Below are 545,804 nucleotides of genomic sequence, written 5' to 3' on the forward strand. Positions count from 1 at the left end.
CAGCAGGTACCCTCTTCTATATGACCTTAAAAAGCAAATTGCCCTGTTTGGAGAGGGTCATATCGTAGGGAACTGCAGGCAGCATCAAGGCACTGAGGGCCTGAGCCTTGTAGCTGCAAGCAACTAAAGTCTACTAGCAACTGGTGAGCTTGGAATAGGACCCCAACCCTCAGATGAGATAGTAGTCCTTGCTGCTGACACTTGGATTTTAGTTTTGTGAGATTCTGAGCTGAGAAACCCAGGAGAGCCCACAGGAACTGTGAGATAATAAACAGGCACTGTTTTCAACTGCTGAATCATGGCATAGTAGAAAACTAATACAGATTTTACTTACTGTAAGACATGCCATTAATTTTAAGACATACTATTGACTTCACAATATCTGGAGGAACAACAAGGCAAACATTGCAAGACATTCTGATTTTAAAAACAATAAAATGATAAATGTATATCTTGGTATTACAGAAACACATCACCTATTATTGCTAAAATATTGTTAAGGACCTAGAAATTTTCCAAGCCTTTTTATTAGCCCCCCAGAACACCCCTAGGATGAGTTGGGAGTGTGGGGTATCATGATGTGAAAGCTGAGGTACAGAGAAGATAACTGACTTCCTCAGGTTGCAACACTGGTTGGAGCAGAGACCAGAATCTAGGCTTGCGCTTTCACTCCCCCAGGACCAGACCATCAGATCTCATTCTGCCAGCCTCTAACACCCCTTCAGAGTGAAACCATGCCACTGAAAACCCTCTTTAAGGGAGAGCCAGAGGCCGTATTTTCTTCTACCTGAGCCTGCCACTTCCAAGCTGCTCTGAGTGGATTAGAAGTGGGTACCAGACCCAAGGCAGCCAGTCCCTGGTCTGAGAAAGTCCTTAGGATGTGAGCCAACTCAAAAAGTTGGGTTAATCAGATTTCCTCCTTTAGAAATTATGAAACATTAGTTTAGTAGTAGAGCAGGCAGGCCACGTAAGACGTGAGGAAATGGAGGCTGGGTGGGAGCAGACACAATGTGTAATAAGCGGAGGGCATCTATGGGTGAGAGAACACAGCAGTGGGGAAAGCAGAGGCACCATGTGACAGGGCCCAGGGAGCCCACGAGAAGGTGGTCCTCAGGGTTGTTTCTGTTTCAGTCATGCCCCAATTCCAGTTCCAGCCCCTCTGTCATCTTAACATCCTCTCCTCAGCTTTTTTGAGAAACTTGGGTTAGTACCTGTTCATGCAGCTGTATGACTTATAAGTCATGATCCACATGGTCCAGTTCTTAAGTAGATTGTGGTTAAGAAAACATAGTTCATGCCAAAAAGATAATGTCAAAAAAACTTACATTTATCAAACACCATGAACACATTTCTCCCCTAACACCCACCTGCCTCACATACTGTAGCTGCACCTGTTCTTAATGACCCCCCTGGGAAGGGCTGCCTAGCCTTCCCCTGCCCTGCGCATCTTGCCTTCCACCCTTCTCCACTGCCTTATAATTACCATCACAGAAGCCCAAGAACTGGTCTAGCAAGACAAGGTCCTTCTTGGAGGGTGGATGAGAATCTAAGTAGCACAAGTCAGAATCCTCTTAATGAGCAGATGGTGAGAAAACATATGAGAACACTCATATTTCAATCATTCTTGACTCTGTCATCACACAGCCAAGGAGAAAGCCCATAACTGAAACAATCTAACTTTGAAACCACTGTAAGTATGTGCCATGAATATTAGCAACCACGTTCGTGTGTTGTACCCAGACTCACTCCAAATTTTCTGGGACAGCACCTATCAAATGACCTGGTGAAATGAACTAGATGGACTGAATGATTGTGTTACCTGAGCTCAAACAGCTAGTGAATATGCAGCAGGACTGGGGCAGGTGGGAGACCTGGCTGAGTGTGAGTTCTGCTCTGTCTGGGGATGCTCAGCCAGAGGCAGTCTGCTGTTGACAGCGCACAAGGGAGCTCGCAGAGAGCAAGTGAGGAGGAGGGAGAGTGAGACTTTGGGAAGGCGGGATGTGCAGGCAGGCTAAAAACCCATTTGGCTCGGCCGGGTCCAGCTCCCCATTCAGCAGTCCTGCAGTGCTGGCTGCGGGATGCTTCAGGGAAGCTCAGAAGTGGGGAAAGTGAGACTGAGAGGCACTTTGACTTTCCAGGTTCTGAGAAACCTCAAAAGGATTAGGGTCAAAGGAGGCTGCAGAGGGCGACAGGCCGAGAAGCGGGGTTATTGCAGGCTGGAAACTGCCCTCAGAATGGATGACAGGGACTGTCCCTCAGCCAAGAGGCTCCTCCTTAAGGGAGGGCATCTTGGGAACTGTGCCTAAGAATCTGCAAAATCCTTAACAGAACCCCAACTAACAAAACAGAGTCACAGGTCACCAAGCTAAGGTTGCTTCGTCCATCCGTCTCATCTATCCTTAGTACAGCTAAGAATCAGGAAATAGGCCAAATCATGGCAGCGTTGCCAAAATAGATTTCACACTGTCTACTCAGTAAAGCTCATGGAAATCATTATTCAAGGTGGTAGCTATGGCTTTTGGTAACTGGTCTGTGTGAGGCATTTTGCCCACATTTCCTTTCATTTCTTCTGCTATCCACCCTGTACAGTAGATGTTATTATGCTCATTTTACACATGAGGAAACAAAGCCATGGGAAAATTAAATGACTTATCCAAACTCACCTAGCTGTTAAATCACAGAGCAGGGGTTTGAACTGGGTCTCCCTGCCTCTCAACCTGAGCCTCCTTCTAAGTGCTATAGTTCAGTGCTCTGTCCTTGCAGTTTCACCACTGGGAAAGGCCCTACTACAGGAAATCTTAGATACGTCAAAGTCTTATGGCCTTGCCACCTTAACCTTATATTTTAAGAAAGCTGGACACACATGTCCTACCTCCCCTTGCTCAAAGGCCAATAAAGGCAAGCTGTGACCTTCAGTTCCTTTGACTACAACATCTCCAAGTCTTCAGTTCTTTACTGACCTGCTACCTAATCCAGGCCAGATAGCCTACACCTCGATTTTTAGCCCTACCCCTTATTTTAGAATATACCAGCAAATCTGTTCCCCAGCTCACCTTTGGGTACACTAACCTGAATTTGAACACACCCCACTGGCTGCATTGGGAGGAAGCCCCCTGGTCCAGCTCTGATCCCTGTGCAATAAGCCCCTGTATTGCTCATTACCTTGTGCCCCTGCACCCCACTGTATCTCCTCAATAGACAGTATAGTCAGAAAATGCTACCCAATCTTTTTGGTGGCCTAATCTTTCCTTCCTGCCAACCTCTGACCATGGGCTATTACTACAACTCTGGTTTGAATGAGCATTTTCTTCTGGGTTCCTGCTTCTAGCCCCCTGCCCCGACCCCCCAACTCCTATTCTTGCAGTTTTAATTGTAGCCACCACCACACATTCCTGTTGGGCACCTGACCTTGACTCTGCCAAGTTCTCTGTTTCAAAGGTATCATGACTTACTACAAATGGAAAGTTCCTCAGGCACCCATTTGGTCTATTTTTAAACGTTTATTTTTTTTTATTGAAATATCATATCAATACAAAAAGTACAGAAATCATAAGTGCTCAGTGAATCATCACCAAGTGCATACACCTGTTACACACCTCACAGGTCAATACAGAGAGCACTGGGGATACCTCATAAGAACCCTCAGGCTCCTTCCCATTGTTCTCTTTGTCCTCTTCCCCAAAGGCAGCTCCTATCCTGATGTATAATACCTCAGGTAGGTTTTTACATGTTTTTGAGTTACATATAAATGGAGACACAATGTGTACTCTCTTGCCTCTGGTTTCTTTTACTCAAACTGGGTTCATGAAATTAATGAGTATGGCTTCATGTGGCTGTAGTTAGTTCATTTTCATTGCTGAGTAGTATTCCATCATATGACTAGGCCTGAATTTATTTACTTCAATTGTTGATGATATTTAGGTTATTTCCACTTTGGGATCATTAAAAACAATGCTGATATATATATGTGTGTGTGTGTATATATATATATATATATATATATATATATATATATATATATTTGCACACATCTACAAATATATATAAGTTTATGTTTGCATATACTTTTATTGTGAACATTTAAAATTACATGTAAAAATGGAATAATCTATTGAACTCAATGTACCCACACTCCAGCTTCAAAAATTATCAATATTCAATACTATTTTATCTCTGCTTTCCTACCAATATTTCCCCACCCCAATTATTTTGAAATAAATACTAATATTATATAATTTTATCTCTACTTTTTCAATATGGATTTCCAAAAGATATATACTCTTAAAACAACACAAAACCATTATCCCATCTAAAAAAAGTAGTGCAATTTCTTACTATCATCAAATATCTGGTGCATTCACAATTAGGTTCATTTGTTTCACTTCACTTTTGATGTTTATGAATTGTTCTTTTCATTGAATTTTGTATAAGATAAAAATGTGAAGTTTCACTTTATAATGCTATAGGACATTTACATGGTTCCAAAGTCAAGTATGCAAAACCTGTTCTGCAATTATTTTAGACTTAGTTTCAGTTCTCCACCCTGAGGCTCCCTTCCACCCATCACTGTGGTCACCCATGTCTTACAGAAGGCCTCCGCAGCCACCCCCCCTTCAGGGCTCGCTATGCTCTCCAGCTGCTGTTCTCCTACCTCCGGTCCAGACGTTCTTACAGGAGCAGGAGAAGGAGGGAAGCGGAGAGTGGCAATGACAGTAATGGTAGCACTAGTAGAAGCACTTAATGAGAAGCTTCCTGTTTGCTGGCTCCTATGCTGTTTTTCTTTTTTCCTTGGATGAATCTGCTTTAACTTCCTGTTTATGAGCCAGATACTATTATTATCCCTATTTTACAGAGGAGGAAACTGAGGATTGAGACTGGTAAGGAACTTGCCCAGGGAAATAGAGGTAGGAAGTGGCACAGCCCGGAGGAAGCCCAGCTCTCCAAGAACTTTGTCAGAAAAATCCTTATTTGTTATTTCTCCAATTATAAGAGCAATATGTTAAAGCTCACATGCTTCTTGTAACCAGAAAACTTTCAAAAAGTTGAATGAATGAAAAACCATCTTTCTCTTGCTCCATGTCCTATTCCAGTCCTCTGAGGGAAATAGGGTCAAAGGCCTGGGATGTGTCTTTCTGTATTTCTCTCCTTGTTTGTCCATTTAAAAGCACACACTTAAAGACAGGGTGTTTTGTTTGTTTGCTGTGAGTGAAATAGAACAATATCATAGTATTTTTCTGGAAAATTGTGTATCTGTTGTCACAGATTAGTACACAGGATGTAAACTTTCCCTCTGATTCCCTACCTTTCATGCACGCACACATGGAATATTGAGCAATTGAGATCATATCATAGAGTATTCTTTTTAGCCAGATTTTACTTTTTCATATCTGCACCCCTTTTATATCTGCCTTACTACCCACTCTCATACATATCTACAGAAAAGCCAGGCCAACAGTTAGTGCGATTCCCTCCTTACTTCTTTCCATTTTCAAATAAATCATATATAAATGTCAAAAATATGCATACACAGGAGTTTTTATCATTGTCTATTTTACAGAAATGGAATGAATTATACACATGTCTTTACATTTGACTTTTCTCAGGAATAACTCATGGAAATTCCTCCAAGTCAACTGGTGTGGCTTCTATATTTTCCTTTAAATGGTTGCAGAATATGGTTATAGTTATGCTAAAATATGTGCAGCTATTCCCAGTGTGATGGGCCCATTTGTTTCTATTTTTGTCATTACAAACCACTAACTGCAATAAGCTGCTGTGCTTAATATTCTTGAATGTAGAAATTTATATATTTGTGTTTCTCTAAATTGAAGTTAATTTCTCCTCAAAAAGATCTAGAAACTTCAGTGATCCAAGAAAGGTTCTGCAATCTGGCATTACTGTCAACAGAACATAAGTTACGTGAAAAATTCAATGACAGCAGAAGCCAGCTAATTACTGAAAGAAGGCAAGAAAAATAAATGGTATAGACTAGATACATAATGATTTATAAATTATGTATGCCTTTATTATTTTTCCCAATATCAATAGTCCCTCAACACAATACCTAAATATTTGCAGTATTAATTAGACTTGGGCATCTTTTGATATTTTGCCTACATGTAGTTACACAAATACATAACTTTTTATATATCTTTTGGTGTTCTGTTATAAAGATGTATTTGTCAAGGTAGGAGGAGAGAACATTTTATTTAGTTTGTTAGCTTGTTTTGTGGATCTAATTATGAAGACCTATGGTAAGTGGGCCTCAACTTGACTCTTGCCCAGGCCCTGCAAATGTTTGTGAGGGGCTGATCCACTTTGTGCCTTGGCTTGGACTGTGGTCATCTATTAATCTGTCCCTCCTTCATTCACTCAGCACACTTCTGCTTAACATCCTCTCTGAGCCAGACATTGTAATGATTTCATTCATTCAACAAACATGCATTGAATGCCATTAGAGTGCAGAGGACTGGACACCCCACTGGTACTAAGGATTCTCTGATTAATATGGTCCAATTGTAATCAGGAAGAGCTCAGCCCAGCAGAAGAATGATGGAAAAATAAGGAAATAATTCAAACCTTGTGGTTCAATGTTCAGAAGGGTGCAAAGTACAATGAGCGCAAAGAACAGAAAATGCCTCAGTCTGGGCACTCTGAGGACATCTTCATAAAGGAGGAAGTGACATTGTGGGTGGGACTTACTGGGTAAGTTTGCGAAGTGCTGGCACTGGGTCCCCAATAAATATATAATATATAAATATAATACAAATTTATATTTATTTATAATATGCAATTTATATATTTGTACTATATACTATAAAATTTAAGGTATTTATAATTATGATCTAACATTATATAATAAATACATACATTTAAATATATAATTCATTATGCTGATCCTTGAACAACACAGGAGTTAGGCACATCAACCCCCTCAGATTTGAGAATCCATGCATAGCTTTTGACTCCTCAAAACTTTAACTGCAACTAGCCTATTGTTGACCAGAAATTTTACCAATAATATAAAGAGTTGATTAACACATATTTTGTATTTTACATGTATTATATACTGTATTCTCACAATAAAGTAAACTAGAGAAAAGAAAATGCTTTTTCAAATTGTCACAAATCTCTAAAAATTTTTCCAACATACTTATTGAAAAATATCCATGTATAAATGGACCCATGCAGTTCAAACCTGTGTTGTTCAAAGGTCAATGGTATAAATATGTAATAAATGTGTGTATTATGTACAAATTTCAGACCACAGAAAAAATGTAAGTAGAAAATAGAGCTTAACATGGGGAAGCATTAGCTCTTACAGTCTTCTCACCTTATTAAAATGTTGATGAGTCCAGCGGAGGAGGTCAGGGATTTGCGGGAGAGAAGGAAAGACAGGGCTGAAGAAAATCGACAGCTTGAGGAAAGGGACAACCGTTTGTGGGATTTCAGTCCTTTTGTTGATAGAGTGAAGAACTGGAATCTCTTGGGAGAAAAGCATAAATTCTGTCCACACTGGAAAATGCAGGTGAGGACACAGCAATTAGCTGGTAGATTGGCTTTACTTGTTTGATCCAGCCATTAGCTGATTCACCCCGATGCAAAGCTCAGCAGCAGGTTGATGAGACCAACGTCATGTTATTGCTAATGCATCGGCCTCCTGCTTTGCCAGTTGAAGTTTTCCAAAGCTGCATCCGACCACCCAGGCTGTACCCAGATGCTGCCAGAACACACATGTAAGAGCGTTTGCCTGCAGGTGTTTTTCTGACCTTGCTACCTCTATCTAGAATATTCTCTGAAGTTATTATTGCCCACAGCACCTAACTCTCTCACACCCCCACTGTTCCATGATCTCACCTCCTCAAGATAGCAGCCAAGATTACTAGGAAAACTCCTGCTCTAGTGATGCACACGTAACAAAGAGGGAAGAGAGAAACTTCTGACCAATCCTCTTAACCACAGGTGGGATTCCAGCTCTCCCACCGACAAGAATTAAAAACCCCCACCCCACTTTCAGAATGAACCAAATTTTGAAAATCATAGCAGACTGAACCCCTTTCACCCACCAATCCAGTAGAGTTTTTCAATTTTGGGTGAAATGATAGAAAACAACTCAAATGGATCTGGTGGGGAATCCACATTGAATCAATGATGAGAACCCAAATAGAAAATCTAACCCGGAAAATCCTCAATTGCAGTGAGTAATCCTCCACATTCTGGCTTTAATTCTTTTCCCCTGTTTGCAAGGACAACCAAGGAGCGTATTGCTCAACCTATAAACAAAAGAAATCAAGGATGGGCAGTCAGGAGGGTCAGGGCAGCTGCTCCAGTAAAAGACAGCTCCTTGCTCAGTTTCCAGACGTGAGCCCGTTTTCAGAGTCAGAGCACATTGCCTGAGGCAGAGAATGAATCTCTAGAAGAAAGATCGGGCAGCACTATGGTGCACACATACGGCAGTGAAATCCCTGGTCCTTCCTCAGGGATCTATGGTCATTTACTTGGCTAATCCTGCCCCAGAAAAAGGTACAGATCACACATTTTACAGGGTGCAAGTTATCTCTAGTGTCACATGGTCCCTTAGTAGATTAGCAGCCATGAGGATCGGTTCATAGATTGTCTGCCTCACTGTGGGTCTGCCGGGTCCACAGACAAACCTCCTGGTCATTTCTCCAGTCCCCAAAGTGTCATTTTAATAGATATACTTAGCAGTTTGCTGATGGCCCACACTGGTTCCTCAGTTTGTGGGTAAGAACTTTCGTAGTGGGAAATAAGATATGGAAGCTTTTGATATTGCCTCCCTCCCACAGTCAACATGGCCAATCCAAAATAATATTGTATCCCTGGGGAATGCAGACATCACTGCCTCCCTTAAAGAGCTAAAGTCTCAGAGCCCTACTGTGGCTTCCCGAACAGCTAGAGGCTTCCTCGAGGGTGATGGTGGACTTCTACAAAGTAGTAGCCTCCGATGTAACTGTTGTTATCGAAAGTAGGATCTTAATTAGATTAAACTAACATGGTGTCAGGCACACAGAATGCTGCCATTGATTTGGTAAATGTTCTTTTGGATCCTTATTAGAAGCATTTGCTATCTCTTGAAATGGATACCAGTGTACATTTAGTCTTACCCCAATAGGGAGGAATGAAATTAAATGCCAAGTGAGCATCAAGACCTAGCTAATATATGCCAATGTGACCTGGACCATCTAGACATTTCAGAGTATATCACATTGGTTCAGTGTATCGATGACATCATGTTAATCAGATCAGATAAAGTGGCAAATACATGGAAAATTTTGGTAAGTCACATGCACTCAGACTGATCAGAGAAGTTTACCCAGTTTAGAGGACAAGTGAATACGTGCAACAGTCTGAGAAGGGCCAGGGGTCTAGACACTCAGACTACTTGGAGGGTCTGGTCACACCACAGGCAAGCCATCTAGGTCAGCAGAGATCTTAGACACATAGTGGAGGAAGGACACCATGAGTAGTAGTGGCAGGGACTGGAGCTTACCCTATTCACTTTTTCTGCATACAAAGCAAAAGAATCTGTCACGGGGTGGATTGTAGGGAACCCTGAGGGACACCATCCAGATCATTATCTTCAGGACTGAATCATCATTCCAGCAGCTGCTGAAGTGTTGATAACTGACAGCTTAGCTGGGTGCCTCAACCCCCCTCCCACTGTCACAACTGCCCTTAGCCAAAGAGAGTTCCTCACCCGGGGTCACATCGCCTTCCCTGAGTAGCCAGCGTGCCATGACTGGTTAACACCAGACTCTGAGTTCCTGACCCCTTGGCCCCAGTTGAGAATTCTTCAGTACCACCCCTGCTCCAGTGCCATTCAGTGTGACAATGGGCCACAGTGAAGAGTGGGGTGTGTTCAAGTGTGTGTAGTGGGGGAATCCTCCTGCAGTAAAAATAAAGGGGTTAAATACTCAGGTTCTGGACTTGAGATGCCTGGGTGAAAACCTCTGTTCTGCTAACTACCAGTGTGTTATATATGCTTCACTTAACCTTGCTATGCCTCTCTTGTCGAATGGGAAATGGCAACTGTACTTGTAAATACTTCATAGAGTTGGTGTACAGATTAAAAGAGAGAATGCCTTGCAAAGTGCCTGAGACACATACAAATGTTGATTTCCATGTGTACCTAAAGAATCATTCCAATACGCTGGCTTGCAGCATAGGAAATCAAGGGTTCCCTCTCCAGCTAATCCTCAGTGGGAGACTGGATGAGTCCTTCGTTGCGACTGTACCACAGCCCAGCTTCTTCCTTTGCCCAGTTTTGGTCCCATCATTGTCCCAGAGGTATTGACTCCCAAAGCACCCGCATGCTAATCTCCAGTTCACAGTCGGCTTCGCAGGAATGAACCTCCAACATATAAGAACCTTGCACATCTAATTTTTTTTAAGGAAAGGAATTTTTTTAAACATCTGAAACTTCAGCTTTCTCACAGCCCCAAACACCATTTATGAAAGAGAAGCCTATTATGCCATCATGTGATAACACAACATATCATTATTGGCACATAAACAACAGAGAAAAAGGCAGGAGCCAGGAGAGTATAGGGAGCTATGCCAGGATGTTGCCAGGCATGGGAGAAATTTCTGTTATTCACAAAAACAGGGAAGGAAATGCATGATATGACCCTAGAGCCACAAAAGTACTTCAGAGGAAAATTACAGCAACACAGGGTTTATGTGAGTAACAGCCAACTACTGAGTGCTTTGTCCCAAACAAGGTTCTTTCCCATATTATCTCATTTAATCTCTGCAACTACTCGTGGACGTGGGTAAGAAGGTGATCACTGTCACTTTGCAGACGACGAGACTGAGGCTTAGTGAGGTTAATCCGGTCCACAATCACACAGCCAGTCAGTGGTGGAACCATATTTTGATCTCATGTCATCTGATCTCTGAGCTTACAGGCTTCAGGAGGCTCCAGGAAAATATAAGGACGCCTGGACACAAGCATGGTATCATCTAATTCCTCTGCAAGCCAAACTCTTCCCCTGAGTTACTTATACCCTGAGAAAACATACCTTATTTTTATTAGACAGGATTAATGGGAAAAGAGGGTTCATTTTGCAAAGATTTAATATGTACTCATGTTTATTGGAACATATCTAATCTATGTAATAAAGGATATTTCTATGGATCTGGCTCAACTGCTCAAATTCTGGCTGAATAAACAGGTGACAAGCATGTTGAGATTTAATATTACCCCATTCGATAACTCTCTGTGTGGTGAGGATCTGGTGCTCAGGAGCTATTGGCTTACAATTGGTATTTTAAAGAAAATGTTTTACTGCGTTTTTAAAAAAGCTTGTAGCAATTTATACTCTCATCAGAACTATGTTTAAGGGAATTGTAATTAGTGAAGGGAAAAATATATAGACACAGAGAAGAGCAATGCCAAGTCCTCATGAAATTGACTGTCTATTTGCTTTCTAAGCAAAAGTTTCCTACAAAATTATTTACCCCCTGAAACACACACAATTCCTTGGAATCAGCTCTGATTTTGAGTTATTCACTTCCAGGTCTGTCCCCCACTCCAGATGGGGAGCTCTGTCAGGACAAGGGCTGCTTCTCAGGTGGCTCTGTAACTCCACAGCCAGCTCAGTGCCCAGCACATAGTAGGTACTTCATAACTGCACGTTGAATTAGTAGATATGAGGTTGATTGAATATAGGCAATTGTTTCTCTCAGGACATTGCACTGCTGCAGACTTTTTTTTCCCTCTCTTTTCTACTTATTTAAGAAGGAACTGAAGACTGCCAGCAAAAAGAAAAGTCATCATTTCAGCTCTCATTTTGATCGATCATGCTCACTTTATGCACTTTCACCTTTTCCAGGGTGTTAAGAATCGTATCAAAGATTTCTATTTTCTTCCCTCTCCCCTGGTCCCACCAGCAGGCCATGGAGATAGTGATGATTGCATTTATGCAGATCTCACTATCAACCACGCCCTGTGCTGGCTGCTTTCCATGTGGCATCAAGTCACTAAGTACAGTTTTGATTGCATTTTATGGCCACGGAACTAAGATTCAGGAAGTGCCAGTGACTTCTCCAAAGTCACAGGACTGGTAAGAGGCAGAGCCGCTCTGAGCAATGTGCTCTGTGACTCTCTACCTTCTTCTGGTGAGTCTCTCAAGCCGCTAAATGTCTAACAGGCAGGAGAAATGAAAACAGGAGTCTGAAAACCTCCCCCAAAACATTAACCAGCTCTTGGATGGATGAGAATTGTCTGCATTTTTCTTGTGTTTATGTTAAACCTTTTATGGAAGCATCTCACTGAGACTGTCTTTAAGGATTTGCTCATTATGGGACTTTCTAATTCATTAGACCCCCGTTCACTTTGGCCCACATGTATTGCACACCTCTGATGTTTAAACACATGAAAAGAACCTAGAAGTGAGAATGCTGTGGATACAAATGAATGCACTGGTCTGCACAAAGTCCCCTTGCTGGTAGGGGACCAAGGCCCACACCCCAAAACCATGCCCACAGATGAAGGAATCCTAGAGGGGCCAGAAAAGAGCCCTGGAAGCAAGAGAAACATGAGGATAATTCCCAAAATACATTCCCAAAACAACCTCACAGGGCAGGAGACCAAAAGATGTGTAGGCAGAAAAAAGCAGGGTGGATGCTGGATTCAAGTCTTACCTCTAGCACCTGCGAGCTCTGGGGTGTTGAGCAAGGTTCTGTGCTTCTGCGTCTTTATGTGCAAAGTGGAATAGTGGTAATGGTACCTCCATCATTAGGTTCCTATGAGGAGGTAACATTTGCAAAGTCTTAGAACATCAAGCTGACACTGAGTGAACACTGTAAGTGTAGGATAAACAGGTAGGAAGGGTGCAGGGAAGTTATGCCAAACCAGAGCCACTGCTCAGAGTTAGGAGGTGTGCATGACACATAGGGTCAGTGCACGACCCCAGGGGTTAGAGCATGGTGTAGAGGAGGGGATGGGTGGGCAGCGGTGGGCTGAGGTGGAACTGAGGAGAAGGCCTCCAATACACATGCCCTAAACTCTGGGGGAGGGCTCAACACCACCCCCCAAAAGCAAACCACCCCAAAATATGCAATATAGTGACTTCTCTAAGCAGTAACCCCAGCATAGAGCCAGCGACAGCTGTAGGTACACCAAGAATCTGGCCCTCCTGAGTTAGAGCATAGGTAGAAAGAGACTATAGGAGAGGACCTTGAGTGTTTCTCACAGGAAAAACCTAGAAAAAAATTATGATGACATGAATTTTTAAAATACATTCACAGAAGGGAAGAGAGATGCCTGTTCTATTTCAGGCAGCTGGCACGTCTGAAGCAGCCCTGATAGAAAAAGATTGGCACCCGGACAGGGCATAGAGTCAAGAACCCTAAATTACAACTCAGTTCTTGCTGTGTACCCTTCCATGAGTCACTGAAGATTTCTGGATTCCCGGCTTCTCCACCCTCAAAGTGTGGGCAAAACCACCTTTCTCTGCGAGGAAGCTGGTGACGTAAAACACGTAATAATGAAGAGGTGCTGTGTGCATTCTGGATAATAATACTAGGTGTAAATATTCCGATAGCCCGTCCACACCACACGCAATTCCCAGAACCATGATTAATCCCTTCTGAAAGCTCTGTATACATGTCACTCTCCTTGTACCTCTCCTAGGAGGGCAGAGTTGATTAATTCTGAATTTTTGACTGCCCTAAGACAGGGTAAACCTGCAAGTGGTGATTCTATGATTCTAACTGGTTCAAGGTTGTAGGGCCTGGCACACCCAGGAGCCACAAATCCACAGAACAGGTTCATCCAGTCCCAGACACCCTGAAGGATCATGAGAGGGGCCCCTAGGATGGGCAGAATTTTGGGCTCTGATCACAGGTGTGGCAAGGAGGGGCTGCTTTTTCTCATTTGGGAAACTTCCTTTAAAACTACTGAATAAATAATCTATGTACATTGTAAACACATTGTATATAATAGCCCCCAAAAGAGGAGAAAATGCAAATTATCCACAGTCCCGCCCCCATAGAAATCCAGAGTTAAGTTACATAACTGTTAACATCTATCTTTTGCTAAACTTTTATCAATATAGCCTTCCAAACTTCTATGTATCTACGTATATTTTATGAAATGGAATCTTACTGATTCTCATTCTTATAGATCTTATAATTCTCTAAGTTTTTTATCAATTAATAATATATAATAAATATCTTTCTGTGTCCCACGGTTGCTTTATATCATCATTTTAAAAAGCAGACTAGTATTTCACTATGTGATCATGTAACAGTCAGAAATCTAAGGAGATAGAAGCCCAACCCAAACAGGCTCAAGCACCAAGGTGCATGTAACTGAGAGTCTGGAGACAGGCTTTGAGCATAGCTGGACAGAAGGACTCAGATCCGAGCCTACCTCCATCTCTTCCCTCCGCGTCCTCTGTGTTGGCTGCTCTCAGGAGTAGGGAGAGAGCCCAGGGGCTCTGCCTCCAGACTCAACCCTTGAAACTGCTGTACTTTTCTGGGCAGAACTATTTGACCAGTTCCTATGCTGATGGAGCTGAAGAATTGTTGTCATCAAATAACAGATAGTGGGCTGGATAGCTAAAAGGTGGTGATAAGAGAAAGAATGGATGAAGTTAAGGCTATAGACAGGGGTGCAGATACTGATTATGACAAGGTCTAGGTTATGGTCATTGCAGTGGGTAACTGAGATACAGGATCCTCGGAGGAGAGGAGATAAGGGAACAGAGAGGCTTTGGAAGTGTTATCTACATGGACATTGAAATCACCAAAAATTTGGTTAGGAGTAGTGATGGAGAGAATAACAGTAGACCAGCAACTAGAATCCTCAGGAAATCATGAGATGTCACTGGGTCTGATGAAGGCTGAAACCAGGAGAGGTTGTGGGTGGTATCACTTCTTCATATGACCTTCAGAGTTGTTGGTCCTCAGGGGAGCACGGGGTCATGGTTAGAGCAAGAGGGTGAAGGAAACGGAGAGAAAAGGTTTTGACAACATAAAAGATACTGCTAATCATGATCAGTGGATTCCAGAAGACATACTGGGGAGCAGGAAGATGGGAGAAGGGGCACAGTTAACTGTCTGGGGAACTGTCTGGGAATCTGGATCGTTGTTCAGGGCCTGCCAGAGACAGGGATAAAGAGCCTGATGGGATAAGGAGTGTCCCGTCTGACAATCCCAAGATAGCGGGGCTGAGGCTGTGACTGTTGCCGGGGAAGGTGAAAGCTCTGGGGCCCCTTTTCACTCCTTCCAGTGAAGGGGTCTGATTTTTCTTATTTATGGACTACTAATAGCCCCCCATTCCAGTTCTCCTTCCCAAATTCCTCCAGGCCTAACACATCCTTACTTTGGCAAACCTGCATTAGAATGTCTTGACCAAAAATTAAAACCCTAGAATCATGCTCTGGTCAAAATAGGAAGTGATATGAGAATCTGTATCAGATATAAAAGGTACAGTTAGACTTTCTACCCTTAAGAACTTTTTAAAACTTGAGGTACAATTTACATGTAAAAAAATTTAGCCTTTTAAAATATACAATTCAGTGGATTTTAATATACTTGCAAGGTCGTGCAACCATCACCACTGTCTAATTTCAGAACATTCTCATCACCCCAAAAAGAAGCCCTGTGACACTAGCTGTCATTCATTATTTCTGCTCCTTTTAGCCACTGGCAACCACTAATCTACTTTCAGTCACTACGGATTTTTCTGTTCTGAACATTTTATAAAAATGGAGATATAGAATATAGAATATAGATATAGAAATCCTTTGTGACTGGCTTCTTTCACTTTGTGTGTTTTCAAGGTCTACCCATGTTGTAGCGTGTGTTAGTACTTCATTCCTTTTAGGCCAAATAACATCCCATTGTAGGGATATATTACATTGTGTTTATCCACTAAGCAGTTGATGGACATTGGCAATGTAAAAGATACTGCTTATAATGATTTGTGGCTATTATGAATAAAAATGCTATGAACATTTACATACAAGTTTTTGTGTGAACACATGTTTTCAATTCTCTTGGGTATATACCTACCCTTAAGAACTTTGTGTCTGGTTGGAGAAAAATTCTTAAGAACTACTAAACTAAACTTAGGTCTCATAAATAATATGAGATCCTTTCCCCTCAAAAACTATATTTTCAAAATAATGTCTGCTCACTTTGGATGGAAATGAAAAATTCCAGTCCATTGCCAGAAAGGAAATTTTATATTGGGCTGATCACTTGTCTACAAAGAATCCAAAGGAGAATGGGATATTAGTTTCTTGTACTACTGAATTGCGTTATCTCCCCATGCAAATTCCACTTGATGATCCTTTAGGAGCCCATCTGACAGGTTGTGTTGTTCCATCTGCCCTCCCTCTATAGACCTGCCCTTCAATTAACAAATATTAATTTGTGCTCTGGAGATACAGTGGAGAACAAAATAAATACAGTTCATGCATTCATGGAGATGACAGTCTAGTTGAAAAGAGAAAGATAAATCAAATGCTTACATGTAATGAAGCCTCTTGGGGTTGCTCATAGAATACAGAGGAGAATTGAACAAATATGACTGCATTAGCCTGGAAACAGAGCCAGGATGCCCAGGCTGTGTGGAAGATTCACTCTTAGTATCTTGTCTTCATTTTCTTTGAGTTGATTTTCTCTATTTTCAAAGGGTGTAACGTGAGCAACTCTGAACTCTCAACCTCTCACTCATCTACACTTGGGAAATCTCAGTAGTGGCTCTCAATGGACTGTGCCTGGGGAAGGAAATGAAGTCCTCTAACTGGTCAGCACAGGTCGTATGTCACTTATGTTGCCATAAGGCTAGGATATGTTACCCAAAGAATCAGAGAAGGAATGAGCAGTAAAAACAAAAATGCCTACCACATGTCTGGGCATTTATTTTTCCTAGGTTAGGGTTAGGAAGGAATGCATGCCCAGCAGAAATAGAGATTTTGAGAGGCATTAAGACAGGAGAAATGCGCAGGACTATATTATGTAGAACATTTTATGCCATGAAAAAACTTGGATTTTATGTCATTGCCCTTGGGAAGCCATAGAAAATTTAAGCAGAGGGAGGGATGTATTTCAGAGTTACCAGCCTTGACGGCAGGAAGAGTTGTTAGAGGGCTTTTGTAATTGTCCATGTGGGAAATGATGGGATCTGAACACAGGCAGTAGAGATTGTGAAGAGGCAATAGATTTAAAATATTTTGGGGCTTAAAGATGTCATAGATGAAGGAGAGGGAGTGGCCGGGCACACACGTGCTGCCATTTGATAGGCAACAAAGCTCACCTATGATGAACTCCAGGCTCAAGGCCATTCAAAACCATTACAGAGAGAATTGGGGACTGCAAATAAAAAAGTAAGACATGGTCTTTGGCCCCAAGAAGCTCCCCAAATATTAAGAAGCTAAAATAAGTATATGGGAAATATATGGTGTAAGGTTAACTAAGTCAAGTTTAATAAGTGAGATGGGAAGGAAAGAGTACCCACGTTTGGTTGGCTGATAAAGGCAGACTTTATAAGAGAAAGACAACTGATGGATTTTAAGAATGGGGATTCCTACAGGTAGAGAGTTGGTGGGGGCATTTCCAACAAAGAAAATAGCATGAGCAAGACAAGCTAACAGGAAAATATATGGCATATTTGGAGAACATGGAGTGACTCATCTGACTGGATATTAAGAAGTGAGAGATAAACCCATAGGATAAGGATACTGGAAGAGAAGAAAGATTGCTAGTTTTTTTTTTGCCATCTTCCACAAGTGGTTAAGTTATTAGCAGAAAGAGGAGTTTCAATAAATGAGACCATTTAAGGGTAATACATTTCATTTGGAACATACTGCTTGGAGGTAACTGTTGAACATCCCAGTGGAGATACCCAGTGGGCAGTGATAAACTACTATTTGTATTTCTTATAAGAGATGAGGCTGAAATATTGGATGGATATGTGGTATGTGCATATTCCTGCACTTGTTTATGCCCCAACTAATTCAAAAAGGATTTGAGTGGCATATACAAATTCGCACAAGAGAGCTAGAAAAAGGAAAGCAAGGGATGTGAAATATAATTCAGTTGTATTTCAATTACCTACATGCCATAAGGTCCTATTAAACTGCTAAAGGTGAACTGCAAATTTGACTTTGAACTTCCTAGCAGCCAATGCAAAGAGGGAAGCATGATTAGTTGTAACATTTCTAACAACTGTGAAATACACATCTGTGAATCTTCTGGACAGTGGGAAAGGACTCTGACATGTGTAAGAGTTCCAGAGTAGACACCTAATACTGTCCTTATTTGGTGTTCCTCCCACTCAAGAACACATCCATCCTAAAGTTAGACATGGACCTTTGATTTTCTCTGCCCAAGACATATGAGCTCAAGTGGTATGCCATATTTCCAAGATTAAAGTAGTATGCAATTCTCCTCTCACTCTATCCCATGCCACAGTGACCCAACTGCCAAGGAAAAAGGAATATGAAGAAAAAGAGAAGAAAAGAGAAAAGAGAATGGCTGTTTGACAATATCTAATGTATGAGACAAGAAGCCAACTGAAAGGAGTAGAAAGAACAGAAAAAATACCCAGAAGGGAGACCACAGAAACCATAGTATCCTAGAAACTAAGATGAAGACTTTTTTCCAAAGGAAGAACCTTAGGAGGATTAAATGCTTGCCCAAAGCCACACAACCAAAAAGTTGTAGAAGTAGAGTTTGAGTCCAGTTCATGGCATGGAGAGCTGTGCTCTTGATTGCTACATTATATTTTCTTCTGAGGGGAAGGGAACTGCAGGCTCTACCACTTTTTAGATGAATGACCTAGGGCACAGTTAATCCACAGTTAAACTCACCTGTAAGGTGGGGATGATAATAGTAACCCTTCATGCAATATTGTGAAGACAGGATCACATAGTGTCCACAATATACAAGTGTTTATGGTTCTTTGCTTTGAAGACCTGGGATTTGCAAATGTGACTTGAATATTCATTTTTTGTCTTCTAAACCCCAGAAAAGGGAAATGAGTTCAGGCATCTATTCCCAGAAACCACATACCTCCAGATTCTGAAATTCACAGAAGAACTGGCAATGCTCAGTTAACCTGTGTGAGGAAGACGGCATGAAATCACAGTGCTTGCCAAGATCCACTCCAGCACCAAAGGACAGTCTCTTAGCAGGAAAGGAAAGCAATCTGTTATTCTTCAACCTTTGTTTACCAGTTTGAGCAAAAGCACCGCTTTATGAAATAGAAGAAGTGATTTTGGGAAATACAATTTTTTAAAACAAATTGAATACCCAATAACAAGAAACACCATCACTTATTGAATCCTACATCGAGAAACTGTCCTAGGGGCTCTCACCCATCTCTTTGTCTCAGTCAATGGTTTGAATGTCATCTGATATCCAGGTGGTAACTCCATCTCCTTCCGTAATGTCTGTCATGCTGTCTGGCTTCCCTGGGTGGCTGCCAGCTCATTCTACCACCATCATTCTACTTAGGTAAGGTAAGCAGCTTTGGGGAATGATAAATTTTTGATGCTTGTTTGCAAGAACACTGGTATTGGATCACCCCAGAATGAAAGATGTGTGAAAGACAATTTAAACTTACTACATTTTCAGGGGCTAAAGTGAACAAAGTGTTTATCCTGTCTGCATTTGAATTCTATGGACTAAAGAGCTCATGCCTATCAAAGAAGAGTATTCTTTCAAGGTGTGTCCCCCTCAGGCCTTGTGTTTCCCACTTGCAGGCTTTGCCATTGAAGTGCCTTTTCCTTTCTACCTTCTGCCAATATACAGTCTAGTCACCTTTCTCCCCTATACATGGAAGCCATTCTTCCTCCTCAATACAATTTTATTCATTATATAACAGCATTTATTATCTAGTACAAGCCAAGCACCATTCTAGGCTTTAGATATGAAGACTATTACAACAGTCCTGCCCTCAGGGATAAGAGCCCAGGAAGTGGAGTGAGATAGAACTGAATTTAAATCCTGCTTATGAGATGTGCGACCTTACATCAGTTACTTGATCCCTTTGAGTTGGACTTTATCATTTGTAAAATATACCAAACAATAATTTTTATTTCAAAGGGTTGATATGATGTCCAGATGAAATAATGAACATAAAGTTATTACCAGAGTGCCTGACACAGGTCAGCACTTTGTAAATGATAGCTAATAGATGCTAGGACATTTGAGCAGTCTGCTGCTTTTGCTTGGAACTTTCCTAATTTTGTTAGGCCACACGCAATTTAGTTTCTTCCATCACTTGCTCAGGAAAGGCCCACCTCAGACCAGGGTGTTGCCTAATTTTGCAATCTCACAGTGCTGTCTACCTTTCTTGAGTATCACCAGAATTGTGATTTCACCTGCATCCGTTGATTATTATTAACTTATGTCTACCCTCATCACAATCAGACTATCAGCTTTGCAAGGACAAGGATCTGGCCTATGTTTACTATCTTTTCTATCTCTTGGGCCTCAGTTTCTAAGAACCAAGTAAGCACCCAGCAAGTATTTGAATGAATAAAGAAACCAATGAGTGAAGAAATAAATAATGTATAATATTAAACGTATTCTGACACCTAGGTATTACATTGAAAGAAAATAAAAACTTTTAGCCTCCAAGAAACCAATTAGCAGCTATTAAGAAGCTGGCATGAGATCTGGACAGGAAAAATAACTTCATCTTGATCTTCTGGCAGACATAGTTCACGGCAATGTGTAGAGCACAAAGAAGCTTACAGCTCACTAAGGTAGGTCCTTTAAGAACAGATAATGCTTAGTAACATGTATAGCATTTACATTGCTCCAGGCTCTAGGCTAAGACCTTTATACACATTAATTCCATTAATCTTTATAATCAAATGAGATGGGAACTATGCAGAAGGGTTAATAAATCAGCCCTAGATTAGCAAGATAGGATTATCCTATGCCTTTGGGGTCTCATTGCTAGTATTTGGGTCTTCTTCTCCATGACCTTCTGGATTGTGGACCTTTGCCCCCCTTAGCTCCTGCCCTGGCTCCTAGATTTTGCATATTTCTGATCCTTAGTAGCTGACACACTTCACCTCTTACTTTCCAGCCCCTCAATGTGTTTTGATTTCCAGTTCTCATGAGGGCATTAGTGCTCAGATAACACTGACACTTTTCTATCTTATTGCTACTCACATGCTAATAGGGAAGACCCAAAATATCCTCCTTTCACTCAAAGATCCCTTTCTAACTTGAACAGAGTTCACTTGTCATTCCTTGTAGAGACTGTGGAGTCAGCTAGTATCTTTAAGGCCATTTAAGGTAATCCACCATTGAATTCAGTAGTCTAATGAACAGTCTCCGAGAAAAGTGGTTTTCCAGCCTCTATTTGTATACTGCAATAATGATAATTCATCAACCCCAAGATAGTACATTCCATTAGTGCCTGTTGGAAAGATGTTTCTTTACTGAAGCTGGAACTTAACTCCCTGTAATTTCTCCTCATTGGCAGTCACGTATCAAGCAGTACAGGGGCAGTGGGAGCTGTCTGTCCCAGCAGGAGAGAATATTTTATTTACTAAAGTTGTTTAGAATTTCTACCCTGCAATGCTAGTAAAGCACATAAATTTTTCATGAGTTTATTCTCATTTTAAGATTCCCCACAGACAATGCACAGCCTTATTGCCTGGGCCAGGAGGCCCCTCCTGGCCCTGTTTCTGCCCCCGGGGGCCACACAGGAAGGGAGTGTACTCTCCCTTTCTCATGACAGCTCTTTACATGTTGAAGATTTGTAAACGCAGTAATTTAATGGAGAATACACTGTAGTTAGGGCACAGGCTCAGGAATCAGACCTCTGGGTTTAAAATCCAGCCCTACCAATTACCAGTTGCGTGTCTTTGAGAGCAAACTTAAACTTCCAAGCCTCAGTTTCCTTACCTGTAAGATGGGGATGGAATAGTTGCAAGGATGAAATGTGATAATATGTGCAAAATGATCAGCATATGTCTAACACATGCATGTATACTGTATACAACAGAATGGAAAATGTTTTCACTGCTAAAACTTTGGCTGTGAAGGACTGGGGGATTATCAAGACAGAAGTTGAAGAGACAGATAGGGGCCAGGTCAGAGACAGAGGAGAGCCACTAAAGGTGATCATGTGGGTAGATGTGGTTAGATCTTACATATCACTTGGGAAATGAGTGTCAGAAGCTACAACGGCCCATGTGGCCACAATGTGGGCGAGCAGGGTAAGGATCAAGTGTAGATGCCCAGGCTCCTGTATGTACTGTCTGACCCTGCCAAATGCTGGAGAGGATGGGGTCCAACAGCTTGCACACATATTGGTGGTGGGAGTATGAATTGGTACAACCATTTTGAAAAGGAGTCTGTGCTATCTTATAAAATTGAGTATTCATGTACGCTGTAACTCAGCAACCCATTTCTGGATGTACGCCCAGGATAAATTGTTCATTCATTCATTCATTCATACATCCAACAAACACAGATTTAGCATCTATTCTATGCCAAGTGTATGACAGGGCTGGGGATAGAGAAGAATGAGACCCGGCCCCGGCTGTCCAGAGGCTTGCCGTCTAGTAGGGGAAACACGCAAGTAAACCAAGTGGCCAGGATGCCATCACAGAGCACATGGAGGGGGAAGTGGTAAATTCTGCTGCCATGGTCACAGGCTAGGGGTTCCCAGGCTGGGTCTCTGGGGTTGCAGGTGCATGGAACTTGGAGTTGATAGGTGGGTGGTAATCCAGGCCCCATTGCTTAGTCTTTCCAAGCCTCAGTTCCTTCATTTTGAAAAGGAGGCACAGAATCAAATCAGACATGTGCTATATGGAAAACCAGGAAGTGCTGTGCCCAAGCTTGTGATGGTCTCCTGCTGACCATCAGGTGCTTCAACAGGAAGTGACCTTGCAGCTCCAAGGACCCAAAGGAAGATGGGAATGGGAGCCCAACCCAGGGCTTAAAGTAACTGTTCAGGAAACTGTAAATCCAAGAATCAGGACAGTAAGCAAGGCGGATCTCTGACCCATAAGGACTTGTACACGGATGATCACCTTTGCCCACCTGGCTGAGCACTCTGCTCCAAGCACTCTTAACGCGTGAATTCACTAACACTTCACAAGAGCTCCAACAGGTAAGGTCGCTGTTTGCCCCGTTAGGAAGATGAGGAAACTGAGGCACAGAAACAAAGCACTATTCCATTCCCAGAGCGTCTGGCTCCAGAACCAGGGCCCTTAAACTCTGTGCTTTGAGATGCTTCCGGGGAGCAATGACAAGGTAAAGTGAGTGGGATTATGTGCCAGGTCCTGAGACTTCTCCGGTGGGGCTTCAGGGAGGCTGGGGGGCATGGGACTGGGTTTCTGAGAAGGGAGAAAAGGAAGGTCCCAGCAGGGTGAGAGAAACACCAGGAGCAGAAGCAGAGGCACTGGAGCTCAGGTTCACCTGAGTCAGGATTCCCACCTGAAATACCCACAGAAGGGTACTTGCCAGGGTCAGATGTCAGGAAGAATTCTTAACATGTGCCAGGCCCTGTGCTGAACACTATGCTCATACTATCTTGTTTACCCTGCATAATAACCCATGAAAGGAATATGAATGTCCCCACTTTACAGTCAAGAAAACTGTCCATAAGGTTAGTTTGCTCTTGGACACACAGGCAGAAACTGACTGGGACAGGAGCATAGTTTGGTCTGATGCTACCTGACCCAGAACCCTGACTCCCATTGACTTGGGTGGTTTCAGAGCACCACCCAAGCTTCTATCCTCTTGTGCTGCTGACAGTCTATGCCAGAGGCTCCTGGGTATAAGGGGGCTGCTTTGCCCACAGGAAGCGCTTGGGAGTTGGCAGCCTGCCCTTAGGCCCGAGTGTGGGAGTGCGGTGGCCCTGCTTCTCCTGCCAGGACGAACTCTGAAGGCATAACAGACTCAGAGCTCCCCTGCAGGACCTGGCTGAGGCTAGGATGCAGGAAATCACCCCATCGCTTCAAAGGACTAAGGGCCCTTGGTTCGAGGTCAGCCTCTCCCTTGTTAAGTTTGTTTCCCCTTGTTTGGTTTCTTCCTCTTCCCTGTCCTGCTCCTCCTATTCCTGTCCTGGTCTCCCCTGGGCACACTTCCTTATGAGTCACCTGCACTTGACCCCTCTTCTCAGGGTCTGCTTTGGGGCCCTCCCACAGGGCACCCTTCTTAACCACCATCCTAGGCACCATCTTTTTGCTCACCACCCACCTTCTAGGAGCTGCTCACACTCCCCAGGAAGCAGAGACAAATTTTCCTTCCCCACCCCTTCGTACCCCCTGCACACTCCACAGGGTTTCCTCCCTGGACACTCCAAGGTCCACTGCTAGCCGGAGCCCAAGACAGATCTTGTGCCAACCTCAGAGCAGGGTCTGGGCTGAGCAGGCCATAGTCAAATTTTGCCATTCCCAGACTTGAGCAAGCCCAGACACAGCCCACCTCCCAGGGCGTGGGACAATGGGCTGTAAAGTCAGAGGTGTTTTTCAGGACCCTGTTCAGACTTGTGGGTGGTGCTGAGCCAGATTTGTGAGGGATCAGCCCTGGTGTGTCTGGGGCCAGAGAACCAGACAGACCACTGCTCTGGGAAGAAAGCCAAACCAATAAACAAAGGCCGTGCATGAAAGAATAGGTCTTGAACTGACAAGCTTCCTGAGGAATGCGTAACATGGAGTTAGGCATAGCCACCTAAGACTGAGTTGAATTTTTCCCTTCACTTGGCTGCAGCTCACAGGAGAAAGATCCTAGGGAACCCAGCAGTCCCTTTAACATCTGACCCAATGGTTCCCCTACCATGGGCCATGTGGGATCAGGATTCAAGATTTACGTCCCAGGCTGTTGTTTGCAACTGTCGCATTTCACTTCCTAACTGGTCTGCTTTGAAAAGGGAAGGGTGAAGTAAGGGCAACTTGACCTGGGAACTGAAGGGTGGTCGGATCTCAGTTTCCTCATCTATAAGATGGGTCTTTCTCTCTCAGTGCTGTCCCTCAAAAACTTGTTTCCAGCCTTCTTTTCCACTACCACTTCCTTTGCCACGTCTTCCTCCCCAAGAATGAAGACTCCTTTTTACTGTCCAAGGTCAGCCTGTTCCCTGATTTTGCCTGGTTATATCCTAGTCCTCTTTTAAGGCTCAACTCAGGCCATATCTTGCCTGGATATCTCCTCAGATCTTTCCCCCACCACCTGGTCAGTTGGTTGCCCCTTCTCAGTGTTCCCATATCATCTAACTCTATAACTGCATATCTGTTTGTGTGTTGTTCTCTGACTAGACTAGACTTTATGTATACCATGGTGGTGTCCTGTCATCTCTGAAACACCAGGACCTAGCACGGTATCTTGACATGAAAGAGGCTCAGTAAATGTTTGTTGAATAAACACTCACTTTCTTGGGGCTTTGGAAGATCAGATGAGATAATGGACATGATAACAAACTCTAAATTACTATAGCATTTATTACTATCTTCCATGGATATATTTATGAATTTGATACAAACTGATGTACATATGTGTTAATAATATTATTATTATAATAGCAATACATGCCAAAGTCTAGGCAAAACTATTTGCATAAAATCAAATGTTGAGAAAAAGGAAATATGCATGTGCATGTACACCTGTGTATTTGTCCCTAAATTCATACCATTGGTGACAAAAATTATTATAACTCTTGGGCTAAAGATGACAGTCAGATCTCCCAATTAGCTGTCTAAGAAGGCAGAGGGGTGCTAACCTGGGGAATGCATATCACCACCTTTGCCTTTCATGTGTTGAAGACTTTCCGGTAACAAGAAGACTCTGTAGCATGGGCCCTGCCATTTGCCACGTTATGTAATCTAAGAAATCAGACAATGGAAGGAAAAACATGCACTGGGCCCTTGCTTTGAGGTCCAGGTTCTCTTAGGAGAGAAGGGGTGCCAACAGGCTAACCCTGTGTCCTCCTTCCTGGGGGTGAGGAGGTACTCGAGGAGGGAGCCACGCATGTGGAGCAGCTGTTGAAAACAGGGGCGGAGGTAGAGCTTGAAGCTCGCTGTCATGTCCCTGTCAAAAGACAGCCTTCCAGTAAGGTGTCCGCTTCTCCTAGCATCAGATTCCATCCTGTAAGTCGAAGTCCCCTTCCTTATCATAGTTGACACTCAAGTTCAGCCAGATCCAGTGCACAGTGAGGCTCAGCACGTCCCTCCCTCCTCAGCTGGGACAGACCTGCTCTCCTCTGGAGCATCTGATGCTTTCCTACTCTGCCCAGGACAGCCCAGAACAGGTTCCTCTCCCTCACTCTCTCCCTGCTTTCTTTCTTCCTTCTTCTTTCCTTCATAAAATTTATTCTATTTAATCTTTAGAATAGGTAATGCATTCTCAAAGGTACAAAAGTTACCATGAAAAGACACAGTGAGATCTCAATCTATCCTTCCAGAGATTCTTTTAAATGCATATACAGGCATTTGCATGCTGATACAGTTACATCCCCCACTCCTTTAACAAAACTGGTGAACCTTGTGTGGGGATGCATATGTTCTGATCCTCTATTTTTCTCAGTTAGTATATCTTGGAGAGCTGTTCCTATCAAAACAGGAAGAGCATCCTCTATTTTTTTTAGCTGTATGATTTGCCAATCTGTAGCTTATTTTAATCAGCCCTAACCCAGTAGACAGTTCCAGCCAATGCTGCGAGGGAAAGCCATGGCCACACATCACTTCCCAGCTGCTGTCTGTAATTAGAAGTGCAGTTACTAGGTCAAGGGCAGGCAGACCTACAGATCTGACCGTTGTTGTCAACTTTCTCTTATAGGAGTTGAAGCAATTTATACTCTCGACAACAATGTATGAGAAAAAACACATTTCTAAAGCTTTACAGTACGAATAATTCCACCACCAATATCCATTGACTAAGCCCTTATGTTGTGCCAGGTTCCATGCTGGGCAAATTGCATTTTATTGTCTCATTTAATCTCCATTGCAACCTTTTGAGGGCGGTGATTACTGGTCCTGCTGTCAGAGGAAAAGCCCAAGATTCACACATGAGTAACATGTGACTCCACCATACCTCTTCTCTCTACCCTAAGGCCCTCATCCTAAGTCAGGAAGTCCACAAGTATTCATTCTGATCATCATAAGAACACCAATAGCCCAAATTTACTGAGTACTTAATTATGCTGGGCTCCTTATCTCACTTGATGCTCACAAAAGGCCAGGACTCAAGTTCTGTCATTATGCTCCATTTTCATTAATGGGAAAACCAAAGGCTGGAGAGGTAACAGGCCCCTGGCTCAAGGTTATTTAGCAAGCAGGCAGCAAGAGCAGGATTTGAACCCAGACAGTCTGACTGCATAACCCAATCTATCGTGCTGCTACACTGAGGTCATGGCTTACAAGTTTCTAGAACAGTCGGACCTTAGCAATCATCACCTGTGAAAACCTTGATCTGGAGATGAGGAAACTGAGGCCCAGAGGAGAGTGGGAGGGGTCTGTTTGGTGGTCACACTGGGCTAGGAACCCTCTTCTCTTGACTCCCAGGCAGTGGTCATTTTTACACCTTGCTCTCACACAAGGGCTGAGACATCCTCAGCCTTCGGCTGGCATAGAGAAGATGGCAGGTCCGGGATGCAGATCTGGCCTGTCCTGGGTGTGAGGTAATGAACAACGGTGGCGGAGGTATAACTCACAACCCCACTGGCATGAACCAGTGTCTGGCCAGGAACCCAACAGCCCATCTGACAGGTTCCAGCCAAGGAATCAAAGGGCATGGGCTCTTAGATTAGTGCTCCTTCATACTTGCTATCAGTTGTTATAGTGATGAGAAAAACAAATATTTATTCAGCACCTACTATGTGCTCTCTGCTATAACCAAGCACATTGATTCACTTTATCCTTGCAGCCACCCTGCAGAGCAAAGAGTTAAGTGACTTGCTCAATCTCACAAGTCAGTTCATGGCAGAGCTGGGATTTGAACTCAGGTATTTTCATTGTTAAAACCCATGTTTTATAGAGGTAGGATGGTTCAGTGGTTAGGAACTCTGTCTCTGGAGTCACACAGACTGCTTCTCACACTTATTTGATGAAGCAGGAGAAATTACTTAACATCTCTGAGCCTCAGTTTCCCTCTGTAAAAATAGGATTCATAATATCTGTTTTTTTGAAGAGATATTTGCATGTCCATAATCACAGCTACATTATTCACAATAGCCAAAAAAGTAGAAACAATCTAACTGTCCATCCATGGATAAATGCATGGTGATACACACACACACACACACACACACACACACACACACCAAAATGCAATATTTTTCAGCCTTAAAAAGAAAGAAAGTTCTGGCATATGATACTTCAGGGATGGTTCTTGCAGACACTACACTAAGTGAAACAGGCCATTCACAAAAAGACAAATACTGTTTGATTTCACTTACATGAGTTTCATAAAGTGGTCAAATACATAGATTCAGAAAGTAGTAAGGTGATTGCCAGGGCCTGGGGGGTGGGAGGCATGGAGAGTTGTTTAATGGGTATAGCATTTCAGTTTTGCAAGGTAGGAAAAGTTCTGTGGATAGATATAATATAGATATAATAGTCGCAAAACAGTGAGAATGTGTTTAATGCCACTGGACTGCTCACTTCAAAATGGGTAAAGTGGTAAATATTATGCTAGGCACATTTTACTGAAGTTCTTTTAAAAAAGAAAAATAGTAACCCCTGTTCTGAGGAGCTGTGAAAATTAAGAGGTCATGTGTGCCGAGGGCTCAGCACAGGCCTGGCAGGAGGAAGGCCTTAGTCAATGGAAATGCTGCTTACTTTTCTCCTGTTAGCAATCCCTGGTCTGCCAGCTGTGGGAATAGCCCTGGGGGCTCTTCAGGGTGCCCGGGTATCAAGGGGAAAAGTCTGCCTCACTGAGTGTGTGAGGCACAAATGAACTCTATGTGTGAAAACACTTAATAAACTGTTGAGAAAGAAAAGGGGGTGAAGAATGATTGATCAAGGTGTCGTCGGCACGGTTCTGAGAGCTGAGCTTGTGGTCTGTCATTTCTTTTTTGTTTTTTTTTTTAATTTTTTATATTAAGGTATTACTGATATATATTCTTAGGAAGATTTCACATGGAAAACATTGTGGTTACTACATTCAACCATCTTATCAAGTCCCCCCATACCCCATTGCAGTCACTGTCCATCAGCATAGTAAGATGCCACAGTCACTATTTGCCTTCTCTAGGCTACACTGTCTTCCCCGTGACTCGCCCCACCTCATGTGTACCAATCATAATACCCCTCAATTCCCTTCTCCCTCCCTCCCCACCCAGCTTCCCCGCCCCTCCCTTTGGTAACCACTAGTCCCTTCTTGGAGTCTGTGAGTTTCTGCTGTTTTGTTCCTTCGGTTTTGCTTCATTGTTACACTCCACAAATGAGGGAAATCATTTGATACTTGTCTTTCTCTGCCTAGCTTATTTCACTGAGCATAATACCCTCTAGCTCCATCCATGTTGTGGCAAATAGTAAGATTTGTTTTCCCTTATGGCTGAATAGTATTCCATTGTGTATATGCACTACATCTTCTTTATCCATTCATCTATTAATGGACACTTAGGTTGCTTCCATATCTTTGCTATTGTAAATAGTGCTGTGATAAACATAGGGCTGCATATGTCTTTTTGAATCTGAGATCTTGTTTCCTTTGGGTAAATTCCTAGGAGTGGAAATCCTGGGTCAAATGGTATTTCTATTTTGAGTTTTTTGAGGAACCTCCATACTGCTTTCCACAGTGGTTGAACTGATTTCCATTCCAGCAGCGTAGGAGGGTTCACCTTTCTCTGCATCCTCGCCAGCATTTGTTGTTCCTTGTCTTTGGGATGTTGGCCATCCTAACTGGTGTGAGGTGATATCTCATTGTGGTCTTAATCTGCATTTCCCTGATGATTAACGATGTGGAGCATCTTTTCATGCACCTGTTGGTCATCTGAATTTCTTCTTTGGAGAAGTGTCTGTTCATATCCTCTGCCCATTTTTTAATTGGGTTATTTGCTTTTTGGGTATTGAGGTGTATAAGTTCTTTATATATTTTGGATGTTAACCCCTTGCCATTTATGTCATTTACAAATATATTTTCCCATACTGTAGGATGCCTTTTTGTGCTGCTGATGGTATCCTCTGCTGTACAGAAGCTTTTTAGTTTGATGTAGTCCTGTTTGTTCATTTTTACTTTTGTTTCCCTTGCCTGAGCAGATGTGTTCAGGAAAAAGTTGCTCATGTTTATATTCAAGAGATTTTTGCCTATGTTTTATTCTAAGAGTTTTATGGGTTCAGGACTTACATTCAGGTCTTTGATGCATTTTACTTTTGTGTATGGAGTTAGACAATAATCTAGTTTCATTCTCTTACATGTGGCTGTCCAGTTTTGCCAACACCAGTTGTTGAAGAGTCTGTCATTTCCCCATTGTATATCCGTGGCTCCTTTATCTTCCTCCTTACCAATCTGGATGCCTTTTATTTCTTTGTGCTGTCTGATTGCCGTGGCTAGGACCTCAAGTACTATGTTGGATAAAAGTGGGGAGAGTGGGCATTGTTGTCTTGTTCCCAATCTCAGAGGAAAAGCTTTCAGCTTCTCACTGTTCAGTATGATGTTGGCTGTGGGTTTGTCATATATGGCCTTTCTTATGTTGAGGTACTTGCCCTCTATACACATTTTGTTGAGAGTTTTTATCATGAATGTGTGTTGAATTTTTTTGAATGTTTTGGTCTGTCATTTCTTAGCACTCTGTATTTATTCCATCACAACACTTGTCACCTTCCCTGGTTCCTGAAGGTGACTTCAGCTCTCTCTGGCCCTGCCTGGACTGGCATATTCAGTCTGGCATCCATCTTCCTTATTCCCACAATCCAACACCCAGCCCAGCCCTGCACCCATGGGGAGCTTCCTCCATACTTGCTGACCTCAGCTGAGTCTGGGGAGTTTAAGCAACCTTGAGATAATTTTATCCAAAACAGCTCCTTCTGAGGACAAAGGTTCTATAAAGTGTGGGGTCTTCTAGGTGCAGTTGCTAGGGGATGTGTCACTTGTCCATCCCCATGCAAACATGGGCTCTGGCTGCCCTGTAAGGAAAGCAAAGCAGGAATCAGGGCAAGTGGAGGGGCACTCCTGGACCTCCCAGGAAGAGGTGACTTCAGGACACAGGCTCCCTGCTTGTTTTCATTGCTTGGTTTGAACTCCCACAGAGTAAATGTTTCTCAGGCCTGTGCTGGGGATCTAATTCTGGAGTCCTTAAGCACAAAAGAATGTGATAAAATACCTGCTCGTGGAAGCAGGGAGACGGCTGGTTAGCAGGCTGCCTCGGAGGTCTGTACACACCCTCTGCAGACAGGAGGCCCCAGGAGGGTAAGTGACGTGACCACGCATCTCTGGGAAGTGTCAGAACCGGGACAACAGCTCACAGCCTCTGGGCAAGACGATCCTACAACCCTCTGCTGACTGAAAGGCTGAGTGTTGAGGTAAACTGAGGAACAAAGGCTGTTTCTCTGAGACAGGCGGGCAGTTTTTGTATTAAATTCACAAGTGTGTTCAAGCCTCTATACCTGTCACAGGGGTTGGAATGGCTAACTATTGAACTGAATTTGCCTTTCAAATACAAGGCCAGAAAAATCACTTATTTGTCATTCTTCTTTTTGACTCAGTAATGCCTCAGCATGTCCTATGTTAGGCAGTGTTGGTAAGCCATGGAGAGGAGGAGGAAAATGTGATGAGACAGTGTGAGGGCTTCCTTACTCATCAGACACCAAGGAGCACGCTTACTCAGAGTGTCTATGACGAACAAGGGACTTTCTCCTCAGGACGGGAAGATGGCTGTCCTGGTGTTTCCCACTCACGGTGCACAGTTTGCCCACAAGTTCCAAGCATGTCTGTAACTTCATAGTGTTTCCTCGGGTAAGGTGCGGTGGTGGCTGAAGGGGACAGTCATTAATGTCAGAAGGACACACTGCGGTCAGGCATGGTGAGGCTAGGCGGGTTGTTCCAGAGCACGTGACAAGCATGCGCGGTTAAACACAAGCCGCCTCACACTGTGCTGATGCTCCTTCCTGCTGCTGGGCGACTGCACAAGGCCAGGAAGCCAGCTGTCTTGGGGTCATGTGAAGAGGAGGCAGCTCCGGGCCACACCCGAGAGCAGTCTGCGGTCAGGCATTCCTGGCAACAGGGGCACCTCGGCCTGCCCACGTCTCATCCCTGATGAAAGCCTGCAGGCCAGGCCTGGGGCAGGGCTGTGCCTCCGGCATGGTTGAGGGGCACTGAGAGGCCTCTCTTCTAAAAATGTCACCCTCCTCTTCCCTGCTGTGGGAGCTGAAATGGTCACATGGAGGACTTACTCCCTCAGTTTGAGGCATTGTATTCCTAGTAGATCTGATTTAAAAACTACATACCACTGTGTGCAGAAAACACTGAGATGTGACCAAGCCATGACACCTTTCTTAGCATTTATTTATAACCCTGCATAAATCCAAAGAAGGATTTGAGAGTACCACAAATTTATTTTCAGATTAGCCAGCTGAGGGAACCAGATCTTATTCTGGCAGACCCAGGGAACAGCTAGAGAGAACTTGAGCTGCACTTTGGACGTTGCATTTTTCTGCTCAAAACACTCCAAGAGTACTTTAAATAGAACTCTCAACCCTTATCATTCACCATCTTGCTCATTGCACCACCCCACCTCACACAAATGCGCCATGCTCTTTCTTGTCCTCAGACATCCTACGAGCTGCCCCTTCTGCTGGTAGCCCTTGCCCTCTGCTCCTGGGCCTCTCTGCCCTTTGGCCTTGGCTTGAAATGCCACCACTCAGGTGGCCCCAGACCATGCCAGCTGAGAGAAGCGCTCCCTGTTGTCTTTCAAAACATTTTCTTGTCTTTTGCAGCCTTTCTTACAGTTTGAATATATGTGTGTCTATAGTCAATCCTCATTATTTGCAGATTTTGCATTTACAAATTTTCCTACCCTCTAAATTATTTGCATCCCCTGAATCAATGCTTGTAGTGCTTCCATGGGCAAAAATTTGAGGCGCCCAATGCACATCTTCCCAACAGAGATACAACAAGACAACATTGTTCCGGTTTTCCTACTCTAAACAATTGTCCTTTCCACAACCATTTTTGTGCCACATTAGTTGCATTTTGGGGCTTCTGGTGGGTGGTCTTGCTGTTTAAAGTAGCCCCCAGTGGTTGTGCTGTCTAGGGTTCCTGAGCGCAAGAAGGCTGCGATGCACCTTCCCAAGAAAAGATGTGTGTTAGGTAAGCTTCATTCACGCATGAGTTGTATTGCTGTTGGCCATGAATTCAATGTTGATGAATCAACACACATATCAAATAAGATGTCTTTCAACAGACGCACACATAAACCAAGATAATGCATGGATTGGTTGATGGAAATATTATGGTCGCAGACTCACAGGAACCTCACCCTGTATTTCCCCTAGGAGCAGTGGCTCAGTACTCACTGATTCAGCCCTTGTGGTGACTTTATAAAACATAACTACTGCAATAACAGGTGTCAGTGGCATTTTTGTTTCTTAGGGCTGCTAACAGCTGGGTGGCTTACACAAGAGAATATTATTCTCTCCTAGTTCTAGAGGCCAGAAGTCCAAAATCAAGTTGTCAGCAGGGTCACGCTTCCTCCAAAGGCTCTAGAGAAGGATCTGCCCCTGCCTCTTCCTAGCTTTCTGGTGGTTTGCCAGCAACCCTTGACTTGTAAAGGCATCTCTGCCTGGGTCATCAATGGCATTCTCTGTATTTTCCCTTCTTGTAAGGACACTAGTCATATCGGATTTAGGATCCAAACTACTTCAGTACAGCCTCATCTTATAAACATGTTTGTTATATATATTAAGATGTATTTATTATATATTATATACTTATATATATTTAATCAATATATTAAATAAATGTGTACTTAATCAATATCTACCTCTCCAACTAGACTGTAAATTCCACAAGGCAAGGACAGTGGTTTGCTTTTTCATTTTTGTATCGCTGGCACCAAGTCCATCCTGACACATGGTACGAAGGAGCTGGATAAATATTCGTGGAGGATGAGTGGATAAATGAATTTCAAAGCTTAGAATGTTAGAGACCATGGAGTAGGCAGTGACAAAAACTCTGATGGAGCCCTAGGCTCCTGGACATCCTTCATCCCTCACGTCAGGCTGAAAAAGAGGCTAAGTGGGGGGGCTTTCAGGCTCAACCCCCTCCTCACTCCACTTCAACCAGTTACCGTGCTTATGGGTGTTTTGTATACTCCACTTCCATGCAATATGGTTTTTATAAAAGATGTTTAAAGAGTTTTGAAAGTGTGGGAAAAAACCTGAGCTTAGCCCTCCACCTTATGGATGAGGAGATTGAGGTCCAGAGACATGAAGGGGTTCGCCCCAGGTCCCCAGGCAGTCACCGTAGAGGCAGGGCTGAGTCAGGTTCTTTTGAGCCCTGTTCCAGGAGCTTTGCCTTGATACTTGCCCTCCTGCCAAGACATACCGTGCAAGCACTTTGGGATTTGCCCTCCCTGGGACACTGTTTTTCTATCTGAAGCAACTTCTGGGAGAAGGGATGAAAGCCTGTGGCATGCGCGTGTTCCCCATTGCTCTGAAAGGACCTTTGTGCCAAGTTCCATAGACATTCCACAGGCCTGTTCCAGGCAAATCCATCTGCCTGCAGGTCACAATCCTTGACTTGGGAGGTATTTTGGCCTTTTTGCTTTTAAATGTACCTGTTGCTATCTTGGAAGCTGAAGCCAAGCAAGGGAGGCCAGGCAGAGGAGGCCCAGGTCCCAGGGTAGGGTGGGCCACAGGACAAGAGAGGTCTGCTGAGCAGACCTGGCTTGAGAAGAAAACCATGCTGATTATCTCCCAGGCCCAGCTGCAGAAACGCCTTAGCTCGGCAGCAGATTATAAATAGCCCACAATGCACTCCCAGCCGCTTGGAAACAAGTAAATTTTTTTCCTGTGTTAGAAAAACAGCTCTTCACAGTATCCTGGGCTCCCTCCTCAACCCCGCCCCCAAAGAGCTGTGATTTATGTCTTAGTACCATTCCTGGGACCAAGGATCACACAACCCGATAAACAATGATTAATTCATTGCCAAGTTCAATGAAAAAAGGAGGCATTCCTTTGGAAGTACTCTCTTTGTTTTGGCAGAGATATGCTGACCCGTGAGACCAGAGAGCCAGTATCACTGGGAGTTCATTACCCTAGGTTTTATTTGGCTCTCTGCGACCTTGCACGCAGTGGGGGCTGGGGAGAGGCTGGTGGGTGGCTGACTGGAGGGCAGAGGGAGCAGAGAAGAGCTGCTCTGAGCTTGGCTGTTTGCTGAGATGCTCCAGAATGAAGAGAGCCCCAGATGTAGGGCTGGTCCATTTACATCTGAGTCCTTCGCTGGAGAGGGAAATCAGTCTCCTTTGAGGAAATCGGGTCTCAATACAAATATCCTAGAAATCCTTCACCAGTTGGCTCACTCATTAGGACCTCAAGTTTGAGCAGCAGTTCCCAATATACAAAGCACTTCTCATGTCCTGCTGTCACCTGACCTTTACAACTGTTTTATTTGCTTGTTTGTTTTCCTTGAATCAAAGACAATGCCCGCTTATTGTAGAAAAGTTTAAAATTTCCAGGAAAACCTAAAGAAGAAAAAATCTCACCACACTGAGACAACGATGCTTCCATGGACATCTTTCCAGACTTCCCTTATTGGATTACAGATGGACAGATTTTTACCGAAGTTGGATTATATTTTTGTCTTAGGCTCTTGATAGAAACAGATGGAACATTCTGGTAAGTAATCAAAGAAAGTTTAATAAAAAGACTGTTTTCACTAGTCTGAGCAGAGGTGAAGAAAACCAGGAAGGAATAGTGTAGCGCACCAGGACCAGCAAGAGGGGAGCCATTATCAACCCCAGATTTGAAGGTCATGAGGAGGGAGCGGTGACTATAAACTAGAGCCGTATGGAGAGGGTTGCTTATCAGGAACTATACCTTCCAGGAGAGACACAGCCAGCTCTGCAAACCCACAGAGATGGAACCAGAGGAATAAATACCTTGATCTCACTCTACCCCAGCTCTCCAACTGCCAGTGCCTCCCACTGGCCAACCCAGACAGAGTTAGAAGGCAGAAAAGCCCATCGACAGCAGTCCATAGAAGCCAAAACCCTAGGGCACAGAGCAGGATGGAAAAGAATGGAGAGCAGAATATATAAGCATTACATCCACGGTAATACTACCTGTATCATTCCATGGTAAGCCAAGAAGTTTCTAACTTAACAAATAGAGATTGACATCATACTTTTTAGTGGACCTTGTATGGATATGCCAAATTTATTTAAGTGATCCCCTATGGATGGACATGCAGTTAGTTTCTAATTTCTCAAGAGCATAAGCCATGCTGTGATGAACAAATCTATACATAGAAACTATGCACTCAGGATACATAATTGATTCCTCTTTGACATTTTGTAGAAATTGAGGCTCATTTCCCATGAGGCTTGTCCCAGTCATGCAGTGGTCATGTGGCTTTTCTGAATCTCTTAACTTTTTCAGCAGTGAGCATGGAATGCTCTGTAATAAAGAAAGGAATAATAAAGTTAAATTTTTAGTTTTGGAAAAAAAATGCTCACCCCTTGAAAGTCCTATCACCCACATGACTCTGAGAGGGAGGGGATTATTAGATCTGAGGAGAATAGGGCCTCAGTGGGTTGCGGGGGACACAGGGAGGAGGAGAGAGGAAGTGCGAAGGGCAAAGAGGAAATGATGTCATAGAAAATGATGCCCCTACACTGGCTTCACAGGCATCACCCCAAGAGGTGGAAACAGCTCCAGAGGACTTACTGTGGTAAGGGGACAAGAAGTGGGCTCTGATCTCTGATGGGTGTGAGTGGTAGGCATGGAGCTGCACTTCCTGTTTGCTCTCAGTCTCCTGTCTGAAAAGCAGAGGCGATGCTCCCCACACAGACTTGTCCCGAAGGTCACTGACGTATACACGGGAAAGGGCTGGTACTTAGCAGGCCCTCAGCAAATACACAGCTCTTTCTTTCTTACTCAGAAGGTAGGAGCTAAGCCAGATGAAATCTTCCATTTTTTTTTAATTCAATAAATATTTATCGAGAAGCAGATAAACACAAAGGTAGACAAAACTATTTTCTTGCCTTCAAGGAGCTTAGAAACCATTGCGTGTTGAACCCACTCAGTACTTGAAATTCTCTGCCTTTGTCTGGAATTTGTCCCTCTGTTCTTGAATGTCCTTACCTCCTCCACCTGGTGAAATCCCTCCATCCTTCATTGTCCCTTCACATAGGAACCCAATCAAATGTGTTACTCCCTCCCCTGCACACCTGCAGCCCATGTCCCTTCTTCTCCCTCAGACCTTATCACTTGGTATAGAGCAGTGATTAAGAGTTCTGTAGTCAGATGGGTTTGGTTTCTATCTCCACTCTGCCACTCACTAAGCAGGTATCTCAGTGTCCTCATCTCAGAAATGGGATCATCTCCTACCCCAGATGGGAGCTGTGAGAACTGAAAGGGTCTATACATGAAGGCAATAGAACAGAGCCTGGCACAGAGGAGATGCTCCTTGCTAAGCATTAGAGTTGTTGTATTCATCACTGCCCACTTGGCATAGAGCAGGGGCTCGGTGGATGTTTGTCAAAAGAATTAATGATGTGTATTCATTACCAAAATAGCAGGAATAAAATATGATTCCCAAATGGCCCAGAATCAAGAACGTACAAAGGACAAGACACACAGTGTAACCCGCAGCACGGGGAAGAAAGGTTTCTGTGAGAAGCAGTCCCAGGAAGTGCAGGTGGGGTGTGTGTCTGACCACAGCAGGGATTCACATGCAGGATGCAAAGAGGAGCGGAAGGACAAGGGGCTACTGAGTCCCAGTTCCAGCACTGACTGTGTGACTCTGGACAAGCCCCTTCACCTCTCTGCCCTTGAGCTCACAATTTTTAACTGTGGATGCATGGGCCCCTTCCCAGAGGGTTGCTGTGAGGATTAGGCGAGGTGAGCTAACTGACACTCCCAGCACCCAGGGAGAGGCAGGCTGGCTGCTCTGAGGTCACTATTCCTAGTAGCGCACTAGGTGGCATGGGTTTTGTGCCCTCGCTTCCAGTCCCGCTGCAGGGCCGCTCTCTACCTGGCGTGCTCCCTTTAGGCTGATGACCCAGGATTTCACGGTTCTGGGTGCCTCTCTGGGCAAGATTGTGGAAGGCTGGGGAGTTGTCCTGCATGTGCCAAGCCAGCCTGCTGAGACCCAGGCCCCTGCCAGCAGCCCTTCTGCTGGGTCTGCCAAGGCCAGGGCAATGAGGTGGAAGCGGCGGAGTCTCAGTGTCTGAGCCGGATGCCAGGCTGGGCACTGACTTTCTGGTGCCCCTGGTGTCCCCACAAGCTCCACCAGCTCACCCGCCTCCCCTGGCCTGCCCCCAAGACAGCCGCCGGGCCCCAGCCTCTGTTGCCGTGGACACGGTCTCCCCCAGAGGCCTTGCCTCCTTCTCTGACTCCTTTGTGTCCTTGACAGGGAGCCTCAGGCCAACTCACTCCCGTCCAAGGCAAGTCTGTCTGTTCATTCATTCCTTCATTTATTCAGATAACAAACATATGTGGGGTGCCTACTGTACATGCCTGGAACTGTTTGTACTCTTTGTAGATCCAGAATTGAGCAAGAGCATAGACTCTCTGCCCTCACAGAGATTATATTCTAATCGGAGAGAGAGCGAGTAAACAATTAGATGTATATGATACAAGAAAAACAATGCAGAAACTTCCTCTCAGAAGAGGTGGCATTTGAGCAGAGGCCTAAATGTAATGAGTGGCCACATAGGTGTCTGGGAGAGGAGCTTCCCAAGCGAGGGAACAGCCTTGTGAAGACCTTGCATCAGTAACACACATGGTGTGTGAGGGGCAGCGAGTAGGCTGGGCGGGTTGGGTGCAGGAAATGGGGGGGTCATGGGCGCGAGAAGAGTTTGGATTGATATCAGGGGTCAGACATCATACGGACTGGAGGGCATGCCAGAGATGTTGCAGTTTATTCAAAGGGATGAGCCCTGCTGCCACTGGAGGATTCGAGCAAGAGGAAGGGGGCCCTAGTTCGGTTCTGAAAGTTTCTCTCTGGATGCCGTGTGGAGAACAGAGGTGGGGGCGCACAGGTGGAAGCAGGGCTCTTGGAACGCGGCCTGCAGCTCTGCCTCCTGAGACCCCTCTCCCACTCCTAACCGCCAGAGCTGCAGAATGATACATTTGTGCTGTCTTAAGCCACTACATGTTTGTCGATTTGCTACAGTAGCCATAGAAAACTAATGCAATGGGGAAGCGATCACCTGGTCAAGTCACAACCCAAAGCCAAAGTACAATGAGAATGGAAATTTTCCCGTGGTTTGGGCAAAGTGGAGGTCACGGAGGTCTAGGTCAGATTAGTCTAGAGGGATGAAGGGTGATGGGAGAGGAAGGAGGAGTATGTGGGGGAGAAGGGTAAAGTCTGGGAATAGGTCAATCTTTGGAGAAAATAATCTAGAAAAGGAAGCTGAGAAATGGTGTAGAGATGGGTGTGGCCTCAAGGGAGAGTTTCTGTTCTTGTTTTTGAAGATGGAAGATAACACTGCATGCTTGTGTGCTGGTATGAATGACCCTGCAAAGAAGCAAAAATGTGATGAAATAAGAACATGTCTGCATTTAGACTGGAAGCGTCCCAACCTTTCATGGAATACAGAGATCTCTCCCAGCAGTGTGGATGCAGAAATCTTACCTCGGGCCTCTCCCCTCTCCAGGTCTGGCTCTGCAGTACCCCAAACCATTATTCCTACCACCAGAATTCCAGTTGCCATGAGGTCTCTCAGGGTTCTGTTTGCAGATTTCTCTGAGCATCAAGACTGCATCTCTCTTGTTCTTTGTGCTTCCCCAATTCAGCCAAGATAGCAGCACAATTGGGCATATAACAAATGCTTTGTTGAATGATGGTAATAGTCATGTCAACTTAGTGCTTGCTACGTTCCAGGGGCTTTACTGACCTCAGATGTGATCTCGCATAGTCCTGGCAGCAGCCCAGTCACCCCCATTTCATAGGCAAGTAAGCTGAGGCCCAGGGAGGTTAAGCAATTTGCCCAGTGTCACATGGCTGGTAAATGACAGAGCTGGGACTTGAACCCAAGCAGTCTGATCCCTGAGGCCCCTCTTGCAAGCAGCATCCCACACCACCTGGGGTGGGCAACATCTGAGCAAAGTCAACCTCAGGCGCTAAAGGAACACAGTGAAGGGGACCAAGGCCTTCTTGGAAGTGACGCCTGTGCCCGGTCTCAAAGAAAGAAGATTTAGCCAGTAAAGAAAGGTTCCCACCTTTCTAAGTGAGGAGGAATGCGTGGTGGCAGCTGAGGCTGGCACCATTTTGCTGTAGCTTAGGAGCGTGGAGCAGGGGGAGAAATGAAGGTGAGGGAGGCAGGGCCCAGTGCACGAGAGCCTGGCAGGCTCAGCCAGGGAGCTCAGGCTGAACTCTGTAGGCAGGGAAATCCCCCAAAGGAACCTGCCAGGTGCCCCACTAACAGGGCACAGTGTGGGGTGGGGAACCGCAGGTGGCCAAACCCCGTCCATCACCCTCACAGCTGACACTGGTCTCTCCAAGTCCACGGAGTTTCAAGTTCATTTCAGAAAAGCAGTGCCAGGGACCAAGGCCTAAAGGTGGCTGGGGTAGTGTCAGAGAAGGCAGCAAGGGCCAAACCTCTGTGTTCCTGCAGACAAAGGGAGAGAGCAGGCTGAGAGATGGGGACAGCATGTGACACCTGGGCCACAGGCCTCAGCAGCCACCGAGGCAGCCCTGGGGATAATGGCTCCTTTTGTCCTGCACATAAATTCTCTGGAAAAGAAAGGATTCCAGGGCCTGCTTCTCCTGGCTGCACAATGTTGCTGCCGGGGCCCCACTGCGAGGGCCTGCCCTGGCATTCGGGGAGTATTCAGGCCCCTTCACTGTCTCATTCCTTCCAGGCGTGCAGAAGCGGGAAGTCAGAGTGGTGTGCCAGACATTCTGCAGGGGGTTGGGAGTCTAGGCTGAAGCACAGCCCGAGCCAGGAGCTTTGTTCCTCAGTCCAGAGGAAACCAAAGGATCTTGAAACTCTGATTAGAAAGAGTCTTAGAGGACATCTGTGCCAGCTCATGCTAATGCGTGCCCTCCCCCTCTCTTACCCTCCTCCCCCCCACTCCTCCACTTCAGCAGACTATTATGGTCACAAGCACTAGCTTTGGAGTCAGAGGAAACTGGCTTCCAATGCTGACTTTGCCACTTGGAATGACAAACTATTTAACCTTTATGAGCCTTGGTTCCCCCATCTGTAAGATGAGTAACACTTACTTCATAAGACTCTCACAAGGAATAAGTGAGAAAATGCACATAATATTCTTACCTTGAATTTCAGCCTTCCAGAAGGGTTCCATGAGGGTGGGCAGTCAAGTGGTTGTCCAGTCTGTGCTTGGATTTCTCTAAAGGCTCACTGCCTATATTCCATATTCATACCAAGTGTAAATCTGCTTCTTACACCCTTATTGGTACTGAGGGTACAGAGGAAAGGGACTCATGCTTACTAATCATTTGCCATATGCCAGGTGTTATCATAAAGGACTTTGAGAAATTGGGACCTTGTCCAGAGCCACAAAGAGGAACTGACCAGGATTTGAATCTAATTCTTTCTGATCCTCTGCACCATGAGAATTCCACACATATGTGAAAACAGCATCCATGGCCCCCTGAGTGTCTTCTTTTCTCCAGGGAAAACATCCCTAGGCTCAGGGCATATGGTTTGTGTTTCCCCCACCATCTTGGCCTCTGTCCTCTGGGCATGCTCCAATTTGTCACTGTCCCCATTTTTAAAAAAATAGCCTCCAGGCACAATATTCCTGCTGTCTTCTGACTAGTACAGAGTAGGAACACACTCTCACCTCTTTTATTGTAAAACATTATGTTTATGCTAATAAACCCTAAAATGATGTGGCATTCAGACCATTACATTAAGCTGATGGCTTTCATACTCACTATATTCAGCCTACAAGAATAATATGTCCCCTGCATTTGGGACCATTTGTAACAGTCATTGCAGATCTTCACTGCAGATAATAGAACCCTCTTCAACTATTATATTCAAGCAAATTATATTTGGTAGCCCCCAAAATCTCCAACAGGGCTGAAGATTTCAGCTCAGAAGCCACACAGCCAGGAACAATTCACAAACCACCCTTGACCGCAGACATCGCTGCCCCTGGACCAGTGGGCACGACACACACCCTGCATGTGCTGGTGTGGAGTGCTGCCTCTAGGACCTCTGAACTCTGGATCTCCCACATACAGCCCCAGCTTCTTCACCTCAGTCTCTTCTAACTAAGCCTCTCCAGGCACATTTCAGGGTTTAAATGAGTTAATACATGGAAAGCCAGCCTCCAGAATAGCTCTAGTGATCCTCACCTCCTAGTATCTCTGTCCTTGTGTGTGTAGTCCCCTCCCACATTGGATGAGGCTGAACTGTGTTACCAGTAGGATTTTCAAACATGACAGAGTGTGACTTCAAGTCCAGGTCATAAAAGACATTGCAACTTCTGGCTTGTTCTCTTGGAGGGCGCACTGTAGGAGAAGCCAGCTGCTATGTCATAAGGATGCTTGAGCAGCACTCTGAAATGGCAAGCATCTGGGGTCTCCATGGCAAGGAACTGCAGGTTCCTGCCAGCAACCAGCACAAATGAGCCAAGCATGGGAAGGTGGAGCTTAGAAATGGGCCCAGATGAGCCTTCAGATAATGCAGCTTCAGCTGAAAGCTTGTCTGCGACCTTATGAGAGACCCTGAGCCACAACCACCACCCAAGCTGCTCTCAGGGACCTTACCCACAAAAATGGTATGAGATACAAAAAGGAAAGTAATAGTGTTGAATACTTGTCACTGAAATTTTGGGAGAATAAGTTACAGGGCAATAGACAACTAATCCGATAAATCTAAAGATTTAGAATGCTGCCTAGCATGTGGTTAACATCCCTTCAAAGCTTCCATTATTTTACCCTGACTCAGCTCTTCGCTAAATGTCAGAAGCCATCCCCTAAGCACCTGGGGAATCTGGAAAATGAAAAACAATGATAATTTCAGTTAACCCTCACAGCAACCCTGTGACAGGTATATTAGTATCTTCATTTTACAGGGGCTGAGAAATCGACTCACTTGCTTGAGCTTCCAAAGGCATAGGTCCCGGATTCGAGCCCTGGCTGCCTCCATGCCACCATCTGACACAGCACAATGTATGGTGGCACCAACAGAAGCTGGATCGCACCGCAGAGAGCACCCAACTCCGTGAATTGTCACTCCAAGTCTTTGTAAATATGGCATGTGGAGGCTGCGCGGATGAACAAAAGCAGAAAGGGCGAGAAGCCAGGAATCGTAACAGCATCCCATGGGAGCCAGGAAAAAAGCTTTTGACACCAGCTTCCTTCTGATCTCCCCTTTGGGCAGAGATGTTCGAGGACTCAAGGTCATTCAGCTGGCAGGAAGAATTTGGGAGTTGACAATCCCTGATCAAAGATTTTTCTGGGTTAAAGTGTAAGCTATCTGGAAAGTCCCCAGGGCTTCTCCCCGGAAGCTCCTAAGGCTCCCTCTTCCAACGAAGTGCCTTCCTCAGGGCACAGACTCAGCCTGCTTCCTTGACATCTGAGCTGCCACCACCAGCTCTGTTTTGGGGAGTGCCCTGTGCCCTCCTAGTGCCAAACCTGGCCCTTCCCCCACTTCTTTGCTGCTCTCACACAGGTACCTAAGGCCCTGTCTTTGCAATGTTTTTCTTGTTGGTTGTGATGGGGTGAGGGAGCAAAAACTAAACATCAGCCGGTTTCAGTGGAAAGAGTTCCAGGAACTTATGGCATAGATTAATGGGAAGAACAGAGGTCTGAAGTCAGACCCACCAACCCTCAAACCCTGATAAAAACCATATCATTGCTATAGCCTGGGGCCAGGGACCCAACTTCCCTGCACTTCAGTTTAGTCACCCGAATAATAAAGAGGATCCTTTGCGGGAGAGCAATTCAGCAAAATTTATAAAAATCTAAAGGGTATATCTTCCACTACCAAGAAAATGCCCTACAGAAACACTGTCCCTTGTGCTCAAGATCAAACACACAGAGTTCCATGGCAACATCATTTGCAACAAAACTTAGCAAATTTTCATTTGTCAGGAAATAGATCAGTAACTTATGGAGCACCCATAAGGTGGAATTGCTCGACAACTGTAAGAAAGAATGAAGTAGAAAAGAAGAGCTCAGCAGCCCCTGTCTTCCCCTTGCAGCGGTCCCGCAGCCCCGCCTGCCCGCAGGCTGCCTCCCTGGTTGCCCTCGATCGCGCCTTCTCTGTCCATCTCCACCCCGAGAGTACCTGGCCACTGGATGTTCCACAAAGGGCTGGTGATTTCTGAAATGATGCAGAGCTGAGTCCATGTTTGGGAGACAGTCTTCTGACTTGTCTGAAAGCGACTCCTTTTACGGAGAGCTGGTGGCAGAGTGGGGAGTGAATCCCAGGTCTCCTAGCTCCCAGCTCGCGTCACTCTCAGTAACACAGGCTCTCCTTCGCGGCTGCAGCAGCCTGAACTGAAGTTTCTGCCTCCATCTCTTGCCCCCACCCCTGCCATGGGTCCTCATGCTACTAGAATAATCTTCCCAAAACACAGCTCTGCCTTACCCCAGATCCCAATGGCGACAGAGGCAAGTCTGCATGCATCAGCATTGCAGACACACACCACTATCCCACTCCCACATCATCTCCTGCAAATCGCCTTTAGGAAGGGCCTTTCCGCCAGCCTCCCGCATGCCAGCCTAAGCCTCCAGTATTTGCCTTTGTTTACACCAGGTCCAATGAGGCTCTCCCTTGCCTCTTTCTGCTTCCTGCTGGATCCTTTCCCCATTTCTCATACCCAGAACATACTGATCCTTTAATACCAGCTCTGGGAAGTCTTCCCAGATCACAGCCTCTCTTGCATTCCTCCAACCTGGATGGCTCGGAATTCCTGGGTCACCATTTACAGGACTGATACTGATGTCCCCATTGGGCAGAGAGAGTAGTCACCACCCCAGCAGATTTCCCTTCGAGTCTCACGGGGACCTGGCATTTCATAGGCCGCAGATGCTCCATAACTACTTGAGAAAATAATTCATGAGTAAACCAGAGCAATAGATTACTACAGGAATAATTTCCAGGTGAAGGAAAGAGTAAATGAATGAATGCCCCGAATTCATAGAGAAATGATTATAACCGGCCTCTGAGTCTCATGGTCACTGGACCCTTTTCCCCAGACAGTGCAAAGATCTCCATCTTGGTAGAGAATGTCCAGAAAGAAGCCAAGGACATTATTCCCTTGGGATCACATGAGTATACTCCAGCAGAGAAACAGTATCAACAGCAGTTAAGAAAAGGAAATACACATACACGTGGCCACAAAGTATGGAAATATGGTTGATCTCACATTCAATTTTTAAAAATGTAATTTAAAATGAAACATAAAATTTTAAATGTATAATGCTTAGTGAGCAGAGGAGGGGAAACAGGTAGTTTTAGATATTCTTGGTGGGAATGTTACCAAATCTAACACTTTGGAAGGTCCACCTGGAAATGCACATCAAAATGTTTTAACTTCTAAATATGTTTGCCCTGTGACTCAGCAGCTCTAATTTGAAGAATTAATCCCAAAGAAATAATTGGGTAAGAAGACAAAGAATTTTTATTTCAGTATTGTTTGTCAGAATGACAAATAGGAAACAATACAAAAGTCTATCTATACTGTCTAGTGAAATAAATTATGTTTCATTGACACAATGAAACAATCAAACCCCACACAGCCATTAAATAGAATATCATTCTGTATAGACAGTTCAGATGTTCCCATATCATTAAGTGGCACAAGAGGATGAAGAATGATATGAGCCTTTTGACCCACCATATATTTATATAACATTTATTTGTGTATAGCAGAATTGTAGAAACCTATACACCAATGGCTAGGATTGTGGGAAGAACTGATGGTTTTTATTTTATATACTTCTGTAGTTTCTGAAAAACAATCATAGATCACCTTTATATTCAGAAAAACCTTTGGAGAACCCAGGAGGCAGCTGGATGGCCCCGGTTCAGGTCCTTGCACCCTCGGCCCTGCTTCTACTGCTCCTGGCCTCCCCTCTGTCTCTGCCCAAGGACTCAGCTCCTGGGAAAGGCTGCCCCAGCCCACTTTACAGAACAATGAAAACAATGGTGTTTTCTACAGCAACATCAAAGGCAACCTCCAGAATAAAGCCTGGGCTTACTTCAATCCCCAGATGAGGTAGTGGAGTGTGTGAGGCCCCACAGTTTGGGGAGAAAATGGCAGGGTGGACCCTTGGGGACAGGCTTCCTCTTCCTTGGTCTTGCCCAGCTTTGTTCCAAGGTCACAATGCCTGTGGCTACTCCCCTTGTAATTCATAACTTCATTCACAACCCCAGGGTATGAACTAATAAGGCCTAGGCAGGATTCCAAATCCAGAACACAGGGGAGGGGGAAAGGGTGTTATTTTAATCCCAAAGCTCCATGGGAAGGAGGCAAAATAGTTAAGATAATATTTGCTAATGTTTCATAATTGTATGGTCAGTGGTTTGGGACAAGAACCTAATTTCTATGAACCTTAGGTCTTTCCCTGCAGAAAATGATATGCTAATGCCCATCACTTAGGGTTTCTCTGCAGAATAGATTTTTGCATGTAAAATACTTAATGAAGTGCCTGGAGTATAATCATTGATCAGTAAGTAGTCATAGTTACATCATTCTTGCTGCAGTGGCACTTTGCTATGTAGGAGACCTGTCTTTTTTATCTGCCCTCTCATCATGCCACTGGTCCCTTTCAATGGGAGAGTGGCCAGCACCACAGGGACATTCCTCAACAAGCAGAGGGCCCCTGACAAGTATAGTAGGGCACCAGCCAATTAGAATGTCATGGCGGATGCAACTCCAGGCTAACGGAGGCTGTCTCTGCAAGGAGGTAGAAGGAGAGCAGCCGCAGCCTCAGAATTCAGTGTAACGGGTTGAACTGTGTTCCCCCAAAACGTGTTGAAGTCTTAAGCCCCAGTATTATGAATGTGACCTTCTTTGGAAATAGGGTCTTAGTAGACAATCAAGTTAAGATGAAGTCATTAGGGTAGGTTCTACTCCAGTGACTTACGCCCTTATACAAGGGCTTGGACATAGAGACAGACACACACAGGGAGAACATGTGAAGACGAAGGCAGAGACAGGGCATGCATCTACAAGCCCGGTGAAGATTGCTGGCAACCACCGGAAGCCAGGCAAGAGGCATGGGACACCTTCTCCCTCACCACTCTGAGAAAGAATCAATCCTGTCAGCCCCTTGATCTTGGACTTCCATCCTCACAAACAGTGAGACAGCACATTTCTGTTGCTTAAGTTACCCATCTGTGGTACTTTGTCATAGCAGCCCTAGCAAACTGATACAGTGGGGGTAATGTGAGAGAGGTCAGTCCTCTGCCTCTTGCCAGCTACGTGACCCTTGACAAGCTACCTATCCTCACAGAGCCCAGTTCCTTTATATGTGAAATGGGGTTAGCACTAGGGACTATCTCATGAGGTTGAGTGAGACATTGCATGGAATACTCTAGACCCAGTCCCTGACGATAAAAGCTCAGCATATGCCACAAATATGCAGATTAGTCACCACTGGGGATCATAGGAGGCAGCCCTGAAATTCAGTTGAAGTTGTTTTGCAAATATGTTTTTCCTTCCCTTTGAAATTCTAAACTCTTTGTAGGTGGAAAATGAGTCATCATATTGAATCTCCAGAGATACCGGATAGTTCTCTTGACTCCATAAATACTCAACAAATGCTTTTAACTCAGTAAGATATGTTCTGTGATAGGATTGTATTAGAGTTAAGTTCTAGAACAAGATCTTAATGACTGTGCATCCTCAGTCCTGGATGCCACACCTGAGACATCCAATGACTATTGACTGATGAGTACTGAATGAATGAATGAAGATTATTGGGTAGGTGATTTGGCTTATAGTAGAATTGAAGCTATGGTAAGGCATGGTATTTTATCAAGAAAAAACTTTAGCCAGTGCCTGCTATGATCTCGGCACCATAATAAACTGGAGAAAAACAAAATAATAAGCTAAGATTATTAAACATTTACCATGTCATGCAGATTATCTCCTGCATTCTTCAAAACAACACAATGGAGTAATTACAACTCTTATCTTCATTTTGCCAGTTTGGAAACTGAGACTCAGAGAGACTGAAAACCTTCAAATGTCACAGCGAGGGAAGTCAGGATTCAAACTCAGGAAGTCTGATCCCAGGGTCCACACACTTAACCATTATGATTCACTCCCTCCTACTAAGTAAGAAGAACCCTGTCATGGCTCTTAAAATCTAGTTCTAGAGTCACTAACAGGTCTGGCAGAGACCTTGAAAAGCATCTAATTCAATATCTTTAAGAAAAGGAAACTGTGAACCAGGTGACTAGCTTTACATTGAGAAGGTGACCCGACTGGGACTTGAACCCAGGTCTCCTGCCCCGCCAAGGCTGGTGTGCTTTGGTGGGGGTGAGGATTTGGCTGTAATTGATCATTCACCCAAGTCCCCAGCTCTCCATCCTGCAAATGGGCAGGTAAAGTCGGGGACATATGTAACACTGGCTGCCAGCCTTGGGCTTCTGTCCATGGAGAAGACCTGAGTCAGGAAGGAATTGTGCTGAGTGACCCTGCACACCTGTCTTGCCCTCCTCCGGGACTGCACTCCTCTGTTCCCATCTTTTCTGAGTTCAAGTGTACCCAGTCCAGGCAAGTTGCAAATGAAGTCACATGAGCACAGGGCCCAGGCTTTACTCTGGGTGACATAATGCTTGTTGTAACTCAGGACATAGATGATACAGTCCATGAACAATGGAGAGTCCATGGGCTCTAATGATTCAGAGGATTGTGGGGCATCTAGCCCTTTTCCTAAGGAGACAAAATGAGTCTTATCATGCCAGTTATAGCCAGAGGAAGCCAGAGACAATTCCACAGAAGTCCAGAGGCCGCCTTTGAAGCAGGGGAAGGACACTGGAGAGCCTTCCTCATACTTCACAACGTGGTGTTTCTTGCACCTGACCTTTCTTCTTGTCCCCACTCTTTCCCCACATGGTCTTGTCTCCCTGCTGCTGCCCCAAAGTTACAGCCCTGGGTCAGGGGATGGAGCTAGAGCTAGAGGGGTCTGAATAGTAACCCAGGACTAGATTCTTCTGAAAACCATCCAGGACTTTCTTTCTTCCAAAGATCCGGGGTCCTTTCAGAACCCTCTAGAAACAGCAATAGTCTCCTTGGAGCCCAAATAGTTCCTGGCTATCAGACAGCTGCCAGCATCTGAGCTTACTGCTCAGGAAGACACCTTGAAAGAGCAACTGTTTACATGTGAGCACCTAGTTATTTTCTACTCAATGGGAGGCAGTACAGCTCTGGCTGGTGGATCTGGTTCATTGCATTCAACTAGAATCAGAAAACTCCAGCGCTGAAATGGATCCGAGGCACAAATGGTTGGGTTGTTAACATACTTTTTCTTGTTTCGTATACTGGCTTCCATGCTCAAAAATGCATTTGCTAGAGAGGTCAGCTGCTTGGAATTAAATAATAAAAATGCTTATCAATCGGTATTCTAGTTCAATCTCTTCATTACAAAGGGAAACTGAGGCCCAGAGAGAGAAAGTGACTTGTGCAAAATCACAAAGCTAGTGTCAGAGGCAGCAATATGGGTCCCAGGAAAAGAGGATACATTCAATTTACTGGTGCCTGAAATTTCACAATTAGGAGTTGTTACTTATTTTTTCATAGTATTTGATAGTCTTATTTGGGAATGCAAGTAGTAAATGAAAATATATAATTATAAAAGTTTGTAAAGATCAGATATATTTATAAAGTCCTTAAAAGTTCTCTTTTGTATCTCTTTGTCTTCTCCCAATCCCATTCCCTTCCCCAGGAGTGTACAGTGTTAACAGAAGGGCTTCACATCTTCCCAGGCTTTTTCCAGTGCAGTTAGAAATGCATCTATGATACATGATCAGGTATTTAAATAATATTCTTACATATTACAACATATAGGTGAATATAGTTACATTATTTAAAAACCCAATTTATGTATCACCCCATTTATAAGTATAAGATCAAATTATATTCTTTTGAGACTTCCTTTCTTCGCTTGACCTTGTATCTTGGAGTTCTTTCCCTGTTGGTCCTTCTAGAACTTTGGCATTTTGTCAATTGCTCCATAGTATTCTACTGTAGGGATGTACCACAGTATGTATTTAGCCATTTGTCTATCTTTGGACACTCAGGTTGTTTCCCATCTTTTTGTATTGTGGTCACAGCCACTGTGAGCTTCCTTGTATGTAAATCTCTGGGACATGAGCCAATGTTTCTGCGGAAGAAATATCTGAAAGTGAAAAATGTGAGATTATTTGTCTAAGGTCTCACTTTAAGGTGTAATGAGTCACCTTAATTTGTTGAAAGGTTTTTCTTCTGAACCTTCTCGGGGCCTTCAACAGCCATAAATTTTCACCTAGAATCATCACAGCCACTCTATAAAAAAAAGTATGGTCCCTATTTTACAAAATAAGATATCAGTCAGGACTTACTAACTAAATTCAGCAGCTCTAGCCATCATGCCAAACTAGCTGATTACTCTTAGCCTGGATTACTCCCCTTCTAGCAGATCCCTCAATCCCTGCCTGGCTGATAGAAAGCAGATGTCTCACTTTGGTCAGCGGAGGAGCCACAGCCCACTGTCTGGAATGGGGGCTTGGGGAGTTGGTCCCCCTATCAAAACAATGGAGAGATTAGGACACAGTCTCTGAAGCTGGGGAGACTTGGATTCAAATGGGAGTTCTAGGACTTTCCAGAGGTTTTCTTGGAAACCCAAATTTCAGGTTGCTCAACTGTGATATGGAAGTAATAATAGTGTTTACCTCACAGCATAGTGGATTGACTGATTTAAGGCATAGTTTCAACAAGAGAGCACTTTGGTCACTGATCCTTAGCAACCTGGCATTTCTGACCACGTTCTAAACAGCAGGACTGGGAATGGGAAGATGTACCTCTAACGTTCACCCTAAAATGATTTCATTTTAAGGAAATAGAGCTGTTCCCTTTTCTTCTGTTCTGTTTTCATTATCTTCCCAACCTCACAGCTCAGTTCTATACAGCTCTTTAGTTATAATATCACTTCAGTGTTTTGAGGAGGAACCTGGAGACCTTGGTTCCTGAAGGCCAATATTCTAGTGTCATGACAGGACAGGTGTCAGAGAAATGAGAATGCTTTATGCTGTGTAGCAGAAGAAGTATGGGCTCCAGGGTCCAATACACATGGTTAGAAGATAAGTGCCTCTGTTGTTTAGCTATGGGACTTAGGCAAGTTTCTTAACTTCTCTTAATCTATATACTCTCCATCTATAAAATGAGAATAAAAAAAATAAGTACTTTGCTGGCCAATTGTGAAGTTTATAGGTGAAGTAATGCTCCTGGCATAGTATCTAGATCTCAAAATTGGTAGCTATTCTTGGAATCACTAAATGTTATTTTCAGTTGATGATTTTATTTCCTACTTTGCTGAGAACATCAAAGCAATGAGAAAATGACCACAAATTCCAGCTACCAACCTATTGCTCTTCCTGCACCTGCAACCACAAACTCTGCCTTCCCACTGTTTGGCCCCAAAGGCACCAGTCTTTCCATTTATGTGTGAGATCCAATATCCCTCACTTACTTAACAACAGTGCTCCAGCAAGTCTCTCTCTACTGGATCAGTACCATCAAATGAAAACATGCTGCTATTTCTCCCATATTTTAAAACAAAAACAAAAAAGCCTTCTCGTGATTCCACATCTGCTGCCAGTTACACCACCCCACCCCCTTTCTATGCTTTCCTTTACAGAAAAACTTTGTTCTGCCTCACTCAGCATTTCCACTTCTGGGTACTGAAAGCAGGGTCTCAAAGAGATATTTGCACACGCATGTTCACAGCAGCACTATTCACAATAGCCAAAAGGTGGAAGCAACCCAAGTGTCTGTTGACAAATGAATGGATAAACACAATATATTGTATGCATACAGTGAAATATTATACAGCCTTAAAAAGGAAGCTACAACATGGATAACCCTTGAGGATGTTATGCTAAAATATGAAAGAATCCAGTTGAAAAAACAAATACTGTATGACTCCAAAGACTAATACTGTATGAGGTAAGTAAAGTGGTCAAATCCATAGAGAAAGAACAATGGGGGCTGCCAGGGGCTGGGGGAAAGGGGAAATGGGACGGTGTTGCATTTCAGTTTTGCAAGATGAAAGAGTTCTGGAGATTGGTTGCTCAGCGATGTAAATCTGCTTAACATTCCTGACTTATACACCTAAACATGGTAAGGTGGTAAATTTTATGTAATGCATATCTCACCACATTTAAAAGTTAACAAACCAAACTCTTCTCTGGCTCTGGTTTCTCTCTTCCCATTCTCCCTTCATCACACTCCACTTAACTTTAACACCCACCACTCCACCAAGGTAGCTCTTGTCACGGTCGCCAGTGACTGCCACATTGCCCAATCTCACTGACAGTCACCACCCTCACCTGACTAGACGCTCCATAGTATTTCACACACTTGAGCACCACCTCCTTCCTGATCCACTTTCTTCACTGATTCTGGGACATACAAACACTTTCTGGTGTTTCCTCCTGTCTCATCACAGATTAGCTCCTTTTTCAAAATGTACACAGAAGACAGTATTTCTGACCTTATTTCCGGATCACTGAAACAGCCTGTTAACTAGTCTCATATTCCTATTTCTACCATTACCACCACCTACATTCACTCTCAATGCAGCAGCCAGCATGATCTCTTTAAAACATACTAGGCCACATTGCTCCTCTGGGTCAAACCATCCAGTGGCCCCTATTTCTTTCAGAGTAGAAGTCCAAGTTCATATAAGACCCTAACCCATCCACTCCCCACCCCCATGAACTCTCTAACCTCCTCTTCCACCGCTTTCCCCAGCTCCCTTGTGCCCCACTAGTCTGGGACACAGCAGGCATACTTCTTCCTCACACATGTCCTGCTCTTCACCCAGAAGTCTGCAGAGCTAACTCCATCACCTTAACATGACAACACAATGTCGCTTTTCAGTGAGGTCTACTCTAAGCACCTGATCGTAAATTGTAACTCGTCCCCACCCCAGTCACCTGTACCCAACTCGACTTTTCCTTTTCTTCTTTATCCCTTATCCCCTAAGTGTATATACACTGATGCATGTCTGGCACCTACTATGGTACATAGTCAGTGTTCAGTAACCATTGGCTGGGCTAACTGCTGAGTGATTTTCTGGGGTAGTGAACTAGTTCAATAATGCATTATCCCACTGGCGCTTCACAGCCTCTTGCAAAGGCTGTCACAAGATACCATTATATCCATTTTACAGATAAAGAAATGAAATCTCACAGAGCCTAAGGGTCTTTATTCATTTATTTAAAATGCAGTCATTCAATTCCTCAGGAAACACTTATTGAGCAGCGTCATGGCTACTTAGCATAGAGATTTGTTCATGTCTAGTTGGGTTTTTCTGTCTCTAAATGCCCTTTGAGAAACGTGAAAATCTCGTGTGCCCCCAGTTAAAAGCTGATGCAGAGGTGTGGCTAGGAGCAGGGGCTTTGGAGTCCATGTTGCAGCCCTACTTCCCCCATTCCAGACTCTGACTCAGGGCAGGTCCTCAGCAATTCCCTTTCTCAGTTCTCATACTTGTAGATGGGAATGCAGTAACAGCTACCTCTAATTGTCATAGGTACTCCATGAGAGAATGCAAAGGAAACATTCTTACTAGTCAGTGCATTGTCTATCTTGTCTATCTCTATCAGCCAAGAGGATGTTATCCTATTTGCTTTCTATAATTTGCATGACAAAACCAACAGGCTTATTTTTTTTTTTCATTTCCAAATATAAAGATGGATCATAATATTGAATAGGCTTTTTCAAACCCTGGAGTTTCACATGCCAGCTCTCCATTACCTGGGTGCCTCTCAGCATTCACACTGCCAAGTGTGACCCCAAATTAAGAGAAGGCCCTGGCCCATTCCTTCCTCCATTTGCATCTGCTCATTTCCAGCTGCAAGGTTGGAACAGAAAGTGGCAAAAGTGCAAGCAAAAGGCTCAGTTTCCCAATAGCTGCAGCTGTCTAGTGCCCTGAGCTATTTTTAATCCCCCTTTCAGAAACTCCAGTGCTTGCAATGGATCTATTTTCTTAACTGCCAAGAGATAATGCTTAAAAGGGATAGCTTGAAAATATTCCGCAGCGCTCATAAAAATGACTGAAATAGATGGTGCATAAGACTGCCTTTGTCTGGAGGGATGGACGAAAGTGAGATGAAGTCTTTCAGACCCCAGGGCAGCGGTGCTGCTAGATCTGCTGCCAACAAGCATGGCTTTGTGTGTTGAATGCACACTATGACCAGAAACGGCAAGAAAATCAAACAGTAATTGTAGGGAACATCAAGACCTGGCATTTAAATCAGTCATCAATTCCAGGAAACAAGGGACCCCAAAATAACTCCCAAAGAATCCCCTTGACCTGAATGCTGTCTTATCTGGAAACCTGTCCAAACTGTCTGAAAGTAAATTTGCCTCTGGCCCCTTCCTTGAACTGCTGAATTTTCTCTGCCACCTCTGGTAGAACCACCAGCCACGCAGTCATTTGTGTTACAAATTTAGGAATCATGCTCCACTCTGCTTTTCTTCACCTCCCACATCCAATAAAGTCTTACTAATATCGTCTCCTAAATAGTTCTGAAGTCATGTTCTCTCTATATCTCCACAATCAATTCTTCATCCTTATCTTGATTTTTGCAGGAGCATCTTAACTAGTTTGCCTGCATCTATTTTCATCCCTCTTTACCAATGCACACTAAGGTTTTTTTTTTTTATTTTAGGTCACCTCTTGCTTAGAATCTTTCAGTGTTTAAATGACAGTGTTAATCAGAAGACAGTCCACACTCTTCAGCATGATTGGCATACACACAACCTGCCCATTATAGCCTCTTCCCTCAGCCCTGCTATAGCCTGTCTCATGCTTTATGCTCCAGTAACACTGAGCTATCTATAATTTTCCTCATGCCATATTATTTATTCCTCCATGCCTTTGCTTATGCCATCCTCCCTGCCTTGAATGTTCATTCCCATTTTTTAATAGGAAACATTTAGTGACACATGAAATGAATATAGAAAAATGGTTGGTACAGCTTGATGCATTTTGACAGAATAGGCATACTCAAGCAACCACTATATAAATCAGGAATCTGAGTATCATCAATACTCCACAAGCCTCTCCTACTCTCTCCCATCCCCTAAAAGGTAGCCAATTATTCTGACTTCTTCCCAAATGGAATAGTTTTGCCCAGTTTTGAGCTTTAATTAAATGTGGTCATACAGTATATGTCTTTTTATCAGGCTCCTTTCATTTAATTTTACTTTATGAGATTTACCCATGTTGTTGCATATGGCACTAGGCTGCCCTTTTTTATTGTCTTGTAATATTCCATTGTATAACTATACCACAATTTACTTATCCAGTCAAGTGCTAATGGAAATATGAGTTGTTTCCAGGCTTTTTGCTATTACAAAATTCCTGCTATGAACATTCTTCCACTTTTTTGGTGAATATGTGTACACATTTCTTTTCTGTAGAATTGCTGGATTGTATGATATACATATGTCTAGCTTTAATGGATATTGCTAAACAGTTTTCCAAAGTGGTTGTACCACTTTACACTCCCACGGGCAATATATGAGCATTTTTTTTATTATAGCAGTTTTGATGTATTTTTTACAACTGACAATATCTGCCTTTTAATTATAGTGTTTATACCATTTATACTTAATGTAATTATTGATATAGTTGGATTTGTCAGCTTAGATTTGTAAAGAATCCAGATGATGTCATATTTCTCCAGAGAAGCTTTACTTTCCTTGGAGCAGTTAGTATAGGAGGAATTCAGCTCAATCCAATCAGAAATTGAGATGATTTGAGTGCAAGTTTGTTTCCGTAAGACCTGCTCTATTTCTGTTGCCCTTACTCCTAGGACAAGGACCTTCAGTGGTCTCATTAAGAATCTCATCTATTTACCAGGGTTTTTTATTTTTTGATAGAATTTGAATTCCCTCAGCACCTTTAGATTGTCAAAAATTTTGCTTAGATTTTAGTTTTCTAGCTGTGACCTTCTAATTGACTTAGATTCTTTCTTGATGAATTGCAGATGCCTTAAGGGGGAGAGTGGTGTAGAGTATCACTCATTTCTCTATAAAGTTCCCTTCTGTTTACTATCTTGGTCTCTAAAGTCCTGGTTGCCTTGATTGTGCTCCAGTCCTTCCAAGCTGCTGTTTTTGGGGTTTCGTTCGGTTTGTGTCTAGCCTCCCTAGTTATTTTTGGCAGAATTGGCATGTCATAAACAATTATGTAGAAAGCAAAAGCAGATGTCCCTCTACCCCCTTTTTGACTGGAAAAATCCTATTCACCCCTTTAGTCTTAGATGTCACTCAAAAAATCTCCCCTTCACCCTGTTCACCCAGCTCCACCCTTCTCCCTTGACTCCCCACAACCTCCCGTCTATAATGCCATAGTACCCTCATATAGTTCCCACACAGCATGATATTGTTCATAATTACCTGATTTCATCTCTCTTTCTCTCTCTTCCCCATTAAACTGTGAGAACCTTGAGGCTAAGGACTGTGATTTATTCACCTCGGTATCCTCCTAGCCTAGCACAATGCCTAAGTTAAAAATCATGTTAGTGTGAACATAATTGGTTCTCAGAAAATGTTCAGAAAACATCAAAATGCAAGTTAAATCAGCAAGAAATGGGATTTCCTTGACCCAAAAAGTTACCACCAGGATTCCCAGACCCACACAAGGCCCTCCTCAATCTCTTAAGTGTTTCCTCATTGGCCTTAAGAACTTGGCCTTAAAACTCAGGTGATGTGCCCTAAACATCCTGAGCTGCCTACCACCTTCAAAAGGTGGCAGTGATTCACCCAGAGAAGCCACTTCACCTCTTTCATCTTCAGATCCCCCACATGTAGAGTAGGAATATTAAAATCCACCTTCCTGGGTTTATATGTGTCAGTTATAGCTTTATGATTAAATGCACAGACTTTGACGCTAGATTGCCTGCGTGCTGATCAGCTAAGCTACTCACCAGCTGTGTGATTGTAACCTCCCTCTACTGGTAAGGAATTTCATACATGGAAATCCTGAGCAGTGCCTGGCACACAGTGACTCTTAGCCATTAGTATTCTATGAGGACCAAATGAAATACAATGTAAGTAACCTATAAAACAGCATGTTAATTATTACCATGATGACTTACAATCATTATCATTAAATCACTGCCCCTGCAGAAGAACAGCTCAACCCTGAGGCTTTGGTGGGTGCTACTAAATGACATTATTAACACTAAAATATGAAAAATTCAACCTTTCACTGTTGGCTTCTTTAACTTACTTTAAAAAAAAAAAAAAAAGGCATTTCCAGCACTAACATTTACTCTGAATGACTCACATATGAGAATAGAGGTTTTCCCTGTAGTTCCTAAAATCTATAACCAGAAACCCAGAGCATTTACATGTTTCCCCAACCACAGGCTGTGGGCAGGCCTGGGCCAGAGACAACAAAGGAGGCGGACTGAGAAGGGGGTAGAGACCGCCGGGCAGTGTGGTGTCCTTGTGTCCTGGGCCTCCACACTCAGGACAAAAGGCACTCGAGGGAGTCACAGAGATGGGGACTGTGAGACGGAGTCTCTCTGAGACAGGATGTCGGCCAGGTCTGAGGGCACTCGGGAGTGAGGTTCCAGCGTTCTCGGGACCCAGAGGGTTATATAGGGAAGAGCAAGGTTTCAGAGCAGCTACGTCCAGCCTGCGGGGGGCCTGAACCTGCACCTCACCAGAGCAAGGTGCTCCCTGAGGCGGCCCAGAGCCACGAAGGTGCCAGCTGAGTGGAGAGTCCCAGAGGGAAAACCAGGCTTCCCACCCTGGCCAGACCAAACAGCCCCTGAGTGTGGAGGACTGAGGGGCCAAGGAGGGTCAGTTCCGGAGCGAGGAGTTAGTTTGGAACTGGGCAGTGATGGGTGTAGAGCAGAACAGAGCGGTGAGCGGGAGGCACGGAGGAGACTTGCTGAGACCTCAGAGGGCAGGGAATGCGCCGGGGTACTTGGTAAAATGCAGGTCATCAGGCCCCAGTTTCGGAGGGTCTGAGTGTGGCCATCTGGCCAGGGTCCAGGAACCTTCATTTTTAACCACCTCCCAGATTACTCTGATATGGATGGGTCTGGGGCCCCCTTTTAAAAACACAGTGGCATCTCTTTTGCCCTAAGGGTCAAGGGTATGGCCTCTTAGTAGGAGCATCCTGCTGGCTGTGGGTAGCCCTGGGCACCCAAGGGCTGACAACACCAGCTGGAAGTCATGGACAGGCAGCACAAACCAACCAACGACCCCTCTATGCCCTCAACAGCTGCTTGTCTATACGGTGCCTTTGTTTTGATGTCAGAAAAAATGCCCCCTGTAGGCAGCTGAACTTGATAAAATAACCCATTCTTCTGGGTTAAGAAGCCAGACTGAGGCTTGGGGAGCAGAAACAGGGTGGGATTAAGTCCCCATTTGTTCCCATGGCTGGGCAGCCTCACAGGGCCTGAGGCAGAAGGGCCAGGCTGCTCTGAGGTCCTCTCAGTCCCTGATAGCTCTCTTCTGAGCCCTGGAGGCCAGTAGGGAAAACCGAATGGGCTGGAGGAACAGAGGCTAGAGTTTACCATCTGGAGTCAGTCGGGACCGAGCTCAGGTTTTTGCTTTGCTAGTCCCTGGTCATGGGATCAGGGATACATTTCCTATGCTTTCACATTGCCTCAGGAACTTAATCTATAAAATACAGTAGCACTATGGTCCACCAGTGAGATGTGATCAGAGCCAAGCAACCACGTCGCTTTGATAAACATGCAGTGACCCCCAGGAGGGTAGGCACTCTATGTCTTGCCGCCACAAACTCACCACCAGGAGGAATGTTATAATAAAAGAAAATATAAGATGACACTCTGCCATATACAAACACAATCAACAGGCAGGCTCAATGGACAGCTGCTCCTGGGCGGGGTGAAGTCTCTGTTATATCCTTAGGCATCCCACCAAGTACTGGGCAAGGAAGTTCTCACCAAGGCCCATGGCCTGGGCCAGAGAGGCCAAGGGCAATAAAAAGAACCAGAAACCCAGAAGATGCTAAACAAGCCGCCTCCTTATACACACAAACCTGAAAGAGAATCCGAACTACCGGAACGGTTGTAACCTTTTCATTTTTTTTCTAATTATTTTGGTATTAAGTAGTTCAGTAATGTGTGAAATGTATCGGAGATCTGGTCTGAAACTTCCTCCAAAAAAGATTTGCTGGTCTATGACTGTGAGAAGACCTCATGTCCCAAGAATAAAAGGGAACCTCAGAACTGCACTAGGAAGGTTCTGCTTAGAAGAGAACAGCCGTGACAAGCAGCAGCAATCTATTCTAGACAGAGCCAGCTATATACTTTGTGGGACCCAGTAAAAATGAAAATGTGAGGCCTCTTGTTCCAAAAGCAGGGGAAAAGTTTTGTCCTTTCTCCCTGTCTCTATTTCTCTCAACCTGTCATGTGTCTCAGTCCTCTCTGACTGCTGTAACAAAATATCAGAGACTGGGTGGCTTAAAAAAAATAAGAACTTATTTTCTCCTAGTCTGAAAGCTGAGAAATCTAAGATCAAGATGCTAGCACATTGGGGTTTTGGTGGGAGTCCTGGCTTGTGGACAGCTGTTTTCTCACTGTGTTCTTACTTGGTGGAGATAGAGCGAGCTCTGGCCTCACTTCCTCTTCTTATAGGGACACTAATCCCATCATGGGGCCCCACCCTTGTGACCTCATCTAAAGTTAATGACCTTTCCAAGGCTTCTCCTCCAAATACTGTCACATTGGGAGTTAGAGCTTCAACATAGGAATTTTGGAAAGACACAAATATTTAGTCATAACATTGCATTTTTATTTGTAATTTAATGTCACACTTCTAAAGGCATGGGGGTACTTCTGGGGCATTGAAGACCCACACAGGAACCTGGTGCTCTGCACCCTGACTTGTGCATGGAGCACTGTACCCCACCCAAGACCCTCTCTCAGCCCCTGCCAGGGGTGAAGGTAGCAGTGGAAAATGGGTGGGGACAGAGGAGTGGGCAGCCAAGAACCCATCCCAAGCAGGTGGGAGATGGCAGGAGGCAGGACCCCATGTGAGCTGAGGCTTTAAGCACCTGTAGAGGCAGCATCGTCTCATTGGACTTTGCTGTCAAAACACAAATTCAAAGACAAAATAATTAAGGACCTCAAGATAGCCACTGCAGGGCATTAAGCCCCAAGCATGGGACATCCTACTGAGTGCAGGGACCTGCATGACTGCACCAGTGTGGATAAAGTGAAGGTTCCTCACCTGGCCCTGGTCAGCTAGCTTACTCCACACTTGAGGGCAATACATTGTTATTGACTCTATAAAGAGTTCTTCCCAGTGCTCTGGGCAACACGGTGGCAGGTCTGCAAGGCTGCAGGAAAGCAGAGACTGGAGTGGTGGCAGTGCCAAGGACAGAGACTGAGACAGCTGCAAGGGCAGAGAGGCCCAGATGCAGAGACCAGCTTGCTGCATGCAGACTTGTTCTGAGTGGACAGAATTCTAGTGATTGACCTGCCACCGTGGAAATGAAGTTGAGCATAAACCCTTCAACCCTAGAACATTCCACTATCATTTCTTTGGTCTCACTGAATCCATAGTGAACTTGGCTGGGGCTGAAACCCACTGACAAGACAACCAGTCACCTGCCCTGATGCTGGGACAGAAAAGTCAGATGGAAGGAACTCAACGTTGCTGAGGAACTCATTGTTTTACTAACTCAGTAATACCCAAAAGTTAATACCAGAACACCTGGGACAGCATTTTGCCCTTAATTGGTGCTCAAAAATATTTAAGCCCTGGAATTTGAAAGTTCAAAACTATTGAAAATAGGCCTAGATATAGAGAATCAATGCAAAAATCAGGCAAAATGAAACAATTGAGATCAGGGTTTCTCAACCTCAGCACTGGTGGCATTGGGAGCCAGGTAATTCTTGTGGTGGGGGCAGGGGGCTGTCCTTTGCACTGTGGAATGTTCAGTAGCATCCCTGACCTCTGCCCACCAGATGCCAGCAGCACATCCACCACCACCACCACCACCTCTGCCCCACCCAACTGTGACAACCAAAAGGTTTCTAATGTGGTCAAATGTCCCCTTGAGGGACAAAATTGTCCTTGGTTGAAAACCACTGCTATAAAATTTGGCACTTAGGGGAGTTATTTCATTTATGTTTGATGAGCAAATTACAGATTGTAGTCCCACATTTAAAAGTTAAATTCTGACGGCTATCCACATGGCATTTAAAAATTTCTTGACCTAAGAGTTGCTCATGCCTAAAATGTTGTGCCCTCTCTATTATCCAAACAGATAGCATTCTACATCAGCCATTGACCGTAATTGGAGAGAGGCTTGCCTTTTTGAGGAGGAAGGAAGAAGTACTGCCTTGCCTGAGGGTTTCAGCCCCAGACAATTCATTATGGATTCAGTATGACTGAGAAATGACAATGTGATGTTCTTGGGGTAAAAGGGTTTATACCCAGCTTTATTCTTACAGGAGTAGGTCAAGTACTAGAATGACATCTGCATCCAACAGTCTGCATCTCTGTAATCCACCTCTTCTCTACCTCCACCCAGAGCACTGGGTGGAGCTCTTTATATAGTGACTTAGTCAGTAATAGCTCATTGCCAACGGGTGTGGGAGAGGCAGCCTAGCAGTAGGCCAATTACATCGTCAAGCGGTTTAGGGTCAGGTGAGGATCCTGACCATGGGAACGTCCATTTTCCCCACAGGTACCTTTCAGAATATTCAACAGACTCACTGATGGGACTACCATATAATCAACCCTTGATCACCAAGGTTTGGAGGTAGCAGATGTGTCAATATCCATGAAAAAAATAACAGATTATGCAAAAACCATTTCTATTTGGCTTAGGGAAGCATGCTGTGTTTTTGTGCTGGTTTGTTTTTGCTGCAGCTCAATCTAATTGGAACTTGTTTAGGCTGATACTGAAATGAGAGAGGAAGCCATCTGGGCTGGTCAGAATCTGAAATTTAGAAGGAAGACAGGAGGTCAACAATTTGGATTTGACCAAAGAAACGTTAGTGAACTAAATTCTCCCCTCTACTACTCTGTGAAGGCTTCTTTGTGATCACTGCTTGGAATAAAGACATCACTAGTGCTGAAACTGAGATGGACACTGTTGATACCCCCTGTCTTGCCAATAGGTTTCAGCCTCAAGCAAGTTCGCTTTGGATTCAGTGTGACCAAAGAAATTGACAGCAAAACGTTCTTTGGGGTGAAAGGGTTATACCAAACTTTATTTCCAGGTGGCAGGTCAATCACTAGAATCCCATTCACTCAGAGCGAGTCTGCATGCAGCAAGCCAGTCTCTGCTTCTGTGCCCCTCTGTCCACACAGCTGTCCTCTGGGCCTCTCTGCACAGTCGTCCTGCACAGCCGTCCTCTGGGCCTCTGTCCTCGGCACTGCTACCACTCCAGCCTCTGCTCTGCTCTCCTGCAGCCTTGTCACATGCATGAGCACTGGGCAGAGCTCTTTCTATAGAGTCAACAGCCATGTATTGCCCACAGGTGTGCAGTGAGCTAGTTAACCAGGGCCAGGTGAGAATCCTGGCCGCAGGAACTCTCATTTTATCCCCGCCCCCTAGGGCCCCCAAATCCCTTGGACTAGCTAGCTTTCTGTGCCTGTCGCCCAGTTCTGTGGACCAGCTGATCACACCTGTGACTTCATTCCCAGCACTTCCCTCAGGAATGGGCAGGCGTGGTGGTACAAGGGTACAGTCCCTTTGATTTGAGGTGGAATAAACTATGAGCTATGATTTATGCCCAGAGTTCCCTGTGGTATCCGGGTGAGACTGGGGCTTCAGCGGAGATCACAGCCTTGCCACGTCCTTCCCTCTCCTGCCCTGCTTCCTCCACTCCCTGACTTGCTTCTCCTGGGAGCTCTTCCTTAGGGAATCAGTTACACTCAGATCCTCGGCTCAGGGTCTGCTTCTGGGAAAAGCCGGCCTAAAACATTCTGCTTTTACCCACGAGTCCATGAGGGAAATGTGACCCAGCCAGGCCCACCCAGATGGGCCTGGGCCACACAACCAAACCAAGAAGGCGTGGTTTAATCTCAGGGCACCAAAAAGACCTTAGGTTTGAAAATACCTTTCATTTTTCAGGAACTCTCCACGTAGGGCCAGAGCCAGAGAACGGGCCTGAACCAGACCCAGTAGAGGTGCTTAGAGAAGGATTCTGGATTACTTGGAGTTCAGTCTGAAACTCATGCTAAGGGGAGAAGACAAGTCTTGAACCAGAGGCCTGAAGCACAGAGGAGGGGCCCCAAGGAACCTACCAGACGTGAACCCAGACTGGGAAGGCTGGTTAGGGGCAGAGCTGGCCTACAGCCCCAACCTTCTAACTCCAGCTTCAGTGCTCTTTCTCCTATGCCCTGTCCCATGCATTATAGGATGTTCAGCAGCAGCCCTGCCCTCTACCCATTAGATGCCAGTAACATATCCCCACCCCCTCTTTATGACGACCTAAAATCTCTCCAGATGTTGCCCAGTGTTCCCATAGGGTGGTGGGTTGCTTGCTGTTCTGTGCTGCTCCATGTTGATACTTTTCCTTTGCTTGGTTTTCCCTGATAAATGAACTTCAGGACTCTTTGAGAGCAGAGAAAGAGGTGCCCTCTGTGCCTCGGGCAGGCCCTTAAAACACATTTTGGTGGGTGGATAATGGATTCAGTGCTTTTCCTACACAGTAGATATTGGCCACAATTCACAGTTGCACAGATGCTGTTCACACATCCTACAAAGCGGACAGTCCATGCCAGCGCTGTGTAGCGGATGACTTGCTCAACCCCACATGAAAGCCCTGGGCAGAGGCTCTTTTTCCTGTAAGAATCTGGAACTTCCTCTCTCTACCAGCACCACCCAATCCCCCAAGGACTTCTGGAACATAAAATTACACTTCAGATCTATCCCATCTTGAGGCAAAGGAGATGGACTTTTGTACTCTTTCACAATGCCTGGTATATAGTCCCTGTTTGGAAAAGATCAGGTGATAAGAGGCATACCTCTCCAGATAAGGAGCAGGGGAGGAAAAGTGTGCACTTCGGGTTCTTTGCTATCAGCTAGACCTTGAGCTGAGATCTGGCTCTTCTTAGCTGTGTGATTGTGAGCAAACTATTTACCACATACCTATCTCCACCTCACCATTAATCCTCACCACCCCAACCACACACAAGAATTGTTGGTGGGAAAGAAGAATCAAACAGTTGAAAACCACTATCCAGTAGACGATCTCTTGTAGGATAACAAGAGCAGTATGGTATCATGGTGAAAAACATGGGGTTGGGAGTCACACACATGTTTTTGAATCCAGACTCTGCTTGTGCAACAACAGACAAAACAGTTAGGCGACCTAGACCCCTAATCGTTGAGAGGTGACTAAGATGGTGATTGCACCTACCTCATGGTCATTGGGAGAGTATGATATTGTACATGTTCAAAGCTTAGCACCAGACTGGCACAAAGTGACTCAATATTGAATGAATAAATGAATGAAAAAACAAAAGGATGACCTGAAAGGGAAATGGCTTGGCTAGGGGTTAATAGGCTGTACAGAACATCCAGGTTCAAAAACCATGTGGCAGCTCACTCCCCATCCCCAGCTCAGCTGGGCAGTGCCAGTGCTGTTCACTCTCCAAGCCACCATCCGATTTTCTCTTCACGTATTGTGTGGGTTCAGGGGAGGTGGCGAGGGAGGCAGCTCTGGTGAGTAATCACAGGATGACAGATAATGACACAACACGGAAATGTGCTTCCTCTGTCCCCGTTCAACCCAGCTCTTGGAAATGCCTGCTCTTCCAAGCCTGACAGCCATATCGAGCATCCGTGTGAGGCAGTTCCCATATCAGGAAAACCATTGCAGGGATGGCATGATAAATAAGTATCAATATTTGAAGCTACAGTAGTGGCATGACAACCCCAGAGAGCCAGTTGGTTTGATTGTCGGTGGATCACAAAGAGGACCTAAGCTAGAAGAAAAGTCTAGCTTCAGCCTGATTTCTTGGGGGACCCTGAGGCATGGGCCGCTCTACAGACCTGGTGCCTCCATGAGGCCCTTGTGACAGTAACTGACTGCAAGGGTCCAGGATGGGGCAGGGCTGGTAATCGCCCAGATAAGACGGCTCCTGATGGATGAATTCTCCACAGAAGGGGGCAGCTGTGAGCATTAGCAGCAACCCGGGATGGGTGCGTGGATCCTGCCAAGGGGATCAGAGTGGGACTCCTGCAGCATCCACTCCTGAGGGTGACGTGTGTGCTGAGAGGAGAGCTCCAAGAGGAGTCTTCTAAAACAGGACCTTCCTTCCCACAGAGAAGTCTGTGGACTCAGGATTTTTATAAGAAACCAAAGAAGGAGTGGATTTCTTTCCTCTTGTTGGGTTTTAGTCAAGCATAACAAAAGCTGGACATTCAGAGTCCACGTCTCTGGGCAGTGTGGGAATCTGGGCGTGGCTTCTCTTCTCAAGCCTGAAGCACCTGCTGCCTGGCCTCAGCACCCCAGGGGCCCCAAACAGCAGATTCTGCCCTGCAGGCTCTCTCTGAAAGAAAGACGAGCTTCTCCATCTCTCTCCTTCCCTGCCCTGCAGGTGCCCCACGCAGCAGTGGCCTGGCAGCCTCCACCAAAGAATGTCACTCTGGCCTGAGGCCCGGCCTCAGACAAAAGCCCTTTTGGAGCTGGGCCTGCATCCTCTGGCTGACAGGACCCTGCCCGCCTCCCTGCTGCCAGCTAGGGAGGGCAGCTAAATTCATGCCCCTTGAGCTGATGGTTTCCACACAGCAAGGCCACATCCCTGCTCAGGAAATAAAATGATTCTGAGCCCTTATCACCCATCCTTGGCTCCAGGACAAATAGATGACTGTCCATACGCAGAGGAGGGGAGGAGGATGACACTCCCCACCACCGGAGACCAGAGGCAGGGGGTTGCAGGTGCACTGGGGCTGGGAAGGAGGCAGCCCAATGCCCGAGACAAAGACGGAGCCCCTGAACCCCAAACAAACCTTCACACCCAGGCTGGGAATCAGTAGGACCTGAGTTTGAATTCCTGGCTCTGCTGTTTACCAATAGTGCCACTCTCAGCGAGCCATTCTCGGAAGCTCAGTTTTTCATAGCTTCTAAATGAGTAATCTAAAAGGATTACTAAATCAATGAAAATAAAATGACAGAAGGTCATAGTTTTCTAATTATAAAAAAGAAAACAGCGAGGGAACCTAGAAAATAAAAACATGAAAATGGTTGAAATTATGCTAATAATTATATAATTTTGGTATATTTCTTTCTGGTCTTTTTTTTTTTGTATTCATACACATAAGGGTGGATGTCGGAAGCCAAAAACTTGAAGCCCCTCAATGTATTTATTTGTTCCTCACGGAATTCATGTTCAATACATATGCACATTGTATACACTCAGCGAATATACTTACCTTGTAATTACTTGTTTTGAAGATTAAATGAGATAATACAAAGTCCTAGGACAGGATCTAGCACTTTCTAGAAGCAAGCTGATCTTCTAATGTCACCGTATTATGTGGCACACCTAAAGCCTCTTGTTGGGGGTCCAGCCTTTAACCTATTTGGAAACTTTGCAATGTAGCCACATACTTTCCTTAACCAAGATAAGTTGTGGTGCTCAGTCTTACCCTCCCGCTTCAGGCCGTCTCAATCTCTTTGTGAGGCTAACTATTCCCTTTGAAGCTTTTTCCTGGGTTATTTTTAGAAGGCCATCCACCATGGTCTTCGCCGGATGAAGAATAAGTGGTTCCACTAGGGCCCATCAGATGTGGCCACTGAAAGTACCAGCATGGTGTAGCGGCAGCTGTTTGCTGATTGCAGACACTTCTAGAACGGGAGGCTTGTCTTTAGAGGATTTTGTTGGTGTGTTGTCTTGCTGACTGCTGTGGCCCTCCATGGCCCTCAGTGCTGCTTGCTTCCTCCCGCAGGAAATGAGGGGTGTTACAGGGGGATGAAGCTTTAAAGATCAACCCTGTCATCTTATTGATAGAGTGCTGGACCCTCAGAGATGAAAGGTACCCAGGCACAGAGACAGTACCCACTTTCCTGCTTCTCACTCTGCTGTCAGCTTTTTCTTCCATACTGGGTTGAATAATGTACCCCCCAAATTCATGTCTACATAGAACTTCATGATGTGATCTCATTTGGAAATAGGGTCTTTGCAGGTGTACTCAGGGTGAGAAGTCCTACTAGTTTGGAGTCTAAGCTAAGCCTGGGGTTTTATGAGAAAAGGGAAATTTAGACACAAACACAGAAAGGGAAGACAGCTACATGAAGATGGAGGCAGAGATCAGAATTTGCGGCCAGGGGCACCAAGAATTGATGGCCACCACTAGCAGCTAGGAAGAGGCAAGGAAGGATACTCCCCTAGAGCCTTCAGAAAGACCAGAAACCCTGCCAACACCTTGATTTTGTACTTCCAGCTTCCAGAACTGTGAGAGAATAATTTCACGTTTTTCTAAGCCACCCCATGTGTGGCACTTGGTCACAACTGTCACAGGAAACTCACTGGGACCCTCTTAGCCTGGTGTTCTCCATCTGCTGAAGGCAGGATGCACTTTAAAGACACACTAATTTATACAAACATGCTGTGGTCTGGCACCCACAGCTCCAGTCAGATTTGCATTTTAAAAGATGACTCCCATTAAGAGGGCTGAAATTGAAGTAAGACTAGAGATCTTCACCAATAGGGTCCTAAGTCCAGTTCTGCAGCTAACCCCTACCAATAAGGCATTATCAGCACCATTTGCTAGATGCTTAACCCAGGGAGTGAGGCTCTGTCACACGGTGGCCAAGAGCGCGGGCTCTGGCCTCAGAACCTGTGCTCGGGTTCTGGCTCCGCTACTTCATACTTGGCTTATGACCTTAGGCATGTCTCTTAACTTCTTTGTGCCTTGCCCTATTTGTAAAATGGGGGTGATGATAAAATCTCCCTCTGAATAGGCAATTTCATAATTACATTCATGGTAGATGCTTAGAACAGGGTCTGGCACCTAGTAAATAGCCAGTTATCTCAGTTTGTCACCAGTGCCCAAGATTACATGGTTAGAAGGGACATAGGCAGCATTTGAACCCGGGCGTGTATTGACTCCACTGACTGTTTTGGTTCCATGACTGTGTTCTAGAGAAAGGTCCATGAAGTTCCAAGTGCCATCTTCATCCACAGACTTATCTTAGCAAATGACTCTAAGAGTGTTGCGCAAAGGATGCTGTGACTTGGTGGGGATACTCCCCCCGATCAAATACTCCATACTCGGTGGGGAATGAAGCCCCCACCTGGGGCCTGTCCTTGGGAAATAGGACAGTTGTGTGCCTGTGGAAAGGAAAGGATGCTCAAGCTCAAGCTGTAGCCCAGAAGAGGCTGAGCCCTGTGAAGCCAACCCTTCATTTGGGGTCTTAGCTGATGAGATATGTGTGTGTATGTTTGTGTGTGATAAGAGAACTCAGAATCACCATCTCCCTAAGCAGAATCAGCCATGAGTTCAGGTTCACTGTCAAATCTTTGCAACAACTTCCATAACTGAAGATATCTGCACGTATCTGCCCCTTGCAGCCTTGAAGACCCAAAGAATCTCCCCCTGAGAGGTAGCGTAGACAAGTGGTTACAAACTCAGGCTTTGAAACATAAAGGCCTCAGTTTAAATCCCTACTCTGCCACTTGCTGTCTTGGGAACATGGTCGAGACTCAACTTTTCTGAGCCTCTATTTCCTTTTCTGTAAAATGGGGATGATCGTTGACCTGGGGTCATGAGGTAGTGGTGAAGAACAAAAAAGATAGTATCTATAAACCGTCTAGCCCAGAGGAAGCATCTGGATTCAAGACACTGAAACTCCTGTGATAATGGCAATGATGAGCATGGGGTGATACCGACTCAGAGAGTGAAATCGGGGAGACTTCTGCCTGCCTCACAACTGCCACTGCCTGGGCAGCCCCCAGCCAATGAAGCCTCCCCAGAGCAAGGTCTGAAGGAAAAAGCAGATTAACAGACTTCAGCCCTTTAAATCCATTTGCAAATTCCTGGTTCTAATGGATGTTTGCAAATCCCTTCAGTTTTGTTTCCCTGGGAAATGCTATTACAGTTCTGCATGGTAGGACTTCCCATTCAATGCATAAAGACCCCCTTCGAGAAGGTCGATCCTAAAACCAGCATCTCCGGTAAACGAGGCCTTGTTGTGTTAGATGCTAACAATTACCGCGGCTCTTTGTTCTGTGTCTTTTGGCTGACTTTCAGTTCATGAGCAAAGTGTCTGTATTGAAGCCAATCTGAATTGATTTTGCAAGTAAAATTTCAGGGGACAATGTGCCAGGTGCCTCAGAGAGCTGGAGTCTGGTGGATTCTCTGTCATCTGCTCACAATAACCCTGACTCACGTTTGTATGGGAAGCCACAGTTTCTGAAGGGACTGTATATATCTTCACATTTGGTATTTTATTTCATCTTCACAATAACCCTGGGAGGCTGATATTGTTCACCCCATTTTTCAATTTTCCCACTTAACACATGAAACAATAAGAGCTTATGTGATGTGCCCAGGCTATACATGTAGCACTGGGCTGGACTGGGACTTGGACCCAGGATTTTATTTAAAAGCATTATTTCAACAATTGAGTAAGTGTGTACTCTGTGTCAGGTGTACTATACGAAGCACTGAGAATACAGAGATGAATAAGGCCCAGTGAGCTGCCTGGGTAGGAGGCGAGGCAGGTGTGGGGTCAGTGTGATAGACATTACAATACAGGCCCATGTAAGAGGTTAGTCATGCGCTCCATACTCCAAGTCTCTCAATTCACTCTCAATACACTCTCCACAGGCTTCTACTCCCCTGAAGCCTCATTCCCACCCCATCCCCAAGCAAAAAAACTACTCTTCTCAAGGTACCAGCAAACTCAGGCTACCAAATTCAAGGGTCAATTTTTCATTCTCACTGAACTCAGATTCTCAAAAGCAACAGACACCATTGACTATCCTCTTCCTCTAACACTTTCTTCTTGGACTTTCATAATACCCAACAAGGGGAGTTTTTCCTTCCCAGAAAGCTAAGCTCCTTCTCAGTCTCCTTTGCTCAGATTTAGCTTTACTTTTGATCAGTTTGCAAATGTTGAAGAACCTAGTTTTGGTCTTGGGCCCATCCACACTCTCTCCACAGGCTCCTTTCGGTCCCATGGCTACAGACAGCATCCATATGGTGGTAAGTCCCAAACCCTGTCCCTGAGTTCAGGCCTGTGTATTCACTTAACTTGCTGATATCTCCACTTAGATGTGTACTAGTCTTCTTAAAGTTTATCATATTAGCATGCTGAAAACAGAACTTTCATTTTCTTCCCTGAATTTGTTCCTCAATGTTAATGGCACCATCATTTACCCAGTAGCTCAGGTCATTAAGAGTGATTCTTGACTCTCTTTCCTCAGAAACCACACCCAGTCTATCAATGAGTCCTGGTTGTCCATGTCTGCTTAAAACCCTCCTCTAACTTGTCATTGCTTTTACAACAAAATCCAAACTCTCAGCATAGTCTACCAGACTTTTCATGATCTCACTCACCCCTTCTTTTCTAACTTCATCATCTAAAATCCTCACCCTGGCTCCTTCACTGTCCTTTAGTCAAACTGCCCCAGGGCCTTGGCACTTGTTCCTTCCTCTGCTTGAATTGATCTTCCCCACATTTTGCAGGACTGGATTCTTATCATCCTTCCAGGTCTCAACTCTTCCTACTCAACATGACCCTCTCCCAGTTGTCATTTACTTTACTTCCTTTAGAGCAGTTATTATGATCTATAGTCATGTTATTTACCTCTCATCCCCATTAGAATGTGAGACATATGGATGTCTGGTTGGAACACATGCTATAGATGGAGCCCTCCACTCAGGGTCTGGCACCCACGGTCCCTGCATTTATGGAGACAACAAGCAGCACAACATTACATATATTCAGAAACTTATTAACTGCCATGAAGGAAAAGAACTGGGTTCTAAGAGGAAGATCAAACGGCACTGATTTTATAATGGGTGATCAGGGAGGGCATTCGTGAGGAGGAGTGATTGAAATGAGACCTAAAGAATGGAAATGGGCATCTATGAAATGAGCTAGGGGAGAAGCATTGCACACATAGGGAACAGAACATGCTACGGGTATATGTAGATAGAAGGTGAGGAAGAGAGAGATGTACAGCTTTCTTTCTGTTTCCTTCTATTTAAAAAAATGGGTTCATAGAGTTTAATAACTTCAGTTTGACCTGATATATCAAAAGCATCTCTACGTGTCTTTTAATCATTTCTAGTTTTTGCTTCATTTGCTCTGATGAACAATGTGGCATTAAATATCTTATTTGAAAAGATATACACATCTTCTAGAATGATTAAAATTAAAAAGACAAGACACCAAGTGGTGGTCATGATAAAGAGCAACCAGTACACACCTACACTGCTGGTGAAAGTGCAAATCAATACAACTACTTTGAAAGTCTTTGGCAGCAACTCTGAAAGCTGAGCACATGCTTACCTGTGATTCAGTACTACTCCTAGTTGTATTCCTAGTATACCCAGTACTGTTGTACTCCAGTATACCCAACAGAGGTATGTACTCCAGTATACCCAACAGAGGTATGTACATATATCTACGAAAAGACACATGTAGCAATATTAAAGTAGGAAAAAACAAAGCAGAAACAATGCAAATATATACCAACAGTAAATTGTGAAATAGTCGTCTAATGCAACCCATAGAGCAATTAGAATTAAACAAACTTGCTACTCACAATATGGCTGAATCTCACAAATACAGTGTTGAGTAAAAGAAACCAGACACAAAATACTAGGCTCTGTATTATTTTGTATTTATTAAGTTCAAAAATAGGGAAGCTGCGTCTATGGTGTTGGAGGTAAGGATCAAGGGAGGGGACAAGGAGACTTCTGCAGGAAAAGTCATGCTCTGCTTCTTGGCTCAGGCGCTAATTATGGGGGTGTGCCACTTTGTGACAATTTATGGAGCTGAACACTTATAACCTTTGTACTTCCCCATATTAAACTATACGTCAGGAAGAATTTTTAAATATTTATGATTATTTCATCAGGAAAATTCTTAAGCATAAATTTTCTCTAAGGCAAGTAAGTGTTTGACAAATGATACTGTTGCAGGTTGGGTTGCATTGTGTCCCCCAAAAGATATGTTGAAGTCCTAACCTCAGTAGCAGCCAGTGACCTTACTTGGAAACATGGTCCTCATGGGTGTAATCAATTACCCCAGCTTAGAGTGGATTAGGGTGCATCCTAAATCCAATGACTGGTGTCCTTTTAAGGAGAGAGAGGCTTAGACACATGCAGACACACAGGGCAATAAAGGCCGTGGGATGCAGAGGCAGAGAGATGAGACGGATGCAGCTACAAGCCAAACGATGCCAAGGAAGACCTTCAACCACCAGAACCTGGGACAAAAGCAGCGAACAGATGCCCCCTCAGCCTTCAGGAGGAACCAGCCCTGCCAACACTTTGATTTCTGACTTCTTGCCTTCCCATCTGTGAGACAATGCACTTTGGGGTTCTCTGTAAACCTCCTAGTCTGTGGTAATTTGTTCTAGCAGCCCTAAGAAACTAATATAAGAACCAAATTCCAAGAAGTTACTGTTTGATCCCTACTGAGCTTCTTGGTAGAAGGCAGAGAATGTTCCCAAGCGGTAATCATTGATAACCCCTTTGTTTATCCAGGTCAACTCCCCAACTTTCCACTGCAAGTGAGTGAACTAATCAGCTCCGACAGCAGGTAAGTCATGTTACAGAACCCGGGGGCAGAGGAAAGAGAAGAAAGTGAACAAAGGGAAGAAACATGGCACAACATTCAGATATCATCAATGCCGAGCCCCAGCTATTAATATTATACAATGACATCATTACCTTTTTTACTTAACTCCTTGCCCATTACATGTGAATTCAGGTTTACTTTACGAGAATTAGAAAATACAGGAAAGCAAATAAACTACTGATAATCCACATCCAAAGACAACCACCATTCAAATTTTGGTATATTGCCTGCCAGACAGTGTTCTTTGCATGCATATCTATTTTCTTTTTCACAAGAAAAATATCATCCCTCCCTGATTGCTGCTTGTCTTCTCTTCCTCTTTCATAAACACAGATTTTTAAAAATACTCCTGAGACCCATTTTACTGCCCACACACACATTTCTGCTTTTGTTTTGCATCGCCCAGTCCTCGCCCTGGGCCCCTTCCTGTGACCAGCCCATTCTCTCACACATGAAGTCAGTTCTCTCTCCAGCCCTGAGTTCGCATGGGAGCGCCTGGATTACAGTGCAAACAGCACAAGGGGGAAAGGGTGTTTTCCAAGGGCTTCTTGAGTGTGTGAGGCTTTTCCAGCAAATGCCAGATTTGCTTTCTCCTTGAGACCTCAGACACTGAGAACTGAATTAATTATGCTCCTCCATTTGACACATGATCATTTTCAGGGCAAAGAACTTGTTCTAGGATGTTCTTCTACACTGCTAGTCCCTCCCCCAGTTAACGTTCATCCTGATATGTGTGATTTTTGTCCTGGAATATTGTGATGGTCATTTTCCATTTACACCTCCACTCTCCATTTCTCTTGGGTCCCTGGAGGCTCATCTGTAAGGCGAGCGATGATGTTTTGCTTTCCCTCTGGCTTCTGACTGGGTCTGGCCAGGGGGATATATCTCCTTTACTCTCTCACTGTCGAGGAGGGAGGTCTTCAGCTGGGGCAGATACTGACTCCATCCCCACAGCTCCTGTGATGTGGCCTCCCTCCAGCACTCTCAGGGGACTTGGACCTTTCAAGCCTGGGGCATGGTTAAGTCACATGGTGTCCCTAGCTACAGGACATGTCACCAACTCTGGTTGCTTTCCCTAGCTCTGCCCACACCTCTGTCCTCCACTTATGATGGCATCAGATCCCAATAAACCCATTTTAAGTTGAAGTCAAAAATGCATTTAATACACCCAACCCACTGAACATCATGGCTTAGCCTTGCCTAACTTAAATGTGCTCAGAACAGTTATATTAACTTATAGTCTAAAGGACTAAAGGAGATAGTTGGTTAAAACCATCTAACATAAAGCTTATTTTATTATAAAGTATTGAATATCTCATGTAATTGATTGAATACTGTACTGAAACCAGAAACAGAGTGGTTGTAACTGTACAGGTTGTTTTCCCTCATGCTGGCCAGCTGGCTGGGAGCTCACTGCTGCTGCCCGGTCACCAGAAAGTATCATACCACATATCACCATCCCTGGAAAAGATTCAAATTCAAAATATGAAGTATGGTCTCTACTGAATACATATCACTTTTGCACCATTGTAAGTTGAGCCATCGAAAGTCAAAGACTGTCTGTAGTCCTTTATTAATTTTCCAATTATGCAATGTGTGTATGCCCATCTTTTCCTGCCTAGAACATAAGAGTTGCAAATACATATATATTACTGTAAAACATGGAGTGCTCCTTTGTGTGCATGTGTGGACATGCATGTCTAATGAATAAAATATTACTGGCCTCCAGATCTCTCCTGTCTCTTGTTTATTTCACATATCGCTGTCGTTTCCAAGCCTGCAGCACTGTAGGCACTGTAGGTGATTGTATCCGCCTGCAACATGCAGCACAGCGCTGCCGCCTGTGCATCCCTCCTCTTGCTTCTCCAGGCCCCAGGCAGACACTGCCTCCAACTTCCTTCTACCACGTACAATGCCACAACAAAACCAAATTTTCACAAAACTTGTAACCTAACATTTCTCAGTTCTCTTCTTGGTCTCAGATTTGAATTTGCTCCAATTCTCACAGTAATTTTGTGAGTAAATCACGTTGCATAAACCTCAAGTTCACACTGCTCAATTTAAAAAAGTAACCCTAAATTCATTAAACGTTCTCCTAAAATGTGCTTCTTCCCTGATATTTCCACTACTATCATGAACTATGTCATAAAGTAAATGACAAGAATCACATGGATGAATGTTTTCTTGGGCGCTTCATGTGTACTGGATTCCCTCCTAAACCTAGTATGAGCTTCGTTCATCAACAGCCCAAGGAGCCACTTTGGACTGGCTGAGAGTCAATTGTTAAATTTTCAAGAATTTTGCAAGCTGTTAACTAAACACAGCAATTACTAAAAATTAAATTATATAAACTCACTATTCAATATATTACATTAAAAACAAATGCAACACAAACTCAACAGTCATCAGTTCTTAATTATTTTGCTCTTGACTATGATCTATGCTCACATTATGCCCATTGTATTTGTACAATGGAAATAAGCAGTGGTGCACCTCTTTTTTCACTTCCACACTTAAAGAGGCTACACCAAAATCAGGTATGGAGGGTATATTTGTACTGTGGAAATTAGCAAATGCTACAAATCCGGAGTCCCCCATCTCCAGAGTTGGTTGTTAAACATTTACCAGCACACCACTGCACTTGATCCTCCCAGGAGCCCTATGAGATTGGTACTCTTTTCACTTTACAGGTGAAAAAGTGAGGTCTAAAGGACATATATAACTATGCTGAATCCTAAAGCTAGCAAATGGTAGAGTCGGGATTGCAATGATGACTCACAGAACTCCAGGCCACACCCACCGAGCAGTATCATAGAGCAATGGGGATGAAGGTAACCCACACAGTGGGATTTTGTTGGGTGGCACCTCGGTGCAGACAGGGAAACTAGCATGGAGGGCTTAGGTTATTTGTCCAAGATTAGTCAATAAAAGGAAGTGGGTGGGTCTGAAGACTCCTGGCCCTGGAGCCCACCATTCAGATCCTCTCAGACACAGGAAAGGGTGGACAAAGGTGGCCGTTTTCCTCCACTTCTCTGCCTCCCTCTCTGCCTCTTCCTCTCTCTGAAGGTTTCTCCCTGTGCTTGTTTTCTCTTCCTCTCTGCTTACGTGTCCCCATTTCTGACTCGCAGTTCCCAAGTCCCTGATTTTAAGAACCTTCCCAGGCTGATGAGAATGGCTGTTCCAGAAAACACCACGTTCTTGGGACAGGGTCTGAGTGGCCCAGCCTGGGTTGCGTGGCTGGCTCTGGTTTAGTCTACAAGCCCAGCCCCCGTGGTGAGGAAAGATGCTGGAAGGGCGTGGCCTGAGAAGATACCCAGAGTGTGTCCACAGCCTTCTCACCAGGTACTGGGCCAGTAGGGCCACTTCTGCGCCCATTCAGGTTAGTAGCAGTAACATTCATCTTAGAATGTACCTCGCATATATTGACTCATTAAATAAAATAACTCCGTTTGATAAAATAGAGGTACATGCTCCTATGATAATCCTCACTCTCATTTTACAGATGTAATCACCGAGGCACAGAGAGCTTGAGAAACTTGCCCAACATCAGTAGAGAGCGGCGGGCAAGGCTGGCATTCAGCCTGGCTGTCTGTCTTCGGTGCTGACCTTCTGCCCTGCGAAGCCACACTGCCTGCCCCCTCCATGCTCAGACCTGCCAGGCCTACCTTCCAGAGCCGTCGGGAGCACCACGTTAGATGATACGACCTTGGAGAGCCTCCGAAGTTCTATAAAAATGAAAGCCCCCATCTGTTTCTGGGTCAGCCTTTATGCCTTTATGCCGGCACACAGAAGCAGATGGGGGCACATCAGAGGTCAGCCTGCCCCGCCTAGTTCTTCTCCAGCATTCCTGCCCGGAGAGTCACCCAGTGGCCTTCAGCCACGTGTCCAGAAAGACTCCAGTAAACCCTCAACATGGAACCGAGGAGAGGCAATAAAGCTTTCCTTAGACCAACAATCTTGGCCGTTCCCTCCAGTGAGGGCTGTGAGGGAGTGGGTGAGAGGGCGGGCAGGTCGGCATTGTCACTGAGGACAGAGGGAGCAGGGAGCAGGAGCCAGAGAGGGGCCTGGAGCAGGCGAGGGGCTGCAGAGCGGAGGGCGGCCTCTGCAGTGTGGGAAGGGCGATGAACGCAAGCAGCGCCAGGCTGTCCAAGGCTTCCCAGCACCTCCGCCATCAGAATCACCTTGAGCCGGGAGGCACTCCCCGTGTACAGATGAGGAAACCAAGGCCCAGACCTGCTCAGAACTGGCCTGTCGTGGTCTCTTCTCTGGTCACCAGGCGACCTCTGTTGGCCTTCTCCAGGAAGGCTCCCCCTGCCTGTGGCGGACACCAGGGAGGCACCGCCAGGGACGCAGGGATGCAAGGACACAGGCCCAGCAGACATACAGGGCGCCCCACCTGATGGTCTGCAGGCGCCTTCATTCCAGGGCCCTTCTTGCTCTGCAGGAAGGCGTGCCACTGTGGGAAGGGCTTTCATCCTCCACGCACTTCACAAAATGAACTCCAAGCTCTCTGCCAGGCAGCCAAGCTCTCTAATATGTCTATACCTGAACACCACCAGCCGCTCAAACAACCTGCTTACGCAGTCACTGTATCTTATTGGCATCATGGAGAGAATGCATGACTAAAAGGGTTTAGCCAGAGGAATGTATTTAATCACATATCCAGAAATCCAGAAATCCAGAGAAAAACATTTACAGAGTTGGTTAATTCAGTGGCCCAAAGGCCAGGCAGGTAATTTCCATTTTTTGGTTCTGTCTTCTAAAGAATACTGACTAATCCTTAAGTTCCAACACTCACCCCTCCCACCCCCGGGGCCATTTTTGTGAGATGGCTTCTGAGCATCACATTGTGGGCATGGCAGCAGCCAGGAGGGGAGAAACATTTCCAAACACTCTCGGTTCCATTGGCCAGGATCACTGATCCAGGACCTAGCTGCAAAGGAGACTGGTCACGCGGGTATTTGGCAGTTTTTACCTTTTCTATGGGCAGGAAGTCTGTGCCATTCACAGCCAAAATTTGGAGACCTCTGCTCTAGTCTATCACCAAATGCTGCAGCTTTTGTCTTCCATGTAATTCTCCAGTCCGATTCTTTCTCTCCATGCTTCCCCTGCCCTAGCTGGGGCCTTCTCCATCATCTCTAACTTACACTAATGAGACAGACTCCACGTCAATGGTCTCCTTGTCTCCAGTCTTGTCCCCCTCGATTCCATCCCTGAACACAGCTCCTAGAATGTTAATGTGATCATGTCGCACTCCTTGAAATCCCCTTCAAGCCAAGTCCAAGCATTTTGGCTGTGTGCACAAAGTTCTTCAGGACTTGCCTACCTCCCAATTGATGCCCACACCATTCTTAAGAATTTGGAATGTTAAAGTGCTATAATTCATTCTCAGCTAAGCCCATAGACTTCTCACTTCCAGGCCTTTGCATGAACTACCCTTTCCACCCTTCCCATCTGGCAAACTGCTCATCCTGGGAGATTCTGTTCAGGTACCACCTCCTCCAGGAAGCCTTCTCAGAATTCACTACCTTCTGTGCACTCAGATTTTCCTTTTCTACTTTTATCTTTGCACTTTGTGCATTGTATATAAATTACTGCCCACTTGCCTCCAACTGAGCAGCAGGAGGGCAAAGACAGCTTCTTATTTGACTTGGTATCTCTAGCATCTGGAACAGGATCCAGCACACAAACCTTCAGGAAAAGCTTATTGGACTGAACAAGCTGTCTTTTAGTCACCTCTGTGTCCTTACAGATCTCCCCAGCTCAAGCCCTGTAACTTAACAAATGCAGGTGCCCTGTCAGGACAAGGATGATGCTTTATATGCTCTGCACTTGTCACAGCAAATGGCCGGGTGCCTCATATATAGTATATACCCAATAAGTATTATTAAAGGATCTAGGAATTTTTTTGTAAAATCATATTTTTTTTCAGGGGAGTCTTACATTTAATCTCCTTTTCATTTTAAAATTTAAGCTTGCTCATTGTAGAAAATGTGTAAAAATATGTAAAATGTCTTTTTAAGAAGGAAAAATTCACCCAGAATCCCTTCATCTACATTAATGTTGGAATGGGTCTCCTCCCTGTCTTCTTTTATGCACAAGGTCGTGTGGAGCGGTGGCGAGGGGCGTGCAGGTGGCCACTGTGTGTAAATTCCACTGTTCATGGTTCTATGGGCTAATTGACCATTAGGATGACTGCCTTGGCTGGATCTCACTCCTTTACACCGTGGGCAGTGGGGACCAGCAGCAAAGCCCCTTTGGTTTCCGATAACTAACCCTTCTATCCCTCCACGTTCTTACATTTGCAGGACAACAACCAGAGCACCTGATGCATCCATCAGAGATCCTGCAATGAAGAACAAGGAACTGAGAACCTACTAAGGGCCTCCAGCAAAGCGCATTTATCTTGCCTCTTGGAAAAGGAAGTTCATGCATCTGGCAGGGCTTCAGAAAGTGCCTCAGCAAGACAGGGAAACTGGAGGGCTGAGTTCAGGCCAATATCACTAAAAAAAAGTCCTGGGGTGAATGGGAGCGGCCTTGGAGAGGACTCAGAAGAGGCAGAGTCAGCACCAGAAGTATGAGAAGTGCGTTTTCAGTGCACATTAACAGCTCCCACTTACTGAACACTGGATGCAGGACATGTTGCGATGAAAGCAGGTTTCTGAATGATACCCCCACCACCCTCATCGACTCCCCACCTCGGTCTGAATCATTCAAGATGACAGAGAGGTCTGACAGCTGGAGATCAAAATGACAGAGTGAGCACTGGAGAGCTTGGCTTAGGTTTAGGGTAGCAATGGGCCTCCTTTTACTGCCAATGAGAATCAAGCGGGCTTAATACCTGATCCCAGACAGTGGTGGAAAAGCACTGGCTTCTACCTGTAGTGGTCCCAAAAAATGTAAGGTGTGGTGATCAAGGCAGCATGTGTACATCCTGTCAGCTGTATCTCAAAGAAAACGTGGATGGAGCATGAGTATGCATGCCCACTTCTTAGACCACATTTGCCAACTAGGTGATCCACTCCCCCTTCTCTCAGGGGCCAGAAAGACGCCAGGGTCTTACCCACATTGATGTTCCTCCACAAGAAACACAAAGCAAAAGGAAAGGATGTTCTACATAAGAGGCATCATGCTAGGAGCTTTAAATATTTTACCTCTATTCTGAACATACCTGGCAGAAGGATAGTAACGTCTCCACTCTAAGATGAGGAAATGGAGAGGAGTTAGGAGCACAATGTCATACAGCTAGCAGGTGGTGGAGCTGGGATTTGAACCCGGATCTTTTCTGAATTGAGGTCCCATGCTTTTCCCACCATGGCCCACCGCCCTTCTCCTTTCCTTTATGAACCACATCCACTTCTGAGCAGCCCCTGTCCTGCCTGACAATGTCTGCTAACAAGGCATGCAGTTTATCGGGATGTAGGGACCACAAGCAAAACAACATTGAAAAAAAATGCTTGGTTAGAAGTTCTGAATAAGGAGACGTTGAGATTGAGTAGAAGCCCCAGTTAAGCTGGACTTGGAAATATAAATAGGGTGCAAGTAGACAGTTGGTTTTTTGTTTCTCATTATTCTGGTTTGTTGGGTCATAAAAATCAGCCCAAACACTTGTTTCTCTTTTCTCGCATGTGTTGATTTCTGGATATTGGTTAATGTTTTGGTTCCATCACCAGCTGTCTGGGGCAGGTTTCTTACCCTTTCTGAGTTTAGGTGTCTTCATCTGTACAGTGTTATTGTGGAAAAGGCTAAATTAGATGAGCCTATGAAAGTGCTCAAGTCTTTTCCTTCCATTTCTCTTGATTTTGAGTCATTTTTCATTGCTGTTTTTAGAAAACCCACTGATGTTCATTTTTGAAGACCTCCCTGACTTTGATGCTGCCCGATTTTGACACTGGCAGCTGCTGGACACCTGCCACAGGAACTTACACAAACATTTTCTTCCTTCTTGAAAGGAGGGAAATAAGATGTTGTCTCCATTTGATGACGCCCACTTCTCTGCACAACAAAGTCCATTGTTGTTTGGACAAGGAGAGCTGGTGGTAGCGCGGAGCTGAGTCCAGGAAAAGGATGGTCCTGGGTTCCGTGGACTCAGACAGGCCCCTGGATGGAGGAAGAAGCAGGCTGGCCGAGGTGTCCCGCCATCAGAGCTGGGTGTGTGAGCGTATGTGTGTGTGTATGTATGTGTGTGTGTGTGTGTGTGAAGGTTTTGTCCTTGTCTGGGGTTTTGTGACACTCCCAGGAGATCCTAGACTGACTCAGATCTACCCAGGTTCCCAAATGGCTCCTTGATCTCCAAAAATGACTTCCACAATGAACTCCACCTTCTAAGGGTTTGCCTCTTATACGCAGGGATGGCGCCTCCTCTCCATTCTTTACTCCCACCTCTACCCGCAAGGCCATGCTCACCGTGACAGCAGAGACTATGTTTCCTTCATTTTTATACCCATGGCTTATCACCTGTCCACTTGCTACACACACACACACACACACACACACACACACACACACACACACACTGCTACTAGCATTTTGCTTAACACATAAAAATGTCCATTCAATATGTAATGAATGATTGAAACCAGGATAAGCTTAGATGGTCTGATATCTTGCTGATCTCAAGGAGTCTTGTAACTATAGAAAATACAATGGGAGTTGGGAAGTCTTATATCCTAGTCTCAGTTCTGCCAATATCTGATGGTGATAATGATGACAAGATGATGATGACATAATAGCTCACATTTATTCATCGCCTTCTACATTTCAGGTACATGCAAAGCTCTTTCCAGTCATTTGTTACCTTACTCAATCCTTACAACAACCCTTAAAATAATGATCCTTGTCCCCATCTTACAGATGAAGAATCTGATGCTTAGCGAAGCTCCCCTGTGCTCCCCCAGCTACTAACTGGGGACCTGAGACTGGCCCAGCTTGGCTACCCTGGGACCCAAGCCTTTTTACCAGTGTGCAACCTCTCCTGCATCTCCTTGCACGCAGGGTGACTTTAGCCAAGTCCACTCCCCTCTATGGATTTCTCTTGTTCTCATCTACGACATGGAGGCAGGGGACGGATGGCATGATTACTAAGGTCCTATCAGAATCTCTCTTTCCACAAGATCAGTTTGCAATACCAAATGGTAATCCCTCCTGTTTTTGCAGCCTTTTGCAGTTCATAAAGCCTTTACTCATCCTTCTCATTAAGCAGATTGCCTCGGAAACAAGATTTTCCTACACCAGCTCCCAGAGTCACAGCTCCCAGGAAATCTGGGCAGGAAGGGGGCGGTTCCAGGAAGGGCCTGCCTGTGCTTACCCTGAGGTCCCAGAAGGAAAAGCCTGACCCTCCGACTCAGGTTTTCTTCTCAGAAGCCTGGCAGGTGTTCCAACTGAGAGTGGTTGGATCAGAGAGGCCCCCTTGTACAATCAGGCAAGGCGGGGCCGTGAGCTTAAGCCTCTAGGAAACACCAGTTCCAGACAAAAATGACATAACAGTTCTGGGAGTCCTGGGAGCTGCAGGAAAGGACTTGTCTTCCCACTTCCGTGTGGTTCACTCCATTCGTTCAACAAATACATAGTGAGTATCCGTGACGGGACCTCACTGTGCCAGGCACTCAGGATGAAAGATGTGCCTCTTCCTCTTAAAGAGCTCATCATGGGGGAAGAGCATGAAGAGCCAGATATTCAAGCAGATAACCCAGCACAACGCAGCACTCTTCAGCTGTGGGACCCTAGAACACTGTATACCCTCTCTGAGCCTCAGTGTCATCATCCAAATGAGGTGAATAATATCCTGTTTTTGTGTCATCCTCTGCAGCTCCCCACATTCTATGGACCACTCCCTGCTTCCCAAATACACCAACATTCATGCTTCCGTCCCTTTACATCACCATTCCTGCTGTTCTGTCTGCCTGGGATGCTCCTTTGCCAAATACTCAAAAATATCTATGCAACCCAGCACCTAGCATGGTTTCAGGCACAGCAGAAGATGAATACGTATTTTCTCAATGAATAAATCCCACCAGATCGTTTCTCCCCTCCCCCCTTTTGCCTCTCCCCCTCGCTGCTCCCCTCAACTTCCCCACTCTCTACCCTAGCCATACCTGATTTCCCCAGGCAGAATAATTATTTGATGGTCTCCCATTAACCTGCAAACTCCTCCTGTGCACACACTGTGCATGACAGAGAATGTTAGTGTTTAGTAAACATTAGGAAAAATGAAAAACAAGTTGGTCAGAAAATGTATTATTATCTTCATTCTAATAATGACTCAGGTTCTGAAAATCCCAAAGAACTTTTCAAATCATCCCAGAAGGATGAGCAATTTGCCCAATCACTTAGGGCCCCAGGCAGCCTCATTTTCTGACCTGAATCTGAGCTGTCAGACCACAGTTCTCCTAGGCATTTAAGAAAAAGTACTTACTTCAAAAGATTCTAAGTGCACACTTTTCAAGATCTCAGAAATTGGGATGCATTTTTCTTTCCTTAATGGTACATAAAATAATGGTGATGGGTCTGACAAGCAATGTGTCCTTTGATTTATCAAATACCTTATTAGTCATAATTGGAAAAAATGTTAGTAACCTACATTTAGCAGCTATTGGTTACATAAATGAAGGCACTTTTATGCAATTAAATAATACAAAATAATGATGAAACTGTTAATAATCATGACTAATTATAAATTATGTGATGTCCGTGTATGGAGAGAAACCATTTGTGACATTTTGCTCTACTAACTTGGCTTCAATCTGATGCCATTTTTTTGTTTTGAGACAGTTCTGGATTGAAGCTGCCATGGTTGTGGCTTTCACAACCACAAATATCACCTGATGTTAGTGAAATCACAGGGGCTCTTTTCCCACAACTGAGTTTTAATTACTCTTAAAAAATAGCTAATTCCAGTGGTTTGGATTTTTTGTTCTTTTTCAAAGTATTTTGATATAATTTCTAACTTACAGAGAAGTTGTAAGACTAGTACATAGAACTCTGTATACCCTTCTTGTATATTTCTCTTTCTCTATTGCCTTTGCTCTTCATCTGCCTATATTTGTGCTCACAAAATTATTTTTTATGAAACTTGAAGAGTAGGTTACGTATATCATGCCCCTTTTCTCCTTAGTATCTCAATATGCATTTCTTAAGAACAAGGATATTCTCTTACATAGCCACAAAGCCATTAGCAATTTCCAGAAATATAATATTGATACAATACTTTAATCTACTGTCTATAGTCCAGCTTAATCGATTGTCCCTCTTATTTCCATAATAGGAACTTATTTTTTCCTTGTTCAGAATCCCATTCAGGACAGTACATTGCATTTAATTGTCACATCTTTTGTCTTCTTCTCCTGGAACAGTTCATCAGCTTTTCTTTGTCTTTCATAGCATTGATAGCTTTCAAGAATATAGGCCTATTATGTTATAGACCGCCCCTCCATTTAGGACGTCTGATGTTTCCTCATGATTTGATTCAGGTTGTGCATTTTGGGCTGGAATATTATACAAATGACATCATGTACTTCTCAAGGTCTTGCACCTTAGAGGTTCATGACAGCTGTTTGTCCCTTCGTGGTGACACTAACTTTTATCATTTAGTTATCACTTGTGCCTTTTCCACAGTGTGGATTCTGTTTCTGGTTCCTATTTCTCCTTTTGCAACTAATAAACAATTTGTGGAAGATACTTTGAGACTATGTAAATGTCCTATTCCTTATCAGACTTATTGCCCACCTCCCATTGGAAGGACAGTCTATAAAAGAATCCATTGGTGAATCTTGCTTGAATCAATTTTTACTATACAGTTGCAAAACGGTGATTTTCCTACTGTAATATTTCTTTCTATGTGTATTATTATAAGAGCCTCTCCCTTGTTTACTGTTATCAAAATAGACTATACAGCTTATTTAATTCAGTGAGTTATAATCCATTACTGTCTATTTTTATCATGATGCTGAAAAATCATCCTAGCTTTAGCCAGTAGGAATCCATTCAAGCTGGTTCTTGTGCCTTTTTGACATGCTCCATAATCCTTTTTTTTTTCTTGAGCATTTCCCCTGGCCTTTCTTTCTGGCACAGCAAGATGTTGCCAGTTTATCTTGAACAATATTGCTCCAGCCTGGGAATCAGCCATTTCTCCATGGGGGCTCCTTATTTTTAGTGGATAATGGCATTTAGAAACCAAGATCTGAGTGTGTACAAGTGTTTCATTTTCTCAGTTATCTGTATCTCCTATTTTAAAACACATGTACTTCTTTACAATAATAAATACACTAAGATCATTTTTACATTATTTTTAAAAAGAAAACCAACCAAAAGACAGCAGGCTGTTACAAATCCCCCTGGGAGCCAAAATGCCTTGGACCCTGAGAACGCTTTTCATTTGATGACTTTGTCACATGGCAAGGGAACAGAGTCTGGAACCTCCAAAACAGAGGCTGGCCCCGGAAGCCACAGCATAGCGGTGCTCTCCCCCTTCGTTAAGGTGCAGCTGGGCACACGGCAGAGACTGTGTATGAGCTGACGGACCAGCCTGGGCACTGGAGTGTGCCCCAGGCCTGAGCAGATGAGAATGCACCCAAACTAGCTGCAGGATGTGCCCTGCTCCTCGATCCACCCCTGGATTTCTGCAGAAACCAGGCCAGCAAGGTGGGACACTCATCGCCCTCCAGTTCCCTGCCCATCTCAGACACACACACACACACACACACACACACACACACACACACTTCATAGCTCTGGGAACCAAACAGAGCTGGAAGAAAGAAGAACACATTACCGAGGGGCTATGAATGCTCATGTCTGCATAACTATTTTAGTTAATTCTTGATATGCCACCAATAGGAGGGACCCCTGCCTTTTGCCAAGAGTAACTGGCTGGGACCCTTTCCGCCCTCTCCTGAAGCAGCCCTGCTTGATGAGCAGCGACCCCTCGGCCTCAGGCCCAGCTGTGGCCCTGAGTGGCCACTCACTTTGGTGTGATCCTTGCCTGGGATCATGGAAGAACCACGGGCTGCAGCAGCTCCCAGGGGCTACCTCCCTGAGCCAGGCGGGGAGTCATGAAAAGGAGGCCACCCCTTCTCTGGGCCATTGAACCTCTTTCTAGTTCCTTTGAGAAGGAATGCCAGCCCTGGACACTCTTTCTCTTACTGTGACTTCTTATGCTTTAAGGCCCACCTCTCCTTCCATGCGAACCATCACTGCAGGCTTCCCCGCCCCCAGCTCTCCACCCCCATAGCACTCTGCCTGGGCTCCTCGTGGTGCTGAGCACATTGCTTTGTCATCAGGTGTCACCTGGTCTCTGTGAGCTCAGGGGGGCAGAGGCTGTGTCGTTTCATCCTTGCAGCTTTAGCACCAAGCATGGTGTCTGGCGATAGGCAGAGTTCAATAAATCCTGGAATGAATGAATGGGAGGAGTTGAGACAGTACAATTGAGGCTGATGGAGACAGAACAGGATATTGGCATTCAGTGATTTGTTCTGAGACCAGGTCGAGTGTCTGGCCATCTAGTCTTTCCCAGCCTACTGGCTCCCTGCTCCCAGGCATTATCACGTTATCACACCTGTTTTTTTGTTCTCCTCCCTGTCTCTCACCACCTACTATGCTCTGTTTGCTTGCTTCTCTGTCTCCCCAGCCCGTCCCTTTCCCTCAGCTAATCCCTACTAATGCAGAGGAACGTGCTCCTTGCTCACAGCTCTACCCCAGCCCTGACACAGTGAGGGGCACGTACTAGGCACACTGTCACTATTTACTGAGTGATGAATGAATGAATCCCTGAATGACTCCCTGCTCCTTTTGAAGGCCTGGGTTCTGTCCTAAAAGTCTTGCATTTGCTCATCTTACAAATGGCATAGTAAATTTCAGACACACCCCTTCCTAGGGTCCTCTCGGGGATGGTAATGACTCTAGGTCTTTTCTTCTCCCAGCGTTCCTTGCTGTCTTTTCTTTTCACCTTGTGTACAAACATTCACTGTGTGCCCAGTGAGGGCTGCCCACTGTCCTAGACACCAGGAATACACACATCTCAGGTAGAGGATCCGGATGAGGTGGCTAATGGAGGAATGTCAGAAAGGTTGGAGACATGTGGACAGGGGCAGATGTACTTCCTCACAATAGAAGCCCTGTCACCTTGACTTGGGACCAGGCAAACTATGTTTTATGAAACTACTGAGGAGGCAGGTTAAATGCTAAGCGCTGTTTATATAATAGCATCAAGTGTGGTGATTTCTGGTTCAGGATGTTCTATTCCGTGTAGAAGAACATGGTTATTTGAAATTCTGTGGTAAATATGTTACAGCTGTTCTAGAGAAAAGGCTGACAAATATCTCTCACTGCCTCTGAGATACATGGAGAGAAAGGGTGGGGGGAGAGAGGGTCCCTCATCTTGAGAATAAAGTAAAAAAATATTTCTATGAGAATGGAGGAGAGGAGAAGGCTGCTGTTTCACAGGTATAGGGACATTTTTTATGCATTATAAAAATTTTCGTAACTTCATTCTGATTATAAAATTAATGTGTGCGAAATCTGAACCAAAAAAAAAACATTTTAAGAAAAAAAGAGCAATCTCTTTACACACACCCCACCCCCAAGACAAGAGACTACCAGTACTTTGGCATATTCTCTTTTAGTCTCTTTTCCAAGCATGAGATCAGTGGTGCGTATTTGAGTCATGCTGTTTGTATAATACCATCGCTTCCTTTTCACACTTAGTGTGCCACAAGTGTTATCCCACATAATTAAAAAACACATTATAAGAAAGGAAAGCGAGTTGTAGAATAATACATATAGCCTGATGCCAGAAAAAACAAAATCCAAAATAACAATGTGTATTTTCTATGCATGTGTGGAAAGTATTTTTGTAAAGCTCTGAATGGACGCATTTCAAACTCAAAAGAGTGGTTACCTCTGGGGAGATAAAGGGAAAAGAAAGAGACCGATGCAGGAAAATAGGGGAGATTAGCTTTACCTGCAATGCCCAACTTAAAGAGACGGAGATTCTAGTTTTCATGTACTATGTGTATGATCAAAATTATTTTTTAGTTAAATTTTATTATAGGCATTATTATCTTGTTTACATAATATATGAATGCACCTTATTTTACTTAGACTTTCTCCTAATATGCAACATCAAAATTGTTGCAAATTTTAGCTTTTCTTAGTACTTTCATTGTAAACTTCTCTGGGTACAAGTCTGTGTCTTAATTTTAGATGGTTTCCTTCGCATGAATTCCTACAAGTGAAATTCTTGAACAGCATTCATCAATTTACACTCCTCTGAGAATATTAGTGTCCATCTCATCACGTCCTTACAAGTGCTGAGTGTTCATTTTTTAAATCAGTACTAATTTAATACTGACTCATTTCATTTTAATTAGTATTTCTCTATCACTGGTGGGTCCAGATTTTTATATATATTCATTAGCCATTTCACCTGAGGAAGGATGTTTCTTCATTGACTTTAAGGGAAGAAGAAAGACAAAAACTCTTAAAGGAGGGAGCAGTGGGAATACACATTGTACAGGGTTTGTCTTCATCCATGGAGGTTTCTTCCTTTCACTGCTTGAGAGGAGATGTGGAGAAAAAGCAGCTTGGGGGCCAGAACAGCAGGAGTGACATCAGCTATGAGTCAGCCTGAAGCTCATAAAATTAATCTTCCTCAACAGCAGCTCTGATTACATCACTGTCCTGCCCACACCTTCATCTGCCCATCACATGGCAAGAGAAAGTTCTCCTCCAGGGGATCTCAACCCACCTTTTCAAACACGTTTCCCTAAACTTCTGCACATACCCAGTTTGCCATTCAATGGCCTACTTGCTGTTCTTCGGACACACAGCTGCATCCTGGCTCCGGCCTTTGCTCGTGTTGCTATCCGTCTACTGCAGTGCCCTTTCTACTCGATCCCTCATCAACTTTCCTTCTTTCCAAAATGATTCCAAAGACCATCTTTTCTTCAATCGTGCTTTTGCTCATCCACAAAATTAAATCAACTTTTCATTCCTTTGAACTGCTATTTGTTCCCGAGGCACGAGTTATAGTCAAGATTCCAACCTTGGTTTGTTGCATCCTCCCACTTCCCATGTGTGTCTTGGGCAAATCATTAAGGAAACTGAGTCTCTGGTTCCTTCTCCATAAAACCAGAAAATTAAAAGAGATCCTGTAAATAAAGTAGCCACAGTTCCTGGCACATCATAGAATGTTCAACAAATGTTAGCCTCTATCTTAGTTAATTTTGTTCGCATAGAGTGATGAATATAGTTCTCATACCATCCCCAGTCCCATTCTGGAGTACAGAGTTCTTGCAGGAAGGGCCCCAATTCTTGCACTTCTGCAGTCTCTCTGTAAGATAACATTCTAGCACAACATCTGGCACCCAGTAGGTATTCAATAAATATGTGTTGAATTTGTGTAAGATTAAAGGCAAATCATTGACAATTTGCTCCTGACCAAAATTGAATAGGTAAGTGAAAGAAACGTACAGAGTTTCTGTAATAAACTAACCAAGAAGTAAAGAGAAATTCCTGAGCATGAACTTGAGCTCCAAGACTGGATCTTCCACTCTCTGGCTGTAAGACTCTGGGAAAACCATTTACTTCATGCGAAAGCCATAGTTCTCGTGTCTGTGATGGAAGAAGTTAATAGAACCTATCACACAGAGCTCCTGGGGAAGAGAACATGAGGTCATACACAGAGTGGACAGCACCAGGCACACAGTAAGCACATACATAAAAGAAATTCTCATTTTATGAGTGTAGAAGAAGGCAAAGACAGAAAGTATTGTGAGAATAAAAGTCATAAAGGAGAAACTGAGATATACATCTTATGAGTTCATATTTTTTAAGTCCCTAAGAAAACTCTTTATAGTATTTGTTTAAAATGTGCTGGTTTAATCCATTCATGATAAAAACTCTCAGCAAAATGGGAATAGAGGGCAAGTACCTCAACATAATAAAGGCCATATATGATAAACCCACAGCCAGCATTATACTGAACAGCGAGAAGCTGAAAGCATTTCCACTGAGATCGGGAACCAGACAGGGATGCCCACTCTCCCCACTGTTATTTAACATAGTACTGGAGGTCCTAGCCACGGCAATCAGACAAAACAAAGAAATACAAGGAATCCAGATTGGTAAAGAAGAAGTTAAACTGTCACTATTTGCAGATGATATGATACTGTACATAAAAAACCCTAAAGACTCCACTCCAAAACTACTAGAACTGATATCGGAATACAGCAAAGTTGCAGGATACAAAATCAACACACAGAAATCTGTAGCTTTCCTATACACTAACAACGAATCAATAGAAAGAGAAATCAGGAAAACAATTCCATTCACCATTGCATCAAAAAGAATAAAATACCTAGGAATAAACCTAACCAAGGAAGTGAAAGACTTATACTCTGAAAACTACAAGTCACTCTTAAGAGAAATTAAAGGGGACACTAATAAATGGAAACTCATCCCATGCTCATGGCTAGGAAGAATTAATATCGTCAAAATGGCCATCCTGCCCAAAGCAATATACAGATTTGATGCAATCCCTCTCAAATTACCAGCAACATTCTTCAATGAATTGGAACAAATAATTCAAAAATTCATATGGAAACACCAAAGACCCCGAATAGCCAAAGCAATCCTGAAAAAGAAGAATAAAGTAGGGGGGATCTCACTCCCCAACTTCAAGCTCTACTACAAAGCCATAGTAATCAAGACAATTTGGTACTGGCACAAGAACAGAGCCACAGACCAGTGGAACAGATTAGAGACCCCAGAAATTAACCCAAACGTATATGGTCAATTAATATTTGATAAAGGAGCCATGGACATACAATGGCAAAATGACAGTCTCTTCAACAGATGGTGCTGGCAAAACTGGACAGCTACATGTAGGAGAATGAAACTATTCTCCTACTAGGGAACTAGGACCATTGCCTAACCCCATATACAAAGGTAAACTCAAAATGGATCAAAGACCTGAATGTAAGTCACGAAACCATTAAACTCTTGGAAAAAAACATAGGCAAAAACCTCTTAGACATAAACATGAGTGATCTCTTCTTGAACATATCTCCCCGGGCAAGGAAAACAACAGCAAAAATGAGCAAGTGGGACTACATTAAGCTGAAAAGCTTCTGTACAGCGAAAGACACCATCAATAGAACAAAAAGGAACCCTACAGTATGGGAGAATATATTTGAAAATGACAGATCCGATAAAGGCTTGACGTCCAGAATATATAAAGAGCTCACACGCCTCAACAAACAAAAAACCAAATAACCCAATTAAAAAATGGGCAGAGGAACTGAACAGACAGTTCTCCAAAAAAGAAATACAGATGGCCAAGAGACACATGAAAAGATGCTCCACATCGCTAATTATCAGAGAAATGCAAATTAAAACTACAATGAGGTATCACCTCACACCAGTAAGGATAGCTGCCATCCAAAAGACAAACAACAACAAATGTTGGCGAGGCTGTGGAGAAAGGGGAACCCTCCTACACTGCTGGTGGGAATGTAAATTAGTTCAACCATTGTGGAAAGCAGTTTGGAGGTCCATCAAAATGCTCAAAACAGACCTACCTTTTGACCCAGGAATCCCACTCCTAGGAATTTACCCTAAGAACGCAGCAATCAAGTTTGAGAAAGACAGATGCACCCCTATGTTTATCGCAGCACTATTTACAATAGCCAAGAATTGGAAGCAACCTAAATGTCCATCGGTAGATGAATGGATAAAGAAGATGTGGTACATATACACAATGGAATACTACTCAGCCATAAGAAGTGGAAAAATCCAACCATTTGCAGCAACATGGATGGAGCTGGAGAGTATTATGCTCAGTGAAATAAGCCAAGCGGAGAAAGAGAAATACCAAATGATGTCACTCATCTGAGGAGTATAGGAACAAAGGAAAAACTGAAGGAACAAAACAGCAGTGGAATTACAGAACCCAAAAATGGACTAACAGGTACCAAAGGGAAAGGAACTGGGGAGGATGGGTGGGCAGGGAGGGATAAGGGGGGGGAAGAAAAAGGGGGTTATTAAGATTAGCATGCATGGGGGGGAGGGAGCAAGGGGAGGGTGGGCTGCACAACACAGAGAGGACAAGTAGTGACTCTACAACATTTTGCTAAGCTGATGGACAGTAACCGTAATGTGGTTGTTAGGGGGGACCTGATATAGGGGAGAGCATAGTAAACATAGTATTCTTCATGTAAGTGTAGATTAAAAATTTAAAAAAAAAAAAAAAAAAAAAGAAAGAAAGAAAGAAAGAAGGAAAAGGGGGATTACTCCTTAACAGGATAAAACTATTGGTAAATCAAAGATCAACGCATGCTTTAAATATCCTTAATGTTGATCACTTAAAGGGTGTCAGATGATCAGCTATGGAGGTACTCTTTTCTGATAATATTCCTTTCTCTTAATTTAAAAAAAAAAAAAAAGCAGTTACTGTGTGCTGACCTCCAATGAGTTCTGCACAGTGGTATAGAGGGCATGTCAAAGTGTGGGCAAAGGGTCTGTTTGTTTCTATGCAGGAGATCAAGGCCTAGCTTGGATACCCAGAAAATGAACTAAGATACGATATGAGGAGGAGCTTCCGGCATCAGCACTCTCTGGAGGACTTGTGCCGGGGGATGATCATCAAAAAGCCTCCACAGGGATTCGGACGATGCTGCGGTTGTGGCTGCATCCAGCCCACCATCTCCTGGACTTGCCATAAGAATGAGGAGGGAGATGTCTAGGCTGGCATGTGCATACAGTGAGACAACGAATTTGACCGGATCTGTACTGTTGGAACTCAACCAGGAGTTGGGAGGGGTGCAAGTTGTAGCACTCCAAAATCTCATGACTATAGACTATCTATGGTTAAAAGAACATATGGGATGTGAACAGATCCCAGAAATGGGCTGCTTTAATTTGTCTGATGGTTCAAGTACAGTTGGACAATATCCATCATATCATAGATAAATTTTCACAAATGCCTAGGGTGCCTAAATGGTTTTCTTGGCTTCACTGGAGATGGATGGTAATTATAGATTTGCTTTGTTTATGTCACCGTATTCCTATTATGTTAATATATGTGTGCAAATTAGTTAGTAGTTTAAAACCTATACATACTTAAGGTACTATACAAGAAGATATGTCAAAGAAATAATCAATCCTCCCAAGTTTCCTTCGTATGCTACATCTATAGCTTTTCTTCTTCCTTCCTAATTACAACCCTTAAATAGAATTCGTGCCTCATATCGAATTTACCGAGTATCATAATTCCTCCAGGTGGTAAAGATACCTTGAGACAAGTGCTGGGCATAGAAGCCACAGGGCATAAATCTGCAAAGAAGTAAAAAGCTAACCTTTGCAAACAATATGGCTTCTCTCTCACTTACCAACTTTACATTTCCCTGTATGGCCCCGGAAGATGACTGGTTAGCCAGAGACGGGTAAGATTCCTCAAGGGAGGAACAACCTAAGACAGGCACAGTCGCAGGGGGGCCATCAGGTGAGAATTTGGGGATCAACAGAGGTGAGGCTCAGAACCTCACCCCCCCTGCTTTGAGAGAAATCTTCTGCATCCGTGGATGTCTTGATGCCCTTGTCTAGCCTGGATTAATACTTAGTCCATAGGCACACACCTGATCATCTGATCATCTACATTTGCCTTCTTACAGCACTAAACTATGTTTTCTACCTTTATCTTGCATCTACCTACCACTTCAGCATTTTATTAAAAATAAAAATAATAATAATAGTAGGAGAAATGGGGGATCAACATATAGATCAAGTACAAAAATCAAACGAATATTCATATTTGACCTGATTGTTTATAGGTCATATTGCATGATCAAAACCGAAAGTTTCTGTGATGACTGCCCTTGTACTGTTCACCATGTAAGAATTTATTCACTATGTAAGAATTCGTTCACCATGTAAGAACTTGGTCGTTATGCTTCAGAAGATTGGAGACTGATGAGAATTAGGCTTGAGATGGATTAATGATTGTACATTGAGCGTTGACCCCCCTATACTGAATTTTATTGTTGTTAACAACCATTTGATCAATAAATATGAGAGATGCCCTCTCAAAAAAAAAATGTGCTGGTTTAATGATTTTTAGAAGGGAAATATTTTATAAAGAAGAAGCAAAATGGTTTAATAAGTATGAATTGTCCAGAACTGATGAGAGTGCCATAATGCTACCATCTTAAATTTTATAGAAAGTATGTGTTTTGCAGCTAAGATGGCAAGACCGTGGCACAATTTCATTGTCATCATTCACATGTTGTGCTTATACTATGTGCCAGGCATTTAACAAAGCATACACAGAATACAAGGGCAATAAATAAAAAAGGTTTCAAATCAACTACTCCTCTTTGTGCTAAAACTGTAAAACAATAGTCATGAGATGTTCAGATTTATAGTGCTTCCAAATGTGAAATTAATGGAATATTTCTCAGTTTTGCCAGTTCCCAGGTACTAAATAAGTCAAGAGGGAAATCTGGCTCTTAATTTTGAAAGAGGATAGTGCACACTACTTAAACATTCATTTAGAGAAAGGAAGGAAAGAAGGAAGAAAGAAGGAAAAAGGGTGGGGGTGAGCCTGGCTAGGAAGGGAGGAAGAGAGGAAGGGAGGGAGGAAGGAGAAAAAGAGAAATATTAGTCCTGTCCCTGTAAGGAAGCAAATTAGGAAGACAGCTTCGCTTCCACCACCTCATCAATAAGCAGGTGTCTGCCCAAATCCTTCTATGGCTTTCCACTGACTTAGGAATCATCCCGAACTCTCAATGTGATGTAGTGGACAGAGTGGGTTGCCTGCATAACATTCATCTCCCTTTCCCAACTACACTTCCATTTGTTTATATAAATACTTCACCCCCAGTGTCAGAGAGAATGTGAACAGTGCACAGCAATCTCTGGAAATTATCACTGGCCATTTTTTAGCAAAGAAGTCTGCTGCTCCAGTCACTTGCTGGCAACCACCTTGTGACCGTGAAGGAAACCAGGCTAAGAATGACAGAGCGGAAGACTCTGCCCCACGGAATCAACCAACTCTGAATCCACCCACCTTTGAACCTCTTGTAATGCTAGATCAGAAATTTTTATATTCTTTAAGTCAGGTTGAGTCTAGGTTTTGCAAGTGGCAGCAGCCAAAAGATTTCTAACAGGTGTATATGCTTTGAGGCTTACATACATGGTGCCTCATTGTTCTGCCGTATCTCACCACTTGATCGCAATGTTTTCAAGTCCTGTTCTTCTTTTGGTTCCTCAAATGTCTCTTTCTGTGTCTCTCCAAGTCTTTATACAGACAAATCTCTCTTTGGCTGGCTAATTCCTACTGATCATCAGGCCTTAGCTTAAACGTTACTTTCTCTGGGAAGACTCCCCTTGACAGTTATGATCTTGAGTTGAGTTAACCAACATTCTCTGGGAGAAAACTGCATATTATTTAGCTAACCTGTTAACAGGATTAATCGATTGAGGCAATATTACATGGTGGGTTTATCTATACACTCTAGACAGATTGCCTGAGTTCAAATCTGGGTTCTACCTCTTCCTAGCTGGGAGATACCGGGCAAGTTACTCAATCCTCTGTGTCTTAGTTTCCTCATACATCAAATGGGGATAATAGTACCTTCTGGGAAATATAAGGATTAAATGTATGAACCATGAGGTTAATATATGAAAAGTACATAATGCTTAGTACACAGAAATGGCTGCCATTGTCATTGTTGCTAGGGAGGAAGCCTAGTAGAGAGGAAAAGGGTAGAAAACCCAAGTCCAAGACATGGATCATCAAACAACTATCCATTCAAGCCTCAACATCTGCCAAGCTTCTCTGGGCCTCCGTTTTGTCACCTGTGAATGAAGCACTATGAATTCTGTTTTGTCTTCTTTAGTTATTTACTCAATAAATAGTGACTGAGCCCCAGCCCTTTTATCATTATGAAGGGTATCTCTTTATTTCTAGTGACACATTTTGTTTTAAAGAGTTTTTTTGTCTGGTAATGTAGCCACTCCAGCCCTTTTATGGTTGTTGTTTGCATGATATATCTTTTTCCATCCTTTTGTTTTCAACCTGTTTGTATTTTTGAACCTGTAGTTTGTCTCACATAGACAGCATAGAGTTGGATCTTGGGTTACTTGTTTGTTTGTTTGTTTGTTTGTTTGTTGCTTTTTGTTTTTCAGTCCAAACTGATCATCTCTGCCTTTTGAATGGATTGCTGGGGCTTTTTTTTTAAAACACTGGAGATATTATAGTCTATCTGAATGGTGAGAAGAAGAACCCTGCAGAAGGAAAGGTAGGAGAGGACAATGAGTATTAATGTATGAGGTCCTTGAGAAGGTAGCCAGGAGAGAATCCATAGCTCATGTAGAAGAAGTTGACTCTTACAGGGGAAGGGATCCTGCCTCTGTAATAACAGAAGGGAAATAGCAAATTGGTACAGATGCAGGTGTTCTTGTAAGTTTGATGGTAGGAAATTCAGAGTGTTCACTTCTGGTAGTTCCTATAGCTTCTTGTTATGGGAATCAAAAAAAGATAATCTGGATGGCAATACTTGAAAAGCATTAGAAGAATACAAAGTGATGTCTCACTTGTTCAATCCCTGACCACCGAGCTTACAGTAGAGTTCGCATAAATGAAAACCCCAACAGGTTTTGATGAGACTGGCCTCAGGGTGTCAGAGGTAGGAAGGGAAGATCTGGAGCACTGAGCTTGGCCTGCCCCGTGACTTGGAGCAAAGCCAGGGCTGAGAAGGCCATGTGGAGAAGAGCTGCTGGGGATTTGTGCCCAATTCCCTGTTTCACATGGGCCTCACTCTGCTGGCAGCATCCACTTGCTCTGAGAAAGGAAGGCTCTAGATTTGCCCAGTCATTGCACAACGTCCTGTCACGTCCACAACCTGATATTGCTGATCATCCTGGATAGAGTGACCCATGGGGATGAGCACTTGGAACAGACAAGCTAGTAAGCAAGCCTCAACTGAGCTGCATCAGCTCCTCATCCTGCCCAAACTGTGCAACCCTGTGTAATCCTCGCAGGCCTGAGGGGCTTCCCACCCACTCACAGCCCAGCCTACATTCTGATTCACCCTGTTGGCCAGCGGGGAGACAGGAGTCTGTGCTGAGTAGCTGAGCAGGGAGGAAGTGCTCTGGTGTAATGGGTCTGCATGGCAAATATTCTTTTTCCTTTTGTCATCCTAAAATTTTTTTTTTAATAAAACACATGCTTACTGTTGAAAAACCAAAATGTACAGACAAAAAAAATACCACCCCAAACTCCCACCCAGAAGTAATACCTGAATATTTTGGTATATGCCCCCTCTAGATTTTATACGTAGATATAATTTTTTTTTTTTGAGAGGGCATCTCTCATATTTATTGATCAAATGGTTGTTAACAACAATAAAATTCAGTATAGGGGGGTCAATGCTCAATGTACAATCATTAATCCATCTCAAGTCTAATTCTCGTCAGTCTCCAATCTTCTGAAGCATAATGAACAAGTTCTTACATGGTGAACGAATTCTTACATAGTGAATAAATTCTTACATGGTGAACAGTACAAGGGCATTCATCACAGAAACTTTCGGTTTTGATCACGCATTATGACCTATAAACAATCAGGTCAAATATGAATATTCATTTGATTTTTGTACTTGATTTATATGTTGATCCCACATTTCTCCCTTTATTATTATTATTATTTTTATTTTTAATAAAATGCTGAAGTGGTAGGTAGATGCAAGATAAAGGTAGAAAACATAGTTTAGTGCTGTAAGAGGGCAAATGTAGATGATCAGATGATCAGGTGTGTGCCTATGGACTAAGTATTAATCCAGGCTAGACAAGGGCAGCAAAACACGTAGATATAATTTTTAATGGAATAATGTGTCATGAACACAAAGGCAGGAAGGAAAATGGTGCAAGTGCTCTAAAACCCTTGTATTTCCTGGGAATTATTAAAGTAATCCATATGAGGGTGTACTTTATATTAACAGTAATAAGTAGAGGATGCATATTGAGATACCTAGGGTAACCACTAAAAGAATGGCAAAAGCATATACAGCTAACAAGCTAATAGAGATGGAAGATGAGGTAGTAACAAACAAAAGAAGAAAAAATTGAAAGCAGATATGACAAATAGAAAACAATATAGCACGGTCGATTTAAATGTGAATTCATCAGTAACTTTATTAAGTGAAAATGGATTGAATATTACAATTAAAACTAAAAAATTGTCAGATTGGATAAAAAGGAAAACAAAATCAAGTTTTATGTTGCTGCAAGAGGTCTCAGACTCATGTAGTCATTTATACCCTTCAAGCTGTGTGGCATGAAACATGGGCTGGGAGAGGAAGGAACATGGGCACTTAGAAGCTGTTTGGTGGGATGCATTGTTTTGTTTCCCTCTTATCCCCTAGGAAAATCATAAGTTGAGTTTTCTGACCATCATTTAGAAAACATTTATAACTGTAATCCTTATCAGTAAAAGTATTTAAAGTTTGAGAAGAAAAAGTTAACACAATGTGGAAACATTCAGGAATGTTGAAAGGAAATGGACTGGAGAAGATACACCATGTGAAGCCTAACCAAAAGAAATTTGATGCTGTGTAAAGGAGACTTTAGATCCAAAAGTGTCATGAAGGATAAAGAGGGAAAGACTTCCAATAGTGGAAGAGTGAAGAATGAAATCCGCCTCTACAAAAATAAGCAATTATAAAACCGGACAAATTATCAAAAACAACCATCTCAGGCCACTGGAAATTGACCAAAGGCAGAAAAATTGAGAAGTTTTCGCTCTTGAAAAACTACTAGAGCTTCAGAAGAGAATGGCAAAAGTACATGGCTTTCCTGCCTCTGGCTACTCATATCTAGCACACCTCTAGCTCAGTAGGAGAGAAATCCTGCTTTATCACCTTGGAGCGACCTAAGGAAACCAGCAACTTTGATGCCAGAACAAAGTGAATTTGACTGAAGAGGCAGTGGGGACCAAAAAAACAACCATACTTTCCCAACTAAAAGTGACAGAATTGGTTGGGAATGGACAGAGAAATCCCACAGCTCTGTTGTCCCAGTTCAGAACACAGGAACAAAAAAACAGAGGGGAAAAACAGAAAACAAATATTAAAATAGTAGAATTAACTCCAAATGTATCAATAATTACATTAAATATTAATGGACTAAACCTAAACTAAAAGACTCAACTTCCCTGCAGTATGAGGTAGACAGAAGAATTTTGGAGTGAGCCAGGCCTATATTTGGACCCCAGCTCAATCACCTACATTACCTCAAATGCAAAATGGAGATAATGCTAGTACTTGCTTCATAGGGTTAAATGAGATTATCTGTGTAACATGCTTACTATAGTGCGTGGTATCTAGTAAGTAAGTACTCAGTAACTACCATCCCCTTCTCTTATAATCTAACATGATAATATTGGAGACAGAGGGCAATTTCTCTAGCTCATACTGACATTAGAAATCTAGAACAGGGGTTGGTAAACTGTAGCCACAGGCCAAATCCAGACTGACACCTGTTTTGGGAAATAAAGTTTCATTGGAACAGTTTTATTGGATTGTTTGTGGTTACTTTCATTTTGTAACAGAGTAGAAATTCTATGGTCCATAAAACCTAAAGTATTCACTATCCATCCCTTTATGAAAAAAGTTTGCCCAGCACTGATATACAACATAATGATTGAATTTTATTTCCCAAATCCCAGCCTAGCTTTTATTTTTCAGATACCTTATGCCAACTTGTTGCTGTTAATACTTTTATTTCCCATTTGTTTAGCATTGGATAAATTTACTTAAAACAAAAAATAGTGGGGATTGCTTAGACGTTCGCTTGATGAAAATAACAATCTACACTTGCTAACTGATCTCCTAGCTCCAAACCTCTGCCTTTCTTTATAGCATTTTACTTGTGATATCTCCAAAAATCACAACAGAAAAATTATTCAAGGGTCATGTAAATCTACCACCTTGCTCCATTGTTAATAATCAAATCCCTTTTATGTGTATTAGCTTTAGAGCCCTCATGTATCTGTTCTTATTTAACTATTACTATATTGCATCTATTTTTCAGATGAGAAAACTGAGGCAAGTGACCAAACACTCAGCAGAAGAGGGTTCTGATGCCTGGTCCAGTGTTCCAACCATCATATCACTTCATGCACAACCCATTCCCTGGTATTTCTAGTTTCACTAAAGAAGAATCAAGGTACCAAGTATAAAAGCAGTGCAAACTCTGATGTTAGTAAGCAGACAAAGAGTATGGAAGCTCTTAGAGATGAAGCCCCATAGCATTCTAAAAGAAGCTGAGTATTTAACTTTAGTCAAGTACTTAAAACTATTAGCTTTGGCTTGCAATGCTGTAAAAATTTACCAAAGTAGGAAGCATGCAAAGCAAACCTATTAACATAACACAATAATTACCACCTGAACAAATCTCCCTTGTCCAGAGAAAATCCTCCATGTGATACTAGCACTCAACAAATTCAGCTGATAATTCTGAAGGTCAATTAGCCGCCAAGCTCTGTGTTAAGCATGGCAGGAAAAGAATGGCCTGAGGATGACATGACAGCAAATACGCCTTCCAAGTACTAAAGTTATAGTAGGTAGCTAGATACACAAGCACATGTACAAACATCCAGGGCAAAGAGAAAACAAGGAAATTGGTAACAACTAGAGGCACAAGGGACATGATTCTGGGAGTTCAAATGTTTTATTCTGACTTGGGTAGGGTCAGACTTCCCATAGAAAGGAATTGGTGCTCACCACTTTGCTAGGCATTAGTCATTTCCCCCTCTAAACCTTCTCTCTGCTCCTCTCCAGTCTGCCCTGTGCCCAGGAGGCTGGCCTTTATGGATTCCATCAGTATGTTCCTGTGCCCTTGGATTTAGGTTGAGTTTGGACAATGGGAAGCTTCGGCAGGAGGTGGCAGGAGGTGGCAGGAGAGAGAGGACAGAGAAGATGGGGTATTCATTCCCCAGCCCCCATCCTGCCAGGCCTTGTGTTGGCATAGTCTAGATTCCTCTACCAAAGGGCACAATTCCCATCAGGTGATGCCTATCCAGTCCAGGAAACTCTCCTTCCCCTGAGCCCTTGAGACCTAAGGGTGGCAGCTGCTCCCTGAAATGGCTGGCCCCCAGGGCATCACTGTCTTTCCTTGGTTCCTTAACTCTGCCTATACCTTTGAACAGGTCCCTCATTAGACTCACCTCAATAATTCTTTTAGATTGTGCCATCTGTTTCCTGCTGGGATCCTACACCCCGGAAGATATCTTAATAGCTGTATAATATCCTGCTTAAAAATATGGACTTTGGAGCCAAACAAAAGTGTATTTGAATCTCAGCTGTACTACTACATACAGGTCACTGTATACAGGTCTTCTTGGGCTGCTCCGTTAACCTCTTTGAACCATAATTTCTGCATCTATATAATGAGGATGAGAGTCTCTACTGTATAAGTTGTAAAGATTAAATGAGACAATATATGGGAAATGCTAAGTACTCAATAAATAGCAGTTAGTATTGTGACTGCCCGGTAGAGAATGAGGATAGGTTTCAGCTGCAAACACAGGGAGGCGTGGAAATGCATGTAGGCCTGGAGCCCCTGCAGTGGGGACTAGGCTCTCATAGAAGAAACCCCAAAAAGACAACCCAAGTGGGATGACATCTCAAGCTTCCTTAGCTTCCTTGGGGCTGCTAGAAGATTTTCTAATTACAAACAGGAAAGAAAACCCATTGCCCAACTTCTTTCAGTCCGTGTAAGACCCCAAAACTCATCTTCCCAGTACCTTCCTCCTTGCTCACTCCCCAAAATCGTAGTGGGCCAGCATTCCCATGCCTATCCTGAAACCTGCTGGAGGGAGAGCAGAATGTGCCCAGGCAAAGGGTTGGCCCCTCCTCAGGACTGCCAAGGGCAAAGGCACCAATAGTAAAAGGGAAGTTGAGGTTGGCACCATAAAGAATAGGGGACAATACCAGCCCTTGCTTAGTGGCTGCAAGGAAGTAAAAGGGAGTGGCAGCTAGAAGCCTTTGGCTTTAATTTGTCTCTCATTTTTCATTTCTGTTTTCTTTTCTGACCACTGAATCTGGCCTTGTTAAAATTCTATGAGTTAATCGCTTACATTTGTATATCTATTCATTTATTCATCCATTCACTTCTTTATCCGTCCATCAGCTCTTTCACCCATCATTCCAACCATCTATGTACGGATCCATTCATTCATTCACTCATTGTTTCATTCACTTCTTCAAGGACTCATCTACCTATTATCCATTCATTCATCCATCAAAATAACGTATTGAGTATCTTCTACTATTTTATGTCAGGCCCAATGCAGGCTATGTGCAGACAAGAACTCTCTTTTGTGTATGGTTAATCCCCAGTACTTAGAAAGATGAGTAGGGGATTACCCAGATGAGCATCAACAACCCCACAGAGGCAGCAGCATTTGAAAATGCATGTTGTCATGAAAGGCTACGGTGCGCCTACACAGTGACGAGAAGTTCCCTTTGGCTGGAGCACAGGGTCTATGGGGGTCAAGAGGCTGAAGGGAGAAAACAGACAATGAGGCCACCTTGTGTGAACGTCAGGTCAAGGAGTTTGACTTGATCCTGCGGGCACTGGTCAGTGCACTGGCTTTTCATCAGAAGATGGGATGTGCAATGTTTTTTAGGATGGCAACTCTGCTGAAAGATGAAGAACTAAAGGGCAGGAGACCAGCAAAAGGCACAGGCTGAGGCGATAGAGATGAAGAGACAGTATTTGAGGGGGGTGTTTCTGAGGAACATTTGACAAGTCTCATCTCTAATCCCTGTAAAGAAAACTAAGCTGTGGGGGAAAAACCACCTTTGCCCTGCGTTCTCCTTTGTCAGAGCTTGTGAAAGCCATTACCCAATCCAGAACATTCACTACTGCAGGGGCCTTAAATGATGACAGCCACAGCTGTCCCCCTGGGCACAGCACAGGCTTATCTGGAGCCCTGAGAGTAACGAAGCCTTGGGCTTGAGGAGATCTTCCTCTGCTCATTCCTGAGAGAATCTTCAGGATGCACTCATTTTACAAATGAGAGACACTCTGGGAGGTCCACGAAGATGAACTGCCTTTGCCAGGTCACACAGCTTGAAAGAGCTGAGGGCAGAGCCTATGCCCACTGACAACTGACTCCCACCTTTCTACAGGGTCATGAAATGCATATTGGCAATTGCATATACAACAAGACTGCAGGTTAGAGCAAAGTTAAACGTGCAGCATACAAAGAAAATGATTGCTGTGTGAGTCATTTTTCCAAAAAACTACCTCGTATAGTGCTTTAGAATGACTTAATGATTAAAACTTGAATATACATATTCAACGAAGGCACTGTGTTCAGAGCCATCAAAAAGGGGAAATCTGAAGCCTTTCTTGGTGGTAGCCTCCTTCTACTTCTGGGAAGTTACAACACAATTCAGAGGAACTCGAAACAACTCTGTTTAACAGTTCTGTGTAACTCAAGGATTTCTTGCAACTCCCTCCTTCAGCTTTCCTTCTTCCAGGACGGTCCCCTAATTGTCAGTCTGGATTCTGCTGCTTGCTCACCACCTCAACGGCGTTTCTCAGCTCTGTCTCTTCTCCTACCGTCTCTCTTCAATGCTTCACACCAGGCATGGACCAGAGGTCACAAGTGGCCGATTAAGAATGCAATACGGCCCACCACATACTGTAGGTGTTTGGCCTCCACTGTACTCTTAAAAATTGAATTGGTTCCCAACATTTAAAAATCAGAAAACTTCACATTTTAAAAAAATCTTGGTTTTTGGCTGTTTTAGAAAAATTGGAAGACCTGGCAAGATGGGGGTCTGCTTTCCCACCTGGCAATATTGGCAGAGGCTGAGTAGCATGTGCTGTCTAATTCACCACAGTTCTTACCCTCTGCCTACTTCACTCACTTAATGGAACTTGGATGACCCTGAAGGCACTTGGGTTTGGGAGCTGTAAAGTAGACAGCCCTTGGCTCATGGAATGAGAACCTACCCCCTCCGCTATTTCTGAAGGACCCAAGAGGTCCAGGACATGTCATATTTTGTGATTTATCTGATACCTAAATGGACTTGACTCAGGTATGGATATACAAATCAAAGAACAATAGAACTTCCAGATAACACAGTGATTTTTAACCTTAACTTTTTTTTTTCAGTTTTGTACTCTAGAAATTCTGCTACATGTCAATGCCATGTTTCTTCTTTACTTTAAAAAAAATTTTTAACAGAAGTAGTGTTTGTAATAGAAACATACCTGAAAATACGTATAAGACAAAAAGTAGAAAATAAAAATCAGTCAGAATCCCCTTACCCAGAGATAACCTCAGTTAATTTTGTGTACATCCTTCCAGTCTTTGTTCTATACATTCAGATACAGAGAAGAGTGGGATTGTATTACCCCAGGTGTTTTATAATCTTCCTTTAAACTTAACAATATAGCATAATGGCTTCTTGGGTCATTAATTATTCCTCTCTGCATGATTCATAATAATCATGACATGATTGTTCTTTCATTTATTTAACCAAGTTCCTATTTGTGGGGTATTTGGGCTCTTTGCAGTGTGGGGTCAGTTTTTGAACAATGTTCCAGGGAACATCCTAAAAGTAGAATTGGTACCATGTGGTACACAAAAACCTAAGGTTTTTGATACTCATCTTGATGCTGGTGCTGTCTTTCAGTGCACAGAAGTTCAGCTTACACAAAGCAGGATGGTGCACTCAGGATAGACTCTCTTGGGGACAGGGACCTTATCAGTAATAGTCAGTTGAGTAAGCGCCTAAAATTTGAGCATGCATCTATACGCTAGAGAGAATTTAACATGATATGTGTTGGTTCAGTACTTGGGTTCAAAAAAACAAACAGTAGAAATTCAGAACCAAGAGATATGATTTAGCCTGTATATATGTGTTTTGGTGGACAGTAAGGTCAATGGGGTAATAAGCTGCTGGCAGGAGTTACTCAGGGAATCTCAGGCTGCATTTAACAGGAAAGCAAGCAGGCTGAGGGCAGCTGTAGGAGTTCTGCTCTGCTCAATTGGATCGCTGAGGAAGACTGCATTCAATTCTGGGAGCCCCAATTCTGGAAAGATTCAGGAAACCAGCAAGTATTCAGAGGAAAGGAATCAGAATGGTGAGGGGCCTCCTGACTGTGCCCCCTGGATAATGATTAAAGAGACTAGAGTGTCTCGTTCTAGAAGAGGAGACTTAGGGCATGTGGAATGAGAATTGTTAACTACTTGGGAGGCTGTCAAAACTCAGACCTTGTGCAGATGAACGGAAGCCACAGGTTGACAAATTTCAACTCAGTTTAAGGAAGAATTGTCAAACAGAGCTGTTATTAAATAGAAATAGAGGTTTCTGGAGGGAACACTGTAAACTGCAACAGAGGGTACCTCCAGGGATTGGGATCAGGGGACATGTGATTTGAAACTACCCTTGTGTACTATTGAAAATGTTTTTAAACCATGGGCATGAATTACATTTATGACAAAACTAATTTGATACTGCAATACAACAGAAAGAAAACAAAAGTGGATTCAAAATCCAACTCTGACTAATAAGCAGAATGAGCAGAAAAGGATTTAATGGGAAGATACACTCGCTCACAGAATTGCAGGGAAGACTAAGGAAGTCAGTAGTCCCAAAGCTGCTTGGGGCTCTCACGGATGATCCCGCTTTGCTGTAACTGGGTTCTATCAGCTTTTTGTCCTTGCATTCTTTGGTGCCACAGTCAGATTCCTGTGAGAGATGGTCTAATTGCCTTATTTGGGGTCATATACACCCTCCCTCATTGACTGAAGCCCCTAGAAGAATCCCTTGAAATGGGGTAGGTAGTTGCCCAAAGGCAACCGGGATGCTGTCACCAGAACAAGGAGGAAAGGATGCTGGGCAGCCAAAACCAGGGTACCCATTAGATCGGTTTGTAATAAATGGAATAAGCTATCTCATAAGGTAGTGAGGCCCCCATCCTTGGAGGCATTCCCAGCAGACTGGATGAGAACTTAGTGACAAGACTGTAAAGGGATTCAGCATCTAGTGAGGTGTGGATTATACCACAACATCATCTCTCCCAACCCTGAGATTTTATGGTTCTGTGTTTTGGGAAAAATTCTCCCCTTTAGGAGACAGGACAGCTAGGTCCACACCACACTTCTACAGCTAAAGGACACTTGGGATTCAGTCTGGAGCCAACCAAAGTACAACTGTGTTCTCGCCAGGCTCTTGTTCCTCACCTCTCTTTCCACTTCTCTCTCCCAGTCCATTTTTGTCCACTTCTGTTACTTCTCCTCTGATGTTTTTGAGGACAAGGAGAATATTGAAGAGGCCTGTCTCTGGGGTTAGACTTCAGATCAGCTCTAGGATTCAGCCTTTATCAACTTTGTGACCTTGAAAAAGTTACTCAGCCTCTCTGGGCCTATATTTCCTCATCTGTAAAATGAAGATAATAATAATGCCTGCCTCCTGGGGTGGTTGAGGGAATTACGTAATATACCTAAGACAATTGTCACAAGGCTGACATGGAGAAAGGGCTTAAAAAATGCCACCCCCTGCCCCCTCAGCATCCTCCTCAACCACAGCATTATTATTATTAAAACAAACAGCTCCAGGAGTATTGGCAAAAGTGACTTGAAAAAACACTTTGCACTTATATCCTATTTATTTTCTAAATTCTTATCCCTGGCAGAGTTCCTGGTATGTATGGGTGCTTAATAAATGTCTGTACATAGTTGAGTAAGGAAAGACTAAATGCATCAATTAATGGAGCTTGAAGAGTAAAAATATTTCTGATGTGGGTTCTCCTGAGGTTCTAGAAGAAGAAAAGGTAGCAGAAGAGAAGTACCCTCCCCGAGTGCTAAGGGGGAAAGAACAGATGACAGTGTTAGTCGGAGAGTGATTCACAGTCAGAATCAGCCCAGAAAGGGAAGTCTCCGGGACCACCGCCATGACCTGGTGGTGGAAACCTGGATGATTAGCCATCAGGAGGCCCCAGGGGACCGTTCTGTACTGATTTGGGTTTCAGGGTTGACAGGACATGATGGAAGTTTCCAGACTGAGACACTTGGGTGATCTATTTTAGAGGAACTATCTGGAGAAAAGAAAATGAGAACTGCAGGTAACCTTTGCATGATAGCCTTAGGCAGGAAAGAGGTGATTCCAGGACATTCTCATAGCCTGATTTTTCAGGCCCAGCTCCCAGTGGGGCCTGGGTGAATTAATACTGGAAATTTATGTGAGATAGACTAGCACAGGAAGCCCAGGGCTCATGGTGAAGAGACTGTGTCCTAAATGGGAGGGGATTTCTTAAGTAAACTTTTTATTAAGCTGTAACACAGAGAAAAATGGTAAACCAGAAATGTACAACTCCATGAATTTCCAAAAGTGAACATGCCCCTGTTACCAGCACCTAGGCATGGAAATGAGTTTAAAATGTTACTGTTCACAAGAAACACCCGTGATACTTGGCAGTTAAGCAGAGTTCCCAGTCCCCCTGCCAGAGATTCGGATTCAATAGGTCTAGCGTGTGCCCAGGAATCTGCATGTCTACACCTACCACCAGATTTAGGAGAGGGCAGAGCATGGACCACACTCCGAGAAATACTGGCCTTCTGGGTGATGACAATCTTTAGAGTCATGTAGGCCTAAAGTTGGAATCCCACTTTCTTCTTGAGTGAGTGATTCAACCTTCTCACAAAAAAAGAAAACTCATAGGTTTGCTTTGAGGATTAAAAGTCAGGTAATGCCAAGAGAGCTGCTTAGCATGGCCTTGGGCACACAGCAAGCACTCAGTAAAGGCAGCCAAGCAAACACTTGCCCAAAGAAGACAGGGTCATCCCCAGGCCTCTGTGTCCAGCACTTAGTCAAGCTATAAGCAGTGAAGCTCGAGAATCAGCAAACAGGTTTGGTGGTCAGACATGCTGGGGCAGGAGTTTGAGTCCTGCTCCACCACTTACTAGCCTTGTGCCTTTGAACACTTTACTTAACTCCTTTACTTAACTCCTCATCTGCAAAATGGGGATACGAACACCTACTTTGCAGGGTGACAAGAGATGAAATAAGATGACCCAGTAAAGCCCTGAGCCTGAGAACAGCCTGGCTGCTGCTGTTAGATTCAAGAATGTGGAGAATGTTCCATCCCCAGGCAAGGGAAGATTCCCTTCAGGGGCAGCCTGAAAAGAAACAGGCTGCCTCTGTGTGATAGCATTGAGCAGTGTAATAAAAAGGCTGAGAATTGCACATTTAATCCTAGGCCAAGCATCACCACCATGCTTATGGACCAGGCATGCTGCCCAGGCCCCTTTTTCAGGTGTTTATACCTGTCAAAGAGGTAGAGGCAGGAGTGGCGTAAGGCAGGAGACTTCAAATCCAACCTTCACTTTGAAAATTGGTTTTCAGAAGTTACCCCTAGGTGTTTTATTTCTGGAGAACTAAAATACACTGGCCAACCCCCCAACAGATAGAATATGGACAGCATTCTAGGCTAAAGTTTGCTCTCTCCTGAGTGAAGTAGCCTGAGGCCATGCCTAGAATCAGAGGTCCTGCTGCTGATCAGCCAGGTAGCCTTGAGCAGTTCAGTCACCTTTCTTTAACACTTAAAAGCCTATCTAGATACTGGGGAGTATGGGGAGTACAAACCAAAGTGCAAGACAGGTCCCTCATTCTTGAGAGCAGGGCTGCCATGCACAGTTGTGCAGGTTGAAAACTGCCCGAGGCCATTCAACCAAGAACAAGAGTAGGGGCTGAAGTCCAGGCTGAAGGTCAGGCCCACATCCACCTGCAAGAAAGGGTGTCTTCTACTAATTTGCACAAAGGTGCGATATAGGCTAATGGTACCTTTCTTGAGAAGGTTCTGTCTGGCTATTGACACAAAAATATAAACGGCATTTCCTTCTAACATGAAAATAAATACTTTTCTCATGTGGAGACTGGTTGAGAAGACCAAATGGGATGATAGATATTAAAACACTTTAGTACAACATAATAAACAGAATACAGCTCTAATGTTACCACAGTGTACTTAATCATTTTCTGTTGCAAACTAGCTGTGTGGCTTTGAGGAGTCACTCAACTTCTCTGGGCTTCACTTTTCCTCATGTGTAAAATGAATCAGTATCCCAACTAATTCTGATGCTCATGGTCAGCAGGACCAGTGGATAAACACTGGCCCCTTCCAGATTGAAACTTCTTTGACCCTGTGTTCTACTGTGCTGCAGCAGACAGTTCTTCTGCATGAGGTGACAGGAGGCCAGAGACTAATGTCACAATCACCATCCTGAATGCAATGATCTTACAGAGAGGCTCAGCAGGAGTGGCTTTGTGCTCCTGTCACTGAACTGGCTGGCCCTGGACACTCACCAACCACACACAGACTCACAGGGATAGGGTCACTCAGCCAGTGCTGACATCACCCATTCTGCTAACTGAAAGTTAGGACCAACTAGCCCTAACATGTTGCCCCTTGGTCTTGCTGTTAAGTACAGGTCATTGTCAAAACAAGCCTCTGGCCAGCCTGAAAATTTCTCAGTTTTCAATAAGCTACAAACACCACTGGTCAGAATTTGCTGTTTGTGCCTGGACCTATCAGTTAGTGACTTCCTCCTCCCTGCCTCCCTCATCAGACCACCATGCCAGGGCTCTGTGCCTGGCACTGGGCTAGGGGTTGGGATACGAGACAGAGTAGAAGTCCCTTCTCATCTCCCAAACACACCCTAACACATAAACCATGATCGGGAAACCAAGGGGTATTTCAGGCTGTAAATCTTTTTCAGGCTGGTAGCTTCCAGATATGACAACTGCTATCTTAAAAGGTGGCCTGTGACCTATGACAAACAAACCCTCTAAGGTAACTGGAAGCACCCAAAGGGGAAAACTCAGTAACTTATAAAATGCAGCGGGGTTTCCCTGCCTTGGCTGGCATTGTGTTTCACAGACATAAGTCAGGACATTTTGCAGCTGTCCCCACACATGCCCCTCTTCTTGTCTAACTGTAGGTTCCACCTAACTGTCAGCAGGTTTGTCTGAAAGGCCTGTGTGGTCAACAGTGGTTGAAATGGGAACCACAAAGGCTGGTTTGCTTGGTCTGTGCCTATCAGATCTCAACAGGAATGGCGCTCTAAGCCTAGACAGGGTTTATTTGCCCTAGATTCCTACTTGCAAAACAAACCTTTAGATTCTCAAATGCCTCAAATGATGGGAGGGTTGGGAGGAATAAAGGCCACTATCCCTACTATTCTGAGTTAGGATGGCCTTGGATGGAAACAGATCGAAACTACCATTTAGTCATCACCTACTGTGTGTTCTTCACAGCAGCCTTGTAAAGGAGGGACATTTGTCCTGGTTTCACAAATGAAGAAACTGGTGCCTTGGAAGATTTGTCTGAATTGCCCAAACTTAGACACCCAGTGATAAAAGGAAATGTCACATTAACAGCTGGTTACTGAAAATTGCCCAGGAGTTAGGTCAATGCTAAGAACTATTATACATGTCATTTCACTATTTTTCAAAGTAACTCCATAAAGTGGGCAATACTGTTATCCCCAGGCTGCAGATGAGGCACCTGAGGTTTAGGCAGGTTAAGTAACCTGTCCAGGGTCACACAGCAGAAAGTTTGAAGGAGAGATTCGAATTTCAGTCATGGACTACCATTCAGAGATTCTAGACTCTTTGGGAAAGCTGGGCTGGAAACTCTTTGTCCCTGCTTTGTGGGGAACAAATTTAATTAGATTAAAAACAATAGAAACAACAACAAAATAAAATACTTCTGTTTAGTGAAAGTGATCAGTATACTTAGTTAATACACTTCTCCCTCATGTCAAGTCCTGACTTAGCATATCTGAACTGAAGTTCATGAGCAGATTATTGCACATAGGCTAGCTGTGTTGCTAATCAAGCAATTTTTTCTTACAAATGAGAGGCTTTCATTACTGACCTAACCATCAGCCATGTCTCTGATTAAGAAGAGAGCCCCTTAGTGCCTACTGACATATTCTTCACAGAACTCTCAAGTAAAATAAGGCCAAAATATATGACAAAAACAAAAAAACAAAAAAAAACAAAAAACTGGAGAGTGACTTACACTGAGTATGAGGCTGTATTGAGGAAAAGAAAAGATGCTGGGTTTGGTCTCTACCCAAATTGTCTAGTAAGGAAAATAGATGTTAGAGAAGCAGCTCTAACAGCAGTGATACAGTTGCTCAGACATCACCAAGCAAACCCTGAAATCCAGAAGAAGGAGCGCTGATGTCCAGTGGAAGACACTGATAGGTGTTGCTACAAGGGGCCCTTTTAGCTGATAGTTAATATCATTTTCTTGTTTTAAAGTGAGCAGGGAGCTTGCCTCCTGGCAGCCATGTCCCCTCCCCACCAGGTAGCAGTTCTGAGCTCTGGGTGGCACTGGTTCAACCCCCAAGTCTAGCATCAGGCCCTGGCTCCAAACCAAGGAGATCCCCTTGAAGAGGGGAACCCCATCTTCAGAGTTGCCCAAGCAAACCTCCAGGGTTTTCTGATTGGGCCTTGGCTTGAGTTCTGTTCCTCCTCCTGGACTAAATAAGCACTATGCCCAGGAGAATGGACTTCCCCGGTTGACTCAGGCCTTCCTCCCATAATTTACCTCTGGGATGGGCATAGAGGTCAGCCTCCTGGAAAGCACATTGCTGAAAATGGAGGTGGGCATATTGCTCAAAACTAAATCAGGTGACATAGAAATAGGCCGCAAAACAACAGATGTCACTGACAGTTCACTTGAAAATGCCTCTCAGCTGACATTCCTAACATAATGCACTTCACAACAGGTGCATTTACCAGAAAATTTTGTTCACGATGGCTAAGAAGTCCTTTCCTGTGTTTGCCAGCCTAACACCAGAAATAGACCCCGTGAGATTTTTGTTGTTCTTCCACGACATGTGTTTGTTCTTTCAACTAATATTTTCTAAACCCTAATGCTGGTAATGACAATAGCTATCACACTTACCAAGGGCTTACACGTGAAATACATACGCTCTTTCATTTAATCCTTGCCACCAGCAACTCATTCTCAAACAGGGGTGATTTGGTCCCCTCTAGGGGACATGTGGCAATGTCCGGAGACAGTTTTGGTTGTCACAACCTGGAGGGCTGCTACTGGCATCTAGTAGGTAGAGGTCATGGGTGTGGCTAAACTCCCTGCAATGCATAGGACAGTTTCCCACAACAAAGAACTGTCCAGTACAAAATGTCAAGAGCACCAAGACTGAGAAACCCTGTACTAGCTGTTAATGCCATCCCTGTTGTTATGGACAAAAATATTTGCAAAGTAGGCTTATGCAAGGTAGGAGGGAAGTGGTGGGGTTGGGATTTAAGTCCAAAGATCTTGCTTTTATCTAGTGATTGCCAAACTTGAAACTGGAACTTGGTGTTCCTCCACCCCACCCTCATTCACTCTAAATTCTGGCTCAGTGGGCCAGGGCCCCCAGGAATTGGTGTAATAGGATCACAGGTGATGCTAATGTAAGCAGTTAATTGATGAGCATTTGGAGGCCCCTGCAGGTTGCAGGCACGGTGTACACTGATGCCTCACCCAGAGCTGGGCATCAGGAAACAAAGATGCACCATCTCTGGGGGAAACAAGAGTCATGGGGAACCATGACATACAGGGGGAAGATTGCTTGACAATGGGCACTTCAGTCTCTCGATCTTTGCACATGCTTTGCTCTTGTTCCATTCTCTCTTTTCTAGCTTATCACCCTCTAAGCTCATTTAGAAAGCCTGCCTGACCTCCATCTCACAGTCCATTTTAGATGGTCTGCCTCTGTCCTTTAGGACCTGGGAGAGAATGCCACCGTGCCACCCGTCACACCGTGCCGTGATTAGTAGTTTCCTTGGCTGTTTCATCCACTGGACTGGAGCTGCCTGAGGACAGAACACGCATGTCTGCACCCTTGTGCAGAGCCTGGTGCCTGGCTGTGGCCTCTTGTACACACACATTACTATCTGCTGTTTGTCTGTTCCAGGAGTCAGCAAACTTTTTCTGTAAAGTGTCATATAGTATATATGCAGGCTTTGCAGGCCATATCTTATCACAACTATTTAACTCTGCTGCTGTAGTGCAAAAATAGTCATAGAAAATATGTAAACAAATGAGTGTTCTGTGTTCCAATAAAATTTTATTTATAAAACCAGGCAGTGGGTCAGACTTGGCCTGTAGGCCACAGGATACTGACTCCTCATCTATTACAATATTCATTCTCCCATTAGGAAATCCTCATTTTCAACTGTGTGTATTTCTGCCCAACAATTCCCCAGATACAACTGTACTTTTCGGTCACTCCTGTAGCCAAATGTGACTATGAAAGTAAATTCCAGCAAATGGGCAGCTGGGGGAAGCACTACTTGGGATTTCTTGGCAGGCTGTTTAAAGGAGCTGATTCATTTGGGAAGGGGACCCCTTTCTGTCCTGCTTTCCCTCCTTCCTCCATCCTTTGAAGGGCTCGAGCCACCATCTTGGACGTTGAGGAAGAACTCAAAAGCTGGGAAGGAAGAGCAGAAAGACAGGAGCCTGAGTCCCTGAGGACACCAGGCAGTCACCAGATTTCGATTGCATGGCCAACATGTAGACTTTTACATGAGAGAAAAATTAACTTCTGTCTTTTTTAAGCTACCACATGTTCGTATTATATGCACTAGAACCTAATCTTAGCTATGTGCCAGCATGTGGAAACACTCAACAAATATTTGGCTAGTGAAAGGAATGTCCAGAGCATAAGGGAGCCTGTGGGGGAAACTAATTCTGCCGGGTGGGAGGGGAGTGGTGGAAACAAACACCAGGGCCTCCTCAGGACTTTCTGTGCTTGAGCTCCCAGGATGACTCAGGTGCCAGGCCAGTTCCTCCTGCTGCCTTTCTTCCTCCCCAGAGGGAAGTTTTGTTGTACAGTGTCCACTGTCAACTATCTTCTGGGGCATCTACCCCTGCAAGAGTGTCTGTCGTGGAGAATTCAGTTTCCTATGAGAGAATGGCACCGTTCCTTGTTTGAAAGGGGTTTTACTATTAGACACCACGAGGACTCAGCCAGGAGAATCCTTGGAATAATTAAAAAAGTGACATTTAATAGACCAAGGAAATGTAACAGGTCCTTATGTCATGCTCCCTGATTTGTTTGCCTTCATGGTCAGCACATTGTTTCAGGGAAGCCTGGCTTTGGCATCTGGTCACCAGCAATATGAACAGTGACTCAGTCACCCGGCAGTGTGACTTTGGGCAGGTCATGTAATTTCCCTGAGCGTCAGTTTCCCCAACTACAAAACAAGTCCACAGTAAGTTTCTCAGAGCAATCTTGTAAGAATTAAATAGTAAAGTGTGCCTGGCACAGAAAAGGGGCACAAATTATAGTTGAGAAACTTCTCTCGGCTTGCTTCCCCATCGGTCAGGCTTGAGACACGGCAGCTGGTGATGGGATCTGGGTGAGTTCCCTGCCCCTGCTCGGGAAGGGCGAGGCTCTCCAGTCTTCAGACTGAACACTCCCTTCCTTGCCTCTTCTCTTAGCCAGCTACATGCAATTGCACTTCCTTTTTTCCTTTTTATTCCCCTATAAAGTCAAAACAGAACAATCCTTTGAGTCAGAATAATTCCGTATTTTTCTCAAATTATTTTAGCCACCCTGGAGTCCTGCATGAACACCTGTGTCACAAGGACATTCACGGTGTTACACTTACTGGCCATGTGTTTCTCCTTTCCAATGAATGAGGCTTCGCCACACCTCCAACTGACTGTTCACAGGACACTTTACACCTGGAGGCCCTTTCCATAAAGGTGGCTCACAAATGCAAAATAGTCCACATCCCAAGAGATGTCTGAAAAAGCTATTTCTGCCATGCAGGGGAAATGAACAACCCAAAAAAAGCTGCCAGCAGTGAACAGGACCCCGTGGCATTCAGCGTGCACGAATTGGGTCCATGGAGCTGCTGTTCGTGAGGCTGTGAATTTATCACCCCCTCCCATAAACGGTGTCAAGGAGAAGGAGGTAAATTCCAGAGAGAGGGTAAGTGGAGGGGACCCACAGGTGATGGCTCTTTGAAGGTATTCATGGCAGAGCCACTTATTGGGGAATAAACACAATACAACCAAGGGGATAGAGGAGCAAATTATGGATGTAGATCTGGGTGGGAAAGAAACAAATGATCTTTCTCTAGCACCTGTTCAAACAAATAGTCCTTTTCATCCAAGAGGGCATCCAAATATAATAAAAGACATGATGGAACATCAGCTAAATATGAACAAAAACCTGGTGGGGGCAGGGTAAACAAACTACTACTTGTGTGTAGTAAAGCCTTTCTTTTGGGTCATTAACAATAACTAAGGGAAAACTGAATAAACTCTGTCAGCAGCATGAATAGCATTAACTTCCAATGTGTATGGATGGTTTGTTAGATCCCGTACAGATTAGATAGAAGCCATTCATTCATTCATTCCATAAATACTATATACTAAGCACTGAGGTATTGAGAACTCAGTGGACCAGGCAGCCATGGCCTCTGCCTATATGCGGTTGACATTGCAGGGGTGGACTTGTGGCAGTGAGCGGTCCAGCTCTGGAGTGGAATGGCCTGTGCAGACTCCTAGTTCCATCACACCAGCTGTGTAATCTTGAACAAATTACTTAACCCTGCCATACCTCAGTTTCCCCATCTGCCAAAGGGGGATGCTACTAGTATCTACTTCATGGGGTCAGGGTGAGGCTTAAAAGAGATAATGCACAAGAGGTATTCAGAGCAGAGCCTGCCATTCAGAGTGTTTCAGGTGTGGCGGTAGCTGCTGATACTACTGCAGGCCAGGGGGACTGAGAAGGCCAGCCTTGAGCAAGGAATGACAAATGCACCGACACGTCGGAAGGAGAAGGCAGAGGCTGCACTTAACAAGAGGAACCAGTCCAACAGTAGACGTGCGGTTGGAGGCAGGGTCTGGTCCAGGGCCCAGGCTCCTGGGTTCTCATCTAGCTTCCTCAGCCTGATGAAAACCTAGTTACAACACAACTGCAATGGAACTCTGGTCCTCAAACTAAGAAATAAAAGCCAGCACACTATTGTAACACAAACATTAACGTCACCTATAGCATGGCCAAGCAGAATAAGGTTCTACAGAGGCAAATGGAAGCCAGATTAAAAGTCAAGCTCTGGAGTCCAGCAGACCAGGGCTTACACCCTAACTCCACCATGTACTAGTTTTGTGAACTTGAACACATGACTTGACTTCTCTGAACCTTGGTTCCTTTCCGTTTTGAGTGAGGTTAATGAGAGAACCCATACTGTAGGGTGGCTGACTGTGAGAGCGGATGTTCAAAAACTGACAGCCTCTGATCTTGCTACTGTTGTTTAACCTCATGCCCAATTTACTGTGGCCATTTCTTAAATATTGAGGTCTTTATTATTATGTCTGCAAACTGGGATCATAATATACATACCATTCTGCAACATGCTTTTTACACTTAGTATTTTTTCAAGCTAGTATTATAGAGGCACTTCATTTTTTTAATGGAACAAAATTTCAGAGATGCACAATAGGCATTGTGCATTCTAAAGGTATTTGTGTTTTGCAGATCACATCAGCACCAACACATATTTGAAGGGAGTGGCCTGTGCATGAATGGGCCATATTATATCTTCGACTTATACTCTAGAAATAAATGAAGACCAACCAATCAGGAAAAGCGAAGGCTAATTGTACAGAGCTTACAATAGGAAGGGAGTCAGCCACGGTCACCTGCATTTTCTGAGATACAAAGGTAGGCAGAGGACTGGGAGAGCTTTATAACGGAAGGAATGGAGGGCTTCTTGTGTGCCCTGATTGGAGGCTGTTGGCATGGGGACACTCGAGAGAGGCAGGGCATCTTATTGGCTAGGGGTGTGTGTGTTATTCTCTCTGGTTGTTCCTAAGTCGGAAGCAGGGACAAAAATTAGAGGCGCCATCAGGTATTAGTCAAGTTCTGGATATTTGGGGCCAAGTTTTACAGAATCATTGTTTTGCTTCCTTGATTGTCACTAGACATAGCAGCCTGGCTTCCTGGGCTGTTTATTGTAGATAAAGGGCTGGTCTCCCTGGCAGCTTGGGGCTCAAAGTCAATATAATCTGGCCATTGTTTGCATATTCAGTCTTTCAATGCACAAGGCTTGATGGTTCATAAGCATGTATGAACCCCTTGCAAATGATTTCACGAAGGCCCCTTTCTTCACAGCCCACAGAAAGGAATCCGTTACTTAAAAAAATTATTGGAAAATAATGCTGGCATATATCCTGGGATGGATGCCTTTTGTGGGTAGTAATCTTGCTCAGACTCCCTGCAAAGGCCACATGCTTTCCAGGCAAGGAACAGAGTATTCAGTTTGTATGCCCTTCTCTCCTGGGTAAGAGAAGTTCAGCTGCTGAAGGTAGCTGAGATGCTCGGGAGATGCTGTGGGCTGCTGTTCAAAGGGATTTCGCATTGGAAGTCCTGGGGTCTGATGCCACCTCTGCCCCATCCTAGCCAGGCACCTCTGGGAAGCCACCAACTCCAGGCCTGCTTCTGCTTCTGGGATACAAGTCCAGCTTGGTGCTTTCACAGCCGCCCCCCTGGGTGCATGTGAGAGCTGCAACACTATTTGTGAAAATGTTTCATAAACTGTGTAGAGTTATGCAAATGTTAAGTGGGTATTATCAGGATTATAGAAAAGTTATTACCTGGAATCATGCTTTCAGAATTTTAAAGAATCCATCAATGGGATTTTTTTGAAAAAAAATTTTTTCCCCTGGCATTGTTCTCAGCCAGGTTGCTATGCGGAGTCTTACTCGGTCTGCTATTAGGTCTTTAATCCAGCACAATAATGATTCAATTAATCATTTCTGGCATAACTACAATGTCCCTCTGGATTGTCTGCTTCTGGGAAGCCCTCTCAGCAGGAGGAGCAGCCCTAACTCCCTGTTCATCCTGCAAACAGATCAAATGGCCCTGGGGGAAAAGCCCTATTAATGGCCAAATGAATTAGTAGCAAGTTGGGAAAAATACAGTTTACCTTCCTTTACGCAATGAGGTGGTCCAGTAATGCAGCTAAATGGGATTGCTCCAGATTGAATCAAATGGGGAGATGGCCATTTAAGGGCCCCCTGGGGGGAATTACTTGATAAAAGAGCTTTCCATTTTCATGAATGAGTCCTCTGATAGAACTGCTTTTTCTAAATTTGAATTTTTATCATCTGGTTTTCAAATTATTATTATGTATTATAATACATATTAAACTATAAGCAGAAATTATAGAATAGACTATAAAAATATAGAGAATATAACATTCCATAGAATATATGGAACATATTATAATTTCTGTAATTATAATAGTTTTTGAGACCCAGTGGCTAAAATAGTGTGTGAATTATGTGGTTATTTGCATTTCTCCTCTGAGGGAATAACATTGAAACAAAGGTGGTGACTTGATTTTAGTTCCTTCAAAAAATGTACTTCAACAAGGGAAAAAAATTTCAACTCAGGATAAAGAAAACATTTCCAATAAATAGTTATGACCTACAAGGGAATGAGTTGCATTTGAAGTTTTAAGCTCCCTGTCAGAAAAAAAAAATGCAAATTACGGGAAGCAACTTTGTGGAAATCTGTTTTCATTTGATGATTGGGTTTGAATTCATTCTAGAAAATCCATGTCTATAAGAGACGTGAGATGGGCAGGCCTCTCCTACTTTCAGTATGTTTAGGGTAAAATAAATATAAAAAACAAATCTGAAGGGAAAGGAAGTGCCCCAGTTGCACTCCAGTGAGCTAATTGGTAGTGCTTACCGTGCTGCATCTAGTGATGGGGGACTCCAGATGTCTGTATTTACATGTGCATTGAGGTAGTAGGTTGGGGGGAAACATTAAGCCATCATCTGAGAGAATGACTTTCTGTTTTCACTGGGAATGCCTCCTCAAGTCACTGCCTGGAGCAAACAGCAACCATTCCTTCCTTAATCTCTTTTTCCAGCTATTTCCAAAATATAAACACATATTTACATGCATAGACAGGCATATATGCCATAAAGTAGATGAAGAAACCAGAGAGAGCCTTCAATCAGGCCAAGAGGTCAGCCATAGTCACAGGAAGACACCTTGAACATCACCTGGAAGGAACAAACCCTCTCATTTTACAAATGAGCAAAGTGAGACCCAGAAAGACTGTGACTCCCCTGAAATGGCACAGCCAGATAAGCCCAGGGGGGCAAGTCCTTCCTTCTCCCTGTCTCCTGAAGGGCATTGTGGGGAGATTGCAAGTAGCCCTGCCTTGGGGACAGGGAGCCGTGGTGCTGTGCTCATCAGTGGGGTAATGCTTGCCACCCATTTGGAAGCTGCTGGATAGAATCACAAGTAAATATTATTACCCTCTGCAAATGAAATGTTCCCCTGCACACAAGCTGTTTTCACTTGTTGCCTGCAGCCACTGCTGCTTGTGGCTGCAAAGATTGACACTGAGCTCCAGCTCACAGGTATCCATTTGCTCACAAGCTTCAGAAAATTGAAGGGCTGGGTCTGGTTCTTCTTATTAAAAGCAAACAAACCCATTATTAAAAGTAAACAAGGCAGAACTGCTCTGAAACAATTGATGAAATGTCTCCTGGCTCCGAGGCCTAAATTCAGCCCTGTTACCCCAAACAAAACCTCCCTTCTTGAAAATCTAAAGAGGGAATGCCAGCAGTGTCTGGTTAGGAAGAACGGTCCCTGCCTGACCCCCCTTCTCTGTGCCCATTACAGGTTAGGCTTGGAAACCCCATTATCTCTTATCCTCAAGATTTAGAAGTGGTTGTTACGTTTTACATTTACCAGTGATGGCAAGGGCAGGTAAGTAATTGGTTTCTGAACATAGCTGAAATATGGAAACATGAAGATTTGAACTACCAAGTGCTACAACTCCTGCCAGGCAGTCCTCTCCATGCAGCTGCCACTCTGGGTTCCAGACTCCTTCGCCTCTCTTTGCCCTTCAGTCTCAGGGGTGGAGACACTATCCTGCTTTGGCCCCTGGCACGGCATGGTCCCATTGGTTTGCTTAAATGCTGCCCATGTCTCTTTCTCAAACTTCCTACATTTTCTGTTGCAGTGGGCCATGTGTTTCCTGCCAGTACCCTGACACAAAACTCCAGATAAATGGCCTGAAAGACACATTTGCAAAGAAAAATGTGGTCAGCTCAGTGACATCACTAGGTCTCTTCTAAAGAGCTGTGTGCTGGCCCGTCTTCAGTTTCTGTAGATATCTGTTAATCCTGAGAATAAGTGATTTTTATGACCCACTCCCACCCCCAATAACAAAGGATGTTCTAGTAAATACAAATTTAAGTTTTAAAAATTGTTTCAGGGTTTTGGTTTTTTTTTTTTTGCCAGTTTGAAGGAAATGAGTGGATAGTGTGAATTACAATTTTCAGTATGAGAATTCAGTATGAGAAAATATATTAATTGTGTTTTTCTTGTTGAGAATTTGCCCTGCTACCTGAATCTGAGGCTTTATGTATTTCATAAGCTCTGGAAAATTCTCAGCCAATCTCTTGGAATATCTGCTTCCCCCACTCCATTCTCTAACAATATGTTTTATTCTCATTATGTCTTTTGTGTCTCTTACCCTGTTTTTTCTATTTTCTGCTTCTTTATTTCTGTGTGCTTTCTTCTGATCTTCCTGACAAAAAAATTCTCTTTTCAGCTCTGTGTCTATTCAGCTTTCTAACCTGTGCAAATATATATGGTAATTTCAGGGACTATATTTTTCATTGCTAGGCACTCTAATTCTTTTTTTAGTGCTTTTCCTCTTTGCATAGTGTCTTGTGTTTTCATTTCCAACTTTTATATTTTAATCATTCTAAATATATTTACTTCTAGCAGACTGTTATCTTCAGCTCTGTGGGTTAAATCCTATCGTTAGTTGTGCCTGCTGACTATTGAACATGATGGGTAAAACTGTTCCCTTGTATAATACATAATTTTGAATTGTGAGCTCATTTCAAGGGCTTTTCCCTGTGGGAATCCTATAAGGGCTTGACTGGGGGTAGATCCTCTCAGAGCCATTTCTCATTTGGGCATTTGGGATCCATCCAAGGTAAGGCAAATTTAAACTCCAAGGGCAGCTGTAGTGCAGACTTCTGGTTATACATTCTCAGTGGATGCTTTTAGCCCCTACCCAGAACCCAGAGTCCAGACCCAGACTACCATGCTTCTGTGTCAGCTACGTGTCCTGTGGGCATATTGCTTCCTGGTCTACCTGTCCTTAAAGCTCCGGAGTCATGGAGCGCTGACTCTGCAGGGGGCTCTCAGTGGCACTTTGCTGCTTATGTGAGTGAGCCCAAGGCCTCTTTTCCTGGTGCTTCTTATGGATGAACACCCCTGCATGACTGAAACCAAAGGCTCTTCCCAGGGTAATCGAGGCATCAGTTTCATGCATTCTCTTCTTGTTTTCAGCTTCTTTGTTTCTGGTCTCAGAGGATTTCCCTTCTTTCTTGTTAGCTCTGCCATTTATTTAAAAGGAGTCTGATTACATTTTACTTGGTGTGTCGACATGGCCTAGCAGGAGTGGGGTTCAAGTTATAGAATCTGCCTCTTTGTGAAAACTGAAAGCCCCCCTTTCATCATATTTACATCATGAAATGTTGGGTTTTTTTGCATAATGTACAATATTTCCATTTTTAGGTAAACTCAGATGCCTCCGATTGATTAGAAATAGATGTTTTTCAGTTGCTTCACATGGCATGGTAAAGGTAAGGTGTTTCAAAATAATATGCTCTTCCTGACTTTATTGCTACTCTCACCAGAATGCATATCTTTCCTACAACCTTTTTCTCATTGTGCATATATGGAACAGAAACAGCTAAGCTCCAGAAGTGGAATAGATTAGATTCTGGATAATCTTGTTCTGTAAATTACAGTGGGGATATCTGCTTGCCTGAGAGCCTCATTCTCACTATCAAGGCAATTCAGAAACCAAATAGTCATGAGGCAGCTTGCAAAAATATAAACAAGGAAAAGGAAATCCTTGGAGAGCAAATGTGGCTTGGCACAGAATAGATGCTCAAGAAACATCTCAGGAATAGATTGAACCACCCCTACCCCAGTGCAGGGCATACACACTTTCCTGGTGACCTGGAACCAGATAGGACCTCTCTTCCCTGAATAGCCCCCAGAGAAAAAAATTCTTACATCTTTTCCCCCCCTTTCACATCTTCCCCATTAACTATACCCAATTCCCATAATCAGAAACTGCAAATTGGACCACAGAGGGTTCTTTAAAAAATTGGGGCATTTAAAAATATTTCATTTTTGGGAAACTTCACATCAAGATCCAAAGTTTTAGCCCCTCTGGAAGGATTGGAATATGTGGCAGTTAAGGGCCCACACTCCCACCGGGGAACAGCTAGACCTTGGAGGCAGAACTCGCTCTCCAAGGTCTCAACAGTCCCCTCCGCCATTGTGAACTTACACCTGGCCTGCTTCACACAGGTATGCTGCCTGACCTCCGTAGGCATGGGCTTGTGGCCCTGGAGTTCCAGCATTCCATGGGGCTGGCTATCAATCAGTTCCTGAAGGTTGTAAGTTCTTTCACTAGTTTCCTGCCCTGTGACACATTCTGTGCATGGAAGTTATACTTGGGTTTTCCCCAGAACAACATCTGCAAACACATACAAAACACGTTTAAGGCGAGTTATTGCAACAGATACGACTTGTTGATTCTTGCTAGTTTCATGTTCCAAAGGGGCTTCTTTTGCTAAATTAGGGACACTTTTATATACTGACAACTCCCCAATTTTTATAAGGGATTTAGAGGCTCCAGGCTCATAAAGCATTCTGTTAAGAAGTCATGAGGTAAGCTGAAACCCATTTTATTTCATAGATGAGCCATGGTAATGATCAATAACTATTCACAGCTAGCCTTTATTGAGTACTTACTGTGCCAAGTGCTAGACTAAGTAATCCTATTCAGGCCTCACACAGCCTTAGGAATTTGTACTTCTAATACCCATTTCACGAATGATAAAACTGAGGCACAGAAAGCTTGGAAGCAAAGGAACCAGAATTCAAACCTAGACAATCCACCCTCTTAACCACCTCAGCTGCCTCTATGCAGAAATCCCCTTGTGAGTGTCACGAATTTCACAATCATTTCCTGAAGTCTCACACAAACCCAGAGGCCTCATATAGCAACCTGGTCACACACAAGGATCACCTGAGGGACGTTTAAAGCATACACAGGCATGAGAAAAATACGGTAATGGTTAACATTTGGGGAATTTAGTGAAGGGTAAGTGGGAAATCTCTGCATTACTCTTGCAGTGTTTCTGTATGTCTGAAATCATATCAAAATAGAAAATTAAAAGAAAAAATGCATTAGAAGAATTTTAGTTGACCTGGAGTGATTTCTACAGGAATTGTTGATAGCAAGAAGTGTTAACACAAAGCGTTAACAACAGATCAGAAAAGTGTGTGTGATGTGATCCCATCTGTGAATAAAATAAGTAGGATACATTAAAAAACATTGGAGCTCAGTTCCCAGAGATTCTCTTTTAATTGGGCCTGGGTATAGGTGTGTCTTGCCAGCGGGTTCAGTCCCGGGCAAGTTCGCTATGGATTCAATGTGACCAAAGAAAATTGACAGCAGAACGCTCTTTGGGGTGAAAGGGTTATACCCAACTTTATTTCCAGGTGGCAGGTCAGTCACTAGAATCCCATTCACTCAGAGCTAGTCTGCATGCAGCAAGCTGGTCTCTCTGCCTCTGGGCCTCTGTCCTCGGCACTGCTACCACTCCAGCCTCTGCTCTGCTCTGCTGCAGCCTTGCAACCCTGCCACCATGTTATGCGCAGTGTACTGGGTGGAGTTCTTTATATAGTCAACAGCCATGTATTGCCCACAGGTGTGCAGTGAGCTAGTCAGTGAGGGCCAAGTGAGAATTCTGGCCACAGGAACTCTCATTTTATCCACAGAGTGCCTTCTTTTAAAGTTCCTTAGATCAGGGATCTTAAATTTGGTGCATGTTAAAATCATCTGGAAAGCTTTAAAAAGTCCTGATGCCCAGACCAGAGTTCAGACCAATTAAATTAGGTTCCCTGGTAGTAAATCCCAGGTGTGGCTGTTTTAAAATTCCCCCAGGGGATTTCATTTGCCAAGTGTAAGGACCAGGCAGGGCCTTCTGTGCAGCCAGGGCTGAGAATCACTTCTGGGAGGGAAGGAGACTCAGGTGTGAATTTCAGTCATGGGAACAGGCCGTGAGTTAGGAACCCCTGAAGAAACAGACGCTGGCCCAGACATCAAAGAGCCTGCCATTAGTCACAGAACTCCGAGATGGTGGTGGGCAATGTGACTCACCTTCCCCCTGGAGAAGGAGGGTGTTGGGAGCTGTTCTGGGAAATCTTCATTGCCTCCCAGTCTCTCCTTTCCAAGATCATAGGGGTTGAAATCCCTCTAGTAGAGATTCAGTCCTTGAGTTCCTCCTCCTAGGAGCTATTAAAAAATAAATTAAAAAAGCAAATACTGCTGGGAGGAGTTGCATATTAATCATATCTTGATGTCTGCCCAGTGAATGCTGGGTGTTTGAAGTGAGTAAAAAGTTAGAAGGATGCTCTAAAAGGGTGAAAAATACAATGTTGGGGGTATAAACCAGATCTTGTCATTTTCCTTCTCAAAATCCCTCCAATCCCAGGACTCGCTCCAGGCCTTATTAAAAATGCCACATGTCATCCCACATTTGGGCCTTTCCTGCCTCTTGGAACACTTTCCCAGATTCCCTCTCTGGGTGGTTTGGAAGGGCCTGCTTCTCAGTCCTGAGGTCAATTTAGACCCAAAGGCTAAGGAGGCAGGAAGTGTGCTTTCCCAAACACTGCTAAAGCCGGAGGCTTGGGGTATTTACGTTCAGGTGTGTCGCAGGAAAGCTGAACAAACTATCTTTTGGGCTAAGGCACAGGGTTCCTTCTAGGAGGGCCTGAGGGTGTTAGAAGGGAGACCTCAGGCATGGGAGTCAAAACCAGAGTTGGAGTTCTTCTGCCACTTTCCACATTAAAATGAGGGTTAGCTTGGCAACCCCCTTCTCAAGGCTGTGGTAAGTAGATACAATACATGTAAAATGCCTAGGTTGTACACAGTAGGCCCTCAGCAATGTCAGTGGGACAGCATGCCAACATTATAGGCTTGCAGCGTTTACTGTGGAACCATGGCTAGAATGAATCTTGACCTAGTCTCCACTTTTTAAAATGTTATTTCATTGTGGCAAGACGTTTAACATGATATCTACCCTCTTAACAAATTTTAAAGTTTGAACCCAATACAACATTGTTAATTATAAGCACAAAAGTACAGCAGATCTCTAGCACTTACTCATCTTATATAATTGAGGCTTCCTGCCCATCCATTAGCAACTCCCCTGCTCCCAGCAATCACCACTCTACTCTTTAATTCTATGAGTTTGACTATTTTAGATAGTGTTTCATGTAAGTGGAATCATGCAGTATTTGTCCTGTGACTGGCTTATTTTACTTAGCATAATGACCTCAAGGTTTATCCGTATGGTGCATATTGCAGGATTTCCTTCATTTTTAAGGCAGAATAATATCCTATTGTATGTTCCACATTTTCATTACCCATTCATCTTTCATGGACATTTAGGTTGTTCCCACGTCTTGGCTACTGTGAACAGTGCTGCAATGAATCAACTTCTGTTGATAAGTTTTATTGAGTGGTGATTTACTATATGCTTTAGTACTTTTAAGTGCTTTACATATATTAGTGCAGATGAAAGTCAGGCACTCCCATGAAATCTTTCCTCATTTATAGATGAGGAAACCAAGGCCCAGTGAGTCCCGTCCAAGGCCATATAGTTAGTAGGTTAAAAATTGGAGTTTGAACCCAGGCAATCAGGCTCTATAAGCAGTGATCTTAATCACTATAATAAGGGTAGTATTAAAAATCATAAAGATGATAATGATTGTGGGTAAACTGTGTCAAGCACTGTTATTGGTAAGGTGAGGATGAGACGTAGGCATCCAAATGACCCTGGGTACAGGACCCAGCAGGCTTGCCCAAGAAATCAGTTAATTCCAGGAGTAACACTCCTCATGATTTTGGGGAGACAGATGGAGAAGAGGGGTTGTGATTAAGAGTTGGTTAGAGTGGCCCAAGGAAAATTATCTTCTACAGCTGTGTTACGCAGCTCCGATTCAGGATTTTCAAAACCAGAACTTTTCCTATACTGAGTCTGACACAAGTCTACAGCATTTGCATATGGTTTCTTTGGTGTCCCCCACCACTCCCCACCAGTATTTTTCCCGTTGTGTTTTGTGCTTCAAACGGTCAGCTCAAGGTCATGGAGAACAGCCCAGAGCTAGGTGCTTATGTTCCAAGGTCTTTTAAAAGCCGCTTATGTCCTTGTCTATTTGAGTCTAAATAAGGGATCCTGACTGCAGTTACGTGGTGCAGCTGTGAAAATGAACCATCAGCTCTCAAATCAACTTGGGCACACCCGCTCTCCTTCCAGGTGAACCCTCCCAACAGAGCTCTCTGCAGTTATACCAATACCCAGTGCCATCGGTGGGCCTGAAAAATATTATCCGTGTCATGGGCAATGTCCACAAACTGAAAAACAGCATACGCAAGTTCTAATGCTATTTATTTTGCCATGGCAAATTAATCCACTTTCCCAGCATCCTGAAACTTTATTGAACTCGGCATCCCGCTGCAGGATACGCCCCCGAACTCTCGTTAATTACACATTTGGCTGTTTGCAATCGTGACTAGCTCTGCAATCCTCATTTGAACGGGCCTCTTCCCAGAAGGCTGCGGTGCCAACAGTGGTTTGCTGTCCTCGTGAGCGCTCACTATATGCTGGGCCCTGCGCAAGTCCCCTGGGAGCGGCAGGGTCTCCTTCCCTCCGAGGTGCGCAGCCATTGTGGGGTGGGTGCTCTCCTGGCCGCGTGCTGACACGCCCTCTCCGCGCCGCAGCGCGCGGCCTGGAAGCAGGGAGCGCCCAGTGCGTGCTCCAGGGAGGAGGAGGTTCCCGCGGGGGCGGGATCCTTGCCGCACCGCCCGCAGGCTTCTCTCCGCCGCCTGCGCCCCGTGCCTCCCGGGCACGCGCTCCCCGCCCCGTCCGCGTGCAGCGTTCTCCCGGCCGCGAGCGCGCGCCCTCCCCGCGCCCCCGCGGCTCACGCTCCGCTACGAGCGCGCGTGCGCCCCTCCGAACGTCCCCGGGAGCCGAGCCAGAGCGAGCGCCGGGCCCGGGCGCGCAGGAGTGAAAAGGAGGCGGCGGCCGCGGCTGTGAGCAACAGATTCGGGCGCCGCGAGCAGACGCGCTTTGCTGTCGGCGATTTTTTTTTAATTTCCAAAAAAATTATTAACTTAGAAAATCCTACATTTTTAAATGGCGCTGGCCCTGGGTCAGCGGGCGGTTTTCTCTGCTTCAAGATGGGCTTTGCCTTTTCCGTCGTGAGCACCAGCGGTGGCTTGATTGTCAGTTTTCTCCGGGTATTTTTAAGGCCAGGAGTCGAGCGCTGCATGTAAGCGAATCACCCTACAGAGCAGCGAGGCTTTTAAAATAATAATAATTATTATTCTGGGCAGAGAAGAGTCAATCCTGTAATTTTGTCTTCTTGGCGGAAGAGGCTGCGAGTCTCTAGGAGGTGGGTCGCCCGGGGTTGAATTTCCTCCCGGGGTGAGTGAGCCCAGTCCCGTTCACAGCCCAGGCGGCCCCCAGTGTGTGTCCGCTCCTTGCCGACGCTGGGAAAATGGAGGCTGTGATTGAGAAGGAATGCAGCGCGCTTGGAGGCCTCTTCCAGACCATCATCAGCGACATGAAGGTAGGACGCTGGGGGTGCGGCTACGGCGGTGGCCGCTGCGCACTGACCTCGCCGCGGTGCTTCTCCTCTGCCCCGGGCCAACCTCCCGGCCCTTGCCTGCGCGGTGGGCGCCGGCCACCTGCGGGAGCGCTTCGGGCCAGGTGTCACCTGCTCACCTAGGGTACCGCTCCGAGCTTTGCAGGGTCACCTGGACGGGCGGTTTATCTGGGAGTGTCCGATGCCCCCTGCCCTCTCCCCAACTCATTGTCCCAGGGGGGTGGCACCGTTTCGTTTCACTGGGGGCTCAGGGCCCCGGCTCCAAGTTTTCCATTGTCTGTCGTTGAACGGAGTGTCTGCGACCTGTGGAGGCTGGATGCCTGGGCGGACACCTGATTCCCCCGGGTATAGGGTGGGTGCTCCTGGCCTGACGGTGGGGAGGGATTTGGGGACTCTGCCCTGCGGCAGGAAGGATCACCCCCGCCCCGGCTTGGGAGACTGGGAGAGGCCTCCCTCTCTCCTGGACTTTCAGGTCCACCTGGGGGAGGGGATCTGAGCAAATTAGGTATTAATTAGGCTGTTCCGAAGCTGGAGAGGGTGTGCATGCCTTCCCTCAGCCCTCCCCGGGGGGCACGAAGCAGAAGTTCCCAGAGCAGCCTCGCAGAGGCCTCTCCTTCCCCTGTCTGAGCCTCAGCCTGAAGGCAAGATTGGGGTCCCCTCAGCTACTGTATCCCCAACCTACCCACCCAACACACACAGACTCCAGGTTTTCTCTGGGAAGGACTGTGGAGATTGTGTTGAGGGTGTGTGCGCGCGGGGGCGTGTGGGGGTGGGAAGGGGAAGGGGGTGGGGAACAACACCCTGGCTTTTCCCGGTAAAGGGTGGGCCTGGGGATAACCTGATCCTTGGATGTGGATTTTTCTGGTGCATAGAAGTAGACCAGGGTTCTGTGTTGTTCATCCAAAGGAACTATAACCAGCCGCGCGAGCTGGCTGGAGGTGGGAGTTGGGGGTGGTGGGGGCGGGGGGGGTGGTTTCATGTGTATTTAGGGAGCTTCTCTTTGGCTCCAGCCCAGCTCCAGTTTGCTTCAGCAGATCCGGGGAGGTGGTGTTTAATTAAAAGCTCAGCTTCCAAAACGAGTGGGCAGGTCTGGAAAGCTGTGCAGCCAGTGGGTGTGGACAGCCCCTCTTCAGCCGCTGCCTGGGCGCCTGAAGGAGCTTTTGTCTGAAGTGTAGGGTCTGGAAAGGGTTCGGCCGCGGATATGGACTTTGGGAAGGAATGCTCAGCTGTCACGGGCTGCTTGCCCCTTTTTAGAACCAACTGCCACCTCCCCAGGGTGAATTTTCCAAGGTGCCTCCGTCCGGTTTTGTCCATTTTGAAATCCTCCTACAGACCCTGTGCCTTTTGTCAGAAATTGACATTCGTGTAGCATTATTTTCTGCGAGACCCTGATTGCCCAGGAATGCCTCTAATCCAGCCACTTGGAATTAGATGGATTATTCCCTGCTCAAAGACAGCCCCTCTCATTCCTTTGCCCCCAATCCACATTGAATTACTGAAGTGCTCTTTTGAGACAAAGATTGGTGTCCCCTCTTTGGCCTTTGGGTGTTTGTTGTTAAATCTGACATTCTTCATAATCAAATAAGATTTGGTTTGAGGCATATGTGTATTCTGATCATCAGGGAAAGGATTTGAAATGGATTGGTAAAGCTGTTTGTGTTTTGGGGAGGACAGAAATGGATGTTTCCAGTCCCTCAGAAGTAACAGGGACCCAGTGAACTAGTTCTGTCCACTGCAGTCCCAGTGTTCACATCTAGAGTTTTTGTTCCTTAATTTAACATACAGGCTGGGTTCTTCCTATTTATGGGTTCGAAGCCAAATCTCTTCAGAAGGTAACCTGCCACATGGTGGTCCCCTCCTGCTTTCCACCTGCAGTCCTTTGGCTGCCCCGCAGCACTCGGTGGCCTGGGGTTTTGTGGGTGCTAAGGTGGCATGCGTTCACCCCCAAAAGACTTACTTAGTGCCCTGTCAATGCTGGATCTATAGTTTGTGGTTCCCTGAGTTCTTTCTCTGAGTTCAATTTGGTAGGGTTTGTTCATCCTGTGGAAAGGCATTTATATTAAAGGTTGATGATTTTGTTTTAGTAGCCGAAGATTTTAAAAGCAAGGCAGAGGGCAAGACTACAACAGGCCTTGGGGTCTTTTTGTGGTTCGAACTTAAGACTTCTGGAGAGGAGAGAGGGAAAGAGGTTGTGTGTGTCTGATTTCCAAGATGATGTATGCATAAGACGGTCGCTGAATATTTTCTTAGAATTTTCTTCTTAAAAGAGTTCTTCGTGGGTTAGATGGCAGTGACATTTTAAGAAGGTATTTCAAAATTCGGCCATGTAGGATAAGCAGTATATAGTACGCATATGCATGAAGTTGCCAGCAATAAAAGTCAGTTTTTACTCTCTGAAATTAGCTGACTTTCTAAGGACCTGTTTATTCTCTTTTCTGTTGTCTTTGAACTCCCATGATGGGTTTATGGTGCCTTTAGTCTCCTTTCTGTTTGTTTTGAAGGACAAGTGTAAAAGTTGGAAACCCATTTGGAATGCCATCTTGAGAACATTTTTAGATTATTTTCTCAGAAGTTGTTGGAGTGGGGTGAGGAAAGGTTAAGGAAAACTTTTTTGGGTGAGCATTTGATTCTCCAAAATGCACAGCAGCACAGGAAGGGAGTCAATTTCCTCTTTGGAGGGAAAAAAAAAGAAAACAACAGAAAATGGAGTAATTCCAAGGCTAGCACCATCCATCTTCTAAAATTAGAGAACCTGGAGACATTGAGAAGTTTGAGAGGATTCTTTCCGCTTTCTTCTAGTGATCCTTCATCCAGCTAAGTCCCCGGCTGTCAGGGTGTGCGTTTTGTCCTTTTCAGGGGGAAGGGTGCGGAAGAAACCCTCACTTTTCTTCTACTGGAGTCCAACAGCAGCTGCTCAATAGCTTATTGATTCCTTGAGGGGAGGAAACCTTGTGTTTTTCCCCTTTCTTCCACCTTACTGTGGTGGTGGTCACTAATGAATGGTGGTGTGCAAAATCGCTTAGCGGCTGCCTTTCTGCCCATCCACATAAATCAAGTCGTCTGGTGTGAGCTGGCCCCAAAGGAGAGGAGAGATGAGATTCATGAGGCTGGAGGCACAGTCCCATGGCCAGTTTGTCTAGGGAAACAGTAATAAGCTTGGAAGTTACTGTGTGGAAGGCCAGTTGACTGACTTCTGATGTTCAGGCAGTGTTGACCACATTGTGGCGGTTCTGGAATCTTCTTGGAGTTTCTATCCAAGTTCTGGGAAAGATGGGCTACATACTGCAGATTTGTGCCATCCCTTTTTTTAATAATTGAGAGACGATTGACTTAACTATCAATTTCAGGTGTTCCACAATGATTTGATGTTTATTTTTTTAAGTCATTATTTAAGTAATTGAACCAGCATAGAATTTAGGGATGTTTGGGGAGTTTTAAGAACAGGAAACTCTGGCCACACTTGAGGGCAGAGCTCACTCAGTGGATGTCTTTTTTTTTAATAATTAGTTTTAAAAAAAAGTTGGATGTGAAAATCAGGTATTTTCCTCAGCCTTGTTACTCAAAAATCAGCATGTCAGGAGCTGAATTGGGCTCCATGCAGACAGAACTTTGGATTAGGTTGAGAGTGTGTCCAGGGTTATATAATGTGACTTGAGGGGCGGGGGTGAGAAACACCTAACCACACCTTGAATTCTCCACCCCACATCTCACTTTAGACAGGGGTGTCCTGTTACTGGCACCTGTGCTGGCCAGAATATAGGGGCCTTGTTCGTTTTCTCTCCACTGCCCCCCACCTCTGTTGCCACTAGTACTCTCTCTTAAGTTGTGCCTAAAATTAGAATGGCTGAAGGGACTTCTTGAATTTCATGGAAATCTTTTTGTGGTTCGAAGGCACGTCATATTTTCCCTCACTTATCATAAGATCAAGAATATGGGTAGTGGGTCCAGCGCTGGATAATGATTTCAGGGTTGGCTTTTTTCCCCTGCTGCTTTGGCTCTGGAGTTCCTATCAGACAAAGGGTTATTTCCTTGGTGTTTATTGAGAGCCTGCTATGTGGGCCTTGCTGGGCTGCGAGGAGCCAGACATCCACAGGGTCGGCCCTCAGAGCGCTGATTGTTCTGAGGCCATAAGGAGGTAACAGTAAATGCCCTGTGGTGGCCCCAGAAGAAGGGCTGTTGTCCTGCCTGGGAAAGGGCATCAGTCGTTGCAGGACTTCTTTGACTCTTCAAAAGAATGTTTTCTCTTGGAAGATAGTGAAAAGGCAGCCAAGGCCTCTGCCAGTGGTCAGGTGCTCCGAGGGAGGCAGGCCCCTCTGTAAATGGTTACTCACAAAGGCCGCACAAGCAGAGCCCTTGTGAAGTACAAACAGGGCCCCACGTTAGCTTTTCTCTTAGCAAATGGCTGTGTTTGCCCAACGATTACAGCTTCCTCAGTTTGGGCCTGTGGGAGGAGGAGGTGAAGATGTCACCAGGTCGGCAGCGGGGAACTGCCCGGAATGAGTGTTCAGCAATTTGGGGCCTCTTCTATGGAGATCAGTCTTTTTGGGGTTGTTTTGCTTAGGTACCAATCTTGTCTAGGTTTGACAAAGGCAAAAATGAATCGTTTTTTTGGTCTTGGCATAAGTGTTTCTGTGGGAAATCACTTACACATCATATTTAACCAAATTGTTTGGAACTTGATTCTGTGAACCTTTGTTTTGAAATTCTGCAGTTAGTAATGTCCCAAAGGGAGGGAGAAGGTCACGGTTTGCTGAGGGGGATGAGCTGAGTTTGAATTTTGCCTGGCTCAACTATCACTCAAGTCTTAGGTATGAAAGTAGCATGTACTTGTAATTCTGTAGTATTAATTGAGCATTAGCAACATTGCAAATAGTGAGCTTGATGCTATTTTAGCAAGCAAAGATGCAGAATTCCCAGTTAAATCTGAATGTCAGAGCAACGGTGGACAGTTTTTTGGTGTGAGTATGTCCCATGCATACTCTGACTTCTCAGCTGCTGACCTCTTGGCCTTTGAAGTCTTCTTTTCCATCTTGAGGGTAGGAAATAGTAAAAAGCTAAAATGGCATCTACCAATTTGGCTAGCTCCTTCAAGCTTAAAATGCTTGGAGGGTGAAAAGGTTGAAACTATTGATCTGTTAGATGCTTTATCTAGAATTTTCATCTAGGCTTTTTCCATCTTCCCAGGGATGGGTCAGAGCTGGCAAAAGTCCTTCTGTAGTCAAGACCATTGAGATGTTCAAATCGGGTATGGAAAAAATGAGATCAGTTCGAGTTTGCCATTACTTCTCGGAACTGCCTTCAGGACACTTTCCCCTAAACCCACACCTCTACAAAACAAATACCTCTCCCTGAACCAAAAAAGAGCCAAAGGACAGATTTAGCCATCTAGGACATCAGACAAGTATCTGGGGCTCCTTAAAGGGAACTGACTGATGCCTTAAGCAGGTTAACTCAGGTTTGCAGATCGTACTGCTGATATGGCCTTATTAAAATGGCAAACCAGAGAGACAAACGGGGTGAATGAATTGGTGCAGCATTGAGGAAGCGTTTTGTATTTGATGGCTGAGATTGTCCCTTGAATTGGAGAGTGTGGAAGGTTTCATCTGCGAATATGCTACGTGTGTGCACACACACAACCCCCAAAAGCAAACCTAAAACCCACTCATCATAGATTCCAGAGCAGCCCATCCGTTGTCAGCGTTTCTCACCTCTTAGCCCAGGGATGGCCTTAGCACAGGGCTGTGTTGTCTCTGCTCCTTCTGAATTGAAGATGCTTTGGTGTGTCACCTGGTACATAGTAGGTGTTCATTGCGTGTGGTGTACAGGGGGCAGGAGGGGACTTGGTGAGAACCTGCTCTGTGCCGGGCATTGTGCTGAGTGCTTGGTGTGCGTGGTTTCATGTCATCCTCACATCAACCCCTTCACAGATGAGAAAACTGAGGCTTGGAGGGAGTCAATAGCTTGTCTCTAAGGCCAGAGCGAGGAAGACTGGCATTCAGAACTCGGCCAATTGATCTAGCGCCGGAGCTCTTTAGACAGGGAGCTGTGTATTTATTCCTAGAAGACGGCATTTTTTCACTTGCCTGAGTCTTAGAGGAGGCTCAGCAAAGGAATCCGGGGCTCATGTTGGTGCCTGTAGCCCAGAGCCAGCCTGGAGGCGTGAGCTTGAGCTGAGCTGCGCTGAGGACTGCTGTGGGATGGGCAGCTTCCGTCTTGCTGTCACTTTCGTAGAAGTCGTTTAATTTATGCTGTATCATCACATCATGGCTTCTTCCCCTCCTCCTCCCACTCAACCAATCTTTAACACACAGCCTGGCATTCTCCTTCCTCTCTTTCTCCTGGGTGTGCAGAAGAGAAAGAAGCCTTTGGACCAGGCCTCTCTGGTCACCCTTGGCCTTGTCTCATCCTCATGTCTAAGTCCGGGGAGCCTATGGGTCCCTCAGGCTGGGCAACTGCCATCCCGACAGCACCACCCCTAATTATGTGAATCAAGTTCACCCGAAGTTCAGTGACTCCTCAAAGAGAACTCCCTACCTTGAACTCATTTTTGTGTCCAGCTCTGGAACTCTCTTGGAAAAGAGCTTTCTGTGTTTAATTATGTCTCCGTAGCCCTCCAGTTTGGGTTGAGTCAGTAGAGCCATTACAAGTGTGTTTGGAGAAGCTGATGGTATCGCCAGAAAAACTCCTTCCTGTGCTGATACTTGGCCATGCTTTCCGAGTGGTTTTTCTTTACCTGTCTAGTTTAAGTGGGTGAACAAGGAAAACAGTTGAGTGCCTTTTGAGCTCTGTGTCTTTTTATTTGCATTCTTTCCCTCGAAGAATGTGGACAGCAGTAAAAGTATTAGCTTGCTGAGCATTGGGGGTCTCCTGAGTCCTGGAGTGGGGACAGCAGGTTTTGCCTGGGACTCCCTTCCCTGTCACCTCCCACATGACAGGGGACTCCAGGGGACTCGGGGTGTGGGTCTGGCCAAAGGAGAAGGTTCTGGGCAGGTGTGCCCCCTTTTGGTGGAACAGGCATGGTCATAGGAACGATGTATTGATTCCCAGGGAGCTGTAAGACTGATGCAGCGACCCTGTTGCCCAGAGGTTCTGATTCAGTGCTTCTGGGGTAGATCTTGGGTTTTAGAGTTTTTAAAAGCACCCCCAGGAAACTCTAATATGTAGCCAAGTATGAGAACCACTGAGCTATACACAATTTCAGCACCCTCAAAAGTGTTTTCTCAACCTTACCTAAGTCTGAGTAAAAGCATCTTTAGATGGCTGCACAACAGTGTGAGTATATTTGAACCATACACTTGAAATGGTCAAGATGGTAAATTTAATGTTAGGCCATTGCTCCTAAATCCCTCCTGTAGAAATTCTGGGGCTACTGCTGACCTTGGAGTCAAAGAGATCTGGTTTTAAATCCTGTGGGCAAGTTCCTTAATCTCTGAGCCTCATTTTCCTCCTCTGCAGAATAGGTCTAAGGAAGTACCCAGCCTTTAGATTTCTGTGAGCATTCTGAGAGGAGAGAGTGCTCTTGAAGGGCTTCACACACTGTGTGGCATACACACACTCAAATTAGGTGCGCTTATTCTGTCTTGTAGATTTGGGACTGAAGTATCCCAAAGTCTTCAAATCAGTGTAGTAACGATCTCCTCCACATCTTAGGGGAAATACTACCCACCCTTTACCAAGTTGTATTTAGAGTTCACAGTGAAGTTGCAGGACATGGAGGAGTTCTTTTTTTTTTTTTCTTTCCTTGCCAAGTAAATTACTCCTGAGTTCATTATAACCTCATCTGGCTCTACTGGGCTTATTTGTATTCTCTGTTTGCAAACCCACAGTGTATATGGGGAAGGCAGGACAGCGGGCCTGGCTGAGGTTCTCAGGTCATTTAATTGGATGCTTAAAGTCCTTGAGAGATGTTTACACCAGGGTAAGTGTAGCGGAATTGCTTTGCAAGGGCCATCCTTTCCTACATTGAGTCTCCCTTTATCTGGAGTGGCCACTAAGAAAAGTGGCCTTGTTTGCGTGTAGCCTGCCCCATAGCAACAGCTTCATATTGAGCTCCTGTCCTTTCCTAAGACTTGGCCATGTTTGGGTTCTGCCCACCTGCTGAATGTGGCCCACCTGCCTTGGCCTTCAAGGACCCTTATGACTTGGCCTAGTGCTCCAACCTGGATTCCCCAGCTTCTTTGAAGACATCCTGTGTTCCTTATTCTTGCTGCTTGTCCTGCTTGGAGGATCCTCTCTGCCATTGTTGCCTCTTGAAATCTTATTTTTCACAAAGTTACCTCACATCTGGTTCCCCTCTTTCCACCAAGCCAGCTGCCTTTAGGCATATTTCACACTCTGTGTCCATTCTACTTAGTATTTATTATATTCTACCTTAAGTGGTTACACTTGGGCTTTAAAATATAAATGGGAGGAAGAATACTTCCCTTTTAAGTCATTGAGGATTAAATGAGAAAGTACATGTAAAGGTCTTAGCATGAAATAAATGCCAAATAAAATGCTGTGTATCTGAGCTCCCCTGGTAATTTCTAGCAGAGTACCCTGCTGAGAGTAGCATTTAGATGTTTCAGAAAATCTAAGAAACCTATTCTTTCATAATGCAGTGGAAATGAGTGAAATGCATTCCGACTTTCAGCATATAAATAGAGCATGGTACACATACTCTCCAAAGAAGATGGAGTGCCTGCCATGTGCCAGGCCTTGCTGGGTGATGGAGACATACCCATGAACGAGACAGACTCATCCCTTGCCCTGAAGTTGTTTCATCTAGAAGAGAAACAGACAAATAATTAGAAATCACTCTTATCAGTGCCACGATAGCTGTTGCCCAAGGGCTTTTGAGGGGGTCTTAGGGTTGGGGGGCTCTGATTCTCATTTGGAGCCAGGACAGAGTCGAGGGGGTCTTTTGGTACAGGTGGCACCCAAGCTGGGCAGCTAACTCCTATTTAACAAGCATTTATACGGCAAAACCAGGCACTATTCTAATGCTATACAAATAGTCTCTTAATCCTCCCGACAAGCCAGTGAGTGAGGTAGTATTATAACTCCCTTTTTACAAAGGGGGAGACTAAGGTGCAGGGAGATTAAGCCAGTTGCCCATGTCATACAACTATTGAGAGGTACAGCTGGGACTGGAACCCCAGCAGTACAGCTCCAGAGTCTGTGCTCTCGTCCACCATGGTGGACTATCTCTTACTGTGGCATTTTAGGGTTTTCTTTTTAAGATTCTGCAGTGGGTGTACTTCACTGATTTCTTTTGATTGTTCTGTCTATACCTTAAGGACTGAGTGTGAACCAGATAAAGCATAAAAATCTAGGCTCTTTGAGCTGTTTCAAGAAACTCAGGGGCCTGTCTGTTGAAGAGGAGTTTGACTCAGCCAACCACAGGAAATTATCAGACACTTGACTCACCTGGTGGGTGCTTCTAATTTGTTAGCAGAGGGAAGTCTATGTGGAGAGCAGGCAGGGGGTAAGACCTAAGGCTCTGACTCAGCTGTCCAAGGTGACAACCACAAGACACTTTGTTTTTTCTGGAGAAACCCCCTCTGTCAGGGTCCCCCAGTAAATGGCTCTGCACTCCACATGACTAATGCAAAACAGAAAGGAGGGGGAGTAGTAAGAGGCTGGAAATGCTTTGAGATTAGTTTCCAGGGAGACCTCAATTTCACATGGGAGGCCTGGCTTGCTTGAGCAGGTCTTGTCTCCTGCAGCTGAGCACCAGCCATTAAGGAAGTCTTTGAGTTTGGTTTAATGGTCACCCTTTGTTTTGAAGTGATTGTTTACTGAACCTTCAAAGCCAGCTCTCCAGCAGGATGTGATCTCGGCCTGGATAATTGGATGAGGCACCCCAATAGGAAGCAAGTAGAGGGGAGCAGAGCCAGGAGTAGCTAGCTGGTGGCCAAGTCTTTGGCTTCTGAGCACTTGGAGGCTCCAGGCGCCGCAAGCTGGTGCTGGAGGGACTGAGACCGCCTTGCAGCCAGAAGTAGACCTGGAGAGGAGTCCCTTGGAACCTGGCCTCTTTGATGTTGTGCTGATCTTAATTAGGGGCACCCTAATTAAGTTGCTGAGGACAAAGCTTTTTACTAAAAAAAAAAAAAATGAGCAAATGTTTTCAGAGCATCTCACAAGGGATTCTTAAAGATTATGCAAGTAATACAAAGTTAATGGAAGGAAAACTAAGAAACCTGGGTGAAATAAAAAATAAGTCGCCCGTAACCCCTTGATTACACAATGGGTTGTGTACACACATTTTAGACAAAGGTTCATGTCATCTATGCTATACCAGAAGTTTCTTTTCACTTAGCATTTCACTCATGCTGCCTTTCTGTGCGTGTAATTATAAGCCAGGTCAGTTTTAATGGTTGTGTGGTGTTCCTTTGTTCTGTGCATCTATGGGTCATTCATTTAGTTGACAAATATTTGAGGATCTGTATGCCAGGCTCCGTTTTAAGTGCTTGGGATACAGCAGTAAATTAAATGGACACAAATCTCTGCCCTCCTGGAACTTACATTCTAATGGGGTGGGGCCAAACTGAGTAAGTCAGTCTCTTGTATATGAGAAGGTTCATGTGCAAAGGGGAAAAATCAGGGGCAGTACTGCTGTTTTTAAGTAGGGCATTTAGGGAAGGCCTCACAGAAAGGTGACATTTTAGCAACAGCTTATGAAGTGTGTGGATTTCAGAGGAAGATTGTTCCAGGCAAGGGAAGAGCATGTGCAAAGGCCCTGAGGTGGGGAGCTAGTTCCATAATGATTCGTGTTTAGGCTGTGTCCAGTTTTCACTAATTATAAGCAACACTGCAACGAATATATCCTTGTAGCTAGACCATGATTTACACTGATGGTTTCCCCTGATGGATTTATCCTGAGTGAAAGATACATACTTATGGCATTTGAATCCCACTGCCTTTCAGAAAGCATGTATCAGTTCACATGCCAGCATGTGAGCGCTCATCACCAGAGATTACTTCTAAAGGAGCTACACTTGAACATCAGGCCACAGTGTCCACAGTGTCAGAGGGACAGGGCATTGGTCTAGTGTGGTGATCCTCAAATCTTGCTGTATGTGATTTTACCAAGCAGAGATTGAGTGTCCCCTGGGAGTGTGTTAAATGCAGATGCCTCACCCCATCCCCAGAGATTTGCTTGTGTAGATCTGGGGTGGGGCTCAGGCATGTGTAATGTGAGCAGACATTTCCTGGTGGGTCTCTGCTAGGTGGTGCAGGGGCTATACCATGAATTGGTAGAAGTGGGGGTGGCTCTGGGGCCACCCTGAGCCATCAGGCCCCTCCTCTGCAGATCATGAAGTGAGTAGGATCTCCCTGCTCCCCGCACCCCCGTTGTAGATTACTCCTGCAATGAATGTGTTCCAGGAGAACAGAAGGACTCCTGTACCTAAATGCAGCATGATCTTCTATTCCTTTGCTAATTCTGTTTTGTTTGTGGGGAGTGCTTCCTCTGTTCCTTCTTTCCTTTCTTATTGCCAGGAAAATTCTCATTTATCTTTTAGGACAGAGGTGAGGCATCATGCTCCTCTGGAAGCTTGCACCAACCCCACTTCCTAGTACTTTATGTTTGAAGTGTGGTTCCCTTCAAAGGCTTTGGGATTGGTGGCTTACACATTAGTGTTCTTGTTAGCCAGAGTCCAACACTGGGGCTCCTCATCTCCATGTGGCCTATGCCTGTGGGATGCCAGTGCATAGTAGGTGCTCATTAAATGTCTGAGGGTGGCCGGCATTGTATGTTAACTCTTTAAAACAGCAGTTGCCAGCTTTTATTGACTTCTAAGTGCTAGTCATCCTTCTAAGCACTTGTATTATTTCACTTAACTCTCCTCACCCTCCTCTGAGGTGGGAACTACCACGGCATCATTTACAGATGAAGACAGGTCAGCACTGGGTGACTAACTTAGCTTATGTGGTGGGTAGATCTGAAGTTGGGCAGTTCTGAGTCGAGAGCCATGCTCTTAACCACTAGACCACACTGGTCTTTTCAGACTCTGGAATATGGTAGCCTGTTGGGGTCTCCACTCCAGGCAAGAAGGACACTCAGTGGAAAGACACTAAGGATAGAGTAGTGACTATAGGAATGACAAGCTCAGTTATCTTCCTTTTTGGTGATGCCTGCCTGGGTGTCTCCTAGCAGCCCGGGGTGGGATTGGGGCGTCGTGGAGGAGGCACTGTTGGCGGAAGGTGGCAGAGCATGAAGTGTGCAGTGTGGTGAGGCCATTGCTCGCCAGGGTGGTCTGGCAGGTTGATCACACTGTCCCTGTCTGGGCGAGTTTACAATGTAAAAGTGAGTCCAGGATGAATGCAGGGGTGCTCATTTAGGAGAGCACAAGCCCAGGCCCACACATGGTCCCCGTTAGGGTCACGGGTGCGAGTGCTTCTGTTGAGGATGTTGGAGAGTGTACCCCTAAGGGGAACTGACTCCTAAAATGCAGAAGCAGTCTTGGAGTTGGGTGCAGGCAAGTCCGAGAGGGCACTTGCGGGAGAGAAGTAGGTGGGTGTGGGTGTGCAGATGTGAAGTAACGGTAACACTACTTCATTAACACTCTCATAGGGTATGCAGGGCACCAAGTATTTTGCTTAGGTTCATTATCTCATGTGGACATTTCTATTCAGGGATAAACAAATGGGACCGAAGCCTTGGACTCTATATAGTGGGACAAAGGCTAGAGGGGGTAGGTACATATTTACTTTTCAGGGGAGGCTTAAATGTACACAAACATTTCTTACTGGCATTTGGGTAAGAGCAGCCCGCCCCTGAGTTAGGTGTTGAGATACTGAGTTCCCAAGTTTCCAGTTGTGGAGAAGCAGTAAGTTTTAGATAAACACGTGGAACAATTAAATAAAAAAAAAAGGACAAATTTAGGAGCAGTTGATGAAATAAACTGGGTGTGAGGTCAGACTCTTCCCTGACCGGAGGCAAATTCCTTAACCCTTCTCTGCCCTGCTTTCCTGTGGAAAAAGGAACGTGTTAAATGCCGGTTCTGCCAACTGCCCTCCTGGAGTTGTTGTCAAAGCCTGTTGTACTCCCTGAGGTACTATGCCAGTGTGGGAGGGTGTTCTTAATAGTGACTGGGAAATAAATTTGGACTCCTCGATCACTCTCTGAAACAATAAAGGAAATAGGGCAATAAAAATGGGGGGTGGCAGATGAATTTGGGGAATGAAAGAGGAGAGAGGAGGGATTTCATTTTCAAAACAATGTAGGACAGGATCAACACGCCAATTTTGTAAAAGTGAAAAACTAGAACGAGACATCTAGTTGCAGTTGTAGAACGTCCCAAGGAGGCCTGGAGTGACTTTGTCACATGATGGATGACGCTGTCCCTTTGACCCTTCTGCGATGTTGGAGATATTCTCTCTCTGCACTGTCCATTACTGTAGCCACTGGCCAGGTGTGGCTATTGAGCACTTAAGTGAGGAAATGAATTTTTAATTTCATATAATTGCAATTAATTTAAATCTGCATAAGTCCATGTAGCCAGAGGCTCAGTATAGACAAAGAAATTATTCTTGGTAGAAAACTTAAAAAAAAAAAAACAATATTAATTTGAAGATATAGTTGACATATTTGTTTGGTTCTTTTTTTATTTCAAGTGGAGACCTACCCATATGTCAAAAAAACAGACTTTCTGGGCATGGACCCTGGTAGCACAGGAGGAAGAAGCAGCTTGATGTCCTTTTCTTAATGAGGGTGTTACAGATGGAGCAGTTCGCTGGAGGAGGATAGAGGGAGGGGGAGAGGAAAGGGAGCATCCTTTGTGGTGCAATCTTCCTTTTGATAAGCATATTCATTGCTGGTGAGCTTGGGCAAGTGGGTGAGGGTGGGTGTGCATGGAAGCAACCATTGATTATCCCTAAGGCTGTCATGCACTTGATGGGCAGGGATAATTAGTGGATTAGGCAAGCCCCAATCAGGGAATAAAAGCTCAGGAATGGTTTTTATGATGGATGGGCTTACACAGTGCCTTTCATCTAAGGATCTTGGGAGCGCTTCATCTTGCAGTATGGGATGAGGAAGGGTGGTTTTTGGGACGGAGCTGTGACAGACATTCACAGGCTCTGTCCTTCATCCTGCACATGTCTTCTAGAATCCTCAGATTCCTGCTTGATGCTTGAAGAAGCAAGCAGTCCAGACACATTCCTGTGTAGGTCAGTAGCTTCCCCTTGAAGCTCTGCTTTTCATTTCTCTGATGTCTAGGCTCACCTAGGGGTATGGGCTCCTCTCCTGCTTACCCTCATGAGGTTCCTACAGCTTTGGGAGGGACATGGTGGGAGCAACCGACTGTAGAGATGCTGCAGACAGGCTCTCCAATGTCCTGGCAGAAGCAGATCAATTCTAGTGTCCACAGTAAACCTGAAGATGTGATAAAATTACCCATAATCATAACTACTAATGACAGCAACTGGGAACATACCTAGTGCATTTCTATCAGACCTTTTCTGCACAAAGGGCTTTTCTATTGTGTTTCATGTTTTCTTTTCCACGTGGTTGAGGATCCCGACCATTTCTAGGTTGACATTACAGCAACCCTGGGGCATTTAGCATTTGTAATGAGGGTTGTATGCTGCGGGGTGGGGTGGGGGAGGGCCCTTGCACTCCACTCTACTTGGGCTCCGACAGGACCCAAGTATAAAGCAGGACCCAGTCTGCCCTCTGAACAGCTTTCTGCAGCCCTGACGCTGGGCCAGGCGGCTGGGTCTGTTCATCTTGCTGCTTGTACTTCGCAGAATCAGGGTAGCCCTTGGGCCACAAAGCCTGGCTGGTCTGGGATCAAATTTCAGCCTAGACCACTACTGATGCAGCATCGTGCAACCTCTGTGGTCCTCAGCTGTGAGATAATAGCATCTGCCTGCTGCTGTGGACCAGCAGCCTCAGCATCACTCAGATTAGGTGTGTGGCATCCAGGCTCCACCTGCAACCGAAGGAGTCAGACCTGCATTTTTGCAAGATCCCCAGGGGATGGATACGTAAGGTAGAGAAATGCCGATACATATACTTGGCACTGAGCAACTGTTTAGAAAAATATGCTCAGTGATGATGGTGACAGTGATGCTGGCCAAGATAAAAGGGGCTCGGGATCTTACCTGTCCAGTTGCTCAGCCAAGACCTGGGTTCTCATCAGTCCTCACCACTGGTGAGCCAGCCGCTGTCTGGTACCTTTGGGCAGGACAGGGGCCTGTGAGCTAGAACCCAGCTCCCTGAGGCCTGTCCCCCACTGACCCCTATTTTATTCTCAGCTAGGCCAAGTTCCTCTTCCTCATGAGTGTCGTCGTTAGTTCTTTGGCTCCTCTCAAATTGCCCCTTCTCTGACCACAGCTCCCTGCAATCCGGGTTCCCGGTGTGGCAGCATGGGTGTCTGATTCCCTCCCCTGTCCCTGAAGTTCCGCTGTCCCAGGGGGCTGGGCTGGGAGAGGCAGTTGCTGCATTATTTATGGGGCACCGTTATCCAGCCGTGTTGATGGGTTACAGTTTTTCTCCCTGTGTGGGGCCATCCTGGACCTCTGTGTGACACAGAACAAAATAAAGCAAAACAGAACCCTGAGCAAGATAGGCCAGGGGCTGAGTCCTGCTGCCGGCCCTTGGCAAGTGGCCTGCCTGCCTCCTGGCTGCAGAGAAAGTGGAGGAAGGAGAAGAGGGACTCAGGTGTGGTTCCCAGAGCTCAGCCTTGAGGGTGGGGAGGGGAAGCTGACTCACATATTTGTCTATGTGACTACTGGGCTTTTGGGGAATTGATGTAGATTAGATGAGTCTTTTTTTTCTCAGAAGTAGGAAAATGACTTCGTTCTCCTCCCCCCTCCTCAAGGGACCAGGCTGCTGTGTGGTATGTGACTTGTTAGCCAGGTTCTCTTGTCACCTGACTGGTTTGAGACTTAAGTCACTGTCTATCTGAATGAAGGCTGCCCCCATCTTCCTCTGTTGTCCCTTTTGTGGTCGGACTCTGGACCTTGCCTTTGAAGGCTGCTCATGGTCACCTTGCCTGCCGGCCCGTCTCCTGCATCTCCCCAGCGTAAATGCACCCGCCAGCATTCCTTGCAGAGAGCTCACTTGTGTGCACTCTACTTCCCTGTCTTTGTTCCTGTTACTGGAAATGATCTTCCTGCCTGTCTCCCTTTCTTCTGTCCTGGAACCCATCGTTTAGTAGGGGAGACTTGGGTTCATAGTCAATTGCATGAGGTGAGGGTAGCAGTTGATTTGAGAGCATCAGAGAATGCTCTGGAAGAAGTGACGTTTGAGCTGGGTAGCAGTAGCTGAGTACGAGTTCTCAAGATTGTTGAATCTGCCTGCAAGTTAGAACAGCCATGGTGGGTGGCAGGTGAGGGGTGCACTTGGCAGAACCTGGGTACTCGGCGGGAATCTTATTTTCTTTGGCTTTGGCCTGTCTGAAAAGTTGTAAAACCTTCGTGTGTTCTCTGGTGAGGTCCACAGTGGGGTCTGCGTTGGGCCTGTGCCAGGGCTCTGGGCTGCATTCTTAGGGATTTTCTCAAAGGTGACCAGAGCCCATCCAGACAGGGAGCCTCAGGAGAGACCTTTCTGGGACTACTTGGTGGGTGGTGAGATTAAAAAATTACGGACTCTATTGGAATTGTTTTCTGAAAGGGTTTTCAGAGCATAAGGTGGCATCTTGGTCAGCAGTTTCCTTTGAAATCTGAGTGTGCTCTCCTTGCTAAGTCTAACAGTCAAGAAAACCCAGGGTTTTTCTGTTACCTTTTAATCTTTCTACAAGTGCCTTCTCCCTCCTTTCCCTCTTCCTCCAAGCTTTTGAGTTTCTGTAGTAAAATGACCTTTCAGGTGGGTAGAAACTTTTTTTTTGAAAGAAACTAGGAAAAAAATCTGTAACAACCCAACACTACCTTGTCTTTAAATTTTAATGACATTTACTCACTTAAAAAATTTCAGCAAGGAGGTTTTCATCTTCTGTTCTTAGAAGTTCATTTTTTAAAAGAATCCATTAAATTATATATTGCCTAAAACAGGTGGGCCTGACACCTTTGATAAACTGTCAAATACCATTAATCAGGAGAGGGCTGCTTTTGGCAGGCTCCTTCCGGCTGAGTGGCTGTGCATAAGTGGAGAGCTGTGTGCTGTACCCCTTGACTGGAGAGGGGACCCTCCTTTTGTTAATTTGGTAAAGACTGAAATGAGGTTCCAAGTGGGGAGGCGGATAAGTAGTTTTTGTAGAGTGGCTTGAGCCGTGGTTGCTTCCAGGCGCATTTGTCCGGGGTCGGAGTGCGCTGCCTGCCGTTTACTTGGGAGCGTCGGGGGCCGTGTGTGATGCTGCACACCCAGCTGTCTGGGTAACTGGCTAACTAATAGCGAGATGCACAGTGCATCTGTACACAGTTGGTTCTGTACTCGAGACTAAGAAGGAGAGATTCCAGCCTGGGTGGATGGTAACCTCTCTGCCAACTGCATGGGTGAGATTACTGGGAGCTGCACACACTTGGATCAATTCTATCAAATGTTTATTGGACACTTAATGAGGCCCTGCACTCAGCACATTATGTCTGACCTTGTTTAATCCTCACACCGACCCTATGAGGTAGTGACCTATCCCCATGCAGAGGTCAAATGATTCGTCCAATGTCACATTGCAAACAGGAGAGCTACGATTCAGCCAGGGCACTGGACTCCTGCTTTTGTTCCTTATTCCTCCTTTACATTCCTCCAATGTTCAGTGATGTCAGTGTTCAGCAATGGTGATGGGATTATCTGTTTTTATTACTGATCATTATAAGCAATAGGCCCTAAGAGGTAAAGTGACTTCCTTCAATAGTACTGGCAGTACTGCCACCATTCTGGCATGTTCTCAATGAATGTGCATTACCTTTTTCTTAAGAAATATCATAGATCATCTTAGTGTCCTTCTCCAGGGGCTCCCTGGGTGGCAGGGATGACCAAGCTCTCCTATCCTTTTCTGTGCAGATGAGAGATGCTGCAAGTTGGTGGTTCAGTGTGTCTGAACGTCCTCAGGCTTTTCAAAAAGCTTCTCGTGCTATTTTGCAGATCAGAAAGAGAAGTTGGTGGAGCTCTTGTACTCCTAAGGATGTCAGCCAATGTCTTTCTAGACAGAGATGTCTTGTGGCCAGCTGGAAGACTCTGTTCTCAGCTCCTTTACTTCTCTTAGTATTTGGATGGAGAAGTGGAAGGGGGTGCTCATGCTTGGCCTTGATAAGAAAATGGTAGATACTGTAGGTCTTGTGATTGGGATTCCCTACAATGTCTTGATGAGCCTAGAAGAGTGGCCTGAGCTGTTGTAAGGTTTCATGCAACCTAAGGTTATGCTCTTGGGTTGAAGAAATCCCCCAGGGCACAAAGATGGGATGGAGGCCATGTGACTTAGCTGTATGGTGACAAGACCTGTACATAAGTGTCGGTAGCTAAGGTGTAGCTGTCAAAGGATGTCTGGCAGGAGCCAGTCAGACAGGATCCCTCACTGGGTGCAGCTTAGTGTCTTGTGGGAGCAAAGTGCTGCTACAGGGAATCAGTCTCTAGACTGCAGTTGGGCCAAGCAGGTCTCAAATGCAGAATGGATGGGTGTGGTCTAGTGTTTGGATGGACTTTAGTGTTTGGATGGATTGTAAATTCATGGTCCTGTTGTTTCAGAACCTCTAATTTGATCTTAATTTTTTTTTTATGCAGTGACTTTATTGTTTTCATAAAAATGATTCATGGCCTTTATTTAAAAAACAAACAAACAACCCACAGCACACACAGAAAACTATGGCCATAGAGGAAAGTACAAACAACAAAGCAACACATTGGTCCAAGTCTTAGCTCCAGTAGCGCATTTTAATATTCAGTAGACAGTTTTCCAGATACTGCTATGCATATTTTCACACAGACTTGATAGCTAGAGAAATGAAGAAATAGGACCTTTGATAATGTATTTACAAAATAAAATGTATTTAATTTTTACTTTTCATTTAATACAATTGAAGGTGAAGTAGTACTGAAGAAATTGTTGAAGTTCAGATAATTGTTTCTTTACTGAAAAGATCTTAAAACAGTGTCTCCAAAGGCCTCCAAAGCAGTGATCTTTACCTGGGGGTGGGGACGTTTGTGGCTGTCACAACAGTGGCACCTCTGAATGTTACTGGCTTCCTGTGAATAGAGGTTGGCTGATCATCCTACAGTATGCAGGACAGCCCCTCACAGAGAAGAATGATCTAGCCCAAAATGTCCAGAGTGGCAAGGTTGAGGAGGGTAAGAAAATAAAAAAAATGAAAGAAAACCATCTTAAAACCATTAGGAAGATGAAATCATATTGTAACTCAGGTGCAGTTTTAAACCATTTTGCTTGGGCTTCTATAATGAAAGATGAGATGGCTCACTTCACTGTCATTTCTCCTTCCTCAACAGAAAGATCCGGAGGTGGCATGTGTTTTTACCATGTCAGCAGCATACCACTTACAGTCCTGCAACCATCGCCCCCCAGGTGTTTAGTCTTAGTTCTGTATTTACATGCTCTGTGCCAAACAGGCACTTCTGTAGCCATGGTTTCCCCCTTTCTGGGTTTGTTTTACATTGTCATTTGGTTGCTTGGCTGCTTGACCTAAATGTAAACTTGATGTGCATGTGTGGGGGTGTCAGACGCACTGTGGTTGCCCCAGTCAGAAGTGCACCTGCAGTTTTGAGTTTGTGTCTTTAGGAGAAGAGTAGAGAGACATGGTGGAGTGTCCGGGGACACAGTGGGTTGTGAAACAGGATCCTAGGTAGAAATGGGTTGGATCTGGGGAGCTGAAAGAAGGAAAGCTGTGGATGAACATGGTAGTAATCCTCAGTTTCTTCAAAAGATTTCTATGGCTGCATGGATATATAGAACAGGGTGACAGATGTAGCCTGCCATGGGAGGGTGATACATTTCCTGTTCGCTGAAGTGTGCTAGGGAACCATCTATTGTCATGTTGTTTGTAGATGCTGCATTCAAGCTGTCAGCTAAGTGTCTTTGTTTAGGTAACTTCCCAACCTTGAGATTCTGCTAAGTCGAATAATGCTTCCTGATAGCCATCTGTCCTGGGGAGCCGTCCCAAACACTCTGCCCTTTGGGGTAAGGGTAAGAACAGCCACAGCCATGATCAGGTGGTTCAGGGTAGAGCCTTAAATGTTGTGCACATCTAGAATTTGGACCCACCATCTGTTGATGCAAAAAGTGGTACAACAGTGCATGTTAGATTCTGTCAAACTTGTTCTAGTCAGAGTCTGTAGTATTTACAAGATTACAGGGACTGAGTGCATTCTAAACACATTCCTGATTCAATACATTTCTATTTAATCTGGGCAACATACCATAGACTGAAAAGGAAGAGTGTGCACACCGATTGTTCCCCATATAATTGGAATTGGGTGTTCTCTTATTGTCTTGATCAGGTTTCTAGCACAGCGTGACTTACTGATTGATGACTTTGTTTTGTTGTAGGGGAGCTATCCAGTTTGGGAAGATTTCATAAACAAAGCAGGAAAGCTACAGTCCCAGCTTCGGTAAGTAGAGAAGTGTGTCATCTCCAGGATAACGGCAACATCCTTGGACAAACAACGGAATAGGTTGGACCCAAGATACAGATTGAGGTTAACTTTGAAAGTGTTACAGATATGGCCTCATGTATTGGGTTTTAATTTGAGCATTGCCACTTATTAGCCATATTTATGGCTCCCAATTCCCACATGTAAATTGAACTCATATCTGTTCTGCTTCCTTCCACGGGAATTTTGGGAGTCACATGAAGTATTATATGTAAGATAATGGCAGCATTCATGTAGTGCTCAGTATGGGCTGGGCATATGTTAATTAAATTTCACAACCCTGAGGTAAGTACAGTTTATTGTCCCCATTTTACTGGTGAGGGGACTGAGACACAGATAAGCCAAATAACGTGGCGAGTCACACAGCTAGTAAGCGGCAGAGTAGGGATTTGGACTTAGTTTAGCCCCAGAGTCCATTCTTCTTACTGCCTATCCTTATAAAAGAGTTCAGAATTCAGCTTTGACTATTGTATAATTCGATTTACATGAAATATCTAGAAAATGCAAGTCTGTAAAGACAGATACAGATTATTGGTTGCCTGGGGCTAGAGGTAGAAAAGGAGATTGGCCCCAAGTGGGCACCAGGGATTTTTTGGGATCATGGAAATGTTCTAAAATTAAATTATGGTGGTGGTTGCATAACTCTAAATTTACTAAAAAATCATTGAGTCTTACACTTAAAAAGGGTGAATTTCGTGGTATACAAACTATGTCTCAATAAAGGTGCTTAGAAACCAAGATCTAGTGGTGATGTACTCTAAGGGCTGTTATTGCTGCCTCGTCTTGTGCTTGTACCTGTATCGTTTGATATGAGATAGAAAATGTCACCTTCTTCCTGTTAAGGTTATATGCTTTTAAATCGCTGGGGATGGGGTGGGATGGGCACAACAAAGCGATCGTTTCCACGACCCCTGTTAAGGTGCACGGGTGATGATGTTGGCTGGTTTGCGTGTATGGGGATGGTTTTCTGGAGGACAAAGCAGGTAGGTGTTTCCTAGGACAGTAAGCCAACTGGATGACAGAGGAGGGAGGGATGACATGAGACTTGGGCCTTTGCCCCCGGACACCAGGGTTACTGCCCAGGGCTTTAGCTGTTGGACTGGGTGGTCCATGGCTGCCTGTAGATCGGGAGGGAGCTCAGGAGAGGTGGGTCTTTCCCCTCCATTCCTTCTGCTTCATGGGGCTTGGGATTTCCATCCCATGGACCTAGGACTTCCAGAGTCATGAGTGGGCTTCACGTTTGTTCTGTCCCATCAGAGAGAACTAAAATGTCTTGTGACAAGAGCAGACAATGAAATAGGATTCATTGGAGGGAAGTGTTTATTCCTCACACTTGATCACCATCCTCATTTTCAGTGGACCCGGGTGACTAGTACGCAAGGCACCCCTGCAACTGGCTCATTAAATTTGGATGATTGGCATTGACTTGAATGAGAATAAATCCAGCTGTTGCATTAGATATTAATTGTAAATCAGAATGAGCTATTTATAAATCCCAGAATGTTCGCTAAAGCTCCTTTTTCCAGGGTTTGCATTTGATGTCAACTCTCTCAAAAAAAAAAAGAAAAAAAGCTTTGAAGGTTTTTTTGTTGTTGTTCTGTATGTATGTCTTGTTTTGTTTAATCTGAGCAGAATGTTCTCTTGCTCTACTTGAAAATATCAGGCCTCATTTTGAGGTTTGGCTGTAAGGGACTGTTGCCCAGGTTTTCTCAGGACCACCCCAGAACCTCCCAGGAGCCTTTTGTTTCATAACTACTGTTGCTTATGTTTAAAGTTCATTTTGATGTCCTCCCTTTATAGTCCTTATTCTCATCTTCCTTCTGCAACTTTGCTTTCCTAGGAATGCTCAGTAAAGACTGGATTCTCAAGGGAAATACTTGGAAATTAGCATCAGGCTGTAAGCTTAACTTTAAGATCCTTTTGTGAGTCCTGGGGCTGGCTGGCTTGTTGCGCGGTCCACAGCCCGGCAGGCAGCGGTGCTTACTCTCCATTGAATGACATCTTAGATCATGACTCTGGGGATCAGCAGACTGCAGGGAGCTCAAGGCATCTTACAGTGCACAGGGGATGTGAAGAATTCAAAAGAATTTTTAGGATAGCAATTGAGTATAGTTAACTTCACCCCATTCTCTACTTACAGGAATTGGGAAGATACAGTTGAGATAGCATTCTAGGGCTGAAAAAACAGTATCTTGGTTTCATTATAATTATAACTTAGAGGGGAAGTCTCATAGCTAAGATCTTGTCTTGTACCAGGAGGAACATGGGACTGTGAGCCATGCTGGGCTGCTAGTCCCAGCTCTGATAGGAACTAGCCATCTTCGAAGGTCACTTTCTAGTTGTGCTCTCAGTTTTCCCATCACTCAAATGAATTGTTTGAACTAGACACTCCAAGTTTCCTCCTTCCAATCCATTCCTTTTCCTACACTAAAATTACTTTCACCTGTAACGTTTATGTTTTTAATGATGTTTTTCTTTTAGGTAGAAACGTCTGTCTTTTGCTCCTTTATGAAATTTTGCCTGGTAGTAATTTCACTGTTAGGCGAAATGGGAAGAAGTGCTAGCACTTGTGGGTGTCACCAGAAGAGCTGGGCAGTTATTGGGGCCCAGTGCTAATAGGAGGAGGAGAAATGCTTCTGAGAAAAAAGTGGGTCTGCAAAGCCAATGGGCATCCATGTCCAGTTGACGTGTGTCTCCTTGAAGGTTAGAGGCAGTTCCAGTGGAAGCTTTAGCCCTTTAGCTGTGCTGAATTTGCTAGTGTGAGACATTCCTCATGCTTTTTGTTATCTGTTTGCCTTTTAGGACGACAGTGGTGGCGGCAGCTGCCTTCTTGGATGCCTTTCAGAAAGTGGCTGACATGGCCACCAGCACGCGTGGTGAGCAGACCGAGGGTGACTTCAGCATTCCCTGAGCTCGGCGTGTGGGCCCTTGTCCGCGGGTGGCTTTACGCAGAACACTGGGGAAGTTATCAGAGCTTAGCTGACTCATATTTTTATTTTTTTAAAAACTCTGAAGGATTCCACATACCAGAAGTTGCACATAGTTCCCCATATAATAAGCACGTGAGAAGATGAATGGGAAATAACAGAAAGGTGGCTTGATGTGCTATTTGACCACTTTTAATAACATGCTAGGTGTAGAGCTGTGTGCTCGGCTGTGGTTTGGTTTTTCCCTTCTTGTGCGGGTTGTCCCAAGGCTTTCCTTACTCCTGCGTGGGAATGGGGAGCAGGAGAATGACGGATAGACCATTTTTCTGTGAGGATCCCTTTTGTAAGTGTTGTCCTGTTGTATTAAGTTGTTTGTGTCTCCCACATTGGACCGCAAACCCCTTGAGTCAGAAACTATAATTTATTCATGTGTGAACTCCCCAAAACGTAGTGCCTAGAACAGAGTAGGTGTTTAAAGTATGTTCATTAAGCCAGTGAACTAAGGAGAATCTTTTGAAAATTTTTAATGGTTTCAGTGACTACTGAATAAAAAAATAATACACGAAAGGTATAAGAAGAAAATGAATTCCCTTATATCCACCCAGTGTTAGAACTGTAACATTAGATAAGGTGGAGACTCCCCGTTCACAGGGGGGTGGTTTCCTGTTCATCCCCAAGCAGAGAAGCTCTCCTGTCTGTCTCCTGGGTCTGCTTGTGCGCCAGCAGCGACATGCCTGGTTTCTTCATTGCCATGGTGACATGGGAAAATAGGGATTTGAGGGCACACAGGAGGGGTTGCTTCCAGTCACATGAGCATTTAGCTTCTCTGAAGTGTGTGATAAATCCCTCCAGTAGGTACCCACTGACCACAGGTGTTTAATTAAATATTCAAATGAATTTGCAGCAAGGACGCTTGCCTTCACTCAGGAAACTCAAACTGCTAATATTTCAGGCACTATCACGGGACCACAGAAATCAATACATGATTCTCCTTGTCCTGGAGGAGCTTGCAGTTGACTAGGGGAAATGAGACAAATAATTTCAGTGTAGAAATAATATGCTTGGTATGGTAATAGTGGTAGAGAGTGCTAGGGGAATATGGAAAAGTGAGCAGTTAGCTCAGGGAGTCAAGGAAGTCCTCCCAGGGGAGGTACTATTTCTCATTTCCAAGATGCCAACGGTGTTTCAATAGATTCCCTGGGAGAATGTGATGGAGACGTCAGAATAGTGGTTTCTTCATCTAGTTTGTCGGCTTGATATAAGTCTTAACCAGTATCTTTTTTTTTAAGTCCTTTAAAAAAATTGATACATAGTTTATATATGTCTACCATAGACTCTCTAGAATATACAACTATGATGAAGAATATATCATTTAAGCCAGTGTTCACCACTGTTCATGTTATTGGTTCTGTTTTACAATATTTTATTCTATGTAGAGAAGGTGTATTACAAAAGATTTTTTCATTGGTATTTGGAACTGGACTTATATAGATGTCTTTCTAGAATAGTTATCAGAATGTGTCTTAAAAGAGCTGCTGTCCTATTTTAAAGAACTTATGTATCCAGCTTTGCATTTCTGAGATTCTTTGATTCTTAATGTGTCTCTGTATTTTGTTTAATTATTGATTGAACCCTAAAGGATGGACTAGAGAGGCATCTCCTGATTTTTTTCCCATAATTTTGTGAGTGGAAAGCTGGGTTTTGGCAGAGGCTGTTTTCCCAGAGTGGTTCTTGGTGGGAAACTGGAGGATCTGCAAGTTCTCTGGCTGAAGGGAGGGAAAACAGAGCTATTATCTGTGGGAAAAGAAATAAGAATAGCCTCTCTCTGGCGGGAACGGAGGTAGAGTAGGAGCTTGGAGGTGATGCATTTGACAGAAGACAATGTCCCAGTGGACAGATTCCAGCTTTGACATATTTTTTAACCACTTGATTTCAGGATATTTTTAGTGATGCCTGAATACTTTATATGTTGCAATGTCTGAGCTCCTTATACCCTGGAGAAAAATAACTTTCTGTTGAATATGAGAGTGTGAGAATTCTCACATGACCTTAAAAGTATATGGTTGATATGAAGAAGGTATATTTTATGGAGATAAGAGAGAAATTTGAATGACCTTCTTATATATTTAGTAAGTACCAGAGTGATTTTTATTTTTATTAATTTTTACTTGAAACTTGAAAAATGTAGAACCTATTCTTTTAAAAATCATATGTAACAAAGTATATGAAGTAAAATATCCCAATACCCCTTTGCAGGAATTGGGTTTAGTGTCATTTATAGACTTACCTGCGTATATAAACAAATGTGTCTGGGAGAATAATATATAGAATGATAAGTGGAATAATAAAGTGCATCTATATGATCTTTTTCAAAAGGTAGCCCCAAGGAAACATTGTTGCCATGCTTTACTCCACTGTATATTCTAGCTGTCTTTCTAGGTACCTAGAAATCTACCTCATTCTTACTAACAGCCAAATGGATTTCCAGTGTCTGGATGTCACACAATTTAATCATTCTATTGATGGATATTTAGATTAACTCCATTTATTAGCTGTTACAAAGTACACTGCAATTAATGCCCATGTACACATCCATTTTTGGAGATGTGTGTGTACTCTCGTAATGGTATATACACGTCCAAGTAAACAATCTGTAGAAAATGCTCCAGGCTGTTTTGGTTGGCAGAAGATACATTTGGGCTTAAAGTCACTAAATGCTGTAACTCTAATAGAATTTGCAGTTTGATATCTGCCCTCTGCAGAGCCCTGTCTCAATCTTAGAGCTTTAGATGTAGCTTTGAGTCCTTGTAGGAAGTGATAGAAAGGAAGCGCAGTTATTCTAAAGTGTACCTCTTCGGGACAGGCATCCAGAATCTCAAGCTAGCAGGTCCCTGGTTTCCAAAATATTAGCATTCCAAATTGTTTCCCAAAGGAAACTGCTCTGAAAGTTCTTTGCCCTTTTTAGCAAATGTTTTACACTAGCCATTAATACAATTTATTTAGGAAAGGCTTTTACAACTAGTTACTACAAGAGCAACATCAATCTAATCATTATATAATTATTGTTAAATAGAATGTGGAAGTAAGTCAGAATTTTTTTTAAAGGGAAGAGTATAAGTCATGATTGTTATGTTTATTTAGGTTGTCAAGCTAATATCTAGGTTAATAACTAAGCTATAATGTAATTTAAGATTTGATTAGCACCGTGATACATAGTATAGTTCTATATCCTTTTGATTTTGTACTCTAGAAGGAATATACAACTTGTGTTCAATATGAAAATACACCTTTTTCTGTATTGGCCACAAGATTCAGTGTCAAGCATTCAGTAGACATAGAATGTCATACTTTGCAAACCAGTATCTCCATTTTCTTCATGTCCGTAATGGACCAGTACATGTTCTGTGACAGGAGTGGAGAAATGGTTGAAATGACTGGTTTCCAGTTGTATCGGCTACTTTTAAAAAAAGAAAGAAGAAAATCAACAAAGGCAAGGGGAAGGCTTCCCACCCCTCTTCAGCAGAGGTAGCGGCATTGGGGAACAGCCCCTGTAATTCCCGCGCCCTCCTGCCCCGGGCCTCGGCTCTCCCTCTCGCGCGGGAGCACTGGGCTGATGAACGCTCCATCGTAGCACGGGCTGTCTGTGGCCCCTGCGTCATCCGCTGTGTCGGCAGGGGCCTGTGAAGAGCCTGGTGCTCTGTGACTTCCCTTTCTGCCTGCTTCTGTGCCTCTGCAGTTACCTCAGAGCTTTGAGAGGCCATCTCGGGGATGCTTAGATGATACGCCAAACCCAGAGTGAGGCGTTCAAGATTCTGAAATGGAAGTAAATGGATCCCCAGCCGACGACATCATCTTTAATGTCCCCAAACCTTTATACATCACTTATAAAAATGGACACAGTTTTAATATTGAAAATCACCACAACTTATATTGAATAAGTAATACGGGCTGAGTTCTGTTCTGAGTGCATCACATATATTGAGTCTTTATTCTTAAACAACAAACCTGTGAGGCAGGTGTTCATGATCTCCATTTTAGATGATATTGGGACAAAGAGCGCTTACCTAAATCAAGGTCACACGCCTAGTGGTGACATGAGTCTGGCCCAGAGCCTGACTTCAATCATTAAATTGAGTCCTTATGTAAGGAACTCCTGGATTTAATATAAACCTATATTTGCTTTTAGAGTTACTTGATCCTGAATGCATGAAAAAATAGCTTCTTGGAATGGTAACTAGATTAGAAACTGGGTTGCCTGAGATTATAGGCTTTCCCAGTTATGTGACCCTGAGTAAATTATAGTGGTCCCCCCTTATCCATGGGGGATTCATTCCAAGCCCCCCATTAGATGCCTGAAACCACAGTTAGTACTGAACCCTGTATGTATTATTTTTTTCCAATATATGCATACCTAAGAAAAGTTATGTATAAATTAGGTATAATAAGAGAATAACCACAATAACTAATATCAGCATAGAACAGTTAGAACAGTATACTGTAATATAAGTTAGGTGAATGTGGTTTCTCTCAAAATATTGTCCTGCACTTGCCCTTCTTGTGATCATGTGAGATGATAAATGCCTACATGGTGAGATGAAATGAGGTGAATGACAGTGACTCACGTAGGCATTGTGACTTAGCATTAGGCTGCTATTGACTTTCTGACAGTGTGTCAGAAGGATCATCTTCTGGACTGTGGTTGACCTCGGCTAAGTGAAACTGCCGAAAGGGAAACCTCGGATAAGGGGAGACTACTGTGTATTTCACTGCTCTGGGCTTTAATTTCCCCTGCTGTCAAAGGGGCTTTCCCAGAACAAAGTCCTTGATGATCACAAGTAACTGTTTCAGCTCCAATATTCTATGATTTTAAATCTTGTTTTGGCCCTATTGAACCCATAAAATATGAATGAAGTTGGGTGGTCTAAATTTTCTGTTATCTTTAGAGTTTCCAGTTTGTGCTGAAGACAGAAGGAGAGGAGGAAGCAAAGTGAAGCAGGGGATGATGGGACTGTAAATTAAAATACCAAAGAATAGTGGAGGAGGTGGTGAAAATGGAACCTCCTTCCTGTGCTGGTGATCTGCAGGCTGCTCTTTGGGAATGGCGGGTTTGCAGGGCTGACACGGGCTCTATCCCACAGACTCTGGGGAGCCCATTTGGTTTCTAGGAGGGCTTGGCGGCAGACAAAAGCCCTTCAGCTCTCTGCCCATGTGAGAGTCAAAGTCTCACTGCTGTAATGTGGGCTTTGGGAAGTAAGAATGAAGCTATGAAAAATCACATTTGTAGCTGGTGCAAGTGGGAAATTGACTAGGCAAACCAGTTACCTGGAGAAGGTTAGAAGAGAAATGTAGAGACTGTAGTTGGGCATTTTGATTGATTTGAATTATTAAAATAACGCCCCTTCTCAGACTTGTAGTAAGTGCAGGAGGAGAGCTGGTGGAAGCTAGATGTCTTAAGACAGCCGTAGACAACCACATGATCAGAGGTGTATGACCAGTGAGCCTGCATTGCCAGCGTTCTGTACTGGGTGAAGAAAATATCTGTGGCTTACACTGGGTAGACCTGTTATGGTTCTTAAAAATATATTACATGTTTTTAGTGTGGATTACTTGTTTTTAATATAAATTTTTTTCAATGCCATCGTCTCCAGATTACAACCACTCAAGAAGTTTGTTTTAAAGTACAGATTTCAGTTCCCTGCCTTATATCTATGGAATCAGAATAACTGGGTGGGAGCTGGGAATTGATTTTTCAGTGTTTCCCAGGAGATTTTGCTCCTGGGTGAGGTTTGTTCTGTCACACATGACCTCTCCCCATCACCTATTCAGGACAGCCGTTCCACGCACAAAGAAATGCTCATGGCTCCTTAAAGCCCTTAAAACCTTTGATCCCTGTCTTCTTGGACATGTGCATTCGAGACCTGGAATGCCCTTCCCAGTCCACCTGACTCTGCCTCCTTTAGATACTTGAGGATCTTCTGCTTGTCTTCCAAGAGCCCATTTGTGTCATATCACCTGTGAAACTTATGTCCCCCTCCCACCCCAAGGTAAAGGGGGTCTCAGACCTCAGGGCACATGCTTCTGCTAGAAAGTTCATCTCACTATGTCACTGTTTCCCCCATTAGACTGCAAACACCCCTAGGGCAGGGCCTTACATCCTTCTCTCTAAGGAGCCCAGACACCCAATGCTAAGTATTTAAGAGGGCTCAGATAGTGTTTGATGAATGAGTGACTGAACGTGCACAGCAGCTGCCACCCCCACATAGACCTAAGTGAATCTGGGTGGGAAAGGCTGTCACCTCTGGGAGCAGGAGGTTGGTGGGATGGGGGCTTGGCTAGATTCCACTTGGGAGTTCAGAATTCAAATTTTGGTGACCCCTAACTGAGGTTGAATTTCATGGAACATGGGACCTCATATTTCAGTCTAGCTGAAGAAGGCCTCCTTTTTCCACGATGTCCCAGGAAGGGGTCAGGTGGGTCCAAGGCAGCTCCTCTGCTTTGGCTGGAGTCATGGGGGAGGAGGGGCCAGGAAGCAGTTGGTGACCAGAGGGGTTTTGTTTGTACCCGAGTTTTATTTTAACAAGGTTGTTTTGAGATTTCACTGGCCCTTACCTTCTGATTTGACTTTGGAATTCAAGTTGAGCTCTCTTTCAAGTAATTAGAGCCTATGATTTCTATCTAGGAAGCTACTTTGCTGCAAACTGGGGGAAATTTATCTTTAAAAGTCATTTTAAAAAAAGGCTCATCTTGTAGCTCTGGAATCAAATAGTCTTTGAATATGACCTTAAAGGAATGTGGACAAATTCATTCATTTGATTAAAAATGAAAAAGCCTAATATGGTAGTCTGCTGAACTATACATGTGGCTATGATCATGAACTGGTTTTGTATTTTTATAGGCCAGTTTTGCTTTCTGAGGTATTTTTGGTTGTTGTCCTAAAGATTCTTGCAGGGAAGAGAACGTAAGAGTGTTTGAAGCTCAGTTGTGATTTTTCTCTAAGATCTGAGCTTATTGTTTTGAAAAATTCAAGTATAGTATATTAGCTTTTCTGACAATCTTATTCCAGCTGGGGCTTTACAGATAATACTAGGAAAAGGAATCTATCATAAAGCATTTCCTGGAGCCTGGAGAAGTTTTATGGAAAACTGTCTGGGCTTAATTTTACTTACAGCCTGTATATAGTTGTCATAAGGGTACCTTAGCTCAGATTTCCTGGAGCCTGGCCCATCTTAGATGTCCAGTAAACAGTTGCTGATGTTTATGAAATTTATGAAGTGAAGCATTTCATAGCTCACTGGCAGAGTGGATGGACCAGCAGCTATCTTCTGTAGTATTCTTTTTTTCTTTCACTTTATTTAATCTAAAATTACATGAAGAACATTATGGTTACTAGACTCCCCCCTTCACCAAGTCCTCCCCCCCACAAACCCCATTACAGTCACTGTCCATCAGCGTAGTAAGATGCTGTAGACTCACTATTTGTCTTCTCTGTGTTGTACAGCCCTCCCCGTGCCCCCCCACACTATACATGTTAATCGTAATGCCCTCTTTCTTTTTCCCCACCCTTATCCCTCCCTTCCCACCCATCCTCCCCAGTCCCTTTCCCTTTGATAACTATTAGTCCCTTCTTGGGTTCTGTGATTCTGCTGCTGTTTTGTTCCTTCAGTTTTCCTTTGTTCTTATACTCCATATATGAGTGAAATTATTTGGTACTTGTCTTTCTCCGCCTGGCTTATTTCACTAAGCATAATACCCTCTAGCTCCATCCATGTTGTTGCAAATGGTAGGATCTGTTTTTTTTTCTTATGGCTGAGTAATATTCCATTGTGTATATGTACCACATCTTCTTTATCCATTCATCTACTGATGGACATTTAGGTTGCTTCCATTTCTTGGCTGTTGTAAATAGTGCTGCGATAAACATAGGGGTACACCTGTCTTTTTCAAACTGGAGTGCTGCATTCTTAGGGTAAATTCCTAGAAGTGGAATTCCTGGGTCAAATGGTATTTCTATTTTGAGCTTTTTGAGGAACCTCCATGCTGCTTTCCACAATGGCTGAACTAATTTGCATTCCCACCAGCAGTGTAGGAGGGTTCCCCTTTCTCTGCAACCTCACCAACATTTGTTGTTGTTTGTCTTTTGGATGGTGGTGATCGTTACTGGTGTGAGGTGTTATCTCATTGTGGTTTTAATTTGCATTTCTCTGATGACAAGTAATGTGGAGAATCTTTTCATGTGTCTGTTGGCCATCTGAATTTCTTCTTTGGAGATCTGTCTGTTCAGCTCCTCTGCCCATTTTTTAATTGGATTATTTGCTTTTTGTTTGTTGAGGTGCGTGAGCTCTTTATATATTTTGGATGTCAACCCTTTATCGGATCTGTCATTTATGAATATATTCTCCCATACTGTAGGGTACCTTTTTGTTCTATTGATGGTGTCCTTTGCTGTACAGAAGCTTTTCAGCTTGATACAGTCCCACTTGTTCATTTTTTTTTGTTTCCTTTGCATGGGGAGATATGTTCATGAAGAAGTTGCTCATGTTTATGTCCAAGAGATTTTTGCCTATGTTTTTTTCTAAGAGTTTTATGGTTTCATGACTTATGTTCAAGTCTTTGATCCATTTCAAATTGACTTTTGTGTATGGGGTTAGACAGTGATCCAGTTTCATTCTCTTACATGTAGCAGTCCAGTTTTGCCAGCACCATCTGTTGAAGAGACTGTCATTTCCCCATTGTATGTCCATGGCTCCTTTATCATATATTAATTGACCATAAATGTTTGGGTTAATATCTGGAGTCTCTATTCTGTTCCACAGGTCTGTGGCTCTGTTCTTGTGCCAGTACCAAACTGTCTTGATTATTGTGGCTTTGTAGTAGAGCTTGAAGTTGGAGAGTGAGATCCCCCCAACTTTATTCTTCCTTCTCAGGATTGCTTTGGCTATTTGGGGTCTTTGGTGTTTCCATATGAATGTTTGAACTATTTGTTCCAGTTCATTGAAGAATGCTGTTGGTAATTTGATAGGGATTACATCAAATCTGTATATTGCTTTGGGCAGGATGGCCATTTTGACGATATTAATTCTTCCTAGCCAAGAGCATGGGATGAGTTTCCATTTGTTAGTGTCCTCTTTAATTTCTCTTAAGAGTATCTTATACTTTTCAGGGTATAGGTCTTTCACTTCCTTGGTAAGGTTTATTCCTAAGTATTTTATTCTTTTTGATGCAATTGTGAATGAAATTGTTTTCCTGATTTCTCTTTCTATTAGTTCATTGCTAGTGTATAGGAAAGCCATAGTCTGTGTGTTAATTTTGTATCCTGCAACTTTGCTGTGTTCCGATATCAGTTCTAGTAGTTTTGGAGTGGAGTCTTTAGGGTTTTTTATGTACAATATCATGTCATCTCCAAATAATGACAGTTTGACTTCTTCTTTACCAACTTGGATTCCTTGTATTTCTTTGTTTAATTGCCATGGCTAGTAACTCCAGTACTATGTTGAATAACAGTGGGGAGAGTGGGCATTCCTGTCTTGTTCCCGATCGCAGAGGAAAAGCTTTCAGCTTTTCACTGTTCAGTATGATGTTGGCTGTGGGTTTATCATATATTGCCTTTATTATGTTGAGGTACCTGCCCTCTATACCCATTTTGTTGAGAGTTTTTATCATGAATGGATGTTGAATTTTGTCGAATGCTTTTTCAGCATCTATGGAGATAATCATGTGTTTTTTGTCCTTTTGTTTATGTGGTGGATGATGTTGATGAAATTTCGAATGTTGTACCATCCTTGCATCCCTGGGATGAGTCCCACGTGGTCATTGTGTCTGATCCTTTTGATGTATTTTTGAATTCGGTTTGCTAATATTTTGTTAAGTATTTTTGCATGTACGTTCATGAGGGATATTGGTCTGAAATTTCTTTTTTGGTGGGGTCTTTGCCTGATTTTGGTATTGGGGTGATGTTGGCTTCATAGAATGAGTTTGGGAGTATTCCCTCCTCTTCTATTTTTAGGAAAACTTTCAGGAGAATGGGTATTATGTCTTCTGTGTATGTCTGATAAAATTCTGAGGTAAATCCATCTGGCCGTGGAGTTTTGTTCTTGGGTAGTTTTTTGATTACCACTTCAATTTCTTTGCTGGTAATTGTTTTGTTTAGATATTGTGTTTCTTCCTTGGTCAGTCTTGGAAGGTTGTATTTTTCTAGGAAGTTGTCCATTTCTCCTAGGTTTTCCAGCTTCTTAGTATATAGGTTTTCATAGTAGTCTCTAATAATTCTTTGTATTTCTGTGGGGTCCGTCGTGATGTTTCTTTTCTCATTTCTGATTCTGTTGATGTGTATTGATTCTCTTTTTCTCTCAATAAGTCTGGCTAGAGGCTTATCTATTTTGTTTATTTTCTCAAAGAACCAGCTCTTGGTTTCATTGATTTTTTTCTATTTTATTCTTCTCAATTTTGTTTATCTCTTCTCTGATCTTTATTATGTCCCTCCTTCTGCTGACTTTAGGCCTCATTTGTTGTTCTTTTTCCAATTTTGAAAATTGTGACGTTAGATTATTCATTTGAGTTCATTCTTCCTTCCTTAAATATGCCTGGATTGCTATATACTTTCCTCTTAAGACTGCTTTCGCTGCATCCCACAGAAGTTGGGGGTTTGTGTTGTTGTCATTTATTTCCATGTATTGCTGGATCTCCATTTTAATTCGGTCGTTGATCCATTGACTATTTAGGAGCGTGTTGTTACGCTTCCATGTGTTTGTGAGCCTTTTTGCTTTGTACAATTTATTTCTAGTTTTATACCTTTGTGGTCTGAAAAGTTGGTTGGTAGAATTTCAATATTTTTGAATTTACTGAGACTCTTTTTGTGGCCTAGTATGTGGTCTAATCTGGAGAATGTTCCATGTGTACTTGAGAAGAATGTGTATCCTGTTGCTTTTGGGTGTAGTGTTCTGTTGATGTCTATTAGGTCCATCTGTTCTAGTGTGTTGTTCAGTGCCTGTGTGTCCTTACTTATTTTCTGTCTGGTGGATGTGTCCTTTGGAGTGAGTGGTGTGTTGAAGTCTCCTAAAATGAATGCATTGCATTCTATTTCCTCCTTTAGTTCTGTTAGTAATTGTTTCACATATGCTGGTGCTCCTGTGTTGGGTGCGTATATATTTATAATGGTTATATCCTCCTGTTGGACTGAGCCCTTTATCATTATGTAATGTCCTTTATCTCTTGTTACTTTCTTTGTTTTGAAGTCTATTTTGTCTGACACTAGTACTGCAAAACCTGCTTTTCTCTCCCTGTTGTTTGCATGAAATATCTTTTTCTTTCCCTTGACTTTTAGTCTGTGCATGTCTTTGGGTTTGAGGTGAGTCTCTTATAAGCAGCATATAGATGGGTCTTGTATTTTTATCCATTCAGTGACTCTATGTCTTTTGATTGGTGCATTCAGTCCATTTACATTTAGGGTGATTATCGATAGGTATGTACTTATTGCCATTTCAGGCTTTAGATTCGTGGTTACCAAAGGTTCCAGGTTACTTTCCTTACTATCTAAAAGTCTAACTTAACTCAAAGTCTAACTTAACTCACTTAGTATGCTATCACAAACACAATCTAAAGGTTCTTTTCTGTTTCTCCTCCTTTTTCTTCCTCCTTCATTCTTTATATATTAGGTATCAAATTCTGTACTTTTTGTTTATCCCTTGATTGACTTTGAGGATAGTTAATTTAATTTTGCATTTGCTTCGTAATTAGCTGTTCTACTTTCTTCACTGTGGTTTTATTACCTCTGGTGACTTCTATTCAACCTTAGGAACACTTCCATCTGTAGCAATCCCTCGTAAATGGACTGTAGAGATGGTTTGTGGGAGGTAAATTCTCTCAGCTTTTGCTTATCTGGAAATTTTTTAATCCCTCCTTCAAATTTAAATGATAATCTTGCCAGATAAAGTAATCTTGGTTACAGGCCCTTCTGCTTCATGGCATTAAATACATCATGCCACTCCCTTCTGGCCTGTAAGGTTTCTGCTGAGAAGTCTGATGTTAGCTTAATGTGCTTTCCTTTGTATGTGATCTTATTTCTCTCTCTGGCTGCTTTTAGCAGTCTGTCCTTATCCCTGATCTTTCCCATTTGAATTACTATGTGTCTTGGTGGTGTCTTCCTTGGGTGCCTTATGTTGAGAGATCTGTGATTCTCCATGGCCTGAGAGACTATGTCCTTCCCCAAATTGGGGAAGTTTTCAGCAACTACCTCCTCAAAGACACTTTCTATCCCTTTCTCTCTATCTTCTTCTTTTGGTATCCCTATGATGCGAATATTGTTCCACTTGGATTGGTCACAGAGTTCTCTCAATATTCTTTTATTTTTAGAGATCCTTTTTTCTCTCTGTGCCTCAGCTTCTTTGTATTCCTCTTCTCTAGTTTCTATTTCATTTATTGTCTCCTCCACCGTATCCACACTGCTTTTAATACCCTCCATTGTGCTCTTCAACGAATGGATCTCCTACCTGAATTAATTCCTGAGTTCTTGGATGTCTTTCCATACTTTGATGATTTTTATTTTGAACCCCCTTTCAGGAAGAGTACGGAGTCCATATCATTTAAATCTTTCTCGGGAGTTTTATTAATAATTTTACTCTGGACAAGGTTCCTTTGGCATTTCATGTTTGTATATGGCGCCCTCTAGTGTCCAGAAGCTGTAGTCTCTGGAGTTGCTCATCCCCTGACACAATGTCAGGGGTCACAGGGGAGCAGTACTGGTGCATAGGGGGAGGAAGGAGCTGTTCCCCGCCTCCCAGCTGCTGTGCCTGTCTCCACTGCCTGAGCCAGTGGGCCGGGCACACAGGTAAGAGTTTTTGTCCCAGAGCAGCCGGATATGGATCCCTGCTTTCCACCAGCTGCCGGAATCCCAGTCTCCCCAGGAACTCTGCCTGTATTAACTTTCCAGTCTGGTAGTTAGCACCATGAAATGTAGGTTTGTGCTCCCAGCGCAGGACTCCGGAGCCAGGGATTCAGCAGTCCCAGCCTTCCACTCCCTCCCTGCTCCGTTTCTCTTCCTCCTGCCAGTGAGCTGGGGTGGGGGAGGGGCTCAGGTCCCACAGAGCCACAGCTCTGGTACGTTACCCCATTTGTTGAGGTCTGCTCTTTTCTCCAGGTGTGTGCAGTCTGACCCTGTCCTCTTTCCTGTTACTCTCTCAGGATTAGTTGCGCCAATTAAATTTTCTAATTGTATCCAGTATTAGGAGGAAGCCTCTGTCTCTCCTCTCATGCTGCCATCTTTAATCCAATCCCCTGTAGTATTCTTAAACATGAATTAGGCACACTATAAGATGATCCAGAAACTATTGCCTTTCCTTAATGGGGTTTTGAACTTCTTAATTTTTGATTCACATGAATTATGCTGAGGAAGCTCCAAGCAGATTTTGCCCTGCTGGCAGTTCCATTTTGAAAAATCCCACTGCTGTAGTGTCAGCTGTGGGAAGTAAGAACAAAGCTATGAAAAACAACATCTGTAGCTGGTGCAAGTGGGAAATTGGGCAAACCAGTTACCTTTCTGGAGAGCCCATATTTCTTTTTGTTTTCCTTTTAAGCATGTGACATGGAGTCCAGGCCTTGTGGAGCTTTTAGTCTGGATCAGGGCCATTCTGGGTGATAGAATTTTCTGTAATGTAGAACATTTCCATCATCCTATGTGGTAGACACTAGCTACATGAGGTTACTGAGCACTTGAAGTGTGGCTAGTGTAACTGAAGATGTAGATTTCTAATTTTTATATTTTTAATTCATTTTAATGATATATTAATATGAGAAGCTGAATCAAGGATGACTGGTTTCTATGCAGAGCTTATCTTCAATATGCTTGCAACTTTGTTGAAGGCTGTGGTCCTAGCACAACCCGGGACAGCTTCAGTGTGGCCTCATTAACTTCATCAACCTCTCAAGCCACTCCTACTTAAACATGATATGTGTATGAATATGTATATATCTTCATATTGAATACCTATTATAGTCTCAATCTTAAATATAAATAAAACTTCTATAAGTTGTTAGTATTTCTAATAATATGGAATCTACCTAAAAACTATGCTTTTATGGAAACACAGCTTCACAATATAAATTCTCCATCTCCCATGCAGCGATTTTGGAGCTGATGTTGACCTAGTTAGTAAAGGGTGACATTAAAAAATAGGCCTTTGTAAATGGGTTCATAAATGCACAGCCTGCTTGTGGGTTTCACTGTTTTGGTAGTTTTCTAGTCTGTTAGATCTTGAATTGTTTCAGCTCATTAGCACAACATATTTAATCCTATACATTCTGGTTACCATAAAACAACTCTTTAAAAATGGCCCAATGAATGTGAAGTTTTTCCTAACATTTTACACTTTTTTTTAAAGCAGTTATTTTTTTAGTTTGCTTTATATGAAACTCAGACTTGGTATTGAGTCCAGGATAGTAGCGTGGCATGTGTATTTTAAACATTTTTTACAAATCACACTATAGATAAGGACTAGAAATAAAGGAATTCATGTTTATTGAGTATTTTTATTTTCTCAGTTTTTAAAAGCAAGTCTTCTTTTCCTCCTTGCGTTTGAAGGAGTTAGGAGATGAGTACTTATATAGTCAGTTATTTTCTCAGGCAAATTTGTATATTCCAGGAGATCTGGAATCATGCATTTGATTTGGAATCATGACCTCATTTCAAATCATACATTCGGAATGGAGCCTTACTGGTGAGACAATGAAATCTCTCATTTCTGATCCCATTGATCTTCTTTCTTGATGTTAAAACTGATGCCTGACAGCAGCACAGTTGGTTCCGTGCTCTACAAGTGGCCTTTTCTTATTGATCTTCGGTTGGGTAGCAACAGTTGCTAGAGACAAGCTGTTCCGTCGTGGTTAGCCAGTGCCCTCCTGCCTGTGGGTGTTTGGTTTTTCACAGTGTCTTCCCTGAAATGACTCTTGAAAGCACAGTTATTGTGCCTTAGCCTGAAAGGCACTAACCGGAGTGCCACTTTAATGTAAGCATATCTTGGGTGTCCACAGCAATATGTCATCTGAATCCTAAATTCCTCTCACAGGGAGAGCCAGAGATACCTGAATTCACACCCAAGCCCTGTTAAGGCTTGTCCGACCACTTGCCGAGAGAAGCATTTGCTCACGTTCAGTTCAGGGATGGTACCTCGTTTTACCCTAGTGTGTTTCCCAAGATGATGCTTGAGTTATGATGTGTGCTGTTTTCTGTGAAACCTCGGCAGCCTTAATAAATGCTGGTGAATTACACCGTCCTGGTGGTAGTGGCAGCGGCGGGTCCATGTCCAGGCGTGGAGAGGATGTGTGTTTTATGGGTGACTGCGTTGATCTGTGTGTGGCATGATTATTTATGTCATTAGGCAGTTTTCATAATGAAGTGGTTTACTCAGCAGTTCCCTCCTTCCAGTTTGCGGGGCTGTCAGCTTTTGTTACACAAGCAGTGAGGACTCTCTTCCTCCCTCCCTCCCTCCTTTCCATCCTATTTCTTTCTCTTTGCTTTTTTGTTTTGACTTAATAACTGATAAGCTTCTATCCCATCCCACTGCCACACACACAAATGTATTGTAGCCACTTTTGGTAAAATATTGATGAGCATTCATGAAAGAATGCAATTATTTTAGTTCATATAAATGAGGCGTTTTTTTTTTTTAAACAATGACTTCCTGTGAAAGATCATTTGCCATAGAGTCATAAACTTGCTTTGCTTTTGCCCACTTCGGGTATAAATAACTGTTTGGAATGTGAATGTGAGCTTGAAGACACTTGAAGTTGTTCAAACTACTCGTTTTCTAGGATGAGTCTACTTTTCTGATTGCATAGCTGCCTCCTCTCTGCTCCCTCTGATAAAGCCTGAAAACATGCACAACATATGAAAACTACTCTCAACTAACGTTTTAACTATACCTGTATGCTGTGCTGTAGGGAAAAATGTGATAGTGGAAAATGTAAGAGTATGATGAAGACTATTCAAAAGATCTTCCATCACCAAGAATCTGGCAGGGAATTCTCCTGATGTATTTCGAAGAAATTTGATGTTTATATACTACTTTTATGAAACACATCTGTGGCCTAAAGTGAGAATTACCTGGAGGTTGTTTTGTTTTTCTTGTGTTTTTAACATAACCCTTTGGTCTTTTATTTTTAAGAAGGTACAGGGTTTTTCTTACAGATCATGTGTGTAGTGTAACCTTTTCATTTTTACAGGGCAGATTGAGTCTCCATGAGGTAAAATCACTTGTCCAGAGCAACTCAGCTAATCAGGGGCACAAGAGAGATTCTCATTCTTGTGCAGGGCTTTGTGTGCCACGGTTTCCTCTGAAACTGTGTGGCGGACCGACCGTTTGCTTTGCCTCCTGGTTTAATGCTCAGGGTATTCAAGCAAGAAAATAACACGTGCTATGAAAATAATCTCTGTTCTATGCTCTCAATCAGTTATTGCTTGTAAAGATTTTTGTTTGCTTGTTTATATGGAATTCTTTGTCATCTGGTTTCCCAAAGCAGTTTTCTATTTCCATTCTAGTTCTTCCTTTTTCTAGGGAAGATGTTTTGTTTTATTTTAGCTCTGTGTGGTGGTGGTGGTGGGGTGCTGTTTTGCTTATATTTTAACCAAATTTATATTGTTTTATTTGACACGTGCATATTTACCTGTAAGAATAACTGGACTTCTCGTCTACATTTGTCTTAGTTTTGCAAATACATTTCTACATGCTTTTGTGTACATGCATATAAACACACACACAGTATGTTTTTTGATTCCCGAATGCTTAAAATTGCCATGGGACTCTTATTTCTAGTAAAAGATGCTACGATGGAAATCTGCAGCTTTTCCTGCTGTGCGTGCCCGGGCCCAGGGACCCTGGTTACCATGGAAACTAATATCCAGCCACTGGGTGGTACTTGTCTTTAGAGCTGCATCCGAGTGCATTTCACAGTTGAATACAATGCTGCTGCTTCTCCCTTTAAAATAAGGAGAGGGCGGGGAAAGCCAAGTGATTACAAATTTTAAAAAAATAGTTTCTGTGAAGGCAGAAAGAGGCCTTAATATGCACCCTTTAATGTGATTGTCAGTAGGAGGGCAATACAGTTACCCAAAGGGGTTCGAGTATCCGATAAAATACAAAAGAATCGTGGAGGAGGTGGTGAAAATGGAACCTCCTTCCTCTGCTGGTGATCTGTAGGCTGCTCTTTGGGAATGATGGGTTTGCAGGGCTGACATGGGCTCTATCCCATCGACTCTGGTGGAGCCCGTTTGGTTTGCCAGGAGGGCTTGGCGACAGACAAAAGCCCTTCAGCTCTCCTCATGTGCCCGCTGTCCTGTGTATCCTGACCTTTCTCTCTCAGAACCCATCCAAGAACCGGATCTGAGAGCTTGCCCGATTTGCACTTAAGCACGTGATTGCCATCTGTGCTTGTTGAGAGGCGGGTGCGGATCATGAGAGCAAGACTTCACTTGGATAATGCGACTTAAAGCCAAGTGCCGGATGTATTGCTGGTACTGGAACTGGAGGAAATAAGCCGTGTAAACGCATGCCTGATGTAGGTGGTCCTTTTGGGCCCTGGCCACAGGTGGGCTTACAGTACCTCTCTGTGGGAGGTTCCCACTGCCTGTACACAGACTCGTGTTTCCTGAGAGCAAAGGATGGTAAAATTGCTCCCAACATTGTTTAGATGGACACCTGGTGTTCTGGTGTTTGTTTTTCCGAGTGTGTTTGTATAAAGCAAACGCTAGGAGCCTGGGTTATTTTGAAACAATGTGATATTTTGGAGAGCCTTTGTCAGTCATAGATGGTGGGGATCTTAGTCCAGCCTGGCCTCGAGGATTGACGGGAGGGCCTCTACCTGTTGAAACACTCAGCCCCTCAGCTGCTTTACCTTCTTGAGGAGGTGGAAGCAACCCCATTTTGCAGACAAGGGAACCCAGTTTGGTGACTGGCTGTGGCTTGGTTAAAATATCACATGGCTTCAAAGTAGCAGAGCCAGGAGTGTGTACCCACTCTGTGGGACCCTTCAGTCCCACACATTTTCCGCATCAGAGATGAGTTGCATATATAGAACCATTTAGGAATTTAGACCAGGGTTTCTCAGTCTTGGCACTATTGACATTTTGAGCTGGATAATCCCATGTCGTGAGGGGCTGTCCTGCGTATGTTTGCATGTTCAACAGATCGGGGAGTTTGCTCCCCTGCCACCACTGTGACCAAATTCCCTCGGGTGTAAAACTGCCCCCATTGAGAACCACTGAGCTCGACTTCTCTGGTGTTTTTATATGGCAGTTTAATAACTGTGGCTGGACCTTTTGTCGAGGCACTTGTGGACAGCGTGGTACACTTCAGCTAGGTTTTAAATGATTTATAACTATGTTACGATTTTAGAAATTTGACAGTCCATGCATTGTTTCATCTGAGAAACATCCACTGGGCTAAGTTGTAGAGAAAACTTTGTGAGGAGTCCACATCTTACTGAAAAGGTTTGCTTCTTTTTAGCTGGTCATTTTCCAGAATGAAAATATGTACATTTTTTAAAGCTTGAGCCAAATAAGCACAGTGATGGAGTAGAAGAGCGTGTTGGAGTTTTCATTCCCCCTGAGCTGGCCTCCTTCATGGAGGAAGGTTCTGCCTCAGAGGCTCGTCCCGGGCCCATGCCGTCATTCACAGATGTGCGGCCTTGGTGGGGCTGCCTGATCAGACACACCTCAGCCTCGCCATCCGTGAGATGAGATGGGTCTGCCAGGTCTGCTTGTCTGGGGGATTGTGGAGCTCGGATGAGCTTGTGGCTGTGAAAGCCCCGAACAGCTGTGACCCAAGATCCCGTGCCCCTGGCGTCCTTTGTCACATCAGACCTTGTCGCTCCTCGGTGACTCCGAGACTCTAGTGTTCCTCTCTGATTCCATGTTTGCCTGCCTTGTTTCCTCCTGCCGCTGTCTCAACTTCTGCCCATGTTCTAGGCCCATTGGTCACTGTTTTCCCCCAAAAGACTCCTGACATTTTAACATTCCTCCCCTTGATTGTGTTGACTTTATTATTATCTTAGTTATTACTATTATAATTTATTTTGTGTATAAACAGATATTTATATATTATAAATATATATGATGTATAATTAAAATAATTGCTTATTAGATTTGGGGTATTGTAATAGTAACTTGAATACATTATAATGTTTATTTTTTCCAGCTTTATTGAAGTGTGAGTGACACACACAAATTATATATATTTAGGTTTTACCATGTGACTTTTTTTTAAAAAAAGGTGTATGACATGATGACTTCATACACTTCTGCCTTGTGAAATGATCGCCACAGTCCCATCAGTTGATAGTCCCATCACCTGATTTTTTAGTTGTCTCTCCCGTGCCCCAGGTGTGTGGAACCTGTCACCTTCCCCACGTTGGCATGGAATGTTCCTTGTCCTTCCTCACCAGCCGGACCCTGGATGGTCCTCTAGGAATCCCCTCTGGGAATCCTTTGCCAGTCCTCAGGGAGCTTGGGAGCTGCCCAGCTTTGCTCCCAGCCCCCAACCTGGGCTCCTCCTGCCCTTTCACTGTTCCCTCACCAACCTGTGAACGGCTTCAAGGCGAGGAGTCATTCATTTATCAGCAATGAGTGAGTGCTGTGGTATGCTTAGTGCCAGTTTTTTTTTTTTCCTTTTCAAATTGAGATGAAATTCACATGACATAGAACTAACCATTTTAAAGTGAATGATTCAGTGGCATTCAGTGCATTGGCAGTGCTGTGCGACCACCACCCCTGTCTAGCTCAGCATTGTCCTCGCTCCAGATTAAACCCCAGACTGGGGATAATGTACAGATCTGGAGATGGGTGGTGGTGACAGGTGTGCAGCAACGTGAATGTACTTTACTGCCAGTGAACTTATAATGCACAGAGGATGTTTAGGGCAGTGAAACTGCAAGGTATGATACTGCATTGGTAGATACATGCCATTATACATTTGTCCAAATCCACAGGCTGTTCACTGCCAAGGGTGAACCCTAATGTAAACTCTGTACTTTGGGTGATAGTGACGTGTCAGTATAAATTCATCAGTTACAACAAATGGCCCACTCTGCTACAGGATGCTGATAATGGGGGAGGCTACACATGTGTGGGGACAGGGGCATATAGGAAATCTCTACCTTCCCCTTAACTTCGCTGTGAATTTTCAACTGCTCTAAAAAAATAAAATTTTATTTTAAAAGAAATGGCTATAATGGTAAATTTTATGTTAGGTATATTTTGCCTAGAAGAAAACAAAATCCCATATCCATTAAGCAGTTAATCCCCATGTCCCCTCACTTCCCCTAGTCATCTTGCCAGTGTTGTGTGTTTTATTCATCATTATATCTTTAGCCTCTAATATAGGTGTTCCTGAATAAAACTATCCAGTGAATGAAATGAGCTTTTACTTTAACACTGACTCGTCTCTCTTCAACAGCTATGTAATGAGAAAAGTCATCTGAAGGAAATTTCTTTGCAATATGTCACTAGTATGCATTTAAGAGTTTTCCACCTCTTGACTGATACCTGCATAGAAATAACTCTCAAGCCAAAACTAATTTTGAGGTTTATCTGCCTGTCTTGGTTATGTTCGACATTCTGGGTGGATAGTGGTAGTCCTCGTTGTGTATCTGTTGGTATCAGTCTGGCACCCTCAGGAATCTTTCAAATATATACCTTAAGATGTTAAAATTTTTGATTACTGTTTCTTTAATGGAGTAGAAAAAAAATGTAGCCATCCTTTCAGAATTTACCATTTTTAACTTGATTTCTTCCGTGAAATATCGCCTTGTTAGTCCTTTTCTTGACCCTGGCAGCCCGCATAATCTTGTTCTTCCCTATTGCTCTGTAATTTATAAAATCATATTGCAATTGGCTTGGGGAGAGTTTACTTAAGCCTAGTTGAGCCTTTAGATTTTCTTTCTGGCATGGACAAAAGCGTCATTAATTATGAATATAAATTCTTTTTGCAAAATGACAAGATTGAACATTTCCTCATGCCAGTATCCCAGCTGTCTCATTCTAATGCTCAACAAAGACTTCTTAGAGATTGTTTTTAATGGCTGTGGTATCAGATACTAAAAAAAAAAACAAAAATTAGGACACTAAAGAATGCAAAGTAGATTACAGCTCATTTGCCTAGAAAACAAACTATGTACATTTTTGGTTTTGCTATGCGGCCATTTCTACTCTTGTGGTGCCTTTGTGGTTGCAAAGATTTGGCTGCAGCCACAAACCGAAGGGTTGTTTCTCCCCTCTAAGGTGTTCTGCTGTTGACAGATACAAAACGTCATCTTAGATGACCAGTGCTTGAGATTCCCAGGCTTAGGTCATCTTTTTGCCCTCACCGTTGCCTTGGTGATGGAGATGGGAGTGGTGTCTGTAGCCACCAGCACTGAGTCCTCACTTGTGCTGCTGTTGTGTTGTGGCCTCGTCGCATTCCCTGGGTAACCTGTGTTACTGCCAGTGGGGTTGCTGAACTGGGATCTGGTTCCCAAGCCTTAAAGTCTTTAACCACTGTAAGCTGCTGCCTCGGTCGTGTCGGCTCACCCGGTGGTACACTATGTCAGGGAGATGGTTTCTGATGTTCTCACTTGCCCTGCGTCCTGCTTTTTTGCAGCCAGAGGAGGTGACCACAGTTATGGCAGTTGGTTCCTTCGAGCTCGAACCCTGGGAAAAGGTTTTTCCCTCCTCTGGCCCCCAGCTGAGTTTTCTAGTCTGGAGATGGACCTGTGTTGTTGTATTCCTTTGCAAGGTGTCAGAGAAGCCAGCACCTTGGGAGTTCCTACTAAGTTTAGAGCCCAGGGTGTGTGTGTGTGTGTGTGTGTGTGTGTGTGTGTGTACACATGCACTAATATTTGCTCATACACCCAAGCTTTTGAAAGATATATTTCTGTTCACAATTGCTTGAGTGTGGATGTTTGGTGTCACTATTCCCCTTCCATTTTTTAATTTGAAATTTTTTTGTTTTTTGGACCACTTCCTTGTTAACCAAAGGCACTTGCATGTAATGAACTCTTTTTTTTTTTTTTTTTTTTAACCTTAAAGGGAAGACCTGTAACATTGAACATGAGCAAATCAGGCTTAAGTCACTTGGGAATTAGATGGGGCTGGACAATTCAATGTCCTGTTGATTCACTATTTTAGAAAACATCAGGGGAGGAGCCAAGAGGGTTCAGTAAGGCCAATAGATGAGGAAAGAAGGGCGGGTGACTGTCAGCATTAAAAAAGCAAGACAAAGCAGTTATCTGTATTTCAGAGCCCATCCAGTTGTGTTTTCTTCAAGAACACAGAGATGTGATTTGGCCTCAAAAACTCTTATTTTTCTTTGATTGTGTTTAGTATAAATTTGACTTAAAATGCAATTTCACACCATATGATTTCACTTATTTGTGGAATATAAAAAACCAAGCAAAAAAGAATGAGCAAAAACAGCAGTGAACTCAGGACACTGAAAAGGGATTGGTGGTTACCCTGGGGGAGAGGCAGGTGGATAGGGGAGGTGAATGGGGAAAAGGGGCACAGAAATTCTCAATCCTAATGTAAGTTGGTCATGGGGATGGTAGTACAGCATGGAGAATATAGTCAGTGGTTCGGTTACATCTTTCTTTGCTGACAGATAGTAACCACACTAGAGAGGGTGAGGATTTAATTATATGGGTAACTGTTGAGCCACTGTGTTGTATACTGGAAACCAATATAAGATTGTATATCAACAATACTTCAATTAAAAAACCAGTTTCACATTATTGCGTCCAGTCCCCTGCGCTGTGTGCATGCATGCATGTGCCGTAAGGAAAATGTCTACACCATCATTGTCTCTCCCCACTTGTTCTGTTCCTCTGAAGCAGGAACTGCTCTTGCAGGCGGTGCCCAGAGCTGACCTTGCAGTTAGCCACTGAGCGAGGCAGCCAGCCTTCACCCTTTGCACCCCATGCAGCAACCTGGCCTCCCTGCTCCAGATGCAGGCTTCCTCCTGCCTCCCAAGGGCCTGACTGGCCCCTCCGGTCTCCTTGCTGTGTTCTGACTCTGCAGGACTTGAGACTGTGGCATATTCTCTAAGCATTTATTCTGGAATAGAGCCTCTCTCCCCTGCCTCGGTGCTGCTCCTCCTGCCTGCAGCCTTGCATGCTGAGGGATTGTTTGTCCTGAGTGAGGGAGGAGACAGCATTGAAAAGTAGCTGTTAGTTAGCTTTGGATTCCAGCTGCTTTGCACTGATGGCTGTGTCGCCGCCAGGGAGCCGCAGGTCAGCAAATAGGAATGAACCCAGCATGCGCGAAGCTGCTGAAGATGTAGGCGGGCACACGTGTTGATAAGCAGCTGCCCCACCCTGCTCTCACGCCACATAAAAAGGACCACAAAAATCATTTCAGTGTGAAATTTTAAAGAGAGTAAATTTTTGTGGTGCAAGTGCTGCCCTCTTGTTAAGAAATCGCATTGCCTTAAAAGCCTTTGATTTGAATACAAGCCTGCAATTTTTTTGCAGTGTGACCATTGGCAAGTTGCTTTGACCTCTGTGTACCTCAGTTTTCTTGTCTGTAAGTTGGACACAATAGTAACACCTATGAAGCATTACAGAGACGAATCTTTTAGAATGTGTGTCAAGGGTGTAGTTCAATGGCTGGTCCATAGTAGCCTTCAAATGTTAGTTATTATGAATAAGGTAAGCTATTAGTACATACTAATGTGCAAGATATTATGTATGCTGTGTACTTGGTGTAGATTATATTACTCAATTTTCAAACAAAGTAGTTCTGGGAGAGGTGGTGTGGCTCTATCAGGTTCCCTCTGTCATTAAAGCAATTTAAGGTATATTTAGGATGATTATGTTTTCATTGTGGATATAAAAACTTACCCCACATGCACATCCCCACACTGGGCCTGGTGTAAAAGCAGCACCTCTCATGCTTGAAATAGCTCCTGGTAAAACGTGTAGGAGTTCTGGGGTTGGCATTTCTCCCTGCTGGATGGAAATATTAGTTACTAGGTTTATCTTTTTTTTTTTTTTAAAGGCTGCCATAGCTTCCCTATGTTTTTTGGACTCAATAGACATGTTTGTGTAAGGTTTCCAAAGTCCAGCTTTTCACTTAGGAGGAAGCTGAGCACAATAATCCTTCTTTTTGTTTCTAATGCTGAATGTTGGGGTCTGTTCCATGCAGAGAAAACCTTTCTTTCTACTCTGCATCCTGCTACCTAATTCCCAGGGGGGCCTTGAGTAGATTATTAGCTTGCTTAAATGTGATTAAGGAGTCCTTTTCTGTTGTATTAAGAAACCACCACCTTGGCCATGAGGGACTTTGAGGCCTGGCGTAGCCTTCCTCCCCTCGGAGTGAAGTCTGGGAAAGAAGACATCACCCCCTACCTCCCAGCCCTGGGTGGGTGAATGGTCTGTGGGCAACGTGGGCCAGTGTGCTGGGCTCCTGGCTCCCTCACCTCATTCATGCACAGTAGAAACACTGTGCTGGCACCAGTGAATGGTCTCTGACACATGTAGCAGGTGGTTAGTTTCTCTATTAAAAATATATTGGTGGTCAGGTCCTGGGTGTTCTTTCAAAGAGATGGATAGGAGTATTGTAATAATACACTATTGGTGTAATAGATATGTGCTATTAATACAATGTTATATTCAGCCCCTAAGTTAAGTGCCCTAGTTGAAGTTTTAAATCACCTCTTTCTTTCTTACAGTCGTCCTTCCCACCTTTTGCCATGGACTAGTTTCCCCTCCCAGCGTGCTCTCCCTGTGGCCCCACTTCCAGGGACTTCCTCCTTAACTATTTTTAGCTGCGAACGGAGACAGCAGCTGGCTGGCAGTGGCTGTTTGCTGTCTGGAGGAATGAAGGCTTTCTTCAGGCGACTCACTCCCCTCACTGCCTGCGCTACCTGGCTCTTGACCCCTTGCCTGAAATTCTGTCTCAATACCCGATTCCTAAGCAAGAGATCGAGTTACTCTGCTTGGGAGAAGCCCTAAATGTGGCGGTCTGATAGAATGGTAGAAAAATTGCCATTTAAAAAATCTCTTCCTAGGGCCAGTCTATCTTTCATATTTTATATACTGAGGACTGAAATTCCTGTATGACTCTTCATTTTCCCTTTATGTTTCCCAGGGCTTAATACATAAATAATGATCAGGAGACCTGACATACTGTTTTGCTGACCCTAGATGCTGGGGGAATAAAAAAGATCAGGAAGAGGATAAGGAAGACTTAAGTTTAACGAATGTCTTGGCATTTGTTCAAGGAGATTTTAATCAAATCCCGAACTAGTGGGTATGTGAGATTAATTGCCCTTTTGAGGGTGGCTGTTGGGGTTAGTCCTGGTTAAATCCTTTATGAAGCGTTATATGAATTTTCTCCCATCGAAGAATTAGGCAGCTTTTCAAGTTCGTTCTCCTAAACCTTGTTGTAAACGTGTGGGAAATTGAGGTTCTCACAGCCTATAAATCTTCTGTTGGCATTCTCTGAAGTTCATTTTGAGCCTGGATTTGGAGATGTTAGGAGTTGATTTTCTACGGAGTTTCTACAGTGCATCTGGGTTTTCCGTTGTGACCAAATGGCACTTGGTTCTTGGTTCAGCCAACATACTCTGAGCACATGCCATAGCTAGAGGGCTGGGCCAGCTTCTGAAGCAGGTCAGGCCAGGATTTTGGCCCAGGAGGGCTAACTGTCCAGAATGTACCTTAAAACCTATTAGGGTGGTTATGGAGTAAGCATAGCATGGCATGTTCATTCAGATTCCTTTCAGAGTCCATTCCAGGTCATCCTTCCTGCACCTGCAGCTTCTCAGATTTCCTTCAGTTTACAATATTTCTTATGTCCAAGTGGCATATTTGGGGTCAGCATTCCTGATCCCCTGCACTGCATATGGGCTTCAGAGCTTGCCTTGGCAAGGCCACAAATTAGCACTTGCCCATAGACTCTAGAATTTCTTAAGAATGCTCTCAGTCAGAGTGTTTAAATCTTGAATGCCAAGGGTCTCCTGAAATCACACCTTAGAGCAAAAATGGCAGACCCATCATAGGCCTTGTGTGTTGATATGGGTGAGGAAGATTCCAGAGCTGGTACCCCTCCCAGACTACAGGTTGAAGTGGAATTAAAAATAGAGAAAGCAAATGAGGATAGGCCTTTTATAGTTTAAGAAGTCTTTTAGACATGCATGTGTGTTTTTAGTGAGGAAAAAACAAACCAACAGGTTGCCATTGGTCTGTAAGTTCCACAGTTGTGGAGACTGGGTCTCCCTTGTTCATTGGGCTCCTGGGGTCCCATTCGTTGTAGGGACTCTTTAAACCTTTGTTGAGTGAAAGGATGAATTAGTGCCTACCAGGCCCTACACTAAAATGTTGGGATTATTTGAGAAAGGTGTTTTTATGTCCCTTCTTATAGGATAGAGGATTGGAGAGGTTAATTTGTTTTCCCAGGGTCTCAGAGCTAAGTGGCAGAATCAGTATTTTAAAATCTGAAATTATTCCTCTGAAACCATGCTAACGTCATTGCCATAAGTATGTACAGCATATCATACCCCTAGCTAAAATCATCCAAAAAATGCATGCAGTGGATCAAATGGGGGTCAACTGGGATAATGATTTGGGAGAAATCAGCCCCAATCTGTCACCTCTATACTGAGGATATACAACTGACAGCTCTTAGGGATCAAAAGACCTATAGGTGAAAAGATCAGTTTTGATATCTTTTATATCCAGCAGCGTGACCAATGCTGAACATACAAGAGGCATCTAGTCAGTACCTGCCAACCGGATTCAGAAAATATATGACTATTTTTACATTTCCCTTTTGAAGAAGAGGGAGTAAAACATTTAACTTTTAGAAGTAAGCAGGCACATTTGAAAATATGGAGTCCTCTGCCAAGAGGTGATTAAAGAAGCTTTCTAACTTCCTTGGGGCTCATGTAACAGAGGTGGGTGCTTTCTTTCTGAAATAGACTGTTGTAACATTGCCCATGACTGGTTCTGGTCTGGTTTATGCAAACCTTTAAAAAACCTCCACCCCACTGAGAAAGAAAAAGAAAAAAAAAAAAATGAAACCTACATATGCTGTATCCCTAGCATCAATAATTGAAGGCAGTTTTAGGTGAACTGTAAACTATGTGCTGAATCTACCCAGTGTTGGCCCATGTGCTAAGAATGGTTTTTAAAATAGTTGAAAAAAAAAAGTACTGTTTTGTAACGTGTAAAAGTTAATGTGAAATTCAAACTTAAGAGTCCATCTATAAAGTTTTATTGGAACACAGCCAGCTCATTACTGTTGAAGTTGGGTCTACGGCTGGCTCGTGCACAGTGGCAGAGTAGAGCAGGTTCAACAGAATGCCCCACAAAGCCTGGGATATTTAATAAATGACTCTTCACAGAAAGGTTGTTGACCCCTGCTTTAAAGCCAAGTAGCTTGGGAGGAGTGAGTGGGGATGGAGGGAAAAGGGGAATATAGGTTTTCCCTTACCTTTCTCCCTGCCTTTGGTAAAATTTAAATGTTCAAAGTGAATCTTTCAAAGTTTTTTTTCTGCTTCCTGATTTGTAGATCCCTGAACTAAGGGTCTTGATTTTTAAAGACAAAAGGAAAAAAAATTGGTGGCGGTGGAGGCAGTGAGAGGGGAAGGCTTTGATCCTGTTCAGCAGGAGAATTCCCAAGGTTCTCACTCCCTACTATGCCCCATCCCCATAGCTTTACAAATTTGAATAGTAGGGTATTTCCTTGCATCACTAGGGCACTCAGCATGCGAATGTTCATCCGATTGACCGTGTTATGTATACAGTGATGCCCTGAGGGGTGCCAAGTTGTTTTAACCATCCTGCCTGCTGCGCCTGTGGGTGGCTGCTTCGCCAGGACTACAGCCTACAGCCGTGGGCCTCCTTCCTAAGGGGAGAGCGCATTTTGCCCTTTCCAGAAGCCTATTGTGATCAGGTTCCCTTGATACTACTTCTAGAGCCCAAAACCTTAGATTAAAAAAGAACTCAAGGGAACTAAGGCTTTTTTGGCAATTTAACACTGTTAACACCTACAAGGAGTTGGGTCTCTTTGTCCTGATGAGGGAGGGGTCCTGGAAGCCAAACAGTGACACTGTTTATGAGGACAATTTTAGCCTCTCTGTTTCCGAAGTTTAGATGTGAGCTTGTCATTCTTGCATTTGACCAGACCTGTACATGGGCAGTGAATCCCGGGAGGTTCCCACACACCCACCGTTGCCCACTGGTTGCTCACCTTGCTTAAGGTTTTGAACTGAAAGTGTCTGGACAGAAAGCGTCGACTTGATGAGAATAGTTCTGGGCGCGAGAAGGTCTGTGTGTCTGAAGTCACTGAATTAGCGAAGGAGGACTGAGGAGCTATGCTTTTGTTCCTTCCTTGTCTCATTTCTCTCTCCACATTCTTGCAGGATCTTTACTTTTTAAAGACTTTAATCTTTATTAAAGATTAGATAAAGGAAGTGAGGATAGACCTTCATGTTTTCCACTCATGTTATGAAAACTGTCCCGTTTTGTGACAGTCTTATTACACATTCTCACTATGAGTAATTTTTAAAAATCAGATCATTAATAAACACCTTTTCATTCCTTTTTTCACAAAGTATTCATATGCCTGACTTGAAAGTCCTTTGCCATTGTTCTTGATTTTAAAAAATAGGGGAGGATTTGGATGTGTTGGATTAATGGAGAAGTAGTACACCCCCCAAATACCACTCATGTGACCAGGGTCTATCTCACAAACTTGTCAGAATTAAGTGTCAAAGTGTTTTAAGAGATTACTTGCTGCATGAATGTTCATAGCAGCACTGTTCACTGCCAAAGGCAGAAACAGTCCAGCTGTCCATCATGGGGATGAATGGGTGAACAAATGGTGCGTGTATCACACATAGTTAACTATTCAACCATAAAAAGGAATGAAGTATTTGCTACAAGTTGGATGAACTATGAAAACATTATGCGTTGTGAAAGTCAGGCAAAAAAGATCTCATATGATTCCATTTATGTGAAATGTCTAGAGTAGGTAACTTTACAGACAAAAGCAGGTGTGTGATTGCTGGGGGTGGCAGTGGGAATAGGAGGGACTGCTCCATGGCAGGGGAGTTTATTTGGGGATGATGAAAGTATTTAGGAACTAGATAGAAGTGGTTATTGCACAACATTGTGCATGTACTAAATGCCACTGAATTGTTCACTTTAAAACGGTCAATTTTACGTTATGTCAGTTTCATTTCAGTTTAAAAAAGAAAACCACCGTCCTCCTTACCTGTGGAGGATACACTCTTTGACCCCCAGTGGATGCCTGAAACCTTGGATAGTACCATACCCTATGTATACTGTCTTTTTTCTTGTATGTACATACCTAGAAAAAATTTTAATCTATGAATTAGACACAGTAAGAAGCTAATAATAACATAACAGAACAACTCTAACATTCTACATACTGTAGGAGAAGTTATGTGAATGTGGTCTCTCTCCCTCCCTCTCAGAATATCTTACTGTCCTGCACTCACCTTCTTGTGATGATGTGAGATGATAAACTTGCGTGATGAGACCAAGTGAGGTGACTGACACAGGTATTGCGATGTAGCATTGGGCACTGTTGACCTGATGATGATAGGTTAGAAGGAGGGTCATCTGTTTCCAGGCCTCAGTTGACCTCAGGTAACTGAAAACACAGAAAGTGAAACTGTGGAAGAGGGGGGACTACTGTGTATGTACACACACACACACGCACACACATCCCCGTGTCAGTGCCACTGTATATGGTATGCCTGCCCATGTACACACACACACATACACATCCCCGTGTCAGTGCCACTGTATATGGTATGCCTGCCCAATTGCCAGGAACTCACTGTCCTTGATGTGCTTGGTCTCCATCCTGTAGCAGAGGGAGACCTCCAACACCATTACACCCGCGCAGCCTGAGGCTCAGGAGTGAGGAGTTTGCTCAAGGTCAGGTCACTAGGAAGTATCAGTGTAGGGTTTTCCTATACATCTTCATTATGTCCCTGTGTTGTTGGTGACAGGAGAAGCTGACAGATTGTATAGACTAGTGGGGGATCAATGCTCCTCTAGAAACTTCAGGTCTTTCTCAAAGACAGTTTCTTGACAGTACCCGTCACAGAACAGAACGATTAGTCTTCTTTATTCTCACTAGCTGTATTTTTGGTCTGGTTATTTCCTCACCTCTTTGAGCTGGTTTTCTTTTAAAATAATAACAAGAATTATTTATATGAGGATCATTAAGAGTTTTTAATAAGATGCTCAGTGCTTGGGAGAGGTTTAATAAATGTAATATATATACCTGCCCCATATACAATCTGGCTTGTTAAGTTTCTTGGAAAGGTTCAAGGAAAAGCCTAGTGCCTTCTGGGGTGTATTTGTGTAATGAGGGGTGTTGGCGCCCCAGTATACCGTGAACCACAATCCAGCTTTGCATGGCTGGTGTCTCCCTTCTGCTCTTGGAGAAGATGAGCCTGTCTGTGTCTAGAGAGGCTTGGACCGCCCTTGCTCAGTCCAAAAGGTTTAGCTGCTTTACGGGTAGTTCACCTTGTGCCATTTTTCTGGTGTTTGGTTCCGTGAAATGTGGCAGGGTTTGTGAACTGCTCTTAGGCTTAAAAAATAAAGAAACGGTGCCTTCAGCTGCTTAACACGTCACAGTCCCAGCTCCATGGTGCCCTAACAGGAGGCAGGGAAACATGCTGCCTCAAAGCTGGGTCTCCCTGTCTTCCTGTAGTAACATGAATCGCTGCAGCCCATCTGTGCTGCTTCAGAACTAACGTAGTGCTGAGAGCAGCTCAGGGTGGAGTGACTGAGGGCAGCCCGCTTTCCCTGATCTCCCTGGGGCTGTTCACGTGGGATTTCAGGATCTCAGCCTTGTGTGGGGTTCAGGTGGCATGTCCATATCTGGGTCTCGAGTGCTCGTGACCAACCTTACTTCACATACAGCACTTGTAAGGGTGACTTCCTTCGAGGGGCACCTACACTGTGAAAATGTGTGTGGTCCTCTCTGATTTCATGTGGCTTTCCCTCATCATTGCTACTGCGCTGTCATTAGGAATTTCAGTACCACTTTAAAACACAGCTCCCCTTACTAACATAACACACCAGTCCAGTGTGGAATGTGTATAGTAACTTCATTTTCTAGCTGGGGAGACCCTCAGGAACTTCTGGCTGTTTAGCCCAGAGACAAGTACATGGATTTGGTTCTGGAGGTTTAACTCTAGAGAAAGAAGTCAGCTTGATTTTCTTCCCTGGAAAATAAGCGAGTGGCTACATTTCTCCATGGTTCCCTCTTCCTTCTCCATATTTTTAAGTAGATGAAAAAATTATTGATGGTTTAATACTGTCTTCATACTGCTTAGAGTCTGGGTGCATCTTATGTTACTTCACACATTCTGAAAAAACTACATCCTTAATTAGCATTCCTTGAGATAATTATGAGGCATGTATTCCAGTTGACAGCCCTAAAAATTTAGCATGGAGGTAGCTGCCTGATTTCCTTAAAAGTTATGCAGAATAGTATTTACTCTGTGTGGAAACATGGACTCTTAGTGTGTTGCAGGGTTAGGAATTTTCCCATTACGTCACTAAACACAGCAAAAACTGAGCTTTTGTCTGTCTTGTTCTATACAAATAGTATTGATCGTGATGTGTTTATGAATGGAGGATCTCCAGCTTTGCCTGAGTTACGTTTACAGAGGTAATGGGTGTTGATCATGGCAAGTATTTCTTGGGACAGGATGCTGTTCTTAATTAAGGTGCTGGTTATATAAGTGATATCTGAGGTTTGTCCTCCAAGAGCTGCTGTCTAGATGAAGTCAGGTGTCCACAGCCACAAAATCTCAAACTTGTACATCTTGAACTTATTTGCTATGGTCAGGAATCCTGCAAAGTGTGAGCCACCCAATGGGAATGGAAATGCCGCGGGATACTCTGTTTCCACTTTGATCATATTCTGAAACGGCACCTTTCCTTTCCGGAGCCTCTGGGTGTCCCTGTTACCTGTGCTGTTGAATTGTAGAAAAAGGCAGGGCAAGAATAGTGGAGAATTCATGACAGCAGCGTGACTCTCCTGGTCCTGGGGAGCTGAGTAGGTATGAGTACGGAGAGGGAGGACGGCCGTGCAGGAAGAACCCCTCGTCTGGGGGGCAGTCCGGCGTGGCGCTGATGAGGGGTGTGTGCAGGCTCATCTCTGGAGGGGACAATAGGTGGAGAGGAAAGAGGTGGGTGCGAGTCAGAGAGGTAAGATGAGGATTTGATTCTGAAGGAGGGCTCATGGAGGTTTTTGAGTTCAGAAGTGTGGTAGGAAGAGAAGCATTGAAGGACTGGCCTGGAAGGGAGACTAGTTTAGAAAGACATGGTTGGAGCAGTTCAGCCCTGATAAGCTTATCAGAAGTAGGGATGCTGAGGCACTTCAGCAAACAAACAAAAGTACTGAAAAGGCAAGTGTCCCAGAAGGTCACCTGGACCAATCACAGTGGGAGCGGAAGGATGCCTGGGCCTTGCACTTACCGTGGCAGCTTGGTGTTTTCTTTGGGGGACCAGGCCTTCAGCACTAATGGGTTCATATCCCAGGCCACGTTGAAGAGGTGATTTGCAGTCTTCAGAGGGAGAAGAGCCCTAAAACCATCTTTCATCTACAATCTCTGGAGTTTTCTTCTCTAACCACTTTAGAGAGGGGATGGCTTGGTTTCTTTGTAATTAAGAGCTAGGAGTCCTTTTTTTTGCTTTGCCTGAACCTCTGATGCTGTGCCGTGATACAACCATCCAAACGAGATGATGTGGTGAATGCTGTTGGTAGGCCCTAGGGTGCTGCCCAGGTGGTGTTTATCATAAGCCCACTTCCTTATTTTTATCCTCTCAAACGATCAATTCTGAGCATGTTAGGTTTACTGAGCTCATCTGTGCATTGGTTATAGGAGCTGCTTTTGATTTCTGACACTCCTTTGCAGGTGGAACACAATCAAAAGTTCCTAATGATGGCCTGCCAAGGCTGCATGGGGTACCCCCTCCATCACTACTTGTCCCCCAAGTTTGTTGTGCTCAGTAGTAGCGGCCAACTTCCTTTCCATCTCAGGATCACTGTGATTGTGGCTGTCTCTGCCTGGAATGTTCTTCCCCAGACTTTTGTATGATTTCAGCTCCAATATAACCTTAGAAGGCCTTCTCTGACCACCTGCCCTGGGGTAGGTACACTTATCCCCCTTTCTCTGCATCCCCTTTTCACTCTCCCTCCCATTGCCCTGTGTGGTGGTGGCACTTGAAATTAAATGAAATTCATATTTGTTCGCATGATTTTTTAATGCATTTTCTTTCTGCTAGCTTGTAAACTCCACGAGGGTGGAGCTTTATGTATCTAGTATTCACAATACCTGCCACTCAGTAAAAATTTATTGAATGAATGAATGAGAATTTTAATTGAATTAATGTAAAAATAGCTTTGCTTGCAGGACATCCTTCTGTGGTGATGATATTTGGATACTATTAGTAAGAGCAGGAACGAGATGCTTGTACCATCTGCCTTTATGTGGTGTAGCGAGGTGCTAGAAAAGCATCCATTTTCTTTTACCAGTACTAAACTGAGAAGAGCAAATACCAACTTTGCTTTGTCAAGTAGAACCAGCAGATTTTAGCACGTAAGCTGAAAAGGTTATCACTTCACCTTATATCCCTGAGTGTGTTCAGACAGAGATGCTGAACATTAGTAAAAACAAACCAAAAATATGTGGCTCACTGTCTCTGACTCATTTCTGACTGGGGACTTTGGCAGCACTGTAGCAACCTACACAGCTGCCTTGAATGTGTTCCCTAGCCCCCTCCCCCTCCCTCCCAGTCCAAGAAATCTGGGCTTTATCTAAAGCCATTGTTTTACCCTAGGACGTCTGTCATTCAAAGCGTATAGTTCAAGTTTGGAGCAAGCTGTATTGTAAAAGCACGGCTATGTGGTCATCTCAGCTTGTACAAACATTAGGAGCCAAACACATTTTATTTACCCCATGGCTGGCATTATTTATCACAATATCTCAGCATAGTAAGATGGTGACACCTACGCAGTTTCTCAGGCTGTGCTTTCTGCTAATTGTTTGCTTAATTAGAAAATGAGTAAGTATTTATAGAGGAAATAGAATCTGAAACTGTGGGGATGAAACCTTCTGTAATTGCACGGCGTTATCGTGCTCTCCTAAGGATTGCACTTCTGGAGTGTGTAGGTGGTAGGGGGTCTTACGTTTCTGCTGGTGTTTACTGAGAGATACATTTTTTTGTCAACATGTTGAGCAAAGTGAAGTCCTGTGGTGGTAAACCCGCCTTGAGACAAGGGCTTGAAAGCCATATACAGTCAAAATGTCTGCCCAAACCATGAGGCTTCTGTTCATTCTACAGCTTTGATTCGCAACCTGATACATTCAGGACATCATTGAAGGTCCATAGCTGTTTGGAAAAGGGCCATTGCACCAAAAGGTGTCTCTTTTACATCATAGGAACAAAGCAAGTCAGACCTTGATAAGCTTTGTAGAATTTTCTGGATCAAAGCTTGTGTCTGGTGAGATCGTATAGCTACAGCTAAGAGTGGAGTTTGGGTTCTGGGTATCGTGTTAGATTCAAAATGGGAGTCAGTTCTGACTGGTGACCAAACACACTGAGATACTGATTTCAGCTTAACTGCTTTAGGCATCTTCACATTTTTGTTTTCTGGGCACATTCAGAGGCATTGGTTTCCCCCGCCTTACAACCGGATCTGGCACATGGTTGAAAAGTGTCGGGATGTATGTCAAGTCGACCTTGTAGTTCTGTTGGCCGCCCAGATTCAGGATGGCTGATGGGAAGCGTTCAGCTGGCCCCGATCACACGGAGTGAGGCGCCTCTTTGCAGCCCCACCAGGCATAGGACAGAGAAAGGCAGGGTTGGGCAGGGAGCAGAGACAGGGCGATGTCCTGCTGTGGCTGTGAACTGAGGCGTAGCAGCCAGACTTTGTGTCTTTTGGACTCAAGCACATCAGGTGGTTCCTCATTTACAGTGTCCTTCCCCATAAAGACATTTGTAGGTTTAAGGCCAGAATTAAACAGCCTAACAAGACAGTGCCTGTAAGAAAAACGAAAATAAAGAGAGCAGAAATACTGCCCTCCTCCAGCCCCATTCCGTAGCTTTGTAGGAACAGATTCCCACAGATAGGGATGTTCCGCGGCCATCCCGCAGCCATCTTGGTTGCAGTTACCCCGCGGGGGTGAAAGCCTGGAGCCTTTGAATATTAGTTCTGCAGCCAAGCAGCTGTGCGACTTTGTACTAATTATGGAACCTTTTAAAGCCTCAGTCTCCTCCCTTGCCAGAAATGATAGTACCACCTACCTTTCAGGGTTATTTTTTTTATTGTGGTAAAATACACACAGCATAAAATTCACCATTTTAACGATTTTTAAGTGTACGGTTCAGTGGCATTTAGTACATTCACGTTGTTGTACAACCATTACTGTCATCCATCTCTAGAACTTTTTATATGTCCAAACTGAAACTCTGTACCTATTAAACAAGACTTCACATTCCACCTTAAAAGACCTGAGATTTGAACAAGGATTTTAGGCTCTGTATGTCTAGTATTGTTCTCTCTACCATATCACAACTCAAGAGCATTCGCTGTCTTCAGTGTTTGACATCTCCTAAGCATCTGCTGTGCTCACTGGTACTATCCACAAAAATACACATTCTCAATCACTCTCCATCAGGGACCCTATCCCTGACCTACCACTGCGGGGGAATTAGTAGTATGAATAATGAGGCTTGCCCTTTCATTCTATTGAAGTTCTTGCCGGATGGTGACTAAGTTCCAGGTCCCTGAGGGAGAGTGCTCCCTGGACATCCTGCCCATCCCACAAACCCACAGTCTGAAGTCAAATTCTAAAAGAAGAGAAGTGGAGGCTTTGTTCTTCCCTGCACCTGAATCCCAGCCTGCTCCCCAGTTTGTTGTTCTTTTCTTTCTGTAGAGGCTAGACTTTTGTCTGGGTACATTTAAACTTTTCCTTCTTAAATGGGAACCTTTACTTGTGTTCCTATTTCCACCCCCTTTCTCTCCCTACTATGTTCCTGTGGCCACCTCCCAGTGGGTCTTCCCCTTTCTGCTCTCCTGGTCAGCCTCCACACTGCTGATGGGACTTTTTTCCCTACAATTCCAATCTGATCACCCCACTTCCTTATTTGAAAACCCTCCGTGACTCTGTCATAAAGCTCAAGCTGCCTCATGGCATTCTCACCTTCTGACCCCTGAGCTCATTCTGAACTGTGTGACCCCCTTCCTTCTCTGCCCTCCCTGTCCCCAACCAGACACACTGTCACAGGGGCCCTTCATCTCCCCTTGAAGGCAGTAATGAAAGCTGTGTACCTCCTCCCTGCAAAGGTGGTGTTCCCCCAACTTCCCTTTCAGCGTCAAGGGGGCTGTGGATCCTGGGTAGGAACTCTGCCCGGTGCCCGTGCTGGAGAACCTCAGGAAGACCGCACGTGCGGCCTTGTTGCTCCTGCTCCTGCCGTTTCCTTAGAGCCACACGTCTTTGTTCCTCCTGCTTCCACAGTATTTTTCTTTGGTGCACCTTCCTGCCAGAATTAAGTTTCCTTCTAGTTTCCGTGCATAGCACCTTACTAGAACACCAATTTAGCAATTGTATAAGAGTTGATGGTTTGCAGGGCTGCCTTGCGTGTGTTGCGCACATAGGCTTGCATTCGTGTATTCAACACGTTTTTTGAGCTCTTCCAAGCTAACCACAGTGCTGGGCCCTGGAGATGTGCTAGGGAAGATGATCCACTGCCCACCCCAGTGAGGTCAGCTTAATGGAGAACATCTACAGCTAGATAGGTCGTTACAATGCAGTGGGACTGTAGTAATAATAGTTAATGCTCTGAGCACTTACTATATACTACATGCTGATGAGCACACTGTATGTGCCATCTCTGGCTGAATTCTCACAACAGCTCTGTGAGATAGGTAAAAACATTTTACAGATAAACTAACAGAGGAATAGATAGGTTAAGTAAGTTGCTTCAAATCATGAGGCTTGCCAGTGGTAGAAATAGGACTTCAGCTCTGCAGTCTTATGTCCCAGGACCAGATGTTTTATTGCTGGGCTCTCAAAGATCAGCCTGGCCAGCCCAGGACCCGATAGGAGAGAGGAGAGGAAAGGAGCCAGGAGGGAAACACTGAAGGCTTCCTGGAGGAGGGTGCAGAATGGGGATGATGCAAAGTGAGCAAAGACTCAGAGTGAATCAATGAACTTTGTATGCAATTTTATGAACTGAGGGCTGTCGAGATAGGAAAAGTGAGGAAGGCAATGTTTATTGAACACATTGATAGGAATAATAGAATTGACTGCTGAGCAGAATGTTGAATTAAGCAAAGGAATCTTTAAAGAACTCCAGAGAGATAAATGTTGTAGACCCTGCAGGACTAATTTCTGTTTTCAGTGTTGGAAGGCAGTGCTGCTTTGGATCTATACACGTTCAAATAATTTAAGCACTGAAAGGCACCCAACAGATGACCTTGTACGAACATTTGCATGAGGGCGAGTTATTCGCCCTCACCATGTTCAGTGTCGGTATCAGTTAAGAGCAGCCTAAAAATAGATAACTTCCTCAAGCTCCAGATACTATACATTAAGCTGCACCTTTATTGTGGTACCACTAAGAAAAAAATCCTGTCACTTAAACTATGACAGGCTTTTCAGAGATGTTAAACTGTGGGGAGAAAAAGACTGATGTTAGAAATTGAGTCTAAGATTAGTCCTAGAATCCATGAAATATGGTAGCTTGCTTCATGGAGTTATGTGGACAGCACTGGACACATAATTAGTCATGAGGTGCCAATGCATGGTGGCCACGGTGTTTACACAGAGGCGGAAGCAGGCCTGGAGGCTGAAGTGACTAATGACTTGATGGCAGCCAAGCCGTTGGGAAAGTGCCCTCATGGCAGGTTTTGCAGATGTTAGGCTAGCTCGTCTCCTGACAGGCGAGAGCCCTTTTGCCTATAATGTCACATGTTACAGGTTGGGAGTATGTATGCCTTTAGGTACTAAGAGCCCAGTGGTCATCTGCCTTTTCCAAATGTGAGGGGAAACAAATGGCTCAATTTCAGAGTGTGACTTCTAATCTAAACTCTGATGTACACATTCCCAACCATTAGAGAGGCATTTTGTAACCTTAAATGATCAGGTTTAGATGAGAATGCCTGGGTGCTACCAAATTAAAGGCCAGTGGGAATCTGCTTGGAGAACTGGCCTCTGGTGCTTGTGGTAGAGAAGCCTTTATCTGGAGACAGCCTTGCCGGAAGGAGATGGCCACGCCTGCATCTCAGGCCACTTTAATTAGGGCTGGTGACGTGGTTGCCCTATGATGACAGGCTGAACTGAGGCCTGTGGTTGGTTCTGAGTCATGAAACCACTTCTGGGAAAAACCTAGCAAAACTGTGGGTGGCACCCCGAGGACTCAGGGGGGTGACCCCTAGGCGCTGGCCTCTGCCCACCAGTCTGGGGTGCTCCCCTGCCATGGCCCACCTGCCTGCCACACTCACATTTCTATAGTTTCTTCCTGCCATCCTGGGCACAGGGTTTCCTCTGTACTGTGCTAGTGGTCTCTCCTTTGTCTTCAAACACCACTTGGCTAACACCCACTCATCCTTGGTTTCTAGACCCAAGCTGGGCACTGCCCCCTGAGAAGCCTTGTGTGGTCTGTACTTGTCCCCTGGCTTGCCTCTTGCACTGTGTTTTCTATCATAATTTTCTGTTCTATGCGTTTTTGCTCTCCTGAAAGAATGGAATGCATCTTATTTACCTTTGCATCTACTGTGCTTTACACATAGTAGGCCATTTACAGAAGGGTACTGGATCGAACAAAGGCAAAATAGCAAAGGTGATATTCTGAGGATCCTTTGAGGAGGAGGAACAAGGGGACAGCCTTTGTGTGAGGATGATAATGGGTCGCATAAGCAGGGTAGCCAAGAACGGGAAACGAATTCACAAAATCCATTGCATTAAAGGCTGGGGGACAATGAGGAGGTGCAGGCAGGCCTACTCTTAACCTTGACAGATAGAGTATGGGTTGGGCAGGTGGGTGGTTTGGGGCTAACTGTGTGCATGTGAGCCTGGTTTCCTATAAGCCTCCCAGGTACCCCGGCCCTCCTATCAGAGGCTTAGGGGACTGGGGGTCTGGGGGGCTGTGGACGTACCAGCAAGCACAGAACTCTGGGGATTTTCCTACCCTCCAGGGGGTAAGTGTTCTTGGCTTCACTTGTAGCTCTTTGCCAAGGCCTCTGGGGCCTCCTTGAGGCTACAATTTTCTCAACAGATGTGTGTGTTCACTTGGTATGAGGTTTAGTAAATGGCCAAGGAGCACAGTGTGTAATGGGAGCTTCTGGGTGGGCTGCATATGCGCCCTCTCTTCTGAAGAGACCTGCTTGCAGGCTGGAGGGTGCAGGTCAGCATAGGCATAGACCATCCAGGCAGCTCCTGACACGAGCCCTGAGTCAGGGTATCTGGTGGGGACGGGGCCCTGACCTCCAGTGTATCATGTGGCTAAGGACAGCGGCTAGCCTTTAGATCAGAAATGGCTCGGCCACATCCCTTGGTCACTTGGACCCTTAGGGAGTTGCCCTTGATTTCTGCCTGCTTTGTCTTACTGCAGAGTACTGTCAGGTTTAGGAAAACCGAGGGAAATGTTGATGTTTACAAATAAAAAAATTACCTGCTTCGCTCCTCTCCCTTGTCTACTCTGCATATTTATAAATAGAACAGTAGCTTTACTCTCTGGAGCAAAGGTTCTCAACTGTGTATGTCAGAATCACTTGGGTCACTGTTTGCAAAGTGCATATGTGAGATTCTCTTCTGAGCTGACTGGGAGGTCTGGGTCATGGCGGGGCTCCTGACCAGTTGGAAAGGCTCCCCCTCTCCAGGTGATTGCTGTGGGTGCCCTAATCAAGAGCCCCTTGCATTAGATGGAAAAGCTTAGTGTCAGACTAAGTCCTGTATATGTTGGTGTCCCCTGCTGTACCTGGCATGCAGTGCCCCTTGCCAAACCCCTGCTGTGGGCCAGGCCCTGGGGCACAGCGGTGAGCCTCACTTTCATTGGTACCCTCAGAGTCACCGTTTGTGTTTGATGGTAAGAAAATGTGGAGACTGGCCCCTCTTCTCTCTCAGACAGCACTGGATTCATTTTCTGAATCCTCGCAGTGCCTCTGAGGAGGTACCTAGTGTCAACAGCACTGATGTTACCCTCCTTCCTACGGTGAACCTGGCTCACCACAAATGGATCCCTGCCATATTGTTGGTGTTAGCAAATGGGGTAAATAGATCTAAAAAGCCACCCCTGCCCTTCCTGGGAACTCTGAGACTGAAGAGCAGAGCCTGCAGACAAGACTGGGGTGGGTCTTTTCCCTTTTTCTCTCTCTAATACAAAAAGAAGTGCAAGTTGGCCACCTCTTCCACTGCAGAGTTCACTCCTCACTCAGGTGGGCTGGCCCGTCCACTCAGCAAACATTCCTTGAGCACCTACTAGCTAGCCATAGAGGACATGGAGATGAATGAATGAAGCACGGCCTAAACCCTAAGGATTCGTCTAAGTGGGGAGACTGATACTCAAACAGATTTATGCAAAAAAGTATAGCAGGTTCTGAATGTGTGTTGAGTAAACTGTGAACAGCAGCTCGGTGGTTTTGGGGAATAGAGAAACCCTTTATGAGGCTGATCTGATTGCCCATGTTCCTCCCCAGGGCCATCTTGCAGGGTGGCATTTGTACGGAGAGGCTGGCCCAGGAAGGAGGCCTGGCCACCCCCCACCCCGGGCTAGAGGGCTCCTGTTTGTGCTCCCTCCCAGCAGGGTTTCTACCTGTGGCTTTGCTGTGATCCCACTTCCTGACCGTTTGGCCTGTCCTGTTTTTGTGGGTGATGGTCACATGTAGATTCCCAACTGCAGGGTCCCCTTTGAACGAGCCTGGGATGGCCGTAGCTTCTGTGTCTGAGAGTGAGTGCTTTGGGGCCTGGGGAACCGTGGGTCACGCAGCGTGCTCTTTGTTTAGATGCTGTAATAACTGGCTTGTGCAGGCATGCACTGTTTGCAAATATCCATCTGTTCACAGGACAGGAAAAAAAAAAGCCCAGAAGGACATAGCTGACATACATAATTTTGGAGTTGTTTCTGGGTGGTGGGTTTTGTGGGTGACATTTTGCCAGACTTTTTACCTTTTAGTATAACTTTCATTTTGGACAAAGCCCATCAACTTTATTTTTTAAAACATTGATGTGTTAGTGAGTTTTTCTTACTGAAACTCTTTGCTAAAAGGATGAAGGTTCTGAGTGATAAACTTCCTAATAACCAAACTCATTCCCTGCCTCTGGCATCTTGCTGTTTTTTACTGGTCACTGATTGTTGCCTCCTGTCCCTTTTGTCTCTGTAGATTGCAAACCCCCTCAGAGCTCAGAGGTGACTACTTTCTGAGGAGAGAATATGATCAAATTAACTGTGAATGTGTATGCATGTGTGTGAGTTCTGACTGCTCTTCGGGACATCCTTCACGCCCTCTCCCTTTTCCCCTGGTGGGGAGGATGCTGGAACAAGCCCCTTCACAGGGGGGGAGAGCCAACATATCATGGGGGTGTGAGAGGGCCCCTGGGGAGAGGAATGCAGGAGTTCCGGGGCTCCTCATATGGAGCCAGCAGAATGCACCACATTCAGAATTTCAGAATCACTCATAACCATGTGCAATTGGAACATGTCTCATAGAGATATTGGGGCTGTGTGGATTCCCTAAGTTAGAGCCTCATTTTTGGCGTACAGTGGGAGGCATCTGAGCCCAGGCGAGTGGGAGGGAGTAAAAACCATAACCCAGGAAGTTCCTTTTCTGCAGGAGGAGTTGGGTGGCCATCTGTGCTGCTGTGGAGGAGGCCTGGCTGATTTATTGCCTTGATCTTGTCTCCCCTCTCCGGTTGTGTGTGCATCTACTTCTTTCTAAATACTAAAATATACCTTCTAATTATAAACTGTGTCATTGGTTCCTAGCCCCCTTCTTTCTCTGTTGACTTTCTTTTGGTTAAAATGTTGCTTCGTTCTAGGGGTTGCGTTTCTGTGGCACAACCTAGTCCAAATCATTCAAATGATTGTGCATTTTTGAAACCTAACTCTAGGCTGCTGGGTGCCTTTCCCTCTCCCACAGTTGCGGCCAGAACCAGAGCAGGGCTTTTTAAAGTTCTTTTCTGCAGTGTATGTATGTAGACTGTCTTGAAGTCCAAGGATGTCGTTGGGACAGTTGTGTGGTTTTGAGATCTACCTGATTAGAATGGCCATCCCGCCTGCCACATTTTTTGAGGATGGTACTTTTGAGTATGTGAAAATAGAGACTCTTTCTAATGGTCTGTGGCTTTTTTTCAAGTTTCATGGGAAATGGATCACAAGGTCTGGTTTTAATAGTAAGAGACAGACAGGGAAGGGATTATTCCTTACAATGATATGTCCATGTTTTTCTTTCTCTGTTTCTATTTCGTTATTTTATTTGGACTCTCACTTAATTCCATATTCAAGACAGCTCTCACGGCCTGAAGTTGGTGTAATAATTGTTCCTCACATAAATATCCATTCCTTCCTTCAGCACCTTCACGGCCCTTTAGTATATTCTGTTTCTCCTGTGTATTTCATTCATTCCTCAGGACTATTGGTTCTCCACTCATCCATCCATCTACCTTCTGTTTGCTGACCGGGCATTTGAGTGCCAGCTATGTGCTAGGTGCTGCTGATTTGGAAATGTGTGACTCCTAGTCCTTTCCTTCAAGGCCTTGGACTCAGTGGATGTAGCCTTGGGAAACGAGTCCCAGGGAAAATGGTGATTGAGGATTTGGGAGAGGCGTCTGTAAGAGGGAAGGAGGGTACCCGCGTGGGGGAGGAGTGGCCTAACTTGTCCCATCAGTGTGCTTAGGGAGAGAATCCAGAAGCTGACCAGGTACTTTCACATGGTCCCCTTCGATTCCATGACAATTGTACCTTGTCTGTTTCCTTCCAAGAATTTATTTGGACTTCATCATTTAACCAATGGGAAGAAATTGTTTAAAGCATGTTGGCTGTTTGCTTCTGGAGTCAAATCATAATTCTTAGCCTTTAGTTTCCTGAGAAATGAGTTGAATTTCTCATGTAATTTTTAGGTAGCTTTTCTAAAATAAGCTTGGAGCTCTTAAATCAGTGTGGTAGTTCATACCGTTGGCTAGTATTAAAGTTACTCTAATGTTAAAAATCACTGGTTCTCAACAGGGCAGAAAAATAATTTCAGCAAATTGTCTATTTCATCTCTGTCTGCAGTCCAGTTATATCAGTTTCTTAACTAGTGTTCTTGTAAAGGAATTATCAGAGTTAAGTTGGTAGAGTGTTAGCATATATGACAGAGTTCAAAATCACGGGGGTTTATTTTGATTCATTTGAAATAATGCAAAGGTGGCATCTTAGTTTGAGCTGCTATAACAAAAATATCACAGAGTGGGTGGGTTAAACAACAGAAACTTATTTCTCATACTTCTGGAAGTCGGAAGTCCAAGACCAAGATACCAGCCGATTTGGTTCACTGTGAGGGCTCCCTTCCTGATCTGCAGATTGAGCCTTCCTGCTGTGTCCTCACATGGCAGAGAAAGACCATATCACTTGTGTTTCTCCTTATAAGGGCACTAATTCCATTTGTGAGGGCTCCACCCTTATGACCAAATAATTACCTCCCAAAGGCCATACCTCCAAACACCATCACACCTGGGCATTAAGGCTTAAATATATGAATTTGGGGTGGGGGTGGGGGACACAAACATTCCGTCCATAATATGGAGAGGGCCTTCTTTCATGATGCTTGTTGTGATTTGACAACTTGAAATAGGTCAGTAGTGATATTACCAGGTGGTTTGAAACTTCCCTGTGGGATAGGTATGTGAGCTGAGGGTCTTGTGCTTCTTGTAGAGAGGTTGGCACCTGGGGGTCCTATGCGTCATCAGAAGGCCCTTATCTCCTGGTTAAATCTGGACTGGGGACAGGGCTATGTTTTACGTTTCATCTGCAGTGTGTGTGTAGTTGCTTGGAGCTGACCTTGCACCTCTTTGGTGCAGAGCTACTGCTGAGCCCTTGTGTCGTAGAGCTGTTTTTGCTCAGCACAGAGGGAACTGCCCCTCTGTTCACACCCAGTCCATCTGTGACTAAGTGTCCTCCCTCTCTTTTTTTTTTAAAGCTGACTCTGCCTTTAATGACACATGTGTAGAGAGGAAGGAAAAACATCTTTCTGTTGCAGTTTTTGTGGCTTCATGTTTTAAACCTTTTTAGTATGGAAAATTTAAACACACACGCAAAAGGAGACAATGTTCTGATGAGCTCCCGATTACCCATTCCCCAGGCCAACAACCATCAGTTTCTCCTATACCTTCCAGGCATGCACACCCCTCCTTTTTTGTATGCTGCTGTATCTTCAAACAAAATGCAGGCATTCTATCATTTTACCCATGTACACTTCATACAGGAATAGCTAACAGGGTTTAAGAAACAACAACCCATAACCACAAAATTCTTATCACTTCTAACAAAATTAACAGTCATTTCTTAACGTCATTAGGCCATATTCATTTTCCCCAACTGACTCAAATGTTTTTTACGTTGGTTTGAATCAAAATACAAAGTATTTCATACTTGGTTGCTTTGTGCTTAAATCTCTTACAATGTAATCTAGTCTATATATAACAGCCCCTTCTTTCTTGAAATGCCATTTGCTATTGAAAAAATGCGATCAGTTGTCCTGTAGAATTTTCTGCATTCTGGATTTGGCTGGATGTATCCTGATGGTGTCATATAACAAGTCCCTCTTTCTCCATGTTGCCTTCCTGCCTTTAGAAGTCTTCAGGCCTGGTTCTGAATTAGCAGTTGCATTTCATTGCAAAAAAACCCTGGACTCATTGTTCTGACTTTGGGTAGCAATTCAGAGAGACTCAGAGCAGCTTCTTTAGGATTCATGTATTTACTCAACTGCCTTGATACTTGCATATACGTGTTCTCTTCCTATGAATGAATTAAAACTCATTTAAATCACTTAGATGTATTTTGCAAGCTAATCTCCCTAGCTTTGAGCTTCTCCTCCTTGCCAGTCCAGACTTTATCCCATAGCTGTTTTTCTCTTCTAAAGGAAAGAGTCGATTTTGGGTTCAAATCACAGCTCTGTCACATAAGTTGTATAACTTTGGGCAAGTTAGTCTGCCTCTCTTAGTTCTAGTTTTCTCTCCTAGAAAATCAGAATTTGTTTCCTAAGATAACTGAGATGAGGCAATTAGATAATGTAGGAAAAGGGCTTATTACCACAGCCACATTCAGTACCCAAGACATGTTCATTTTTTCATTTGACCTGATTATTTCTACTGTAAAGATTTGATTCTCTTCTGCCTACAGAATGACATTCATCGTCCTAAATGGGTTTTTCTTAACTTCTCAACATTTATCACAGACACACCTTTCCAGCTTCTGTGTGTGCACCTTAATTCTAAGCACTGTCCCACAAAGTCACTACTCATTTCAGTATTGTTCTTCCCATGTTTCTCTCTTTAAATGCTGTTCCCTCTGATTTCTTTCTCATGCTTCAAGGCCCAGCTGAGATGCTAACCTTTCTCCAGGGTCCTCCTGTCCCTCCCTTCCCTGGTTAGTAGTGTATGGATTGGGTTTCACTGGCCCTCTAAAGCTTTATTTGTGCCACTGTCATAGCTCATACCCCTCTCCAAATTGTATTATGGATGGTTGTAGGACTTTCTCTCTGTTTCTCGGTCTCTCTCTCTCTCTCTCTCTCTCTCTCTGTTTCTTTCTTTCTCTCTCAGTTCACTGGTAAATTCTTTGAAGGCAGAAAGCGTTAGTGTTCATCTTTGACTTACACAAAGCAAGTCCATGCTCTGGAACATGGTGTAAGATGAATATTTGTGGAGTTTCATGGGCTCCAATTGCTCTCACCTAGGTTAGGCCACTGTGGAGACTTCCCCCTGTTCTGCTGAGATGACTGTATCCTGGGGAATCCCATGGGCTTCCGGGTCCAGCTGGGAGCAGTCAAAAGCCCAGGATACTTAGGAGGGTCATTCTCTTTGTCCAGCTGGTTGTTGCAGCAGAGCTGGCCTAACATGTTGCCTCTTGGAACCATTGGCAGTGGCTTTGGGAATACGTGCTTCTCTAGAAGGGGGCTGTGAACTTGGTTTTGCTTCACTGGAAAGGGTCAGCGGACTTGGTTTGTACACAGGCAGGGCCACACAGGCCCCCTGGCAGGTGACTAAGCCTGGGCTGAGCCTGTGGCAGTTAGAGCTGCAGGGAAGCTGCGGTTATCACAACACACGATCACATCATCTCCGGCCCACATTTCTGCTAGGCCGCAGAGAGGAGAGGATGGAGAAGTGTGACACTTGGAAAAGGGTTCATGATTGAGAATAAAGTGTCTAATTGATCTTTAAGCATTGTCATTAGACTGTTAGAAGTTTTGGCATCTGCCAACTAAAGTCCAACACCTTGTTCTGTTACTTTCTAATTCTGTGGCCTTGAGCAAGTTGTTAAAGCTATTTGAGCTTCAACTTGTTCTTGTCTAAAATGGGCAGAAGATATATCCTAAGGTTGATGAGAACGGCAAATAAACTGTAAAGGACTGTTCACATTGGTTATCATGGTTTGCCAATAGATAAGTCACATTATGCTTAGCACAGAACAGTAGGAATTCTGCCTTCCCTTTGTCAGGAAGATAATTGAGACGTAGCGGGGTACCCAGTTGACTAAGATCCCCTTGTTAGTAGGTTCTTGATTCCTGGTGTACTTGGCGTAAGAATATATTTTGTGTTGTTTAGTGTGAACCCTTGAATGTTCATACTTTCTTAGAATTCTCCAGAATTTCGATTTGTCATTCTTCTGATCTATGGGGAGGGAAGGACTTTTCTGCTTTATAATTCTTTAATGTGCCTTATGTTTACAGGCACTGTTACTATTATGAAAAGTGGCAAAAACTGTGAGAGAATAGACGGGAACATTTGCTTCTGTTATGCTTCGCAGAACGGTGAATTTTTCTTTGCTAATCATGCATTTCTTTAAGTTAAACTGGATGGAAGAAGAGGATCAAACACTTGAAAACAGGTTAATAATTCAACTGGCAAAAATTCTCATCTGCAGGGTTTTCACTGGCAACTGTCCTCAGGAATGCCTCAGGCCTGTCCTTCCTCTCTTCAGAGTGGAGGCTCCTCCATGAGCTGGCAGGTCAGTGGCGATCACACACCTCATTACCCTCGTGTGGGGTATCAATAAGATGTTTCCAGAAGCATCCGCCCAGCAGTAGGAGCTCTGGAATGTAAATAACCTGAGACATGTTATGATAACCAGCCTGGGAGTCTGTGAGGGAGAGAAGCCTTTTCCTGCACCCAGGGCATGCAAGTGCCTGCTGACCGACACTCGTAGGATCTGCGAATTAAGATTTCTGTTTTCAGCATTCTCTGAGTGTGAGTTACTTCTAGTGGGTCTGTTGACTGTAGATCTTCCGCAGCATCTTCACAGAAGTCATAGATGTTGCATCTCCTAGGAGGAAAAAGAGTGTGTTTTTAATGTTTATGGAAAGTTACTGGCCAACCATTTTGTTTAAAGATTTTGCTAAGCCTCACATGGCCCTTAGGCATAATTTGAGCTGATGCCTTTCTGTATGGCTCCGAGCAACCTCCAGCCCACGGAGGACTGCTGTGGTTACCCTCATGTTGGCACAGGAATTGATTGGGGTTTCCCTGTCAGATCCACCTTTCTGCACTCCTGCTCTAGCTCTCTCCCATCTGCCAGGTGCCTGTGCCCCATCTGGGCATTCCAGATATAGGCCAGCCCCGTGTGTCCGTGCACAGAACCGAATGTGTCTTGAGTTTAAGTCAGTTGATTGCTTTTGACAGGTGTCCCCGCATGGATAGATAATTCAGAATACAGGTGGTCAAGGTAAAGCAGAGAATTTTCTGCAGTCAGGTCAGGGTGATAAGATTGTAGAGATGATAGTCAACCTACTACAGGTGTTGGGTACAAACTTCAGAGATTTAGGTGGATAGTCAGTAAAGCAAACTCAATGTGATTACTCTTGAGAAGCCCTTTTGATGGCAAGTATTACAGGTTACTCTCCATTTTTGTAATATACAAAGGTTCAGTCTCTTAAATTATGTCCACTGGAGATGGAAGGAGTGGGTAGATATGTCTCAAAGGCCTTAAAGCTTTCTGTGTCTTAGCTCCTGATCTGCTAAGTTAGACCATGAAATCTCTAAAGTCCCCACTCTAGTAAATGAATAGTACGTCTCCTGCATATACCTTGTGTTTCTCAGTGGTGGTACCCTTTGCTAACTGATAAATCAATGTACTGTTTTTGTAGGAAGGAACTATGTTTTTCCTGTATATTGTTTGAAGGAACACAGTTGTTGCATTGCAGGAATTCCAACAGACAGTGGTATAGAACCACCCCATGCTGTAGCTACCAGCCACATATAGCAGTTGAACACCTGAAATATGACTGGTCTGGATTAAGATATATTTTCCAGCAGGAAATACACACTGGATTCTAAAAATGTAGACTGAAAAAAAATCAAAGTATCTCAGTGATTTGTATGTGAGCTTCCTGTTAAAATGACAATATTGTAGATATATTGGGTTAAATAAAATATCAAAATTAATTTCTATTCCTTTTCATGTTAATGTGGCCCCTAGGAATTTAAAAATTACGTGGCTTACATTGTGGGGGTCGCATTATATTTCTCTTGGACATTGGTAATGGGTAGAAGAAATTCCTGTACTGGGTAGGAAGTTGGCACAAATGTTGTCTGGGTCCCTCCAGTTACTAGAGTTTGTAGTTCTGCAGGGTTGGGGAGGGAGGAGGAGAGGAAGGGACCCTGGGTGCTTGAAGTGGCTGGAACTAGCCTGGGAAGGGCGCAGAGGAGGTGGCCTGTGAACCATGTTTTGAAGTTCAGGGAGTTAAGATCCTTTAAGGAAACTAAAATGGGCAGAATCAGGCTCTCTGACAGGCAGGGAATGGCTGCCCCTGCCCCCGAGGAGGGGGGCTCTGGGAGAGCCACAGAGGCAGCTCTCCCTCCAGGGCAGAGTGTGTGGCAGCTCCGAGATAGGAAAGGGTGAAGCCAGCAAACAGGAAGTCACTGGGCCCCCGAATCTGGGGATCAGGGTGACCCAGGCTCAGTGCACTTTCCTGTCACTGAGCCCCTGGGGTGACTTGGCAGGTTCTTCCTGAGTGGGGTGTTTTCCTGCTGGGTGTTGGTTGGGACTGTGTGACCTGGTGGAGGCCCACATCCCACAACAGCTGAAATAACTGCTTTTCTTGTGAAGACTTTCACATTGTTCTTTATCTGGTCTGTGGTTTCAGGGGAGAGCCCTTCTGCAGACAGGAAGCTTCAGCAGCCTATATTTAGAGGGCAGAGCTCTAAAGAAATGCTTTTATAATGTAAGATGTTCTCAGCTGTAGTCGGGTGTGGCAGAAGATGGCTCTGGGGACCGTGTCGCTATGGCAGGTAGAGCAGGTCCGGGTGATTTATGTGAGTGTGCTAAGTGTGTGCTAAAGACATGCTCTTGGAATGGGCGTGCTGTGCTCAAGTTCTCATCTTAGACTTCTGCACGTGACCCGCTGGTGCTATCGGCTTACTTTGTGGCATGTTATCACTTTAAGCCAGATGTCCTTTTGAAGAAGGTTCTTGTTGCCTGATTCTTTACTATTGACATCCTAGGAGGTGGCCTTCTAGGGTTATAATTTTTAAAAATTGCTATATGCATGTTTGGGGAGTGATGGTGTGAATAAGAAGGCAAAAAATAGGCCAAAGATTTGAGTTTCATTTAGGTTGATTTGCTTCAGCAATTAACAGTAGCCAGCATGTAATGGGGGCTCATGTTGTGTCATGTGCTGTTGTAAGCGCTTCACATGTAATAAGTCATTTTGGCCTCATAACAACCCAGTGTGGTCGGTTACTATTTTTCCATTTTACAGATAAGTGAAGGTTAACAGCTAGTACATGGAAGAGCTGGAATTTGAATCTAGACCCTAAACAGTTGTCAACTGGGGCACCTGCTTCACTACCAAGGACTTGATGGGCCCTGGGGATGGATGTGGAGTGGTGGATAAGTCAGACAGTTTGACCTTGCTGCCAGGCCACACCTCCATTCTGAGCCTCAGTTTCTCCAACTACCAAACTGAGGTCTGTTGCCCTGAGGTAGGGAAATGCAGTGTGGATGTATGCGGACACCATGGGGGACTGAAGGCTGTGCATGGCTTTGGTTTGCTAACGTTAGGGCAGAGAGCTAGAGACGGGAGGATGGGAGAAAGGGGCGAGGAGACCGGGCTGGCCCTGGCCTTGGGTGTGGTCATGGTTTGGTCATGCTGGGTGCCCTCCCTGCACCCTACTTTGGTGATCAGTTCCTTATCCTTGCTGTGTGCTCTGGCTGGAGTCACACCTCCTGTCAGCATGAAGCAACAGGGGCATGAATTCATGGCCCTTTAAAACACTGTCTTCACAACTCTGGCTGGTCTGTGATGTGGCTGGCTTGCTGTTAGTGGATATCCCATTCCACCTGCCATCTGTCAGTAAGGTTAACAGGCACACAGTGTTCAAAGACAGATTCTGGGTGGGTAAGCTCTGGGTCTTGTCCATAACCCAGAGGTAGCTTTAGATTCGATATTGAAAGATTCCATCCTGAAATGGTCCATTGAGTTTTCCCCCAACCGTATGAAATCCTGAGCCTTTAACTTTCTATGACTCAATGGAGAGAGCCTTGCATCCTTCCTTTGGGTTGTAATGCTCCGAGTCCGTGCTGCTTTCAACATCACAGTGACGAGGGCCTTAATGGCTGAAGGTGAGTATCTCAGTGATTCACCCTTAGTATTGCATTCTTACTGGGGTAACCATGGTTTGTGAAGGGTGGGTGGTGGGTCACTGGCATTAATGGAGCATCTTGAGGAATACCCAGCTTTATGCTTAGGGCTTTTTATCGATGTCATCACATCTGATCCTCATGACAACCTTGTGAAATGAGTATCGAGGCCCTAATTGTGTAGCCATAGGTTCTGAGGCCTGCCAGTGTCATGTGGTTGTCATGAAAGCTGGTAAAAGCACACAGCCCCCGCCTCAGAGCCCCTGCCCCCTCTGTCCATTGCACCACATCAGGGCATTGTTTCAGAAAGGGTTTCTTCCTGTCTATAGTGTTATGTGCTTCCTGCAGGTTTTAACCCATACAATGGGCTTTGTACCATTTAGGACAATCCTTTTTCTGTCAAGGCCATAGAATAAATGTTTTATACTTTAAGAGATATAGCATCTTTATTGCAACTACTCAACTCTGCCATTGTAGAGTGAAGCAGCCATAGAAAATAGGTAAATGGATGGGCCTGGCTATGTTTTAATAAAACTTTGTTTTAAAAATGGGCAGTGGGCCCGGGTTGGCCTGCTGTCCATAGTTTGTGAACTCCTAATTTAGGGTTTAGTCTGAATGGAGAATATGATTACTCTTATTTTCTGAAACTTGTTGAAGAATGATGGAAGGTATCTCACAAAAAATAGAAAGGGTAATTTATTTGTTTTGGAGAAGATTAAGTCATGATTCATTCTTGCTTAGAGGACTGGATATTGGAGAAGCTCCTTGAGGTGAGGCTTGTGTGTACCCCGTTGGTACTTGGTGAATGAAGACATGGACCCCAAGGATGTTGGATAGATCATGGCAAGCCCATAGCTGTGTCTGATGTCCATTTAACTGCAGCCCCTAAAGCCTTGGAGTTTTCTCTCTCATACATTGTGTTCCACCAACCGTCCCCTTGTCAGGAGCCAGGAGTGGCTGCTGTTTGAGGCAAGGGTGGTTTTTGCTTCTTGTACCCTAAGCCTGAGATGAGGGTGTGGGTTGCTATAATAATATCAGCCATAACAGTATGAAGAAGAAAGGAACTATGTATCTTAGTATTTTTGATATTAGCAAAACATAATAATGGGGACAGGAGGAATAGTAACACCTCAACCCACATACCCACCTTGCTTTGATCTATTAGAACCTGCTTTATTGAGGATAAAAACTGTTAAACCCAGAAACTTTGATATGTAATGAAAGCCCCCCCGAAAAATTGGTATACAAAAGAGCCTAAGTTTGGGTATATCCAGATGTGAATTGTATAACATACACGCAAAACATAAATAGTAAGAAATTGTAGTTTGAGGTAGTTCTTGAAAATGTAGATAAATTCCTTCTCCTTAAAGCAGGCATATGTGATGATGCAGATTTTTTTCCTTTGTTTTTTTTTTTACCATGTGGAAGGTACCATTGAATGGTGATCCAGTCAGTTACACAACATGTATATTTAGTGAAAATAGGTGATTCAAATTTTCCTTCAGGGTACTGGATGATAGCTTTCTAACAGCTCTATTCTGTATGGAAGGCTTAAAATTCAGGGGCATTTAGTCTTTTTGAAGCACTCAAGAAGCCTTGTTTTCTTTACATCCAAAGATCGCATAATGTTTTCTCAGTAATAGGTTAAGTTTTGAGGGATCTTGCCATTGGAATATTTGGAGGTTGTCTAAATTATGGAAGTATGGACCTAACAGTGGAATGGTTTCCTAGTATCTGATCATTTATTCCATTTATTTACCAAGAAGTGCTGGTTAGCTGTCACCTATATTCATTATTGACACAGTTTCCAAATCATAAACTGTTTAATATGAAATTGACGTAAGATGAGATGGTCCAGCCAGTTGAGGTAACGGACTAAAGCTTGTGAGCTGAGCCTTGACAGTATTACTGAGAGGAAGGGAAAAAAATAAAAGGAAATTGAATCCTGGTTTCCTGGAGGAACCTAAACAAGTTGAGATTTTAACATGGCCCAGGATTGCTTTTAAGAAAGGAGTTATATACAATTTTTTTTTAAACCTCACTATCCATTAAAAGTGTTTTAAATACTTCATCATTTTTTTTTCCTAAATAGATAGGTTTACAGTGGAACCAAAGGGAGAAATACAGCAGGAGCTGTGAAACTTGTTTGCATTAGCAGCTCCTGATAATACCACATTCTCTGAATTAGGCTGAGAGCCAGTGACCTTTCTACCATGAAAGAGCAAAGGTCCTTGTATCACCACTTGAGCTGAGGGCGGAGGAGGAAGCTAGGCAAAGGTTTTCATTGAAAGCTTAGAGTGCTCAACGTAGTAAGTTGCACATGGTCATTTTTATTTCTGTGCACTCATGCTAAGAGTTTAAGTTGAAGATTTGGGTTTAAAATGGGAAATCATGTTGAGCTTTAATGGAGAAAATGAGACCCCTGGGGGGAAACCCCAATCTGGTAAACTGGTGAGCTTTGGACCCCTGAACTCACAGTGTGTACACAGCATTGTAGTTGCACTCAGATGGGTATCATTTCGGTTCTTGTGGGGAAGAACTGTTCCACTAACTCCCTAGTGCATGTGGGAGCTTCCCTGTTGCATTCTGTGCACTGAAATATGCCTTTTCACCCCCTCACCTGAGAGGATCTCTGGATCCCGTGTCGCATTTTACCTTTGCATGCCTGAAACCTGTCACAATGCCAAGTTAACAGTGGGCCCCGGTAAGTCTGTATGGTTGAATGAGTCTGTGCATGGCAGACCTAACTTTATCCACTTTACCCAGCCAGACATTTTCTTAGAAAAATGACTTAATGGGCAGACACAATTTCCGTAAAATGTTTAAGTCCTCTTATAATTACTGAATCATAGATAGATGACTTAATTCCAAAGTGGCAGGAGGAAACTTATCCACCGATTTCTTCATGATATTCTGCCTACAGTGTTCAGATGGCAAAGCTTTGCTCACAGTTGCAGGAGTTTTTTTTTCCCAGTTTGACGCTCACCTGTTAAAATTAGGTCTGGAACCGTCCCCCACCCCCAACCTGCTCAAGAGACCCAAGATGGAAATTTCAGGTAAATATTTAGACATCGGTACTGTTTAGCAAAGTTGGGACCGAAACACAATTTCCTTTTTCTTTGCATTTAGTGAAAAAGATTAATTGTGTTTATGTGATGCTAAAATTAAATTTTGATCATGTGAAATCAGTCGGTTTGGAACTCAAATGGTGAATGTACCAAGATTCTGTTCTTCAGAATCTGTTGTGGTATGAAATTGGCGTGAACAAATTCATTAATTAGGACTTCTTTCTTAGCAAATGAGCATTTCTGCCACAGTCTGCTACTCTTGAGCTGGTAGGGACTTTGGAGGACCAAGACTATTTCATCTATAGCTGAGATCAAAGAAGACAGAGATAAGGTTGCCAGGGAAACCACTGGAATGCTGCACAATCATGTGCTGTCCATGCATTTAAATGTGGTTTAAAGTTTGGGAGTCCCCCTAGCCCAACCCCCAAATGATAGTACATGGAAATGAGCAATGCCCATGTGCCTAGAACTTAAAGGAATGACCTCAGGCTTAATGTAGCTCAAACTGTGGGCATAAGGTGATCATATTCATATTCTGTCTCTTCTTTTTGTGTGTTCAAGCATCAGCTGTTAATGGTCTGCTTCCAGTTGGTTTTCGTGGACATCGGCTGTGGATCACCTCTTCAGTGTATTTCCTCTCTATCACCTCCCCCTCCCCCAAACTTTTCATAACTTATTTTCCTGATTTTTAAAATAACCAAATTCTTAGTGCAAAATTTTCAAAGCAGAACAGCTATCCTGTTGTAATGTATAAAAATTACCTGTAATTTCACTGACTGGAAATACCTAACATAATAGTTTGTACTTTTAATATTTTTCTATATATATGTAAATACATGTATTAGAAAACACCCACATGTACCTTTATGTATATAATTAAACTGTGAATGCACAGTATTTTAAACGTGTTCATATAAAGTCTCCAAGGTTTGGGTACAGATTTTAATTTTTAATTTTTATTTTTCATGGCTGCAGAAACTAACTCATATGAACATACAGTGATCTAGACATTTCCCCACTGTTGGTTACACCTTTGCTCCAGTATTACAAATGATGCTGCAGCAAACACTCCCATGCATCTTTTTGCATATTGTATTTTCCTAGAGTCCCAAGGTGGAGTCAGTGAGTCAAGGACACTAGCATTTTTAAAGCTTTGGCTGTATATTGCCCTGTGCTTATTTTGGAGAGATTTGGCCAGTTAACCTCCAACCAGGTGGTGAGGTGTCTCATTAACAGTAGGTGTTACCATTTTTTTTTTCCCACTCTTGTCAGTCTTACTGATGATCATAGATGCTTACGTTTGGTTGCAGTTTTTGTTAATTATATAGGATGGAAGAATGACAGCAGTTCCCTGGGATTGAGGAGCTGCTGTACAGGATGTGCTGTCTGTTATGGACCTTAGTGCATCCTATTGTGTGTCTTTGGTTCTCACAAGAGCTGACTGAAAGAGGTTCCACTCTATCCCATTTCACAGATGAGAAAACTGAGGTTTAGAGACACAGAGGCCATTGGTTGTTCTCAGATTGTCTTTAAAGAACACATGAGAAAAGTGAGGTGGTCTTAAAGACTCATATTTCCAAATCAGGGGAGTTATTGCTTATGTTCCTAGCTGAGGAGATGCCTGGAGACCTAGTAGTTTTAAAGCTTAGTTGGGCCCCCCTGAAGATGGGTTGTTGGAAGGAAAATGGGAACTAGCTGAAACTGAGAAAGGTAAGTTGACCTTGGGGTGCTATTTAAAATTGAGATGTTCTTCTTTCTGGAGTATAACACCCGGAACAAGGTTTTGGGTATGTCAGTCTTAAGCGCTTTGAGCATTTGTAAACAAAAAATCTAGAGGGTGAGTGAAAGCTTTATCTACCGTGACTGGTTCATTTATAAAAAATAAGTCTTAAGATATGCTGAGCTTAGAGCTTTCCATTTCTTCCTGCTTTCCATTCATCTCTTCCACCATTAAAAGCATGTATGAAACACCTTCATTTCAGAGTTTAAACATCTTTCCAGTTAACTGCATTTTATGAAATACTTGAAGCTACACAAATGATTGTCCTTCTGGAACTGTTTGCCTTCCAACTTTGGAGATTTGCTATTTTTTGAAAACCAAAGGTAAATAATTAACCTTTTTGCTGGAGCTAGATGTCTGTACATTTCTTTGTGCCTTAAAAAGAATTCATACTCATGCTTATGTATCCTCATTCTCAGTAATGACAATTGGAAGGAAGAGAGAAAAAGATTTATCTACCAGTGAATCAGTTCTTTTGTTTAACATCCGGGACTGATACTTCCATAATCTCTTCTGCTTATCTCTCTTTTATCCCTACTCTGTTCTTTCCATGCTCGTTGGTAAAATTAGAATTCATTCATCTTTGGGTGGGGAACGCTCTGATTCAGGAGACAGCTTCTTGATTCATTTATCTGGGCCATTGGAGCCAAGCAAGTTACTAAACTGAAGGGTTTTTAAAGTCCTGCCACCAGGACTTTATCTGTTTGTCGGTCCATCTGTCCATCCATCCTCAGAACTTTTTACATTGAAGCATGTTGCTAGGCATTGTGGGAGAAGGTACACAAGGCTGAGAAGGAACTCACATTTACTGAGCAGTTCTATGTTCCAAAGGCTGAGTGCTTTCTATATAATCTTAATTTTTGTAGCAGCTGCATGAGAGACACTGTTTTAACCATACATTACAGGAAATGAGGCTCAGAGAGATCCTGGAACTTGCCAAAGGTCATGGTTATTTGAGTGCATGTTTGTTGGGTCTCCCCTTTTGTGCAACTCTAGCACTGCTCTGCTTTCTGATGGAAACACTGTTTTCCCTGAGGTGCTTACAGCTGTGTGGACAGAAGCTCTCTCAACTGGCCTCCAGTAGGCCTGCTGGCCGTGACTGCTGCTCTCTGTCCTCAAGGTGGGGATGGCACTGCCACCTGTCCCCTACCACATCTGTCCCCAGATGAGTGCTGTGCTTACAGTCAGTTGTCCCCAGCCCCAACTTGTTTTTGCCACTTGTGCTTGCTTTTTGTAATTACATAATTGAATGAAACATTATATAGACTGATTGAAGAGAGAAGTTGTTTTTCTGAAAACTATGTTGTATGTTTTGGAAAGACTTGAAAAACAGCATACTAAAATTCTTGTCCTTTTAGGTGTGGTTGAGATGCATCAGTTTAAATAAAGATGAGTGGCAGTGGTAGTTAAAATCTAGGAGTCTCTCATTGCAAGCAGTGAAACTTGAGAGAAGAGCCTGAAATTGGAAATTGGAAGGGAGTGGTTTTTGTTAGAAAGACCACGGAACTCCAGTTAGCAGATCCATACTCAGAAGGCCTTGGCCCTTCACCACAAGATTGAGGAATGCATGTTTTGAGTTAAAGTAAATTGTTTAAGGTGTGTGTGTATTTCAGTTTTGAGCCCTTTCCTGTTCTGACTTCTTAAAATAATCAACCAAACATCACATGAGACAGGGATAGTCTTTCTGCTGAATCGGATCGACTGCATTTCTTAGCATCACTTCCTGTTGCTTGGTGGGAAATAGGCGAGAAGGTAAAAGAACAGTGAAAGGGCTGGGAGTCGAGAGTTGGGTTCTTATCCCAGCTGAACCCACCTACCAGTCATGAGACTGAAGGGGAGCCACTCAGTTTCCTCATCTGTAAAATGGAATGGATGGCTCCTGTCCTGCACTGCAGTTGGAGCATCCAACTAAGTATATATGAAAGCATCTTTCACACAGTAGGTGCCCATTAAATATTATCTGAATGTGATAGTCTCATTATACTGGTCTGTATACTGTTTGTCTTATTCATTATTATGATTGTTAGTTACTGGGGCAAGAAGTTTAGCAGAAATATTATTTGATTAGGCTTCCCCGATCCCAAGTTTACAAAACATTTATACAGCAATGGTCTTAAGCCTATGTGAAGAGAACTCTAAGCAAGATAATACTACCAGAGAGATTGTCTATTGGTATATGCTCTTCTAGCACTTTAGGGGAGCTTGTTTACATGCTTTTGTGAGAATTTTACATCTTCATCAAAAGAGGCCTTCTAGGACTTCTGCTTGCCAACACCTTTTTAACCTGGCTCATTGCTGTATGTGCATTTGAAAAATAGAAGTCCTTTCTTTGTTGTTAAAATGTGTAGTTAATACTTGTCAGTTCAGATTGGCCTCCCCAGTTAATTAAAATTCTTTACCTCGTGTGGGGGCTTTCTGTATTTCCAAAATATTTATCATTTGTTTGCTTGTAACATTTAGCCATAGTTACTAGTGAAGAAAAGCATCTTCCTGTTACCCATTCTTTTGTGGCTTCAGGGTCCTTGTCAGTCTCCTGTGTCCTGACCAAAGTGGCAGGAAATACATCTGTGATGGGGGTTACTCTGAAGACTCCTAGGTTATTAAAAGGGATATTTCTGCTTCATGCTTGAGTGGTGGTAATTAGCTCTGTGGCCCTTTCTAATTCTCCTGAGCTCAGGACACCAGAAGCCTCTAAGGATGTGCGGAGAGCAGGTGTCTGCCTATTCTGTTGTGGAACCTACAGTTTCCTGACAGTCTTCCAAAGGGCACGGATCTCTGCCAGGAAAGGAACTTTGGCAATGGAATGTCCAAGTGTGATCATCCCTTTTCCTGTTTCAGATGGGACTTTTCTCATTCCAAGTGTATTTGGGGATGATTTGGGCTCCCTTTGAAGCTCTATTCAGCAGCTTTATTAAATTCTGGGGTGGGGCCGGTTTGGGGCAGTGGATCTGATCACAAACACTTGTGTATATGTTCTTAATAGTATCGTCTTCATTGAGGGATGAGAAGGACCCTTAAAGTTGGATAGCAGTGTTCAAGCTTTAAATCTCTTGTAGTCTTCACATTTAGAAATTTCCTTGGATCTCTCTGATGAGGAGAAAGAATTACAATTAACATCTTTATTATTGTCGAAGGCTACATTTTCCTACTTAAAAGATAATGCCATAAAGGAAGCCAGTACCTTCTCCCATGAAAAGATTCAGGGATCTTAGAATTTTATGAAAAGGAAGAGACCCTATAGGGAAAGTTGCTCAGGTGATTCTTATCATGTACAGCGAAGTTGGGATATACCAGCCTACTCCCAACTGCAGTTAATCTACCTCCTTCATTTATCTCACCCGTGTGTAAGTCTTCTCTGACAGTGAATTTTCTTTGAGGGAAAGTTCAGCCTGATTTGTTTTCATGTTTCCATAGCAAGTTTCACACCTGGATTCAGTAAAGGTTGCCATAAAATGAACAAATGAGCAAGTGCATAACATCCAGAATGTGTCTATGAAAACCAGCCCTTTCACTTTTAGGGGCAGATCTACCCTTCACTTAAAGACCCATCAGAAGAATGCTGTTTTGGGTGAAGATTCTGAGACCCAAAAGTGACACAAATTCCATTGTTGCCAGGATGTGAATGGAGATGACCACCTGTTTCCTGCAGGCCCCAGCATGAAACAGCAGCTGGGCCAAGGCCAAGGGTTTGCAAAGGATCTAACCTCTCCCTGCTGCATTTTTGCAAGTGTTTAGCACTCTTCTTCCCATACCAAGCCCACACTGTGCTCTGCTTCCCCTTTCCTGGGAGAAGGGCCTCCTGGGAGTTCTATCCCCCCGCCCCCAACCTACTACTCAGGCACTCACCCCATACATCTCTCACTTGGGATTGTCTGTGGCTCTCTCCAAAACCACCCTTAATTCTGTTTCCCTTCCTAGTTACCACCCCCATTCTTTTGCTACCTTTCACAGAATATATCCTTGGGAGGGATTGGTTTAATAATTTATTTTAAAGTCTAGCCATCTTAGTGCAGACTCTTTGGGGGAAGCAGAGCTATGCTTTAGAAAAGCAGAGAGAGGCACCCTTGCTTTGGAGTAGGCATTCCTGGGGCTGGGGTGCTTCTGTGGCCTCAGGGCTGCGATCTCTGCTCCTTCTGAAGGATACCAGTCTAAGTTGCTGGGTTATTGTGATATGTGAGTGGGGGACCATGGAAAGTACAGGGGAACACAGCAGCAGATTAAAGCATAATCCCTTCCTTCACCATCTCCATGGACACCAGAGGAAATCTCATGCTAGTTTGGAGTTATATACCTTTTAATTTTAAATAATACTTATGCCCTGAAAGACTGAAGTCCTAGAGCCCACTGCTGGTTACCCTGGGAAGGCCGTGGGGCAAGGTCGCAGTGGGGCAAAGAGCCCCGCGTGCCAGGTGTGATGCAGTCCCCTTTCAAGGGGGCCTCTGCGGTGGTGACAGTGTGTGCAGTCAGCTGCACAGGAATGTCCGGAGACCGGGAGGCTGAGGGAACAGCTGGGTGCGTTTCCTCAGGGAGAGATCGCGGCTGAATGAGCAGGGAGGGCCCTCAGGCAAATAAAGCCCATTTGTCACAGCTGTCAGAATGATCGGGTCACATTGGCTGCCCTTCAGAAAACTTTTTGGAGGTAAGCTCCCTAGTTAATAACCTTTGTTACATCTGCCTCATATTTGGAGTCTCAAAACATATTTAATAAAGAAGAGAGAAAGAAACCTGACAGTAGCTGCGATTAAAGCCAGGACCGTCTGCCAGAGGCTGCTTTGGCTGTGCTCATAGCCGAGGACCCTGGCAAACAGAGCTTCTCTCCATGTGCCTTTTCACCTTAGAGAGCTGCGTGTTCGAGACCTTCCTCAGAGACTCATTCAGATAATTGGTGTATGTGACGGGGTGTTTCATTTGGCCTAGGTGAGAATATTGAGACAAAGTCTCAATAACAAACCCTTTGTCATTGTTTTGTTAGCAACCAGATGGAAAACATAGCAGTCTCATGAAATAGAAATCAGGGAGCCATGAATTGATTCCACCTAGAAACAGAGCAGTTCAAAGATAGTGTAACAGCTCAACATACCCATGCAATAGCAGTGATTGAGCACCCACCGTCTACCAGATCTTGCGGTGCTATGGAAGGTGTAAACGTGAATAAGCCACTCTCCTTAGCCTTGAGCAACTTAGCGGGGCAGATGGGAGATAACCTGAAAGCTGATAGTTAAAGTGGCTGAGGGTGATAGGACTGTGATGAGGATTTTCATGTGCTCTGGATGCGGGTGCAGGGCTGGCCATGGGGCATGGGTGCGTTATAGGACAGAGAGGTTTGGGGGCATTTGGCTGGGACCTGTCAGGCATTACAAATTTCTCTGAATACATATGCATTTACAGCTGAGCTTTGCAGCAAGTAAGTCCCAAGGTTCCTAAATCTTTGAGGACCACAGCTATGCTCATAGGACTGGAGACCACGCCCAGCAGCTTCTCCGTGCATCCTCTACCCTTACGGGTTTATTTCCTGAGGTGCCCTCGAGTGGCCGTGTCCTGTGACTTGTTCTCTGCCTTTGTCTCTTTCTTCTTCCTCTTAGCTTTCTCTTACCATTTTTTTTAGCCCCAGTATGGGAAGAAGGAGAAAGGAGGGAAGTGACTTCTGGTGGGTAGTAAGTAGAGATTTGAGCATCCTGTGTTCCAGGCTCCAAGCTAGGCATTCAGCATTTACAGTGTTCTCTTTTAGTAAATGAGGAAATAAGAGTCAGAGGAGAATTCATTATTTTGTAAAAACAAGTTCATTAGGACTTTAAAAAAACCATTTGCTGTGTTGTAAGGTTATTGCAGTGAATAGCTGTTCCCAAACGGCAGTGTGCAGAGGAATCCTCTGGGATCTAGTAAAATTCAGCATCTGATTCAGCAAGTCTGGGGTGGGGCCGGGAATGCATTTCTGTCAAGCTCCTGGCTGATGTTGATGGCGCTGATGCATACCAAGGGTGTGGGCCGTCTATCTGCTAGTGGCTGTTTTGGCGACAGGAGACGAGGGGTCTAGATCAAGGAAATTTGTTGCTCTAGTCAGTTGATCACAAAAATCAGGCTGGTGACCTTTATTTTCCATTTGTGGTAACTCCTTTGTTGAGGGGTAGGTCCTTAGTGACAGAGTGAGATCTCTTAATATTTGTAAATATTTATACAGTGTGATTTGAGAGGATGAAGAAGAAAAGCATGAAGAAACATAGTGGGAATTGGGACTTTTTATATCTCTCCTCTTAAATAGGGACTGGTCTATATATTACCCTCTTACTGGTCTCCAAGGGAACTAGTTACTTAGAGAAGGTCATTGCTCTTTTGTCATTTTGACTGATTTGTGTTTTCATACATAACTTGAGATCTGGTTCACAGCTTAAAGTATGAGAGGAGTACTTACTTATTTACCTTGGGAAGCTAATTCCCCTTTCATCAGTGTGGCTGTTGCTCAGATCTTTTGGGGAACCTCTTTTAGAACCACTATCAGAACTTTATATAATATCAAATCAGAATTGACAAATATTATTTTAAAAGCCATTTATTAAAATATTATTTTAAAAGCCATTTATTATAGAAAATTTTTGGACCTCATTTTTCCTTTTAGAAGTAGGAGTCAGAGCCAAGTCTTGGGCCAGGGTGGGTGACAGAGCTGTTAGTACTATTTATTTTCAGAAAAAACATTTGAGTAGGAGGAATATTTTTCTTCAGTTACTTATAAACCTAATTCTGAATGCCGTTCTTAAATATGAGCTCCCAAAAGGTTTTGAGCAACAATGGGTTTATTAAAGCATTGGCTCCTAAGACGACAGTCATTTGGGTGGAAAATTTTCCAGTTTGTAGCAAGGTCCATCTTATTTGTACTGCCTTTGGTTTGTGGTGTGCGTATGCTAATAAAAGGCACCGTGGAGGGTCATGTTCCTTATCTTTCTCCGTGTTCTGTTTGCTTTCTGTTAAAACCAAACTAGACAGACAACAGCAGTTAACAGCAAACTCCAGCTCTCGGTTACTCCAGGGCCCCCCACAGAAGACTAGAGTAGGCGGGCAGATGGTGATGGCAGTCTTAGCTTGCTGCCCACCCCCCCATCCCCGGAGGACATGTGTCAGCCAAGGGCACAGTGGGGTTGGGTCTGCTCTAGGAGGTCGACTAAGATTTCAGGCTGCTGATGGTTTGTGCCATGGAGAGACAGAAGCTGGCAGACTGAGGGCGTAAATAATCAGAACCCAAAAGGTGGCTTCGGGAGTGAAGTGGACAGTATAAGGCCAGAGACATCTTAGGACAGAGATGGCGAGCCTTGAGGTGAGCAAAGGACAGGCAAGAGCTGACAAGGACTTGAGGCCAGGCACGAGGTGAGACAGGAGGCCAGGACAGGATCTGACCTGTGCAGAGGTGTTAAGGACGCTGTCATGTAGACCCTGCCTTTACTTTGTACGTGTATGTGCCTCAGTGGAAGGGCTCACCTGTTAGGAAATCACTGTGTTGTGTTTGCTGGCTCTGGAAGTAAAGGACATTTTGTATCATTGGGGAGATTCTTGGGTCAAGGTAATGAGCTCTGGTCTGTGCTGTCTTCAAGGTCCCCAGCTGTGGCAACTTGCCTGGAACCAGAGTCCAGAAGAGCCAGCCTGTCCCCATCTCCGGGCTCCCTTGCTTTGGACTTCAGTGCCTGGTGTACAAGAGGTGCTTTATTTCAAGGGCGAAGCCTTGGGGTGCTGGCTGACAAAATGATTAAGTTCCACCATTAGTCATTATTTTCCTTGTCTTATACAAGTGTATCTTTGGCTCCAGGTGTGGTTGGCAGTTTTATCTCAGTGATGATGCTGTGTTAAATTGTGTATTTAAGACACATTGGTGGGTGGCAGAACCTTGCAACATATGGGGCAGGGTCTGGAGTGCCTGAATGATGAAAGTAATGAGAGGGGAGGTCTGGTGGCTTGGGTTCTGTCTGTGAATGTTGATGATAGCAGAGCCAAGTGCTGAATTGTTTTTTTGTAGCAGATTTTGTGCTAAGTGCTTTACATGTATTTTGTTTATTTCTTTCAACTACTGTGTGGAAGTAAGTACTGCTGTACAGATGAGAGAGGACAGGCCTGTTGGGCTATATAGCATACTCCAGGTCACATAGCAAGGAAGTAGTGTTGCTGGAACTGAACCTAGGTTTTCCTGACCCCAAAGCCTGAGTACCAGCACTTCTCAAGCTTTGAAGTGCCTGTGAATCGCCTGGGGTCTTGTTGAAATGCAGGCTGTGAGGTAGGAGGTCTGGAGCAGGGGTTCCCAGGCCTTGCTCCTGCTCTGTGGTCCAACGGTGAACAAGAGTCTACACCGCCTGGCCTATGGCTTGATTTCTTTGAATCTCACTTGTAATATTTGTAAACCAAGGAGGTCAATTACTGTTTGTTCCTTCTTTCTTAGTATTGCTGTGAGAAATCAGACCATAAATGGGATATCTTTGGGAGTAAGAATTAGGAAAAACACCAGTGGCCTTTCTCATCCTCTTTCCTCCTCCTCCTCTTCCAGCTACTTCCCTCAGTTCCTGCTCCAACCACATTATCACCTCCACTTACGTTGGAGGCACTTGGCTGTCTCAGTGCCTGGGAATGTAGGAACTTGTGCTTGGTCTGATTTAGGGAGAGGCTTACGCACAGTCTAACTGTATGTAGTTAAGTGGTCAGAGTCATGCACCCTTAGAGCTAAGTACTCAGCTCTGGCATTTCTTAGTTTTGTACCTTTAAGTGACTCAATCTCCCTGAGTCTCAGTTTCCTCATCTGTAAAATGGGGATCATAATAGTATGTTGAAAAAATTAAAATGAACTGATGTGTGTCCAGGGTTTAGGCCTGGGCCTGGCTCATGAGTGCTCAGTACACTTTCATTACTAGCTCATTGCCCTCCTTTGCCCCATGGGCCCCTGTGGTGGATTAAATTTAACTGTAGAGAGTCTAGGATTACATAAGCTTGAAGCATGTTGTTTTTAGCATGTGCGATGGTGTAAAGGGACTTGAGTTCAGACTTAGGAACTTGCTACCATCTGGTTTTGAGTCCTAGATTTACCCACTTACCGCAACTTTCTCTTAGCCTGTTTCCCCATCTTTAAAATGGGGGTGGGTAATACAGCACTTGCCTCAGAGGGTTGCCATGAAGATTAAATGAAATTATATCAAGTGCTTCTCGCAGTTTCTGGCCCATTGTAGGCACCCAATTATAGGAATCTATTAGTCAGCTAACAGAGAGCCTGTAACTTGGGTGTTCTGTGAATTGCTCTCATCAGTGGGGAGAGAACCCCCTTTGGGGTCGATGCCACTGGCCTTGGCATCCTAAAAGCCTCACCATCCAGGACAGTGGACTTGGAGGTGAATGAGCCCTGGCTTCTCTGGGTTCTGCCATCAGTGTCGTCTTGTCCTTTTCCAGAGCCCCTGCTGTGGGGGCCTGTGGAGGACGGAGAGAGGGTCCTGCTAGGCTCACCTGCAGTGCCAGATTCCTCAGGCAAGCTGTGGGGAGCAGGAGATGGAGCCTTCCCACTAATCAGGGTCATAAATACCAGCCTGGGGCTGGCTGAGCGTCCCGCTGCTGGTTTGTGTCACTGGACTTAGTATCCTGTGGCGGTGGTTTAATTGGAAGAGATAATTGGTGCTGTGTGTTGGGAAACATTGGAGAGCGAGACCAGGAGCAGCTAGGCTGACAGACTCAGACTTGCTGGCTGACAGGAGCACCCCTCCTACCGCTGCCAGGCTTCTAGCTCCCTTGAGTGACCTGTTCTGTGCTTTGCATCATAGCTAGTGTTCTGTCCAGAGGAAACGGCCATGTCTTCTCTCTGCTTCTTTCCCTGGCTCCCGATTGCTTGTGAAAATTCAGGCACCTCAGGCTGGCAGCTGGGGCCTTTCACCTTCCCAGCCGACCCCCTCGGCAGTGCCTGAGAACCACACAGCCCTGCTGGGGCTCGGATCCCATCCTGCCCTCTCTGTGACTTCTTCCTGGCCTCCTCCTGTTTTCCTGCTCCCATGTCACCTCTCCTCCTTGGCTGTGGCTCTGTGTTTTGGAGGAGGGGTTAAGGGGGATTTGGAGCCTAATAGTCCTGGTTTGAATCCTGGCCTCCATACATGCTTATTTTGTGACCTTGGACAAGTAACTTAACCTCTGAGCCTCAGTCTCCTCCTTTATAAAGTAGAGGTGCCTGCTTGCAGGGTCATGAAGAAGGGAAGTGTCAAGTGCCTAATGCATGCAGTGGTGCTCAGTATTAGCTAGTGTGATTATGCCCCAGTTTCTCTCCAATAGCCAGCCCTCATCCTTCAAGTGCCAACTGAGTAACTTAAGTGAACCAGTTTTAGGTATAGATCACTATAGGTCTTCAGACAGCTCCAAGGCAGCATGAAGACACAAGATCAGAGGGAGGTGCAGGGAACTGGAGAGGGTAAGCACAGCCTCACTTTCTCTTTTGAGAACTGGGTGGCAGCCTCTTGAGTCCCTGGAAGGTTTTCTCTGTGCAGCTTTGACCTGGGCCGCACACCTGCTTCTCAGTAAATGGGAATGTGCAAAGGGCACCAGCCACAAAGCAGTATTTGTGACAGGCTCACTTCCAACTGTTTGCACAGGCTGGGCAGGGGTGAGGGCCGGCAGGGGGTGGGCAAACTGCCGGCTTATCAGCCACAGGGACCTGGAGATGCTTCAAGAGACCTTCTTAGCACCAGGGCCGTGTGCATTAGACCCTCAACGGTCACCATAGAGACGCGATCCTTGCTTCCTTTCTCTCCTGTCTACTGGAGGGAGAGGCTGGGGGTCATACCCAGAGGAAGAAACTGCAACCAGATATCTCAGATGGAAATTGCAGCCCCCACCCAACCCTGCTCTGTGGCCAATATTGCTAATTTCTGGACAATGCTTCTTAAGGTCCTTTTGACTGGGTCTGCCTTGATTATGGAATCGTTTTAGCTAACACATCCTGGCAGTAAAGGCAACCGAAAACCTGTCAGTAGGCTGACGAGCCCAGCAGTGTGCATGTAGAATGTTCCCCCAAAGAACATGGAACATTAGAATGGCTCTGTGTGGTGAGAAGTAATTCTACCCTTGGAAGCCCCACATACCCACAGCCTCCTCTCCCACACTTTTTGCATTTGCTGTGGTCTTGCTTTTGTTGGGTCCATTCATGCTCCTCCTCCTCCTCCTGGTCAGCCTGGCTCTGTGCTGCTCATCCTTAGACTAGCCCCAGCCATACTTAGGTTTGACTGTCAGCCTCTCCCTGTTGTCATCAGGCTTTGCATAGAGTAAGTGCTTGTTTTGTGTAAACTGAAGTCACAGACTGTGGAAAACTGACCCTGTAAGCCAACTGGGAGGTGCAGGGAGGCAATGGGGACATCGCAGGGATGTGATCCTGAGTTCTGGATTTCTTGGATGGAAACCTTGCAGTAAGGAGGCTTTGAACATGAAAGTGGATGTGTAGGCTTCCTGGGAGCCTGCTCACCAAGAAATAGAAGGAGCTGGATGTGCACTTGTAGCTGGAGCATTGAAGCCCCTTCCACCTCACTTCTCTAAGCTGCAGTTTCTGTGTGTGGGGTGCCTTAACGGGCCTTCTCTCTCAGAGCCAGGACTCGGCTGCCTCTGGGGGTAGAGTTGCCTCGCAAGCAGATGGTCTGTACCAGCTGAACTTGGCCATGAAAGCTGCCTGTGTTGGAGAACTGAAGGTCTGTGTCCGAAAGTGCTGCCTGTCTAAAGTTTCAGCTTTTGTTTTGCTTAAGTTCTCAACTGTGCACGCATTTCTCTGGCCCAGAATTCTGCCTGAAAGAACAAGTCAGAATCACTGTGATATCTTCAACACACAGATGAACAGGATTCTGCTGCTTGCCAAGGAACCCTTGCTCTTATGGAGGGCTTTACATTTTGTAGTGTATTCTCCTGTGATTTATCTCAAATATTCCTTAACTAGAGTCTGTCAATGCCAGGCAGAGTCGGGACGTGAGTCTGGTACTGCCCAACAAGGATCCCAGCCATTTACACAGTACCTTCTCATTTGCTCTCCTTTCTGGCTCCCAAGCCCAAAGCCCTGCCCAGAGAACCATTTCCCTGAAAAGGGATGATTTGCATATTTGGATCAAAATCCACACACCCAGACCCTGACAGATTTGGGGCCACGTGCTGTTAGAGCCGCCGAGGTCTGTAGCTGGGGAGATGTGGGCATATTGTTTATAGTATTGATCTATGAAGCAAGTACAATGAGCTGAGCGTCAGGAAATCTCCAGGCACTTCCCAGACATCTGCCATTTGTAATGTGGAGGACAGCAAACAGCTCTGTGTATAAGCCTCATTCATTCCCTTGTCCACACCTCCCTACTGTGGGCAAATCCACCTCTGTGGGTCAGCTTCAGTCCCCTCCAGCCATCTGCTGATTGGTCTCCATTCATCTGGACAGATGTGTATTTCTGTGCCATCATATACCTGGCACAGTACAGGGATATTTGGTCCTCCCAGGGATATTTGGCACCTGAGACTCGGCCAAACCCAGCTGCCTTCTCTTGATTTCCATGTCTGTTCATGGGACCCGTTGTGCTTAGCTATGATTCCTAGTCCTCCCTCGTTCAGTACTCGAATAGGTACCTGCTCCCTGCAGCTCTCCTCTACCCATCCCTTCCTTTTATTTTCCTCCATCACACCACTGCCTGAAGCTGAAATGTTTTTGGTCACCTTCTTTTTGAACTTCCGTCTATGCCTCCCACCATTTTCCTTTGACAGTCTGGCAGAGCATCTTCCAGTAATGGTCCTGCCCTGCTCAAAAAGATGGCATTCCCTTGCTGTCTGCGCACAGTGCTGTTGGTTTGGAGCACTTTCATAGCTCATGTGTGTTTCTCACCTGCTCTGTGGTCCGGCCCTGGAGAAGCCTCTGTACAGGCCTCTGTAGTGGCAAGCCTTCTCAGAGATGGCAAGTAAACCCCCCCTCCTTTGTTTGAAGCTGGTTTAACCAGCATTTTAGCAGTTCCTCCAGGGGAAGCAATGGTCGATAGCTTTGATAGCTTTGATGAGCTGACGAGAAAGGAGGCAGTTTTCCTCTCTCTCCAGGGAAGGGCAGGATGGCAATGTATTTCAGAAAGTGCTTCCATGTTTTAGGTGCTCTGTTTTTTTGTGTGTTTTTTTAAGCCACATGCTTAAACCAGATGGTTAATTTTATAGATTTCTCTCTTTTGGGTCAATTTGTTAATATGATAAGAGTTCATTTTGCAAAAGAGTTGTTTTGGGAGAGGGTCAGACACCAAACTATTTGGGTGCCGGATTTATTTATGTTTGGTAAAAGGAAGATGTGTTCACAGAATTGAGCCTCGTCGCCACACTTTGCAATGGTTCATGCCTTTGCAGTGTTGCCACCCACAGAATGACTGATCGGTCCCTTAGTGGACAATACCGGGGAACTAAGACAAGTCTTGTTTATACGTGTGAACACGAATGCATGCAGTTAGTTCCCTATGATCTCTGTAAGAAGGGTAAACATTTATGTGAGTTCAGATGACCACAAGTAAAGTTAGACATTTGCAGTAGGTTAATTGTATCCTGAAACAGCTAAACTGAGTAGTGTGTGGGAATCTCCTATCACTGGACTCTTGCAGATGGAACGGTCCTAAGGGTTAGACGGCACCTGAATACTTCAGTGTGGCCCTGTGACCTGAGCTCTTGGAACAACTGGTTGAGGCAAATAGGTTGAATTGTTCTCACTCATGTACAGAGATGGGGTCATCGGCACTCTGACCTTGCCTTTGACCCCCTCCCCTTATTTTCTTGTGATGTTACTCGAGGAGGGGCTTCTTAACAGAGATGAAAGCCAGCACATGGTAGCATATCGCCTGAGAGAAGCAAATCCCCACCAGAATCTGGAACCTACAGTTCAGTGCCAAGAGCTCACATGAGAGTCTCTGCAACTCCCCGAGGGCTCAGAAGGGTTTCTCCGGGAGGGATGATGGGGGTAGTCTGTGAGAGGTCACAGCCTCTGCTTCTGATGATGTGAAGGACAGGACCACAGGGCAGGGATGGCAGACACCCCGCCCGCCTGCTGCCCCGGGCCTGGCTCTCCAGCCCTGGCCAAGGGCCACCTACCCTGAGCGCCTCTCCCTCCCCGGGGAGCCGACGCCTTCCTCACCCAGAAGAGCATGGCCAGGGCTGCCAGGGCCCGGCTGTAAACAGGGCCTCCAACAAGACCTAAGGGCATTAAATATTTAATTGAGTTATTTCACTGTAGGAATATTGTGACTCATGTTGAAAACTAATCACCTGCCTTTTTATCTGTCCCTTAAAAAAATAGATCCTGGTTAAACATTTAAAGGCCAGAGCGGTGCTGATCACAGCGGCGTAATCGCTCCTTCCTCATGGGTTTGGGCGGGGAAAGGGAAGGAAGGGGGTGCGTGGGGGTGGGGGATAGTCTGTTAGAAGTTGCCTTTATGGGTGAAGGGATTCCAGGTGATAAGGGAAGCCCCATTTTTTGGCCTTCCCCTGATTCTCCAGAGGGATGCCGGGAAGGGGCTGGAATGTGGGTGCGGACAGCCTTTGAACAACTATGCTCAATGGTAGAAAGTGTGCTCCTTGTCCAGTCATTCAAGATAGGGTTTCATTTGCACTATCAGAGCTTGGTGAGGCACCAAAATTCCATTTTTCTCTCTTTAATATAATTTTTCATGCGGGATGAAGAAAAAGATGTTTGGAAACTCCCTTGGGTCTTTTCTCCTTCCTCAAAGTGGTATTACTAAATGCACAGGGTAGCCATTCTTGCCTCTGCAGGGGCTGTCCTCACACAATGGCTGGATCCTAGCTTTATTACTCTAGTAATAAAATTGACTTAATTATTAGCTTTTTAGGGAACTCCCCAGAAGCAATTTGCCCTATTTCATCTGACAGGAATTTCAGGGGGAAGGAATGGAGGGCCTCAAAAATGAAGGCATGTGGCTAACTTTGGGTTTATGTTGGTAAAAGACAACTGTGGAGAATTTTGAGTATCTGCTGTGTGTGTAGACCCTTGGGAGTTACAGAGTCCAGTCCCTCCATGAATGCCTTATCTAGGAAGGAGGAGGAAACGTTACCCATTTTAGAAGACTGCTACATTCCATTTTCCCAGGGACAAAGATGCCCAACTTTGGGTACGAAGCCTTAAGTCCTCTAAGTTTCCTTGCATCTCTTGGAGATGATGAATAGGAGAAAGTTGAAACAGTGTAAAGAAAAAATGTGGTTATTTGTGTACTGTTCTTCTATAGCAGGAAAACAGGACTGCAGCTTATGGCTCTTCAGGGAGAAATGTCTGCCAGGATAACAGAGCATCAGCAATGTATTTTACTTGGTGCAAAGCAGACACATGTTTCCTGCATTATACAGATATTGGGCCATGTGACCCAGGATCCTGTCCAGTTCTTTGAGTCTAAATTCTGTGATATTTATATTTAGCTAGCTAGAGATTTCAAAAAAGCTTTTGATTTTGTTAACAAGTCTGAAAAGATAAACTAGATCTATTTTGTGTGAATTTGCTTGCATTCCCATTGGCTTTAATGTCATCCCCCCATCTTTCCCAATGATCTCTTCTTACCCATTTTCCATCATTCAGCAAGTACTTTTTGAGTGCCGCCCATGCTGGGAACTGTGCAATGAACAGAAACCACACCTACAAGAGTCTTGGTGCAAGAGACAATAAAGAAACAGTGGCAGGTCAGTGTGACAGGCTCTGATGGGTGCAGAGATGAAGCGGAGAAGGCCCTGTAGAGGCAGAGCTCTGGGAGTGCTGCTTAGTCTGGGTGACACCCAGGCAGGGTCATGAGGGTGCACAGAAGCCAGCAATAAGGGCAACGTCCCGGCAGAGGGAACAGCATGTACAGAAGCTGAGAGACAAATGGAAGGGGGAGGACGGGGCATTTGGGAGCTGCCAGGACGCCTGTTCCTGGAGTGCATGTGTTGGCAGTTTGTGCTGATTTTGTTTTCCACGAAGATTCTCAGGTGCCAGTTTAAAAGAACATTCACAGCCCTGCCTTTTTGTCTCTTAACTTTAGTAGATATCAACGCTATGAAATTCAGGTGAAATACTTCTCCTATGAATACTAATTACTGCCCGTTAAGAAGAAAATTTGAGGTAAACAACCTTAGCAAGCATCTGTCCAAGTCATTCGGAGCAAAGCACTTCATCCTTTTATTTCCTAGCCATCGCACCTCAAAATATTACAAATCTTATCGTCTAATGATTTTGAGGGCATGCAAATCATTAAGTCTGAGACTGTCACGTTTGTTCGCCTTTGTTTGTTAGAACGGTAGCTCAGCGTGCTTGCTAGTCACTGCTGCTGCTTCTTTATTCTTCTGTGTGTCTGCGGAAGGCTCCTCTTCTTGCCCCAGGGCTGTGGTGAGGTGGATCCGCAGGCCCCTGTGTTGTGGCAGCTGCTGGGTGCCAGTCATCTCCGCTGCTTTGGAGGACGCATGTGCAGGAGGCTGTTTACTTGGTGTCCCACTGGAATGAAAGGAGTGGTCACCGACTCCTGTTCTGCAACCTTGTCACAATGCATTAAAAAACAAGTGTGGTTTTAGTAGCAGGGCCACCAAGTCTGCTTCGCCTGCTGTCCAAGCATTTGTTTTGCCAACTGCAGGTCAAAAATGAAACCTTTGCACACAGACTTGTCTTGCCAGTGGGTTTCAGCCCTGGGCAAGTTCACTATGGATTCAGTGTAACCAAAGAAATGACAGTAGAAGGTTCTTGGGGTGAAAGGGTTTATTACCCAGCTTGTTCTCCTGGCAGTAGGTCGAGCACTAGCATCTCTGCCTTTGTCCAGAGCGCTGGGCTGAGCCCTCTATATAGTTCAATAATAGCTTCTTGCCTATGGGTGTGGAAGTGGTAGCCTAGTAACAGGCCAGTTATATCATCAAGTGGTTTAAGTTCAGTGAGGATCCTGGCCACAGGAACCCCAACTTCCCCACACACTGCACCCTGACATCATCATTGGGGATCTGTCTGGTGAAAATGTGCAATGATACAACAGCTGCTAACTCTTTACATGAATGGAGGCCAGAGATGATGTGAAATGGAAGAGTGCAGTGTGTCTGGGGGATTGTCCATTTGCTCATGAGACATTCAGTACATGGAGGGTGCTGGCCTGTTCTCCACTGCTTCCCCTGAGGCCTAGGCAGCCGAGGGATTTAGGTTAGAGAAGCAGTGGGGTCTGGGGGAAGGTATATGGACTTTGGAAGCATACAACCTGGTCGAAAGCCCAGCTTCCTTGCGTGTTGGCTGTGTGACCTATGGTGGCTTACTTACCCTCTCTGTTCACAGGCAGCTTGAAAATACTGTTAAAAGAAATGTTTAGCTGGTAGTCTGGAAGGAGTACTTCTACATAATACTTTACCTAAAACTGAGAAGACATGCATAAAGAATCCCCCTTACAAAAATAGAGTTGGGGCAGGTGAGGGCTAAAATGCCAGGCCACTTGGAATTACTAATATCTGGGCCTCATTTTCCTCATCCACAGTGGGAATAGTAATGCAAAGCTGTCAATATTAGAAATAAAGTATATGCGTTGCCTAGCACAGGGCTGCTGCCTCCAGAGAGGAGTGTAAAATGTGGTGTAAGTTTTTCCAACTGACTTTCTTGGATCTCAGGTCCTAAAATTAGGGTATGCTCTGACTTTAAGTGGCATTGTCCAATGGGGGAGCTCTGGGGGGTTCCCAGGGGCTTGGGGTGGAAAGGAGTCTGTGAAGAGCCCCTGCACTCCTCTCCTCCACCCACCTGTGGCCAGAGCTGGACCTCTTTTCTCTGTGAGACATCTTCAATCAAAATAGGGTTTTGCTGCTTAAAAAATTGTGAGGTACCAGATGATTTTTCAAGGACTGTCTCAGTTCCACTTTCATAAGAAGTAAAAGAACGAAATTTTTGGTCTTTTATGCTTGATGGGCCAGGAAAATTTGGGTAAATGGATTAAAGAAGTTAATAGCCTTTGGGGCAAGAAAGTCTGCTCCCAATTCAAAGGGGAACCCTCTGCCACCCTCATGGCCCTTTGGGGGCTACTTGTTCTCTTGGAAATGAAAGAGAGAAGCAGCTGCTGATTTCTTGATGACTCTGGGCTGCCTGGTGGTCATATCACCCTCCTCCTAGCTGGGCGGCAGCCCTCATTGGATGCCTAGCCTGCCTGAAAATCATCTTGCCATCGGTGTTCTGGGAATGAATCCTGGAAAGAACATTAGGTACGGACTTTTTAGTCCAACCCACTCTGTATGCTAGAGGCAGACACCCTGCCCTCATTCCCGGAGCAGAGGGCATTTCCAGCTGTGGGCTCCTGCTTACATAATCACGATTGGAAAAACATTAGGATTTGTTTCAGGCTGGAGGGCAGATGAAATGCTAGTCTGTAGGTGTGGATTTCTGCTAATCTGATTGTTTGCTAAGCAAGCCCTGTTTTAGGAAAGGAGCTCAAAATTTGGATTGAAAAAGCAATCAAGATTTCAGCAGCTAAGTGCCTCATTGCTAAAGGGGTGAATGAGAAGGTTTAATTCTCCCCAGATATATCAGTCAAGGGTCTGCACTGTAGCAGCAGAAACCACTTCAGACTCAGAAAAGGAATTTGTTAGAGGATTTTGAGGGCCTCCAAGACCTTGTTTCCCCCTTCATCCTTTTTGTGTCCCCCACTCTCTCCTAATACCTGTGACATGCAGGGTGCCCATTTGCTCACATATCTAACTCTTCCATAGGACCACAGACTCTTGACAGCAGGGATGGTGGGATTTGTTGTATACCCCGTACTCAATGCTGGCACATGGGGGTTGAGTCAGTCATCTAGCTACAGGCAGGGTGTTGGGGCTCACGTAACAAAGCGCTGCCTGTGGGGAGCTTGACTGCCTGAAGCAGACACACTTGCAGGGGTGGCAACACTAACATCCGGAGAAGGTGCTGGAGCCTGTGCTCAGCCTCCCAGGCAACCCGCACACAAAGACGCATTGCAGGCTCTGCTTTGCAGTTCTTTGCAGTGGTATCTTATCTGTTGCATACTCAAGCCTGGGTTAGGGTAGAGCCTCCTGAGGCCCGCACTGTTCGCATATTCCTGTGGAGTGCCTTCCTAATTGGCCAGCTTCGTCTGTGCCCTGCATTGGGAGACATGAAATTGCATTCCTGGTTTAGGGGCAGCTGTGGCCCAGAGCTGTGACACCTGAGGTGCTGTCACCTCTCACAGTGGCAGAGAGGAAAGTGATGTTGAGGAGGGATGGGAGTACCCCAGGGCAAGGGCCCTGGGGCCTGGGCTGCCATAACATCTAAGAAGCTGACCAGAGAAGGGTGGGAGCTCAGCAGTCTGTCCTCTGATTCCAAAGGACTCATTCTAAGGCCTCCAAGCTGATCTGGTTGGGGAAGGAGTCACTTTCTTGCATTTGTTCCTCCTCCAAAACCAGTCCCAGAGCAAAACCCAAAGCTGAAATGAGGTCATTGAGATCCTCTGAATTTAAAAATTTTCAATTTTTACTGGTGGTAAAATACACTTACTATTTACCATCTTAATCACTTTTAAATGTACAGTTCAGTAGTATTAAGTATGTTTACATTGCTGTGTAACCAATCTCCAGAAATTTCTCATCTTGCATCTCCACATCTTTGAGACTCTGGCCACTTTGGGCTCCTAGAGGAGTAGAACAAAGACGTGCCCTGTTCCCTCTCACTGCTGGGCTTGTGCGTGTGCTCTTCTCCTTTTGGAATGCTCTTTCATCTCCACCTTCTGTATCTTTCCATCTCAGCTTGGACAAGCTCCTCCTGACCTCCCCCAAACTGGAAACGTATCACCTTATGTCATCCATTCCTATTTACTTGTCATTTTGTACCATAGCCCATAAGCTTTTTTTAGAAGAAAGACTATTTTATTGACCAACTGCAATATCTGTACATGTTAGTGGTACGGAACATTTATTAAACACATGAAGAGTGTCGTCCTTTCAAATGTAGGAAGCTCTTTTCTCCTTCGACCCTTTTCTCTTTGTCACTGAAATCCAAGTCTCAAGTTGAAATTGACTGCTTTTTTTTCTATGGAAACACTGAGGTAGGACATGGTCAGGTTCAGTAGTATGTTATACCTTCTTTCAGGCATATAGTGGGTAAAGTTTGTGGGCTAGCTTGAGAACTTACCTACCATTCATGGCTTTGTTTCTTTGGGAGGGGGGAATGTTCATTTTCAAAGTAGCTGAAGTATAAAGTTCTGGAACATGCACCTCTTCGGTGTGTTGAGGTCTGCTGGTGACTGCCAGTGGTTTGGAAATCAGAGATGATTTTCCATCTCCTCAGTGAGGACAAAGGTTGAGTGGTCCTTTCTATATCAGAAAAAGAAATCTACCCGTCCACCCAGAAAGGGGAGGAAAATGGTGTTTCAACCTCATTCTTAGTTGAGTAATTCCTGAGAATTTAATGTATGATTTCTTACAAATATGGTGGGCCTTCTGTATTAGCACCTGGCCTCCATTTAAACAAGGTGTCAGTAGCAGATAATCACCCTGTTCTTTCCTCTAACTATCTGGGCTGGAAGCTGTGTCTTTACTGAGAGGGAACTATCCTAAAGTTTGCCAACAGACAAAACGAAAGGAATGAAGAGGGTGGGGGGCAGCAGAGCTGGCAGTACCATGGCTCAGATGCCACTCAGACTTCATTCCTGTTCTCAATGGGGTTGAAAACATACTTCAGGATGCCCACAACTCACTGTCTATGGGTGTCTGTGGATAAAATGAGAGTTCCTGTGGCCAGGATTCTCACCTGGCCATGGTTGACGAGCTCATTGCACACCTGTGGGCAATACATGGCTGTTGACTCTATGAAAAGAGCTCTGCCCAGTGCTCTGGGCATGACACAGTAGCATGGCTGCAAGGCTGCAGGAGAGCAAAGCAGAGGACAGAGGCCCAGAGGATGGCTGTGTGGGATGACTGTGCAGAGAGGCCCAGAGGACAGCTGTGTGGGCTGAGAGGCCCAGAGGCAGAGACTGCCTTGCTGCATGCAGACTCGCTCTGAGTGAATGGGATTTTACTGACTGACCTGCCACCTGTGAGAATAAAGTTGGGTATAACCCTTTCACCCCGAGAACATTTTACTGTCATTTTCTTTGGTTACACCGAATCCATAGCAAACCTGCCCGGGGCTGAACCCATTGGCAAGACAGTGTCCTCTAGAGTTGTGCAGTGCGCAACCTGTGCAGCAGTATACAGCAACCCCAAGAGGCTTGAAAGGCCTGTCTGGGGCTCTCTTTGAAGGCAGTGACCTCCTCCTCCTCCATACATTCCTGCTGCAGTTGATGTATTGAACAGAAAACTCAGATGCATTTGGGAATGAGGTGGGATGTAAATCTAAAACCAGATTTAGTTGATAGACTGTTGTGTGAAGCTGTTCACATAAAGGCGGTAAAGAGGTCTGGAGTGAGACAGCTGTGGTTTTGAATGTTAATAGCGTGATAATGCAAGTATCTATTGAGTACTTAATCGGTCTGTGCAGAGCCTAGTGCTCCTGTTTGGATTATCTTAGTCCTTGATGGCTCTGTGGGAGAGGTGCTGTCAGGGGAGGAGACTGAGTTTCAGAGTGGATACTGCCCAAGGTTACACTGTTGGTTGGAGGGAGAGCTGGAACAGGGACTAGGGATTAAACTCCAGAACCCAAATCGGCACCTCATGGAGCATAGCTGCTCAGCTGGGTTGCCAGAGTTGACAGAGAAGTGGCGTAGCCAGGGGCCTGCGTGTAGACGTATAACCAGCAGGACTTGGGCATGTCGTGGCCATCTTGGGCACTCAGGAATCAGGCCATTCTTCCAGGACCCAAGAAACACTCTCTAGGACTCTCCTCTCATACTAGCACCAAGCCCTGCTTTCTGAGGAATGAATGTGAGTGGGGGAAATAGGCTGTGTACGGATTTGTTTGCTTCTGTGGTGGGGCATTCATTCCTGGATGGTTGTCATGGGTTTACTTAATCCATTTGGTGGGCACCTCAGTCTTTTGAACTTAGAAAATAAGAAAATTTGGTTTACTTAGTCTCATCTTCCAACGGTTGTTAATCTGCTTTTGCATGCTTGTCTGTGGGCTGAATACAAGTCACTGTTAACCTAGTGGCCTAGTTTTGCTGGGCAGTCTGTCCCTGCCCTTGGGCTCACTTGTGTCTGTCTCTCTGTCTCACATATACACACAAACGCGCACGCACTATTGAAGTCACTTAGCATTGTTGCTTTTCCTGTTTTCTTGCTTGGGGCAAGACGACCCCCGATGCCATGGTTTCTACCTGAAAGGTCAGTTTCAGCTTTGTGATAACTGGGTAATTGTCTCCTAAAGTAAACCAGCATCTCAAGGGCTATGAACTTGTCTTCATAGGCATCTGGATGCAGAGCCATTCTCGCCTAATGGATGCCTGCCTGTGCCATTTCCTGTGGCATGTGTGGCATGTGCAGTCATCTGGAAGCCTAGCTTACTGTCCCAGGGTGGGGGAGGGCCAGCTGCTGCTTCCATCACGGGAGCATGCCTGCATCTGCCAGTCCCTCCACCCACTGTCCTCTGCCTCTGGGCACCTGTGTCCCCCAGTTGTCACTGCTTATTGAAAGGGATGTCCTGTCATCTCTGTAGGAGTCTCACCAAGTTGGAACTCATTCTTGCAGGAGCTAGTCTCTGCCTCAAACTTGAGTAAGTTTGCTAAGTACCGGTAAGGTGGTCTGCTGGGTTTCTCCCCGTAAGTGCTGGGTTCCTGATTGGGAACACTAGTGGGAAAGCTGGGGGGCCGCACCACAGTGTTGCAGGACATCCTGCTCACTGGTACTGCCTTCATAGCAAATCTGTTTCTGTGAACATAAGCCCAGTTCAGTGCCTGATACCAGTAAGAGCACCTGGGCCATGCATATCAACTGAAAGATGCTGATGGTGTCTGGAAAATGGCAAGCTAAGGGACATAGTAAAGTGAGGGAACCAAGGGTTCTGGGCCACTCAATCCTGGGCAGGATGGAAACAGGCACCCAGGAGAGCAACCCGGGACCTGTTGTCTTGGAACCTCACCATGATGAGGTGGGGTCAGGAGACCGTTGGAGTCAGCTGTTGAAGTGGGCGGGATGTAAAGGCTCCACCACGGCCGTGCCGCTCCAGACGTGGGTGAGTGTGGGGTTCCCTTCAAGGCTTGCACCCACTTCTGTGATGCAGATTATATCCAGAGAGGCCAGCATGCCACACTCAAACCAGCTGCTCGGAAAGGGAAAGGTTCTTCACATAAGAACTCCCACTCTTCCTAAACCTAAACCTGTGCTCACCTCACTCCAGGGATCACAGAGGAAAGCTCCCTGCCCTCTTCTTCCCAGAGTGGAGCAGTGGAAGTTCTCTGGCCCTGGACATCTTTCACTTGCATCTGGGTGACCATTTGGCAAAGATGAGAAAGAAAAAGTTATGGCAACATGCTGAAACTAGGTTACCCTAGGTCTCCTTCGTCTTGTACATTCTATAACTCCTAGGTGCCAAAGGTTCTTTAGAAAATGGCTTTAAGAAATCTCAGGGCTTACTGTTGAGAATATCATTTGGTTGTTCCCTTGTCCTTCTTTGTAACTCAGTCAAGTGATGGTTGTCATGGCAACAGAGCTGCTCTTGCAAAGGCTTTTCTAATAGCATGCAAGGGGATCTGAAGCTTCCTGAGAATGTTAGTAATTATCTTCTAAAGAAAAAAATTATGTTCTGAATATTGTGAACATTTTAATGGGCCTTGCTCCATCCTGATGGGGACTTTTTAGTTCTGTATCAGTCCCATATCTTAAAACAAAAAGACTGCCTTCATTTTTTTCCTTTTGTGCACATTCTTCCATGGAAGAAAATAATTCCGTTGCTACATAATGCCCTGCACATAGTAGGTTCACAGATAATTTTATTTGAAAGGCAGGCAAAACAGTTAAGATTGATCTCAACATTCTTTATTAGATTAGCATTTAGGTAGGCTATCTTCTTAGATGATCTTGAACCTCAAACCGGGCAGGCCTCCCGGAGCTGGCAGCTCTAGGTCCAGAACTCGCGTTGTCTTTTGTATTCACACAGTGGAGCAGAGAACCATGAGTGAGTCTAATACTGATAAAGAACCTCACATCACCCTCTCCTGGGAGCTCACATTTAACCCACCTGCCAAATGCGAGGAGTTACCTGCTCTGCAGAATGGGCTGTGGTCAGATTAAAACATTTTTTTTTCAGTTTTGGTTTCCTTTATCTGAAAATACCCTTCAGCCTTTATTCTGGGTCACCCATCTTGCCAGACACTGGGAATTCAGGGATGCTTGAATTTTGTCACTGTCCACAAGGAGGTTGCTGGTTAATGGAGGACACAGGCCCAGGGCAGTAGTAAGCCCTGGACAGCATTACAAGTGTGGCACTGTATGTATAGGAAGGGGGCAGTGAGCTAGCCACCGTCTAGTCCCCTTAATCTCTCCTTCACTCCCTTCCTCCATTAGTCCATTCTTAATTGGAAGTGCTGGAGGCCTGTGAGCTGCTAACCCTCCACAAGGCAAGAGAAAGCTTGCTGCATGCTCACCTTTTTATACTGAGTCACTCTGAAGACCGCTCGACATCCCAGGCATGGGGAAAGACAGAGGTCATTGGAACCACGGGCCGCTTTGTGACCCACACTGGGCCTCTGCCAGTCCACTTTGCCCCCAGACATTGTGTGCTGCTCCCCAGCTTACTCTTTTTCTCTGAATTCAGAGTTACAGCTTCACTTGTTGGCAGGGGAACTTCCAGTGAGGGGTGGGAAGCTTCCCCAGCAGCAGACCCAGTGGTGAGCAGTCACCTTCCCATGTCTCTTTCCCAAGTCTAAGACATGTGGTCCACCTAGATTTTGTCTGGCAGGTCTCTGTGGTGGTGGATTTCTCAGTGAACTGGGGAAGGTGTGTTGGTGCTGAAATACTCTAGCCACTTCAACTCAGTGTCGTTGGTAGTCTAGCAGCTAGTCAGCGTCACCTGGGATCTTATTAGAAGTGCTGAGTCTCGGGCTGCTCCAGAATCTACATTTTAGCATAATCCCTAAGTGATCCCTATACACGTTAAAGTTTGATAAGATGCTGCTGTAGTTCTTGAGACCTTAGGGCCAGGGTAGCAAATAAAAGGCATGCATCCCTCTGCTCCTCCTGCATTCTTGGCAGACATTGCTAGGTGATCTAGGCAGTCTGTTCTCCATCAAGTCCGAATCTAGCCTCAGAATCCTCAACACAATGGTCCAAGCATCCATTGTCACCCAATTAGAATTAGCCCAGGAGAGAAAACCCATTTGCCATCCCTGCCTTTGTGAAGACCTCATCTTAAAAAACAAGGAAATAGCTTTTTGCCTAGACCTTAGTTTAAGGTTTGAGAATTATGCCCCTAACCATTCCCCAGGACAGAGAGGAAACACAAGGACCCACTGAATGAACAGCTGTTGGCAGCTGGAACATACACAGTGCAGTGGCAATAAATCAGACCGAACTGACCCGTGAGCTTGTCGGAGCAGAGAAAGCAACTCTGTTACCCTGATTCCTTTACTCCATCATAGGACATGGGGCCAGCCCTGCGCCCCCCCGGTCCCAGTGCTTTCTGGCAACTTTCTGTGGCAACTTCTGTCTGATGGCTGAACCAGAAGGTTTAAACCACTCATGGGTGGAGGTTTTCCTTAGGGAAGTGTTTGTGTTCTGCTAGAAGAACAGGAAGAGAAGGATGTGGGAGAAAGGAGAGCAGGGAGAGGAACAAGGGTAGCCCTGATCATATTGTAAAAAGTTCACATCATATCCTGTGACCAGCTCTCAGGGGCATCTCGTGGGGCCAGTTTACTTTAACCTTGAAAGGTCATCAAGATAGTAGAATTATGTCCTGTTTTGTGGAAATTGGGTAGGACTAGGAAAATGTTTTGGTGTGCACATTTATCTTCTACTCCCAGTAGCTTTGAACCACTGAGGACCCCTTGCATTTTTCTGACACCTGTGGACCTACCTCAAGCTTATAAGATCTTAGGTACTGAACAAACAGCATTTTAAAGTAATGTTTAAGCCCCTCCCCCTTTCTTTAGAGAAATGTGAGTCTGAGATCATTTTTCCTGATTTAATACAATCCCAGGAGAAAGCAAAGGACTGTGGGTGGCTGAGTTAGCCTGAGCAGTAAAGAGACTTCTGATAGTTTTTGCATCTGCATTACTACTGCCTGACCCTGAGACTCAGTTGGAGAGCTGGAAAGTAAAACCTGCGTATGCTGTTGCATTGAACAGGTGGAGGATGGGCTGGCCTGGTTCTAAGAGCATGTTGGTTGGGTCATGGAGTTGTTTTCTACTTGCCTGAGCCTAACACCTACTTTCTTTGGTTATAAGAGCCAGCCTTCTATTTGCTGTTCTAGGGTTAAAATTTCAATTACTTTTAAATTAGAAACCATCCAAACGTTCCTTCAGAAGCCATTTAGGAAAGGTGTGACTTGAGGTTGAAATTGAAGAGAAGAGAATAAGATAGTAGATGAGTTCACTTAAATGATCTGAGGTGAATTTGGCTAGGAAATTAGCTACAAAATGGAACACCCTGACTGCATTTCCCAAGGGCTACTGATGGAGCCTTGGCCTAATTTGCATCCACTTTTCCTATAGAATCTTAAATCTCAGCTTCTCTTCATTAGTTCTTTATTGCAGTGGTAGGTAGTGTTTGCAGTAGGGATGGAGAAAACTGGGGGGTTGGGGAATAAGGTACTGAGAGAATTGGGAAGAGCGAGTGTTACAAGAGTAGAATGCAAAGCTTGGCTTGTCCGCCAGGTCCCACTTACTTATTCAGGTTTGTTGAGAACCTACTATGTCCAAAGATGGGCACACATCCCATTTTGTGTTGTTTTATGAAATGTCAGTGTTTCTAGAAAACAAAGAGATCCTCAGTTTGACTAAGCACAAATGGCCATTCCTAGGAAACTACTGCAGTGGTCCTTTCTGGGATGGGTCAGGAGCTGAAAGGGCAATTTTGGGAGATTTTCCTAGCAAGTAGAGAAGGGTCCTCTGCATGAGTGAACAGCACTTGATGCCAGAGGAACCTGGCAGGAGGAGCTGCATGCTGAGACAGTGCTTGCCGCTGGGATCCCAGGGCCTCACATGCAGACCAGCCAGCCTGTACAGTCCCGCAAGGAAGTGGCAACAGTGCGGTTTAAGGCTAGTTGCTAACAAATGTTTGGGTGTGGGGCTTTTATTTTCCTTCAATTATAGGATGGGATGGGAGACAGAAACCTAATTTCTCATCCACCAAATATTTTGGTATATAATGGTGACAGTGAGCAGCCCCCACAAATGGTTAAAGTTCTAACTAGACTAAGCCCTGGTTGCAAAACTGGAATTCTACTGTGTGACCTTGGGCAAATCATTTAACTTCTCTGGGCCCCCTTGTCCTTATCTGTAAAATGTGGATAATACCACTTATAATGATACAGATATGAGGAATATATTGAGATTTTTTAAAACTGAACACAGTGTGCAAGTGCCTATTAGGATTGCAAGCACTCAGTAAATGGTAGCTATTCTTGGTAATTTGGAAAGCATGACTGCTTCCTGAGAGATGATAGTCAACGTATTCTGGCATAGTTAGGGATGTACAGAAGCCCCTAAATGAATGGTCTAGATGCTAGAGGTTTTAAGGATAAGCAGTTTGTCACAAGGAGGTCTGGTTACCACAGAAACAGCTGAAGAGGCAGCATCAAGATCTCACTCTCGGGGGTTCACCCTTTTGGGGGAGATGGATGCATTAGGTTCTTTCTTTGATCCCTAAAACAGCTGCTCTGTTCTGCTTCCACATTCTTCATCAGGCCACCTTCTTAATTATCTGGCCTTCCTGTGAAGGCTGCTTGAGACCTAATGCCCAGATCAGCTGCTGTGAGCATCTTATCTATCGAACAGTTCAATTTCATGAGCTGAGAAAACATCGTGTGGCTTTGTGTATCAGCCACATCTGCTTTGCTGGCCCGAATTGGCGTCCTTGAGTCACGTGCTTGGCTCCAGCGGGAGCATCACTTTGCATCCGCGTGGCAGACCCTGGCAGTTCCGGGTGGCAGATGCCAGGGAGCTGGTAGCGTTTCCCAGGTGACACTTCTGCAGTGCTTTTGAACCAGGTGCCATGCCATAGGCGATGAAGGCGGGGAGGAATCCCTGTCGGAATGCTTTTGCTGCTACCGTGGTTTTCCTGGAGTGTGAGCGTGTCCGTGTTTTTCTGTTTCCATATTGCCATTCTCGCTTTGCTTTTAAAACAGCAACAAAGAAAGAGGAATATTGGTCTTTGTGACTGCCAGTACCGTGCATGCCAGAGCCTCACACTTGCCGAAGCTGCCAGATGGTAATAGGACTGTGTGTGCTTTTGTTTCCTCTGCTTTTTGAAAAGTCGTGAAGTGGGAGAGGCTGGGGAGTGTGAGATTGGCTGGAAGATTGAGCTCATAACAGTTGCAGTGTCTCCCACCCCAAGTGTGGGCACAAGGGTGTCTTCCCGAAGTGTGTCACTGACCCTCTCCAGCATTCTCTCTCCACAGAGTGATATTAGCTGTCCTGTAAACACCAGCTGGGTTGTCCATTACATCTCAGCCACATACAGTAGCTGAATAATACAGTTTTTTGAACAGGAAATGCCACATGTTCTCCTCTTCCTTGAAGATGGAAGTGGGTTGTTAGGATTTGCATTGTAGCAAAAGGGAAGTTAATGCTTCCTTTGTTGGGGAGCCTAAAGGTTTATTTTTGAAAATCTTTTTTAAGTTGCTTTGCATTGTTCTAAGGAACCCATGAGAATGAAGGGACAGATCTTCCCACTGCTTAAAATACAACTCAGTGTTTCTCATCCATTAGTTTCCTTGAAGTCAAATTGTGTATTTGTTGCAAGAACATGTAGGTGATCTCACTGGCACATACAAAATGTCTGGGTAGTTGTGACACCCTCTTCAGGGCTAATGTACGGTATCTGGACGTTGCCAATGATTTAAGTATGACTAGCGTATCTGCTGTGTGGAGTGTGTTTACAGAACTGCTGTAAATGGTCTGTAGGATAACTCAGAATACCAGGAGTTGGCTGTTCCCCATTCTCTCCTCTCTTCCTCCCCTCCCTGTAGTTAAACAAATGATTGCACCTTCTCCCAGTTGTCCATCTCTCTGCCCAAGAATAAAAATAAAATGCTGATGAAACCAGAAGAAACATAGTTTGTTGATTTGATGTTCTTAATATCCTGAGCATGTTCTTTGACCTTTAGTGAAAACCTGACGGAAACCAGCTGCCTCACACATGCACAGGGGAGAATGCAGTTGCAATTCCCTGACCAAGAGAAATGACAGTAAGGGTGGGGCTCCTGAGAGGGCCCCGGAGCTCCCCTGCTAGTTAAAGGCCAGCACGTGCAAGGTGGAGTAGCAAGGAAACACTGGCTCATTGCCTCGTGTGTTTTCTAAGGCACCCTCCAGCTCCAAGTTCCCTAAAGTCCATAGCTGGCAAGTTGGGATGAAATGTATGGTCCACAAGGGCAAAGGTGGTCTCCTCCATTCATAGCACGGTAATGGGGCCACAGTAGCATTTCCTCAGTATTTTTTTAATATAGAAATGCAGCCCTTCTCCAGCATCCTGGCTGCCGTTAGATTTCTCTTAAAGGGGAAGAGATCCAGCCTGGCGGTCACTTGGAAGATCCCCTTTATAGAGCCCCAAGCAGGTGTGCCCACCTCCAGCCGATGTCCAGCTGGTCCCATTCCTGGCATACCCAGGGCTCCCTGCTGATTCATTATGTTGGTCTGGTTGCAGAGGTCCACATAACAGCCTTTTGAACTTGGCCTCTTGGACTGAATATTTGGGTGAAGCATGGTTTTTGTTAGCTAAGGTTTTATGGTTGTGCTTTTCCGGGCATGTTGAGCTCTGTCCTTTCTTATTAGAATTCAGGCACACACTCAGGTGCCATTTGAAGATATTTTTCGTCTCCCTTTTGATATCCATGGACTATCACTTAAAGTTGTTACACAGAATCCTGAAACACACCAGCGAGATTGCAGAAGTACATGCCAGGTTCGTCCTCAAGTGTGACACTCACATGTGTGTGGAGCCGTGTTGGCAGTGACGAGTGTCACCTCCAGGCGTCCCCGGGGCGGCAGATGGTGCAGCAGCTGATGCCTGCTGAGGCAGCTTCTGTGCAGCTATGCTCCGGCAGTCCTCCCGCCGGCCGTCGAGGTGGACAGACACCTGACACCACGGGATTTCTGTGCCGAGCAGGGCTTTTGAGGAGAGACGCCCCTTCCTTGTGTATTGGGCCTGCAGTATTACAACCTGCCACAAGCCATTACACAAGTGGCCCTGAGTGGCTCATGATGGTACCAGGTGGTGGATTCCATAGGAGCTTTCCTCCCCATTTCCTGGAAGGAGCTGGTGACTCAACTGTCTTGAGCTTTGTGATATAAAAAAAAACAATGGCGAGAGACCTAGGGCTGGGGCCACCTTTAAAAGTTGGTTAGCCCAGAGCAGCTGCCTGTGTTGAAGGCATGGGTACCGAGAGATCCAGGCTCCCTGCAGTCAATTAACCATGAATCTCTGTGCTGCAGCTTTGACTTGCATCAAATGACCACTTTGTTGATACATAACTTGCTAAATATGAGCAGATCCTTCACGGGCAGAGCCGTAGGACCGCTCCTTGGCCTGTGGTCTTCTGAGATGTTTGGGAAGAAGGGATAATTCTGGCTTTCTCAGAAGCCGCTCTGTTAACTTGCTTTCCATGTACTCATTAGCCAGCTCCTTGGAGAAGGCGATATTAGCTGTGGGAGAGTGAGGGCTGTTATACGGTGGCTAACACATTGATGTGGGCAGATACAGCAGCCAGGCCAAAGTTAATTGCTCTGATCTCTGCCTTCCTGTAGGACTTGGCTAATTATTGCTACATCAAAGCCCTACTTAATTGGCCCACAGGTGTAACCACTGCTTCTTATTTTCTCACTAAAGGGTACCAGACCCTGCCTTCAGTAAGCTCATGGCTAGTAGGCTTATTCTCTGTGTATCCACATACTCCTCCACCTGTGTTGTGGGTTCAACCAAGAGTTGTGTGTGTACCCAAACCTGCATATTCCAGTTGTATGGGCCATCATTAAGTCGTTGAATTATAAGGTATACAAATCTTTGGAATATGAGTGTGAAAATCAAGATTGGTTATTTCTACAAAATAAGTGGGATGTGTGGAAAGGTAAGATAGAAGCAAGTTGCCTTTAAAAAGTATAGCCATCAAATTAAGTGTGGATGAGACAATTGTGCAGAATTGGGGACAACAACTGTAAAAAAAAAAAAGGCTATCTGGATTGTTTCACAAGAAGTTCAAACTGCAAATCATAGATGATGATGTGTTGAGGATGTGATAAATGCAGCAAATACTACACAAAACACTAGTCAGAATAACCTTTTTTAGAGCACAACCATTAACGTTTGAGTCTAAGCAAGTTGGACCCTTCTGAGGTCATACAGCTGATGAATGGCGGTGCTGGGCTGTGAATCAGTGTTATGTGACTTCAGAGCTGAGTACCCTTTGGCTGTACTGCTTTTCCTTCTAATCCTTATACTATTCAGGAGATGGCAAGGAACTTTGTGCCAGGACTCCCGATTCACCATGGGGGGAATACTGCTGCCATGGAAACTTGTGGCTTGCAAGCTGCTTGGGTCTGCTTATCACCTGAGTATGTGGCCAAGAGAGAGAGAGTATGGGATATAGCTGCTGAGGACCCCCCTGGACTCTTGGAGGTCAGTGGAAGCAAAGGGAGTCACTTACCTCAACAGGAAAGAGTTGGTATGGATAAAACTGATGTTTTAGGAGAAGATTCCTGATAAAAACTGTATCATAGGGCACCCTACAGTCATATATGATATGTTTGGTATATTTGGTATGTGTGATAAGTTACGTGCCTGGGAACCACACATGCCACCTCTCCTAGATCTTTTAAACTGCAACCACGTGGGTGCAGTAAGCAACTCCACACATCTGTCTGCAGCGGGGACAGAGCCTGCCAGGGTAAGGATTGCATGTGTCTGTTTTATGTCCCGCATCACAAGTCTTCAGACACTTTGGGGCTAACAGTGTATCACTGGCCGGTGTCCAGAGCTGGCTTTTTTCTTCCACTGCCCCTTGTTCTCCAAGCTCTAGGCTGGTCTCGCAAAGGTTTTCTGAACCACACAGACGGTGGCTCTTCTGTGCCTAGGATCCTGCCTAGTGTAGGCCTCTTGGGCTCCATTTTGTAGCTGTTTGGGTATTTCTTAAGGTTTAGGCTTGAACATAAACTGCTTCTGGTTAGCTGTATCCCTGAGGCTGTGGGGGAGGGTGTTAGTGCTTGTTGACTTTGTGGGGAATGTCAGTTGTGTGTTTTGAACTTAATGTTTCTTTAATGGCAAGTGGGATATTTTCTTCATTACACAACAGGAGTCACCCATCATCTCTGTGCTTATGAAGCTCGGAGTGGGGGGCAGGCAGTGAGCTTAATTGCTTCTCTTAGTGCCTGTGATGGTGTTTGGGGGCCTGCTGCTCTTCCAGCTCAGTCTGTCAGTTGTGGCTTCCTGAGGCCCAGTGACCCCCTTTTGTGGAAGGACACAGGTTTTGCCCCCAAGGGACAGTTGGCAATGTCTGGTGACAGTCTTGGACACCACAGCTTGGTGTGTGCTACTGGCATCCAGATGGTAGAGGACAGGGATGCTGCCTCAGACCCTCTGGTGTGTAGGACAGCCCCCACGGCAAGAATGGTGCGGTGCAAGCTGTCAGCAGGGCCGAAGTGGAGAGACCGTGCCATGGGGAAACCATCCTGTGCCTTCCCTTTGAACTCCCCTACAGAGGTTGCAGAGCTTATTTTCCTGTCCAGATATTCTGCTTCCTAATTAGCCTTCCGACAGTATCAGAACCTCAGATGGGTGCCGAGTCGCACAGTGACTGACTAGCCATGCGCTTCCACCCAGGCACTTCTTAAGCCGTGCTTCCTCCAGCTGTTCCCCCTTCTGCCGCAGAAGTGGGCCTGACAGAGTGGCCTTTTAGTCCTTGCTCACCACCTGCACACTGTAGACCCTGCCACAGCTTGCCGGTTAGCCCCCTGCTGTGTGGGGAGACAGAAGCCACCTGCAAATGAAGCTGCATGGAGGGATGGGACAGTGCCACTTGATGGATGCCATTGTCCCGCCTTCCTGCAGAGCTACTGTGGCAAGTGGCAGCCAGAATGGTGTAGCCATGTTGGACTTGGCGGGGTGGGAAGGTCATTGGCTTCGTGGCTCATTTCCCCCTCATCCTCCCCCAAACAGGCATTAAACAGTCTGTATTCTGTTTGTGACTTTAATGTGCCTCTTTGTCCGCACTCGGGAACGTCTCCAGCTTGTCATAATGGGAAGGAGCCTTTTGGTGTCAGTAAAAGCAGGACCTTAGCCCTCCCACTTAGCAGTCCTGTGGTGCTCAGCAAGCAGTTAACCCACACCATTTATAAAGTGGGGATGGAAACACCTCCCTCACAGGGTTGCTGCAAAGACTGCCTTCTCTGCATCATGTCACAGGCAGCCTCCAAGCAGTCTTCCAGGCCCTTGTCGTCATCATACTTGGAATCACTTTAATTCGTGCTGCACAGTAGATTTACTGTGGGGTACATCATGGCCCCCTAAAGACACATCCTGTGTTGACATCCTAACTCTGTGAATGTACCTGTGAATGTGACCTGATTTGGACATGAGGTCTCTGTAGGTGTCACCAAGTTCAGGTGAGGTTGTTAGGGTGGGCCCTAGCCCAGTAAGACTGGTACCTTTATAAGGAGAAATTTGGACGCAGACATGTGCAGAGAGAAGAATGCCTTCACATAGATGTCCTGGGAAGATGGGTACACACCTGGAGATGGCCACTTGAAGAGGGAGGCGGATGCCTCTATAAGCCAAGGATTGCTGGTAACCAGCAGAAGCTGGGGAGAGGCAGGGAAGGATTCTTTCCTGCCGGTCTGGAGGAAATGTGGCCCTGCTGACACCTTGATCTCAGACTTCTGACCTCCCAAACCATGGAACAATAAACTCTGGTTGTTTTAAGCCAGCTGGTTCGGGGTACCTTGCTTTACCGCAGCCCTAGGAGACTGATCCAGTGCTTAGTGTACGTCTGTGGAATCTGTAAGCATCTTCATGTGCAGCACTCCCGGCATTCCGTCCCAGCATTCGCACTCCGATGATCTAGCCCAGTCTAGTGCCAATGGTCTAGTGCCTTCTTGCCACTCTCCTTGCACGTCATCTAGTTTACCTTTGCTTGTTATGGGAGAAAGTTCTTTCATGTACGCTACATTGAAAAGAATTAAAATTTTTGCTGTAAAGTACATTTGCATCCCTCAGCAGTGAGTGAAAGACTTACGTATCTCCTAGCAATTTCTTTGGGCACCAGGGTTGATTCCCGGTGCTGGGGGGAAGCGCGGGAGGCCACTGATCTCTTCCTTCTTCTCAGCTGGCAAGAAACACAACCAAATGAAAGTGGCTTTAAAAACATGGAAATGTGTGCTCTTGCAGGAACCACAGATTTGGAGGGAAAACAGGCCAAAAGTGTGTTAATTTGGTGGCTCAGGGAGGTCACTGGGGACTCAGGGTCCTCCTCTCTTCTGTCCACAGGTCAGGCCTCCTGCTACAGCAGGTGGCTCCTGCCCTGAAAGACAGCTGTCTGTGGCAACTGGGCAGCCTGCTTCCTGTTGATGTTCTGCGTGTGTTGGCCTTACGATCAGGGAGGTTTTCCTCAGAGGCCTCTCTGTCAGCCTTCTCTCGGTCTTTGTCCCGTCCCCTGTGGGTCGCTGCCAAGGGAGGTGGGATTAGGTCATTGGCCCAGACTCGCCAGCTGAGGAGGAATGGATTCTGGAGAGACAACCACAGTGCCTCTCCACACTCGCCAAATTAGCAACTCTTACGCATCTTTGGTAGGCAGAATGATGGCCCCCAAAGATGTCCACATCCTCATCGCCAGACCCATGAACGTGTTACCATCATGCCTGGCAAAAGGGTCTTTGCAGATGTAATTCAGTTAAGGACCTTGAGATGAGATGATCCTGGTCTATCAAGATGGGCCTGGTACACTCACAAGGGCTCTTGCCAGAAGGTGGCAGGAGGATAGGAGTCAGAGAAAAGATGCTAGGCTGCTGGCTTTGAAGATGGGGGAAGGGGCCACAAGCCAAGGAAAGCAGGGGGCCTCTTGAAGCTGGAAAAGGCAGGGAAGCAAATTCTCTCCTAGAGCCTCCACAAGGAACGCAACTCTCGGGAGGGACACCATGGTTTTAGCTCAGTGAGACTGATTTTGGACTTCTGAGTTCCAGAAGTGTGAGATACTATATGTCTGTTGCTCCAAGCCAGTAAGGTTGTAGTAATGTATTAGGAAAGCAGTAGGAAATGAATCCACTATTGTTTCTGTAGGCTGACCTTGAATCGACAGAGACCATTTCTAAGATGATAAGAATCTGGGATTTGTTTTAAATCTTCTGTAGTGTTCACATAGGAGATACAGAAATATTTTGGGATTAAACAAAAGGCAAACCCCATCCATGGTCCTGCTTCCAGGTATAGGCACCCTGATGGTTTACTCTCAAACTGGTAAATGTTGCTTCCTTCATTCAGCACAGGGTTGGGTGCAGGGAAAACAGAAACAAGTGAGATCTTGTCCTCGCTGACAGGCTGCTGGTGTGTCTCAGCCAGCCATCTGATCCATAAATATTCTCACTGTCAAACCGGAGCTCTTCCAGATGTCTGTTCTGTCTTTGTAGCTAAAGCCAGTTTCCTCTGTAGCTTTTTCAAACCTGCTGATTTTCTTTTTTTTCAATTTTACCAAGGGTCAGTAAGAGCATAAGACATTGTTAAGCACATCCACAGATAGAGCTATTTTTAGGGTGCCCATGTTGCTGAGATCAGCGGTCACTCTAACGGAGGGTCCCGGGGTTCGGGGAGGATGTCATCCGCCTGTCTCCTGCCCGCATGCCAGCTGGACAGAGACACTGCTCTTTGGAAGTTTTTCTTACGGTTCTTTCTTTCCTCCCCCCCTCAGCATTTCCTGTGCTGCAGAAGCCCGCGGGGTGGCACCATGTAGCGTGCTCAGAAACTGCTTGTTATAGGACCATAGCTCAGCTCTTGATGAGAAGCCTTGTCCTGGGGACAGTACATGGCCAGTGGCCTTCTATGGAAAATATCTGGGAAGGTAACAAACAGTAGGACAGAGACATGGGGTGAGGAAACTGACCTTTGAGGTGATCTTTTACAGCCAGAGACTTCCGTCTGGAGGAGACAAAGGGCATGGGTTGTCAGTGAAGCAGTTCTCCACCACTTAGCTTGCTGCCAGAGCCTAGCAGGAATTGGAGCTCAATCCTCTAGTACCAATTCAACAATTCTCAGCTCAGGAACCAAATTTGAGAGCTGGGCTGTAAATCCCTAACAGCCACAATGGTGTGAATTTAGGAATGCCCGAGGCCCTCCGCTCTGCCTCTTTTGTGTTTTATGAGGGCCATGTGCTGGTTAAGTGCATAGGCTCTGGAGATTCAGCCTGGGTTGGAATCCACTTGCCAGCAGTGTGATCTTAGACATACTGTATAAGACATCTTTCCTGTCTATAAAATGGGACTGTTGAGAGGATTTCCAAGGAGCTCATATGTGCGAAGCCTTTATCCCAGAGCTCAGCGCATCCTAAGCTCTATACCAATGACACAGTTTCTGTGACCTTAAAGTTACTGTCCAGCACTTGAGATAACTACGTGCTATTCCATTGTGTGGCTGTTCTATGGTTTATTTAACCTATTCCCTAAAATGGGATTTTGTTTCTAGTTTCTTTGGTTGTAGTCAACATTTCCATGATGCACCTCATAGGTAAGGATTTGCTCTCATCCTTAATTGTGTGCTCCAGTTAAATTTCCAGAAGTAGAATTTCTGGGTCAAAGAAGGAACTTGTTTTTTCAAGGCTTTTCTTGATAGAGGCTGCTTAGTTTTCCTCCAGAAAAGTACTAGTTTATAACTCCTCCCAGCAGTGAATGAGTGCTCCAGTTTCCTTGCATGGCCAGGTTATTAACTTTTAATCAAATGAAGGCCCAGGAAAAATAGGAGATATTTCCCTGGGGATAAAGTGTTCCTCGTCCTTGCTTATAAGCAATAAGAGTTTCAGAGAACCTGTAACGAGCTCAGAATGGGAGTGGCTCGTGTGAAAACAGCGCCCTCTACTGGGTTCCTGTGGTGGAGCCGTGTGAGTTGCGGTAGTTGGCCCTGAGCTCAGGTGATCACTAACTCCTGGGAGTAGCTGCAGGTGCCAGGAGCCAAAGGGCAGCATTTTACAAAGACTTCTGGCCTCAGGTGACTGTTACTTCTTGCTCAGGTCCTCTTACAGCAGTGCTTCTGAACTTGGAGGAGGTTTTGCTCTCCAGGGAAGGCTTGGTACTGCCTGGAGACATTTTTGGTTGTCGCAAACTGGGGGGCTGCTACTGACTTCAGGTGGGTCGAGGCCAAGGATACTGAAAACCATCCTATGGTACACAGGACAGCCTCCCGGACAATCACCCAGCCCACAAGTCAATAGTGTGAAGGTGAGAAACCCTGTTTTAAAAGAATGGAAATATTGCTCTAGAAGGCTTCTCTTTACAGAATAAAACAAAATACAAAAATATTATATATATATGTATGTATCACTACTATTGATTTTTTTGGTTCTGTAAACCTGTTCGTTTTGCAGAATAAAATGGAAAATAGGTGGAACTGAATCAGCACATTGGCATTTCCAGAAGAGAAGTCAGATGGGGGAAAATACAGCCCATAATGTCACGAGTACTAATAAAGGAGGGAAGTTTTCCTGCTGCCTTGACTTGGTTAAGCCTGCTGTAGATTCCTGTGGCTTCCCTTGAAGGCCTTGTCTGTTAAAAATAGTGTTATATTTGACACTTTCCCCCTGATTTTGTGAGCCCTGGTGTTTTTATAATATTTATAATTGTGCTTTCCAGTGGTCTGTACAGAATTACCATCTGCAGTTAGAATTTGTTCCTCCCTCCCCTCCTCCTCAGCCAAGTAAATGCTGATTCAGGCATTGTTTCCAAGACAGGGAGGAAGGGGAACTTCAAAACTGATCTTAGGAAAGGGTGTGCATGAAGGGAAAAGTATGACAAGAATTCTGGGAAGATCTAACCTCTTTGCGGCTGACTTTGAGGTTGGCTGAGTTGGATGGCCGGCCTCTCACTGCTGTTATCCAAACTTATTAGAAGGTACTCCATCCTTTCATTTTGCTTTAGCCTTGCTCTTCTCTGAATTACCTGTATTCTAGAATATTTGTCTTGAAACAATGAGAGCAGCCTCATTAGCTGCTCTAAATAATGCAAAGAGGATTATTTTTGCCGGAAGTGGGGGGAAAAGCCCACAAAACGACAACTTTTCCCTAAACATCAGGTACTATTTTGATCATCCTCCTTGGGAAGTATTTTTCAGACCTCAGGTCAAGACCTGTTAGTGGGTTGTAAAATCAATTTCTGGGTCACAATCAGCATTTTTTAAAAATCAGAAAAAATAGAAGATATTAAAGGGTATCGGACATATAGCAAAGGTCAGTTTTGTTTTGGTGATTATATGAAAATATGTCACCAGAATACTTAATTGTGCATGCGTACACACGTGTACATGAGAAGTCTGAGAGGCAGTGGCTTAGGTTTTACAACATGGTGAGAGCTGGCTTGTTTTATACTCTTTTAAAAGAGCTTGGTGACTCTGACTTGTCTCCCACCTTCAACTTTGCCTCTGTTGCTTTTTTAGGTGGTACCAGAGAGATTGGCTCTGCCCTGACCCGGATGTGCATGAGGCATAGAAGCATAGAAACCAAGCTGCGGCAGTTTTCAAGGTGAGGAGCATGGTTCACGCAACTCTCCAGCCTCCTTGCTGATTTCAGGTTAAGGAAGTGGTGACACATAGTGTAACCTGCCTTATGCAGCCCTGGTTTCCCCAGTGCATTTAAATCCCCACAGCCCATTACTCTACTCACTCACTGAGCCGAGTGTGTGTTGGGTGTCTGTGACGTGCCAGGCACTAGCCTGGATGCCAGCGGTACAGCAGACAATGCGCCCGCCCTCATGGAGGCTGCACCTGCCCCTGTGGGACCTCCTCTGCTCCTGTGTGCCTCCCTCATCCCCCTCAGTGTGAGGAGTGGGGCCTCCTGCTGAGCCCGGCCGCCCCCCACAAACCCCACAGGAGCCTTGGGGAGAGGAGCCATGGTCCTGGAGAGTGAGGTGCACACTGCTGTCCTGCTCCCCGAGTGCTCCCTCCAGGCCCGCACGGGGGCAGCAGTAGTTCCAGAGCTCTCCACGCTGCCCACTCTTGCCTGTCTACCCAGCATCCAGAATGGGTGGAACCAGCATTGGCTGCCATGGGGATTTGGAGTCCCCGATGTTCAGATGAGCAGGGACCTTCTTCCAAGCAGATCAGCACAGCTCAGCAGTTTCACGCTGTTCTGTTTTATGGCTCGCAAGTTGTGTAAGTGGTTGCCAAAGTGAAATGCCTCTCACCCTCTTGGCGGGGCCAGTGCAGAAGGCTGCAGAACATAGTGGCAAGCACCTTGTCTTAGAGACAGCCGGGCCTGGCTGCTTACATGCTGTAATCTTGGCTAGAATCTTAGCCCGTGTAAAATGGGGATGATAATCTATAAAGGGTTCTTGTGAAAATGAATGAACTGTCCACACATTCACAGCAGAAAGCACCCGGTGCAGCAGGTGATGAAATCCAGCTTCCATCCCTCCTCCTCGCTCCTGGGTCATGCTCCCCAGGTCACACAGTACCCCTTCTCACACACCTGCTGCCTTGTTTTATTCCTGGCCAGCCTTGTGGCACCTCACCCTGTTAGGGACAAGGAGACACCAATTCAATAGCCCCTGTTTACTGAGCACCTACAATGTGCCAGGCACTTAGGGGAATGGGATAGAGCAGTGGATAGCCTGTGTCCTGTTCTCAGGGCATGCATGCTCTAGACACTAAATAAACCTAATTAAATGTCAGGCAGTGAGAAATGCTGCAAGGTAGAATACATGGGATAGGGGACAGGTGGCTGCTGTCTGACACTGGGTGGTGAGGGAGTGACTCTTATTCAGAAGAAAGATCTGAACAGAGACCTGGACAAAGTAAGGGAGTGGGCTGTGTTGATGGCTGGAGGGAGTGTGTGTGGGTGAGGGAGCTGTAAGTAGACCCTGAAAGCAAAGGAGGGGACTTGTACCAAGAACCTGGAGATTTTCAGGAGGCCCAGGATCAAAAAGCAATTCATGCAATTTATGGGCATTTTCTGATTTTTTTATAATATCTCTGTGATGTAGGAATGGGCCCATTTTTCTTCATTTGCACAGAAACCCTTGGGTACAGTTCCTCTGTGTGGGGAGCACGCTTCCATATGTCCATGTGTGGTCTGATCCGGAGGCTAAACCAAAGGGATGTACCTTTGCCCCTCTGATGTGGAAGCTGGCAGTCAGCTTCTCTTTCTCTAGGCTGATCACTGCTAGTCTGTGTTCATGTCTTATAATCCTATGCATATCAGAATCATGTGGGTCTTTTTAAAAGATAGTAATGCCGGGCTCCCACCCTCAAAGCTTCTATCAAATATTAGGTGTGGGGTGAGGCCCTGGTGTCTTTCCCTTTTTAAAGCTCTCTAGGTGCTTCTGCTGTGCAACCAAAGGGTGACCCCACTGGTCTCTAGCCTTGCTTGTTAAAACGAGAGTTGGGATATAAACGGGAAATGAAAAGAGGTCATTCCATCCAGTCATGTTTATAGCTAAACAGTCATCTGAAAGCATATGGAGAACAAGGCTGTTACAAAATCGGGGGATTTGAATGTGAACTTAGCCTTAGTATGCTGCCTTGACTTGCCTCAAGTAATTGTGATCTAGGTACGTTTTGACAATCAAGTGTAAATATTGACAACAAAATGTATCTGTTGAATTTCTCCTTTTCTCCTTTGATAAAAGTGCTCTGATCGACTGTCTGATAAACCCACTGCAAGAACAGATGGAAGAATGGAAGAAAGTAGCGAACCAGCTGGATAAAGACCACGCAAAAGGTACGGGCCGGCTGTCAGCTTGCGCTAGTGCTGTGAGATGAGTGCTGGGCATTGCTGGCTGCTGCCTGATGCCTCTGCTGGGTGTATTGTGTCACTCTAAGGGCCCACTCTGTCCCCACTTCTGTAGGCGTTTCAGAGTTGGCAGATAGAGTCAAAAGTGATCCCATTGCAGGACTGAGCACTGTTGTTTTTCATATGAAACAAAGCTCTGACTGGCTTTGGGCTGGTGGGAGGGAAACCTCGGGGATGGCTGCCAGCAGACTGGTTGAATCGGCAATTAATTTAATATGAGGGCAGCAAAGGAGAGAAATATCAGAGGCGACTGTCATCTCAAATGTCCAAGTCAGGGTGATGAAGAGGCAGCAACAGGAATGGAAGATCCAGGAATGGGTGTCGACTGGGGAGGAAAGAGGAGGTGGTTCCTGGGGAATGTGTGTATGTGTGGGCTGCCGCTCTGTGGTGTCCGCTGTGTCCGGCCTCAGTATTAATATGAAAGTCATGCAGCTGGGCCTTTCCAAATTTTTTCCTAAAATGGTCTGGTTTCTCCTGCTGTCATTAGAGGTGATCTTTCCTGAATTACAACATCTGGCCAGCATCTTGCCACCTGGGTTCTTTTTTGAGTGAAACCCTATGGATTTGGACCTTGGAAAAGTAGATAATACTGAAACTATTTCCTGATACTTGAATACTTGAGTTGAGAAATTGTGAATTTTTCATTTTAAGTAACATATTCCCAAGTAATGTCTTTCCTCAAAGCTGGCGTGAGTGAATATTATAAGGGAAAGATTAGAGTGCATTCTGTTGTTTTCATGTTAATAGTCCCTTTGCTATAAAATGTCTTCATGAGATTTTTATTATACTATATGCTGATAACACTATTTATTGCATGTCATAGTTTAACCTTTCCGTGGCGAAAGTAATGGCTATTGCTAAAATATTTTCTGTCAAGCAAATTGGTAAAATTACTCAATATTCTCTTTTTCTCTTAGAGTATAAAAAAGCTCGCCAAGAGATAAAAAAGAAGTCCTCAGATACACTAAAGCTGCAGAAGAAAGCAAAAAAAGGTAACTACAAATTCTGCTATTTAATAGTATAACTTTGGGAAAACAAGCATGTGCTTGATTTGTCTTTGAAGCAGAAACTGTTCAGTTCAGATTTCCTTACCTGTAACAGCCCTGGAGAACAGGAGCAAATAGATTCTATCTGAATTAAAGTTCTCAAGTGCAAAATATTTATTAATTTGACCCTTGCAGAGTTGTACTTGACTTGTTCCCTCCCTCCATCTTTGTCTCCAAAATCTGACAGTTTCCATGCCTTTTGTGCATTATAATGAAACATATAAATTTCTTGGAAGCCTTGGAATAATACAGAAAAGCCTTCATGCAAATGTTCTATGGTAGTTATTACAGAAATCATGTCATTTTCTCCTCCATCTTTCACAGCCTATAATCTCCCCAACCCTTTATTAAGTCTCGTGAGAATGTTAGAAATGACTGCAGTGGGGCTGGGAGTCACTGCTGTGTAGGGGCTTTTTCATGACATGCATGGGGGCGGGAGCTCCATGAGGAAAAGCGGACCTGTGTGCTGTGCCTCCACCTCTGCCCGCTTATCGTCCTTCACAAACCAGTTCACTGTCAGATCCGGGACCCAGCTCTCCTCTGCCAGCATGGACTAGGAGTTTGAAGAGAAAAATCTAGCTACATCCACTTTGTAAGCATTTGTAACATTTTACTACAATGTAGGGACTCAAACTTGAGAAGGTGACATTCCTTCCAGTCTTTTCTTGATACCGAGTATTTTTAATTTGTTGCATCCCAACTGATAAAATGGGCTTTTTCCCCTATTAGCTTGCCCTGTGTTTGGTGTTTGTTTGGGACAATGACCTTTTAGGTTGAAATCTCCAAAACGGAGTGTCCTCTTACCTAAACAAGCACTTTTCATTTGGAATTAAAAGAAAATACGTTTGGGAGATGGGATGATTTGGTTGGAAGTATGGTGAGGACAAGACAAAGTTTTTACATTTGAACATTTCTTAAAAATGTCCTCCAGTTCTTATAAAAACCATGAGGCCATTTCAAGATAAAGGCAGCAGAAATTTCACCCATGATCAGATTTTCTGTTTGTATTGGCCTCCTCTGTTTTAGATCTGAGTTCCTGCTCTTAGTGTTTCTCCAGTTTATGTTCTATCTAACTAGGTCACCTGGAAGTTAACATTTAACAAGGAACAGGGTTTTTGGTCAGTAACATTTTAGCAAGTTTAGAGCTAAATGTTTATAAATAAAACTGCCACCATTTTGCATAGACTCTATGGTGCTGTGGAAGAACAGGCTGGTGAAAATTTGGAAGTGACCTCCATGTAAACTGGCAACTTGGCAGCTTTAAGGTAGGAGAGATTTGGAGGGCACTCCGGCTTATAGTTTGGAAAAGGTTTGGGAATTTGGTGTGAGGACAAGGTAAGGAAAAGTAGCAATTTGCCCTTAGCTGTTTCAGAGTTCTCTTTTCAGAGTTCTTAAGGTCTTGGCTGCAGTGAAAATCCTTTTATCTTAATTGTGCATAGAGGCTGAAACAATCCCTGTCTGCCCCTCAAAGTACTGGCATTGTCCAGTTAGCAGAATTCAGACCCAGGGGGAAGCCCATGGTTTGATTGCAGCACAGTCAAAAGGGAGTTTGTGGCAATTAGACTTGGCCAGTCCTGGCTCAGGCTTCCTCTAGTGGAAAATGAGTTTCCCACCAAGGTGCCAGGTGGAGAGCGAATGCACAAGGGCTGGACTACATAACATGAAGAGATGCTTCTCATCTTGTATTCAGGAATAACTTGGCATTTGGTTTTGAGGTTCCTTGGGGCCACTGGGGCCTGAATGCTGAGAGAATGGAGGCTGTGAGCCGGGGTTTCTGAAACGTCTTGTCTCTTTGGCCCCACCATATGGTGGTCTCGGGCACCATATCTTTCCAGACAATGTGGCCACAATGGTGTATTTATTATGCCTACAAGCCAAGTCAGAGGAGTGGCTTGGAAGGCTGTGTGTTTTTCTGGTTATTCCAGGTTACAAACAGAAAAGTTTTTCTTTCTTTCCTTTGTAATTTTTTTAACTAAAATATGTAAGTGCGTTATTTTTTTTTTTTTCACCAAGTGCCCGCATACGTATATTTCTAGGGTGGCTGGAACCTTCTAGACAGTACCAGAGTCATGCAGACATTCTGATTGCATGTTTGTTAAGCAGTGCTCTCTTAGAAGATGCTTAGCCCAAGAAGGAACTAGAAATAGACAAGGGCCAGAAAAAATCTGGTCATTTGAATCTTCCAGTTATTTTTGGGTCTGGTGAGCTGAAGTTTTTTTCCCTTTCTGCTAAAACATCTGCTTCATGTCCTTGAAGTAGAGACTTTCTAGGCTCTTGGCTTAAAAAGTGTTGTTTCTTCTGAGATTTACATGATGTGTCGGGACGGATGAATGTGTTGGGTATTTTTCTTTGTCCTGCTAGAACTCAATCTGATCTTTACAGCCAAACAGTCCCTTCCTTTCTAATGTGCCTCTGGGACATTACCAAGCAGCTTTCTGCTATGCCTTTTTCAAAAACCATGATCTTTGATCTAAAATTCTTCTGACTTCACTTTTCAAAATTTCAGATGCCTTTGACATGGCATTTAAACATGGTTTTAGCATTGCCCTTGACTCAGGAAGGCACATATGGGGTGCAATTTGTGTGAGTTTGGCTAATTTACCTATATTTTCACTCTGTAGATATAGGCCTTTGTCATGTTCTTTATTTAACTCTTTCGCTATAATATAGAGAGTGGTAATTTGTAATCTAAAGGTATTTAAATATTATCATCAAGAAAGCTCGTGATGGCTTTTTGGGGATTGGTTAGATTTTATCTCAAAACTATTTTAAAACAACTTGGCATATGATCCAGCAGAGTAAATGCATCCATTTTTGTGAAAGGCAGGCTTATTGAAGACCTACTAGGAGTTAAACACTAGGCCGATGAGGGAGCTGCAGAGGTGGTGCCTGTCTTCTGAGAAGTCCCAGGCTAGTGCCTGGGGTCAGGGGCATGAGGCTGAGCCAGTCTGTTGACAGGAGAGGGAGGCAAGACAAAGGCAGCAGAGGAATGTGGGTCAGCGGTGTGGGGCTGATTCAAAAGCCCTAAGCTCCGAATGGCACGTCTTGAGTCTTCATCAAGCCCTTGATACCAGCTCATGGCCTCTGGGGTCCTGGGCTTGGCCATACCCCAGCTGGGAAGTAAGGATTAGACGTGGCAAGCAATTTTTGTTATTTCCTTTGACCTCCTTACTGTACAAAGTCAGGAGCTTCTCATTTAATTAACTTCCATATTACTATTAATTTAAATATAAAAGCTATGGTGAAGCTTTCTGTTTCAATCTCTACTACAAGTTAATCAAGAACTGTCTATGAGAGAACAGGAACATTTTAATGTAGTAACCCTTGAGTCTGACATTCAAATAGTTCAGTCTATTGCTTTTCACCAGAGGCTGCAAGGCTATCATGATACACCTAGTAAAGAGACTCACATACTTTGTATCTTTTTTGTTATTGCACTAACATTTTTAGTTCTTTAGTTTTTAAAAAGTTCTCACCCCCATTTAAACTTTATTTCCTAGGTTTCTGTAGCTACTGTTCAAGTTATGATAGGTCACACTTGAAAGGCTCTCTTGGTAAAGCATCATAGTGGCTTCTTATGGGATTATATTCTTCATCTTGTTTTAAAAAGCTTGCTGTATTCTCCAGGGGTGATGATTTCTAACTAAGAAGATTTCTGTTTAGATGAAAAGGAAAGGATATTAGCAAGTCAGGGAAGGCAACTTGGATGTGCAGCTTTTGGACGTGGGTTTAATCATCCTTATATAATATTCAGTGGCAAGCCATGGACTGTTTAACACACAAAAATGGGAAGATTGCTGCTCGAATACCAGTTTGACTTTATTATTTTCCTTTTTGTGTCAATTGTGTATCCTGCACTTTCTCACCGTGCGCCCCCCCTGCCAGTGGACGCTCTCGGTAAGTCTACCATCCGAAATCTCTGGTGGCTGGTCACGGTGTGGTCCTTGCTGTGGGCTTTCCGTGGTTGTCCAGACCTATGCTAATTGCCCAAGTTTTCCAACCAGCTCAGAACAATCAATTGTGCCTACTTAATTTTCCATAACCCTAAGAAAATTGTGTGTGTGTGTGTATGTCTCAATCATTTTCTTTCTTCAATATTTGGCCCTTTAATGGGTTAGCACAACATTCTAAAGCCTTTGCATCGTTGCAATTCATTATTAGACTCATGGAAAAAAGAAATACCAAATGACTTTGGCCCTCTTTTCTACAGAAAATAAATACACTTAAACATACATATCTATCTAAGTATATATGTATGTATGTATTTATATCACAAAACATGTAGAGGTGCATTAAATAACTCAAAATAATTCCCAAATCAGATTTGCTTGTAGTAAGCTTGCAAAATATCTTTAACTTTGTCACCCCAGGGCCATATAGTTCTTTCTAAAACCGTAATTCATTTAAGAAAAAAAAAATCAAAACCGAAGTATTTCTTATTTCAGCAGAGTTTGTGAAATGTCTCATTTCAAAAGTATCAGATCTTCAGATTCAATAATCAAAATGATCTTCTTGACTGATTGTTGAACCTCATTCTGTGGGTGATTTTGCTTCTAAAACTTCAAGTCGCTTTTGGAGTCTCGTGACTGTCCCTCTGTTTTGGAAAGGTCTGTCTGTGAGGTGTCCATGTGGTTTATCCTGCCTGACTGTGCCTGAGTGTTCTCTGAGAACATTTTTACTAACAGCTTCAAGGAGGTTTTGGAATTGGAATCTGTCATCTGTGACCAACCCAAACCACGCAGGCCTCTGTGGCAAGGCAGGGCCAGGACGGCCTGCTGTCAGGGGAGCACAGTTCTGCCTCGACTCCCCTCATGGTGACAGTGGGCTCATGGTTCCCCAGCTGGAAAAATGATCTTTTCCCTTCCTCAGTGTTGTGATTATGAAACAAGCTTGAACAGGTTTTAGTGTACCTTTGGAAGAAAGGTAAGACAGCCACGTTTCTACTTATTGATAAAATTCACAGAACATAAAACCCACTGTTTTGAATTGAACATTTCAGTGGATTTTAGTATTCACAGTGTTGTGTGACCATCACACTAAAACACATCACCCCCAAAACACACTGGATACCTTTGAAGCAGTCACTGCCCATTATCCCTCCCTCCAACCCCCTGACAGGCACTGCTTTGCTTCCTCTCCATGGTGTGCCTATTCTAGACATTGCATATAAAGGGAATTATATAATATGTGGCCTTTTGAGGACAGAGTTTTACTAGAACCTTTGCTGAGAGGCTGGCGTGAGTCGGCCTGTGGAGTAAACTGGGCATTTTATTTGTTTTAAATAATGGGCAGCATGGTTAGGATGAATAAAGAAACTGCACAGCCTTTTGGCTGTGTGACTTAGATTCTGTTCATCTGAGGAAAAGTCTCCACAGCTCCCTCAAGTCCTGTCTCGCAGGGGCCTGTTTGCAGGGCTAAGCCGTGATGACATATAATCACAGTGGTAAACTTGGGCATAAAGGTGTGAGAAAGCCATATAGCTTAAAACCCTCATAAATTTTTCTTTGCAAGTTTTAAATCATATTTGAACCTGGACATCGGTATTTTAACAGTTTCCTTATAGTTAAAATGTTCTGGTATAATAAGAAAAACGTGTGTATGTACACATGTACATATATGGGACTCTCCTTTGGTCTAGTTAGAATTATTTACCTTGAACCCCATGTCTCTGCATTAGTATTATTGGCTGGGGGCCTCCACGAGGTAAGGAATTTACAACTCAGGATGTATTCAGCCAGGGATGTACCACTCCCTTGAGGAACTGAGGCTCAGTGGAAGCAAGTGAACTGGTTTAGTCTGGTGTGCTCAGAGCTGTGATGAGTATTAGCGGAAGTTATAGCAGTGGGGCAAAGAGAAAGGAGCCCGGCTAAGCCTGGGGTGGGAGTAGATATGAGGGAATGAGCAAGGACCAGCTGTGGGAGAGATGCTCAAGGTAGAGGGGACAGTGTGCACCAAGATATGGCTGTCACCAAATGGGAGCACCAGAACCCGTCATAAAGGGTGACTGTGTCTCAGAGCAGTGCCCTGAGGGAACTTGTGTGTGACACCCTGAGTCAGCCCTTTGGGGAGCTACCAGTCCACTACAGGGGGACTGTGCCATATGAAAACCTCAGGGACCCCCACTGTTTAGCCTCAGCTCCCTGGCAGCCCTAACCTGTCTGCAGATGGTTCTATCTCTGGGCCTCATTAATGCTCAGATCTCAAATTGGACTAAACTCCCCCATCACCCTTCTTTCCTTACGTGCCAAGAAAGGAAACGCGTGTGCAGTAGGGAATCCTTTCTAGTTGGCTTATGCGTTCTCTGGTCACATCACACGTGTGCACACATTTCTGCACACACTGCTTCTCTGCTTACAAAGCTGGCCGGCCTACTCTCAGAAAGCCCCCAAAACCTGAGTTCCATAGGTGGGTGGTTCTCCCTGACTCAGTGGCCGGGACTGAGTGCATCTGAGTCCCCTCCAACCACTTTCGTAGAGGGACTTCCCATCTGAAAAGTCAGAGTCATCTGCTACAGGGCTGCCTGGCATGAGGCAGAGGCTTCTTCACTCTGTTCCTGCTGTGAGTAGGAGAGGCTGGAAGAGACAGACTGCTCAGACGGCTGTGTGGCCAGTGCAAGGAGACCAGCTCCTGCCATGGGTGTACCTCCGGAAAGGTATCAGAACTTGCCATCCCCTTAGGACTTCCTGGGCCACTGGAGTCAGGTTGGAGCTGAGAGTGGCCCTCCCTGTATTGCTTCTGGTGATCCAAGGTTTCAAGACCAGGCCTTGGAAGGAAGGTGGCAGCTCCTAGAAATCTCTGAATACTTTCCACGGTCACCTCCCCACTGGTGCGTTTGCTGTTTGCAAAGCGAACTAAAGTAACGTTCTTTCCTAAATACTGCCATGAGGTGGCAGGAGAGCTGGCCAGTGGCTCCAGGCTGCTTCCTCGCCACGCTGTGCCCACTCCTGTGGGGGTCCCTGCAGGGGACTGACTGCCACACCAGTGTAAGTGGTAGAAGTGCACATTGGGCCCAAAGGGCAGATTGTTCTCTGTTGAAACTTGAGCTGTAACTGGTCCTTCCTGAAGTCCAGGGGAGGCTCTAAATGTGGATAGGCAATGGGTTTGGGCTTGAGACGTTGCTGGGTCACTTGCAGTCTTGTGATCTTTCTGGGTGTTTAGATACAACTGCGACACAGCAGGGAAGACTGTTGAGTCACTGTTTCATTCCAGGCTTGGGAAAGGCATTGTGGGAGCACACACATCTAATTATGCAGGAAATAACTGAATGGGGTGCAAATCCTGCTTACTGGGAAAACCTGTGAAATGGTCAAGGAAGGACGTTTTAATGATGAGTCAGCATGAAAGAACTGCAACCTGACATGTGTGTCCCGGGAAACACCAGATAGAGCCATCTGCCGAGCAAGGGGGCAGGAACTGGGCAGCCAGGCGCCAGCCAGCCCTGCAGGGCCACCCCCGTGCTGGCAGGACGAGGGGAGAAGCACCGTAAGGAGGCAGCCCTACTCCTTCTGCCTTGGTGAGAGCAGGAGTGGCAGGATTTTACTTGTTAGACCCTGTGTCTAAAAAGGATTCAGAAAGCTGTTCCTGGTGGAAATCAGTAGATTCATTGGAATTTAACCCAGGAAGCTCCTGCAAAAAAGGGCTGCTCCCTTTGAGATGAAAGTATGTAGTCCTTGGAGGCTGGGGGATCCATTGACCATACAACTGAGAGTCCTAGGTAAAAACAGGCCAAACAGCAGATGCACCAGAGACCCAGCCCCTTCCTTGGCAGAGCTGGTGCCCGGGAAATCCTCACCTCGGCACAGCCCAGTGTGCACCCTGCCTGCAACTCTGGTTGCAAAGAGCTGAGTGTGGGACCCAAAACAAATGCCCTGAAATGTCCCTGTGCACAGTGAGACTGTCGTCAAGGTGTGGAGGCCGTGCTTCCTGTAGCTGCATTTGGAAGCCTGGGAGAGGTATTTACAGTAACAGGTGGATGGGGAGGGGAAGCACCCCAGGGCTTTTCTCAGTGTTAGTTTTGACCAAATACCAAAAGACAGAGTATTTAAAGGACAAGTTGTTTGAAATATGGATTCCTTGCACAATATGGTTTCTGCCTACCTAGGGAGCACTAAATGGATGCTTCAGCATGTGACTGGCTGGCAGGCTGGGGTGGTCATCCTGCCTCTCAAGTTTCAAGCCCTTGACAGTTTTCAGAGGGCTCATTGATTCACATTTCATTCACATTCTCCGTGACTTCTGCCCTTGAGTCCTGGCTGTTCCCAGAAAGCATGTCTTCTTCATTCAGGAAGCATGGATGAAGTGCCTCTGCTGTGCTAGACCCTGTTGGAAGCAAAAGTAGGCCTCTGCCCTCCAGTTGTCCCCAGGATGGCAAAGGCATTTGTGTTCTAAGGCCCATTCTCATGCCAGCTGGGTGTCCTACCGTTCAGTCCAGTTCTGACACTACTACCCGGAGTTAGCGTCACCCCCACAGGCTAAGGACTCAGTGCCACAGCACTACCCCCGCCTGCTGCAGTCACTAGCCGCAGTGGGGTCCCGGGCTACCCACACTTCTGCCTGGCCAGCCTCAGATTCAGGGCTTCCTGTGAATTCCTCTCAGGTTTGATAATTTCTTAAGACGACTCACAGAATTGAGGAAAGCACTATACTTAGAATCACCAGTTTTTTATGCAAACGAACACCCAGGTGAAGAGCTAGCCACATAGAGCCACAAGGTGGGTTTTGGTGGGTGCAGAGCTTCCATGTCCTCCCCAGGACATACCGCCCTCCCATCGCCTCAGTGTATTCACCGACCAGGAAGCTTCCTGAAGCTCGCTGTTCAAGAATTTTTACCCAGGCTTCACTATGCAGGCATGATTGATCAAATTGTTGGCCACTGTTGATAGAACTCAAACCCCAGCCCCTTTCCCTCCTTGGAGGTAGAAGTTAGGGCTGAAAATTGAACCCTTCGTTCTGTGGTTTTTGAAAGGCACCCACGCCCCATCCTGGTGACATGAGGGTTCTCTGAGCCACAGGTTGGCATGGAAGTTTCCTGGTCATTCTCTGAGCTGTCTCTTCTTATTGTTTGCTTTGTTAAGCAAGCTGATTGCTCAGGGACCAGTGAATCTTGATGAGACTCCTACCTTTGGGGAAAGGATTATGGGGTTCCGTATTTCTGTTCATCAAAGAGGACCTTGAATGGAAAGCTTATTATAAAAAAAAAACCCACTGCCCTGCTTACTGTCCCCTGCTGAGGTGTCCATTGTTAGAAGGACAGCTTCAGAGGTGCCGTGTGGATACTAATAGTGCATACACTTAACCAAGTGCACACCACGTGCCAGGCATGGTGCTCTCAGTGCTTCATGTGAATGAATTCACTGGGTCTCACACAGCCTTGTGAGCTTGTTGCTGTTGCTACATGTCACAGATGAGTGGAAACGGGCATAGCTCATTGAAAGAATTAACAGAAACTGAGTTTGTTTGAAGATTCTTAATTCCAAAAGCCTCTAATCTTTTTACCTGATAAGATCTATTTATCTTTTAATTTCTGGTGGTTTTCACTTCTAGGAGTCAATCAAAAGCTGCTGCAAGTTGTTAGGGTAGAGGACTTACAGGGATAACAAGGGCAACTGCTGTTTGGTGGGAGGACATTTTTTATTCCAAATTCTAATTTCCTATCTCTCCTTGCATGTCCATTTCTGTGTTTATATCCCATACTTCAGTATTTAAAGCCCATATTTCATTGATTCTAGGATGCCATCAATTGTAAGATGCACTTGTTTTCTGGACCACAAAAAAAGAAAAAAAACTTCTGTTTACACTAGGACACACACCATTGATTATTAGACATCCCCTGATTTGCTGTGTATAAAAATGTGAAAAAAAACAGGCATCTTAGAATGAAATTTAGTATTTGTGTGCATCGGAGCATGTGAACATCATTTTGCAGGATTCCAGTGGCTTCCCCATGTGTCTGTCTCAGGTAAAAGAGATGACTTTGGGTGACTTCCAGGGTGTTGTGCGTTTGCTCTTCCTGGTGGGAAAGTCCTTTGCCTGTGAATGGTTCCTGGCTGGGTTCAGCCACGAGGCCCAGGTTGGGTTGCCTTGTGTGTGGATGGAGAGGCTGAGAGGTTCCAGATAGTGCTGTTCATGCTTGACTGGCTGTTTAATTGGGCTGTCACAGACGTAGAACGTTTAACTGTGGGCAGCTTGTTCTCGGTGTAGGTTTGCTGTGAGCATGAGGTACAGGGAATGTGGGCTTCTGAACGAGAACGACCTGATGGAGTCTAGCGTAGTGGCCCTGTGCAAGCCACTTGGCCTCCCTTAGTCTCTTTTCCTCCTCTGTCAAAAGGAGATATTAATTCCTGCCTTGAACATTTATGTAAAGACTAAAGAAAATAAATGTAAATGTTTGGAAGATAGGAGATCTTCATTTCTTTCCAGAAGCCTGGTAAACTCCCCCTGATTAAAAAAGAATCAAATCCTTTCTCTTTAGGGGTGTGGCTGTGATATGACGCACATTCATAGTGCTTTGCCCCCAGAACATTTTCTGCAAAGAGAATGATTATATTTCTCCTGGGGGAGAAAAGTCTCCTTGCTTTACTTCTTAAAATTATTCAGCATGAATAGAACCAAGCCCTGGAAACTGGTGGTGAAAGAAAATTCTCAAGATGGAGGTGACTTAGATTTCACATAAAAAGTCACAAGCATTTTCTTTGCTGGGGAATTTTGCCTAGAAAGCCCATTTAAGGCACCCCTCCCTTCTTTCGGCTGCCTGGTGGTCCTGGAATTCGCTAGTGTTACAGTGTCAGGCCGTCTGAATGCATGGCGGTTGAGGCCAGTGGGTCCACTCAGGTCATGTTGTTATGTCAGTGCCTAATGCATTTGTAGACCTTTGAGTACCTGTCTTCTATGCTGAGTGAGAAGATACAGTGCTGAGCAAAAACATTCAAGGGACTTCCAGATCAGTAGGGGAGACTGACATCAGTGGAAGAACTGGAGAAATAAAGATGAAATTAGAACTGGGAGGAGTATCATGAAGGACACATGTAAGGAACTTCTAAGATCAAGTAAGAGAACCCTAATCTGGGGAGACTTCACCAAGGGCTTTCCTGAAGGATCACATCTGCAGGATGAACAGGCACTAGGCAGTGGGGAGGAGGGAGCCGGACCCCGGGGAAGGGCCTCTGGAGAGGAGAGGGAAATAGAGGTCTAAAAACATGAGGGTGCAGCTGGGTGGCTGACCCATGCTTGCCTTGCAGGGCAGGCCATGTTAAGGACATTGGGCTTTTCTTGAAAGCAATGGGTGCTATTAAAAATAAGCAATGATATTTACATTTTGAAAGTAATTTGGGGCTGCTCTTAGTAAGCTGGTCCAAATACGATAGGGGTGGCCTATTAGAGGCTGTTGAAGCTTTCCAGGTGAGAGATCAGGGTAGCCCCATGAGGGTGCAGTCAAGTCCATGTGGGAGCCGGAGTAGCCAGGACGTTGCTGATGGAGTCAGGGATGGCTGTCCTCCTGTTCCTAACGGGAGGGAAATGAACCGGCTTTTGTATATTAAATCAGTGCTAATATAACTGAATTTGTGGACCTAAAAAGATTACTATATGTTAAAGCCAGTGCATCAAACTGGGACATGGAATGATTTCTTAAAAGAGTTGTTTTTGTTTAAATATAATGATATATTGTGTTAGTGACTTTAGGGACTAAATATTGTGTTTTTTAGGTTATGATGTATCCTGAATGGAAATGTACTCCCTATGACTTTAATTATAGCAGTCTTTACAGATTATACTTATTTTAGAATGCTACAATTGGAAAGTCCTTTAATTTTAACATAATACATATTTAAAGTAACTTTGCCATAATTATAGAATAATTTAAATTTATATTTACCATATTAGATAACACTTGGTTCTAGTCATTTTGCTTTTCTATGTAGGTATATTTTAAAAAGTCAGTGTTATTAATTATAACTTTTGAAAGGAAGAGATACATTTTTCCAATTTCTTTTAATTACAGACTGATATTGAAAGAAATTGCTGCCATAATGAAGGCACATCCCAGTGGGTTTGTTCAAGCAGTTACACGTTTTAATGTAGCTCCCCCAGCTCCCCTTCACCCTCCTCCACTGAAGTTAAGGACATCTTGACAGCCTTCCATATTTGACTAGAATATAGTGGAGATGGTGAGATTTGAAGCAGGCCTCTAGGCCCGAAACCACCCGGCCTCCCCCAGTGGGGCCAGAGACTGGCCACGCTGTTTGCAGGTTGCAGAGAAACAGTATTGATAGCGTTCTGGAGCTTCACTACCAGAGGGCTGTATTGTGTGTACACTCAGGGGAAGTGGATTCACCTGCACACGCCAGATTCCAAAGTAGAGGAAGGGAAAGCCCACAGTGTTCACAGGGCCGGTGATGCCCCAGTCTTCCCTCCTGGCGCTGTGTCCAAGGACAGGAGGTACCTGTACCCTCCCCCCACACGTCCCAGAGAGAATGGGAGAATGCTTTTACAGGTTTCCTGTCCGCCGGGAATGTGTGAAACCTAAGCTCCAATGGCCAGGTTAAGGTGTGGGACCACTCACCCTGCAGCCTGGTGGAAGAGGAACTGATAGAATTATCCTGAGCAGTAGATGCTGACTAAATGGAGGAATAGGAGAGTGGATAAACCTAGAAAATATGCCAAAACTTCACAGACAGTAGATTCTTACATAATATCGTGCCTCTCGTGCATCTGCACTCATTTGACTAGCACGACTTACATGTACCCAGTGTTCACTGTACTTTCCTGGCTATCTAACATGTTTTCAAAGGTGACCGTTGACTCGTACTATTTTCTTTTATATGCTAACTTAGAATTTAATTCCTGCCTAAGAAAAGACTTTCCTTATTAAAATTCAACCATCTTTTCCATTGGGATATTCTTGAAGCCTGACCACCTCTTTCTTCAGATTAAGCTTTCTCATCTGTTTAGGCGAGGAAATATAGAATACGTTCCTATATTCAAGGCAATTTTCCACAGCCCTTTTTCAAATTAAATAACGCATTGGCATTTTCTCTACAACACTCTTAAGCAGAAGGGTAAATGGTGACTAGGTAGGCCTCTTGCACAGGAGGCAGGTGGGATTCATTCATTCGGCTTGAGGCAGTGGGGCAGGAAAGAATGCCTCCACCGGGAGAGGGGTTGGGCTGTGTGGGCTCTGTCCTGGTACCACCTTTCCCTGAATGACCCTGCACGAGTTCTTTCCCTCTTCTGGGCCTCGTCCTCCACTGAAACACAAGCAGGTCGGGTAATCCCTGTGGCCCGGTCCGTCGCTAACATTCTGTGTTTAAAATGGTTAAACATTTATTGAGCAGTTGCCATATATACACATGGCAGCATACGGGGGGCTAGGCTGGGAGAGTCCATATTCCTGCCCTGAAGGAGTTTAGAAATTATTTCTCTGGCTTGGTGACAGGTGAAGCTTCTTCTTGAGGAGCCTTGTGTGGAAGCTTGCAAGCTGGTCTCCTGGGTGGTCTCCTTCTTGTCCCCACCTGCAGATCGGATACACAGCAGCCCCTCCCTCTGACACAGTGTCTGTTTGTCTGCCCATATTTACCTTCTAGCACGCTCTGCAGCTGTAGTGAGAGCAGGTGTGAACAGTATGTAAAGAAGTGGGCCTGGCTGTGTTCTAATAAAACTTTATTTATAAAAGATAGTTTGCTGTCTGAATTCTAGAGTTGTTTAAAAGGTGAACATCCTGTCTTAAGCCCTAGAAATGGTTTCCTTCACTGACTCCAGGCTCAGCACCAACTCTGCCTTCAATTTTTCACCCACAGAGACCTGACTGTAGGTCTTTTTGTTACTGGGTTTGTTTTACAGGAAGAGCATTCAGGACTCTCCTGTGGGGAGTTAAACTGACTGCCAAGGATTCCCAGGGGCCCCCCAGAACCAGCAGAGCTTATGCTTGCCATCTTTGTTGTCAGGGACAGAAACTTCTGTCCAACAGAGGCTCTTTGATTGAGGTTGACCCAACAAAGCCAGCTTGTGCCCATTTTTGGAAGCATCCACAGGCCCTCACCATCCCTTAGGCTCCTCAGAATGTTCTGAAAGGAAAGAATCCAGGTTGGCTGCCATGTCCTAGGGTTTTGTCTGTCGCAGGTTCTGTGGACTTGCACAAGGCAAGAGGACAAGTCAGGAGGAGTCACCCCTGGAAATTTTCTTTGTCATGAGTAAGCCAAGATAAATGTGCCCTTTGGGCATTGAAAATTGGAAATGGCTAGAAAAACAGCTGCCTTACATCTTTTCTGAGTATAAATAATTTTCTTATGTCCTAGAAAATTGTGGTTTCCACTCCAGCGAGGATGCAAGGGAGGAGGGGCATTTGTTCCACAAGTTGGTGTCTCAGCAAGCCACACCTGGAGCTTTGTTTTCTTTACAGGGAGAGGTGATATCCAGCCTCAGCTGGACAGCGCTCTCCAAGATGTCAATGATAAGTATCTCCTGTTGGAAGAAACAGAAAAGCAGGCAGTCCGGAAGGCTTTGATTGAAGAACGGGGCCGCTTCTGCACCTTCATCTCTATGCTGCGACCCGTGATTGTAAGCTAGTGGAGAGTTTGGAAGCTTAAATTGCCAGTTGGGAGGAGACACCCCTTCTTTATTTATCCATCATTGAGTCATTGGCAGTCTGCCGTGTGTCAGGAATCGTGATGGGGAATCCCTCTGTAAACCAGTGATTCTCTGCCAGCTGTTGATGGCTGCATGGCCCACTCCTGTTCACAGTTCTTAGCACTGGCTGTTCCACTGACTTTCCTTAAGTCAAGAAAGCCTAGTAGAGTGGTTCTCAAAGTATGGTCCACAGGCCAGCAGCATCTCTTGGGGACTGGTTAGAAATGCAGGTTCTTGAGCCCAACCCAGATCTACTAAAGCCAAAACTCAGGGACTGAGGACCCAGTCATCTGTATTTTAAACAAGGCCTTCGGGTGATTTTCAGGCCCACTGGCCAACCTGAATACTGACCAGGGATCGTAAGGTCAGTAGGAAGGAGCCTCAGTGACTCAGTTCAGACTTACGTTGTGAGTTAACCGCTTGCATGCCATAATTGAGAACTTTGAGAACAACTGTTGAAGCCAAGAAGACACCAGCTCACTTCCCTCAGCCCTAGCAAAGTGCCCAAATGTGAGTTGTTCCTCTGAACATAGAATTTCCCCATGGTCATTCTTGCTTGGGCCCACAGTCCCAGCCTGGTACTTTGGTAAAGTGAATGACTGTTTCTTCCATACTCCCTTGTTCCTGTCTGTCTTGCCATTTATTAAGTTGGTGGATAAAAAACAGGAAGAGAGGAGGGCAGTTAAGTTCTTTTGAGCATACATGTGCTGTCAGAAAGATGTGCTGTCCAGTCTGGACCAAAAATCCAAATCATGTCATCTGTTGAAGCTGAGTGACTTCTGAGAAGGGCCTCAGCCTGTGGAGGTGGCTGTGCTGCAGGAACCCCTGAGAATCCTGAGCAGACCATCTGAGCAAGCCTTCTAGCCCCAGACCCTGCGAGGGAGGCCCATGTGGTCACCTGGACTTGCTCCTACTTTATAGGGTGCACAGGTCACTTCATGATTATGGCAGACTTCTTTTTCCCAAAAGAAAACGCTAGTAGTAAAGGTGTGCTAGTCTTGGGGTGCCTCTTCTGAAAAGTCGGAAGGATTAAGCAGTGACCCTAAGGAGAACAGTTGGATCACGACGATGAAGTAACTCACTCATGATGATAACATGTTATGAATTACTTTCCTTCAGGAAGAAGAAATCTCAATGCTAGGGGAAATAACTCACCTTCAGACCATATCAGAGGATCTGAAGAGCCTGACCATGGACCCTCACAAACTGCCCTCTTCAAGTGAACAGGTAGGAGTAGTAAGTTAAGCACCCAGGAGAGCACACCAAAGAGATAAAGGTCTGCGGTCCTGAAGGTTCCTCTCGGCATTGTCCCATTTAAAATCACATCCCTGTTTCAAATTGAAATACTGTTCTAAGCTCTTTGCATAGATGTCCTCAGCTAATCCTGTTATCCCCATTCTATAGGTGCTGAGGCGCTGGGAGATAAAGTTACTTAACCAGGTTCACCTAGTTAGTTAATGGGAGAACCGGGATTTGGACCAAGCAGCCTAGAGCTGGTGCTCTTAACCACCGTGTTCAGCTACCCTCTAGACATAAATTCTCATAGGAACGTGACTGTGGTGTCTGGTCATCATTTGTGAACTGTTCTCGCTGAATTCCTCCTATTCTAACTAAGTAATGCATGAAGATCTTGCCTATGAAAAAGATGACTTTTTATGCTCATTCATTTGGTTCATGTGATATTAACACTGTATCAAGTGGGAAGAGACTTGGGGGAGGAGCTGATGAATCACATGCTGGCTTTTTCCCTTTGTATAAAATCCTTACCACCTTGGAGAGCCAACTTAGAAGATAAACTCTGTGAACTTATACTTTCCTAATCTATCAGTTGCTTTTATTAGACCATAGCGTGCATGCATTCAGTCAATAAATAGACATTTACTGAGCACCTACTTTACAAATGGGAGGTTGATATCACACTCAAGTTGTTCTTTGTCAAGCAAGAGAGACAAATAGAAATAGAAATAACTGAGAAAGAATTGCTTTTTTTTGATTCTGTCAAGTTGTAAAATACCAAGTCCTGGTCAGACAGGGTACAAGTGACCACTGAATATCAAGTGGCTAACAATAAAAGATCAACAAATCCTGAAACCATTATTATCTTTGAGATACTACAAGATGAAATCCTGTAAATTCCAAACTTGGGTCTTATAAATTGTTAATCTGTCACTATAAATCTTTTTTTTTTGACTGATATTTCATGGGTCCCCTTTGATCCCCAGATTAGTTGTATTTTTTCTTAACAAAAGGATTTTGACATTAATGGATTAGTAGTATAGTTCAAAACATTTTCTGCTTTAGTGCTCACCCCTCAGTGATGGTAGAAATTTGATGTTACAGGTTTTAAGATTTGACAGATAATGTTTCCCTTCTCAGCACCTCTCTTCTTCACTGGCTCTGTCCCCTTAGGTGATTTTGGACTTGAAAGGTTCTGATTACAGTTGGTCGTACCAGACACCACCCTCTTCCCCCAGTACCACCATGTCCCGAAAGTCAAGTGTCTGCAGGTAAGTGAAGCCAGGCTCTGCTACAGCTTTCGGGACACGGTATGTTCTTCATTCTAATGTACTCAAGAGAGCCAGTCTTTACTTCTTAGAGTGGTCTGTTTTAAGCAGGAAATGGTGATATGACGAACTGAAAGAATTCCCTAATGATTTTGGTCTTACTTTTTCACCTCTGGATTAGTTTTGGATCAGAAGGAAAACCCCCAGTTACCTTAGACATTTTGCACATTATTGGGATTTGTCCCATTTTATGAATTCACTTTTGGTTTTCCTATTCTTACACAGACCAATCTTGTCATCACCAAAATAATGAAGGAAATAACAGTGGCTTATGGCCTTAGTTCCTCCCAGATTTTTGTCTCAGGGTTTCATAAAGTAAATGAAATTCTTGCTGTATTTACCACCACCACTATCATCATCGCCATTGTGCTGTTAACCACTACTGTTACCTACCGACACAGAGTCGATTGGAATAATTCATTCAGCTGCAAAACTGTTTGCTAGCAGTTTTCTATTAGAAGGCCATTCTTGGCTTGCTGACTGCAAAGTTTATTCTCTTGTTGTAGGATAGAAACTTTATCATACATCACTTCTCTTTCTTGGTACACTGGACCAGCATATCTCTTTCTTTGACTTTTCAAAGCCAAATGAATTTCCACTTCTCATGAAATAGGATTGAAAGTAAACAGCAGGATGGATCTGCTGAATCTGTGTATGGTTATTTCTGTGTACAAAGTTGTGTGTGTTTCATTGCATATTTGAGCTTGTACAGTATACTCTTGAGCAGCAAGTTCAGACGTAAGATGCTACATCCTTACGTTCTGCATCCTGAAAGAGTTGGTTGGTTTCCTGTCATCTTTTGTGGGCTGTGCATGTATGACAAAACTGTTGTTTTTTGATAACTAAAAACTTTATCTCAACATAAAACAAAGCTGCATGAGTATCCTTTAGTTTCCGTAGAAGATGATGTTGCCCTGACAGCATCAGCTGTGAGCTCCTGGGGTGGAGCTTCACTGAGCTCCCTGGCAGTCCCAGGTGCCCTCTTTTGGCTGACTGATGTCTGGGAGAGCAGAAGTCATAATGACCATGCCCAGCAGCAGTGATTTCCTCCAGCACACTCCTCAGTGTCTCGGAACATTTGCATCAAGTAATTGTCATGTAGAACATGGCCCTTGACTGCCTTATTGGCTTCCAGTTTGTAAAATTCGGCAAGAATCTATTGACAGATTAGGAGCAGTGACCACAGACTTTCTAATCCCAGACCAGGTTGTTTTTTTCATCCCTTCCCATGCTTCTGCAGCTGCCCTTTATACATCAGCTCTGCTCATTTGGACCAGAGAGGGCTTTGTTCCATTCTCTGGTTTTTATAATCTGAATTACTATACAGAGTGTAGAGCATATTTCTTATGCCTAGAAATGGAATGCAAACAGAACTCCCCGAGAGTGTGTGTGTGTCATTTTCCAACATCCTGTATACTGTTCCATCTCAGAAACACAGCTTAGCGTTGATTGCCCATCATCACTGAAAGCTGCCTGCCTCTTGCCAAGTGTGCTGTTAACACCAGGCTCATGGATACTGTAACAGAGAAACATCTGTAATCAGAGTAAAGCCACTCATCAAAGTGCCAACTTTAGTGGTAAACGGTAAAACACCTTGACAGAAATGCACTGAGTTGATTTGCTGCTGTTCTTTATGGCGGTTTTGAAGCAGACTCATGTAGGGTACAAGCACCTTGAGAAGTCCATTGGCACCTGCGCTCCAGAAGCCCTGGTTGGCTGGGTTGGCCTCACTCTCCTGGACCTGGATAGTCCGTCTGAGGTAGACACTTGGCATATTCTAACCAGGGCCCATAGAAGCCTTAGTGCTTTCTGCTACAGTGTCCTGATTTCCTCAAGCAGATGAGCAGAGGAAGTTAGCCTCATCTCTTCATGCCAAGGCATTAGATCCCCTACCTTTGGTGGCAGGTGACATGGCGGAGTTGCGTAGTGCTCGACTCAGTAGCGTCACAGGCCTCCACGCTCAGGATGCTTCATTGCACCATCAGAGAGGTGCATCCTGGCAGCAAGTTTTTGCCCCTTTGCCCACATGGAGAAACCTCTTGTTTACTGGCTTCATGATCTGGCGTATTGAAAGCATGTCTTACCATTCACACTGCTTCTCTCTGGGAGGAGAACTGATTACGTTCTCCTCCCTCCTCTGCCCCCTTGTTTTCTGTTCCCCTCCTTCCCCTTACCTCTCCTTCCTCATCACCATGCCCACCTCCCCCTTGCTTTCCCCCCACAGCAGCCTGAACAGCGTCAACAGCAGCGACTCACGGTCCAGCGGCTCCCACTCTCATTCTCCCAGCTCACATTACCGCTGCCGCAGCTCCAACCTGACCCAGCAGGCGCCCGTGCGGCTGTCCAGCGTGTCCTCCCATGACTCGGGATTCATATCTCAGGACGCCTTCCAGTCCAAGTCACCGTCCCCCATGCCGCCAGAGGCTCCCAGCCAGGTAAGGGTGCCCTTGGCTCAAAGAGCAGCTATCATACTTGGTGCCAGCTGCCATCGATGGCTGGGGCTGCAGAGAGACATTGGCTTGGACAGGCCACTGTCAAGAAACCCCTGGTTTAATTTCTCATCATCAGATGTATTGCTCTGCAAAAAGGAGAGAACTTGGGAAATTGGGTTTGAAGCCTGTGGTGATGGTGAGTCACCACATTGATCTGGGGAGCCCTCACATGTAAGTAGATGGACTCAAAGAGGCTTGCCACTCTCTGGCGTCCCTTTCAGTGGCTGGCTTAGCACGATGCTGTGATTAATGGGCATCGCTCCATGTCACACCTCCAGCCCTATTTCTGGTTCTCTGAACGATGGAGAGCCTGACATTGAACAGCACCTCTGAGCCCTTCCTTGACACTCTTGGGTTCCTTTTATGAGTCTGTGTCAAGAATGGGCATGAATCATCAGAGCCTGTGCTAGAAGCTCTGTCATCATTTTGCTACTAAAAGCAGGGGAGGTGTTGCATCTCTTTCCACAACTGGGTTAGGTGGTGCTTGACCCAACCCAGCTCAGTGCTTCCAGCTGGAGCAGAAGGCAGGAGCTGCAGGGCATGGGGACCCCTGCACCTGCTCCCCCCTCTGTCCTCTCTGCCGCTGTGCCAGGGGACTGGCCTTTCACTTTTTAAGTAAGAGACACAACATACAGGCACCAGGAAACAGGAACATCCTAGGTGCCCCACATTATCTCCTGCTGGGGAGCTTGGTGGCTTCAAGCCCATGTGTACATTTTGAGGCTGACCAAGACTTTGTTCCAAGATCCTTGGGACCTCCAGGGTCACGTGCTTGTCTTGTTTATCTAGGTACCCAATTTGTCCAGCAGTCCCTGAATATCTCCTGGGCCCCGTCCTAGTACCTCCTGTATATGTTATCTGTGTAGTCCCTCCAGCTGCTACGTACAGCAGTTACCACTATTTTGTTGTGGAAACGGTGTCTCAGATGTGACTCGTCCAAGTTGCACAATTATGTGACCTTTGGACCAGGGACCTGGAACAAGGGCTTCTGGCAGTGGGTCCAGAACCCTTTCTCCTCCACCTCAGCCGTAAGGACCCCCTGGGAGAGTGTTTAGGGGAGAGGGGGTGGTATGTCATGAAGGTTACTCTCAGGGTAGTTCTCCCTTTGGCGTTTTTCAGTTGCGCCTGGAGGCTGTGGCCTGTCTTCCTGGGATAGAGATTCAATTTCAAATGGAGACACTCAGCCAGTAGTCGAGGCTTTAAGTTCTAATGTGCTTGTCCCAGCTGGGGTGCTTTGGCATGGTCTTCTAAAGTGTCACCCGCCTGTCCCCATGTGTCCCCTGCTGTTTGTAGCACTAAACTACATCTATGTGTCTAGCAAGCAGAATATGAATGGTTGAAAGGAAAGCAGGAATTTGCAATTCCTCAAAGGCGCAGCATAATTCTGTGTGTTTTTAATCAACTGACAGATTAACATAGTATTGTGTACTGATGCTCCTTTCTAAAAAAAAAAAAAAAAACGGCCACGTGCTCCAGCCTTCCTGTCAAAGACTGCATGTGTGGATCAGGCTGAAACACGTGTTTTTGCCTCCAATAGTGTTGAGGGAAGCAGAAGGTGGTGTGTTGGGATTTACTTAAATCTGAAAGCCAATGCCCAAGATATGCTTGGCTGGCAAATCTAGGGTAGTTTTAATAAGCTTGGGGATGTTGCAGAATCTATTTATACATAAAGGCATTACAGCTGCATATAATTATAAGGTAGAGGAGAAATCTAAGGAAATTGCATAAACGACTTAGAGCGGAAGAAGCAGTCTCCTAAAGGCAGTAATATTACCTTTCTTCAGGGTAAAAGGAAGAGCACACACGTCTATAAGGGACAAGATCCCCTCATTTATTTCTCCCTCAGTTACATGTATACAGTGAATACCAAGTGACATATTCTGTCATTCTCCCATTTTCCTCCACTCTGGTCTTTCTAAATTGTGCCTTAGCCCACATATGCCCGGGAGTGGGACCATGTTGACAGTGAGGGTCTCATCTTAGAACAGCTCATTCCGTCAAGGCAAGAGGTTCTTTAGAAAAAATGAGCTAAAGTCAAAAGAAATACAAAGCTCTAGTCCTGGGGTGGTTTGGTGGTTCTCTTTTCCAGTTGTGCTTGCGTTAGAGGAACCAAAATAAACAGTCCTGATGAATTGTGGGGAAACTGACTTTTATTTACACTTTATTAAGCACTGCAGACATAGACATGCACATACATAGAAAGTCTCATTTTGTCTTCATGTGTTTAGATCTTTTTGATCCCTGTTCTAAAGATGATTGAGTCTCAGAGATTTAAGCCCACAGCTCCTCAATCTAAAAGTGGCAGAAACGTAACTTAAGTACACACCTTCAAACTTGAGATCCTGGGTTGCTAACCAAGACACTGTGCCTGGGAAGCAGCCAGGGCATCCACTGTGTAGCTTCTCCTGGCTTAGGCTCCAGGGAGCCCCACGCATGGCCGAGTGTCTTCTGGGATCCTTGCCCTTGCACGATGGGAAAGCTAAGCTCTGTCCCTTGGCAGGAACTTTTCTGTCTTTGGCAGGTGCAAGGGGTAGACAGAAACATGAATCTGGCCTCCTTGACAGTTCATACAGGACCATATTACTAGATCCCAAAGGACTGGGTTTTTTAAACAAACGGGTGAGCCAGAGATTGCCATTAGTAATGAGAAAGATTAAATACCTGGGTGGGCCCAAAGTGTACTACTCCAGGTGACCCAGTTTACTTGGAAGAGATGGTCAAAGTCACTCATCCTTTCAGTAATTTTGAGCACCTGCCATGTGTCAGGACAGGACTGGGAAACTGAGGTGTAATGGTGAGCTAACTGGCACAGTCCCTGCCTTAGCCAAGTGCCAGGAGGCTGAGCCGGGAGCACATGCCCTGCTGCCTGGGAAGTTGGCTGAGACTGGTGCTTTACTAAAGATGGGTGCAAGGAGATGTTTTCCCAAGTTAGACCCCTTTTCTTAAGGTCCCAGATCTCAGCAGGGCTCCTCCCTCTGGGCTGGCCAGCAGAAACATTGCGCTGACCTTGCGCCATCACTGCCCCAAACCTGTCACTCCCCAGGCAGAGAAACCTAAAAACGTGTGATATAAAGATGCAGCTTCATGGCTGCAAACCCCCTCGGGGATGCAGAAGCTGCATGTGACAAAGGGAAAGGCCAGGAATTGGGGCCATTCTGGGCAGACGTGGTGCAAAGCCCAAGCTGGGGGTTAGTCCTCATGCAGTTAAGAATTAATGCCTGTGATGTAAGAGGCGGGGCCTCCGCGGGAGCGGGCTTGGGGCCCAGGAAGAGTCACTGGAGGGAACACAGGGAGTCGCAGTGCCCTGCCCACACTCTCCTGTGCCAAGCGCACAGCCATGCCTAACAGATTGCAGTCCTGGGGCATATAGTCTGGCAGGTCTGAGCCTCGCAGGGTCTCATGCTGCTTTTCAAGGGCTTGAAAGCCTCTGTGGGGGTGCAGCTATGGGGGAGAAATAACCCTAACCCTCTGCTTGTCTCATCGTTCTCTCTCCTGTGTATATGTCTGTCTCCCTTTCTGTGCGTGCCCTTCCCCTGCCCTGCTTTTATATTTTATTACTGTCCTTTTGGTGGCGTGTGGTCCGGTTTCTGTCGGTCCCCTCGTGTGGCCCCCCCCTCCCCACTGCAGAACTCGTCCAGCTCGGCCTCTTCTGAAGCCTCCGAAACCTGCCAGTCAGTGAGCGAGTGCAGCTCACCCACCTCAGTCAGCTCAGGCTCCACCATGGGCGCCTGGGCTTCCGCAGAGAAGGTGACTCGCCTTCCCCCTCCCCTCCCCTGCCTGCTGCTCGCCAGGAACCTGGAAACAAACGCTATGCCAAGAGTGGCCCCTGTTGGGGACAGAGGGAGGGACGAGGCGAGGGCTTTTACTCTTGAGAGGGTGCCTGGCTCCGAAGCAGTGACCTTGCAGTCATCCCAGGGGCAAGGAAGGGGTGTGGGGAACCTGGAGGTGTGAAGGTCTCTTCCCAGGACAGTGTTATATGCTCATCAGTGTCCCCCTTCCCCTCCCAAGCACCCCACCTACCATGGCCTCCTTGTCACCATACCATTGGATGTGACATTTTGCTTCATCAAAGGCTGTGTGCTTTTCTGCCTTTTAGTTTGCAAACCCCCATCCCTTCACCCCGTTTTGGAATCTGCTCCTGAACAGTGTGATGATTTCAGAAGTCAAGAATGAACAGATTCAATTGATGCTTTAGAAGGTTTAAATTTGCATAATAAGATGAGCAAATCACTATCACCAAGAAATTAGACTTCATTAAATAATCAAAAACCATCAAAAACCACAACACAATTAAGGATACTGATCTGTGTCCAAACTATTCACAAATGTGGATGAAATACGTCCTTGACTGAATTACTTACGTGGTGTCGGGTAGATGCGTGTTCTCCACACCTCGGCTCTTTTCTCTCGCTTAGTGGATCGTTCATGAGCAGCAGAGCCCTGGTGCTTTATTTATAAATATTCAAGTCTCCCCCACTTCCCGAAAGTCAGTGCCATCTTGTATCTCCACACTCATCCTGTTATATTAATTTTTTTTTCCTTTTCCCCCCTTTTTTTGTTTGTTTTGTTTCCAGTTGTCTAACGGGTTTTCTCACTATAGTTTATCAAGTGAGTCCCGTGTGGGGCCCGTGGGGGCAAGCCTTTCCCCTCATTGCCTGCCTGCCTCCCGCCTGCTCCCTCGGGTCACCTCTGTCCACCTTCCAGACTACGCTCATTATTACACCATTGGGCCCGGCATGTTCCCGTCATCTCAGATCCCTAGCTGGAAGGTTTGTGTCTCTCCTCCCCTCTCCCGCCTCCGTGCTCACTCCTCCTCTGTCCCGTGACCCCCACCCTGGTTCCCCTTCACCCCCTCCCCTCCACACTCTGCCTTCTTCCCCGTAACACCTCTCCCTCCCTGAGTACGTCCCCCGGGTTCCCGAGAGCAGCAGGCAGCTCCCAGGCACAAGTGTCCACGCGTTGCTGGGACTTGGCAGTTAGCCCATTAGAGAGCATCCTCAGATGTGGCCTTGCAGGGGTGCCAGTTCCGGAGCGGAAGCCCCAGTTCTGCCCTCTGGGGGGCCACCTCAGGGCTCCTCTGTTTCAGGGGCTAGGAGGTCAGCCTGAGTCCCTGTTGGGCCATGGTAACAGAACCATAACCCAAAGTAGGTTTTGGCTTAACATGTTTTATCTTAAAAGTACACGCAAACTTTATTTTTAGTCTCAGTTGTTTTATATTAAAACATGTTAGCCTTAATATAAAACAAAGTTGTAGAATTACTTTGTAGCACATCCAGTTGATGGCAGGAGGGAATTCTACTGTTTTGAGAGGGGGTTCCCCCAGTTGAATAGTGGGCTCCTAGGCTGCCAGCATTTTGAGCAGGTCTTGACTTCACCCCTCTCCTTGTGGGACCTTCAGGCTCCTCAAAGTCTTCCTACCGACTTCCCTTCCTCTGTGAGGACCTCGGGGCGCGTTCTGAAGGGTGCTGGAGTTCCTTTAGTGCCCCCTTGTGGCCACTCCACTCAAGTGAAGTCATTAAGCCTCCAGAAGAGAGGGTTCCTTCAGACATCAGAAGGGAGGCCTGGTCCCTGGGGATGCGCACGACCGGCTGGTGCCTGCAGACACCTTAGACAGTCAGTCAGATGCTAGGTGGCTGTTAACCAAGAGTCTCCCTACCTGCCTGGTTCTTGAGGGTTTTTAATCTTTGGGCAGATATGAGGAAAGGGGAGGTACCCAGGAGGCCCCCCAAAGAATTTTCCACTCCCTTCTTTTAGAGCCGGGCAAGGGCATATAAAGGGCCTGCTGGTCTCTCCCGCCTGAGCTCTCCCTCTGGGGACGAGCTGCTTTCTGTGGGCAATCGTCTGGAGGGTTCTGCAGTCCTTCAAATGGAGGCAGAGGCCCAGGTGCCTGACCACACTTGTTCTACTTAGGACTGGGCCAAGCCAGGACCTTACGATCAGCCTCTGGTGAACACCCTGCAGCGCCGCAAGGAGAAGCGGGAGCCGGACCCCAGCGGAGGAGGACCCGCTGCTGTGGGTGGTGCACCTGCCACTGGCGAGGAAGCTCAAAGACCACGGAGCATGACTGTGTCAGCTCCTGCCAGGGTGATGCTCTTGTTCTTCAGTTGGTTGGGCACTTCTGGACCTTGTTGGTGGCCATATGCTGGCCAGCAGCTGGGGGCACCCAAGGCCTCTATCCCCAGCTCCCTGCTCAATAGCATTTAGAAGGCTCCCAGGGAAAGCCTCTTACGGGAATCAGACGCACAGAACTTCTAGAGTCTGGGTAGGACCCAAGCAAGCCGATAGCCCAGGGCCCACAGACAGGTGGTATTCATGGGAGCAGAATAGGAGTAACAGTGAGGCCCCCACTTGAAGAGGTGTGTGCAAAGGCTCTGGGACATCAGACGGGATTCGTGGCTTATTTGTGTATTTTTCTCTTCTAACCTTCAGCCTGGTGAAGAGATGGAGGCTTGTGAGGAACTGGCACTGGCCCTGTCCCGGGGCCTCCAGCTTGACACCCAGAGGAGCAGCCGGGACTCCCTTCAGTGCTCTAGCGGCTACAGCACGCAGACTACCACCCCGTGCTGCTCCGAGGACACCATCCCCTCCCAAGGTACACGGTGCCTGGGGTTCTGGCTGGGCTGCCTGCACAGTGCCAGGTGAGGAGAAGGGGTGGTTCTCCAGCTGGGGGAGGCAGAGAGCAAGCGGAGAGTCCTGTTAACCACAGCGTAAGTCCTGGCAAGCCGCCCAGCTTCAGAGGCATTGTCATCATCTCGGAGTGCTTTGGAGAGCTGATCTGTAACTGTCAGGGCACCACCATATAAGGAAGCAGCTGGACTGTTGCACCTTCTCTTGTGTCCCACCATCGGGATACAGGATTGTTCCCAATCTCAAACAGATGCTGTGAATGATAACATCATTTGTGTTTCAGCACTTTGTGCTAAACACTGTTTTCCTATTCAGTCTTTACAACCACTTGTGTAGTATTTTTTTATCCCCATTTTACCTATGTGGAAACTGAGGCTCAGTAATTCGCTCAAACTGATAGAACTAATAAGCAGGGCTGGCATTTGAACATGAGGTCTTTTAGAGTCTGAAGCCCAAGCTCTTCACTTAGTCTATCCAAATCCCCTGCCAACCCTGCTGCCTCCCCTACCGTGCACACAAGCCAGCAAGATGGCAGTCCACCTAGAGCAGATCCACAGTAGTTGATCCCACCTATTTGTGGTGCTTTAGCCAAAGCCTCTAAGATTAAGTAGGAGTCGATGGGGGGCCATTCTGCCAGAGGACACTTGGCAATGTCTGGGAACGTTTTGGGTCGTCACAGCTGGAGGGGGGTGTACTGGCATCTAGTAGGTGGCCAGGGATGCTGCTCTGCATCCTTTAATACGCAGCATAACTCCCCGCCCTACTACAACAAAGGATTTATCTGGCCCAAAATGTCATTGGTGAGAAACCTGCTCTAAGACGATGAAATCGTAAGCCTTCCTGTCCCGTGTGACCCCAGTCTTAGAGAGGAAGTGTGCCTGCCTCACAAATGGAATCTACCCATCCTCGGGCTTATTGCCAGTCGCTCCGTTCTTTTTCTAGCCCTAATCTAATGACATTAAATGAGGGAGATACTAAGGTCTGTGATGGTGTTTTGGAAGTTTGCTTCTCATGTTAAATTCTGGCCTGGAGGATTGACAGAATTTATATCCTCTTTCCCCCAATTTATTCCTCTCAGAAATGCCCAGAGGCAGCTTTGCTGCAGCCTGGCCATTTCGTTCTTCACTGCTCAGCCTCACCCGAGTGGGTGCCTACTATGTCCAACATGGTCCTGGGTGCTCAGGTTACATCATAACAAAGCGAAGACCTCTTCCAGAGAGTTAAGCAATGAGGGCTTTTAAGGATGGCACAGACCCGGGCGGCGCTGTGGGGGTCAGTGGGGGGGGGACTGGGATGAGACTGTGGCTGAGGAAGTACCTGCCTCTTGCACATTTTGTTCCCCCCACACTAAAGAATCAAAAAGCAAAGCTGCTGCCTTGGAGATGTCTAATCAGGTCCTATAATCAGTTTCAGATTATGATTATTTCTCTGTAAGCGGCGACCAGGAGGCAGATCAGCAGGAATTTGACAAATCCTCCACTATTCCGAGAAACAGTGACATCAGCCAGTCCTACCGACGGATGTTCCAAGCCAAGCGCCCGGCCTCAACGGCTGGCCTCCCTACCACCCTTGGACCTGCTATGGTCACCCCAGGGGTTGCAACCATTCGACGGACCCCTTCCACCAAGCCTTCTGTCCGCCGGGGGACCATCGGAGGTGGTCCCATCCCCATCAAGACGCCTGTGGTCCCTGTCAAGACCCCAACTGTCCCAGACCTCCCTGGGGTATTGCCAACCCCTCCAGATGGGCCAGAGGACCGGGCTGAGCACAGCCCCGAGTCACCCTCTGTGGGTGAGGGCCCCCAGGGTGTCACCAGCATGCCCTCCTCAATGTGGAGTGGCCAAGCCTCCGTCAACCCTCCTCTTCCAGGCCCGAAGCCAAGTATCCCCGAGGAGCACAGACAGGCGATTCTAGAAAGTGAGGCTGAAGACCAGGAAAGGGATCCCTCAAGTGCCACTGCCTCCCCAAGCCAGATTCCAGAGAGCGACCCTGCAGACCTGAGCCCAAGAGATCCTGTGCAAGGAGAAGACATGCTGAACGCCATCCGCAGGGGTGTGAAACTGAAGAAGACCACGACAAATGACCGCTCAGCCCCTCGCTTCTCTTAAGCTCTTCAGCCCACAAGAAGTGCTGCCAGTGGGGAATGAACTGGTTAATTAATAAAACCTAATTTGTCTTGATCCATTCCAATCTATAATCAAACAAAAGATTTTGTAGGCAACTCAGAATACAGCTCTTTTGAAAGTACTCAACACCTTTAGATAAGAATTAAAAGCAACATGTAACTGACAGACCTTGACCTTTTAATTTGTAAATATGGGCAATTTTCTTTCTTCACATTTTAATCTTAGTTCCCTTTTGATTTTTTCTGAAGGTGCCAAATCCATTTAACTTTTTTACAAGTCTTTGTAAAATTTTAAATGCCTAAGTGGGGTGGGGGTGGGAGTGGTAGGGGCAGGGGAACCACGAAGTAGTTAATTTCAGAAAAAAGGTTAACTATGTAGCTTTTCTTTTCTCCTATTATCTGCAACTTTTGTAGATGCATTGTAGTAGTCTGGCTTAGAAGCAAATTCAAGTTATTTTAATGTACAATGTATAAGGGGTGTAAAATCTTCATTTAAATATACTATGTTCTGGATGAGAAAAGCAGGAGTAACAATTGAGCAATATTCAGAGTCTGGAAATGGTAGACTGTTGGGATTGGGGGGAGGGCTGTGGGAGGGGCACATTGTCAACATAGCCAATCCTGTTACATTTAAGAGTAGCCTTGTAGGTTGAATTTTTAGTAGCTTCATGGTAAATGCATCTGAATAAGCCATACTGGACTGCAGTGTTTGTTTCTGTAGGGTGTTTAAGGAATTCCTTTCTCCCCAGATTCCTCTTGACTGCACACACCACCCCTCCAATCCCAGCATGCTGCTGCCACCAGGTAGACATAGAATCCCCCACTTCAGTTACTCGTCTGTTGAACCCACTTTCATCTAATCCAAATACATCCAAAAGGGTAAGGCAGTTTTAAAAATGTGAGGACATTTTAAGTAATAGCAGGGACTTCTTAGATACAGCAAATGCCTTTTACTTAACTGCCCAGCAGGCTGGGCACATTAAAAAGCCCAAATATTTTGAAAAAACTTGAGCAAATTTAACAAGGGTAACCAACTTTGGAGTCTAGCAACTTGCCAATGTGTTTACCAATCTGGGGGCTTGTTTTTCTTACCTTCTTTTAAATCAGTGGCAGTTAATTGGCTTCATACTAAACATTGAAGAGAGATTTATTTGTTGTCACTGGGAATCTGTTCCACCACTATACTGTTCCTTTTTTTGTTTTCTAGGTAATGTTTTTTGGAATGGATTTGTTTTTTTCTGTTCAATTTGTTCTAATGCCTGTCCCCTAAAGCCAACAGGGACTTGTAGATTTAATGGGATCACGTCTGGAGAAGAGTGTCTGAAAGAGCAAGCAAGCCCCTCACTATTCGGGTTAGTTTAAAGGGCTCCTTTGTGATGCAAACTCTTTTGAGTAGGAGCTTGGTGGGTCCCACAGACCCTGCAGATTTCTGTTGGCTGTAATCTTCAATTACATAATCTTATGCTTTAATACATAACTGCATTGGATGTGAGAGTAACATACCTGTATAGCCATTCTTCTATATATTAACATTTAACACTGCTGTGATTGATTGCTCAAGGACTTCTTATGTTACGGCTTTAAAGCAAAGGCATGATTATTAGAAACTAAGCTTTTCTTCTTTGAAAAACAAGCTCCTTTTACAAATATAAGCAACAGTAGTGCCTGTGGTTTAGCCCACCAATCTTTATGACTAAGAATAGCTGATGCATTGTGCATATGATGCTTGAGATGGTTTTTGCAAAAGCAGAAATCACTGCAAAGTAAGTACAATAGATAAAAGTGGTATTTTAAACCTTTGAAATAAATGGATGTAACTGTACCTTGGTACAGCTTTTCACTTGTTTAGTTTTTAAACGTTAGAATAATCTGAATAAATATAATATAAAATGTTGCCAAATTCAATGTAGAAAGAATGTGACAAACACCTTGGGTAGTTCTGTTTGTGTTTTTGCATATTGTAAAAGCAGTGTCACAGCGAAAAATAGTTTCTAAAGGTAAATTATTGTGGTTTAGTTGCTAGTTTGTACTAAGAGTTGACCTCTCCCTGTGCAGTTTTTTGTTCTAAACTTGTATAAAATACAACAATTGTGTAACTTGTCTCCCTTCTACCCTGTAACAATTGCTTCAGCCTACATTATAAATAAAGAACCACTAGAAAAAAAATCCTGTATTTCAAGACTTACTAAATTTCAGTTGGAAGGCTTGGTCAAATGTTAGAAGATGGACTGAGACTCAGATTGAGCTTTAGGAAAACAATTTTTGTGATCGTTCGAGCCCTAAGAACACCAGGTGCCTGAACTAGTAATTTCAACAGTTCCAGTGAGCTATCAAGAACTAAAATCAGGAGTGTCTGACATGTCAGTCTTAAAAATGGCTTTACCTTTTAAAGTACCTTCTTCAAATATTTAAAGAGTTCTATGCTCTTACCTTTGAGCCTGCAGCTAATCCAAGCTACAGTAGAGAAAGCGAAGCTGGAAAACTGCCTCGTCACAAAAATAGGTTTAATCCCAACCTCCAGTCCTGAGAGAACCCCATAAACTCCACGCTTATTTGTGGAGTGTGTGCTTAGGGAGAGCTGTTTGTCCTTTTAATCAAAACTAAAATACATTAGTGAAATCTTTAAGAAAACTAAAAAGTTATCTTAAGTTCTCAATATTAGCACACCTTCTCTTTTTGGTTTCATATTGCTTCCAGTCACTATAGCTAATTAAACCTTCAACTATAGTTTGTTCAAGTCAATCTTCAGTGTACATTTTCTATCTGGTTCTGCAGTTTTCCCTTACTGCTAACATGTGCTATCAATATGGCTTAATGGGGGAGAAAAGACATTGACTACACTGCATGTTCTTTTCTGTATATGCACAAGTGGTAAGAAAACAACAGTGGCACAGTCAGCTGGCATGTTAACCCTCAGAACACATCAGACATAGCATACTATTTTTATTAAGACAAGTGTGTGTATTCTATAACTTCTTTCACTTGCAAGCATGATTGGTGAGGTGTCATCTTCTCTCTACATGGGCCGCTCCCGGGGCCTGGTCACAATATGCCACCACAGTGGGGGGAAATCACCTTCCTTTCGGGCTGGAGGCAAAGCTTCTGTTTTGGGACCACCAAGCGGGGTTTCCTCCTGCAGCTGCTTAATCTAGAAGGAGTAAGGAACAATTAGAAAAGGAGTCAAACTGACAACTGTAAAGTCTGCCGCAGTGAAGTGTCAGCTTTGTTTTTACTGTGTGTCATGTTACACGCTTCCTGATCCTCGCCGCTGGGAAGTGTTTTTTTGTATGTACCGATATTCTTATGCCCACACTTTAACTCAGAAAACCTTTTCTCCTTTCTATAAAGTATTCCCATTCTTTAAACAGCGAAGCTGAGAACAATTTCCTACCCCACCCCTTACTCATTAAGCAAAACTATTACAATTACCATTCCAGTTCCACTTCAGTCTCCCACCTGTTCCCCCTCCAGAAAAACATTTATTTTTGTGTTCCAGCTATGTGCTCTCTAAAAGCACCATTGAGAAAACTCAATTCATATATATTAGGGATGTTAACTTTAAAGCCCCCCAAATAGCAAACAGGACAAGAAATAATACGAAATCGCAGGTAAAAATGTGCTCAGTTTTGCCTGCTATTGCCCAAGTACCCAGTTATGGCAACCTCCAAAACCATCACTGTCCTAACAGAGAAGGAAACTTAACGCTAGAGCAATGTTTCTCTAAAATTTCTTGCAGAAAAATCAGTTCTAGATTGTGGCTAACCTGAGCCTTAGGCACACATGCTGTTTAATGATGTTGATGAGACAAACAGGTAAGGAAGAATGTGTCTGTGGAGAGAAGGAGACTGTCACAGTGAGCAACTGCAGAAGGACCTGCTGGTCTCCAGGAATAAATGCACCTTGTTTTCAATGAAACATGTCTTAGAAAACTGCCTTCCTCCATCACAAAGGCTTTATTCTCTACTTTGGCCAAGGACTTCCAACAGTCAGCATCCTAGACATCACCAGAACCTTTCAAAATCATGAATTCAAATATTCCACTATCCAACTAGTGTCCCTTTTCAGCTCATGTGCTAAAATGCTCCTTGAAAATAATTCTCAGAACTCACAACACAGCCAGTTCACAGATCCAGCCAGCCAGACTGCCCCTCTCCCCTGCATCAACCTCCCATCTTTACTTCCCTTCTGTATCCAGCTAGATTAGATTCCATCATGTAATCAGGTCCCCTTGAAATAACCTCAAGCCCCTTGTCACTCTCAACAGTGACAAACCACACCATTTACCTTCAAGCCTGCACCCACTTGGTATATAATGCTAAAGAGAAGCAAATACTGAAACAAATTCATGTTACAATACACTAATCATTCCCAGCTTCACCCCCAAACGGCCACCTTACAACTATTCCCCAGCAAGCTCATCATTTCCCCACGATACTCACATCTTTCCCTCATTCCCCAACATGCTGTGCCCGCTACAGAAGCCATCACATCAAAGTCCATCATTTTTCTATCATCAAAACTTCTAAGCCAGGTGTATTTACATCTTCTGCACAATTATAATGGAGGAAGAACCCCTTTTCTCTTAAAGGCCTCCATACATGCTTGGGGTCCTACTTCTCAAAAACTTTCCTCCTCTACCTATTCATTTCTGTTCAATATTACCAATTTCTTCCTTGCTCCAAATCTAATCAGCAAATATGCATCCTTATTTCTTATCTTAAAAGAATCCTTGCCCTCCAGTCACTGTACTCAGCAAAACTTTGAGAATTACTTCTGATGCCTTCTCTTCCTCACCTTCAGCTCACTTTCATCAGTGTGATTCCACCCTCCAGAAAAGGCCATTACTACTGCCTTTCCTGTAGCCGAAATCTCTGGACATAATTTCCAATCCTCACTCTATTCCACCTTTTAGCAACTATCAGCGAAGGTGACCCTGCCCTGGCCACACCTGAGACACCCTCTTGATTCTCCTGTCACACCCCCGATGGCCCCCTCCCTTGCTGGATGCGCCTCGGTCTCCTTTTCCCGACCTTTGCAGGTAGGAGCTCCTATGACTCCTCTCTGTCAAGGATCTCAAATATTTTCACGGCTTTTAATGACAACTAATAACTCACAAATTTCTGTTTTCTCCTTTGAGTTCCAGATTACTACATCCAAAGTTGTCTTCTGATACCTGCACTTGATGTCTCACAGGATTCTCAAATTTAACATTCTTAAATTTAGCAAACTTAAAACCGAACACTTCATCATCCCTCTGACACCTGTTTCCCCCCATCTTCCCTGTCTCAATAAAGACCATCACCAAACTCCATATTTTAAGTTAAAGCTTAAACCCTGGAAGCCATTCTTGATTCCTCCATGTCCCCTGGGCATCCCTCACACCCAGTCAATCCCCATACCTCTCCAAATGATACCCTGAATCTGTGCCCTTCCATATTCACTGCACCCACTTGAGCGCTGATTGCTATAACCTTCTGACTGAACTACAATGACCCCATATTCATCTCTCCACTTCTCCCCTTACCCTTTCCAATATATTCTTCACACTACAGCAAGACTGAGCCTTTAAAAATGTGTATCAGCCAAGACATTGTAAGGTGAATAAACAATCTCCAAAGCACTGTGGAGGGGAAAGATAAGGGACAGCAGGGTATGGCGAAGGACTGAGGAGGGGAGACTTGAAATTAGAGAACAGAAAACCCAAAAGACTGGCAAACACATTGCAACCTATTTGTAAGATGGTTGTATGTGGTGCATTTCACACCCTTAGAAAGGAATGTATGTCTAGCTGAGAGGCAAGGGGCCAGAGCGACCATCCTGGCCGGAACTGAGCTCTGCACGGAGGGGGAGCAAAACCAGAGCACCTTTCAGGTGACCACGTGAGCCAAGCTTTCCGGTAAAATGTAGGGACGACTCACCTCTCGCTCCCAGCTTTCCCTCCGCAGTTTCTTCCACTGCTCTCTCTTGGCAAAGTAATCAGGGTACATGGCCTTCTCAGAAGGGTGCCAGTCATCTAAGCACCACTCAGGAACCTGTCAGGAGAGGAAATCATGGCATCACTCCACAGGAGGCATTTACATGCCACTGACAGGACCTGCTCAGGAGACATGGTGAATTTTCATAAGCATTACAAGTGCCAGACTATTGCCGACACTAAACAGTGAACGGCAGGGGAAAGCAGGAACCAACATAAAAGAGAATGCCTTAGATGAAATAGCCAAGGGCTGAAAAATGGCAAGGGCAGCTGAAAGGGCTGGTATACTTCCTCCCCATCTGCATTCTCTACACCTCCAGAGCGGGCTTGTTATCCGCAAGTATCACCTAGATTTTCTCAAAAATACTAAGCCCCAACCCAAACAGGTTAACTTTAAGGTCCAAAAATGAGTTACTTACCAAGGATGTTAGCACTCTGATTTGCCAAAAAGATACTACAAGACCATGAAGCCGAATTTAGAAAGTCTTAATGTCATCTGGGAGAATACTGACACCTGAAGAAAAGTATCTACAACTGTAGGGAAGTAATCTCCTAGTTATCCTGAAAAGGGCAAGTAGTTTCTAAGGCTGAGGTTTCTTGGGATTAGAGAAACAAAATCGCCTCTCAGGAGGCAGTCCTCACCTACCTTGTAACACTCGTATCTCTCATAGGAGGTGCCCCCGGGAGAGTCAGGGAAGATGTACGGCTGTGGATGCTGACTGTGCCAGAACTCTTCCTCCGCCTCCCTAAGCAGCTGAGTGGCTTTCACCATATCCTTTTCATTCTTATGTTCTTCAAATCGGGCTCTCAGCAAACAGGCGAAGTACCGGTATTTGTCCCTTAAACCAAAATGGTTTTCGATATCACAAATGTTATCTACTCAACTGGGCATGAATACTGTCTGACAAGAGGCTGTACTTCCACCACGCCTTCTGGATGAGCAGTGTAATTTCCTGGCACCTCCCCAGACCCTGCTGATGGGACAGCCACATCACTATGATGGCTTCCACAGCAGCCCCCCAACACCAGCAACAAAAAAATGTCAAATACAGCCTAACCACCTCCCACCTCTCTCCTCCAACAAAGGAATGATGACTTAAACAAAAAAGGAAAAAGCTAATTAGCAAAAGAGAAAAACTAGCTGTAGCCTCTGTAGATGATTCAACATTCATTCAGTGCCAACTTACCGAATTTTCTCCTACCCTGTACTAGACACTGTGTTAAATTCTGGAGATACAAAGATGAATAAGGGAGGTGTTACATGGTGAAAGCCATGTGATTGAAATACTGCTTCAATCACAGACCTGGGTTTGAATCCTGACTCTGATGCCAGCTGCATGATCTTAGGCACGGTAAGGTCAGGTTTTAGAAGAAACTGGGCATAGATCATTAGGAGGCTTTGACAATAATCCACGCCACAAATGAGGAGGGCCTGAAGTAGGCAACAGTGACGGGAACAGACAGGAGACAGTAGAGAAACATTTAGACTATAAAATTATGAGAATGGGGACTCAAATCAAGATTGCTTGGGATGAATCTTAGCTACCCTTTGTGTTTACGGGTTAAGTTTCTAATGTCTTTAAGCCATGGGTTCCTCCTCTATAAAAGTATTAATAACAGTATCTATATTTTAAGGTTATCCTAAAGATTCAAAGAGCTAAAAACATAAACATGCTTCAAAGAGGGCCTGGAACCTACCTCCTTAATGCTCAATATCAGTGATAAATATTACACTGGGGAGAGAATTTACAAAAATCAGTGCCCAATTATACACGGCATATAAGTATGTATATCACTGGCAGAGGGGTAAATGAAGTACTTGAGAACAATTCTAAGACTGAGTAAATGAATTACTAGTAATGCCACTAACTGAGGCAGGGAACCTGGGAAGACAATCAGAATGGGATAGTGAAAAAATTAGTTTGGTTTTAAAGAATTTAGACAAGTTGAGTTTCAGAGAACTAGCTGATCTATCAAATAGTTGGAAATACAGCTCTAGGGACAAATGAGCATAGGCGTAAGACAATTCAAGTCCAAGAATTAGATGAGGCTGCCCCAAGTATATACAATAATAACAGACAGCCGAGGATGGAACCATGGGGAACAAATAGCACTACGAGGGCAAATGGAGGGAGAAAAATAAAGCAAGTATGAGAAAGGATGTCAGTGAGATCTTTTAAAATGCTGAGTCAATGTTATTATAGTAGATACTTATTTCCTCCACGACTATGGCTTTATTATTTCCAGATGTAGTTCAGCATTACCTGAATTCTTGATGGCTTGAATTCATCTTTAAAAAGATTGGTAATTTTCTGAGGTATCTACTTGTTTACATGTCCATCTTCCCCGTTTATCCGAGTTGCCAAGTTCTTTTATTTACTCAGCATCCAGCATAAAACCTGAACTGCAAATTCTGTCGGATTAATTAGTAAGGAAAAAGCAGGGAATAAACTAACAATCCTACACCACCAAGCCAGGCCATCCTCCCGCCTAGCCGAGAAGTAGCCTATGACTTTCCAATAACCACAGATATGTAACCTAGGCTTTAAGCATACCCTCCACAACTCTTCCAGACCTGCTCAGTATTCCATCATTTAGAGATTCTTCCAGAAGCCCTTCTCCTAGAACTAGTTTTTAGGATTCTGAAAAGGGGGTAGAGGTCACACGTCTTGGGTTGCTACTCACCATGCACTGCATCTAGGTCATGAAAATCTATGTTTTAAGAGTAAGTTCTAAGGCTAGTCTCTGATGGTTAGAGAGGAAAGAAGAGGGTTATGTATGTGGTAAATAATTATGTAGGATGCGAAGGTAGTGAAAAGGCCCGCAAGACGCTAACAAGAGGAACGCTGATGGGAGGGGCTGGCGAATGACGATGCTTCCGAGTTAGACACCTGAGGTTTTTTTTTAAATCCTGACCAGCTGTAGGGCCTTGCCAAGTCCCTTTCTGCTTCTCTTTCCTCCTCTGTAAAATAAGGCTAAATGATCACGAACAACTAGAGTTGTGAGGACTAAACAAAACAACGCCCATATTAATTACTGCTAATATTAGGATCGAGGTGGTCATGAAGTAGCGCTGAACGCATTATAATCAGTTTTAGTCACTTTCCTTTATTTCATGTAATCGTTATGCAACCCTCTGAGCAGGGCCCTAAGTCCGTTTTCCAGAAAAGAAACCTGCGGCCCTGGTCAGATAAACAACTCTCTAAGATCTCGTAGCTATGGACGACGAAGGCAGCGATCGAACCCAGTCGATGGGCCGCCTCCCCCATCTGTCCCCGAAGTCCTTGAGCCGCGCTCGGCCCCCGGGGCCTCGCAGCCTCCGTGGCGGTCCCTGGGGTCAGCTCCCCGCGCCCTGGGTCCCCCTCTCCCACCTGTGGATGCACCACGACTCCAGGTGGCGCAGCGCCCGCTTATAAAGCCGCAAAACCTTCTGCTGGTGGGTCAAGTAGGCGGCCGAAGCGGAAAACGCCATTGCGGCCCGCTCACTTCCAGCGGCCGCGGGGGCTCCCGGGAAATCCGCGGCCGGCGGTTCGGGGACGGAACGGAGCTGCCGGAAGGGCGGTACGCGCAGCAGCCACTTCCGCTTCCGCCGCGCCGGATCCTGCCGTACGGTCATGAGTCGTCTCAAGTTTTTGGGTGAGTTTTATCTCGGTTCTGGGGCCCTCTGACTACGCCCGGGCGTCGCTCATCGTGGCCTGAGGGCTCAGCGCTTGAACTCTTCGGCCTTTTGAACGTGGAAAGGGCCCTCAGTGGAAGACGGTGCGGGGAGGCCTCTGGGTGCGGGTAGTGTTCCAGTTGTCGGTCTAGGTGCTGGTTGCACGGATGCTTGTTCGTGAAATTCACGAGCGGTGCAGTTGTGATTTATGCTGTTTTCAATAGCGTTGTATTCGATAAAAATAAAAAAACAAAACTACAAAGACGCGTCTTAGCAGCCAGTCACTATGTTCTCTTCAGGCCCATGTGCATCTCCCGCCCGTTCCCTCTCTCCGTGGCAGAGACGATGACGGCTTCGAGAGACCCGTGCCCTCGCCAATTCGTGCATCCACTTCACAGTTACCGAGTGCGGGTAGGGCTAGGCACTAGCCTAGAGGATAGGGCACAAAGACCCGTCCTCCATGCCCTGCTGGCATTGTAATCGGGTGGAGAAACTAGAGTACACAAATAGTGGGAAGAACAAGTTCCGTTATTCGGCAAATAAAATAATCCACTTAGCATATGTAGTACAAAAGAAGGGGAATGCGACAGGAACCAAGGGTAAGAATATTTACTGCTAGGCACTTAGGAAACCCTGGAGGGCATTGTGAGAGCTGGGATTGGAAGGGTAACTTGGCACTCAAATGTCTTGCCGAGTTTAGTTTTGTGTCGAGTGTAACTTCACTAAGGCTACTGACGAGTGCCATTGAATGCCAATTACATACCAGGAACCTTGGGCTGTGGTAAACAGTGGGTAAAGCTGGGCATGATCCTTGTCCTAGTGGAGTTGCCAGCTTCTTAAAGGTGGGAAATGATAGTGAACACATCTTTGCTTTAGTGAAGTGATCCTGAGAGCTATTGTGTAGGTTGGTGGGGGTAGCGGGCGAAGCAGGGAAGCATTTTAGAGCTTGAACTAGGGCAGTAAAAAAGGGAAAGCCAAATGGAAGAAATGTACATGTGCAGCTTTTGGTGCCGTATTAATGACAGGTAAGGGAGAGTAAACAGATGACTCAGGGTTGGCATAAAAACCTAAATGTGAAACGGAAGCGAGATTGCTTGAGTAGTGAGTGAGAGAGGTAGCAAGATGCACGTGAATTAGGTTAAGTTTGAGATTCTTAAAGGTCATCCAGGTGAAGACATTTGCTGAGCAATTGGAATTGTAGTCTGACTCTCAGGAGAGAGAGAGAGAGAGAGAGGTTAGTATTATAAACTTAGTTCTGAGTTATTTTAAGAGTTTTCCTTCCCCAGAGACATCTACATGTGTAGAACTATGAATACAAAAAATCTGGTAGTACAGTTAGTTTTCAGACTGGATAGATATGTACAATCAGGCTTATGTACAGTTAAAGCAAATGCAGGAGAGAATGTGTTAATTGCCACAAAAGCCATTAAAAAAATTCTAGGGAGAGCCTGGGGTGGGGTTAGGGGATAAGTCCTCAAAGATTGTAGACTCTTTCTAGTTGTGTCTCTCAACCTTTTCCCTCCAATCTGTGATATAATTGTTAGGGGAGATGGAATAAAAGCCATGAAACACTCACAAAAGATATTTATCTGCCTTTCCGACTACACCACACTCTTAAGGCAGATAATCCATAGTGATTATGTTAGTTTCCCAGGAGCACAGCACAGTGGTTGTTTAATGGAAGTATGAATGGGTGGGTATAAAAATGTGCAGTGTTAGTACTAAGGTGGTAAGAAAATTGATTAAGGAATCCAAATTAGATAAGCTAGAAAAGACTTCTTGAAGAAGGTGGGTTTAATTGGAATAAATTTTTTTGTGTGTGATCACCTTCCTTTCCACTCCTCTGAGGTAACCATTATTAAAAGTTTGAAGTATATCCTTCCCTATCTTTTAGTTTTTTACCAAATCATAAAAACAAACATCAGATTTTTTAAATAACAAAAATGTGACTTCCTCTGATAATGTTTTATTCTCTGTCATGTAAAAAATTCTGCCTATTACCGACCCACTACAATGATTTCTCTGCCTGCAATGAGTTGTGAACAATACTTTGGAAAACACCATGTTAGTCCCATGGAAAGATTGATATGTGAACAAGCTTTACATGGAATAAATTGCATGAAAAATTAAGTCAGTGTTATAAAAGCAGCCTTAGATTTTGATTGAGGACAAGTGACTATCCCAGGTTGTGATTCTCCTGCATTCCCCTCTTCACTAACTGCAGAATAAGTGGCTGCCCCTTAAAACTACACCCAGTGATTCTAATATGGGGAAAGAAGCAGGAAGCAGAACTATTTGTGTTTCATGGGAAACACTACACCCTCCTGGAGGATACTTCAACATTGTGTCCTAGGTTATACTTGAAACTAATTTCTATGACTTTATCTGATGATCATAACCCAGGTGTTTATATCAATCTGAATAGCAGTAAGAACCTATACTTAATAGTTGCAAAGTAGTGGGACTTGGGATGCAGTGGAACCTCCCCTTTTCAAAGCTGGCTCATCAGCAGTCTAAAACTCACCCACCGAAGTTCACTTAAGGAGAGAAAATACATAGGGAAACTAGTGGAAGATAAAGGTTACTTTGGGTTTGTTTGTGCAGATCCATTTTGACTTTGACCCCCAGTTTCATAAGCATGTTCTTCTCTTCCTGGTACTGGGAAGGTACCTTTCTCGTGGGAGGCTTTGTGACCTGCTTTTAGGTAGAGAGGGGGAGATCAGAGAGCTTTTGCTGCATCTACTGTTTCTCAAGTACTTTCAGCTCAAAATAACCAATATGCCAAAGTGTCATTTTGAGGTGGCATGTTATAAACCTCTTCACCAAGTCTTAGGTGAAACAGTCTATTTATCAAAGGATATAGAAAGCAGCTCTAGTAACTGGCTGAGGAATTCAATTGATTCAAACCATACTTTGGAAGGAAAAGGGCTAAGGTCTGTGAGTCACAGGAGATTCTCCCAAAAGGAGATGAAGTCTGTGGCAGAGTCAGTGCAGGATATCCCAAAGCCTAAGGCTGAGTATAGATCTTTGAAGTACCTTGTAACTTTGCACCTAAAAGAAGGACGGGCTCACATCAGGAAGATGTAGGTTCCAAAAGGAAGTGGTTTCACCTTGGAATTGGCCTCAGTGAATGTTTGCTTCAGGATAAGCATTGATGAACAATTTATCAGTTAGAATGAGGAGAGGCTTCATAAACTGAGCCTCTAAACTTATGTTCAATTCACTTTCAAATTAGTGTCATAAAGTTTACTTACTATATATGATTGCTTTTCAGTTTCATTTTGTTTTTCACTTCGTTTTCTAGTGAGAGGTTGCTTTGGAAAAATTCTAATCTGCACAGAGGAGAAATGACCTAAAAGAGATACAGGCTGTTCCTGTGCTGATGATTATCTATGACTCTCCATAGCACAGATGATGTAATCATAAGCATATGGGTGACTGTAGACTGACTCCTTTGAATGATTGTTCTAGTCATCAAGGTCTTTCTCCTTTTCCCTGGGTTTCCTTTCTCCCTCTTCGCTAATTTCCTTCCCTTACTTGAAAAGAAAGTAGATGTTGATTTCTTGTGACCAGGAGCCATTCCACCTAACCCCTGTATTTTACTTAACAGTATGATGTTTGTGTGTTAGTAGTCCTTTAAAAGGTACCAGGTATAAATTCATCTCCCACTCGATACTGATATATATGCTGTTGCCCAAATGTCTTAAATTTTCTGCATTGTGCCTTTCTCCTGCATTTTCAAATGCCTGGAATACTCTCCCCACCATCTCTTGAATTATCCAAACTCCCATTTATCTTTCAAAGCTTTTCTGAATGTTGAAGCAGCACAGCTCACTGAGAGCAAGCTAGACAGAAATCAGAGAATATACTAAGAAGAAGCTGAAACTCAGCAGAAACAATGTAGGGGTCTATTGGAAGGCAGTGGCTACCCACCACCACGAATTTGGAGATTCTCCTCATGTTAAAGCTAAAGGGTGTACATTTTCAATAAGGAAGACATTTTATTGCCCATAGCCATCACCATCAGACTTCACATCTTGTTATTCCCCTTCTTCCCACGTACTCTTCTAGGGACAAGCGCTGCTGTTGTGTGACCTTTTGTTTCAGAATAACCATGTGTTCACATGGCTTCCTCCCAGCAGTATGCTAAGTATGTGCTATGTTGACAGCCCAGGGCTGGCCAAAACCAGGAAACATGTTATTGGGAGGCACACCGCACTGACCAAGGTTTTGTTCCCTGGAGTTCCTGTTGCACAAGAATGATCCTTCCTAGCAAAGCACACAGTCCTTTTCCCCTCTCCCCTGGCACTCGTGTAGTCATTGTCAATTCCCTCCTGTCCACAATTGCAGAGCACAACCTTATCCAACCGACCGCTCCTAGACTCCCTGTACATAAGACCCTGTAACTCTGGGGAGAGGAAATCCCAGGGCAAAATACATCTAAAACCGAAATCAGTCAAAGGGAGAGGTAAAGTTTAAAACCCATTTATCACTTACAAACTGTGGTCTGGGGGCCAGCTGTCTCCTCCAGCAGAAGCAAATGAAACCTCCCCCAAATCAGGTTCAGATAATCCCTCAGTTGCCCAGGTAATTACCCATTGATATGGAGATGAACTACTTCTCTCCACCTCTTAGGTATACCTGTTGATGTGGAGATGCACTAAAGCCAGGCAAGAGATTCTGAAAATATTAGTTTTACCCACAGGCCACCCCTCCAGAAATCTCACCTTACAATCTACTCATTCCCCCTCTTCCACAATGGTTCCTGGGTGAGAAAACTGGAGCATTGTGACCAGACTAATGACATAGAATAACAACAGGAATAAAATCATCATAATCCTTAAACCAGAGGATTCAGCCAGGTTCAAAATCCTATGCAGATTAAACCCATAGCTCGCCCATTCCAGCAGGCAGTAGCTGAAGGGGTAGAGAGTTCAGAGCAATCATCCCATGGCAGCTGCAGCCAGGGGGTGCATCCAGGCCACAAGGACTGTAGAAGAAAACATTCTTAAGGGTGATAAGATACATGTTTTAATGACACCAGCATAGGCAAATCTTGTCCATCAGGTACGACACATTCAAGAGAGTGGTCCTGTGATAGGACAGTGGCAGGAATGGGATCTCGTCCTGGTCTAGTATACCAGACTTTCACCCCCCTCCCTGTGGGACTTACAGATGGGTCAATATGTAGGGTTACGGGAGGTTCATGCACTGGCCATAAAGATAAAACAAAGCTTCCCTGTAAGATGCTCTTAACTCCTGGATGTTTTGGGTACACTACTGTGGTCTTTGGGGACCACTCTGCTGTTACTCCAGGAATACACAGGAGGCCAGCTTCCAGGCCTTTTCCCCAAGGTGCCAGAAGGGCCAGCCATTGCTGTTCCATGTATTGAAATGTCCAGGGCCACGTCCGTTCAATGGTGTCTCCAGGGTTTTAATTCAGGAGGGGCTGGCAGCAGGATGTTGCTCTGCTGGGCACATCCTGGCTTCAGTGACTCGTCTTTGCTTTGCATGTGCAGTTATATAGGAGAGGCAGCAACGTGTGTTAGCACATCTATAGGGCTAAAGTCTCCTTTTTGGGGCTTCTCATTCAAATGCCGTAGCACTGTCCATAAGTCAACTGACCAGCCTCATAGACTACTGGTGTCCGACTTAAGGCCAGATTTCAACAAACTGTTGTACCTCTCTTTCATCCCTGCCTTGGTAGGGTTGTATGGTACATGAAACTTCCACTTTATTCCTAATTCCTACAACCCATCCTTATAATGCATGTCCAGTAAAGAGGGTGCCTTGATCACTTTCAATGACCTGCGGCTGGCTATAGGCTGCAGAGAGATGCTCTAGGCCCCCCTTGGTGGTTTGCTAATCTGCACAATGTGCAGGAAAAGCAACCAATAATCCAGTAGCCATGTCCACACAAGTCATAGCATACCGATATCCTTCTGATAAAGGCAGAGGATCCTTTATCTGCCACCTGACAAGGGGTATTGGCTCCTTTACTATTGTCCCATGTTGCTGCAGGACTCAGTGTTAAGTCCCTCTTAGAGCACACAAGGTACTCTTCCAGGCTCTGCTGAATTCTTCAGTGGTTAATGGCAAGCCCCACTGATGGGCTACAGCCCACATTGTCTTGCCCCACATGCAACAAATGCTGATGTAACCATTGGGCTACATCAGAGGCAGACTTTCCTTCTAACCAGTGCATCTGGGCCATTCTGTCTGCTTCATCATTCCCTGGGGATGCCAAAAGCAAATGGCCAGTCACATGATAAACAGTAACAGTCTCAGTCTGACCAGAGGCCCATAGGTCTTGCCACAGCTTTTGCTCCCAAAGGGGCCAGTAACCAACCACCCGGTTGGTATGGTACCATGTCATTAGTCACAGGGTCAGGCTTTAATAGACAGCCCAGCTGTCAATGTAGACAACTATGGGGGAAGGCTCCTGGGTGATCACGGGCCATCCTACCCGCAACTCAGCCCATTGGCTGCTCTTCCCCTCTCCCTTCTCCATCCGTATTGTCTCAGTCTTAGGATGGAAAGCCACAGCACTCCACTTCAGGGGCTGCCCACAACTGGAGCTGTCTGTATACCAAGCATCTTCAGGTATAGTGGCTTTTCCCTCCTGATAAGGACTCTCCACTACCAATGGCTCAAAAGCAAGTTTTTCCTGCTTTCCACCTGAATATGTCCCTGGCCCCAATAAGCATTGGAGTTCTCCATTTAAGGGGCTAGTAGTGAAAGGAAAGGAGCGACACACAGCAGCAATTTACCAGAGAATTCCGCTTTATTAGGGAAAGGTGCTGGGTTATAGGAAGGGGCATGGGGTGATTGTGGTGTTACTTCTACAGGGCTGGTGACTATTGGCTAGGTGCTGGGATTGGGAGCGGGGCGAGAGGTGATTGGGCTTCAGGTGGTGCCAGCGGGAACCGAGGACCCCGAAGAGAAGCTGGAAATTCGCCATCTTACTGTTGGGGGCCCTTCAAGTAGAGAGAGTACTGCACTACTGTAAATATGCACCTGATTTGGCCAATGTAGGCATCTGTGCCACCCCACTCTGTGGCCTTTGGGTTCAGTCTCGTACCCACCCTACAATGGGATAGGTGGTTATTGCATTGGTTGGAGCTTTTCCGGTGATGGGCTCCGTAGCCAGCAAGGCAGGATACAGAGCAGCCAGTTGCTTCTCTATCAGGGTGTACCAGACCTCTGCTCCTTTCCATAGTTGTGGCCAGAATCCAATAGGTTGGCATGTCTGTTCAAGCCACTGCCAAGGAACTCATCTATAACCATCTTTGGTTACGTGAACATCCAGCTCACAGGGCCTTGATGAGTCCATTACACTCAAGGCCTGTACGGCCTTGACTGCTCTCTTAGCAGCAGTAAAAGCAGCTGTAGATGTTTCATCCCAGTCCCACCTGGTGCCCTTTTGTACCAACTTCAGAATTTGTGCCAAGTGCAGAATAAACACTCTCCAGTAGCCCAAAAGACCCAAAAACTCTTGTAATACTGCCACAGTGGTTGTGATAGGGAAAGCCTGGACCTTGTCTATGACTGCTTCAGGAATAACTTTAGTTTTACCTGACCAGACAATCCCCAAGAATTTTACAGACAAACCAGTTCCCTGAACTATGGTGCTGTTGACAGCCCATCCTTTCTCCTGTAGATGTTGTAGCAGTCTAGGAATTGCCCCTTCTAACTTTGAAAGAGAATCAGACATGAGCATAATATCATCAATGTAGTGATACAGCCACACCATTTGTGGTTTCTTCCATGTGGCTAAGTCCTGGGCTACAAGTCCGTGACAAATGGTGGAGGTATCCCAGTGGGAAGGACAGTGAATGTCTACTGCTGGCCTTCCCATGTGAAGGCAAACTGTTCGTGACTTTCATGTGCTATGTCAATAGAAAAGAAAGCATTAGCAAGGTCTACAACATAATGATACGTCCCCAGTTCATGACTGAGTGTGACCATATGGGCTGCTATAGAAGGGACAGCAGCATGCAAAGGGAGTGTGACTTCATTCAATTTCCTGTAGTCTTTGGTCATACACCAGGAGCCGTCTGGCTTTTTCATTGGCCACACTGAGGAATTAAAAGGACTATGAGTGGGCTTTATGATGCCTACCTTCTCCAACTCCCGTAGAGTTTCTCCAATCTCCTGTGTTCCTCCCCCGCCCCTGACAATTTATACTGCTTAGTATTTGTCACCCGCGGAGGTACAGGGAGAGCTACAGGTGGGTGCTTAGCATGTCCCCTCAGAACTGCCTTTACCACATGTACCCTCAGTCTGAACTCACCTGCAGTGGTCTGTAACCACAGACCCTGCAAGATATCTACCCACAAAATGTATCAGGGATGGGAGAAATGTACACTGTATACTCCTTTGGGGGTAAACACCCTGTTCCCAATGGGATTTGGGCTTTCTTCACTCTAATTGCCTTACCCCCATAGCCATCTATCACAGCAGGGGTCCCAGGAAAACACTCAGTGTTGCCATAAATCAAAGAACACTCAGCTCCTGTGTCCACCAGCGCCAGGACATGTGCATTTACAGAGGACCAATGTAGCCTCCAGTCCCCACCATGGTCCCCCAAGGTGGGGACCTTGACCCCCCCATCCCCAGTTGAACCACGATGCCCAATTGCCCTCTGGTGGGGGTGAGGGCCCAGGCAAATCCTGAGTACTGTTCCGCAGGAAGTTTTGCAGGGACACAGGCCAGACATGAGGCTTTGACTCTAGCTTCAGTGTCCTGGACCTCAGCAGCTGGAACTGCTGCACTGGCTTTAATTGGTGCCACAGTTCTAACAAGATCCTGTTGGACTGCCCATCAAGTTTTTCTTTCACTACCCTAGCCTTTATCAAATCCACATGTGGGTTCTCAAGACCTTCACGGGGCCTTTGCTCCTCTCCTTTCAGCCATAGCCCATACTTCCTTCCGTGCCCTTATTGTTTCAACCTCCCCTAGATCTGCTAAAGTACAAGTAGCCTCACTTATGGGTTGCCCTATGTGGGAGGCAAGAGCGGTCACTAGGGACCCAAAGGGAGATGTGGGAGCTGTATGCAGCACCAGATTTCTCATTCCTACCATGAACAACTCCTCATCAGGGCCTTGGGGGTCTGTGTTATAGATGATATTTTTCATATCCAATTCCCGCAACACATGTTGGAGCTCTACATACATTTTTTAGCTAGTGGGTAAGTATGGTAAATCACCCTGATTAGGCCAAACTGCCCTGATGGCAGCTGTCAGCCAATCCAGAAGAGTCTGATACCCTGAGGCATGATGGGCACTTTGCAACCACTGCTGGAGGGAAGGGTGAGTCCTCAGGGAAGCCAGTCTACTCATTTCAGGACCCAACATAACAATAACAATGTTTTCCACCCCCATATCCCAAAGACCTAAAGCCCTGTAGGCAGAGATTCCAGTGGCTTCTGCCTATACCGGATGCTCATGTCCACCCGCTCATCCTGAGTATAGGGATGGAGCATGGAGTGCTCCACAACCTGGGGAGAGGGCGGCTCCTCTCCTGAGGAGCCTGCGGTTTTGTTTTTATTTTTTTAATTACTGCCAGGTGGGGCTGGTACCTCAGGTGGTGGCCTCAGCAGCAGATTGGCCCCTGGCCCCTGCATCCTCACCCACCCCCCCACCTCTCCTGCCATCCTCTTCCATCCCCGGGGCTGAAGGCACCACTCTTTCCTCCCCCTCCCCCATGGCCTCCTGCAACGCGGCTTCTCCTGCTGTCTCCCCCCTCACTTCTGCTAAGGAATCTTCCAGGAGCGCGACCCATCTTCTCAAGAACTTTGTCTTCCTTAAGGGCATCCCATAAGACATCGCCCAGCTCTTCCAAGCGATGCCAACGTCTGTCTGTCTCCTTGATGACCCTTTCCACTGTCTTGACAAAGAAATATCCTACAATGCCAGCTGCTACATGGCCACTCAGGGCCTCTAAGCAGTCTTCTGCCTCACGGAGGGCTAATTCCACAGCTTCCAGTGTCTCCACCCTTCCCCAATTGTGGGGAAGGCCCCACCCCTCTCGGAGGTAATTTATCCAGACCAATTTCCCACTAGGGGCTCCTCAATTGGAAGCCACAGAGGTAGGGGCTTCCTGGGTAAAGCTGCATCCTCTACTGCTGCAGCCCTGGGACCTCCCCGCTATCCACAGGGGGGTTCCATGCATCTTCCCACCATCTCTGGGGCAGCCCGCCCAAATTTTGCACACATGTAGACAGATTTCCGGTTCAGAGGTCCTGCTGACTACTGCCAGATGTAACTCCAGGGAGGGGAAATCCTGGGGCAAAATACCTTTGAAACCGAAATCAAAGAGAGAAATAAAGCTTAAGAAACCCGTTTATTATTGCTTAGAAGCAGTTGTCACGCATCCCTTTCAACTGGGCTTCTCCAGCAGAATAAAAAACTCCATCTTACCTCTCCAGTCCCTTGCTGGCCCTTGTAATTACCTATTGATATGTAGATGACTACTTCTCTCCACCCCTTTGAAACATCTATTGATATGGAGATATACTAAAGCCAGGCGAGAGATTCTAGAAATTTTGCAATTTTACCCACAAGGTCTTACTGATCATTTATTTTACTTTTGCTTTCCATAGATATTGGTATCAACTTAACAGATCCTATGTTCAGAGGAGTTTATAGAGGGGTTCAAAAGCATCAAGGTAAAAATGTTTCTTTTATTAAATGAAGTAAATAGTTTCTCTGTGAAGACAAATTTCTGCCTCAAGGAGATCATGAAAATCATAATTCACATTTATAATTGAAATATTAAAGGCCTTTATCCTTCTTGGGTATAAGTATAAACAAAGTGAAGCACGTATCAACTATATTGGTAAGCAATGATCTTAAGCATTTATAAAGTACCTGTTATAACAAACTTTTCAAGCCCTTATGTGAAGTTTTGAATATAGATTAAATAACCATATGCATAAAAGTCAAACAATAGTCGATTGTTTAGTTAGTCTTTTAAATAGTTGAAAAGTAGGGCACATGATTCAAAAATCACAGTTGAACATCAGTGTAATATCTAGTTTTTCGGAAACATTTTCAGCTGTGTGATAGAGTGGTAATGAGATTGAGGAGGAGGTGCACTGCTGGCCACCTTTGGTGTCCTGCCTTTCCCCCTTTGCATCTAAGTCCTACTGGATCTTAGAGTCCTGCAATGGATGTGGGAATGGAACCTCAGAGACTGACGCAAAGCTTAGCTAAAAGCAAAATGGCTTATATTTATCTCACCAAGTTCACTTAAAAGGCATATTTTGTCAGCTGAGATGACTAAACAGGAAATGATGGTGACAGGTTTTTGAAAGCAGAATTTCTGTAATCTTGTATATTATTGCCTCATAAAATATTGCCTCATAAAATTAACTACTTGTTATGTAAATAACAACAGGAAAGTTTAGTTTTGGATGTTGTGGAGTGCACATTTCGACAATCTAAGTCAGAAGCTAATCTTATTATGCTTCTAGGTGATACTATGCAAAAGCTTCTCTGAATTTAGGGACTGTTAGATGTCACTTGATATCCAAGAAAGGTAAATGTTAGCTTTCATAAGCCTTACCTCAAAACTTACCTTTTCTACTTCATTAGAAGTTTAGATGAGGTTTTTATGTTTTATGCTTAAGAGATATTACTTGAGTATTGTAGACTATTGATTAAGTTACATTCTGCTTCTGTTGCTTTTGTAACACTTAATAGGTTTCATGCTTTGTGACTGTACATATATGGTTGTATATGTGTGCTTATGAAGTTTTACTCTGATCAATACTATAGGTTATAATATTTAGCAAAACTGGTTGCCCTACTAATTATAATTTCACTAAGTTGATATTGTCTAAAAGTAATTTTATTGCTACTCTAGAAGTAAAAGTAATTGAATTCTAACCATATTTACTGTGATACTTAAATATGATATTACTAAATGCATTTTTAGGATATACTTGTTTAATTTTGATGTCCATTTTTTTAAAAAAGGTAAATACTGAGGCCTCTCAAGCTTAGTAATTACTATTTATCTCCTCAGAAATGTTTGTTACTTAACAGTGAATTTTGGGAAAAAGCAAAAAACAACTGTCAGGGGAAATAAAAAATTATCCCTTCTTAATGGGGATGGTAATTATAAATATATAGCATTAACTGAAATTTACAAAGAGCTGTTGTATCATGGCTTGTGAGGCATTGCAGATGTACTCCAAAAGCCTAGTTTTACTTTTTAAAAATATAATAACAAAGTTTCAAATTGAAGGCAAGTGCCTAAATTGTAGTGAACAAATTCATCTTCAGTTTGAACCTCCCGATTTTTGTCAGTAAAATAGTTTTTGATCAACAGAATAAAAATACAATTAAGTGGGTAACTCTTCATCTAGGTTGCCTTATGTGGGTTTCTTCTTTTTTTTTTTAAGGTTATCACTAGTTGTGTTTTTATAGTACTCATCAAAGGTATTGATTTGACTGATTTAGCAAGCATGCTTCTTTCTGTGTCCCTCTTTTTTAAAAAAAGTATTACTGAGATAATTAAATTATAGCTCATTGAATTTTTTAACCAGGTTTTCTTAATGTGAGCTTCATTTTTTACAGATGATTTACAGGATGTAATAGAGAGAGCTGTCCAGATTGGTGTTAAAAAGGTAACATTTTGTTCTTGTTACTTTTGAGATTTTTTTTTTAAACCAAATTTTGGCTAACACACTGCAGAACAGAGCTAATACCACATTTGGCATTTGTGACATGTATTGTCAACATGTAATATTAGTAAGTTACTGAAATAAAATATTAAAATATTCTATTCACAGTAATTTAACTGACATAAACCTCATGGGTAGTTTTTCCATGTGATCAGAAATACAACAAGTAGCAGTCCCTTTAAAAAAAAGTTTTTTAAACCTATCTAAATTACCAAAGCTTCTGAAGAGGCCACTTTTTAAAAATTTTATAATGTTAATTTAGCATTTGTTAGAATTAAGCAATTACTAAAAAGACATGTATCTGTCACCAAGTTTAAGGGCACTTTAATTTTTACAGTAATAGTTTAATTATCAGGAAAAGTCCTACTACTTTTTAGAGAGTTCTAAACCACTAAGTATAAGCTCAATGTCAAATTCTTTGAATAGATATTTATTTTTAATTAATGTTTTTTAAAATAGTAAGCTAGCCTACACATGCACACAGTGTCAGGACACTTGGTAGCTACTTCTTCTAGGTTGAATAACCTCACTTCTAAAAAGTGACACTGCTGATGAAGCAAGGTCTGCAGTTGCCAACTCTAAAATTTTATCAGTTATCCTTACAATTTGTGAATAATAAAAGCTACAGCAAAATTTTCTTATTACATGGTCATTCTATGCTTGGTAATTCACTTCATAAAGTTGCTTTTCTGCAAATTCTGAAATTCCAAGCTCCTAAATGTCTGTCAGCCATGAGTAGTGTAATCCTAACATTTGTAAACACACAAGTGCAGACATGAATTTAGGAATGACGGAACTGAAATGAAATTTTCTTAGACATAATTCCAAATTGAAATTTAATTCAATACCTTGCAGTTATAGTGTAGGGATTAAAAGCACAATTTTGGCATCACAAACCTGGATTCCAGCCCCAGCTTCATTCTTTAGACATTTGTAACCTTGGGTGCTTCATCACTCTAGACTTTAGTTTTCTCATCTCTAAAATGAGAATGGTAATAGCACCTAATTAGTAGAGTTGCTGTGAGAGTTAAAATAAAATATGGAATGTAAAGCCTTGGGTATTGTACCTGGCATAAAGTAAACCTTTATTGTATCATGCTTATGGTGGAAGCTGCCAACCCAATCTCGTCATTATCATTTTTCTAACTGTTAGTGGACTCTGGCTGTCTTGGAAAAAGTATTCTGCTTTGCCAATAGCCATGAATTTCCTTGCAGGGAATACCTTAACCCAGTGATTCTCAAACTTTTGGTGTCAGAACCCCTTCCCTTCACATTCTTCAACAGTATTGAGGATGAGAAAATTTTTTTAATAATTTATTAATAGTAAGCCATATAGCGCAACACAGAGAAGACAAGTAGTGATTTTACAGCATCTTACTACCCAGATGGACAGTGACTGTGAAGGGGTATGTGGGGAGGACTTGGTGAAGGGGGGAACCTAGTAAACATAATGTTCTTTCTGTAACTGTAGATTAATGATACCAAAATAAAAAAAAAATAGTAAGCCATATATAACATAAATAGCATATTTTTATGAAAAATATGTATTTTCCAAACAAAGAAAATGGTGACATGAGTGGAATTGTTTGTTCTTTTAATCAAATGTACATCACAATGGTTCCAACAGTCCATCCCCCCACCGCTGCCCACTCCCCTTCCCATTGGTAACCACTAGTCACTTCTCAGTGTCTTTGAGTCTAATGCTGTTTCTTTCCTTCTGTTTTGCTTTGTTTTTATATTCCACAAATAAGTGAAACCATATGGTATTTATGTTTCTCCGCCTGGCTTATTTCATTGAGCATAATACCCTCTAGATCCATCTACTTTGTTGCAAATAGCAGGATTTCTTTTCTTTTTGTGGCTGAATAATATTCCATTGTGTATATATACCACATCTTCTTTATCCAGTCATCTATTGACGGACACTTAGGTTGCTTCCATATCTTGGCTACTGCAAACAATGTGGCGATAAACATAGGGGTGCATATGTCTTTTCAGGGATTTTGTTTTCTTCTAGTAAATTCCTAGGAGTGGAATTAGTGGGTCAAATGGTATTTCTATTTTTCATTTTTTGAAGAACCTCCATATTGCTTTCCACAGAGGTTGCACCAATTTGCAGTCCCACCAGCAGTGTAGAAGGGTTCCAGTTTTTCCGCACCCTAGCCAGCATCTGTTATTTCTTGTCTTTTGAATAGTAGCCATTCTGACTGGTCTCTTGTTGTGGTTTTAATTTGCATTTCCCTGATGATTAGTGATGTGGAGCATCTTCTCATGTGCCTGTTGGCTATTTGTATTTCTTCTTTGGAGAAATGTCTGTTCAGGTCTTCTGCCCTTTTTTTTATCAGGTTGATTTTGGGTGTTGAGGCATGTGAGTTCTTTATATATTTTGGATGTTAACCTCTTATCAGATGAGTCATTTATGAATATATTCTCTCATATGGTAGGATGCCTTTTTTTTCTGCTAATGGTGTCCTTTGCTGTACAGAAGCTTTATAGTTTGATGGACTAAAGCCAGGCAAGAGATTCTGGAAATGTTGCAGTTTTACCCACACTGTCTTTTCTCCATTGTATATTCATGGCTCCTTTTTCATATATATTAATTGACCATAGATGCATGGATTTATATCTGAGTGCTCTATTCTATTCCATTGATCTATGGGTCTGTTCTTGTGCCAGTACCAAATTGTTTTGATTATTGTGGCTTTGTAGTAGAGCTTGAAGTCAGGGAGCATAATCCCCTCAGCTTTGTTCTTCTTTCTCACGATTGCTTTGGCTATTCAGGGTCTTTTGTGGTTCCGTATGAATTTTAGGACTATTTGTTCTAGTTCATTGAAGAATGCTGTTGGTATTTTGATAGGGATTACATTGGGCAGGATGGCCATTTTAACAGTATTAATTCTTCTATCTGTGAGCATAGGATAGATTTCCCATTTATTAGTATCTTTAATTTCTCTCAGGAGTGTCTTGTAGTTTTCAGAGTATGGGTCTTTCATCTCCTTTGTTAGGTTTATTCCTAGGTATTTTATTCTTCCTGATGAAATTGTAAATGGAGTTGTTTTCCTGATTTTTCTTTCTGCTGGTTCATCGTTAGTATATAGGAATGCAACAGATTTTGTAACCTGCAATTTTGCTGAATTCAGATATTAGTTCTAGTAGTTTTTTGGTGGATTCTTTAGAGTTTCTATGTATAATATCACATCATCTGCAAAAAGATTTTTAACTTCTTCCTTACCAATTTGGATTCCTATTATTTATTTGTGTTGTCTGATTGCTGTGGCTAGGAGCTCCAGTACTATGTTGAATAAAGTGGTGAGAGTGAGCATCCTTAATCCTTGTCTTGTTCCTGATCTTAGAGGAAAAGCTTTCAGCTTCTTGCTGTTAAGTATGATGTTAGCTATGGGTTTGTGGTATATAGCCTTTATTATGTTGAGGTATTTGTTCTCTATGCTCATTTTGTTGGGAGTTTTTATCATGAATGGATGTTGACTTTTGTCAAATGCTTTTTCAGCATCTATGGAGATGATCATGTGGTTTTTGTCCTTCTTTTTGTTGATGTGGTGTATGATATTGATGGATTATTGAATATTGTAAGTCCTTGCATCCCTGAAATAAATCCCACTTGGTCATGATGATCTTTTTGATGTGTTTTTTAAATTTGGTTTGGTAATATTTTGTTGAGGATTTTTGCATCTATGTTCATCAGGGATATTGGTCTGTAATTTTCATTTTTTGTGGTGTTTTTGTCTGGTTTGGTATTAGAGTGATGCTGGCCTCATAGAATGAGTTTGGAAGTATTCTGTCCTCTTCTACTTTTTGGAATGCTTTAAGAAGGATGGGTACTTGCTCTTCTTTAAATGTTTGGTAGAATTTGGCTGTGAAGCTATCTGGATGTGGAGTTTTGTTTTTGGGTTTTTTTAAATTACCAATTTGATTTCATTGTTTGTAATTGGTGTGTTCAGATTTTCTCTTTCTTCCTTGGTCAGATTTTCTCTTTCTTCCTTGGGTCAGTCTTGGAAGGTTGTATTTTTCTAGGAAGTTGTCCATGTCTTCTAAGGTGTCCAATTTATTGACATATAATTTTGCATAGTATTCTCTTGTAATTTTTTAATTTCTATGGTATCCATTGTGATTATTTCTTCTTTGTTTCTGATTCTGTTTATGTGTGTACATAACATACTCTTTTTTTCTTGGTAAGTCTGGCTAAGGATTTATCTATTTTGTTTATTTTCTCAAGGAACCAACTCTTGGTTTCATTCATTTTTTTTCTATTGTTTTATTCTTCTCTATTTTATTTATTTCTGCTCTGATCTTTATTATGTCCCTCCTTCTACCGACTTTGGTTTTCATTTGTTCTTCTTTTTCTAGTCTCTTTAATTGTGATTTTAGACTGTTTATTTGGGATTGTTCTTGTTTCTTGGGGTAAGCCTGTATTGCTATGTACTTTACTCCTAGAACTGCCTTTGTCACCTCCACAGATTTGGGGCTGTTGTGTTTTTGTTTTCATTTGTCTCCCTGTATTGCTTGGTTTCTGTTTTAATTTGTTCATTGATCCATTGATTGTTTAAAAGCATGTTGTTTAGCTTCCATGAGTTTGTTAGTCTTTTTGTTTTCTTTGTGTGCTTTATTTCTAGTTTCATACCATTGCCGTCTTGATACAATTTCAATCTTTTTAAATTTTTGAGGCTCTTCTTGTGGTCTAGTATGTGATCTGTTCTGGAGAATATTCCGTGTACACTTGAGAAAAATGTGTATCCTGCTGCTTTTGGCTGGAGTGTTCTGCAGATATCTGTTAAGTCCGTTTGATCTAATGTATTGTTCAGTGCCTCTGTTTCCTTATTTTCTGTCTGGTTGACCTATCTGTTGATGTGAGTGGTGTGTTAAAGTCTCCTAAAATGAATGTGTTGCAATCTGTTTCCTCCTTTAATTCTGTTAGTATTTGTTTTACATATATAGGTGCTCCTGTGCTGAGTGCATAGGTATTTATAATGGTTATATCCTCTTGTTGGACTGACCCCTTTATCATTATGTAACGTCCTTCTTTGTCTGTTGTTACTTTCTTTGTTTTGAAATCAGTTTTGTCTTATATAAGTACTGCTACTCCTTCTTTTTTCTCCCTTTTATTTGCATGTAATATCTTTTTACATCCCTTCACTTTTAGTCTGTGTATGTCTTTGGGTCTGAAATGAGTCTCTTGTAGGCAGCATATAGGGTCTTGTTTCCTTATCCATTCTGCCACTCTGTGTCTTTTGATTGGTGCATTCAGTCCATTTACATTTCAGGTAATTATTGATAGATATGTACTTATTGCCATTTTAGTAATTGTTTTCTGCTATTTTTTATATCTCCTCTTTGTTTCTTTCGTCTTCCTCCTCTTACATTCTTCTCATTATTGATGGTTTTCTTTAGTGTTATAATTGGATTTCTCTCTTTAAAATTTATTACTATTTTTTTGTGCATGTATTGTAGGCTTTAGTTTTGTGGTTACCAAAGGTTCAAGGATGGCTTTTTTGCTATATAATAGTCTATCTTAAATTGCTGATTACTCTAGTTATCAGCATTCCTATATAACAACAGCGGACCGATGTGGCCCAGCTGGACACACAGCACCAGGTTTGGACAGCAGCAGGGAGGAAGGAAGCTTTTGGGGCTGGCTCCTGCAGGCACCTCCCTGGTTGGGCTGAAATGGAGCCAAGCAAGCTGGGAGAGTCCCCCTCTGCCTGTCAGGCAGCAAAGTCGATGCTGCTGCTGGGCCAAATGGGTTGGTTCCTGGCAACATGCAGGGAGGTGCCTTGGGGCTGCGTTACCAGCAAGAGGGATGGAGCATCTGGAGCTCCTGAGAGTTCCCGATCTGTTGGGCCAAGGAAGGACTGGGGAGGTATCCTCCACCTTCCCCTGAGGAGAGAGTTCTGTCCAACCCTTGTCATCTCTGGTACCCCTCCCGCTGTCAAGTCTTTCAAACTGCCACCTCTGATTTGGGTCTCAGGACTGGTGGAGCATGCCTTCCCTCCACACTGGCTGGAGTCTCAGCCTCCCAGAGTGTTCCACCTGCCCCTGGTGTCCAGCCCCAACAGTCACCAGGACCCAATGTAATGTGGGCTTGTACTCCTAGAGCAGATCTCCAGGGCGAGGTGTGCAGCTCTCCTGAGCACCTACCTACTCCTGCTCCATTCCTCTTTCTTCCACCTGTAGGCTGCTGTGGGGGAGGGCTTGGGTCCTGCTCGATCTCAGCTTTGCTGCTTCACCCTTTTCTGTGTGGTCCTCTCTTCTTCCTCAGGTGTAGGGGTCTGTTCTGCAGTCTTCAGGTCGTTTTCAGGTCTAGTTGCATTTGCTGTATTTTCCTCTTTCTTGCCTTCCTATTCCACCATCTTTAATCTGATCCACTGGTTCTATATTGTTTTACATCTCTTATGTCTGGCTTAATAGATGACAGTTGAATTTTCATATCTATTTCAGTAGTCTGTCATACATCCTGTAGCCTCTGGAATACCTCATCATGTGTTCCTGACAGAGTGAAAGTGAAAAAGGCAAATAGCATCTTAGTGGTATTTTGAAAATAGTTTTGACCTTACATATCCCCTGGTGGTTCCCAGACCACACTTGGAGAACTGTTGAATTAATCAGTGCTATTGAATCTCTAATTTAGATGAACAGAATTCTAAATCCAGAGGTCTTTAGTTATTCAGTGTTTCATAACATGATCTCTGTCCTCAGAGAACACATGGCCTAGTAGGAAAGACAAACGTGAGTACATTTTAATAGGAAGGAGTGATGAGTTCTGTGTTTTATATGTGTGCATGTACACATGGGTGTGGAGAGGGGGGGTAGTCAAAGACCACTCTTCTTAGGAGGTAATCTTTCAGCTGAATTTTAACGGAAGGGTAGCTCGGGGACAGTCAGAAAAGCATTCTGGAAAAAACAGAAAGGCATGTTTAGGAAACTGTTGTTGATACTCCTGCTAAATAGGGCTTATTTATTTCTTTCTGTTTCAGTTTATAATTACAGGTGGAAATCTACAAGACAGTAAAGAGGCACTGCATTTGGCACAAACAAATGGTATCCCCATATTACTTTTACAAAAAAATATATGAATTAAATTATTTTGAAGAAGTCTTTCTGAGAACTACCTCAGGTACAATCCAATGGATCGTGACTGTAGAAAAGACAGGAAAATAGACTGATTGCAGTGGGACATGATCAAGATGAAGAAATTCAAAGTGCCCATTGGTATATCAGATGCTTGATAAATCCTCATTTTACTGGTTTTTAAGTAAGGATTATTAAGATTCCAGTTAGTGAGAATTAAGTTGACTAGGTATATAATTTAACCTCAACTATTCCTGATATAGAAATTTTGTTTGTATGTTAGAATATGTTTAAGATATGAGTTGCTTTTTATTTGCTCTTTTTTAACTTAAGCTGTGAAAGATCATTTATTAAGTTTATCATGCAGACCACTGGGCAAGGCTGAAGGAATGCAAGTGATAATGTATAATCCCTCATGTACTTACTTTATGTTCATGTATTTTGCATTCATTTAATACCTATAAAGTTTTGGGATTGGTTCCTAAAAGAATCCTGGTTACATAAAACACCCCCTTTATCTGGCATTCATTTACTTAATGTTCTGGGGTTTGGGGGGGCATGTTTCATGTACTAGACACTGAAAAATTAGGCATCCCACCATTTTTTAAAATAAATACTTGTTAAAAACTGTTTTTTTGGAAATCTTTTAAAATGCATACTTCAGAACCCACTGACACCTTTTCTTAGTGATTAAGGTCATAAAAATAAAATCATCTGCACAGAAGCTTTTGAAATAAGAATGTTTTCTCCCATACTTTTTATCTCCAGATAGGCTTTAAACAGTTCTCAGATCTCCATTTTCATCTCTCCTCCACTCTTCTCCATGTACCTGTGTCCTCACTGCTATATAAGTTTGGCTTCTTTTTATATATAAACATATGCATGAGGGAGATTCCACTTAAGCAGGTACCTTACGCCACTCAGAAGCTCCTTTTGACTTCACATTTGTGTTCCATACAATTAAAGCTATCAAAGTATGGCCTCCAAATAAGTGAGCTTAATTTTTCTTAGAAAAACAGATCTCCTTTCCACCTATTTACATCACCCCTTTTAAGGGAAAGGAATGCATTTTAATTGTTACATTAAATAGATGAAAACACAACTGTCACATGAATCATGAGTATAAAAGATAAAATTAGGTTTTATTTCATTCTGCAAGAAACTGATTTGTTTTCCATTCTGCAAGGCTTAGTAAATACCAAGCTTTGGAAAGAGCTTAATTAATTTTTTTTTTACTAATAGATTAAGGCAATTTTCATGCCCTACTTTGAGGTATTCCAAAAATTCTCATATGATTAACCTGATGTAATTTTGATAGTTTAAATAGTTTATGGCTATTGTTAAAAGTTAATCAGTTGAAATTCTTTGATACACTATCTTTGCATATTAAGTATAAAGAAGATATTTTGAAAATAATCCTATGACATTACTTTGTGCTAGCTATATTTTTCAGTACAGTTGGATGCCATCCCACAAGATGCAGTGAATTTGAAAAGAATAATCCTGATCACTACTTAGCAGAGTTGCTAAATCTTGCTGAAAACAATAAAGGGAAAGTTGTAGCAATAGGGGAATGTGGACTCGGTAAGTGCCAACCTAGCCCTGTTAGAGTGCCTTTGTTTGAAAATAATTTGTTCTGTGTAAGTCAAGAGGACTGATTGATTCTTTTTTATCTTTAAAGACTTTGATCGACTACAGTTTTGTTCAAGAGATACTCAGCTCAAGTAAGGAAATTTGTTGACATTAGAAATTATTGTAAAATCTTAAAGAATGATTTTTAATAGCTTTTTATCAGTTCAGAATGTAGTTGGATTAAGTGTCAGGGTTTTTCATTTTTCCTTTTATATACCAAAAGTTAAGTAAAAGAAATTCCATGCATACTTGCATGTAATTCATAAGGGATGGAAGCATATAGTTCCTTAATTGAGTAACCATCTAATTTGATTTTAACAGTAGAAATAAGGGATAAGTTTTATTTCATAAATGCATTTATACATGGACCATTCCAATTAAATGAATTAAATTCAGTTGTGGGGGATGTGATTTAAGAACAAGGTATATTGGAGAATATAGGATCAATCACTAGAGCTAGAAAAGCATATTTTACTTTTGCTGAGCATTGGATATCATCAGTGTGAAAAGAGAAAATTGTTTCTTGGAAGCCATGTTGAGAGTAGTGGCTTCTGAGAAAACTCCATAGCTCACAAGCCTTGGAAACTTCTACAACTCATTGTCCATGTAGTTGGAGCTTCTGGCATTATACCAGTGGGTTGTGTTAATAGTCTGGAAAGAAAAATTAGGTCATAGGTTTAGTTTAAGACATGAGCATTTAGTTGTATTTCAAAAACAATGTATTGTCAAGAAGATAAAACATTAGAATAAACTTCTAAAGGAGATTAATTTAGTTATTCATTCATTCAGCAAATATTTATACAGTAATATGTTCCAGAAACTGCTAGGAGCTTAGTATCCAAAAATATGAATAAGGTATAATATCTGTCTGTGGAGCCATTTAAGAATCAACAACCCTCCATCCTGCTTAGTTTCTTATACATGAAGGAGGAGTCTGAATCAAATTCTCTTAAGAAACTGTCTAGCTCTGTCAAAATATTTAATAATTATATTTGTGCATATGATCTTGATTAAGCCCTTGATGGCCTAAGGGGTTTTTCAAATTATTCATGGCATAAGTGTACTTCCTCTACATCCTTCCCCTGCTCTACCACACATGAAATCCAAGTATGTCCAGTCCAGTTGAAAATGCTTATAAGTGAGGAGCAGATTGACATTATAATGAGTCTGCCACACCCTAGACCTCAAGCTCCAGAATTCCTAGAGTGTGAAGGTCCATAACCAAGTGACACAGGGCAGACTAGAGTAATGTTCTATGGACTCTTTCTTTCAGGTCCTCTCATTTACATAATCTTTCAGAACTGTTCAATTAGTGGCATATTATGTTGTAGTTTTCAGCAACATTGGCAGGATTACTAAATCTCTGCACCTCTCTTGAATGTCATATAGGTCAGGTCATTTAACCTTTAAAGTTCATGTATTCATATTGAAATAGAAAAGCAGTTGTCTGTAATAGTTTCTTAGGTTAAGGCTACAGATCATAATTCCTCCACTTTAGTGCCTGTTTTCATTCAAGATGAACCTTCTGAAGCCAACAGACTGTGTGGTGTGACAGTCAAGCGCAAAGGCAGAGGCCCCCAAGGCTTCTTGTCCATATGACTCTTCTTTGAGAATGAGTTAAAACAATGTAAAATGTAACCTGAATACTTCAAACTCGATTTTTTGGCGTTAAATGAAATTGATAGTATCAGTTCTGTTTTACTGCTCTGGGGATACTTCACCATTGTTTTAAAATCAGAACATTAAACAATAAGCATAGCAGGTATGGCTTATGGTTTAACACACATGCCAAATGTCCAGGTGTTAATCTGTACTAGAGAGTTTGAACTCCATTCATTCAGTAAATGGTTACCAACCCCCTTCTCAGTATGATGCAAAGAAGAATAAAATGTTTCTCATGACTTTTATAGACAAAAGAGGGCATAAATAATTAAAATGGTTTGGAAAATGCTATCAAAAAGGTGTGTGGACAGCACAGGGAAGGACTGACTTTTTGGGGAGTTAGGGAAGGCTGTGCTGGGCCTCTTCCAGAGAGGCGAAACTAAGAACAAACTGAAGGTAGAAATTCTAAAAAGGTAGGCAGTTCAGTTTGAGATTTTTAAGAAGTATAAAACATCAAATGACTTAGAAAATGACACACCAGTAGTAATTACATTTGGATTGTTGTTAAAGAAGTGCACACTCATGCCTTATACATTGGCTCCCTCCCCTTCCCCAGCATGTCCTCACAGCATGCAGTCCTTGTTCTCTGCCACAGCACTTTATTTGTTTCACCCTTTCTCACGTGTTCTGAAAGTATGTTTGTTACCCCTTCCCCCTCCCACAACAAACTAGCATGTCTGAGTTCTTGAAAGGCACATACCACGCCTTACTTGTTTCATAGTCCCATAGCAGCAGCCACAGTACTCTTAGCACATGGTAGGTACTCAGTAAATGTTGAATTTTTAATAAGGAGTTAAGGATCTTGTTGATTCCTGTAGAGCACCATAGATAAAAAGCTTGTAATTCAGCTTTTCCCATTGGGTCTGTTCTTGGAAGAATTTAGATTTTCACTTATGCTTTTATACCATCAGAAACAGTTAATGTATGATCTACTGTTTGTTTTTTTTTTAAGTAAAAATGAGTCAGGAAAAAGGTGTACGAGAAGAGAAAAATAGAAAGCAAATTAGTGTAATGGACTAGGAGACCAGAGAAAAAAAATTAATGTGCTGTAGACATAGTGTCTGGAAAATAATGGTAAGTAAGGCAGTATATAACAGTGTTAAAAGTAAGATCTTTGAGATCAACAGTTCTGTGTTTGAATCGTAACTGCTGTGTGGTGGCTGTATATTCCTTTGAAATCCCTCATCTTTAAAATGGGGATGGAACTGCCTACCTTCCTTAACATTTGGTATGTGAAGCCCAGAGTGCTGTGCTCAGAGTTAGGTGCTCAATAAATTGTGACTATTGTATTATTACTAGAAATATTGCCATCCTAAAGGAAAATATTAGCCATAGTTTCTGTTTGGAGTTTTTGAAAAGTTGATTTTAAAGAGCCAAAAGAAAAGCAAAGTAAGATGGAAAGGTCCTTGTATTTTCAGTTTCTCTGCCCTGTACATACTCCTTTCCCTGTTACAAGTTAGAGTTCTGTTCACTTGAGCAGGAAATTTCCTTTGGGCATTTTTCTTGGGACTTTATAATGTTAATACTGTACAGGTCTTTAAAAAAATCAGACATCAGACAAGATGTCAAAATGATCATTTTTGGACCTAGGTGACCTCAGAGATGAGAGAGTGAGGCTACCCTTGCCCTCAGCCTGTTTAGAAGAGGATTACCACCACAGGCTAAAGTGTGCTGGTGTATGCATTGGCTGTTTTGGTTTGCCTCTGATATAGTTAATAAGTTGAACTTCTCAAGCCCTTGTCCTTAGTTATTGTTGACCCTAAAATGTAAGAAGCAGAAATGCAATCAGAAGCAAATTGTAGTTTCACTAAAATGAGCAAATCTAACTCAAGTAAAGAATGATTTTCATTTGTGAACTAAAAATAAAATCATAAGAGTAGTCTGTTAAGAGATGCCAGTTCCTGCCCTTTAACTTATATTCTTATTATTAATTACCGTGGGGGGTTTATTTTGTTTTTTCTTTAAAGACAATATATTGTCACTTGATGTTAAGTACCAGTTATCCTTAATTTATATCATCAGGAATACTTTTTCCACATGGTTTCTTCCTTATGGATATGTAGCTAGCTTGACCACATGGATCTTTTTCTTTTCTCAAATTATGCAAAATTCTGTAGGCACATTGCTTAGGCAGGCATCCCTTATTTTCAGAAATTGTACTTTGCTCTGTGATAGAAAGGCTTATTTCCAGGCTGATCATTAGGTTCCATAAATCTGTGGTTTGGTTGTATGGCTTTGTACATAGACTTGTGTGTGAGAAAAATGATCAGTGTAGATCAAGTTTGCTAACTCCCAGAGCACACTTAATTGTTGACATTAAATTACTTTAGAGGTTAATGGAAACAGTGATTAGAAGTAATTATTAACATCTTATTTTCTTCCAAGGCTTTGTTTATATTTCCTACACTGAAATTTCAGCACTTTGTTAACTAAAAATATTTCTGCTTGTTCTAGCCAAGCAGAATCTGAAAAGGTTGATTCAAAAATCTTAACATTGGGTAATGAAGACATAGACTACTAACTTTAAGAAGACTGTTTCCTTACACAGTACATTTCTGTATCTAATTTTAAAATTTAGCATTTTCATGAGTACAAGGGGTATTCCAGGAAAACAGTTGTCCTGCACTTCAAAGAGACAAGTTAAACAGAGAGAAATTGTCCCCCAAAATTAAGGGGCCTAGAAGAGGTAAACCTTTTAGGAAAATAAGAAGCCTATTGGCTGTAATTCCTGGTTTTACTTAAACTACATGGCCATTAGGACAAGAACAAGAGGGAGCACTGGGCTGAAATGGAAAACATACAGAATGCCCCCGCTGCCCCCCACCCCCCATTGTATCTGGATACTGTCATTGTACTCTGGAAGGAAGGGGAGGCTTCTTTGAAATGCCACAACTTTTTATTGTTTTGGCTGAGACTCAGAATTAGAACCACTGAAGTTCTGGTCCAACTTTGCCACATTGTGTTGTCCTCTTGGGAAAAGTCCTGCCCCACTCTGACACTACTCCTATCCTTGGGTTGTTTTGAGGATCAAATAAAACAGTGGTTTGTGGCACTTGAAAAACCTTTTTGTAAAGTAGTCTGAAATATTCAGGGCTGCCATTTTATCATGTAATTTTGTTTTTCTAAAAAATAGAGTATTTTAGTTTTTGTGCTATTTAACAAATCCTTACAGGTTGTTTTAAAGGGAATCTTTCTTTTTGTTCAGTGGCAGTACTTTCTTGTATAACAGCACGTAGAACACCGAGTATGAAACATTTCCTGGCTTCTCACAGGAGTGATTTGATTCCCACTGATGCTACTCAGCCAGCTGTGGGGGCTCAGGGTAGGTGGTATATTTTCCACCACCAACACATGATGCAGGGAAGGGAACCCACAGGTGATGGGGGGGTGTCTACTTCATTTACTGGGATTTGGCCAAAATGCTTGTTTGGTGGAACAGCCCAGCCCCGTCACTGTAAACTTAAACATTATAGCTCTTTGCTTCCAGCAATCAATAGTAAAGTGCTAATTAACCTGGCAGGTATAATGCAAAAACCGGCAAACATTTCTGAAAATAATTTTGTAACTCTAGAAAATGAAATACCTCTTTTCAGGAAGTTGTGTGTTATAAAAGTTTTTCACTAAGCCTAATGTGTTTTAAATGTCTAACTTCAGTTTCTGATCTATAATTTCTAGAGAATAAAAGTCCCTTAGCTAAAAAAAAAAAAGAAAAAATATGACATAACTATTTTTCTCATGCTAAAATAAAATTTTCAACAAGGAAATTTTGCATTATGCAGATATTTTGAAAAACAGTTTGAACTGTCAGAACAAACAAAATTACCAATGTTTCTTCACTGTCGGAACTCGCATGATGCATTTTTGGGTGAGTTAAAGCTAAAATCTCATTTATAATTTAAGAATTTTACAGAAATCAGATAAGCTATTTGCTGAAAGTTGTTTCTGATTTTAATTCACAGACATAATGAAAAGAAACAGAGATCGGTGTGTAGGTGGAGTAGTAAGTATAAAAAGAGTTGTTTTTAATACTAGACGCTCAAAAGTGTCTTGGTTGTTAAGGTTGGCCTCTGAAGTAATCCAGATATCAGCAATAAAGTTATTAAGGTTCTTCTTTCTTATTTGAAGGACATATAAATTTACTGTTGAATCTGTAGGCTAGATGTGGCACAAATAAATCATACTGATTTAATTACTGTTACTTTGTTTAAAGTGCAAGAATGAGTACAGAATTCTTTTCATAAGAAAACCCCGTGAATTTACTTATACACTTTTTAACAGTGTGGGTAACATCCTTTTTCTCTGCCTCTTCCATCAGCTATTATTTAATGTTCTTCAACTTCAATTTTGTGCAAAATAATATCTTAATATTTTTAAATATTTTAACATTAATTTCAGGTTTGCCATCTTAATTTCTTGTCAGTTGTGTTCATTTACTATTATCACTCTGATCTACTCTTAACATGATTATGTGGTCATTTCACTCACTATTAGTCTTGAGACAATTCTCATAAAAACTGTCTGCCCACCACTTAGCTTAGGTATTCATAGCAGTGATTTTTAATCTTTTTTGAATAACGGCTGCCTTTGAAAGTCTGTCTCAGAAAAAATCTCAGATGTATACATTTTCACATAATTTTAGGAGTTACTCACTGGTCTCTAGCAAAAAAGTTACCCGGGTATGTAAAATGACATTTATACTAAGCTAACTAAGGAAAAAGGAAATGGCAGAGCCCTTATTGTATACTCACATTGTGTGGTGGCTTTGATAGTTTCATAGGTTTTCCATCAAGTTTTTAGCCCGTGCTTCATGTTTCGTACTACTAGTGATATGTATGCCTTCTGTATGATGTTAATATTACTGTGTATATATTTATCCCTGTGATCTATACTTCTAGGGACTGTACTTGGGAATCAAGAGAATATTTCCTTAATGCCCTGAGATTACTGGTGGCACTTAAGACCTTTAGCCTCTACCTCTCAGTTCATTTCTAAATAAGAATTTACTTGGATGATTTTATAATCATTCTTAAAAATTAATGGCAGCAACAAATCCAACCTAAATGTTTGACTTTTATTTTAAAAAAAAAAGGATTGCCAAATAATTTTGAGATGATTGTGAAGAGTCATATTTTAAATTATTTTGATATTAATGAAGGCTGTGCTTTTTAGTCAGCTACAAACGCTGAGAGGAAGAATAAACTCCTTTCGGGTAACTGTAACACAGTTTTCTTTTTTTTTGAGGCACAGGGTATCCATAGTGTGTAATCAGACTTTGGGCACTGTATTAATGTGACATCACTTGTTAAGTGTGTTTAAAGGAGTGTTGTTACTTACTTTTTAGATTACATGAATACATCCAAAGTGTGACAGACTGCTTTAACCCCTGTATCTTTCTTTGAAGGGGAAAAACACCACTTCATTCTTGTTTGCATGCTGAGCTGATATTATTGACTATATAATTATTTACCTATTTTCATGATGTTATCTTTCATAGAGCCTCTTAAAACAGGTCCCAGATCATTTCTCTTATGGAAAAAGTCTCCTTTAATGGAAAAATTAAACATTTAAAAATATTTTTTAAATAGGTTTTAACATTTCTCACTTTTTCTCATGCTTTTGCCCACGAATATGGCTCCTGACTCCAGACCCCTTTCCTGGAGGTACAGCAGTAATGCTGGCGTAGAGACATCCACACAGCCACAGAGAGAAATCCTAGGCAGCCCCTTCTTGCCTCATGCCTTTGGAGATGAAGATAGGTTATACTTGTGAGTTTGATTTGAAAATAAAAATTCTAGGGGCCATGACATTTGAAACCCTGTGGTCCAGAAAATCCTAGAAGGTCTTATTAATGTTACTTAGAATTTTAAAGAAAATAATCATTGTAGTAATAAAATTATACCGATGTATCCCTAGGTACATTCATTTGATGGTACCAAGGAAGCAGCAGCTGCTTTGATTGATTTGGATCTGTACCTGGGATTTAATGGTTGGTACGTTCTAAAGTCGTTTGTTTGTTTGTTCTTTAACTTTTATATTAAGCAGATGCCTTCAAGTGTTTTACAGTGAATTGCCGATAAAGATTTAAACTTAAATTTATTTTTATTAAAGTTAGCGTGCATTTTGCATTGTTATTGGCCTGCACATTTCAGCAATTATGTAAGAGATTAAACAGTACACTGCTATTACAAATTCAAGGTTGAAGTTATAAACTACTACCCTGTATTCCAATAATGGGAAACAATTTTGTGTCAAGCTCAGCAACTAGCTTTCTCTAGCAATGTAGTTTGTTACCAGGTCATTTTATTCCTTTAAAACATACATGTTCACAGCATTGTATATTGAAACACAAGTGATACCTGACCATGGTGAAAAGGTCACACTGTGACATCATCATTGTGTATGTCTCTGTAGGCCAAGAAACTGAAACTTGGAGAAATTAAGAAAAAATTAAAAAGTAACTTAAAGCACAAGACCCAGTGTCCCCTGGCTTCTCACTCGGTGACCTACTGTTACACCACACTAAACCTCATACACCCAATTCCGTCAGCTAACACATCTGGGTCCCTGGGCTCATTTTCTTCCAAATCATTTGATGAGCTTCTGCCAGTGTCATTTTAGCTCATTAAATGAACTGTAGATAGTAAGACGTGCTTTCCCTCTTCAGTGTTTCATTCCCTTAAAATTAGCACTTTTATGATTATATTGTTTTATACTAAAATCTGCTTAGAAAACTAGGATCATAAAATGATTTGCTATAGAATTCAGACTTACTTAAATATCTTAGATGCTTTTTCCATATTCCAAATTAATTTATAAATCACTATGGAAAAGAATATATTCATAATGGAGTGAAAAGTGAAGTAGTATTTAAAAACTTCATGCCCTCTACTTCTAAGTCAACTTTTTAAGATACAACCACTTTGCTCTTTATCTCCCTATATCTAAATATTATACATATTCTGTTCTCTGTTAATTCACTTCCTTTGTTTACATTAAGGTTTACTAGCACTTTAGTTCTTCATTCAATACTGACCTTTCCACCTGTTATTTCCTCCATAATCCAATCAATGTAGTTATTTCAGCATTTTTGGTTATATGAATATTCAGTGTTGTTACTATTATGTCTATCAAATATTGTTGATTGCTGAACCATATAGTATACTACTTTTTACATTTCCTGGAGTAACTTTCCTCATATTTTTATTTACTTGGCCTCCTTTAAAATGTAAAGCCTTTTCACACTTTATGATAGCTATGCAGAATGCCTTTTATTTACTTTTTCACATGAGGAAACCTGCTTAGATAATCTAGATAATTCCATTAGTTCCTGACCCTTCCACCTTTCTGCTTCAGTTTGGACTAGTGTGTCTTTCTGTGATAGAACTCCTATTTTTAGATCCCATGTATTCTGTTTTGTTTTGTTTTGATGGGACACGTTTGGAAATGTATTCTTCCTCTTGAAAGTTCACTTGGATACTTAATGAAAGAAAAGTAAAAACACTTGCACTTGATTATTTTTATCTAGGCATAAAATTTTGGATTAGAATTAATTTTCACTGAAAATTTACAGTGTTCCCTTGCTGGATTCCAATGTTGATTAATCAGTTGTTATTCTGATTCCCAGTCCTTTCTCTGTGACCTATTTTTTTCCCTGAGGAATATTTTAGTTCTTCATTTCTGGTATTATCAAATTTCTCGAAGATGTTTTAATGGGCTTTTTTGTCATTCAGAATTTGTGCACTCTCTGCTAGCACCTTCCATCTAGTACAGAAGTACATCTTTGTCAGTCCTAGGAAATTTTCTTGATTTCCCCTCTCCCCCCATTCTCTCTTTGGACCTCTCAGGCTGACATTCTGATCTCATTTTTTTTTTAATTCTACAATTTTTATCTTTTTCCTACTCTCAAAAAGGTGCCTCATGTTTGGAGCTTTAAAAAAACAAACAAACAAACTTCAGCTTTTGTTTTCAGTCTCTGAAAGCTCTTTTTTTCAACCATAAACTTGTTTGGCAGATGCTGCACCTTCTCATCTCTCTAGAGATATGAATTAGTTTTTTAAAGTTATTTTCTGTTTGCCATATGTGTGCTTTATTTCCTCTGTTACTTTTTCCTCTTTGTTTTGGTTTCTGTCATGATAGAGGCTTTCTTCAAATGTTAAGCAGCTCTTTACTGTATATTTTTAAAGTTAAAAAAAAAATTGTGGAAGCTCTGTGGGGAGATAGCCCATCCTTTGGCGGGCCCACAGACAGCCCATTGACTTTCTCACCAGGGATTCATAAATGACCCTGTGTTGGGGAGCAGGGTGGGGCTGGAGAGGGTTTCACTGGTCAGTACACAGTCAGTCTTCATTTTCAGTCCCAGGGCTCCGCCTCTACTCATCTGTGCCTGTTCCCCAGTCCAGTCTCTGATTTAGGTTCTGCAGAGACTGTACACACATATCTCTCTCACTCCCTTGCCTGCGCCAGGGGTGTGGAGCAGAAATAGACATCTCTGCACCAGTCCACTGGAAAGTAATCTGAGAGCCCCATCTTCTCTTTACCTCCACATTTCAAACAATCCTTGCTTCAATCCCCTGCCTATCCCAGCCTTTCTAGGTACCTAGTTCTTCCAGTTCTTAGAAATTTCTTGGGTGAATTGGTTTACTTATCTTCAGTATCTCTGCAGGCCATAGCACTTAAGTCACTCAGCACACAAACAGGTAATTTATCATTTCTCAATATACTTCATGCTTTCTTAAAATATAAAAGTTTTTAAAAGTTTGTGATTTATTAGTGGCTAGAAGTAGCTCCTAGTTTAATAAAAAAATGCTATTTTTTACTTATTTTGGGATAATTTTCAAGAAAAGGATGTAGAAGGCCTTTATTTTACCTTCTTGAACCATTAGTCTGTCTTAAAGGTTTCTAAATCATCTTGAGTTTATAAAGACAGCTTTAAGCTGAGTTTTTCTTATATATTAACTCAGAATTAATATTAGTTGTTTAATCAAAATAAGTATCTCTATATTCTTGTTTTGAAATTCAGTTTATTGTAGTCTTAATCTAAATTTCTGAGGTATGGTAATTTAACATGTTATTTATGATACAAAATGTTTAGTTTCTAAAGGTTAAATTAGAGCTCTTTTGCCAAGAAAGTGGAAAAGTTTCAAATTTGACTGTAGAATCATGACAGTTGCTCATCCTTAAATGGAAAATTATATTAAATAGAGATATTGGTTTTAATTTAAAATATTTCTTCTGGTACTATATATTTCTGTATTTAGATAAGTTTTTACAAGCATGAAATACATGTTAGGAAAAGACTCTTTTCATGAGATTAAAAATAAGCAAACAGTTTCATAATTTGAAGTTTTAAATTTGGTACTCATATCAAGCATATCCATCAATATTCTTAAGAAAATAATTCATATTGATCAAGTATTAAGCTGGCTGAAACAAGCATTTTGCTTTTTCTACTGAACACTAATGAAAAGTTAGTTCTTATGGCAATCTAGATTACATTTCTCTCCCACTCTTCCTAAAAGCCTACTAAAATTAAAATTGTAGATATTCAAAGCAGAAAACCTATAAAAGCAAAAAAATAAAAACTAGGCCAGAGTTTTGCTAATGGAGACAATAGATTTCTGGAAGACAGGTGAAACTGGAGGAAAAATCTTAAAATTATGCCACTAAAGGGCCTCAGGAGATGGGAGCAAATTTAGCAGACAGTTTCAGAGTGGCTTTAGGCTTAGAATTAGTGAGAAATAGAACCAAAATAAGGTGATTGAGAGCCTGTATAGAGAAAGATGTTTCTCCTCATATCCATTCCCATGCATAGAGTACAAAAGCAGTAAGCATTTCTGCCAGGGGCCTGGAGGGGGTGTGGGAGTGGGGACTGGCTAAGACTTGGGATGCTTATGATGATTCCAGAGAAAAATATTTAAAGAACCAACAGCCTAACAATTAGCTTCTTACCCTTAGATGAAGTTGGAAATCAGCATGCCCAGTCTTGGCCTGTCCCACAAGGAGATTCCAAGAAGAATCCCCACTCAGAGAACTGGGAGTAAAACAATCATGTTAACACAAAAGCAGAGACACAACCCTGGCAACCCAAGCTTCCTTAAATATAAATTGATTACCAAGAACCACCAGAGAAATGAGGTAAACCAGCAGAAAGAAAAAGATCAAGATACATAGAAATATTAACACCAGAGTAAACACTTAATATAGGTAAAAGGACTTTAAAAGTCACCTGACATAGAGTTCAGATGTTACATCCATAAAATATGAGCAGAATGTGCTATGAGAGAAAGAACATAAGAGAATAAGAGTTCCATAAAGATTAAAAATGAATGTATTAAAACCACCATTGGAGGAAGCTGGGGAATGAGCACATTCAACAGAAAGATGCATATTCTTTCCCTCTACAGACTTCCACTGGGACATATTAGTAGACAGAGGAATTTTCTCTTTATACACATATTCTAGCTAACAAAGGGCTGCTAGAATTATATCAACATTTTGTTAACTTGTGGTGAACTAATTGGTCTAGGCATGGGTATCCATGGCTGCCTTATATCACAAAAATAAACCAAATAACCCTATAAAAGATAACAGAGGACAAACTTAATATTGAGATGACCAGGAAAGATGGTGTGAAGTAGGGGGATCCCTAGCTCACCTCCTTCTTACACATCAAGTCTGCAACTAAATATATTGCAACTCACTCTGAAAACACTGAAGACTAGCAAGACAGTTCTTCTACAGCTAAAGATATAAAGAAAAAGCCATGTCAAGAAGGGTATGAAGGGCAGATACACAGTTGGGAACCAAACCTTGGTGCTGCAACCCATAAGCAGCAGGGATGTGACAGGTGCAGAGGTCCTCCCTGAGGACCAAGGAGAGACCGTGAGCAATTATAAGAGCTGTGGCTCCTATATAACTTCATGGAGTTTGAATTAGAATTGCGGCAATTACAAGTGCTATATGGCTCACAGAAGAATAAGCGATTAGTGATTTTAGGTCAGTTTGGCGAAGGCTCAAGCCCTGCATTAGGTATCCCCTGCTTTGGGGATCTGCACCTGGGAGACTAGTTCCTGTATCATCTGGCTCTGACCATCAGCAGGGCTTAACCCCAGGAGAGCCAAAGAGCTATAGGAAACTGAGTTGGCACTCTTAAAGGGCCAGTACATTGTATCACTCACTTGGAGACCCAGTAACATAGACAGCAGTTTGAAAAGTGCCTGGATTATAATATGTTAAAGAGGTTTGTTAACTAGTATTAGGGCATGTGCTGCAGGGCAGGGATTCATAGGAACTTTCTCCTGGAACAAATGCTGGCAGGTGCCGTTTTTCTTCTTCAGCCTTACTGGTGTGATGCTGATGGAGGCCACTTCTGACACCCAGTGCCTTGAAAGCACCACACACACTGCCCCAGAGATCCCCTGTGGACCCACCATATCTGACCTGCCACACCCAGCAGACAGCCCCAGGGAGGGGAGGGCCAAGCCTTGCTCATTAACAGTTGCAGGGCCAACTGTGCCAGGGCCACCCCTGCCCACCAGTGCACCCACAGCAGTCATGGCTGGTCATTGCAGCCAGCCAGGCTGGCGGATAGCCCTGAGCATCAGCAAGCCCACAGCAATTATGGCCCACCACAACAGGAGGGTTACTTTTGGAGCGCCTGGATTTGGTGGCCAGTAGGGATAGCACTGCTGGGCCCCACAGGATGCCTTCTACACAAGGCTACTAGCAAAGCCAGGAAACACAGCTAACCTACTTAATACATAGAAACAAACACAGTCAGACAAAAAGTGGAGACAGAGGAATGTGTTCCAAATGAATGAATGAAATAAAACCTCAGGATAAAAAGAAAACCAAACAGATAGCAATCTACCTGATAAAGAATTGAAAGTATGGTCATAGGGGGCTTACTGGACTGGAGAGAAGAGTGGATGAACTCAGGAAGGACTTCAAGAAAGAGAAAATATAAAAACCAGTCAGACCTAACAATACAATAACTGTAGTAAAAAACTAAAGGGACTCAACAAGATGGATCACTGAGCTGGAGGAAAATGTAGTGGAAAATCATCCAAGCTGGAAAGGAAAAACAAATGTTTTAAAAATGAGGATAGATTGAGACCTTTGGGATAATATCAAGCATACAGCATTCTCAGTATAGGAGTATCAGAAGGAAAAGGACAGAAAAAGGGGCAGAAAACGTATCTTAAGAAATAATAGCTGAAAAACCTTCTTAACCTGGAGAAGGAAATAGCCATCAGGTCTGGGAACACAAAAAGCCACAAACAAGATGAACCCAAGGAGATCTACACCAAGATAATGCTAATTAAAATGGCAAAGTTTATTAAACATAAAGAGAATCTTAAAAGCAGCAAGAGAAAAGTGAAGTTACATACAAGGGAAATCCCATAAGACTATCAGCTGATTTTTCAGCAGAAACTTTACAGTCCAGAAGAGAGTGGGATGATACATTCAATATGCTGAAAGGAACAACCTTAAAATCAAGAATAGTCTACCAAACAAGATCATCATTCAGAATTGAAGGAGAGATAGTTTCCCATATAAACAAAAGTTAAAGGAGTTTATCACCACTAAACTGGCCTTACAAGAAATGTTAAAGGGACTTATTTAAGCGTAAAAGAAAATGTCATAACTGGGAGTAAGAAAATTAGGAAAGGAAAAAAAATTTCACTGGTAAAAATAATATTCAAAGATCAATAACTAATACAGACCACTATATATATAGGATGCTGTATATGAACTTAATGGTAACCACAAACCAAAAACCTGTAATAGCTAAAAAATAAAGGAATCCAAGCATAACGCTAAATAAAGTGATGAAATCACAAGGGAAGAGAGCAAGAAAAGAAGAAAGGATCAAAGAAGAAGACAACCAGAAAACATTTAACAAAATGAAAATAAATACATACCAATCAATAATTACTTTAAAGGTAAATGGACTAAATGCTTTAATCAAGGCATAGGGTAAGTAAATAGATTTAAAATAAACAAGACCATCTATATTTTGCCTACAAAAGACTCACTTCAGATCTAAAGACACAGACAGACAAACTGAGGGATGTGAAAAGATATTCCATGCAAATGCAAAAAAGAAAAGACAAAACTGGAGTAGCAATACTTATATATCAGACAAAATAGATTTCAAACAAAGAATGTAATGACATGGTATTATATAATGATAAAGGGATCAATCCATCAAGAGAATATAACAATTGTAAACATCTATGCAACCAATGTAGAAGCACTTGATACAGAAAGAAAATATTAACAGATGTAAAGGGAGATATTGACAGTAATGCAGTAATAATAGAGGACTTAAATACTCCACTTACATGAACAGACAGATCATCCAGACAGAGAATCAATAAGAAAATAGTAGCATTGGACAACACATTACACCTGATGAACTTAACAGATATATACAGAGCAAGTGCACATGGGACATTCTCCAGAATAGATCACATCAGGCCACAAAAGAAGTCTCAATAAATTTAAGATTGATAAAGTATTCTAAAACATAGAAGGGGAGGGAATACTTCCAAACACATTCTATGAGGCCAGTCTCACTCTGATACCAAAACCAGACAAAGACACTACAAAAAAAGAAAATTGTAGACCAATATCCCTGATGAACATAGATTCAGAAATCCTCAACAAAATATTAGCAAACCAAATTCAAAAATACATCAAAAGGATTATCCATCATGACCCAGTGGGATTTATTCCAAGGAAGCAAGGACAGTATAATATTCATAAATCAGTATCACACACCACATTAACAAAAAGGATAAAAACCATATGACCATCTCAATAGATGTTGAAAAAGCATTTGACAAAATTCACATCCATTCATGATAAAAACTCAACAAAATGGTTATAGATAGTACATACCTCAATATAACAGGCCATATGTGGCAAACCCACAACTAACATCATACTGAATGGTGAAAAGCTGAAAGCTTTTTTTCTAAGATTAGGAGCAAGACAAAGATGTCCACTCTCACCACTTTTACTGGAGGACCTAGTGATGGAAAACAGACAAGACAGAGATAAAAGGCATCCAAATTGGTAAAGAAGTTAAAATCACTATTTGTAGATGATAAGATATACATAGAAAACCCTAAAGAAGCTACTAGAGAAACTATTAGAACTAATAACTGGATTCAACAAATTTGCAGGATACAAAATTAATATGGAGAAATCTATTGCATCCCTATATACTAACAATGAACTAGCAGAAAGAGAAATCAGGAAAACAATTCCATTTACAACTGCATCAAAAAGAATAAAATACCTAGGAATAAACCTAACCAAGGAGATGAAACACCTGTACCCTAAAAACTTTATAAGACATTCCTGAGAGAAATTAAAGACACAAATAAATGGTAATCTATCCCGTGCTCATGGATAGGAAGAATCAATATTGTCAAAATGGTCATCCTTTCTAAAGCAATGTAGAGATTCAATGCAATCCCTATCAAAATACCAACAGCATTTTTCAATGAACAGTTCTAAAATCATATGGAACCACAAAGGATCCTGAATAGCCAAAGCAATCCTGAGAAAGAACAACAAAGCCAGGGAAATTATGCTCCCTGACTTCAAGCTCTACTACAAAGCCACAAAAATCAAAACAATTTGGTAGTGGCACAAGAACAGACCCATAGATCAATGGAACAGATAGAGAGTCCAGATATAAACCCATACAGCTATAGTTGATTAATATCTGATAAAGTAGCTATGAATATACAATGGGAAAAAGACAGTCTATTCAGTCTGGATAGCTACATGCAAGAGAATTACTGTCTAACTCCATGCACAAAACTAAATTCAAAATTGATCAAAGACCTGACTGTAAGACATGAAACCATTAAAACTCTTAGAAGAAAACATAGGCAAAATTTCTTGAACATAAGCATGAGGAATTTTTTCCTTGACACATCTCTCCAGGCAAGGGAAACAAAATGAAAAATGAGCAGCGGGGACTACGTCAAACCAGAATCTTCTGTACAGCAAAGAACACCATCAGCAGAACAAAAGGTAACCTACAGTATGGAAGAATATATTTGTAAACAAGTTATCCAATAAGGGGTTAACATCCCAAATATATAAAGAACTCATATGCCTCAACACCAGAAAACCAAATAACCCAATTAAAAAATGGGTGGAGGACCTGAGCAGACATTTCGCCAAAGAAGAAACACAAATGGCCAATAGGCACATGAAAAGATGCTTCACATCATTAATCATCAGGGAAATGCAAATCAAAAACACAATGAGATGTGACCTCACACCAGTCAGAATGGCCCCATATAAAAGATGAGAACAAGTGTTGGCAAGGATATGGAGAAATGGGAACCCTCCTACACAGTTGGTTGGAATGTAAATTTGTGCAGCCACTGTAGAAATCAGTATGGAGGTTTCTCAAAAAACTAAAAATAGAAATACCATTCAACCCAATAATTCCACTTACAGAAATTTGCCCAAAGAAAACAAAATCCCTGACTTGAAAAGATACATGCATTCCTATGTTTATCACTGCATTATTTACAATAGTCAAAATATATAAGCAACCTAAGTGTCCATCAATAGATGAAGAAGATGTGGTACAAGATGCAATGGAATATTATTCAGCCATAAAAAGGAAATTCTGCCATTTGCAACAACATGGGTTCTTCTAGAGGGTATTATACTCAGTGAAATAAGCCAAATAGAGAAAAATACCATATAATTTCACTTATTTGTGGAATATAAAAAGAAAACAAATGAACAAAACAGCAGTAGACTAATAAGACCCTGAGAAGTGACTGGTGGTTACCATGGGGGAGGGGAGGGTTGGTGGGGGAGGGGGGGGGGATAAAGGGGCACAAAAAATTCTCAGTCATAAGTGGGTCAGAGAGATATCAATACAGCAGGAAAATATAACCAATTATTCTGTAACATCTTCCTATGTTGGTAGATAGTAACTGCACTAGTTGGTGAGGATTTAATAATATGGGTAACTGCTGAACCACTGTGTTGTGTATTTGAAGCCAGTATAACATTGTATATTGATACATCAACTAAAAGAACAGGACAAAGAGGAAAGTCCTCATCTAAAAAGGACCATATGACCAGAAATTATTCTTGAAGTCTGTATTCTCTGCAACATAAAGGGCATCTAGGGAGATGGACTCTACCCCTATTCTTTGAATTATTACTTGAGGCAGAATACTTCCCATTTTACATTTATTCCAATAAATAAAAAAGCACAGGTAATGCTGATACAAAAAAAATTTTAAGATGATTAAAACCCTACCATGCATCTTTTCTGACAATGTATAAAACTAGAAATCACAAGAAAAAATTGGAAAGGAACCAAATGCATGGAGGCTAAACAACATGCTACTAAACAACCAATGGACCAATGAACAAAAGAACAAATCAGAAAATAGAGACAAATGAAAACACAGTGTATCAAATCTGGGACACAACAAAAGCATTTCTAAAAGGGAATTTTATAGCAATAGGGGCCTCAAGAAGAATAATCTCTAATAATCTAACTTTAGAACTAAAGGACCCAGAAAAAGAACAAATCAAGCCCAAAGTTAGCAGGAGAGACATAATAATACAGATCAGAGCAGAAATATAGAGACTAAGTAAACAAAACAATGAAACTAAGAGCTGGTTCTTTAAAAAGATAAACAAAATTGATAAGCCTTTTAGCTAGACTCATCAAGGAAAAAATTCAAAATCAGAAAAGAAGTTAAAACTTATTATTTTTAATAATAAGGGGCACCATAGAAATTCAAAAACATAAGAAAATTCTACCAAAAATTATGTCAAATTGGACAACTTAGAATTGGGTAAATTTTTAGAAACATAGAGTCTTCCACAACTGAATCAAAAGAAATCGAAAATATGCACCAACTTATTACTAGTAAGGAAATTGAAGCAGTAATCAAAAATCTCCCCAAAACAAAATTTTTTCTGAGACCAGAAGGCTTCACAGGTGAATTCTACCAAACATTTAAAGGAAGCTAATAACTCTCCTTAAAACTATTCCAAAAAATAGAAGAGGAACTGTTTTCCAAACTCATTCTATGAGGTCAGCATTATCCAAAACTAAAACCAAAATCATGCAGACACTACCAAAAGAAAAAAAAATCAAAAGACCAATATCCCTGATAAACATAGATGCAAAAATCCTCAACAAAATATTAGCAAACCAAATTTAAAAATACATTAAAAGGAACATTCACTGTGATCAGGTGGAATTTATTCCAGGGATGCAAGCATGGTTCGACATCTGCTAATCAGTGTAATACACTGTATTAGCAATAATAAAAACCATATGATTATCTCGATAGATGTAGAAAAAGCATTTGACAAAATTTAACATCTATTCATTGTAACAACTTTTTTAACAATATGGGCACAGATCAACATAATAGCAGCCATATAGGACAGACCCACAGCCAACATCATACTCAGTGGCAAAAGCTGAAATCTTTCCCTCTGAAATAAAGAATTAGGTAAGGATGCCCTCTCACTACTCTTATTTAACATAGTACTGGATGTCAGCTACAGCAGTCGGAAAAGGGAAACAAAAGGCATCCAAATTGGTAAGGAAGTAGTAAAAGTGTCACTTTGGTGTGCCATGATTCTATATATAGAAAACCATAGATGTAGAAAAACAAAGAAAAACAAAAACCTATTAAATGAGTTCATTGAAGTTGTAGGATACAGAATCAATATACAGAAATCCTCTTTCTATATATTAAAAATGAACTAGGAAAAGAAATTAAAACAATTCCATTTACAGTTGCACCAAGTGTAAAAATACCTAGGAATAAATTTAACCAAGGTGAAAGACCTATACTCTGAAAACTGTTAGAACAGCAATGAAAGAAATTGAAGGCAACACAAATAAATGGAAAGGTATACAATGCTCGTGGATTGAAAGAATATTTTTTAAATGTCCATACTACCTGAAGCAGTCTACAGATTTAGTGTAATCCTTAGCAGAGTACCAGTAGTATTTTTCACAGAACACATCAAGTTTCAGAATGTCAGGAGCAATGGAAGATCTTAAGTTTCCAGATGCAGGGGAATGAGAATCAAACTGGCATCTCTTAACCTGCTTTTCAGTTTCATACTTTGTTAAATAGTCTTAACAGTTACTGTGATTTTTATCCTTTGTGATTTATATTTGATTGGTCAAACATGAACTTTGAGTATCTGATACTAATTACTTCATACCAATGAATCCCTGTATTTTTGGCCATACCTTCAAAATAAGCACAAAAATTTAGCACTATGAGCCCATCTGAATTTTGCAAATTACCCAGAGAAGCAAAGAATATTTTCAAAAAGTTCTTTTACTTAGACTGATACAGAAAGTTATTAGTCAACTGATAGAAAAAAATTGCATTCCCGTAAAGGCAGGATCTGGTTGGAATAAAGCTTAATCTGGATTTTGTAAGGATAGGAATGTGCCAATACTTCCTAAAGTATTGTGCCATTATAGCCAACCAGTTTTGCTTCAGGACTTGGGGTTGTTTTTTACTCTTTTTAGACAAGTTTATAATAAGAAAAATTTACTCATTAAATGCATTTACGTTATATGTAATTTTTTTTTAAGCTCACTGAAAACTGAGGCTAATTTGGAAGTTTTGAAGTCAATACCTAGTGAAAAGATAATGATTGAGACTGGTAAGTTTTTAGAACTTTAATTTTATATTAAACCATTACCAAAAAAAGAGAAAAGGGAACAAGTATTTTAAAACAGCATGCTCAACCTCAGCAATTAAACTCTTCAGAAAACCTTTGGGGGTGTCAATTGATAGAACTATTTATGCAAGCCATTTAATTTTAGAAGTTTGACTAAAGCACTTAAAAAGGGGATGTCAAATATAACTAATGAGTTTGTAGGTATGAATATTCTATTATATAAGGAGTCTTACCTAAGCATTTCAACTCGGGGTTTCAAAAACTACACTGAATGGTCTTTTACACAATATCCTCTTTGTAAATGGCTTAATTCTACAACACTTTTTAATTTAAAAAGTGCAAAAATTTAAATAGGTTTATTCAAAGAATTTAGAAGTCAGTCTGTTGCCTCTTAAAACAACTTTGGAAGCTAAAAATTTTACCTAAACTCTGAACTCAAGGTTCTCCTTATACTGATGTAATGTTTTAGTAAAGTCAAACTGAGCCATTCTGAAATTACATTTCCTTGGGGAGTCATGAAAATGAATGAAATGGTTTTATTAAAAGTACAATGCTTGTACAATGTATAAGCTATTTTAATTCTTTATAATGAATAGGTAAGTGAATAATCCCAGTATTCCAAGCCCCTTTTTCACATTCAGTAGAGGCATATAGAAGTTTGTTTAAATTTGAATGTTTTCATGTTACAATTGTATTTCTTTTAGTCTAAGGCTCTTTTTTTAAAGCATGCCAAACACAGTAATGTTAGTGGAGGGAAAGGAGATTAGTCTTAAAAAGCATTAAAAGAAATTTGTACAATTCAAGATTTTATCTTGTTTTTCTTAGAACTGTTTTGTTGTTGCTTTTTACCATTTTTTTAAGCTGAATCATGGCTTATATTTGACATTCTATATTTGATAATGTTCTTAAAAAATTTTTTTTAAGGTAAACCTCATTAGAGACTTCTCTTAACTCTAGATGCACCTTGGTGTGGAGTCAAAAGTACACATGCTGGATCAAAATATATAAAAACTTCATTTCCTACCAAAAAGAAGTGGGAAAAAGGGCACTGTTTGAAAGACAGAAATGAACCCTGCCATATAATGTAAGTATTTTGTTTTCATAGTCTTCAAAACATTGAAGTCAGCCACCAAATGCCATTTATAAAATGAACTCAAGGGACAGAATTAAATTTGGGTGAAATCCAAATGAAGTTCAGTTCAAAGACCACCATTTTAATACAGTCATTTGGATAAATTTGCACCTGAATTGCTGTATATCAGCTTATCTTTTCATATTCTGTCAATGCAAAGTGGTCTTATTACATCAGTGGGAACTTCATGTGATTTTGCTCGGTCATTTTGAGAGGGAAAAGATGTTAAAGCTATGGATACGTAGATAGAATTACCTTACCTGGTTTAAATTTTAGTCTCATACAGCTTCCCTACTGATGACTAGCAATAAAAAATGCAGTCTTACCCAGTAGGAGACCTTTTTATTGGTATTGTATTTTAAATGATTTGACAACCAGAATAAATATAAGAAATAACATGTTTCTTTAAGCTTCTGCAGCAAAGGAGAAATTTTATAGAGGATTTACTTTTTCCAACCAAAAAAAAAAAGGCAAACTTTACAGAATTAAAAAATTAATTCAGAATCATTTTTTGATTGTAACATGTAATCACATTTTGAAAAGTCTTAGAGCTGTTACCCATCTAACTGTCAAGTAGGTGTAGAACATACTGTAACTTATAGGAAAACTTTGTTACATCATTTTAATAGGCATATCATCCAATTTCTTTGGTTTGTACAAGCAGGTAATTTAAATCTAGACTATCAATCTAGTATGTTTTACCAATTCAGGCAACTGGACATATTTATAACACATTCATAAAAATTAATATTGAACTGTTACTTTTAGATTGTAATAATTCCTTCCACATGCACCATCTTTTTTTAAAACTAGTTTTTAACAAGTAAAGTATTAGGTAAGCCACATCTAAAATCAGCAGACAAAAAAGTAAAGAATTTTTCTGTAAAAATATATTGAGAAGATTTCGCTTTATGCAAGTGCTGGTGTTGGCAAAGACTTTAAAACTCGATGTTTTAAAACCCATAGGGTGTGGAATATCCTTAAGTTCTGGTTAGTAAAGAACCACTTGTAATTTTTATGAAATAAAAGAGACAATATTTCGGATTAATTCTTAGGAGACATGAAAGGGCACTCCAGACAAAAAACTGGCATTTTTCCAGCAGCTAGCTTAGAGAAAGTATCCAAATCAGTTTTCTGTACTGCCATATTCTTATAAAGTTATAGCTACACATTCGCAAGACAAAATTTTAATTTTGTTTCTGAATGCAAACTATTAAGAACCAAGAAGAAATACCAGTTCTGAGTAGAGTAAAGCTTGGGAAAATAATTATTGGCAAACTATACCTTTCATCTAATGATAATTACTAATTAACTAGTTAATTCTTACTTACAAATCATTTTTACTCCATCTGGTCAGTTTTACATTTTAATTATTTGTATACAGATCTTTCCTTTCTTTTAGACTATAAATGGTATGAAACACATTTTGGAGCTCTTGCCATATGTCAGGAAAGGTACGAGTTACCAAAGCTATACAGAAGAATCAAGTCAGGCCCTGCCCTCATCCCTTTACCAGAGGAGTAGGTACATTGTACCAGATATTTCAGATAAAGGATTAAACAAGTCAGACAAGGACCCCTGCCCTCCTGGAATAAGCAGATAAAAAGTATAATCCAAAATGCTAATGCAGTTATAGAGGTATCAACATATGACTAGGACCATAAAACATGGCAACTGCCTGCCTTGAGGGGAGAGAGCTTACCTAAGCTGATAGTTCACCTGTTTACTAAGTATAACCGGTATTTATGCCAGACCAAAACAAATACCTTGAGCAAAGGCAGACTGCAGAAAGACTTGGTGTTGAGTTTAGTGTCACAGAAAGTAGGATGCAAGGGCAACAACGAGTTCAGTGTGACGTAAAGTAGGATGCATTGTAAGAGTGGTAAGTCTGAAGGTACAGTGACGCCAGATTGTGAGTACTTTTGTATGCCAACTTTAGAAGTTTAGATTTTATTAGGACCCAAAGGATTTTAAGCAGAAAAGTGGCAGTTCTTAAAAGCTGTTAACCAGCATCAGTGTGGAGAAGGGACTGGAAAGGAGATAGGTGACAGGAATCATCATATTGATTTCACAAGTATTACGCATGTAACTTCCAATTCCGAGTAGTAAACAGAGGAAGACTTCTGTAGTTCACTAAGAAAACTGGGTCTTTAGTGTCAACTTAAATGTTAATAGATTTGCTTTTAGCATGTTGTGATGGTCAGAGAACACAAATTTAGTCCATTTAGTATAATCATTAAGCAAGGTTTTGTGTTACTATCATTATAGAAAAGTTCCAGTTAATTTCTAATCTGTCCCTAATTTTCCTGTAAGTGTTCATATATAAAACCCATAAAGAAAACAAAAAGCTTAAGACAAGTAGTATTTAGATATTTAATTTTGACTTTAGAACTTTCTAAGTAATGTTTTTAAAATATTCTGTATTTAATATTGCTAGACAGTACTATTGATGATTATTATTCTAGGCAGACAAAGCACAGGAAGAGAAAGTGCCCCCCCACTCTCCCCAATAACCATACGTTGTTCCAAGTAGATAACTTTTTTGCTGTCATTGTGCTAGTGATCATGCAGCAATTTCTTGCTGACTTTTAGGACTAGTTAGTTCTCTAAGCAGTGTTTTTCAAACTGCTGTCCCCATAGTTAAGACCTACACTGTGACTTAGTACACACATACATATATAAATAAAGTGGAAACAAAAATGAAACAGTACTTTCCAAGTGCACTGTACTTTCAATTTTGTTAAAACATATCCTGACCCACTAATGAATATATAATGACCTACAGTTTATAAGAACTCTTTATGTCCACTGAGTTTTAATTCCAAAATTGTGGTACACGTAATATGGGCTGCTTTTGTAATTTATTTGAACTTGGTTCTTGGCTCTAGTTATAAGCAAGACTGCCCAGAAATGTGTCTCCGATTACTCCATTTTAAATATCCTAGCAGTTAAACTTTGCTGTTGATAATGCTGAAAACCTAATACTGGCCTGTTAAACTTATTTACTATGTTAAAGGCAGTAATATCTTCCTTTACATGGAAAAAATACAATTAAATGCCTTTAAAACAGAGCATGTACTTGGAAATTTAACTATCCATTTTTGTTTTGTTTTAGTCAAATACTGGAGATAATGTCAGCAGTAAGAGAGGAGGATCCACTGGAATTAGCCAATACGCTATATAACAACACCATTAAATTATTTTTTCCTAACATGTAATTGGTGTGCATCCTCCATTTTCCATCATGTATGTAAAATTTCATGGTAAAACTTAAAGTTTCAATAAAGGGATTCTCTGGAAATTGTCTCAAGAGGTATTATATATCACTGTACATCATCCCCCTCATTTTTAATCCATTAAGTCAGGATTTTCACTTTTATGTTACTTAATGTCTTTGTTTAAAACAATGAAGACCAAGTATTTCCTTTTGTAATCTCTTCAAAAGCCTGAAAGGACAATTTTGTCAGTGCTGCAAACACACAATGGCTAAGAAATATACTTATTTTTACATCAAAATCAAACAGTTAGCACATCTGGTCTTTATCAAAGTTTAGTTGATTTAAGCCTACTTCCTAACTCTTACACAATCTCTGAATCATGGTTTTCGAACCCAGCTCAACCCTAATGCTACTCTCAAATTTCAAAAAAGTGTCTCAGTCACTTCCAAGTAGCCTATTTTCCCCTTAATTTTAAAATACTCTACATACAGCCTTTATCCTGGAGTCCAAATCATTTCCTTGATTGTGGTTTCCTCTGACTTGCACTTGAATTCTTCCACCCATTTTAAAGAAAAACTAGGGTCCAGAGCTACGTGTGTTATGTCTTCATTGAGCAATCTTTGGCACAGCTGACGCACCGTATTATTACATCTATTAAAAAGCTATTTGTTCAAATTTTGTCAAAAAAACATGAAAACATTTTATTCTATGTACAATAATGTACACAAATTTCAATAGGTCACCAAAGAGACCAGAAGTAATTAAAGAGGTATATTTACAGTAGCACATGACAGTAAACAGAAAACCATTCACAGATTCAACATTGATACTGTTTTTGTGCTTGGTTACACATTGGAGTGAAACTTATTACTCCATTTTGGATCAACTGAATTTTAAACAAATACCTCAATAATTAGTAAATGCGATTTTAATCAGTCTCAGTATCATCATTAATAAATTCTTCAGCTGCAGCGTCTGTGTGCTGAATCATTCCATTTCTTTCTCTTTGAGCATCATCATCACAATCTGTACTGTCATCTTCGTTCACTTCCCTGTCAGATTCAGCAGCAGCTTCTCTTCCAGCTTCCTCTGGATTTCCATTGGGTGCAATGAATCCATTGTTGTTAGATATATTTGAATTATCCTTGATCTCATCTTCAATGTATACTTTTTGATGGCACATTGGACAAGTATCTTGAATGTACAGCCATTTCCGAAGGCAAAGTGCATGGAAATAATGATTACATGGTGTGATACGAGCTGATGTTGTAAACTCATGATAGCAGATTGCACACACATCATCTATTTCTCGTAAATGGCTCCCTTTTATTTCAGGAAGTGAATTAATTTTCTTAACAGCCGTCCTACGATTCATGAATGTCTTCCAGCCATTTTTTGCTTGTAAGTAGATGTTAAAGTATGCATGTAGACACATCATACAAGCCCGAATTTTACTCCCTGACTCAAACATCATAGTATAAGCCCCATTTCCAAACATTACTACTCCAAATATAAATTCAATAATATTACCTGTTGAACGAACATAGTAGACATAATCATCAAGCTTTTCCCAGAGGACATTATAGTAACCATCAATCATGAATAACGTATAAACAGTGAGAGAAACAATTACTTTTAAGCAGAGTTCCACACAAAAGGCTGTAACTGCAAACAACCATGTATTTAGTGCATAGTGATGCCAAAGAACATAACTAAGTACAACAGGAAGAATAAACAGGCAAGCAGAGACAAAGAGCACAGGAAAATGTCTACGAAAAGATGACACATGAGAGGCACTGAGAGACATTAATACAGGGTCTGTCATTCCATGGATGAAATGCAGGACTGCAGTTAACAAAAGGCACATGTTTCTACTTAAGCGAATAAGTCTCTCTTCTGGTCTTAACCCACTTAAACCAGTCTGAAGAGCCAAAATAAAAAATAAAACAGGTGCTACAAAGCCAAGCCTTCTGTCATCTTCTTCAGTTGATCCGATAAAGGCCAATATTCCAAGGCCCAAATAATGGGCTACTGAGGAAATGACAGCACTCATGCCCAGGACAGTTAGTGTAGAGTCACATCCACTAATTATAAGATTGCAAGTGAGGTCCCAGAAATCATCCCAAGAAATGAAGAAAGAATCAGTTTCATCTGCCATCCTTAAAATGTATATTAATACTGTAGCCTGAGCTGTAATCCTCGTTAGCCAAAAGACTCTCAGTATATCTGGGAAACGAATCCTCTTCCATGTGTCCTCCATTAATAACTGCAATCCATAAATTCGATACATGTGCCTCACTAAAAGATAAACATATCGTGTAGAATAATAAAACCACTTAAGTTTCACTGCCAAGACAAGCACTGTATTTAATGTAAGAATCAAGGAAGAAGTGAAAACTAAAGTTTCTCGGATGTGTAATGGCAGCTCTGTGATTAAGCCTATTATAGGAACCAAGAGATCCAAAATAATCAATTGTGAATAGATGGAATGAATTTGTAGTAGTGTAATGTATCCAATTCCTAGCGTTAGCTGAAGAACGATGAGTGCCATCCAAAGGGAGGGTCCTTTTCGAGGAAGCAGCTCAATCCCAAAAGCTGATGTGTTGTAGGCACCATAGAAGTCAATGTGCAAAGCAGCATAATAATTTATCAACACTGAAGTTGCAGCTAACAGAAAGGCTGAGCTGTACATGTAAAACTTGAAAAGTGATCGCTGTGACAAGATCAGAACAACACTGGATACAAATATACCTAGAAAAAAGAAAGGAAGGTCATTTGAATGAAACATTTTAAAGAATATTCTTCTGCTAACAGTTACGATAGTTTTCCCTTAAGGAGAAAATACAAATATTTGCAAAGTTATGAACATTAAGCCTAGAGACAATTCAGGCTTAAAGGCCAGTAGCGATTTTGTAAAGCACACAGTTCCACAGGACAGACCAAACATTATTTTTAAAAATCTTATTCCTTGTCTTCTAATTTCCAAAGTGATCCAGGTAGCACGATGTATGTCCGAACACCAAATCACAAAATTATCTTCCAGATGAATTTGTAGTGATACATACATTTTAACAAGTTTTAAAAATCTTGAAAGAACATGTCCTTTATAATGTCATAATCATTAAAAATGTTTTAAGTAATCCCTTTTCAAAAAGTAAATTTAAAATAACCAAAATGGAAATTTGTTCCTGTTAAATCTTAGATTTTTCTTAAAAGTGTTCTTTATGAAATCATGTTAAGTTTTATACTTCCCTGCCTCAGTTTTGTGAACAGCTGGCTCTTTTAATTCCTGCTCCTTAAATTTGACCATTCTCTCAAGGGCACAAAATGCAGTTGTTGTTTTTTTCTCTACATACCTTTCTGTGGATTTCAGAAATGTCCTCAAAGTTCCCTTTTTCCTCAGTCAACCCTTTTTATTCTTTAAATTACAAAAGTAACATTCAGAAAAACAAAATATGTTTAAAAAATGATAATAAGCCCTTCCACACTCCAAATGTAACCAGTGTATAGTCTGGCATATATTCAGCACTATCTTTATTTGTGCTCTGACAAACGATTCAAGTGAGATTACAAGAGACATTTATTATCCAAGGTTTCAACATCCAAGTATTCACCTAGTTCCACTTCTACAACTCCAACACCTAAAATTTCTAAAATTTAACTCACCTCAAACAGCTCTTCCTTGCTATTTCCAATTCAGTTAAAAGGTACCATTACTCTCTTAACGGTACCTCTAGCCTTGTACCTTCAAACTCTGACATTAAGGTGTCAATTCTACTAAAACCTATTATGTCCCTTTTCTCAGTGACACCAACATATTAGTTTCTAAAAACTAATTTTCCAAATTCACCTACAAGCTATCACCAAATTGCCTTTCTTCATTTCTTTGCTCAAAATACTGCAGTGGCTCTGAAATTACTATCAGCTAAAACCTACATCCCTTGTCCAAACATTCAAGGATCCAATTTGCTCTAGAGTAATAGTCCTCCCAACACACACACCAATACACCAGACAGCTTTTCCCTAACATATAGCCCTTCTCTGCTGTAATTGCAGCTGTTTACATTTATTCTCTTTGCTTGGCACCACTGCCCCGCTAACTTCCGAGATCCCTGACTGTTCAAATCCTACCCATCTAATGGACCCACTTTCTCTGATTAATGACTGTTCCTTCAGCATACCTACAGAGCCTGGTGAAATGTCTAATTAGCATATGCTACTTGATAATGTAGTTTCTAGTTATCTAAGTTAGGTGTCACAGTACCTGTTATATAATGTGCCCTTGATATCAAGCAAGGATCCTACCACATAAATCTGTGGACCCCAAAGTGTTCTGTAGAAAATAAATACAATTAGTATTCACTGGGGAAATGTTTCTGTTGAATTCTGAATTATATTTTTAAAGGCAACCACAAAATTCCAAGCCCACTTGGAAAATGAAACCTATAAAAAGGTAAGACAGCTGAGAAACCAGAGCCTGGAGTACAGAAAAAGTGACAAACTCCAAATGCAACACCCACCTAGCCACCTTCTTTCAGCATGCAATCAAGGAAGACACTGCATATCACAATGGAGGCATTACACAATCCACTGCATTTAAAAGCAAGTGTTAGTTCCTCTAAATGGTGACTTTGCCCATAGACTTGAAACTTAACGCTGTGCCAACACATCAGGTCATTGTGAAAAGGACAGAAGGACACCATCACCTGGAAGATACATAAACCCCTGCATAAGAACCACCCGATTCTGATCAACCACTAATAACCTCCCAAAGAGTTAACGGTGGGCTTTTTAATAGAAAATGGACTTTTTGAGTAGGATTAGAAACCTTTTCCATGTTAGGTAATAGGAAATGGAATTAACTCAACCACTCTATGCCATATGTAATCTTACTTCCTCTATATAGAAAAATGAAAGTATTTTTCCTGAGTCACTTAAGCGAATCTAAACCAAGTCAAAACAAAACCAAAATAACTGCAGTTTGTTTTTTTTTTTGGTATCATTAATCTACAATTACATGAGCAACATTATGGTTACTACACTCCCCCCATCATCAAGTCCCCAACACATACCCCATTAGTCACTGTCCTTCAGCGTAGTAAGATGCTATAGAATCACTACTTTGCAATTCTGTTTTATATGCCACTTAAAAGGGAGAGTCAAGCAGGGACTGTAAATTATTTTTGTCAACTTGCTACGCACAAAGTGGTAATCTTTACCTGCAAATATTCATGTATTTTGCTGTAATTTATACTAGTCCTTTTTACTCCAATAGCTTTTTTCCTTGAAGCTTATTTTTACACAGTAATGAAGGAATGACTTGGGTTTTAAAAATACTTTTGGAGAAAAAGTGCCATTTTGCTTTAGGCAAATGAACCGAAGGAAAAACAGGGAAGGAAGATATGACAAATAATGTAGTGAGACTACAACCTCAAAGTTTGAATGCATCCCAGCAAGTAACATCCGATACTACTTTTTCATTAAAATTATACCCGCCAAGATGTAATAATGACCAAACATTTCAAAAATAGTGTAAAACTTTTAATTCCTACTCGTAGTCTGCCTGTACATGGGATTCTTAAATTTTTCTTCTGTACTCATGTTCCTACGTATGGAATGTAAGAAGAATCAACTCTCATTTCACAGAAAAAGTCAACTTCCCAACTAACAAGTCTTTAAAGTAACATCCCTCTTTTGGCCTTTAGGGAGTGCTATCAATAATACCAGTTTCCTTGCGTCTTCCCAACCTGAGCCATAATATTCTTGGTATTTACCATGCACACGTAAGAAAATTAAGCCCAGGGATAGAGCTGCTCATGGGGATGGTATGAATAACCCAACATCAGGAATACACATTACACAACAAAGCATTTAACTCTTTTACGTGTAAAGTCCATTCATATACTCAACCTTTCTACAAATTTATGACTAAAAGTTAGAAGGAAATAAGACCCAACACCCACATCTCTCCAGGTACCTTAAATACCTTTCAAACATAATCTGAAGCTGTGGAAAAACATTTCAGGCCTGACAGAATAAAGATGCAACAGCAAAGAAATATTATGACTCCCTTACTCCCAAAGGAGCCCTAGGCAAATAAAAAAATTGGACAAAGTATCTAGAAATGTTAACCTGTTGGTGTACTTATTAAATATAGCACAAAATTTTTCTACTGTACTCCATTTTCAATAAGATAAAAACCAAAATTTTGCTTGTAAATAAAAATTTTTAAGGAAATTTTTATTAAAAAGAAATACATGTGACTTTTTTAAAAGTCAAACACAAATGAAAAGCAGTTTTGCATAATTAAACACATTTATGCATAAATACACTCTTTTTTGCTTACCCAAAGAGGATCTCAATTATAATAATGGGTTTTTTGCTACCTTTTAAAAAAAATTGTGTTTGTTACTTATCAAGGGGGGATCTTCCAATCTATTGACCATTCATGTTTCTTCCTATGTTAATTGCCAGTTTATCTTTTGCCTATTTGTCTACAGAGTTGTTTTCCTTATTGAATTATAGACATTTAAAAAATATTCTGACAAATTCTTTGTCAGTTAGTTATAATCAAGTATCCTCTCCAGGTGTGTGGCTGGTGTTTTCACTTTTTTAATGCTGCCTTTTGAGTAACAGAGGTTTTTAACTTAAATATCACTGAATTTTATTAATATTTCATAATATTTTTAAATAGATTTTTAAAGAACTTTTCCCTCTAAGGTTAAAAAAAATGTATTATCCTACATTTTCTTCTAAAAATTCTTAAGTTCTACTTTCCACCTTGGACTGTTTTTATTAATCCACTTGGACTGTTTATATCTTGACGTGTGGTAAGGATCCAGTGTAATTTTTTCCATATGAATAACTAAAAGACTTGTCTATATTTACCTCAGTGTACTTCAATTCTACCCCTGAAACACATTAAGTTTCTTTATATACTTTTTCTATATATGGGTGGTATTTTTCTTTCCTTCTTTCCATATACAAGTGGTCTGTTTCTGGGCTTTCTATTCTATGCTAGTGGTCTATGTGTCCATCTCAGAGGTTCTCAACCAGGATAGAATTTTGCCATTACCCCCTGCCCCCAGCCCCCCAGGTCATTTGACAAAATCTAGAGACATTTTTGGCAGTCAGAACTTGAGGGGAAGGAGGGTGCTACTGGTATCTAATGGAGACCGGGATGCTGCTAAAAATCCTACAATTCACACAACAGCATCCCCACCCCCACCTCACAGAACTAGCCAGTCCAAAGTGTCAATCGTGCTGCTGTTGACAATCCTTAATCTAATGCAGTCACAATTACTACTGCTTTACTTCGTTTTTTTCACTTCACAGGTTTTCTGAGTTTTCTACAGCACCAAAAATAATTATTTCATTCTTTTCAACAACTTTATTATAAGGCCAAACCTAATACAATTAATAGATTGCCTTTTCATAGGCATTTAGATTAACAATTTGTTGTTCTGTTGTTAGTAACAATGCCACAATGAATATTCTTGTCCACAGTCTGTACACAACTGTATCTTTGGGCCAAATTCTTAGAACTCGAAGTGTGAGCCAAAAGGTGTATTGTGAATTTCAGTTGTTAACACCAAATGACTTTACATAGAAGTGACAGTCTACCAAAATTGTATAACTTTACCTATTTCCCGATAACTTTGTGAAACTACCTTTTATTCAATCTTTGAACTCTTCACCAATCTGATAAGTGAAATTTTGTTTTGATTGCATTTCTTTAATTATAAAGCTAAGTAGTTTTTCTTTTGCTTACCAACTTTATGCATTTAATTTATTGTGAACTCCATATCCTGGGCTCATTTTTCTCTGAGAGCTTAAGTTTTTCTTATTAACTGACTAAAACTTTTACTAGAATGAATCATATGATGCAAATATTTTCCCCTCAGTCTGTCATTTTTAAGGATTTTTTAAAAATGAGTTTTGTCAAAGTTTTCCATTTGTATGTACTCAAATTTATCAAATTTTCCCTTGTGATTTCTGGGTTTTCTTTTATGTTTAGAAAGGCCTTTCCATTCAATAAATTATCATTATATGAGTAGTACTATAAAACTCCTTTGCTTGCATTTTCTGCCTTGGATTTAGACTTGCTAATTCAGCATTACGCTGCACTGGGTAGCATTTAATTTAGCATTTAACACCCCATATGAACAGCTTAATCTTCTTAAATATTCTATATGTTGTGATATGATTTTATTTGAATTTCCAAAATGATATGCTTTTATATCCTTAGTTTGATACCAAATTAAAGTACAGTTACAACACTTTTTTGTAGAGGGAGGACAGTAAATTCTTCAGAGACTACATATGAAATTGATAGGCTTTTTACTTAGGGAATAGATTTCTATTTATAATTCCATTTTAAACAAAAAGATGAGATTGACAAGTTTTGAGATTTATATACAATAGTACTGAGAGATCTACAATTATAAACTAACCAGGCAGAGCAATTAATTTCAACTATCTTCTGGATATCTTTTACACACAAACCTGTCACTTTCAATAACAACCTAAGATGCCTCATTGAATAGACCCGAGCAGAACTGAATTCGTTGGATTGCTTCGTCTGTGCATCTGTGCATTGCTTCTGCTGCTGTGATTTCTAAACCTATGCTATTATTCAACTGACCTTTTTTTTTTGTATTTTGACCCACCTTTTTTTGAAATACCAGTAAACAAAGTTCTTGAAATAAAACATTTTAAAAAGCTGTTTTTGGGGAAAAAAAACTGAATAGGCCTCAAATATTTAAGATATTTGTTTTATTCAGGGTGAACTTTTTAGCACCAAAACAAATTTTTTAAAATTACTTCATTTTTACAGATGTGAAAGATTAACATAACTACACTGGCATAATGTAAGGAACAATCAGTTAATAGATGTGGAAAATATTTTGATTTCTCATAAAGTCTGACCCAGAAAAGATTCTGAGATCAAAATTTTCAAATAAACAGCACCAATGTTTTGCTGATGCCTTCAAAAGATCGAAATATCTGTAACAGTGTGGTCTTAAGTGAAATATTAAAATATTTTTTGAAAAAGCTATCAAACTTATTAATAACTAACACCTAAAAAGCCCTTATTAGTTCCTAAGTCCTGTTCTAAGAGCTTAACATCCTAACTTGTTTACTGTCCCCAGCACCCTATGAGAGAGATACCATTATCATCCACCTTTAAAAAGATAAAAATAAGAGAAGAGAGGCCCAGAGCTGTTAAGTAACTCGCCTGAGATCAAATTCTTCTTTAACTTGTCAAATAAAAACTTCTGTGATTTACTACAAAAATAAGCATGGATAGAATATAAGGAAATACCAGCTTACTTTGTTCAATGTTCTTAAATTACAAATTATTAATAAAAGAAAATGTTCCTTTTCCTTAAAGCTCCCTAGCCTAACACTCAACTCTGAGAACACTGCATTAAAGCATCTGGTCCCAAGAGGATTCTGCAGCTACATGCCAAAGTAACATCACCGCAGCAGGTACACTATTTGGGGAATGAATACAGTAATCTTCTCAAACCCATCTCAATGTTTTTTGTTTTTTGTGCTCTTCCACCATGGCCTCTTCTCAAAGCAGAAGTGGGGAAAGCTGCCCCTCCCACCCTCAATTCCATGTTACAATTGGTTATTTAGTTTCCAAAGCAGCACTTGGTTACCCCAAATTTGATAAGAGTTCCCTCAAAGTCTGCTACTTTTGCTCTTTGTCTAGAAAGGTCTCTTTTACCCTGTAAGGTTGAGGAATAGAAATGATCAGTTTTCTTCATTTCTCAGTCTCTCTAACCTAGGAATCGGCACAGATCTTGTCTGAATGTGTGTCATCAACTAATGTGGGTTAGGATTGTAGGGCAGAGGGCTGGCAGTGTATCACGCTCAGCTGGGGCCACCTTTCTATAATGAGACAAATAACCACCTGTTAATATATAACATGATGAGTGACTTCTAACTGGCAGGAAAAAGAAATGCCCTCCCAATAAGTCCCCATTGTTAATAATTTGTTTAATATTCAGAAGACTATCAGAATTAAACAAATATGGAAGAATGAAACACAAAACTAGCTAATATTTTTAAAAATTGAGGTGTAACTGATATAACACTATATTAGTTTGTGTACAACGTAAAAATCCAGTATTTGCACACATTACTATTTGTATACATTTTGAAATCACACAGCTCCATTTTTATCACAAATAATGAGGGCATTGTAAGTAGGAAGTACTGGGATTAAGAAGCTGGTGGGTTATACAGAGCAGTCTTACGCTAGTGAACATCATGTTCACATCTGTTAGTTTTTAAGATCCAGCTATGATCATTACTATACCATTCTGTATCTGGATCGCAGCTGTACTGAAGTGAATCACCCTTGATGTCAGAAGATTTTTAAGCCTAGGGTCTGGCAACCACTCGCTTGTTTTCAAAGCAAAACACTTAACTTCTACGACCCTCAATTTCCTCATTGTAAAATGAGAATACCACCAACCACCTCTGAGGGATGCTGGAAGGTTAGGTTAGATAATACTGGTAAAAATGCTTTGCAGAAGTGAAGTATCAAACAAATGTAAAATGTCATTTACTGAAAATAACAACCTCAACATTACTACTCTCTTTTGGTAGGAATAAAGCAGCAACAGATGGCTAATACAGAAAAGCCTGGTAAGGATCTCACCATCACCCTCCCTCAGCAACTGTTCAAAAACAGAAGCCTACTAAAAATTTGTAACAATTACCTCATCAACAAAATTTACCAAGTTTCGATTACTAAAAAAAAATTATTTTACACATAAATGCTTCTCACTCTGCTGATGCAAGTGAAGATAGAGGGTGAAATATAAGATGTTCTTAACACTACATTCATATTCAACAAAGACACTGATTTTCAGAAGTCTCTTGGAAAAGTCCCATCACTTTCTAGCCGTTTTCATAACCATTTTCAATACCTTCTTCTCTACTCACGGAAAATTTTAGGACTCGTAAGTAGCGCCTTCTTCATGAAGATTTTTGGTAATGGTTTCAAGGTCTGACATTCGAGACCCTGTCTCTTTCGTTTGGATGTCATTTACCGCAGACATTTCAAAATCATGTGTACCCCGTGGATACAGAAGTCACAATACAAACACTCTCCATCTTGGAAAAGGGGGAAACTGAGGCCCAGAGCTTGGCACGGTAAGTCCAAGGTCACACACACGGTAGAGATCCGGGCAGAGTTGCTTTTTCCAATACTGTCGCATAGGACGCACCAGCACTCAGTCCCCAAGAGAAACAGCGGGCAAAAGAGCCGCATGCTCACACATCCATGCTTTCTCCCCGCCCTCACTCAGGTGCAAAAATGAACATGGGGCTGACTCGTTGCAAGGGAACGCTCCGCTGTCAACTATGGAGACAAGTGTCATCTCTTCCCCCCTCCCAGCCTGCAAAGTCGTCCCTGTGGGGGAGGAAACTGGTTCCCAAACACGCACACACATGACCCACAGCTGCGCGCGGCTGCCCGCTCCCTGAAGCACGTCTCGGCCCGCGGGCTGCCTTGTCCCCCTTACCAAAGAGCCGGAGTAAGATCTGGAGCCCGATGCAGAGCCGGCTTTGGCTGGAATCGTAATAGGAGTTGAAGATGGCGTCGATGATGTAGAGGCAGGGCACCCGGAGCGCTACTTCGAGCGCCGCCCAGACTTGCTGCTGGGCCATCCGCACCTGCTGCTGCGGGGGCCCTACCGCCGCCATGAGCCGCCGCCACACCAGGGCTGGGCGAGCCGGGCAGGGCCGCGCGGGGCAGGGCCCGGGACCGCGGCAGGGGGCGGGAGTTTAGGCGGGCGACTCCGCCCCCGCCCTCCCACCTCTCCAGTCTCTCAAGACCCGCCCCGCCGCCAGCTCGCGTCTCTCGAGCTGGAGCAGGCGGCGGCGGCTCCCGGGAGGCCACTGGGTGTCGGTGTTTCCGGCAGGCTACGGCCTGGCTCCTACCTCCCCCGCCTTCGCCGCCGCGGAACCACCATCTTGACCTCGTCTGCCCGCCTCAGCAGTTGCCGCTGTTTCGAGGTCGGGAGGCTGCGTCCGCGCCTGTTTCCGTCATAAGCCAGGGCCAGGGACGCGTGCCATACCGTCATCACGCACGGCGTAGCGAAGGACTCAAAACGTTACCATGGTTGCGACCCGGGCCACCTTCGCGGCTTTGGCGCCACCCTGTGGCGCAGGCGCTCTTCGGTAGCCGTGGCCACCCGACCCCGAGAGGCCTCCTGCTCCGCCTCGGCGTCTGCTCCTTGAGGAACTCCGTGCTCCGCCGGCGGGAATTTAATAGCTACTTACTAGCGCCCACGAAACGTCCCATAAACATGGTTCAGAGGTGCTTGGGAGGAGGAAAGCCAAAGGCTGCCGCCGGCCGACTTACTCCACCCCACCTGGAGGCCGGGTCCGAGAGAAGCCCGACCGTCCAGAGGTCCTGCTGGAAGCGGCGCGGCGTGCGTTTCAGGCAGCGGTCGCCCCGCGTGGCCTTGGCCTGCTGGAGGCGCTGGCGAGAACAGCGACCCTCGCATCTCTGCACGTCCCTCTTCCTACCTCCCACCTAATTGGACAGAACTGGGGACACTCATAGGCCACATTTGACAAAGTCAAGGGCCACTGTGATTTAAGGGCAATAACCGAGGCCTCTTTTTCGTCTCTGAGGTAAGCACACCCTTCTTTGCTCTTCAGGGCGGAGGCCATACTTACAGGGGATCAGGATATGCCACTCCAAAACATACCTCTTTTACGTAAGGATTATTTTGAACTGAAGAAAAGTAGTAAACAGAAGAAGCAAAAAAAAAGTTTTCTGCCCCGTCCCCCGTGATGTTTGCCTAAAAAGCAGGGCACAAATTTCCATTTGTAAAGGTGCCTCTTTTGTCTTTGCAAAGATGAGGACATTTACTCACCCACAAACCTTATACTATCCCTATCTTCCCGGAGTTTGCCGCCTCTGACAGTCTGACCTCCGTGTTGATTCTCTACAGACTTACTGCTCTTTTGTTAAGATGCTATACAAGCCCCAAGTGTAGACTCCCCTTTGGATCATTCATCACTGAGCTTCTCCCACTTGTATGTGCACCTCAAGAGTTAATAAACTTTTTGTCCTGTTAATCTCAAGATCTTGTCGGTTTAGTTTGTAGAGCCCCAACCACAGGACATAGGACAGTGAAGGAAAAGGTTTTTTACCTCCCCCACACTTTTCTACCTATCCATGTAATTAATATAATCTGGACATCCTCATCCTCCTTTCACCAGCAAATTAAATAGGTTAGAGTCTGCATTGTAGAACCAGCCATTTTAGGTGAAGGGAAATAAAATAGAAGTCTGGCTCACTTGGGCTTCTAGCCGAAACTGCACTCTGCAATCCTGTCTATTTCAGGACTCTATATGGGCGATTATCCTCTTATCAATCAACTCTCCGGAGGATTATAGAACTCCTCCAAGACCCCATTCTCTGGGTGGAGGTATGTGTGATAGGGTGATTGAACCCACACCCAAACTCCTTACTCCAGTCTCATGTTTTTAACCTTCTATTGTTATCCCCTGGTGTAGGGCAGGGACCTGGGACAGGCATCATGTTAACTTTTCCTGCCTATGATGAAAAAAGCCAAGATATAAACAGTACAGTAAGAACAGGAGGGATTCCATTTTAAGGCTAATATTCCATTTTAAAAACCAGGAAGTTAGAAGATAAGATTCCTAACATATTCTTTGGTAAAAAGACAGTAACTCAGCCCACCTTAAAAGCAAAGGCCAACAGTTTTGACTGATACCTTCCCAGAGGGAACCAGGTATCCTAGAGAGGAACTAATCAATTTCTTGTGTTAATTTGCAGAATTACCTGGAGGAGGGATAATAGAGGAGAGGAAACATAATTTCTCTCACCAGAGATAAGCATCTTGAGACCACTTTACAAGTCTATACCCCTGTCCCTTTGTCACATTCCTGAAAATCCTTAAAAGACAGAATCCCCAGCCTTTTAGTGCGCCTTCTCTCTAGGTTGCCCGCACTCCCCTTTAAGTGAATACTTTTAAATAAAGCTTTCTCACTGTTCAACTTACTGTGTTTTGTCTTTGTGCTCTTCCAGTGGTAAGCATCTTTGTCTCTTTGCTATTTCATTCTATTTCCAAATCCTAACTCTTTTTCCACGTTACTCCTGTTAAGTAAGGAGGGGTTGCTGAGAGCTCTGATTTGGGTCTGCAAGTTCCTGTCACCTGGATGACCCAGACAGAACTGCAGCTGCATGATCTCTTTTAGTAGCCTGCCTGAAAATCTTTCTTTGGGAAGTTCTCAGAACATAAATCCGTGCTCCATGGTTCCCCTGAATCCTGGGGTGGTAGTTGCTAGTCCCACGCCATGCAGATCCAAGAGGACACAGATGCCAAGGTGACTCTGGCGTTAGGAGTTGGGGAGGGAGACTTCCCTATGCCTAGTAGGAGTTCAGAGAGCTTTCCACTCCCTCCCTCTTCACTTACTGCTCTCATTGCAGGCAGCTGTCATTTCCTACTATTCTCACTTTAATGAATTCCTTCCATACTTACACTCGCCCAATCTACTCAAGAACTTTTTCTTATTCAAAGTCAGAAACTCTCCCCTGTCCAAGTTGAGGTTTCACGTGGTGCACAGGGAGAGACCTCCCAGATGCAGCTGCCCAGCAACACCCCCACAAATGACTGCCATCTGTCTAGTGCTTACTGTGTACTAGGCATTGTGCTAATGGTTTTACATTTTACAAATCTTTTTGCCTCAGCCTTATCTTGGTAGGTATTCTTACCTGTTTTAGAGAGGAGGAAACTGAGGCTTAGGTAAATTATCAGATCACAAAGTAAGTATGCAAATAGTTAAGTGGCTAGCACGGCCACAGTAAGTCAAACCTAGGATTTGAAACCAGGGCAACCTGAAGCTTAGAATTTTAGGCATCTCTAATTCCTTACTCTTTTTACCTACAGCCAGCCATAATCAAATCATATCCATTTTTTAATTCACATGTTCTCATACCAGTCTCCTTTCTACTGTCACTGTCAGTAGGCTAATGCAAGATTCTGTTGTAGCTTGCCTGATTTTTTGCAGTATCCTCATTATGACTGCCACTTTTTCTAACCCAGTCTGTTTACTTCTGCCACATTAATTTTTGTGAACTGAACCTCTGGGGAATAACCTTGTGGTTTTGACAAAATTCCCAAAGGAAAGCAAACTTGGTAAGATGAGAGGACTATGAAGATTCATGTAGAGAACCTCAGAGATGTAAGCTACTCAACCCATCTGTTATTCTGCCCCATTTGCAATTTAAAGCAAAAAGAAGCTGTTGTGGAGAAAAAGGTCCACAAAAACTAATCTAAAACGAGTGTGGCAGAAAAGACAAGAGGTGAGTATCAATGTATTGTGATCAGGCAAAATGGAGAATAAAATAGTTCATGGGCTTTCCTCTAATTTTTATTTAAAAAATTAAATATAGTAAATATTAAGAAGCTTTTTAAAATGCTTCAGCCCTTGTTTACAAATGTTTATGTTTTTAGAAATGTTTCAACAGCCTCTAATCTTAATGTGATGCACAGATTTTATTACTATAATAATGCTGATTCACACTAAATTCTATCTTGGGCCAAAAACTTCCAGGAGTGGCACCATATTTTCCTCTTACATATGACTTCAAAGAAGTCTCTAGGTCTCATTTTCCCCATTTCTAAAATAAAGGTTTCAATAAGATCCCAGCAAGTACTTAAAAATACCACCTCAAACTAAATTGTATTAATGAAGTCGTTTTTAGAATACTTAGGGATTTTTCAGAAAAAAGGTAAGCTTTCAAAAAATTTTTCCCCATGTTAGGAATGCACTGTCTGCTTCTAAAGCCCTAGCATCTCTCAAGTCTGTATTCTAAATTCAGTTTCATAGTGTCTGAGCTTCTCCAGTTGCCTACGTACATTCCATGGGTCTAATCACCTGCAAATAAAGATGAAGTGATGCCCTTCCTCTACCACCAAAAAAACATATCCTTTACTACCAAAAAGTTAATGACTTCCATACCACTGACTAGATGCTATGGTTAGAACAGATGAACAATGGAGAAAATCTCAGAATAGTTTCTTTACAAAAGGAACTTACTGGCTATGTTTACTTAGCTTTGTCATAAGTTTTTTTCAGTTTCATTCAGGAAGTGTCTGTATTAGTCATCTTCCCAACAAAAACTAAATTCCTAATAAGTATAATACATCCATAGACCCCATCACATTTTAAAAAGAAAACTTTCAAAGAAACAGCTGCAACTCATTGATTCTAATCTTTGCTTAGTTTCTACATTGATTTGAATGCGCACAACTCAGATATACCTTTATAGAGTTCACCCAGAACAGTGTGGGGGATGTGTATGTGTATGTTCATACAGACACACGAACTTTACAAATTACTCACATTCAAAAATAACAATCTGTTCATTTGGCTTTAATGGTTGAAAAGCCTTCTTAGCAGCTCTAAAAAGCCTTTAGATTTGGATGTGTAAAAACTAGTTTGAATTTCCTGTTGACTTTTCCATCAGCCAAGTCTTTGTTACAAGCAACAGAAACTGATTCTGGGCTATCTTAGGCAAAAACGGAATTTATTAGAGGGTAATTTTCATTATTCTTCAAAGTTTCAAGTTTCAAGATTTTAAGAGTGACCATTTAATTGGTTGGACTTACTGGACCATGCATCTATGCTCTAGCTGTACAGAGTGCAGGTACAAGCACTTCCTTAGTGGGACGAAACAATAGGAAACAAGCACTTAGAATTACCCACCCCACTCCTGGCCACCGATGTATTACATATTTCCTTCAAATGAAAGATAGGGATACTAGCAGGAAGGGTAGGGACTGATAGCCCAAAAAGGGATTTATACATACTATAACTATCTCAGATCTTGGGAATTACTTAAAAAATAATTTCTGATCCTCAATTACTTTATAGTTTTTCTATTCTCATTAAAGTAAACTTCAGATATGCCCATCAAAACTCACTTATTTGAATTTGCTGGTTTTGCAAATGCCAAATGAATAGGAGGTGTCTGTTGTTTAGTTAACAAACAACAGAGAATATAGTGTCATTGGAAGTCAGTGTTGAGTATATACTGACTGACTTGGTTCATTCACTCATTCAACAGACAACCAAATAACTTTCTATATGCTTGCCCACTTCTGCCTCTTACTAGTTCTGTCTCTAGAACCTAATCTTCAGTCTCCTCATTTGGGAAAAAAGGCTAATATTTCCAGGTAAGATTAAATACATAACATACATTATCCACTTTAATCCTCAACAAACTTGTCCAAGGACACAAGTGGCAGAAACAGGTTTCTAACTCATGTTTTTCTGACTCCAGAGCCTAAGATCCGAACCTCTGCAAGTAATTTCTTATGCTTGCTACACAACTTAAAACAATATATTTTAAGTACTTAATATGGTGTAAACAAATTTTAGAAATACTCATTAGATCCTTATGATACTATGTAACAACACTGCAATGGCTTCACTTATGGCTCAGGAATACTGTGAATATACTTTAGTTTGTTATATGTGATAATCATTCATAGTACTTATATTAGAATATAATAAATAAGTTCAAAGATGTTAACCATCTAGGGTGATGGTCAAGAATAATTTGAGGGCTAAAATACTGCTGTGAGGAAGAGTGCAAGTAATACAAAGTTAAAACCATCTGTTAAGGCAGGGAGCCCAGATATGGATATAGTATCCCACTGAGAAATGGGAAGGACAGGACCCTTTACCCTACATGGAATCCAGGCTTCTGATAATGGCTTCTCATTTCAGAGCTGCACACAACTGAACAGAATAAAAGCTTCCAGACGTTACATTCATTATTGTAAAGATGTCAGTTTTACTCTATAGGCTCAATGTAATCCCAGTAAAAAAAAATCTCAGCAGGTTCTTTTTCCCAAAAATTGACAAGCTGATTTTAAATTCGTTAAAAAATGTGAAAGATAAAAATAACTAAGGCAATCTTAAAGAACAAAGTTGGAGGATTTTACAGTATATCAGGACCTAATTTAAAGCTATAATAATTTAAACAAGATGGTATTGGTACATGGATAGAAAAGTGACCCATGGGACAAAAGAGAAAGTATAGAAACAGCCCCAGATAGAGTGGGTGCAGTGGGAAAAGGATGATTTTTTAAAATGCAGTATCATATGAGTCTATAGATACCACCTAACAAAGGACAGCAAATGAACCAAAGGACTTAATGGTGAAACACACTGGAAGCATTCTCTTTACACTTATGAACAATTTAACTTTGTTTAAAAGGTAGAGGGTGGGAATAGGGCAAGATAGAATGCTAGATGCTTCCCTTTCTAAGCAAGACTCAGCTGTTATTCTTGAATAAATGATTGGATTGTAGCAGTCCTTGGACTGTTGCAAGCATTAGTTACATTCTAGAGTTGCGAAAAAGCTGATTTTGACAATTTTTGCCTGTGTTCTCATTGCTTTTATGGAGGTGCCCGTTTTCAGGGGTCCTTATTCTAACATTTTGTAAGTCACCTATTTTACTTCTGATATTGGGTAGGAAAGAATCCAATGATGCCCTAGTAGATGGGAGTGACTGTGAAATATATTCCTTCCTGCTCTCAGTGTGTGACAATAGACCTACTTCTCCCTGATGACCAGATTTGAATACCCCAGCCAGGAGAGTGATCCTTCCTTGCACAAGAAGCCTAAAGCAATTGTGAAAAGTCAGTAGGTTAGAGTCTAAAGGCTCTATTATTGTATCTCCTGATAAGAGAGTTCCTTGTTAGGAACCAGCCCTCTAGACTCACAAAGTTGTGCAAATGGAAAACACAATTCCCCACACGGTAAATGCAGATAGTAAGTGGGATATATTAATATCCTATTGCTACTACAACAAATTACCACAAACTTAGTGGTTTAAAGCAACACAAATTTATTCTCATATGGTTCTGGAGGACAGAAGCCTAAAATCAAGATGTCAGCAAGGCTGTGTTCCTCTCAAAGGCTTCTGGGGCGAATCCATTCCCTTGTCCTTTTCAGGTTTAGAGGCTGCCTGCATTCTTTGGCTTTGGCTCCTTCCTCGCTTGACCCCATCCTCCTGCTTCAATGGTCGTATCTCCTACTACTTGCTCCTGCCTGCCTCTTACAAGGACCTATGAGATTATATTGGGCTCACCTGGATAATCCAGGATATTCTCCTCATCTTGAGACCTTTAATCATATTTGCAAAGTCCCTTTTACCATGTAAATAACAGGTTCCAGGTACTAGGACGTGGACATACTTAGCCACAGCGTAAATTCTGTTTCTACCCTTTCATTCCCACACACACATTTTCCATCTATATGGCACATGGCAATATATAATGGGTGTTGATTTACAGTATATACTGTATCTTGGTGGACGGCATCCCGTCTTCATTGGGCATTATCTCCAAACTTTTCCTTCAGTTTCAACAGTTTTTCCACCACTTCATTAGGCCAGCATTTTCTAAGTTGTATAGTATGTAATAGGATCAGTGAATCCCATGATCATGTGTCCACGAAACACCTCTTTTACTGTAAAGTGGGTCCCTAGGTCAAAGACAGTATTATGCAGCACACATATTAAGTAAACCTTTGGATAGTAGTGCTGGCCAACATGTCACGGCAGGTAAGGCAAACTCATACAGGGAAATGGAAAGATTTCTGTCAAGGTGAATCCATGCCCTGCCGGGATAGAAGTCCAATGACATCAACTTGCTGTCACAAAGCTGCTCTTTCCCTTGAGGGATGAGTTGTTTTAAGGGCTTAGTGTTGAACATTAGGGAATGGCTACTTGGTGAGCAAAAGCCATGCTGTTGGCTTCTCGCTAACTTGCATCCCTACAACATGACCACTTTGTTGATAAGCCCATTGTGCCAGTACTGGCGTAGCTGATGACTGCAGCTGCTGAAGTTAACTGGCCAAGTGTTTTTTTTACTTGGCTGTTTAGTGCCTCTTCTATGGTGGATGTTTCTAGTAGGTATTGGTATGCAATACAAAGATGTTTACTCGTGTGCCCAATCCCAAAGATTTCTCCACTGCTTCTCCAGGCTTCCTTGTCCCTGATCCTCCGATTGTTCCTGTTCCAGGCCCCTGATCAGTTAGCCAACCTATTTGCCACTGGCCATGAAGGTATGTTCTTATTTCAGGTCACTTCTTTCCACATAAAGAAGATGACCAGGATTACTGCCCTAAATTCTGTCTTTTGGGAAGATTCCTCTCACAGCTGTCTTTTAAAACCTCTGGCTGTAGGGCAGCAGCAGTCTATTTTTGTTTTGAACTTAAATTCCAATAAAACCCATCAATGAATTTATCTTGAGCTTTTTTGTCCTCCATCAGTATGACTTAAGAGCCTCTCAAATGGCCATAATTGTGAACTGAGGGAGGGAGAGGGACATCAGTTATAAATATGACACAGGAGCCTGGGCCACCTGCCTGTGCACCTGTTTGTTTCCTCTGGCCCTGCTTGTCATCAATCCTGGATGTAGCACTTCCAACTTATGACAGATTGACTTGGTGGGTCTGACAAAACCCAGCTCATGGTGGGCAACTCTGGCTATAGGGTCACTTGATGTCCCATAATATGTTCAGTTTTTATTAAGGCCTGTAAGGATGGAAGGAGCCATTTTTGGATGCTATGTGGTTCTCTGCTACCTTGTGATTCTTCTATTGGAGCTTTTCATAAATTCTCAGGGCTGCTTTGCTTATCAAAGACACTTGTATCATACTCTCCTGGATTAAATGGCCATGTAATAAAGCTAATTACACTGCAGTCTGTACCCACCACAGAGCCTTTACATGCTCCAGATCCCACGTAGAACTGGCAGACTTCTGTGTCACCCAATATATGAGTCAGCACAGTATTCCCAAGTTCTGAATTTCCTCAGGCCTGCAGAGTGTGGTGTACTTCCTTGGTGGCACAATAATATTGATAAAATAAGTGGGTAAGATACAAACTTCGTTCTTCACTCTGAGATATCATGACATTTAGGTAGACCAGTGGACCCTAAAATTTTACCAATCTTAACAGGTTGCTGGATTTTAGTATTATTTTCCATCCTCTTAAGTACATGTTTCAACGAATATGAAAATAGCCTATGCTATAAGGTAAAATTCACAATGACTGGCATCAAGTAAAAAATAACCAGGCATGGAAATTGCAGTTTGAAATGACCAAATACATATTTCCCAAGTATATCTGGTCTTCATCCAGTTCCTGAAAACATTGCAGTCTTAAAGGTGAAATGGGTGTCTTGTCCTTTTAATGAGAAACCTGAACCCCCAGTGAAGGGCAGGGGCTGGACGTTGAATCAGCCAATGACCAATAATTTAGTCAATCATGACTATACACTGAGGCCTGCACAAAAACCCCTAATTGCTTATCACTCTCTTGGATCCTGCTTCTCTGTGGAAGAGAGCTTCTGTGCTTGGGGAACCAGAATGCCCTAAGTTCCATGAGGATAAAAGCAACTTTATTTGGGACCTTGCCCTAGGTATCTCTTCATCTGCCTCATAGTATGTATCCTTTATGATATCCTTTATTCAACTGGTAAACATAAGTGTTTTCCTGAGTTCTGTGAGCTGTTCTAGCAAATTAACTGAACCTAAGGGGGAGGTCATAGGAACCTCCAATCTGTAGCCGGTAGGCCAGAAGCACAGGTAACTGCCTGGGGCTTGTGACCGGCATCTGGAGTGGAGGGTGGAGGGTGGTTTTGTAGGACTGAACCCTTAATCTGGGGAATCTGGTGCTGTCTCCATGCAAATAGTATCAGATTTGAGTTCTCGGATAGCCTGCTGGTGTTTGAGAATTGTTTGGTGGTGTGTGTGGGGTGGGGGGGGAAGACACACACACACACGAATCAGATCTGGGAACCTGAAAGGAGTTACAGTACTATTACTGCAGTATAATATACTATTGTTGTATATGAAAAAACGCCCACAAAAACAAACAGAAAAATCCAACCCAGAAAGAGAAATGTAAAACATTTGATAAAAACTGACCCAGAAACTACAGATGATAGGATTACTAGACAAGAACATAAAAACAGTTGTTATAATTGTATTCCATATGTTCAAGATAGCACAGAAAAGGTGGAACATGTTAAGTAGAGACACAAGATTTAAAAAGACTCAAACTTCTAGAAATGAAATATATTTCATACATAGATCTACTTTCTGAGATAAATTGCAGATTGGATGGGTTTAATGGCAGATTAGACATTGCAGAATAAAAGATTAGTGAACTTGAAAACATAGCAATAGAAACTCCCCAAAAGGACAAAGAGAAAGAAGACAAACTCCTCTACCAGCCTCAGGAAAAAACAATTCCCCCTAAACAACCAAAACAAACACAGCATCATAGTGTGTTCAACTTCAAGTGTGTGTGTAAATGGAGCCCCTGAGGGACTCCAAATAGTACTTTCAGAGAAATTTATCACAATAAATACCTACCTTAAGGACTTAAAATCAATCACTTTAGCTTTTCCCTTACAAAACAAGGGGGAAAAAAGTGAAATCCAAAGCAAGCAGAAAAATAAATATTAGTACCAAAATTAGAAGAAAAAATAGATAAAGAGGAAATCAGTGAAACCAAAAGATAGTTTTTTGAGGTCACCTAGTTTGATATACCTCCAGCCAGAATAATCAGAAAAAAACAAAGATACAGATGATCAGTATGAGCAATAAGAATGGTAATAACACTACAGATCCTACAGTTATTAAAAGTACAGTAAGGAAATACAGTCTCCAACTTAATGGTTCAACATAAGATTTTTTGATGTGATGGTGCAAAAGCAATATGCATTGGTTGAACTCATACTTTCAAATTGTGCATTTTGATCTTTTCTGGGGCTAGCAGTATGCAGTATGGTACTCTGGACAGTAGCAGTGAACTGCAGCTCTCAGCCAGTCACGGAGTCACAAGGGTGAACAACCAACAGACTTACAAGCAACCTGCTTTTCACTTATAGAATAGTATCAAATAAACTGCATGAGATATTCATTTTATTATAAAATATGCTTTTTGTTGGATGATTTTGCCCAACTGTAGGCTAATGTAAATATTCTGAGGATGTTTAAGGTAGGCTAGGCTAAGCTATAATGTTTGGTAGGTTAGGTATATTAAAAACATTGACTTGATATTTTCCTCTTATGATGGACTTATCAGGTAGTAACCCCACTGTAAGTCAGAGATGTGTAAATCAATGTATTTGGCAAATTAGATGAAATGGATAAATTCCTTGAAAGACACAAACTACCAAAGCTCATTCAAGAAGAAAGGTACCCCAGAAAACCCTATCTTTTTAAAGACACTGAATTTGTATTTATGTATTTTCCCACAAAGACAACTCTAAGCCCTGATGGCTTCACTCGGCAACTCTACCACACCGAGGAAGAAGTAGTAACAATTCTACACAATTGGGAATATGTCCCAACTGGGTAAAATCATTCTATGAGGCCAGAATTTTTTCCCATGAAGATAGATGCAAAAATGTTTGACTATGAACTGTATGTACAAGACTAACTCCTTGTATAGTTTCATGTCACCATGATTGCTAGAAATGAGGGTGGACAGATTAGGAGAAAGGAATATTAGGGGTTTCTGTATATGTGTTGAGAGTATACTTTAAAATGATACTAAAACACCAGGATTCTGATAAAATATGCATTTATAAAACCCCCCATTTTTAATCACGTCACATCTTTGCTGAAGACCCTTCAGTGATGTCCCACTGCTGTTGGGATAATGTTCTTAATATAGCCTGCACTGCCCCCTGCATGATCTGATTTCCATTTCCTCTGTGTCAACATTAACACTCCTTCACTTCTTAGGCTTTCCACTCCATCCATCCTGGTTTGGTTTTATCCCCTCAAACTCCACAGGGCACTTGCACACACTGTCCTTATGGCCTGGAAAGCACTCCCCTGTGCTGGTCACTCATGAATTCCTACTTGCCTTTCAGCTTTCAGCTCAGTCATCACATTCCTGGGGAGGCCTACCCCAATCTTCTTGACAAGGTGAGCCCTATTACAAATTCCTACTGCACCAAGAACCACTCCTTCTGACATTTACTAGAATGTGAGTTGTTACATGAAATGTTATATCCAGTGTGTGATTATTTAATGCCTACCCCCCTCATTAGAGGATAAGGCCCATGGGGTCTGAGATCAGGTCTGGTCTTGTTATTTCATTTCTAATGGCTACCATTATGTCTGGCACAGAACAGCAGACGCTCAAATACATTTGTGAAAGTAAGAGAGGAAGGATGGGGAGGGTAAAAAGGACAGAAAGAATAAAGGTATACTGAGTCAAGGATAATGTAGTTCAACGCTGAGTTTTTATTCCCACAGCGCCTCCATGAACTGGCAGCATTAATGAAAGCTGATGCCTCTGAAAAAGAACTTTGATTTCAAAATGCCATTTTGGGTGGTGAAAGGTCTGTGAACATTCCCACTCCGCCCCTGGTTTTTCTTTACTCAACTCTATTATATAATGTCATTGGTCTGGTTAATTTACTATTCAGAATATCAGGTAGAGTAACTTTTGGCTGCAATTAAAAAAAAAAATCCTGACAATTTCTCCATACATTTTTTGAGCAAGCTTTCGCACCTGTAAAATTTTCTTCAACTAGCATGTTGCCACCCTGACTCCACTTATCAAAATCTTTCCCAGTTTTTAAGAGCTAATTCAAACACTGCCTTTCTGAAGACTCCCCACTCAATTCTCAGAACTTCTCTCCCCCACCTCTGCACTCCTACAGCAGGCTATGACTCATCTGCAGCTTGTTGTATTCCACTTCTTAGAGTATTTTTATCTGCTAGGTTGTATTTCTGCTGCTAGGTTGTGAGCTCCTTGGAGAGGGGGACTGTATTTTTTATTTTCTGAGGCTCATATATACAGTAGGCACTTAGTTGCAGAATAGCACAAACAGCACCAATCCTGTCCTTACTGCCACTGTTGCATGATAAAGACAAGCGCTCAGCCCATCCCCAGACAGCCAAGCCAGGTACAGTCATAAGCCTGATAAAGCCACACTTTTCCATCCTTTTTTCATCAGGCAAACAAGCCCAGATGGCTTCAAAGTACACCTAAAAAAAGCCCTGAAAAGTGATTTTCAGCAATTAGTCAACACCAAAGTAAACAGAGTGATTCTCTACAATTTGTCATTCCAACAGTAAACAAGTCATGGCAGACAGGCACAGAATAAGGTGAGGCTTGAAAAAAACTGCAGAATAGCTCACATTCCCTATAGCTGATGTTGGCCCTGATGTTGCTGACCAGGGAAGCAAGATGAAAAAGGAGTCTGAGGCCTGTAAAAACCCAAGATTTTAATTCGAACTTTTGAGACAGCTAGCAACTGGCACTATTGCACAAGCTTAAGGCTGGAAATCTAGTTTTCTCTATGATTTAAAGCAGTCATTCTTAACCCTTCTTCTACCACAATAAACCTAATATATAAAACATTCCCCCACTCACCCCAACTCATTTAGGAATGATATACTAGGGGAATGGAGTTAATATACCAGAGTAATTTTTCTCTTCTTCCCTCCCTAATTTAGTCAATCATAATAAAGCTGCATCACTTAAAGCCTTCATTTGTACTCCATTGCTTAGTCCCATCAATTTTATTTCTCAAATTCATCCATCCACCTCCCACTGCTACCACCCTAGTCCAAACCACCATCACCTCATGCCTGAACAACCACACAAACTTCCTCACTTGTCTCCCTCCTTCCATCCTGGCTCCACTCCTGTCAATTTTCCATATTGTAGCTGGAGTGATTCTGGAAACAGCACTGTGTCTTTCACTCTAAAATAACCAATGCCCTCACATAACAGCCATGTGAGATCATGCAAAGAAACCCTCAGTTTGTGAAATGAGTATATTCAAGGCCAAAAGAATATTGGAGCCATGTACCCAGGGTTAGACAGAACTGAAATCAGAATCCAGAATTCATGAGTGCACAGATGGGCCTCATTTCAATGAGCCACACTGCTTCTCCCACATATATAGCTCATTCTCAGTGTGTTACTGGATACAAATGCAGTGATCTGGATTAGTCTAGAGCCTGCTTTCAGGGCTACAAGATATTAGATAACCAGGAGACAAGTAGGTGAGAACCCAGCCTGAGCTAATGCATTTAAAGGTCACTCACACATAGATTCACATGTCTCAGGATCCACCTTCACTAGCCAACTAGAGGACAGGGATGGCATTCCAGATCCAGGACTATGTGGTCCACATGGGGAGCATAGGATTTCACTGGTTGGATGTGCAGGATTTGTGTCTTCCACGGTTTCCCATGCACCTGCTGAAGAAGAGTGGCAATACGAGTTTCTGCAGATTCCGCCCACTGTTGCCACTCTCGCTTAGTGGCTGCTGACAACATTTTTCTCCTAGAATCCCTGGTAGCTCTATTCTTCCATTGGTTGGTGATAATTTGCTGAGAATAAGGCGAATGCTCTTTTTCCATTTCACTGCTTCCAGGAGGCTGAAGATTCTTCCCTGGGGAAGATTCCACATTTTGGTGGATATGCAAAATGCCCCCAGCATCCTGTCGAAGGACTTGGCAGGCAATGGGCCAGCCTTCTTCAGAGCTGGGAATCAACCCCAGGTTCACCCTGTCTGCAATATTTGAGAGCTTCAGTTTTCTGTTATCCCCAAAGTGTATTTCGCACCGATCTGCTACCCCATTTATCTCAAGGTTACTTCTCAGAGCAGCTACAGCATGGGGGTTCCACTCACAGGCATGGACGAAGGCAGCACCAGCATGAACTAGGAAGGGCAATGTGAAATAACCAATCCCTGCATAGAGATCCACCAGCACTTGCCCAGCACAGGGCAGCGATGCCACCCGAAGCTTCTCAGTGATGTTTCCAAAGGAGAACATGCACTGGGTAACGTCAAACTTATATCGAATCCCATTATCCACATGCTCTACCCAGCCATGGTCACCCAGCAGGAGAGTCACTGCTGGAGTTCGAGTGCCATCCGGTGAGACCCGCCCTCGTTTGGCCAAACGCTGGACGCCAAGTGCTGAGGCCACAGTCTCCCAGAGTGCTGGTTCCAGACCTTTCCACTGCTTGGCTTGGAAACAATCCTCACTCAGCAACAACAGGTTGCCATGTCGTTGCCAAGACCGGGGCAAATCAGCCTCCAACTGAGCTGACCACGGCACTCCTCGGGTCTCTACCCAGTGCCTCACCTCAAGACACAGCCTTTGGGCAGGTGCACAGCCCTGGGCCCTCTTTGAAGGCACAGCACTCTGGAGCTGCGTTAGCATACAGGTGCTGCCTGGAGCCACACGATTCCTCAGCTCCTGCAGGTGCAGCTCAGGGACGGCCTCTCCCAGCACAGGTAACGCCACGGTGCCATCCGGCAACTTTTCCACACGGTGCTGTCTATCCAGGAGTTTCTGCTTCTCGAGATATTCCCTGTAACGCTGGGTAAACCGAGGCTCAGTCACAACTGCGACAACAGCCGCGGGCTTCCCATCTTCCCTTTCCATGCCGCTGGCCCCACATTCTATCGGATTCCCTGAGACTCGCTTTCCTGAATCCACTCACCAACCTCTGGATGTCCGCGGCGGAAGTGGGGAGAGAGGCCCGTACACCGCTGCGCCAGGGACAGTAGTGACGGAAACGGACGGGCCGGAACTTACATAATATTGCCGCGCTTGTTGACGGAAGGCGGCCTGTTTGCCATGGCGAAGCCGCTACTGCCATCTTTATTGTGGTCTACCCTTCCTTGCCTAAGCCTAACCGGAAATTAGTAGAAAGGAAAACTTAAGGGTTATAGGTATCCTCTAGACCCCTCATGTACTCTCTTCAATGCTGCTTACGAATCCAAAGAGACAAGTGAAACTGGAGCAAATCAGCCTCCAACTGGAGAATTTGGAGAGAGGCTTCCATTGTCTCATGTTGCTCTCAGGTCAGCATGAGCAGACACTATTTTCTGAGTGAAGTCGATTCCCTTGCAAAGATAGTCAGCACCGTCTTGCTGCTCTGCAATACAAAAAAACAAGTGTTTGAATGTCAAAAGGGTCTGAATTCAGGTAAATTTTATCACCTCTCAGAACCAGAATCTTTTTCACCTGAAAAATGGGACTTCCATTAACTTCCTCAGGTAACTGCTATAGTGATTAGAAATATGTAAAATGTGTTTAATGGTAGCTAGTAAAGAATAGATATCAAAAGACATAATGTAACAAGATGAATTGGCTAGATGGCAAATATTAAATACCTGTTGAAATGCTTTGATAAATCTAATAAGGATGAAGGGTAATTCCCCTACAGATAAATAATTAAAAATAAGAATTGTAAAGAAGCCCTATCCTGTCTATTTACCTTCCACCATTCTACAGATGATGGTATTGAGACCCAGAGAGGTTAACATTAATTGAAGACCCAGTTCAGGTCTGTGTGGAAGACTGAAGGCTATGTCTAAAACACTTTGTTTCTTGACACCTATTCAGTATCAGAGTAGTTGTTTTCAGTCTCATCTCTATGTTTAACACTAAGATTCCATGAAGAAGACATCAGTCAGGACAGAGTAGAAGATCTGCTTGGGGCCCCATATACCCTTGGGACTCACCATTCCTGTATATGTCAACCCAGTGGCCTCTAACTGAAAGCATTTAGTAGTCTTTGCCTGATGACTTTCTCTGCTTACCATAATTGACTTAGCCTGTGTCCAAGGCGGGCCAGTGTGGGTAAAACTGCAATATTTCCAGAATCTCTCACCTGACCTTAGTCTATCTCCATATCAATAAATGTTTACAAGTGGTGCAGAGAAGTTACTCTTTCCTTAGTCTATTTCCCTAGTCATAGACTGGTGGTGGGAGAGGCAAGCATGCATCAAGACAGCAGAGGGTTTTGAGGCCTCCCCAGCTGAAACTTGAGAGAAACAAAAGGAGCAAGAGCAGCAGCCAGAGAAGGGGTAAGCAGGAGTAGACAGACAGAGCCAGGATTCTTGTGATCAGTGAAAGGCCTTCTCCCCATCTAGCTTTTCCCTCAACTGATTTCTGTTTCAGTGATTTGTGGCTTATTGCCACTGGTCTGGGAACATGTGTTCCTCCTGGAGTTACAGCTGGCATAGTCAGCAGGAGCTCTGAAACCAAAATCTGTCTTCATGGGTGCAATGCTTGGGTGGTTTGCCCCTAGAGATGGTGGGGAGATACCCAGAAACCCCCCTGTGGATGGTGGGGGTCCCCTTTGACTATATTTTTATTTGCTGTGACCCTTTTCTGAAATGCCCTTCCCTTAGATGATGCAATGGCTGGGAATTTGTCTGAATGTCATCTTTTTGTGGGCCTTCATTCAATACTCTCTGAAGTGTCACTCTGTTACCTCCACTGTTACATCTATTTAACACTGTTAATTTTGTATTTAGACCTTGTTTGCTATTTGTTTGTTTACTCTTAAATGTCTTTCTTATAGCAGCAAATAATCTCATAAAACAAAAATGTTCCTTTGCTGTTTACTGCTATATCCCCAGCATCTTGTGTAACACCTAGTCATAAGTCATTGCTTGGCAAATACCATAGTTATTAAGAAAATGATTTTTTTTAGCACAAGAGACTTGAATATTTTCATTCACATTCAAACAGTAGTCCATTCATGAATGTGGAAACGGTCAGAAATTCAAAGACTGATAAACTAAGAGTTCTAACTATACTTAAAGTTATGTGATGAAGGGTTAAATGAATTATGGTACATCCTTTATATGGAAATATTATAATTATTATGATGACCAGAGAAACTTTAGTGACATGGGATGTTATTCCTTATGCAGTGTTAAGCTGAAAAATATACAATTATGCCTTAGACGGTGACTTATTTTTTATGCATTTGTTATGGATTGAGTTCATTCTTCTCAGTCCTTGTCCCCACTGCAACAAAGAATTGAAAGGCAGAGACACAATAGTGAAGCAGAGGGAAAGTTTTATTTGAATACTCTCCAAGGGAAGAGTGGCCCAGGGTAAAGGTAGACAAAGGCGTTGATCTGTTAGGCGGGAAGTGTGTATTTTGCATTCTGGTTGGGAGGCAACTCTTTGACTGATAAGGTGGGGTTTTTTTGATTTGCAGGTCTTTCTATAGTCATCTGTCTTAGCATGTCCTTTCCCCATGCTGAGATGTGGTCTGTGCAGTTCTTAGTTCCATTCAATTGTGATGTGGTTGGGGAGGAAGTTATCTCCCTGCAAAGCCTTTATTGTCTCCACATGGGACCCTCTACCTGGGAAGAGTTTGCCTGGCTTTTTCTTTGACCCTTATCTGGATGGCTTCTTCGTTGAGCTTTATCTTCACTTTCTCTGGCTGCTCATGTCTGTCTTTTGACATAACATTCATAACACATTTAAACAAGTTTATTAGGGCAAGCTCTAAAATGTGAACAGCAGTGATGCAATTATAGGTGATTCAATTTTCTTTTGTACGTTTTTCTCTAGTTACAAAGTACATATGAAGAACAAATGTTATATTTATATCTTAGAAAAATCTTTAGAAAATCTATGATACAGTAAATAAATTGTTTTCTGGGTCCCATACAAATGGAAACTCCTTTTAGTTTTATTTGTAGTGGGAGATGAGAGATGTCATATCTTACAGTGTTTTTCCTCTAGATTTACTTCTGTTCCAAAGTCAGTCTGACACCTTGCAACAGTAATGAAAATAATGTAGTATGGACTTTGACCCAGACACATCTTATTTTTAATATGGGATAAATAAAATATTAGAGGATACAATTTGAAAGCTAACTTAGTTTAAGAGTTGAAAATGGTCCTTTTAAAAAAATGCAGATTTACAGATGAGCCTCGCTTGTAGATGGCCATCTTGATCCACCATCACTCAAGCACATGATCTCACTTTTCCCATCATTTCCATCCCTTAAACTCATTAAAATCACAACAAAGCAAAAGCAACCAGCAATGACAACAATAAACAATCTTGTGGGCAACCATGAGTTCAAATGCAGAAGAGGATAATTAGTCAGTAAAGGAGAAGTAGATTAGGAAAATTAACTGGGAGGAAGGAGGAGGTTGGGCAACCTTTTTCCCAAATTGGCTCTCCTAAAATGGCCAGAATTTCATTCCATGTGAATCTCAGTCAGGGAAACCCCAGCTACAGATGAGTTTCTGTTACCACCTCTTCCCGCTGAGATGCCAGCACACTGAAGACCAAGGGACCATCCACCAGCCCCTCACAATAGAGGCTATATTCAGTTCTGTTAAGTTCTTTTCTCTCCTGTAATTTGTCAGCTTTCATGTAGGAAGGTTCTGAACTGTGGTGGGCTGGCTGCATACACAAGAGCTTTCCTCCATGGCTTGAAAGAACCTGGAGCCTGGAAATGAAGGGGAATAATTGTTTTTGCTTTCTCATTTTTCTCTTCCTCCCTTTCTTCACTCTGCTTGCTGCACTTGGAATGCCTTTTTCTTCCACTGGGTGCCTCTTCATTTGTTCATTCATTTTAGCATCGCTACTGCACTTTTTGAACACCACTATTTGCTAACTTCCCCAGTACTAAGCTCATGAAGGCATAGAGAATTGAATAAGATGCAGTTCTTGCCTTCATGGAACCTAATTTGAGTTGTAGTTATGCTCATGAATAATTTTAATGCCATTAGTTAAGTGCTATTGGAATTGCAATTCCAGATGCTTTTTGAGCATGGAGAAGAGATCAAGGCATCCCTCTCTTCCATTCTGAAGGCACATTTTGTTGCTCTTCGTCCTACCTCACTGGATGCTGCTTCTGATGGGTATACCTGTCTACCATTTCCCCCATTTGATTTTTCCCAGGCACCTCAAACTCAGCACTTCCAAAATTGAACTCAGATTGTGTTCTCCACACTCCTCTTTTGTTGGGAGCTGGGGCTATGTCCCTTCCCCCACGTCTGAACGCAGCATGGGAAAGCACAAGCTTGAGAGCAACCGGTGCAGTCCTTGGAAGTTATCTGCTCACAAAAACATATCTTGTCCTTGAAGATGAGCCAAGACTCCTCACTCTGAAAATAGGGAGACCTTGAGGATGTGTGAAAACACCTCCCCGCCAGCGCCACCTAAGGTCCAATTATCTACTGACCCACCCCTTACTTGCTACTTGTATAAATTGAGCCTGTAAACAATAAACTTCGCCAGCTTGATCAGATATCCTGTCTTGCTGGTCATTCTTTGTGTCCCTTGCTTGTCTCATTTCTGCAGGCGTCTCCGGCACACTCCACGTTCGTCCCGCGGGCCGGGACACTCTTTAGCTTGGGAAATGTCCCTGCCAGTCTCCTACTCCCTCATGTCAGAAACCTGGGACTTTTATTTTACTCATGCCTCTCCCTTGCCCTCGGTGCTCACGACAAATCCATCTGAATTTTTAATGGAGTCTACCTGTTGCATGGTTTCCCAGAGAATCCCCTTCTCTCCATCCCAGTGACAGTGCCCAGGACCTTGTCTCTAAGCTTCCCAAGTGGACTTCCCACTTCTGTTTTTCACTGATAGCATACTGTTATTTTGCTCTCTGTATTTTATGTCAGTGTATTTTAAGTAAAAACCAAGATGGTAAAGAATTGTCCTTATTAGTATTGTTATATAAAAAGCTACATTGTCACATTAGTAAGCATAATTCAATAATTAAAAATTCTATTATTGTACATTGGCTTTGAATAATTCATATTATACTGAGAGCTTGAGACTGTAATATTTAAATTTAGAAAAACTTAAAAATAGCAAGTTTTAGTAAAATATATGAAAAGTTCTCACTTTAATTCATCAATTTTACTGAATCTTAACATTTTACAATAAAATCCCAGTATGAGTTATTTTTATATGGTGATATTTGTCTTTTTATTTATTGACTCGTAGTGTTTTAAAATGTAAACAATAAAACAAATACTCAAAACTCATAAGTTGTAACCAGAAAGCATCTTTATTTTGTTTGCCCTATTGCCACTGGGGCAGTCCTTTTTCTGCTCAGGCCTGAAGACTCAGGCCATCTATAACATTCCTTATTTGACCCATTGGTCATTTAGGAGTGTGCTGTTTATTTTCTATATACTTGGAATTTCCCAGATTTCCTCAATATTGATTTCTAATTTCATCCCACTGTGGTCAGAGAACATGCTTTGTATGTTTTTAATCTTTTTAAGTTTATCGAGGTTTGTTTTATGACCTCGCATGTGGTCTCTCCTAGAGAATGTTTCATGCACTCAACACACTGCCTCCCTTTGTGGCAGCTCACTCATGACTGCTCTCACTGCCCAGAAAATGCTCCACTCACCTGGCTATTCTGGAGTTCTCAGGCCACTCAGAACATCTTCAGGAAAACCTTTTCTGGCCTCCTACCTATCTCCCCAATAAGTCAAATCCCTGTCAGTGATCCCCATAGGACCATGTTTTTACGGCCTTTTCCAAGGCATACTTTTTCATTTTTTAATTTGACTAATGGCTATCTTCCCTCAAGTATGTAGGTTCCAAGGGGCAAGGAGCTGGATTCCCCCCACCTCATTATTATATTTCCCTATTTATGAGTACCAAGGCAATGCATAGTACATCCTCATAAGATATTTATAGAATGAACGCACGATCAATGAATGAATGACAGAGGAAAAGAAGAAAAACCTGTAGGAAAAACGGTTCCTAGAGCCACTGTTTTACCAGTCATTCCAAGTTATTCCAAAGTATTGCCACTAGATGGCAGCAATAATCAGCACCAAACCAGGTGAAGCTCTTGAGGGAAGTTCTTGGGTTTCTGGATGGTTTAGATGTCCAGGGCTCCTCACAGGCCCTACCATTCCTCTCGGGCCCTTCTTCATTCATCTCTATTAGACATCTCTTACTGCAGTGGTTAATCCAGACGCGTGAGTGTGTTTGGTAGCAAATGGTAAAAACTCCAACAAACAGCAACTCAACAGTTTGTGGGGAGGTATATATTTTTTAACAAAAAGGCTAGGGTCGGTGTAGCTGTTCAGGGAAAGCCTCAGTAACCAGGCTCCTTCTCAGCCTTCACGTGACCCTTTCATCCTGGAAGGTTCAAGATGGCCCTACACTTCTAGGCTCTTTGAGCAAATTCAGGCAGGAAGAATAGGGCAAAGTGAAATACAAAATGCCCAGTCATGACTTCCATCTACCCTCTGGGATAGAAGGGGGTCCCATGGCCACCCCTGAGGCTGGGAGACTGGGAAGTGGGTTGGTTTTACTTTCTGACTATGTGGATAATTGAGGACACATGAGGATGAGCAAATACCAGCCATTAAGTGACATTCCTGCAGGTATTATGGCAAAAATAGGCCTTGGAACAAAGAGACTCTAGAGATATGTTTAGATGAAAGAAAGAGAAGACTGAACAGCAAAGAACAGCATCTATGAAAAAGATTGAGTAATATATTTTAGCTACAAAAGGGCTGAGGTGACTCTTGCCTTCGCCCAACAGACTCTTACATATTTTTGAAAATTCAAATTCAGACTTTTGCAGGAAGTCCTTCCAGGCTTCTTTCCTTTTCCTTCCATCTGGACTTTTTGTTTGTTTTGGACAGTGTAAAGAAAAAGATTTTAAATTATTTTTAATAGTGGCACTGAGGAAAATAATTAACATTTATCAAGTACATACCATGTACTAGGCACTGATTTCAATGTTTTATATAATTAACTTTTCTAAGAAATCTGTGAGGGATGTACTATTATTATTTGGGTTTTGAAGTCAAGGATGTTAATTTAAGGTTGTCACCCAGCTAGGAAGTGGTAGAGACAGAGTTCACATCCAGACCAGCCGACCCCAAAGTCTACATTCTTAACCAGTACCTCAAGCTCAATTTGACAAGATTGGCTTTCAGAGATCTCCAAAATAATGCAGCACACCCCATGAGCATGCAAGATGGTCCCAACGGTTAAGAAGGAGAAATATTAAATTTTCCTTCTTTCAATTCATATTTGTGTATCTCATCTTTAACTTCCTTATCTGCTTTTACATAATGAAGTACATATTAGTACTGTAACTCTTTTCTAAAACTTATAAATAAAATGCATAGATACATAGTTTAGAGCTCTTTGGGTTTTAGGTGCTGTTTAAAAGCCTAGGACGTTTTAGAAAGGCTCTCCCAGTGTATTTGTATTACCAGGTATCTTCACTAGGAGGCACAACCATGGGCAAAAAGATGTGACATTTCCAAACAAGTGCTTAGGGATTTCACCACTTCCTTTGTGTGGCTGTAATGCGGACTCTGTGAGCCTCCTCCCCATCTTCCTAATGGATGCATCCACTAGATGCTTCTTACCTACATGACGGGTCCATTCACCATTTGGCTTTAGGAAACCAGTAAAGATGATCTATCACCGCCCAGAGAGAAGACTGAAGGGGCATTCCTATCCATCACCTCCACCTAAATCCTCCTTACTTTTAAACTTAGCTAAGGCATCACCCTCTCCTACATTCCCCAGCCATTCTCTCTCCCTTCCTCCCTCCCTCTAGTGTACCCTCATATCTGGAGGAATTCATGCCTCTGTTAATGTGCCATGAAAATCTCTGTTCATTTCTAACTCGTGGCAGACACCATGGGGTACAGAGATCCACCTCATTTACTAGAGTTAAAGGACTTACCCAAGGTCACATAGCTGTGATGAGACAGAACTGGAATTTGCACCCTGGTTCTGTAGCTTTTGCTCTTAACCATTGCACTACACTGCATCGCCAACTAACAAATAAATGAGTGATGGTGTGTCAGCTAATATTTGAAGTTTGGATTGTATTTCAAAGAATGTACAGTTTAGAGGTGATCTATTTCTGGCTTTAACACACACATATTTATATTCAGTAAACACACATTTATAAGACGAACAAATATATAAACAGGCTGCCCTTCTGCATGGCCTCTGGGCAGATTAAATAACACTTGCTCTGGACTCCAGTCCTTCAAAGTGGTTCATTTATAACTGTTTTTGATTCTAAATTTCCTCTTCATGGACTACTCAAATCAGTGTCATAAAAAAGAAATATTGCTCCAATGACTAGCAATTAGGGCTAATTTTTCATTAGTGTCATCATTACTTATCATTTGCATTTCAAGCACAGAGTGGGGATCCATGGTAACATTTTCTCTAGATTCACTTAGAAGTTGGCCTTGGGAAATAAATGAATGAAAAGGATAGATAATTCCTATTAAATAATTTTACTTTGATTTCTTGAATTCAGAGAGAAGTCTCCCAGAGTCATGATGGCCCACAGGAGTGAAGTCAGTAAAATACAGAGTTGTATTGGAAGTCATCTTTATTTCTGGGTGCCAATTGCAGGTAAAATAGAAAGAACTTAGAGCAGGCATATTAGGGGATGAAGTTCCTGACCAAGGTTCTAATTTTGAATGCTTCATGGAAATCACCATAAACCCTAAATTTTATCAATCAGAATAAACTTCCTAACATGCAAGTCTAGTTAATTCATTTTTCTGCTTAGTATCCTTTAATGACTGCCCATTATTTTTAGAATAAAGTTAAAATTCCTTAGCATTGTGTGGAGGCTTTTGCTCTGGGCCTTATCTATTTTTCCTCAGTTCCTGGCCCCTCTCCTGAAGCACACTGTGCTCCAGCCATGGAAAGCAGCTTCACTCACTTTCCTACTTCCCCAGGCAGCACACACAGCTGTTTATTCCAGCCTCTAAAATGCGGCTCCAGTGCCAGCACCTCCTCTTAGATGTCTGCCTGGCTGCCTAATCTCTCCCTATCTCAGTCCTAGCTCAAGGGACATTTGCGCTTTTATAGGCCCATGATACAGCTTGACCATAACTCCCCTAGAGCCCTTACCCCAGTATAATGGATTGTTTCCTGGTCTATCCTCCCACCAGACTGGACCCTGAGGGCCACGACTTTGTATTTTTCTTCTGAATCCCTTGCCCTGGGCAGATATGGGTAATCTCAACCTGCACTTGTCAGTTCTTCTCAACTCCTCCTCTTTAGCACTAAAAGCATGAAAGAAGGGAGTCGGTTTTTAAACATTCTTGTCACTGAAGGCCAGGAAACCTGCTATTGTTTTACACTACATGGACGATTTGAGAGATTTCCAATGTTAATTTATGTCTACACTTGAGTGTTATGAGCACACTTAAGTGCCTGACTCCTGAATAAGATAGAACTACACTGTAATTATTTTATGTTTGCTATATACACTTCACAAAAATTTCAGTATAAGAATTCTAATGCCATGTTTTAATAAAGTCCAATTTTAAATGCATTAGGAGAGCTTGCTATTTTATAAAGAAAGGATCAATAGCCTAAATGCATCTTCTGTGGAAGCACAGATTCTTATATGCTGGGTTTGTTTTAGCAAGGGATCTATCATGATTAAAAATCAGAACTGGGGTTATTATCTGTAAATAAGATACTCTCAGGAAGAAAAAAATAGAATATTTTGTACTGATATTGACAATTAAAGTCCTTTATTTAAATAGAGGTAGCATCCATTTATTACATTTAGATTTGCTTCTTAGAAAGGGAATTGCTTTAACTGCACTTGTGAGAGTTGAATAGGTCTTACATTTCTTGGTATAGGTCACCCAAGTCAATATATTATAGAGCAACAGTTCTCAGGTAGACAATATTCTCATCTACTCAGTAGGATTTCATAACACTAAATGATAATGGAAGTGACTGAATTTGCTAAAAGCAATTTCTAGATTTACCATTAGTTCTCTTTCACTGTGATATCTCATAAATTTGAAAATTCAGGGATCGTATTGGTGGGTCATAATGTAAAGCCTAAGCAGTCATTTATTTGTAAGCTCTTAGATGCCACTGGCAATTTGTTACTTGACTTGCCATTGTCCTCAAATTTATGATGCTCTTCTCTCCCTTCTGCATTTACCATGAAATTTCCCATTTACACACCTGCCAAAGCAGAGTTTCTTCAGGATGATCTTTGGATTACTGGCTAGAGGATCACTTACAGTTCATGTGAAAGATGCAGGGCCCTTCTCCAAACCCACTGAATTAGAAACTTTAATGAGGGCACCTCTTCCTTCTACTGGTTTGTCAAATGGTTTTTTTTTTTTCCCTCAAAGCAACAAGTCTTCATGATGCCTTCAGAGACTAGATATCCTTCTGGCTTTCTCATTTACTTCATCCTCATGCTCTCAGAATGGCTGCTTCATCTGTGAGCATTAAGCCGCACTGCGGGAAGGGAGAAAGGAAGGGAAAAGGGAAAGAGTCAAAAGGCCATGGCACCAAGTCTGCCACCTTTAATATGCCACTCCAAAGTCCACTTATTTCTCACAAACTCTCTTCCTCTTCGTGAGATTTTTCAATTTGTTTGATGGTTGAAACATGACTTATATACCATCTGATACAGTGCTCAAAGTATGTAGAAGAAATACTGAAGACAATTATATTAAAAAGAGGGAAAGATAAAGGGACCTACATGGAATATAAATTAAAAATAATTTATAATTGTGTTAGAAACAAGATAGGGATAAATCTGGTGGAAAATGTATAAGATCTATACACTGAAAACAACAAAACATTGCTGAAAGAAATTAAAGACCTAGATAAATGGGGAGATGTTCATGAATTAGAAGGTACAATACTTTTAAGATGTCAGTGCTCCCCAAATCTTTCTTTAGATTCTGTGCAATCCCAGTCAAAATCCCAGTGGGCTGTTCGGTAGAAATTGATATATTGGTCCTAACACCTATATAAATGCAAGTACTTAGAATAGCAAAAGCAATATTGAACACAGAGGACTTATTATAAAGCTGCAGTAATAAAGATAGTTTGAAATTGGTATAAGGATAGGAAAAAGAACTATGAAGCTGAATTAAGAGACCAGAATAGACAAGCATATATGTAGTTAACTGATTTTCCTTATGACATCAAGGCTTTTCAGTGGGCAAAGGAAAGACTTTTCAAAAAATAATGCTTCAACAACTGAATATTCATATGGAAAAAAATAATCTTGATCCCTACCTCACATGATACAGAAAAAATAACTCAAGATGGATTATCAACCTAAACATAAAAGTGAAAGTTACAAAGTTTATAGAAGAAAACTTAGATTATTTCTGTAACTTGGTCCCAAGATTTCTTAGCAAAACAAAAAGCACTAACTATAAAAGAAAAAATCTGATAAATTGGACTTGATGAAATTTCAAATTTCCACTTATCAAAAAAAATGAATAGGCAAGTCACAGAAAGAAAATAATCATAATACTATATAAAGTTCTCTAGCAAATCAATAACAAAAAGACAAAACACTTTATCACCAACAAAATTTGCAAATGCCCTGAACATACATACTATGCACACAAAAAGATATAAATGGGCAATAAACACATATAAAAGTGTTAAATATAATTTTCATCATGCAAATGCAAGTTGAAATCACAATGAGACACTAATACCTATTAAACTGACTAAAATGAAAAATACCAGCAAAAACAAATGTTGGCAAAGATATGGAGCAATCAAAACCCATGCATTGCTGGTGCAAATGTAATACAGTAAAACCCCTCTAGAAAACTGTTTAGCAGTTTCTTGTAAAGTTAAGCACATATCTACCTTATGCCCCACAAAGACACTTCTATGTGTTTACTCAAGGGAAATGAAAATGTGCCCATAAAAAAACAAGTAAAGAATGTTAATAACTGCTTTATTTATAATTTCCAAAATCTAGAAACAATCCAAATATAACAGGAGAATGAATAAACAAACTGCTATATTCATACAATGGCATCCTGCTCAGCAATATAAAGAACAAACAACCACTGACACACACACAACAACACAGACAAATACCAAAGAATGGTATGCTGAGTGAAAAGGCCAGACAAGAAAACAGTATAAACTCATGATTCCACTTATATGAAGTTCCAGAACAGGCAAACCTAATTTATGTTCATAGTACTCAGAACACCGATTGCCTGGAGTTGGGCAGAGATTGATAGAAGTGGGGTTTAAGGGAACTTCCCTGTGGTGACAGAAATGTTCTGTTATTTCCTAGTGGGATGGGGAACTTGGCTGGGATGCCTTCATTGAACTTATACTGAGATACAGTGCATTTCACTGTATGTAAATCATCCCTGAAAAATACCTTGAACCTTGATAATGCTACTTTAAGCAGAAAACTACTATCAATGGCCTAATGCCTTTTCTGTCAATTGAAGTGTGTTATAGAAGTCTATGATTCAGTCAGTGTGACCAGTATCAAGGAAAACCTTGTAGCCATTCTAAACATCACTATTAAAGTGACAGATGTGCCATCAAATGACTCTTAGATGTGGGAAACATGTTGTCTACAACTGTTGAAGGCTATATCATGAAGCTACTATCTCCAGCAGAAGGCACTGCATAGGGCCTGGTGAAGAATTATGAGTCACATAGTTAAAAGATAATGATTAATAAGACCTTCTTTAACGGGTCATCTTTTCTCCACTCCTGCACCTAGCATGTGAAACTGCTGTGTGCCCAAGGACAGCATCTATCAGCACTTTATGTGCTGTGGCAGGGATGTGCCTTTGATACTCACATTGTTCGGCTGACCCCTATCATCCATTTGGCACAGCTGGTTGGTTTCAAAGGTCTAGGCCACATTGCCACAGGCCTTGATTATCTTTAGTGTTTACTTTAAATCCCCAGATGCCAAATTTTTCATTCTGATTCTGGGTGCTTGCCAAACCAAGTCTTTTGCTGATAGTAGAATGGAACTAATTCTTTCTTCATTGTGTAAGCCCAGGATTAGCTTTCCTCCATTGGCTAATGCCTCTTCTATGATGCTCCTCTATTCAGGAAACATACCTTGGGTTTTCAGTGCCCAAACCCCCATTCCCCAATATAATGCCCTGACTAGCAGGCCCCACTTTACCTATCCAGCCTTCTTCTCATTACTTTCCAACACAGCACAATGGAGTAGTGGAAAAATCCTAAACTGAGGAGTCAAGATTGCTGAGTGTAGCCCTCAACTTCCTATATGATGGGCATGTCATCTCCCTGGTCACATGAGTTTGGCTCAAAGGGCTCCCTTCCTGGTTTCACTCCCACAATTTTAAACAGACAAATATCACCATTGTCTCAATATTTGTCTAAATATTTACTCAACTGCATCTCTGCTACATAAAAATATTGCCCAACTCTTCTGATGCGGCCAAGTGTCTCACCTTTCTGGCTTTCCTCTATCATTCTATCCTTTTTCTAACAACTGATGGGCTTGAACAGTACCACACATTGATCATTAATTCTATTTTTATGCTCATGATGTCTGCTGTCAACGTAATATACAAATAAAATGTTTTTTGAGCCCCTGTGTACACTGAGAGAATTACTGTGCGATATGGCCAGATGCATAAAATAGCACTTACTCCAGTTAACTTACAGTTTTATGTGCTTACCCCAACTTCTACATCCCCATGCCCCATACAGGGTATGAGCTCCTTGAGGGAGTGACTATGCCTTTTACAGGCATTTGTGTCAAAATTAGACAAAAATTGTAGCCTTACCATTTTTCAGGATTCTCTCATTTTTCGATCCCACTTGATCTTCCCTATGTCTTTCCACTCTCTCGCTCAATCTTACCCTGTGGGAATTCTTCCTGCCTTACTCCTCATGCCCCCTAGTCCTCCCCTCACCAGCCAGCTGTCCTGCTCACTGCTCCTTTGTACTTTGAACCCTGCTTACCTGGGCAGCAGGTTGGTGGACTTTGTGGAGCCACAACCTGGTATCCATGGCTTCTGATTGGGAGTGGACCCTGAGATAATAGTGCTTACCCTATCCTCCTCACCAAGCGGTTACAGGGGCAAAGGAAACCAATTCTCTTGGGCTATTAACTTATGGAGCCCTGCGAAAATGACCCTCTCTAGAAAAATGTACATATAGTCTAGACTTTGCTTACAGTTTCAGAGAAGCCATGCCTGAATTCCAGAACGCCTTCTGCAGATTCACTTGACATCCCAGAGACTCCAGGTTATAAATGCCCAATGTACATGAAAACACATTGTCAATCATAAATACTAACTTTGTCAGAGGCTTTTACTAATACTATTTCCTGGAAGCCAGATACGTGCAAACTAAAATCTCTTCATCCCGTCTTGCCACCAGAGTGCCACTCGGAAGAACCCCCTACAACTTCTGTGTCTTTTCTCTTATCCCCCAATCTAGTCTCAGCATCCTACTTGAGGACTTGTGGCTATGAATCAAGGTTTTGCTTTGGAGGAAAACCTGGCCTAGTGATAATCCTAAAGAGTCTTGTCATGTATTCAAATATATATAATGATGTTCAAAGTAAAGTAGCATTCTGGTTTCTTTATTTATTTTGGGCTCAACTGGAGTTTATAGGCTAGCTTGGAAACTTAATGTACTATATTATGTATTTTATTGACAACTTATACAAATGCATTATAATATGATTATAACATATTTCTATTACATTTCTATTCATAGTTATTTATAAAGAAACATTTCTATAGAAAACTATGTTCAAAGAAAAGGGAAACATTTATAAAACGATCTGTTTGTAATTTGGGGTTTTCTTATCCTACTTTAAAATTTTTAAAAATGTGTCACTGAACTTTTAAACTTCCAGGTAATTTGTGGTCTACAAATGGGAGAAATGAAAAATACAGGATCCCTGCCCTCAAGAAATTGATAGAAAAGCAGGAATTTGATAAGTACTTACTGATTTATACCACACTGACCTTTGAGGCCTAGATAACCTGGCTACTAAAAATGTCACACATTCCTGATATCAAAGACACCCAAAGAGTAATGATTTCAAGGGTGCCTAATTAACAAGGAACTACTTCAGATGCTAACATGATATGGGGTTCATTAACTATAATTTAATCATTAAGAAATATTTACGTGTAAGCTTTCTGGAAAAATGCACTTTATTCTTAATCACCACGACGACTTAATCAATTACAAATTCTATTTGAATTTAAGTACCGAAGGCTACTCAAAAGGAAGGGAGCAATGTTACAAACAGAAATAATAAATTATTACCCAAAGCTATTTGGAAAATACTAGTCAAAACTGGAACTAGCCTTCCAAACACACTGCCAGTATTTAAATATTTCAAGGTCAGAGTCAGATTAAGCAACTGCTCTTGGATATTTTTAGCAGCAGCTACAATTAACATTTAACATTGGTCAGGTCTGGAAAATGTTATGTCATATGCTGATGATTCTTTTGAAATTCATTAAGAAATTCATAATCATAACGGTTTTGGGAGACAAGCAATGGAAAGAACATTTTGGTGGGTTTCCCTGAACCTGGTGCCCCATGATTTTTACATAATTTCATTTAATTCTCACAACCACCCTGGGATGTGGGGTTTTTTATTCCTCTTTTATAGATAAGGAAACAGAGGGGTTATAGATAAGGAAACTCTAGGCTAGAACAGCTAGTAAGAGGCAGAACTGAAATTTTTTAAATGCATAAAATAAACTGCAGAGAAAATTCAAGGAAACCAGTTATAATGAATGACAGTAAAATGTTGCATTGGTTTCTTATTGCTGGTGCAACAAATTACCACAAACAGTGGCTTAAAACAACACAGATTACTTATAGGTCTGAAAGTCAGAAAGCTAAAAAGGATCTCAGAGCACTAAAATCAGGGTGTCGGTGAATCAGGGCTCCTCCTGGGGGCTCCAGGGGAGAGAGAATCTGTTTGCTTGTTCTTTTCACCTCCCAGATGCTGCCTACACCCCTTGGCTGTGAGGCACAGCTGGCAATGGCATCAGTCTCACTCTGTAGACAAATCTTCGCTCTTCTGTCTCCCTTTTTTTCCCTTTTAAAGACCTTTGTAATTAGATTGGGCCCATAATTTAATGTCAGGATCCTTAATTTAATCATACCAGCAAAGTTCCTTTTGCCATGTAAGGTAATATATTCATACTTTGGACATTAGGATCTGGAGATCTCTGGGGAACCATTATTATGTCTACCACAAAACTTAGAAAAACATCTGTGATACAGTAATATATGCAATTCTTTACTAATGTACTAAATAACATGATCCATGTTGGGTCCAATAACTACTATAATATTGAAGTAATGTTGAGTATAAATAATATTTCAAGATATCCGCAAAAATCATCATGTGGTGTAAAATATCTGTGATTACTACTGTGTAGTCAGTGGTAACGTTGCTCGTTTGTTGCCTGTTCATAATGGACAAAACTGTTAAATTTCAGTTAGAGGATAGTGACAATAAAGATATAATTTTTTTTCCCATTCAACTTTATGGACTTGCTGAATTTTATCCATGGACTTCAGGGTGGCGGGGTGGGAACCAGTGTGTGAACTCCAGTCCCTGAACTGAACCAATTAGCAAAACTCATCAGGGGTCACTTGTAAGTCCTTATAGTATGTCTAGCTGTATCTATTATGTTCAAGGACACAAATAATTTATTTTATAGATCAAAACAAGATTAGAATTTTAAGGTAAGGGGGTTTCATTTATTCAACAAATGTTTATCAAGAACCACAAAGCAGCCCCTTGGCTCCAATGTGAGAAGAATGTCAAATGGCTTCTGTCCTCTATGGGAAAGAGTAGTCACTTTGAGCCTTCCTTGGCTCAATCACTGTGTGACCTTGGATAAACCATTCAATCTCCTCTTATCAATCTTTTTTGTGAGAAATGAAAGGACTGGATTATATAATCTTCATCTTCACATCCAGTTCCAACAGCCTATTCACATACATAATATTTATTGGAAAATGTTTATTTTAATGTTTCCTCAAAGTTCTCACTACAATTTGTAAAGTCAAGCCTCCTTTTTGGTCTGAGATTTAGACTATTGTAATGTTGATGGGATTCATCAGAATTTTCGGCAGAAGTTTTATCAACTCCTTCACCCAAGTTGGATACAGATGAGAAACTGTGTTCTCAGATACCCAACTATGTCATCCTCCCACCTTCTGCTGAATTTACAGTAACTTTCTGTGGTATATATTGGCCTATTTAATGTGGCAAGGAAGAAAAGGGAAGAACCTAAGATTTTTCAAAAACTAAGTCCTAAAGCACTGGAACGGAGAGGATAAGGTAGGGAAAGAGAAGGATGCCGCCCAGAAGTAATGTTTTGGAGTCCGCAGTTGCTCTTGCTACAGAAGCAGTGTGAGTCACAGGGACCTCATACATTACTACAGTACTAAATTCAGGTATGAGATGGTTTTCTTGGACTTTTTTGCTTTGCCTGGCATGGCACCATTGAGAACAATAATTTCTCTGGACAAACACACCCCAGGTTGCAAACAATATACCAAGCTAATTTTTAGAAGTTACAGATTACAAAAAAGTGAATATTTAGTAAGTCACAGACTTCAAAAAAAAGGTGAATATTTACTGGGGAGTAATTTCAGCAGTTCAGTGTGAACAGATTGCACTTATCTCAAACTTTTATTACTTACTGATAAAGGTCAATATTTTGGATTCCCAGTGAATACCATCACTTCTAAGTGATGTAATTATAAGCCCCAATCCATTCACTTTGGTGATTTGTTCTTAAAGCTAAAGTGATGTCCTCTTTTATTTTTTCTTTCCAAAAATATTTTCATATTTGGGGACCTGCTCTTTTGATTATGCAAAAAAAATCAATGGGTCAAGCAAATAATGTTGATGCAGACAGAACAACTGAACTTAATCCTGAGCCTGAGGTCAGCAAATATTTACTGAGAAACTCCTCTGGTGGCAGGCACTGGGCTTGGTACCTGGGATGCAGTGGGGCATTAGACAGAGAAGGTTCCTACTTTCAGGTAGCAATACCTTCTAGTAGGGTGAGTCTGTCAGTTAGCAGAGAAACAAATAACCATACAATATAATTTCAGATCGTGACAAGGGCAATGGAGGAAAAAAGGCAAGGATGAAGTGACAGAGAAAGCCATGGGGGAGGGGTGTTGAGTGTTCAGTAAAGGCCTCTTTCATGAGTTGATATTTGTGCTGAATTTAAATATCAGAAGAAGCCAGCAATGTAAAGACAGAATATCCCAGTTAGTGGGAATAGTATGTGCTCCGTTGCTTATGCAGCAACATGCCTGGCACAGCCAAAACAGCGAGTGATAGGGGTTGAGACCAGGTGAAATAGGCAGGAGCCAGATCACACAAGAAATTTAGACCAGTATAAGGAGTCTGGGTTTTATTTTAAGTGCAATGGGAAGCACTGGGAATTTTAAAGCACAGGAATAATATGTGCATGTTATATGCTTTTAGTTTCTTAGAATCATGAGTTTTCAGACTCAAAGGGATTTCAGAGATTACCTGGTAAAGTTATACTTACATATGAAGAAAAATTAAATCTAAGAAGAAGTAGGTGATTTACATAGGGCCACACATATAGTGCAGGTAGAACTCGGGCTTGTCCCAATTCTAGCTCCAGAACACGTCTTCTCGACTTGGCCTTGCCGTCTTAAGCTGGTATTGATGAGGGAGAATTTAGAGCCTTTTTTGAAACTCTTTGGAAAACGTTCCTAAACCACAAGACAACCTATTAACAGGAATGCTGTAGTCATCAAGCTTGTAAAAGCAATTAGTGCAGTATCATTGCTAAAGCCCTGGGAAAAGTCAATACTAAATTGGGGTTTTAATTGCACCAGTGTTCCACAAACCCCATTACTTCTCAGTAAGCTCAGACACCTGTCATTTCAAATGTCTAACATATAATCCAGAATCAAAAATTTTATAAGAAAGGGAACTTTGGGTTCATTTAGTCTGTTCTTAATAAAGAAATTGACTTACCTGTGTTCTCCTCTGAGGACTCTCACAGTGGAGTTTGCTTTTTTATAAAAGACCATCTGCTTCTTTAAGTATTATTAACATTGCACATCTGAGTTTGAGATGCTCACAATATTTGTTGATGGTTGTACGAGTGCTTTGTACTATTATTAAACCTGGCTAATTCATTCATTAGGAAAATATTTAATAAGCATGTAGTTTGTGTCTGCAGTCTAAGCCTTCGAGATACAGTGGTGAAGAGACAGAGAATGTCCCTGTCATCACAGAGCCTTGTGCTCTTTTCCATTGAGTTTCTCAGTGAAAGAAACCTATTGGATAAAGATAAGGGAATATGAGTGTCAGCAGTTTTCACACTCATTTGAATTAGCATCAAATAGCTAGGAGCGCAAATATTCCATGTTGTAGCTACCATGATGGCTGCTGTAAGCTCAAAATAAATTCCTAATGTTCTAACTATGTGGTTGCAACAGGAAAAAAAATTGCTATTTTTATAGTCTATTTATAGTTATTAAAACACTTAGATTTACTCTTACTTTTCATTAATTCGACAAGCATTTATTATGCATCTATTTTGTACTGCTAGGCACAAGGGACACAAAGCTGACACAGTTCTTGCCTTCATGAAACATAGGTATAGCTGGAAATAAGATGCTAATCAAGTAATTAAGAGTGATGTTGGGGGGGGGCAGTGTGTGTACATGATGGAGGCAACGGACAGGGGATACACTCTGGTTTGAGGGAAGGGAGAATGAGGGAAGTCTGAGGAAGTGATGTTTCTGTTGGGACCTGGAGCATGGGCAGAAATGAATTAGGTAGAAGGAACAGAGAGGTGGAGAGAGATGGAGAGGGTTCTAGGCAGAATGAAGAGTAATGAGGAAGTCTAAGGCAGGATGGAGCTTGGAGGGTTCCCAAAGGGACAAAAGACCAGTGTGCCTGGAGCTTAAAACCAGGGTCCCGGTGAAGCTGGAGAGGAGCTGGGTTCAGGCAATGCAGGGCCATGTGGGTCATGGCAAATATTGTGTACCTTATCCTGATAGCAATGGGAGGCCATTGACAAGTTTTAAGGAAGTAAATGTGTTGCTTAAATTGGCATTTTATGAATAATTGACTGCTGTGGAGAATGGATCCATTGTTGGGAGACCAGTTAGAAGACTGTTTCATAGGGAGATGATTGTCCAGACCACAGAAATGGCAGAGAAATGGAAAGAGGTGGAACTGAGTGAAAGTTATTTTGGCTTTGGAGCAGCAGGAAATAGATCTGGAGAAGTTTTAAAGAAGATCCTCCAGGTTTCTGGCTTGATCAGCTGAGTGAATGGTAATCATACCAATAAATGAGACAGAAAAACATTGAAAGAGGAAGTGACAAAGAGGTGTAAAAAGATGCCTTTTCCTCATTTATCATCTCAACTACCCTTAAGGTAGATAAAGCTTTGGAGATTAAAAAGGGAGGCAAGCAAAACTCAAACATTAAATAACTTGCCCAAAGTCAAACAAAGAGAAAGGGGTGGGGCTGTGATTTGCACCTCTTGTTTGACACCAAGTCCCATGTTTTTTCCTACTCTGACACATACACTTGATGTCAATTGTCTGAATTCCTCTGTTAAGGAGAGGGGAGATTTCCAGGGAAAAGGGGGTAATGTGGGAGACCAGAGGGGGGGAAAGGAATTTCTTACTCCCTTATTCATAGGATAGTTAGGGTTGTGCAGAGGACTGAGTCAAGTCAGAGGAACAATTAAATATGCCACAAAAGCCAAGACTATTGGGCCAGAGGCATGCACTGAACTTGCAGTGCAGAGCCCAGAATGTGGAAGCCAAGGAGGATGGGAATGAGGAACGTGTTGTAAGGAGATGGGAACTGGTTCAGGGGTGCTGCCCGGAGAAACCACAGCTCTCTGCACTTGCTTTTGCATCCTAGCAGAGGTCATCAAAAGTCATGAGCACCTGTACCCCTTCAGCCTCACTACCCCTTGAGCCATTCCAGCTGCCCAACCAGTGTAGGCTTGGGAAAGAACGTGTTCCCCAGGAATTTCTCACTTTGGGATGGTCATCAGCTTTGTTATGGGTGAAGACCATTCTATTTAAGTGTTGGCAGTTTTTATTCTGTCTTACATTGTTGTTGTATCTTTTATGACAGGGCAAGTATGTCTAGACCTCCAACAGACTGTAAGCTTCTGAAGGGCAAAAGGCTGTGTGCCTTATGATTTATGTCCTTTCTTTAGTCACGTATGCAGTATTTATTGAGCATCTCTTTTTTCAGGCACTGTGGTAGGAATGGGGACTTGGTAGTGAGCAAGAAAGGTAAGGTCCCTACCCTCACAGAGCTTATCTTTGCTGGGGGAAATATACTGTAACTAAATGCATAACTAAATGAACAACGTTATTTCTGCTAAACAATAAAATAAAGTGACATGTTTGGGAGTAAGTGGGAGTGAGGCAACTATGGAGCAGAGTCAGAAAAGGTTTTGACAGGAAGAAGACAGACACGGGGAATTTGAGAAGCAAAGTGATACTTGCAGAAGGAACAGCTGAAGCAAACGGCCTGAGGCAGGGGCAAGATTGGTCTGTCCCAGGATCAAAAGGGGGGTTTCTGTGGCCAGCTGAAGTACAGAGCAAAGGGCAGCGTATAAAGAGATGAGGTCTCAGATGTGGATGGAGGCCATGCAGGTTGTGTAAGGTCCAGTAGGACTCAGTGGGGCATTCGGATTCTATTCTAAGTTCAAAATGACATGACCTGATTTATGTTCTAGGATAACAATTTTGCTTGTTTTAAGGAGTATGAATGTGAATGAGGCTGGAGTGGAAGCAGCAACACCCTTTAGGCTATTGTGGTTGTGCAGAGCAGAAATGGTGGCCATGGAGATGAAGAGAAGAGGTCACATTTGAGACATATTTTGAAAGAAAGCCCAAAGATTTACTTAAGGATTTAGATGTGAGAATAAAGAGAGGACTAAAAGTAACTCCTAGGGGTTTTATTTTTAGTTTCAGAGATAGAATCTACATATCATAAAATTGTTTAATGTCTTCAATTTAGTGGTATTTAGTATATTTATAGAGTTATGCAACCATCACATAATGTAATTTTAGAGTACTTCCATCACTCCAAAAAGAAACCTCAGAGCCATTAGCAGTCACTCCTTATCTCCCTCCTCCCCCAAGCCCGAGTGAATTCTTTTCCTAGGGCTGCTGTAAAAAATTACAAAGAGCTTGGTAGTTGAAAACAATAGAAATTTATTCTCTTACAGTTCTGGAGCCAGAAATCCAAAATGAAGTTGTCGGTGGGACTGTGCTCCCTCTGGAAGCTCTAGTGGAGAAAAGAACTCCTCGCCTTTTCCTGCATCTGGAGGCTCCGGCGTTTCCAGTGCCTCACTCGATTGTCTGCCTCCATCTTCACATGGCCTCTCGTTCATGTCTTCTCTTCTTATCACTTGTAAGGACACTCATCACTGATTGAGGGCCCACCTGTGGAATCCAGGATGCTCTCATCTGAAGATCCTTAAAGTAAGTACAACAGCCAAGACCCTTTTCCCAAACAATACCCCATTCATAGAGTCCTGAGGTTAGGACATGGCCTTATCTTTTTAGGGGCCACCATTCAACCCAGTACACCTAGAAAATCACTGTCTCTACAGATTTGCTGGTTACACACATTTTACTTCTAGGATTTCGACCCAAGAATTTGGGTGGATGGTGGTGCTGCTTATCTAGGGCAGGATCTGGGATAAATGGCATTGAATCATGAGTCCTTTGCCGGCATCACACTGAATTGTGTACTGGACATCCAGTAAGTAGCTAGATATATGAATCTGGAGATGGGAAGATTTGGATGCCAGGGACCTGAATGAGTTCACCTGTGGTGAAAGTGTAGATAGAAAGAGAAGTAGGCTGAGGGGCAAGACAAGTAGGCTGAGGAGCAAGGTAATGCAGAGGGACCTTTAAAGAAGACTCAGAAGAAGGAACAGCCAACAAGAGGGGAGGAAAACCAGGAGACTGTTTCCCAGATGTCAAAAAAGAGAGCATTTCTGGAATGAGGGAGTAGCTCACTATTTCATAAATCTTTGAGATCTGGAGGAAAATCTGATCAATAAACATTAGGTTTAGCAACACAGAGCTTATTCATTGTCAGGTAAAAGCAATTTTGATAGAGTGATTAATGATGTGAAGCTCTCATTGAGTGGTTGCAAGAGCAAATGGGAAAAGAGGGCGTGTAGATGCTGACCATTAACACCTCTTCCAGATGTTTTGCTCTTAAATGAACAGAAAAATGGGGCTACAGCTATAGATGAATTCAAGTTCAAGAGAAGATTTGCTTTGTTTTAAAGATGGAAGATGCTTTTATGTTTGTGGGAAGCATGCAGAGGGAGAACTTAAAGATGCAAGAGAAGGGGTTAATTCTAGGAGTTGATTTTAGCAGGCAAGATCCAAAGAACACTCACCTGGTAAGAGTAAGAACCTTCCATCTATTGTAAAGGGAAAGAAGGCCTAGAGGTGCATATAGGTAAAGAAGGTTGTGATGTTCTCCAGCCACATGCTGCTGCTCAAGAGCTGATGTGGATATCTAGCCAATATTTGAGTTTAGCCAGAGTGGTTACTTTGTCAAATGAGTAGGATGGAGACACGGAGCAAACAAGTTAATGGTGCTTCAAAGGGTGCAATTATGTCAAAAAAGAGAGCATTTCTGGAATGAGGGAGTAGCTCACTATTTCATAAATCTTTGAGATCTGGAGGAAAATCTGATCAATAAACATTAGGTTTAGCAACAGAGCTTATTCATTGCCAGGTAAAAGCTGACAGGGTCCTTCAAAGGCCATGGAATTTAAGCTGGGTTCAAAGAAAAGGGAGGGCACAAGATGACTGATTGATAATGAACGGTGGTAGAGCTAAAGTAGAGGTCCTGAGAGGGTTAAACAATTGTAGTGAGGAGAAGTAAGAGTACGTGAACTAGAACGGCAGAAAGTGGTGATCAGAAAGGAGTGTGCGGTCATTGAATTTGAAGGTGTTGACATGATTTGTGATGACCAGGCCAGTGGTGGGGATAAGTGGCTGAAGGTAGAAGGAGCAAAGGAGCATTGGAGTGAGAGGAGGTCATGGAACTGAGAGGATGCCTTGTACAATGCTAGGCAGAGAGAAGCCTGCCAATAAATAGTTGCAAGTGAAAAAGACTAAAACACGTGAATGCTTTCCAACATTTATCATGCTTTGGCCGGTCTTAATGGATCCTGTATTTAGTATGTAAATTTTTCTCAGACAGTGTATTTACCAGTGCCTCAGGGGATTCCATGAAACAGTCCATGTTAGTTAAAAAGGGTAATAATAATGGGAAATTCAAACTGGAAATTAATAAAGTCATTAAATATGAAGCTGGTCAGGCAACAAATAATCTATTGAGGGAAGTTGCCACTGGAGCTATCAAGAAACAAAATAGGCTCAATTTTGAGAAACCTTGAAACTCATGCAAAGACAAGGATGTGGTGACTTAGTGTCTCTTAGCTCTAAGGAAAATATATCTGTGCCTGAACTTGGCTGGGCCTTTGCAGGGAAAAAGCTTGAATTCTGGATTCACAGAGTCCAGAGGTTTGAATCCTATCTATCATTTATGGGCTGTGTGATCTTGGACAAGCTATTTAACTGTCTGTACCTCTAGTTTATCATCTTAAAAAATGAGGACTAAATATAGCTCCTACATGATAAGGTTATTTATAAAGATGAAGAAAGGTAATCTATATTAAGGGTTTAGTAGCACAGTACCTGGACCATGATAAGCACTCAATAATAGTGAGCTATATTCTTCATTGTTATTATTATCTATAAACTGGAGATAACAAAAGCTACTTTGTAAAGCTAAGAGGATAAAATGAAATGAAGTATGCAAAGTACTTAGCATAACTTCCCTATGCTGAACACTAAATAATGATTAGCTAGTACTATGAAGATGATCAGCAGAACTAATTATTTAACTTTAAAGCAACTAGAAAGTGATGGAGGGAGAAAGTCAAACTATCCTTCTCTTAAACCCCATACTACTAATATTAGTCCTTTGAAGGTCTTTCCTTCAAATAGTGGAGCAGAGATTGTCATGGAAATAGTTTCAAGAAATAGAAGTCCTGATTGGGTCTGTAGGGATGATGAATACTGAAGCAAGCACAACTCCATTTAGGCACATTTTGTTTAAAAGCCTACAGGTGGCAAAGAATCATGAGCCTTACACCAAATAACATCATTTTTTCCCCAAGTTTTATTAATGTATAGTTAACATATTAAAATTGTATATATTTTGGTTGTACAACATGATTTTTTTAAAGATGTACAATGTGATGACTAATGTAAGTATGCTTGTGAAATGATTAGCACAGTCAAGTTAATCAGCACATCTCTATCACCTCACAAAGCTAACATTTTTTTTTGTGGTGAGAATCATAGCAGATTTGTGTATGATGCAGTAAACTATCCATTATAATCAGACCTGAGCTCCCATCACTTAACTGAAATTGCATGGCAAAAAGTCATCAATGATTTTCTCATTGCAAACACAAAAAGCACTTACAAATTATTTTTATCAAACTTCTATTTAGTTATAAAATTCAAATACTTCTACAAAGTACATGATACATATATTTAAGAAAGCACTTCCCAACCCTGCATCTCCCTATTGCCAATTTTTCAGAAAGGCAACTGTTTCCAGAAGTTTCTTCTGGGTACATAAAAGGATTATATCTATTACTTCTTCATTTTTTTGGTTTTCTTATTGTGTTGGGTATCTTCCATTTGTCCCTTGGATCTATTCTCTACTTTTCTCTGGTCAGAGAAACTCACCTGTTTATGAATGGGCCCTTCCACTTTCAGTTGGGTTTGTTCTCCAGCTGGGAGAATCTGGAGAGGAGATCAGAGAGAAAGATAAAAGACAGTGAGATCAAAATATTTATTCTTCTGGATCCTTCCTTGACTATCTGTTCTAGCTGAGAGCATCTGCATTATGTAACCTACTGTGGACTGCTGATCCAGCAGGAACTTTTCATGAGGAGGAGACCGTGATTATTAATGAGGCATGAATGTTTGTCATCTTTAAAAGTGAAGAGTAGGCCAGACCAAACCCAGGCCAAGTTTCCCTTCTGGGCCCTCCTCTCCCTCTTTTATTTCTGTAACCTTCTCCAACTCGCTGGCACTATCTCTTCAGAACCCTCATATTTACTGAGAACCTGCCTCTTGTCACCCACATGTAGACCTGCCCTATGTTATACTTCTCCATAGCTCCGTACACAGACTCCAAACACTCCCCACTTACTTGTATTTAGGGTATTCAAGTGTTTAGAGAAGGGAATGGACAGACAATCCAGATAGCACACATGAAGTGTTATTAAATGACAGATAGTAGATATTTTTTAAGTTAGGGTCCAAAGACATAATTCTAGAAGTTTGAGAGGTCTGTGGGAATTTGGATAATAATAGATAATATTCATTGAGCAGTTACCATGTTCCAGGTGCTGTTTGAAATATTTTACATGTATTAATTTATTTAGTTATATATATATATATAACTATAATCCTACATAAGTTATATCACTATAACCCTATAGAGCAGATGCCCTTATCTCCATTTAACAGATGAACCAACTCAGCAACATGCCCTTATTCCCCTTCAAACAGATGAGCAGCCATGGATAGGTTGAGTTACGAGCTCAAGGTTATACAGCTAGTAAATGGTAGAGGAAAGACCCAAACCCTGGCAGTCTGGCTCCAGAGCTAATGATCTCAGACGCTTTATAATGCTGTCATGCTGTCATCTGGGGCTTGATTGAGACTGGATGGTCCAAGATGGCCTCACTCATGTGCTTGTTAGTTAGCTGGGGCTATTGGCTTTTGCTTTTTCTTCTGTGTGGCCTTTCTAGCAGGATACTCCAGACTTCTTTATTCAGAATTCCAAGAGGGCAAATATGTAAAAAGTAACCTTGATGAAAATAACCTCCAAGTACACCACCAGCCAGGCTGTACCATAGGTCATGGAACAGATAGGCTTACAGAACAATTGTGCTTGAATCTAGTGGTAGCTTTAAAACATGACCCCAGATTCTTTGGCATTGCTCCCATTGACAGGTGGGGGGTCTATATCCCCTTTTCTTGAATCTGGGCTAGACTTAATGGCTTGCTGATAGCTAATTAGAATATAGTAGAAGTGATGCTGCATGGCTTTTTTGGATAAATCAAAGGCCCTGAGCCTGGTTCTTTTTGCAGACTGGGTCTGAGGGAAGCCAGCTGCCATGTGAGAAATCTGCCATGCTGGAGGGGCTGGTTCCAGCCCCATTTGAGCTTCCAGCCAACCAACAGCCAGCATCAACTGTTAACCACTTGAGTATGCCATGTTGGATGTCTAGCCCAGAAGAGCTTTCAAAAGACAGCAGCTGCAGTTAGCTGACATCTGATAAGAGACCGCAACAAAGAACTGCCCAAGGAAGCCCTTCCTGAATTTCTGAGCCACAAAATTATGAGCCAAATAAATTGGCTATTTAAGTCACTGAGTTTGTCATAATGGGTTTACTCAAAGAGCAGCAATAGTAACCCAGTTTATCAACCCATTTAGACCAGAGTGAGAAGCAAGGAGAAAGACATGGGGGTAGATAAACAAGCTTAGGATAGCAGGGTGGAAGGAATATAGTGCCTAAGTTTTGTTTTATGCCATGTTCACATGTGCTAACCCTCTCTGCCATGCCAGTCTACTCTGCAAATGGTGTGGTTTTAAGAACCAGAGTAAAAAGTGAGGGGGTTGACTGATCAAAGGGGACTGAAACTGACTGACATACATTTGCTTTGTTGGAGAGATACAGGGGCAACAGTGTCTGGTCATAATTGTAGCTGGCCATTAGCTGGCTGAGTAGCTAGGAGTTTACCTGTTTTTTTTGTGCAGAGACTACATGAGGCAATAATGGGGCTATAATGGATGTCACTAGTAGCTGGTCACTTTAGGGATGACATAGTTGTCAGTATGTCTAGAGGTAGTATGCCTTATTAATTAATATTTAAAGTTGACTGGTCTCTTTCTATCTAAAGTAACACTTTCATTTGTTCCATCCTTCTTATCTATGTTCAACATATATCTATTCTGTGTATAGCATGTCTCATAAGAAAATTATGCCTACATTTTAGTTTCTCTTATTTTCTATAACACGATTAAATATTCGTAAATCATACAGTAAACCCATTACAGCAAGCTCCATTAGCTAGCACTTAACCAGATCAGGTCTGTGATTTCCCACTTATTGGCCAAAGTAAGTCTCATGGCCAAGCCCACAGTTAGTGAGGAACAGATCTACACAAGGGAGTGGATACCGCAAGGCACGATGCATTGGAACCACCACTGTAATCATCTACTACTAACACATAGCTACGAAATGGCTGATCCAGTTATCCAACTTGCAGCAGCCTGTTTTCTGGAGACCAGACACAAAAATGTGTTCTACAAACTGCTGGGAATGGGTTATTGGCAAGAAGTTTTTCTAAAACTCACTTGCCAGCACCCCACCCCCTCCAAGACCAATAAATCAGAATTTCTTTGGGGTAAGGATATTGGGGAAAGGGGAGGGTGGTGGTAATCCCAAGAATTTAAGGCTGAAATAACTGCAAAGGATTCCAACACATACTGGGGTGTAGAGCGTTTCAAAGACAAGAAAGACACAGTCTTTAATACACAAAGAATTCGCATTTTCCACAAAGTGCATTCTTAATTGTTGTTATTACACCAGAGGCAATGCCTTGAAATTAGAGACAACTGCTTTCTATGTTTAAGTTAGCGCAGTGGTTCTCAAGCTTTTGCGTGCTTCAGTATTAACTGGAAGGCTTGTTAAAACAGTTGACTGGGCCCAACTCCCAGTTTCTGATTCAGAAGGTCTGGGGTGCTGTCCAGGGACTACACTTTGAGAACTACTGAGAGCAGTAAGAGGGTTTAATGAAGCATTTCTCCCTGACTCACATTTATATACTACTCTTACATGTTTACAGCACATCTTCTACATACAAAGCCTTGGGCCGGGTATAGCAGCATATATGATAAGGATAGGATTTAGATCTTGATTACACTTGAGCAGATTATTCTCTAAGTGCATCTATCTCTAAGACAAGAAGCCTAAGTGTTATTAGCTTCAGATAAAGTGGAGATCTCCCTTAGGAAGAAATAAAAGAAAGCTTGGAGTAGGAGACACTTTGAGCTATGCCTTGAAAGATGCCCAGGACCTGGACACTTGGAAATGGTGGAAAACCGCAAATTCTTTCCGCCTTGGCATAGAGAAAAACAAACAAACAAACCTTGAGGAGCACCCGGAAAAGGGATGTGACATTCCTGCCTCCTATTCCAGCATTAACCACGTGCAAGCTGCTGGCATCAGAACGAGGAACAGTGTTCTCAGCATCAATGTCTCGGTCTCAAACCCTTTTTGGGAAGGAGTAGAACTGGCCTCGCCCTCTCTGGAGCTCCCAGAGCCGGTGCCTCCGAGACCAGAGTGCCTAGCTGAGGCCAAGGTGGGCGCTGACTTGGCAAAGGGTACCGCCTGGGCGTCTCAGTCCCCAAAAGCCTGAGTAGGGCGCTGTGATCCCGCGAGGTTCGGAGCGGTAGCGTGGCTCTCCGGAGTGGCCTGGCTGATCTCCGGCTGGCCAGTGCCCGGCGAGGGGGGCCGCAGGGCCGGGCAGCGTTCAGAGCGAGTCAGCCCGGATTTAGGCATGGCGCTAGGGAGGGCTGGGTGGCAGCTGCACTACCCGGCCCGGCGGGGTCCAAAGCTCTTCCTCCCTGTTCCCATCGCGGGACTTAAAGGCGGCGCACGCCAACGGAACGCAAGCGCACCACCTCCCTCCACCTTCAAGCACTGGGTGGGGATGTGTAAGACCAGATCCCCGTGCAAGTAGGAGCGCGGTCCGCGAGCCTGCGCAACGCGCCTGCGCGGCCCCGCCCCTTCCCCTCGCCCCCGCCTCTTCCCCTCGTCCCTCCCTGGTATCCCTTATACCACCGCCAGGGGCGGCGGCGGCGGCGGCGGCCGAAGAGAGCGGCCTGTTTGAGGGCTCCGGAGCAGTGCGGAGAGGGGACGAGAGCTAGCAAGAGGGTGGGAAAGCCGGCGGGTGAGGAGGGCGGCGCCGGAGGAGGTGGCGCGTGGCTGACTCATCCCTCTGGAAATCAGACTGACAGACACAAACCCTTGCCGAACCCGCCCGCCCGCGCCGCTCTCCTCAGCCGGGAGGCGCCCGCCCGCCCTCTCCGGGAGCTCTCCTGGTCTCCGAGAAAGTTTTGCTCGTCAGAGGGACCGAAGCCGCCGCGGGTGTTTTGGAAGGAAAGGGGAACCGAAGAGGAGGTGGCAGCCGCGCGGGCGCGGGGAGTGCATGGTGCCCGGCGCCTCGGTCGCCTGTCAGGAGGACATCGGGGTGGGGTCGGGCTGAGCCTAGCTCCTTCTTCGCTCAGTGTCGCCAGAAACTGCCCGCCGGACTGCCGGAGGGTCCCCGCTCCTCCGCCCGCCATGTCCCGGCTGCTCCCTCTGCTGAGGAGCTGGACCGCGGGCAGCCTGAGGCAGGGCCCGGCCGCCGCCGCCGCCGCCGCCGCACCCCGCCCGCCTTCCTGGTGCTGCTGCGGGCGGGGGCTGCTGGTGCTCGCGGCCCCGGGCGGCCCCCGGGGACTGGGCACCCACCCTAAGAAGGAGCCCATGGAGGCGCTGAACACGGCGCAGGGCGCGCGGGACTTCATCTACAGCCTGCACTCCACCGAGAGGAGCTGCCTGCTCAAGGAGCTGCACCGCTTCGAGTCCATTGCCATCGCCCAAGGTAAGGGGGTCGAGCTCGGGGGCCCGGCGCCCTGCCCCCACGCCTGTCCCCCGGGAGCCTTTCCGCCCCTCGACCTGGGACCCCCGCCTTGGGCTCCCCGCGCCCGTCGGGCCCTTGCCTGGGACATCGGAGGGTGGAACTTTGCGCCTCCTGAGCGTCCCTTGGGCAGGTAGGACACGCGCGGATAGTGCCGTGCAGCCTGGCCAACGCTTGGCTGGTTCCTCCCCAGCCTTAGAAGCCGGAGCTTCAGTCCAAATTAGCGACCGATAGTTTTGATTTGCTGTGTGCTTTCCCTCCCCAGCTCTCCTTTCCCTACGCCCTTGTTGCTTTCTCGTGAACGCGCAGCCATGCAGGTGGCATCCCGTGCCTCCTCCCAAAGTGCTACAAACCCGAGAGACAGGAAGAAACTTTTTTGAATGGTTATCGAACTAAGATGTATGGGTGTCCAAAAGAAGGGGTGTTGCTTCCTAAGGCAGAGATGCTCTCAACACCCTTGTTTGCACACGCATCAAGTTGTAGTAGATTAAAGCTACCGAAAGAAGCATTTTTCTGGGAAATGGAAAGATTAGGCCAAACCAGCAATTGCAGATACTTACTTGTAAGCCCATATAGGTTTGGTGCCGCACAAGTTAAATTCCAGTTTTTGTGGTTTCCCCAGGGGTTGAAAGAATGAAGAAAATAAGGCATTTTTCTAGGAATCTGTGGCTCTGCAATAAAAAACAGACTTCTGCTCAAAAGCAGTTTGGAATGGTGAAAGCAAAGCTATTTTTAAGCTAAAATGTTAAAGTAGGACATTTTAAAAATCAGTGCAGAATGCTGGTAGGTCAGGATTTGAGTCCAGGTGAAAAAGCTAAAAATCCATAAAATCAAAAGGATGAAAGGAACAAATTATTAAATCATTCAGTCTTAAAACATTTTTGCCATTTAAATCAAGTAATTACAGAGAAAACACTTTGCTGCTATTTTGTATTACATTCTGATGTGTTTGGAAGTTTTTTAAAGTTTACTTTCCCCCACCCCCATGTTGGTAGGTACATAAACAATCCATAGGTTCCTAAAGTTAGAGCACATTGATTTGGAACACGGCATTTGATTTGCCAGAGGCACTTGCAAGTGTTTCTTTGGCCTATGTGTGGGAATGTTGGAAAGCCACGTAATAACGACTTATCTGTACTACTTCTTCAGAAACTTTTTAATAGTTGTGCCTTGTAACTGCTTTTTTTCCCCTCAGTTCAGGGAATTGTGGACCAGTTTATAGTAGTGGTGATTCCAGACATTGTCTACCCACAGTGCTTTTACAAAAAAAAAAAAAAAATCAATTCAGTTAGTGAAATGTGTAATCATGATGTTTTATGAAGCCATAATCGAATACATGCATATTTGTAAGCTATGGTGTGCTCAGTATGTGGTTTTAAAACATTCGTTTCTGAAAATGTACCCCTTGGAAAACAATATACAGTCATATTGCATTAATTTGAGAAAACTCTATGGGCAAGACTATTCGAACACACATTTGGCCTTTTCTAAGTAGTTTCTCGGAAATTCTGCATTAACATTGTTACATATTTGGAAGGCTCTATTAATGTAATTTTATGATAGTTCTTGAAAACCATGTCCTGTGATACAACTGGATGAATTTCACCTCATACTTAGCATGTGCCAGTAGTATTGCAGTAGGGATGCTGTATTTTCCAATGAAGGTAATATTTTAAAATTTAATGTGGTTTTAAATATTCTGGAAAGGACCTATAAACTTCAATCAGTGGAGATTAGTTAGCATTAACTAAATTTAATAAGTATGTAAGGTATAGGAGAGAGGCATTTCAAGTTGTCTTCTTTGTTCAATGTAAACAGGCAATAATATAGGAAACAATGTGGTAGTCAAATGCTTATCTTCTATTGATAAATGAAATAACCTAAAAGTTTAAATCAACCATATTTGCCAGTATTGATGACTAAGTTACTGATCTTTGACACAATGATACTTATTGATGCTGCTGCTTTAATTTTTAGTATAGTCTTAGTGTTTCCTAATGTGTTACAAATCAGTACATGCAGTTCCTATGAAAATACAGCTATGTCCCCACTTCTCCGTATTTCACACTCTGCTTCTTTGCTTTTATGAAAGATGTACCTGTTACATAAGTATCTCTTTTCACTAGCTGAAAGAATTATCTTTCAGGATTTTCACTTTTACTTTTTACAAAAGAAGGCAGAAAGTGAAAATAATATTCAGCCTTTGTTTTGCTGTAAGCCCTTGTAGAGGCAGCACACACTGAGCAGCAGGCAGAGTGGCACCGCCAAATTCCTTCCCCAGGAACTACACTCAGTATGTCAGCATTAGGCTACCATAGCTTTGGACTCCATCTGTGAGCATCTGTGCTTTATTTCCATTTATTTTGTATATCTGTTAAGATGTGTCCAAAGATATCAGAAAAGCCTGAGGGTTTATTTTGGGGGTCTAAGAATGCTCAAAATTTTTTCTATATAAATTAATGATACTTGCTTCTTCACTTTACACCATTCCAACTTAGGAAAGGTTTCATAGCAATACTGTGCCTTCAAATAGTGGGGGAGACCTGTAGTTGGAATCATCACTAGTGAATCATCTTACTCATTCGTCGTTTAAGATAGAGTATTTTACTATGTTGAGAATGCATACAGCTCATTCCATTGCTGAAATCAACATTTTCCCAAATCAGATAAATGAAAAATTTCTGTTTTCCTTTGATTGTTGCTTTTTAAATATTTTAAAATAACCAATTCATGTGCTAAATGTATGTGTACTAAGTGCACTTTCTAATGAAATAAATTCTGTTAAAAAGGCTGTTTCTTATAGGAAATCTTACGTGTTCTTGGAAAGAATGCTTGTATGATCCAAGGAAGTGTTTTGGATTTGGTATGGAACATTACAAGAAAAAAAAAATCACCCATGCTTTGATATGGCAGTGAAATCTGCTGAAATTTGATATTATCTGCCTTTATCTTTACTGGTAGGCATGTGATACACTCTGTGACAAGATAAAGCTTTAGAATCAATTGTGATAGATAAGGCAGACTTTGTGGTATGTCTCATCATAGTTATGTAGGATATTCTGATTTTTTAAAACTACAAACTGATTTCTTCCCCAATTTTAAAAAAGTTGATGCTTTCTCAGCTTACCTACTCAACCTGATGTCTCTTCTTCTAGAAACAGTCCATATTCTCCTGATAGTACATTGTTGGGTCATTGTTTTTACAAGTATAGAGCTGTCAATTCGATATTATTACAGTTCCCTTCCAATTTTAGCCAAGATTTTTAAGACAATATTTTCTCCCAATATTTGTAATTTCTATTTCTATTTAAATTAAAAAAGGCTTTAAAAATATATCAGTCTGGTTTTTGAGGGATGGGCAATGCTCACTGTGTTAGTTATACTTTGCTGTATAACAAATTACCCCCAAAACACAGTTACTTAAACAAACATATTATCTCAGTTTCTGAGGATCAGGAATCCTAGAGCCACTTGGTGTATTTCTAGCTCAGGGTATCTTATGAAGTTGTAGTTAAGCTTTCAGTTGGGACTGCATCATCTGAAGTCTTGACTGGGGCTGGAGGATCCATTTCCAAGAAGGCTTACTCACATGGCTGTTGGCTGGAAGAGTCAATTCCTTGCCATGTGGGCCTTTCCTCAGGGCTGCCTAAGTGTTCCCAAGACATGGCAGCTGACTTCCTCCAGAATAAGGGATGAGAGAGAAAGCCTAGGCTAGAAGCCAGAGTCTTTTATAACTCAATCATAGAAGAAATAGTCCATCTCTTTTGCCCTGGTATATTATGGGAGGATACTATATACAAAGTGTGAATAACAGGAGGTTGAAATCATTGGGGGCCATCTTGGAGCCTGCCTTCTACACTTATTTAAGGTGTTGTAATTAATGTTCATTGGAGAATTACACAGAAAGATGAGAGCTGGCTTTCAGGAGGGCACAATGAAAGATGTGATTTGAAAAAAGGAACTTCTTTTGAAATGTTTTTGCTAAATATGTACTTAAGGTAATAATCTCAGGATGATAATTAATAGTTTTATATTAACATTTATATTAACAAATATATTAATATTTTCTATAACAAATTAGTGGCTTAAAATAATACAATTTTATTCATTTAGTGTTCTGGAGGTCTTAAGTCCAAAATGAGACTTAAGGGGCTAAAATAAAAGTATCAGCAAGGCTCTGTCCTTCTGGAATGTCCATGGGAGAATCTGTTCCTTGTGTCTTCCAGCTTTTGGCATTCCTTGGTTCCTGGCCACATCACTCTAATCCCTACTTTGGTTGTCACATCTTCTTCATTGACTTTGCCGTCCTCTTAAAAGGATCCTCCTCATGAGTACATTTAAGGTCTATGGGAAATTCCAGGATAATCTTTGTTGAAATCCTTAATTTAATCAGACCTACAAACTCTCTATATAACGTAACATATTCACAGGTTGGAGGATTAGGATGTGGACATATACTGATGGCCACTGTTCAGCCTAACACAGACCTGTTATGACCTAGCCCTGGAAGTCCTAATGTCATTTCTGCTGCATGCTATTAGTCAAGCAAAATCACTAAGGCCAGATTAGGTTCAGGGAAGGGAAATTAGGAGGAGGTATTCCATGTGGGTGGCCATGCCTAATTATTACAGTTTGTTCCATTATATCAATAATTTTTAAAAAATAAATCATTTCTGTTGGAAATGTTATAGTTTATCATCCTCTATTAAAATATGCCATTAACATACTAGGTTTTTGTTTAAGACTTCTGAACATTCATTCTTATACTGAGTGCTAGCTAGTACAGTGAGTCTTCATATATATTGAGATGTATAGGAGACTCCTTCCTCTATATCAGGATTTTTTTCAACCTTGGCATATTGACATTTCAGGCTGGATAATTCTTTGTTGTGGGGGCTGACTTCCACACAGGATATTTGGCAACATCCCTGTCCTCTACCCACTAGGTGCCAGGGTACCCTCCCACCTTCCTCATCCCCAGTGTGTCGACCAAACGTGTCTCCAAAAGTGACATTGCTAAATGTTTCTTGGAGGAGACGTTTGGTGGGGGAAAGGGGAAGAGTGTAGCAAAATTTCCCTGTTTGAGAGCCATTGCTTTATATGAACTGCTATAAGGCTGTTTCTTCTTTAGTCCTCTGCCTTATTTCTCTTCTTTTTTATCATCCAATTGATATTTGCTGTTATCAGTGTATTCTCCTTGCTTCTAGCTCATTGCTTTATTTACATTTAGTCATTTATTTGTCTCCAGATAAAGACAGAAAGTAACTCCGTACCTCTGTATCAGACTCCTCACTGCTATATCAAATAAGTGAGCCTTGTACTGTTTTCCTTATCTGACTTCCTTATCCTAACTGATTATGATTTCTCTTCACTTTTGAGTTTTGACTGAATTCTAAGTATTAGAAACTTAGAAAACAGAGTTTCAAGTAAGTTAAACACTGCCAGTTTTGTTTATAGTAATTAATTTAGTGTTGTCCATGTCAATACTCACTTATTACTTAATTTTTATAGCAGTTGTTTGACAAGCAAATATTTATGACTGAATTTGTAGATAAGAAAATTGAAATAATACAAAGTCTGCAACTTAAAGGGTCATCCAGAAGGTCAGGTGGAACTTAAAATAATGGATGATATTGAATGTTGACAATGACCTGATACTGAACCAATATTAGTGGAGATTGTTTCATTTTTTTCTAAAAATAGTGATCAGTTTGCATAACAGTTCTCTTGTCTGGATCTCTTTGGCATGCAAGAGTGTAAAGCTAACTGGAACAAATAGGGACTAAATCCCTGAGTGCATATTTTAGAGCATCTTGCTCAAGTCTGCTGAATTAATTAGTATATAGACTCATAGGACTCTAACCTTGTCTTTGACTCATAAGTTTATTTTCTGCTTTAAGTTAATGAAAATAATTGCATAAAAACAAGTAATTATATGTTAAAATATAGTAACTTAGTTATCTCAAACCATCTGGTAAATAAGAGACTCTTCTAGACAGAGAACTTTATAGGTAATAAAGCCTTGTTCCCTTTAAGCTCTGAAATTTACTTTGATGTCTTTTGATGGCAGTGTATTTGAACATACTGCATTTTTCTCTGCCTTAGTAAAAGTGTAATGAGCACAATTTAACTTCTACCAGATGCCAGAGTCCTTATATACTATATTTTAATACAATAATTTTCTTTGGGGCTTCTTCTATTTGTGGACATACTAGTCATCATACCAAATGCCTCCAGAACACTGTGCCATTTCATTTGGCATGCCTTTCAGACTCTGTCATAGTGGTAGTGAAATGTGTTGGGTTCATTATCCCCCTCTCACTACCCACTAGTGTCCTCAGATTGTTCTTTTCTTTACTCATTCATCTTTTGTGGTTATGATAAACTCTTTTCTGCTATGTAAGGAGGTCAGCTTCTTGGCATTTCTGTTACTGTTTCTGTCTGCTCTTTGTCATAGTGTGTTTCTTTCTGTTCTTTTTTTTTTTTTTTATTCTCCCTCTCTCCTTTTTGATCCTCCTATGCTTCTCAAGGTTTACCCCTGATAGACATTTCAAGGTCATAAACCATTACTGTGTACTCTTTTGTCTTTCCAGATAGCCAATTCCATCTATCACTTTGTTATTAATCTTTAACTTTTTAGATCTCACATGAAAATCATGTATTTTTGCTAATACCTGGATTATGGCTGTTCAAAGGATTGTTGTTTTAAGCACCTAAAAGGTAGTTCATTGAGGCATACTATTTTTAGATGTTAAAGTTTAAGGAAAATTTAAATTAGAATGATGTTCTTACTTTGTGTAGTTTAGATTTTCTGTCTTCTTTAGTGTGGATTATTTAATACGTTGTGTTATTAGAAACATTTGTAATTTTAAAAACAGCCTGGCATTTTCTAATACAACTTCTGAATTTCTATTCTTATATTTAGAAGACATTCCATTGTTATTACTGTTGCTGCTGTTAACACCATCTTCACTAACATTACTTAACAATTATTGAATATTTGCCACACATACTGAGGTAAGTGAGTTTTCATGTAATTATTTTGTTTACTTTTCTTGGACAGAGAAGGAATTATCTCTTCTGTAGATTAAGAAAGTAAGGCTAAGAATAGCTTGTCCAAGATCCTACAGCACATGTGGCAGAGTAGTTTTTAATTTAGCTTTGTTTATTTCTTATTATTGCACCTTTCTCCATACTCACCTGAGATTTTCAACACATGTTGGAGAAAAAAAAAATAGCAACTCAATGCTCAGTAAAAGTCACATCTGCTGGTAACACATCTTTGTCTCTCTTCCATATTTGCATAACATACAATATTCAGTACAAAAGCGAATTTGGCTTTGTTATCTTGAAAATAAGAGAAATAAAAGCACAATAAATGTGCAAAAAAGTTTATAAGTTATGTGACAATTTTGGAAAACTCAGAAAACTAGTATTTGAGACTTTTTTATAAATCTCTAATTTTTACTCTAATTTTCCTTTAGATTTTTGAATGAGTCTTTGGTTTTTTTTTTAATCTAACATACTATTTATAGAAAGCTTTCCAAACTTTGAAAATTTATTTATTTAGCAAATACTTATTATTGTACCTACCATATAATAGACACTGAGATAGATGTTGGGAGTATGTCAGAGAATTAATTCAGCAAAATACTCAAGCTTGTGATATTAAGAAAGGAAAAATATGAGCAACAAAGTAAGTAAATAAAACAGTTGTAGATAGTGTGTACTATTAGAAGAATAAACAGAATGACACTTAAGGTGAAGGCTTTTTTGTAGGTGATATTTAAGCTGCAAATAAAGGATTGAGAAGAAGCCAGTCATTCAGACAGCTGGAGGAAGAGCATTCTGAGAAGGAGCAGCATGTACCAGGACCCTGAGATAGGAAGGACTTGATATAGTGTAGGAACTTACTGGAGGCAAATATGAATGGAACTTAATGAACAAAGGGGAGAGTGGAATGAGATGAGATGGGTGGGTAGACAGAAGCTAGATTAGTCAGGGCTTTTATAGGTAAATCATCTATATGCAGGTCATTTGTGGGTTTAACCATGAGGATAAAATAATGGGATTTAAAGAGCACTTTGGCCGCTGTTGTGGAACAATTAGAGGATGCAGATGCTTAAGTTGGGAGACCACTTAGAAAGCTGTTGGAGTAGTTTAAGCTAGGGTGATGGTGGCTTATATTAGGTGGCCATGGAGATAAAGTGAAGGAGATATAAATTCAAGGTGTATTTTTGAGAGTGAACTGATGGGACTTGCTGATAGGTTAGTAGGGCAGGTAATTAAGGGAAAGGAAATTGTAAGTGATGACTCTTAGATTTTTGACTGTCCTGATTGTGTGAAAGGTAGTGCTATTGGAGAAGACTGGGGAAAGTATAGATTAGGTGTGTGTGTGTGTATTTATACCCATAAATATGGAACTTGTAGGAGAAGTTTACACTGAAGATCTAAGTATGGATGTCAACAGTTGTGTATAGATGATATTGTCTGGCACAAGTGGAGGGCACCCAAGGTGAGAGTATAGATCAGGAGTGGGAAAGCTATGGGCCACAGGCAAATCTAGCTTGTTGCCTGTGTTTGTGAATAAAGTTTTATTGTAATAGAGCCACATTCTGTCATTTATGTATTGTCTATGGCTGCTTTTGTGCTAGAATGACAGCACATGGCCCCCAAAGCCTAAAATATTTAGAATCTGTCCCTTGCAGAAACAGCTGGTCTTTGGTCTGCTTAGAGGAGAAAAAAGCCCACACTGAGACTGTCAAGCCTCTCCAAAGTCTACCTGACTTTGCTGACTCTCTTCAAAGTCAGATAAAGAGTAGGAATCAGCAAAGAACACTTGAAGAGTGGGGATCTAGTGAAATAGAAAAATGAAAGCATTTTGAAACCAAGCGGGAAAATGTTTCAGGAATGAGGAAATAATCTGTATGATGTATTTCGCCGTGAGGGCTAGGTAAGATAGAATTTGTTCATAAGGACCGAATGGTGACATTGATAATATATATTTGTGGCGGGACATATTTGAATAGGTTGAATAGAGAATAAATAAAAACACTAGTTCATGTTAATTTTAGCATTAGTCTTTTAGAAATTAAAAAAATATTTAGCTTCTTTATAAGGCAGGCATTGACAAACCTTTTTTGTAAAGGGCCAGATAGTAAGTATTTTAGGAATTATAGGCAAAGAGGCAAAATTGAGAAGATATTATATAGTATTTATATAAGTGAGAAAACAAATTTCTACAGATTTTTGTTAACAAAATTAAAAATATAATCAAGTGTACAATTTTTTAAATACAAGTTTTCTAATGAGAAAGGTGGAATATTTTTCGGTGGAGATAACATTTGGCTTAATTGGGGTTCAATATTAGTACTCCTTATTGTCAAAATTGATTGCAAATGTTTATCTTTGAAAACACCTTTTTCACACAGATAGGTACTACCGTATACTGGTATCAGTCTGTGAGTCTGTGATTTTAAATGAGCATAATAGAATAGAATTCTATTAGATTCTTCTGATATTTGCCTTTTAGCATATTACATTGCAGATGGTTCCCTTCCAATTAAGCACCTCAGTCGCACAGTTAAATGGATTTTGAAATATGAAACTTGCATTGAGGTTTGAAGAATGATGCCAGAATAGTAGTTACAGCTAGGAAAATATCTATTGCATATTTATGTGGGAATGAGGATCTTGCCTCTTTTTAATACTGAGGGAAGTATATAAAGGCACTTAACATTACTTGTGATTCCAACAGTATTGTCCTCCAATAGCTACTGTGGTATATTTCACATTTAAATCCTGTTTGGGGATGAATTCATTAAGAAATTCAAGACTGCAGCTTATTTCCATAGCCATTCAGTGTTTACTAAGATGGTTAGGGGTGGTTCATTCAACAACTTAAAAATGTAAAGCCTTTTTTAGCTCACTGGCTATGACAAAAAAAAGGCTAAATTTGGCCCTAGGCCTACACTTATTTGTAGCTTGCTTATTTAACATTTGGACATTAATTATAGTATGTTGTAAAAGGAAAGTAATTGTTTCAGTGATATGAAATGTTCATGTGTGTATATGTGTGTACATGTTATACATATCTCAGTTTATTATACATAATGGAAAGAACACTGGACTGGTAGAACTGAGTTTTAGTAAAGGTGTTGGCATTAAATAAACCAGGTGACCTTGGACTACTAAGTTGCATATTCTTTAGGGTTTTTTCCCTCATAACTATACCATTATGGGTTTCATTATATTATCTCTAAGATCTCTACTAGCTCTGTAGCACATTAAAAAATATACAATGTCTTTTGCTTTTAAACCTTATGAAGTCAGCATATCTTAAACCCCTTAAATGTTAAGGTCCTATCTTCCACTTCCTTTGTAACTCTCTGTGGAACCTAATTATACAGCTTTGTAATTACTTATGTTGGTTTTGCTTGGGTAACTAATATGAGTTAAAAAACCTCCAGGTAAAATTTTAGAGAAATTCAAGCTAATTTTCACCATTCTAGTGCTTGGCATTTTATTTAAAAAATTACTTAACAATTTGAAGTCCACTTGCCAGACCCTACTGAGGCACTAGATAGGATTCTTATAAATATGAAGTATATTTTAGGGAAGATAGAGACAATTTAGCCTGAAATTACAATGCTGTGTAAAGAGTACTGTGGTAAGGTTAAGAATGTAATGAAGTGCATACAGGGTTTACTGGGAGGGAAAAAGTATAGGGTGTTATCTACAGAAGTAACATTTAAGTGGAAATCTAGAGTTCATTAGGAGGTAGATGGATCAGTGGTGTGTGAGGGGTAGTGTAGAGGTAAAATATCATGAATAATGGCATCATATTTGCAATTTAGAAAGGTCACTCTATGAACAGTACAAAGAATGGATAGTGGAGGGTTAGACTGGAGGTAGAGAGGCCTGGAAATTAGGAGAACTTTGCAGGAATCAAAGAAAGAGATAATAGAAGCTGTGAAGTAGGCTAGTAGAAAGATGGAAAGAGGTAGACATATTCAAGAAAATTTATTTAAGAGTTAAATAATAAACCATTTAATTAAACAATAGAATATTAGTTGATGACAAGGGGCAGATACAGAAAGAACCAAGGAGATGCTCAGATTTCTTGTTTGAGCCATTGCCAAGATGGTGATACATTGTTCACAATGGAAGGGAACATGTAGAAGAGAAGCTGATTCTGGAATGGAGAAGATGAGTTCATTTTTAGCTTCTTATGTATTGGATATTTTGAGATAACCATATAAAGCTATTCAGTAGTTAATTTGCTGTAATGGAGCTCCAGATGAAGATACAAGTTTGGGAATCCTACCCATATAATTAGAAACTAAGGCCAAGAAGAGTAAGTAGAGTGAAAGGAGATCCAGGGAGAACTCTGAAAAACAGCAGTGTTTATTGGAAGGCAAGAGGAAGAAGAACCAGAACCCTGAGACTGAGGAAGAATGTCCGTAAAGATGGGAAAAATATCAAGAGTATTGTGACCCCCGAAGCAAAGCAGAGAGAGCATTTTAAGAATGAGGGAATGAGCTGTTGTTTTAGAAAAGTCAAGTAAAGGAAAAAGCAGTTTTATGAGAACTAATGTGGGAAGAAGCCAGATTTTAGTTGGCTGAAGGGGAGTATCAATAAGAAAGGATTAAACTATAAAAGGAATTTTGGATATAGAGGACAGATGTTGGGCAGTAGGTTGAGTTTATCTGAGATTATCTCTACTCATGCATGAGAAGTTTAAATTTACTTTAAATATTTATTACTGGCATACCCATTTTTTTACAGATAGTCCTTTGTGTGGATTCCAATTTCCAAATTTCAGACAGTACCAAAAAAATTAGCCCACATACACCAAGATAAATTAAGTTAAATTAAATTAATAAGCAGTTAATGGAAAGCTGTGTCATACATCACACCTTTATAAACTTTACCAGTGTTTTAGTGGAAACTTCTTAACAGATTCATTTGATTTTTTTTTTTTTATAATCTGGATTTTCTTAGAACCAGTTCCTAAAAGATACTAGCATTTACTGTTTTAACACATTTCAACTGCAATATATCTCAACTGAAATTTTGTGTTATATGTTATGTACATAAACTTTTAGGTATTTCATCTTTTCAGAAATCCAAATTCTGACAAGTTACAAATTCTTACAAGTCATACACAGTCTTTTGTTTTATTTTTTTCTGCAGTTTCATGAAAATTTTCATAGAAATAAAGATGATTTGAAACTCTGTTTTTCAAATTAAAATGCATAGGAGCTAGGAGAACATTTTCCCCTGGGTTGCAGGACTTTTCAGTGCTAAAACTGAGACAGGGCAAACTGAATGGTTGGTTACTCTGCCACCCCTCAGGGTGACAGTATTTTGCCTTTCTCATGGATTATGGGTTCTGACTCGTGGGAGAGATTGAGAAAGGATCCAGGTAGACTTCCATGTCCCTCCTACACAACTGCTTTTCCCCTCTTCCAGTTCTGCACCACAATGGGTACTTTCTTTTGGTTTTCTCTCTTAACCTTTTTTTTTCATCTGGTGGGATTTCTGGTAAAAGAACCTGCAAGAAGGTTCAGGTTACCCCAGTTTATGCTGATCGTAGTATCTTCAGTGTCCCGCCAGTCCCCACTCTGCCTTCACCTGTAACCTTCCTGTTCTAGCTGCACTCTTCTTACGGTATCCAGTTGCATCTGTCTCAAGTAAGTTCTAATGTCCCCTCTGTCCTTGCAGGTGCCTGCTTTTTGATTTGGGGCCAGTTGTTTGCTCTGTGGCTTGAGTTCTCTTAAGGGTTCAAAGTAAGTCCTGAATTTGAATGCAGTTTGACTTTGTTTCACTGTAAGGATGGGAACAATGTTCTTTGTTAGCTTTCTGCATCCCACAGTGAAAATTAGAACTCTGCTTTACAAAGTTTCTTGTTCAAGTAAAATCATCTGGGAATCCTATTGAAATGCAGATTCTGTTTCAGTAGGTTTGAGGTGGAGCTTAAAATGCTGCAGTTCTAACAAGTTCCCAGTGATTTCAGTGCTATAGATCCAGAGACTATATTTTGAGTAGCAAGGTTATAGAAGGTATTTTTTTTAAGGTAGGAAAGAGTTGAGGTCCCATAGATAAACTCAGACATGCTTGAATTATGAAAGGAAACAGATGTGAAAGTGATAATGTAAGATACGGCTCATTTTGTGAGCTAGAGGAATTTTGTATGTGTGTGAGAAAGATCTTATTATTTAAAAAAAGTATTATCCTACCTTTTTTTTCTGCTCAAAGGGGCTTATTAAAGACATTAGAAAAAATGCAAATTAAGACTGAGTTTGTAGCTACACGGTAATCATTTTTGAGTAATAAATGCTGTAATAAATAGATGCATAATTGACCCTTGAACAACTTGGGTTTGAATTGTGCTGCACAGGTCCACTTATACACTGGAATTTTTTAAAGTAATTACACTGAAAAGTTTTTTGAAGATTAGTGAAAAATTGTAAAAACATGTTCTTTTCTCTAGCTTACTATAAGAATACATCACATAATACATATAACATACAAAATGTGTACCAACTGTTTATGTTATAGGCTTCCAGTCAACAGTAGGCTATTAGTAGGCTATTGGCTTTTTGGAGAGTTAAAAGTTATATGTGGATTTTGGACTCCACGGGGGTCTGTGCCCCTAACCCCCTTGTTCTAGGGTCAACTGTATTAATTTTTATCTCTTTTATTTCCCATTATTACCTTGAATGTACTTTCCATTGGTTAGTCTTATTTCTTCCGTGAACCATGCCCTCATTCATACCTTTTTTTCTTATGCTTTTCTTCATCCTGTTCTTCCTGTGCTTTCCCAACTTAATTTTGTGCTACTTTTTAAATTTTGAAACAATCTCAAATTTATAGACAAGTTTCAAATATAGTACAATAGCTTTTTGTTTTCCTCCTAAATCATTTGAGAAAAACTTGCTGACATGATGCTCTGTCATCCCTGTCATAGGTTAAGTTCCTTGAAACGCAGTCTCTGAGACAAAGATTAGCATGCAAGAAATTTATTGATGAGTGCTGTTGGAATCCTCATAGGAAGGAAAGGGGAGAAAGCAGGTTTGGGTAGAGGTACAAGTAAAGTGATGCAGTCTCAATGGAAGCCTCAACTGATCCAATGGGGAGTTCTAGAGATGAGGTGACTTTTCAGCATTGTCCCAAGTTAGGTGAGAGATCTGGGCTTCTGCCTCTGTAAAAATGAGCATTTGGATGTGGACTGCCTTGGGCAGAGCACAGAGCCTTGAGAGAGGCAGCATTTTTCAGCTGAAGCTGAGGTAGTCCCCTGAGATGACTATGAAGAGCTGTCTCTTGGCAGGACTTCCAGCAACAAAGGATCAACTGTGCATCACAATGTCCACTACAACTGGAGCACTTCAGCATGTATATCTTAACAAACAAGTACATTGTCCAATATAGCTATAATGTAACATGGATAGATTACTACCTTCTAATACGCTGATGCCAGTCAAGTATTACCGGTTGTCTCAGTAATATTCTTTTACAGTGAAAAGATCCAATCCAAAATCACATCACATTTAGCCGTTACCTGTTTTTAATTTCCTTCCATCTAAAACAGTTCCTAAGTCTTCCCCTCGGTTTTCACTACCTCAACCTTGACATTTTTGAAGATTACAGACCAGTTATTTTGTAACATGTACTGCAATTTGGTTTCATCTCTTTCCTCACGAATAGATTCCAGTTATGCATCCTTGCAGGAATATCACAGAAGTAATATTCTTTTTCATCCTATCAGGTGGCTCATGATTTCATTTTGTCCCTGTTGATGTTAACCATTTCCAGGTTAACCATTTTCTTTGAACATTTGACTAAAGTGCTGTCTGATTTATCCACTATAAATTTATTATTTTTCTTTTTGTAATTAACAAATATTTTGTGAAGAGGTACTTTGAGTCTATGAAATATCCTGTTCTCATTAATCATTCAGTGTATGTATGTATGTATTTATGTCAATATATATTCATGGATTACTATTCTATTTTATAAGTTATAATTTATTACTATTATTTTTGATCCTCCAACTGTTCCTTCTTTAACCATTGGGAAATCCTTCAAGCTGCCATCTGTATTTTTTGACACGTCCTCATCACTCTTTGAATATTTCCTTACTTTCTGGCACCACAAGGTGTTTTAGGCTCTTCTTGCACCTATCCTGTCCTAGCCCTGGAATCAGCCATTGCCACAAGCAGCTCTGGTTCTTCAGTGTAGAATGGCATTTAGAAACTAAGATCTTGGCATTAGTTGTACTAAAAGCTAAGAGGGTGTTGTTGTTCCCAGGTCCTCACCATGGACAGAGCTACTGAATATATAAATGTTATTTATATACATAATAAATATCACTTATATTTCTCTGTCTATATATGTCATAAAATAAGCACTCATAACGGTTTCTCCGATTCTGATCCAACATTGTACCGACTGTTTATGTTATAGGCTTCCATTATAGGGTGCGTTCTAGTTTTCTCTTTTTGTATTTCTAATTCATTCTCTAATGGAAAAATACCTGGCTCCCATTATCCTTAAAGTATCCTTAAGATATTCTTTGATCACTCCTCCTACATGTCACTAATATCCCATCACCACCACTACCCATATTTGCCTACATAGATGCTCTTCTCACCCCACCTCTGACACCAACACCCTGAGACACATTCCCTCACCTCTACCATGGGGAGGCCTTTGTCACCCAGTCTTGGATCTTGACCATCCTGACTCCCTTATGTAGATACTCCCTCACCCAGTCTGAAGCTCTGAAACCTTGTTCTGGGCCACTGTGGCCTCCCCTGCCTCTCACACAGATGCCTTCTTCACTCAACCCCACTTTAGGACTTTTGTACTGAATTGTATGAGAAAGAAAAAAGGAAACTAAAATAATTTAAGTAACTTATTTAAATCCTTGCAGTGCTTTAAGACCAAACCCAAATCCTACCTCTTTCTGGAGGCTGTTTCCCACTTCTTAAGGCTATAATTTCTCCCTTCCTACAGTGTATTTTTTTTCTTCTCAATCATCTCATGTGTGTTTGTATATCCCTGAGATCAGGGACTATTTTCTGCAAATTTTTGTTTTTTTTTTTTTAATAATCTTTAAGAATTGTTTTCAGTAATGAATACAAAGGTGGTTTTAAAAAGCCTTGCTTTTTAGTTGATTTATGATAAAATTCATTTTTTTAATTAAAGTATCATTGATGTACAATCTTATATTGCTTTCTAATTTACAACACAGTGGTTCAACAGTTATCCATATTATTAGATCCTCACCTCCACTAGTGCGGTTACTATCTGTCGACATAGAAAGATGTTACAGAATCACTGACTGTATTTTCTATGCTGTACTACTATTCCTGTGACCAGCTTATATTATGATTGAGAATTTTCATGCCTCTTTATCCCCTTTACCCTCTCCACCAACCCAACCCATCTCTACCCCATGGTAACCACTCGTCATTTCTCAGTGTCTATGAGTCTTCTGCTGTTTTGCTCCTTCTGTTTTGTTTTGTTTTTATATTCCACAAATAAGTGAAATCATATATTATTTGTCATTCTCCACCTGACTTATTTTTGTATGTGTGTGTTGTATCACATTTATTTATTTATTTACTTTTGTTATGGTATCATTAATATACAGTCACATGAGCAACATTGTGGTTACTAGATTACCCCCATTATCAAGTCCCCACCGCATACCCCATTACAGTCAGTCACATCAGTGTAGTAAAATGCTATAGAGTCACTACCTGTCTTCTCTGTGCTACACTGCCTTCCCCGTGCCCCCCACCACATTATGTGTGCTAATTGTAATGCCCCTTAAATCCCCTTATCCCTCCCTTCCCATCCACCCTCCCCAGTCCCTTTCCTTTTGGTAACTGTTAGGCCATTCTTGGTTCTGTGAGTCTGCTGCTGTTTTGTTCCTTCAGTTTTTTCTTTGTTGTTAGAGTCCACAGATGAGTGAAATCATTTGGTACTTGTCTTTCTCTGCCTGGCTTATTTCACTGAGCATAATACCCTTTAGGCCCATCCATGTTGCAAATGGCCCAGTTTCTTTTTTCTTAATGGCTGAATAATATTCCATTGTGTATATATACACAGATTCTCCCATTCATCTATTGATGGACACTTAGCTTGCTTCCATATCTTGGCTATTATAAATAATGTGGTGATAAAAATAGGGGTGCATATATCTTTTTGAATCAGGTGTTTTGTTTTCTTCAGGTAAATTCCTAGAAGGTTTGAATGGTATTTCTATTTTTATCTTTTTGAGGAACCTCCATACAGCTTTCCACAGTGGCTGCACAAATTTACATTCCCACCAGCAGCATAGGAGGGTTCCCATTTCTCCACATCCTCGCCAACACTTGTTATTTCTTGTCTTTTGGATAGTGCCCATTCTAATTGGTTAAGGTGATATCCCATTGCAGTTTTGATTTGTATTTCCCTGATGATTAGCGATGTGGAATATCTTTTCATGTGCCTGTTGGCCATCTGTAGTTATTCTTTGAAGAAATATCTGTTCAGGTCCTCTAGCCATATTTTAATCAAGTTACTTGCTTTTTTGGTATTGAGGTATATGAGTTCTCTATATATTTTGGTTATTAACCCCTTACTGGATAAATCATTTATGAATATATTCTCCCATACTGTAGGTTGCCTTTTTCTTCTGTGATGGTGTCCTTTGCTGTTCAGAAGATTTTTAGTTTGATGTAGTCCCACTTGTTCATTTTTTATTTTGTTTCCTTGCCCAAAGAGATGTGTTTAGGAAAAAATTGCTCATGCTTATGTTTAAGAAATTTTTGCCTGTGTTTTCTTCTAAGAGTTTTATGGTTTCATGTCTTATATTCAGGTCTTTGATCAATTTCAAGTTTACTTTTGTGTATGGAGTTAGGCTATAATCCAGTTTCATTCTCTTGCATGTAGCTGCCCAGTTTTCCAACACCAGTTATTGCAGAAGCTGTCTTTTCCCCATTGCATATTCATGGCTCCATTATCATATGTTTATTGACCATGTATGTGTGGGTTTATATCTGAGTTCTCTATTCTCTTTTATTTACATCTATGGGTCTGTTCTTGTGCCAGTACCATACTGTTTTGATTACTATAGCTTTATAGTATAGCTTGAAGTCAGGGAGCATAATCCCCCCAGGCTGGTTCTTCTTTCTCAGGATTGCTTTGGCTATTTGGAGTCTTACGTGGTTCCATATGAATTTTAGAACTGTTCTAGTTCATTGAAAAATGCTATTGGTATTTTGATAGGGATTGCATTGAATCTGTAAATTGCTTTGGGCAGGAAGCCCATTTTGATATTATTGATTCTGCCTATCCATGAGCACAGATTTCCATGTATTTGTATCTTCTTCAGTTTCTCTCATGAGTGTGCTATAGTTTTCAGAGTACAGGTCTTTCATCTCCTTGGTTAGATTTATTCCTAGGTATTTTATTCTTTTTGCTGCAATTGCAATGGAATTGTTTTCCTGATTTCTTTTTCTGCTAGTTCATTGTTAGTATATAGGAATGCAACAGATTTCTGAATATTTTGTATGCTGCAACTTTGCTGAACCCACTTACTAGTTCTAGTAGTTTTTTGGTGGAGTCTTTAGGGTTTTCTATGTATAATATAATGTCATCTGCAAATAGTGGCAGTTTAGCTTCTTCTCACCAATTTGGATGCTTTTTATCTCTTTGTCTTGTCTGATTGCTGTGGCTAGAACCTCCAGTACTATGTTGAATAAAAGTGGTGAGAGTGGACATACTTGTCTTGTTCCTGATCTTACGGAAAAACTTTTCAGCTTTTTGCTCTTAAGTATGTTAGCTGTGGTTTGTTGTATATGGCGTTTATTATGTTGGGTTACATACCCTCTATACCTATTTTATTGAGAGTTTATCATGAATGGATATTGAATTTTGTCAATGTTTTTAAGCATATTTTGAAATGATTATGTGGTTTTTATCCTTGTTTTTGTTAATATGGTTTATGACATTGATTGATTTACAAATATTATACCATTCTTGCATTCCTGGAATAAATCCTACTTCGTTTTGATGGATGATCCTTTTGAATTATTTTTTAATTTGGTACTGATATTTTTTCAAGGATTTTTGCATCTATGTTCATCAGTGATATTAGTCTATAATTTCCTTTTTTTTTGTAGTGTCTTTGGTTTTGTATTAGAGTGATGCTGGCCTTATAGAATGTGTTTGGAAGTATTCCCCTCCTCTTCTGTTTTTTGGAATACTTTAAGAAGGATGGGTATTAGCTCTTCTGTAAATGTTTGGTAGAATCCAGCTGTGAAGCCATCCTGGACTTTTGTGTGATTAACAGTTCAATTTGTTACTGGTAATTGGTCTGTTCCGATTTTTTCTTCCTGGATCAGTCATGGAAGGTTGTACTTTTCTAGGGATTTGTCTGTGGTAAGATTCTTTTATTTTTAAACACAAGATTTAATCACTGAACCTTGCCTCATTATAGGTTAACTATTCTTCCACTGGTAGTTGAGTGATAGTAAATTTAAATGATTTAAGTGGAAAACATGTAACTTCTAAGGAAAGAACCTTGTTTTCTTATTTTCCTTTATTTGTGTAGAAAAATATATCAAATTCTAGTGCCCTTTTTTCTGGATTTGTGCCCATTTATTATTTATTTATTTATTTATTGTTATTACAGGCAGTCCCTGTTTTGCAGTTCCCTCATGCACATATTTCCATAACTATGTTTTAGTTATGATACGCCATTCCTAACAACACAGTTCAGATTTCATTTACTGTAGTATATTAGCTGTGAATAACTGCATAAAGTACAAACTTTGCTGCTAGCTTCTCAGTCCATAAATCACCATGTAAAAACAGATATGTGTCATGATCATGTCCACTCATGTATTCTTTCACAGTCTCAGTAATTGGTCACTGCTTATCTGTTATTTGTATCACACATAGCAAAATGTGTAATTGTGTTACCTCCTTGTCTCCCAGTGATAAATCCATGAGGCATTTTATAAAAACGAATAATCAAAAGGGAATTGACCAAAAGAGATGAAAATGCAGCAAACAAAAAGTAATAATGCTGATGTGAAATTTTAATCAAATGTAAATGAAATTATAGAAGAAATAGCTGACACTGAGAGTGTCCACATTGCTGTTGAACTGCTGCCATTTGACAGACTCCAGATATGCAGCTGGAGAAATTTAGAGAAGGAAATTATGGTTATCGATGAGGAAAGTAAGAAGGTTGTGATGAAAAGGATGATGTTCCATATTGTAAATTATGTGATGAGAAGTGTACTAGCATTCTTGAAGCTACTTTTGATAAATTTTTTATAAGGAAATAAAACACTATCTCAGTGTTTCTAATATTTTACATTATAGCATACTAAATAAAGATTAGTTTTGCTATTTTAAGTTTCCCTTTATATTTATTTATAACTGTCAGCAAGAGTTTTTAATATTTCAAAAAAAATTTTTAAAGGTCACAGAGCAATTGGATATTTTCCTCATTGGTTATTAACTTTGCACATTTTCATGCTGCATCGTCATTTTTACGGCCCCATACTACCATACAAATTGAAAACTACCTATATTCTAATTTGCTTCACTTCAAAATTTCATAAGCATTTATTTGTACATGTTTTATTACCTTACTGCTTGAATACATTTTGATTTTAAAATATTTTTAGCATGCAGATATCCCAAACCTGAGATTGCCATTGTAAAACGAGCGAAAGAGGTGTCATCAGCAGAGACCCCTGATAGTTTTGGTACAGTACGATTTTAATATATTGAATGTTTGTCAGATGTTCATTGCAAGTAACAAAGCATCTATTTGACAAAACTTTGTGCTTGTCTGAAATGGAATGTTGTGTTTATAATAATCTTTTTTTTATGCACCAGTGTTTTAGAGTGCCCACAGAATATTTGTCTTTACTAGCTAATCCTAGACTTTGTGGATGTGATGGAATAACAATTACATGTTTAACTAACTGAAGGATTAAATTTGTGACCTTAACCAAAGACAAAATCACATATTTAATTGTATTTAAATCATGCACTTAAAAAATTGTTGACATAACCACAGCAAGTGAGGCATAAGAAGCAACAAAGATTATGAATTTCTTTAGGATGAAAGAGTAGGATGAAAGGACCACACACAGGGATACCCTCAGAATATTGTAAAAAAAGACTGTATTTAAGTAAATGATCCTCAGGTTAATATATTTTAAAGATTATTCTTGAATAGTTTGAAAGCCTTATATAATCTCATTTTAAGAATATTTGTCAAAGTGTTTTTAGATTCAGTCTTCAGAGCTTGATAGCTAACTTATGTTGCATACTGGGATGGTGGTAGTGGAGGAATAGTGTTGAGTGTGGGTATATATGAGAGAGAGATAAAAGGGGGAGGGAGGGAAAGAAAAATAGAAATAAGTATCTCTCTGTCCCTATTTAATTTATTTTATATTACTATTTAATAAATATACATTGCCTAAGTATAACACAGTGTATGAAAAGGAATCAGAAATATTTTATGTATCAATTGAAATTTGTAAGAACAAAGGTTATAAATACAACTCAGTTTTCTTAGGCTGTATATATAGTATCCATAGCAAAAACCAAATTTAAGAACTTAAGAGAAATGTAGAGACATAGTGAGTATGTAGGCATATGCATGTATGTATGCATATTTATTAATACATATTAGTACACTGTCTACAAAAACTTCCCAGTATACTCTGCCAGTTCTACTGTAATTCTAAATTTAAAACATTTTAATCTCAGCATGTATGTAGAGGTTAGACATTTAATGCAAATATCTTTTGAAGAATAAAGTTTTACTTTTGAATTACTCTGAAGATTGTTTAATTATCACTAATCAAACAAATTAGGACAATGTAGGAAAAAAGGAATGGTGCTTACTCTTATAGATGATGTCAAGTGAAATCACTGGGAAGTAAGGTACTGCCAAATAATAACTAAATTAATGATAGGACTTACTGTCAGTGACACCTGTTGGTGATCACCTTTGAGACTCAGTATTTAGTTATATCCCTACTTACTCTAGGGTGCTTATCCATGAAGTTTTTTTTATCCTACCAGTTGTGCAATGAAGAAGAACTATAGAAGCAGAATCTTAGAGCAAGAAGGAATCTCAGAGACCTGAACTCCTCACTTTATGTAACATGAAACTGAAATCTAGAGGGTTATTGACATGTTCAAGATTTGGTGACTAGTTATATATAACAGAGCAAGGATTAGTATCAAATCCTTTGGATTTTTAATTCAGTGTTCTTTTCACTATAATACATCTCTTCAGGGTTAACAGGGAAGATTTAGTACTAGATTATAGGACATCCAGTTCTGAAACCAGCAGAAACCATTTAATTTTCCCTTTCAAAAAATTTTTTATTTGGTAACTATAATAAGTTAATTGATTTTGTCCACTTTCTTTTAACTTTTATGAATTTTTGAAAATGATTTATCTGAAAGGGAATTATTTCTTAGGATAGCAAAACATTTTGAAAGTGTTATTAGTATTTTAGCAAATGCAGTTTTACTTCAGTTTCAAATATTAATACATTACCAATTTTTGGTTATTTTTTATATATTCATATATGATTGATTCTTGGTTATTCTGTGTTTCTGTATTGAGAATTTATTCATTGAGCAAGAAGTAGAACAAGAGAATGAGAATCTGGGTTCTAAACTTAACAATGTGTTCTTGAGTAAGTCATTAACATCTCTGAGTCTAAATGGCTACATCTTCACAATGGAGAATTCAGTGGGTATGTTCTCAATGGGTAGACGTACTGGCATTTGGGCTGTGTAATTCTGCATTATAAGGGACTGTCTTGTGCACTGTAGGATATGAAGGACTCCTAATGCCAGTAGCATTTTCCGGTTGTTGTCATATCCAAAACAACCCTGTATTTCTGAGCATCTCCTAGGGTGAAGTATCACCTCACATTGAGAGTCACAGGCAGATGATTTCTAAGGATTCTTTCAGCTCTAATATTCTAAGAAAGAATTCTTATTTGGGGCATGATTGAAAGGGAAAAAGGTGGTGCACTGACTGAAAAAATCTCTGTGCCTTCCTAAGTATTAAGCAATTTTATTTTTAAATGAATGCCTTCTGGGCTCTATGTAACCATACCCACAGATATATCTACCACTTATGGTTTTCCAAAGTAAATTACTATTTTTTTTAGCTCACTGTAAGCTTTCCTTCTGTAATATAAAATATCCATTTGTAATATACATAGTTATATGATTTTCGAATTTTAAACTTGTATAGTACTATCTTGATACATAGTAAGTAAAAGTAGATTAGACAATTTTTAAAAGTTGTTTTATGATATCTTAGCCTTTTTTAAAAAGGAGTATCATTATATATAGTAACTATTTTCTTTGTCTTCCCTGGGCATGAAGGAAAGGAAGGGATATAGTCTCTGTTAAGTAGTACATGTAATTGTTCCAGGTACACAAGTTAGACATGTAAAAAGCACCTGCAACCAATAGTATGTTTGGTTATCTTAAAAAACATCTCCATGAAGTGACAGATACTACAGAAATAAATTATTGTCCCTCTAGTTCTTAACTATTTCTTAAGCTAGAGTTAAACAATTAACAGGTTAGTACATTAGTGAGGTTCATAAAGGTGATGATTAATTCGACACTCACCTTCCTCGTTACCATGGCACTCACTACCAGCAGGCTCCTGTCCTCAGCTGTTATGCCATTGGCCTGCATTAGTCCAGGACTCAGTTAGTTGCCCTGAAATAAACTGGATACCAGTCTAGGTCGCAATGAAGCCCCAGGTTGTCACATGTTAAGTTCTCCACAGGTTATATAATCTGAATAGAAATTTTTTTTCTACATACTGTGCATGTTGCAGCAAACTTTTACATGCTAAATAAAATTACAAAATCTCCCTCAAGTGCTTCTTTTTGGTCTTAGCTAAGGAATTTATTTTTAAAAATAATTTTAAAGTTCTTTTACAATTATAGTCCTTATTTTTAAAAATGTGTTAACCAAAATTAATCTAAAAATTAAGTTCCTTGCTATTTCTAAAGAGTGTATTCATTTTTCAATTTTGAGTGTTTTCATTTTTCAATTTTGAATATCAATTTTTATAAGTGTAATATTTACCCATATTAATTTGTTCCTTTTAAAAATATCACTGTGTAGCTTTATAAACCTCTTTTGGTGTACGTTTAACTTTTTTGACATTGAATGATTTGCATATAGCATGGTTTGTCTTTTAAGTTTGTATTCCTTAATGTGTTATATATTGATCGTAAATTTTACCTTATTTTGAACTCCTGGTTTTATTAAAAGTCTAAGCAGTTTTTCATAATATTCAGAAATATGGGGAACAGACCTATAGTCCCCAAATCGTTGCTGAAACACAGTAGTTTCACCTCTGTTCTTTTTATAAATCTCTTATTAGGCCAAATCGTGATTTGTGTTATCAAGTCTATTTGTACTTCCTTGGGGAAGATTTGGGTTGGGGCTTGGAGCAAATATTATGTGGTCAAAAGACCACAAATTGGATAATTGGACACCTAAAGAAAATCAAGTTATTTGTAATTAAAGGAATTGTGTGCATTAAACTGTTCCTTTTATGTCATCTCAGGGTGAAATTGCTTTGGTACTTATTAAGTATTTGACTTTTCCCCTTGATTTGTGATCTTATATTGATATTTATGCTCATGGTAACAGGCTGAAATAAATTATCACATTTAGAATTATGGAAACATAATAGAAAACAAGACTCTTCTTTTTGCTCTTCCTATTTTCTTTTGTTTCAAGTTTGGAATTTTACCTTTTAAAGTATGGTTAAATTTAGTGGAATGTTTAACAATGAAAATGACAAATTATAGTTTCTATTAAATAATATAATAGAACTCATTCTATATGCCAAGGGGCCTAGTTCTGTTTTCCAGCACTACTCTTGTAAACATGTTTTGTCATTTTATAATAGAGACTAACACATAGATACCGTAGGTGTTGCACTTATATTTCTTCTAGCAAAGTATTTTGATTTTTAGTTTAAGATGTACCTCTTAGTAGAGTAACTTATTTGAAAAAAAAATACACCAGATAAAACTTATTCTAAGAAATATTCTAGAAATACTTGTTAATATTGGACTGAAGGTTTTTTATGAAAAAGTTGTTTTTTGAAGGGAAATGTAGTTAAAGAGAGATACACGGGTTAAATCTTAAAATCTCAGACCTGTCCTACCTGTTTGTTGTATTAGAATATTTTACCATTAAAAATGACTTAGCAATTGATTAGGGCTTGGACGTTTCTTTCAAGGATTTTGTTTTAATGCCATTTGCCCTGTAATCTGAAAATATGGCAATATTTTTGGTAGACTGTAGCATTAAAAAATAAAAATGCATTAAGATGGGAGTAATCTGGCATACTTTATTTGAAAAATGCTACCAATAACATTATTATCTTAAAAGCTTAAAATAAGAGGAAATATTCACCATAGACTGCTTTGTGAAAATGGCAGAATACAATTTGTATATACATCTCCATAGAAAGAAGCATTGAAAGGTAATACATCAGAATGTTTATTTCTGGTAAATTACAGGTGGTTTTAACTTTCTTCTTTTGTTTTTCTTAATCTCATTAACTTCTTACAAAAACATATATAACCCTCATAGTTCAAAAGTGTAACTTATTCCTTTAAATAAACCAAAGGAATTTAGTATTTTAAATGTTATTTTCTAACTTTTACTTAAGAATTCCTAAATTAAGTAAACTCAATATCCTCCTTTTAGTAGATGTAAATATAAATAAATAAATGTATAAAAATTATGTATGTGTATACATAAGGCTTGTATGTATATATAAATATGGCTTGTTTACTATATAGCAAGTTCCTATTATAGCAATCAATTTTGGCTTAAAAGCAGAATCAAAGGCACACGGCCTTGTGTGGCTAGGTTGCAGGCAGTTCCCCAGAGGTTCTCTTCCAAAACTTGCATGTTGTGTGTTTCTGAAAAGAACAATTTAAAAATTTTTTTCTTTTTTTAAACATTAACATAAAGGGTAGATTTTAGTATGCTTACAGCACTGATAAAAATACCTGAATATATAAGTTACATTTTAGTTATGAAGTATTCTAAAATATGTTGATAAAAACCTAGTTGGAATTTCCCATGAGTAAAGCAAACGTGAGCTTTATAAAGGTAATATTATTCTTCTGTGGTTAGAGGTCACATTGTCATTGCAGTAGTATGGGCTTGGTTGTAGGATTACTGTCCCAAATATGTGACCTTGGAAAAGTTCCTTAATTTTATCAATCAAGAAACTACCATTGGTTACCTACCATTATATGTAAAAGAAAAAAAAACCTGACTAACTGGTATTCAGCTTACTAGAGCATACAATTAGCCAATTTCCTTTCCTAGCAGATGTGATGTTAGGTTTAAGAAGAAAAAAAAAGACAATGATAAATAATTGGTCAGGAATTTATTTTAAAATTTTAAACTTTTAGAACATGACCTGGGATAGAGAAATCTTTAGATCTATGTCCTAGAGCAAAACCTGGAACCTCTGACACAGCTAGAGATGATTTCTATTCATCTGTTTTTCCCTTGGTACTTAGCGGTTTACTGTGTGTGTGTTAGGAGGTGTCTGTGTGCACAATGGAATCTGATTCAAAGGTGTCAAGACCACTACATGGCTGATCAACAAAGAAACATAGTCAAGAGAGTGAAAAATACCCATTTCCAAGCAACTCATTTGCTCAGACCTAGGGAGCCTTTTTCTTGTGTAGCCTTCTCTGAGGCTCCCTTTAAAAAATTGTCTCCCTGTCTGCCTGTCTCTTTCTCCTTCTCTCACTCTTTAAAAAAAAAATCCCTGCATTTGTTCCTCATCTGTTTTTCTTACCTTATTCTGTTTCTCATTTTTCCTTTCATCTTTCTCTTCCTAATCTGAATTCCCTTTACTGTAAATGAATACAGTATAAAACTCAAATATTTATACTTACATAATAAAATATAAGAGGTAGCTGGATTAAGTACATTTTATTCTTGAAATAGGGGAAGAAAGTCTTAATTTGTGTTTTCCTCTGACTCTCTTCTGATATCTTTATTTAACAGTGGCCCTCAGTTTTACACTGCTGAAATACATAATAATTGAGCATTAAAATGATGATTCTGATGTAATGTAATATTCCAATTTATCAAAGAAATACTTTTTTAAAAAATTCAATATTACTTAGATAGTATCATCATTTTACAAGCTGCAGCAGTAATTAGAAAATTGAAATACCTCATTCTTTGTACATTCTACAAAATTAAAATTTCTTTTAATAAAAATAAGTAAAATTGCTTTTAATGTTGTAAATTGTTTTCTCTAATCTTCCTAGATTACTGAATCAAAACAAACTGTTGAAAGTATTGAAAAATCTTATCTTTAAACATGGGAAGTGTTTTTTTTTATGTTTTTAGAATTCATAATGAACATCTGGAGTATTTTTATTTAGGAAAAATATTGTCTTTACGTTAAAATAATTGAATATATTTAAATTCTCAAGGACAGATGGGAGGGAGGGAGCTCCATTTCAAATAATTTTCATTTGATTTAATACAGTATATGGTATTATGTATGTATAATTTATATATATAGATATATATAAATTATAAACTATATATATATATTATAAATTATAAACTATCTTGTCTTATTTACCCTCCCTCCAGCAAAGACTTTTAAATGTGAAATGAAAAGGAAAAAAATCCTATACGTAAATATTATTCCATAGATAATGCCAGATAGTTTTTCTAATCTATGTATTTCTATATGTGGAACCCTATTAGGAGCAACTTCTTCAAATCTCAAAAAATATCTAGGAAAGGGAAAAATATAAGGAAGTCTGAATGTTAGTTATTTCTTACCACTATTATGAATAAACACTTAATACTTTAGGAAAGCAGAGCAGTTAAGATGTTTTGTGTCTGCATGAGGGATATTGGTCTGCAGTTTTCTCTTTTTTGTAACTTTTCAGTTAGGTTTTGTTTTTAGGATTATTCTAGCCACTAAAATAAGTTGGGAAGTATTTCCTCATCTATTTTATGAAAGAGGTTGTGAGTTAGTATAAGATTGGTGTTTGTTAAATGTCTGATAAAATTCACCAGTGAAACCATCTGGGACAAGAAATTTTTTTTTATATCATTAATGTACAATTACTTGAACAACATTATGGTTACTAGACTCCCCCTATTATCAAGTCACCCCCACATGCCCCAGTACAGTCACTGTCCATCAGAGTAGTAAGATGCTATAGAGTCATTACTTGTCTTCTCTGTATATTAGAGATTTTTTTAATGTGTGTTATTTAAAGGTGTTTGGTAATAAATCCAGTTTGGTTAATACATAGAGCTATTTAGATTTTTTCATTCCATTTTGGTAAGTTGTATTTTTGAAGGAATTTGTCCATTTTACAAAGTTGTTGTATTTGTTGGCATAAAGCTATTCATAATACTTTCTTTTTAATGTGTTGATCTTTTCAAAGAACCAACTTTTGACTTTGTAAATATTTCTCTTATTGTTTGTTTTCTATTTCATTGATTTCAGCTCTTTTCTTTATCACAATTTCCTTCTTTCTACCACTTACTTTTGGTTTATCTTGCTCTTTTCTTCCTAGCTTGTTAAGATAAAACTGTAGGTCATTTATTTTGGACCTCTCTTCTTAATATAAGTATTTCAAACTGTAGGTTTCCTTCCAAGCATTCATTTAGCTGCATCCCACAAGTTTTGATATGTTGTATTTTCATTGTTATTCAGTTTCTGATTTCCCTTTTGATTTCTTCTTTGGCCCATGTATTTAGAAGATATTATTTAATTTCAGGTTTCTTCTAGATATTTTATTATTGATTCCATTTTTGTCAGAAAACATATACTTTATGATTTTAATAAATTAACACATGTTTTATGGATCAGCTGTGATCTATCTTGATGAATGTACCTTCTGTACTTGGAAAACGTGTATTCTATAGTTGTAGGTGTAGTTGTTTAAATATCAATTGGATCAAGATCAATGGTAGTGTTCAAATAATATATATCTTACTGATATTTTTGCCTAGTTTTCTGTCAGTTGAGAGAGAGGCTTTTATATCTCCCAAGTATGATTGTAGAGGTGTTTATTTTGACCTTTAATTCTGTCAGATTTTTCATCATGCTTGTTGAAACTCTCTTGTTAGTCATAAACTTAGTTGTTTTATACCTTTTGATGAACTGACTCTCTATCATTTTGAAATATCCCTGGTCTGGTAATACTGTTTGTCTTTATCTAATATTAATATAGCCACCCCAGCCTTCATCAGCCTTACTGTTTGAATAGTATATTTTTACCATTTATTTACTTTCAATCTGTTAAAGTGTAATTTTCACACATTATCATAGAGTAGGGTCTTGCTTTTTTTATCCATTTTGTTAATCTGAGCTGTTAATTGGAATGTTTAGTTCATTAACATCAAAGTTATTGATATGGTTGGATATAGGTTTACTATTTTACTATTTGATTTGTTTATCCCTTTGTTTTTTGTTCCTCTGTTCTTATTTCTTTTCAGTCCTTTAACTTAATATTTTTTAGCATTCCTTTCAAGTTGTTTATTAGTTTTTAGTTACGTTCTCATTGCATTTTGTATGTGTGGTTGCTCAAGGGATTACAAATATGCATTCTAATTATTTGAAGATTACTTAGTATTGTACCTCTTCATATCCATTGTAGAAATATTGCAATCAAATTACCAAATTAGTCTATTTGTAACCCCCTTCATTCTTTACACTTTTGTTGGGGGAGCATTGTGTATTTTCCTCGGTCCTTGTCTCCACTATGACAAAGAATTGAAAGGCAGAGACACAGTAGTGAAGCAGAGTAAAGTTTTATTTAAAGTTACTTAAAGAGAGAAAAAATGCAGCAGGCAATCTCAGCAAGGAGAGGCACCCTGCAAGGTTGGAGAGAGAGAGTTTAAGATTAAAAGGTTACACACTTAGAAAGTGTGGGTGACCTCAGAGAGAGGAGTGCCCCCAAAAGGTTGGGGGTTCCCCCTTTTAAGGTCTCTTTAAGAATGTAACTAAGAGCTGAAGTGCAGGTTTGTTAAGTGGTCTTTGAATACTTAGAATTAACTTAACACAAGGAACTTCCAGCTCTGATTTCTCCCTGGGGTACCCGTGTCTTGGTCTGGGAGCATATCAAACAAGACTGCCTGCCCAGCCCCCACGGTGGGCTGAGTTATTGTCTGTTTGCTAAAGAGTAGGTTAAGAATCTTACTTCTTAACTTCCTGTTTTTTACTATGTTGTTTACAGCTGGGCCTGCATTATTAACACAATAAAAACATGGGCTATGCTGAGGTACCTTCCTTTATCTGGGGAACTTTCAAACATTCCAGCTAACTTACTCCTGGCTTTTGAGTTTTAATTAATGAACTCTGGGTCTTGCTGGTGGACTTTCCTGGCCTTTTTCTCTTTCCGTCCCACTCATATCTGTTTTCCTGCCCAACACTTTGTCATATGTATTATATGTACATTTGTTATAAACCCCTTAAGTCAGCATTATAATTTTTGCTTTACACAGTCAGGTCTACTTAAATGACTAGGAGAAGAATAGTTTTTGTATTTACCCAGTATTTACCATATTTACTATCTGATGCTTTTTATTCTTTCTTGAAGGTCCTACTTCGTAGCTGGTTTTTCCCTTCAGTCTGAAGAATTTTCTTTCACATTTCCTGCATCATGGGTTGGCTGGCAACATATTCTCATAGCTTTAGTTTATCTGAGATGCAGTTCACCTTCATTCTTGAAGAATAATTTTTCTGTATATAGACTATCAGACCTTTTTTTTTCTTCCTTTAGCATATACAGATCATTGCTTTCCTTTAATATGTCATTTTTTTCCAACTGCTTTCAAGATTTTTTTATCACTTTTTTTTTTCATATTTATCCTACTAAGGATTCAATAAGCTTCTTGATTCTTTTGAGATTTTTGCCTTTAACCAAATTTGAGTGAAATTTGGTCCTTTTTTTCCTTTCTTATCTTCTGGAACTCTGATTATATATATATTTGAAAGGAAAGGAGCGACACACAGCAGCAATTCACCGGAGAATTCCGCTTTATTAGGGAAAGGTGCTGGGTTATATAGGAAGGGGCATGGGGTAATTGTGGTGTTACTTCTATGGGGCTGGTGGCTGTTGGCTAGGTGCTGGGATTGGGAGGGGAGTGAGAGGTGATTGGGCTTCAGGTGGCGCCGGTGGGAACCGAGAACCCCGAAGAGAAGCCGGAAGTTCACCATCTTACTGGTGGGGGCCCTTCATTCCCCCCTTTCTCCTCTATGGGGTTGTGGATGTTGCTTTCTCTCTGGCTGCTTCCTGCTGAACAGGGGCGGAGAAGGGAGTGAGGGCTTGAGGATTGGGAGGAAAAGGGTTGATAGGACTCCCCACAGTAAGGACGAGTAGATGTGGACTTCTTCAGGTTTGGAAATCAATGAAGGTTCCCTGTAACTATAGGTTGAGGACCTGTTGATTCCAATGGTGCCAAGAGGATATGGGTGTCAGGAGCCAGGCGTCTGCGGCCATTGTTTCCAGGAACAGTTTCCAGTGGAGAGAGGGGTCCATCTCAGCGTGTGGTGAGGAGGTCACATGAGGGTGAGGGATCTTCTGTGGCCAGAAGCTGGTAGTTCCTGAGTAAAAGCTGGTTGAAAGCTTGATTAGAGATTTCTCTGACTTGGGATTTGATGAACTTTATTATACAGGGTAAGAAGAGATAGGCGAGAAGAATGATTATTATGGGGCCTGCAATGGGCCAGAGCCAGGTGAGAAGGGGCTTTGTTAGTATTGAAGAGAATGGGTTGGAATTGGAAGCAGAGTGGAGGCTGGAGGCAAGGTCAGTGAGTTTGGTGATGTCAGTTTCTACAATGCCAGATTCATTGATGTAATAGCAGTACTCTTCCCGGAGGAAGACGCAGGTGCCGCCCTTCTCAGCTGTAAGCAGATCTAGGGCCCGCCGGTTTTGAAGGGTGACCTTAGCTAGCGAAGTGACCTGCCTTTGGAGAGAGGCTAGGGAATCGGCAGTGGATGTCAGGGCTCCCTCAAGTTTGGCGTCGAGATCTCTAACTGCCCATAGAGAGTGACCCAAGGCTCCTCCCGAAAACCCTGCCCCAATGGCTGAGGTGATCAAAGAGATACTGACCATGATGGGAAGGAAAGCAGCCCTTTCTGTGCGTGAGGGCAAGGGAGGTTGGAGCTCAAGAAATTCTGCCATGCTGTAAAGTGTAAGCTGTGGGATTAGGGTGACAAGAATGCAGGGTGTGCTGGAGTTGGGAGGCAGTGAAGTGTGCTGGAGGGGGGTGGAGTCGGGCCTACACAGTGGTGGATGGTGAGATTATCTGCGTATTCTGGTTCCCATAGGGGTATGTCTGCCAGGGGGCAGAGGGGTTGTCTTTCTGCATGGAAGGAGTAGTTGGAAATATTAAGGGGCACGGCGGCCAGCAGTGGGCGCTGTAGTGATGCACACAAGAAACAATTGGCGGTGTTAAGGGTGTGGTTGAGAAAGATGGTGGTGTCCTGAATGAGCTGTAACAAAGAATAGGAGAAATGGGAAGAGGGGCGGGGATAAGAAGATGAAGAGGCGCCGTCAAGAGTTTGGATAATGACTTTTTTGGAATGTCTGATATCTGATGCAACTTGAGAGATCTGGGAGTGAGAGGGAACATACTTTCGAGAGATATGAAGGGTACCGTGGGGGGTCGAGGACCCCCCATAGTAAACTGAGGCTGTGACTCCGGCAGCCCATCGAGAGTCCCAGGGATCTGGGGTTGATAAGGAGAATGAGCTGTTGGGATATTTCATGAAATGGTTGGAGGAGTAATACTGTGGGTACTGGAAGTTACTCATGTAGTGAATGGCGCAAGACCAGTAGGGACATCTCCTGTAGTTGTCTGGCCATCGCCTGCAGTAGGCTTGTTTTTGGTCATAGAGGAAGCAGAGGTAGGGAGAATAAGGGTAGCTGCTAGTGAACACTTCGGTGGAGGGAGGAAAGTGGAGGTATAAAGGCTCAGAGCAGCTTTTCAGAGGGCAGTCTGATGTGGCAATAAGGGCAGTAACTTTTGTTTGATGCTGTGTGTAAGTCTGTCTGACTTTGAATCGCCATACAAAGGAGGCTGGGGTGGTGGGGAAGACAATAGGAATGAGGAAAAAAAGCGAGAGAGCAGTAAAGGAGGAAAATGTCATGATTCAGGTATGGATGGCAAAGGGGGTGAACGGGATTTTGGAGGAAAGAGGACAGTAAGGTCAGGAGTCTGGAGGGAGGGAGAGTCTGTAAACTTTTGTAGGTTAAGAGATCTTTTAGGTGATGTGGGGACAGAATGGTAAGGGGCACCCTGAATGTTAGTTTATGAGCTTCCTTCTGCAAGAGCTGTCCAGCGGCTAATGCCCATAGGCAGGGGGCCCATCCCCGAACTGTGGGGTCTAATTGCTTGGAGAGATAAACGACTGGGGCCAAGGATGGGCCATAATATTGGCCTAGGACTCCTAGAGCTTAACTGGACCTCTCATGAATGTATAATGAGAAGGGCTTCAACAAATCAGGAAGATGGAGAGCTGGGGCTTCCACAAGGGCTTGATGGAGCTTAATGAAGGAGTGTCGGGGTGAGGAGGATAATGGTTCTTTAGGGGGGCCTTTGCTGAGGTCGTATAGGGGTCTTGCCAACAGGGAGAAGTAGGGATCTATGCTCTAAAATATCTAGCCAGGCCTAGAAAGGAAAGGATTTCTGTCTTGGTTTTGGGAACGGGCAGGTCAGAGAGGAGTCGTTTTCTGTCTAAGGTAATGGACTTTCTTTGTTGAGATAGAAGGAATCTGAGGTAAGTGACAGGAGGGGGAGAGATTTGAGCTTTGACGGGGGATACTCGGTAACTTCTGGAAGCTAGAAGGTTAAGTAGGGAGGCAGTGTCAAGTTGAGACTGTTCTCACGAGGGACTGCAGAGTAGAAGATCGTCTACGTATTGTAGTAAGGTGGACTTGGAGTGATCATGATGAAACTGTTTGAGGTCCTGAACTAGGACCTGTCCAGAAATGTGGGGACTATCTCGGAAGCCTTGTGGCAAAACCGTCTAAGTGAGTTGTTCAGAATGTCTTGTGTATGGGTCCGTCCAGGTGAAGGCAAAGAAATCTTGGGAGGAGGGGTCTAGAGGGATAGAAAAAAATGCGTCCTTGAGATCTAGGACTGAGAAGTGGGAGGCTGAGGCAGGGATCTGCGATAAAAGGGTGTATGGATTTGGAACTAAGGGATGGATAGGGACAAGGGCCATGTTGATGAGGCAAAGGTCTTGGACAAGGTGGAAAGATCCGTTGGTTTTTTTAACAGCTAATATGGGGCTATTAAATGGGGAGTGAGTGGGTCTGAGGTAATTTTTGTTCAAGAGATCTTGAATGATGGGTTGGAGGCCTATGAGGGCTGAAGTGGTTAGGGGGTATTGGGCCTGACAGATATACTGAGAGGGGTCACATAATTTGATAGTGGCAGGAGGACATAGAGCCACGGAGGGGCTTGTAATGTCCCAAACTTTGGGATTTACAGGGTGTATGAGGGCGGAACCAGAGCTTTCATTGGGTAGAGGGGGGTCGTCGCCTATGAGGGCCATCAGAAAGGGAGTACTGGGGGCTGTGGGAGTGTATGTAGTTATGGAAATGTGGAGGAGAGAAAGGATGTCCCATCCTGGTAAAGGGATGGGACACTGGGGCATAACCAGGAAGGAGTGGGAGAAAGGTATGGGATTGTCTTGGATTGTGCATAAAAGGGGGGGGGGGGTTTAATGGGAAAAAATCTGTTTACCACCTACCCCAACTATAGGAGTAATGGCTGGCGTGGTAGGGCCCTGGTATTCTCGCAAGACTGAGAAGGTGGCTCCTGTATCTAGGAGGAAGGAGATGGGGCGACTGTCTACTGTTAAAGTAACCCTGGGCTCCTGTTTGATGATGGAAATGGTTGGGTGAGAAGCCCCCGGGCCCCGTCAGTCTTCTTCTGCCAGCCCCACTATGGCGGGCTTAGGATGGGGGTTGTTCGTCCAGCCTCCCCTTCGGGTGGTTGGGCAATCAGACCCCCAGTGGCCCTTTTTGTGGCATCTGGGGGAGGGGCACACCCTTGACCAATGTCCCTCTTTTCCACACTTGAAACAAGCTCCTGGGGAGGGCTTGTTTGTAGAGGGGCGCCCAGGTTGTGGTTTTATCAGCTGGGCCAACATTTGGAAATTGGCCTGATCAGCCTTTTGTTTACGGCGTTCTTTCTCCTCCTCCCGGTTATGGAAGACTTTAAAGGCCACTGTTAGGATCTCAGTCTGTGGGGTAGCAGGGCCCTGTTCTAACTTTTTGAGTTTAGCTTTAATGTCGGGGTAACTTTGAGCTAGGAAGTATGACATGTTTTCCTTCAGGTGTTTCTGGGTCTAGGCTGGTATACTGTAATAGGGCTTGAGTGAGTCCGTCTAAGAACTTGGAGGGGGTTTCGTCTCTCTTTTGAATTATGTCTTGGAGCTTTTGAAAATTGACTACTTTACGAGCTGCCTTTTTCAGACCTGCTATTAAGCAGGAGGCAAAAATATCTCAAGAGCGGAGACCTACGGCGGTGTTATAATCCCAGTGTGGATCTTGTTCGGGAACAGCAGTGGGGCTAGGGGGATAGGTGGGGTCAGTCCTGTGGGTTTCGGTAGCGTGCATTTGGGCAAAGTCCCAAACTCGTCTACACTCTTCAGGGAGGAGAGTATTGACCAGGAGCATGAAAATGTCATGATGCGTGAGGCTGTAAGACTGGAGGGTCCATTGAAACTCCCTGATGTATGTCGTGGGATCAGTGGAAAAGGAACCTAGGCATTTCTCTAGTTGGGCTAAATCTCCTAAGGAGAAAGGGACGTGAACGTGCATGATGCCTTCAGATTCTGCTACCTCCTGGAGGGGGGGGGCGATAATTTTGGGAGGCCCCCGGGACCAAGTCTGAGGGGAACTGAAGGGTTCTGGCTCAGTCTGTGGGGGAGTGACGCCGTCTAGCTGCACCTAGTCAAGCAGGTCCTGAAGTGCGGAAGGGGGGCAAAGAAAATAAAGATAGAATCAGACCCACGTGTCATCAGCTAGCAGCCCAGCTGCTTTCTTCTGCTGCTGTAGTTGGGCTTGAACTCATGACTGTGAGGTTAAGAGTCCCATGCTCTACTAACTGAGCTACAGCAGGGCTCCAGTTAATTGCTTATGGAATGCGTAAACAGAATGTTCTTTGTTCTCCATTCCTGCCACAGCGGCAAGTAGGGGAAGGGCATAGGTAGAAGCAGGGGCGGTGTTTCTACACATCTTCAAGGTCTCCCTATTTTCAGAATGAGGAGTCTTGGCTCATCTTCGAGGACAAGATAAGTTTTTGTGGACGGATAACTTCTAAGGACTGCACCGGTTGTTCTCTAGCTTGTGCTTTCCCATGCTGCGTTCAGACATGGGGGAAGGTGCTTTCCCATTCTCCCTACAAACATGTGAGAAGACAAAGGCCGTCCTTAACAGGGGAGAAACAGGTGATGAGGGCAAAGACAGAGGAGGCCCCTGGGACCTAGTTAAAGGGGGGCCTGAAAGGCTCAGGCTTAATCTGCAGGGGACGAAGGTGGGGGAGGTGGGATGGGGGAGGAGATGGTAGGGGAGGAAGGGAGAAGGGCTGTTGTAGGAGAAGGGGAAGGGAGTGAACAGGAGGCTTCTGCGGGGGCGGCGGCATGCAGGCTAGGAGAACTTGGGAGGGGGCGCGGGGGGGGGGGGGGGGGGGGGGCGGGAGGAGGAGGTGGAAAGCTTCGATATAGGGAATCTCCTTCCATTTTTTCAGGCTCTGGCAGTAGTTAAAGAGATTGCGAGTGATGTTAGGATCAAGAGTTCCCCCTGCGGGCCATTGGTTGTTATTGTCTAGGGGGTATGTCGGCCAATCTTGGGAGCAATATTTACGGAGAAGTTTTGGTTTTATATCAGGCGTCAGGGAGAGGGGTAGCCAGATGTTTAAGCAGGCATTCAAGAGGTGAACCTTCAGGGAGGGATGAGGAGGCTCCCATGGCTAAAGGACAGAGAAGGAGACAAACAGGGGAAGACGGACGGAGATCCTCGGACTGGAAGCAGACCACAAGGAGACAAAGGGCGTCCCCGATGATCCTTGGTGGTCTGCGGAAACTCGTATATGAGTCGGAATTTCTTAGGAAGTGTGGGTCATCACCCAGACTTCCCTAAGAAGGCAGTTTGCCGGAGTCACAAGGTACCTAGCACTAGGAATTTTCGGCAGACAGAACAGATTTCGGCGGACGGAACAGAAGGAGGAGGTGGGGGCAAAAGGGAGCTTTCTCATCTGCAAAGGAGTCACCTCGTTTATGGCTGTTGGAGGGGGGCCTGAGGGTCTGCCGCAGCCGTGAAGGCCTGAGGCGGGAGAGTTCCCTCCTCATCCCTGAGCGTCAGGGCCTTGCCAGACTATCATGGTCAATGGCACTGCGATAGCTCGGGGAAGAGTGGCCCACTCCCGGGGGAAAACTTACCTAAAGGCCAGAGAGGAGTGGTGAGTGTGATGAGCCAGCGCCGGAAAAAGAGGACGAGGGCAAGCTGCTGCTGGTGTCGGGGGAAAGACGGGGCCCAGTTGGGGTGTCCCATCTCCCGGGTTTCGGCATCAATGAAAGGAAAGGAGCGACACACAGCAGCAATTCACCAGAGAATTCCGCTTTATTAGGGAAAGGTGCTGGGTTATATAGGAAGGGGCATGGGGTAATTGTGGTGTTACTTCTACGGGGCTGGTGGCTGTTGGCTAGGTGCTGGGATTGGGAGGGGGGCGAGAGGTGATTGGGCTTCAGGTGGCGCCGGCGGAAACCGAGGACCCCGAAGAGAAGCTGGAAGTTTGCCATCTTACTGGTGGGGGCCCTTCAATATTAACTTTTTGATATTTAGCCATAGGTTCCTGAAACTCTGGTTCATTTTTTTCAAACCTTTCACTGTCTGGTCTTCAGGTAGGGGATGTTTTATTGATCTAACATGTTCACTAAGCCTATCCAGTTAATTTAAAAAATTCAGGTAATGTATTTATCAGTTCTAGAACTTCAGTTTGGTTCTTTTTTATTCCTTTATGATTTGTCTTAGTAATTAATGGTTAGGCTCAAACTGCAAACTCTTTCTCTTGAGCTGTAGCTCAAATGTAGTTATTTTACCCTTAGGTGGGATTTGGGGGTTTTTCCCTGCAAATGTGTGGTTCACAGATCTGCCATTTATTTGGGCAAAATGTATATACAGAATCTAGGTGTAAGTCCAGGGAAAGGAAATCCCGGGCAAAATACCCCTGAAAACCAAAATCAGTCAAATGCAGAAATAAAGTTTAAAACCCGTTTATTGCTCACAAACTGCAGTCCCAGGCCTTCTGCTCAAGCAGCAGCAACACCGGCCCTCCCCCTCACCTCTCAGGTACAGATAAGCCCTCTGTTGCCCAGGTAATCACCCATTGATATGGAGATGAACTTCTCCACCCCTGAGGAAAGATGCAAATGCACTAAAGCCATACTTCTTTCCACCTCTGAAGGCCTATTGATATGCAGATATACTAAAGCCAGGCAAGATATTCTGGAAATGTTTCAATTTTGCCCACACTAGGGTTCCTCTTTTCTGACTCCATCCTTTCTAGGGTTCTCCTTTCCAGTGGCTTTGGTTACCTTGCATCCTGTCCACTGCTTCTTTAGGCCAGAAAGGCCAGACTTTTTTTTCATTATAGTTTTAGTGGCCCTACATGTTGTGGTTTGAGGTCTGCCCTCTGGCCAGAAGTTCCAAGCAGGCAACTCACTTTGTTCCATTACTTCTAAGTGTTGATTCCTCTCCAGAATCAACCAGTTTTGGGTCATTTTCTAGTGATTTCAGGTGGTTATTTAATTTTTGCATTTTTGTCTATAGTTTATAATTGTTTTAAACAGGAGAGATGGTCTGTTGGGGGTTACTCAGCCAGTATTGGAAGAAGAACCAGAATTTTAAAGCTAAATATGGTGTGGTGAAGTACAATCTTAATGTGATCTTATTATTTTAAAAGACAGAATGCATGATGTATATAACACACAGACACACACAGTAACTGAAAGAACTGGTTTTTTTTTTTTGGTATCATTAATCTACAATTACATGAGGAACATTATGTTTACTAGGTTCCCCCCTTCACCAAGTCTCCCCCACAACCCCCATTATAGTCACTGTCCATCAGTGTAGTAAGATGCTGTAGAATTACTACTTGTCTTCTCTGTGTTGCACAGCCCTCCCCGTGCCTCCCCCCACATTATGCATGCTAATCGTAATGCCCCTTTTCTTTTTCTGCCCCCCTTATCCCTCCCTTCCCACCCATCCTTCCCAGTCCCTTTCCCTTTGGTAACAGTTAGTCCATTTGTGGGTTCTGTGATTCTGCTGCTGTTTTGTTCCTTCAGTTTTTTCTTTGTTCTTATACTCCACATATGAGTGAAATCATTTGGTACTTGTCTTTCTCCACCTGGCTTATTTCACTGAGCATAATACCCTCTAGCTCCGCCCATGTTGTGGCAAATGGTAGGATTTGTTTTCTTCTTATGGCTGAATAATATTCCATTGTGTATATGTACCACATCTTCTTTATCCATTCATCTACTGATGGACACTTAGGTTGCTTCCAATTCTTGGCTATTGTAAATAGTGCTGTGATAAACATAGGGGTGTGAAAGAACTGGTTTTCTAACTCTAAAGTCTGCTTAATAAAACATTAGATTAAAATGAATGCATTTCCAATGTAAGTGTAGACAATTTACCATTTGTCAGAAGAAAATTCTTAACGTTAAGATATAGATGTAAGGAGATAAAGTTTCTGGGGTTTATTGTGACTATTTTCAGTGAAGTTATATTAGTAGCCATTATATTTTAAACCTGTATAGATTGCTAAAACTTTGGGCTTTTTCCAAGATTGAGTTCTGTTGTGTACTACATGTCTAATGTTTTTAACTTCTGATATATTTTGTTTGATTCAGTTAATATAGTAAAGATGATAATGGCAAAGTCCTCAAAGTGATCAATTTATGATTTTTAAAAATTTGGTGGATACTTTCCAATATAATTTCCACTTTCTAGGAAATGTTCCTTTCATGTTTTCTCATGTTACTCCTTAGGTTCTTTATTAAGGAGGAGGCATATTCTATGCTTTGATTTTACTTTAATCTCTGTGCTAGTAATTTTCCTCCCTGCTCTATCTCCTTTATTTTATATTTCTTTTTCTCACTTAAAAAAATTATTTTTTCATTACCTTTAATTTTTTTCATCCTTATGTGTAGTTGGAAGGAAAGATTAGGAATATTGATTACATTATTTGTTATTTCTCTTTACTGTTACACAATCTACATTTGCCTAGCCTTACCTTTCTTCTTAGGAGTTGTGAAATATATTAAATATTTTGCTCAACAGATAGGGATTTGAAGAAGTAAAAGCAAGGACTCTATATACTCTCATTCTATTGGGAAGGTCCTGCTTGTTGAATTTTTAGGTATTTCAAGATGTTCCAGTCAACTGACAAGGACTTCTCCTCACAGTGTCAGAACTGTAGTGATGATGAGAGTAATGCACCTAGCAAATAGTTCTGGTATGTAACAACTTTTGCATGTTTACTTCAAGAGAAAACTCTGTGGAGTGCAGTGGTATGCTATATTCCTTGTTTAAAACTTGGAAAACCATTTGCATGCTTTCAAAGTAGATTTTGAGGTAATAGCACTAGTCAAAGAATGGAGAATATATTTTAATCTGTGAAATAATGCAAAGATTTGTATATCTTTATTTAACTTTTAAAAATGGAAAAACAAAACTTATATTTGCATTCTTAGAACTTCCTTAATAACACAGTAATTGATTAAACTGTCAGTGTTTATTATATTGCTTACTGTAAAACCATTCTGGTACTATATGCTTTTTTAGTAAAATATCATTCAGAAATATGAATTATACTCCTTATTTATATAGCTTATCATTGGAGATTTATGTGCTTTTTACTTTTTTAAACTAAATTCTTCAGTTCTTATATTATAGATTATAAGTAAATATTTTAGAAAATGTATATCCAATTTGTAGTGTGTTTCCTTGGACAATCTGATTGTACTAAATCTTTAGAGTGATGCATGGTGTGGGTTCTTCTCTATAGGTTATCAATTAATTCTGTTGAATTTGATGAAGATAAGCGTAGAATGCTCTGCCATTTTACCATAGCTTACTCTTGTACTATACAATTGGTGAAGTGGTTATTGTTATGAGATTAAGTAGGTTGCTTCTTTGCAATAATAGTTAATTTTTAGATTTAATGATAGCACTTAAAAGATGCTTACCTTTACTTATATTTGGGAAAACTTTGTTTATTTTGACAAATATTATAAATAGTTTATTGTTATTTGTGGCTTTAAATAAGACCCTACTTTTTTTGGGTCATTTTATTGTGTAGAATATTCTATATTATCCCATAGTATGGTTTTCAAATTCAAAATAGTATTTACCAAGGGAGATTAAATAAGAAACAAAGCACCATCCAGCAAAGTCATTGTTGTTAATGCCTTAAACACATTATTTTCATGTTTTCTAAAGGACATCTAAGTCTACTTCAATAATCTTTTTTTTTCTCTGCTTTCAAAGTTTGTTTGTATATATATATATCTCTTAAGTCACCTAGGTTGCCATCTTAAAAAAGGAAGCTGTATTTCTGAAGGTTTTTTTTTACTGTAATTAATGTAAACAGGCTTATTATGTAGATACAAGGACTTAAAAAAAAAAGCAAGTGATTTACCTTGGGCTGTAGGGTGCATGGTAGACTTGTAACTAAAGTTTCGTTTTGTTTTCTAGCCTTGAAATTTAATCCATACCAAGTAATATTTTCTGTATGGATAATTTTGGTCCATTAACATAAAAATATTGATGAATAAACTCGGATATTCTCTCACTTTGTCAATCTGCTGTTATTTTCTTCATTGTAATTAAGAAGTCATGCTATAGTAACTAATTCTTTCCCACACCCTTTTTTTTCCCCTTTAGAAAAATTGGAAGCTCTACCACCCACCCCAGGACAGCTGAGATATGGTAATTATTCTATAATTGTTAAATATTTATGCATCTATCTTTTGGACTTGCAATAACTGTATCATTCATTGAGAGTACAGAAGAGGCAGTAAAGTAAACTTTCCAGACAGACTGGATTATCCCATTTATTATGCTGAAGCAAAGTTTATAAACTTGATTTAAGACATATCACAATATTATGGAATTTCTAATATTGTTAAATATTTTTACTAGTTATAAATAGAATTGTACTTGTGGTAGAGGTTTTCTTAATTCCCAAAAAAGAGATTATATTACTTTAGTTTGGTTTTTATTGGGGAATTGCAGAACTATAATTGCAAAGGTCAGGCCAGGTAGAGCTCTTCTCTGGTGGAGAAGATAACTATTTGTAGTAATGAAGAAGATAAAGTTCATTTAAAACTGCCAAGAAAAAGAACCTTACGGTGCTGCTGGTGTTCTTGCTTTATTGTGATAGGAGCAAATATCGAAGGCCAACATGCAATAATAGAAAGCAGTTTGGGATCTTCTTTTAACAACAATGAAAGAAGAGAATTATTTAACATCACAGTGAATTTGAGTAGGTTGTTAAGTTAAAGCTAAATATTAGTGTTATTTTCTAACAACTGTTAAGTTGTAGAATAGTATTTTCCAAAGCAAGTTGAAGAAGTCCTGAATTGATAGGGGATCATTACATACTGAAGAGCAAACTTACATTATTAAAAAAAAGAAAAAAAAAAACTAACAGCCAGTTCCTTTTTCACTCAGTGGTAGACTATAATGCACATTAGAAATGATAAATTTTTCCCAAATATCAAAATAGTTTAAGAATTTTTTAAGATCTTTCTTTCCTGATTATCTTTTCTGATTATCCTAGATTCATACACACTGTATAATACTATTATTTCTTTTGGTCATAATTAAAACTGTATATAGGGTTGTCTTATCATACCCAAATTCTTGAGGGCTGGTAACCAAGTCTTATTTATCTTGTATCTCAAGTGCCCAGTGAAGTGTCCAGTACATGTTTATTTAGCCTTTTGAAAAATGATATTTTTTTCCTTTGGGTTAATAATGAATTTTTACTTATAAGATATGTTTATTTAGGTGAAACTATAAAAAACGTGATGTATTTTATAGTTCAAAATTATTATTATAACAACATGCCTTGGTTTTACTGACCAGGTTTTTACTAGGTTATCAATTAGTCTAATCTTAATTTTAAAGCTTTAGCACATAATTTTAAGATATTTGTAACTGGCCAGTTATAGAGATGCCATCTAATTAACCCAAAAATGTTAGATAATCCCAAAGGTTTCATAGTTACTCTGCCATATTTACATTTCAAGGACAGTTAAGATAATTTGGGAGACTTAACTCTAGAGGTATATTTAACGACCTCTCTCTTCACTATAAATGTTTCATTTAGTGAATTTAAAAATTTTTATTATACTCTTTTGACCTATCCAATTCACATTACGTTTTTGGAAACTGGAATTGTGTATGTTTTTGAAGCTGCTTATTATAAAATTTTTAATGTCTAGTACTTATGCAACTAGATTTAGGCAAAATGTCAAAGAACTAAATCTAAGACTTTTTAATTGAAAAATCTCATTTCATTAATGTGTTATTTGATTTTTATCATCTTTAAAAGCTTTTAAAATAATATTCTTTATAATTAAAAAGATGCTGCTTTTTATCTGGACCTTCTTATGATAACAAGAAGAAATCTGAAATGACCTAGGATATTTGCTGTTTTCTTGTGATTTTAGTCTTCAGTAGTGGTTGTGGGTAGAAATGTTTTTTTTTTTTCCTGCTAGTTAACTTCTCTCATTTGTGAGAACTCACTATAGTACTATCAAACTTTCATGACTTCTGGATTATATTTTAATTATACTTTGTCAGGACTTAACTGCCTTGGAAAGGAAAAAGGCTGTAATGTTACTGAACACATGCAACAATTTGATTTAAGGGACTATTTTTTGGATGTGGCATAAGACAGAGAGCTTTGATGTTTATCTAAAATAAGTCCTCAGTTGAAGTGATATTGACTATACTTTGGCTGTTTCATAAATTGAATAAAGTCACTTAACTATCCTCAGCTTTTAAAAATCTCTTTCTCAGTCTGCATTCAATTCTTTCGATCTGAAATTATCTTTCTTTCTAGGTTAGTGGTTCTCAGCTTAATTAACTGTTTATTGAGCATCTGCTATGCACTAGGCATTCTGCATGTGAAAATATATAAAGAAATATATAGGTATTAGTTCTTCCTAGCTTCCTAGTTACATCTCTGTTATCTCAGGTCATTCAGATTATGTACTAGATAGATGAAGTAAGGTGTACCTTGGGTAGAAAGAAGCTAAATTACATTTTGATTTAAATCAGATATTGTTTGCTTATAGTTTGTGCAAGTGTTCAGAGATAGCAATGCATGGCAAAGGAGAAAAAGGATTTTGCACATACCTGTCAACTACAGATGAGATAATCACATTTTCTAACATTTGTTTAAAAAATTGTTTAGTGAGTAAAAGTAACCAAATAGCTTCCCTGAAATTTGATTCAGGGCATTTTTTAGATTATTTCTAATGTGGGGATTAATTTTATGATATCAGTCTTTAGGTATAAGACACAAGTTGGTGACTATAGCAATTAAACAGGCAAAACATGTTATTTATAATATGTATTTATTTATTTGTTCTGCCATTAACTGTATGTGATTATGTGTGTCTGTGTATGTTGCCAGCAAGAAAACAACACAAAAGCTGAACACAATTCATTTTTACATGTTAAATGTTTTCTTCTTTTGCTTATTTCCCCAGTATAGCTTCTACCAAGTAGTTAAACTTATAACAGGAGCAAAGTCTTTTGGCTATGGGGAATGGAAAGCAAATTGCAGAGATTATCAAGTCTACTTAGTAAACTTTAAGTATGTGGTCTGTTTTTGTCATTTTAAAGTAATCGGAATCTTAAAATATATTTTTCTGTTTTTAATGTTTTTCAGTATTCATCCACAATGCGATACCTTTCATAGGGTTTGGTTTTTTGGATAATGCAATTATGGTTGTCGCAGTAAGTTCTTTCTCTCACCCCTTCTATTTTGAGTTAATAAAGAAATTAATGTGGTCTAAATTTTCCTAATAATTTACATATCATAGATATAAAGTTTCAAATAACATCATAATGACTGAAGCTATTTTTTACTATATTTCATGTTAATTATTATACAGTTTAATTTTAAGGCCTCATATGTATTAGTCATTAAAACTTGGTAAGTAAGCCATTGACAATAATAAACACATATCATTGGGTCTATATTATCCTGTTCTAGTTTCAACATTCTTATTACAGAAAAAAGTATGTAAAATTTCTGATATTCTTTAATTGTTCAGCAGTTCTCATCACATATGTTATTTGATTAGTTTCTTGTACAATTTTCCTGTGCAAAAATGTTTTAAAGGGTGTTTTGTTATGAATCTCTCCATTTAGCCCAAAGGTATATTGTTTCATTTCAGAACACTGTGAATATATCCCCCTTCTGTCTTGTTCCATACTAATATTTTTAAAAGCTCCCCTTCGCTGCAGCCATTTTAATGTAAGAGTGTTCCTTGAGAGGTTGTTTAGTCTCAGGGTTGGCTGATACACCTTTCTTACTGTTACATGACACCTTTTTAAGTGAATACCAATATTGGATCCATACTCTGAAGTCAGAAATAAGTCCATGATTAAAATGCAAGTCTTCTGAAGCTGTCCACTCTCATCACTGGCTCTAACTTTTTTAAAAATCTATAAATTGCAGCTGTTGTGTAGGAGACTTTTCAAAAAAAAGGAATGATTTTAGGATTATTGAATGTGAGGAAAATACATTTGAGAGTTGCAAGGTTTTTTTTCAGTGTTTTGGAGCTCACGTGTTCTACAGATGGACATAAATAGAATATTTGGTTTTAAAATAGGGATAAAAGTAAATTTACATCGTATAGATTATAAACTCTGCTTAAAGAATATCTAAAAAAATTGGTTCATTCAATAATGTTTTTCTTTGCAATACAGTCTCACTTTATGTCCAGATTGATGGGGATTAGGTATTCAGAAGGTCTAGCATTCACCTGGGTTCACACAGCAGGAAGATCTCCTGCTCTGTAACAGTCACAGAAGATAGTGTAGTATGCACACAGCTTGAAAGTGATGAACATCCACTGGATATTCTTTAGCAAAGCCTCCAACATATAATTTCAAATGCTTATTTTTTGACTGATTATGACATTTTACTAGTATATATAAGAATCAAATTGCCAATTTATATATTTTTGAATGTGAGAAACCTGTTAACCCCTTTGAAACACACTGCCTTTTCTGAAATTACTAAAATCTGAGTTAGTTGGATTATTTAAATACTTAATGTAATCAAATCTAATGTAATGAAAACCTCATTAAGATGAATGTTAAGACTTGATATGTTATTGAAGAGATTGTCTGAATTAAAGCTTCTCTGTGACAAATACTTCTTTTGATTTTATAGGACACATTCAGTATTTTAGATTCTATAGACAGCAAGTATCTATACTACTGTCTTAGTAATTGTTCTTTCCATCTCAATAGGGCAGACCTTAGGTAGGCAGACTTTCAAATGATGAAAGACTACCCTTGCTACGGGAAGTGTTGAGATGCTGTATTTTGCGTAAAGAAGGGTGCTGGGAGATTTTAAATAGGGTTCTGAATGGGGAAACTGGGTAGCTTCTTAGATCATGAATAAGACCTTCACAGGATTATCATTTCTTTGAAATAAATATCTAAAGTAACAGATAATCTCTGTATAAAGTACAGCTACCAACAAAACAAAACACCCACTTTCTAGTGTCAAGTTATGGTAATACTTTTCACTATTTTGTGTTACTCAGGCCTGTGTCTCATTATTAGTATAAGAGAGTAGACTGTTTTTCCAGGCCTGAAGGTAGTTGATTCTAAATTAATAATATTTGTTTTTTTAGTTTACATTGAAATCCATTTTCAGGGACTTATCAACAGTTTTGTATATACAATACTGAAATAAATGTTTAAATTAGTGGCTTCAATATCTGATTAAGAGTAATAATTGTGGCAAAAACATTCTATGATAATTGCAAACTAATTCAGAGGCAGTGAGATTACACTAGTCTATTACAAAGAGGCTTTGTAATAGACTGCTGAGGCTAAAGTGCATAAATATTCTAACTGTAGAATCTATGAATAAGATAATAAGTGAGCATTATTATCTTAAGAATGTTTTCGCCTATTTATTTTTTTAAAACACTGATAGCCTTCTAACATTGTGGGACAGCTATGACTATTTTAAGATAGTTAAGAAGATACTTGATTCTTTTCTATCACACTATAGACATTTGATGTTTTCCTCTTTCCCTGTTGTACTCTATTGGCTGCTACCATAGTTGTAGTTGTAAATTCCTGTATAACTTCTTGTAATAGATTTGACCTTCATTATTGGCAGCTCTTCATCCTCAGTCTTTGGTTTCATAATTTCTTACTATATTTTTATATTATTTTGATTGCTTTTTATAACTTACATTTTACTGGGTTGTGTAGGATAGAATTTATTAGAATTCTAGAGTAGATTAATGGTAGTAGATTAATTCAGGTGGTATACCAGGTTAACTTTGACAACTATTAATAGATTTATTTGTAATTTCTACCTCAACTTATTATCATAAAATTTGATGTGATTATGGGAAAAAGTAAAGAGTGGTAGTTCCTTGTCCTTGTACTGTCTTTGACTTTATATAATGATTTTCATGCCATTAAAAGGACCTTCAGATTTACTAAATTCAACCAAATGATTAAATGCTTAAATGCTTTTTAAATGCATGTATTGCAAACAGATTCTTCTTGGGTCATTCCTAATGATTCATTGCTGCTTAAGATGCTGTTTTATTTTTATATACTGTAGCTGTCAGATGCCTCTCTTCTATATTAGTGTTCCAGGTTTTTTTGGGTTTATTTTTTTGCACCCATATATAGAGATACACATCTTCAGAGCAGAACCAAAAGACCTAGAGGAAAGAAAACTGAGGAAAACTTAACTCAGCTTCTCTTCGGTTTTGTAAATAATTGAGTAATGCAGTATTTCTACATAAGAGAGCATCTTTTTTTTCCTTCTCAAATATCATTGATATTTTAAAAATTCTTTAGAAATTTTCAAGCATTAGTATTCAAGAGAACTTTTGAAAATTAAGTCTACTTATATCTGAATTGCCTAAAGATTAGAATTGATTTAGATCCTAGGATTTCTTCCTTATTCTATGTAATAACCACTACAATAGTTGAATCCTTACTTCAGTTCCTTCTCTTTCAAGTGGAAGTAAAAATACAAGCCCCTCTTTTCTTCAGATGAATGGGATAGATGTAGAAAGTCTTAAACTCTCTAAATAAATAAATCAAGTGGAAATGCAGTGGAGCCTCATTTTTACTGTACCTCTTACTGTATTAAGTGTTACAAGGATAACTTTTTAACTCTATAGTCTCTTGGGTCCCCAAATACTGATTTAGTTTGTCTTTTTAATCTTTTGATAGAGTAAAAAACAATAGTCTATGTGTATCATTCAGAATTTAAAATTAGTGAGTTGTCTTCTTTGTGTTCAAAGAGCTTTATAGTGTCTGTCTTTGTGATAGGAAAATATGAATTCTAGATTTTAATGATGAATTTTATTGCCAAGTTCGTAGGTTTTTTTTTAATGAAAGCTTAATATTAGTGAATAAAATGTTACTGATGTTATTTCTGCATGAATGCATATATTTAATAGTTAAGTGAATTACTGCATTATATGTGAATATTTCTGCATATTTAATATATGTAATTTTGCTGCAATAACATGTTGGTTTAACTATTTTGTCTGTTTTTATTAATACTTTGCTATTCTTTTATAGTCACTTAAACTTTAATTTTTAAGATTAATTTCTTTGTAATCATTTTTCAGGGAACACATATTGAGATGTCTATTGGAATTATTTTGGGAATCTCAACTATGGCAGGTATTTAATAATAATGTTATTATTGTCTGTATATTTATTAAGCATGTCAGTAGGTTAGGTTTAGAAGAGGATAATTTATTTGAGTTCAAATTTACTCATTGAGATATCTGTCTCCTTAATCCTATTATTCTAATTCCTGATTTTGTATATGTGGCACTTTTTTTCTGAGAAATTTTAGGTGTATTATGTTAGTTAATGGGTAATAATACTCCATTGACAATGTTCAAGCAAATTATCCTTTTAATTCCCCAAAACCTTTCTACCTTTTGTCTCTATTAAGTGATTTGTTCTCAAGTTCAATTAGAAAAGTCAAAGAAGAAAATGTATGAGTGAAAATCTGATTTGGTTCTGTTTCTTTGTCCCCCCTCCCAATTACCACACTTTACTTTATGATGGTGAAATTTGGGGATGGTTCTGTGTTGTCTTTATTGTATAGAAAACACAAAGTAGATGAGTTAATGAATGAGACGGTTCTTCTCCATGATTTTCTTGAATTTCAGAGCTATATATTTGGCTTTACTCTATAACTTCCAAATATCCAAATTCTCTTTAACTAGTATTATGTGAAAGTTACAACTACAAAATATTGTATAGGTGTTTAATTTTGAAACTAACATGAAAACTGGCTACCACAACAGAAAAAAAAACCTACTACTTGATGAAAGTAGAATACTATAATCTCAGAAGAATTGTGTTCTATTTTGAAATCTCTAGATTCAGAGCTATCCAGTGAATTAATTTAGATATGTGTTGTAGTCTGACAAATGTGATAACACTTCTAAATCAGTTCTTTATTGGTTATACAGAGATGTAATGACTTTTCTTACTTGCACAATTCACTTGTTCATTTTTCAATTTTTAAGCTGCAGCTTTAGGAAATCTTGTGTCAGATTTGGCTGGACTTGGGTAAGTTCATTCATTTATTAATTTATTCATGTGTGCACTTAATTTGCACCCTTTCTCTTCTCCATTCTCTTTAACTGAGGTTTTTTTAAAAAGGGATTTTTGTGTGTGTGTTTTAGAACTGAATTTTTAAATTTAATATTACTAAATAATTACTAAATCTTTGGTGTGCATCAAATATAAATGCCTGGGTTACACCCTAGAATTAGTGTCTCTGGGAATGGGACCTTAGCATTTGTGTTTAATAACCTTCTCAAGAGATTATGATATATACAATAATTTTTTTTCTGAAACTACCATAATATAAGCAAAGCTGAATTTTCATCTACTGAAGTATTTCTATGTATTACATAGATATTTCCAAGGGTGAGGCAGGTTTAAAAAGCAAGACCGCAATCATTTTTCCATCCTACCTTTCTCTGCTAAGCCCAAAGGTAAGAGATATGACTCAGATGTGAGGATACTAACTGGGCATGTTTTCTAGAGAGAGAAACTTTCAGAGGAATAATGGCCAAAGCACACATGGGTTTGGCCACTCTTTGCTGTCTGTTCCATTTAGCAGGAATGATGAAACAAACTGAAGATATACTTAGAAAAGGCCAGCTTTCTCTTTTTCTCTCTTTATAATCTCTCTCCAAGTGGCAAATGGCCTGAGCTACTCCCTGAGCTTGGGGAAGGCTGGCAAGGATAAATTACACTAAGTTGGCACTAATTATTGTGATAAACATACTCTCTTTTGCTCAGTCTTTGGCTCTGTTTCTCCTTTCCTTGGTTCATTAGAGTGGTAAGTTTTGTAATTTGGATTTGGGTCTTATAGAAGTCTACCTAACCATGTAATCTAGGAAAAGGCAGCTTTATAAGTGATCTAATCATGTATATTAGACTTCTATGCTGGAGTTTGGGTTTTTTTCTTTATTTGATAAAACCAAATAATCTAATTTTAAAACCATTTATTTTTAGATTGCATCATAAAACAGTTGTTTTTGTTTAGAGATAAAGATTGTGTTGGGAGCCTTTAAGAACTATTTCTCTTCTACCTTAAAAAAAATGATTAAATAACAAACACCATTTTTATCAATTCTTAGATGCTTAGTTTTTTTTTTAGAACTTATCATCTGATATGGGCATCTTATAATTGATGGTATGCATAGTTTAATTGGCAATTTTTTTCTTTCTAACAGTATGATGTACGGTTATATCTATCTAATAAGTAGTGGTGACTTAGATAAGTGACTTAGAATTGATAAATACTTGAAATTGCCCTGATAAATTAGGCTACTTTTCTTATACATCAATCTGATAAATTTTGGAAACTTTTGCTTTCTAATAACAGTTATTAATGTCATATGTTAAATTGCTTTGCTTTAAATTTGGAGTGTGTAAATTATAATTCTTGTAAAAATTTTTATATTCCTTGAGTTGGTCTTTGGAAAATAATTGCTCCAAATCAGTTAATTTGCCTATGTATTAAATATGTTAATATTAAAATACTTTTTAATTTATGCACAGTAAAATGAGAATTATGAAAATGTTTACTTTTCTAGAGAGCCAGTTGCAGTTGTAATATTACTGTGTTTTCTTTTGTAGTAACCAGTTTTTTACCATCTGAGGATATTTGTGTATCTCTTTAAAAACTCATGTTCTGTCCTCTTGTTTTTTTAAAGACTTGCAGGCTATGTTGAAGCTTTGGCTTCCAGGTTAGGCTTGTCAATTCCTGATCTCACACCAAAGCAAGTTGACATGTGGCAAACACGTGTTAGTACACATTTGGTAAGTACTTTATATGGTTTATGATGATGAATTCAAGTAGCCAGAGCAAGACACTATATAGTTCAGTCCCTTGTGAAATTTGAGACTAAAATTGATTTCAGTGGAGTTTTTACCAAAAATTGTTCAAACTTTGGCAGTTTTCAGAAGATAACTAATTTTTTATTGACTTTATTTTTTATAAGTGTACTTATTTTGAAAAAATTGTCCATTTGATTCAGTTAATGTTAAGGAACGTGTTATATGCTTAACATTGAAAGATGGAAAAATTAATAATAAATTATAGTTATTTTTGTGGAATGTTAGGTGAAGAACCAGACTTGTAAAAAATTACTATTTAATGTGATGCATGCAGTTAGAGAACTATACACTAGATACAGCAGTAGCACAAGTAAGGTAACTAATATTTTGTGGGGAGAAATTTCTTTTGGTGGGGAGATTTCTCAGTGATTTGTTGCATCTAAGCTCATTTTGAATTGTTGATGAGACATTTACTAGGTGAACAAGAGAATTCCAAGTATATTGACTAGCAAGTAGAAAGGCATGATAAAAGCAGGGTGTATTCAGAGCAATACAAGAAATTAGGTATTGTTCAAATGTAATATGTAGCAGTTGTGGTTAGAAGTAGCAGAAGAAAATACCATTGGAGAAATAAGAATGGATCAGACAGGAAAGACTTATAGAAGCTATGAAAAGGACTCTAAACTTCATATCTAGGTGCTGGAGTGCTAGTGAAGAATTTTAAATAGAAAGGAAACTGGATACTACCAGTTAAATCGAGAAGAAAAGGAGGAAAAACAAATTAGTAAGGGAAGACAGTGAATTATGTTTTCAACATGCTGAATTTCAGATGCTGGTAGGACATTCAAATGGTGATACCTAGTAGGCATTTGGATTAAAGGTCAAGAATTAGGTCTGAATTAGAGATGATGGGTATTATTCATTCACTCAAAAATTACTTATTGTTTACCTACTTATGCGGGTACATAACCAGGAATATTGAGTATATTGATTAATGACACAAGGTCATTTTTCTGGAGGATCTTACTTTGTAGCAGATGGGAGAAAATAAAAATGTCTGACAAATAAAATACTTAATATATTAAAAGTTTGCAAATGTTATGGGAATTAAAGAAAAAAAAAAACAGGGTAAAAGAGTCTGGGAGTGCTAGGATAGAGACCAATTGCAGTATTAAATAGGATGGTCACTCTAGGCCTCAGCAAAAAGTTGGTGATAGTTAAAACCATGGGAGAAGGTGAGATTAAGTAGGACAGTGGTTCTCAAAAGTATGATCCCAGAGCCAGCAGGGTCAATATTACCTGAGAACTTGTTAGAAATGCAAATTCTCAGTCTCTACCTTAGACCTGTTTCTATGTAACCAATTATATGTGTGTGTTCATATCCTGCAATTTGTAGATTAAATTGAAGTGAGACTAGCTAGGTAATACTAACCAAAGTTGTTGAGGTATCAGGATATTCTAAGATTCTAGCAATTTGGCATAACATTTTAGCACTACAGTTGAATCAAGAAATTATTTTCTTAGAGTTTTCTCTTCTCACATAATTGATAAGTCTGTTTTCTTTGTATAAGCAGCTCCATTCCTCTCTTCAATGACAAAGTTTCCTCAATTATTAAACTATACTTATATTTTTATATATATATATTTTTGGTGTGTGTGTGTGTGTGTTTCAGTAAATCCCCCACCAGCATATGGAGTGATTCTATTCCTTAGTTGTTGATTCTGCTTATTTTAGGTAGTCAAGTCATCTACTCTGTAACATTACATTTGGTTACAAACAGCCAGAAGTAGTTGTAGTAGTCAGCTATCTATCCATGACATAAGCTAACTCTGAAATTCACCCACAATAGAAAAAATGCAAATACCCATGCAGGTTTCAATTAACAAGGTTGTATTTTAAAACCTCATTTGTAAGTTGGTTGTTTGAAACTTGGAAAATACTTTCTTGCAGAACAGTATTAGAGATCAAGTTCTTAGCTGCAGTGTAGTTAACTATAAGGTCTAAAGCATCATAAGATCTGATAATAATGTTACAGTTGATCCTTGAACAATTTAGGGGTTAGGAGCACCTATTGCCTGTACAATAAAAATCTGCATATAGCTTTTGGCTCCCCCAAAACCTAACTACTAATAGCCTACTGTTGACCAGAATCCTTACTGATAACATCGTTGATCAATGACTATTTATATGTTATATGAATGATATGCTGTATTCTTAAAGTAAGCTAGGAAAAAGAAAATGTTATTAAGAAAATCAGGAAGAGAAAATACATTTGCAGGACAACACTATTTTTTTTCTTTTAAAAATATGTATTTTATTTTGGTTTTATTTTATTCTAATTTTTTTTAAATTGAAGCATCGTTAATATACACTTTTTATTAAAGTATTGTTGATATACAATCCTATAAAGGTTTCACATGAACCACTTCGTGGTTACAACATTCACCCCTATTATCAAGTTCTCCCCCCACATTGTAGTCACTGTCTATCAGCATAGTAAGATGCTGTAGAGTCATTACTTGTCTTCTCTGTGCTGTACTGCCTTCCCTGTGACCTACCTATATTGTGATTGCTGATTATAGTCCTCTCCCTCCCTCTCTGCCCACCCTCCTGCACCCCTTTCCTTTGGTAACTACTAGTCCCTTCTTGGAGTCTGTGAGTCTGCTGCTGTTTTGTTCCTTCAGTTTTGCTTTGTTATTATACTCCACAAATGAGTGAAATCATTTGGTGCTTGTCTTTCTCCACCTGGCTTATTTCACTGAGCATAATACCCTCTAGCTCCATCCATGTTGTTGCAAATGGTAGGATTTGTTTTCTTTTTATGGCTGAATAATATTCATTAAGTATAGGTACCACATCTTCTTTTCAGGAAGGAGAGGCAGGCATACTAGGTGTAACATTACAGAAATACATTGTAATTTCTAATTTTTTTGATTTTTCATTTATCTAAAAATGTTTCTATATGGTACCAATCCTCCTCCTTCCATTTGCTTTAGCTTCAGTGCCCATATCATAAAAGGGTCCAAGTCATAAAGGACATCAGAAGCAGTCTTGAGTATTTGAAACTCTGCCAGATTGTCTAATGTCAGTTTCTTTGTTGTCTCTGCTTCTAATGCATCTCCTTCCTCGTTTTCTGGCACTAGTTCAGAAACACTCATCTTCATTTAGTCATCTTCTGTTAATTCCTCTGGTGTGGTGTCTTTTATTAGCTCTCGAATTTCTCCAAGATATTTTATGGTAGTAAATGACAAAATAGACTAGTATCTACATATATTTTATGCATTTGTGATGTATCTGTCTTTTTCTTAGGTTTTTTGTATTTCTATGCTATGTGGTTCATTTGTGAGTTTTTTCAAAGTATTGCAAATCTCCAAAAAATTTCCAATGTATTTATTGAAAAAAGTCCATTTATAAGTGGACCCATGAAATTCAAACCTTTGTTGTTCAAGGATCAAGTGTAACTTTGTTTAAAGGAAAAATATATTTAAGGTACTGGATCAAGGAGCCAGAAAAGTGTATCCCACTTCTTTCCTCCCTCTCTGATCTAGTGATATTATGCCCCATTGAGAAAACAGGATTAGAAATCACTGACTGGCATTCATAAAGTGAGGGGGAAGGAAAGCCTTATTACCATGGATGATAGTAAAAAGTATGCTAACAGAGTGGGTGAGAAGTGTAAGTACAGCCTATTAGCTATGGTTGTTTCATATATATGGGAAGTCAGGAATCTAAAATAGAACATAGTCTTTCTATGCATATGTATGAATACAAATGTTATCTAAGGTCAAAATAAGAATCTAGGATTAACTCTATCACATCTGCAATGAAGAAAATTTCTGCTTATTGAAACTCTGTAGTAATAAAAACTTTTAAGATGTGCCATGATGATTATGACAGTGCTGACTGTGAGTATAAAGCATGGGCATACTACCACCACCACCAACAACAAAAAACCACAAATAACAGAGTTGAAAATTTCTTATACAAATTATCATCAAAACATTAATGTCTACTGCTGAAATGTGTTAGACAACTGTAGGGTCTGTTAGATAAATGAATTGTATATGGAAAAGACATTTTATTCAAGATTTAGTAGTTATCATAGTACCTATAGTGTTTTGTTTATTTGTGTTTCTCTGTATAACTAAGTGGAAGTTCCAGGAGGAGAGAGACAGACTGCACTTGATTAGTCTCTGTCTCACTGGTACCTAGCACAGAGTTTGGTACATAGTACATTCTCAATAATGTTTATATGAAGAAGTGGAACTTAATTGAAAAGTGTTAAACTTGGTAGTTATCATAGGAATGCAAATTGTAAAAACTATTTTACAAAATAACAATTTTTAAAAGGTCACAATGTAGATGAGGTTGCAGAAATATTGGTGTGTACTTATATGCATTTATTTCAGTAGGTGTGTATTTGCAATTTTGTCTAGAATAGACAGCATGGGAATATCCTATGAATATGCACAAATATTCATATTATTTGATTTTAAAATAAATAATTGGGGAAGAACTATACATAGAAATGCTTATTGTTCTATCACAATGGTGAAAAAGAAGAAATGATTGTTAATAGTATAAGGAGCTTCAAGTAATTATATGCAGTGAAATTTAGAAACCTTTATATATTAAGTTTATGAAACAGTTTGGAAAAGAGATTATAACATGTGGCTATTGGGGGAGGAGTGAGGCAGAAAACAAAATTATGTTTACATATTGATTAGACTTACATACAATTAGTTTTTTTTCTTGTCATTCTATCTTCTGACCTTAAAATATATGTACAATTTTAAAGTGTTTTTATACTTTATATCTCTTGGATCTTATTTTTATGGCAATAAAAAAATTATTTCCTGGTTGATTTGACCTTTAAATATTATTTGTTCTAGAATTTTTTTTAGCTTATTTTTATATTTAAGTTACTATGATGGAAAGAAATGCAGTCACAGCTGAATTTTATGGTACATAGTAATTGTTCATTATAGATACTTAAGCAAGGGTTCCTCTTTTAGGGATAAATTAACTTGCAAAAAATGTTTTATTTCCTTAGGGCAAAGCTGTTGGGGTGACTATTGGCTGCATTCTAGGAATGTTTCCTTTGCTTTTCCTTGGAGGAGGTGAAGAGGACGAAAAACTGGAAACGAAAAATCAACCCTCTTAGAGTACCTGTAAAAAGTCGTAAACTAATGTTACCTCAATTATTAAATATGCTGTCACAACACTTAGGAATTAAGACAGTAATAGTGTATAGATAATGGGATCAAATAATTCAGCATGTATTATGGAAAACACTAACTTATTGTGGCTTGGTTTTCTTAGAACTTCTTTTTAAAAAAACTGTTTAGTATCATTATGTGTAAATTGTTGAAATGCTTTTTCATCAATGGCAGTCAACATTTTACCTTTTTTGCTCTCTTTCTTTATATATCAAAATATCATTTTAGTATCAGTCATTGACATACTGTACTGACTTGGGGTTTTCATATTGTTCCTTAATGTGTACATGCACGAAAACGTTATCTGTTTTTGTTGTTCCCTGTAGTTACAATTCAACCTTAAGATTTTTTTCTGAATTACCTAGGATGTTTAATATCAGTTACAGATTTTTTTTACTCTTTTTGGCAACATCAAATCTGTAACTGTTTCACAGTAGACATTTACAATCATATAATCCAGTCATTTTTTAAAACTCTCACAAGTATTCAAAATGGACACAGACTAATGATTACTTTAGGGTCTTTTTAATGGGTATTGTGGATGTACCAAGGAATTTGACATGATACTTGGAAATGAAAAGGCTAAAAAAAAAATGATTTTTTTAGAGAAGTAGAAAATGGGAACTGTGAATAAGGTTTATGGCATAAATGGCGAAGGTGAAGTGATGTTTGTAAGGTTAATGAGGTACAGTTATATTGTTCAGGAAGGAATTCCCACCCCCCCAACAAAGTGTCTTCTTACCATCTGAATTCAGTGAGACTCAGTACTCCATACTCTTAATCCTAATGTCATTGTATCCTGTTCAGTGAATTTTATTTCTGAGTAACTTATTTTGAGGTGAAAACTATTTTATGTTTTCCTATTTGCTATATACAGAATAATAATCAAAAGTTACTTTCTTTCCCCCTTTTTTTGGTCTTTTTGTCTTCTTTTCTGGTATTTAAATCATATTCTAGATTGAAGTTACTTATTTCTGGCCTTTGTATCTGACTTAAGTATAACCATGTATGAAGCATAAATTTTAATTTTATGAACACTTAAGTTTATTAGCATGTGGTCTATTGCACATGCTAAAATGTTCTCCTTAAGAATAATTAAACATATCATGGAAGAAAAGTGCAACTAAAATTACAATTTGGGCCACTGAAATTATTTATGTTGCTAAAATGATGCAAAAGAAAGGAAACTTAAAAGATGGCTATGTGTATAGCTACCTTTAAGGTTTTATTTGCACATATTTACTTTAAAGTCTTATTTTCAAAGAAACTGGGTTTTTTCCCCCCACAAAGCGTTTGTCATAAATTATCTTCTGTGTACTTCAAAATAATTTAGTGCTATCCTTTAATCATAGATTTTTTTAGGGTAAAGAAGAAAATAAATCAAACAATACAAAAATAAATATATAACATTCTTATTGTGTACAATATAACAGTCTCATTTGATCAAATTAGAATTATAGAACTTGACTTCTTAAGTAGAATTGTGGTTTGTGTCTCCCACATAATACTTCACACACACACACACACACACATAATTTTTTTCTGGATGGTAGGATTACAGTACTTTTTAAAAAATTTTTTGTAAATGTTTAAGTGCTTTTGTCCCTAACTTGTATATTGCCAGTTCTTTCTGTTTTCTAAAAAAGTATTTTATTGTGGTTAAATTTTCATTTATTAATTAAATCCCATAATCAGAAACCTTGCCTGTGAGTTTAGAAAGGGCATTTGATTATTGGTTTCCTTTTTTTGATCCTTAAAAATAATCCAGTCCTACAGAAGCTTTCAGTTTTGCTGAATATCTGCAGAATTATTGAAGATGTTAAAACATGGGATATATAACCTTCATATTGAAAGATAATTTATGGACAAAATAAAAATTTGAATGATTCAGATAATTAATTTTCAAAAAATGGAGCCCTTTTGTCAGAAAACCTAAGGCACTTATTTTTTCAGGATCTGATTATACATTAGTATGCATTGCACAATGCGATTTCTGAAAAATGGTTCCCTTTAAGGTAATGACTTCCTATAAACACTTTCATGTTGTCACAAAGAACCTTATTTCAGGTTAAAACTGGAATTCTCATTTCTCATTTTGCTTATGTCTTTATTGGGAGCACTATAATTATGTTTAAATGCAACATACACTACTTTATATTGTTCATTTGAAATTCATGTTCATGTGTTATGATTTGTTTACTTGTTGATGCATGTAAATTAGGTGCATTTTGTTGTCACTGTATGTTAAATGGTGACCAATGTTTTTACAAAAGAATTGAGCAAAAAAGTCTTCTAAGAAATTTGGAATGTAGTTTTGACTTTGAAATTTGATTTTCTGTCTAATCTCAGTCTGGCCCTAGTTTTTCTGTCATTAAGGGAAATAAGATTAACAAATGCTGAAAGAGTAAAATGGAACTATTTACCACCTCTCTGAAATCCACACTTGAGATACATTACAGATTATGAGAGAAGAATGATCCCATATTGACATCTAATAGGATGTCCAAAAAAAGCTTTAGGTGGAAGGATTAACGCAAATCACACTGATGGGTATTTACAGCAGAGATATCCAAGCCTTCCATATATTAACACTACATTTACTTTATCGTTTTCTCAAGAAGGTGAATTTTGAAGGTAATGGAAATTTATCTTTTCATCAAAAGTCCGTGTAAACCATTTTGAAGCGAATTTTCCTCATTTTATTTTTTTTATTGAAGTACAGTTGATCTACAATATTGTATTGATTTAATGTATACAGCATAATGATTCAGTAGTTAATCTACATTGTTAAATGCTCACCCCAGCTAGTGTAGTTACTGTCAACATAAGTCTTCCTGATTTTACAATTATATTTTCTTGCCACATTAAAAGAGTGTATTAAATGTAATCTTTTTAATAGTGGCTAAGCATCATCTTCATGGACATTAATATTGTGCTTTAATGAAGTACCTTAGGAATCTGGTTTTTGTAGTTTTTCATATTCCTCCCATTTTTTTACTACTCTCTCTCTGGCAACTGCTTTATCTCTCTAACCTGCTGCTTCTCAGCTGTATGGACTCAGAAACTAGATGCCAGTGTTACCATAAATTATTCAGGAAATATTACAATATAGGTTATGGAACCTGAGTGAGATGATGATGGTGCTAATGATGATGATGATGATAATAAATATAATGTTAACTCCCTTTTATCATGCACTTATTTGGTGCTATGTAAATACTTTACACATACCACATTCAATAACATTATTAATAACTTTAATAACAACATTAAGTTGGTGCTATTATTATCCCTGTTTTATATTGGGTATAATATGGAGACATGGAGAGGTTAATTTCCCCTTGATGTCACTACTAATAAGTGGGTTGGACTCTGACTTTGTCCAAGTGTGAAGTCTGTGCTCTTACCTGCTATTCAATAGGGACACCAGTTGCATGGACTTTGTAACATCTGTTCTCTGCTTAGGTTCCTTTTTACCTCCAGATTTGTGGAGTTATTTTCTCATCTATAACCTAAGGTAATTGTACTTATATTCTCACAGTTCATTTAAGAAGTTCTATTTTTGGGACTTGGACATTACTAATACTGTGTGCTTCGAACTGTTTAAGGTGCTGAGCGAACAGCCAGAATATCCCCAGACTCTTGGAGCTTATTCTGTGGAGGGCCTCGGTAGGGCAAGATAACACAGAAAAGCAAATAAACACTTAAATATCTTTTTATGTCAGAGGGTGACGAGTTCTACAGAGATGAATGAAACAAGGTAAGAGGGATAGAAAGTACCAGTAGTCACATGGGTTATTTTTATAAAGGGTGGTCAGGGAAGACCTGAGAAGTAAGAGCATAACACAGATACCTACAAGGAGAAGTTAGCACACTAGGTTCTAGAAAGTTGATATTAAGGAAATCTCAGACATATGAAATATACTTCACGTTGGAATGCATTATAAGATTTTTTGGTTTTGCATTATTAATATTTTTGGATTAAGTCTAAGTTTTAACATTTAAATATTAATTAATACTCCCTGAGTATTTACCAGCATCAGCAGAGGGAAATGGCCCAGAAACCTGAGGAAGCCGCCCCAGAACTCAAAAAGTCAATCAATAATATATCAGCAACTAATTTAGGGTTTATTGTTTGCTTATAATGAAACTTTAACAGATCACTTGTTTTTACTAAAGCAATAAATGCTAATGGTATGTTATATGAGTTGTAACACTGAAATTAGTTTTTTCTTTTCTTTTAGAAATGCAGTAGTCATTAAAGCAGAGACATATAATGTTTTAATTCTGAAGTTTCCAGGACTTTCAGGGTCTACTTATCTTATGCTGACAGCCTTATGAAGCACATGGTTTTTGTATTGGTTTTTATATGAAACTTTATACATCAAACATGTTAATGCCTTTGATAAATCTATGAATGAAAAAAATTTGAGCAATTTTTTTATTGGCACAAAGATTAAAAAGGTAGGTTAGGCATCTGAGAGATTATATAATTCTACAACTACAAGTCACTTTTTATTTAAGAATGAAATGTGAGAATGATGACTGATGAATTAAACTCAAAGGAACTACTTTGGGGGATATGGGGAGACCCCTCAAAAATTGTAGGATAAAGGAATTTTCTGTGAGAATTGTGAAATTCAGTAAAGATTTGGCATTTAATGATACTATGAAGACTATCTGTTTGTGTAGCACTTTATTGTTTAAAATAACTATGCAGATGCTAGACGTAAATGGGGTTTGAGAGGTAGTTGAGTCTAAGAAAACTGAGGTACCTTAATTAACATTAAGATTTTTTCCTTGTGTGTCAGCCCCACCATCACCATTCCCACTCTGTGGCCTGGCGATTCCTCTGTACCTCTTTCCCTTATGTCTCAAGTGCATTTGTTCCCTTCTTTATTTTCTCTGCTTTCCCCCAACCTCAGAGGGATGGAAGTGCAGTTTTTACAACGTATTTTATGTCCCATACAGTTACTTTAAAAGCATGTAAATCAAACATTTTCTCTTTTTTTCCTCACCCCGACATGGGAAGAGGAGAACACATCTAGGTTAATTTAGTCTTTTTTTTTTTTTTGCATTAAACAGCCTGCTTATTTCTATAAAATTAAGAGGGAAAAGTACTCCTTTCCATAACCCAGATATTTACCATTTCCATTGTTCTTCATTATTTCCTAAATATCCATGTTCTTCATTATTTCCTAAATATCCAGGTTTCAATCCATTTCATTTCCTATCACACTGAAGAAATTCCTTTGGCACTTTTTTGTAGTGCAGACCTGCTGGTGAAAAAAGTTCCTTAGTTTTCATTGACCTAAAAAAATGTTTTGATTTAACCTTCATTCTTCGAAGAATATTTTTGGTTGATGATAAAATTCTGTTTTGATACTTTCTCCCTCTTCTGGGCACTTACTTTATTAAGTGTTATTTTTGTTCTTATTTTGTTAGAACAAGACAGATCCTGTTCCATGGTCTTTTGGTCTTCATACTTTCGTGTGATAAGTCAGTTTATTTCAATCATTGCTCTTCTGTATTTTGTTTTTCTCTGCATGCTTTCAAGATTTTTATCTGGCTTTCAAAAGTTTTACTATAGTGTGCCTAGGTATAGTTTTATTTATATTTCATCCAGCTTGTGGTCTGCTGAGATTATTGAATCTGAAAATGTATGCCTTTCACCAAATTGAGGGTATTTTTAGCCATTTTCAAATTCTTAAAAATTAAATATAGTTGATATACAATATTCAGGTATATAACATAGTGATTCAACAATTATATCCATTTCTAAATGCTTCTCACAATAAGTGTAGCTGCTGTCTGTCAACATACAAACATATTTCAATATTATCAACTGTTTCCTATGCTATACTTTCATTCCCATGACTATTTTATAATTGAAAGTTTGTGCCTCTTCATTCATTCTCTTATTGTTAGCAGCTTTGACAGTCCTTTTTGCCATACTGACTCAGGAAAAGAGCCCACATTTCATAAGAAGAAAAAGATGTGACTTACTGTGCTTTAAATGTCAGCACCACAAAGGGCAGGATCTCATCTGTCTTGCTCACTTCTCTATCCTGAATGCTCCATACAGTGCCTGACACACAGTAGATGTATAGTAGATATTTGTTAATGAGTGACTCATTTCTACCCACATCACTATGATCTCTCCAGCTACTTGAATTCGGGCTTGACTCCCAGCCCGTTCTGTGTCAGTACTAAAAAACATATTACTTCCTATATCACATTCCATATCACTTCTGAATTAACCACGTTTTTGCTTCAAGTAGATTGGTTCATGGTTCATCTTCTATTGGCAGTTCTCTAGGCCATTGTTTTATAATACACAGTTGAATGCTTAATGGTAAATACAGAGCATGTATACATTCAGTGTTCTACTGATTATCAAGGAAATAAATATTCTTTGGTTTGACATGATTTATTCTTATGAACTTGTGTTGGAAGCCAATGGTTACACGTTTTTTTCTACTTAATCTCTTCTAACTTTTCCTCCTGAGGATTAATACCAAGTATACTAGTCTACAATTTTTAGAACTTCTATGCTCCCTTTCTCTTTTCTCTTTTCTGAACATGGCATTATTTACCCAACTCTGGGCTTAATGGATGGTACTTTTACTGATGTCATGATTTCACAAAGAACAGCTTTGTAATTGTATCTTAAATTCTTTCAATATCATAAACCAAAGATTTTAAACTTTGAAAAAAAAATATTGAAGTTCCTCAAAGAGCTTTTGTTTATGAGGGTTATGTAAACATTTACCATGTTAGAAATTGACAAACTACAAAATATTTATTTACTAATTTATTTTAAAATAACAATAAACCAATTTCATGGTAACATAAATAGTACATATTTTATGAAAATTATTTTCCAAAACAGTAATTAATGAGAAGAATAATGTTTTACACTCTTTAATATCTGGCTTAATAGAATACAGCCAGATTCTCACATCTGTTTCTGCATTCATTCTGTTTGCTATGTTGTTTAAAGTATATGAAGAAAATTTAGCCTCACACAGATACCTTGTTGGAAAAGGGAGGAATGTTTTAATAACCTTTTTTTGTGACTGTAGATTTATTCTTGGACACTGTACCAACACTGAACAAGGGGTAATTTCTAAATAGTTGGTTGCAGTGTAGACTCTAACACCATATGATGAAACTTTGCACTGAGTTACATTAAAACCCATTGGTCTACCTTGCATTTTGACTGAATATTTTTCCCATGCCTGATTTTTATAACATCATGCTTTTGATATTTGGAAACTAGTGGCTCACTGAATTATGCAGGTCTCCCAAATGTTAATGTTTCACCATATAAAATTAAAAATCATGTTTAGTATGAACAGCAATCTCAAAAAAAAAAGCCTTTAAGTATTAAGCTATGAAGTTCATATGGCAGACCCATATTTTCCAAAATTTTTATTTTCACTGGAAAGCTTAAATTTTATCATTGAGAATTCATACCATTAGTTCTCCTTAGAATAACAGTTTTTGTTTGAAAGAATAGCTGCCAAATACCCAACTATGAATAACCTAATTTACCTCGCAATTCAGGACAATCTCACAGTTGCTTTTCTTCAAGACAACCATCATATTTTGGTATTCCCAGAAGTACTTGGTGCACACTTCCCACTTCTATATAGAATATTAAAAAGTCACGATTTAAATAATTCTCTGCTTTATCAAGGACATTGAGTGAAACTTCTTCTTCCAACTGCAAGTGCATGGCAGTGAAAAATACAGTGACTCCTAGTGCTTTTGTTCATGCTGAAATGTTTGCACTTTTACCCATAGTTGCTTTTGCACCATCATGTTTAACTTGGAGGTATGTGAGCACAATGAAAATTCTTATAAGAATATGTAGTTGGAGTCTCATAAGGGAGAATGGGAAATTTGAACAAGTTCAGGAAACCAAAGCAGTGAAAAGGGTAAATAAAGTCTTAGTATATTATGAAAATGTTTTTGATCTCACAGACTGAAAAAAAAATCAGAAGTCAGCAGACCACACTTACATACTTTGGGAACTGCTGCCCTAATTTTCCTAATTAGCTTAGATTAGGTTTAGCTGTAAGTAACAACCCCCCTCCCCAAATAACATAGCTGAAGCCAGATGGAAATTTATTTCTCTTTCATATAAAATTATTGTGGCATGTTATCCAGGGCTAGTATTAGGGTTATGCTCCACAAAGTTAGAGACCCATTCCCATTTTCCTACTTAATCATGTTTAGCTTGTGTTCTCAAAGTTACTTCATGATTAAAATGGCTGCCTCAGCCCCACCTCTTATATCCACACTCTACCCAGGAGTAATGAACTAAAAAGTAAAGGGCTTAAACCAACTTTTAAGTTGCCACGTGATTCATCTACATATCTATATGATCTCCATCACCTGAATGCACTGTGAATCTATTCTCTTTAGCCAACAATTGGAAGAAGAGAATATTTTGGGGGAAATTAGCTGTCTATCAGAGTCCACTACTTTGGCTACCAAGTATTCATGCCTTACCTTTCTCCCAGTATGGAAGACACCCATCCAGAAGGGATTTTGCTCAAGTTTCCAAGCAGAGACTGCACTCAACTCTGGAATGTACCATTCACTCTGAAGTCTTGAACTGGCTCTTTGGTATCTGATAACCTATAAATGAAAAAAGCCCCTACACAGCCAGTATGCAGTAATGATTTCTATTCAGAAATGAAAAGAATAAGCAACACACCTGTCACTTGTTGCTAAGAATCATTTATTCTACCACCATGATTCCCTAGCTCACCTATTTGAAGCAGTGGGAACCTGCCAAGGCATAACTCCAAAGAGGAGTGAACATTTTAGAAGTAAGCTGACTTCTAAGACTGCTTTCAGATTGGGAACATTTGTCAATTCTGGTTGTAGGCAAGGGGCTGATAATTTGGGGTTTTAATTTTTTGAGGCTTGCTTCTAGGAGACAGAAACCTAGAAGACTTTTGGTAGAGATATGGAGGGGACTCAAGCATGTACAATTTCCCTTGAAAAAACTAGCAAAATTATGGAGCTCCTTAGGACAGAAGACAAAATTAAACAAAAGCCTCATGAAATAGAGATTAAAATTCAGGACTGCCAGAAAAAGGGGATCAAGGGAATATCCTAGGTTATCATTAGGAAACTGAATGTAGGGGATAGTCAAGATAGAATGAACCTTTTATGAAGATTAGCAAGTCTGCCTTGATTTGCCATGATTTCTGGTTGGATTAAGTCACCACTCTATTGTCCCAGCACAGGGAAGGATGTCCTTCCTCTCTGAAGGAAAATACCACTAGAAACCTTTTATATATAAACCTTTTATATATAACGCATGGGAATTAACTGAAGATTACTAGATATGCCAAAAGAGGACCACAGGACCAAAACTAAGAGAAAGACACAGGAAAGACCATGTATAATCCAGATAATGGAGTTAATTGACAACTCTAAAATAACCATTATTTTTGTTTGAGACAAATTACGGAGAAAATCAAAAAGTAAAGATTCTCATTAAAAAATTATTCTATAAAAATGGAATTCTAGAACTATATATAATATCTGAAACTAAGAACACATTAGGTAGATATAATAGTGGGTTGGCACAGCAAAAGATAGAATTAGTGAACTGCAAGATAGGTCAATAGAAAACACTACATATTGAATCATAGGGAGAAGAAAGTATGGAACAGATAAGAGCTTTGGACGTATGTGAGCACATAAAAATTCTTTCAAGAATATGTAGTTGGAGTCTCAGAAGAGAGAATGGGGAATTTGAACAAGTTCAGGAAACCCAAACAGGATAAAGAAAAATAAAATCATACTTGACACATCACAATAAGCCAAACTGTAAAGTAAACAAACATCTTAAAGACAACCACAGTGGGGAAAGATATCTTCCAAGAAGCAGCAATAGGACTAAAAGCTTCCTTCTCCCACAGAAACAATGAAAGCCAACAAAGACAATAGAATTATACCTTTAAAGTGCTTACAGAAAATAATTGCCAGTCTATAAATCTATACCCAGCAAAAATGACCTTCAAAAATCTAGGTGAAATGAAGCTGTTTTCAGACAAACAGCAAGGAATTTATTGCCATCAGCCTTCAAACACTAACCAAAATAAAAGCTGGACATGTTATACCAGTATCAGATAAAGCAGGATTTTTGGCTTGCCTTCTCACTTTCTTAATGCTGTCTTTTTATGAACATAAATTCTTAATTTTAAGAAAGTCCAATTTATCAATTTTTCTATGATAAGTACTGTTTATGTCCTAATGTAAGAGATCATTTCCAACTCTAAGGACATGAAGATGTTCTCTAATGTCTTCTAAAAGCTTTGTTGTTTTACCTTTCTCATTTAGATCTACCAATTCATCTGGAATTGATTCTTATAGATAGCTTGGGGCAAAAGTTAAAATAACATTTTTTCTATATAGCTATTTATACTGATTTAGTACTATTCATTGAGAAGATAATCCTTTCCCAATAACTGTACAGTGTCAATTTTGTAGTAAGTCAAGTATTGTGTGTGGTAAGCAGAATAATGCCCCCCCCAAAGATATCCATGCCTTAATTCCCTGCTTGCATATCATGGCAAAGGGGCTTAGTAGATGGAATTAAGGTTGTGGACTTTAGAGATATTATCCTGGATTAAAGTGAAAGAGAAAGGCAGAACATTCAGCAACAGAGATGTAGCAGATAAAGATTTGAATCATGAGAAAGGCTCAATTTGCTGTTACTGGCTTTGAAGGTGGAAGAAGAGAACCATGAGCCAAGGTATATGGCAGCCTTTAGAAGCTGAGAACAGGCTTCAGCTGATAGCCAGCAAGGAAATAGGAACCTTAATTGAAGGACTCAATCTCAAGGAAATGAATTCTTCTAACAACCTGAATGAGGAAAGAAAGAGATTCTCCCCTAAAGCCTCCAGAAAGTAACAGCCCTGGTGACACCTTGATTTTGGCTTTGTGAGACTCTAAGCAGAGAAACCAAGACTCTAAGCCAACCTCACCAGACTTCTGACCTACAGGCCTGTGAGTTAACAAATCCGTGTTTAAGCTGACAAATTTGTAAAAATTGTGTTATGACAACAGTAGAAAATACAATATATGGGTGGATTTTTTTTCTTCTGGATTCTTTGTTCTATTCTGTTGGTCAGTTGTCTATATATTTTGCACCAATTAATATAATCACTTAATGTCTTAATGTAGTTTGACATCTGGTAGTTTAAGTCCTTCATTTTCTGTTTTCTAAAATGCCTTGGCCCTTTATATTTCTATATAAAATTTGAAATCAGCTTGTTGAACCCAGTCCACCCTCCTCGCCCTCTCCCCGACCTCAAAGAACCATAGTTTCTCTGTACATTCTTTTATATTTTCCAGATACATAATCATGTAGTCTTCTAATTGTGATAGTTTTATTTCATCCTTTCTGATCCTTAGCTCTTGTATTACTTTTCCCTGACTTTATACTTTGGCTAGGATCACTAGTGCAATGTCAGTAAAGGACATTTTTTTGTTAATCTAAAACTGAAAGTTTTCAATATTTCACCACTAACTGATATTTGCTGTAGGTCTTTTTAATAAATGCCTCTTACTATTAAGGAAGTTAATTAAGATTAAGGAAGTTCCCTTCTCATCCTAGTTGGTAAGGGTTTATTTTTAATCATGAACCGGTATTGAATTTTATAAAGTGCTTTTTATCTACTCAAATAATCAAGTAATAGTTCTCCTTTTATTTGTTTATGTGGTGAATTATATACCTACTTGGTAGTGATATATCATTCTTTTTATCTATTGCTGCATTCAATTTGCTAAATTTTTGCCAGGATTTTTCATCTGTGTTCCTGAGACTGATTGGCCTGTACTTGTTCCTTTCTTGTAATATACTTGCCAAGTTTTGGTTTCAAGGTATGGTGGTCTAATAAAATGTTACCTTTTTTTCTTTTCTCTGGAAGAGTTTTTTCATAAGATTGATGGTATTTCTTCCTTACATGTTTGGAGGAATTTACCAGTGTGGCCTTCTGGGCCTGGAAATTACCTTTTGGGAAGATCCTAAATTAGATTTTTAATTATATATATATATATATATATATGTGTGTGTGATTATCCATGTTTTTCCATTTCCAGGAATTTGTCCGTTTCATCAAAATTTTTAAGTTTATTGATATATAGTTGTTTATTTATATTATTTTTATTCTTCATATTGGTCTGGGTAGTTCTCCAGGTGGTCCAACTGAGGGCCTGGGTTTGTTTGCTGGACTCTCTTCCCCAGCTGATTCTGAACAGCAATCTGTGTGTCTTGTACCATAAGATGCCCAGAACTCTGCTCTGCTTTTCACAGGCTTTTCTCGTGCTGACTTCTTAGTCTCCTCTCTCAATCAGCTTCAGAATTGGGCAAATTTCCTGAGGGGAAAACTAGCCAAGAGTGGTGGGCTCAGTTTTCCCCTCTCCTTTCTCACCATGTTCCAGGTCCCTTGCTTTGCTGTTTCTCTCTAGCTCCCTGAAACTTCTCAATGCTTTTCCTGATTCCTGAACCTCTTAGTAGCAGTAATATGCCTTGGCCCTTCATGTAGATCCTTGGCGTTTTATCCTACACTCAGAATGGGCAAATGCTCTAAGGAAATAAATGAGACAAAATGTTGTCTCATATCTCTGAAGTTCTCAATTTGCTAGTTTTTGTCCCATCATATCCTAGTTGCTTAGAGACTTCCCAATGCCTTTAAATAGATTTTCTAAAATTGGCTCTTGTAGTTGCTCTCCATAGGTGCACTGATTTATTATAAGCTACTGCATCAGTTCTCCTTACCACCAGCACCCCACATCTTTTGAGCAGGAGATGGTATCTTACTCTTCTTTATTCCCAAATCAATTTTCATTTCCATTATAGTACTTACCAGATGTCTTAGTTCTCTATTATTCCAAAACTTAGTGGCTGAAAACATTTATTATTTCTTACATTTCTGTGGGTTGACTGGGCAATTTCTCTGCCAGTCTTGTCTGAATTCAGTCATGTGGCTGCAGCCAGCTCATGAGTTGGCGGAAGCTGGAGAGTTTAAGATGGTTTTGGCATAGGGATCTCCCTCACCACATGATTTCTCATTTTGTAGTCTAGGTAAATCTTTACATGACAACTGGGTCCCAAGAAAGTAAAGGAAGAAAAACACGAGGTCTCATAATGCCTACACTCCAGACCTTATGCCATGTGACTCCCGCCACCTCCCCTTGGTCAAGACAAGTTACACAAGCAGCCCAAAATCAAGGGGCTAGAAAACTTGACTCCACCCTTCTGAAGTGGAGAACAGCCATGTCATATTGCAAAGGGGCATGGACACAGGGAGGCCATCAGAGACATTATTATAATGATCTCTCCTTTCAGGTTATGCCTTTTGGGCATTTGGGGGTACTTGGATCCTTCTGTTATAATTTCCTTGAAGGGAGGAATCAGATCTTCATCTTTGTATTTCCCTTTGCAACTGTCACAGACCTTGCACACTGTGTAATAAGTGTTGGGTTTTTTCTGATGATAAGACACGTAAAAAGGTAAGTTAGGAAAAAACTAATGTTGAAAATGCATTGTAGTGCTAGAGTATAAAAGATACATTGCAAAGCATTTAAAATCATAATTTCCAGAGCAGGTGAAGGCAAATAACTATTGACAAGCCATCAGAGTATCTCAATAATCATAGCATTTTTATAGGAAACAAGTAAGGACAATGCAATCCCCAATTGTATAGATGAGTTGCAAAGCTGTTCAAGTTGTTAGATCTTTAATTAAATACAACTCTTATGATTCCAAATTCTAGGCTCTTTTTTTTCTTCAAATATTATAGGATTATATTAGGGCAGCCAATTGGAGAGAAGGTTGGATACCTTAAGGGTTTTAAATGTACATTCTGGTGGCTGGTACCATGCTTTTCATATTTGTATTTCCCTGTGTGGAAAAGGAAAGATTTTAGAAGAACAATGCTTAAAGTGCTTAAAATAAACTTTCCTCATTTATTTCAAGTCCTTTCTATTTCTAAGCTGTTAGATTTTGAGAGAAAAAGTGCGTTGTACATTAGCTCTGCCAAAAGCTTAGTCCAAATTCTTTAGTCTTTCCTAGAAATTGCAGCCAGTGTTTTGCCTGTCTGCTATTAACACATTACCCTTTGCATGCCATCTGATATTTGGCATGTTTTATAAACAGGCTGAAAACGCTAGTCTAGATCCTGGCTGCAATCAGGTTTTATAATTACATCTTTCTGCAATACTCTTCCCACTCAGATGGCTAATAAATAGTTTAACTAATTTAAGATTCAGCCTTTCTCTTTGTCTCTGAAAACTATAGAAGTTCAAAATGCAATTCAGGTAAAAATATTTTCCGCATTCACTCCTACCATTATGTGTTTAGTGCCCAGTAATGAAGCATATTATGAGGGATGTCAGTCAACAGAATCATAAGATCTAATCCCTTCCCATGAGGATCTTACAGTATCAGACAATCTTTGCATACTCTGCAAGCTCTAGAATTCTGATTCTCAGTGAGAATCACCCACAAGGTTCACAATGTTGCTGTTAAGTTCTGTAATGCATCATATTATAGTTTTTTGTTTTTATTAAATTCAACATATTGGGCAATAAAGTAAGTTGTTTTACACTATTTTATTGGTTAATTTTTATTCTGCAGTTAGATTTAATATAAGTAAGTAACCTCTAAATAAAAACATTGCATTATCCCAATTCAGGAAAAATGTAAGTGAAGTATAGCATTCTTAGAGGGCAGGGCATCACTTCAGTCTAAAGTGAGTTAAGTTCTCCGTGATCCCATGGCTGCCATTGGTATCCCATGGATACCATTAGCACATTATTCACATCTGTTGTGTGGTGCCTCATCAGAGGCAAAGGCTGTATCTAACTCACTGTTGTGTCCTTGAAATTTATCACAATACCACGTCATAGGTTAACTCTCTGTCTGGCTTTTTTTAAAATTAGCATCACTATCGATTTTGAACTTCTGAAGGCCTGATGAGAGAGTTGTAAACTGCTCTCAATTTACAACTGCTCTCCTGTTTGCAATGCTCCTTTTAAGCCTTCAGTCTCTGAGCCTCTGAGAATTACTGCTTCTGGTAGACCTGGCAGTTGATTATTTAGGAAGATCTGTCACAGCTGAAGTGCTTTGCTTTTCTGAAGCCATGTTAATAGTATTTATTATTTGCAACCCAAGAGTTCTAAGCCAATCAGTTCCTAGCTGTGGGAACTTACACACAAGGTCCAACCTCTCTGAACTTTCAGAGTGTCTCTATTTATAAAATGAGACAATATTTCTCTCTGGGGTTATGAGAATTGAGATTATATATATCTAATTCCTGGGGAATTAGGACTATATGGTGAAATGCTCAGCATATAAGGTGCTCAGTAAATTGTTGTAGTGAACATAGTAGTTTTTAGGACTCTCTCTTGTCTTCAATTTGGTAGTTAAATATTTGGGGAGAAAAAATGGAAACTGTTGAATGTTTTTGAGCTGGGGAATAATAGGAAAGTGAAAACATCCCACTTCCTTTCTCATTGGGCATTTAAAGTGTGACTTTAAGTATTGACATCTCAGTCTGTCAGATGTATCTTTGATGAAAGTTAAGTAACCAAAAGATAATCCAGATCAAAACAAACACATGGTTTGAAGTGATTTATTCTACTGCTGCCCCTAAAACAACTGCCCTGAAATGCAATGATTTGGAGCTTCCCACTATTTTTCTTGAGTGTTGTAAAAAGCTGATAAAGTCCTATGAAACTTCTATAGTTTCACTGAAATAATATTAAAATCTAAGTCCCAGGTCTTCTGTTTACTAGCTGTTTGATACTGGGCAAGTCTTTTAGCTCATCTGCACCAGACACTTAATATTATCTCACAGGTTTGTTTTAAGATTGAATGAGGCATTGTGTGGGAAACGGTTTTGTCCTTGGGATGGCTGTTAAATTATACTAACCATGCGTGGGAATGAAACGGGAACTTCAGTTTAATGGAAAACATCAGACACCCCTCCTTTTTCATGTGCGACAGACTGACTGCAGTTCCCTGGATTCTTCTGACTCGGTGAAGAGGAGATACAGTCTCCCAGCACTTACTTCTTCATGGGCCGTCCATTTTAAGTTTTAGTCTCTCTCGACCACTAGCCTGACTCCTACCCTCCCCAGGGTTGTAGGTATCTACTGTATTTTGCCTATGATGATAGAGTTGGGGGGAACTCCCTTTGGGATCTGCTTTTCTGCAAAGAAACTGGCAACTTGATAATTAGAAAACATTTCTTTGGCCCTTGCCTGGAGAGGCCCATGGTTTATAAAAGACACCTATGACTTGATAGCTGGTCTGCTTACTCTGGAATGCAGAATTAGGAAGCCCATTGTTGCTGCACACCTAACCCATGTTTCCACCCTAGCCCGTATCAGCAATGAGACTGCTATGTTTAATTTTTATCTTCCACTGCCTGGCTTATTCGATTCTTAAAAAGTTCAGAACTCGGATGAGAAAAAAGTATTCTTTATTATGCCACTGAAAAGTAAGGGTTAACTTACAAAGACTGATTCCTCACAGGCTGGCCTCTGAAAGACTTCATAGAAACCAGACGTGGCTGAGAGCTTCAGACGAGCAAACCAGCGCATGGCAGAAATCTGAAATGGCAGTTTAGTTGGACCGCTGCTCCCTCAGCCAGGAGTGCTGAGGCAGCAGACCTGCATGCCAAGGTTCTGTCATAACATTCAGCAGCAGACCCAGGTTTGACTCCAGCCTCTTGATTTTGCCAACTGAAGAGTGCTGAGGGGATGACATAAGGGGGGAGCCGAAGTTCTGCCACCTCATTGCTGGGACCGCAAGGTTTGGGCTCCAGCCCCTGATTGCACCATGCAAGGTGCTCAGACTCTTTCAGTCATGTAACTTTGAACCCCCCAACATGAAGACTGAAGTTTCTCTTCCACAGCCTGAAGTCTGGCCCTGCTAGATCCTTGCATGCTGTGGGAAACAGGGGTGTGGTGAGAAGCAGAGACTCACACACCTACTACGGTTTTTGTGTCTGTGAAGTGACCCCTAAGTCTTTGTGTCTTTCAGAAAGCCTGGTGTGTGTGTGTGTGTGTGTGTGTGTGTGTATACCTTGCTTCGTCTTTCATCTTTGGTTGCTGTCACCTCTAATCCTCAGCATTTTCTGCTCAAAAAAGTGATCATAATTTGTGTAGAGCTCTCTAGTTGACAAGTTAATTTCATATTATCTCATTTGACAAATACAACAACCTTGAAGGAACAGGTATCCCTTACCCTATTTCATAGGCAAGCAACTTGAATTCTGAAAACGTCAAGGTTGCATTCAATGAATAACAGAGGTGGTCTCTGATACCTGACCCTTGGTCTCTAAAGCCTATGCTGTTTGCTTTACAACCCTTTCCTAGGGGTTGGTAGTTCCACAAACATCTGTTGGGTCACAGGGAAATGCCTGATTCCCTTGTTGCTATGGGAATACTTGAATGCCTTGTTTTCCAACAGTCTTTGTCTTTACCTCAAACAGTAGTTGCATTGATGGATTTTGCTTTAAATGCAAACAGCCCATCTCTCTCTCTCTCTTCTAGAGTTTATTTTTCAGTACATTTTTAAAATTTACACTGAAGCTGAAGGAAAACGAATAGATACTGAAATTGGTAATATCTGGATGCTATAGAAGTGGTACTGCAAGTGAAAGATGAAAGAGTACTAGGTTGGGATGGATCTGGAAAAATGGGAATTTTGTTTTCACATCACAAAGAGAAGATGAAGTGATAGCAAAGGAAAGGTGGAAACATCAGAAAGAAGCAGGTGTTAGTTAGAAGGAAGAGGAGTATACACACACTACTTTTTAAATTGTAGCTCTGCCCTGGTAGGTTACATTGTTGCAAGCTAGAAACAAAATCTGAATTGCAGTTTCCATTGCTCAGTCCCAGGGGAAGTTCTGGGTGTGCAGGGCAGTCAGGCCACTTCCAGCACTCCAGGGCTTCCAGGGACGAGGATTATTATGTCTGTGATAATCTCAGTTTATCAGATCCAATGCAGTTCACAAGGCACTTTTACTCAAAGGAACTAATTTTAGTTTCACCACCCACCTACTGGAGGCAGTTGTGCAGAAGCTGTCCCGTTGTACAGATTAGCATAGAAAATAATGACATCTAGGTCATAAGCAGTAAAAATATTCTCCTCTTCCAAAAGTAAGTCATGGGTGATTTTAAATAGTTTTGTTAGGAATGTAGGTGTGGCTCCAGAATATAGAATGTCAGCATGTAGTCTTGGAAATTTTTAATATTTAAATAAAACCAGCACACAGGACCTTCCAGGCAAGTTCATGGCTTATTTTTCATATTAATATTTTTGAGTCTACCTTTGTAAGGGGAGGAAACCTCCAGATTCAATCAAATGGGATGGTTTATGATGGTAGAGAGACAAGCTGTAAAGAGTAAAAATAAAGGGTGTTACAGAACACCAGTTGAAAGAGGGGATAGATAAATGGATCCAGTGGAAGGGGCTGCAGAAACTAGACAGGCAGAAAAGGTTCTAAAGCTGGTAGTATAGAAGAATGGAAAGAACATTAGATTTGGGGCCAACAGAGCTAAATTTGAATCTTGGCTCTATCCCTTAGGTACCATTGGGCAAGTGAGTTACTTATCTTCTCCGAGCTTTGGCTTTCTAATCTGTAAGGAAAGCATAATAATCCCTTCCTCATGTGTCTGGTGGCAGAATTGTGAAAGACATAGCAATGTATGTGTTCAAGAAATAACTTAAATAAAAAACACATGTGAATCAAGGAAAGTTATCCTGAATGGCTCGGAGATCCCTTTCAGCTCTAAAATTCACTGACTCCCTGAAGTGGGGAGAACCAGTAATGGAGATGACAACCACGATGTGAGGACAGGCTGAGCAAAGGACCCAATCAATGCCTGATGCCAGATGCCTGGTATGCAGATGGCCAGATTGCAAACCGAAAGCACATGTTTGGATCTGCAATAAAGTGGGGTGTGGGAGGATTTGGGAGCCAGAAAAGAAAGGAGCCCCTTCTTCAGCAGTCTAAGGAAATGAAAGAATTTAGACTTAAAGTGGAAGTGAGGTCAAACGAGAGCCACTCAGTGTGTTGGGGATAAATAGAAGAGGAGCTTAGAGCTTCAGCGGAAGTGAAGAGGGCCCAGTGTTGCACTGCGGACTCCTAAGGGGGTAAGACTTGATAGCATCTCCAAAGGAGCCCGTGCTCACACTGAGCCAGAGCGCTACAGTTGAGAGCTTAAGACGCAAAACTGACTATCGGTAGAGCCTGCTCTATTTAACATCTACTTGGGATTTGGTGTAGGACACCAGTGCATTTTAAAATCAGGAGGAAGTCACGGTACAGCCTAGAAATTTGTTTATGCTTTTTAATGCCAGAAAGTTGAGGTAGCTTTCCTTCTCTGAGGAAGGAAAGTATAATTTGTAGTTTTTCCCAGTTGAGAAGACATGTTTCCACTATCCCTTCAAATCTCACTCCCTGCCTTCCAGTCCCACAAAGAATCACTGAAGCTACTCAGACATGCCAGGCTGTCTCAGCTCTCCTCTGTTCATGAGCTGGGTGTGGTGTCCCAATCCACTATTAATCTCCATACTCCACCTGCTTTGCCCACCTGGAAAATGTGCCACTGAGGCTTCCCCTGGGGAAGACCTTTTGTGTCCCCAGGCTGGCTGACCCCCTGCCTTGGGACACCCTTATTCTGTGTTTTCATCTTTCTTATTTGGCTATACAATTCCCAGGACGACTTGTTTGCTTGTCTTTTGCTCCTTCTAGACTATGAATTTCCAATGGAGAAAGGGAGAAATACTCATGAATAATACATGGAATTTTCTGCATGATTATAACATGACCTAAGATCAATGGTTTCAGAATTTTGGTTACATCAGATCCTTAAGGATGCATATTTTCAACCCCCAACTCCAGATAGTCTCATTCATTTGGGGCTAGGAGATCTGCATTTTAATACCTGCAGTTGGTCAGGTAACTCAGTCTTACAAAATACTAGGCTGGGTTCCTCATATTCCTCTGAAACGCCTGCGTGAGATGTTCTGTCCTGAAAGTCAAAGGCACAGACAAAAACAGCAATTATCTGTTGATGTTATTTATTCCAATTTGCCCTGACTTCTTTTCTACTGACAGTAACATATTTAAAGCTGTGCTGGTTGATTGGTTTCAAGACAGTCAATAGCTCCTCAAAGCTATATGAAAAAATATTCATGCGTTTGAAGATTGAATTGTGTTTAGCTTATCTGTTAGCTGCATGATGTTTCCTCAATCATTCTCTTCTGGGCAATAAATCCATAATCACTGAAAGCAAGAGCTGTTCACTGTATATGTTCTTATAGTTCAGTTAGAAGGTCAAGATTATCCAAATTGACAGTAACAATAACAGCTACTATTTATTTACCTTTTATTTTATTCCAAGGTTGTGCTCAGTGTTTTACATCCATTTTATTAGTTAATCCTTGAGATAAGTCTTACAGATGAGGAAAGGCGGGCTTGGAGAAATTTAAGTAACTTGTCTAAGAAGCAGAGCTTGGAGGAGAACATATGTCTTTTTGACCCCAGCACCTAGATTACCACGTCACACGACAGCCAGCCCCTTAGAGAACGCCTCCGCAGTCTGCAGACTGCAGGCGGAAGCCCAGGCCGCCGGGCTAGTTAGTATGAGGCAGAACTCAGGACCCAGGCCTCCTGACCTCAGGATAACCTCCTTTCCATGTCCTTACACATGGGAAACAGGAGGAAAGCAGGGACCATTTGTGATTAATTCTGGTAAAAAGAAATAAAAGAGAGAGACCTCTGATTTTCCTTTACTTGTCAAATACTTTGAGGAAATTCTTGATTCCTCCAGAAATTGTGGTCTTAAAAAAATAGTTACCAAAAGGCTAAATTTTGCTGTTATATTTGGCCTTGAAACAGATTATCTGTCCTGTGTCCAAAAACTGCTATTCCCCTAGATGTTTGGGAAATGTTAAGACAGTCCCGTAATTCTTGGTCCATCCTGAAGATTCTCAAAACCTCGAAAAGCCCTGTTAGACTCGTTCAGCCGTCGTGGAGCCTTTTGAAGGAGGACTGGTAACGGACGATAGCTAAGCCATGAAGGGCTATTTAAAGAGCAGGCTGGTTATGAAAGCCCAGCAGCTTTTGTGAAAAGGAACACATAAACCAGAGGCAGGAAGTGGCCTGAGTGCTGCCATGAGCAGCTAGGACTGTCTCCTGATGTGACCAGGACCCCACGACCTGACAGAGAACCCCAAGGTGGCAGCAGGCACCTGAACTTACTCTTCGCTCTGCCTGTGACTTGTGAGATCTTAGGCAAAGCTCTCTCTCAACCTGTGTGGGCCTGGTTTTTCTTTTGAATTATATTGACATTACCTGTGCTATTGGTGAAGGTGAGATTCTAGTAAGAATGTCAGTGAAAGACTTGACCACGCTGTGAGGAAGTTGAGATTCACCTGCCAGCTCCCAGCTCTGCTGGCCGGAGTCCTGGTGTGTCAACTGAACTTCACAGCTGATGTAATGGAGGTCACTTCACGAGCAGGAGAGCAGCCAGCACTTGGTGGAACTGACTGTAGAATATGTATAATTGAGAGCCTCGAAGATAAGTCTGAACTACACAGATGTCACCTTTATCCCTTGTGTTCTGTTGATTTAAGAGCTAATATGTTGTCCCAGTTTGAGATCATTGTTGCCTGGAGCGTGGGGTGTGTTCACTGTGATATGCAGGTTGTTTGGGGTATCATACAATATGTTTAATGTATTATTATATTTATTTGACAACATAGTTTTTAAAGAGATTCTTTTAAAAAATAAGTTAAAATTTAGTCAATTAAAACCTTTAAAGCAAATACTAATACAAGTGATATAAGGATATGACAAAAATCATGAAAGTGGCACATCAATGACTACAGCTTAGGATCTAGTCCTAGAATATAAAATTCATAACTCCTTAAGTCAAACTCTTGGGGCCAGATATGTTTTGCAGTTCAGAATATCTCACAATTTATTTCTTGACACCCCTCGAGATAACTGAAATGGCATTCTTGGTTCAAACACATTCTTTCTGCAGCAAAACATGAATATACACATACACCTTAACTGGGATACATAAAGTTTGAAAATTGACTCACATCAATACAGGTCACATATTGCAGCTAAAAGAGTTGCAAAACAATATTTTTTTCAGATATTCTTTCATTTGTGAATTATAGATGAGAGGTTTTTAACTTCTAGGAAAATAAGCCAGGAAGAAAAAGAGGCGAATCCAAGAACCTTAGACCTGAACCATGCTTTGTTGTTTACAAAACACTTCCTCTCTCGTTATCTTATTTGTGAGGCAGACACCGCTGTCTTACAGCTGAGTAATCTGACACTCAGGGAGACTATGGCAAGATCACATGGCTGTTTGTAAGCAGCTGGGGCAGGACTGGAACCCATGTTCTCAGCCTCGGAGTTCTTGGATCTCTCCATATCATGACCCACATCGTAGTACACATCCTGCAGAGTCAGAATCACAGAGGTTGAATTCTTGCACGTGGTCGCTGTGGCACACACAGGTGCTTCCCTGCAGGGCAGTGAGTGTCTTGCCAGACTCTGTAATTTACACGGGGAGATGTCTGGAGGGGAAGGATGAGAGAAGGAGACATAACCTTGACCTTTTACTGTTGAATTACAGGTATATCCAAGGTAGTTAGATCAATTTCTTCAGGCAGTGCATAAACGGAGGCCAAAAATGCTTGCTATGGTCCAATGCCTATTTCCAGAAATTCTAATAATAGTAAACATTGATTGAACACCTGCTATATGCCCAGGAGCTTCTCCTCATAACATTTTGGGGTATTATTACCACTCCCCTCCTCCAAATGAAGAAATGGGTGTTTAGAGACATGGCCAACATCCCGTAGCTTAGAAGTAATAAGGCAGGGTTGGGCCAGGGCAGGTTCTACCTGGGGGCCACACTCTCTCACCCAGTATCCCGCACAGAACAATGGCAGAGCCCTGAATTCCATCCACCCCTGGGAGGGATGCCTTTTTCCCTGAACTCAGGTTGTTGATGGGCGGGCAGACAGGACAGGCTGGTTTCGGGAATGGGGACAAGAGCACATCTTCCACGGTCATCGTGATGGTGGCTTCAGATGAACTTGAGGGGTGCTCTGTTTGCAAGATGCAGATGCAAAGATCTGCAAGGACCTTGGGCATGATTCTTGGTGTGCTCCAAAGACAGAGCCTCTCATAGAGCCCTTTCTCAACCAGGCCCTCCTTTTGTGTGCTTTGTGTCCCAGAAATGCAAGTGCAAGCTGATTCAGCTACCTGTTTTTGACGGTGTAACCCCCAGCAGTGGGGCAGTGTGAGGGAGTTTGCTGTACTCAGGGAACCAGAGTAGATGCATATGGTTGGAATGTAAAAAGAGGGTGGAGTTTGGGGAAGGATTGGGGACAAAGGTTGAATCATGAAGGGCCTTGATGTTCTCCCTAAAGACATTAGATTTTGTTCTCTAGGCAATGGAGAATCACCAAGTGGCTTTGAGTAGAGGAACAACAGGATCATAGTTCCATGTGTGGTATCTTATTTGACTTGGAAATCAGGGATTGCTTCCTGTAAGAGGTGTCAGTTAACCTAGGACTGAAAGGATGACATAGGATAACAACCAGCAGAGATGACTCTTCACCCAGGGGAGAAGCAGCTGTGATATCAAGGTGTATTCAGGATTCACGTGATATGAAACAAAACATATGCATGTATTGATCTCCTATTGTATGCACAGGCACATGTGTATATACTAGCTCTTTGAATCATGGCAGAAGCCCTGCAAGGAACCTCATAATTCCTAAGACGTGGAGATGGGATTCAGACCCATTGCTTTCCCCAAAACCTGTTCTCTTCCCATCCCACAAGTTGCCTCTCCTGTGCCGTTCAGTCTTGGCTCAGAGCCCAGAGGCAAGTGGAGGAGTGGAAGTGCACACAGAAGTGAAAGTCGGAGCCATATTTTAAAGAGCCTTGATAGCTTAGTGACTGTTTCAGATTTGATCTCCCCATTACTGCATTCCCACTGTACCTGTGCCCCTAACACGGCTGTGTTCATCAAAATGGGATTATTACATTCAGGAGAGGAGTGTTCCCAAGGAACCAATTTTAATTCCAAGATTAGTTCCCCTGGTGTGTTCCTTTTCCATTGTCTTTGTGCTGTTCTCTCTTTGTTTTTCTGAGGCCATATCCTCTAGGTAAAAACTGAAGTCACAAAAAAGAATTCCAGGAGCAGGCCATACTGCAGCGAGGACTATTCAGAAAGAAGTGTTGAGGACAAAGAGAAATTCCAGTGAGTCTGCTAAGATTTGGTGAATGTGATCCAGATCCTGAGCGAGGCCTGTGGGGGATATAACCGTCCACAAGACAGTCCCCGATCCCCTCCACCTCATAAAGCTCAAGGAATTTCAGATGAAGTCAAGCATATACCTCTGAGACAATCAGAAACAATTGCATGCTTAACCGTTAGACACGGACTGAAAGAGAGAGAGGCTGGCAGTGGGAGAAAGGTAGCCCATTTTGGATGGTGACAGGCAGGGAAGGCTCCTTAAACTTGTAGGAAAGCCCCTCCATCTTGAAAGCTGTGCCTTCCCGGAGTCCAGATGCTGGCTGTCCCTGGATAACGGGCCCAGCCTGGAGACAGCATGGAGAGGAGCTCTTCCCTGGTGTGAACACATTCCATTGAAATAGACCTGTTAATAGGGCCGGGTCCTCCATCCACCAGTAACACCGGAGATTAACCTGGGGGCTCAGGTGGCTACAGCAAAATATTCTGTGGGATAGATACACTATTAGGAGCCAAACCTGCCTGTGCAAACCTTCTGGGGTCATATGAGATCAAGTGAGCCTGAGTGAGGAGGCTAGCTTGGCACCCCGAGAACCAGGCTCACCCAAGTGTGCTTCCCCTTGGCCCAGCCTCAGATCAGGTGTTTTCAGGATAAAAACAATCACATGGACTTAAAAAAATGCTATTGTCAAAACCCAGAGTATCACTTTTTCTGAAAAAGGACAGAAACTCTTTACATGTGTGTCATGATAACATCCATGAAATGGCAACATCCTCAGTTATCACTGTACCCTTGACCCTCTTTCCTCTACATGAAGATGTTTTTATTTATTTATGTGCTTGGGAACACATTGTGAGCTGACCTGAGTCTTTCTACCATTGAGCCCCTGGGGTGCAGCTTCCTCCATCCTGATTCCTAGACTCTCCCTCTCTGTCTTTCCAAAGGCTCTAGAATCTCATGCCTTAGATGTTACCCTCCCCCACTATGGCCCAACAGATCACAAGAGAGTTCTCTTCTCATTGCCTCTAAAGATAAGCAGATGGGCTTCTCTTGTTTGAGAGACTTTTATTCTCAACTTATCACACTGGGGACACAGACAGCAGAGAGACCAAAATACCAAGCATAGGAAAGTTACAAAGTTTAGGAAACCTTACACAGTTCGTGCCATCACGGACTTTCCCTGCAAGGTGCTCACAGTGTAGTCAAGTGGAAAATGGTCATTGGATCTGGCTTCAAATCCTGGTCTAGCCACTTGTTGACCTTGAGATAACTACTTTCCCTGGTTGAGCTTCAGTATTCCCTCTGGAAAATGGGCACAGTAAACCTAGAGAAAGATGAAATTACTTATACACAGCCCAGGAGGCAGCAGGTACTCCACAAAGCGCTGGAGGCCCTTGGACTCTCTGTCTTCAGTCCTAAAGATGAGGGCTCTCCCTGTCTCCATGGAGACCGCTTCTCAAGCTTTCAGGCTGCACATGGAATATGTAGCACAGTGGGCATCAGCCTGGCTCTACAGCTGCCCCACTTGCTTATGGTGAGTGATTGGTAGTTGTGAGGACACAGAATGGGGCTGGCACCCTTCTCATCAGGCCCTGAACACTATGGGGAACATGTCCCCTGAGAGGTGTGCCTTACTTTTCTCACTGGAAAGTAAAAGCCAACCATTCTATTTCCTTCTTACATTCTCTCCTCCATCTCAGGGTAGTGGACACTGAGCCTTATCATTGCTGAGGAAGTCAGGAGGCAGAGACAGGCAACCGTGTTCACAATCTTGGAGCAAGCTTCACATCAAAGCTGAGCTTCTGTTGGGTCCTTGACTATCTCTACAACTCTGAGTTAGAGTTTTGCTTAGAGATCAATCTGGTCAGCACTTCGTCATCAGCTGGGAGAATCCATCACTGTCCCCATCAGCAGGTGGGCACCGGTCTGGCCACAAGGTGCCAGTGCTACCCTCCTCTGAGGATCCACATCCACAGCAGGCCTGCCCCCCCTCCTGTCTCCCTCAAGGTGTTCCCACACTTTGAATCCGTCTGGGGCTTGGGATTGAGTTAGGTCTCTTGCGGATGCCCCCCTGAGACAGTCTGCCTGGGCGTGCAGAGCTCCAGAGCACGCTTCACTGCCCCCGCGAAAGGAAACCAGGCTTACTGAGCGCCCCACTGTGCCAGCACCAGGGTCAGAATGTCATATGCATGGCCTCTTTCAATCTCTCAGCAGCTCTTTAAATGCAGGAAAGACGCTGAAAGGGGCCAGTGAGTTTGAAAGGGGTCTGGGAACTCATGACGTTTCTGTTTGAGAGTTCAGTCAGGACAACCCTCACATGGAGGCTGGGAGTAAGACAAGCAAGTATCTGTTGATGAGACACTGAGGAGTTTGGGACTGTAGGAAACTGTAATCAAGGTGACTGGATCTTAAGGAGGCCAAGCAAGAGTTTGAAACCTGTTTCCTGGCAGTTGAAGGTTTGGTGAAAGACTGTGGGAATCAAAAGTGAGAATGAGGACAAAGCACAGACTAAAGAAAACCTCAAAGAGTCAGGCGTGGGCTGAGCCTTCCCAGCACTGTGCAGTAGAGAGGGTCTGCTGCCTCGTGGCATAGCTATGCCTATTTGGGGGTAGATGTATCCTATATGTATCAATCCCCACACACCCCAACTTGACACCCCCACTCATCAAGCAAATTTCTAATTGCAGTTTTGATGTCCAGGTATTTGGTATACAGGGTAAGGCAGTTGAGAAGTGCTACATTGAGCACCTGGGCTTAATTGACAGATATGCTGCTCCTCTTATTCTAACAGACAAGCATTCTGACTCATGTCTCATCTCCAAGAAGTGGTGCATGCCTTGGAAACGCCTAGGTAGATGCTGCCTCCGAGACGCCACCTGATCCAAGCCCTTTGCCACACATTCTTGTACTGGCTCATCCACACAAGCTCCAAGGAACCAGACAGTCGTCATTTGTGAATCAATTAGTAAATGTGGATGGACTTACTGGTTCCTAATGAAAATAGCAATCTGAGGAGAACCAAGTCATTGTTAACTGTAAAAAATGAAAGGGCTGAGGGGATTGCAAGGTGATCCTCAAACATGTGGACTGAAGGAGGGACGTCAGAACTTTCACTTAGTACCGAATCTCTTCTTTTCCCAGGGATGACTGTGCGCATTTTATCCCTCCTGGGTAATTCCCAATGGCCAGAGCAGACACACTATGATCCAGGGACTGGCAGCATTTATCTAATATCCACCAGAGCCTTTTGCTTTCCATGGTGAATTTTCTTTTTGGAAGAAAATACTTTATCTTAGAAATGGCAGCAAATCAGTGATATTTATAAAGGGCATTTTAGTCACACAGCATAAGGCTGGGAGGGAGTGTGCTATTGGCCCTGTAGATTATGTAATTGTCCACCTCGTCCCAGGTCATTCAGTGCAATATGGGTATGTAGGGGGCCCTGGCTCACCTAGGGAGCCTGTAACATAGTGTGGGCTTGAAGGTTACAGATACACCATGGAGCTCCCCAGAGTGCCTCAGACGTGACACGTTGGCTACCTGTAGAAACTGGGACTGCAAACTGTGAATTCCTTCTGTGAGTGGTTTGGTTTGGTGCCTTATTCATGGGAGAAGCATCCCCATGAAGTGACTAGAAATGAATACATGGAAGAACCCTCGCCACAGGAAGAAGCTGGAAGTGAATAAGAAGTAGTTCTCTGCCCCAGCCTCACATTTGGGAGCTATGGAATCTCTTCAGGAGGAATGAAAAGCTTGAAGAAAAGTGAGCTCTCAAGTGTCGTGGTTCGTGTCCCTCCCTGCTGCTGTCGAGTAACACCTTAAATATAATTGGCTGGAAACAGAATGTCCCAAAGCCATGACAGTAGTGAGTCAGCAGCGTGTATCTTAACTCGTGAGCTGATGTCATACAAGCATCTGAATGTTGGGAAACACAAATAGACTGTATTAGTCAGCTTGGGCTGCTATAACAAAGTCCTAAACATTGAGCGGCCTAAACAACAGAAATTACTTTTCTCACAGTTCTAGAGGCTGGAAGCTGAGATCAAGGTGTCCCTGGGGTTCATGTGTTCCAAAGCTCTCTCCTCGGCTCACAGATGTCTGTGCTCTCCTGTGTCTTCGCATGCCTCCTCTCTGCATGCATTCCCAGTGTCTCTCTGTGTCCTGATCTCCTCTTGATGGGCACCAGTCAGACTGGATTAGGGCACACCGTAATGGCCTCATTTTAACGTAATTACCTCTTTAATTGCTCTCTCTGCAAATACAGCCACACTTTGAGGTACTGGGATTTAGGGTTTCAACATATACATTTTAAGGGGACACGATTCTGCCCATTATAAAGAACACCTGAAGCATTGTTGGGTAAAGGGAGATTGTACGCTAAGGGAGGAGTGAATGGCTGCCAGAAAGTGGATCACAACATGCCAGACAGAAATCTACGCAGAGATGCATCAGAGGCTCTCCAGGAAATAGGACACCCAGTCCCCCAGTCTGGACCCTTGTTGCTGAGCCAAACACGTCTGTGGGGATGTGATGGGAGAGGAGTCTGAGGAATTTGCCAATACCATAGCAGGGCAGAAGGATACATCCACCTGAAGCCCATCAAACCAAGATGAACAGATGGAAAAGGGCAAGGGAACAGACTGTTTCACTGAATGAGGGAACTGCATATTGAATTTGCAGGGCCTCTGGCTCCAGAGAGCTGCCCTTGTAAGGCAGCACCAGCCACAGAGGACACATACACATGGCAGTATCTGCACAAGCACACATCATCTTTAGTGCTGTGCAGAGTTAAATTGAAGTGACTTATGTTTAACCAGTGATAACTTTAAATCATCTTCATGCTATTAATTCTTCTATATGGTCCTTCTTATGTGTGTAAAAGCAATGATAATAAATAATTATTACACTATTTATTGAGTAACTGGAAATACGGTGAGGGATTATATACCACACATTAACTGAAATCTGTACAACCCTTTGAGGTGGGTTTTCATTGAGACCCAGGATTCAAAGTCAAACCAAAAGAAGACATCAGCTCTGGGATTTGAACTCTACCTGCCCCACTCCATAGCCCACACATATAACCAGTGGACTACTACTGTCTAATGCAAAAAGCTCTGGAAAGCAAGGCCTGTAAGCTGGTATCTCAGCTTTGCCAGTAGCAAGACATCCTTATCTCTAGCTCTTCCCGTCAGGTCAGAGAAATGGCCACTGGACATGAGTCCCCAGAAAGGCTGGAATGCTCCCTAGACTCAGTAAGCAAGGATTTCATTTGCAACAGTTTAAGTGTATCTATGCTTGCAGGCAGCATCATGGAGATAGTGGAGGATTGGGGGGTTAATTGGTGCCTCTTCTCTGATTCTTCATTTAGTTTTCCTTGGTCAAATAGATGACTTAAAATGTTGAGAAAAGGAACATTGGTAATAAAGTTCAAAGAGATGGATTCACCAGTGTGTGTGGTCTAAACAAACACAAGAATGATCACTAATTAACCTCTTTCTCTGGGTCTCTGCCAAGAGGTCAATTTTTATGGGTTTCTAGAGCTTGTAAAAAGCAAAGTTTGGAGATGCTGGTGGTGGTTGTCCATGAGAAAGGAGATCGGTCTATTTTATGACTGTTTGATTCCCAATTCACAGAAGCTTGGGAATATAGTATAAAGGGTAATTTCTGACCTCTTATGGAAGATCCCATTTATACATTTAAAGAAATGGAGAAGATCAAATAAATGTATCCAGCCACTAGATTGACAACTCTTTGAAGGGGCAGGGAACCAAGCTGCCCTGATGATTGTAAGTCACACATTTTGGCAGCAAAAGTCAGTTTAAACATTTTAAGACTGCCCCTTACCATGCTGGAAAGAGTATGGATCTGCCAACCAAGAGACCTGCCTCCCGGCTCCATTCTTCAGTGATCTGCATATCCTAGTATACAGCAGGCGCTCAACAGACAGGTGCAAGTCGAATGGATAAACCATTGAATTAGATGCAATCCTGGAGTAAGGCACCGTATTTATCAGCTTTGATTTTCTCATGCTACACATGGATAAGGCATGATGTCTGGGCCTCTCAGAAAAGTGAAGATGATCAGGTGAGAAAATAGAGGATGGTGATATTGGCTAACGTGTTTTAGCACTACAGTATGACGGTCAATGTTCTCATCTTATTTCTTTTACTCCTACCAATGCTTTTCTAGATCTACAGTAAAACTCCTCCAAAGTGTGTCTGTCTGTAATTCCTCTCCTTCCAGCCTCATTTGAGACCCTTTCAGTCAGGCTTTTATCCCCACCCCTTCACCAGCAGCTTCTTATTAGATCACCGAAGACCCTACATCAGTAGATTATTACCTGTCTGTGCTCCTCTTACTGACCTGTGTCTTCAGCATTTGCCCTTACAGGGTGCCTTGAAGCCCCTTGCTGCCATGACAACCTCATACCTCCCCAACACCCAACACACCACCAGCCCACCCTCAGTTCTCCAGGATCCTTACTTGGGCAGACCTTTCAGCAGGCAGCAGGCCCCTCCTCTGGCTCTGTGGGGAGGGGGGTGGGGGGGCATCAACCTCCATCCCACCTCACTTACTCCAGACTTCTTCTTCAGTAAGAGCACTCCTGTGCCCAACCACGTGGAAGTCTGTGAAAGTGGAAGTCATAAACTTACACTCAAGCCCAATCCCCCCACTTGGCGGGTGAAAAACCAGGGCCCCTAGGTCACACAACCAGTTCACATAGCGCCAGGACGAGGGCCCCCAGCATCTTGCCTCCCAGCTCAGTGTTCTAGAAAGCACCATCCCACAAAAGAACAACTATCTACAAGTCAAGGCTACACAACTCTGCTTCCAACTTTGCATTCCAATTTTTGACTGATTTGGAACTTAGGGAAAGGCTTGAAAAGTATCTGAAGTTTCACACTTTCTATAACTAATAAAACACTTAGCTTTCATGGCAGGTATTACTATCATCACCCTTAAGCTCAGTCTGTTGGAGGCCCAGCTGTTCTTTCTGATGAGTGGAAGGCGACCCCAGAGGATGTGGTCCAAAGGCAACAGAGGCGCAGCGTGATCTGCGTCATGCTCCCCACAGAGTGTTACCTCTGAGATTGCTTCATAGATACTCGGAAACCTGCTTTCAAATACATTGTATTATTTATTGAGCCTCTGCTATATGTCTAACATGAACTAGTTATTTTTACACATTATAACACTGAACACCCACAAAAGCTTAAGGATTAATAATAACTACTGTTTGTTGATCACCTATTATGTACCAGGAATTGACATTCATTATTGCTGGTCTTCACAAGTCTCCCCCCTTCTTCACGGTCCCCTCAGAATCGGAAGCCCAAGTCAGTGTTCACTCTCTGTCGCTGGTCTTCACAGTCGACATGACCACTGTTCACTATTCCAGTATTATACATGAGGAAAGTGAGGCACGAAGAGATTTTTGTGACAAGCCCAACAACACACAGGAGTGAATTGACCCCAGAGCAGCCCAGCCAGTTCATTTCTTAACTCCACTAATGGCTGTAGCCTCCTTAAATTCTCCTGTTCAGGTCAGACTGGGAGCATGTAGATATCCAAGTTACAGAGTGGACTGCAGGTCAGAGAAGAATTCCACGTGGGTTGTCTGAGGCTCCAAGCACTTCTAAGAAGGGGCCACCACACTCAAGGCTACCCCAGGCTGTTGGCCAGCTTGGGAACCTGGGAACACGTCGCTTCTCCTTGGAGTTCGGCTCCAGTTCACTACCCCTGGGAGATCACATTCTAAGTGGCGGGAAGAGCGTTTCCCTAAGTACAGGAACCCTTTCCTAAGCCCCACAAGACATGGTCAAAAGCTCTGCATGCTGTTTATAAAGTAAACAGAGTAGGACAAGTAAAACAGGTTGGTCCTGCACCAGAGAAGAAAGGTGTGATCAACAAGAACAGCAGAAATAGAGAACCGAGAACAGGGCTGGTTTTAATTTTCATTGTTCTGTGTAACTAAGTGAGCAGGTTTCCTGTCTGAGCCTGATTCTGCCTCTGAAACAAGTGGGTTTAACCTGATACAGGGCCTTAGCCCTCTCTGTGCGTCAGAATTGCCCAAGAAACTTTAAAAACCATCCATCCGCCTAAGCCTTAGCCCCAGAGCTTTCATCTCACTTGTCGTGGAGGGGGCTTGGGCACTTGGGCACTGGCTGTTTTATAACCAGGCCCCAGGGGATTCTCCTACTCGGCCAGGATTGGAAAACACTGCCCTGGGTCCTCACCTCAGTCCTGGGATTCCACTTCCAGGGATTAAGGTCTCTTCAGCTCTAAAACTTTACTTTTCTGTGAAATCACACAGAAGAAAATATGTATTTTATTGAGGATCTGATGGCACATTTGTTATTTATTCTTCACAATAGTCCCTGAGCTGTCGTAGTCACAGTTTTCACACCCATTGTCATAGTTGAAGTAATCGAGGTCAGAAAGTTTTGACATTCGTTCAGCAATATTTACTGAGCATCTACTATGTGTCAGATACCGTTGCAGGTGCTGGAAACATAACAGTGAACCAAACAGACCAAGTTCCTGCTCTCACAGAGCTCCCGTCCTCGTCTAGGAGACAGATAACCAGGGCTATGAGAAGTCCCCGGTTTGCCTGGGATCATTAATGCCAGTTTATTATTTTTAGCATGGCCTTCATTCTCAAAATGTCCTGATTTGGTAGATGAATTATGTTTTCATTCTATAGATAATAAGCCAAATTTTAAAAAAATGAACAAAATAGTTGCAGGTGGTGGTAAAGGCAATGAAAAAACAACCACAACGTTATCTTTTTAAAAAAATGCCAAAACTTGTAGATAGAGCTTTTTCAAAGTCTAAAGCTTCCAAATACAGTGGTTGAGTTGTTTGGGAAAGTGGCTGCTTGGATTGGGTGGTCCAGGATGCCTCCCTGTGGAGGTGACATAGGAGTTGGCATGTGAGAGGCAGAGACCTGGGTTACCAGACAATGGGGACAGTAAGTGCAGAGGTCCTGGGGCAGGAATAATCCTGCTGTGTCTGAGGAACCAAGGATAGTCACTGTGGTCAGGCCCAGTAAGCACCTGAGAGGTGGGAGGAGATAAGGTCTCATAGAAGGGCAGGGTAGGTCTTGAGGGCTTTGATGGCCATGGGAGGATTTGGATTTTATCTGAATAAAATCCACTGAATTTTATTTTAAAATTTGGATTTTATCTACTAAGTGCAATGGAAAGACTTTAGTCAGGTTTTAGCTGCAGAGAGACATGATCAAATTAGTGGTCCTCAACCAGGGGTGACCTGTCCTTCAAGGGGTATTTGGCAATGTCTGGGACATTTTTGATGGTCACAATTGTGGGAACAGGTGCTACTGGCGTCCAGTGAGAAGAGGCCAGAGATGCTGCTAAACACATCCCATTATACAAGACTGTTCCCTCTCCTCTCCACATACACACACAACAAATAGATATCCAAACCAAAATGTCAACACTAATGAGGACTTAAAATATCACTCTGCACTTTTGGTGAGAATGTAAGATGGTGCAGTCACCATGGAAAACGGTATGTCAGTTCCTCCGAAAATTAAAAACAGAACTACCTCGTGATCCCACTTCTGGATACATACCCAAAGGAACTAAAAGCAGGGTCTTGAAGAGATATTTGCACGCTCATGTTCACAGTAGCATTATTCACGACAGCCAAGAGGTGGGAACAACACAAATGTCTATTGACGGATGGATAAGCAAAATGCGGTGCATACATGCAATGGAATATTATTCAGCCTTAAAAAGGAAGGACATTCTGACACCTGCTACAACGTGGATGGACCTTGAGGACATTTTACAAAGTGAAATATGTCAGTCACAGAAAGACAAATGCTTTATGATACCACTCATATGAGGTATCTAAAGTAGCCAAGCTCACAGAAACAGAAAATAGAATGGTGGTTGCCAGGAATTGGGGAGAGTGGAAAATTGAGAGTTGTTTAGTGGGCAAAGAGTTCTAGTTTTGTAAGATGAAAAAGTTCTAGATATTAGTTGCACAACAATGTAATGTACTCAATGCTACTTAAAAATGGTTAAGATGGAAAATTTAATGTTATGATTGTTTTACCATAATTGAAGGAACAAGAGAGCTCATTCTAGCTGTTGAGCAGGCAGTGGAAGCAAGGGGACTCTTTGGCAGGTCACTGCAGGAATCCAGACGAGAGGTAATGGTAGCTTGCATGTGGTGGGTAGCAATGGGGATGAGAGAAGTAGACAGATTTAGGACATTTTTTTGGTAGCAGTCTAAAGGGCTTGCTGGCGATTTGCATGTGAGAATTAGGTGATATGCCCAAGGTCACTTTGCTGATAAATGGCAGATCTGGAGCTTGAACGCAGCGCTGACTCCAGAGCCCACACTCTCCCTTTCTCTCCAAACATCGCATCTTCCAACATCATCTAACGGACTAGAAATTTCACTGGGATGGCATTTCTTGCTATTGAGTAGGTGGCATTCACTTCAAAACATTCCCTTCTAAAAAAATGCGTATACTTCTCAAAGCCTTAAGGCTCAAAACACTGGTTTTACTTGGGGTTATTGCACCTGGAGCTGGTCTTCCTGCCAGCAGCTCACAGTTATGCCGCAACATTTGCAGCTGTGCCTCGGTCTGGCTTTTATTGTGAAGGGGCACTGCAGTCATCAGCTTGTGGTTTCATGTTCAGCCTGTGCATTGGGATCGCAGACCTCACTCGTGCTGGCAGCTGAAACTCTTCCAGTTCTGCAGAAATCCCTTCCAGTACCTGGTGGGGGAAGCCCGCAGGGGATGATCTCCTAGAACCTTCTGTTTTTGCCTCTGTTCCTTAATGTTTAGGTTGCTAGGAAACCAGGAGAGAAAGGACTTTCTGAGGCATTTGAGGCCCAGGTTGTGTTAATGGCCACAAACTGCAATCAAGCTTCAGTGGCTGCCAGGGTCTGCTGCAGAGGTCGTGAGCGTCTAGTTGCACTGTGAGGCCAGTTTATCTTCCTTTTCCTGCGCTTTTCCTTCCCAAGCCCAAGGCAAGACCCTCAGGGAACCAAGTCACCTACTATGGGAGGCTAGTGAAGCCTCAGTCCCCTGTCCTCAGATGCTTTGGAAGGAATGATTGGATCTGGACCAAGCAGAAACCTGCGCTCTCTGAGGAAGGCATGTGCTCGGCCAATAATGGTGCTGGCAAAGGTGTGTGTGTATGGGTGAGTGGGGAATCAACCTCTTTAACCTTTACTTTTAACCTTTTCATCACAACTGAGGTTTATGTAATTGACATGGTAGCCATAAAGCAGGTGTTCTCAAACTGTGGTCCCCAAACCACAAGCAGCAAGAACTTGTTAGAAATGCAAATTCTTAGGCCCTGTCCCAGATTTCCTGAAAGTCTGCAAATGGAGCCCAATCATCTGTATAATAAGCCCTCCGCACGATTCTGATGTGTCTTTAGGTTTGAGAGCCCTGGGAAGCCCTGGGCTCTGGAATCCAGCCCTTGCCAGCTGAGTGGTCCCATGCACGTTACTGTGCTTCCAGGAGCTCAGTCTAACCTCAGATAATGCACGCTAAGCACCTGGCAGACAGCAGGGATGCAGAACGGATCTTCTGTCAATAGAACCGCTTTTCAATAGAACCACTTTTTGGTGGCCTACAGTTTGTTAGCCAATAGCTGGAGTTAAAGTATGTGTTCAGAAAGAAGTGAAATGACTTCTGTTAATACTTAAAGATTACTGTTTAAGTGACCTTATCTCAGTATAAAATCTGAATCACAAGGCTTTTACTGTGATTCAGAATCTATGGTTCTCAGAAAAAGGGAAGCTGTTGTTATGAGCATTTCCTTCCTGTTGTCTGAACTCTGCTCATGGTCACTTTTGCACATGTAAGGACGAGAAGGCAGAGAGGTCCTCCCTGTCCTCACAGCCCCTCAGGCCCTCCCCTAGAGACTGAAAAAGCTCCTGAGACGTCCAGAGCTCAGGGCACATCTCCCAGAGGCAGCTGCCTCTTCACCACCCAGAGACGCTGCCCTCTGCGCTCAAGGGCAATCTTTAAAAGCTGATTTGCAGCAAGAACAGGGTATATAGGTTTTTTTGTGCCCCACCCCAAACCCTGGGTTGAAGCGTATTGGAAAGAAGAAAGAAGAAAGGGAAATTATAGCTAATTCCTTTCTTATCACCAAGCGCAGTTCATCCCATGATCTCTTCTCTTAACTCAGGGTGGAATACTGAGGTTTCAGAATGACTTGGGAGCACTTGCTATGTGCCAGACAGTATCCTACATGCCTTATACGCATTGCCTTGTCTAGTTCTCACAATGACCCCCAATATGGTTTAATCCCCATTTTACAGGTGAGGGAATGGGGGCACAGAAATATTCATCATTCTGCCCTTGCCTCTGGTTCCTTCAGTAGTTGTCTAGAATTGTAATGGAGGCAGATCACGTGGGCTGGCGGCAGAGCCCCGATACCTCCCCCAGGCTGTGGTAGATGCTGGCTGCTGCTGAGTTTTGATAGCCCAACATCCTGGTACAATCTGGGCACCAGAGAGACAGTTGTCATTGCAGTGGCCTCAAACTGGGTTGCCCCTGGGACTGCCTGGGGAACTTTAAGAAATGTTTATGCCTGGGTCCCTCCCGAGAGTTTCTGATGTAGTTGCAGTGAGTGTGGGCTGGGCACTGGGAGTTTTGAAAGTTCTTAAGATGATTTCAAGCGCAGCCTATATCAAGGAACTGTGCCATGGATGAGGGTTTGGAGGCAGTCAGACACCTGGGCAGGCACACATTTGCCCTTGAGTTTTAGGCCTGCAGAATGCACTCTTTTTTAAACAAACAAACACCACACAAAAAGAAACCTTATCCAGTCCCCAAAGCTGTCTACCAACATGAAAGCTGGAGTTACTACAAGCCAGAAGGGAGAGAAAATCTTTGCCACACCCAGAAAAAATCCCCTGACTTTGAGAAGCACAATTTGACCAGTGTCTGTGTGCATCTCTGTCTTCTTGGGTATTAACAATCTCTTTTCTTTTCCAAAAATAATACATTCCAAACACATCTAGCCTGTTTTCTACAGCTTCTTATGTATTGCAGTTAAAAATTATCCTGACTCAGTAATAAAATAGCATGCGTTTATTTTTTTAAATAAACATGCCAGAATTTATAAATCCAAGTGACTATTTCCCTCTTCAAATAAGTCTATTTGAGAATGAAGCCCCTGTTTTAGTGATGTTGTCATTGTTTAAGACTCAGTGGGAATCCTTATAGAATTGACTCAGAACTATATTGATTAAAAAACAACCTCCACAGGGAAGAAGAAGGGGGGTATTAAGATTAGCATGCATGGGGGGGAGGGAGAAAGGGGAGGGTGGGCTGCACAACACAGAGAGGACAAGTAGTGACTCTACAACATTTTGCTAAGCTGATGGACAGTAACCGTAATGTGGTTGTTAGGGGGGACCTGATATAGGGGAGAGCATAGTAAACATAGTATTCTTCATGTAAGTATAGATTAAAAATTAAAAAAAAAAAAAAAGAAAGAAAGAAAGAAAGAAAAGGGGGATTACTCCTTGATAGGATAAAACTATTGGTAAATCAAAGATCAACGCATGCTTTAAATACCCTTAATGTTGATCACTTAAAGGGTGTCAGATGATCAGCTATGGAGGTACTCTTTTCTGATAATATTCCTTTCTCTTAATAAAAAAAAAAAAAAGCAGTTACTGTGTGCTGACCTCCAATGAGTTCTGCACAGTGGTATAGAGGGCATGTCAAAGTGTGGGCAAATGGTCTGTTTGTTTCTATGCAGAAGATCAAGGCCTAGCTTGGATACCCAGAAAATGAACTAAGATATGATATGAGGAGGAGCTTCCAGCATCAGCACTCTCTGGAGGACTTGTGCCGGGGGATGATCATCAAAAAGCCTCCACAGGGATCTGGACGATGCTGCGGTTGTGGCTGCATCCAGCCCACCGTCTCCTGGACTTGCCATAGGAATGAGGAGGGAGATGTCTAGGCTGGCATGTGCATACAGTGAGACAACGAATTTGACTGGATCTGTACTGTTGGAACTCAACCAGGAGGTGGGAGGGGTGCAAGTCGTAGCGCTCCAAAATTTTATGACTATAGACTATCTACGGTTAAAAGAACATATAGGATGTGAACAGATCCCAGAAATGGGCTGCTTTAATTTGTCTGATTTCTCTCAGACTGTTCAAGTACAGTTGGACAATATCCATCATATCATAGACAAATTTTCACAAATGCCTAGGGTGTCTAAATGGTTTTCTTGGCTTCACTGGAGATGGATGGTAATTATAGATTTGCTTTGTTTATGTCACTGTATTCCTATTATGTTAATATGTGTGTGCAAATTAGTTAGTAGTTTAAAACCTATACATACTTAAGGTACTCTACAAGAAGATATGTCAAAGAAATAATCAATCCTCCCATGTTTCCTTCCATATGCTACATCTGTAGCTTTTCTTCTTTCTTCCTAATTACAACCCTTAAATAGAATTCGTGCCTCATATCGAATTTACCGAGTATCATAATTCCTCCAGGTGGTAAAGATACCTCGAGACAAGTGCTGGGCATAGAAGCCACAGGGCATAAATCTGCAAAGAAGTAAAAAGCTAACCTTTTCAAACAATATGGCTTCTCTCTCACTTACCAACTTTACATTTCCCTGTATGGCCCCGGAAGATGACTGGTTAGCCAGAGACGGGTAAGATTCCTCAAGGGAGGAACAACCTAAGACAGGCACAGTCGCAGGGGGGCCATCAGGTGAGAAATTGGGGATCAACAGAGGTGAGGCTCAGAACCTCACCCCCCCTGCTTTGAGAGAAATCTTCTGCATCCGTGGATGTCTTGCTGCCCTTGTCTAGCCTGGATTAATACTTAGTCCATAGGCACACACCTGATCATCTGATCATCTACATTTGCCCTCTTACAGCACTAAACTATGTTTTCTACCTTTATCTTGCATCTACCTACCACTTCAGCATTTTATTAAAAATAAAAATAATAATAATAATAAAGGGAGAAATGTGGGATCCACATATAAATCAAGTACAAAAATCAAACGAATATTCATATTTGACCCGACTGTTTATAGGTCATAATGCGTGATCAAAACCGAAAGTTTCTGTGATGAATGCCCTTGTACTGTTCACCATGTAAGAATTTATTCACTATGTAAGAATTCGTTCACCATGTAAGAACTTGTTCGTTATGCTTCAGAAGATTGGAGACTGACGAGAATTAGACTTGAGATGGGTTAATGATTGTACATTGAGCATTGACCCCCCTATACTGAATTTTATTGTTGTTAACAACCATTTGATCAATAAATATGAGAGATGCCCTCTCAAAAAAAAAAAAAAAAACAACCCCCACAAACTTCTAAGATTATTTAATCATTGCTTCACTCTTTGATCAAACCCAAAGACATGGATTTGCTCCATGTCTTTGATGTCTTTATTTTCTGAATTTTGGTTCTGGAAAATGTGTAGTAATTTCTGATATTCAAATCTATCGTCAGCTAATGTTTTGCCAGCAGTGTGGTCGTGCAGATGAATGTGATCCAGGCACTGATGGGATCACAGGATTTGTGATGTGGCAAGTAATCAAATACTGTCTTTTTACACTATCAATTTCTTCTGTGTGTTATTTTTGTTTTTCCAACAAGGCTCTTTTGTGCAATACTATCTAAGGTGTTTTAGAAGTTTCTCCCCGTAGTACCTCTGCTTGGCACATGGTGAAGTTTAATTGGTACTAATCAGTTGATTAAATAGTGGCCATAGGTTTTCACCCCCATGTTCATGATCTTTCTAAGCAGGGATTTTGGATAGAGAAAGATTGGTAGGACCAATTGCTCACTGAGTTGCTTCAAACACTTTCTGGGACAGTGGTTATTGGTGGGATGCGGTGGGTAAGATTCTGATTGCTAGTGACATTCATGGACAAGTAATTGGCAAGACGGAGGGGGGCCAGTTGTAAATGAGCAAAGACACTGTGCAAGTCAAGACATGTGCAAATCGAAGCTTTCTCCTTAGACATCCTGGGGTTTCATTCTATGAATAAACAATAGAATTATAGCTCGGCTTTTTCTCCCCTGAGTGATAAGGCCAGAATTGAAATATTTGCTCCTGGAATTGAGACTAGTGTGTCTTAGCATCCAAGCCTGAACTGGACTTTCACATGTGACTCTGGCTGTATTTGCAGTAACAATCTTGCTCTTCCCACGTCTCCCCTGCCCCATCCCCACCCAGAGTCTGTCATTGTCTTTAACCTTTCAGAGCAGCCATCCAGGGCTTCGAGGTGACATGCTGGGCCGGAAGCTTTCCTTTCTCCGGGGTAACTTGCCTGCCGAGTTGTTCTAGATGGACATTTGTTAAATTAACTCTTCCTCCCATCCATCTTGCAAAGAAAGAAGTCTTAAGTTGGGTGTTGATTGTGATTTGGTTTGATGCTGAACTTGTGTGTGTGACTAATCTCAGACATGACAAGTGGTTTCCTTTCCTCTTTTCTTAAAACGACTAACATGGACAGAGAAGGGGAAAAAAATCCAAGTTGGCTGAGTTGACAGAGCACTTGCTTGGTGCTCTCCCTGGAGGCCCAGCATCGGGAGGGGGGTGTGCCACCTCTCCTGGGTGTGAGAGGAACCTGGTGTGCTTCCACGGCCCTAGATGTGCCCTGGGCCCCACTGGCTGAACCTCTTCAAAGCAAGGGTGGGAGAGAGGGCCCCAGAACTGTCGCTGTATTGGAAGCTTGGCAACAGTCCTAACTGGGGGGGTGTTGTGACTACGCTGAAACTATATAATCTTGTCTAAAAAATGGGGACACTAAACTGAATGATCTCTGAGGTCTTTAAAATTTGGCTTAGTTAATTTCAGTTGCTTAACTTTAAGAGACCAGCAAGATGTTAAATTTTACCAAGGTATTTCTGGTCTACTTGATCGTATATATTATATCTACAAAATAGACATACAAATCTTGAAGAACTTCAAAATGACACAGCTTTCTATATTACATACGTGTTAATAATCATCAAATACAGTCCCATATAAGGCCTGAAACCAATTATTATGTAAGCACTTACTGAGAAACTATGTGGCTGAATAGGTGGGGTGTGGGGTCTTACCCTTTTCCTGTTTTCAATAAAATTTAAGTGAGGGGAAGGAGCGATTCATATACATAAGAAAATAAAATATGGAAAATTTATTAAATGCCAAATGAGAGGTAAAAATTAAGTGTTGTAGGACCTGGAGAGGAAGGAATGGCAGTATTTGACCTGTAAGAATGGAAAAGCTGACTCAGAAGATGGGCTTGGAGAATGTAAAGTATCTAGAAAAATCAAACTCAGAGAAGCAGAGAAGTTCCTTCCTTGCACAGCTGCATCTCATGAAATGCCCTCTGATGGCACATCCACCCAGGTGGGAACCTATGCCCCCAAGCTCCTCCCAGAAGGGTGCTGGGAGGCAGGAGCTCTCTGCTGCTTTGAAGGAGACGGTGGGGGAGGGGGGTGGTTGAAGGGGAAGCATGATGGGGGGGTTGAAGAGGAAGCATGGAGGGGCCCCCCCGGGCCTTTTCCTGGGCTCCAGACTCCTGCCTCTGTTGCAGGCTGGTCTGGCAGATTCCCTCCACGCGCGGCCAGGTGAGAAAATCATTGTGAAGGAAGTCCAGCTCGTCAGGCAGGTGTGAGGGATCTGTTTCTGCAGGGCTGCCCACTATTCCACGAGTTTCCTCTTCTGTCTTCCTGCTCTCCTCTGACTTTTGGTTCCTTCTTACTATTGATTGGGTGCCTTTGTCCCTCAATTGGATGCCCTGTGCCCAGCGGTGCCTCAAGATGGAGGTGAAAGCCAGATTTCTCAGGCTCCCCCCAAAGAGAATTCCTGATTTCTCAGGCTCAGCCATTATACAGCCACAGCATCTATACAAGGCAGATTTTCCAAGGCCACTCAGATTCCAAATAGGCATTTTATTGGTCTCCATGTGTGCTTGTCTTGTGCCTTGATTTCAGATCCAGAAAATAAGATTCTGGCTTCACAGATGGTGTGGTTACTCATTTTGTAGATAGGTAATGATTGATGGGTCTCCCGGGCAATTTGTGCCTTTAATAGGGACCACCTAAAGGCAGGTGCCCTTCTGCAAAAGAGGGCAGGAACTTGAAATGTGGTACAAGCTACTGGGGGAGATAGATTCCAGCTTTTGGTGCCCCTCAAACCTACAATGCTGATTGTCACATTTCAAAAACAGGACTGCCTTTCTCTGTGTGGATCAGACCAGCTCTGCCGTCCATGCTGCCATTTACACCTGCCTTTGCCTTTTGACATTTCTGCCTTTTGCTCTAGTTGCATACATATTTATCTTTTGATCTTCTCCACTGGATGTGAGTTCTTTGAGAGCTTGCTGCAACTGTAGTTCACTTGGTATACAATCATAACCCTGTCCATCAATTTTTGTGGAATCACAGAATCTCAGACTGTAAAGGATCATAAAGAGAATCTGTTCTAAGGGTGCCATTAGACATCACAGACCATGGCTGGATGATTTGGGTGGACGGATGAATGGTTAGATGGAAAGGCAGACAGATGGATGGATGGATAGGTAGGTAGGTGGGTAAGGGGGAGATAGATGGATGAGTAGATGGGTGGGTTGATGGATTGGAAGGTGATGAGGAAAGCAGGGCTCAGAAAGTGTGTTTGGCCTATAATCAAACAGTTGCTGTGACAGAGCTGGGACTCAAATGAACAGATTCCCAGGACCATGTTTTTAGTGTTTATGCTACATTCTTCCTTGTGATGGATACTGTCTAGCCTTGTTCAACTAACAGCTAAAGTAATCTTTAGCACTTCATTCAATAGCCAGTAACTACTCATAATGGGGGAAAGTTCTTCCTTGTCTCTTTCCACCCTGTTCCCCAGCTGAAGAAAGAGAGATATAAGGGATGACAAGTCCTTTTATCTCCTGGACCAGTTATTCTTGGAACCAACCACAGTGTAGTTGGTGAGAACCTCTAAGCACCCAGTTCTGAGCCAGGATAGTCAGCGGTTCTGAGGGAACCATCTGGATGAGAGGTTCTGTGCCATTCTGATCATCAGATTCACCTGGAAAGCCTTAAATCTATACATTTTCAAGACTTGACCTCTAGATTTCTCTGAGATATTCCTGAGAATATTTATTTTAAAAGTTCTCCAGATAATTTTAGTCATCAGACAGGTTTTAGGTCTCTGTTCTGGATTATAATGGTTACAGATCTGTGAAGAGGATAATACTATTTGTGTCCATTAATTAATTCATTCTTTCTGAAAACATTTATTAATCATGTTCTCTGTCAGGATCCTGGAAGGGAACTAAGGGCAAATTCCCACTGGAAATTTTGAGGAGCTAAACACTCCTCAAATATAAATGTAAGTGAGGTTTTTTGAAATGTAGGGCTTAAGAAAACCAGCAAAGCGATAGTGCAGTGGCTCCAGCTGAGCACCTGCAAGGAGCTGTAGCTGCTTCTGTGCTGAAGTGCAAGGGCAGGGAGCAGCCACTGGAACCCAGAGGGAGAAAGAGGTATGTGGAGAAGGTGCTTTGACAGGAGAATTGGCCTCCACTTTGACACCACCTGCAGCCACCGCACGAAGAGAGAGTTGAAGAATAAACAACTGACATCACTATAGATCAAACCCAACCAGAAGCCAGAGGGCAAGCCGGCACTTTGATTAAGAACACAAAGGCTAGCGTCATGGGGCACAGAGCTGGGCGGAGCAGGGTGGAGGACTGATGGGGAGGGGCAGATGAAGCTCATGTGCCATGCACCTGACACTGCGCTAGGTGGCAGGGCTCCAACGAGTAACATGAAATGGTCTCAGCCAGGGGAACTCAAGAGATTTGTGCATAATTGCCCAAAGCTCCCCCCGCACCCATGGCTCATGGATGCTGGTGATCAGGAGCAGAGAGATGGAAAGCACATCCACTTGTTCACACTCTTCGTCTTATGACTGGAGCTCATGGTCAAGGAACCTTATTTCCCTGGCTGAAGCTTTTTAATTGGAAAATGTTTATGCCAACTGTAAGCAGCTCTTTGCTTTTTCAGATGCAGAATGAAACTCGGTTACCTTTTTCTGGAGTAGATATTCTGGTGTTGCTCAGCTGCCTCTGAGTGTTTACACTGAATCCTGTCCCCACGACAAGGACCAACATTGAGTAATTTCTTTCTGCATCAGGAAGCCGAGGGACACAGAATATATACATTTTGCCAGTATAATTTCATTTTTCACACAAGAAAGTCTTCGGGGATATCTGGATCACTGCATCAAATCAAGTGAATTAGAGACAAGGGTGACTGAACTTGAAAATCATTTCCATTGTTCTCAAGTAGTCAGGAAAGCACTGTTGACTTTGCCATAGCACTGATTTCCCAGGGATGAGCTGCTCGCTTTCTTCCAGTGGATGACATGGTGCGATGGGGCTGTGGGGACTGAGACCCTCCTCTACTCCTCATCCACAATCTGCCTTCAGGCCAGACCTTGAGGAAGCTTTTTTAATTTTAACTTTAATTTTTTTGGTATCATTAATATACACTTACATGAACAACATTGTGGTTACTAGATTCCCCCCATTATCAAGTCCCCACCGCATACCCCATTACAGTCACTGTCCATCAGTGTAGTCAGATGCTATAGAATCACTATTTGTCTTCTCTGTGCTATGCTGCCTTCCCTGTGCCCTCCCCCTATATTATGTGTGCTCATCGTAATGCCCCTTTTCCCCCTTACCCCCCCCTTTCCACCCATCCTCCCCAGTCCCTTTCCCCTTGGTAACTGTTAGTCCATTCTTGGGTTCTGTGAGTCTGCTGCTGTTTTGTTCCTTCAGTTTTTCTTTGTTCTAATACTCCACAGATGAGTGAAATCATTTGGAACTTGTCTTTCTCCACCTGGCTTATTTCACTGAGCATAATACCCTCTAGCTCCATCCATGTTTTTGCAAATGGTAGGATTTGTTTTCTTCTTATGGCTGAATAATATCCCATTGTGTATATGGGAAGCTGACTTTTTTTGTAAATTACTCCTGGTGTTGATCATTATTTCTATCACCATAAATACTGAGCATTTATTCCAAATCATGCCTTGCTCTAAATGATTTGTATGCATTTCATCATCTGACATACTATATATTTTATGTTGATATTTGTTACCTTTCCTTGCCCGGTAAAATGGGGGTTTTAAAAAATACATATGTTTTGTTCTCTGCTGCAACCCCAGGAGCTATAACAGTGCTGACAGACACATCATAGGCATTTAGTAAAAATTTAATGAATAAATATATGCATTATCTATCAAGAACCGTAGGAGGTAGGTATTATCCTTTCCACTTTAAAGATGGGGAAACTAAAATTTGAATCTTACTTTTGAAGATATCTTAATTTGGCAAAACAGGGGGCACCATCTGAAACTCACAGGAAGGGAAAGGATGCATTTCCCTAGGAATATATGGAGAAAATAAAACCCATTTAGCTTAGTTTTGCTTATAGAAAGCAGTTATGTGCGGTCTCCATCATGGACTTGTTTCCCTGAAAGGTGTATTTATTCCTCCATTTACCAGCAGACTTTGTGCTGAGGGTAGAATTATACTCAGGGGCTCCTGAGGCAGAGGGGAAAGGGAGGGATGATGATGAGGCACGTATGGCCAGGCCTTTGTGTAATGTCATCTCACTTTCCCCTCACAAGCCTAGTTATCACCCCCGTGTCACAGGTGAAGACATGGAGGCTGAAAGCAGTGGCAGGATTTCCCTGGGGCCACATGCCCAGCACGAAGCTGCCCATCTTTTCTCTTCCCCATGTTTTCAGGAGCCTACTCACCTGCTCACCATTACATCTCCAGTGCCCAGCAGAGTGTCAGGTATGTAGTCAGGGCCTAAGCAGCATCAGCTGAGTTGGAATTTCGGGGGCGCATCCTATCTCCACACGCTCTTGGGCCTTCCTTGTCCCTTCTTCATGCCCTTTGGTTGAGGCCTCATGGTGCAATCTGAGCAGGCAGGGAGTGGAAGGAAGACTGAGCTCTGTTTGTTGGCCAGAAGACACAGATGGTGACTAATATGGCAATTATTTATTTTGATCTTATCCAGCATTTTCATTTCTCGCCAGCCCTTTGATTACTTGGGAGGCCCCTGGCAGCATGTGGGTGCATTTCGTGCTTCACTGGTGAGGCCCACAAAGTCTCTTTAAATTGACTAAGTTGGAGGGCATGAGAGTAGCCAGGAGGAGAGGGGAGGAATCTGTGTGATAGCCTGTTAGGCAAAGCCACCCCCGGCCCTGTCCTGGGGCTGCAGTACGGTGGGAGTGCGCCGGGGCTTCCAGCCTCAAGCCTTCATGCGGGGTGCTGGGTGGGTCCGATCTGATCCTTCACAGGCTCTGCCTCTGAGGCGAGCAGCATGCAGTAGAGATGGAGCTGAGATCTCTGTACACTAAGCTGAAATGCTCTGGATGAGGCTCCAAGCGCCCACAGGGACGGTGCTGAGAAAATGCTCTGACAGTTTAGAGAAGGGAGAGAAGAGTCCTGTTGTGGTGGTGGTGGGCAGAAGGGATCAGGGAAGGCTTCCTGGAAGAGGAAGTGTTTGCCTGAGTCTTGAAGGATGACGGAGTCATCTGTGAGGAGAAGGCAGGAAAGCATTCCAGGAAGCAGGTGTTTCCTAAGGTGCAGCAGAATTTGGGAAGTACAGGGTGTGTATGTTCAACAGCTAGGAGCTCCTCCGGCTGAAGCAGAAGGAGCACAGAAGGGAAAAACGGAGGTGTGAAGTGAAGTCTGTGCGAGAGATCCTGGGAAGCCCGGGCTGGAGGCATTTAGGTGCAGTGGCATCAAGTCCTGGATTTGGAGCCTAACCTTCTGGGTTTGAAATTTGGCTTGCTAGCCAGGTCACCCTGGGCAGCTGCCCCACTGGGTATCAAAGCACATCCACCTTTCCCTCCTCCTTGACCCTCTAATGAAGCTGCAACAGGGTCCAGATAATCCATAGAAAGGACTTCACAAATGCACATGGTAAGCATCCAATAAACAGTAATAGCTATATTGTTGTTATTTTTGTTTTTAATTATTAGACTGTGAGATTCCATGAAAGGTTATATTGAAACATGTAAGAAAGATGGATGGAATGTACTTTGGAAATACCTGGGATCTTCTGACCTCTCTGGTGAGCATCTTTTATGAATGAGCTGTTCATATGAACAGGTGCTTTATTTTTGGTGTGTAAGGGGCCTAGCGCCATAGTAATGTCATAGTAAACTTGTGTAGAAGGTAGTATTGAATTCGATTTAGAACAGTAGATAGTCTAAGTACAAAGAACAGTTCAATTCAGAGCTCACTTAAAAAGGTTTACTGAGCACTGCCTATGTGCTCAATACCAGGTGAAACAGTGACAGTACAAAGATCAGTGATCCATGGTCCTAGCAGAGTAGAAACATCGACATGAAAATAAACAGAAAACATAACTTTGGTAAAAGAAGTTCGCACAAGCTTCTACATTTAGGAAATCATTGAAATAGCTCTGCGTAAAGTACCTCCTGCTACATGGTTACAGCATACCTAGGTCTATGTTTTTTAAAGTAATGAACATCCTTTTCATGGCTCAATCCGTGAATTCAAAACTACGAAGCTATAGCAATGAAAGCAATAGAACTGTAATCCTTCTACAACAACACATCCCAGAGTTTTGGTATGTTCTGAGCAACTGTAGTTAAATCTAGGAACTCTGAAGACGCCTGGGATGCCATGGGGGTGGCTAGGTTGCCAAGCATATGATTGCTCTGCCTGTGTGCCCTTGGACAGAGTGGTTCCATCGGGAGAGGAGGAGGGGGACTACGATCATTGTCCTGTCCGCTCCCCTGAGCCTGGCATGGTATGTGCACAACATTCCGTATATGCCATCTCTTTTGACAACTCAACAGTAACCCTGTGGAGTGAAGATTATTAACCACGTCTTAGATAAGGTAAGAGAACCAGAGAAGCTAAGGAAATTTCCCCAGTTCACAGAGCTAGTAAATAACAGTCAGGGTTGGGATAAAGGTATGTCAGACTCCAAAGCCCTTTCTGCATTTGCATTCCAGACTTTCTAATATCACAGTTGTTAAGCTGACAAGGAACAATTTTAATCAGCCTAATGCAGATGCATTGCATCCACAAAAAGAAACTGTTCCCTTTGCGATGAGTCACTGATCATCCACTGCATGTGGGGCTGGAAGGTGGAGGTGGCAACTGCTTCTCTCCCGCTGTGTGGGGTGGCGATGACTTTCTCAGAGCGTCTGTCTCTATTCCTCCCCTGCTTCGCACTGCCTGGCACTCCACCCAGAGCCCTTCCCTAGATCCGGCTGCCTCTGGGGCACCCTGCCTCTGAAGGGCACTGAGAAGTGGCACTTGGCCAGTGAGCATCCTCGTGCTGCTCTGGGATGTCTGACCCCCTGACCCAGCCCAGGGCGAATGCTGGTGCACTGAGTGCTGACCAGTCCCACAGTCCTCTGTCTGCTAAAACCTGCATGAGCAAGGAGGGAGGAATACAGATGAGCCAGAAGAGTAATAACAGAAATCACAGTGCACATTTACATTGCGTTTCATGGTTCACGACAAACTTTCTCTTATCATCATGGGGGAGCCAGGTTCTCCTTATTTTAGTCTTCATTTCATAACCATTTTTCTTTTTGATAATGCTAACTGCACGGCACTATTCTCTTTTGGCTTTCATAAGATTGTATATTCTGGTTTTCCTCTTCTCTCATTTCCTTCTGTCTTGATTGCTCCCCTTCTGGCTCCACAAAATAGGTTTCCAAGTCTCGGTCCTTATTTTCTTAATAAAGATTTCTAGTTTCAGTGGAGTAATGTTTGGGGAGCATTAACCTGCTCCCCAAAAATCAATTATGAAGCCTGGGCAAAATATTTAAAATACTTTTGAAAGCAAGCTTTAGGGAGCAACCAACTCAGACAGGAAGTGGAGATGCTGTGATCCTTGGGAGAAGGACAGTAAACCAGACAAGCTACCTGACGCTACTTCTCATTCTCAGCAAGGGGAGTAGAGCCCGAGGGGAAGGCATCACATCACTAGCTGAATAGGCAGAGGTCTCCTCAGCATTTAGGGCTGCCAGAAAGAAGGGGAGCACAGATAAGTGAGCCTTCAAATATGCAAGCAAATTCCCTGAAGTCATTGCATGACTCCTGAGTTGCACCTGCCTGGAGTGAGATTCCAGGAAACACAGGGAGGCTAAAGAGCTGGGCAGAGATTTCAGCTGGGAATTCTGGGAAGATAAAGGATGATGTTCGAGTCCTTCCAAAGTACGGGGGCCTTGGTGAACACCCTGGATTTAAGGTAAGGCTGCAAGAGGCCTGAGTCATAGGAATAGGGGCCCTATCCTAAATTCCCTTAGAATTTTGACCATGAGCTAAGGGTAAGGGAAAAAATAGAAATAGATTGGCAGTAACAAAGCCTAAAAGCAAACCTGGATGGGTTCAAGGTGAGTTACTAGTCCTTTATCTGCTTGAAGAAAAGAAAACCTTAATCCTTCTTGGAGAAAGACAATGTTATGTAGAACCTCTACAGGTCTGACCCACAATGTCAGACATTCAATCACAAATTACAAGGCATGCTGAAAAACAGGATCAGAGGTCTAAACCTTAAGAAAAAAAAAAACAATATAAATAGGCTTATAGGAGATTCAATGATTGAAGTGATCAGTGATACAGGCTTTAAAACACCTGTATTTTTTATGATTCTTCTTTGGAAATTTCACACCAACAAATATTTCCCCAAGAATATACCCTCCACTGAGCTGATCACTGTCTCTCCCAGACATGCTTGCTTTTCTTTTTGTTAAAGGCACCCTCATCTTCCCTCATTCCCAGGCTTAAAACTGCCATCATAGCTGGCTCCTACTTCTCCCTCAGAATCTCCTACAATTAATTTCTCTCTTCCTAATTACCATAGCTGCAATTTTAGGTATGTCTTTATGCCTCTTTCCAGAGCCAGCAATTGCCTCTTTCTCTTAAAAAAAAAAATTGAGATATAATCCACATAACATGTTTAAGGATTAAAGTTCAGTGGTTGTAATCTTAGATATGAGTTCTGAAGTAAGGGTCAGATAAGGGAAAAACCAAGTCACTGGGATAAGATGGGAAAGAAGTGGAGGTGAGAGGAGCTGGGACCCCTTCATGACCAGATATTCAAGCAGGGAGGGCCAGGACACAAGAGCCTGTCATCCTGTTACAATGTTGAGTTTAGATCTCTGTGGCGTTTTTCATTCTTCTGTTATTAGAGCCTCACGGGGCTCTGTGAGGTAGACAAGTCAGGCATTATTAAATCCACGTGATGGAAGGAGACACGGATGCCTGCTGTGAAGAGCCAAGACTCGTCCAAGGTTACATAACTGGTTCCTGCAGTCTGGTCGGAACTCCAGCCCAAGCTCTTTCTGCTAGGCCATACTTTCTTCCAGAGTAAGGAAATTACACTGAACCCAATCTTAGGGAATGTAGATAGAGAAATTTTTTTTAAAAAGTGATCTAGATAGGAGTAAGTGCCTTTCTTTTAAAATTCCACAAACACAGAATGAACACCGAACTTGAACTTGGTTCTGCTATTGATCAGTTGTATGACCTTGAGGCCATCAATGAATGCTTCTGAGGCTGTTTTCTCACCTGTAAAACTGAAATGATAATAGTTCTCTCACAAATTCTCTGTGAGGATCAAATACAGAAAATATACTTTGTGCTATGACAAGGGTAAAGTATTAGATTAACAGGGGTTAAGTTTTTTCTTTGACTAGTAATGGACTCCGAGAACGGTGTGCAAGGGCTCTTCCCATGCACAGGCTGCCTCAAGCTGGTGAAGTATTTCTTCACTCCCTCGGAGGTAGATGTCTGTTGTTTATAAGTCTCCTACTCTGTGGTATTTTGTCATAGCAGCCTGAATGGACCAGACACAAGCTGATATAATAGTGACTACGGGGAGTAACTCCTTTAGATGGACAGGTCAGGGCAGTGAAAGTCACTCCTGCATTTTTCTCCATCTGCCTGTAGTTTCTCACCTCAACTAATTCTTACAAGATGCTGCAGAATGAGTTCTTATGTCGCTGGTGTCTCACAGGAAGTAATTGGAATGATCATGAAGATTACTATTCTTTACTCTTCCTCCCTGGCTCTCCAACCAGAAAGCACACATAATGCGTTGCTTGGATGGAGTCTGGGGGAGTGGCGAGTGGAGGTTGGCTGGAGCAGGGTGATGCAGTCTATGGATAATTGATTTCTCTCTCACTTTGTGCTCGCGTCATCTCCTTTTACATTCCAGCACACACTGCATCTTACAAGCTGGGCCTGGTTCCTGAAGCATCACTTTCTGTCCCTCTGAGTTCTGTAAGCATCTCTTTACCAGGCTTCTGGACTGAAATGCAGGGCAGCCCTGGCTACCACAACCTGAGAGGGTGGAGGCTGGGACTGTGGAGGGCTCTTTAGTTTTGAAGGCATTTGATACATTACAAATTCATGACATGATGGAAGTACAGGGATCTTTCCATTCCCATCACATTGCCCAGCACGCTGGACTTTCTCGCAGCTCTCGGCGCCAGCCCATGCGACCCCAGGCTCGCGCTCACTGCTGTCAAGACTGCCAGCTCAGCTCTCCACGGCACAAGCTGAAACTTGCTCAGCACCACCTGGACCTTGCCCAGTGAGGGCACATTGCTCAGCCTAAGTAGGTCTGTCCTCAGTGGTGCAGTGGGGCTTGGCACTTGACTGGAACTCAGATCCCAGGGGCTTTTTAGGTTTGTGTTTAATTTCAATCTGATCAATTTTCTATCCCTTATCTACCAGATGCCAGGGATGGTCCTAAGCATTAGGGAGGGAAATGAAATGTAAAACTGTTTCCCTACTTCTCACCTGGTTGAAGCTGTCATCATTTCTCTCTTGCAGTATTACAACAGCCCCCTGAATGTAAGTTATAGCATGTTCCTTTCCAACACAAAATCTCCCAGTGGCTCACATTTTACTCAGAGAAAAAGCTAATTCTTCTCCATGGCCCATCTATCATGTCTCAGACCACCTCTCCTACTCCCCATCCTCATTCAGCTCCAGCCACTCTGGCCTCCCCCCGGGGCCCAGGTACTACTCATCCCCGGGCCTTCCCACTGAATAGCTCTTCCAGGCACTCACTACAAGCTGTAATAGCCCTCATAATCATTTTGTTACCTCTTGCCTGCCTTCATGAAAATCCCACCTCACTGATGGACTTTCGTCTGTTTTGTTCACTGGAGTATCGTAATCACTTGCAATAGTCTGCTCAGTAAATATTTTTTGAATAAACACATGAAGGGAGGAAGGAAGGACTTTGCAATGTAGTGTAGGAAAATAGGATGAACAGTAAGTATGAAATCATTATTTTTTTATGTCCTGTTCCCTTTTATTTGCATCTCTTTCAGCACTGACCCAGACTTACTTTATGTTGAGGGTGTGAGGTCCGCCTGGATCTCCCGGCATCCTGGACAGTATACTGCACCAGTTCTCCCTCCAGCACCTAGCCCTGGGTCCTGTATGCATTGGGCACTCGATGGGAGAAAGATCAGAACCTTGTAAACACATGTTGCGACTGTTTAGGGGGTCGTCATCATTGTGGGCTGTAATATTCAGGGAGACAGGATGGGGGTCTGAAGCTGGGCACTGAAGCTGGAAGTGGGGAGCAGAAAGGGAGCTCCAGGCAGAGACCGAAGCCAGCAGAGGTTGGAGGCTGGTATGCGTTGAGTGCTTTTGAATTGATGTTTCCTTCTGGGCAGGGCGAGAGTGGTCCAGTCTTTTGTTCTCTCTGCCTTCTGCACTGCTGCCCCAGGGCCTGAGGTGTGACTTTTCTGTCTGCAGTGTCTGGACCCCTCTTCCTTCAGCTCACACCCATGCCTCCTCTACACCCCAGGGCTTTCCTGTGGGCCTTGTGTCAGGAGCCAGGCAGGTGTTACCTCTCGCTGCTCCAGTATGCTGGCAAGCTAAAAGCTCATCTGATGCCTGGAGACCCCTCCCCAGATAGCCAGACTTTCCTAACCCTCCATCCCATCTCTTCTCTCGTAGGACCTGTGGGCCACTGTCATCCTTTGTTCTGCAGGGGATGCTGTTACCCCCTGGCACTGGGCTGCCTCCTTGTGAGTTTGTTGATATCTATTTCCTCTGTTGAGCTATATGTCCCTAGAGAGTAGGGTGGGATTTTATCTTTTATCATGTTCATATCTTTTATGTGGCTCATAAATAAGCTGTCGTAATAACTGTGTGTTGATTCCGATGAATTGCTGAATGAGTTCCTGAATGGATGCTGCTCTAAGAGGCAGAGATTGGCCCAGAAAAGCATTATATTTGAAGACACAGAAACCGTGCTACTGAGAAGTGATGCCTTAACCACAGAGACAATAATGATATTTAGCACTTACTAGGTACCTAGCCAGGTGTTTCTTGTACTTCATTTTATTTGTTCTTCTGAACAATCCTGTGAGGTAGTTTCCATTAGAATCTTTGTATTTATACTCATGCTGAATCCTCCCAACCTCAGCAGGAGGGCTTATTTTGAACTCCATGAGCAGAACCTTCACAGCCTTTAGGTCTCAGCTTACATGTCACCTCTTTGGAGAAGCCTTCCGTGACTACTCTACCTAAAGCATCCCCTTCCTGCCATTGTCCTCAGTCACAGTACAACATTATCTTTCCATCCAAGTACTTGTCACAAGCTGAAATGATCTTTTTTTTTCTTTTCCTAAATTTGCCATCTTCTGTCTCCTGAATGGTAGCTCCATAAAGGTCATGGCCTTGGTTACATTGCCCACCATGTTACTTCCAATGCTTAACAAAGAACCAGGAGCACAGGAGGCATGTAACATGTTTACTAATGAAGGACCCTGACTTAGTCATTTTGTATCTTATTTAGTGCCTATGAAAGTGTAAGGGCTCAATCTTACAAGTGTTTTGACACTTGAGGGAGGTGCGTTAGTATGTCTCTTCCTTTGTCTGTTGCTTCTAAATTCAAAAAGTATTTCAAAGCTGTTTTTTCCACCAATGTTCTATGAAGATGATTACTTTTTATTTAGAAAGAAAACATTTGTAGCCCCTGCCATATGCCAGTAGGTATTCTAAGCACTTTACAAATGTTAATTTGTTTAATCTTCACACCAACGCTGTGCAGTAGCTATTATTGTCTCCATTTTACAGAAGAGCAACTGAGGCACAGAGAGGTTAAGTAATTTGACCAAAGTCACATAGCCAATAAATGGTAGAGCTAGAATTTAAATCCAGGCAGGCTGGCTCCAAAGTCCATGCTCTGAACTGTGACACTATAACATTTCATTTTGCTGTACTGAAGAGGACCTGGGTAGTGAAGGGAGAATGGAGGGATCTCATTGACTGAACCTCTGCTAGGTTCTAGGAACTTTGCTAGGTCATCTCAGGCTTCAAAATTGGGTATTATCCTAATTTTGTAAGTTGAAAAATTGTGACTCAAAGAGATTAGGTAACTTGCCCAAGGTTATGTAAATAGTGGCAGAGCCGGGAGGCAAACTCAGATCTGCTAGGTTGGGAAGTCCGCGTGCTTCCCTGTGTGCGTGCCACATGGCAGCTAAAAGGAGCAGGTCCAGAACTGGAACCCTAGCTCCCCTCTAGAAGCATCATGCTTGTTCCACAGGACCAAGATGCAGTCGCCATAATTTTGCTCTAGTGGAAAAGCAGCATTTCTCACGGCCACTCTGATTTCCTTGCATCTCTGTTTAGCATCCAGAGTGGTCAGGCCATGGCTTATGATGGACCCAGCCCTTGGTCAGCTGTCAGAATGGAGTGCTCAGCCTCCCTAAAACTCCTTTCCTTGATTGTAAGACAGGGACACTGGCAGTCATGTGTCCTGCCTTAGGGGGCTATTGCAAAGATCTAATGCCGTTATGTTCATGAAAGGGGTTGGACAACTATCAAAGTCTGTGAAAGAAACACAGTGCCATACTTAAAGAACAAACCCTGGGGAACTGAGGACAAAAACCTAGCAGAGCCTAATGCTGAGGCAATATTGAGTGATTTCTCTGTAGCTATGTCCTTGACTTAACTTCCCTTTCACAGTCATGATTTTCAGGTCCATTTCCTTCCCATTGGCCCTTCTCTTCTGGAAATGCTGCGCAAAGCAAAAATCACCATCCACCCATCCATCTATCCACCCACTTATTCATTACACAATAAGCATCCCAGTTACTGGAGATAAGACACAGTACCCAAAATAGTGGAACACCCCCGTGTAGTCCTAATGGAGAGACAGGCTCCTGTGTGCGTGTGTGTGTATGTGTGCACATGTATATACATATCTGATATACTATTGAGAACTTTAAAAACACTATAGCAAGTGCTTTCTACCCTCTTCCTTATTTTATCTTCACTGAAACCTGATAATGAATGGATTATTCTCCCATTTTACAGATAAGGAAACTGACCCTTGGAAGTTTAACAACTTGGCTAACATCCAGTGATCAGAAAGGGTGGAGCTTGGATTCATCTTCAATTATAACTCCAAAGCCCAAATATCATCCTGATGATTGTACTAAACTGTATGAATATAATTGCTTCAAACTTTCCCCTTTTATTCTCATGGGTTTTATAGCCTTTATTGGTATTTATCAATCATACAGCTATGGGCATCAGGCAGATTGAAAACATGTTACCTGGGACTGGTTTAGGGGTGTATTGTAGGGGTTGGTATGAACTGAGGTGGAAATAACATTGGCTGGTGATAGAACAAAGTCCATCCTACGGCATGGAGGAATAATGTTAGGAAGGTAGCACTAAAAGGTGGTTAGCATGTTAGTGATTTAAATATCTAAGGTTTTAGGACTGAACTCCCATGGGACCTCCTTTGGACTGACTATACTGTTGGTTATGGTTCTATCAGGGCAGCAGGGATGGATGGCACAGAATAAGGGGTACATCGCAGGCACTAGATCTTATATGATTATAGGAGGGGGTAAGGAGTCTATGCAAGACTTGCTCTTCTTCTGGTCCTTGGCTTGAAGTTGCCCCAGGTCAGCAAGGCCAGCTTTTGGGAAGAAAAGAAGGGTGTGAGTGGAGAGGAGTGAGGACTATCTGGGCCTACAGAGACAAACTAGAACCCGTGAAGGTAAACTGGAACCTAGCGCAAGTTGGAACTTGACACAGTAAGTAGAAGAGCGTCAGTCAAACCTGAGTAGTCTGACTCCAGAGCCTGTGGCATAACCACTGCTCGGTACTTGGTGTTGGCTTTTCCATGGGGCGGTGATGTCTAACTTTTAGTTTTCTATGAATTAGAGATAGAGAATGCTAAAAATATTTAAAATACCTGGCACTTAATAGATCCTTTATAGATGGTATCTTGTAAAAAAACATTCCTACTTCTCTCAGGACTTTTGTGCCCAGTTTGTTTTGTTCATTTAGAGGTTCACTAAGAGAATTTATTTTCCCTGCCTCATTTAATTTGTCAAGTCACTTGGCATCAGTGATTATTTTGATGGTATAGTGGTGGTCAGCCACTTCCTCTTCTGCACCATGGTGTTTGTGAATGAGTGTGTGTGTGTGTGTGTGTGTGTGTGTGTGTCTGTGCAGTGAGGGTGTCTGTAGTAGTTTCTCTGAACCTTGGAGGACAAAGCACCAAAGAATCTGTGATTTGTTTAAAGTCATACACATTAATCAACGAACAGGAGAGGCGGGAGGTGTTCAGAACCTTTGGGGCCAGCCAGCTGAGGGGTGTGCCGAAGCCCCTGCCTGTCCTGGAGTGCCCTGGCCTCCTAGTCTCAGTGGCCTCTGCCACACTTTGGGAGGTGTGGCTGTCCCAAAGGCATGCTCACTGCCATCATCGTGATCCCTGCAGTGGGCAGGCCAGCCAGATAGAGGAACAGGGGCCAGAGTGGGGGATGCTTCCCAAGGTCACAGCTGTGATCGGTGTACATCCATAAAACAGACCGTCTGCTTCTCAGTCCAGGCCCCTTGAAAACTATAAAAGAGTTTGAGCATACAAAGCCTAATGAAGAGTGGGTCCCTCCCTGCCACCTGCTTTTATGGCGGCCATCTCTGCTGCCCTTGCTCTGCCACAGGAGAAACAGTTCATGTGTCCTGCTGCTTCTTGGAGGGGCTACCACGCTCTGGAATTAAGTCAGCCTAGTTGCCTTGTGACTTTAGCTCTCTGATGGGCTCCAGAAAAGTCATGATTATTTGGATTATCTAGTCACTCCTTATTATTAGGTTGAGAGAAAGATTCCCTTGCATCTTTCTACATACTAAGGGAAATGGGACCCTGCAGTGAGGCAGTCCTCATGTGGCTTTCTCAAAAGCAGCTGTAATCAACCATTGGCTGGGCCGTAGTTGTCTTGAGGCTTGAGCTGGATAGAAGCCCCGGGTGGTGCATGCCCAAGGGTGTCAGCGGGTGCTAGTTGTTGAGGGGAGCTCAGCAAGGGTGAGGCTTGGGCCTAGGCTGCTGACAGCATGGCAGCCGAGCTCTTAGAAGGAGCATCTAAACAGCAAGCGTCCCAAAGAATGTAAGTGGAGGCTTCTGGACTTCTTTAACCTACCTCTGACATTATGTGGCCTCATTCTACCACATGTATTACACAGCCGGCCCCCATTCACTGTGTGAGGGGCCTGCCACAGGGCACAGATACTGTGGTTCACAGGGGGATGCTCTGGGAGATGGGCTACCACACCATCAAGGGGCTCATGTCCTTTCCATTCCTGTCCCTTTCTCTGCTCTTCTACAATGATTCTCATCTGAGAGGTAGCATAGTGCAGTGAGTTATTTTACTTTTCTGAGCCTCAGATTGTACAATTTGTAAGTTGGGAATAATGCTTCCTGGATATTATTAGGAAGGAACGTCATTGCTTAGACAGTCAAAAATGGTAGTTATTTTTAAAAAAAAGTAGTTATAATTGATTCAGATGTTGTAAATGCTATGTACAGGCTCTGCAAAAGGCTTTTTGCACATGTTATTTCATTAAAAGTCCAAAACAACCCTGTGAGAGATATACCAGGATTATCCCCTTTTTATAGATGAGGAAACCAAAGCTCATAAAGTTTAAGTAACTTGTCTAATGTCACACAGTTCAGAAGTGGAAGATCCATGTTGTAACTAATCACTGCATGTATTATCTTTATTATCGTTTGTACATAATTCTTATCTCCCTCCGAAAGTTGGAAACTTCTGGAAATAAAGGGTTTAATATTAATAATTTTATATTTTCCCCAATGCCCAGCTCAGAGTTAGATACAGGATAGATGTGAAAACAATAATATTTGTTAAAATGGTAAGAGACTGATTGATAGGAAGAATGGGTATATAGAAATTCTCAGCTGTCACAGTGACTTGCTGTCTGGCTCTCTTTGGGAGAAGCTTTACCTTTTTTGTACCCATTTGATTAAATCCTCAAGGTCACAGAGAATGCTCCTTGATGGCTCCAGAGAAGAAGGGCTGAGATTGGTTATATTTACCTATTTCTACTGTGGTGAAATCTTGTCCATTTCAATGTGGTCCCAAACTCCAAATAGTCTCTACCCTGACATTGACTTCAGAAATTCTTTGCAGCCTTCTTCTAAATATCACCCAGGGCTCTGCAGCCATATCACTTGTCCTTATAGGATGCATTTAGACTTATTAATACCCTAAAAACCTTTTGTTTTGATGCAAATCTCCTCCCTTTCCACTTCCCCAGTTCTCTGACTCCCAGCTAGTTCTTAAAAGTCACAAACCAGGGATACAGTGATAAGGGCTTCTGTGTGACTAGAGAGCCAGAAGCAAGAAAAAGTAATTATTTACCAGGTTGCTCTGTCCCTAAACCACCCTTTGAAATTCTGTGTCTATGAACTGCTGTAATTAGATTTTGTTAAATCAGTCATCTTGATGTGAGAAGAGTAATGACTTCCTGCAGGATAATAAATAGTTATGGAGTGGCTGACCTAGACCAGAAATCATTCCTTATATGTCTAATGTTAGTTGTCAGGAGAAATTAATTGGGGGAAGAAATAAACAGCCTTGCAGAAAGGAGGATGTTTCCTGAAAACTCTGCCTGGAAAGGACTTGGAGGGGCCTGAGACCCCCTATGGGAGCCCTGACATCAGCTCGTTCGTTCTCTGTATTCTACCACCCAATGTTAATGCAGGATGCTGCCTGGTGGACTCACCTGGATGCTCACATTCGAACACCTCCCTGCTCACTCCCAGCCATACCCGACATCCCTTGATGCAGAATCTAGGTGGAATGAGGGGTAATTGGAATATTGAGGCTACTCTGATCTCTTTTGGGGCATCAGTTGTGATGACAGGTTTAAATAAAGTTAGGGAATCTGATGCTAGGAAAGGGTCATATTTTCTTAGAATTAGAAGGTGTCTTAGAGCAAAGGCTCTCAAAGTGTGGAACATGGATCTGAGGGGAGTCTGAAGCCCTTTCAGGGGGTATACTCTATGAAAACTATTTTCACAATAACACTAAGGTGCTATTTCCCCTTCTGCCATTTAAATTTATTTTTATAGTGTGGACATTTGCATTGATGAGGCAAAAGCAATGTGGGTAAAATTGCTGGTCACTTGGTGCAAGTCAAGGCAGTAGGCTCCAACTGTCGAGGTAGTCAGCAGATTCTTTACTGTCACAAAATAACATCCGTTTCATATAAGAATGTCCTTGTTGAAGCAGTAAAAGGTATTAATTGTTGACCTTTGAGTACATCTCTTTGGAATGTTCTGGGCATTGAAATGGAGTACAGTGCCCATCAAACACTTCCACGGCTTTTCAAAGTACACTGGTGTTTAGGGGAAAGGCAATTGTGCTGTTGTTTGAGTTGAGAGCTGAATTAGCCAGTAATTTTCAAAGAATGCTACTTTTGCTTAAAATAATGACTGACTGACAAACCATGGCTGTTCAGATGTGGGTATTTGGTAAATTGTTTCTGAAAAAAGATTGAAATTAGTCCATCACTTCAAGGAAACTTACTGGCAGAATTTGCTGCAATGACAGAATTTGCATTTTCAAGTGAAAAGTAGAATTTTGAAATTCTTTTGTCCGGCCAGGCTCCCTATAGTTTCACTTTTTTTAAAATATGAGATTCATGGTGATAATTAACAAATGTGATTCTGTTTTGTTATTTTATAATGAGCTGTGCTAACATTGGGAACCTCTGCATAACTCAGTGAACTAATGTTTTCCAAATGATCAGTGCGTGATGGTACAAAATCCTTATGTGGGTTAAAGATTCATTTAGAGTGTGAGACAGCTCAAACACGTTAATGGAACAGAGTTCATAAAGTTCATGGGTGTTTTAGCTTCCATGTTTTCATTAATCTTGAAGAAACTACCACTTGCCAAGTTAGGTGCAATGTCAAAAGAGGAAAGTGGAAGGAGAGGAGGTCGGAGAGGGAGGCTGGGGCCAGTCCTCTAGGGCTTTATAGACCATGACAGGTTAGGAGTCCCTTGAAGGTTGAAGCAAAGATGTGATCCCATCTGGTTTATCCCTCCCAAAGGCCATGCTGGCTGGTATGGTAGAGGCCATGCTGGAACACAACCGAGGAGGTGGCTGCAGCTGTCTAGGTGGGAGAGCTGATGGCCTCGACCAGCACGGCAGTGCGGGAGATGGGGGTAAGAGGAGACTCAGTTTATATTTTGGGTGCTGGGCTGAGAGGAAAGGGCGATGGTCTGGAAGTTCTACTGTATGCAATACTGCAGTGCTTAATGTATAGGAATGTTGGAGTGCTCTTCAGCTCTGACTCTGGGATTTGTGAATGGTGCAAACAGAAAATATTGCAATTTCAGGCATTTTCACTAGGAAACAATGCAAATTTGATTATGTGCTAGCAGGAGTGTACGTGATGGCATCTGCGTCTACAGGCATTTTCTGATCCAACACGGCCCTTACATCAGAGAGAGAAAACACTGGCCCATCATGGCAGAAAAGAGTCCAAGTTCTAAGTCCAAGATACAGCCCTGCACCTCACCCCAGAGGCTGAACTTCCTGGCTGACAGTGAATCAATAAGATGCCTTGTTTGCGCTCCATTGTTCTATCCTAATATTAACCACACAAAGGTGTCCTGGAGACAAAGTGACAGGTCTCTGACAAGGAAGAGTGTGACAGCCAAGGATTTACTCTGCCATTTGGTCCTTTGTTTTCCCCAGTATCCCCAAATTCCTTAGGAATCTGGCGGAGTCAAGCTTTGGATTAGCATGACTCCAGAGCCTGTGCAGTGAACCTCAGGGACCACATTAGTTGTGACTGTGCTCACTAGCACAATGGATTTGGACACTAACAAGAGGCAGATGGCACACAAACAAAACAAAACTGGTCTCTGACAATCACGTTTTACCTCCCTGAACTTGAGTTCAAGCCCAGGGAGAAATCTGATCACAGCTCTAGCAATAGTAATAGCTTCAAAAATGTGGGCCATCCCAGTAAATAAGACTTAACTTTTCAAATTGGGGCAGAAAAAAATCAAGAGGCTTAGCTGGCCATGCTTATAATGGACAGCATGACAAATGCCTATTTTTCTATTTTAAAATGGTGTTTAAAAAAAGGCTTCTTTCATCAGAATTCATCAGCACGGTATTCATTGCGAAGGACATTTTTGGAATACTGATGTATGTTAATGAGTGTATATCGTACCCTTGCTGTGGGCTAGGTCTTGGGGTGGAGGAGGGAATAGAGAGAATAGAGAGATGAGTAAGATGTGGTAAGTGCCCTGGAAAAGGTCAGTTGTTCAGCTGAGGGACTATTGGTGAGGCAGATCTAGGTGGATATGATCAAACCTTGAATAATTGGTGTAAACAAAGGTCTCTGGAAACAGAGAGGGAAGCCAACAGTTTGTGTGATATACAGTGCGGTGTAAAAATATTAACCAAACAGACCATGTTAGAAATCCTACCTACTCCACCCACTAATGTTTTCATCTTGGGCAAGTCAGCGTAAGCTCTCCAAGCCTTGGTTTGCACATCCCTGAAATGGGGGAAGTACTTATCTCCAGAGTCTCAGAAATAAACAAGATGAAGTATATACAGTGTCTAATGTACTAGCACATTGTTGGTGCTCAAAAAACAGCATAAAATGTTAATACAGTATACAGTAGTCCCACCTTATCTGTGGGGAAGACGTTCCAAGACCCCCAGTGGGTGCCTGAAACCATGGATAGTACTGAACCCTATACTGTTTTTCTGATGCATAAATACCTATGATAAAGTTTAATTTATAAATTAGGCACAATAAGAGATTAACAAAAATGACTAATAATAACATTATAGCAATACACTTGTGATAAAAATTACATAAATGTGGTCTCTCTCTCTCAAAATGCCTTATTGTTTACCCACCCATCTTCTTGTGATGCTGTGAGATGACAAAATGCCTACGTGATGAGAGGATGCAAGAAGAATGGCACAGGCACTGTGACGTAGCGTTAAGCTACTAGTGACGTGATGATAAGTCAGAAGGAGGGTCATATGCTTCCGGGCCGTGGTTTACCTCAGGTAACTGAAACTGCAGGAAGCAAAACCATGGACAAGGGGGACTGCTGTATAGATTCTTATCGTTTATTTTCTTTCTGATGAAAAGTCACCATATTCTGGAATGTCTCAGACTCTCCAGGGGAAAAGATATTCTGGTGTGAGTATCTGCAGCCAAATACACTGGACAACTACCTTCAGATACCCATGCCATGTGATGGGGAATGACTAATTAGCCGAGCTACCGGGCCTAGGAAAGAATTGTTAGATGCCAAACAGTGGGTGGAGGGAAACTAGATTGGGTGTCAGGCCTTGATCCTCAGAAGAATTAGGGAAGAGGCCTATATTGTAAAGGCTGCAGGAGACCTTAGGGACCATTGAATCAGCTGCCTCATAGTTCCGTGGAGGACACTGAAACCCACAGAGATTGAGCAACTATTCTGGGACCCTTAGAGCCTGCAACCCAGTCCAAGTCCACAGATTCCTTTGTTCCTCCTTTTCCCAGAGGCTTTGAAGGCAGAAGGCAGTGGATGATCCAGAAACGCTGAACTTAGAAAGCCAAACAAGAATTTAATGTCTGAGCTCAACTACTCTGCTTAACTATGGGAAACCACAATTTAGATTCCATTTGAGAAAGGTTCTAAAAGCCTTAAGAACCTACCTGTTTGGACCCCTGGGGAAGCACCGTCAACAATCCTTGATTCAATGTGCCAGCTTGAGCATTTTGAATGGATTCTCTAATTAGTTGGTTAGTTGATTAACTGAGTCTGTCTCAGAGGTGGCCCCTAGGAAATGATGTTCAGATGCCAGAAATCTCTTAGTATAATTGAGGGAAAAATATTAAAATCATGGACATAGAAAAATGTTGGAAGACAATCATTACATCAAAACTACCTAACTACTCCCTAAACATATTTTCTGAGCAAACCCCCGAGAAACTCCCTTCACCAAGCCTTGAGTAATATATTGGTGAAGAAAGAACCAGTATCTTTGAAAAATGGGTGAGTTGCCATTTGTGAAGATCGGGGATAGCGACAGAAGGTGTGCAGGTGTACGGCCTTCTTGATCTCCTTGAGGATTTGGGCGGCAGTGTTCCCATCGCTGCATCAGGCACCAGTGGCAATGGATGTGCAGTCCAAGTAAGCAGCCTTGCCAGGGCCCTAGCCCCAGTGGTCTGGCCTTTGATCAACAAGGGGCCTAACTTCACTTTCACTCAGTTTCTTCTTTTGTAAAATAAAGCCACATCCCTCAAATTTTGCTGAGAGATGATACCTGTAAAATGAGTACCACAGTGCCTGGTTCATAACAATTCTAGATAAATGGTACCTACTGTTAACTCCAACTAGGGGATTCTAGTGGCTGAACATTAAGAAGATAGGGGGGAGGCTTGTTTTTCCTTCCCCTTCAGTCCCTCCCATTTACCCTCCCTACCTTTCCTTTTCTGCCTCCCTTCCCACCTTTAAGGACCCTTGTGATGGCACAGGCCCCCCCAGGTTATCTAGGATAATCTGATTCTAAAGCCAGCTGATTAGAAACTTGGATTCTACCAGCAATCTTAATTCCCCTTTGCCGTGGAGCCTAACAGGCATGGGGTTAGGACATGGATATTGGGGAGGGGCCTTTATTTTGTGTAGGTGTATCACCTCAGGCACATTACCTAACTCTGTAGTCTTCATTTGCCTCAGTTTAATCCTCAGTTTCCTCATTTGTCAAGTAGGAATAATTATGTGCATGTTGCTGAGGTGCTGTGAGGCCAAAATGAGGTAAATGGATATGAAACACACAGCACAGTATCTCGTGCATAATAAATTTAGGATGTAGTTGTTTTATTGTATCAGTCTTTGCAGCATTCTCCTTCTGTTCTCAAAAATGAACGCATAACAATGTAGAACTCCAAAGCCTGTATCCAGAACCATAATGCCTTTATTGGTGCTTATGACTACGTCCCAGCACTCCTGAGGGAGCGGACAGCCAACGCTCAGCGCCTGCCTTGCACTGAATCACGTGTTCCTTCCCTGCACTCTGGGACGCCCCGTCGAGGTTTTTGGCACTTGGCAGGGAATGTCCTGGGAAGGAAGTGCTTTCCTGGTGTCCCTGGGGGGGAAATGAATCACTGAGTGTGGCCCTGGCAAACGGTTCCTTCTTCTATGAATGGAGACGAATATCCAAAAGGAAACAGCCCTCAGTGCCCAGAGACTTGTTTTGGACAGAAATGAAAATAGGAATGATATTTCCTGTTCCAGGTGCCCTCAGATTCCTGATGACACTTGAGCCTCACAACTTTGGGAAGAGGGGAGGGAAGCCACCATCAGTAGGCCACGGAGGAACTGAGCAATAGAGGGTAAATGACTTGGCCATGGTGACACAGTTTACAGGGCCTGATACCTGGAGTCCCGTGCCCGGAGTCTCTATGCTTCACCATGCACTTGCTGTAGCCTTCTCTCGGCCAGCAGAACCACAGAGGGGGAGTGGGGTGGCCTCATTCAAATTTCACCTCCTTTGCCCATTTGCCTCCTGCTCTGCTCCTACACCCAGCAAAGGGGGCCAGAGTCCAGCTCCAGCGAGTCCAGGAGTCCCTGAAGGGTGGACGGCATCGGTGACTGACCGAAATGAGTGAGGACACAGACACTAGCAAAAGCTGAGCCTGGCTTTTAATGAAAAGTAGCAGCTTGATTATATACTCTTTGATTACATAAAGTACAGATATTAATCATTTAATTGACGCATAGCACAGTTACATGAGTTTGGAGAATGAGATTAAGTCATTTGGCAGGTCTTAGCAGTTAACTTGTTTCAAAGTAAGCTTTACTTAGTTATTGCGGCCAGAAAATCTCACAAAGGTTAGGTAGGTGCCAGCCTCTTGGTTTCTTTACAGATAACTATCTAAAGTTCACTATTCTTTATTTTTATGTAGGGCCCTCATTCTTTCATAGCTATATTCCTTTTCTTCACCTCTGGAAGGAAAGAAAGAGGCTCTCTCTAAAAGGACACGATGACTTTTTGGCAGGCGGGGACAAATGTTACGCACTGTGCCTCGGACCCATTTTTAATAAGACTTACAATGAAGATTTTTCTGATCTGGAGTTGGGTAATGCGCTGTTCTCATTTGTTTTATAGTTTGCCAGGCTGTTCTTTGGTGAGCTAGTCAAAGAATACCATTTGTTCTCTGCACCCACTTGTCGCCATTAATCATTGAGTATGTTATTTGGAGGCCACATAGGCACGGGGGAAGGAACCTGGAGCCAGGTAAATTTTCCATATCTTTTTTCCCATAAACTTGGATCCAATACTCGAGGGGTCTCACTTTCCCATCACTGGGGGTAGTTACAAGGGCAGTAGTGGTTTTTTCCAATTTCCTTTAGGGCCAGTACCTAAAATTTTCAGGGAGAATTGGATATGGCCTCTTCCCTGAAGGGGAAGCTTGAATTGAAACCGAAATAAGCAAATGTACTAAAAGGAACATTTTGAGCAAGAGGGACATCGGGGTTGCTCCTCCAGGAAGGCCGCTGTGCAGTCCCTGCCCTCCGACTGCCCGGACTGCATCACCAGGCTGGCGGTTCCGACCGGCTCCCGACCAAAAGGAGCTGCCACAGGGCAGTTCCTGACTGCGCAGCCACGGAGGGTCTCTCGCTCCTTCACCAGGGCTCCTGTGCCTGCCATGACCGCTCCCCTAGGCACTGCATTATTCTCAGTCTCATCCTGTTGGCTGTCTGGTTCTGTTTTCTCCTAATTCCTTGGGTTGAACTGAATTTGTGAAAAGAGAGAAGTAGGTAATCGTCCACTTCAGTGGTCTGCAGTGGGGCGGAATCCTCCCCTGCACCCAGAGGATATGGCAGTGTCACCGGAGCACTTTGATTTATCCCCGTGGCTTGGGGGAGGCCCTGCTGGTCCACGGTGGGGAGACTGATCGAGTGGGACAGCTCACTCGCCGCATGACAACAAAGAACTAGCTCACACAAAATGCCGCTGGCGCCCCCACTGAGAAACACGGCTCTGACTGGCCATCAGCCCCTGCTGAATGAGGACTCTATTGGAAGACGATCGTGGCTTATCCTATAACTCTTCCTTGGGTGAAAAAGCTGTTAAAGAAGAGACCTTTTTCCCCTATGAAATGGCTGATTCCACAGCTCATTAGTCAGTAGCATGGCGTAGTAGGCAGAGCAAGGGCTGGAGATGCTGGGGTGAACACGAGGTCACCAGCGCAGGTCGCGGGGCATGCTGCCTCGGTCGGTACTGCAGCTCTGCCACCTACCAGCTTTGGGATCCTGGTAGGTGAGTCAGTTTCTCAGTGCCTCAGCTTTTACTACTTTTAAAGTGGGGACAACTGTAGCTACCCTGTTTTGTTGTGCCTGGTATACAGTAAGTCTACTAAATGTTAGATATTGTTATTAAAATTGCTACTTTCTGTGGGACCTTGCACAGGACACTTTTTGGATCTGGCCTCAGTTTTGTCACATGCATATGGGGTAATGAATCTACTTCAAAATGTTTTGTAAGATCGAATGAGAAAACATATGTGAAGGGCCAAGTATGATGTATCTGATGCTCATAACAGCCTCATAAAGGTGTCACCCCTGTGTTACAGGTGAGGAAACTGAGGCATAAAGAGGTTAAGTAACTTGGACAAGATACACTGCTAGGAAGTAGGAGAGCTAGGAGGTGAGCCAAGACTCTCAATTCAGTGTGCCCAAACCAGCACAACCATCAGCTGTTTTTCACTAGGAAGCAGCTAGAACAACACTTGGCAGCTTGTGACCATCCCTGGCTGGCAAAGAGACAGTTCTGACCTTTAGCTGGGCCTCACACCAAGCAGTGGCAGGATTCCCAGGCTCTCTTCCCTGAGAGAAACAGTGCTGTGTGAGGAGGTGACTGGGAATCAGAAAACAAGTCCTTGTCCTGTTGTCCCACTGGCAGCTACAGACAGGTCACACAACCCCACAGGGCCTCAGTTTCCTTCAGGAGAAGGAGGTAAGTGTCCAGAGATGTTACAACATAATGGACAACTGGAGAAGGGATGTGCCTCCATGTCCCACTGTCTCTCTTAGCAGAAGCAGCCCCCTGAGATGTTGTCAGAGTGTGACTTGCAAAAGAATTAATTTGGGGCAAAACTGCTGGTTTTGTTGTCAGGCAGCTGCATCGGGGGAGGTCTCTTCCTGAATACCAGGTGAAAGCTCAACCTGTAGTGGGGAGGGTTCTTGATGCTGATTAAGAAAGAATTCTCAAACAGGTTGGATGAGTGTAGGAATTCATTAAAGCAAGAGAACTAGCTGATGTCAGCAGCCATGCAGGCAGCGGAGCACAAGGAAGAGCAGAGGGAGGAAAGGGAAGCTCACCGAACGCCTGCTCGGCAAAGGGCAGATCCCTTGCCAACTCCTGAAGCCAGGGTCACCTGGCCTCCACTGTCTGCTTAAATCTGCATGGCATGGGAACTAAGCCTCTACCACCCCAGGGTTTGGGGGAGCTTAGAACACTGGATGGAGTGAGAGATTCTGAGAACTCCCCAAAGGCAAAGAAAGGAGATTTTCAGGCAGGCTACCAAAGAGCATGATTGTACAGCTGCAGTCCTGGACAGGTCACCCAGGCGATGGGAATTTGCAAGCCCCAAATCAGATCTCAGTAGCCCTCCCCTACTTGTCTGAAGTAGGACAGAGAGAGTGAAGATTTGTGCTTATGTCTAGAAAGCTGAAAGAAATAACAAAATGACAAAGACATTTACCACTAGAGGTGGAGGTTGGAGAGTTCTGGTCTTTATCATGGAAAAGAGTTCACAGACAAGTGCAATCAGCTTATGCAACAAGGAACTTTATTTGATAGAAGACAATACATGCTCAAATGGGAGTGCGGGCATCCTCAGAAAGGAGGTGGTCTTAAAGCTTAGGATTCTGTCTTTTAAGGCTTTCAAGAATGGGGCAAAGGGCAGGGGGGAGGCAGGCAGTGTAGGCTTGACATGTGGTCTCATGATGTCTATCTCTGGTGAGAGACATTGCGTCATCATCCATAGCCTGTTCTCTATATTCTGTAAGATAAACTTAACACAAGAAATTTCTTATCCTGTTCTTCTCTGAGATAGTGGTTACCCTCAAGTAGTGGGGACATATCATTTAGAACTGCTTGCCCTGCCTTAAGCTAGGGTTGTTTTTTGGCTGGTTACCACAAAATATGTTAAAAATCTTACCTCCTAACTCCCTAGTTTATAAAAAAAATGGAACTCTAGCCATAAAATGGAGTCCTTCCTGTTCATACTATACTATTTATATCTCAGCATTTTTATCATAGGCAGGAAAAATTAATCATGATGCTTGTCCCATTCCTTGCCCTACCTCAGTTTCTCCCTGGATTGCACAAATAGGAATGAGTTCTTGCAAATAACAAACAGAATCAACATGAGACAGGGGCACCCTCAAGAGGACCAGGCAGCAGAGGATGAGTGCATGAAAAGACTGGAGGAAAGCACTACCATGAATTAAGCACTTACTATGTGCAAGGAAGTTCTCATTTCTGGTCCTACTGTGGCTGCACATTGACCACATTGACCACAATGTGCACATCACTGTGCACATTGACCACAAGGTTGGGAGCTGGTGAGTGACAATGGTTATTTGATTAAGGTAATTTATGGCCAAGACTTAGAGTCAGACAGATGTGGGGCCAGGTCCCACCTCTGACACTTGCTAAGAGCTGAATGCCCTCCAACAGGATGTCTAACTTCACTGTGTCTCAGTTTCTTCCTTTGTAAAATAAAGCCTCATCCCTCAAAATTTGCTGAAAGATGATACATTTAAAATGAATACCATGTGTTGTGAGCCGCTTGCTGGGTGAAATGGGACAATGGCTGCAGCCATTGTCTGTCTGTCTTTGTTGTCTGTGTTTTTTGTTTAGTCCCATTTCACCCAGTGAGTGGCTTGCAACACCATGTGCTTGGCTGTCTCACTGGAAATTTCCAGCTCCAGTCAAGTTCATTCTGGATTTGGTAAGACCAAATAATAACAGCAGAATGTTGGGGGTAAAAGGGTTTATACCAAGCTTTATTCTCATGGTGGCAGGTCAAGTGCTAGAATCACGTCTGCATCTGGCAAGTCCATAATCCATCTCCATCTCTGCCTCTGGGCAGACCACTGGGTGGAGCTCTTTATATAGTAACACCAACAATAATGGCTCATTGCCAACACGTGTATAAGCATTAGCCTAAGCAGTAGGCCAATTACATCACTGTGTGTGCACAGTGGGCAAGTACATTAGGGTCAGGTGAGGATCCTGGCCACTGGAACTCCCATTTTCCCTACACTGGCTTATACTGACATCCAGATAAGTGGTGACCATTATCAGCTGTGATTATGGGATTCTGTGGCTGAACATTAAGGAGATGAGGAGTGGGCTTATTTTTCCTTCCCCCTCAGTCCCTCCCTTCCCCCCTCCAAATACCAATTTTCTATTGTATACCCCAGGCTACAATGACCTGTCATCACAATGACTGTCACTAAGGATGACAAAGCCCCGAGGCCAGATGGGATGTTTCTATAACAAAGTGGAACTGGGTGGAGGGCAGGGAAGGAGGAATTCCCTCTGCTCCCGAGGGTCAGTTTGTTCATCTGGAGAAGCCATTCTCGAGCTTCAGCAGGCATCAGGACCACCTAGAGGGCTGGTTAAGACAGACGGCTTGGCCTCCTCCAGCATTTCTGATTCAGGAGGCCCGGAGTGTGGCCAGAGAATTTGCATTCCTAACAAGTATCAGAAATTTTGCTCTTCTCACTAAGCTCTGTGACCCTTACAAGAATGGAAGTATATTAAATTACCATCCTTGAAGTGGTGTGATGGCAAGAAGGTACTGATGCTGCTGTTTCAAGGACCATACCTGGAGACTCATTGAAGAGAGAATTAGGGACGACAGACCTGGATCCTTCTGGTCAATTTCTCTTTCTTGGAGGAAGTGTTTGTTTTATCTGAATCACCTAATGAATCCTCATGGGCTCTGCTACTAAATGTCACTGCTGAAAAGCCTAAATTGAGGGTGGCGTATGAGATAGTTCCTGAAACACAGCTTCATCTGGGGTGAGGCAGAGCAGGGGACCTGGGGCCCCCTAGGAGGTGGGCTCCTTGTGTGCACAGCTTCAGGGTTGTCCCTGCCCCTTGTCTCATGCAAGCATGTTACCCTCCCAGGGCCAGGAAGAGCTTTCTCAGCGCTAGGTTGACTCACCTCCCAGGGCAGAGCCAGGGCTATGGGCATTCACTAACAGACTGGGGTAATTTGACACTGGACTCAAATAGACACCTAGAAATGGGCCACTCTTTTTCCATCATGGCTGTTGGCCTGATGGACAGATGACCTGCACCTGCTACATGAAAGGACACTGCTGAAGTCTGGACAGAGGCAGCCTGGTGATTGGCTGGGTGCTCAGCACCAGATCTGCACGCTGCCCGCTGTCCCCTGCATGTGCCATGTGAAGGCACTTATCGGCTCAGCATCAGATGTCAGTGTTGTCTGATTTTCTATCACTGTCACCTCCTGTCCTAGGCTCAACCTCCTGATGTAGCTTGGCACCTCTGGATATACTGCACAGAGATAATTCTAACTGTCCCCCTTCCTCCCCTCCCTCCCTCCCATCCCTCTGGCCAGTATGCCAGTCAGCACATGAAGACTGTCGTGTTTTTCCATATACCTCTTTGGCTGCCTTATTGCTGATATTAAGCCATATCAGCAATAGAGATTCATTTCACAAGAGAGCTATGTGACATTCCAGTAAATGTCAGGCATGAGGTAAGTTTTCCATCATGTGAAACAGAGTTGCTGTCCCCTCACATTTGTGGCAGACCCCACTGGAGTGCTGGGCACAGGCCTACCATCAGCCAGGGCTCTGCATCTGGCAGGATTCTGCTCTGCAGAGTCACAGTAAGCCATTCCATTTTTCTTCCAACAAAGAAATGACAAAATTCAGGACCTGACTTTGCACAGACAAAATAGAGTTGGAATAGATCTGAGAGCTTATTGGACCAAAAGGTGGCAAATACATTTTATTTTGTGCCAATTGCAACTGATTGGGAGTAGCTGTGTGACACTCTGTGTTAGAAGAGTAATTTGCGCTCAGGGGGAAATGGTGCCCTGATGTTATAGTCATGTCTGTCTTGGGCACAGGTTGGTGGGGTGGGGAGTGACCATTTGTGGTCTGTATATTGATACTGCTGACCCAGCTCAATTCTCTCCACTTATGGAACAAGAAACTAATTCCTCATGAAATGAGAAGACCTTCTGACAGTTCACATAACCTGTTAGAGGTAGACTTAAGAAGAGGATCAAGGTTTTTAATGTTAATTCAACATATTTCCATTCTCATAGGAACAGAGGCTTTGGAAATAAACAAGCCTGAGTTTAAATCCCCAGTCCATCATTTCCCAGCTGTGTGACATTGGGTATGCCACTTAATGTCTCTGTGTTTGTTTCTTCCTTGGTAAAGGGAATAAAAATACCTATGTGATTATTGGAAGAATTAAATGTGACAATGGTTTATGTAGTTCAGGGCCTCATGAATAAATGTTTAATTTCTTTCCTTTAATCAACAGAAAATGACATGCATTATTAAGATGGTGTATTTGGGAGCAGGTGGCACACTACAGCAATAATTCAATTGTGTAATTATAGCTCTGGTTTGTTCTTTTGTGAACTAAGGGTTTATGATCAGATTATCTTCAAGATTCCTCCAGTTTTAAAATTGTTATTTATAAGCAAATAAATAACATTTAAGGAATTTTCTCCATTTTTTTCTATGAGGTGGTACTTGGTAAATGAGCCCTAAAGGATTTTCTGGTGTCAAATCAAAGTTTTTCTGGTGCAAAAGCCATTTGCAGTATTGTAATTGCTTCAGTGTTACACAGCTCATGGCCTGAGACCTTGGGAGTCACCCCCCATTGTAGTAGTGGCTTTTCTTCTCAGCTGCCTGCCATGGACGTGAGCCTTGCAAGGGCAGGAATAGGTTTGAGTTATTGCAGTGTCCCAGCAGCCCTCACAGAGCTTAGGTGCTTAGCCCATGGTGGCTGGCTTCATCTCTAGGGGTGAGGAAAGGTGTCATGCTTAGCCGTGGCTAGGGACTTGGAACTTGCAAAGCCCAGAACTGGGTTAGTCTGGAACTCTGGGACTCTGGCCCACAATCACTTCCTCTTGAAGCTTCTCGACTTTTTTATGCATTAAATGAGAAAGCTGCTAGGTGACCCTTCTGTCCTTGAGGCAGGGGCTAAATAGGCAATCAGGAAAGGCTGCTGCCTCTTCAAAGGAGCTGAGTTGGACCAGAACACATTGGTATGAACAGCTGTAACCCCTCTGAAATCCATTTCAGGTTAACCAAACCATTCTGTCCCTAGGAGTCAGGGAGGGAGCAAGGAGAGAATCAGGCCCCAAAATGGGCTCAAGTGAGTTGTATGAATAGGAGCATGGAAACTTATGGTAGAAGCCACGCAAGGCAAGGAGAATGGGCAAGCCTCTGCAGTGCCATCCCAGATGGAAATAACCAAGGAGAGGGAAGCCAAATGTCTGGGCATTCTGTGCGGGCCATTAGGTATCTGCTTACCTAGACTAGGATCCATTTGCAGCTGAGGAGCACCAGCAGGGGTGAAATAAAGCTTCGGTGCTTACATTGTTCATTCATTTTTTTCAGGCAACAGACGCTTATTCATTCCCTCTTGTACACCTGACTATGGTAGTAAAAAGGATGGATAGAATCATAATTAAGGCATTGTGTCTGTTTCCAGGGTGCCAGAATTTAACCAGGGAGAAAGACACAGCAACAGCTTAGAAGGGCAGTTGTAATTGTCACTGTGGCACGGCGTGCACTGTACTGCATGATGTTGTGTTTCTCAGGGTGGAATCCATCGTTTTTTTTCTGCCTGAAACTCTTCTGCCCTTTCTTAGAAATGCATTCCCCTTTCTTTGGGGATGCTGTCCCCATCCTATCTTAATCTGAATAAGAGCTGTCTGTCTCCCCTTCCCTGATCCCGGGCACATGACTCCCGCCAGGGCAGTCAGAGCCCCTCCCTGGGATCTGCCTAACTGGAACTTGGGGAAAAGAAGTGCCATTTCTCTCTGGAACTGAAGCTCGGATGAGAGGCCCAGTGCTGCAGAGATAAGTTTCCAACCTCAGAGAGGCAGGCAGTTAAGGGAATAAAAGTTACAGTCAGGGAGAAGCAGAGATAAGATGTGCACACACACACACACACGCAGGCATGGTGAGAGGGAGAGCCCTGGGCAGCTGAGGGCACTTGCGTCCTTGGTTTGACCTTCTGCCCTACTTCTCCAGTGGTTTAGAAACACCAGCTAATAGCTTCACTTTTTTGTTTCAACTAGCTCCAATTTAGTTTCTGTATTTAGGATCCTCGGTCCTGATAGTACTCCGCTCCCTCCAGGGAGAGGGGGAGGGGAGCTGGCATTAAACACCTCCGATGGAAAATGATCTCACTTCTCAACCTCTGAGCCAGGGCTCAGTAACCCCATTAGAGAGTTAAAGCTAGAGAGAGGTTAAAGAATTTGCTCGAAGTCAATGGCTAATGAGTGCCACAAAGCAGGGAATGGTGCTAAGCGCTGGGTAGGGAGGCAGTCAAGGTGAATAAATGCTTTTCTTGCGTTCAGGTAGTTCACAATAAGTGCACAATCACAAATAAATATGCATTGTGGTAGGAGTTTAGAAAATAAAGGGGAAGCAGGCAGAGGAAAGTTCTGACTCAAACTGAAGGCTAATGGATGAGAAGGAGCTGTTGGTGGAGTAAGTTGCAGGCAGGATTCCCCTTCACCTCCTAAACATAGTTCAGCATGTATTTACTGAAAACAGGGATTATTCTCTTACAGAATCACAGGAAAATTATCAATATCTGAAAATTAAAATAGGTACAATACTGTCATCTAATACATAGCTTCTAATCACCTATCCATCTACCATCTATCCCCTCATCAATTGTCGCAATAATTTCCTTTATAGAAAAAGCAAATCATGGATCACGTGTTGCGTTCAGTTGCCATGTCTCTGGAGCCCCTTTACTCTTGAATAGCTCTAGTTCTTCCTTTGTCATTCATGACACTGACATTTTTTAATAGGACCTGTCATTTAGGATAATGCCCTCATTGTGGGGTGGGTTTTTCTGATATTTCCTCATGCTTAGCCTCAGGCTGTGGATTTTTGGCAGGGAGGCCACGGAAATACATTGTGTTCTTTTCAGCAAATGATCTCAGGAAGCACACCATGTCCATTCATCCCATTACTGATGATGTTAACTTTGGTTAAGGTGGTGTTATTTTCTCTGCTACAAGGTTACCATTTTTCCCACTGTAACGAATAATTATTTTTGGGAGAGATTCTCTGAGGCCATGTAAGTATTCTCCTACACATAAAAATTTTCGCCCACTATTTTCTAATCCATATCATTAGATGCCTGAATTAATGGTTATGAGGATCGCTGCCAAACAGTGGTTTTCTGTTCCCATCATTCCTTCTATGCTCATTAGCTGGCTGTCTAAGTGAAGGAGATTTCCCTTATCTCCCATTTATTTATTTATAACAGTACGGACTCATGGATTCCTATTTTAGTCTACAGTTTAGTAATACATCACTATCAGTTTATTGTGATGCTCAAATCGTCCCAGATTTGGCCAGCAGCGGCCCCTTCAAGCTGGCTTTATGTCCTTTTGACAGACCCCGATGTTTCGCAAGGACTCGCCCACTCCCCTGCACGCCGGGATGTTATTGGCTGACAACAGTCCAGCGTGGTGGGAGCGTACTCTGGACAGCCGCAGCGTCTCAAAACTTCCCTGTTCTTGTGTCTCTCCCCTCTTCACTCCCTCCCTCCCCTGAGGCAGGATGTTCTAGGACGCTGGAACAGAGTGCACAGAATGGGGCCCAAGGTTCCTGACTCTTCAGCCAGAGACCTACCAACCCGCCCTTGCTGTTATCCAACAGCCCCTCAGTCCTGGGTGAGGTCGTTGCCATGACATCAGTGGATGTGCCTCCTGCATCCTCTCCTCCCGCAGCTACCTGGATTTTCCAAGGCTTTGACTTTTCCTCTGCTTCACACCTCTCTTAGCTGTGATCATTCCCATGCCCCAGGCTTGGGCTGGGCAGTGGTCTGAATTCCATGTAAAGAGATTAATTAACAAATTAGTAAAAAGTGAATCTTTCTGTGGCAATGATAGCATTTGAAGCAACAGAGTAAGGGGAATGTTTGGACTATCCTATCATGGCGCTGACATTTTCTAGCTGTGTGCCTCTGGGCCAGAGGCTTAACCTCTCTGAGCCTTGGTCTCCTCATCTGTAAAACAGATTATTATAATAAACACCCATCTTGAAATGACATTGAGGAAATCTCTAATAATGCATTTAAAAATAGTATATAGTATGCAGTCTTGCTCATACTGATTCCTCCTTCTCCTTCCCCCACATCTTCTCTTCCATCTCTCTTTTCCTTGTGTCACCACTGTTGTCCAGATGAGTAGGAAATATTTGCAAAGGAGGATTCAAGTATCACTATCTATTTCTCCTTCAGTGATGGAAGGAGTGACTGTCCCGCCCCGGACAGGCCTGGGAAGTCTTGCAGAAGGAATTTGGGACCAAGGGTGGAGGCCTGTTGTCCACAATGAGGTCAAAGTCCACCCAGCCACCCATTGAGGTGAAGGGAGTGAGACCTCCTTGGGATACATGTTTTTGTAATGACATCTTTTCTCCTCAAGGATGACCCTATTCCCTTTAAACCAGTGGTTCTCAACTGGGGGAGCTTTACCCCCAGGGGCATCTGGCAATGTCTAGGGACATTTCTGGTTGCCATGAATGGAGTGTGCTACTGGCATCTAGTAGGTAGAGGCCAGGGAAGCTGCTAATAGCCTACAATGCACAGAATGGTCCCCCATTGCAATTACCTGGCCCTAAAAGTCAATAGTGTCATTGAGAAATCCTGCTTTAAACTGATTTTGCCCTAATCCCACCCTGTTTCATCAAAATGTGGAGCAGGAGAATAGGGGAGGCGGACTCAGAGCTCAAAATGTGATCCAGAAGTGAATGGCTATGCGCATGATGCATTGAACTGAATCATTGCAAGAGCTTGCCTGCAACGGTCCAGGTGTCAGCCCCACAGCAGGTAGGTGTGGGCATGGTTTCGGGAAGCCTAGGTCTTAGGGCTTCAGCTGAGTGTGGCAAGTGACCCAGCCCCAGTCCTCCACCAGAGTTCCAGCATGTGTGTGTGAGAGAGAGCATACTGTGGTGGTTGAGAGAATGACCACTGGAGCCAGTCTTCCTGGGCTCAGATCCTGTTTGTGACACTATTAGTGTGTGACCTCAAACCAGTTGCTCAGTCCATGTACAAAACAGGATGAGAAGGAGATCTGGTACAATGTTCTGAGAAATGGACAAGTTAAATTCACATAAAATTCCAGTAACAGTGTTAATCCTTTATTTATAGTCATTTATTTATCATAATTCCAAATTTACAGGTGAGAAAACTGAGGCACAAAGAGGTTAAGTAAATTGCCCAAGGTCACACAGCCACTAAGTGGTACAGCTAGAATACTAACACAGGCCTTTGGCTCTAAGTCACCTGTACTAAACTATGGTACCATCTGCCTCACTTCATGTACACACGGCTAAGAGAATATTGTTAGAACTGGGAGCTGGAGGGCGAGAGCAGTGTGAGCCTATTCTAAACTGGAAGTCCTATGACAAAAAGGATAAGGATAGCATCTCAGTTAGAGATATGACAGCAGGAATGTTTCAAATTCCCATTTCTAAGTATCATGTCCTTAAACAAGAGAATGCAGGTCAATATAACAATTAGTTCCCTTTCCTCAAACCTTCTGAAAGTAAATAAACTAGCCAGAAGAAAGCCTTCATTTCTGATGTTACAACCTTGGAAGAAATAGGCACTGATTTTGATGGACAGGAGGGCTGGGAGGAGGAACAGTGTAAGACTTTGCTATCCAGATTCTTTTCCTTAGACCGGCAGTGTGGGCATGGCCTGGGAGTCTGTTAAACATGCAGATTCCCAGGTCCCACCATAGGCCTATTGAATCCAAATCTGTGTTTTAACAAGTACACCAGGTAATTCCAATGTGCTTTAAGGTTTGAAAAGCAAGGCCATAACACTGATGCCTGGGTCCTACCCCTAGAAAGTTTCAAGTAATTGGTCTGGAGTGTGGCCCGGACATTAGGAATTTTCAAAGCTCCCTCGGCGATTCTAAGGTGACAAGCCTGGGAAAAGAGGCAGGGCAGCTACAGCTGGTGCACTGTTAGCCTGTGTGATGACAGCTTCAGACAAGCCCGGAGCCCTGCCTTTACTTGGAGAGACTCAGCCCAGTGCAGCCCTAGCCCAGCAGGAGCCACTGGCCACAGCCATTTTGCAGAGTATCTGGACCTCAAGGCCAGGGGCGATTACGAAGAATGAGTATCATGACTTCCTTCTACTTCTGCCTTTGCCCCCTGTGCCCAGTCACCAGGCCCAATGCCTTATTTTTAAAAGCGTCCTGTTGGGTTCTTGATTTGGCTGACCCATGGGAGTATGTTAGGTAAGATTTATATACGTTTTAGGCTCAGGGCTTGTGAAATCCTTCTGGAAGAGCTCAAACGAAAAGCTACTTTCTGACAACCAGGTAAGGGATAAGTTTTCCTTTCTCTTCTTGCAGGTAGGATTGATTATAAATTGAACAAAGAAACATCAGACCTGGGAAAGAGAGAAAGACAGCCCTGAGTGGAGCTCACAGGTGTGTAAGGCCTGACCAGCAGAGGGTCAGGCGCCAGCCAAACATTTGCTGTTGAAAACATGTGAGAACAGCCAACTGAACTGTTCACTCTGGGCAGACCATCGTCCTAAGGGCTTTGCAAAAGTTACCTAATCCTCACAATAGCCCTATAATGTAGGAACTGCTGTTACACCCACTGTACAGAGATTATCTGTGACACTCAGAAGAGTTCGGGTTGCTCAGCTAGTAAGGGCCAGAGCTGGCCTTCCAGGAACCCAGGCCTCCCACTGGCTCCCGAGCACGCTCCCTCCACTGTACTGCACTTCCCACTGAGAAGCACAAAGCCATAATTCTAAGAAAGGATAATTTTAACTCTGGAGAAACGGAATGACAATCTTTCAAAGAGGCCAGACTGGAAGAAGTGCGTTGGGTACGGAATAATGTGGAAGCATTTTTCAGTCTGGGCAGCATTTGGAAGGGAACAAAATGCAACTTAATTTAGACAAGTTTCTTTATGGGGACAAGGAAATGTCCTTGTGTTACCACTTTAGCACAATTTCATTTCGGTAGGGCCAGTGGAGCCCTAGGTTCCTGAGAACAAAATGCTCCATTGCTTTTGCCATTAGCATGTAACTTACTCATGTCAGATGGGCATTCAGTGACTGAAGTTGCCAAAAGAATTTTGAGATGCTCGCATGTTGCATGCTTTTGCAAGTTTTTTCAACTTGCAAGTGTTCATTGACTGGATGCCTTTGACACACCCTATGTTTTGTGTGTTACAGACAACAACTCCTCCCTGAGGAAAGAGCACAGTATTCCATTTTAGAGATGAGAACACTGATATTCAATGAAGACCCGAATTCAGGGTCACACCATCATACTCTATAGCTTGTCTTCTTTACTGTATACTGTCTTATTTATAGTCCAAGGGTTTGAAGCTTCAGTGGACATTAGATGTCCTTGAGGAGCTGGTTAAAAGGCAGATTCCTGGGTCTTTCTCCAGGGGATTCTGATTCTGAAAGTCTGGAGTTGGGCCCTAGAACTTGCATGTTCCATGGTAACTACGCGTGACTCACTCAAGTGGTGTGAAGGTCGTACTTAGTGACTGCTGTATCAATGCTTCCCCCAGACCCAGTCAGTGCCTTGAGAACTCCACAGCCATTTGGAGGAGAAGGACACACAATGGATTATTACAACACAGCATTGTAATTGCTTAAAGAGGGATACGTCCTGGGAAGTTCAGGCTGCAGTTGTCTAGGTAGAAATAAACAGCAGGGGTTTCTGTAGGGCCAGCAGAGCCACAGCCCCTTACCAGCACAATGCTGATAGCAGATAGTCTGTTTCTGAGCACAGGCTTCACACCCTTGCCCCTAGCACTGCCCCCCCAACCCCCCCACATCCCCTCAGTAATTAGGTAGTGTTGGTTAGAGCTTCCACTTGCCTCCAAGATCCTTCCATTCTCTTCCATCCCACTGCTGGGCTGCTATTACCTGTGCCATCTGCTGTGTCCCTCCTGCCACGCGTCAGCTGGTCAGCTGTCAGCAGCATCCACACTTGCTCCCCTCCATTCATTGTCTACACAGTGTCCAGGGTGAGCTTTTTGAAAATGCAAATCTGATCTCATCACCCCATCCCCACTTCAAGCAGGGCTTCTGTAAAAATTAAAGCCCCACATATTTACGTATCTGGGTCTGCGAGGTCCTTCATATCTGGCCCCGATTATCTGACAGCTGCACTGCTCACGTCCTTCCCCCCAGCACTCCGTGATCCCCATCCGAAGCCCACACAGTTCCCTACACCTGTTCTTTGTTCCTTTTGCATATATTGTTCCCTGTGTTGGAGATGCTCTGTCCTCCTCCATCTGGGTGACTCCCAGAGCATCCTTCGGGGCCCTGCTCGGGTGCCACCTCCTCTGGGAAGCCTCATGACGCCCCAGTGAGCTGGCTGCTCCTCCTCTGTCTCCCACAGTCCCTGCCTCTTTCTTCTCCTTGCCCTCTGCCTGCGGCCCCTTGCATTTTAACTGCCCACCACTCTCTGTTCCCCAAGGGACTAAATGCCGCATGGGGACAAGGGCCCACAGGCCATGACATCTCTGTGTGCCTGAGCTGTGCCTGGGCTCCAACTGTGCTCGGTTCACATTGTTTTCACGAATGAGTGGGCACAGGTGGGCTTTTGTGCTCTTTACCCTGGTCGTTCTGTCTCAAAGCCTCATCCAGCCGCATGCCCAAGGCCCCTTTTCTATTCACCTTCTTCCTAGGCCTGGATGACCTGACACAGTGGCCTGGAAATCTGCATTTTTGACTTGATACTGATGTAGGTGATTCACGGGTACCACTTTGAGAAATTCTGCTGGACCTCTTTCAGGCAGACCTGAGGGGCAGGGGCTTGTCTTCTGTCTGGAAGTGGGGCAAATGTCTGACCATAGGCCAGGAAACCAAAGAAGCAGAAGAAGGTGAGATAAAATGGGGCACAGGAAGTTCCTGCTGGCATGTCCTAACGTTAACAAGAACAATGACATAATAGTCACAGCTAATATTGTGGGATACATATGACGCCTTAGAGGCCATGCTAAATGCTGTTTGTGCATTGTCTCCTTTAAACTTTACAATTACCCAGTGAGTTGGGTAGCATTATCCCTATTTGACAGACCATGAGCGTTAGGAAAGTTAAATAACTTTCCAAGCTGCTAGGGAGGGGTAGGTCTTAAATCCAATCTCCTGTGACCTTTTCCAGAATGGAGGCATGACAGGTGGTTGGGGGTGGGGGAGGAGTGACCTGGGAATAGACATTGGATCAAAGAAGTAGAAAGGTCCAGGTGGGAGTGAAGGGGAGAAACAGGGTGGGGTGAGCTGAAGGACTGAGGAAAATCCCAGGCACATGAACGTCTGGTCCTTCTGATGTTCCCCACTGTTCTCAGCCCTCCCTGGATAAGAGAGCCCTCGAAATCAAATTGGGCTGTTCCGGCCCCATCAGTCCTAGCCTACCAGGGACAGCCCTGTTGTCCCACAGAGTCATACAGAGTCAGGCTTATTGGCCCAATGGGATGAGGGGGATCACACACCCAAAGACTCATGGGGTGTCTCACCGAACAAGGGAAGAATGGAGCTATTACAGGATTGGGGGAAAGTGTGGAGTTCAGGTGAAATTTAAATGAAACAGAATTTTGACAAGCTCAAAGCAAATCAGGGCTGTGTAGAAAGGGACCAGCATCAGCTCTGGATGCAAATTCCTTAATCACAAAGCACAGGTAGGTGTGGAGTGTTGTGTGTGGGAACCCCTTATTGGAAACTTACCCAGGCTGGAAACGGAATCTGGTTCTCTGTCAAAGTGACTTAGGTTTTCCAGGCAAGGGGAGGGTATTTCATTCTTCCTGATATGATTTCAAACAACCAAGTTTCTGAGAGGCTATTGTTGTAGAGCACAGAGTCTCAGTAAGAAAGGAGCAGTCACAAGGACATTTTTGGGGTTATTTCAGCAGCAGCCTGTCCGGGGAAGAAGTACTGTCTCCTACTCACATAGAAGTTGACTTCCTCTGTGTCTGTTAATCCTATCAGTTTTATCTGGGTCTTATCTGTATGTCTAGCTGGTATTTTATTTGTCTTATCCTTGTTTAGCTCATGAATGGCCAGGCAGATTTGTACTTTCTCAGTCTGGGTTAATTTTTGTTTTCTCGGATTCACGATCGTGTTAGCTCCTGTGGCTGGCGGTAGCAAGGACCACACACTGAGTGGCTGAAAACAGTAGAAATTTCTTCTCAACGCAGTTCTGCAGGCGAGGACCCCGGGTCAGGATGTTGGCAGGGTCGGTGCCCTCTGGGAGCTCTGAGGGACAGCCTGCTCCATGCCTTGGTCCCAGCGGCTGGTGGTTGCCTGCAGACCTTGGCCTTCCTTGGCCTGTAGACCCATTACCCCAATCTCTGCCTCTGCCTTCACACTTTCCTGTGCCTCTGTCTTCATGCAGCCAACTTCTTATAAGGACACCAGTCATATTGGATGTCCTTATAAGAAGAATAGGGGCCACCCTATTCTTGAATGGTCTCATCTCAATTTAGCTAATTATACCTGCAAGGACCATATTTCCAAATAAGGTCACTTTCTGAGGTCCTGGAGGTTAAGACTTGAACATATCCTTTTTGGAGGATGCACTTCCACTCCTAACAATGAGGAACAGAATGAACTTGTCCCTGAGCCAGGGCCTGATGGAAATTAGTGCCTTGCGGTAACTCCAGGGTGGCCCACAGATTAGCAGCTTGGGCATCCCTTGGGGCTTTTTGGAAATGCAGAATCTGGGACACCACTCCAGACAAGTGCATCAGAATCCATGTTTCTACCCTGTCCCCTGCATCTGGACATGCAAAATTCTGTTTGCATTACCAGACTTGAATCTGTTTGTTATTGGGAATTAAGATCGTGAACATCAGCTCTTTCCCAAAGAAACTGCCCCAGCCAGCACTCTAACACAGGCAAGGAAGCAAAGGTGAGGGTCGGCTGGGTTGAAGGCTTGCTGGGGCCTTTGCACAGGCTGATGTGGAAAGGAGGGGGGCGCAGCGTCAGGGTCACTAGACCAACCCCAGCTGCTTCCCAACAGTGTGGACAGCACCAAAATACTGAGCCCCACTGTCCACAGGGGGAAAGTGGAGCTAATAATCCCCAATGACAGGGAAGAGAATTAAAGAGGAAAATATACCTTCAGGGTCCGGTATAGCACCTGGCAGGAAAAATGCAAACTGGATAGTGACTGAAGACAAGAGGGTGGGTTCCACCTTTGGAGAAGAGGAAGCTGGACAGGTCAAGCAGTGCAGTCCTCATTTCTTCTGTTCATTCAACATTTTGTACCCACTATGTGCTAGACACTATACCAGGTGCTAGGAAATCAAATAAGAGTAAGTGCTCCCGTGGTTCACGGTCAGATGGAAGAGGACGTGAGGCCAACTGAACAGGAGCCTCTCACGGTGTGGCCCACGAGTACCAGGAGGCGCACTCTGAATCCCGAGCTTGCAGCAGGCAGGCCAGTTCCAGTGCCACCACCTGGTTTCAGGTCTTCTGCATCATTCCTTCTCATTGCTTAGGCTCAAAAAAAAAATGGAGGCCGTGAGCCTGTAGCTGTCCATCTTGAAGAATCTAGCCAGGTAACAAGAGGGCAGAGAACGAGACGAAGCAGCAGGCAGCTTTCATGGAATGAAATAGGACTTAACCATTGACCAGTTATTACATCAAGCACAAGGCACGGAGTATCTCATTCAACCTTTGGGGTGAAGCTTTGGAGGATATACCATGCTCTGGCACCAGAAAACCTAGGTTTGGATTCAAGGTGACTTTTATAAGTGACTAAACCTCTCTGATCCTGAATTTTTCCTCATTTTTAAACATAATAATAACAGTCCCTACCACAGTGCCTGGCACACATCAATAACAGTGTTTTGTTGACTTGAACTGAACATTCTGAGTGTCAGTGTCAAGGGGACCCCCAGCCATCTTTCTCTTCGGTGTTGTTACTCCAGCTCTGAAAGAGGTGCCCCCAGTTCTCAGAGGACAGCTGGCCATGCGAGAGCCCCAGCAGTGCTCCAGGGCAGGCCTTGCTGGATTGCAGGGAGAGAGAAGGAATCAGACTTTCTGTTTCAGAGTAATGAGCAAATTGACATTTCTCAGAATTATTTCCAAGCTGTTATGAAGAATTCAGTGACCTGCGTTAATGAAAAGAAATGAGCATCACACAGGGCTGACTTCGGGCATGCGCTTCAAACTCATCCCGAGTCCGGGCCCTGAGGCTACTCCACTTGCCTGACAGATTTTGCCTCCTTTATCTTCCACCTGCCTTCCTGTGGAGGGACAAGAAAATCTAGAAGGGGAGGAAGAAGGAGGTTTGAGATGGAAGCAATTGGAATGATGCACTGCTTTTTGTCATGGAGCTTCTCTCTTCCTAATAATTAGTTTATTTTCTGCTTCCTGCCCCATGCTGTAATTGAAACTCCATGACAGAAAGGGCTTTGTCTGATACCCAGCTGTCTCCCAGGCATGAAGAGCAATGTCTGGCACATAAAAGCATGTGCTCAATAAATATATGTTGAATGAATGAGTGAATGAACAAATGGCATACTAAAGCAGTCGCCCTAAACCCTGACTATAATTCAACAATATCATGGAATTTTAAAAAAATCTAAATTTTCAGATTCTCTAGCCTGGAAATTCTGATGCAGAAAGTCTGGCTTGGGGCTCCAGAAACGGCACTTCTGACAGTCTCCCCGTATCTCTGGAAGGATCCACGAGAAATTAGTGGCATAGGTTGCTTTCACGGAGGACAGCAGAGTGGTTGGGGGCCACAGAGGGAGATTTGTAACTGAGTCCCCCTTTGAATTTTTGGATTGTGAAGCATATATTACCTAGACATAAAGGAAAATAAAATTTAAATTAAAAGTGAAAAAACTGCCTAGAGGATTCTAATATGCAGCCAAGGTTGAAAATAACCAATTGAAGACAAGTTGTTATGTTTAAAAAGGAGCTGAGACACGGCAGCACTATTGAAATGTAGGCTGCCTGTGCTGCTTAAGTAATGAGCTGTCACTGAAGCCGGCTTGGAGGAGAATTTACTCTACCAGACATATCAAGTCCCTTAATTAACTTAGGACAGGAAGGTCTGTTATCTGTCATACCAGATACTCCTGGGCTTCGCAGGTCTGTGTTTCAGTTAAATAGGAAAGAAGTTTCCTGAACTGTGAAATAACCAAGCATTCAAGAAGATGCCAAAATATCCACCCTTATTTGATCCTCAAAAGCTCACCAAAAATTCAGATACATTTTCTTTTTTGGTTTATCAGATTGGCCAAGCTTGAAAGAACAATATCTAGCATTGGGAAGGCATAGAGAAACAGGGAACCTTACATACTGCTTGTGGGAAAGTGCAGCGCTACAAACTTCCTGGAGAGCAATTATGCAACTCAGACCAGAATCCTTAAAGGCGTACATGATAACCATTTGACTCAGGTACCATTTTCTGAATTTATCCTATGGACGCATTCACTCAAGTAACCAAATTTATTCATATAAAGATGTTTGTCACAGAATTATAATACTGGTGATGTTGGTTAAAAAATGATAGAAAAGTCCACCAATATTTCTTTCTGTGCTTGGCACTGGGCGTATGTGAGTGGTGAAGGAGAGACAAGGTTTGAAACAGAGCCAGAGGCTACCAGACACTATTCTGTGTACAACTAGTCCAGTCGTCAAATGTGTAAAATTGTACATGGTGTATTGTGTTTTCACGAATGCCTGGCCAAAATGAGAGTACTCTCCTATCAGGTATAAATTGCATAACACAATGCATACAATTATAAATTGTATTTTTCCTTTCCCTTTTCTTGATGGGAATGGAACAAGAGGGAATTTATGAACATTTCTGTGTTTATAGGACCCGAATCTATAGTAATACTTGAAGGAATGAGTGTATCTTTGTGAAGTCTCACATTTTAAGCTCTCTCAAGTATCAGGTTGCCCCTTAGCCCATCTGACACAACCTGTTCTGATGAAATTTAACAGCTCCATATGAAACAGGCTGAGAAACAAGTATATTTTAAAACATTGGTACTAGTTACCCTAGGATACCCGTCATCACCAGCCAAAGGCAGGGGGTCCCCTTTATGCCACAGTCTAGACCAATCAAATTAGTGAAATATAATTCAATGTATTTCAGCTTAGCAAATTGAAATGGAGCAATTTTATGAGGTGGTCACTAGTTCAAATTTTGGAAGTGAGGCACTTGGAGAGTTCCTGCCTGCAAGGATTTGGAGTTGAAAACCCTTTGGAAACAATACAAGTCCCTATTGTTCATCTACTGAACAGTAAGACAGTCAGTGGTGAAGTCTCAGAGGGATCTGAGAGCTGCTGTGAAGAGAGCCCTCTCTCTCCCTCCACCAGGCTCAGCCCCTATCATCTTGCAGTCATCCTATGTGACTGGCAATACAGCCCAGCCTTAACATAGGCTAATTATAGTCTGATTGTGACTGGCTGTTATGTAACAGAAGACCAGGATTAAAACAGGCCAGTGTGTGTGCATATGCATTCTTGTGATCGTGTATCTATCTATGAGGCCAGTAGTTATGGAACAGCAATTATGTCATGCTTTCAATTCATTCACTGTGATGACAGCTGCCCATTTCTGATGGATGGCAGATGTTTAGGAAACAGGCCCAAGAATTCCAGAGAAATTAAATGACTTCCATGACAGAGGAAATCTGGTGTTACATAGGATAGAAGCCACCCTTCCACCTCCCCTCCTTAGTCTTTCAGTCTGGCCTGACACCCCTGGACCTGCCCACTAGCAGCCACACTACAGTGGTGTGCCACAGCCTGCCATGTCTCTAATCTATGTGGGGGACACTTCCAAGCTTCTAATCTCAATTTTTCCCATCTCCCCTCTTACTGCCTAGTAACATAATACTAATAGACACCTATATTACTTTCTAAATAATGAGGCTCACAAGTAACTAAATAAAAGTAATTTGTGAAAAACAGCATACAGTTTTTAGCTTATTGGGTTGTCAGTTAAAACATATACTCAGTAATATTGAAGATGAAGGACTGCTTATAGTTGCATAATTTGCTACAATCTTTCTTCGCTCTAGAAGGCAACTGTATTTTTTAGAAACCTTAACATGTCCTTTAGGTTTCTAAAAAAAAGGGCAAGAAACCTTATATGCCCTTTAAGTTAATAGTGCTGTGTCCAGAAATTTTGCCGAAGGAAATAATTAATAATATGACAAATATTTAGCTACTTGGATGTTCACTTCAGTGTCATGCATAATACAGGAACATTAATGCAGGAAATTTCTTGGGGGAGAAAAAAACCCTGTACGCCCAACCATAGATAATTGATTTAGTCAAAACAGTGTAAATCGTTATAGTGGAATAAAACACAGCCATTAAAATGACAATGCGAGATATCTCTATTTGCACAAAAGATGTTCCATTGAAAATAAGTTGTAAAACAGAGTTCTACTTCTGGAAAGATGAAATAGACACACTTTTCTTATTCCTCCCACTAAATACATTTGAAACTTCTGGATGTAATATTATATGACAAGCACAGGAAAACTTTGAAAGGTAGAGAGGTGAAGGCAGACTGGCTAAGGACCTCTGGACGCAAGGAGAGACCTGGTGGTGAGTCCCCTGGAGCTTTGTTTTGTTTGCTTCATGTATCCCAGACTTGAGATGATGAAACCAGTAGCCTGGAATACCCATCAAAAACCCCTTGAAAGACCTACATTCTCTAGTCACCAGAATAAGGGGCAGCCTAGCAAGAGAGACAACTTTTAGACAATAACTTCTGCACTGCAGCTAAACACCACAGAGAAAACTGCAGACCCACCCCTGTCAACAAGGTTGAATGAAGAGCTGAGACTTGAACATCATCCAGTGCTACTGAGGTACCCCAATACCCGCACAGGGATGCCAAGATTCAGAAGTAGCAAAGAGTTTGCCCAGGTTTTACAGCTGCTACAATCCCATGCTGCTGAACTGCTCTTCTCAGTAGCGGTAGTAAAGCCTGTGCTATTTGCTGGCCTTGGCTGGTCCAGCTCAGGGAAGAGAGGAGTCAAGTCCTCAGAGCTGGTAGGGTGGGGCTGGGGAAGGGTCCTGCACATTTTTGCAGCTTTCTCCCCTCCCCGTGTGAATGAGTCACCCTTCTTTATGGTCCCCCATGTTCACATAGCTCGTTTCTTAGAAGTTACTGCCTTTAGGAAGATATCACCTATTAATCATTTACACCTCAGTGTAGATTTGTCATTGAGTTCCCCCATCCATTGGTCTCTGAAAATGAAATCATAGCTATCCTTATATGAGGAAGGACCATCACATTACAGAGATTGGGGTCTGCAGGGAAAAGAGGGGGCAGATCAGAGAGGAATTTATTGAATTTCTAGTATCTCTTGCTTCTAGGTTGTCCTGGGTCCAGGAAACAAGCTGCCAATCGGATGCAAGAGGTTTTTGTCTTAAAGCAAGAAAATGATTGCTCCAGGCTTAGCCAGGAGGGTAATCATAAGGGGATGACTCACTGGAGATAATGATTCTATTGGAAATTCTATTCAGCAATTCCTTGCAACTGCTCATCCTACAGTCATCACCTAAGGGCCAAATACGGACTCTTACAAAGGATGTTGTATTTTTCAAAATATTTTCCTTTAATTAAAATAATGAAGCCCCTTGTTAAAAAATTAAATAACAGATTTTTAATTTAAGCTCTAACATGTGAGGAACTAAGAGGTCATCACTCCCACCCTTACAATAAGATAAAAGATAAAAAGTGAAAATCAATTACTCTTTTTGGATCCACCAAAAAGTTGAGATCACAAGGCAAACAGCCACCCTGAAATGCAGAGAGACAGATGAATTCAGAGTCAGAGCCAAGACCAGTGTACCTGAAGCAGAAACATCCTAGAGATGTTAAGTAATGGGAACATTTAAACAGTAATTTCAATGAATTTCTGAAGGCTGAGTGTGGAGGAGTTTGACGGTGAGAAACTCCTGGTGGCCACAGTCTTGGGGGTGGTGCCACATTTTCATATGTTTTAACTGTAGTAATCGCACCAGCTTCTCACAGTGAAACTCCAAGAATTATCCCCTGTGGCTCTTAAAGAGGGAGGGGAAATAAGCATTTGAAAATAGGCCAGAGTATTCTCCTTAACAAAGGCCAGAAAGGGAAAAGACTACCAGACCCTTATTCTACCTGGGGAAGGGCATTTATTAGACTCCAGCCCCCTGCAGCCTTCCTGTTTCACTCAAGGTGGTAGAGAATGGGGAGAGAATAAGTAATACTTAGCCACAGTCCTCTAATACAGGCCCACTAAAAGACTGAGATTTAATAATAAGATTATAGAAGGCTTCCCCTCCTTACTACATCTTACCGCCACATCAACATGACTCCAGTATAATAACAGTCGAGTATAGCAGACTAGACACAGCTGGGGAAAAAAAGACCTGAAGATAGGTCACTAAAAACTCAAACTGAAATACAAAGAGAAAAATAATGGGAGGAAGAAAAAACCACAGAATAGAACATCTAAGAACCATGGGAAAATTTTTTAAATATAGCATAATTGGACATACCAGATAACATATAATTGGGATAACAGAAGGAGAAGAAATAAATAACATAGCAAAAGAAATAATTGAATAATGACCGAGTGCTTTCCAAAATTAAGACTAGACACCAAAGCATAGGTCCAGGAAGCTCAGAGAACACCAAGCAGAATAATTTTAAAAATTTTACATCTAGGCTATCATATTCAAACTTAAGAAAAAAAACCAAAATACAAAGAGAAATTCTTAAAACAAGCCAGGAGAAGGAGACATCTTAGTTATAAAGGGACAAGGATAAAAATGACAGCAGACTTCACAGTAGAAACAATGCAAGCAAGAAGAGAATGGACTGAAGTATCTAAATGTTGAAAGAAAGTACTCAGAATTCTATACCTAGTAAGATTATCCTTTAAAAATAAAAGAGAAATATTTTCTCAAACAAAAACTGAGGGATTTGATTGCCTACAGAACTGTCTTATAAGAAATGTTGAAAGAAACTCCTCTACACTGTTGGTAGGAACATAAATTGGTGCAGCCACTGTGGAAAGCAGTATGGAGGTTCCTCAAAAAACTAAAAATAGAAATACCATATGATCCAGTAATTCCACTTCCTGATTTTAAAAGATACATACACACTTATGTTTATTGCTGCATTATTTACAATAGCCAAGATATGGAAGCAACCAAAGTGTCCATCAATAGATGAATGGGTAAAGATATGGTACATATATACAGTGGAATATTGCTCAGCCATAAAGAAAAAGAAATCCTGCCATTTGCAAAAACATGGATAGACCTAGAGGGTATTATGCTCAATGAAATAAGCTGGGTAGAGAAAGACAAATACCATATGATTTCACTTATTTGTGTAATACAAAAACAAAATAAAACAAAATGAACAAAAGAACAATAGACTCAGAGACACTGAGAAGTAACTGGTGGTTACCATGGGGGAGGCATTGGTGTAGGTGGGTGAGTGGGGAGGGTGAGGGGGATAAAGGGGCACAAAAATTCTCAATCATAGTATAAGTTGGTCACAGTGATGGTAGTACAGCATGGAGAAAATAGCCAAAGATTCTATAACATTGTTCTATATTGACAGTAACTGCACTAGTAGGGGTGAGGATTTAATAATATGGGTACTGTTGTTGCATACTTAAAACCAATATGAGATAGTATATATGAAATATATATATATATATATATATATATGTATATATGAAATGTTAAAAAAGAAAACAGTATGAAGTTTCCTCAAAAAATTTAAAATAGAAATACCAAGTGACCCAGTAATTCCATTTCTGGGACTTACAAAGAAAGAAACAAACAGAAATGCTAATTTTAAAAGATATATGCACCCCTGTGTTTATTGCAGTATTATTTACAATAGCCAAGATATGGAAACAACCTGTGTCCATTGACAAATGAATGGATAAATGTGATACATATGTACAATGGAATATTACTCAGCCATAAAAAAGAATGAAATATTTTCACTTGTGAAAGCATGGGTGGACCTAAAGGATATTATGCTAAGTGAAATAGTCAGACAAAGACAAATACCATATTATTTCACTTACATGTGGAATCTAAAAAAAAATATAAACAAACAAACAGAAATAGACTCACACACAGAGAACAGACTGGTGGTTGCCATAGGGGAGAGGCTGGGGGATGAGAGTGAAAGGTGAAGAGGGAAAAATTAGTGAGAATGTTTGATATCTTGATCTGGGTGATGGTTACATGAGTGTAGACAGGTCAAAATTCATCACACCATACACTAACATTTGTGCATTTTATTGTATGTACCTCAAATTATAATAGTGATGAAGGTAATCAAAAAACCAATGTATTGGATGATTAGAGCATATGAATAAGTGAAATGAGTAACAATGTCACAAGGGAGGGAGGAAGAACTGGTACTCTGGTGGTGTAGTGCTATTTGAAGGTGGACTTAGACCAGTTGTAACTATATCTTGCAAACTCTGGGGTTACTACTAAATTATTTCAAATTAAGTAATGGAACTGTGCAAAATAAGAGCTAACGCTCCCTCCTCTACACGTCACAACACTACTCCTGACGGGTAGCCACTACTAACAATCTGCTGCGCACACTCTGGGATACAGTGGAGTGGGATCTCCCCGTAAGTATTTTTCTGCTCCTTCCTTATTTTTCTTCACCTAGCATTACTACATACATCCTACCATTCACATCTACTTCTAAGTGAGTCCTGATGGAAGGATTTGGGGGCAACTAGTCTAGTCTAGGGGTCCCCTTGAAACAGTAGTGATGGATGCATGTAGCCAGAGAAAAACTGCTTGTGGGAGAGAGAAGCAACCTAAGGGGGAAGCCCTCCTGACTCCCAGAATTGGTGAGACACAGAATGAAGAACACTGCCCAAGGCAGATGGCTGGGTCCAAGGGCTTTCCCCTGGCAATGTGCTGTGGGGCACATAGATTCACCTCTCTGAGCCTCATTGAGCAGGCATTCATCACTCAGTGCAGAGCTTCTCCAGAATGCATAAGTGACATCCTTTCTATGTGACCTCCCCTTTAAGTGGTCACCTAGCCTCTGCTTGAACCCTGCAGTGGCAGGCAGTGTGATGGGCAGTGGCGGGGGAATGGTGGGAGCTTCAGCCAGTTGACCCTGATGTTGGTGGTGGAGTGGGGTGGTGCTAGGTGGAGAACAAGCAGAGGTCAAGACCGCTGCCAGCTGTCACAACCAGGAGAGTGAACACCACTGGCTGTGGGACTGGAGAAAGGGGGCTGGGGAATTGAAGCTGAACTGGGAAGATGGGTTTCAGAACCACAGAACTTCAGGAATCACCTAAGTCTTCACTGGGTACACAAAAGGGTCCCACTCACAGGATTTAAAAGTATGGCATTGCCGTTCCCTCTGGCTCCCAAAGTTCCCTCCAGCTTTGGAAGAGGTGCTGGTTTCCGTGGGAGTCAGACAAATTACAGTGGGTTGAGAGCAGTCATGATTTCATGACGTTGCCAAGAGAAAAACAAAACATTCAGCTTTCTCAGCGGGGGACCCTCACACCCACAGTGTCACAGAGGGCAGGATGCAAACATACCACGTGCACAAGGTCTTTGCGCAAACACAGGGTCTGAGTAATTAGCAGTCTCAGGTTTCCTGGAAGGTTCATGCTTTTTGATTGAGTTGGTTGTCTGGAAAATAGCCCAACTCTTTCGCTGCCAAGCTCAGAGGGGGCAGAGCCAGAATTAGCCCTCTCTCTGTATTTTCCAAAGAGCTCATGGAAGCAGAGTTTCGGTGGGGCTTCTGAACCATTATTTACATTTGTATTTTAGACTTTCACATGGATCTGCAGAATAAATATGTTCACTCTAGAGAAAGTGACACTTCTTTTTAAAGGAACCTCAAACCCGCAGTGGAGTCTTTTGTTTTAATTCTGATGCTGGATCATCACCAGCAGCCACTGGTTGTGCCAATCCCAGGATGTTTTCAAACTGAGTTTTTAATTCAGAAGCATGTGGTTTTACTTGTGGCATATCTGAAAATATTGAATAATTGACAAGAATTTGACTTTGGAAAATCAAAATGTGTTGATGACAGAGCATTTTTAGAAATGGATTCCGATGCATTTAAACAGGTACCTGTTGGGATTTTCCCAGAAGGTCCCTCTCATCTGCCAGATGGAAGAAACAGTTATTCACAAGGATTATGCCATGTTGATGATTTATTGAGCACCTACTATAAACCAACCATTTGAGATACGTTTCTAATCTTTACATGACACGATGTTAGGAGGAGACTCTTCTGACCCAGTTTTCACAAAGGCACAATATGCTGGTCATGGCGACAGTCCGTGAGAGAGAGAGACCTCTCCCAGCATGCAGGATTTACAGTGGAAATGAAGAAGAACCTTTTCTGGATCTATCAACTCCCTTACCTGGTTTGAAATCCCAAAAGATGGAGAGAGGATTTATAAAGAGGCTGGTAGGACACCTTCTGCCTCCAGCCTAGTGCAGTGGGCTTCTAGAGACTCTCAAACTTTGGAATGTTTTTCCTGACATCTTACCCTCCTCCTGGGTCAGACAGTGCAAAGTCACTTGCTAAGCCAGAAATGTCCCCTTGTCTCACTGGGTCCCCCCTCCCCTTCTGTGATCCTGGCCTGGCAGGTCTGGCAGAAAGCAGCTAGCTAGGAAGCAGGAGAAGCTGAGCTGTGAGAGCAAAGAGGAGAAAGACAGCCTCTCTTTCCCCATTTTTCACTGGCGCAGGCCTGAGCTTGGAAAGGGGAGATTTGAAGCTAAGTCACATTCATAGTTTTGGATCATTGAAAAGGACTGGACTTTGTCATTGCTGAACTGCAGCTATATTTGTAGCCTTTAGTCTGTCAACTGACTTAAGTGTGAGCAGAACTGGCATGGGCCTGTGGGATTTGTCGCTCACCTGTCCCCTGTACTCTCTCCCGACCCCAACCCTGGGAATAAAGTTTAAAGTTTAAGAATAACAATTGAAGTGTGTTCTGATCACAGGGCATGGTTGTGGCTTGTTTAGCACACCAGTTATACCACCAACAGCACTGCCAGCTATGTGGCATGATGTTCCCCATTTTATATTTGGGACAATAAAGCCCACAGAGGTTGGATCATTAACTCCACTTTCAGCCCTTCTCAAGAGAATGGGGAGCAGGGCTGAGAATTCCAAGCCTCTGGTTTGGTCTTTCCATGACCAGTCCCCAAAGAGAAGGCATGAGCCCACCACGAGTCGACTCGTTGGAACAAAAGACACCCCTATGGCCCAAGAAATGCCTTCAGGAGTCCTGTGTCAGGAACCAGGGTCAAAGACCAAGTACTAGAACAAAAGATGCTGCTAGTGCTCCTATCATTTGGGAAACTGCAAGGGCTTCAGGAGCTCTGTGCCAGGAACGGGGGCCAGAGGAAACATGTGTTTTCTATTGTCTCATACTACTTTTCTTGAAAGTCAACTTGTGCGAGGTGCTTTGCATACGTAGTTACCTGGAATCCTTACGGGAACCGGAATAGTTCCCATTTCACGGAAAAGAACAGGAAGCAAGGAGGCTGTGACTTCCCACAGTGAGGAATCAGTCCTCACTTGTACAGATCACTGCCTCCTGTGAGCTTCAAGGCAGAAGGGGTAGCGGGCGTGAGGAGGAGGGGGGAATGCCATCTGCCTGCCAGCTGTGTGCCCAAAGCATACCCATCAAGCCATCGCGAGCACTCCAGCCCGCCCTAGCGCAGCTCTGGCCTGCCCGCCTTGAGGATGTGTAACTGGGTCAGCCTCTCTCCTTCCCGTCCTGCTCCAAACTGAAGTCACTAATGTACTAGAAATGCAAATTGGGCTAAATTTAGTTTAGCTTTATTCTGCAAAGGCCATCTTTCCCCCTCCTTGCAGAGAATGAATTTACATAATCTTATTCTGGGAGGAAATAATCGCTCAGGCTTTTACAAAACAAGACTCTTTAAATACATATTTTTGTCCTCCCCTGTCACCTTTTGCAAACTGAATAACAGTCCTGCCTTATGATCTTGCTTCTCATTTCAACATTGGTAGGCACAGCAAATCTTAACAAAATGGGGAGGCAGGCAGTGCAGGAAAGGTCGGGGGACTGGAAGCCTAAGAGCACAAGAAAAGCAGGAGCTCCTTCGTCCACGGCTGCATGGCACTGCTTCCTGATCCACTTGGCACTGGGGTTAGACAACAGAAATCAAAGCAGGCCCCAAATTATCTTTTAAGTAATAAAATTATAAAGGCAGAAATCCTAGTGTTGTCAGACAATCCTGTCCAGGGAGATCTCTCTGCAGGCTAGGTGAGACCTTAACCCAGGAGAGGGTTCTTGACTCTGATCAAGAAAGAATTCACGGACAGGTTGAGCAGGTGCAAGCAAAGAGCAAAAAACACCCTCAAAGAGGGCGTACGGGCACGCGCCAGAGGAGCGGCACCGTGGGGCTCGGGCTGGGTGGTCTCACAGCTGGCTTTTAAGCAGGGGGTGGAATATTCATCAGGATAGGTGGGGGGTTTTCTGGAATGGGGAGGGCATTTCCAGGAAATAGGGTGATACCCTCTTTTGTCCTTAGATGGTCTGCCTGGGAACTGTCATGGTGCCAAGGGGTGTGACTTTTAATATGCTAATGAGCATATAATGTACTTTGAGGTGATGTCGTGGTCAACTTCTCCTCTGTGTTGAAACTAGTCGGTTTGGGTAGGTCTGTTAATCTACACCTTCCCTCCCACCTCCCACGAGAACAGGTTACGTGGAATGTTCAGAATATGACAAGCACCTAGCTGAATGTAAACACCAGCCGAAGTCCCCAACCACGCTTTCCCCCTCATGTCTGGCTCTCTACCTACTGTAATCCAGGTATAAGATACCCTGGATCCTGTAGTCAGATGGGTCAGGCCCCTGGGCCCTGTTCTAACTGTGACATTTCCCATTTGGAAAATAGTAGCTGGAATACAGGACCTGTTGTTGTGATCTCAAAAGGTCATTGTTTTTATCTTTGTTTTTGGGGGGACAGATTGTTTATTTTAGGATTGCGTGAGCTTGGGGACTGGTCGAGAAAACATGATGGTGGTTCCAAGGACGGGCTCTCTTACCTTGGGTTGTATTCCCTGGACTTGTTCACTAGTTGATCTTCTCAATGTGTTACTAGAGCAACGTTATCTTTTTTGTTGCACTTTACACCTCACAGTGGCTGGGATTGGTTTTCTGTGGTGAGCCAGACAGCAAGATTGTGTGACGTGAAGAATCTGAATTCTAGTTTTTCTCTCCTAGACTATGGACATCTAGTTGCAGGAGTGGGATGTTTCCCAAGCTAGGCTCCTAGGGGCTATAGTGCTCTGGGGGTGATTGCCAGGGGCCACCCCCTCTACTCTAGGCTCATGCTGCGTCCTGTGCTCGGTCCCCATGCCCTGATCAGTACTGTATGACGACCTATGCCCTACCCCCCTGGACTATGAGTGAGTTGATTTTTTTGACCTGTGCTGAGTTAAATAAATTTCTTCGCTGGAATTTGGAATTAGGAAGAAAGGGGCTGAGACTGGGATTCCCATGTATGCTAGCATCGGCAACGGAGGCCAGGACCTGCTGCTGATTCCTTCAACCATCTGACACCCTCTGCTGTTACCTCTTCCTTAAATGTTTGATGCATTTTGCGTGACACCATCTGGGTTTGTGGAGACATTGTTTGTTAGAAATTCAATTTTTAAAATGGATATAGCAGGATTTGAGTCATTCATTTCTTCTCTTGTTAGTTTTGGTTAGTGGTTGGTGTCCAAAGAATGTGTCCAGTTGCCAAAGTTGCTGGCATGAAGTTTATAATATTGCCTTATTATCCCCCTAATGTCTGTAGAATATGTAGT

At 42.4% G+C, this 545,804-nt stretch overlaps 7 protein-coding genes and 4 long non-coding RNA genes across 34 annotated transcripts; 6 read left to right on the top strand and 5 right to left on the bottom strand.

Moving 5' to 3' along the window:
* Positions 1-35,247: 35,247 nt before the first annotated feature.
* LOC108386458 (uncharacterized) lies at positions 35,248-43,448 on the bottom strand. Its single transcript, XR_005057591.2, has 3 exons — positions 43,184-43,448; positions 41,390-43,081; positions 35,248-40,720 (listed from the first exon to the last, which is right to left on the bottom strand). It is a non-coding gene; the product is annotated as an uncharacterized lncRNA (long non-coding RNA).
* A 32,498-nt stretch (positions 43,449-75,946) lies between these two features.
* On the top strand, positions 75,947-77,001 carry LOC140845459 (uncharacterized). The gene is made up of 3 exons (XR_012124223.1): positions 75,947-76,097; positions 76,216-76,466; positions 76,590-77,001. It is a non-coding gene; the product is annotated as an uncharacterized lncRNA (long non-coding RNA).
* A 49,699-nt stretch (positions 77,002-126,700) lies between these two features.
* On the top strand, positions 126,701-279,763 carry MTSS1 (MTSS I-BAR domain containing 1). 10 transcript variants are annotated; one of them, XM_073230082.1, is made up of 17 exons: positions 126,701-127,907; positions 148,367-148,428; positions 151,273-151,346; positions 245,769-245,853; positions 247,958-248,049; positions 249,039-249,113; positions 253,053-253,064; positions 263,563-263,720; positions 264,909-265,016; positions 266,199-266,296; positions 268,578-268,788; positions 272,473-272,592; positions 273,420-273,453; positions 273,550-273,614; positions 274,756-274,929; positions 275,275-275,437; positions 276,880-279,763. In XM_073230082.1, exons 1-17 carry the CDS (start codon positions 127,836-127,838, stop codon positions 277,578-277,580), a joined length of 2,304 nt encoding a protein of 767 aa, XP_073086183.1. In that variant the 5' UTR covers positions 126,701-127,835; the 3' UTR covers positions 277,581-279,763. The 10 variants fall into 10 exon arrangements, with proteins under 10 accessions (XP_073086183.1, XP_073086181.1, XP_073086188.1 ...); XM_073230080.1 differs by having other exon boundaries at positions 126,702-127,907; positions 273,420-273,614; XM_073230087.1 differs by lacking the exon at positions 272,473-272,592 and having other exon boundaries at positions 126,702-127,907.
* Positions 279,764-280,525: 762 nt separating this feature from the next.
* On the bottom strand, positions 280,526-287,129 carry NDUFB9 (NADH:ubiquinone oxidoreductase subunit B9). 2 transcript variants are annotated; one of them, XM_017652453.2, is made up of 5 exons: positions 286,943-287,106; positions 285,836-285,984; positions 284,218-284,410; positions 283,516-283,629; positions 280,526-280,745 (listed from the first exon to the last, which is right to left on the bottom strand). In XM_017652453.2, the coding sequence occupies exons 2-5, from the start codon at positions 285,859-285,861 to the stop codon at positions 280,614-280,616; spliced, it is 465 nt and encodes a 154-aa protein (XP_017507942.1). In that variant the 5' UTR covers positions 285,862-285,984; positions 286,943-287,106; the 3' UTR covers positions 280,526-280,613. The 2 variants fall into 2 exon arrangements, with proteins under 2 accessions (XP_017507942.1, XP_017507941.1); XM_017652452.2 differs by lacking the exon at positions 285,836-285,984 and having other exon boundaries at positions 286,943-287,129.
* Positions 287,130-287,141: 12 nt separating this feature from the next.
* On the top strand, positions 287,142-344,295 carry TATDN1 (TatD DNase domain containing 1). Of its 5 annotated transcripts, XR_005057315.2 has the most exons (13): positions 287,142-287,207; positions 297,831-297,896; positions 299,812-299,861; positions 306,908-306,971; positions 308,442-308,585; positions 308,683-308,725; positions 314,075-314,160; positions 314,255-314,295; positions 316,209-316,285; positions 328,933-329,003; positions 329,979-330,105; positions 342,766-342,863; positions 343,995-344,295. XR_005057315.2 is itself a non-coding variant. In XM_073230090.1 (12 exons), exons 1-12 carry the CDS (start codon positions 287,186-287,188, stop codon positions 342,776-342,778), a joined length of 804 nt encoding a protein of 267 aa, XP_073086191.1. In that variant the 5' UTR covers positions 287,142-287,185; the 3' UTR covers positions 342,779-342,864. The 5 variants fall into 5 exon arrangements, 4 of the variants coding, with proteins under 4 accessions (XP_073086191.1, XP_017507938.1, XP_073086192.1 ...); XM_073230090.1 differs by lacking the exon at positions 343,995-344,295 and having other exon boundaries at positions 342,766-342,864; XM_017652449.3 differs by lacking the exons at positions 342,766-342,863; positions 343,995-344,295 and adding an exon at positions 333,269-333,454.
* Positions 334,047-345,299, bottom strand: RNF139 (ring finger protein 139). The gene is made up of 2 exons (XM_017652447.3): positions 344,915-345,299; positions 334,047-336,122 (listed from the first exon to the last, which is right to left on the bottom strand). Exons 1-2 carry the CDS (start codon positions 345,093-345,095, stop codon positions 334,300-334,302), a joined length of 2,004 nt encoding a protein of 667 aa, XP_017507936.1. The 5' UTR covers positions 345,096-345,299; the 3' UTR covers positions 334,047-334,299.
* Positions 335,983-361,255, bottom strand: TRMT12 (tRNA methyltransferase 12 homolog). The gene is made up of 2 exons (XM_017652448.3): positions 359,539-361,255; positions 335,983-336,122 (listed from the first exon to the last, which is right to left on the bottom strand). Exon 1 carries the CDS (start codon positions 360,889-360,891, stop codon positions 359,572-359,574), a length of 1,320 nt encoding a protein of 439 aa, XP_017507937.1. The 5' UTR covers positions 360,892-361,255; the 3' UTR covers positions 335,983-336,122; positions 359,539-359,571.
* On the top strand, positions 345,094-347,426 carry LOC118969373 (uncharacterized). The gene is made up of 4 exons (XM_037003635.2): positions 345,094-345,119; positions 345,217-346,031; positions 346,750-346,834; positions 347,206-347,426. The coding sequence occupies exons 1-2, from the start codon at positions 345,094-345,096 to the stop codon at positions 345,932-345,934; spliced, it is 744 nt and encodes a 247-aa protein (XP_036859530.1). The 3' UTR covers positions 345,935-346,031; positions 346,750-346,834; positions 347,206-347,426.
* Positions 361,256-369,051: 7,796 nt separating the features above from the next.
* LOC108392304 (uncharacterized) lies at positions 369,052-390,965 on the bottom strand. 6 transcript variants are annotated; one of them, XR_005057313.2, is made up of 6 exons: positions 390,357-390,965; positions 386,877-386,933; positions 383,307-383,525; positions 380,070-380,374; positions 379,612-379,801; positions 369,052-371,518 (listed from the first exon to the last, which is right to left on the bottom strand). It is a non-coding gene; the product is annotated as an uncharacterized lncRNA (long non-coding RNA). The 6 variants fall into 6 exon arrangements; XR_001851979.3 differs by having other exon boundaries at positions 379,612-379,818; XR_001851980.3 differs by lacking the exon at positions 379,612-379,801 and having other exon boundaries at positions 369,053-371,518.
* An 89-nt stretch (positions 390,966-391,054) lies between these two features.
* On the top strand, positions 391,055-456,130 carry TMEM65 (transmembrane protein 65). 5 transcript variants are annotated; one of them, XR_012128478.1, is made up of 9 exons: positions 391,055-391,853; positions 432,439-432,534; positions 433,965-434,009; positions 436,987-437,054; positions 440,951-441,005; positions 441,869-441,911; positions 443,573-443,678; positions 448,751-452,676; positions 453,161-456,130. XR_012128478.1 is itself a non-coding variant. In XM_017652444.3 (8 exons), exons 1-8 carry the CDS (start codon positions 391,553-391,555, stop codon positions 448,859-448,861), a joined length of 810 nt encoding a protein of 269 aa, XP_017507933.3. In that variant the 5' UTR covers positions 391,055-391,552; the 3' UTR covers positions 448,862-456,130. The 5 variants fall into 5 exon arrangements, 3 of the variants coding, with proteins under 3 accessions (XP_017507933.3, XP_073086194.1, XP_073086195.1); XR_012128479.1 differs by having other exon boundaries at positions 448,751-452,433; positions 452,525-456,130; XM_017652444.3 differs by lacking the exon at positions 432,439-432,534 and adding an exon at positions 412,586-412,666 and having other exon boundaries at positions 448,751-456,130.
* Positions 456,131-483,889: 27,759 nt separating this feature from the next.
* LOC118969374 (uncharacterized) lies at positions 483,890-504,816 on the top strand. Its single transcript, XR_005057304.2, has 3 exons — positions 483,890-484,432; positions 502,301-502,371; positions 504,668-504,816. It is a non-coding gene; the product is annotated as an uncharacterized lncRNA (long non-coding RNA).
* The last annotated feature ends 40,988 nt before the right edge of the window (positions 504,817-545,804 follow it).

Source organism: Manis javanica, chromosome 2 (genome assembly GCF_040802235.1).
Source record: "Manis javanica isolate MJ-LG chromosome 2, MJ_LKY, whole genome shotgun sequence".
Classification (NCBI taxonomy): Eukaryota; Metazoa; Chordata; class Mammalia; order Pholidota; family Manidae; genus Manis; species Manis javanica.

Coding starts and splice junctions, on each gene's coding strand:
- NDUFB9 (XM_017652452.2), bottom strand. CDS start 287,043: ATGGCGTTTTCCGCTTCGGCCGCCTACTTGACCCACCAGCAGAAGGTT. Junction 283,630..284,217: donor AGAGATACGAGTGTTACAAG/GTAGGTGAGGAC, acceptor CTCTCCTGACAG/GTTCCTGAGTGGTGCTTAGA. Junction 280,746..283,515: donor GGGAAAGCTGGGAGCGAGAG/GTGAGTCGTCCC, acceptor TACTCCTTCTAG/ATTAAGCAGCTGCAGGAGGA.
- TATDN1 (XM_017652449.3), top strand. CDS start 287,186: ATGAGTCGTCTCAAGTTTTTGG. Junction 297,897..299,811: donor AGGGGTTCAAAAGCATCAAG/GTAAAAATGTTT, acceptor CATTTTTTACAG/ATGATTTACAGGATGTAATA. Junction 308,586..308,682: donor AATAGGGGAATGTGGACTCG/GTAAGTGCCAAC, acceptor TTATCTTTAAAG/ACTTTGATCGACTACAGTTT.
- TRMT12 (XM_017652448.3), bottom strand. CDS start 360,891: ATGGAAAGGGAAGATGGGAAGCCCGCGGCTGTTGTCGCAGTTGTGACT.
- MTSS1 (XM_073230080.1), top strand. CDS start 127,836: ATGGAGGCTGTGATTGAGAAGGAATGCAGCGCGCTTGGAGGCCTCTTC. Junction 266,297..268,577: donor CGAAAGTCAAGTGTCTGCAG/GTAAGTGAAGCC, acceptor TTCCCCCCACAG/CAGCCTGAACAGCGTCAACA. Junction 268,789..272,472: donor CGCCAGAGGCTCCCAGCCAG/GTAAGGGTGCCC, acceptor TCCCCACTGCAG/AACTCGTCCAGCTCGGCCTC.
- TMEM65 (XM_073230093.1), top strand. CDS start 391,553: ATGTCCCGGCTGCTCCCTCTGCTGAGGAGCTGGACCGCGGGCAGCCTG. Junction 391,854..432,438: donor GTCCATTGCCATCGCCCAAG/GTAAGGGGGTCG, acceptor TTGAATTTTTAG/GTATTTCAAGATGTTCCAGT. Junction 441,006..441,868: donor GGGAATCTCAACTATGGCAG/GTATTTAATAAT, acceptor TCAATTTTTAAG/CTGCAGCTTTAGGAAATCTT.
- RNF139 (XM_017652447.3), bottom strand. CDS start 345,095: ATGGCGGCGGTAGGGCCCCCGCAGCAGCAGGTGCGGATGGCCCAGCAG. Junction 336,123..344,914: donor GATCTTACTCCGGCTCTTTG/GTAAGGGGGACA, acceptor TCTTTTTTCTAG/GTATATTTGTATCCAGTGTT.
- LOC118969373 (XM_037003635.2), top strand. CDS start 345,094: ATGAGCCGCCGCCACACCAGGGCTGG. Junction 345,120..345,216: donor CGCCGCCACACCAGGGCTGG/GCGAGCCGGGCA, acceptor CCACCTCTCCAG/TCTCTCAAGACCCGCCCCGC.